The sequence below is a fragment of the Homo sapiens genome, chromosome 2, assembly GCF_000001405.40.
Source record: "Homo sapiens chromosome 2, GRCh38.p14 Primary Assembly".
Lineage (NCBI taxonomy): Eukaryota > Metazoa > Chordata > Mammalia > Primates > Hominidae > Homo > Homo sapiens.
Window position 1 is genome coordinate 202,601,170 of NC_000002.12, and position 576,716 is coordinate 203,177,885.

Consider the following 576,716-nt stretch of genomic DNA (forward strand, 5'->3'; position numbering starts at 1 on the left):
TGGGGATGATATGGATGAGTTTTCTTTGTTTTATTTCTATATATTGCTTAACTGTGCATTTAAATTTTCCCATACTAAGTCTTTGAAGTATATATAGATATATAGATATAATAACAATTATTATTATTTTTTGAGACAGGATCTCACTTTGCCACCCCAGCTGGAGTGCAGTAGTAAGATCAGGGCTCACTGCAGCCTCTACCTTCTAGGCTCAGGTGATCCTCCCACCTCAGACTTCCAAGTAGCTGGGACTATAGCCACATGTCACCACACCTATAGGTATGAGCTCAGAGCCTGATAGGGCTATTCTCAAACTTGAGGAGAAAATTTTAAAATGGGGTTGGTTCCCAAAAAGAAAGGAGGGTGACTGTGTCCAGAAAGGTGGGGTGGGAGGAGTGGACAGGGCAGCTCTGAAGGTACTTGCCTTTTTTCCTAGTTATTGTTTTGTCACTGGCCACCTTCATTTTTCACTGAATTGAGTCTTCCACATGAAGAAGCATATCATCTGCAAAGATCTCTGTGATTTCTAGCTTTGGAGGCAGAGAGTGTCTATTTATGTCTCATTTTTTGTACAGATGAGGTTTCACCACCTTGCCCAGGCTGGTCTTGACTTCCTGGGCTCGAGCAATGCTCCCGCTTCAGCCTCCCAAAGTGCTAGGATCACAGGCGTGAACCACCATGCCTGGCCAGTCTTTGTAATATTTTAGAAGAACCCCTGCCCCCAGCACACACACGCACAGACACACACCCCAAAAAAAGAAAGAAGAGGGAAAACTCCACGCCATGCCTAAACCATGTTTTACAGAACAGTTTTCTAGTCATGTAGTTTTCCTTTAGCTATTTCTGCTTTCTAGCTGCAAATGAGAGTGTCAGTGGGATATGAAAGCTTACTTAATGTTCATAACTGTTTATATTTGCCCCTATATAGTAATGTCCTGTTCATTAACGTGCAATGGAGTGCTCGGTGTACTTTTATTCCTTTTTGGAAGCTCTTTGGAAAGGCTTTTGCTTAATCATAGGACATTGCTGAAGCCAATGACATTATGATTGAATGATTCATCTTGGTTTAAGACTTATGATCAGACAGGCTCTGAGCTCTATTCTCCAACCTGGGGAGAAAATTTTACAATAGAGTGGGTTCTCAAAAGGAAAGGAGGGTGACTGTGTTCAGTGTCCTGATCTCTGTGATTTCTAGCTTTGGAAGCACAGGGTGCCTATTTACGTCTCATTCATGAGAGAATTGACTGCAGGCGTTTTTCTCCTAAAGTCTGTTATTTCTTTAGAGGCTGGGCCTACCACTCCAGTTATATTCCTCTAGTCCAGCCCTTCCTCTACTTCTGTAGCTTGGGTGATTTATGCACAAAACAGGCAGCGTTTGAATAAAAGGACAACATCTACGTCAAGACACAAAATAATTAGAGGTTAGCTGTGTACATGATTCTACAAGCTAAGCTTTCACTTTGTATAATATACCTGCATGGCCATTGAAACTGTTGTTGGTGAAGTGAAATGCAGCCACTCCCCTGGTTGTTACATGGAGTGGTGACAGATTTAGCCTCACTATACCTGCATAAGTAGGTAGTATACAACAATAGCAGAAGTTGAAATTTTAGTCTTACAATAGAAGGGGTAGCTGGCATTAAGTACCTTGTTTACACCTCTGATAAGTCTTGAGAATGTCTCTAGAACTGAGAATCCTCTGCAGAAATGAGAGTCTAAGCTCTGGGAATATCGTGAGATTCCCAGGAGGGGTTGCTATGTATAGTGAGGGTTGAAAAAAAAGCTCAAGGACAAGATCCATATTTACGGACAGAAAGCCAACAAAGAATACACAGTAGAAATGGGGCCACGGTGGCTCACGCCTGTAATCCCAGCACTTTTCGAGGCCAAGGCGGGTGGATCACCTGAGGTCAGGAGTTATAGACCAGCCTCGCCAACATGGTGAAACCTCGTCTCTAGTAAATATACAAAAATTATCCAGGCGTGGTGGCACGAGCCTGTAATACCAGCTACTCTGGAGACTGAGGCAGGAGAATCACTTGAACCCAGGAGGCAGGGGTTGCAGTAAGCCGAGATCACACCACTGCACTCCAGCCTAGGGGACCGAGCAAGACTGTGTCTCAAATAAACAAAAAAGTATACACAGTAGGGCCGAGCGCAGTGGCACACGCCTCTAATACCAGCACTTTGGGAGGGCGAGGAGGGCGGATCGCGAGGTCAGGAGATCACGACCATCCTGGCTAACATGGTGAAACCCCGTCTCTACTAAAAATACAAAAAAAATTAGCTGGGTGTGGTGGCGGGCGCCTGTAGTCCCAGCTACTCCGGAGGCTGAGGCAGGAGAATGGCGTGAACCCAGGAGGCAGAGCTTGCAGTGAGCCGAGATCGCGCCACTGCACTCCAGCCTGGGCGACAGAGAGTGAGACTCCGTGTCAAAAAAAAAAAAAAAAAAAAAAAAATACACAGTAGAAATGAGAGAAAGGCAAAAGGCAGGAGGAGAACTAGGATAGTGCTGGAAATGCTCCACAAGAGATAAAAGACAAAATTTCAAGGAAGAATGGATGCGCAACAGTGATACAGGTTTCAAAGAGAGGCAGAAGGAACAGGTCAGTGGGCTGTTTGTTAGGCAATCTTTGAGAAACTTGGTTGTTTGAAAAGTAAGTTAGAAAAGCCAGAAAATAAAGGTTATTTTGTTGAGTGGAATTAGAGGATGAAGAAAACTTTCAGGAAGTTTGTTAGTAACATGAAGGTGAAGAGTAATGGTGAAATATATTAGAACAAAGTTAACTTTCAGAATTTGTGTTCAGGTTAAGAGTTTTTGCAATTGAGTCTCTTAATTATATACTAGTATTTCATCCTTTCATTTTCTTTTTTTGCATATTATATAGCACATACTTCATACGCCACTTCTTGCCCTTGGTTTCCCAAATTAACAGAAATGCTCACGCGGATATGTCCATGTTCATAGCAAAGCAATGAGGATGCACTCCAGATTCCTGGCATTTTGCTTTGACCCAGGATCAAATTTGAGGCAATGACGGTGGCACACGCCTGTAGTCCCAGCTACTCAAGAGGCTGAAACAGGAGAATCGCCTGAACCCGGGAGGCAGAGGTTGCAGTGAGCCGAGATCATGCCACTGCACCGCAGCCTGGGCGACAGAGTGAGACTCCATCTCAAAACAAACAAAGAACAATAAATATTTGTTCGATTGAATTCACAATCAACTATTTGCTCGTCACCCTTATTTTATATATATCTTTCTAATCTAGGATATGGTAAAATTATATTAGTATCATGAGGATTGAATATTGCTCTAATATTATTCTAAAATATTAGTGATGAAAGAGACCTTAGAAATCATTTACTATACAGTGGTTTCATTTTGCAGATAGGAAAACTGAGGCACAAAGATGTTAAATGACTTGTCAAAGCGGCAGAGCTAGAGCCAGGAGAATCCAGGTCCTCTTGATTCCTAGTTTGCTACTAAACACCGCTAAGCCGTGAAGAAGGTTGCTTCTGCTTTACGTTATGCTACATTTTTTCTTTCTCTCTCTTTTCGCATGCTTTTTTTGTCCCACTTGAACATGAGATCAACATGCAAATCAGAGAACCTGAAAAATTTGAGAAAAACAGGGACAGTTGTGTTGTGACCCAGTATACAGGGAATGGAGGTATGATAACTTCCTCTTTCTACCAAGTTATCAGGTTTACTCATGTTTCCTGGGCCTTAGTTGAACGTGAGAGCCTTTCCCAGATATAGGCATCTTTTCTCGTCAGTGGATGTATTAGAAAGGCAGGAGACCAGAGCTCTGACCTGGCTCTGTTATCATTCCTGTGGTCTCTAGAAAGTGACTTTCCCTCCCTGGGCCTCAGTTGCCTAATTTGTAAAATATGAGACTTGGATTACATGAGTTCAAAAATGTTTTCGGCTCTAAAATCCTATGATTCTACCTTCTGAATTATGAAGGATTTAATTTTTTTCTACCTTCCAAGTAAAAGCCATACCTAAGCCTCATGGAATTTGATCACCCCTACCTTTTCCTGTGAATGTTAACAGGCCTTCTCTGCTCTGTTTGCTATAATTGGAATGATTTAGTTCTTATTTCAATGGTTTCAATGATTGTTTTCCATTTGTCATTCTACCAAAGAAGTAATTGGCACAATGATTAAAGGTGATCTATGACTCAGATTTTCTGCTGGATCCCTTTCAAGTGTTACTTCGCAAATCTCTAGACCTCCTCCCCTCTATGTCTCACTCATACAGAGTTGGATACCAACTATGGATCTGATTTTTTTTTTTTAATTTTAATTTTATTTTATTTTATTATTATTATACTTTAAGTTTTAGGGTACATGTGCACAATGTGCAGGTTAGTTACATATGTATACATGTGCCATGCTGGTGTGCTGCACCCATTAACTCGTCATTTAGCATTAGGTATATCTCCTAATGCTATCCCTCCCCCCTCCCCGCACCCCACAACAGTCCCCAGAATGTGATGTTCCCCTTCCTGTGTCCATGTGTTCTCATTGTTCAATTCCCACCTATGAGTGAGACTATGCGGTGTTTGGCTTTTTGTTCTTGCGATAGTTTACTGAGAATGATGATTTCCAATTTCATCCATGTCCCTACAAAGGACATGAACTCATCATTTTTTATGGCTGCATTGTATTCCATGGTGTATATGTGCCACATTTTCTTAATCCAGTCTATCATTGTTCAACATTTGGGTTGGTTCCAAGTCTTTGCTATTGTGAATAGTGCCGCAATAAACATACGTGTGCATGTGTCTTTATAGCAGCATGATTTATAGTCCTTTGGGTATATACCCAGTAATGGGATGGCTGGGTCAAATGGTATTTCTAGTTCTAGATCCCCGAGGAATCGCCACACTGACTTCCACAAGGGTTGAACTAGTTTACAGTCCCACCAACAGTGTAAAAGTGTTCCTATTTCTCCACATCCTCTCTAGCACCTGTTGTTTCCTGACTTTTTAATGATGGCCATTCTAACTGGTGTGAGATGGTATCTCATTGTGGTTTTGATTTGCATTTCTCTGATGGCCAGTGATGGTGAGCATTTTTTCATGTGTTTTTTGGCTGCATAAATGTCTTCTTTTGAGAAGTGTCTGTTCATGTCCTTCGCCCACTTTTTGATGGGGTTGTTTGTTTTTTTCTTGTAAATTTGTTTGAGTTCATTGTAGATTCTGGATATTAGCCCTTTGTCAGATGAGTAGGTTGCGAAAATTTTCTCCCATTTTGTAGGTTGCCTGTTCACTCTGATGGTAGGTTCTTTTGCTGTGCAGAAGCTCTTTAGTTTAATTAGATCCCATTTGTCAATTTTGGCTTTTGTTGCCATTGCTTTTGGTGTTTTAGACATGAAGTCCTTGCCCATGCCTATGTCCTGAATGGTAATGCCTAGGTTTTCTTCTAGGGTTTTTATGGTTTTAGGTCTAACGTTTAAGTCTTTAATCCATCTTGAATTAATTTTTGTATAAGGTGTAAGGAAGGGATCCAGTTTCAGCTTTCTACATATGGCTAGCCAGTTTTCCCAGCACCATTTATTAAATAGGGAATCCTTTCCCCATTGCTTGTTTTTCTCAGATCAGATCAAAGATCAGATAGTTGTAGATACGCGGCGTTATTTCTGAGGGCTCTGTTCTGTTCCATTGATCTATATCTCTGTTTTGGTACCAGTACCATGCTGTTTTAGTTACTGTAGCCTTGTAGTATAGTTTGAAGTCAGGTAGCGTGATGCCTCCAGCTTTGTTCTTTTGGCTTAGGATTGACTTGGCGATGCGGGCTCCTTTTTGGTTCCATATGAACTTTAAAGTAGTTTTTTCCAATTCTGTGAAGAAAGTCATTGGTAGCTTGATGGGGATGGCATTGAATCTATAAATTACCTTGGGCAGTATGGCCATTTTCATGATATTGATTCTTCCTACCCAGGAGCATGGAATGTTCTTCCATTTGTTTGTATCCTCTTTTATTTCCTTGAGCAGTGGTTTGTAGTTCTCCTTGAAGAGGTCCTTCATGTCCCTTGTAAGTTGGATTCCTAGGTATTTTATTCTCTTTGAAGCAATTGTGAATGGGAGTTCACTCATGATTTGGCTCTCTGTTTGTCTGTTATTGGTGTGTAAGAATGCTTGTGATTTTTGTACATTTATTTTGTATCCTGAGACTTTGCTGAAGTTGCTTATCAGCTTAAGGAGATTTTGGGCTGAGACAATGGGGTTTTCTAGATATACAATCATGTCATCTGTAAACAGGGACAATTTGACTTCCTCTTTTCCTAACTGAATACCCTTTATTTCTTTCTCCTGCCTAATTGCCCTGGCCAGAACTTCCAACACTATGTTGAATAGGAGTGGTGAGAGAAGGGATCTGATTTTCTTTTGCTTCTTTTTTTTTTTAAGATGGAGTCTTGCTCTGTTGCCCAGGCTGGAATGCAGTGGCACAATCTTGGCTCACTGCAACCTCTGCCTCCTGGGTTCAAGTAATTCTCCTGCCTCAGCCTCCCAAGTGGCTGGGATTACAGGCACCCACCACCATGCCCAGCTAATTTTTGTATTTTTAGTAGAGACGGGGTTTCACCATATTGGCCAGGCTGGTCTCAAACTCCTGACCTTGTGATCTGCCCACCTCAGCCTCCCAAAGTGTTGGGATTACAGGCATGAGTCACCACGCCCGGCCTTTTGCTTCTTTTGGAATTAGGAGGGGGGTCATAGGATGTCCTCAGGATCAGAGATCCAAGGAGATATCTGGAAGGAAGAATGTGTTCTCTCGGTAAAGGAAGGGGAAAGCTGCCATGTTGCTGACTTTGCTATAGCAGATGACAAGGAGTTAATTGCAGCCTAACTCCTCTCCTCATTGTGGGGGTTACTGGCTTTGCAGTGTCTTGGCAAAGTCTCATAGACATGTCATGGCAGCCTATCCCTTGCTTTCTTCTGTCTACATGCCTACACACCCAGGGATGGAGAATCAAGAGATCAGTTTTCTGGCTGCCATTGAAAGGATGCTCTGTCAGAAGCAAAGGCTTGACTTATTCTGAAGATTACCCTGATCTGCAAAGCTGCAGAATGCATAGTTATTTGTTACCTGGACTTAAAGTAAGGCAAGGCCCAGTGTCACATTACTTTGCCTCTAACAGACCTTTCTTGCAATGACTGTTTCATGCCATCAGTCACTCAACATTTACAAAGCACTTACCTTAGCATGAAGGAAAGGTTGAAAAGGAAGAGAAACCATGATCTCAGGGATTGAAGACTGAAAAATTGCTGTGAGAATAGAGAATGCTCAGAAACATTAAGTACTATAAAAACAAATACATATTAACATAATACATAGTATTTCCAGAAATATTTAGAAATTAATTGCAATGATCAAACCTGGATGGAGTTAATCAGAGTCATGGCACCCAGTGGGATGACTTAGAACCATGAGGGGAAGTTAGATAACTTGCTCTAGATCATGCAGCTGTAAAAGAGGAACTGCAGTTTGAATCCAGGCACTCTGGCTCCAAACTTAACATCGTACTAGATTGCGTCTCTGAAGTCAAAGAGCAAGGAAAGAAAACTACCCTAGTGCAGTTGTTGAGAGTATGACCTCTAGACTCAGACTCCCTGGGATTCCATCCTGCCTCTAGCATTTACCATACACTCCTGGACAATCCACTTACCATTCTATCCTTTCTTTTCCTTATCCATAAAAATGGGGATAATAGGCTGGACGCGGTCACTCACACCTGTAGTTTCAGCACTTTGGGAGGCCTAGGTGGGCAGATCACGAAGTCAGGAGTCTGAGACCAGCCTGACCAACATAGTGAAACCCCATCTCTACTAAAAATATAAAAATTAGCTGGGCGTGGTGGCATGCGCCTGTAATCCCAGTTACTCAGGAGGCTGAGGCAGGAGAATTGCTTGAACCCGGGAGGCGGAGGTTGCAGTGAGCCAAGATCGTGCCACTGCACTCCAGCCTGGCAACAGAGTGAGACTCTGTCTCAAAAAAAAAAGAGGGGGATAATAGTAACTGTGTATGAAGTTGCTATAAGGTACAAATGTGGTATATAGTGTGTAAAGTGTGCAGCCCAGTGCCTCAGACATAGTGATTGCTCAATAAATGTTAACTATCAATAAAATGATTATTATCATCCTATTTCTAAGAACCTGAAGTCCTACCAGGATAGTAACTCTAATTGCCAGAATAAGAAGGGGAAGTTTGGGTTGAGGTTATTTTCCAATCAGAAGTCCTTGAAGGAAAATCATGTCAGAAGGGAGGGAAAGGAAAGGAAACCAAGACTCTGGTTAGTGTAGACCCTCTTGGGTTGTGGACAAGAGAGTATGGGATTGCCATTTTATTAGTAACTTATACATTGTGCATGAATTTAACTTCCCTTTTGGTTTCCTCTTTTCATCCTCACTATTACTAGACCATGCATATATTGAGAAGTAATCTATGCTGCAACTCTCCCTCAGAACTGTACGTACTTAAAATCAAGTTAGTAGAGATTTTGAAAGGACTGTGCTTTAAAGAAAACACAAAAAACCAGTAACATAATAGATGATTGTCCTTATTCATAGGTCAGGGAGCCACTAGTCCACTGCAGCTCTTTTCTCCTAGAGAGATCTTCAAGAAGAGGTCTTTGTGCCCCATATGTAATGACTACTTAGGAGCTGAGTCAAACAAAGAGTCTTATTTTAGTTTTCTAAATACCAAGTCTGGGCAGGCCTGTGTTTTCGCTACATGGGAGGAGTCAAGTATCTTTTCACTACATGGGAGGGGTAAGTGGTTAAGTTTTTTCATATGTTGGCTGCCTAAGTCATTCTGCTTGGTACCGTGGCTCAGTTAGTTTTGTCAACTGACCAAGGACTATATAAGTGAGGGCAAAGCTACACCCCACTGTGTGTAACAGGAAGGAGTGACATGGCACTCTGCCCTTTGAATTCATTGTGTATTCTGGGCCTGGCTAAGTGATATTGAGAAAAGATAGCAGTAATCTTTGGTAACATTAGTGCTCTTAAAACCATTCACTCACAAATATTTATTGACAATAGTAGAACATCTGTAAAGAACACAGTATCTTGCAAATAGTAGAAGATCAAATTTTGTGGACTATAAACCAATGTTTGGGCTGTACATTTGCCAATATGCAGCATTTAACTACATTTCTTCAAGCAAAATTCAACTATATCTTCAGAGTAAAGAATAGGAGAAAAGGAATGAATTAGATACAATGTCGTTTGGATGTATTTTTCTACATTCAGCTTCCCCGCTATTAAGAAATCGCAGCTCCAGTTCAGCAGTGGTAAAGTGATTGCTATCACACAGCAATGAGTGGTGTCTGTGAGCTCATGTTGAGCAGTTGTTACAGAATTTGAAAGGGCAAGGCATATTTCATGTACGAGTCCTCAACTATCTCCATCAAGCTGTCACCATAGAGACTGAGAACTTAAAGACTTCCTTTCAATCATCTTGGAAGGGAAATGTCTATTTCTGGCTGAGGCTTGGCCTCTCTGGAGAGGAGTTTATAAAGCATGTCTTACTATCTGCTACGTAGTGAGGAATTTAGGACAAAATTTGGAGTAACCTTATGGGGTAAGATAATCAGCACTTTTAAAAAAAAGGAAAACCTACTTAGATTAGCGTAGAGCTAGATCCTATAAGTCGGTTGTGACGTGGATAGGATTTAGGTACTCTGGAAATCACTAATCTTCATGTTTTGTGACATATAGGTTATGGGAATGGTTAGGGTTATAATCCAGTTATAACCCAGAAAGAGGTAGGCAACCTATAGGACAATCACCACCCTGGGATTTTCTGCAAACAGTTGTCATAAACTTAAATATCAGTTACCAAAGATCATATGGTTTTAGCAATTTTTTTTTTTTAGCTGCTACTTCCTTTGGTCCTTATAGATAGATAAGACCAAGCACCTCTTCATAGGTTTCCATTTTTTGTCTCTACTGTAAGACCGATCAAATGGTTTTTAAAGTAATCTAATTTTGTTTTCTAGAAAGATGAGAGAAGTTTAGTCTTTCAAATAGCCTATGTTAGCACTGATTCTCAAGCCAAGTAGGACCCATGGAAAAACAGGATTGCTTTCAGTCTGTTTTACCTCTTGGAACATTAATTCCATAAGGAAAGCACTTCATTAAATTCTGCTGACATAGAAAGCTTAAAAAATGTGTTTCTTGGTTCTTTTTAACTATACTAAACTTTTTTCTTTGGGCTGGCCTTGGTGGCTTACACCTGTAATACCAGCACTTTGGGATGCCAAGGCGGGAGAATGGCCTGAGCCCAGGAGTTCAAGACCAGCCTGGGCAACAAAACAAGACCCCCGTCTCTACAAAAAACCCACAAAACTTATCTGGGCATGGTTGTATGTGCCTGTGGTCCCAGCTACTTGGGAAACTGAGATGGGAGGATTGCTTGAGCCCAGGAGGTTGAGGCTGCAGTGAGCCAAGGTCACACCACTGCATTCCAGTCTGGGAGCAAGACCCTGTCTCTAAAAGAAACAAAACAAAAAACAAGCCTTTTTCTTTGGATGCTTCCAAAATTGCATTGGAATCCATTAAATTTTAAAATGCATACCCTTGGGTATCACAATTTCACTTCAAGGAATTTCTTCCGGACAAATATTCCCATTAAACGAAAGTCCATTCTGAACTTGAAGTGCTCAGGCTAATTCCTGCACTTGGCTCCAAGAATGCTAGGCAAGAGACTGGCAAATTCTCTTCTGGAAAAAAATCAACAGCACAAGAAAGCACATTCGGGAGTCCTACAATGAGGCAAGTGGATCCCACTTGATGACTTCAAAGTGAAATCTACAAGAGGACAAGTATTATTTGAGTATACGGAGGTAATAATAAACTATTACGTGAAAGTCACTTGACATCTGAGGAATGCCTCCATCATGAAATCAGACACTAAAACAATGGAATTTAGAGTAAACAAAGACAATGCAGGAAGAGAAATAAATTATGAAACATAAACAACAATGGAATGCTATGATAAGAAAGAATTATCTGTAGACAAATTCTATATGATTCCACTTATATGAGGTAGAGAAAGAGAAAGAATGGTGGTTGCCAAGGGCTGGGGGAATGGGGAGTGGGGAGTTATTGTTTAATGGAGAAAGAGTTTCAATTTTGCAAGAGGCAGAGTTCTGAAGATGGGTGATGGTTGCACAATAGTATTAATGTACTTCATGCCACTGAAATATATACTTAAAATAGTTAAGACAGTCAAGTTTATGTTGTGTGTATTTGACCACAATACAAAATTAGAAAGAAAATGAATAATGGGAGCTCTTGGAAATGAAAAATATGATTGCTGAAATGAGAAATTCATAGACAGTGTGGAAGATGAAGACGAGGAAATTTCCCAGAAGGTAAATTCAAGAGATGACATATAGATGGAAAATAGAGGACAAAGTTAAAGGATCAGCCTGTAATCCCAGCACTTTGGGAGGCTGAGGCAGGAGAATTGCTTGAGCCCAGGAGTTCGAGACCAGCCTGGGCAACATAGCAAGATGTGTCAATATTAAAAAAAAAAAAAAAATTTAAAGTTAGCCAGGCGTGGTGGCTCACATCTGTAGTCCCAGCTACGTAGGAGGCTGAGGCAGGAGGATCACTCAAGCCCAGGAGTTGAGGCTGCAGTGAGTTATGATGACAGAGCAAGACACTATCTCTAAAAAGAGAGAGAGAAATATCGTATCAGAGTCCCAACAGCAAGCCTAATTCAGCACATTAGCACATGGTTGGGATAAAGAGATTTTTATGAAAGGACTATTTACGGGAGTGTGAGCAGCAAGGATTAAGGGGACAAACAAAGGTGGTATAGTGTCCAGGGACCAGCAGCAGTGAGAAGCTATTACACTCCCAGGGCTGAAAGTGCAAGGGGAGGAGGCCGTGTAAATGGGGTCCAATAAGAACTAGAGCCAAGGAGGAAGGACCTTCCAGTGATAGGTATAGCTCGTGCCTGAGAGATGGGGCTCTGCAACAACAACAAGACAAGAAAGCACATTCGGGAATCCTACAATGAAGCAAGTGGATCCCGCTCGATGACTCCAAAGTGAAATCTACCAGAGGACAAGTATTATTTGAGTATACGGAGATAATAATTTGAGTATACAGGAGAAATATTCTGACCTCTCTCTCTTCCTGTGATCTGATCTGATATTGGCCAGACCTAACCAGAAGGAAGACTGGGTGAGAGTCTATAGTTCATATAGTCTATAGTCATCCTCTCAGGGTAGGGTAGGTCTAGTATGGGAAAGAACTAAATTATCAAAGAATAGTACAATAACATTTTCCCATCTGAAAAACATCTGGTGTCCATCCTAGGGAATTAAAAAAAAAAAAAAAGCCTTGCACGAGGCAGAACATAATGAAATTTCAGAAAAATATTAACCAAGAAAAGATCCTAAAAGCTTGCAGAGCGGAAAGAAGAGCTCATATGTAAAGGATCAAAAACCAGAATGGCATTGGATTGATCATCAGCAGCACTGAATGCAGTATGACAATGGAGCAATGTCTTCAAATTTCTGAGGAAATTTTCTTTTCTTTTCTTTTCTTTTCTTTTCTTTTCTTTTTTCTTTTCTCCCTCCCCTCCCCTCCCTTCCCCTCCCCTCCCCTCCCCTCCCCTTCCCTTCCCTTCCCTTTTCTTTTCTTTTTGAGACGGAGTTTCGCTCTTGTTGCCCAGGCTGGAGTGCAATGGTGCCACCTCAGCTCACCACAACCTCTGCCTCCTGGGTTCAAGCAATTCTCCTGCCTCAGCCTCCCGAGTAGCTGGTATTACAGGCATGTGCCACCATGCCCAGATAATTTTGTATTTTTAGTAGGGACGGGGTTTCTCCATGTTGGTCAGGCTGGTCTTGAACTCCTGACCTCAGATGATCCGCCTGCCTCAACCTCCCAAAGTCCTGGGATTACAGGTGTGAGCCACCATGCCCTGCTGGAAATATTATTTTCAAGCCAAATTGTCAATTAAGTGTAAGGGTAGAACAAAGACATTTGCAAACATGCAATGTTTCAAAAAATTTCACAGTGGGAGGTTTAACCGGCATCGTACTAGCTAATTCATCACTAGATATTGTCTTACACGACACATATTATGTTGTAGGCCATTTCCACTATGTCCTATCAATAGGCGCGGTATTTGCCATCATAGGAGGCTTTGTCCACTGATTCCCCCCTATTTTCAAGCTACACACTTAATCAGACCTATGCTAAAATCCACTTCACCATTTTATTTATAGGTGTTAATTTAACTTTTTTCCACAGCACTTCCTTGGTCTATCCAGTATGCCTCGATGTTACTCCGATTATCCTGATGTGCACACCATGTGAAATATTATCTCATCCATAGGCTCATTTATCTCACTAACAGCAGTTATACTAATAATATTTATAATCTGAGAAGCCTTTCCTTCAAAATGAAAAGTACTGACAATTGAATAACCATCTACTAATTTAGAGTGGCTTTACAGATGTCCACCACCCTACTGCACATTTGGAGAGCCAACTTTCGTGAAAGCCTAAACAAGAAAGGAAGGAATTGAACTTCCAGAAATTGGTTTCAAGCCAATCCCATAACTTCTATGACTCTCTTGATAAGATGTTAGTAAAATTATTACATAACTTTGTCAGAGCGAATTTATAGGTTAAATCCTATATGTCTTAATGGCTTATCCAGTTCAATTAGGCCTTCAAGACACCACATCCCCTATTATAGAAGAACTACTCACTTTCCATGACCATGCTCTTATAATTATTTTCCTAATTAGTTCCCTGGTCCTAGACATCATTTCCCTAATACTCACAACAAAATTAACTCATACTGGCACCATAGATGCTCAAGAAATCGAAACTGTGTGAACTGTTTTACCTGCCATTATCTTAATTTTAATTGCCCTCCCATCCCTACGTATTGTGCACATAATAGACAAGGTTAACAATCCTTCTCTTACTGTCAAAGCAGTTGGCCACCAGTGATATTGAAGCTCTAAATATACAGACTATGAAGAGTTAGGCTTTGATTCTTATATGATTCCAACAGCAGACTTAAAGCCAGAACTTCGACTCCTTGAAGTTGATAACTGAACAATTCTCCCAACAGAGATCCCTGTCCATATATTAATCTCATCCGAAGACATCCTGCATTCATGAACTATCCCCTTACTGGGCCTCAAAACAGATGGAATCCCCGGACGCTTAAATTAAACTACCTTAACTGCTACATGTCCAGGCCTTTACTATGGACAGTGCTCAGAAATTTGTGGGTCTAACCACAGTTTTATACTTATTGTCCTAGAATTAACCCCCTTAAAATGCTTTGAAACCTGATCCACGTCTGCACTATAATATCACTGTAAAGCTATCTAGCATTAACCTTTTAAGTTAAAGATGGAGGGGATCTGCACCTATTTGCAGTGAATGCCTAAACTAGATACTTCCACATGATCCATTGTCATCCTGTCAATAATCGTAACTTTATGCTCCATTATTCAGTTAAAATTATCAAATTTCATTTATTATACAGCCCCTATACCAAAAACAATCAAAACCCAAAAACATAAAGCCCCCGAGAATTAAAAAGAACGAAAATCTATTCACCTCTTACTACCCCGACAATTCTAGGTCTACCTGCAGTAGTATTAATCATTTTATTTTCCCCTGTACTATTTCCAACCTCCAGTCATCTAATCAGTAACTGATTGATTTCCATTCAACAGTGACTAATTCAACTTGTACTAAAACAAATAATAATAACCCATAATATTAAAGGATGAACCTGATCCCTTATACTGATCTCCCTAATTCTCTTCATTGCCTCAACCAATCTCCTTGGGCTTCTACCCCATTCATTTATACCAACTACCCAATTATCAATAAACCTAGGTATAGCAATCCCCTTATGAGCAGGCACAGTCATTACAGCCTTCTGCTTCAAGACAAAAACCTCCTTAGCTCACTTTTTACCACAAGGCACACCTATACCACTTATCCCTATGCTAGTGATCATTGAAACTATTAGCCTATTCATTTAACCAATGGCACCAGCTGTGCGATTAACAGCCAACATTACAGCTGGAAACCTGCTAATACATTTAATCGGAGGAGCCACACTAGTTCTGTCAACTATCAGTCTTCCCACAGCTTCAATCGCTGTCATTATTCTAATCCTACTAACCATCCTCGAATTCGCCGTAGCCCTCATTCAGCCTACGTCTTAACACTGCTAGTAAACCTTTACCTGTACAACAACACATAATGACCCACTATACACATGCCTACCATATAGTCAAACCCAGCCCCTGACCACTAACAGGAGCTCTCTCATCTCTCCTAATAACATCTGGCCTGGCCATGTGATTTCATTTTAACTCTATCACCCTTTTAACCCTGGGCCTACAAACCCACACACTAACTATATACCAGTGATGATGTGACATTATCTGAGAAATTACATTTCAAGGCCACCACACATCAATCGTCCAAAAAGGCCTCTGATATGGAATAATTCTATTATTATCTGAGAAGTATTTTTTGCTGGTTTCTTCTGGGTATTCTACCACTCTAGTCTAGTCCCAATTCCAGAATTAAGGGGACACTGACCCCCAACAGGTATTCCTCCCCTCAACCCCTTAGAAGTCCCCCTCCTGAATACATCTGTATTACTTACATCAGGATTTTCGATTACTTGCACTCCACTGCCTGATAGAAGGTAGTCGAAAGCAGATACTTCAAGCACTATCAATCACAATTACCTTAGGTATTTACCCTTCTACAAGCCTCAGAATATTTCCAGGCCCCCTTTACTATCTCTGATGGAATCTACAGCTCAACATTCTTTACAGCCACAGGCTTTCATGGATTTCATGTTATTATTGGATCAACATTTCTCACTATCTGCCTCCTCCACCAATTAAAATTCCACTCTACATCCAATCACCACTTTGCCTTTGAAGTTGCCGCCGGATATTGACACTTTGTAGATGTAGTATGACTATTCTTATATGTCTCTATCTATTGATGAGGGTCCTACTCTTTTAGTATAAACAGTACCATTGACTTCCAATCAATTAGTTTCCATAATATCCAAAAGAGAGTAATCAACCTGACACTAGCCCTAGTAACCGACACCTTACTGGCCCTATTACTAATAATAATCGCATTTTGGCTTCCACAGCTTAATATCTATATAGAAAAATCCAGCCCCTATGAATGCGGATTTGACCCCTAGCCTCCGCCTGCCTCCCCTTTTCCATTACATTCTTCCTAGTAGCCATCACATTCCTCCTCTTCGACTCAGAGATCGCTCTACTACTACCCCTGCCATGAGCCCTTCAAACAACCAACCTGACACTAATGATCAGCACAGCCCTTATACTAGTTACCATTTTAATCCTAGGCTTGATTTATGAATGAGCCTAAAAAGGATTAGACTGTGTTGAATTGTAAATAGTTTAAGTCAAAATAAATGATTTTGACTCATTAGATTATGGTAGACCATATTTACCAAATCCCTGCGATTTATATCAATATTATATTAGCATATACCATACCACTGCTAGGAGTATTCATCTATCGATCCCACCTAATATCATACCTATTATGCCTAGAAGGCATAATACTATCAGTATTTATCATAAATACTCATAACTTTAAATATACATTTCACTCTAGCATCGATAATACCCATTATTCTCCTAGTATTTGCTGCCTGTGAAGCTGCAGTGGGCCTTGCCTTACTAGTTTCAATCTCCAGTACATATGGTCTAGATTATGTACAAAATCTAAATTTACTTCAATGCTAAAAATTATTATTCCAGCAATTATACTGTTACCAATGGCATGGTTCTCTAAAAATTCTATAATCTGAATCAAGATGGTTATCCACAGCCTACTCATCAGCCTCATCAGCCTACTATTTTTTAACCAATTCAATGATAACTCATCCAACTTCTCATTAGTTTTCTCTTCTGACCAGCTGACATCACCCCTTCTAATCTTAACAGCCTGACTACTGCCTCTTATAAGTCTAGCAAGCCAATATCACCTGTCCAATGAATCACTCCCATGAAAAAAGCTCTATATTTTTATATTGATCTCCCTACAGCCTTTTTTTTTTTTTTTTTTGAGACAGAGTTTCGCTCTGTCGCCCAGGCAGACAGAGTGCAGTGGCGCGATCTCGGCTCACTGCAAGCTCCACTTCCCGGGTTCACGCCATTCTCCTGCCTCAGCCTCCCGAGTAGCTGGGACTACAGGCACCTGCCATGGCGCCCGGCTAATTTTCTGTATTTTTAGTAGAGGCGGGGTTTCACCATGTTAGCCAGGATAGTCTCGATCTCCTGACCTCTTGATCCACCCGCCTCGGCCTCCCGAAGTGCTGGGATTACAGGGGTGAGCCACCGTGCCCGGCCCCTACAGACTTTTAAAATCCTAACATTCACAGCCACAGAACTAACTATGTTTTATATCCTCTTTGAAGCCACGCTAGTTCCTACCGTAATTATCATCACCCGCTGAGGCAACCAACCAGAATGCCTTAATGCAAGCTCATACTTCTTATTTTACACACTAGTAGGATCCCTTCCTCTACCTGTAGCATTTGTTCATACTTAAAATACCTCAGGTTCACTAAATATGCTAGTAATAATACTTACTACCCAAGGGCTATTAACCACCTGATCCAACAACCTTATTTATCGTTGAATTGGTTAAAATATAGTAGGCTGATGAGACCGATAAGTAGGCTGTGGATAACCATGTTGATTCAAATTATAGAATTTTTAGAGAACCATGTCATGTGGATTGTAAGATTGCGTAGGCAAACAAAAAGTACCGCTCTGGCTTAATGTGTGGTGGGGTGTTGAAGGGGTTGGCTAAAGCGTAAATACCTGGGTCGCCCAGGAGGTCAGGTGAAAATAGTACTAGAGTTATTAGAAGGAGGAGGAGAAAAATTAAACCTAAAATATCTTTGGTTATACGGTAGGGGTGGAAGGTAGTTTTATACCAGAATAAATGCTGGTACAAGATAGGGTCACCCCCGCCAGCAGGCTCAAAAAAATTAGTGTTGAGGTTACGGTCAGTTAATAGTATAGTAATCCCGGCGGCTAGGACTGGAAGAGAAAGGAGTAGAAGGACTGCCATAATGAGGACTGATCAGACGAAAAGGGGTGTTTGATACTGGGACATAGCTGGGGGTTTTATGTTAATAATAGTGGTAATAAAGTTAATGGCTCCTAAAATAGAAGAGGCACCTGCCAAGTGGAGCGAGAAGATGGTCAGGTCCACAGAGGCTCCTGCATGTGCTAGGTTTCCTCTTAAAGGGGGATAAACCGTCCAGCCGGTTCCAGCGCCGGCTTCTACTATTGAGGATGCAAGTAGGGAGCAGAAAAGATAGAGGGAGAAGTCAGAAGCTCATATTATTTATCCGGGGGAATGCCATATCGGGTGCACCAGTTATCAGAGGGACTAGCCAGTTCCCGAAACCCCCAATTATGATTGGTATCACCATAAAGAAGATGAAAACGAACGCGTGGGCAGTAACAATAACATTGTACATCTGATCATCTCCTAGTAGAGTTTCTGGTTGGTCTAGTCCTGCTTGAATTAGGAAGCTTAAGGCGGTGCCTATTATCTCCGCTCTTGCGCCGAATAGCAGGTATAGTGTTCCGGTGACTTTGTGGTTAGTTGAAAACAATCAACGATTGATGAACATAGGTCGGGGGAGCGGGTAAAATGGCTGAGCAAGCATTAGACTGTAAATCTAAAGACAGAGGTTAAGGCCTCTTTTTACCAGCCCTGAGGAGATTTTTCATGTTGAATTGCAAATTCGAAGGTGCAGCTTCAATCCTGCTGGTTATTTTTATAAAAAATTAATCTTCTATATGCTCTTTCTTAGGAAGCAATTATAAAACAAAGGAATAAACAAGCAAATAAAAAAGGAAGACCCTGGGTTGAGGGAACGTGGGATACATGCACAGACAAGTGTAGGGAAATGCCAGGAAATCATAGGATAGCTATACAGAAGTCCTAGAACATAATCGAGTTCAGACAGAGCAGGAGAAAAGAAGGTTCCATTTGGTTGCCTTTAAGGGAAAAAACAAACCACTATCACTTTCAGAGAGATTTAACAATTCTTTTGAGGTTTTGGGAAGGGCAATGAAAATAAGCAAATGACTACTGTAAAAAATCATCCCTGGCCTGGCGTGGTGGCTCGCCCCTGTAATCCCGGCACTTTGGGAGGCGAGGCAGGCAGATTGCCTGAGGTCAGGAGTTCGAGACTAGCCTGACCAACATAGTGAAACCCTGTCTCTACTAAAAATACAAAAGTTAGCCGAGCGTGATGGTGTGCACCTGTAATCCCAGCTACTCGGGAGGCTGAGGCAGGAGAATCGCTTGAACCCAGGAGGTGGAGATTGCAGTGAGCCAAAATCAAGTCACTGCACTCCAGTCTGGGTGACAAAGCGAGACTCTGTCTCAAAAAACACCAAACCAAAACAAAAAAATCATCCTTCTAATAGTATTTGTTTAAACTGTGTATGTAGATTGCTTTTATACAACATTAAAATTTAAAATATTCTCTCAAGAGTGAAAAGATATAAGTGTAAAAGTATCATAGACCGTTGTATGTAATGGTGTGTCCATTAGCAGGAGACTGGTTAAATTATGGTACTGCCAAATGATAGAATACTATGTATTCTTTAAAGGGAATGAGATAGACTCTAGATGTCTACTGAGTCAAAATATGTCCTAGATATATGTTTAAGGGAAAAAAAAATACAGGTTTCAAAAATTATACCCATAATGTGATCCTTTTTTTTTTTTTTTTTTTTTTTTGAGACAGAGTTTCGCTCTTGTTGCCCAGGCTGGAGTGCAATGGCACGATCTTGGCTCACCGCAACCTCTGCCTCCTAGGTTCAAGCAATTCTCCTGCCTCAGCCTCCTGAGTAGCTGGGATTACAGGCATGCACCACCATGCCTGGCTAATTTTGTATTTTTAGTAGAGAAGGGGTTTCTCCATGTTGAGGCTGGTCTTGAACTCCTGACCTCAGGTGATCCGCCCGCCTTGGCCTCCCAAAGTGCTAGGATTACAGGCGTGAGTCCCCGTGCCTGGCCGATCCTATTTTTTTAAGTAAAAAAAAGTCTTATAAATGTATATTACATTATACATAGAAAAATGAAAGGTTGGGGGAATTGTGGAATTTTGTTTTCTAATTTAATAATTTTTATATTGAATTGTTTAGGTGAGAATGGACTTCGTGTACTCAGAAAAAAATCAACACAGATGAATTTCTAATATGATTACTTTGGACTTATAAATCAATTTTTCCATAGCTTCTGTTAACAATATTCATTCATCAAACTATTGTCTTGGGTATTAGAGAGACAGACATGAATAAAATATATTTTCTGCCTTCAATTTTATCACACTCCAGTGGAACAGTTTTTAAAGTACTCTGTGTTTCAGGGGTGCAGTATATGTTTTGATCTGAATTTCATTTTCAAAACATATTTTGCTTTTCCTGAGACAGTGTCTTGGTCTGTCGCCCAGGCTGGAGTGCAGTGGTGTGATCATGGCTCCTGCAGCCTCTGTCTCCTGGGCTAAAAGAATCCTCTTGTTTCAGCCTTCTGAGTAGCTGGTACTACAGGTGTGCACCACCCTGCCTGGCTAATTTTTTGATTTTTTGTAGAGATGAGGTCTTGCTCTGTTGCTCGGGCTGGTCTCCAACTCCTGAGCTCAAGCGATCCTCTTGCCTTGGCCTCCCAAAGTGCTGAGATTGTAGGCCTGAGCCACCGTGCCTGGCCCAAAACATATTTTAAATATTTAAAAACCAATAATAAAATTCAATTAATTTAATATAATAAATTTTATTTTATTTTATTTATTTATTTTTTCAAGACAGAGTCTCACTTACTCTGTTGCCCAGGCTGGAGTGCAGTGGAGTAATCTCAGCTCACTGCAACCTCCGCCTCCTGGGTTCAAGCGATTCTCCTGCCTCAGCCTCCCGAGTAGCTGGGATTACAGACATGCACCACCACATCTGGCTAATTTTTGTATTTTTAGTAGAGACTGGGTTTCACCATGTTGTCCAGGCTGGTCTCAAACTCCTGGGTTTAAGTGATCCACCTGCCTCTTGGCTTCCCAAAGTGCTGGGATTATAGGTGTGAGCCACCATGCATGGCCAATATAATAAATTTTAATATACCAGGGCCACTACTAGTTAATATCTGCTGACAGTGTTTGGTTTTTTTTTTTTGTTTGTTTGTTTGTTTTTAGATGGATTCTCACTCTGTTGCCAGGCTGGAGTGCAGTGGCGCGATCTTGGCTCACTGCAACCTCTGCCTCCTTGGTTCAAGCAATTCTCCTGCCTCAGCCTCTGGAGTAGCTGGGACTACAGGTGCGCGCCACCATGCCCAGCTAATTTTTGTATTTTCAGTAGAGACAGGGTTTCACCATGTTGGCCAGGATGGTCTTGATCTCTTGACCTTGTGATTTACCTGCCTCGGCCTCCGAAAGTGCTGGGATTACAGGCATGAGCCACTGCGCCTGGCCAATATTTTCTTTATGTAGACTTCAGTGTTAAATTTTTCCTGTCACTTTAGAGCATATATTTGAATTTATTGTAAACGTGTCATTACTTAAAAAGGTCGTAGCTTTACATTGGTTTGTTTCTTTTCTTTTCTTTTCTTTTTTTTTTCTTTTTGAGATGGAGTCTGGCTCTGTCACCAGGCTGGAGTGCAGTGGCAGAATCTCGGCTCACTGCAAGCTCCGCCTCCCGGGTTCATGCCATTCTCCTGCTTCAGCCTCCCGAGTAGCTGGGACTACAGGTGCCCACCACCATGCCTGGCTAATTTTTTGTATTTTTAGTAGAGACAGGGTTTCACCGTGTTAGCCAGGATGGTCTCGATCTCCTGACCTTGTGATCCGCCAGCCTTGGCCTCCCAAAGTGCTGGGATTACAGGCGTGAGCCACCATACCCAGCCTGGTCTATTTCATTAGCGCTACACTCTAACCAACTGAACTAACCAGCCAGCTAAACTGTTCTTTTTAAAATCCAGGTCTGCATATGTCTCCTTAGAGAAAAATCTCCAGGTAACTACACAACCACAGCTTCTGTGTGCTGAGCACAATTAAACATCTAGCAAAATTCATCAGTTTGATGTACATTCTTATGTACAATAACAAATACATGGATAACATGTCAGGTAAGGTAGATAGGGTTTTGCAGATTCTTCAATTTAGAGCTTTATACATTTTCAGTGTTTGCCTGAATTTTGTAAGAAAGCATGTGAGCAGTTGTCTGTTTTTGTGAACCAATTTTTAAAACATTTATCATGGCTGCTGAAATAGATACAAAGTAACAATAGAATAAGGAACCACCCTATACTTGTCACCCTGCTTCAACAATTATCCATATTCTGCCATTCTTGTAGCATCTATATCTCCATTTGATCTCCTCTTTATTATTATTTTTTCCAGTATTTTCCATTGCTCCTATTTCAAGTCTGAATCTGCCTAGTTGCAGAGCAATTAAAAGCACACCGTTGGCCACGCGTGTGGCCCATGCCTGTATTCCCAACACTTTGGGAGGCCAAGGCAGGTGGATCACCTAAGATTGGGAGTTTGAGACCAGCCTGATCAACATGGAGAAACCCTGTCTCCACTAAAAATTAGCCGGGCATGGTGGCGCATGCCTGTAATCCCAGCTACTTGGGAGGCTGAGGCAGGAGACTCGCTTGAACCCCGGAGGCAGAGGTTTTGGGGGCACCGAGATCGCGCCATTGCACTCCAGCCTGGGCAACAAGAGCAAAACTCCATCTCAAAAAACAAAAAACAAAACAAAACAAAACAAAACAAAAAAACACTGTTGCCATTTGCAATTACTTCTCTGTATTAATAAGGATTTTCTCAATATTGCTCAACCCAAACAAAATACAGAAATATTTTGGATACTGAAACTATCATTTATAAACCCTAATTTCAAATTGTAATGCTCACCAAAATAACCTTGTTTTCTGAGATTACTTTTTTTACATTAGATCTTTCTTCAGGGGCTAAAATGAATACATAAACATTGCTTTTAAAACTTCAAATAGTACAAAGAGGGTGTATACAAAAGGACATGTTCTTCCTTTCTCTACCCCTCCCAGTTCCCCTTTTCAGAGGCCAGTTTCTTGGGAGAACCTCCAGATATTCTATGCATGTGCATATAACTATGCATATAACTAAAGTCTTTAAAAAGCAAAGGCCGGCCAGGTGCGGTGGCTCATGCCTGTAACCCCAGCACTTTGGGAGGCCGAAGCAGGTGGATCACCTGAGGTCGGGAGTTCGAGGCCAGCCTGACCAACATGGAGAAACCCCGTCTCTACTAAAAATACAAAATTAGCCAGGCATGGTGGTGCATGCCTGTAATCCCAGCTACTCGGGAGGCTGAGGCAGGAGAATCGCTTGAACCCAGGAGGCGGAAGTTGCGGTGAGCCAAGATCGCGCCATTGCACTCCAGCCTGGGCAACAAGAGCAAAACTCTGTCTCAAAAAAAAAAAAAAAAAAAAAAAGAAAGAAAAGGCTATTGGTAGTATACACTGTTCTATATCATGTTTTTGTTTAATTAGCATACTTTTTTGAGACAGAATCTCACTCTGTTACCAGGCTGGAGTGCAGTGGTTCAATCTTGGCTCACTGCAACCTTCCCATCCTGGGTTCAAGTGATTCTTGTGCCTCGGCCTCCTGAGTAGCTAGGATTACAGGCACGTGCCACCACGCCCAGCTAATTATTGTATTTTTAGTGGCGAGACAAGGTTTCGCCACATTGGCCAGGCTGGTCTCAAACTTCTGGCCTCAAGTGATCTGCCCACCTCAGCCTCCCAAAGTGCTGGGATTACAGGTGTAAGCCACTGTGCCCAGCCTCAATTAACATATATTTTAATACATAGATTGAAGAGTTTCTGAAAAGATACAAGAACTGCTGGTATAGTGGAAACCATATCTCTGAAAGTACAATGTCAATAAACCAAAAGAGGAAGGATCAATAAACCAAAAGAGGAAGGAGCAATACTGTCCTTTTAAGAACCAGAAAACGCCCTATGACAGTTGATATTTGAGTTGAAACTTTTTCTTTTTTTTTTCTTTTTGAGACAGGGTCTCATTATGTTGCCCAGTCTGGTCTCCAACTCCTGGGCTCAAGCGATCCTTCTACCTCAGCCTCCCAATTAGCTGGGATTATAGGCATGCACCATTGAGCCTGGTCCTAAGTCGAATCTTGACGGAATATTGAAGCATGGCAGAAAAGTAGATTGTTTTAAGTGGTAATATTCACCAATTCCAAACATAATTTCTTTCATTCTCCTTCTTCTTCCCTTTTCTCTTCTTCCCAGCATGTTAGATGGTAGGTACAAAATATCTTGGGCAGCTGCTGGTCTGTTGAAAATCATCCTGACTGGGCATGGTGGCTCATGCCTGTAATCCCAGCACTTTGGGAAGCCAAGGCGGGTGGATCGCTTGAGCCCAGGAGTTCAAGACCAGCCTTGGCAACATGTAGAAACCCCATCTCTACTAAAAATACAAAAATTAGCCAGGCGTGGTGGCATGCATCTGTAGTCCCAGCTACTTGGGAGGCTGAGGTGGGAGAATCACCTGAGCCTGGAAGTTCAAGGCTGCAGTGAGCTGCGATCACGCCACTGTACTCCAGCCTGGGTGACAGGGCAAGATCCTGTCTCGAGAGTCTCTTGGGAAAAAAAAAAAAAAAAGAAAGTCACTACCCTACTGTGGTGAAAGGATGCTGGAATAAGAGTCGAAAGACCCCAGTTCTAATTTTAGGAAGCCATTTAACCTCTTTAGTTTCCTCATTTATATCATGAAGATACCATATGCCTGTCTTTTTTATTAGATTTTTGAGACAGTCTGCTGAACTAGAGTACCATCATATGGTGAAACCAAATTGGCTTTGGAGTCTAAAATCATGGGTTTGAAATCAGTAGGTTTTTTGTTTTGTTTTGTTTTGTTTTGTTTTGTTTGCTACTGTGAATGGTATAGTTGCTAAATCATTCATTTCTTTAGCAGGAAATTATTGGGTATCTGCCATATGCCAGCCTCTGCTAGGCATAAAGATACAAAGGTGGACAAGACAGACAGGATCTTAAATTGTAATTTTTTTGAGCACTTAGTGTGTACCAGGCACTGTGGTAAGGCAGAGAAGTAATGGTAAATCCCTAGGTAGCCTCATGTGTCACACGGGTGCAAATAATGTCTATGTGCTGAAACCTCATGGTCTGACTTCTCTGAAACTGAGTTTTATATATCCAACATATATTTTATTTATTTATTTTTTTGTTTGGGGATGGAGTCTTGCTCTGTTGTCCAGGCTAGAGTGCAGTGGCGTGATCTCGGCTCACTGCAACCTCCACCTCCCGGGTTCAAGCGATTCTCCTGCCTCAGCCTCCAGAGTAGCTGGGACTACAGGCGCACACCACCACACCTGGCTAATTTTTGTATTTTTAGCAGAAACGGGGTTTCACTATGTTAGCCAGGCTGCTCTCGAACTCCTGATCTCAGGCAACCTGCCTGCCTTGGCCTCCCAAACTGCTGGGATTATAGGCATGAGCCACTGTGTCCGGCCTATTTATTTATTTTTTGAGACAGAGTCTTGCTCTCTCACCCAGGCTGGAGTGCAATAGTGCAGTCTCGGCTCACTGCACCCCCTTCCGGGTTCAAGTGATTCTCCTGCCTCAGCCTCTGGAGTAGCTGGGATTACAGGCACCCGCCTTGGTGCCTGGCTAATTTTTGTATTTTTAGTAGAGACGGGGGTTTTGCCATATTGGCCAGGCTGGTCTCAGACTCCTGACCTCAAGTGATATGCCTGTCTCGGCCTCCCAAAGTGCTGGGATTACAGCACCTGGCCTCAACATTTATTTTAAATAATTCATTAGAAACTCAAACCTAGTATGTACAAACCTAAACTGATTTCAGTACCATGGCTTTTCCTTCCTCCACTCTTCCCCTTCTCTATAAACACACCACCATCTACCACGATTTTCAAGCCAGAAATCTGGGGGACTTCCCCAAGAGACCTCCCATACTTCCTATCACCTGCAAGACGAGTTAACTCTACCTAGAAGGTAGGTCTTCTAGTGAATCCATCCACTTTTTCTGTCTCTGAAATCCCCCTTGCTCAGACTTCTTTGCAATAGGCTTCTTACGATTTTCATTACTTCCTGATCTCCTACAAGCCATTCTCCATACAGTAGCCAGAGTGGAGTTGATTCTCAGCGTGAAAACAACAGCAACAGCAGCAAACTTTAATTCCCAAACCTTCCTGAGAAGATTCTTCCTCTGGGTTCTGGAGCTTCTGTTGTGCTACTCAGGATAAATTAATTAGAGATGCAGAAATAGTGAGGTCAGAAGGAACAGATTGATATACTTTAGTTTAGCAAAGGCAGGGAGCTATTCAAGAAGCAAGAATGAAGCCTAGGAGGTGAGAGAATGAGGCCAAAGAAAGAAGAGCCAGGCCCAGGTCTGGCCTATTTTTAGAGAGACGAGGGACTGGAGACTGTTGCTGTGTTGTGATGAGTAGAACTTGGAGACAGAGATCAAGTTTTTTTATCGTGTCTATTGAGACTCATGCAAATAAATTCCCCTTTCATAACGTTTTGTTATATGTCAAATATCATGCTTATTTCATAGATTTCAGTACATATTAGATAGCCTTTCAGTCCTACTTTAACAGGTGTCTGTTGTTTCTTTTGAGTGAGACCTTGTGCTGATGGAGGCAATGAATGAGCTCAGCTCTATTCAAAATACATTATTGTACTTAGAATAAAATCTGAATCCCTTACCAGGGTCTCAAAATCTCTGCATCATCTAGCCTTTACCTCTCCCATCTTATCTCTGAACTACTCTCACCTTTGCTGATGCTGCCCTTCCTCTGGTTCCTTAAACAAAGAGAGCTGTTTCCTTTCTCAGGCTCTATGCAGCTATTTCCTGTTTAAAATGTTCTTTCCATGATGGCTTATTGTTTTTTGTTTGTTTGTTTGTTTGTTTGTTTGTTTTTTGAGACGGAGTCTCACTCTCTTGCCCAGGCTGGAGTGAGTGCAGTGGCACGATCTCGGCTCATTGCAACCTTTGCCTCTCTAGTTCAAGCAATTCTCCCGTCTCAGCCTCCTGAGTAGCTGGGACTACAGGTGCATGCCACCACACCGGGCTAATTTTTGTATTTTTAGTAGAGACGGGGTTTCACCATGTTGGTCAGGCTGGTCTTGAATTCCTGACCTCATGATCCGCCTGCCTCGGCCTCCCAAAGTGCTGGGATTACAGGGGTGAGCCACCACACCCGGCTGGCTCATTCTTATCTTTTAGGTCCCATCTTAACTTCAGAAAGGACTTGTCACCTAGCTTAGCTAGATCTCTACTATTGTTCTCTTCGATGGCACTGTGTTTTTTTTACAGAATTTTGCAAATTGTAATCTATTTACATGTGTAGTTATATGTGTCTGCACCCATGCATGTTTTATTTACTTGCTCACTGTCTCCAGCAGATGTTAACTCCATGAGGACAAGGAGCTTGTGGGTTTGCTCACCACTGTAAAGCCATCACAGTGCTCTGCACATAGAAGGCAGTCAATGAATATTTGTTGAGTGAACAAATAAGCTCTTATGGAGGTTAACACTGAGAAGGAAATACAGATATTGAACAAATAATCATGTTATGATGACTATAACAGGGAAGTATGATGTTACTGTAAACCCAGGGAAACTAACTTAAGTGGGGTGGGTGGGTATGACAACCCAGGCCTCCTCCATCTAAAAACTGAGAAGTTGGCCACGTGACAAGAGTGAGACGTGTTCCAAGGAGAAGAACTAACATGTGTGAAGGAATTAGGATGAGAGTATTGTTTTTGGGGGAAATGAAAGAGGAGCAGAATGGCGGGAGCCTAGAGAGGAACAGAGGTCAGAGGTGGGCCCATGGAAGTTATGGGAAGCCTCAGGACTGGGAGATTGGTCCTAAGAAAGGATGGTAAGCTTTAGGCTGTGTAGTGAGGTGATTACATTTGTGGTTTTAAGATACCACTATATAGATGTGTGGGGAATTGGGAGCTTGGAGAAGTAGGGTGGGGCAGAGATGATCTAGAGAGACTGGCTAAGTAAGAGTAAGAGTGCAGGCCAGAGAAGATAGAGGCTTGGCTAGAAGGGATGGTATGCCTGGAGAATAGTAGTAGATTCATGAGCGATTTAGGAACAAGAGTAGTTAAAACACAGTGATTCACTGGCCTTACCCCAAGGAAGGGGGAGAGCCAAGATGACTTCTAGGGTTTTGATTTAGACTACTTAGAAGATGGTGGTACCACTGACTGAGATAGGGAAGACTGCAAGAAGAGTCAGTTGGTGGTGGTGAAGAGATGATGAATTTTATTTGTGGACAAGGTTTGTGGTACCTGTGAGATATAGGAGAAGAGATGCCAAGCAGGCAGTTGAAGAGATGGCAGTGTGATGGTCAGTGGAATTCTGGGCACAAATGCAGCTGCCAGTCTAGGAAGTGAAAGGCTTAGATGAGGTTCTCAGGCACTCTTACTTTTCAAGGGTCAGAATGAGAAGGAGCCAGCAAAAGTGACCAAGGCAGTCACAGAGATAAGAAGGACAGCTGGAAATATGTAGTGCTATGGACACACATTTGGCCTAAGACAAATTTCAGTGAAGTAACAGTCAGATTTTACATACAGAATATCACTCAGGAGTTCAAGTTCTTACAATTCTCCTTTTAATTAGGAAATCATGTATCAACATTTCTTGGGGAAAAACCTCTTTTTTTGTTTTTAGATACAAGGTCTCACTCTGTCACCCAGGCTGGAGTGCAGTGGTGCAATCATGGCTCACTACACCCTCAAACTCCTGGGCTCAGAGGATCCTTCCACCTCAGCCTCCTAAGGAGCTAGGACTACAGGTGCGTGTCACCACACCTGGCTAAAACATATGTGTATATATATATGTGTGTGTGTGTATATATATATGTATGTATTTTTTTTTTCTGGGTGACAGAGTCTCACTCTGTTGCCCAAGCTGGAGTGCCGTGGTATGATCTCAGCTCACTGCAACCTCTACCTCCTGAGTTCAAGCGATTCTCGTGCCTCAGCCTTCCGAGTAGCTGGGATTACAGGTGTGCGCCACCATGCTTGGCTAATTTTTGTATTTTTAGTAGAGAGGGAGTTTTGCCATGTTGGCCAGGCTGGTCTCAAACTCCTGGCCTCAAGTGATCCATTTGCCTTGGTCTCTCAAAGTGCTGGGATTACAGGTGTGAGCCATTGCACCAGGCCCTAATTTTAAAAGTTTCTGTAGAGATGGAGTCTTGTTATGTTACTCAGGCTGGTCTCAAACTCTTGGGCTCAAGCAATCCTCCCAACTCGGCCTCCCAAAGTGCTGGGATTACAAGTGTGAACCACTGTGCCTGGCTTTATTTTCTTTCTTTTTTGAGGCAGGGTCTCACTCTGTCACCCAGGCTGGAGTGCAGTGGTGTGTTCACGGCTCACTGCAGCCTTGACCTCCCAGGTTCAGGTGATGCTCCCATCTCAGCCTCCCGAGTAGCTGATACTACAGGTATGCACTACCATGTACAGCTAATTTTAAAATTTTTTGTAGAGATAGGGTTTTGCCATGTTGCCCAGGCTGGTCTTGAACTCCTGGGCTCAAGGCATCTGCCCACCTAGGCCTTCCAAAGTGCTGGGACTATAGGCACTGTGCCTGTCCTCAGGCCTCTATTTTCATGTCAGTATTTTATAAAAGGTGTATGCCTTTTATACGATTAATTATTATAATTACAATGGATGCATACTTTTGATTTTTTTCATTTAAAGTGAAAGGAATTTGTGATTTCATAATTACCATTTTGATGGCTGTATAATGTTCCTTCAATGACATTTTAGAGGTCTGTAAGTGGATACAGCTGATTCTAGAATAACTAAAGGAAGAAAAGAAACCACTACAGGACAATAAACTTTTTCATAAAACCCATCTTCTTTTACCACAGCAGGATCATTGTAGAGTTAAGCAAGCACAGGAGCAAATGAGCCTATCAATAATTTTGTCTTTTGAAGTTTAAATACAGACAAACCAATTCCAATATGTTGCTTTTTGTCTACAATTTTATGTAGTCACGTTTCAACCTCGGAGAGAAAATGAGAAAATTTGAATTATATCCTAAGAAGAGCAGGGTTAAACTAGAGGGAGATACGTTTATTTTGTTGATCCTTGAAATACAAGGACTCTCTTTGTAGATAAACCAGCAAACTAAAAACCAATACATCACCTTGATGCACATTGTTTTCTTTGAATCTTCAACAATAGATAATGAAGTCAAGAGTAAATGATGCTTTTATTCATTGCCATTAAATCTTAAAAACAGACTGAAGAGCTCTAAGTTATCGAAGCAAGTTTTTCTCTTCTTTTTTAGCATTCTTTAATAATTTAATACTTTTTTAAAAATTATTTTTATTTTTTTGAAACAGTGTCTCACTCTGTCTCCCAAGCTGGAGTACAGTGGCATGATCTTGGCTCACTGCAACCTCTGCCTCCTGGGCTCAAGCGATCCTCCTACCTCAGCCTCCCAAATAGCTGGGACTACAGGCATGCACCAGCTAATTTTTGTAGATACGTGGTTTCACCTTGTTGGCCAGGCTGGTCTTGAACCCCTGAGCTCAATGATCCCCCGGCCTTGGCCTTCCAAGGTGCTGGGATCACAGGCATGAGCCACAGTGCCCTGCCAAATTTCATGGTTTCAAAGCTTTGATTTACAAGTCATCACAAATATCCTTTAGTACAAAGGGTGCTGAAGTGGTTAATTACCTGCTTTAATTGAAGTGCTCTCATTTGTTTAAAGTTAAGCCCTACACTGATGAGTGAGGTAAGCTATCAAATAAGATGAAAACAAATTTCCTGGAACTGTAGGTTTGAGTTTCTGTAGGAAACATAACTAGAAGCAAAAGGCGAAATGGCTCCATCAGATCTCATGACTGAGCCAAGGACATTTTTTTAAGCTCTTTGATCTAGTGAAATCAGTTGATTTAATGAAATCTAATAAGATCTGCTGAAATCAGTTCTTCAGCTCAGGCAAGCTAAAAGCCTCTTGCCACCAACAAAGATGTCTCTAGTTTGGTGATATCCAAATCAATTGATCAGGAAGCTAAGGACACCAGGGCTGCAGGACTTCCTTTGGATTAATTCAGTAAATATGTATTGAGGTCCTACTTTGTGCAAGACAAAATACCACATACCACATACAGCCTCCATGAGTTATTTATTTCAGAGTCTGGCTCTGTCGTCCAGGCTGCAGTGCAGTGGCGAGATCTCCGTTCACTGCAGCCTCTGACTTCCGGGTTTCAAGCTATTCTCTTGCCTCAGCCTCCTGAGTAGCTGGGATTATAGGCATGTGCCATCATGCCTGGCTAATTTTGTATTTTTAGTAGAGACAGGGTTTCGCCATGTTGGCCAGGCTGATCTCGAACACCTGACCTCAAGTGATCTGCCTTGGCCTCCCAAAGTGCTGGGATTACATCCTTATTTAAAGGCATATCTTGTCTATCCATGCTTTTCAGACCAGACTTGGCTCTTTGCATGGATCCTGCTGGCAGTTTCCTGTATGTTCCTATCCAGTGAGAAGCTGTTTTTGGCCTCACACCAGGCTGTAGGGGCCAGATAGTGACGTCAGATCTATCCAGAGCACCAGCCAACTTAAGGCAGGTTCCTGGGCTAAGGGGCTGGGGCTTTCTCTGTGGAGGGGGAGAGAGGAGGAGAAAGGGGAATGGATGGTAAGGAGAGATGTGGGTCTCTGAATCACATGGAGACTCTGGAAGTGCTGACCATCTTCTACACACCACATTCTCATATCATCCTTGGTTAATAATCATAACAACAGTATGAAGCACATGGTACTGTTTAACTGCATTTTACAGATAAGGAGACTGGCTAGTGATCCACTCAAGGTCACAGAGTAAGTGGTGGTCATGGGATTTTAATTTCCTCTCTAGGTCTTTTTTTTTTAATTTTTTTTTTTTTTAAGACAGAGTTTCGCTCTTGTTGCCCAGGCTGGAGTGCAATGGAACGATCTCGGCTCCTTCCAACCTCTGCCTCCCGGGTTCAAGCGATTCTCCTGCCTCAGCCTCCCGAGTAGCTGAGATTACAGGCATGTGCCACCACGCCCGGCTAATTTTGTATTTTTAGTAGAGACGGGGTTTCCTCCATGTTGGTCAAGCTGGTCTCGAACTCCCGACCTCAGGTGATCCGCCCGCCTCAGCCTCTCAAAGTGCTGGGATTACAGGCATGAGCCACCACACCCGGCCTCCTCTCTAGGTCTTTAAAAGCCTTCCACCTCACGCCTGTAATTCCAGCATTTTTGGAGGCCGAGGTGGGCGGATCATGAGATCAAGAGATCAAGACCACCCTGGCCAACATGGTGAAACCGCCTCTTTACTAAAAACAGAAAAATTACGGGGCGTGGCGGCACGCGCCTGTAATCCCAGCTACTTGGGAGGCGGAGGCAGGAGAATTGCTTGAACGCGGGAGGCGGAGGTTGCACTGAGCCGAGATTCGAGCCAGTGCACTCCGCCACTGCACTCCAGCCTAGGTGACAGAGAGAGACTTCTTCTCAAAAAAAAAAAAAAAAGGCCTTCCACCACCGCGCAAAGGGACCCAGTAGGATTTCAGGTCCAGAGTGAATCATACTATGCCCTCCACTCCCACATTTTTACACGACGAAATCTGTCTAGCATGTACAACTAATAAAAATAGTAGAGGGAAAAGAGGTCATGGATAGGCAATTTATAGCCAGACAGGTGGGAGTGTAGGTTTTGGCTCCACCATTTTTTATTTTCTTGATGAGGAGCCCTTTAGGTCATTTTAGAAATAGTGTCACTGCCTGCCTTCCCGAGTCTTTGCCACACCAAAGACTTGTTTCCTCCGCTAGACAAAAATATGGATGGCTGTCCCAGTTCTGTCTCAAACAATGATCGTGTAGAATCAAATAAGGCCCTCTGTAAACTATAGCACTTTACAAACTGGTAAGGTAGCAGCCATCCTTCCAAGGTATCAGGGAACAGCGAAGCAGCTGATTAAAATAGTCTTGATTACTTGAGATACAGGAGGGTAGGAATAACATGTGGTAACTGAACTCTATAGATACTATCTAAAATCGCATTCTAACAGGCAAGTTTAATCTTTCTGAGATTTGCCTCTTTGTAGAGCTCTAAAAAATAAAAGGAGAGGGGCGTAAAATGCCAGTAAGATTAGTTAAATTTCTTCTCCTTTTGAGCCCTGCCCATAGGTAGATGGAATTAGGGCAGAACAAAAACATTAAGAATAAAAGCCCGAACGAGATGCGCGTACAGGTGAACACAAGTGAACACTGGGGTAAGGAAATGAGTTATGCGGAAAAGGCTTCAGACCATCCCTGGGAACTGCTCCGGGTCTGGACATTTCCTTTGGCAACCTTCCAGAGTCTGAGTCCCCAGGGCTCCCCCCGGCGGGAAAGGAAAGGCGCGCGTGGCTAGGCGCGCGCGTACACGGGCACTCACGTGTACACACACACGCGCGCACACTACACATACACACAGGGCCCATTTCCTCCGCTCCCTCCCCGCGGGGGGCGGGTCTCTTTCTCTTTAAAGAGCAGACGGTCTCCGCGCACACCCAGGCTCTCAAGGCCTCGGGGGCCCGGGACCCGAGCTGCTCGTAGCCAATGGGAGCAGTGGAGCGGCTCGAGCGCGGCTGACGCTGCACCAATGGGCGATCGTGGGGGGCGGGGGCAGCAGAGGAGACACTATTGTTGATGAGGAGCGGCGGCGGCGGCGGCGGCGGCTGCACCACCTCGTTGCTGCCTGCCCCGGCCCGGTCTCCCCCTGCACCCCGGAGTCCGGCTTCGTCACCCCGTCTTGGGGGGCCTGCCCTCCGGCCTCGAGAATCCTCCCCCTGCAGCCCAACAACAACAAAACCCCCCGTCTCGCCCAGTCACCGGGGAGGGGGGGGACCATGTCCCAGCGGGTGAGGCGCAATGGGTCCCCCACGCCGGCCGGCTCCCTTGGGGGTGGTGCGGTGGCCACGGCCGGGGGACCCGGGAGCCGCTTGCAGCCCATGAGGGCGACGGTTCCGTTCCAGCTGAAGCAGCAGCAGCAGCAGCAACATGGCAGCCCCACGCGGAGCGGCGGCGGCGGCGGCGGCAACAACAACGGTGGCTGCTGTGGTGGCGCCTCAGGCCCCGCAGGCGGCGGCGGCGGCGGTGGCCCGCGCACCGCCTCGCGCAGCACCAGCCCCACGCGCGGCGGCGGGAACGCGGCCGCGCGCACCAGCCCCACGGTGGCCACGCAGACGGGCGCGTCCGCGACGTCCACGCGAGGCACCAGCCCCACGCGCAGCGCCGCGCCTGGAGCTCGCGGGAGCCCCCCACGGCCGCCGCCGCCGCCGCCGCTGCTGGGCACCGTGTCGTCGCCCAGCTCGTCGCCCACCCACCTGTGGACCGGCGAGGTGAGCGCGGCCCCACCCCCAGCCCGCGTCCGGCATCGGAGGAGGTCTCCGGAGCAGAGCCGAAGCTCGCCGGAGAAGAGGAGCCCCAGCGCCCCGGTTTGCAAAGCAGGTAAGTGCTGGGGGTCGCGCAGCAAGGGGGAGGCGGCTGCGGGAAGGGGTCCCGGGCGCGCGCTGCAATCGCGCGGGGACTGCAGAGCTGCCGCGGAGCCCGGGTGGCTGGGGGCGGGGCTGGGGGCGGTGCCGGGCGGTGGGGGACCCGGCAGTGCGGCCCCGCCTTTCCCGGGCCTACCCTACGCCCCGCCCGCCCGCCCGCCTCATTCACCCCTCTGCCCGCCCCGCACGGCTCCCTGGTGGTGGAGGTGCAGCGGCTAAACCTTGGGCTTGAGCTGATGAGTGTTAATGATAAACCTGGCTTCCTGGCCTTACTCCTGGAGGAGTCGTTACTGCTTACCCTCCCTTGAGGGTGAGGCTAGGAGTGGTTTGTCACTTTGTTTTAGGGACAAGGTTAATGTTGGCATAGCCCATATCTGCTGCTGCTAAGTATTTCTGTTCACAAAACAGTTTCAGATCTGGGGTACTGAATGCATTAGCAGTGGCAGATTTGGATCACTGAACAGAGGAGGCTGAGAACCGTGTTTTAGCATTTCCTAAGACTTGATAAATGGGTAGCAAGAAGTGAAAATTAAACAAGATTCCTTAGGAAGGTTTATGGGTTTTGTCTGAGGCTCTGGGTGTATTTCTGATTTTGTGTACTGATTCTGTGTTTTGAATGTAGAAAAACAGAATCCAGTGTTTTGTCTCCATCTTGTTATTGTTTTAGGGAGCTAACATTCGTTGTTTTTCTGTTTACCTGGAAGCTTTCTTGGGGAAGGTCCTGAATGGAGCTGTTGGGTGCCAATGGAGTCATTCATAAAGAGTAACTCAAAAGAGAAATTCAAATTGTGGGAAGTGGAAAGGAATAAAATTTATAATCTTGTTGCCTTAAGGAAAGAAATGGGTGGTTTTTACTTACGTATTCATTTTTGTCAACATATATCTTTGTCTTTCCTTGTCTGGGGAACTTCTGTTAGAATTTTCCAGGCAGAATGGTTGGGAATTTCAGGAAACAAATTCAGATGAAATAGTTTCCGAAATGGAAGGAATAGGATGACTCTTTCTTACTATTTATTTTATGAAAGTTTTAGATAATACTTATTTAGAGAGAATTGCCCTGGAAAATGATGAATAGTATTTTCTTTTTTTGAGACAGAGTTTCTGTTGCCCAGGCTGGAGTGCAGTTACACGATCTCGGCTTACTGCAGCCTCCAACTCCCGGGTTCAAACGATTCTGCCTCAGTCTCCTGAGTAGCTGGGATTACAGGCGACCGCCACCATGCCCGGCTAATTTTTGTATTTTTAGTAGAGACAGGGTTTCACCATGTTGGCCAGGCTGGTCTCGAACTCCTGACCTCAGGTGAAACGCCCGCCTTGGCTTCCCAGAATGCTGGGATTACAGGCATGCGCCACTGCGCCCGGCCCGAATAGTGTTTTCTAATTAGAACCAGAGCACTGTTTTATTTATGTATTTATTTTTATTTATATTTTTATTTATTTTTTGAGACGGAGTCTTGCTCAGCTGCCCAGGCTGGAGTGCAGTTATGTGATCTCGGCTCACTGCAACCATGGTCTCCTGGGTTCAAGCGATTCTCCTATCTCAGCCTCCCGAGTAGCTGGGATTACAGGCACCCGCCATCATGCCCGGCTAATTTTTGTATTTTAGTAGAGATGGGGTTTCACCATGTTTGCCAGGATGGTTTGGAACTCCTGACCTTATGTGATCTGCCCGCCTTGGCCTCCCAAAGTGCTAGGATTGCCCAGCCCAGAGCACTATTTTAAACCTTTTGAGAATGCAGAATGCTTTTCTAAAACTGTGATAAAAGTACTAGATTTCCCCTCCCTGCTTCATAACCTCTGTCACCTACTGAACTCTTACTATTTGGCAGGTGGTTTTTATGCAAAATCTCATTTAACCCTCACTATAGCTTTTAGAGAGGTTAAGTAACAAGTGGCAGAGTTGGTATTTATTTGAACTTTGGTCAGTTGTACTCCAAAGACCATGTCTTTATATTATATCAAGGAAGTGACATCATGATGTGTAAGATAGAATGTGGGAAATATATAGCACACCAAAATTACATGTACTTAGTTAGGTAACTTTTTTTTTTTTTTTTTTTTTAAGATGGAGTCTCACTCTGTCACCTAGGCTGGAGTGCAATGGGGCAATCTTGGCTCACTGCAACCTCTGCCTCCCGGGTTCAAGCGATGCTCCTGCCTCAGCCTCCCGAGTAGCTGGGATTACAGGCATGCGCTACCACGCCTGGCTAATTTTGTGTTTTTAGTAGATACAGGGTTTCTCCACATTCGTCAGGCTGGTCTCAAGCTCCCAACCTCAGGTGACCTGCCGACCTCGGCCTCCCCAAAGTGCTGGGATTACAGGCATGAGCTACCGCGCCCAGCCACTAGTTAAGTAACTCTTACAGATATGAACAAAACTGCTTCAGTCCTTCAGCCTTCTGGAGCCAGCATAGTGCATCAGGTGGAAGGGAAGGAGCTGGCTTATAAGTGGGCAGTAGAGGTGGCAGAAGGAGGCACAGCCTGTAGTCTGATAACAGAATCTGGCTCTCTTAACAACTGTTTGACACTCAGAGAAACACCCTGAGGAGAACTGGGTTGAATTAAGTATTGGCAAGGTGTGGAGGAAGGTACTCTTTTTCTCTGATCTCTAGGAGGGCTCTATTTCCTGGGATGTCAGGCTACTCCCATGTCCTCTCTTCATGGTTTTTGAACGCTCCCCTTCCCTAGATCATCCCGTAGAGTATTTGCTGTAAAATTATCCCCATTTGCTCCCCTATCAAAATAAATAAATAAATAAATAAATCCAGAAAAATAAAAACTCTTATTTCTCAAAGTGTAGTCTGTGGTTTATCTGTATCAGAATTAGGGTGTGTGGTATAATAAAAAATAATTTGGCCAGGCGCGGTGGCTCACAGGGGTAATCCCAGCACTTTGGGAGGCCGAGGCGGTGGATCACCTGAGGTCAGGTTTAATACCTGTGTTCCGCCAACTAGAAAAATAAAAACTCTTATTTTTCTAGTGCAGCACTTTCACTTGGGTGTGAGAAATATTGTCTGTTATTAAGTCATACTCTAGTTTGAATGTCTCATAGTTTCATTCCCAGGAATTGTTGTTTCACTCTAGTAAATATCCATGCAGAGTAGAACAAAGTGTTTTCAGATTTCAGGTGTTCATAACACACACAAAACTACGATGAAATCATTTGCTGTTTTTATCTGACTAAATCTGGAAGGAAAGTCTTTGTAAACGTCAGAGTCCCTTTTTCATTAAAGGGAGGCTACCACCAGTTTGCAGCTGTGATGAATGTAAAAATCCCTACCGTAAAGGGTAAGGGTCTACCCCATATAATTCTATAAACCTCATAGGACTCAAATTTCAGGGTCCATCTAGATCAGGCTGTTGACTTCTAGGTGTCTTATCAGATGAACTGGATGCTGTAACCTTTGTTAGGGATCCGGTATCTCAGAGTCCCTAAGTTGAAGGTATCAAGATCCCTATCCAGTTGCTTTATTCTTCTAGGGTTAGAGCTAATTGGCTGGTGTAGAACTTCCTACTCTTGACTACTATAAAGTAATCCAAGCACCCATCCCTGACAGATATTTTAAACTTCCCACCTTCAGTGACTGTCATCTCCATAGCAAAGCCGTTTGTCATTAGGAACTGAGGTATGTTTAGAAAAGGTACCTAGGCAACAGTGTTAACCAGAAAGTTTATTTTTGTGCCTTCTCTCCTTTTACCCAACTTCATTTTACTTATTAAAATGTCAAATAGATTACAAATGGAGAGATGGTATAACATCGAGGTGAGGAGGATATACTTTGGGTAGACAGTTTGAGTTTAATACCTGTGTTCTGCCAACTAGAAGCCATGTGATATGGAAAGTTATTTTTCTTATCTGTGAAATGGGTGGTGAAATCTACTTCATATGATAGTAGGGATTAAATAAGGGAAAACTGAAAAACAGCACAGTACCTCAGTATAAAAGTTAGCTGTTGTGTATCATATTAGTTTTGCTTCTAGTTTTAGTGTATTTAACATAAATTACCAGTGTAGGTTCAGTTTTCATGGTTGTATGAAGTTTCAAATTGGTGATAACATTGCCTGTGAACATCCAGAATGGTGTTTCTCAAAGTGTAGTCTGTGGTTCATCTGTATCAGAATTACTTAGGGTGTGTGGTATAATAAAAAAAATTTGGTCGGGCACGGTGGCTTATACCTGTAATCCCAGCATTTTGGGAGGCCAAGGTGGGTGGATGACCTGAGGTCAGGAGTTCGAGACCAGCCTGCCCAACATGGCGAAACCCTGTCTCTACTAAAAATACAAAAAATTAGACAGGTGTGGTGGCAGGCGCCTATAATCCCAGCTACCGGGGAGGCAGAGGCAGGAGAATCACTTGAACCCAGAAGGTGGAGGTTGCAGTGAGCCGAGATTGTGCCACTGCACTCCAGCCTGAGCAACAAGAGCAAAACTCCGTCACAACAACCACCACCACCACCACAAAATATATATATATATATATATATATATATATATATATATATATATATATGGCAAGTCGTGTTCTTGCTAGTTTCCCCCTTCCTTTGGATGTATTAAGTTGTGTATAAATTCGTTTGTTTATTGGAGTTGGGGAGTGCCAAGGGCAGCAAAAAGTGATAACTTCTTTGGACTAATAGGCAGAATCAAGAAGCAAGATAACCAGAACTTATATTTGTGTCATCTTTGATGTCTACTTTCTAGTACCTTATGAAATATGTCTCTAAGAATTTAGTGTTTCTCTAACATTTGGAGGATTGCTGCTAACATTACACATTCAAGGGAATTCTTTTTTTTTTTGGAGACTGGGTCTCTGTCACCCAGGCTGGAGTGTAGTGGCACGATCTCGGCTCACTGCAACCTCTGCCTCCGGGGTTCGGGTAATTCTCCCGCCTTAGCTTCCCGAGTAGCTGGGACTACAGGTACATGCCACTATGCCCAGCTAATTTTCTGTATTTTGGGTAGAGACTGGGTTTCACCATGTTGCCCAGGGTGCTCTCCAACTCCTGAGCTCAAGCTATCTGCCTGCCTCAGCCCCCCAAAGTGCTGGGATTAGAGGCACGAGTCACCCACACCCGGCTAAAGGGAATTCTTTTGGTTTGTGATGTCTATATTTTGCAATGAAGATGAGACAAAGTAGAAACTATTAGTTTTATGTCTTGGCTAGTAGAATTTACATTTAATTAAGTTAAATTCTGTAAGCTTTGATTGAACTACTCTGTGTTATTAACAGTGTAATACAAAGATGTAAAACACACAAGGAATTCCAGAGACTCACAAACTAGCCATGTAAGACAGATACATAAGCATATAATGTGATGAGTTTTCTGGCTTAGAGAGTGAATAATTCCACAGGGGATGGGTATAGAGGTTCCCTCAGAGGAGATGAATTTTGAATTGGATTACAAAGGGAAGAACAGAACTTTGCAGTTGGATCTTAGAGGTGTGAAAATAAGCCTATCATATTCAGTTCTTTGTGGCTTGAAATGTAGGGTAATAGGGTGTTGGGATGGGGAGAGCGGAAATAGTAGAGAAAGAAGGGAGAGACGTAAGTTTTCAGAATGACTTTGAATAGAATATATACATTAGAAAGTATTCCATGGTTAATAGTATGTACTCTGGAGCCAGACTGTCAGGGTTCAGACCCTGGAGTTGCCATTTACTTGCTAGCAGTTTAACTTTAGGCAAGTTCACTTTACTTGTAAAAAGGGGATACTAATGATACTTACCGTAGATAATTGTTTCAAGGAATAAAATCTTTGTAATCTGTGTGTGGGGTATAGGAATCTCAATATTAGATATTTTATTTTCTTTTTTTTTTTTTTTGAGATGGAGTTTCACTCTTGTTGCCCAGACTGGAGTGCAATGGCAGATCTTGGCTCATTGTAACCTCCGCCTCCTGGGTTCAAGCGATTCTCCTGCCTCAACCTCCTGAGTAGCTGGGATTACAGGCGCCTGCCACCACGCCCAGCTAACTTTTGTATTTTTAGTAGAGACAGGGTTTCACTATGTTGGCCAGGCTGGTCTCGAACTCCTGACCTCAGGCGGTCCATCCGCCTCGGCCTCCCAAAGTGCTGAGATTACAGGCATGAGCCACCGCGCCTGGCAGATATTTTCTTTTTTTTTTTTTTTATCGGAGTCTTACTCTGTCGCCCAGGCTGGAGTGCAGTGGTGTGATCTCGGCTTACTGCAACCTCCGCCTCCCAGGTTCAAGCCATTCTCCTGCCTCAGCCTCCTGAGTAGCTGGACTACAGCCGTGTGCCACCATGCCCGGCTGATTTTTGTACTTTTTTTTTTTTTTTTTAGTAGAGACGGGATTTCACCATATTGGACAGGCTGGTCCTGAACTCCTGACCTCGTGATCTGTCCGCCTCGGCCTCCCAAAGTGCTGGGATTGCAAGCGTGAGCCACCACGCCCAGCCAGATATTTTCACATCATTGTCTTCCTTCTCATCCAAGGCTTTAGGCACTCACAGTTATTATTACTAGTATTTATATTCTTAGAATAAATAGAATATATATATATATATATATAAAATGAGTAGAGTGTGACTTGAGATAGGAGAAACTCACAAAGGCATTGATCACCTGAATTTTGGGGGAATGGCAGTGGGAATGGCAAGAGTAAAAAAGATTGAAAAGACTGATTTGGCAAACTGTTGGATGTAGGGATTGAGAAACGGGGAGTTGAGGGTGATAGTTTGGATGGTGGTTCTAATTGATAACAGTGAGGAGAACAGATTTGGGAAAAGAAAATGAACTCAGTTGTGGATGTATTTGGTTTGTGCTCTCAGGAACTTCAGATAATTTTCTAGATTGTGGCAAATAACATTTTAAAACTCAGGGATACACTTTGAACTTGGGGGTAAAAATTAGGACTCATTTATTGCAGTTCAGTAAACATTCATTTAACATGTACATCATGCTAGGCATTTACATGTGGGCAACACTCGAAATGACTAATCACTAGGGTGGATAAAATGATAGGGAAAATGCTGAAGATAGAACTCTGGGAGGAAACAAGCATTTTTAAGGGTAGAAAGAAAAGCCAGTGAAGAAACCTGTGAAATGTGGTAGGAGGAGAAATGGTAGAATAGTGTTGAGAAAGCCGAAAAGAAAGATTGTATTTCAAGGAGAGATAGGAAAGATTTTCAAATGTCGTGAAGTAGGCTGAGCCTGGAGAATAGGCCTTTGAATCTGGCATGTAGATTAGTCAATGATCTGTGAGAGAAAGTAGTTTGAGAAGCATGTTGGGGGCACAAATCAAAGTGGAGGATGAGGAAGTAGAGGTAATGAGTATAAAGTACTTTAATGTGGACGGAAGGAAAGTGAAAAAACTGGGTGAAGGGTGTGCTTAAGCTTCAGTTATTTACAGGATGTGGAAAACTTCAGCTTGTTTATAGCTTTTAGGGAAAGGATTTATAGAATGAAAGATTGTAAATTCAAGAGAAGATGGTAAATGTAGATGGAGCAAGGTTATGGAAAATGCGAGAGGCATGGGATCCAGTACATGGTAGAGTCTGGAAATCTCAGAAACAAGGACATTTTTTTCTCTGAGGAGGGGAAGAGGTAAGGGCGTAGGTTAAGATGATAGGTAAATCAGCAGTAGAAGGGAAGGAAGTTGAGAAAGTAAGCTACTTCCTTTTCCAAACTACTTGAAGGCAAAAATAGCATGCTTGTCTTTATACTATATTTTTAAATTTAAATTTATTTTTTTAAACTACGTGTGCATAATTTAAAATGTCAAATAGCACTGAACTTATTATCAAATAAAATGTTCCCTTGTCACATCTTTCTCCACTCCCTCTTCCTGCCCCCTAGAAACAACCACTTTCAACTCTTAGAGGTTTCTTTGGCTGTTTACCTACACATTTCTTTTTCTTTCTTTCTTTTTTTTGAGACAGAGTCTCGCTCTGTCACCCAGGCTGGAGTGCAATGTCAGGATCTCAGCTCACTGCAACCTCTGCCTCTTGGGTTCAAGCAATTCTTATGCCTCAGCCTCCTGAGTAGCTGGGATTGTAGGTGTGTAGCACCATTCCCTGCTAATTTTTGTATTTTTAGTAGAGGCAGGGTTTCCCCGTGTTGGCCAGGCTGGTCTCGAACTCCTGGCCTCAAGTGATCCACCCGCCTTGGCCTCCCAAAATGCTGGAATTACAGGCGTGAGCCACCGTGCCTGGCCTACACATTTCTAAATAATATGCTATACTACTGCTTTAGGAGCTGTTTTTTTTTTGTTTTTTTTTTTTTTTTTTTTCAGTTTTATGTATTATGTAGTGACTTGCTACTGTGGAAAATGTACACTTAATTCTCTAATCACCATCCTACCGAATCCTTCCATTGTAGGTGTAGCATCTTTTGGTTAAATCAGTATTAATGTTATTATGACCATGTAAATATTGATTACAGTAGAGCCTTGTTGGATACTACAGTTATATTTTCTTTTTAAATAACTTTTTGTGGTCTTTGAGGTTAAAATTGTTTTTCATTTTGATTGCTTCGTTTTCTATGTACCTATCACAAATTTATCCCTAAGAAAGTTTTGATAATGGAAACTTCCTGTAAATAATTAAAAACATAGCAGAGAGTTACTTTTGTTTATTTTCCTTGGAGATATGTCTTTTGGAGTCCCTCATCCTCATATTCCAAATTAGCTCATTGATCTCTACATCTGTGGCACAGCTATTAGAACCGGGAACTTCCCTGGGAATTCTCTTCACTTCTCTCCTGTTTTGGATACTCTAATTTCTGGATGTTGTTTTGCTGGAGTGCATTTTCCAATAATTTTTTGAGAGAGGATACATGGGAGGTATATGTTATACCCAGACCTTGAATATCTTCAGTGATGTCTTTATACTTGCCGGTTTGACTGGGTATAGAATTAGAATTGTAGGTTGGAAATAATTTTTCCACTGGGTATTGAAAGCACTTCATCTTCTAGCTTTTGGAATTGCTGTTGAGAATTTGGATGCCATTCTGATTCTTAATCCTTTGTTGGTGATGGTGTCTGTCCTCTGTGGAAGGGTTACCACCATTCTGAAATGAGGATTGCCTTGTTGTGAGGTGTTTCATTGTTTGTTTTCTGTTCACTGTGCTGGTTACTCTGTGGGCTTTTTCAGTCTAGAGACTATTTCTGGGAATTTTTCTTTTATTATTTCTCCTTTCTGTTATCTTTGTTTTTTGTCTTTTTGGAAGCTGTGTTATCTAGTTGTGGTATATCTTGGAGCACATCTGTAATTTAACAATTTCTGTCTAGTTTCCGTATCTTTATCTGTTTGCATTTCTTTTTTATTATTTTTCAAAATTTCAAAATATATTTTCTTTTAAAAAATAGAGACTGAGTCTCGCTGTATTGCCCAGGCTGGTCTGGAACTCCTGGCCTTAAGTGATGCTTTTGCCTTGGCCTCCCAAAGTGCTGGGATTACTCACGCCTGGCCTGTTTCTTTTTTTTCTTTCTTTTTTTTTTTGTTTGTCTGTTTTTGAGACAGAGTCTCGCTGTCGCCCAGGCTGGAGTGCAGTGGCGAGATCTCGGCTCACTGCAGGCTCCGCCCCCCGGGGTTCACGCCATTCTCCTGCCTCAGCCTCCCGAGTAGCTGGGACTACAGGCGCCCGCCACCTCGCCCGGCTAATTTTTTGTATTTTTAGTAGAGACGGGGTTTCACTGTGTTAGCCAGGATGGTCTTGATCTCCTGACCTCGTGATCTGCCCGCCTCGGCCTCCCAAAGTGCTGGGATTACAGGCGTGAGTCACTGCGCCCGGCAGCCTGTTTTTATTTCTATCAGATTTATTTATTTGAGACGGAGTCTCGCTCTGTCGCCCAGGCTAGAGTGCAGTGGAGAGATCTCGGCTCACTGCAACCTCCGCCTCCCGGGTTCAAGCAAGTCTCCTGCCTCAGCCTCCCGAGTAGCTGGGACTGTAGGCGCGCGCCACCACGCCCAGCTAAATTTTTTGTATTTTTAGTAGAGACGGGGTTTTACCAAATTGGCCAGGCTGGTCTCGAACTCCTGACCTCAGGTGATCCGCCCGCCTTGGCCTCCCAAATGCTGGGATTACAGGAGTGAGCCACAGCGCCCGGCCTATCAGATTTATTTTTATCTTGTATTCGTTTTATTGATTTTTACATTTTGGCCATTATACTTCAGTTCTTCAAGAGCACTTGCCTTGCTGTTTGTTCTTTGTCCTGTTAATGCCTAAAAGTTTTTTGTTTTTTTTTTTTTGAGATGGAGTCTTGCTCCGTTGCCCAGGCTGGAGTGCAGTGGCACTATCTTGGCTCACTTCAGCCTTCGCCTCCCGGGTTCAAGCAATTCTCCCACCTCAGCCCCCTGAGTAGCTGCGACTACAGGGGCACACCACTACACCTGGCTAATTTTGGTGGGTTTCACCATGTTGGCCAGGCTGGTCTTGAACTCCTGACCTCAAGTGATCCGCCTGTCTCCACCAGCCAGAATGTTGGGATTATAAGCGTGAGCCGCTTGGCCTGGCCACTTTCTATTAATATTTAAGTGAGACATTAAAATGCTGATTAAATGTTTTCTGTGTTTAGATCAGGCTGCTTGTCTGGAGCATGTTACTCTAGAAAGAAGACGCAGGGACTCCCAAAAGTAGGTTTTTTTTCTTCTCTTGGGCCAGTTTCCCCAGGGAAGAGACCTCAGTATCATGCCTAAGGATATGTGTAGTGTCCTTAAGTCCAGAGCCTGTCTCGTTAATTTCTATAGCGCAGATTTTCCCAATCTTTTTGTTCTGGAGACTCCTTGGCATCGTTTCCATTTCTCAGGGAACCCAGGCATTTGTCACCAGGAAGTTGAGATATATTGCTCTAGTAATAATTTATGCTCTTTTGAGTACGAGTGGTTTCTCTATGAATCTGTTTATTTGACCATCTTATTAGCCTATTCATTTTGTATGGTTTTCCTCTCTCCCCTAAGGATATCATCATTATTGCAAGTGAGTAGTGAAGTAAAGGAAACTTTAGTTTTTCCTTCTAAAGAAATTCCTGTATGATTTTTTTTTACCTTGTTTAAGTGATAACAATAGTTTTATCCCCAGTTTTTAGTATACAAGATGCTAATGAGATATTATGTGATCTAGGGTATGTACAAGAGGCACACCCCCAGCCAGCTTTTAAGACTAAACATGTTATTTTTAACTAACTTTTTTTGGGGGAAAATGTGCAGTTAAGCTTAGCTTACCTTTCTTGAAATTAATCTCTTCCCTTTTCTTAGATTTTTAAAAACTTATAAGGCAACCATAATGTTTTGATTAAATAATTTATATAAGACAAAATGGGATTTATTTTTTCTAAAGGTATATTTAATTTAAATGAACTTAGTAAAGTTATTTTTTACAATAGGAAAATTTATAATGTTTATAGTAAAAGCTACTAAAACCATAAAGCAAGGCAATATAAAAAAATATAGCTTAACACAATTTTATCTGAGAGCTTCAAAAATTTCTTTTTCTGTAACAAGATCTGTGTCAAATATAGGTCTAGCAGAATTATTAATGTGTGGCGATTTCTTGGTCTCTATTCTAGACCTGTACATAAAAAGTGATATTTTCAAAACTGAAAAAAACAGTTTATTTATTTCAACAAAACGTGTATATATATTTTTTTCTGTACAAATACTCAGTTCTGGGTTGAGCTTGAAATGAGCACACCCAGATTTCATATTCAACTGAAATGAAACTTTCTTCTTTGATCTTGATGCTTGTTAAACAAGAAGAAGCTTGTTGATGCATATGAGAATTTGAAAACTACAGCAAAATATTCATCGCTTACATGTGAATGACAAGACTTTATTCTTTCCATAGAAATCTAGAACTTATTTTGGGGCAGATGAGGAAATCTTGGGTGGAGCATAGGATCAGGCTGCAGCAAAGTTATCACCTAAACATCTGCTTCCAAAACAACTTGGTTGAAAACTTGTTTTTGCTCTTGCCTCTTTTCCCGTGTATTGTTCTAGTGAGTTTATGTATTTTTATTCTGTTAGTATTATTTAATAGGAAGTATCTGACATTTTTTTGATTGAGGCTGGCATGTAGCAGTTGAGATGAAATTAGTGCTAGTTTAACCCAAAAGAAATTTACTGACATTTTTCTTCTTCTTCATGAGCTAGTATAGGCTGCTGCTTGGAGTCTTCGCCCTCAAGGAACTAACTCTGTAATTGTATGGTTTAATTTACCTACCAGAATGTGTCTCTCTTTCCTCTCCTCTCTCCCCTACTCCATTCTTTCTTTGCAGGCAATAATGTGCACATGATAAAAATTATAAATGGTAAGGAGAATACAGTCAGCAGTCTTCTTGCTGTTTGTCTCAGTTCATTCTTCTCAAGAGAAATCCAGTTGTTTCTTTGTATAATTCCAGAGCTATTCTATGTATATTCAGATATATGCATATGTCAGCTGGGCTTGTTGGCTCATGCCTTTAATCCTAGCACTTTGGGAGGCCGAGATGTGTAGATTGCCTGAGCTCAGAAGTTCGAGACCAGCCTGGGCAACATGGTGAAACCCCGTCTCTACTAAAATACAGAAAAAAATTAGCCGAGTATAGCGGTCGGTGTGCGCCTGTAGTCCCAACTATTTGGGAGGCTGAGGCAGGAGAATTGCTTCAACCTGGGAGGTGGAGGTTGCAGTGAGCCAGGATTGCGCCACTGCACTGCAGCCTGGGTGACAGAGCGAGACTCTGTCCCCACCCCCCCCCCAAAACAAAAAATACATATATATATATGTATGTATGTGTGTGTGTGTGCGTGTATGTCGTTGTGCACATAGGTTTATAGTGGACCATGCATTATTTCATCAGGCTTTTATTTATAAACATTTAGATCATTTCTAGCCTTTTGCTGTTAAATGATGCTAGGTTGAATATTCTTGTATATACTTCTTTGTGCACTTATATATGAATTTATCTGTAGGACAAATTCTTTTTTTATTATTATTTTTTATTTTTTTTGAGAAGAAGTCTTGCTCTGTTGTCCAGGCTGGAGTGCAGTTGGGTGATCTTGGCTCACTGCAACCTCTGACTCCCGGGTTCAGGCGATTCTCCTGCCTCAGCCTCCTGAGTAGCTGGGACTACAGGCGCACACCTGGCTAATTTTTGTATTTTTAGTAGAGATGGTGTTTCACCGTGTTGACCAGGCTGGTCTCGAGCTCCTGACCTCGGGCGTTCTGCCCGCCTCAGCCTCAAAGTGCTGGGATTACAGGCATGAGCCACCGTGCCCGGCTGACAAATTCTTAGAAATAGAATTTTTTGGGTCAGAAGGGCGTGCATTTTTCTTTGTGTTGTCAGATATATTTTGGGAATTGATATCAGTTTGTACCTGAATTTCATGAACATTTTTTCCCCATCCTCCTTTGGATTATGTTTTATCATTTCATCTTACTATTATTTTTTGGAGTCCTTGCCCTCAAGGAGTAAACTCTTAATTGTACAGTTTAATCTACCTACCAGAATGTCTCCTTCCCTCTCTCTTTTCTGTCTTCCCTATCTTCACTATTGTTGCCTCTTTTTACTGTGTTCTAAAGTGGTTGTGCTAGAGCACTGCTGTCTAGTAGAACTTTGTGAATGATGGTGTGTTGTCTAATATTTCATATGGTAGAACCTTACATATAATTCTGTTTCCTCCCACCCATCCTTTGTGATATAATTGTCAAATACTTTGTTATTCATCAAATATTTTCTCTCTCTTATAAACTTTGTAATGCTTTGTTATTTATTTATTTATTTTTATTTTTTATTTTTTGAGATAGAGTCTTGTTCTGTCTCTGAGGCTGGAGTGCAATGGCGTGATCTCGGCACATTGCAACCTGTGCCTCCCGGGTTCAAGTGATTCTCCTGTCTCAGCCTCTCGAGTAGCTGGGATCACAGGCACGCGCCACCACACTGGGCTAATTTTTGTGTTTTTAGTAAAGACGGGGTTTCACTGTGTTGGCCAGGCTGGTCTCGAACTCCTGACCTCAAGTGATCTGCCCACGTCAGCCTCCCAGAGTGCTGGGATTTACAAGCGTGAACCACCGTGCTCGGCTTATTTATTTGTTTGTTTGTTTGTTTATTTTTTGAGATGGAGTTTTGCTCTTGTTGCCCAGGCTGGAGTGCAGTGGTGCGATCTCAGCTCACTGGAACCTTCACCTCCTGGGTTCAAGTGATTCTCCCGCCTTTAGCCTCCCAAGTAGCTGGGATTACAGACGCCTACCACATACCTGGTTAATTTTTTTTTTTTGGATTTTTAGTAGACACGGGGTTTCATCTAGCCAGTGTTTTAGAGCAATTAAAAATAGGAAGAAAGTCTTTTATATTTATCCTAATTTCTACTATTTTCAGCAGCCTTAATTTCTTTGTTTGAAAATAGGGTGGTTCTAGTTAGTGTGAATGAAAAAGGGTTTATTTAAAAAGTGAAGAATTGATAGGATTTGTTAACTGATTAGATTTGGTAGATGAAAGAGTGTAATGATGGCTGGGATTTGGAACCTACTTGGGTGGTCGGGTTAATAATGTTGCCAGTATTAACTTGTTTCATAAATGCTGTTAAAATTTTCTGTATTCATACAGAGTAGGCCATGGACTTTTGGAGCATAATGCACTAAAATTTTTAACCTTTAAAAGTAATAAAAATATGGAAAATTTGGACGATAAAGGAAAAGGCTCATGTATTAGGGTTATCTAGAGGAACTGAACTAATAGGATAGATGTATATATAAAGGGGAGTTTATTAAGGAGTATTGACTCACGTGATCACAAGGTAAAGTCCCACAATAGGCTGTCTGCAATCTGGGGAGCAAGGAAGCCAGTCCGAGTCCCAAAACCTTAAAAGTAGGGAAGCCGACAGTGCAGCCTTCAGTCTGTGGCAAAGGCCTGAGAGCGCCTGGCAATCCACTGGTGTAAATCCAAGAGTCCAAAAGCTGAAGAAACTGGAGTGAGATGTTTAAGGGCAGAAAGCATCCAGCACGGGAGAAAGATGAAGGCCGGAAGACTCAGCAAGTCCGCTCTTCCAAGATCTTCTCCTGCCTGCTTTATTCTAGCCGCACTGGCAGCTGATTAGATGGTGCCCACCCTGATTGAGGGTGGGTCTGCCTCTCCCAATCCGCTGACTCAAATATTAATCTCCTTTGGCAACACCCTCACAAACAAACCCGGGAACAATACTTTGCATCCTTCAATACAGTCAAGTTGACACTCAATAATAACCGTCACAGCTCATGATTATTTTTGGATGTTCCCTTCTAATTTGCCATTCTTTTTTTTTTTTTTTTTTTTAAGACGGAATCTTGCTCAGTCGCCCAGGCTGGAGTGCAGTGGTGCCATCTCAGCTCACTGTAACCTCTGCCTCCCAGTTCAAGCAATTCTGGTGCCTCAGCCTCCAGAGTAGATGGGATTACAGGCACCTGTCACCACGCCCAGCTAATTTTTGTATTTTTAGTAGAGACAGGGTTTCACTACGTTGGCCAGGCTGGTCTCGAACTCCTGATTGCAGGTGATCTGCCTATCTCAGCCTCCCAAAGTGCTGGATCACAGGTGTGAGCCACCGCTCCGGGCCCTTAATTTACCATTCCTTTTTTTTTTTTTGAGATGGAGTTTCACTCTTGTTGCCCAGGTTGGAGTGCAATGGCACAATCTTGGCTCACTGCAACTCCCATCTCCTGGGTTTAAGTGATTCTCCTGCCTCGGCCTCCTGAGTAGCTGGGATTATAGTCGCTCACGACCATGCCTGGTTAATTTTTTGTATTTTTAGTAGAGACAGGGTTTCACCATGTTGGCCAGGCTGGTCTCAAACTCCTGACCTCAGGTGTTCCACCCGCCTGGGCCTCCCAAAGTGCTGGGATTACAGGCGTGAGCCACCACGCCTGGCCAAAAGTTTGTAATTTTTATCTTACATGCTGTTCTACTGGGATATAATGGGCTATATTTAGTAGTGTCTGGGAAAACCATTTAATTATATTTTCCTATTGTGCATGTATGTTGGTATTTCTAAAGATAAAGACAAGTTTGGGAGGCTGAGGCAGGCGGATCACCTGAAGTCAGGAGTTCGAGACCAGCCTGACCACCATGGAGAAACCCTGTCTCTACTACAAATACAAAATTAGCCGGGCGTGGTGATGCATGCCTGTAATCCCAGCTGCTTGGGAGGCTGAGGCAAGAGAATTGCTTGAACCTGGGAGGCAGGGTTTGCAGTGAGCTGAGGTGGTGCCATTGCACTCCAGCCTGGGCAACAAAAGTGAAACTCTGTCTAAAAAAAAAAAAAAAAAAAAGATAAGGACAAGGGATGTCTGTTTATATTATTTTATTTTTTTTAAAGACAAGGTCTTGCTCTGTTTCCCAGGCTGTAGTGCAGTGACATGATCTTGGTTCGCTGCAGCCTCGACCTCCCTAGCTTAAGTGATCCTCCCACCTCAGCCTCCTGAGTAGCTGGGACCACAGGTGCATGCCACCTTGCCAGGCTAATTTCTTTATTTTTTTTGTAGAGATGGGGTCTCACTATGTTGCCCAGGCTGGCCTCAAACTCATGGCTTCAGACAATCCTCTTTCTTTGGCCTTCCAGTGTTAGGATTACAGGTGCGAGCCACCCTGCCTGGCCTGTTTATGTTATTTTAGAACCCGTGCTCACTTTGTGCAGAGCAGGATGTTGAGAACACATCCTTGACCTTATGGACTTTAGAATTTAAGAAAGAGATAATTCAGATTTTTGCAGTATTCAGGGGTTAACAGTACAAAGAAGAACATATGTAGTATTACCGAAAAGAGTAGTACTTCATGACAAAAGCCTGATATGGCCGTATGTGGCTCTATCTTGAGTCAGAATGCTTTGTGTGCAGTCAGGAATTGTTGGGTGATTGGTAGAGTAGAGATCTTTCACTTCTATAGAAAGCAGATGCCATTAATGCTATCCCTAAGAATTCTTGGAAGGTCTACTCCTGGAAATTAATTTAATGTCATGGGAATGCTCCTGTTCTACTTCAGGGATGTTATATCTCAATTGTATAGGGAAGATTGAGGACCCACACCTTTGGACATTCTCTCTAGCAGTTAAACTTTTTTACCCGTAAATCTCAGTAACCTGCAGTCCAGAAAGGGAGAACTTGCAAGATTTAAGTGAGACTCAATACAAATTTTGTCAAATGAATAAATGGCTTCCTGTTAAAAAATAAAAAAAACAAAACAGGCTGGGCATGGTGGCTCATGCCTGTAATCCTAGCACTTTGGGAGGACGAGACTGGAAGATCACTTGAGCTCAGGAGTTTTCGAGACCAGCCTAGGCAACATAGAGGTACCTCATCTCTACAAAAAAATTGAAAAATTAGCTAGATGAGGTGGCACACACCTGTAGTCCCAGCTGCTTAGGGGGCTGCGGTGGAAAGATCCCTTGAGCCCAGAAGGTGGAGGATGCAGTGAGCCATGATCATGCCACAGCACTCCTGCCTGGGCAACAGAGTAAGACCCTGTCTCAAAAACAACAACAATAGCAACTAAAGAAACCCCCACAAAAGTGAAGACCCGTGCCCCATCCTCTATTCATCTTTTAAAAAGTATTTAACTTTTGTTTTGTTTTGTTTTGTTTTGTTTTAAGAGACAGGGTCTCGCTATGTTGCTTAGGCTGGTCTGGAACTCCAGGCCTCAAGCAATCCTCCTGCCTCAGCCTCCAGAGTTGCTGGGATTACAGGCATGAACATTTGTGCCTGACATTTATCTTTTGTGTATTCGTTCTCTATTAGTTTGGAAGCTTTGAGTATCACTGGATTTTGTCTGTCTTGAAAACTATTTTCTTGTCTATCACTGGATTTTGTCTGTCTTGAAAACTATTTTCTTGTCTTTTAATCAATTTCCCTGATAATTGAGAGTTTGAGAAATTCACACGTTAATTGAACCTTAGAAATCCTCATAATGTGTTCATTTGTTAACCCGTTTTTCTTCATTTACTTGAATGTATTATATCCTCTTGGCAATTAAAGTGCGGCAAACACCAAAAAAGATTTTTTTTTGCCCTAATCATTTATTACTATGGTGACTGAAAAGAAATGATTTTTCTGTCACTAATGAAATGGTCTTCCAGGTTCTCTCTTGCATTTCAAGTATGCTACTATTCAACCTTTTCTGTGCATGTATATAAGCATTTGTCCGTACTATTCAACCTTTTCTGTGCATGTATATAAGCGTTTGTCAGGACAGAGGTAGACTCGTGATTGCCAAAATTTCCCCAGTGAAATCATCTTGGCCTGGAGGGGGTGCGGGAAGAGAGTGAGTGAGAGAGAGAGAGAGAGAGAGAGAGAGAGAGAGAGTGAGAGTGTGTGTGTGTGTTTGTGTGTGTTGAAGACTTACTAACTTGATTCTGATTGAAAAGAAAGACAGTAATATTAAATTTTATTGGCCAAATTTTTTTATTTATAATATTTACTTTAAGAACACTTACTGAGATATAAAATATATCCAGAAAAGTCTACCTCAAAAAAAAAAAATCTCAGAGTTGCTGGGATTTCAGGCATGAGCCACCATGCCTGACATTTGTCTTTTGTGTATTTGTTCTCTATCTGTTTGGAGGCTCTGGGTTATCACTGGATTTTTGCCTATCTTGAGCACTATTTTCTTGTCTTGTAGTTAAACTTTGTTTATGAAGGTTGTACTGATAGCCCACTATTGAGTAGTTTTAATGTCTTCAATAATCCTGGAAATCTTCCCATTGGAAATTTTTTTTAATACTGGAAAATTGTGTATTTCTAGTAATGATATTATGTTGATTCATATACACATTGTCTGATACTCTTCTGTATCGATTAATAGTATACACATCTTACTGCATTTCAGGCTGTGTACAGTAAGAGGTAATAGAACAGTTTCCCCTTTGTAATCTTTTTTTTTTTTTTGCCCATATTGGAGTCAGACTTGCATCATACTGTATTTTTAAAAAGATTTGAAATGTGACCAATTTGTTAATAAGTCTGAACCCTCAAATAGGCGGCAAGAAAATATGGTATAATGTGTTGTTATAAATAAGATTGAATACTCTGTCAAATTTATAAACTTCTAGTGGGCATTTATTTCTTTTTCTCTTTACAAATTACTCTAGTAAAAACACCTTTATAAGTGTCTATTTGGGGCTGCTATGAGTATACGTTTATATATATATATATTCTCTTTAGAAAAAATGTGCCCCAAAACAAAACAGAAAAAGAAAAAGAAATGTCCCCAGGATTAAGATTATTTGTTAAGTTTTAAATAATTTAATGCTTTTTCTGGAGTAGATTTGGTTTTAAGAAGGAAAAATTATTTGGTTCCTATAGTTTTACTTTTTTCAGAATGTCATATGAATGAGTTGTAGCATTTTCTAGCTTCATTCACTTAGCATAGTGCATTTGAGATTCATTCATGTTATTGCATGTTTCAGTAGTCCATTTCTTTTTATTGCTGAGTAGTGTTGCATTATATGAATGTACGACACTTTGTTTATGCATTATTAGTTGAAGGGTATTGGGGAGTTTGTAGTTTTGGGTGATTATGAATAAAGGTGCTATAAACATTTGTATACAGGTTTTTTTGGTGAACCTTGTTTTTGTTTTCTTTGTTAAAAACCTAAGATTGGGGTTTCTGGGTCATACAGTAAGTGTATGTTTATAAGAAACTGCCAGTTTTCCAGTGTCTTTGGCTAATATTTTGTTGAGGATTTTTACATTTATATTCATGAGGTATATTGGTTTGTAGTGTTCTGTTCTTATAATGCCTTTGCTTGGTTTAGATATTGGGGGAAAGTTGGCTTTATAAAATGAGTTGAGAAGTGTTCCCTTCCTTATCTGTTTTTAGAAGAGGTTATGTAGCATTGATAGTATCTCTTCCTTGACTGCCAAAATTTCCCCAGTGAAATCATCTTGGCCTGGAGTGGGTGCGGGAAGAGAGTGAGAGAGAGAGAGAGAGAGAGAGAGAGAGAGAGAGAGAGAGAGAGAGAGAGAGAGTGTGTGTGTGTGTGTGTGTGTGTTGAAGACTAGTTTAGTGTGGTAATGAGAAGGGGAGAAAGAGTAGAACAGGGAGTTTGATCTGTAAGACAGTGAACAATCAATTGGGAGAACTCACTACCTTTGGAATGTTTTTGTTAGAAAAATTTTAACTATAAATTCAGCTTATTTAATAGATACAGGACTATTAGGTTATCTCTTTTTTGAGGAATGAGCTTTGGTAGATTGTGTCTTTCAAGGAATTGGTTTATTTGTGGACATGCAGTTGTGGTATTTCATTATTCATCTGTGGAGTTTGTAGTGGTGGCATCCTTTCGGTCATTCCTGATTTGAATATTTGTATATTTTCTCTTTGTTTGGTCAGAATGGCTAGAGAGGTTTATTATTTTTATAGGTCTTGTCAAAGAACCAGCTTTTAGTTTCATTTACTTTCTTTGTTATTTTTTCATTTCATTCATCTCTGCTCTCGTCTTTATTTTCTTCCTCCTACTTGCTTTTGGTTTAGTTTGCTCATTTTCTGGTTTCTCAGATGGAAGCTTACATTACTGATTTGAAATCTTCTTTTTCTAATAGAAACATTTAATGCCATACATTTTTCTCTAAGCAGTTGTTTAGCTGCATGTCACAAAGTTTGATATGTATTTTCATTTTAATTCAGTTCCAGGTATTTTCTAGTTTTCCTTGAGGCTTGTTCTTTGACCCACAGATTACTTAGAAGGGTTTTATTCAGTTTTTAAATATTTTGGGATTTTTCCAGATAGCTTTCTTGTATTGATTTTTAAATTTGATTTCATATCAGAGAGCATACCTTATTTTATTTCTTTTCTTCTAAATTTGTTGAGGTTTATGTCCCAGGATATGATCTACTTTGATAAATGTTTCACATGCCCTTGTGTATTGTGCTGTTGTTGGGTAGAGTGTTCTATAAATGTCACTTAGGTCAGATTGATTGATAGTGGTTTTCAGGTCTTACATATCTTTGCTGATTTTCTATTTGTTTTATCAGTTGCTCAGAAAGGAGTGTTGAATCTCCAAATATAGTGGAATTTTCTATTTCTTCTTTCAGTTGTTGCTTCATATATTTTGAAGCTTTAAAAAAAAGTCCATAAACATTTAGAATTGTTATATATTTTTTGGTGAATTGACCATTTTACTGTATAATTTCCCTCTATCCCTGGTAATTTTTCTTGTTCTTAAGTCTACTCTGATTAGAGTTTGCAAGATCTATTTTTACTATCCTTTCTATAATTCCATCCTTTGTTGTATTTAAAGGGATGTCTTATAGACAGCGTATTGTTGGCTCTTGTGTTTTTAATTTTAATTTTATTTTATTTATTTTTTTTGAGATAACAGTTTCCTCTGTCACCCAGGCTGGAGTGCAGTGGCATGATCTTGGCTCACTGCAACCTCCTCCTCTTGGGTTCAAGCAATTCTTGTGCCTCAGCCTCCTGAGTAGCTGGGACTACAGGGATGTGCCACCAGGCCCAGCTAGTTTTTGTAGTATTAGTAGAGATGGGGTTTCACCATGTTGACCAGGCTGGTCTCCAACTCCTGACCTCAGGTGATCTGCCTGCCTTGGCCTCCCAAAGTGCTGGGATTACAGGGGTGATCCACCATGCCCAGTAGGTCTTGTGTTTTTTAAATCTAGTCTGATGATCTTGTATGTTAATTGTTCTGTTGAGACCATTTACAGTTGTTGACATTATTGATATATTTGGATATAGGTGTGCTGTTTTTTTTTGGAGACAGGGTCTTGCTCTGTTGCCCATGCTGGAATGCAGTGGCACAATTATGGCTACGGTGGTAGCCTTGACTTCCCAGGCTCAGGTGATCTTCAAACCTTGGCTTCCTGAGTAGCTGAGACTATAGGCGCATGCCACCTCACCTGGCTAATTTAAAATTTTTTTAGAGATGGGTTTCACTGTGTTGCCTAAGCTGGTCTCGACCTCGTAGGCAAGTGATCCTCCTGCCTTGGCCTCTCAAAGTACTGGGATTATAGGTGTAAGCCACCTCACCTGGCCCCTTCTGCTTTTTGTTCCATAATCTCCCTTTTCCTACCTTTCAGATTGCTTGACTGTTGTCTTAGTAATTCATTTAATTTATGTATTTTTTTTGACTCTTTGTATGTTTTGTTTTGTTTTTGGTGGCTGCTATGGGGATTACAATATACATACCTAACTTTATATTTTACTTAGAGTTAATACTTTACTGCTTCAGGTGAAATGCAGAAATCACACAATCTATGTTTCTTTAGCCTCTTTACATTACAGTGATTCTATATGTTACATCTTTAAACATTGAAAACCACATACTCAGCATTATAATTTTTGCTTTCAACAGTCATACCTATTTTAATGAATTTAAGGGGAGAAAAATGTTTTATGTACAAGTATATTTATTACTTCATTTGCACTTCCTTTATTCCTGAAGTTAGTTTCCCTTTGGTATCATTTTCCTTCTGCTTGAAGATCTACATTTAGCATTTGTTTTAGAACAGGTCTGCTGCTGATGAATTATCTCAGTTTTCCTTCACCTAAGAATATCTTTTTTAAAAAAATTGAGACAGAATCTCACTCTGTCTTCCAGGCTGGAGTGCAGGGGCGTGATCTTGGCTCACTGCAGCCTCTGCCTCCTGGGTTCAGGTGATCCTCTTGCCTCAGCCTCCCAAGTCCTGGGACTACAGGCATGAGCCACCACACCTGGCTAATTTTATATTTTTAATAGAGACAGGGTTTCACCTTGTTGACCAGGCTGGTCTCGAACTCCTGACCTCAAGTGATCCACCCGTTTTGACCTCCCAAGGTGTTGGGATTACAGGTATGAGCCACTGTGCCCAGCCTAAGAATATCTTTACTGCAGGAAATTTTCACTAGATGTAGAATCCTGGGTTTATTGTTTTACTCTTTTAGCTCTTCAAAAATGTAGTTTGTTGTCTTCTGTGCTTTCTGATGAGACATCTATAATCACTGGAATCATTGTTTCTTTGTATGTAATGTGTTGTTTTTCACTGGCTCCTTTAGGAGTTTTTTTCTTTAATCTTTGATTTTTTTAGTAGTTTGATTATTTATGGGCATACATTTATCCTGTTCGTGTTCACTTAATTATTTATGTTTCTCATGAAATTTGGAAGGTTTTGTTTTGTCAAATATTTTTTTTCTGCTCCAGTTTTTTTCTTTTGTTCTTCTGGGACTTCACTGACATAACTTTTTGATATTCTCAGATCTCTGAGGCTCTTTCCTGTCTTTTTTATTTTTATTTTTTTGAGATGGAATATCTCTCTGTCTCCCAGGCTGGAGTGCAGTGGCATGTTCTGGCTCACTGCAACCTCTGCCTCCCGGGTTCAAGCGATTCTCCTACCTCAACCTCCCAAGTAGCTGGGATTACAGGCACGCACCACCACACCCAGCTAATTTTTGTATTTTAAGTAGAGACGGGGTTTCACTATGTTGCCCAGGCTGGTCTTGAACTCCTGATCTCAGGTGATCCACCTGTCTCGGCCTCCCAAACTGCTGGGATTACAGGCGTGAGCCACCACGCCTGGCCTTTTTGGTTTTTTGTTTCTTTTGAGACAGAATCTCGCTCTCTTGCCCAGGCTGGAATGCAAAAGTGTGATCTTAGTTCACTGCAGCCTCTACCTCCTGGGCTCAGGCGATCCTCCTACCTCATTCTCCTGAGTAGCTGGCATTATGGGCGCACATAATCCTGCCTGGCTAATTTTTGTATTTGTTTTGTAGAGATGGGTTTCACTGTGTTGCCCAGACTGGTGGCAAAGTCCTAGGCTCAAGCGATCCACCCCCCTTGGTCTCCCATAGTGCTGAGATTACAGACGTGAGCCACCGTGCTTTTTTTTTTTTTTTTTTTTTTTTTTTTTTGACGGAGTCTTGCCCTGTTGCCCAGGCTGGAGTGCAATGGTGCGATCTTGGCTCACTGCAACCTCCGCCTCCCGGGTTCAAACGATTCTCCTGCCTCAGCCTCCCAAGTAGCTGGGATTACAGGCACACACTACCATGCCCAGTTTTTTATTTTTATTTCATTTTTAGTAGAGATGGGGTTTTACCATGTTGGCCAGGCTGGTCTCAAACTCCTGACCTCGTGATCCACCCGCATCGGCCTCCCAAAGTGCTGGGATTACAGGTGTAAGCCACTGCGCCCGGCCACCACCGTGCTCATTTTTTCCCCCACCTTTTTTTCACTCTTGTTCAGACTGGATAATTTCTGTTGATCTATTTTTAGGCTTACTGTTTCTTTCTTCTGTCACATTCTGTTATTCAGTCCATTCAGTAATTTTTATTTTAGTTTTTTTAATCTAAAATTTTCATTTAGTTCTTTTTTATAGTTTCAATTTCTGTATGAAAATGTTTATCTTTTCATTAATTTCATGTGTATTTGCCCTTACTTCAGAAAGCATGATTATAATAGCTGCTTAATTTTTGACAATTCCAAAATCTGAGCCATCTTAGGGTTGGTGTCTCCTGCTTGTTTGTACATTTTGAATATTTTACTTGAGACTCTGAGTCCTATTTAAGGCACCTGGAAATGTTGAGTTTTTTCTTTTAGCAGGCAATCAGACTGGTTGGATTCATACTCCAAGTGTCATCTTACCTTCAGTGGGCTGTGGTTCTAATGTCAATTTACTTTTCACAGTCTTTGCAGTACTATTTGGGTCTGTCTTTTGTGTATGTACCTCCCAGGAGTCAGTTTGGGACCTGAGTGGTGGTCGGTATCTATATCTTAATTTAGGTCTGAAGATCTGTGTTATACTATTTTGGGTCAGTTCATACATGCACAGCCTTTAGGTGTGCCTGGAACTTCATACATGGATTTAGGAGTGTTCCTTTTTCAGCTCCCTGTTCTCCATGATTTATTTTCACACTCTGTTTCCCAGGAGATCTTGTCCTCATTCTCTGATGACAAAGCCAGGATTTTTAACCTCTCCACACTATCATGAACTTCCTACAACTGGATATGCCTCTAGACCAAGATGGTGACAGAGAGGAAGAAATAACCTGGTTTCTCTCTGCACTGTTCCAGTTACAGAGCCTCAGTTCCTCTGGTCAGAGGGAAGGATTCTCTCAGTTTTAGGTGCCTTTGTGGTCACTGCCGAAGCCATAGGAGTGCAGTTTTGTGACCAGTACTTGACTTGGGCTAGGGCCAGAAGAGTAAAAAAGAGAGAAAAAGAGCTGGGATTCCACCCATAGCCTTCATCCTGCAGGGCCCTCCTACCTAGTCCATTGGCCACAAAGAAAGTGTTTCTCCTGGACTTTTTCCTGCCCACTCCTACTGTGCAGTTCTAAGATTTGGGATGCCCTTGAATCTAATCCAGGACATATGGGAGGGGGAAAAACTCAGTGAATCACTTCCCTATCAGCTCTTCTAGTTTTTGTTTTGTTCCCAAATCTAGCTGCCATTATTTACTTTTTTGAATCCTCGGAGGACTCCATATATGCTGTCCGGGTTTTTAGTGATAATTGGTGCTAGAGATAGAAGTGTGTTAGTTCATCTTAGCCAGAACTGTAGGCATTTCCCACCCTTACTCCATCAACTTTTAATTTCAGATGCGTATTTGAAAGTCTGAGTACAGTATGAGAAATAGTAAAACTGTAAAAATAGGAAAACAATTATAGTAAAACTGTTAACTGTTACTGAGTACCTTCTATATTCCAACTATAATGCTAAGTGTTTTGAATATGTAATGTAATTCTTAAACTGCCTTTATAAAGTAGGTATATTACCATTTTAATATTGAGGTTAATTATTTGTGGTCAGATAGCTATTAAGTGGTGTAATGAGTGTATAAACCTGGGCCTTTACAGACTCCAGAGTCGCTCATCCACTTGCTGAGTCAGCTAACATTAAAAAATTATATTTTTAGGCCAGGTGCATTGGCTCACACCTGCAATCCTAGCTCTTTAGAAGGCTGAGGCAGGCAGATCACCTGAGGTCAAGAGTTCAAGACCAGCCTGGCCAACATGGCAAAACCCCGTCTCTCGTAAAAATACAAAAATTAGCCGGGCATGGTGGCGCGTGCCTGTAATCCCAGCTACTTGGGGGGCTGAGGCAGGAGAATAGCTTGAACCCGGGAGGCGGAGGTTGCAGTGAGCCGAGATCATGCCACTGCACTGCACTCCAGCCTGGGCAACAGAGCAAGATTCCATCTAAAAAAAAAAAAAAAAAAAGATCAACAATCCCACGATCCCAATACTGGGTAAGTATCCAAAGGAAATGAAATCAGTATGTCGAAGAGATACTTGCACTCCTGTGTTTATTGCAGAGCTATTCACAATAGCCAATAGCCAAGATAAGGAATTAACCTAAATGCCCAACCACAGGTGAGTGGATAAAGAAAATGTGAGGTAGGTGTGTGTGTGTGTGTGTGTATGTGTGTATGTGTGTGTGTGTACGTGTACAGACTGGTAGTATATAGAAATACCATTCAGCCATAAAACAGAATGAAATCTTGTCATTTGTGGCAGCATGGGTGAATCTGGAGGATATTATTATATTAAGTGAAATAATCCAGGCACAGAAATACAAACACCACATGATCTCACTCATGTGGAATCTAAAAAAATTCGTTTCATAGGAGTAGAGTAGAATATTGATTACCAGAGGCTGGAAGAGGAGGTGATAGAGGAGGAGGGGACTGGGAAAAGTCAGTCAACTGGTACAAAGTTGCAGTCAGGAGGAATAAGTTCTAGTGTTCTGTTGCACAGTAGGGTGACTATAGCTAATAGCAATGTAGTCAAGATAGCTAGAAGAGATTGTGAATGTTATCCTCACAAAGAAATGATAAATGTTGGCTGGGTGCAGTGGCTCACGCCTGTAATCCCAGCACTTTGGGTGGCTGAGGCGGGTGGATCACAAGGTCAAGAGATCGAGACCATCCTGGCCAACATGGTCAAACCCCGTCACTACTAAAAATACAAAAATTAGCTGGGCATGGTGGTGGTGCACGCCTGTAGTCCCAGCTACTTGGGAGGCTGAGGCAGGAGAATTGCTTGAACCCGGGAGGCGTAGGTTGCAGTGAGCCGAGATCATGCCACTACACTCTAGCCTGGCGATACAGTGAGACTCCATCTCAAAAGAAGAAGAAGAAAAAAAGAAATGATAAATGTTTAAAATGATGGATATAATTACCCTGATTTGATTATTATACAGTGTATTCATGCATTGAAACATCACACTCTTATCCTGTAAACATGTACGATTGTTAATTAGAAATAAAAAATTAAGAAATAACTATTTTTAGCTTCAGAATAATGAAGCGTTAGAAGCACTCTTTTTAAAATTATACATTCATAGTTTTATAACCTGCTCTTTCCACTTAAAATATTGGCAACAATTTCCATATCAATAGGTACACTTCTACAACATTTTAATTGCTATGTAGTATTCCATTGTGTGGATCTTCCACATTTATTATTGGGTAGTCTTTTGCTGTTATAAACAGTGCACAGAACGTTAATTTCCATTTGGTACTAGGTTGAGTTCCATTGTGGTTTGAATGTGATTGCAGAAATTGAACTTTTGAATTCTGACTGTGCACTTGTGCTGAAGATATTATGCTATGTGACTCAGCTGTGGGTAACTCTATAGTTAGTGAACTTTATTATAGGAAATAGTGTTATTGTGCTACATTTATATATAGAGAGTTTTACTGGTTTTTATTGAAAAGCGTGTATCTTTTTATTTAATGGCGAACATTACTTAATATGTTATAATCTTCTCTGAAATAATAGTATGTGTTTTATACATTTAGTACTTTGCTGGATTAAATTCATTACATCATTCACATTCGATATTCAGTCACATTAAGCCTTTTTTTTTTTTTTTCTTTTGAGACAGAGTCTCACTCTCCTTTCCCAGGCTGGAGTGCAGTGGCGCGATCTTGGCTCACTGCAACCTCTGCCTCCCAGGTTCAAGCGATTCTCCTGCCTCAGCCTCCTGAGTAACTGGGATTACAGGCACCCCCTGCCACACCCAGCTAAGTTTTGTATTTTTAGTGGAGACGGGGTTTCACTATGTTGGCCAGGCTGGTCTCAAACTCCTGACCTCTGGTGATCTGCCCACCTCGGCCTCCCAAAGTGTTGGGATTACAGGCGTGAGCCACTGCGCCCAGCCCCATTAAGCTTTTTATATACCAGATTTTGTTCAAAGGCTGCAGACCAAACCTTTCATTTTTGTTAACTGTCCTGTAAAGTATACTGATACAAGGTCTATGAGGTTAAAATATGTGGATGACACAGTGCAAACTCATTATTTCCAAAAAAAAGCATGTTGAACCACAGTTCCTATCAGTGAATCTAGAAAACTATTTTTATATGCAAATAATACATTCCAGTTCATTTATATACTTCTGTGCATTTTCACAAATAATAACTAATTATCCCATGATATCCCTCTTTAAGGGTGAGTGTCATTAGCTCCTGATGATTTGAGTACATTTAATTAGATATCTTTTCTGAAGTTATATTTAACTGAAAGAATATATTGACTCCAGAGGTTTTAAGCTGTTCTTTTCACTGCCATTTGTGTATATGGTAGGAAAAATGATAAAAATATTTGAAAGAATTAGCTTGGCAACATAGTAGAATAGCCTGGAATGTCTGAGAACTGCTCAGTGATTTGTGTGGCTAATAGTGCTAGGTAGAAGGCTTAGATTAGTCTTAGAATTGGCACAAGACGAGAATGAGACAACTGAGGCATTGGCCCTGGATACATGTTTTTGGTGTCTGCCAGAAAGCTTGGTAATTGAGATAAATAATATTTAAATAAAATGCTTCAAAATAAAAATTAATTTAACACAATTCAAAGAACTAATTATGAAAATTTTAAAGATAGGGTCCAACAGGGCAAAGATTAAGAGTCATGCAAGTACATGATTGAGTCCTGTTTAAAATTTTGATAGTTCGTTATCATGCATGACTTACCTTGAGTAATTTATCTATCTAGTAAGTTATTTTGCCCTCAGAACACGTGCCTCATTTGCCTTACCGTAGTAGTTTTGGCCTCGCTTATAAGAAGTCAGTCTGAAGGAATTACGGGTTTCTCTGTGGGTCAGTGTATTAGTTTTCTATTGATATGTGATAGATTGCCCCAAATATAGCAGCTTAAAACAATATCCGTTTATTATTTCACAGTTCTGTAGGTTGAAAGTTGGGGCGGGGAGGAGGCTCCACTGTGTTTTCTGCTCAGGGTCTCAAAAGCCAATATCAAGATCAAGCTGGGTTTGGCTTTTATCTGGAGACTTTGGTGGGGAAGAAGGTGCTTCCAAACTCATTCATGGAGTTGACAGAATCCAGTTCCTTGAGGTGATAGGACTGAGATGACTGCATTGTCGTGGACTGTTAGCTTTAGGGGTCACTCTCAGCTCTGAGGCGGCTCTCATATCTTTTCCACATGACCCTCTCAATTTTCTTTTTTCTTTTTTTTTTTTTGAGACAGAGTTTCGTATGCTGCCCAGCTGGAGTGCAGTGGTGTGATCTAAGCTTACTGCAACCTCTGCCTCCTGGGCTCAAGTGATCCTCCCACCTCAGCCTCCCAAAGTGCTGGGGTTATAGTTGGCCAACCCTCTCAATTTTCAAAGCCAGCAGTGGAATATCTCTCATATAGAATCTTTTTTACTTGCTCTTCTGCAGCCAGCCAAAGAAAACTTTCTATTTTTAAAGGGCACTTGTGATTAGATTGGGCCCTCCTGGATAATCTCCCCATTAATAACTCACTACTAACTGATTAGCAACCTTAATTTCATCTACAGAATCTCTCTTGGCACATGATGTAATCGTGGATGTGATATCTCGTTGTGTTTTCAGTCCTGGGGATTAGGACAGGAAATCCTCTTTTTGTTGTTGTTGTTGAGACAGAGTCTCACTCTATCACCCAGGCTGGAGTGCAGTGGTGCAATCTCGGCTCACTGCAACTTCTGCCTCCCAGATTCAAGCAATTCTCCTGCCTCAGCCTCCTGAGTAGCTGGGACTACAGGTGCATGCCACCATGCCTGGCTAATTTTTGTATTTTTAGTAGAGACAGGGTTTCACCATGTTGACCAGGCCGGTCTCGAACTCCTGACCTCGGGTGTTCTGCCTGCCTTGGCCTCCCAAAGTGCTGGGATTACAGGCGTGAGCCATGGAAACTGGCAGGACAGGAAATCTTGGGAGACCATTTTAAAATTCTGCCTACTGTAGTCAGCTAAGAAACTAATACAAACCATTCATCCTACTCACTGGTAGTGACTTATTGATATAAATATTACAAACACAAACAAATAGCTATAAATATGTATTATGGCAACATTTGTTATGACTAAAATTTGACAGAAGAAAACATTCATTCTGCAATTTGTGTCTGCATAGTTTGCTTAAATTGGGAATGGTATTGTTACAAAGCAAACCTTTTGATGATAGAGACTTTGTTGAGAAAATCTGATATAGTCAAAAGCAGATTGGGTCTTTATTATAAACTTTACATTAAAAACAATTGAAACGGAAGTTATGTTAGCAAAATAAACATGAAAATTGAAAAAAAATAGAAACAGTTTACCTATGGTTTTCAGAAAACTAATTTAAAAAATGTTGACTCATTGAAGTTTGCATTGGAAAAATACTTTGGTAAAATGTTTATTGGTGTTACACGTTCACAAACGCACACACATATGTACCATATGTACAGTCATAATTCTAGGTGAGGATGGCAGACAGAAGGCTTGAAGAGTCAGAGAAGTTCAGCCAGCCACATTTTTTTTTAAATTGTATCTGAGCATGTACTATGTATGTTTATATTTTGACACTGCTAGCTGGGTTTTCACTGGTGGGTGGGATGTGGGGGTATGTTACAGACAACTTTCACTTTCTACTGTATTCACTTCTGGTTTTTGACTATTTTGAAATAACATGTTTCGTTTCATTTCTTTTTTTTTTTTTTTTTTGAGACAGAGTCTCGCTCTGCTGCCCAGGCCAGAGTGCAGTGGCGCGATCTTGGCTCACTGCAACCTCTGCCTCCCGGGTTCAAGTGATTCTCCTGCCTCAGCCCGCTGAGTAGCTGGGACAGCTAATTTTTTGTAGTTTTAGTAGAGATAGGGTTTCACCGTGTTAGCCAGGATGGTCTCGATCTCCTGACCTCGTGATCCACCTGCCTCGGCCTCCCAAAGTGCTGGGAGTACAGGTGTGAGCCACCACGCCCGGCCAGTATGTTTCATTTCTATAATAAAAATGCAGATCGAAAATCTGTGTTGTAGCAGTGATTTAAAATAAAGTGAAATGATTTTTAAAGAGTTTAAAAATAGAGTAAAAATGTCGTAAAAACTGGGACTTGCTCCAGGCCTCTATTTGAGTTACTTTAGTAAATTTTTCTTTTTTTTGAGATGGAGTCTTGCTTTGTCGCCCAGGCTGGAGTGCAGTGGTGCGATCTTGGCTCACTGCAACCTCCGCCTCCTGGGTTCAAGCAGTTCTCCTGCCTCACCCTTCCGAGTAGCTGAGACTACAGGCACGTGCCACCATACCTGGCTAATTATCATATTTTTAATAGAGACGGGGTTTCACCATGTTGGCTAGGCTGGTCTCGAACACCTGACCTCAAGTGATCCACCCGCCTCGGCCTCCCAAAGTGGTGGGATTATTAGCATGAGCCACCACGCCCGGCCTAAGTATTTCTTTTTGAGGCAGCTTAAAGAAAAAAAGCTTTGTGTATGTGTGTCTGTGTGTCTGTGTGTGTGTGTCTGTGTTTGTGTGTGCGTGCGCGCGCATGTGCTGTCTCTTTTTCCATAGAAATAATATTGCTCTGTTCTTGAATCCAATTATTACAATGAAGGTGATAATTATGTAGAGAGGAATAACTGTGTCAAGGTATTCCTGAATGGTACTGGTGTTATGTTTTAGACCAATCTCAAGATAAACCTTAGCCATTTGGCCCCACTAGATAGTGTAGGGATCTAAACTAAACTAGATAACCTAAGTTAAATTACCTATTTCTACTCAAGTTGAAGTAGTATGCTGGCTATATTTTTTTCTGCTAGGTTTCAGTCTTTGGAGGCCTTTGGGATATTGACAGATGAGGAGATAATTGATAAGTAGTGAAGTGGACAGCTAGCATGGCTGAACCACAGAAAAGAGTAGTGGATTGAGGTTATAGGGTGATAATAGTGAGGATAGTAGTAGAGTAGTATTAGAAGTAAAATCACTGTTCCCAGGCATGGTGGCTCATGCCTGTAATTCTAGCACTTTGGGAGGCCCAGATGGGAAGATTGCTTGAGGCCAGGAGTTTGCTTAGGCAACACAGTAAGGCTCCATCTTTAAAATATATATATATTGTAAATATATATCATATATTTTATAAAAATATATTTATATAAAAAATATTTTTATAAAATATATATTTTATAAAAATATATAAATATATAATTATATAATACATACATATTATATTATATAATATATATTTATATATTTTTATATAATATACAATATAATATATATTAATATTTATATATTTAGATACATATATAAAGATATAAAAATATTTATATATTAAATGCGGTGGCATGCACCTGTAGTCCTAGCTACTTGGGAGGCTGAGGTGGGAGGATGGCTTGAGCCCTGGAGTTAGAAGGTACAGTGAACTCTGATCTGGGCATAGTGGCGGGTGCCTGTAATCCCAGCTACTTCGGAGGCTGAGGCAGGAGAATTGCGTAAACCTGAGAAGTGGAGGTTGCAGTGAGCTGAGATCACGCCACTGCACTCCAGACTGTGTGACAGAGCGAGACTCTCTCTCAAAAAAAAAAAAAAAAAAAGAAAAAGAAGGTATAGTGAACTCTGATTGTGTCACTGTACTCTAGCCTGGGCTACAGAGTGAGATCTTGTTCCTAATAAATAAATAAATAAATAAATAAATAAATAAAATAAAAGAACATTTTCTAAAGTGTGGTATAGGATGGTAGATTTTGGGTCAAGTTTTATTTTCTGTATCAGCAAAGAAAAAGGAAAGAAAGTAATATTTGAATGCATGTCTCATGCATTAAATATATGCCTCTAAGGGCTGTGTTTATTTCCATTTCATAAATGAGAATACTCAGTCCAAGAGAACTAAGTAATTTAATGTTTCAGAGAATTTCTAAATGTGGGATTTCAACTCATGTCTGCTTCGTTTTGGGGACCATGTTTTTAAAGTCTTCTCACAGTGTTATATATAATATAATTTAGTCAACATTAAACCTATTACGAATAGGTATCCTACCAAGTTGGATAATTTGAAAGAACACCAAAATAAGGAATAATATATGCCAAAAGTTCCTCCCTTCTTGCAGAAGGGTTCAGACAGTTTCTGGTTGAAGCAGAGATTAAATACATTGATAAATCAATAGACAGAGTGATCTGGAATAATTGGTAGAAATTGGTTGTAAAATGGTGTTAGGGACAGATTTTTTTTAGTCTTTTAAACCCACATCTTGATTTGATAGACACAAAAATCATGATATGATATTGGAGATTTCAAAATAAGTATTTCAAAATTAAAACAGCAGTGATTCTAGGAAGAAAAAACTTAATCTTTAAAACATAGATATTTTTCTGTACCAGTCATATGGTATCAGTGTGGGTGGGGCTACTTATTTATCACCAGGCTTTTCAGTCCCAAATAGTATGGAAATCTGTGAATTGTTCTGTTTTTATTACCTGAGTGCAATAAAAAAGATTAGCTTTGTAAAATAAGGAGAGGATAAAGTTTGCTTATTTTCGGGAGTGAATCAGAAGATGTTCTTCCTCCTCAAATTTTCTAGATTTTTTTTTTGGAAGTTACTCTGTTAACTGAATCAAATTTGAATGATAAAAACTATCATTTGAGATGTTTTTGCCAACATGGAACATAACTAAGAAAAAATGTTTTTCACATTGTTTCAAGTGGGATTTTCAGGCATGTCATTATGAAAGTATTTCCTTAAATCATCTTTCAGAACAAAAATATGGATGAGTATTGCTTTTTTTCCGCCTTATCCTTGAGTGCTTTATTGGGTCAAAGTTGAAGAAATATTAAAGCACTAATTTGCTTTATCCAGTTTGTTGGATTTTTTTCTTTGTTTGCTTGAAGTATTTTTCTAGACTCTTGATTGCAAATGACAACTCAGCTTAAACTAAGCAGAATGACAGTAGAACTGAAGAAATAACCACAAACATAGATAGATGTGGCCACAAAAATTAAGTACTTTCAGGACATTCTCTTAATTTCTTAATCTTTCATTTGGGTCTGTTTGTTAGCTTCATTCTCACATACTGTCTAAGTACTTTCAGGACATTCTCTTAGTTTCTTAATCTTTCATGTGGGTCTGTTTGTTAGCTTCATTCTCACGTACTGTCTAAATCAACAAATCTTTATTGAGTACCTGCTATGTGCTAGCTACTATTTAGTTGCTGGGGAAACAAGTGATGAAATAAGACATACCAATTTGTTCCAAAGGCTTAAGGGGCAAAAATGAAAAGAGAAATAAGACACATCAAGCTTCTGTCCTCAAGGAGCATACTTTCTTTTTTCTTTTCTTTCTTTTTTTTTTCTTTTTTTTTGAGATGGAGTCTAGCTTGTCACCCAGTCTAGAGTGCAGTGGCACAGTCTCGGCTCACTGAAACCTCTGCCTCCTAAGTTCAGGTGATTTTTAGGCCTCAGCTTCCTGAGTAGGTGGGATTACAGGCGCCTGCCACCATGCCCAGCTAATTTTTGTATTTTTAGAGACGGGGTTTCATGAAACACGTTGGCCATTCTGGTCTTGAACTTCTGACCTCAAGTGATCCTGCCTCAGCCTCCCAAAGTACTGGGATAAGCCACCGCCCCCTGGCCAAGGAGCATACTTTCTAGTGTAGAGACTTTGTCTACATAGCAGGGAACAGGGCCACAGACCATTCAAGACTCATATTTCCGTCTGCAAGACCCACAAGGCAAGAGGGCTTCTTCTCCACCAACTCCAGCTAGAAAAATTACAGGGAAGGATAATGTTTCATTCTGCGCCCATTTCAGAGTCAGTTACTGCATCCAGAAGAATGAATTATTGTTATTAGCTGAGCCTGGTCATGTACTCACCCTGTTAGGGACTAGCATCTGTTACCAAAAGACAGGAAGGTCTGGGGCAAATGAGTATACTGGGCAGGCAAAAATAGTGCTACCATGGTGTTTGCATTTTGAAGTTTAATTCCTTGTATTTAAAGCTGCAAATAAATTTGCCAAATATGCAAAGCTTTACTAATTTTTGAAAGCTTGAAAGTGTTGATCTTTCTCCTTATTTCTAAATCTAAAGTAATTGTGATCTTCAGTTTCATATCCAAAGAGCCAGACAAATAACTTAATGATTTAAACATATTGCTTCCCACATAATTCACTGTATTGACAGGAAGGTTGTAGTTTTGTCGATCATAAACACCGTTTTGAGATTAATGCTACATGGTGTTTTAATTTGGGTTCCACCAAAAGAAGACCCTGAGACAAGGATTTGTTTGGTTCCAAATAGTTCATTTAAGAATGTTGAAGAAGTAGGAAAGAGACAGGGAAGGGACAAAAGTTAATAAGCGTGCTTTAATAAGTAGTATACCACACTGGGCAACTGGTCATCAGTCTCGCTGAACTCCCTCTGCTAGATTACATAGAGAATATGCCTCTGGATTGTCCCATTGAGGGATAAGACATTTACTACCTCTTGCCCTTCACTGGTTGAAGTTTCTGGGAATAACTCCCAGGCTCTCTTGCTTGTCCTGCTGCCAAGCTGAGTATGCTCCTTCAGGCAGAGAAAGCTCTGGCAGAGAGGCTCAGATGCTGAGAAATTGTCTGGAGAACTGTTCATAGAAACTGCAGGTGTTCTCCACACTGGCTGTGAATGGAAATGGGTGGGACATTGATAGATTCAGCTATGAATGGTGAAATACATTGTATATTCTCAAAACAGGTGAATTTTTCCTTTGATTTTGATTAAAATTCCCATATATTGGTAGAGCAGTGTAAGTACCTACCCTAACCATGCCGCTCCCACGCTGGTTCACTTTATTTGCTTTGCATTAGGGTGGTTACCACTGCCTGCTGCAGCAAATCCCAGAAATTGTTGTGACTTAGCAATGGTTTATCATGTTCAATATAGGTTGGGTGGCTCTCTGGCAGAGCTCTCTTCCAATCAATGACTCAGAGACCCAAGCTGACACTCCACAATCTAAGAGTTTTTTTTCTGTTTAGCCATGTGGATGGGAAAAATCATGGAGAAAGTACATCAGCTTTAGGTGTGTTAGTTACTTCATTCATAACCTGTGGCCAGACCAGTTGCATGGCTGTGACCTAACTGGAAGGGAACCTGGGAATTGTAAGAAATTGACCCATTTGACCCTGAAGAATTTTAATTTTAATAGAGTCTTCAAGTCCTGTAAAAATCACATTTATTCTTTTTTATTTACATGTTGAGCATATAATTAATTACTATTTTCACCACCTGCCTCCCCCTCCTTTTTGTTTTGAGAAGGAGTCTTGCTCTGTCGCCCAGGCTGGAGTGCAGTGGCACGATCCCGGCTCACTACAACCTTCACCTCCTGGGTTCAAGCGATTTACCCACCTCAGCCTCCTGAGTCGCTGGGGTTACAGGCGTGCGCCACCACGCCTGGCTAATTTTTGTATTTTTAGTAGAGATGGGGTTTCACCATGTTGGCCAGGGCTGATCTTGAACTCCTGATCTCAAGTGATCCACCCGCCTTAGCCTCCCAAAGTGCTGGGATTACAGGCATGAGCCACTGCACCTGGCACTATTTTCTTTTTTTATTTTTATCTCACTATTTCCTTTTACAAACAGTAAAAATAAGGGCAAGTCATTTAGTTTTTCACAAAATTGAAACTTCACATTCTTATATAAGTCATTAATTTGGCATCTGACAAATGCGGTGGAATTTTCTTAATTTCCTTTTTAAAGTTTTGACAACATTTGGTATCTATGTATATCATAATTTAGTAAATGTTTATTGAAAGTATAAGATCGGAGGTGACAGACTGGGTGTGGTGGCTCATGCCTGTAATCCTAGCACTTTGGGAAGCTGAGATGGGAGGATTGTTTGAGACCAGGAGTTCGTGACCAGCCTGGGCAACATCATGGCAAGGCTTTGTCTCTACAAAAAATAAAAAAAAATTAGCCAGGCGAGCTGACATGGTGGCATGCACCTGTAGTTCCAGCTACTCTGGAGGATGAGGTGGGCGGATTGCTTGAGCCTGGAAGGTCGAGGCTACGGTAAACTGCGTTCACGCCACTGCACTCCAGACTGGGCGACAGAGTGAGACCTCATTTCTTTTAAAAAACAAAAAGGACTTAAAGTACCTTTTGAAATATGAGACTTTAGTTCTGTTCACTTTCCATATTTTGCTCCTTTATTGTCACTCTTTGAAAACTGGTGTTAACATATTTTTGGTTGCAAGTGAGTCTGTTGCAGTTTTGTTTTTTAATTGTTTGCAAAAGAAAGACTACAACGGGAGTCCAGAAGGGAGCTATGGAGTGTTTACAAACTGAAGCAGTGTGAACTTTGGTTGTAGCTGGCTGATTTTGTGTATGCTAGAGGGCTAAATCCTTAATTCACCATTAAGTAGTTCCTCTTACTGTTTGCTTTGGACTAAAGTTGCTAGTTCCTGCTCTAGAGTGATGAATTAAAGGCTAGCCTACCCTATTTTTCTTTTTCTGTTTTTTTTTTTTTTTTTTTTTTTTTTTTTTTTGAGACGTTGTCTTGCTCTGTCGTCCAGGCTGGAGTGCAGTGGTGCAATCTCGGCTCACTGCAACCTCCGCCTCCTGGGTTCAAGCGATTCTCCTGCCTCAGCCTCCCAAGTAGCTGGAATTACAGTTGCCTACCACCACACCCGGCTAATTCTTGTATTTTTAGTAGAGATGGGGTTTCACCATATTAGTCAGGCTGGTCTGGAACTCTTGACCTCAGGTGATCCGCCTGTCTCGGTCTCCCAAAGTGCTGGGATTACAGGCGTGAGCCACTGTGCCCGGCCTACCCTATTTCTTATGGATTTTACTTTATTTCTTTATCTCTTCATAAAGAGCCTTCTTGAAAAGGTTATGTCTAACTTCTTCCTGTTTGTGCCTCAGAATATCCAGTGTGACTTTTGCCTGATGACTTTATTGAAATGGCTCTTGAACGAGGTTACAGTGTCTTCTACATGATGGGTGTTTTGTATTATTTTTGATTTAATCCGCATAGCAATCTAGTGAGGCAGCTTCTTTTCAAACTTCTCTTTCTTTTCAGGTACCTGAAATGTTCCTCCCTGCACCCCCCCCACCTCTGAAATGTTCTTGTTTCCTAGGGTTCCATACAGTACTTACTTCTTCTGTTTCATTAGCTGCTATCCATGGCTTTAACCTGTCTGTAATTGATTACTTCTAAATTTCTCCTTCTGGTGCAGAACTCTAGACACACTCTTAAATCCATACTAATGTATAAAATTGTCTATCAAGTCTCAATTTGATATCATATAGCTATATCAAACTCAGTGGGTTTGAAACTGAGCTAATTATCTCCTGGTTGCCTAAGCCTGAAACTTGTGGAACACATAATAACGCTAGTTACTATTTACTGTGTCTGGGCTCCGTACATATATGTTTTCACTTAATCCTCATAATAACCCTGTTACCAGAACAATTAAGGAACTTAACCAGTTGGTAATAATACTTAGTATAACTGATGAAGTTGAATTTGAACCACGTCTGGATGGTTTCCAATTCCATACTCTATCTACTCTGCTGCACTTCTGTTCCCCTTCCCTTCAATATGGACATAGCACAGAGGTGCAGAGAAATACCCCTAGGAGGACCCGGTACTACCAACGTCTTGAGTTGCTGTAAAACATTTCATGTTGCATGATTCTGGTTGACTTGCTCACTTAGTTTACTACAATAGCTACTTAACAGATCTTCCTGACCCAGTTTCTTCTCCATCCACAGGGCTGTCCAGAAATTTCTTCTAAAATACAAGTCTAATTGTCATTTCCCTTACTGCCTTCAGGATAAAAACCAAAATCTTTGGCATAGCATCTAGGACCTTCTCTGGCCAATTCATGGTCATATTGCATGGTCTTTTTGTTTCAATCATTTTAAGATACATGGAGTTTCTAGAGCTATAATTCGCCATTTTGCTTTTGTTTTTGTGGCATGCTCTTTCTTCCTCCATCACTTTCAACTTCTCATTTTTACAAGTTGGGGCCGGATGCAGTGGCTCACACTTGTAATCCCAGCCCTTTAGGGGGCTCAGGCAGGAGGATCACTTGAGACCAGGAGTTCAACACCAGCCTGGCCACATAGTGAGACCCCATCTCTACAAAAAATTTAAAAATTAGCCCAGGCATGGTGGCGCATGCCTGTAGTCTTAGCTACTCAAGAGGCTGAGGTGGGAGGATTGCCTGAGCACAGGAGTTCAAGGTCATAATGAGTGCCACTACACTCCAGCCTGGACAAAAGAGTAAGACCCTGTCTCTTAAAAAAAAAAAACAACAACAAAAAGCCTGAGCAACAGGTGATTCTCTGTCTCTACAAAAAATACAAAAATTAGCCGGGTGTGGTGGTGTGCACCTGTGGTCCCAGCTACTTGGGAGGCTGAGGAGGGAGGATCACTTGAGCCCAGGAGGCAGAGATTGCCGTGAACCAAGATTGTGCCACCGCACTACCGCCTGGGCGACAGAGTGAGACCTTATCTCAAAAAAAAAAAAAAAAAAAAAAAGGCCAAGTGCTACCTCTCTCAGAAAACCTCTGCTTGCTCTTCTAGGTATTTCCTCTCCTCTTTAGTACCCCTCATTTGTGGTGTTTAGCACCTTGGTCATACCTCTAGTGGGAGACAACCTCTGAGATGGCTCCCAGTTGTTCCCACCTTCTGGTGTTCATGCCCTGTGTAATACCCTCCTTTTTAATGTGTGAGCAGAACCTAGTGACTCAATTCTAACAAAAGAATACAGCAGGCTGGGTGTGGCAGCTCACCCCTGTAATCCTAGAATTCTGGGAGGCCGAGGTGGGCAGATCACTTGAGGTCAGGAGTTTGAGACCAGCCTGGCCCACATGGTGAAATCCTGTCTCTACTAAAAATAGAAGAATTAGCCGGGTGTGGTGGCATGTGCCCGTAATCCCAGCTACTCGGGAGGCGGAGGCAGGAGAATTGCTTGAACCTGGGAGGCAGAGGTTGCAGTGAGCTGAGATCGCACCATTGCATTCCAGCCTGGGGGACAGAGCGAGACACAGTCTCAAAAAAAAAAAAAAAAAAAAAGAATATAGCAAAAGTGATGGGATGTCACTTCTGAGATTAGGTTACTGAAAGATTGTCACTTATGTATTACTCTTCCCTTCTTACTTGCTTGTTCTGTTGGGGAAGCAACTTGCTACGTTTATATAGTCTTGTAGAGAGGCCCATGTAGCAAGGAACTAGTGTCTGTGGCCAACAACAGTCAGCACGGGACTGAGGTTTGCCAGTAGCCATATGAATGAACTTGGAAGAAAATCCATTTTAGCCTTGATAACTGCAGCCCCAGCTGATACCTTGGTTGTATCTCTGTGGTAGACCCTGAGCCAGAGGCATCCAGCTGAATCATACCTGGATTTCTGACACTGAGAATCTATGAGATAATAAATATTCCTTGTTTTTTTTTTTTTTTTCTTTTGAGATGGAGTTTCGCTCTTGTTGCCCAGGCTGGATTGCAGTGGCGCTATCTCAGCTCACCACAACCTTTGCCTCACAGGTTCAAGCGATTCTCCTGCCTCAGCTTCCTGAGTAGCTGGGATTACAGGCATGCGCCACCACACCTGGCTAATTTTTGTGTTTTTAGTAGAGACGGGGTTTCACCATGTTGGTCAGGCTGGTCTTGAACTCCTGACCTCGTGATCTGCCTGCCTCAGCCTCCCAAAGTGCTGGGATTACAGATGTGGGCCACCGCGCCTGGTCAGATGTTCATTGTTTTAAGCCACTAAGTTTTGGGGTAATTTTTTCTGAAACAGTAGTTAACTGATAAAAATTTCGATGCCTGCAAGAGGGGTGCTGCCACAGCAAATACATAGAAATGTGGAAGAAGCCTTAGGAGGTTGAAAGAATTTTGTCCGTCATGATACAGAAATTCCCTTGAACAGACTATTGGCATAAATCTGGACTTTGAGGAAGCTGGGGTTAAGAACTTAAAAGGTGATGAGAAGCATATTGTTGAAAAACGGAGGAAGGAGAATTCTTATTATGTAGAGGCAGAAAGCTTAGAAGCACCCTTACCACTAATAGCATGGAAAATAGGAAGCTTGGCTGATGAACTGAGTGTTACTAAACCAAAGAGGTTTCTTTTCTTTTTTTTTTTTTTTCCTTTCTTTTGAGACAGTCTCGCTCTGTCACCAGGCTGGAGTACAGTGGCGCAATCTCGGCTCACTACAACCTCCGCCTCCGGGGTTTAAGTGATTCTCCTGCCTCAGCCTCCCGAGTAGCTGGGATTACAGGCACGCACCACCATTCCCGGCTAATTTTTGTATTTTTAGTAGAGATGGAGTTTCACGATGTTGGCCAGGATGGTCTCGATCTCCTGACCTCGTGATCCGCCCGCCTCGGCCTCCCAAAGTGCTGGGATTACAGGCGTGAGCCACCGTGCCCAGCCCCAAAGAGATTTCTAAGCAAAGTGTGAAAGCTGCCACTGGATTTCTTCTTGCTGCTTATAGTAAAATGCAGGAGGTGCCCTGTGAGTTTTCCTCTAATAGTATGGACATACCACTCTTACAGTATTTATCATACTGTGTTATATATACTTAATTTTTTGTATTTCTCGCTAGGCTATGAATTCTGTGAGAGGCCTTCTAACGTGTAGTGGTTTAGATCTTGCTCAGATTCTAAAGAGATTTGCACTCAAGCCTTGGCTCTGTCTCTTACAAACTAAGTGACAAGTTACTTAAGTTTTCCATCCTCACTTTCTTAATCTGGAGGGTAGGATTAATGATAGTAGAATATAAACTCCTAAAATCTCTGTATTTTTACTTGTGTGCTCACTACTAGCACCTAGAAGAATCTGGAGTCATAATAGGTGCTTAATAAATATTTATTGAATTAACGAATTGAGTAATTTCTGCCTCAGATTGTTGGTTTAAATTAGGTAATGCATGGAAGCAGTTTGCTCAATGCCTAATAAATATGAATTGCTCAGTGTTTGTTGTGTTTAGCTGTTTTTCTCCCTATTATTCATCTAGTCCTTGATGCATAGAAAACCATTTCGTGAATAAAACAACTCACAAAGCAAAAGAGTTGTTTGTAGTTCTGGATGATACATCAGGAGTCAGTTTAATTTAAAGTGTGATATATTAATATGATATATATTATCATAATCATTATCATATCATGTAATTATATTGATACAGCTCTGATGAGTGGAGGGACACCAGGGTCCTTAGTCTCGCACTGAATTGGATAAAATGACACAGATACACATGGAGTGGTTTTAAGGAGCTGAGAGTTTAATAGGCAAGAGAGAAGGAAGAAGCTCCCTTATACAGAGACGGAGGGAGTGGGGCTCCTAAGCCAAGAGAGGAAACCCTGTGTGCGGTAGAAAAGTGGCTGCTTATATGAGGAGGCTGGAGGAGGTGGTGTTTGATTTGCATAGGGCTCAGGGGATTGATTTGACCAGGCATGTCATTCACATAGCCCGTGAAAAAACTGGCCCTCCCACCCTAGCCTCTTAATATGCAAATGCAGGGTGCTATGATGTTCTACATACATGGGGATATGTGGGGACAGCCATGTTGCCAGGCACATGTTGGGGCAAGGAAGAAGACAGTGGGAATCTCCATGTTTGAGTGGATCCAGTGTTTTTTTTATTTTGAGACGGAGTTTCACTCTTGTTGCCCAGGCTGGAGTGCAATGGCGAGATCTTGGCTCACTGCAACCTTTGCCTCTCGGCTTCAAACAATTCTGCCTCAGCCTCCAGAGTAACTGGGATTACAGGCATGCGCCACCACGCCCAGCTAATTTTGTATTTTTTTAGTAGAGACGGGGTTTCTCCACGTTGGCCAGGCTGGTCTTGAACTCCCGACCTCAGGTGATCTGTCCGCCTCTGCCTCCCAAAGTGTTGGGATTACACGTGTGAGCCTCTGCACCCGGACAAGGGTGGACACAGTTTCTAATGGCCAGCATTTGCATATCAAAATTTGCTGGCCCAGCTCTAAGAGCTGGGGTTTTCCTGCTAGATGAGAAACTTCTGGAGCTGCTTTAAAAGAAACAAAAACTTCCCAAGGACTCTTTTTCCTCTCTATCTGCCTAAAATAATTTAATAACTCCTATAACAATATCATAATAATATGATACATTAATATTTGGACATGAAGAGACTTCTATTTCTGGCCATGATGGAGAAATAGTCCCTTCTATGGTAAACAGTGAGAAAATTGGTCAAAAGATATCATCAAACAACTATTTTTTAGATATTAGATTACAGGCATTGTGGGAATATTATTTTTGAGAGAAGGGAAACATAGTAAGGTGAGCACTATGATTGCCTTAGATTTCTGCCAGAAGACACATTTTAGATCACACTGTAGGCAGGGGGAATCTCAGGGCATGATGCCTTGTTGATTTGAGATAGGGATTGGAATTCAGAGAGGTTGCAGTGGCTGGAAAGAGCTGGACAAAGTTTCAGAGAAGAGGGAACTGTGTAGAAAAAGAGCTCTAGAAATCTGAATAGGTGTTTTCTTTAGCTTTTGCTGAAGGAATATATAGAATGTGTGTACAGTGAAACTCCATTAGGCTGGACAAGGAATGACTGAGGAGCTCTATGTTAAGTAATTCCCAGGGTTAGGGAGTTGTTAAGCACTTACCAGAGTGCTAAGTTGTTTTTGATCACCCAGTATGTTCAGTGGAGACCCCAAAAGGGCCGTGCCTTAAAAGTGGGGCTAAATTAGCCTAGAGTAAAGGCTACTCCCAATCTGTCCAAACAAAACCTTAAAACAAACTTTAAGGATCAAGTTGATGAACAGGTTACTTAACTGACTTTCAGAACAAAGCACAGGAATCTTTCAAGAATGATAACAAAATCCCGATACTTAAAAACATGATACTGTCTAGCATCCAGTAAAAAATGACTAGAAGCAGGAAAATGTAAACTATAATGAGAAAACTAAAGCAGTGGAAACAGACTATGAGATAATAGAGATAATATTATATGACAAAAATTTTTTAAAACTGGCATTATAAATATGTTCAGTATGCTCAGAGATTTAAAGGAAAACATGAATGTAATGAGAAAAATGAAATATATTGAAAAGAACTGATCAAAATTTCTAAAATGAAATTTAACTGAAATGAAAAATTTACTGATTGAGGTTAACAGCAGACAACAGCAGTTTCTTATCTGATGAGAAAGATCAGTGAAGTTGAAAACGGCAGTAGAAACCACACAAAAATTGAATGTAAGAGAAAGATTAAAAGAAATAATGAACAGAACCTTTGTGATCTGTGTGATAACATGGGCGTGATTGTACTCTCAGAAGAAGAAGAAGGAAGAGCCACAAAAAAAGTCTGACAAGGGAGAGGGGGGAGGGATAGCATTAGGAGATATACCTAATGCTAAATGACGAGTTAATGGGTGCAGCACACCAACATGGCACATGTATACATATGTAACAAACCTGCACTTTGTGCACATGTACCCTAAAACTTAAAGTATAATTTAAAAAAGTCTGAAGAAATAATGACTGAAAATTTTCCTGACTTTATAAAAACTACAATCATGCAGCTCCAAGTTCAATTAATCTCAAGCAGAATAAACACAAAGAAGACCATACCAAGGCACCATAATCAGATGGCTGAAAACCAGTGATAAAGAGAAAAAAAGTTTTTTAAACAGCTAAAGAAAAACGACATTTTATGTACAGAGAAACAGCCAAAAAAAAGGGCAAATTTCTTGCCAGAAACAATGTAAGACAGAGCAAAATAGAATTTGGCATTGTTAAAGTGCTAATAGATAAAATGAAACTGTAAACCCAGGTTGAATTTTATACCCAGCAAAAAATCCTTCAATATAAAGGCTTTTTATACATACAAAACCTGAGAGTAAATTACACTATAAAAAATGCTAAAGGTAGTTCTTCAGGTGGAAGGAAAATGATCTCTGATAGAAACTTGGTATACAAAAGAATAAGCACCTGAAATAGTCAATTAATGGTAAGATAAAAGGACTCTTTGGACATTATTTGATTTATTTATGAGTTAATTGCCTAAAGCAAAATGATAATGTATTGTGTATATATAGACATTATACAATGTCTACATGAAATGAATGACAATAGTAGCACAAAGACAGGAAGCAGCAATGGAAATATTAGGCCTAAGAGTCTTATATGTAAAATGATGTATTTTTATTTGAAGATACAGTGTGATAAGTTAAAGATGCATATTATAAAACCCTAGATAGAGCAACTAAACAAAAAGTAAAAGAAATATAGCTAATGTGTCAGTAGATTACCAACCAAACCAAGATTATGAAGGAAGAGAAGGGGAAAAAAGAACAAAGAACAGGTAGAGAAAATGGAAAATAAGCAAGATGATAGGTTGGTATGACCATATAATATTAAATACTTTAACCATTTAAATTAAAATACAGAGATTATCAGACTGGATTTAACAAAAAGTAAGATCTAATTATATGACATCTACCAAGACATTAAATATGAAGAAACAGGTTTAAAGTATAAAGATGGAATAAGATGCACTGTACAAAACTGAGCGTAGGAAAGCTAATATAGTGATTACTGTTTAAGGGAGACTTCAGAGTAAGGCATATTACCAAGAAAAAAGAGGGACATTTCAAAATGACAAGGGGGTTAATTTATCAATTGTAAGAGTGTTTGCATCGAATAGGAAAAATTCAAAATTCATAAAGCAGTGTTCAACATTTGTTTCCCAGTAATTAATAGTATAAGTGGAGAGAAAATCAGAATTTAGAACACTTAATAACATTGTCAACAAATATAACCTAAGTTGCATTGTAGAACACTCAGCGACAGTGATAGGGACAGGAGGCAGGGAAATTCTGGGCAGAAGAGGGTGAGTCCCTGGCGAGGGCCCCGCCCTCAAACTGAAAAAGCCTGGTACTATATGGCCCAGTGTGAGAACTGACATCCCTGTTTGTCCGGTCAGATGTTGCCTTTTCCAAAACCACTCATGGCCTGCCCCGCCCCTCATTCTGTGCCCATAAAAACCCCAGGCCTTGCTGGCAGAGGGAGGAGAAGCAGCTGGACATTGGAGACTATAGTTGGATGTCAGAAGCAGTTTGACTTCAAAGGGACAGCTTGACAGCGCAGCTTCAGAGAGGATTCTGGTTGGCTGGACTCCAGGGGAAGAATACCTTCCTGCTCTGTCTCCTTTTCAGCTCCTCTTCACACTGAGAGCCACTTTCATCGGCAATAAAATCTCCCGCATTTATCATTTCCTGTTTGTTCGTGTGACCTCATTCCTCCTGGGTGCTGGGCAAGAATTCAGATGCCACGAATGTGGGTGCAAAAGGCTGTCACGCTGACCCTCCACTGAGCTGTTAACTCTTAAGCCGTCTGCGGATGGCAAAGTTAAAAGGGTGCTGTAATGTTTCCCCTCGGGCTTCAAGGGTCATGAGCACCCTACCCTAGATGGTGTCTCGGGGCTAGTATGGAGTTTGCTCTTGCTGACACCCAAAAGCAGTCGCCCAACCACTGCACTCTCTCACCTGCGCTCCCCCTCCTGCGAGGGGTGGAGTAACAAGTGAGTGGGAGTTGGCCCCTGCCAATGCCGAAGTGGCTGGCTAGTTCCAGCGCCCATACATCCCTGTTACTGCCTGAGAAGGGGTCAGGGAAATATCCCGCTTCAACAGCACAGTACGTATTCTTTTCAACTGCACCTGGAACATTCACCAGCATAAACTGTATGCTGAGCCATAAAATAAGCGTCAGTAACTTTAAAGAGAGTGAAATATAGAATATGTTCACTGACCACAACAGAATTAAATTAGAAGTCAGTAACAGAAAGATTCTTGAAAAATCTCAAATATTTTTGAAATTAAACTTTTCTAAATAATCCATGGGTCAAAGAAGAAGTTGCAGAATATTTGGAACTGAATGGTAATGAAAGCACATAATATATTTTGTGGCATACAGTTAAAACGTGTAGAAGAAAATGTTTATAAATGATTATAGTAGGAAGAAAGGTCTAAAATAATAATTTAAGCACCTACCTTAATCTAGAAAGAGAACTAATTAAACCCAAAGTAAGTAGACAAAAGGAAATCATAAAGGTAACAGAATCCAGTGAATTAGGAAACTGTTGGCCAGGTGTAGTGGCTCATGCCTATAATCCTAGCACTTTGGGAGGCCGAGGCGGGCAGATCACCTGAGGTCAGGAGTTCGAGACCAGCCTGGCTAGCAAGGTGAAACCCCATCTCTGCTAAAAACACAAAAATTAGCCGGGCGTGGTGGCATGTGCCTGTAATCCCAGGTACTCAGGAGGCTGAGGCAGGAGAATTGCTTGAACCCTGGGAGGCGGAGGGTACAGTCAGCCGAGATCACACCACTACACTCCAGCTTGGGCGACAGGGTGAGACTCTGTCTCAAAAAAACAAAAAACCAAAACAAAACAAAAACCTGTTTAGTAGAGGAAATTAGTTAAATCACAGGCAGGTTCTTAGAAAGGATAAATAAAATTGATAAACCTTTAGTTAATTTATGAAGGAAAAAAGATACAAGTTTTAAATATCAGGAATGAAAAAGTAGATGTTACTACAGATCGTACATAAAAGGATAATAAAGGAACATTATGGACAACTTTATGCCAATAAATTCAACAAGATGAAATGGACAAATTCCTTAAAAGAGACAAACTAGCAAAACTGACTCAGGAAGAAATAGAAAACTTGAATATCCCTGTATCTATTTAAAAATTCTTAATTTAAAATATTCCCAAAATGAAAACTCCAGACCAGATGGCATCAGTCGTGAATTGTGTAAGAGTTTTAAGAAAGAAAAAATACTAATTGCTCATAAACCCTTTAAGAAAATAGAAGAGATAATACCGTAACTAATTTATGAGGTAGTATTATTCCAATACCAAAGCCACACAGACATTGTAAGAAAACTACAGAACACAAAATTTTAATTTTTTTTTTTTGGAGACAGGGTCTTGCTCTGTCACCCAGGCTGGAGTGCAGTGGCGCGATCATGGCTCACTGCATCCTTGACCTCCTGGGCTCAAGCAGTCCTCCCACCTCAGCCTCCCGAGCAGCTGGGATCACAGGCACACGCTACCACACCTGGTTAATTTTTGTATTTTTTGTAGAGACCAGGTTTTGCCATGTTGCTCTGGCTGGTCTCGAACTCATGAGCTTAAGCAGTCTGCCTGCCTCAGCCTCCCAAAGTGCTGGGATTACTGGTGTGAGCCACTGCACCTGGCCCAAAACTTCTTGACAAAATATTAGCAAGTTGAATCCAGCAGTATAAATATAATGATGATACATCATGACCAGGTAGAGTTTACCCCAAGTATGCAAGTTTGATTTAGTAGTAAAAAAATCAATATACAGTCCATCCTTATTATTCGCAGATTTTGTATTGGCAAATTTGCCCACTAGCTAAAAGTTATTTGTAACTCCAAACTCAATACTTTCTTGCTTTTTTGTGGTCATTTGTGGACATGTGTGCAGTGGAACATTTGAATTGTCCAATATATACATTCCCAATTGAGTCAAGCAACGTTCTCTCCCTTTTTCTTCAGCTCTCGTGTTATAAACAAATGTCCTTTTCGTGATCGTGCCATATTTTTCAGATTTTTTGCTAATGATTTTGTTGTTTGAAATCATTATGCCCCCAAGCACAGTACTGAAGTGCTGTTTAATGTTTTTAAGTGCAAGAAAGCTATAATGTGCCTTCTGGAGAAATTAACATGTATTAGATAACTTCATTTAGGCATGAATTATAGTGCTGTTGCCTATGAGTTTAATGTTAATGAACCAGTAATATATATTAAATAAGATGTCTTTAACAGAAACATATATTAAACAAGATCATGTATTGATTGGTTGATGAAAGTGTTGTGATTAGAGGCTTATAGGAATATAACTGTATTCCCTAGGAATAATGGCTCAGTATTTGCTAATTTATTGTTCATTGTGACTTTATAGAACAAATAACTACCATAAATAACGAGAATGGGCTATATATCTGTTACTCGATTATCTAAGAGAAAAGAAGGTAAACCACATGATTATCTCAAAAAAAATTTTTTTTTTTTGAGAGAGTCTTGCTCCATGGCCCAGGCTGGAATGCAGTGGTGTGATCTTGGCTCACTGCAACCTCTGCCTCCTGGGTTCAAGTGATTCTCCTGCCTCAGCCTCCCGAGTAGCTGGGATTACAGGTGCCCGCTACTATGCCTGGCTAATATTTTTGTATTTTTAGTAGAGATGGGGTTTCACCATGTTGGCCAGGCTGGTTTTGAACTCCCGACTTCAAGTGATCCACCTGCCTCTGCCTCCCAAAGTGCTAGGATTACAGGTGTGAGCTACTGTGCCTGGCCAATTATCTCAATTTATACAGAAAAAGTATTTGATAAAATTCACCATCTATTCATGTTAGAAATGCTCAGGAAACTAGGACTAGACGTCAACCTTCTAATTAAAGGACTGCTTTATTATATATAAGTGTATATAATATAAGCCTGCAGTTAACATCATATTTTTTTCTTCATAAGATCAAGAACAACTAAGGATGTCAACTCTCACAATTCCTACTCTGATCCTAAAATTTATATGAAACTGCAAAGACTAAAATAGCCAAAACAATATTGAAAAGGAATAATTAAAATTAAAGAACTTACATTGCGTTTGGACAGAGGTACAGATAAATGGAAAATAATAGAACATTGAGAAATAATTCACACTTCTCGATAAAGGTTCCTAAGGTAATTCAGTGGGAGAAAGAATAGTATTTTCCACAAACAGTTTTGGAGCAACTGGATATCCATATAGGGGAGGGGGATAATCCCTTTCCTTAAACTGTACACAAAAGTGAACTCCAAATGGATGAAAGACCTACATATGAAGGGTAAAATGGAAAGACTTCTAGAAGAAAACATAGGAGCAAATCATCTTGACCTTGGAGTAGGCAAAGGTCTTTTAGGACACAAAAAGCATGAACTATTAACAGAAGTAGTCGATAAATTGTAGTCTATTAAAATTAAAAAATGCTATTCGAAAGGCACCATTAAAAATTGAGAAGACAAGCCAAAAAGAAGACAAGGCAAAACTGTTTGTATGCATATATTTGACAGAGAACTTGCATCCAGAATACATAAATCCAATTCAATAAGAAGACAAACCTATCAGTTAAAAAATGGACAATGGATTTGATCAGACATATCACTGAAGAAAATGTGTAAGTGGCCAAAAAGCACTTTAACTCAACCTCATTTGGTACTGGGGAGATGCTAATTAAAGCCACGGTGAACCATTGCTCATCTACTAGAATGAATGAAATGAAAAAGTATGACAATGCCAGATGTTGATGAGGATAGTGGAACAACTGGAGCTGTAATGCATTGTTGGTGGGAATGTACACTGGGTACAACCAGTTTGGAAAACATTTTGGCAGTTTCTTATAAAGGGAGACTTACACTTGTCCTAAGATCCAGCATTTCCACTGTTTACCCAAGAAAAATGAAAATACTTATCCATAAAAAGATTTCTTCAAGAATTTTCGTATATGACTTATTCCTAATTGTCAAACACTGGAAGCAATCCGCGCCCATCGGTAGGCTATTAGAGGCTGAGCGCGGTGGCTCATGCCTGTGATCCCAGCACTTTGAGAAGCCGAGGCGGATCACTTGAGGTCAGGAGTTTGAGACCATTCTAGCCAACACGGTGAAACCCGCCTCTACTAAAAATACAAAAATTAGCCAGGTTTGGTGGCATATGCCTGTAATCCGAGCTGCTCGTGAAGCTGAGGCAAGAGAATCTCCTGAACCTGGGAGGGGGAGGTTGCAGTGAGCTGAGATTGCCATCACTGAACTCCAGCCTGGACAACAGAATGAGATTCGGTCAAAAAAAAAAAAAGAGGTATTAGATAACCAAATTGTAGTATTTTGTATTAATCTGGGTTCTCCGGAGAAACAGAACCAATAGGATACATATATATTTTATTGATACAATAACATACACACAGATTTATTTTAAGGAATTGTCTCATGCACTAATGGAGTCTGAGAAGTCCCGTTATCTGCAGTAGGCAAGCTGGAGACCCAGGAGAGCCAGTAGTATAGTTCTAGACTAAGTCCAAAGACCTGAGAACCAGAAGGAGTTGACATAATTACCACCACATATATTCATACAATGGAGTACTCCTCAGCAATAAAAAGGAATGAACTGTTACATGCAACAACAAGCATGGATCTCATGGACACTATGCCGAGTGAATGAAGTCAGACACAAAACAGTATTATGTGATTACATTTGTATGACACCTTTTAAAAAAGCAAAACTAACCTTTAATAATAGGAAGTAGGTCAGAGTTTACCTGGGTTCAAGAGTGGAGAGATTGACTTCAAAGGAGCGTGAAAAATTGTTTAGGGCTTATGGCAGTGTTCTAAATCTTGATGGTAGTAGTGATTTAATGGCGTATTTGGCTTTCAAAACTCCAAAGATGGGTGCAGATTTATTTATTTAGAGATAGGATGTTGCCCTGTCACCAAGGCTGGAGTGCAGTGACTCAATCATAGCTCACTCCGACCTTGACCTGCTGGGCTCAAGCAATATTCCTGCTTCAGCCTCTCTTGTAGCTGGGACTACAGGCACATGCCACCACATCTGGCTTATTTTTACATTTTTTATAGAGATGGGGGTCTTACTGTGTTGCCCAGATTTGTCTCAAACTCCTAGCCACAAGTGATCCTCCCTCTTCAGCCTCCCATAGCATTGGGATTACAGGCGTGAGTCACTGTACCCAGCCTGGTACATTGTTTTTTATGTAAATGATACCTCATGTTTAACAAAAGAATAATTACTAATTGGATTTTTAAGTTTCTACAATAGTCCTTATCTTTTTGATACTATGCCTATGGGAAATCATTTTGGTTAAATCAATCATTTTCTTTCTAGGATAAATTATTAATTAGGTACTGCTGGGCCTGTATCAATATTTGGTTATGGTATCTGTTAATGTTTGAAAACTTAGTGGAGAAATTAACTGAAAAAGAAACATGGAAATAACTGGAGAAGATGCAAAATTAGAAATAAATTGTGGAAATTCATTTTTTCCTAAATTTTCCCTTAGATTATAAATAAATTCTCATGTAAGTTTATCATTTTAAAAACATAATTTTAAATATCTTTAATATTCTATGTATTTTCTGTCAGTTTTCCTGTTCTTCAATTTTTGGACATATCTTTGTATTTGAAGCCTTTTTTGGCATTTGATTATTCTTCTGTATGCATACTTAGATGTAGAATCACTGAATCAAGGAGTATGAATTTCAAAAAAATATAGATAATAAATTCACATGGCAAATTCCAAGGGTACAATTGGGAATGCAGTGAAATGTCTTCCTTGTGCCTTTGTTGACAAATTTCCCTTCTTGGAGGCAGCCAGTGTCATCAGAATTTTGCGTTTCCTTCGTGTGTGTGTTGCAAGAAGTTTAGATAGTGGATGAAAGACAAATTTTACAAGAAGGTAATTATATTATACATACTCTTTAAAATAAAATCAACTACAGTTATTTTTACTTGAATTTCATAAAAGAAAAGGAAACTATAATGAAACTGATAGAACCTCTTTGAATTTAAATATTTACCAGAAGAAAAGATCTCTAAGATTAAGAAAAGAAAGGTTTGGAGTAATATTTTTGAAATATTGTTAATATATAAAAGAAATATAAATTACCAGTAAAAGTATGACTATTTTAGAACTCAGTTATTGAAATAGAAATGAAATGTTTTTATCTTTTTTAGACTGGTGAAAATTGATAAAATATACAAGAATGGGTACCCTTGTGATGTTATAGGTTTTTGCAAAATTTTTTCAGTAAAAGGCAATTTGGCAGTACTTCCAATTTTAATCTGTCTGTTATCTTGAATATAGTAATTTGATATCTAGAAACTTTTCACGAACAGATCTTAAAACAAGTCTAAAAGGATACCTATCTGCTGTGAAAGTGTCCATTAATAGAAGATTAAGTTATAGTGAATCTACCAAATAGGATAATGTACAAGTATTAAACATAGTGATGTGTTGTAGATTTTAATTTATTGCCATGGAAATAGGTTCTCGACATACCCTTTTTATTTCTCTCAACAATAAGTAATTGAATGCATAATGGGACCTCATTTATATAAAATCATATGTATGTCCAAGGGTAGACAGATTTCTGTAAATACAAATACTCATTAAAGTGGTTTTCTGCCTGGGCACAGTGGCCCACACCTGTAATCCCAGCACTTTGGGAGCTTGAGGTGGGTGGATCGCTTGAGCTCAGGAGTTGGAGACCAGCCTGGGCAACATGGCAAAACCCCATCTCTACCTAATATACAAAAAATTAGCCAGGCGTAGTGGCGTACGCCTGGAGTCTCAGCTACTTGGGAGGCTGAAGTGGGAGGATCACTTGAACCTGCGAGGCTTGAGGTTGCAGTGAGCCGAGATCATGCCACTGCACTCCAGCCTGGGTGACAGAGCAACACCCTGTCTAAAAAACAAAAGCAGTTAGCTCTGGATGGTGGACTATTAGAATTTTTAACACTCTTAGGTTTCTTTATGCTGAATATTTATCATTTGTATACTTGAAAAAATTTCTCTCCTTTCTGAACAATTAAATATGTCTAATTTATTTGCTTGCTGTTTCTGTGGATAATAGGAGACATAGCCTTTAAGACAATACCTGAGGCCAGGCACAGTGACTCACGCCTGTAATCCCAGCACTTTGAGAGCCTGAGGCCAGTGGACTGCTTGAGCTCAGGAGTTTGAGACCAACTTGGGCAAAATGGTGAAACTCCATCCCTACAAAAAATACAACAGTTAACTGGGTGTAGTGGTGCGTGCCTGTGGTCTCAGCTGCTATGGAGGCTGAGGTGGGAGGATCTCTTGAGCCCAGGATGGTGAGGCTGCTGTGAGCCCTGATCCCACCGCTGCTGTGAGCCCTGATCCTGCCACTGCAGTTCGGCCTGGGTGACAGAGTGAGACCCTGTCTCCAAGAAAAAAAAAGTACCCAATCAAGTTCTAAAAATATTTATATCTAACACTGGTTTATCAAGGTCTGTAGAACCTTTGTAATGGAATACCTAAGGGTCATGGTTTGGGATGCTCCACTAGTGCAGCTGAAATTACCCAGGAACCAGTTGAACAGGTACTCATAGTTGGGGAACTCTGAACTCCAGGACCCAAGGCGTTGACTGAAATTTTCAATGCTACACCCTGCTATATGTAGTTAAACTCTCTAAAGACTTAGTTTTTAAAGAACAAGTCAAGTTTGAGCCATAGTTTTTATTTACTTTGAATTAACCAAAAAGCATGTGAATTTATTGCATACACTTGTCCTTGTTGATAAATGATAGTAACATTGGAAGTCATTCTTTTCTCTGCATCTCAAGTCTTCTTCATTTAGGAAATTAACAAAGAAAATTAATTTTTTCATTGGCCATTTATAACATATTGCCTGTATCAGGGTTTGCCTTAATCACTGGGATGGGGGGTGGGAAGTAAAATTCCTCCCCTGCAGAATCATGCTCTGTACCGGAACACAGGAACAGTCAGGAACCTTTCCAGTGAACTATGAGTTCGGGTGGGTGGTTGAGGAAGATTTTCCAGAGGAAGTTACATCTGAACTGAATTTTGAAAGGTTAAGCATGAATTAGCCACACCAAAGAAAGGGATATAAGGGTAGAGACAAACACCTAGAGGCATGTAAGGGCACAGTACATACTGGGAACTGCAAGTCCATGGTCTTAGTGTAGGGATCAAGGCAGTGCAGGCAAAAAAGTGAGGCTTCAGAGGCCAGATCATGAAGAGTCTTGTTAGCTGTCAGTTTCTTACCGTGGATTTCCTTATAAATACAGCCTTAGTTCACTTAGTCTGGGAACTTTTGAGTCATCTTTGCTTCTTCAGATTTTCCTCCCATAACCTCCTTAATAATTAGGCACCAAATCCTGTCAGTTTTGGGAACTTGGATTGAAATGGAAAAATGACAGGGTAGATGTAGACTGTGTTCTTTATTACAGGCTGCGACTTATTCTTTTTAATTTCTAGGGCTTAGCACTGGCTCACAGGCCCTTACTGTCTGAACAAATGGATTAAAGGAAGGGAGTTCCAAAGATAAAATGTTCAGCATTTTTACATGTATAACTCATCTGTTCTCCAGTTCATTATCAAAATAATAATAATCTGGCTGGGCATGGTGGCTCACGTCTGTAATCCCAGCACTTTGGGAGGCCAAGGTGGGCAGGATCACCTGAGGTCAGGAGTTGGAGACCAGCCTGGCCAACATGGAGAAACGCTGTCTCTACTAAAAGTATAAAAATGAGCCAGGTGTTTTGGTGATGCATGCCTGTAATCCCAGCTACTTGGGAGGCTGAGGCAGGAGAATTGCTTGAACTTGGGAGGTGGAGGTTGCGGTGAGCTGAGATCATGCCTCTGCACTCCAGCCTGGGTGATGGAGCGAGATTCTTTCCCCCCAAAAAAGAAATAATAATAATCCAATAATTTTAATAATCTTTGGCGGACTGGTTGAAAAGTTAACCCTTAGATTTTTAATTAAAAAAAAAAATGAAATCAGACCCATTAGTAAGGTCTGTTGAATTAATGTACCGGTAGGCAACTGAAGCAACAATGGTCATAGTTAGGGAAGAAAAGTGCCAGACAGCTTTTAGCCATTTGATATAATGCATATATACCAGTTTACATTGTGTGTGTGTGTGTGTGTGTGTGTGTGTGTGTGTGTGTGTGTGTGTGTGCGCGCGCGCCTCCCCACCCTGCCAGCTGAGACTAGTTTTCTTGCGACTATCCCGAAAGGGATTTTTTTTTAGTTAGAGGAAAAATTGTGAACATGTATATTTATTGCGTTTCACTTGTCACAGTTAATAATGTGGGTACATATTTTCCTGAAAATGAGTATATACTGCATTTGTTTTCTGAAAATGTGCTACAAAAGGAAAACTGAACATGGAGAGATAGGTAGCATTTATAACAATTACGTATTAGTGAAATAACTGTGCCATAGTGAAATAACTGAGAAAGCAAATTATGTGTCTCAGACATATTTGTGAAGCAGCTTTTATGGTTATCAGCAACACAGTTGCTGTAACTATTGTATTAGTGGAATTGGATCTTATGTGGGTCACATAACCAGCACCTGAACTTTTGTACTTGTAGCTATGCAAGACCCTTACCAAGATAATAATGTAATATAGAGAGGTGTCAAGAGGTGTTTTCATACATGTATTTGCCATCTTATAGAACTAGAATAACACTGTAATATAATATTATGAATATATCTTTAAAATATTTTTAAAGCCCCTATGAAAGTTAAGCATAAATGAGCTAAGCTCATCCCCTTCCCCTGCCAAAAGATAAAATATATGAGGGTGTTGTAGCACAGAAACCAAGACATAAAGACATGCAGTAGAAACCAGGGGTCAGCAAACTTCTTCTGTAATGTACCACATAGTAAAATTTTAGACTTTACAGGTCAAGAGGTAAAATCGAAGATATTATGTAGGCACTACTATAATAAGAGAGCATGCAATTTTTCACAAATTTTTAAAGGACAAAATTTCAAAATATAATAATTGAATGCATTTTTTGTAATACAGCTCTAATGAGAAAAGGGAATTCTTTTTAAAGGGATAACATTTCACTTAATTCTAGTTAAAAGTTAGCGTTCCATATCATCAAATCAATTGCAAATGTTCATCTGCTAATGCTGATTTATATGAAATTTTACGTATCATCTTCGAATTTGACTTTTCACCCAGACAAGAGATGCACATGGCATAACTTTGTCATTATGATTTGTAGTGCTGAGCAGCAGTGTGAAGCAATGAGAGGGCCATATGAGGTCTTTGCTGTGTGTACTTAATTCTGCCTTTTTTTTTAAGCACAAAAGCAGCCATAGACAACCTGTAAATGAATGATCATATTTGTGTTCCAATAAAACTTTACTTATGGACATTAAAGTTGGAATGTGATTTAATTTTTATGGATTACAAAATATTTTAATTTGTCCCCCAACCATTAAAAAATGTACAAGCCAGTTTTAGATTGCTAGCCATACAAAAAACAGGTGCAAGACAGATTTGGCCTGTAGGCTGTAGTTTTCCCAACCCCAGATATAAACCATAAAAATTCCCAAAATCTAATATAGATATTTTTGTATTTTTAAGCATTTTATGATTTCAGAAAATTAGTAACTTGTTTTAAAAGTGTTTCTATTGTTTTAATACCTTTTCTCGAACAGTATACTCCATGTAAAAATTCAAACATTATAGAAATGCCTAAATTAGTAATTAAAACACTAATTCTGTCCCCCAGAAGGTTAGGTGCATACTTTTTCCAGATTTAAAAAATAAATGTACTAACACTGGCCGGGTGTGGTGCCTCATGCCTGTAATCCCAGCACTTTGGGAAGCTGAGGCGGGCGAGTCACTTGAGATCAGGAGTTCAAGACCAGCCTGGTCAACATGGTGAAACCCCGTCTCTACTAAAAATACAAAAGTTAGCTGGCACCTGTAGTCCCAGCTACTTGGAAGGCTGAGGCAGGAGAATCACCTGAACCTGGGAGGTGGAGGTTGCAGTGAGCCTAGATCGCCACACTGCACTCTAGCCTGGGTGACAGAGCGAGACTGTATGTCAAAAACAAAACAAAACAAACACTTTTATGCACATCTAATTACTTTTTAAAACAAAATATGAGATCATGCCTTTTATAAACATGTGAGGACTTGCCTTTTTTCACTGACTTTATCATGAATGAGTCTTTAGATCAGGACGTGTGTATCTATGTGCTTAATTCTTTGAATGGCCTATCATTACATTATGTGACTCTGCCGTAATGTGTCCAATCATCTTCTCATTTTGGACATTTTGTTGTTTCTAGTTTTCTGCAATTCATTGTTATGTGCTCTTTTTGTAAATAAACTTGAAAGTTGATCATTAATTTTGAAATAGTTTTTTTAATGCCACTTTGATTTGGGGGCTTAATCTTAAAGGATGTGCACATTGAATATAGTTTTAATGTGGTCCATTTATTTAGGAGAACACATTTTCCTTTTTTACTGGCAACTATGGGGTAAGGGTAGTTAGAATTATTCTCACAGAAAATTATACATAGATTTATTTTCCAATTATTAAATCATGTATGAGGTGTTGGTTGGTACTTAAAGTTTATTTTGATGTATCAAAGCTTGGCCTGCATTATTGAAGATGTTATTGCAAAACCCACTTCTTTTTTTTTTTTTTTTTTTTTGAGACAGAGTCTCACTCTGTCGCCAGACTGGAGTGCAGTGGTGCGATCTTGGCTCACTGCAACCTCCAACTCTAGGATTCAAGCGATTCTCCTGCCTCAGCCTCCTCGGTAGCTGGGATTACAGGCGCCCGCCACCACACCTGGCTAATTTTTGTATTTTTAGTAGAGACGGGGTTTCGCCATGTTGGCCAGGGTGGTCTCGAACTTCTGACCTCAGGTGATCCTCCTACCTCGGCCTCCCATAGTGCTGGGATTACAGGCTTGAGCCACCACGCCTGGCCAAAACCAACTTTTTTATATGTGTCTTTCCTCACATTACTTATTAATGTGAGGAAACATTAATAAGTAATATGCTTTATTGCCACCATATTATTTTACTATTTTAATTTACATTGGATGTCTTATAACTATTATATTGGCAAATACCCACTTTGTTTGCTCAGAAATGAAACCTACCCCTGTTACAAAGCTGGTGGTTGGTTCTTGGCACTTGATTTGGTTTATGCATGCCCTAGGATACTCTCAAAGGCAAGGGATCAATTAGCAAGGTGTTAATTTGTCTTAATCTTTTGGGCTGGTACTAAGTTATTGTGAAGCAGATGTGTTATTACTCCATCCTCTGTGAAGATTGAGGAATAAGATGATCACTAAGTGCCAGTATTACTTTTAGATGTCATTATCAAATAACATTGTCACTAATTTTTTAGTGACAATATTTAGTGAAAGATTGTCACTGATTTATTTTATATTTTCCCATGATAATTACCTTCCTGTCTTATTTTCATTATGTCCTCCCATTTCCCTGAAATGTATCGAACAAGGGTTTAATTTATAAACAAGAAGGAGATCCAAATAAGAATTTGTTGGATATGAGAGATACATTGATTCTATGGAAAATTCCTGGGCCCAATCCCTGGAGATTTAGATTTGCTAGGCCTAGGGTGGGTCAACTGTTTTCACTCAGTATAGTTCTCTGGAGAGTCATGAAAGTTATTGCGTGTATGAGTAGCTTGTTCCTTTTTGTTTCTGTTTATATACAGTAATCCTTATCCTTTTTTTTTTTATGGTTTCAGTTACTTCTAGTCAACCTTGGTCTGAAAAGATTAAGTGGAAAATTTCAAGAAATAAACAATTTATATGTTATAAATTGCGCCATTCTGAGTAGGGTGACGAAATGTCTTGCTATCTCGCATCCCCCACCAGGAACGTGAATCATTCCTTTGTCCAACGTATGCACGTTGTCTATGCTCCCTACCTGCTAGTCACTTTGGAGCCCTCTCAATCGTTGGATTGACTGTCATGGTTTTGCAGTGCTGATGTTCGAGGAATTTTTGTTTTACTTAATGGCCTCAAAGCCCAAGAGCAGTGATGCTGGCTTGTTGTTATACTTGTTCTATTTTATTATTAGTTATTGTTGTTAATCTCATGCTGTGCCTAACTTACAAGTTAAACTTTATCATAGATATGTATATATAGGAAAAAACAGTGTATATAGAATTGAGTACAATGTGCCATTTCAGGCATCTTTACTGGGGGTCTTGGAAGTATCCCCTGTGGTTAAAGGGGATTACCATAGTTAAGTTGGAGAACTTTCTACATAGTTTAAAACTTAGTTTCTGCTTTGTTTCTTTCCTAATTTTATTAAAACAAGCATTTTTGTCTTAAATCTAGGTGACAAAACACGACAGCCTTCTTCAAGCCCCTCCAGTATTATCCGACGCACTTCCTCCCTGGATACTCTTGCTGCACCGTATCTTGCTGGACACTGGCCTCGGGATAGCCATGGGCAAGCTGCACCTTGCATGAGGGACAAAGCTACACAGGTAAGCTTATTATAGTTCTTATCCTGAAGTGTTTTTCTCTGAAGCTACTTCTTCTAATATTATTTGTTCTGCTTTGAGTAGAACAAACATTTAGTGTATATTAGAATTAACTTGAGAAACTTACCAAAAAGAGCAGATTCCAAGCCTGACCTCCAGGTATTCTGTAGTCGGTTTTGGTTGGGGCCTGGGAATGTGCATTTTAAATAGCTATCAAAGTAATTCTGATACATACAGATAATTTATGGACATACTTTTTTTTCCCACTTATTCTTTATAAGTTAGTTTACAACAGGGGTGTCCAATCTTTTGTCTTCCCTGGGCCACATTGGAAGACGAAGAATTGTATTGGGCCACGCATAAAATACACTAACACTAATGAGCTTAAAAAAAATTGCAAAAAATTCATAATGTTTTAAGAAAGTTTACGAATTTATGTCGGGCTGCATTCAAAACCATCCTGGTCCTCATGAGGCCCATGGGCCGCAGGTTTTGGACAAGCTTGGTTTACAATATCATAATATATTTAATATATGGAATTTGGTCTTAAAAATTTGTAACAGCAAAGATTAGTGACCATCTAACTTTACGTTTTTGTGCCAAAAAAACCTTCATGTTTCGGGAGATGGGGACTGTATTACTTTGCTGATCCTAAAAATGTAAATATTCTGACAAAGGGACTCTGGAAGCAAAGTTTTATACTTCTGGGTTTGTAAAATTGTTTAATAGAAAGGGATCTCAAGAAATCATTCAGGGCCAGGCGGGATGGCTTACGCCTATAGTGCCAGCACTTTGGGAGGCCGAGATGGGTGGATGGCTTTTGAACCCAGGAGTTCAGTACCAACCTGGGCAGCATGGCGAAACCTCATCTCTGCAAAAAAATACAAAAATTAGCCGGGCATGCTGGTGCACACTTGTAGTACCAGCTACTTGGGAGGCTGAGGCAGGAGAATCACTTGAACCTGGGAGGTCAAGGCTGCAGTGAGCAGTGATCATACCACAGCACACCAGCCTGGGCAATAGAGTGAGAACCTGTCTCAAAAAAAGAAAAAACAAAGAAGAAGAAATCATTCAGGTCTACCCCTTAGTTTTACAGATGAAGAAGTTGAGGTCTAAGATCATACAGCCAGTTGAAGACTGCATCTTAGTTTGGTGTAGTTTCTTACTTACCACAATTATAACTAGTTAAATATTTGTGTAGTTATTTATTTATGGCTTCTAACATTCACTAGATAGTAAGACCCATGAAGATAGGAATTGTGTCTGGCTTGTCTATTGCTGTATTTCCATGCCCAGGACTTAATACTAAATGCAGAATAAATGGCCCAAGGAATATTTGCAAAGGAATGAATGAGCAAAACAGTTACAGCTTTATTGCTAGTGAAGAATGAAAAACATTTAAAGATTTAAAAGATTTTTTATACTGATTGTTGAAAGTCAGGTAGGGTACATCTTGATTTAGACTTCAGATTTACGTTACTCCTGGTCTCAACATTTTTTGAAGATTTTTTTTTTCTTTCTTTTTTTTTTTTTTCCCCTGAGATAGAATCTCGCTGTGTCGCCCAGGCTGGAGTGCAGTGGTATAATCTTGGCTCACTGCAACCACTGCCTCCCGGATTCAAGCGATTCTCATGCCTCAGCCTCCCGAGGAGCTGGACTACAGGCGTGCACCACCATTTCTGACTAATTTTTGTACTTTTAGTAGAGACGGGGTTTTACCATGTTGGCCAGGCTGGTCTCAAACTCCTGTCCTCAAGTGATCTGCCTACCTCGGCCTCCCAAAGTGCTGGGATTACAGGTGTGAGCCACCACACGTGGCCCGAGATAATGTTTTTTATTTTTATTTTTATTTTTTGAGATAAGTTTCTCTCTGTTTCCCAGGCTGGATGGAGTACAGGGGCACAATCTTGGCTCACTGAAACCTCCACCTCCCGGGTTCTAGCAATTCTCTTGCCTCAGCCTCCTGAGTAGGTGAGATTACAGGCACATGTCACTACGCCCAGCTAATTTTTTGTGTTTTTAGTAGAGACGGGGTTTTGCTGTGTTGGCCATGCTTATCTCGAACTCCTGACCTCAAGTGATCTGCCAGCCTCCCAAAGTGCTGGGATTATAGGCGTGAGCCAAGGTGCCCAGCCCTGAGAGAATGTTTATTAAAGAACCGAGTAAACACTTTTCTGTGATGGTTTTGGATTTGTATATTGATTTCCAAAATTCCAGGTATTCTTAGTGGGCTCAGTTTATTTTCTGTTCTGATAATCTTGAAACGGAATCCTACTGTTAGGGCAGACAATTGGGATTTGGATTACCTTGGTGTTTATACTTTAGTGCAAACTACAGAAATGAAAATGTAGACTCTGTACTCATCAAAAGTAATGAATCTTTTCTGAAATTGACTTTTTTTTTCTTTTTTTGGAATGGAGTCTCACTCTGTTGCCTAGGTTGGAGTGCAGTGGCCTGATCTCAGCTCACTGCAACCTCTGCCTCCTGGGTACAAGCAATTCTCCTGTTTCAGCCTCCCAAGTAGCTGGGACTACAAGCGCACGCCACCACGCCTGGCTAATTTTTGTATTTTTAGTAGAGATGGAGTTTCACCATATTGGTCAGGCCAGTCTCAAACTCCTGACCTCAGGTGATCCACCCGCCTTGGCCTCCCAAAGCGCTAGGATTACAGGCATGAGCCACCGCGCCCAGCCTAAAATTGACTTTTTTAACCAAAGAGTTCTGTGAAACTCTGTAGTTATTCACAATCTGTAACTTTGCTGAGCTTAGGGCATGTAGTTTGGAAAATGAATACGGTGTCCACTTGCTTTCTGCTTAATCCACATGTCACATTTAAATTTGTAGAAGTTTATTTCCTTGAGCATTTCTACAGCACCCTTTATTTCCACTGCAGTTTTAGGTTCAATGGGTTCAGACATTTTGTCATATTAGTAAGAGTATGCTATCATACAAGCCATTGGGAGCCTCTTGATCTGTGGATGCAGTTCAGTAAGTCTTTTCAGCAAATTGCTGTGACCTAACAATTGAATTAAAATATAAACCCTATATTCCTTGCCTTTTTCTAAATATCCCCCAAATTGAGAATGTTAAGGGTACAAATAAAAAGAAAATTTAGATCTGGGTGTGGTGGCTCACGCCTGTAATCCCAGCACTTTGGGAGGCTGAGGTGGGCGGATCACCTGAGGTCAGGAGTTCGAGACCAGCCTGACCAATATGGTGAAACTCTGTCTCTACTAAATATACAAAAATTAGCCAGGCGTGGTGGCGTGCACCTGTAGTCCCAGCTACTCGGGAAGCTGAGACAGGAGAATTGCTTGAACCCGGGAGGTGGAGGTTGCTGTGAGCCGAGATCGTGCCACCTCACTCCAGCCTGGGTGACAGAGTGAGACCCCATCTCAAAAAAAAAAAAAAAAAAAAAAGAAAAAAAAAAAAAAAGAAAGAAAGAAAATGTATAATTATCATACTGTTAATCTTATTTGTAAAGCTCGTGTAGAATCTCCTAAAGGATAACTGGGTACTCCATCCTTTCAGTTACATGGTGGGCTCTCATCTTTGGCAAGTGAATTTAGCAGTAACACAATTAATCAAAAACTCTCAAATACCTTATTTGCAGATATTGGGTTTCCCTAAGTGTATGCTAGTTAAATCAACTTTTAAACATTGTGGTAAAATATATATAACAAGGTTTGCTGGTTTGACCATTTAAAAATACATGCCTATGTCATTTTATTGAACTTTATTGGGCTTCGCAGATATTGTGTTTTTTTACAAATTGAAGGTTTGTGGCAACTCTGCCCTGAGCAAGTCTGTAGGTGCCATTTTCCAAAAATGTGCTCACTTTGTGTCTCTGCCCCATTTTGGTAGTTCTTGCAATATTTCAGCCATTTGCATTATTATTGTATCTGTTATGGTGATCTGTGCTCAGTGATCTTTGATGTTACTGTTAATTGTTTTGAGGTGCCATGAACCATGCCTATATAAGACGGGGAACTTAATTGATGAATGTTGTGTGTATTCTGACTGCTGTTCTGCTGAGTCTCTCCCTCTCATTGGGCCTCTTTGTTTTCTCAGACACAACAGTATTGAAATTAGACAAATTAATAACTTTACAATGCCCTCTAAGGGTCAAGTGAGGTGAAGAGTTACATGTCTCTCTATTTCAATCAAAAGCTAGACATGATTGAGCTTAGAAAGCAAGGCACGTCAAAAGCTGAGATAGGCCAAAAGCTAGGCCTCTTGTACCAAACAGCTAGCCAAGTTGTGAATGCAAAGGAAAAGTTTTTGAAGGAAATTAAAAATACTACTTGAATGAGCATTATGAATGATAAGAAAGTGAAACAGCTTTATTGGCAATATGGAAAAAGTTTTAGTGATCTAGATAGAAGATCAAACCAGCCACAACATTTCATTAAGCCAAAGCCTAATCTAGAGTAAGACCTTAATTCTCTTCAGTTCTTATGAAGGCTAAGATAGGCGAGGACGCTACAGAAGAAAAGTTTGAAGCTAACAGGTTGGTTCATGAGGTTTAATGAAAGAAGCCATCTGCATAACATAAAAGTGAAAGGTGAAGCAGCAAGTACTGATATAGAAACTGTAGTAAGTTATCCAGAAGATCTAGCTAAGATTACTGTTGAAGATGGCTACACTAAACAAGAATTTTTTTTTTTTTTTTTTTGAGATGGAGTCTTGCTCTGTCACCTAGGCTGGAGTGCAGTAATGCAGTCATAGCTCGGTACAACCTTAAACTCCTGGGCCCTGGGCTCAATCAGTCCTCTTGCCTCAGGTTCCCAAGTAGCTGGGACTGTAGGCACACACTGACATGCTTGTATTTTTTCTTTTTTAAATGTTTTTGTAGAGACAGGATCTTGCTATGTTGACCAGGCTGGTCTTGAACTCCTGGCCTCAAGCTGTCCTCTCACCTTGGCCTCCCAAAGTGTTGGGATCACAGGTGTGAGCCACTGCACCCAGCTAGATTTTTAATGACAAAACAGCCTTATCTTGTAAGAAGATGCCGTCTAGGACTTTCATAGCTAGAGAGAAGTCAATGCCTGACTTTAAGGAACAGGCCAACTCTCTTGTTAGGGGCAAATGCAGCTGGTGACTTTAAGTTGAAGCCAGTACTCATTTACCATTCTGAAAATCCTAAGACCCTTAAGAATTATGCTAAATCTACTCTGCTTTTGCTTGATTCATGGAACGACAAAGCCTGGATGCCAGCACGTCTTTTTATAGCATGATTTACTGAATATTTTAAGCCCACCATTGAGACCTACTGTTCAGAACAAAAGATTACTTTCAGAATGTTACTGCTCATTGGCAATGCAACTGGTCACCCAAGAGCTGTGATGCAGATACACACAGAGAGGAATGTTGCTTTCATGCCTGCTAACACAACATCCATTTTGCAGCCCATGGTTCCAAGAAATAATTTTGACTTTCCAGTCTTATTATTAAGAAAATACATTTAATGAGGCCATAACTGCCATAGATAGTGATTCCTCTGATGGATCTGGGCAAAGTAAATGGAAAAGCTTTTGGAAAAGATTCACCATTCTAGGTGCCATTAAGAACATTTGTGATTTGTAGGATTAGGTCAAATATCAACATTATCAGGAGTTTGGAAGAAGGTGATTCCAAGCCTCATGGATGACTTTGAGGGTTTCAAGACTTCAGTGGAAGAGGTCATTGCAGATGTGGTGGAAATAGCAAGATAACTAGAATTAGAAGTAGAACCTGAAGATGTGATTGAATTGCTGCAATCTCATGATAAAACTTAAGCATGACAAATTGCTTCTTATGGATGAGCAAATAAAGTGGTTTCTTGAGATAGAATCTACTCCTGGTGAAGATGTGGTGAATATTGTTGAAATGAAAACAAAGGATTAAGAATATTACATAAACTAACTTAGTTGTTAAAGCAGTAGCAGGTTTTGAGAGGGTTGTCACCAATTTTGAGAGAAATTGTACTATGGGCAATATGCTACCCACGCAGCATTGTGTGCTACAGAAAAATCTTTTGTGAAAGGACCTGAGTCCGTTGATGCAGCAAACTTCATTGTCATCTTATTTTAAGAAATTGCTGCACGGGTGCGGTGGCTCACACCTGTAATCCCAGTACTTTGGGAGGACGAGGTGGGCAGGTCATGAGGTCAGGAGTTCGAGACCAGCCGGACCAACATAGTGAAACCCCTTCTATATTAAAAATACAAAATTTAGTGGGGCATGGTGGTGTGCACCTGTAATCCCAGCTACTCAGGAGGCTGAGGCAGGAGAATCGCTTGAACCCGGGAGGCAGAGGTTGCTGTGAGCTGAGATCACACCATTGCACTCCCGCCTGGGCGACAGAGTGAGACTCTGTCTCAGAAAAATAAAGAAAGAAAGAAATAAAATAAATAAAAAAGAAAGAAATTGCTGTAGCCACCTTGGCCTTCAGCAGCCATCACCCTGATCAGTCAGCAGCCGTTAACATCAAGTCAAGACCCTCCACTGTCAAAAAGATTGTGACTTATTGAAGGCTCAGATGATCATTAGCATTTTTTTTTGAGACGGAATCTTGCTCTGTCGCCCAGGCTGGAGTGCAGTGGCACAGTCTCAGCTCAATGCAAACTCCGCCTCCCAGGTTCACGCCATTCTCCTGCCTCAGCCTCCTGGGTAGCTGGGACTACAGGCGCCCGCCACCACACCCAGCTAATTTTTTGTATTTTTAGTAGAGACGGGGTTTCACTGTGTTAGCCAGGATGGTCTCGATCTCCTGACCTCGTGATCCATCTGCCTCGGCCTCCCAAAGTGCTGGGATTACAGGTGTGAGCCACTGCGCCCAGCCACATTTTTTAAATCAATATTTTAAAATTAAGATAGGTATGTTTGTTAAGACATAATGTTATTGCACACTTAATACACTATAGTATAGTGCAAACATAACTTCTATATGCACTGGGAAACCAAAGAAATTCATGTGACTTGCTTTATTGTGTTACTCCCTTTATTGCAGTGGTCTGGAACTGAACTCCCAATATCTCTTGAGTTATAACTGTATATAATTTAGTGGCATTAATTACATTCACAATGTTGTGCAACCATTGCTAACTATTTCCAAAACTTTTTCATCACTCCAAAAAGAAACCCTGTAACTCCCCATCCTCCTTTTTTCCTCACTATTAATACCACTGGCAGTTAATACTTAACCACTATCTCACTTTCTGTTTCCATGAATTTGCCCATTTCATGTAAGTGGAATCATACAGTTTGTTTTCCTGCATCTGACTCATTTCACTTAGCATAATGTTTTTGAGGTTCATTCATGTTGTATCATGTATTGAACTTAATTCCATCCTTACTTCCTCCTACCTCCTTCCCTGTGTTGCCTAGGCTGGAGTATAGTGGGATGATCACAGGTCATTACAGCCTCGACCTCCTGGGTTCAAGGGATGCCTCCCCTGCCCAGCCTCCTGATTAGCTAGGACTATGGGCTTGCACCACTATGCCCAGCTAGTTTTTTGAGTTTTTAGTAGAGACAGGATCTTTCTATGTTGCCCGGGCTGGTCTAGAAGTCCTGGCCCCAAGAGATGTCCACTCTGGCCTCCCAAAGTGCTGGGATTACAGGCAAGAGCCATCACACCTGGCCTTAATCTCTCTTAATGGGTGAATAATATTCCATTTATCAATATACCACATTTTGTTTACCTGTTAATCTGTAGATGGATATTTGGGGTGTTTCTACCTTTTGACTGTTCTGAACAATGCTGCAGTGTACATGCAAGTATCTGTGTGAATCCCTGCTTTCAGTTCCTTTCGATATATACCTGAGAGTGGAATTGCTGGGTCATATGATAATTCGATGTTTAGTTTTTAGAGGAACTGCCAAACTTTTTCACAGCAGCTGTATCATTTTCTATCCCCATGTATGAAGGTATATAATTCCAGTTTCTCTATATATTTACTAACACTTGTTTGAAAAATTATAGTCGTCCTAGTAGGTATGTTGTGGTATGTAATTGTTAGGATTTGTTTCCCCATATAACTAATGGTGCTGAGTATCTTTTCATGTGCTTACTGGCCATTTGCATATCTCCTTTAGAGTTCAGACACTGTCTTAACATCTCTGTGCCTCTGTTTCCTTTTTGTAAAATGGGAGAACTATAGTACCAATTTTTTGAGGTTACTTTGAAGATTAAATAAAGAAAACATATAAAACTCTCGGAACAGTATCTGGCACCTAGTAAGCATTCAATAAATGTTCTCTGTTAAATTAAAAATTAAAGTGATTACCTTTATTGTCAGATTTGAACAAGGATGGAATGTAGGTTTTATCCCCTAAGGAATTTGATCTATTGCTATTGCCTTCCTGGAGCATCCTGTTGAGAAGATGCAGGATAAAGATTGCTGAGACTGATAAGTGATTTCTGCCTTTAGCAAGGGACCTGGGGCACTTTTAGCAGTTATTTGCCTGTCTAGACACTGCTGCAGCAAAGAGTATGTTGGAAATACTTTATCTTAGGTTGTAAGTGGGTGCTTTCAGAAAGCTGATGTAGACTTTTGGCAAATTTTATCATGTCACTACTCTAAGCCCTGGTTTCTTGATTTTCTTTTTGAGACAATCTTGCCCAGGCTAGAGTGCAGTGGCACAATCTCAGCTCACTGCAGCCTCTGCCTCCCAAGTTCAAGCAATTCTCTTGCCTCAGCCTCCTGAGTAGTTGGGATTATAGGTGCCCACCACCATGCCCGGCTAATATATATATATATAGTATTTTTAGTAGAGATGAGGCTTCACCATATTGGCCAGGCTAGTCTCGAACACCTGACCTCAGGTAATCCGCCTGCCTCAGCCTCCCAAAGTGCTGGTGTATTGCAGGTGTGAGCCAGTGCGCCTGGCCTGATTTTGAAATAATTATGTATTACTCTCAGGCCTTTCCACCTCCTAGGGGAAGATTGGAAATGGGAGAAGGATTCTGGAAAATACAGAGAAAGAGAAATGCAGCATTTAAAAAGTTAAGAGGGCCGGGCGCAGTGGCTGACACCTGTAATCCCAGCACTTTGGGAGGCCGAGGCAGGTGGATCACCTGAGGTTGGGAGTTTGAGACCAGCCTGACCAACATGGAGAAACCCCATCTCTACTAAAAATACAAAATTAGCCGAGTGTGGTGGCGCATGCCTGTAATCCCAGCTACTCGGGAAGCTGAGGCAGGAGAATCGTTTGTACCTGGGAGGTGGAGGTTGCAGTGAGTCAAGATAGTACCATTGCACTCCAGTCTGGGCAACAAGAGTGAAACTTCATCTCAAAGAAAAAAAAAACAAAAAAAGTTAAGAACATGGAACAAGTTTTGAAAGATGTTAATCTCTCCTGTTGCATACCCCACCTCATCATTTGCTTTGGTCATGAGAATGAGTGAATGATTAAGGTTTTACTGTACATGATTATTTGTCATCATAATTACTTGACACAAAGGTATTCTCTTTTTTTCCTGTCTGTTTGGCAGCCATTCTTTATTCTGTGTATGTTCAAATAGCCTGAGAGCCTTTTAGCTTAGTGCTCCAGCATGTCAGTGGGCCTAATTGCCTATAAGACTGATTTGCCATTTCTGCTTTAGAGTTTGTACAGAGCTACAATGTCACCAACCTCTGCCCCCACACTGCCTCCGTGTTCTTTTAAAGATTCTTGTCTGATCCTTTGCGAGTTTGCCTTCCAAAAACGTTAGACTAATTTATATTTCCAGCATTAGCTACCTATGTGGCAAATCTATTAATTTGGTTTAAACTACCTGATTTTCAGAGTGCCTTTTATATTTGCTGACTATACCAATTTAGGGAGAGAAACTGTAGTGTGTATGTGTGCTTGCATTATTTGGGATTCCTTTGACTCAGAAGGTATTTTCTTTCCAACTTTCTTAACCTAGGCTTATTTACCTTATAGGTGATTTATCTGAGTATTTAACTTTTTGTGACCCACGTGATTGATGTCTGGTTTTCTTTCCTATTTCCTTCTTATTTTTAACATTTTTTTAGAGACAAGGTCTCACTGTGTTTCCCAGGCTAGAGTGTAGTGGCTATTCACAGGCATAATCACCGTGCACTATAGCCTCAAACTCCTTGGCTCAAGGGATCCTCCTGCCTCAGCCTCCTGAGTAGTTGGGACTACAGTCGCATGCCCCCACATGTCTTTCTCTTTCCTGTTTCTTTGGTTTGGTTTCTTTACGGCATAAACCAGTCATCTTTTGCTTTTAAAAGTCTTACATTATTTTTTCTTGGACCCTCTGTGTTTCTGAGGCTATTTTTTTAAAAACCCTCAAAGGTTGATTTTGATTAATATTTTATGAAAGTGTTTGTTTTTTCTAAAAGGACCTTGGCTTCAGAGTATTTTATGAAAGTATTTTATTTTTACAATTTATAGGTTGGCATTTGCTATTTATGGAAAAGTTCTGAGTTTTCCAGTTTATGGAAAAGATCTGAATTCAGAAACTTTGTAAGATGTCCTGTGATTAAAACAATAAAAGTTGAATATTTGTTAAACTAGAGGTATTTGTTGAATTACTGAAGACAGCTGTTTATAAATCTACAAACTTGTTTACAGGTTGTTTTCTTTGAATTGAAAGAATAGTCTGTAATTTAGAGTAAAAATATCACTATTTTACATATTTGGTAGATCTAAGCATTACTAAAAAGTATATTTTAATGTTATGAAAATGAAGAAGTAAAATTACTTTTTGAGTAACAGCTGTTTTGAATAAAACCTTGGTCTACTGGTTGAAATTAGAATGTAACAGGAGTGAGTAGAAAGTGTAACATTAGGAGTAAAAGAAATGTTAAAATCTTTTTTTGGGGGCCTAAATTCAGTGACTTCAGTGTAAGTTCTGTTGTTGCCTGTCAGTAGCTTTGCCTTCCTTAGGGTAAGCCTAGGAGTCTGAGAATTTTAATTTCGAAATCTTTACTACTTGGAGTTGTGTTCCTGTCCTTTCTTATTTCACATGTTAGATCAAATTTCTCTAGGCCAGTGACACCATACATTGTTTTTTGTTGTTGTTGTTTTTATTTTTATTTTTTTAGGGTTTTGCTTGTCACCAGCTGGAGTGCAGTGCCATGATTGTGGCTCACTGCAGCCTTGACCTATCATGATTAAGCAATCCTCCCTCCTTGGCCTCCCAGGTAGCTAAGACTACAGGTGCATGCCACCACACCTGGCTAATTTTTAATTTTTTTTTTTTTTGTAGAGATGCGGGCCTTACTATGTTGCCCAGGCTGGTCTTGAACTCCTGGACTCAAGCCATCCTCCTCCCTCAGCCTCCCAAAGTGTTGGGATTACAGGTGTGGTCCACTGGGCCTGGCCCATTAAATAGGCTGGGCACATCTAGCAGATGAAGGGTTATATTTTGGAATCCTTTAAAACAAATAGTTTCATGGCCAGGCATGGTGGCTTATGCCTGTAATCCCAGCACTTTGGGAGGCCACGGTGGGTAGATCACTTGAGCTCAGGAGTTCAAGACCAGCCTGGCCAACATGGTGAAACCCCGTCTCTACCAAAAATACAAAAAATTGGCCAGGTGTGGTGGCGTGTGCACTTGCAATCCCAGCTACTCGGGAGGCTGAGGCACGAGAATCACTTGAACCTGGGAGGTGGAGGTCACAGTGAGCTGAGATCGTGCTACTGTACTCCAGCCTGGGTGACAGAGTGAGACTCTGTCTCAAAAGTCATTCAGTCAGTCCATCAATCAATCAATAAAACAAATAGTTTCATGATTGTGTAACTTAATTTTTTTTTTTTTTGAGACAGAGTCTTGCTCTGTTGCCCAGGCTGGAGTGCAGCAGTGCAATCTTGGCTCACTGCAGCCTCCGCCTCCCAGGTTCAAGCAATCTCCTGCCTCAGCCTCCCGAGTAGCTGAGATTACAGGAGTGTGCCAGCATGCCCAGCTCATTTTTTGTATTTTTGGTAGAGATGGGGGTTTCACCATGTTGGCCAGGCTGGTCTCGAACTCCTGACCTCAGGTGATCCACTCGCCTTGGCCTCCCAAAGTGCTGGGATTACAGGCATAAGCCACCACGCCCAGCCTAATTTTTTATTTTATTGTCAGAAGAGATCTACTCTCAACAAAATTTTACGCGTACAATACAGTATAAATATAATAGGTATGATAATTATACAGCAGATCTCTAGAACTTACTCATTTTGCTTAACTGAAACTTTATTTCCATTGGTTGGTAACTCTCTCCATCCCCCCAGTCCCTAGCAATCACCATTCCATTTCTGATTCTATGATTTGACTATTTTAGATTTCTCATATAAGTTGAATCATGCAGTATTTGTCTTTTTGTGGCTGACTTATTTCATTTAGTAGGATGTCCTCACAGTTCATCCATATTATCATATACTGCAGAATTTCTTTTTTTTTAAGACTGAATGCTTGAATAATATTCCATTGTATGTATATACCATAGTTTCTTTATCCATTCATCTGCCAATGGATATTTCTACACCTCTGCTATTGTGAATAGCGCCGCAGTGAACATGTGAGTGCAGATACCTCTTTGAAATACTGATTTCAGTTCTTTTGGAATTGCTAGAGCATGTGGTTTTTCCATTTTTAATTATTTGTTTTGTTTTTAGAGACTGGGTCTTGTTCTGTTGCGCAGGCTGAAATACAGTGGCGTGATCTTAGCTCACTGCAGCCTCGAACTTCTGAGCTCAAGTGATCCTCCTGCCTCAGCCTCCCAAATAGCTGGACTCTAGGCATGTGCCACCACACCTGAATAATTTAAAAAAAATTTTAGAGATGGAGTGTCACTTTGTTGCCCAGGCTGATCATGAACTTTTGGCCTCAAGCGATCCTCCCACCTCAGCCTCTCCTGCGTCACTGAGATTATTGGTGTGAGCCACTAGGCCCAGCCAATTTTTAATTTTTTGAGTGACCTTCATACTGTTTTCCATAGAAGCTCTACTGTTTAGTATTCCCAACAACAGTGTACAGGCGTTCCACTTTCTCTACATCCTTACCAACACTTGGCTTTTTGGTAATAGTCATCCTGACAGGCGCGAGATGATACTTCATTGTAGTTCTGATTTATCTTTCCCCAATGACTAATGTTGAACATTTTCTTACATACCTCTTGGTCATTTGTGCATCTTCTTTGGAGAAATGTCTATTCAAGTCCTTAGCCCACTTTTTTTTTTCCCCAAGTCCTTAGACCTTTTTTTTTTTTTCCAGACAGGGTTTCGCACTTGTTGCCCAGGCTGGAGTACAATGGAGTGATCTCAATTCACTGCAACCTCTGCCTCCCGGGTTCAAGCGATTCTCATGTCTCAGCCTCCCAAATAGCTGGGATTACAGGCACCCGCCATCACGCCCAGCTAATTTTTGTATTTTATTAGAGATGGGGTTTCATCATATTGGTCAGCCTGGTCTTGAACTCCTGACCTCAGGCGATCTGCCCCCCTCTGCCTCCCAAAGTACTGGGATTACAGGCGTGAGCCACCACGCCTGGCCAGCCCATTTTTTAATTATTAGTTTTATTGCCATTGAGTTGTATGTGTTTCTTACGTATTTTGGAGATTAGCCTCTTATCAAATATATAGTTTGCAAATATTTTCTTATTTCTTAGGTTGCTTTTTACTCTGTTGATTGTTTTCTGTGTTGTGCATAAGCTTTTTAGTTTTTGCTTTTTTTGGTCTGTGCTTTTGATGTCATAGCCATGAAATCATTGTCAAGACCAATATCATGAAGCTTGTCCCCTATGTTTATTTCTAGGAGTTTTATAGTTTGTGTCTTATATTTAAATCTTGAATCAATTTTAAGTTGATTTTTGTATGGGGTAAGAGTCTAGCTTCTTTCTTTTGCATGAGGATATTCAGTTTCCCCAGCACCATTTGTTGAAGAGACTGTCCTTCCCCCATTGGCACCCTCATTGAAGATTGGTTGAGTGTTAATGTGTGGATTTATTTATGGGCTGTCTATACTGTCCCATTGATGTATGTCTTATCTTTATGCCAGTACTATATTATTTTTATTACTGTAACTTTGTAATATGTTTTGAAATCGAGAAGTATGATGCCTCTAGCTTTGTTCTTTCTCAAAATTTATTTGGCTATTCGTGGTCTTTTGTAGTTTCACACGAGTTTTAGAATTATTACCTATTTCCATAAAAATGCCACTGGGATTTTGATAGGGATTGCATTGAATTTGTAGATGACTTTGGGTAGTGTGGGTGTTTTAACAGTATTAAAAGTCTTCCAGTCCATGAACATGAAATGCCTGTTTGTTTATGTCGTCTTTAATTTCTTTAATCAATGTTTTTTAGTTTTCTGTATATAAGTCTTTCACTTCCTTAGTTATGATTATTCTTATGTTATTTTTTGGTGCTGTTGTAAATGAGATTGCTTTCCTAATTTTCTTAATTTTTTTCTTATACACATAGGTGTATATATTTATGGGGTAGCTGAGATATTCTGATATTTGATGCAATATATTTGATTATAATGCATAATAATCACATCAGAGTAAATGAGATATCTATCACCTCAAGCATTTATAATTTCTTTGTATTACAGACATTCCAGTGATATTATTTTACTTATTTTTAAATGTATAATAAATTACTGTTTACTGGAGTCACCCTGTTGTGCTATCAAATACTAGATCTTATTCTATCTAACTATATTTTTTGTACCCATTAACCATCCCCCTTCCCTTCTTGCCTGCTGCTAACCTTCTCAGCCTCTGATAACCATCCTTCTACTCTCTGTCTCCATGAGTTCAGTTGTTTTAATTTTGAGCTCCCACAAATGAGAACCTGCAAAGTTTGTCTTTCTCTGACTGGCTGATTTCACTTAACATAATGTCCTCCATTCATGCTGTTGCAAATGACAGGATCTCTTTTTTTTTGTTATGGCTGAATAGTACTCCATTGTGTGTATGTACCACATTTTCTTTATTCATTTGTCTGTTGATGGACACTTAGGTTGCTTCCAAATCTTGGCTATTGGGAACAGTTTTGCACTAAACATGGGAGTGCAGATACCTTTTCAATATACTGATTTTCTTTCTTTCAGGTATATGCCTAGGAGTAGGATTGCTGGATCATATGGTTCCTCTATTTTTTGTTTTTTTGAGGAACCTCCAAACTGTTCTCCTTAGTGGTAGTACTAATTTACATTCCTGCCAACAGTGTATGAGGGTTCCTTTTTCTCCACATCCTTGCCAGTATTTGTTATTGCCCGGCTTTTGGATAAAAACCATTTTAACTGGGGTGAGATGGCATCTCATTGTAGTTTTGATTTGTGTTTTTCTGATGAACAGTGATTGAGCACTTTTACATATACCTGTTTGTCATTTGTATGTCTTTTGAGAAATATCTATTGAGATATTTTGCCCATTTTAAATTGGATTATTAGAGTTTTGCCTATTGAGCTCCTTTTATATTTTGGCCATTAATCCCTTGTTGGATGGATAATTTGCAAATATTTTCTCCCATTCTTTGGGTTGTCTTTTTCACTCTGTTGATTGTTTCCATTACTGTGCAGAAGCTTTTAACTTGATATGACCCTATTTGTCCATTTCACTTTGGTTGCCTTTGCTTGTGGGTTATTACTCAAGAAATCTTTGCCCAGACAAACATCATGGAGAGTTTTCCCAATGTTTTCTTGTAGTAGTTTCATAGTTTGAGGTCTCAGATTTAAATCTTTAATCCATTTTGATTTCATTTTTGTATAAGGTGAGAGATAGGGTCTAGTTTCATTCTTCTGCATAAGAATAACCAGTTTCCCCAGCACCGTTTATTGAACAGACTGTCCTTTCCCCATGTATGTTCTTGGCATCTTTGTCAAAACTGAGTTCACTGTAGATGTATGGATTTATCTCTGGATTCTCTCTTCTATTCCACTGACCTCTATGTGTCTGTTTGTATGCCAATACCATGCCATTTTGGTTACTGTCATTCTGTAGTATAATTTGAAGTCAGTAATGTGATTCTTCCAGTTTTGTTCTTTTTGCTCAGGATAACTTGGGCTATTCTGGGTCTTTTGTGGATCCTTATAAATTTTAGGATTTTTTTTTCCATTTCTGTGAAGAATGTTATGGTATTTTGGTAGAGATTGCATTAAATCTGTAGATTGCTTTGGCTAGTATGAACATTTTAACAATATCTATTCTTTTAATCCATGAACATGGGATTTCTTTCTTTTTTTGTGTGTCTTTAATTTCTTCACTCAGTGTTTTACAGTTTTCAATGAAGAGATCTTTCACTTCTTTGGTTAATTCCTAGGTGTTTTATTTTATTTGTAGCTATTGTAAATGGAATTACTTTGCTGATTTCTTTTTCAGATTATTTGCTGTTGGCATATAGAAATATCACTGATTTTTGTATGTTGATTTTGTATCCTGCAACCTTGCTGAATTTATCAGCTCTCTTTTTTTTTTTTTTTTTTTTTTGTGCGTGTGGAGGCTTTAGGTGTTTCCAAATATAAGATCATATTATCTGCAAACAAGGATAATTTGACTTCTTCCATTACAGTTTGGGTGCCTATTATTTCATTCTCTTGTCCAGTTGCTCTGTCTAGCTCTTCCAGTACTATAATGAGTAACAGTGGTGAAAGTGGGCATCCTTGTCATATTCCCTATCTTACAGGAAAGGGTTTCCATTTTTCCCTATTCAATATGACACTAGCTATGGGTCTGCCATAAATGACTTGTATTATGTGGAGATATGTTCCTTCTGTACCCAGTTTTTTGAAGGTTTTTATCATGAAGAGATGTTGGATGTTATCAAATGCATTTTCAGCATCAAAATGATCATATAGTTTTTGTCTTCATTCTGTTAATGTGATATATCACACTGATTTGCATTTGTTGAACCATCCTTGCATCCCTGGGATAAATTCCATTTGGTCATAATAAATGATCTTTTTAATGTGTTGTTGAATTCAGTTTGCTAGTATTTTGTTAAATTTTGCATCAATATTCATCAGTGATATTGGCCTATAGTTTTCTTTCTTTGAAGTGTTTGGTTTTGGTAACAGGGTAATACTGGCCTCGTAGAATGAGTTTGGAAATATTCCCTCCTCTGTTTTTCAGAATAGTTTTAGTAGGATTGGTGTTAGTTCTTCTTTAAATGTTTGGTGGAATTCAGCACTGAAGCCATTGGGTCCTGGGATTTTCTTTGCCGGGGTGCTTTTTATTATGGTTTTGATTTTGTTACTTGTTATTGGTCTGTTCAGGTTTTGGATTTATTCATAGTTAAATATTGTTAGGTTGTGTGTGTCTAGGAATTTATCCATTTATTCTAGATTTTACAACGTATTGGCATATAGTTGCTCATAGTAGCCAATAATGATCCTTTGAATTTCTGTGGTATCAGTTGTAATATCTACTTTTCCCTCTCTGATTTTATTTATTTAGATCTCTCTTTTTCTCTTAGTCTGGCTAAAGATTTGTCAATTTTATCTTTTCAAAACCCACCTTTTTGTTTTGTTGATCTTTTGTATTGTTGTCTTCATGTCAAATTCATTTATTTCTGTTCTGATCTCTATTATTTTTTCTGTTAATTTTGTGTTTGGTTTGCTCCTTTCTGGTTCTTTAAGATGCATTATTAGGTTGTTTATTTCAAGTTTTTCTTGTTTTTTGATGTAGGCACTTTTAGCTGTAAAATTCCCTCTTAGTGCTACTTTCACTGTATCCCATAGATTTTGGTATGTTGTGTTTCCATTATTTTTTTTGAGAAGGAGTTTCGCTCTGTTGCTCAGGTTGGAGTGCAGTGGTGTGATCTTGGCTCACTGCAACCTCCACCTCCTGGGTTCAAACAATTCTCTTGCCTCAGCCTCCCAAGTAGCTGGGATTTCAGGCACATGCCACCATGCCCAACTAATTTTTGTATTTTTAGTAGAGATGAGGTTTCACCATGTTGGCCAGGTTGGTCTCAAACTCTCAACTTCAGGTGATCCACCTGCCTTGGCCTCCCCAAGTGCTAGGATTACAGGTGTGAGCCACTGCGCCTGGCCCTCCATTATCATTTGTTGTAAGAAATTTTTAAATTTCCTTCTTAATTTCTTCATTGACCCATTGGTCATTCAGGAGCATATTGTTTAATTTTCATTTTTTTTTATAGTTTCCAAAATTCCTCATTATTGATATCTAGTTTTATTCCACTGTGGTCAGTGAAGATGCTTGATATTATTTCAGATTTTTCAGAATGTGTTAAGACTTTTTTTTGTGACCTAACATAGTCTGTCCTTGAGAATGATCCATGTGCTGAGGAAAGAATGTGTATTCTACAGCTGTTGGTTGAAATGTTCTGCAAATATCTATTAGGTCCATTTGATTTATAGTATAGATTGAGTCTGATTTTTTTGTTGTTGATTTTATGTATAAATGAACTGTTCAGTACTGAAAGTGGGGTGGTGAAGTCTCCAGCTGTTATTGTATTGGGGTCCATCTCTATTTAGATCTAATAATATTTGCTTTATATATTTGTGTGCTCCAGTGTTGGGTGCATATATATTTACAGTTGTTATATCTTTTTTTTTTCTTTTTTTTTTTTTTTTTATTGATCATTCTTGGGTGTTTCTCGCAGAGGGGGATTTGGCAGGGTCATAGGACAATAGTGGAGGGAAGGTCAGCAGATAAACAAGTGAACAAAGGTCTCTGGTTTTCCTAGGCAGAGGACCCTGCGGCCTTCCGCAGTGTTTGTGTCCCTGGGTACTTGAGATTAGGGAGTGGTGATGACTCTTTAACTAGCATGCTGCCTTCAAGCATCTGTTTAACAAAGCACATCTTGCACCGCCCTTAATCCATTTAACCCTGAGTGGACACAGCACATGTTTCAGAGAGCACAGGGTTGGGGGTAAGGTCATAGATCAACAGGATCCCAAGGCAGAAGAATTTTTCTTAGTACAGAACAAAATGAAAAGTCTCCCATGTCTACTTCTTTCTACACAGACACAGCAACCATCCGATTTCTCAGTCTTTTCCCCACCTTTCCCCCTTTTCTATTCCACAAAACTGCCATTGTCATCATGGCCCGTTCTCAATGAGCTGTTGGGTACACCTCCCAGACGGGGTGGTGGCGGGGCAGAGGGGCTCCTCACTTCCCAGAAGGGGCAGCCGGGCAGAGGCGCCCCCCACCTCCCGGACGGGGCGGCTGGCCGGGCAGGGGCTGACCCCCCACCTCCCTCCCGGACGGGTCGGCTGGCCGGGCGGGGGCTGACCCCACACCTCCCTCCCGGACGGGGCGGCTGGCCGGGCGGGGGCTGACCCCCCACCTCCCTCCGGGACGGGGCGGCTGGCCTGGCGGGGGCTGACCCCCACCTCCCTCCCGGACGGGGTGGCTGCCGGGCGGAGACGCTCCTCACTTCCCAGACGGGGTGGCTGCCAGGCGGAGGGGCTCCTCACTTCTCAGACGGGGCGGCCGGGCAGAGACGCTCCTCACCTCCCAGACGGGGTTGCGGCCGGGCAGAGGCGCTCCTCACGTCCCAGACAGGGTGGCGGGGCAGAGGCGCTCCCCACATCTCAGACGATGGGCGGCCGGGCAGAGACGCTCCTCACTTCCTAGATGTGATGGTGGCCGGGAAGAGGCGCTCCTCACTTCCCAGACTGGGCAGCCAGGCAGAGGGGCTCCTCACATCCCAGATGATGGGCGGCCAGGCAGAGACGCTCCTCACTTCCCAGATGGCATGGCGGCCGGGCAGAGGCTGCAATCTCGGCACTTTGGGAGGCCAAGGCAGGCGGCTGGGAGGTGGAGGTTGTAGCAAGCCGAGATCAGGCCACCGCACTCCAGCCTGGGCACCATTGAGCACTGAGTGAATGAGACTCCGTCTGCAATCCCGGCACCTCGGGAGGCCGAGGCTGGCGGATCACTTGCGGTTAGGAGATGGAGACCAGCCCGGCCAACACAGCAAAACCCCGTCTCCACCAAAAAAATACGAAAACCAGTCAGGCGTGGTGGCGCGTGCCTGCAATCGCAGGCACTCGGCAGGCTGAGGCAGGAGAATCAGGCAGGGAGGTTGCAGTGAGCCGAGATGGCAGCAGTACAGTCCAGCTTTGGCTCGGCATCAGAGGGAGACCGTGGAAAGGGGAGAGGGAGAGGGAGAGGATATCTTTTTGTTGAATCGACACCTTTATCATTATGTAGTGACCTTCTTTGTCTCTTCTTACAGTTTTTGTCTTCAAATCTGTGTTGTCTAAATATAGCTACTCCTGCTCTTTTTTGGTTTCCATTTGCAAACAACATCTTTTTCCATCCCTTTTTTTTTCAGCGTATATAGTTTTTCATAAATGAAATGTGTTTCTTGTAGGCAGCAGATCATTGGGTGTGTTGTTTTTATTCATGTAGCCACTGTGTGTTTTGTTTGGAGAGTTTAGTCCATTTTCATTCAATGTTGTTATTGATGAGTGAAGACTTACTCCTGCCATTTTGTTATTTGTTTTCTGGTTGTTTTGTGGTCTTCCTTCTTTCCTTCCTTCCTGTCTTCCTTTTAGTGAAGGTGATTTTCTCTGGTGGTATGATTTATTTTCTTGCTTTTTATTTTTAGTGTATCTGTTGTTGTATGTTTTTTGATTTGAGGTTACTACAAGGCCCCGTTTGAATAAACTTTCTACCCCATCTCTTTCTTTACCTCCCTTGTAAGGCCTATAACTATTCAGTTTGCCCTTCTGAGGCTATTTTCTAGATCCGGTAGGCATGCTTTATTGTTTTCGTTTTCTTTTTTTTCTTTTGTCTCTTCTGAGTCTGTGTTTTCAAATAAACTGTCTTCAAGCTCACTAATTCTTTCCTCTGCTTGAGCAGTTCTACTACTAAAAGACTCTAATGCATTCTTAAGTATGTCAGTTGCATTTTTCAACTCCAGAATTTCTGCTTCTTTTTAATTATTTCAATCTCTTTGTTAAATTTGTCTGATAGAATTCTGAATTCCTTCTCTGTGTTATCTGGAATTTCTTTGAGCTTCCTCAAAACAGTTATTTTGAATTTTCTATCTTAAAGGTCACATATCTGTTTCTCTAGCATTGGTCTCCGGTTCATTTGGTGAGGTCATGCTTTTGTGAATGGTCTTAATGCTTATGGATGCTAATCTGTGTCTGGGCATTGAAGAGTTAGGTATTTATTGTAGGTCTTTGTAGTCCAGGCTTGTTTGTACCTGTCCTTCTTGGGAAAGCTTTTCAGATATTTGCAAAGACTGGGTGTTGGCTGGGTGCAGTGGCTGACACCTTTAACTCTCCAGCACTTTGGAAGGTTGAGAAGGGCAGATTGCTTCAGCTCAGGAGTTTGCGACCAGCCTGGGTAACATGGTGAAATCCCATCTCTACAAAAAGAAATACAAAACAAGCCAGGTGTGGTGGCATATGCCTATAGTCTCAGCTACTTGGAGGCTGAGGTGGGAGGATCACTCAAGCCCAGGAAGGTGAGGCTACAGTGAGCTGAGATGGTGTCACTGTACTCCATCCTGGGTGACAGTGAGATCCTGTCTCAAAAAAACAAATCATAGGTGTTGTAATCTAAGCTGTGTCTTTATTAGGGTGCACCCCAAGCTCAGTAATGTTGTGATATTCTTGCAGAGTTGTAGATATACTGCCTTGACAATGTTGATGAAGATCCAGAAGAATTATCTGGATTACAAGGCAGAGACCCTTGTTCGGTTCTGTTTCTTTCTCCCAAACAGAGTGTCCTTCTCTGTTCTGAGCCCCCTGGAGCTGGGGGAGGGATGACACAAGCACCCCTGTGACTACTATCAATGTGATTGCACTGGGTCAGACCTGAAGCCAGCACAGCTTTTCACCCAAGGCCTGCTGTAACCACTATCTGGCTAATGCTTTTGATTGCTCAAGGCCCTGGGCTCTGCAGTTAGTAGGTGGCAAAATCAGCTAGGTTTGTGTCCTTTCCTTCCTGGTGGTAAGTTTCCCCAGGCCCTGGGCAGGTCCAGAGGTGTTGTAGGGAGCCAGGGACTAGAGTCAAAAACCTTAGAAGTCTGCCTGGTGAGCTGGCACTCAGACCACAAGATGCAGTCCTTCCCACTCTTTCCTCCCTTTTCCATAGGCAGAGGAGCCTCACCTTGTAGCCACCACTACCACAGACCCACAGGTAGTACTGCCAGGCCACTGCCAGTGTTCCCTTAAGGCCCAAAAGCTCTTCAGTCAGCTTGTGGTTAATGCTGCCTGGCGTGGAACTCACCCTTCAGGGCAGTGGTTTCCCCTCTGGCCCAGGGCAGGTCCAGAAATGCCATCTAGAGCCAAGGCCTGGAATCGAGAACCCCAACAGTCTGCTTGGTGCTCTCTGCCACTGTGGCCAAGCTGGTACCTAAGGTGCTTTCAGTTTTTCTTCATTGAATATGGTGTTAGCTGTGGGCTTCTCCTTTATGAATTTTATTTTATTATGTTGAGATACTTTCTGTTATTCCTGGTTTGTTTTTATCATGAAAGAGTGAATTTTGTGAGTTTTTTCTGCATCTATTGAAATGATCATATAATGCTGTTCTTTATTTTGTTAATGTGGCATATTATATCAGTTGATTTTTTTGTTTATTGAATCGTCTGTGCATCCTAGGGATAAATGCCACTTCGTTGTGGTATATGATTTTTTAAAAATTTTGTTGTTGGTTGGGTTTGCTAGTATTTTATTGAGGATCTTTGCATCTATATTTGTCAAGGAGTAACTAATACATTTTTTAACCTCATTAAAAATAATTTTGAAGATGTACTCCAGGTCTCAGTAATGAACCTGGCCCTATGTGCTCCACTCACTGATGCTGCCCAGCGATCTAGTTTGTTTGGAATGCTTTTCCCACCATTTGACTGGATGACTCATACTCTGGTAGTATCTCCTCATTCCATAAAACTGTGCCTACCGACCTCCCCTGTCCTTCAAATTCTGGATTAGATGCCTTAGGGGACTTCTATCATCACATATATCATAATTAGCTATCTATTCCTTCTCTCCTAGAAGAAGCTCTTCGAGAATAAGAGCTGTATTTCCTCTTGACCTCCAATCGTTAATCTAGTGTCTGACACATTATTAGATACTTTAATATAAGCCTTCTAGTACATAAGACAAGACTGAACAAAATGAAAACATTTAATTAAAACTCAATTTTACTTTTTATTAATACCTAAGTGTCCTACAATCAAAGCACAGCTTCTTAGTTGAACAAAGAAAGCAATTGTCTTTTACATTAGGCATATAAGTAAAACTGATGTTTTTGCTAGGTATTTTTTCCTGCCCTGAATATCTTATCACTGAAGTGACCAAAGCTGTCTGTTGTTCTTTATGCTTATTTTTATTTGTCTTAGTAATTAATAGTGTTACTCTCATCATCTTTAATTTGTTCTTAATAAATCTATGGGAATCTTTTATATACCTTTGCTTTTCTTTGAATTAATCCTGATTTTTAAAAACTTTTTATTTTGAGAAAAATCTTAAGTTTACAGAAAAGTTGCAAGGATATTAAGTACCAGTAAACCTTTCACCTATATTTACCAAGTAACATTTGCCACATTTTGCTTTATTTTTGTGTCTGTATGTACAATTATGTTATAATTTGCTAATCGTTAGTAAGTTGCAGACATTCTAACTCTTCTTAACTATTTCAGCATGTATATGAACAGGGACTTTTAAAAATACCAATAAACTTATCAAATTCAGGAGATGTAAGATTGATATAATACTGTTATTTAATATATGGTTTATATTCCAAATTTTTCAGTTGTTCAGAATTTGTTCTCTGTAGCAATTTCCCCTGTAAGCTAGGATCCAGTCAGGGAGCACACATGGCATTTACATGTCATTTCTCTTCAATATCCTTTAATCTAGAGAAGTTCCTCAGCCTGAGTTTTTGAGTCTTTCATGACATTAATGTTTTTTAAGAGTGTAGACCAGTATTTTTTTGAATGTTGTCAACTTGGGTTTATATATTCCTTTATGATAAGATTCAATTTGTTACATTTTTGTTAGGAATACTGTATGTGATGTATGTTCCTTTCTGTGCCTGTGGATCAAGAGGTACATGAAGTCAGTGATGTTAAGTTTGATCCATCAGAACCCTTTGTAACTAATAGTAATTTGTGGAGAAATATTTGAGATTGTAAATATTCTGTTCTCCAAGAAACATTCATTGGTTTTAGCATTTGTTGATGATTATTACTTAAGTCAGTTATTACTATAATAGTTCCAAAGTGATGACTTTGTAGCTCTGTCATTCTTCTGTATTGATTTGTTGGTCTAATACTTTCTAATGGAGGTATTTCTTTATGGAATTGTCCTAAATGGAGTTCATAAAATATCAGTGGAAATGACCTAAGATTTTTCTCCTTTTTATTATGGAAATGTTAAATATACAAAAAAAAAATCAGAATACTACAGCTGTGATTCAAGAGTTTTAAACATTAGTCATATTTGCTTTACCTGTCGTGTGTGTGTGTGTGTGTGTGTGTGTGCGCTGCAATTTTTGAAAGTATGTTGGAGATATGACATTTTTATCCCTACATATTTTGATATGTATCTCCTAAGAATATTTTCTATATAGCTACAACAGCATTAGGTCACCTAAAAAAATTAACAATTCCATAATATCACATAATAACCAGTTTATGTTAAAATTTCCCCAATATGTCTTTTTTTTTTTTAATGACCCAATTCAACATTTATACATTACACTTGGACCCAAAAGGACCCAGTTCCACATTCATACATTGCACTTGGCTTCTCTTAAGTCTTTCTTAATTTAGAACAGGTCATTCTCGCACTTTTTTCCTTAATTACATTAAGTTTTTAAATGAATTATTCACTTTGGAAAGAAAATAAACTGTTTGGTTTTGTAATTAGCAAGTAATTTGCGAGTTTTGGCACCGCACAAATATCCTGTTCTTTAGTAGCTTTTACCTAGTAGTTTTCACTTCCATTGATGATCCTTGCCTACTTCAGTTGTTTTCTTGGAGGTTGCATGTGCCCAAGCACACAACCACATACACAAACACAAATGAACAAGAAAAACTGATTTTTTTTGGTTACACACAAAATATCATATTCTATACATTTTTCTGCAACCTTGTATTTCACTTACTATATTAAGGAGTTTTCCTAAATAGAGGGATTCCCTCTTATCTCTAAGGGTTCCTCCCCTCTTCCATGAGGAGAGGTATAAACCAACTTTTTTTTTCTAACTATATTTGAGAACCTCTATAAGCTCTGAATTAAATATTGAACTAACATTTGAAATGCAAGGATAAAAATTTAAACAATTTTTGAATTTGGAATTGTATTTATAAAGCATCTCTTCATCATGATTTTAGCCTGAAGTTTTCATATAAATAGTAATATAAAATGTATGAAAGAGGGGTTATCATTTACATTTGATTAGAATTTGCAAAAAACTATTTTCATAAAACTTATTCTGTTTCTATCCTCTGTTTTACATGAAATTATTATGGTCATTTTTTTCATCAAAAAATATTTGCATTCTTTCATATATCTTTATGACCATAGAGATAACAAAATAAGTTACGACTACTTGGCCTAATGGAATGAAAATAATAATAAACATTTACTGAGTGAATGTTTTGTTCTTGGCACCGTGCTTAAAAATTAAACCCTTTACATATACTAACTCCTTTAATTACCTTATAATTTTAGTATGTAGATGACATTATTCCTTTTTTTTTGAGACAGGGTCTCGCTCTGACATCCAGGCTGGAGTGCAGTGGAGCAAGCACAGCTCAGTGCAGCCTCAACCTCCCAGGCTCAAGCAATCCTCCCACCTCAGCCTTTCAAGTAGCTAGGACTACAGTCGTGAGTCATGAGGCCCAGCTAATTTTTTACATTTTTTTAGAGATGAGGTCTCCCTGTGTTCCCCAGGCTGGTCTTGAATTCCTGGGCTCAAGTGATCCTGTAGCCTTGGCCTCTCAAAGCACTGGGATTAGCCATGCATAAGCATGAGCCGCTGTGCCTGGCCTGACATTATTCTTATAAATGAGGAATTTAAAAATTCATATAAGAGAAGCATCTTGTAAAGATACAATTTTTTTTTTTTTTTTTTTTGGAGATGGAGCCTCTCACTGTCGCCCGGGCTAGAGTGCAGTGGCGAGATCTCAGCTCACTGCAACCTCCACCTCCCAAGTTCAAGCGATTCTCCTGCCTCAGCCTCCCAAGCAGCTGGGATTACACGTGCCTGCCACCACGCCCGGCTAATTTTTTGTACTTTTTGTAGAGACGGGGTTTCACTATGTTGGCCAGGCTGGTCTCAAACTTCTGACTTCGTGATCCACCCGCCTCGGCCTCCTGGGATTACAGGCATGAGCCACCACGCCTGGCCCAAAAAATGTTATTTAACTGATCTGAAACTTAAACATGTTTGTTTAACACCAACATATGTGATTCTGAACCACGCATACTATGCTGCTTATTCACAATAGCAACGACATGGAATCAACCTAAATGCCCATCAACAGTAGCCTGGATAAGGAAAATGTGGTGCATATACACCATGGACTACTGTGCAGCCATAAAAATAAACAAGATCATGTCCTTTGCAGGAACATGGATGGAGCTAGAGGCCATTATCCTTAGCAAACTAACACAGGAACAGAAAACCAAATACTGCATGTTCTCACTTATAAATGGGAGCTAAATAATGAGAACACATGGACACATAGAGGGGAAGAGCAGATTCTGGGGCCTTCTAGAGGGTGGAGGGTGGGAGGAGGGAGAGGATCAGGGAAAATAGCTAATGAGTACTAGGCTTAGTACCTGGGTGACGAAATAATCTGTACAACAAACCCCCATGACACGAGTTTACCTGTTTACCTATGTAACCAGTACATGTACCCTTGAACTTAAAAATTAAAAAAAAAAAATTCATTTGTTAAGGTTTTAAATTTTATAGTATTAAGTTTATTATTTTGATTTTGGTTTTTGATTTTGATACTTTATGCTATATGGTCCTATTTACATGTTGATCTTTGTGACAGGTATTTTAACAATGGACTTAAAGAGCCTGTGGATCCTAATATGAGAAATTATAAGTACAGTAGGGGTCACCTCTGGGATGTGTGACATCAGTTGGTAACCTCAAAGTGAAACTGGAGTTTAGGGTGAAATAGGGCATAGAGTGGTGGGAAGTTGACCAAATTGTAGCCCTTCCTTTTGATTCAGTGTATTTAAGGATCCTTGTCAGAATGGAGTCCTTTTGGCTATAAGGAGAAGATCCAGACCTGGGACATGACTAATTAGAATCACAGTGTCTTCATTTTTGAAAACTTTTCCTTCCCCATTTGAAACTAGACCATTTTATAATTAGTAATTGGTACGTTAATAGTGCAAAAGATATTCAAACTGCACAGTATTTTTTGGTATTTTTTATTATTTCATGTACAAAATTCAGAAGGTACAGAAGGGTATACACTAAGGGTCTTTTTCCCCAGAGACAGCCACTGGTACCAATTTTCTTTGTTACCATCTATTTTCTTCCAGATATAATTTACACACACATGCATTCTTTTTAGCAGTCCCATATAAAGGCAGTTGCTATACACACGGTACTGAGCCTTGAGGTTTTTCACTTAACAGTATATCATGGAGATTATTTCATGTCTGTATATTGTGAATTTCCTTATTCATTTTTATAGCTGCACAGTACTCTGTTATAAAGGTATACCATAATTTATTTAGCCAAACCTAAATAAATCTAACTTACTTACATTGTTTCAGTCTTACTTGTAAGAACAGTGCTACAGGGAATAATAGGCAAGTCATTTTGTACATAAAGATGTGCATTTGGTATCTGTGCAGGATAAATTGTTAAATAAGGGGTTGCTGTGTCAGTTTGCGCATTTATAACTTTGACAGCAGGTGCTGAATATCCCCCCATAAAGGCTGTATGCTCCCACTAACAATATAGGAGAGTTTATATTAGCAAATTGCTCAATCTTGTTGAAGCTTTAACTTTCATTTCCCTTCTTATCAGTGAGGTTGAGCATAGTTTCATGTGCTAGGAACTCATTTGTATTTTCTTTCCCAATACACTTTTTAAATTCTGGGTTTGGTATAACTACTTAAGGTTTAACTTTTTTTTTTTTTTTTTTTTTTTTGAGACGGAGCCTCCCTCTGTCATCCAGGCTGGAGTACGGTGGCACGATCTCGGCTCACTGCAATCTCCACCTCCCGGGTTCAAGCGATTCTCCTGCCTCAGCCTCCTGAGTAGCTGGGATTACAAGCACACGCTAATTTTTGTATTTTTAGTAGAGACAAGGTTTCACCATGCTGGTCAGGCTGTTCTCGAACTCCTGACCTCGTGGCCTGTCCGCCTTGGCCTCCCAAAGTGCTGGGATTACAGGCGTGAGCCACCGCGCCCAGCCAGGTTTAACATTTTTGAAGCTGTTCTCTGAAGATACTTATGGCAAGACTAGACATAATATAGAAGTTAATATTACAAGCTCTGGAGTCTCAGGTTTATTTCTTGGCTTTGCCGCTTGTAACACCTTAGGCAACTTACATGTGTTAAGTCAGATAAAGCATATGAAAGCACAGTGCCTAGCACATAAGAGCACAAGAATGTTAGCTATTATTAGTGTGCCTGGTGCGTGCTAATAATAACTGACATTATTAGCTATTATATGTTAGTTAACTATGGTAACTCTAGTTATTATATATAGTTAACTTTGTTCCATAAATGCTTTATTTGTAGTATAATTATAATTATGTAAAAATACTAATTTTTTATTAGCAATAAAAATGAAGTATGCCAAAATATTAATTGTAATTAATACCAGTTAAGTAACTGGTGCCAGGAGAATTTTGAGTAATTTGTGTTAATTATTTTTAATGTCTAATTTTTTTGTAATGGAAATATGTTTTATAATAGAAAAATATGGTAGACATTGTTGTGAAATGATTTTTGTTAAATACACCTCCCCTCTTTTTTCATTACAGACAGAGAGTGCATGGGCTGAAGAATACTCTGAAAAGAAGAAAGGGTCTCACAAGCGCTCAGCATCTTGGGGCAGTACAGATCAACTTAAGGAGGTCAGAAAAATGGTTCTAAGATAGTGGGTGTGGAAATATGATCCTTTTGTTGGCTATTTCCTTGATATTATGGGCAGCAAGGATTTGTCGTTTTCCATTGATTTCTTTTTTCTTTTTGGCTTCTGAAATAACAAAAACAATTATTGTGTTGATTTAATAAAGATTTCAATAGGGATATTTATATATCACTTACCTGATTATGTATGTTTGTCTTTTTTTAGGAGAATTCATACCTGTCTATTAACATCAGATTTAAAAATTGTAACAATACAACAAATTCACATTTATTCTTTTTTTTTTTTTTTTGGGGTGTGCATGTGTGTGTGTGAGACGGAGTCTCGCTCTGTTGCCCAGGCTGGAGTGCAGTGGTGCGATCTTGGCTCACTGCAGGCTCTGCCTCCCAGGCTCAAGCAATTCTCGTGCCTCAGCCTCCCAAGTACCTGGGACTGCAGGTGTATGCCATCATGGCCAGCTAATTTTTGTATTTTCAGTAGAGATGGGGTTTCATCATGTTGTCCAGGCTGGTCTCTAACTCCTGACCTCAAGCAGTCTGCCTGCCTTGGCCTCCCAAAGTGCTGGGATTACAGGCATGAGCCACCGCACCTGGCCACATTTATTATTTTTCTATATATGGTGGTGTTTCTGAAATGCAGTACTCACTATAACCATGATGGTTATGGCTCCATGCTATGATTACCATTTTCTGTGCTGCTAATTAGTGACATTTTCATTTCACACATAATGTAGAAATGCAAAAACTCGGTCAAAGAATAAATAAGATATTCATTGGAATTGCATTCGTTATTTAAAGATGATATCTGTGAATATATTTCATGACTTGAGTTGATTTTTAAATACTGTGTAATTTTTGGAACTGTTGAAAGCTAGGTGTTCAATAAATCTAAATTGAAATAAAAATTAACTTATGGTAAAGGCAATGAGAATGATTGTTATTTTTTTAATTCTTCGTGAAAACTGTAATGTAATTTATTCTAAGTGCTGAAAACTATTTGTGTAGTACTTGGGAAGCTCGAAGGCTGAGAACAATGTTGGAACATATACACATACATGCATGTGTAGATGTGTATAAAATTATGAACAAAAAATGAGACTTTGTGATATGGTTCAAAAATTCAAAGGACTTATTAAGGGTAAGTTTTACTGGTTCTTATTAAGCAAGGATGTGTTTTTGTTTCATGTAGAAAACACTCTGGTGTACTTGCTATTTTTGCTTTCTCAGATTGCAAAATTACGCCAGCAGTTGCAGAGAAGTAAACACAGCAGTCGGCATCATCGAGATAAAGAAAGACAGTCTCCATTTCATGGCAACCATGCAGCTATTAACCAGTGTCAGGTAAGAGTACCAATACCACAAAATCCAGAAAAGGAATTTGTTGTTTTTCTGGTGATTTGTTATTTCATTGGTAATTGTTTAGGACAAAAATGCTCAAAAACATATTTGAAACAGTGATTTAAATACTGAATCACAGTCTTTATAAGAAAACAGAATATTAAGTTGACAAAATGATATTTTCCTTTAGTGACCTAAGATACGACTTCTAGGAGACATAGCTACTTATCTATTTTGGTTTACCATATTTTTGGCTTTATCAGTTCAATATTTTGGAGGCAGAATGACACAGAGAATTAAGCATTGGGTATGGAACAGGCCCTGGCTGAATAACTTATCTTTTCTAAGTCTCAGTTTCCTCATGTGAAGATGGGAATAATAATACCTGTCTCGGGCGGGGAACATCACACACCAGGGCCTGTTGTGGGCTGGGGCGATGGGAGAGGGATAGCATTAGAAGAAATACCTAATGTAAATGATGAGTTAATGGGTACAGCAAACCAAAACGGCACATGGGTATGTATGTAACAAACCTGCATGTTGTGCACATGTACCCTAGAATTTAAAGTATAATTTAAAAAAATGTAAAAAAAAAAATAGCTGTCTCATAGAAGTCTTTTGATAGAGACAAACCTTTATCTGCTTTGATTTTTTAGTAGAACCCATGAACTGCTCTTGATGGCTCATCCATCCAAAGAACACTTTTTTTTACTGAATTGAAATTGGATGAGATCTCTTGGCAAGGAGAAAGCAAGTTCATTTCAGGTCTTTTCAGGATCTTTCAAGTTCCAGAATTGAAGCTTTGGGAATGAGGAAGGCTGGATTGAATTTTCCATGTTAACAGTAAGGCAGCAGGGCCTGGAAGGTAGAGGGAAACTAGAAGACTTAGTTCTGTGACTCTCAGGTTGTTTTATAATACTGGAGTTGGCAAACTGTGGCCCGGGAGCCAAGAATGTCCCACCATGTGTTTCTGTAAATAAGGTTTTATTAGAAAACAGTCACTCTCATTTTTTATGTATTGTCTATTGCTCCTTTTTGTGCCACAAAAATATACATTTGACTCTCTATATCTTCAGGTTTTGCATTTATGGATTCAACCAACCATGGATCAAACATATTTTTGGAAAAATAGAATAGAATATGTATAAATATAAATATATTTTAAAATATAATTAAAAGTACAAATAAAAATACAGTATGACAACTATTTACATAGTATTTACATTGTATTAGGTATTATAAGTAATCTGGAGATTATTTAAAATATACAGGAGGATGTTCCTAAATCATAATGCACTTACCATGCCATTTTATATAAGGGACTTGAGTATCTGTGGATTTTGGTATTTGGAGGGGGGTCCTGTCCTGGAACCAGTCTTCTGAAATTGAGTAGTTGAAACAGAGACTGTCTGGTTCACGAAGCCTAAAATACTTACTGTTTGGCCCTTTACAGATAAGGCAGGCCAACCCCTTTTATAGTTTGGTAGTGTCTGATGTTTGTTAAATGTATAGATTGTTTGCAATGGAAAGTATGGGTAAAGGTATAGACTTTTTCAAACTGATTTTGCCCCAAAATATTAATACTCGGGTCAGATTTGATTTCACAGGTTTATAGAGATTGTTTTTTGTTTGTTTTGAGACAGGGTCTTGCTCTGTCACCCAGGCTGGAGTGCAGCAGGGTGATCACAGATTCACTATAGCCTCGACTTCCTGGGTTTATGTGATCCTCCCACCTCAGCCTGCTGAGTAGATGAGACTACATATGTGCACCACCATGCCTGGCTAATATTTTTTATTTTTTATTTTTATTTTTGTAGAGATGGGGTCTGTGTTGCCCAAGCTGGTCACTAACTCCTGGCTTTGAGTGATTCTCCCACCTTAGCCTCTCAAAGTGTTGGAATTACAGGCATGAGCCACTATGTCCAGCCAAATTTATAGTTCGATTATAATTTCCAGTAACTTTTTTCTATATTTGATATTTTAATTAAAAACATGGTTATACATTAGTATTCGTGTATATTCTGTACAAACTAGATTTATTTCTGGAGAAATAGAAATTTTAAATTGACAAAATAAGAAATGAAAAATTTGTAAAGACTAATAACTTTTGAATTTGGAATGTTAATTAAAAACCCAGTCTCACTCTCAAGAGGCTGAAGACCCAGATGATTTTACAGATGAATTTGCCAACCTTCCCCTTCCTCTCATTCATTCATAAATAAATGGTATGTGTTTCTAAAAAATAAGGCCACTTTTTACTCCCAGTCCATATTTTTACTCCAAGTAGAATAGGGATTAGGATGGAATTTTATTGAATTAAGTGGCTAGTTTTAGGACTTCAGAAGTTTCTGAAGTGATTATTTTTTAAACTTGTGTTAAAACCAACAATTTTAAAGTGGTTATTCAAATTTTCATTTTTTTCTTCTTGCAAGTTGAATTTACTTAATAAAGATTATTGGAATTTACTTGAAATTTATATTTAATTTAAAAACATTTCCTTGCAGAGAGGGTAAGGACAAGAAAATAGAGAAACTTGAAAAATAGTTCATCTAGTTTGAGTTTTGTACACTTGACACATCAAGCGTCTTAACTGTTTCTCCCATTTTATTTAGTGTTATCAGCCAACCGCAAGTCAGGCACATGTGCATCATGATAGTAATGACAGTAGTACTCATGTTTAATTGAAACTCACGCTGGCCGGGCACGGTGGCTCACGCCTGTAATCCCAGCATTTTGGAAGGCTAAGGTGGGTGGATCACCTGAGGTCAGGAGTTCGAGACTAGCCTGGCCAACATGGCGAAACCACATCTCTACTAAAAATACAAAAATTAGCGAGGCTGGCGGGTGCCTGTAACCCCAGCTACTTGAGAGGCTGAGGCAGGAGAATGGCTTGAGCCCAGGAGGCGGAGGTTGCAGTGAGCAGAGATCGTGCCACTGCACTCCAGCCTGGGTGACAGAGTGAGACTCCATCTCAAAAAAAAAAAAATTTAAAAAGAAACTCTTAGGCTGTAAACATGAAAATAATTTCTATTAAGTTATTGTTTTGGTGGGTTCTCTATCTAGTGGAGAAAAGTGCCACACGATACATGTGTACTTCTGAGGCCATTCATCAGCCCATACAATATTTATTAATCATTTTGGCCTGTGACCGTAGTACTCATTAGGGGATGTGGTGATAAAAGAAATATTGTCTGTCCTTACCAGTTCTCATATTAAAGAGATATGAGTAAACAGTTAATTATAACACTGTATAATGAATGTGTTGATAGGGAGAATTCAGAATGCAACAGAAGATGTGTTTATTTGGAAAAGGATGGAGTCATCTAGAAAGACGTCTCAGAGAAAATGGTGTCTAGCTGATCCTTGAAAGATAAGTATAAGGTGGAAAAAGTCATGTCCCCAGATAGGAGTAGTGGTAAGAGATTAGGCAGGATAGAGAGGTAAATAGCAGCCAAACCTGAAAGTCTCCATGTTCACTTATTAAGACATTTAGACTTCAACCTAGGCTATTTTTTAAAATGCAGGATATGGATATGTGACTATTTCATAATGGTCATTATGGGGTCAGATATAGAACGAATTGGGAAGAGACAAGATTAGAAGTAGGGAAATAATTTAAGAATAGGATTTAGTGATCCAAGTAAGAAATGATGGCCTCTAGTAGGGTAGAAACTTTTAAACTGCTGAGGATGAACTTGAGTGATATTTAGAAGGTAAGAATTAATAGTTGAATTCTATTAAAAGGGTTTACTATGGTAAGCATTTGGATACATTATTGGCATTCAATCCTCATCTTTAAGGTGGGGTTTGTTAGTCTCTCCATTTTATAGACAAGAACATCAAGGCCCAGAGAGGTCAGGTATATTGTTTAAGGTCACACGAGACAGCCAGAATTCTAACCTAGGCATTGTAACCTCAGAGTCTGAGGTTTTTAAACTCTGTGCTAGCTGATGGTTGACAATATTTGAGAAAAATAGAGATGAAAGTTAAGGATGATGTCAATTTTAACTTTTAAAATATGATTTAAGGCCGGCCGTGGTGGTTCACGCCTGTAATCCCAGCATTTTGGGAGGCCGAGGCGGGTGGGTTGCTTTAGCCCAGGAGTTCAAGACCAGCCTGGGCAACATGGCAAAACCCCCTCTCTACTAAAAACACAAAAATAAGCTAGGCGTGGTGCCGCGTGCCTATAATCCAAGCTACTCGGGAGGCTGAGGCACGAGAATAGCTTGAATCTGGGAGGCGGAGGTTGCAGTGAGCTGAGATTGCACCACTGCACTCCAGTTGGGGGAGATAGAGTTCTCTAAATAAACAAACAAACAATGAAAAAATAAAAAATGAAATAGGATTTTAGAAGTTTATCTATCTACCTCAGCACCATATATAAAAGTAACTCAAAATCGTCAAGGACCTAAATGTAAGAGCTAAACCTAACAGCTCTTAGAAGAAAATGTAGTCATAACATTTGTGACATTGCGTTAGGCAATGGCTTCTTAGAAATGACACTAAAAGCAAAAGCAAGAAAAGAAGTAGATAAATTGTACTTTATCAAAATTAAAAACTTGTGATTCTAAGGGCATCATCAAGAATGTGAAAAGATAACCCACAGAATAGGATAACCCACAAATCATATATCTGATAAGGCATTTGTGTCTAAATTACATAAAGAACTCTTGCAACTCAGTAACTCACAAATCATATATCTGATAAGGCATTTGTGTCTAAACTACGTAAACAACTCTTGCAACTCAGTAATTTAACAAAAACATTTAAAAATGGGCACAGGATCTGAACAGAGAGTTCTCCAAGGAAGATGTACAAATAGCCAATAAGCACATGAAGAAGATGCTCAATATAATTTGTCAATGGGGAAATGCAATTCAAAACTCCAGTGAAATACCAGTTCATATGCATTAGAATGCTGTAATTTAAAAGACAGATAATAAGTGTCAGGGGAGGATGTGGAGAAATTGGAATATATATATATATATATATATATATATATATATATGGAGAGAGAGAGAAGCTCCTTCTCAATTAAAAAATATATAAACTTTTATTTATTTTTATTTTATTTTATTTATTTATTTTGGGATGGAGTCTCTCACTGTCGCCTGGACTGGAGTGCAGTGGCGCGACCTTGGATCATTGTAACCTCCGCCTCCCGGGTTCAAGCGATTCTCCTGCCTCAGCTTCCTGAGTAGCTGGGATTACAGGCACCTACCACCATGCCCGGCTAATTTTTTGAGTTTTTAGTAAATACAGGGTTTTACTGTGTTGGCCAGGCTGGTCTCGTACTCCTGACCTCGTGAGCCTCCTGCCTCGGTCTTCCCAAGTGCTAGGATTACAGACGTGAGCCACTGCACCCAGCCTACTTTTTTTTGTTTGTTTGTTTGCGACGGAGTTTCACTCTTTATGCCCAGGCTAGAGTGCAATGGCATGATCTTGGCTCATTGCAATCTCCGCCTACCAGGTTCAAGTGATTCTCCTGCCTCAGCCTCCTGAATAGCTGGGATTACAGGCGTGTGCTACCACACCCAGCTAATTTTATATTTTCAGTAGAGACGGGGTTTTACCATGTTGGCTGGGTTGGCTGCAAACTCCTGACCTCAGGTGATCTGCCCGCCTCGGCCTCCCAAAGTACTGGGATTACAGGCATGAGCCACTGCACCCAGCCTATTTATTTTTCTTTTTTTTTTTTTTTTGTATTTATAGTAGAGATGGGGTTTCACCTTGTTGGCCAGGCTGGTCTTGAACTCCTGGCCTCAGGTGATCCACCTGCCTCAGCTTTCCAAAGTGCCGGGATTACAGGCGTGAGCCACCGCGCCTGGCTGGAACTTTGATATATTAATGGTAGGAATGTAAACAGTTGCTTTGGAGAATAATGTGGCAGTTCCTCAAAAGATTAAACGTGGAATTGCCAAATGGCCCGGCACTTCCTCTCCTAGGTATATACCCAAGAGAATTGAAAATATATGTCCACATAAAAACTTGTACATGTATGTTAATGGCAGCATTATTCATAATAGCCAAAATGTAGAAAAAACCCAATGTCTATCAGCTGATAAAAGGGTAAATAAAATGTGGTATATCCATATGATGGAATTTTATTTGATCATAAAAAAGAATGGAGTACCAGTACATGCGACAACATGCCTGAACCTTGAAAACATTATGCTGGCCAGGCACGGCGGCTTATGCCCGAAATACCAGCACTTTGGGAGGCCAAGTTGGGTGGATCACTTGAGGTGAGGAATTTGAAACCACCCTGGCCAACATAGTGAAACCCCATCTCTACTAAAAATACCAAAAAATTAGCTGGGCATGGCGGCACGTGCCTGTAGTCCCAGCTACTCGGGAGGCTGCGGCAGGAGAATCACCTGAACCTGGGCGGCAGAGGTTGTGCTGAGCTGAGATCGCACCACTGCACTGCAGCCTGGGCGACAGAGTGAGACTCCATCTCAATAAGTAAATAAATAAATAAATAAATAAATAAATAAAAGAAAACATGCTAGTAAAAAAAAAAAAAAGACACAAAAGGGCACATAACATACGATTCCATTCTTAGGAAATACCCAAAATAGGCAAACCCATAGAGATAGAGAATAGACTGGTATCGGGGGAACCGCCCCCAATATTTCAACGTAGGTTCTATTTTCCCTAAGTGTCGGCTAGTCTGAGAAATAAAGAGAAAGAGTACAAAGAGAGGAATTTTACAGCTGGGCTGCTGGGGGTGACATCACATATTGGTAGGTCTGTAATGTCCGCCTGAGCCGCAAAACCAGCAGGTTTTCATTAAGGACTTTAAAAGGGGAGGGGGTGTATGAACAGGGAGTAGGTCACAAAGATCACATGCTATAAAGGGCAATAAAGATCACAAGGCAAAGGGCAAAGCAAAGATCACAAGGCAAAGGGCAAACTTAGAATTACTGATGAGCTTCTGTGTTCAGCTGTGCACATATTGTCTTGATAAACGTCTTAAACAACAGAAAACAGGGTTCAAGAGCAGAGAACTGGTCTGACCTCAAATTTACCAGGACGGGATCTTTTCCCCACCCTAATAAGCCTGAGGGTACTACAGGAGACCAGGGCATATTTCAGTCCTCATCTCAACCGCATAAGACAGACACTCCCAGAGCGGCTGTTTATAGACCTCCCCCCAGGAATGTATTCCTTCCCCAGGGTATTAATTATTAATATTCCTTGCTGGGAAAAGAATTCAGTGATATCTCTCCTACTTGCACGTCCATTTATAGGCTCTCTGTAAGAAGAAAAATATGGCTCTATTCTGCCCGACCCTGCAGGCAGTCAGAACTTTGGTTGTCTTCCCTTGTTCCCTAAAATCGCTGTTATTCTGTTCGTTTTCAAGGTGCACTGATTTCATATTGTTCACCCATGTTTTACAATCAGATTTCATATTGTTCAAACACACATGTTGTACAATCAATTTGTACAATAGTGTTCCTGAGGTGATGTACATTCTCAGCTTACAAAGATAACAGGATTAAGAGATTAAAGTAAAAACAGGCATAAGAAATTATAAGAGTATTATTTGGGAACTGATAAATGTCCATGAAATCTTCACAATTTATGTTCAGGGATTGCAGTAAAGACAGGCATAAGAAATTATAAAAGTATTAATTTTGGGAACCGATAAATGTCCATGAAATCTTCACAATTTATGTTCCTCTGCTGCGGCTCCAGCCAGTCCCTCTGTTCGGGTTCCCTGACTTCCCACAGCAGACTGGTGGTTGAGTAGGGCTGGGAAAGTTGGGGAGAAATGATGAACGACTGCTAATGAGGGGCTGCTTTTGGTATGATTTGAAAATAGATTGCAGTGATGGTCACACAACTCTGTTCAATACCATTAAAAAACCAAAGTTAGCTGGGTGTGGTGGTACCCGTTGTAGTCCCAGCTACTAGGGAGGCTGAGGTGGGGGGATTACTTGAGCCCAGGAGTTCAAGACCAGCCTGGGCAACATAATGAGACCCTGTCTCTTAAAAACAGCAACAACAAAAAACCCATAGTTGTACAATTTAAATGAGTGAATTGTATGGTATTATACATTATATTCTAGTAAAGCTTTTAAAGAAATGTCAACCAACATGAAAAACACAAATATATAAAATACAAATACAGTTGTCTAGAAATAGTAAATTAAATTAGATGCTTAAAAAGAACCAAAAAAGTAAACAGGGAGGTTATTTAACAGTGCACTCTGAGGTCAGACTGTTTGGCTTGAAGTGTTGAGTCCTGCTGCCTGCTAGAGGTGTGAAGTTCCTCAGTTTCTCTGCATAGTAATATTACCTGTTCGTTGTGTTGTCCAGAGGCTTAAATGGGATAAAATGTTATAAAACTCTTTATGCAATTCTAAGTACATAGTAATTTCTCAGTATCTTAGGCCATTTGAGGGAGCACCTAAATGTAAAAGATGTAAACAGACTTGGTTTCCTTGCCAATTTCTTGTTAAACTTTTTAAAGCTTTTATTATTACAAAAGTACTCACAAGCTCATTATAGAAATTTTAGAAGCTAAGAAAAGTCGAATAGAAAAATTATCTCTAAAGAATTTTTTTAATGAAATAGGAAAATTTCCAAAAGAGAGCTGTATTTCTGTATCTTTCTCCCCTATTGCTGACATTTTTTTTCTTTTAAGTGTTTTATTCTTTGCATTCCTCATTGAGAGCATATTATATGTTAGATTACACTGCCTTTTTGTATTTAACATGGAACATTGTGAGTATTACAAATGCTTCATTTTTGCTGTCTTAGATTCTGTAGAACATTTTCCTAGTTAAGGTTATTTAGTTGGGTCCATTTTGTGTGTGTGTGGACTTAAAGCTTTTTCAGTATTTATTCTTTTCCCAAGATAGGTTTTTATATTATTTGATTAGGAAGCTTGAGTATTTGGGGGATTCTTTGTGTGTTTTTCTGAGACTTTTTACAAGTTATTACAGTATTTTGTTTGTATTTCACGATATGCAGAAGATGATTTTTACTAGGAAATTAATCTCTTAACATTGAAGGGACAGTATTGCTGTTAGGATAGTGGTGTAGTCTACAGCTACTAGTTAACAAAAGATAGTTTTTCTTGGGCTTACAGTTAGAAAAGAATTCTCACATACTTTTCTGCATGTTTTTTTCCCCTGGAAATTCAGGGGAGATTATTCATTAGGAAGAATAAATACTGCCAGGTTTCTTAGAGCTAGAGTCTTTCACATTTCAAAGGTTTCCCCAAATGACAAAACCGTCAGATGTTTAAATGAAATTGTCTCATTAGAAAATATAGCCAACACATTTCAGAATTATTTGATTGAGTGTTAGAGTCTGATGTTAGTAACAAGAGTGGGAGATGCCAGCATCTTCACAGTCACATAAACTAATTTTGAGGTAAGAATTTTATTTTTTTATTATTTTTTACAGTAGTTATGTTTTTTTTATTATACTTTAAGTTTTAGGGTACATGTGCACAACGTGCAGGTTTGTTACATATATATACATGTGTCATGTTGGTGTGCTGCACCCATTAACTCATCATTTAACATTAGATATATCTCCTAATGCTATCCCTACCCCCGAGGTAAGAATTTTAAAAGTGTGTGGGTGTTTTGTGGCTGTTACTATAGCCTCAAGCAAGAAAGCCCTTCCATAGGATTTTCTTATTTCTTCATCTGGGCTGAAGACGCTTACTAGCCTAGGAGGGTTTGAGAGCCAAGAGACAGTGAGGTAGAAAAAGAAACTTACTTTTCTCTGAGGAATGGAAGGTGCATTGTAATTTGAAAATGAAAATTACTGCCCTACACTAAAATCTTGGGATGTCAGTCCAAAACAGAGCATGAATGTTATTTAATTTTTAAAAGTTTTTTGCCGTTTCAAAATTGAGAGAATAGGTACTTTTGCTGTGACCTTTATTACAGAATATAACTGCAGCTTGGAAGAGCTGTAAAGGTAGGTACCAGATGAGAGGACAGTGATTGCTGGAGGACAGAAATGAAGTAACAGTGACAGGATATTAAGAATGAAGGCCACATGGTGGTCTGGAGTCAAAGGCCCTTAAGATTGGAAAGCTTTTTTTCAGGTGCTTACTAATTTTTTTACCATTCTAAACAAGTTTTTGGCTGGGCGCAGGGCAGTGGCTTAAGCCTATAATCCCAGCACTTTGGGAGTTCGACGTAGATGGATCACTTGAGCCCAGGAGTTCGAGACCAGCCTGGGCAACCTGGTGAAACCCTGTCTCATCAAAATATACAAAAAATTAGCCAGGTGTGGTGGCACATACCTGTAGTCCCAGCTACACAGGAGGTTGAGGTGGGAGAATCACCTGAGCCAGGGAAGTCAAGGCTGCAGTGAGCCGTTATTGCCCCTACCGCACTCTAGCCTGGACAACAGAGGGAGACCCTGCTTTAGTCCATCAATCAGCAATCAGCCAATCATCAGTTTTCACCTCCCTTTGGTTGTATTAGGGTTTCTGGCTCATTTTTCTCTCATGAAACTCTGTTGAATTCCTGTATAGACCTTTCTCCATCCTACTTGCCTATCAAAGCACATTTTCATAAAAAAAAAAATTAATGCTATATCTCTTTCCCCTACTCAGCTACTGCTTATCACCAGTGTACCACAGATGAGCCAATGCTAGGCTGCTGATGGGACTTGTGGGAAGTGAGGGAAGTTGTTGGCTTTTAGCATTAAAATGAAAGGAGTCAAAAACAGCAACTCTAAAAGACAGGAAGCTGACTGGGCTAGTCAGTTGACTTCATCTATAACAGGTACACCTAACTTTTAAGGTATACCTAAGTCATACGTGGACTGAATTAAAAAAAAAAAATTCTTCCCACATTTTATTATTTACTTCAGCATGTAACTGTCTCTAGGAAAGGACCTAAAGAGACAATATTAGGCAGGTAAAGATATGACCCTGTCATCTTTTTCCTCTATTTTTTTCAATTATTGTATAATAAAATGGACATTTTTGATTGTACAATTTATTAATTTTAACATATATGTAGATTATACCACCACCACTATAGTCAAGATAAAACATTCCCTCATTCTTTTCCTTTGTATACATGCTTCCCCCATCCCTAATCTCTTGTAAGCACTGCTCTGTTCTCCATCACTCTAACCCTCTCTTTTTGGGAATGACATATAAATGGAATCATACAGTATGTAATCGTTTGAGACTGTCTTCTTTCACTCAACGATAGTGCCCTTGCATTTCCTCTAAGTAGTTGTGTGTATCAATAGTTTAACTTTTTTTTTTTTGAGACAGAGTCTCGCTCTGTAGTCTAGACTGGAGTGCAGTGGCGTGATCTTGGCTCACAGCAGCCTCTGCCTCTTGGGTTCAAGCGATTTTCCCGCCTCAGCCTCCCGAGTGGCTGGTACTACAGGCACACACCACCACGCCCAGCTAATTTTTGTATTTTTCGTAGAGACAGGGTTTCACTATGTTGGCCAGGCTGGTCTTGAACGCTTGACCTCAGGTGATCTGACCACCTCGACCTCCCAAAGTGCTGGGATTACAGGCATGAACCACTGTGCCCGGCCAGTTTATTCCTTTTAGTTGCTAAATAGTATTCCATTACATGGATTTCCCACAATGTAGCTATTGATATTAAATTCTTGTTGAAGGACATCTCATCTTGATTTTAATTTGCATTACCCTAATGAACATCTTTTCATATGGTTATTTGCCATCTGTGTATCCTGTTTGGTGAAGTGTCTATTCAAATCATTTGCCTATTTTCAAATGTGGTTGGTTGTTGTTATTAGTTTTGAGAGCTTATTAGACATTCTGGATAAAAGTCCTTTGTTGGGTAAGTTACAGATACTTTTTCCCAGTCTCAACTTGTCTTTTGTTCTCTTACTGTCTTTCACAGAGCAAACATAAAAAAATTTTGTTGGCAGTATATTATTATTTTCTTTTATGGGGATTACTTTTGGTGTCATATCTAAGGTAGTCTTTAAAGAAACAACTTTCAGTCTTGAATCAGAACAACCTACTTATAATTATCACAGAAGATCACAAGACTTCATTTTTCTGTCAACTCAAGTTTGTGGAAGTGAGGACATCTTTAAGGGAAATGGAGAATTTATAAAAAAAGAAGACATCAGTTCAGACTATCTTAAATAAATATATTTCTGAATTATCTAAGATTAGTGAAGTACTCATTTTAGAAAATTTCTGATTATCAAAGGATAGGAAACTACTTTTAGAAGAATTGAAAATTTCAAAAGATAAAAATTAAGAATCACATACTCTCACTGTATAGGGATAACTTTTCAATATTTGGGGGCATTTTAAATTTGGTAGGATGTAAGTTTAGTCCTGATTCTGTGACCCTAGATTATTAGCTTCTCAGAGTCTCATTTTTTCAATGTAAAATGGGGGTAGTAACTGCCTATTTTTATAGAGAGAGCTTTTGTAAAAGTAAATAAAATAATGTATATAAACTGCTTAGAGCAATGCCTAGCACATATTAAGTGCTTAATAAGTGCTACTTACTCTATAAAACAAAATGGAGCTTCAGTCTTTTTATAAAACCTTATGTCGGCCAGGTGTGGTGGCTCACGCCTGTAATCCCAGCACTTCGGTAGGCTGAGGTGGGTGGGACACTTGAGGTCAGGAGTTTGAGACCAGCCTAGCCAGTATGGTAAAACCTTGTCTGTATTAACAATACAAAAATTAGCCAGGCATGTTAGCACATACCTGTAATCCCAGCTACTCAGGAAGCTGAGGCAGGAGAATTGCTTGAACCCAGGAGGTGGAGGTTGCAGTGAGCTGAGATCATGCTGCTGCACTCCAGCCTGGATGACAGAGTGAGACTCTTGTCTCAAAACAACAACAACAAAAATCCCCATATGTTCTGTTGTTTTCTTTGTCCCTAACTTTGAATGTTAATATTTTGTTAACATTGTTGAGGTTGTCCAAAGCATCATTTTTAATGGTCCTGTGGTATATCATATTATGGATATTCTATGCTTTTCTATGCCTGCTTTCTTCCTTTCCTTTTCCTTTTCCCTTTTCCTTCCCTTTCCGTCTGTCTTTCTGTCTGTCTTCCTGTCTGTCTGTCTGTCCTTCCCTCCCCTCCCCTCCCCTCCCTCCCTCCCTCGATCCCTCCCTTCCTTCCTAGGGTTTCACTCTGTCACCCAGGCTAGAATGGAGTGACCATGTCACTGCAGCCTCAACCTCCTGGGCTCAAGTGATCCTCCCACTTCAGCCTCCTAAGAAGCTGGGACCACAGGCGTGTGCCACCATGCCCGGCTGATATTTAAAATTTTTTATAGAGACTGGGTCTCCCTGTGTTGCCCAGCCTGGTCTCGAAGTCTGGTCCTTAAGCAGTCCTCCCTCGGACTCAGCCTCCCAAAGTCCTGGAATTACAGGTGTGAACCACTGTATCTGGCCTCTCTATTGTTAATTGTTCTTATTTTTCCATTTTTCATTAATATATACCATTGAGATGAACAATGAAAAATGTGTCATGTCCAAATTGTTTTTCAGATTAAAAGACAGCAAATTTAAAATTAAGTATTTAGGTTGGGCATGGTGGCTCACACCTGTAATCTCAGCACTTTGGGAGGCTGAGGTGGGTGGATCACTTGAGGTCAGGAGTTTGAGACCATCCTGGCTAACATGGTGAAACCCTGTCTCTACTAAAAATATAAAAAATTAGCCAGGCGTGGTGGCGGGCGCCTGTAGTCCCAGCTACTTCGGAGGCTGAGGCAGGAGAATGGCGTGCACCCAGGAGGTGGAGCTTGCAGTGAGCCAAGATTGCATCACTGCACTCCAGCCTGGAGGACAGAGCGAGACTTCATCCCCCAAAAAAAAAAAAAAAAAAAAAAAAAAAATCCCCAAATTAGCCGAGTGTGGTGGCAAACACCTTTAATCCCAGCTACTCGGGAGGGTGAGGCATGAGAATCACTTGAACCTGTGAGTCGGAGGTTGCAGTGAACCAAGATCACACTACAGCACTTCAGGCTGGGCAACAGAACGAGACTCTGCCTCAAAAAAAAAAAAAAAAAAAAAGTATTTAATTTTTATCATGACTAACACTTCAGTAATAAAAGATCTAATATGGCACTTTTTAATATATAGTTATTGAATTCTAGAATATAGTGGTTGCTTTGCATTATTACTGTATATAGTGTATTTGTGCTTATTTTATAGTTTATGGAGCAAAATTTAGTATATTAAGCCATTTTTGCATCTTAACCAGCTGCTGCCTAATTATTACAGGAAAATAGTGTGGAAGTTCAGCTATTCTAAATCTAAAATAATTGGTTTTGGTACATATTCTCTAACCTTTAGATGGTCTGTAGCTATTGAGCCATATATGACATTCTTTTACCTTGCAGTGAATTTCATAGCTTGTTCATATTGGGGAAGTTGTACATGGAAGTCATATTGCTTGAAGGTAGATAATTTAATGGCTATGGAGGTCATTTGACTGTACCTGCTTTAAAATTTCTCTAGTTACAAAAAGAATCATATGAATATCTACATTGATACAAAAAAAAAGCCCTTGGGAAATGTCCATGTATGTAGAAATACTCAAGAACATTAAAATAAGGAAAACTTTCTTAATATGATCACACACATACACACACTTCTGTTTACCTTAAGATCCCATGCTATTTAATGGGGAAACATGAGAGATACTTCCACTAGGATGAGGAACAAGGCAAGGATTCTTACCATCCCTACTTCTGTTTACATTGTACTAGTGGTATTAACTAATACAGTTAGAAAAGAGAAGTCAGTTAGAGCCATTAGAATTGGTGATGAACGCCAGGCGCGGTGGCTCATGCCTTAATCCCAGCACTTTGGGAGGCTAAGGCAGGCGGATCACGAGGTCAGGAGATCAAGACCATCCTGGTCAACATGGTGAAACGCCATCTCTACTAAAATACAAAGGATTAGCCAGGAGTGGTGGTGTGTACCTGTAGTCCCAGCTACTCAGGAGTCTGAGGCAGGGGAATCACTGAACCCGGGAGGTGGAGGTTGCAGTGAGCCAGATCATGCCACTGCACTCTAGCCTGGTGACAGAGCAAGACTCTGTCTCAAAAAAAAAAAAAAAAAAAAAAAAAAAAAAGAATTGGTGATGAAGAAATAAAACTCCCTTTCAGATAATATGATAGTATATCTAGTTGGAAAACCTCCGAGAATCAATAAAACCAATGAAAAAAAATTTTTTTTTTTTGAGACGGAGTCTTGCTCTGTTGCCCATGCTGGAGTGCAGTGGCGCGATCTCGGCTTACTGCAAGCTCCGCCTCCTGGGTTGATGCCATTCTCCTGCCTCAGCCTCCCAAGTAGCTGGGACTACAGGCGCCCGCCACCTCGCCTGACTGATTTTTTGTATTTTTAGTAGAGACGGGGTTTCACCGTGTTAGCCAGGATGGTCTCGATCTCCTGACCTCGTGATCCACCTGCCTTGGCCTCCCAACCTGGGATTACAGGCTTGAGCCACCGCGCCTGGCCAGTGAAAATTTTTGTATGACTGCAGTCCATAGCATTAACAAGCTAAAATCAATACCATTTATATATACAAACAGCAACCAGCTAGAAGACATAATGGAAAATAAATTCCAATTTACAGTAGCAGCAAAAACAACTAAATACTTAAGAATGAAATTAATAAGTACTACACAATCTACATGGGGAAAATTAAGAACACTTTTGAAAGATACAAAGCAGACCTGTACAAATGTAAAATGTGTTACTCTTGGATAGGATGAGTTAATATAATACTTTCTAATTTAATTTATAAATTTAACACAATCCCAATAAAAATATCAGTAAGCTTTTTTACAGCATTAGAAAAGTTGCTACTAATAGAACTTGCTACGTAAAGCTCATAGGGAAAAGTAAATATGTGAGTATAACCAGCAAAGCTGTGAAAAGGAAAAACTATGAGGGCAGCTAGCGTTACCAGATGTCAAAACATACTATAAAGCCTTTACAAGTAAAGCAATGTGCTACTGGTACATGAATTGACAAACTGATCAGAGGAATGACTAGAAAGCCCAAAAATTGACTCAAGTACATACAGAAATTTACTGTATGGTAAAGGCATCTCAAATCACTGGTCAGAGATGAACTTTTGAATTACTAGCACTGGGACAAGTCGTAGCCATTTATAAAAAGAATGAGACCACACCATATACAAAAACAACCTCTAAATGGATTAAGGATCTAAATGTAAACAACAAAACCATGTAAGTATTAGAAGACATTAGTGAATTCTTCTGTAATCTCAGCAGAAAAAAAAGATTTCTATGACTCAAAATTCATAATCAACAAAAGGTTGATAAGTTTAATTATATAAACATTTTTGTATGGCAGAAAACATTATAAACCAAGTATAAAAACTGAAAAAACAGAAAATATTCACAACATATACCACAGACACAAAGGGCTAATAACCCTCGTATAAAGAACTCTCAAAAATTGAGGGAAATGATGCTACCAGTGCATGCATGCACCCTCCAGTGGCATAAGGATGGCCCTTGCCTGCCACCAGCCCCCACAAGCACCTCTTGGGAGTCTGAGGATTGGCCCATGCAGCCTGCTGCTGCCACTGAGTCACACAAACCACCTCGGGGCCTGGAGACTGACCTACTCAGTCCACCACTGCTACTGCACTGCCAACACCACACACAATGCCCAGAGTCCTGAGGACCCACCTGCCCAGCTCACCACTGGCACCTGAGCATGCCACATGGAAACCCAAGGACTAGCTTACCCAGACCCACCAATACTGGTGCTTGTCTGTGCCACCCAGGGGTCTAAGGACCAGCACACCAGGCCCACTGCCACCACTGCTGATGCCTGAGGACTAGCCTGGCTAGTATTCCTGTACCCTGCAAAGCCTTACCACAGCCTTCACTGACAACTCCAGCTTAAGCTGCTGAGAAACTCAGAGACACCACTGTTGCTGATTATGGCCAAAGAAATCATATAGAGACTACACTACTGCACCCACCCAGAATCAAAGACAAAGCTACCCAAGCAACGCAACAGATAAATCTATAGGAAAAAGGCTTTCCCTATGAAAGCCAATTCAAAAAATTGGAGGAAGTGACTGTTATACTAAATGTACAAGTATTAATATAAGGATACAAGAAAAGTAGAAAAGCAAGGAACCATGGCATCTCCAGAGGAGCCCAATAATTCTTCAGTAACAGATCCCAAAGAAAAGGAGATTGGTGAAATTCCTGAAAAACAGTTCAAAACAGTGATATCAAAGAAACTCAATGACATACAAAAGAACACAAACAATACAAAGAATCAGGAAAATAATTTATTTGAATGAGTAATTGAATAAAAGAGATAGATAGATTAAAAAGAACCAAACAAATCATGGAGCTGAAGAAATCAAAGAATGAAATAAAAATTCAGTTGAGAGCTTTAGCAATAGACTAGATCAAGCAAAAGAAAGAATTTCTCAACTTGAAGACAGGTCTTTTGAAACAATCCAGTCAAAAAAGAATAAAAAGGGATGACAAAGCCTCTGTGACATATAGGAAGCAACAAGCAACCAAGTATTTGAGTTTTGAGACTTCCAGAAGAAGAGATGGTCAAAGGCATCGAAAACCTATTGAGTGAAGTAATAGCTGAAAACTCCCTCAGTCTTACAAGAGATATGGATATACAGATACAGGAAGTTCAAAGATCCCCAAATAGATTTAACCCAAAAAGGTCTTCTCCAAGTCATATTATAGTCAAACTGTCAAAAGTCAAAGACAGAATTCCAAAAACAAGAGAGAAGTGTCAAGTCACATGTAAGAGAATCCCCGTCTGTCTTAGTTCGTTTGTGTTTCTGTAAAAGAATACCCAAGGCTGGTTTATTTATAAAGGTAAGGGTTTTATTTGGCTTGTGGTTCTGTAGACTGTCCAGAACCTCAGACTGCATCCACTCATGGCGGAAGGTGAAGGGGAGCCAGTGTGTGCAGAGATAACATATCAAGTGAGGAAGCAAGAGAGATAGAGGCATGGTGCCAGACTCTTTTTAACCTCCAGCTATTGCAGGAACTAACGGAGTGAATTCACTTCTTCCCTAGAGAAAAGTATTAATCTATTCATGAGAAATCTGCCTCCATGTCCCAAACACTTCCCGTTACGCCCCACCTTCAATATTGTGCATCAGATTTCAACATGAGGTTTGGAGGAACAAACATCCCAATGATAGCACCATCAGACTAATAGTAAGTTTTTCAGCCAAAACTTTACAGGCCAGGAGAGAATGGGATGATATATTCAAAGTGCTGAAAGAAAAAAGACTGCTAGCCAAAAATATTTTACCCAGGAATAATATCCTTCAAAAATAAAGGAAAGTTGGCTGGGCATGGTGGCTCACGCTTGTAAATCCCAGCACTTTGGGAGTACAAGGTGGGCAGATCACCTGAGATCAGGAGTTCGAGATCAGCCTGGCCAACATGGCAAAACCCCATCTCTACTAAAAATACAAAAAAAATTAGCTGGGCATGGTGGCAGGTTCCTGTAATCCCAGCTACTCGGGAGTCTGAGACAAGAGAATCACTTGAACCCGGGAGGCAGAGGTTGCAATGAGCCAAGATTGCGCCACTGCACTCCAGCCTGGGTGATAGAGTGAGACTCTGTCTCAAAAAAAAAAAAAAAAAAAAAAAGGCTGGGCATGGTCTTTCATGCCTGTAATCCTAGCACTTTGGGAGGCTGAGGCAGGCAGATCTTGTGGTCAGGAGTTTGAGACCAGCCTGGCCAACATGACAAAACCCTGTCTCTACTAAAAATACAAAAATTAACTGGGCGTGGTGGTGCACTCCTGTAGTCCCAGCTACTCAGGTGGCTGAGGCATGAGAATCTCTTGAACCCAGGAGGCAGAGGTTGCAGTGAGTGGAGATTGTGTCACTGCACTCCATCTTGAGTGACAGAGTGAGACTCTGTGTCAAAAAAAAAAAAAAGGCAAAATAAGTCTTTTCTAGACAGGCAAGAACTGAGGGAATTAATCACCACTAGGTCAGCCCTACAAGGAATACTTAAGCAAGTCCTACATCTGGAAATGAAAGGAGGATATCTACCATCATGAAAACACACAGACATGTAAAATTCACTGGTTGAGCAGACATAAATCAGAAAGAGAAAGTCAAATATTATCACTACAAGAAGCCCACCACATCTAAAGGTAAACAATAAAAGAGGAAGAAAGGAACAAAGGATATACAAAACAATCAAAAAAACAATTAAAGTGACTGACAGGAGTAAGTTCTTACCTATCAACAACAACCTTGAATGTAAATGGCTTTAATTAGAAGATGTAGACTGGCTGAATGGGTAATAAAATAAGAACCATTAGTATGCTGCCTGCAAGAAACTCACTTCCCCTGTAAAAACACATATTGATTTAAAGTGAAGGGATGGAAAAGGCTATTCCACGCAAATGGAAACCAAAAGTATGCAGGATTCGCTGTATTTGTATAACACAAAATAGACATCAAGTCAAAAACCAAAAAGACAAAGAAGGTTATTATATGTAATGATAAAGGGATTAATTCAGCAAGAGGATATAACAATTGTAAATATATATGCACCTTACACCAGAGCACCAAGTGTATAATGCAAACAGTGTTAGAGCTTAAAGAGAGAAATAGACCCCAATGCAATAATAGTTGGAGACTTCAAGACCTCACTTTCAGCATCAAACAGATCATCTATATAGAAAGTCAAGAAAGAAACATTGCACTTAATCTGCACTGTAGGTCAAATTGAACTAATAGACATTTACAGAATTTTTCATCCAATAGCTACAGAATACACATACACATATCAGCACATGGAACATTCTCCAGGATAGACCATATGTTAGGCCCCAAAACATATCTCAACAAATTTTTAAATATTGAAGTTATCAAGTATCTTCTCATACCACAGACTAGAACTAGGAATCACAGACTAGAACTAGGAATCAGTAACAAGAAGGAAATTTGGAAACTGTGCAGATACATGGAAGTTAACATGCTCCTCAATGACCATTGGTCAATGAAGAAATAAAGGAAATAAAAAAAAATTTCTTGAAGCAAATGAAAATGCAAGTACAACATACCAAAACCTATGAGATACAGTATAAGAATTGCTAAGAGGAAAGTATATACCAATAAATGCCTCCATTAAAAAAAAAGATTTCAAATAAACAATCTGAAGAGTGTACCTCAAGGAACTAGAAAAGTAAGAACAAACCAAACCGAAAAGTATTAGAAGAAAGATTATTAAAGATAAGCGTGAACAACTATACACTAACAAATTGGAAAACCTAGAGGAAATGGGTAATTTCATTGACACATACAGCCTACCAAGATTGAACCAGGAAATAGTAGAAAACCTGAACAAACCATGTTACTGGTTATGAGATTGAATCAGTAATAAAAATTGTCCCAACAAAGAAAAGCCCAGAACTAAATGGTTTTACTGCTGAATTTTAACAGACATAAAATAGAACTAGCACCAGTTCTTCTCAAACTATTGCAAACAATTATAGAGGAAGGAGTTTCTCCTAACTCATTTTATGAGGCCAGCATTACCCTGTACCAAAACCAGACACAGGCACAACAGCCACCACCGGAAAAAAAAACAAAACAAAAAAAAACACAAAAACCCACTATGGGCCAGTATCCCTATTGAACATAGATGCAAAAATCCTGAGCAAAATACTGGCAAACCAGATCTAACAACACATCAAAAAGGTAATATAGCAAGATTAAGTGGGATTTATTCCAGTGATGCAAAGATGGTTCAACATAGACAAATCAATAAATGTGATATATCACATCAACAGAATGTAGGACAAAAACCAACAATCATTGTAATAGATACAGAAAAACCATGTGATAAAATTCAGCACTCATCCATGGTAAAAACTCTCAACAAATTAGGCATAGAAGGAAAATACCTTGACATAATAAAAGCAATAGGTGACAAACCCACAGCTAAATTGTACTGAATGGGGAAAAGCAGAAAGCCTTTCCTCTAAGAACTGAAACACGACAAGGGTGCCCATTTTCACCAGTTATTCAGTATAGTACTGGGGGTCCTAGCCAGAGCAACCAGATGAAAGAAAAAAAAGGCATCCAAACTGGAAGACAGAAAGTCAAATTTTTCTTTACAAATGACATGATCTTATATATGGAAAAACCTACCCATTCCAATTTATCTGTACATAAAATAAGAACCAAAAGACTACAAAAAAAATCACAAAACTGATAAATGAATTTACTAAAGTCGCTGGATACAAAGTCAATATATAAAAATGAGTAGTGTTTCTATACACTCACAGTGAACTAGCTAAAAAAGAAATAAAGAAAGCAATTCAGGTTACAATAGCTAAAAAAGAACAACAATAAAAAACCCTGAGAATAAATTTAACCAAGGAAATGAAAGATATCTACAACAAAAACTGCAAACACTAATGAAAGAAATTGAAGAGGACACAAATGGAAAGATATCCTATGTTCATAGGAAGAATTCATGTTGTTAAAATGACCATACTATCCAAAGCAATCTATAGATTGATTGCAATTAAAATATTAATTGTTTATGTTAAAGTACCAATGACATTCTTCACAGAAATAGAAGAAACAATCCTAAGATTTGAATGGAACCACAAAAGTCCCCAAATAGAGCCATACAAAGCAAAAAGAACAAAGCTAGAGGCATCATACTACCTGACTTCAAAATATATTACACAAAGCTATAGTCATCCAAACAGCATGGATCCACGGAACAGAATAAAGAACCCAGAAATAAATTCATGCATTTCAGCCAGCTGATTTTTCACAGAAGTGCTAAGAACATACACTGGAGGAAAGAACATCTTCAATAAATAGTGCTGGGAAAACTGATTTATGCAGAAGGATGAAAGTAGACCATTATCTCTTACCACATATAAAAATCGACCTAAAATGGATTAAAGCCTTAAAGGTAAGACCCAAAACTACAAAACTCCTGGAAGAAAACATAGGGGAAATGTTTCAGCACATTGGTCTAGGCAAAGATTTTATGGCTAGGACTACAAAAGCCTAGGTAACAAAAAAATATATACAAATGAGACTATATTAAATTTAAAAGCTTCTGTACAGCAAAGGAAACAACAGAGTGAAGAGAAAACCTGTTGAATGGAGGAAAATATTTGCAAACTATTCATCCAACAAGGAACTAACATCGAGAATCTTCAAGGAACTCAATAGCAAAAAACAACAACAACAAAGAATCCCATTAAAAAATGGGCAATCTGACTAGACATTTCTTAGAAGAGACAGATTAAATGTCTGACTAGACATTTCTCAAAAAAAGACATAGATTAAATGGCCAACAAATATATATTTTAAAAAGTTCATCTTTACTAGTCATCAGGGAAATGCAAATCAAATCCAAATCCATAATGAGATATCACCTCACCCCTGTTAGAATGGCTGTTATCAAAAAGACAAAAATTAACATATCAAAGGGATACCCTGCGCTCACATGTTTATCGTAGCCACTCTCGGTAGCCATTGTATGGAATCAACCTAAGTGCCCATCAACAGTTGAATGAATAAAGAAAAATGTGGTTGTGTGTGTGCGTGTACATGTGTATACATAACTGATGAGTATTTCATTGTGTATTCTACAATATAAAAACTGAAGGAATGAGAGCACTGGTAGTTTATGAAACTTAGCAAAGGTTTAGAAAAAATAAATCCAATTTAGAGAGTTTCATGAAACATATATATTCATAGAGTGCAGATAAAAATGTGAGGAGTAAAAATATTTTACTATTTGGTTTGGCATTATGAATCAAAGTCCTGAAAAATCTTTACTATCCTTTATGTCCCCCCAGGAAAATAGCTCCTCACCCCAGGAATTTATTCTAAGGAAGTATTTACATATGTGTGCAAATAATTGTCTAGGAGGATGTGCATGACAGTATGGTTCTGTAATAGTGAAAAATTGAAAACTATTTGTTTAATAGAGCATTGATTTCTTAAGTAATGCCCTCATAAAAAAATTATGCAACTATAAAAATGATTTGGTTAAACGTTTTAAAGCATAGAGATAGGTTACAGGTCTGGTATAATGTTAAAAAAAAAAAACCACTGGGTTCAGAACACTAGGTACGATCTGTTTCTGGTTAAAAGTGTATATGTATATAGAAGAAAAAGGACTAGATAGAAGAGTTTTTATAAAATTATTAATAGTTGTTATCTCTGGTGATTGACATGTATTTAATTTTCTTTCTTCACTGAATATTTTTTTTACTTTTGCAATAAAGAAAACAATGGCAGTCCAGGCACAGTGACTCATGCTTGTAATCCCTGTACTTTGGGAGGTCAAGGCTGGGAGGATCACTTGAGGCCAGGAGTTTGAGACCAGCCCGGGCAACATAGTGAGACCCTATCTCTAATTATATTTTTAAAATTATTTAAATAAAAAAAGAGTAAACAATGAAGTTAAAAATAGTTTCTCAGGGCAGACTTTTTATGGACATATTCAAGTTCTCTGGATCACTATATCTCTGGCTTATGTTTAAGTATGTTCTTAAGTCTATTGAAAACTGTAGAAATAAAAAAAATTAAAGGTGAGTGTATTAGTCTCTTCAGGCAGCCATAACAAAATATTATGCATAGACTACGTGACTTTACACAACAGAAATTTATCTTCCAGTTCTGGAGACTCTTAAGTGCAAGATCAAGGTGCCAGCAGGGTTGGTATTTGGTTGAGGGTTCTCCCCTTGGGTTGCAGACAGCTCCCTTCTTGCTGTGTGCTTATATGAGCTCTTCGTGTGCATGGGAATGGGAGGTGACTCTCTGGTGTCCTCTTGGACCGGGGCTGCCTCCCCCATATGACCTAATTTAAACTTTACTGCTGAGTGGGCACAGTGGCTCATGTTTGTAATGTCAGCACTTTGAGAGGCTGAGGCTGTCTGATTGCTTGAGCCCAGGAGTTTGAGGCCAGCCTGGGCAACATGGTAAAACCCTGTCTCTACCAAAAAAGTACAAAAATTAGCCAGGCATGGTGGCATGTGCCTGTAATCCCAGCTACTCGGGAGGCTGAGGTGGGAGGATCGCCTGAGGCCAGGAGGCAGAGGTTGTAGTGAGCCAAGATCATGCCACTGCACTCCAGCCTGGGCAACAAGGTGAGACCCTGTCTCAAACAACAACAACAAAACAAAACTCAACTACTGCCTTAGATGCCCCATGTCCAAATACAGCCACATTGGCAGTTAGGGCTTCAACATATGATTTTGGGGGGACACACACATCCATATACCAGCCTTGTTGAACAAGCATCTTATATGTTCTAGGCTCTGTGCTTGGCAGTGGCACTAAAGAGATTAATAAGACATAGTTTCTCTCCTCAGGTTAATTGTAGAAAAATAATCCAAAAGAAAAAAATACCACCTCTGTTCCCAGGTGTAGCTTGCTTCTGATATTTTGGGGAAATAGTCTTTTTTTCTGGGTGAAATATAAATCTGTGTGTGTGTCTGTTTTATACGCATGCATTGGCTTTTGGTTGAATAAACATGAAGGGGCAAAGGAAGAATGTTCTTTTCACTTCCTGCTTTTGTGAAATATCTGGCGTATATGAAACTTTTGTTCCAGTAGGTAGAACAGAAAATGTTGAGAAATTAGGTGTGTAGGTTTCTAGAGAGAAATTATAGAATTTATTCTATAAACATAGAATTTATGTTTATATTTGAGGAAAGGGAAAATCAAAAAATATAAGGGCTAAACCCTTGAAGACATATAGATAAGCTTTAGTCCCATAATTTTCTGTTTGCAAATTTGCAAAATTATTTTACAATTCACCTAAAAATTGCATCATTCTTTACAGATCACTCTGTGTTACTTGAAGTTTATAGCTCAGCTGACTACTGCAGGTTACATCAGAAATTTGAGTTTTTATACCTATGGAGTGTTAGTGACTTAAAGTTTTATTGTCTGACCAGTACTTGATTTATGACATTGATTGTGCTTTAGCCACCCACTAAACTGTATATAGAGTTGTCACCGCTTATGAAAGCTGAAAGGGTCTAACCAGGACAAGTGTTCACATCAAATGAACTAGACTAAGAGAATAGATCTATGGATATGGCTAAGATCTTCCTCAAAAAAATAGTTTTGAGGCTGGACACAGTGGCTCACGCCTGTAATCCCAGCACTTTGGGAGGTCCAGGTGGTGGATCACCTGAGGTCAGGAATTTGAGACCAGCCAGGCCAACGTTGCGAAACCTCATCATCTCTACTAAATATACAAAAATTTAGCTGGGCGTTGTCGCGGGTGCCTGTAATCCCAGCTACTCGGGAGGCTGAGGCACAAGAATCACTTGAACCCGGGAGGCTGTGGTTGCAGTGAGCTGAGATTGCACCACTGCACTCCAGCCTAGGAGACAGACCGAGACTCCATCTCAAAAAAAAAAAAAAAAAAAAAAATAGGTTTTGACAATTGTATATCTGTGCACCAAAGATCTGAGCTATGGAGAGTGGCTCAAAAATATAAGTTGAATTTTTAAAAATTATATAAATTTTCTCTATAAAACACTTATAGAACACCCAAACTTAAAATTTTCTTTCCTTTGGTAGTGGATGCTGAGAATGGAAAAGGGATCAGAAAGAAGAGATGGAAGTAAAGGGAATAAGTAATACAGAAGCTTGAGGCTGTGGGGAATGTGGGAACAGAGGGACTTATAAAAAGGGAAAAATTAGGAGACACTATATGTGAAAGAAAATAAGTGACACTTGAAAAAAATGTGAAAAGATAATTATTTTAAGAATAAAATACATAATAGGGAAAATACAAAATAAAAATTGCAGCTACTGTTTTCTGAGCATTCATGCTTTAGACGCCAGGCACCATACCAGGTTTCCTGTCATTTCATCTTTAAAGCCATGAGGTAGGTTTCTGTGTCCTGTGTTACATATGAGGACCCAACACTAACTGAGCAGTGGAGACATCCTCTCTCAGCACTTCTGCGTGGAGCTTCCCCTTGGCCTTTTTTAATCACAGATTTCTTGTGTTTGCCAAGGATTCTTGTTGTATTTATTATGCTTTTTCTTTTTTTTTTTTTTTTCCAGTTCTGAAGGGGAGCAGGAATAAAAGGAGAAATAGAGATTTAACACTAAGTTCTGTATCAGACAGCAAGATTATCAGGGAATAAAACTGATGGTCATTGATTAGAATCATTTCTAATCAGTGTTACCTTTGTCTTCCTTTGTCTTTGTCTGTTACCTTTGTCTTCTTGCCCACCTCTTCCTGAAAGAGGTTTTCCAAAGAAACTTTCCTAAATGAAGGATAGGTTAATCACATTTCTTTGCTAGACAGCAGAAGAATCTGCAAGATGTTTATCTGGCACACTGATGTTACTAGCTTTGGCGGATACCTCTGTTAATGCTTGTTTCATATTTTATTTTGAATATCTTGTCAGGAAACAAGTAATATCCTGTAATTATGTAACCAGATAGTTCTTTCCAAAAGTAATACTGTGACAATAAAAACATTTTTAATTTAAAAATCTCTACATAGATTTTGGAAGTGGTTCTGTTAAATAAATAAGTCATATTGTGAAAATGGCCATACTGCCCAAAGTAATTTATAGATTCAATGCTATTCCCATCAAACTACCATTGACATTCTTTACAGAATTAGAAAAACTATTTTAAATTTCATATGGAATCAAAGAAGACCCTGTATATAGCCAAGACAATCCTAAGCAAAAAGTACAAAGCTGGAGGCATCATGCTACCTGACTTCAAACTATACTATAAGGCTACAGTAACCAAAACAGCATGGTACTGGTACCAAAGCAGACATATAGACCAACGGAGCAGGACAGAGACCTTAGAAATAACACCACACATCTACAACCATCTGATCCTTGACAAACCTGACAAAAACAAGCAATGAGGAAAGGATCTCCTATTCAGTAAATGGTGCTAGGAAAACTGGCTAGCCATATGCAGAAAACTGAAACTGGACCTCTTCCTTATACCTTATACAAAAATTAAGATGGATTAAAGACTTAAATGTAAAACCCAAAAGCATAAAAACCCTAGAAGAAAACCTAGGCAATACCATTCAGGACACAGGCATGGGCAAAGACTTCATGACAAAAACACCAAAAGCAATTGCAACAAAAGCCAAAATTGACAAATGGGATCTAATTAAGCTAAAGAGCTTCTGCTCAGCAAAAGAAACTATCATCAGAGTGAACAGGCAACCTACAGAATGGGAGAAAACTTTTGCAATCTACCCATCTGACAGAGGTTTAATATCCAGAATTTACAAGGAACTTAAACAAATTTACAAGAAAAAAGCAACCCCATCAAAAAATGGACAAAGGATATGAACAGACTCTTCTTAAAAGAAGACATTTACACGGCCAACAAACATGTAAAAAAAAAAAAACATGAAAAACTCAACATCACTGATCATCAGAGAAATGCAAATGAAAACCACAATGTGATACCATCTCACGCCAGTCAGAATGGCAATTATTAAAATAAGTCAGAAAACAATAGATGCTGGTGAGGCTGTGGAGAAATAGGAATGCTTTTACACTGTTGGTGGGAGTGTAAATTAGTTCAACGATTATGGAAGACAGTATGGCAATTCCTCAAGGATCTAGAACCAGAAATACCATTTGACCCAGCAATCCCATTACTGAATATATACCCAAAGGGTTATAAATCATTCTACTATAAAGACACATGCACATATGTGTTTATTGCAGCACTGTTTACAATAGCAAAGACATGGAACCAACTGAAATGCCATCAATGATAGACCAGATAAAGAAAATGTGGTACATATACTTCATGGAATACTATGCAGCCATAAAAAGGAATGAGATCATGTCCTTTGCAAGGACATGGATGAAGCTGGAAGCCATCATCCTTAGCAAACTAACACAAGAACAGAAAACTGAACACCGCATGTTCTCACTCATAAGTGGGAGTTGAACAATGAGAACACATGGGCACATAGAGGGGAACACACACCAGGGCCTGTTTGAGGTGGGAGGTGAAGAGAGGGAACTTAGAGGACTGGTCAATAGGTGCAGCAAACCACTATGGCACACGTGTACCTTTGTAACAAACCTGCATGTTCTGCACATGTATCTTATTTTTTTTAAGAAGAAACAAAAACAATAATAAACCCCCCCCAGAATATAAATAATTATATAGATTAATCTGTTCTCATGTTGCTGTAAATACCTGAGACTGGGTAATTTATAAAGAAAACAGGGGCTGTGCATGGTGGCTCACACCTGTAATCCCAGCACTTTGGGAGGCTGACATGGGCGGATCACAAGGTCAGGAGTTTGAGACCAGCCTGGCCAATATGGTGAAACCCCGTCTCTACTAAAAATACCAAAAAAATTAGCCAGGTGTGGTGGCGGGTGCCTGTAGTCCCAGCTACTCAGGAGGCTGAGGCAGAAGAGTCGCTTGAACATGGGAGGTAGAGGTTGCAGTGAGCCGAGATCACATCACTGTGCTCCAACCTGGGTGACAGAGTGAGATTCGTCTCAAAAAAAAAAAAAAAAAAAGAGGCTTAATTGACTAACAGTTCTGCAGGCTGTACAGGAAGCATGACGCTGGCATTTACTTGGTGTCCGGGGAGGCCTCAGGAAACTTAAATCATGGTGGAAGGCAAAGGGGGAAAGACACAGGTCACATGGCCAAGCAGGAGCAAGAGAGAGAAGTGGGAGGCGCTACACACCTTTAAACAACCAGATTTCGTAAGAACTCACAGTACTAAGAGGGACTGTGCTAAACCATTCATGAGAGATCCACCCCCATGATTTGGGTGAGACATCCAAACTGTATCATTGTGGCACTAGGAGAGTTTAAAGTTATATTCTGAAATCTGAGCTCTGTTACAGTCGTAAAAGAATTTCTGAGGTTGACATTCTTTTACTATATTTATTTATCCCTGTTCCCTTTGCAGTCGTTCACAGATGTGAATAAATGTTCAAAATCCTACCTTCATTGTGTGGGATTTGGGTTTTAAATTATATTTCATACATGCTAAGGAGCAGGTTTGGTCACTCACACTTTTTGTGAGGCCTGTAAACTTTGATTTATTTTTGAGTTACTTATGTCTGTTGGAATTACGCTTCAGCCTAGAAAATTAAAAGGTAATGTTAAGCCTCTCTTCTCCATCCCATTTTCTTAAGGCTCCTGTTCCAAAGAGTGCACTTATTCCTGTAATTCCCATCACCAAATCAACAGGCTCCCGGTTCCGGAATAGCGTGGAAGGATTGAATCAGGAGATTGAAATAATAATTAAAGAGACTGGGGAAAAGGAAGAGCAACTTATAGTAAGTGATCTTGTATCTTAAAATCATTCTTGAACTCTTATAATTATTAAAAATGCACAGTTTGGGTTTCCATATTTACTTGGGTTTCTTCCTTCTCATTGAGAGAGCAAAAATTTATCTCTTTTGAAAAATCTTTGACCTGGGTGAGTGAATGAAAAGTTTTCATTTTGTTGCATGTCATAGAGGCAACTGATCTGACTTGAATTTGGATTACTGAACAGAAACTATTTTTTGTTTGTCTGTATTTAGAAACCATTAGGTGATATACTTCTTATTTGCTGTAACTCCAGTTAACAAAAGTTTAGCTTACTAATTATGGGGGGCAGAAGTTTACATGACATTGAATACCTTCTAAGCATGAATCTGTCTGCTCCTTTTTTGAATGTCAGTGACTATTTGGTTTTGGTTGACATGCTAGGCTATGTCATCATAAAGTACATTTAGAAATTATCTGGCTGTGCACAGTGGCTCACACCTGTAATCCCAACACTTTGGGAGGCCAAGGTGGGCGGATCACCTGAGGTCAGGAGTTCAAGACCCATCTGGCCAACATGGTGAAACCCCGTCTCTACTAAAAGAATACAAAAATAAGCTGGGCATGGTGGTGCGTGCCTGTAATCCCAGCTACTTGGGAAGCAGGGAGAATCGCTTGAACCCGGGAGGTGAAGGTTGCAGTGAGCTGAGATCGAAAAAAAAAAAAATTCTGCCTATTCTCTTTACTGACTAGAATACACATGAGAATAGTTGCTATGTAAAACAGAAAAATTAACTGTTTTGGTTTAAAAACCATGCCACAGAGTATATTTATTTATCTAACCGTCTCTCTATTCTTTAGTGAAGGAGGAATTGAGTATTGTATTGATGCTTAAGATCCTCTCCCTTAAGATAAAAGGTTGGTTTAGCTTAGAGAAAATACAGCTCCCCACACCCTCTCCTCCATCCTGCTTGATGGGGTACAGATTCCCTGATGTAATAAAGGTAAATGAATCAAAGACGTGCAGGGAGTTGGTTTCCTTGCTAAGTGATCCACACAGGCTTTCCTCTGTGTGTGTACTTGATTTTCTCCCCATCAACAGCACTTCTGTGATTAACCTTTCCCCCATTTAGGAAGGTTGACTTGAAAAAATCCTTTCAGGGCGTGGCATCAGTGTTCCTGGTTCACATGATGAATAACCTTTTTCCTCTAATGTGGAACCTAGTGTTACACCTAGATTTCATGGCCCTCATTTATAATTTTTAAAATAACCCTTAGCACACGATAAGTGATTCAGTACAATTCATTTATTCAGCAAGCATTGGCCACCTGCTGTATGCCTGGCCTTGGGAATACAAAGTCTTCACCGAAGACTCTCAGTGTGGGGGTCAGATTAGACAGGGATGTCACTAACGTGCAACATGAAATCCTAATAAGTAGGAAGGGATTTCTGATTTGTGAGTCTCTGGCACTATATGGGAAGGTTGACATTGGGTTCATTGCTGGTGATTCGAAATTAATTATAAATATACCTATGTTTTTACAATTTTGTAACAGCCGCAAGATATTCCAGATGGCCATCGTGCTCCACCCCCCCTTGTACAGAGAAGTAGCAGCACGCGCAGCATTGACACACAGACGCCTGGTGGGGCAGACAGGGGAAGCAACAACAGCAGCCGTTCCCAGTCCGTGTCCCCAACATCGTTCCTCACCATTTCCAATGAAGGTAGCGAGGAGAGTCCTTGCTCAGCGGATGACCTGCTTGTTGATCCCAGAGATAAAGGTACAGTGCTGGAGGAATGTGCTACTAGATGATAATGGAATACCTCCTCTTGTATCATTCATTCTATTCATTTTCTAGCAGAACACACACACTCGAGGCTACTCAGTTAATGTGTTCAAAGCCTAGGTTTTCAATTTGGAGTGTAAACAGGTTTGACTGTCATGCTCAGTTGATGGTCTAGTTGGGCAAGTTTATGAGCTTTTGTTAGTTTGTAGCTCTTTTTTTGCACTTGTTAATACAACTTCCTTATTGGTGAGAAACATTCTTTTTGGAATAAATGAGATGAGCACTTGCTCTGAAAAGCACTTTGGTCTCTGTCACCTGATAGTCATGATTTTATTACCTTAATGCTTTTTAAATCAATACAAAGCCTTCAAGTTAGTGTTTTTTAGGATCTGTACTTGTGACATTTTAAACAAGGATTAAACAGATTTATATCAATGCAGGATGAGTGTTTAAAGCAAGCCTGATGTAAAACGTTGGAGGGTACTTTTAAAAATAACCTTAAAATACCTTAGAAGTTACTTGGAAATAGAAGCAGTTTGAATGTTAATTACAAATATTCTTGCCTTTTAAAACAAATATTAGCCTTGCATCTATGTCAGGACAGTATTTTCTTAGCCTAATCCTGGTTACGTTGTGTACTTGAAAGCAATAATAATGACATTTATTTATAAATTCTAAAGCTCAGTTCAGTAGTCATTTATTTAGAACCTCCTCCATACAGTGTGTTGAATGTCCTAAAATGCCCTGCTGTTAGGACTGGCTGCTACTACTACTCATCACCTAAGACATTAAAACTGTGACAAGCGCAGAAGACAGACGATTCACTGAAGAAGTTACTTTAAACTGTGGGAAGTTGTAAACTGTTACTCTTTGGACTTTTATTGCTAGCTTCTAGGTCTGATAAAACACGGGTCAGATAAAATCTGGCCCTTGATTTCCCATACTTTCTACTTCTACGTCAATAACATGTAGAAAGTCTATAAATAAATAAACTCAATAAATGTTGTGTCCTGATCCATTTGATTTTAGTAGCTGGTTGGCCTCTGTGAATTTCTTTTGTAGGAAAACTGGGCTGTAGTGCTGCTGCCAGCAAGGAGTTTGTAGCTTAGCTGGTACAGACTGAAAATTTAGAACAGATATTTAACATATTAAAATTTTTAAGTTAATATAAATTGAGGATATCAGCACTAAACAAGAATATCAGAGTAAAGAAATGTTCCTCCTGATAGGGTTAATTTAGAAAGATTTCAAAAAACTTGAGTCAGAGCCAGACTTTGAAGGACCTTTTGGAAAATAAACAGAACTTACTCCTTTTAGGTAAGGGGAAATTCATAGGCAAAAAAAATGTTTGGCATCCGGTAGCTCTCACTACCTGGAGCAAAGATTGTAACCAGCGGAGCAGAGAAATCAAACTGAGAAATTTTGAAGCACAGGCCAAGAATTAGTCATCAGCAACCAATGAAGAACCATTTCAGATATTTGTACTGGGAAAAATGGAAGTAGTGTTTGAGTGCATTTGTTTTGTAAAGAATAGAAATAAGGCAGCCAGCTAGATCAGTGTTCACTACTGAGGATTATGTGATACAGGCCTAGGCTATGGTAATTGTAAGTGGAAGTGAAATAAATATTTTATTTGTGTGTGCATTTATTTAACAAACATTAATTATCTCCTTGATTAATAAAGCACTGTTCCTGCCCTCAAGTAGTTCATGGTGGGCTAGTCCAAGAACAATTAAATATAGTATGACTATACATTTATGTAGTAATCTAATGTGTCATTTCTTGCAGAGAATGGGAACAATTCTCCTTTGCCCAAATATGCAACCTCACCAAAACCTAACAACAGTTATATGTTCAAAAGGGAACCTCCTGAGGGCTGTGAAAGGGTCAAAGTCTTTGAGGAATGCTCGTAAGTATCCCTTCCACCATCCCCACAAAAAAACTATTATGAGCTTTTTTTTTTGAGATAGGATCTCACTCTGTCATCTAGGCTGGACTGCACTGATGCAGTCACAGGTCACACTGCAACCTCTACCTCCTTAGCTCAAGTTATCTTCCCACCTCAACCTCCCAAGTAGCTGGGAATACAGATGCACACCACTAGCCTGGCTAATTTTTTTTTTTTTTTTTTGAGACAGAGTTTCACTCTGACACCCAGGCTGGAGTGCAGTGGCACAATCTCAGCTCACTGCAATCTCTGCCTCCTGGGTTCATGCCATTCTCCTGCCTCAGCCTCCTGAGTAGCAGGGACTACAGGCGCCTACCACCACGCCCGGCTAATTTTTTGTATTTTTAGTAGGGATGGGGTTTCACCGCGTTAGCCAGGATGGTCTCAATCTCCTGACTTCGTGATCCACCTGCCTCGGCCTACCAAAGTGCTGGGATTACAGGCATGAGCCACTGCGCCTGGCCTAGCCTGGCTAATATTTTAAAGTTTGGAGAGACAGGGTCTCACTGTGTTGTCCAGGCTGGTCCCAAACTCCTGGGCACAAGCAATCCTCCTGCCTCAGCCTCCTGAAGTGCTGGGATTGCAGGCATGAGCCACTGTGCCCAGCCTATTATCAGCATTTTTAAGTAAGCTGAAAGAATAGTATAGTGATCACTCATATATCTACAACTCAGATTAGATAATAGCTAACATTTTGCAGTATTTGCTAAAAGTAACCACAGTACTACTATATAACCACAGTACGATTATCTTAGAAAGTTGACAGTAATGCTTAATATCAGCTAATATCCACTTGTTACTCAAATTTCTTTAGTTGTTTGCAGAATGTCTTCTGTGGCTGTCATTTGTGAACATGTATCCAGTCATGTTTACATGTTGAATTTAGGGGTATATAGGTTTGGCTGCTGCTCCTGAACGGGGGAGGTCCCAAAGGTCTCAGCAGCGTGGGAAGGCTAGGTCGGAGTTCCTGCCGAAGGGACCTGTGTGGTGCTGCTGAACCACTGTGATGTGGCATCTCCTTTCACCGAATTCCACAACAGAGTTTCCAGGGCTGGGGATGGTATTTCTGCCTCCCCTCTTTGTCTTCGCCTTTCCTTGGGGATATTTTTCCTTTCATGTATTTACCATGCTTCCCATGGGTTAAGGCAGTGTCTTGTCAGGGAACCCAGGATTGTGGGGAAGCTGGTTGTCTAACCCAGTCTCAGTTTTTCTAGTGTAGAAGCCATGAATTGTGCTGGGCAGAATAAGGGTAGGGTTGTCACAGATGTGGAAGTCTGATTCTCAGTTTTTTCACTTCTCTGTGGCCCCAGGAACTGTCTCTTCATATTTGAATTCTAGGATATTGCTAGTAATCATCTCAGTAATACGTATTTGTTTTTGGTTTTCTGTGGCAGGGAGTGGAACCATGTGTTTCTTTGCCACTATTTTGGAACTGGAAAGCAGAAATGGGCTCATTCTATTAGGTTAAAATCTGTTAGCCCAAATGTACTTTTTTGGAGTTGTGCCTGCCCCCCTCCACTGCCAGCCCTGCTGAGACAGGTTCTCACTCTGTCACCCAGGCTGGAGTGCAGTATTGGAGTCAACAGTTCACTGCAGCCTTGACCTCCCCGGGCTCAGGCAATTCTCTCACCTCAGCCTCCCAGTTAGCTGAGACCACAGGCATGCCACCACACCCAGCTAGTTTTTGTAGAGATGGGGTTTTGGCATGTGCCCAGGCTGGTCTTGAACTCCTGGGCTCAAGTGATCCACCTGCCTTGGCCTCCTAAAATGCTGGGACTATAGGCATGAGCCACTGCATCCGGCCTGAGTTGAGCTCTTTGATTTACTCATTGGCCCTTAGGATTTGCCTAAGTGCTAAATGTAGAGATTTGGTTGATTGGCTCCAAAGCATTTTGATTGTTTTTAAGAAATGACTTTAAATATTTGTTGGGTGGTGTCCTGTGGTACCTGCCTTAGACTATTGCATTTGGAAAGTTTCTGAGGACTCAGTGTCTGAGCTATGTACTACTACATTATTTATCTTTAAAGGGAGAGAAGAAAAGACCAGAGAGGTGTGTGTGTGTGTCTGTAGATAGATCAAACATAAGATAAACCCTAACATATTACATGGTTGGGTTTTTTGTTTTTGTTTTTGTTTTTATTTTTTTTCTTGAGATGGAGTTTCACTCTTGTCACCCAGGCTGGAGTGCAATGGCATGATCTTGGCTCACTGCAACCTCTGCCACCCAGGTTCAAGCAATTCTCCTGTCTCAGCCTCCCAAGTAGCTGGGATTACAGACACCCACAACCATGCCTGGCTAAGTTTTGTATTTTTAGTAGAAATGGGGTTTTACCATATTGGCCAGGCTAGTCTCGAACTCCTGACCTCAGGTGGATCTACCACCTCTGCCTCCCAAAGTGCTGGGATTACAGGCATGAGCCACCGTGCCTAGTCATGTTACATGTTTTATGGCACATTGATCTGTTAGTAGAAGGTAAACCTATTCTTTTTTTTTTTTAATGTAATGTTTATTATACGTTTTACTGGTAGAAAGACTGTGTAACACTATTAATATTTTAATCACGTTCCAAAGACAAATTAGCAGTCGTAACTAAGTGTGGATATCTAAGAAGTAATTTTAACCTTTTGTCAATAAAATAAGTTACTCAAAGTCTTTTAAAAAAATTAGTGTCTTTTTGTCCCAGATATGTCAAAATTAGAACAATAACCACCGTGCACACCACAATGAAAGCAAGGGTAGATTGTTGGTCCCAATGTAACATTTTAGCTTTAGCCATTCTTTTAAGAATACTTTTCTCACTAAGTCTTACTTTTGCTTTAAAGTACTAACTCTGACCTGAACTGGGGGGTCGGGATGGGGTGAGGAGTGATCTCTGATTTCTAGAAATGTGTCTGTTTACCTGAAAGAAAATAGGTGGTTGGATTTGGGCCCAAAAAGGACAAAACCAGATTTTGTACTTCCGTCTCTATAATCTTTTTGATAACAGCACATACCATAGCCATGTCATCTGCACTTAGTAAGTCCTTTTTAATGAAGTTGAATATACTCTTTCCTGATCCCAGCTAATGAAGTCCTTAGATTCTTACACATTATGGCTTCTTTGCAATATAGAGGCATTTTTAAGTTATATCTACTTTGAGACACAATCCTTTTAGAATAACTGCTTAAGAAAAAATAAAATTTTAAAAACAGCGTGAGTTTTTTTCTTTCTATGTATGGTTTGTAAGTTGAAGAGTGCTTTGAAGTAACGTTAGTATTTGCAGCTTCTCCTAGCATATGTGTAGGTCACATATCCTGTGGTGGGTCATGTTTTTCTTGGGTAATGCACTCTTAGAAGCCACAGAGGTTAGGAAAGTGATTCTTCTTGGTGGGCTGGGGTAATGACAGGAAGAAGAAGGCACAAGGAGAGTTTTTTTGGTGCTTTATGTTATATTGGTGTTAATGTTCTGTTTCTCGATCTGATCAGTTAGACAAGTTATTACTGTTTACATTATTTTGTGTGAGGTATATCGTAAGTCTGTTTTCATGAAAGCAGCAAGGAAGTTACATGGTTTTTAGATTCCTGTCATTAAAAAAACAATTCCAGATCAAAAACTTTATCTAAATCAGGAAGTTTGTACTTCAGAAATGTGAAGTTTCATCCCAGAGACCTATTAGCAGCCACGAGTCTTAAGTCTTTTTTTTTTTTTTTTTTTGAGACAGAGTCTCACTCTGTCGCCCAGGCTGGAGTGCAGTGGTGTGATCTTGGCTCACTGCAAGCTCCACCTCCCGGGTTCGCGCCATTCTCCTGCCTCAGCCTCCCAAATAGCTGGGACTACAGGCATCCGCCACCATGCTTGGCTAATTTTTTGTATCTTTTAGTAGAGACAGGGTTTCAACGTGTTAGCCAGGATGGTCTCGATCTCCTGACCTCATGATCCGCTCGCCTTGGCCTCCCAAAGTGCTGGGATTACAAGCGTGAGCCACTGCGCCTGGCCTTCTTAAGTCATTTTTAAGAAGATAACCTCAAACAAATAATTAAAAATCTAGCCCTCATTTGGATGGAACTGTTAAAATTAGCCTTTTCATTTTCTACAAGAAGTTTTTCATTCTACAAGAATGAAAGTTAACTTCGGTAATTCTGTCTTCAAAGGAAAATTTAAGGCATTATTTAATTATGGAAACATAACCTCAACTTCCTCAAGTTCAGTGTATTGAAAATCATGCTCTCAGATGATAAAAATAGAAGGGTGTATGTTGTTCTTATCAGTAATATATCCAAATATACTTGTGGCACTAAAAGTACTCAACTATTCTACAAAGAATAGTGCCCAAGTTGAACATAACCTACATGATGTATTTTTCTTTGTTCTTAATTGTTATATTTGCCAAAGCTCTCCATAGTGTTCACTGTTAATAAAAATCTGCCCACCTAATCATTGTCTACTTGGAACACACATCTTTTTGGTGTCCACTCCCCATCCGCTGTTTACTCATTCTTCAAAACCCAGCTCAGAGGGTTACTACCAAACCCTCCCTCTTCCTACAGGCCACAGGTTATCCACCCCCTTGTGCTACCTGTAAACCTTTTTATAAACCTCTGTAATCATGCCTGTTAGATTCTCTTGTGGCGGTCTTAACCTCTTCTGTGCTGTGGACAGCTTTGGCAGTCTGTGTGGTAAAGCTTGTGGATCCCTTCTCTGAATAATGTTTTAAATGCATCATATACACAAGATTATAAAGGAAGCTAGTTATGTTGAAACACAGCTCTGTCCCCATCACTCCTCACCCCACAAGAACTATAAATTTAGTCCACCTCCTCCTTGTGGATTGTTTCAACTTTGTATCCTCAGAATTTAGTGAACACTTGCATTTTTATTGAACTGATTTAGATTTTTTGTGTGTGTGTGAGACAGGGTCTTGCTCTGCTGTCCAGGCTGGAGTGCAGTGGCCCGATTATGGCTCAGTACAACCTCCACCTCCCAGGGCCAAGCTATCCTCCCACCTCAGCCTCCCAGGTAGCAGGGACTACAGGTGCATGCCGTCAGACTAGATTATTTTTTTTTTTAAGGTTTTTATAAAGACGAGGTCTCACTATGTTGCCCAGGCTGGTCTGGAACTCCTGGGTTCAAGTAAGCCTCCCCGCTCAGACTCCCAAAGTGCTGAAATTACAGGTGTGAACCACCATGGCTGGCTGATTTAGATTTTTATTGTCATTGGAAGAGATGAGAATCAACCTAAGTCTTGATTTATTTAGGTTCTCCCACCTTAGTTCTGTGGCATTTCTGTGTTGCTTTAACAATGTAGTTTTTTTATACTTTTAATTTTCATGAAATACCATTAATACCAATATCTTTTTCAACAATTTGGGTTAATTTTCAGGAGGACCTAGGAAAAGGGAAGGATTTGGCTTTAATAAAAAGCTTTCAAAGCAAAGGAGTTTTCATTTTGATTTCACATTTACATTATATTGCTCAGAAAACTATCAGGGTTAACTCAAAGAATTGTTTCCATCAAAGAGATTTTTACAAGCACTTGAAGAGAAAAGCCAGGCCTACCATAGTTTTAGTCATGCAGTGGTGGAACTTAGCAAAAGACGGACATTGTATATCTTTAATTTCCTTGCTGTCTCCTTCCAGTATACTATAGACCTCGGAAAAATCATGGCAGTGGAATATACCATACATAAAGGCATACATGTCTTTAAACATCTAGATTTTCTTTTGCTATAGGAAATTCATTATTCCCTTGACCGTCTTAGCTCATCATTGACATGCAGTGCTCATCGGGCTGAGCCACCTGCATGGTAATGGGGCTGTCAAGGGAACTGAAAGCAGCAATGATGATGGGGGCTTCTTGCATTCTAAGATACATATGTTGAATCATATGTCAGATAGCACTTTGGTCCTTTATGTTTGAAGGTGGGGGACAGAGCTTGAGTTTTATATTCCTTTTCTGTGATGTAAGTTAACTGTTTTTAAAAAATAAAAGAGCTTGTTTCCAAGCTTTTTTTTTTTTTTATTTTTTAAGTTCAGTGACTTAAAAGCATTGGGTTGTCTGTTCTATGTCTAGGCCAAAACAGCTTCATGAAATCCCAGCCTTTTATTGTCCTGACAAAAACAAGGTGAATTTCATTCCTAAAAGTGGATCTGCTTTCTGCCTCGTCAGCATCCTCAAGCCACTCCTTCCTACCCCGGATCTTACACTCAAGGGCTCTGGCCACAGCCTGACAGTCACCACTGGCATGACAACCACTCTGCTGCAGCCTATTGCTGTGGCCTCCCTGTCTACAAACACAGAGCAAGACCGAGTCTCTCGAGGAACAAGTACAGTCATGCCATCAGCTTCTCTACTCCCACCACCAGAACCAATTGAGGAAGCTGAAGGATAGGTCACAGTGCAACGTGGCTGTTGTTCTGGGAAATTGGGAACCTCCTCAGATCACTGGATTCTGATGGCATCGTGCGCTTCTGGTCGGCTGTGATGTGCTCCAGCTTTCCAGTGACATGTGACGGCGAGGCTTCTGGAAGAAAGGATCCCCCGTGACGGCTCTGCCCCACTTGTGAACGCCAACCCTCAGTGCTTAGCCTGCTTTTTATCAAAGCACTGATTGAAACAAGAAAGGTCTCATTCTTTACCTTTGGAGAGACAATATCACGTTTTTGTTTTCGAATTAGACTTCTTTAAAACACACACACACACACACACACACACACACACACACACACACACACCCCTGATCCTTGCCAACATGATTCCTAAAGGGAGATGTGACTGATGCTGCAAGAACCATCTTTTCTATGAAAATGACTATTTTATAATATACCAATGTTACATTTTCTGAAACGTAGCAAACAGGATATTCAAAAGATTCTTTGGTGGCCTCTGTTTCTTGTTCCCTTTCTAGATGTGTGCTTTTCTCAGCTGTTTTCAGCTTTGGGACCAAAGGGATTGTTGACGTTTTCCCAGCAATCTTAATCTCATGACTATGTTCTTCTCCCAAACAAGGATTGATAGGTAAATGCATTGAACAAGTATATATAAAAAGAGATTAAAAAGCAATATTCGTACATTATGTGATTTATGTTTTTGATGTCAAAAGTTTGTGCTTTGGGTGAAATATTTGTATAACTGCTGTTTTCTTCACTACTCCTGTACACATTTCACCATGTGGTCAGAAAAGTTGTAGTCTGAAGACAAGTGCTTTAATATGTTCTCACCCATATTGGAACTTGATTTAAAAGTCAGTGAGCCAAAAGGAAGCTATCCAGCGTTGATTGCTAGCTAAGAGTAAGGAGCCCCTTTGGTTTTCTGTGATATATATATATATCACACGCTCTCCCTCCTTTACCACAGGTGTCATTCTACCTTTAATCATCACTGTATCATAGCCCCAAAGAGATCCTGAAATGGCTGTGCATGGATTTCCTCCTTTGCCCTTGTGATGTTGTTGTCTTGTGGATTTGGTTGGGCTAGTAGTTTGCCAGGAGTGTAATCCAGTGGATAGTGATCCAAACTGTAGCCGCAGAATCCTGTGACTGACATTTTTCTTTGTGGTGGTGGTTGGCCCTGAGATTTGTTGCCTACAGATTTTGCTAATTTACCCCCCTAACGCTTCACATAGTGGGGAAAATACACAAGAAGAACTTGAGTATGAACGATAAGCACCTTTGAAAACTCCATACAGTTTTGGATTAGGGCTCATCCTAATATAAATCACTGCCAGTATCACATGACATCAGTATGTGATTTCTGGGTATGTGGTAGTGAGATTAAGGAGCAGCTTTTTTTTTTTTTTTTTTTTGAGACGGAGTTTCACTCTTGTTGCCCAGGCTGGAGTGCAATGGCGCAATCTCGGCTCACTGCGACCTCTGTCTCCCAGGTTCAAGCAGTTCTCCTGCCTCAGCCTCCCAAGTAGCTGGGATTACAGGCATGCACCACCACACCCAGCTAATTTTGTATTTTTAGTATATATGGGGTTTCACCATGTTGGTCAGGCTGTTCTTGAACTCCTGGCCTCAGGTGATCTGCTCGTCTTGGCCTCCCAAAGTGCTGGGATTACAGGTGTGAGCCACCACGCCCATCCAGGAGCAGCTCTTTTTTTAAAAGTGAGTTTCAGCAAACAGTATTGAATAAAAGCATCCTTTTCATATCTTCATATACTACTTTATGATGCAATAATTTACTGTTCCTATACATATTATAAGGTAGAAAAAAGTTTTTAAATCCTTATAAAGAGGATGCAGTTTAGAAGGTTAATATGTCAGCTTACCCAGACATATTCTATCAAGGAAAACCTAGTGGTAGCAATAAATCTTTGGAAAGGACTTCTTATACTCATGTACCTTTAAAACATCTAAGCAATTTAAAATAATCCCTGTTGAGTTTAAATTCGAGATGCATTTAGGTAAATTGGATAAATTCAACATTTGAATAAATCCGTCAGGTTTTAGATGGTGGGATTGATGAACTTTGGTACTTTCTCAATCCAAAACTAATTTATTTGGAACTAGTACGTTATGGCTTCTCAGTCATGAAAAGCTCAGTTATTTGGGGTCTACATTTTCTCACTGAGAGCCTTGATATTTTGCCTTCTTTGTTATGCATTATAACTTGACTGTATCACCACTGAGTATCTGCTGTATCAGAAGTTCAGAAGAAAAGGTAAAACTGAAATCAGAATGGGGGTAGAGGAAGTTAAAAACAAGTTATTTAAAAAGAACTCTTGGTTTTTGGATGACTTGAATTCTGTTAAATCTGTGTTCTTGGCCTTGCACTTCCGTTCCTCTTCCATCTCTATCCCTGCTAGTCACAATGGCATTTTAGAACTAGAATGCCACTCTGTAGAGGTTTTCCCTTTTGCTCTGTTGTGCCTATTTGTCTAATTCATATCTTTCTGTGGAGTTTCATATGTCCTTAATCTAAAGTAACTTAAAATTGGAATGGAAGAACAAGTTTCAGAATTATTTACAGTCTTATACATAGAACTTCTAGTGTAATGTTTGGTTGTAAGGAGAATGTGAATTTGCAGGTAAATGAATTGTATGGCAACCAGACAGATCCCTGGGGTTTGGGAGAAATAGAGCTTGAGATTTGAAAAAAAGGTACAAGGTACAAAACAACTCTAACTGCCAGTGCCAAAGGGCTAATTTTTAAGCATGTAAGCTTTACCACAGTCTTGAAAAAAATATTAACCATAGGTTCATTCAGCTGTTTTATTTAACCCTTAGTTCCCTGGTGGTTGATTTTTTTTTTAAATGGGTCTCCAGCTTTCCAGTGAAATGTGACACTCTCAATAGAATGCATAATGTTGGTTTCTAAAGTTACACTCCATAATTATTGTTATTCTGTAGAAAACTGTACAGAAGGTAAATAGAATAGCTTCAATGGGAATATAATTTAAATTTTTTTAATTTTATAAAAATTTATTTCCATTGCATTAAAAGAAATGGGTAGCATGTGTCTTTCAGAGAAAGGAGCTATTTGGTTATTCACTTTGTCAATCTTAGGTTTTTTTAAATCTTTAAACAATTTCTTCTTTGTGATGATAAAAATAATATAAATTTACTGTTTCTGATCATGACTGAGTCTATTACTTGTCATGGCTTTTGTACGCAACTGTGTTTTAAAAATACCGGTTTTGCCTCTTTGGTTACATGTGGTGAGCATGGATGTCAAGATTATTTTTCAACTAGATTATTCAATTTGTTTTATATTTCTTATACTTAATACTTATGACTACAGTCCAAATCAGTCTTTTAGAAGGTGCTCTTGCTAACTGTGGAATATTTGACGACATGAAAGTCCTTTTTCTTTGCTTTCAGTGGTTGGCTTTCACTGAAAGAAAGTGTAAAAAAAGTCAGAATTTATAGCTTTCACTATGTCCAAGACTAGGACTGGGTTATAAAGATTTTCTTTTGTGAAGGAAAATAAAAGAAAATTTGCCACTACTGCATTTACTTTACTATTGTAAACTTAAGATTCATTCCTTAGTCTTTGGAATTTTGATGTCTCAAAACCAGATGAGTGGAAGTGCTGAATTTGCAAAATAAAGCTAAGAATGCTTAACTCTGCACTTTAAGTTCTACTCTGACCAAATTGAAGATGAGCAGAGCAGCCCTGAACAGCATTTTGTTTATACAGTCTTGTTTAAGAATAGAATTTTTTTAACTCTTCATTTTTTGTCTCTGTGGAAGCTGTGTAACTCTTTTTAAAATGCAATTTAAAACATTTTGTTATTCTAACAATTCTCTCAAAAAACAGCATTTCCAATGGTAATCGGTATTGTTACGCTGTACTTATGTATTCCCTGTACCTGAACACTTGTTGCTGCCTCACAAGAAAATAGAACTTTTATGTTAAAAATAAAGTCTGTTCTTCTTGAGTTTTTTTCTGTGAATTTTTATGAATATTGTCCAAATTCAAGTTACATTTCTTTTTGGACTGGTTATTTATCTAGCTTTTAAGCGGTACATTGTTTTTCTCAGACTAATAGAAAAATTTGTTTGTGTTCAGCAGCAAGTTCCTTGCTACCCCTCACCTGCCCTAGAACTGAAAGTACCTGCTCTTTGGGGTAAGTGCTAGGCACACATTAAAATATAAGCAGCACAGAGAGATACCCACGCGTGAGGAATTCACTGCTTCAGAGTTTTGTTAGAGGTAACTTAGCTGGGGCAGTCACTTACATTCATTATAAAGTACATGAGAGGAGTTTTTTTGTTTTAATTCTTGGTAATTCAGCCATATTCTTCCTTTGTGACAGTGGCTTATATATGCAAGACAGTCGTTGGGTTTCAGGGGACAGTTGTTGAGTTTTGGGGATTTTGTCTGTATCCACACAGCAGAGCTGGTCAGAAGGCTACACTGTAATAACTTAGAAAGCAGGGACACATTTTAATGACATAAGTCACCACAGTAATTTGGTCACCAAATTAATTTTTTTTTGTTTTTGAGACAGAGTCTCTGCTGTGTTGCCCAGGGTGGAGTACAGTGGCACAGTCACTCAGCTCACTGCAGCCTCAAGCTCCTGGGCTGAAGGGATCCTTCTGCCTCAGCCTCCCAAGTGGCTGGGACCACAGGTATGTGCTACCACGCCTGGCTAATTATTTTATAAATTTATTTTATTTATTTATTTTCATAGAGACAAGGTCTTGCCACATTGCCTAGGCTGGTCTCAAACTCCTGGCCTCAAGTGATCCTCCCACCTCTGCCTCCCAAAGTGCTGGACTCAAGGGATCCTCCTGCCTCAGCCTCCCAAGTGGCTGGGACCACAGGTATGTGCCACCATGCCTGGCTAATTTTTATATGAATTTATTTAATTTTTTTTTTTTTTCGTAGAAACAAGGTCTTGCCACACTGCTTAGGCTGGTCTCGAACTCCTGGCCTCAAGTGATCCTCCCACCTCTGCCTCCCAAAGTGCTGGGATTATAGGTGTGAGCCATTGTGTCTAGCCTGTTAAAATTTTTGAAATATTATTTCTGAGCAAAAAAGTTAACCAGAGTTTGGGGATAGCTAATATATTTACACAATAATTTAACATAGTATCAAATGCAAAGAGAATTCTAAAATTGGCACGTAGAGTTTTCTCCCTTTCTTTCTTAGTATTCCCCCACCCCCACCTTTAAAGAGGTTGAGGAGAGCAAATATGTGAAATACAGTCCTTGTAGTCTCTTCTTCATAGCACTACCCTGCTAATGTGTAACAGACACTGGTTTTTTATCCTTTGCTAAGATTAGGTGTGCTTTAAAACATGTTTTAGTATGATAATGCCAATAGCCTTTGTAGCTCTTTGAATCAGTGTTTTCCCAACTGTTTGGGTCTTGAAATGAACTAAATGGGTTCAACCAACTTTTTAAAAAATGAAGCAGAATAGAAAACATAAGTATATTCATACATAAGGAGAGTAGTTTTCATGCGTAAAACTTTTGTTAGAGATATATACGTATGTCCTAGCTTGTAGTATAAAAAGTATTTCTCACTGAAGCTTGTATTAAAACGATATGAAGAATATTGCTGTAGCTACAACTTTTAGGTTTGTCTGGTATCTTAATGTAGGAATGAGACAGGAGTCTTGAAGACATTGTTTCTACTTCTCTTTACTACATAGCTCCAAAATTTCTAGGTTTTATAAAAACAAACCAAAAAAACCAGAATTCTCTTTCATCATTTTGCATCATCCTCAAACTGAGAATTTATCTCCATATATTCTAACTTTGATTTTATGTACTAGTGTGGATTAGTCCTGCTGAATCATTGTTTTATAGAAGACTATCTTGGAGGCCTTGATAGTTAAAAACCAGGAGTATAACCATTTGTCTCAATTCTATATCTTAAGTAATTATTTTTTAGATCATTGGGATAATTGAGAGGAGAAACAGAGAAAGTCCTAGATTTAGGGCCACAGTTTGGGTGCTAGTTCTGGCTCTGATGCGTAATGTTTATGGGATCTTGGGCCAAGAAGTCACCTTTGTGAACCTGTTTTATTTGTGTGATTAAGGAAATGCTGACAATAGTGCTATCACTTAGAAAATATGAAACTGTAAGCAAACATTTATCTGCCTTCATATTTTGTCACGTAAGTTTATTCATTCCATAGGGGAGCCAGTGGTTTTTGGTCATGGGAAGTGTTCTCATAAAATTCATTTTAGCTTGTAAAGTTTAAAATCGTCAAAGATAAACTGAAATTGTAATAAAAATTGATAATGCCTCTTGATAGCTTACCAAATATCGGACACTTTACATATTACTTTTACCCTAATCTTTATAATAACCCTTTGAAGCCAGGTACTGCTATTTTTACTATCATACAGATAACAAAATTGGAATTAGGTTGACTTTTCCATGGTCACACAGCTGGGAAACGTCAGAGACTGGCTTTGAACCAAGTCTGACTCTGGAATTCAGAGTTAATCATGTAGTCTTACTGCTACTTTGCTTGCACCAGTGACGCTGGTAAAATAAAGATGTTGGAGTCATTGCAGATTATGTGACATTGGGCCACACGGCCTGGTTCTTTGTGATCCTCTTCATTGCTACAGCTGCTGGCAGCTTAGTTCAGAGGGTCAAAAGAAAGGAGCTGGTTAGTTATCGGCTCCTGATCAAGGATGTTAGTGACACATTCTCAAACTCTCTGGTTTTTAATGTTGCTATAGCTGCAGAAAATAAAAAGAAATACTCTTTAATTTGGGGAGCACATGTTTTAGAGAGGCGAAAACGAACTTCAGTCACATTTCTGGTGGGTTTTTAATTCACCTGGCTTTTTTGAGGGAAAGACTTATATAGTTGGTTTTTTGCTCAGGCTGGAGTGCAGTGGGCAATCGCGGCTCACTGCAAGCTTCACCTCCTGGGTGCAAGCGATTCTCCTGCCTCAGCCTCCCCAGTAGCTGGGATTACAGGCGCCTGCCACCAGGCCCGACTAATTTTTGTATTTTTAGTAGAGACGGGGTTGCACCATGCTGGCCAGGCTGGTCTCAAACTCTCGACCTCAGGCAATCTGCCTGCCTCGGCCCTCAAAGTGCTGGGATTACAGGCTTGAGCCACCTCACCCGGCCTATAATTGGTTTTTAAATCTCTGTGACTTGGCATGCCCATTTAAGAGAGAGGGGACAGTAAAATCATCCGGATCACAATTCAAATGTGTGCTTGAAGGCACTACAAAAAAATAACCAAAAATATGTTAGTAGTGGTTATTCCTAGATGGTAGTGCTATGGCTGATTTTTTTCTTTCAGAAGATATTACTTTAAAATGGGAAAAAAGAAACAACTTTTTATTTTTTTAAATTTTTTATGAGAAAGTGTCAACATCTTTATTGCTAATATAAGCATTTAATGTCAAAGAAATGAAGGTAATTTTACAAACTAAATTTTTGTAAGTACATGAAATTTCTATTTGATTATGTGGTTTTATATCACATTCGTTCAAATGCATTTCTTTCCCTTAGAGGGACTATTCCAACATCACTCCTTTGGAATTATTTCAGTCATCCCTAACATGTGACTACCAAAGACCTTGAAGCTAAACAAACAAAGAAAACAAAATTTCAATGACTCTTAGATGAATGGAATAAGAAGTAGTCATCACATGTCAATTAGGGATGTTTATCTCCAACAAGACACTGTCAAAATGTTTCTTCTGATAAAGCAGTTATGTCAGAGCCTTCAAAAAACACGGGCAGAACAAGAGTACAATAAAAGAAGCGTCTGCAACTTAAGCCGTCCACAGTCCTAAGCCTGATATGCTCAAAGCAAAGCCTCTTTCCCACAAACTAAATTCCATCCATTTGAGCTTTCAGAGATAGATGCCCAAGAGCTATCATTAATATATACAGCATATTGACTCTAGTTGCATCAGTTATGCATGAAGAGTTTAATAACCATCCAGGTCCAAAGGTGGAAGAATACATACACCGGTATGGTAATAGGCAAGAGCAGGCTGTAAAAGCAAAGGCTAGCTGTGCAAGTGCAGCCCTGTGGGAAGTTTTCTTCTACAGAGGCTGAGTGGAACAGTCCTGCTAAATAAACCAGTGGAATAAGAACAGTCAACGTAGAAAGAGACAGAAAGATTCTTCTCTTCCGCTTATTACTTGCCACTGTGTTTTAAAAGGTATATGGTACTAAGAAGAGTTGGCTGTTTTATTTTTTTAAATTATGAACTAGCGCTGCTCCACTTCTTGCTTCTTTGATGTGTCATCCTAGCTGCCTAATATGATAATATTAGGAATCCCATCAATGATTGGATAAGCTATTCTCAACTCTTCATTAATCAATTCATTTGTTGATGCTTCATATCTGAGCGGCTTCTTGGAGAGCGGGCACACCAGGAACTCCAGCAGCGCCGGATCGAAGGCGCGGGGCGGCTCCTGAGTCTTCTCGCTCCTGTCGGCCAAAGGCCGTGACCCCGACGCGTGCAGGCACCTACGGGCGACCGCGGACGGCGGCGCGCGCGTTCCCCGCAGCGCTGAGGCGAGCCTGCCGCGCGCTCCGCTCAGCGTGGTCTGGCAGCCGGAGACCAGGCCTCACTGCGCCTCCAACAGCCAGGGTCGAGCCCCTGGCTCCCCGTTCGTCCAGGCCAGCTCAAGAAACAACTTTTTCTTTCATGTTTTTTGTATGTGTTTTTTTAGGTTATGGTCAGTGAGGTTTAGCCACAAGAGATATCACAGGAGAGACACAGGAAAAAAAGTTGTAATATACTCACAGGTCCTAGAGAGACCAGTCACTGCATGCTGAGAGGGGGTCACATGGGAGGGGGCTCAGCCAAGCAGGTGGGGAGCGGAGAGGCCTAAGACATGGGCAGGAGCCTTTGGGTCAGGGAGAAGCACACAAGAAAAAGAGAATTTCACTGGTGCATTTAAATGTTACTAGGTCATGGGCAAGGTAGCAAGGGAAACTTGTGGCAGGGGCCACCCATATCACACTGGGCCAGGTGCTCACAGCCTGTTTGTGGAGATGTTGAGGCAGCAAGAAAACCGGAAGTTTAAAACGTACACTACAAATGTAAAAACATACACTGCAAAATCTCACCCACAACACCAGTCAGAACTTCATCTCCTTTTTGTATTTACTCTTTGGCCAATGAGTAGTTAATTTACACCACTGAGTGAAGAACCATGTTTTGACTTTAAATGCCAAGGACAGTTTGTTTTGAACTCTTTAGTAGTCTTTTAAATGGTACAGAAAAAGATGGAAAAATAGCTTATGTTGGGCTTCTGGATGTGACCCATCTTTACCAACCATTTTTCTTATCTTGTCCCTTAGTTTTCTTTGCCATGTTTAAGCACTTTACTGTTGCATGAAATGCATTACTTTCAGTTCTACTAAATTAATATTTTAAAGTTCGTTTTTCCTTCCTAATTTCTATATTCCAAAATTCTGGGACTGCTTCATTGCTCAAGGTAGAGAAATGCAGGGCCCTGCCAACACTATGGAAGACAAAAATAACTGAATCAATTCTGGCTCTCTTCTTTTTATTCCTGCCTTCAATAAGTCAGGTTACATACTATGGCTTATATTTAATTGTTTGTGTCTAGGCTCAGATTTTTGATATTTGTTAGTTTTTGTTACTGAAAGTATTTACATAAATAACGTACATTATATTATTTCCCATATCTTACATAGTCCCCTTGTATATGAAATAAGAACGAATTCATCTCACAAGGATTTTCTTTTGAGACGGAGTCTCACTCTGTCACCCAGGCTGGAGTGCATGGCCTGATCTCAGCTCACTGCAACCTCCACCTCCCGGGTTCAAGCGATTCTCCTGCCTCAGCCTCCCAAGTAGCTGGGATTACAGGCATCTGCCACCATGCCCAGCTAATTTTTATATTTTTCATAGAGATGGGGTTTCACCATGTTGGCCAGGGTGGTCTCAAACTCCCAACTTCAAGTGATCTGCCTGCCTTGGCCTCCCAAAGTGCTGTTATATAGGCGTGAGCTACCGCGCCTGGCCTTACAAGGATATTAATTGCCCTGGTTTTATTTTCGTTCTCCCATGTCCGTATCAACTCAATGTACTTTCCTAATACTATGATCTTGAGGTAAAACCCAAGTTTTTGAATAGGAAAACAATAATTGTACTAAAAACTTCAGGAAACAAACTCTTGTTTTATGCCTTCTTGCAATCTTTATTAAAAGAGGCTCAGAAAAATAGATAGAGCACATGTAAACTTCCTTCGTTCTAATGCTGTAAGACCTCTACATTTCTAGATGGTCTATACAGATACGTGAAATATTTATAGTTAAAATACAAAACACTTTTTCAGTGTGCAAATACTGAAACCTGTTTGTTGAAATACAGTTTGTTTCTAATCATATCAAGGTTCTACAATTAATGAAGGATTTCAAAAACATACAAAATTACACCAATCTGATCTTATTATGCCCTGGTATTCCTGCGTCTCCTAAAAAATGGTTGTAGACACACTAGGCAAAGTTTAGCTCGTCTGGTTTTTTTTAGACTTAAAACACATTTTTATCCAGTATAACATAAAGTATAGATATTTCTCCCCATTTAACATAAAAAATATCTATTTTGAGGGTTGTTCTCAGCCTACCATTGGTTAAGGATAATTAATTTACTTCTTATTGAATGGATTATCTAGATTGAGACAAAAAGCAACCAGTCATTCTCTGTTCTGTGCTTATCCCGTCCTTTCCCTCGTTTCTTCAGTGTGGTGGTTTTTTATATTAGCAGTATTGGTTTAATAGAGCAAAATTTCTTTCTGACCACAAAAACTGCTGAGCTTCAAATAACTAATCTTGAGAAAATACGAATGTGGTTACCTTCATCTTAATATAGTTACTGATATGCTCTTCAAAAACAGTGGTTGGACTTGTTGGAAGTTAGAACTGGACTTGCTAAGGAAGTTAATGTTGCTCTGGGTTAAATGGGAAACATATACTCTGTTGAAAGAAGAAATGTTATAGAAACTAGTAACAGAATAATAAAAGTCCCTTGTATGTCTCCATTTCGGGAGAACTTTTGCTTTTGGAAAATTTAGGGTGTTCCTAGTATGGACTTTGGGTTTCTGCTTTGTCTGCTTGTTAAAGTATCTGTATTCGATAACAGGGACTTCCTTGCACACATGTGAGGGAGATAAATATCTCAGAACTAATGCATTAGCAAGGTGACCACTACAAAGAAAAATGGTACAAACTCTCAAGACATAAAGTTAGCTTTTTTTTTTTTTTTTTTTTTTTTTTTTGAGAGAGTCGCTCTCTGTTGCCCAGGCTGGAGTGTAGTGGTGCAATCTCGACTCACTGCAACCTCTGCCGCCTGGGTTCAAGCAATTCTTCTGCCTCAGCCTCCTGAGTAGCTGGGATTACAGGCATGTACCTCCACACCTGGCTAATTTTTGTATTTTTAGTAGAGACAGGGTTTCACCATGTTGGCCAGGCTGGTCTCGAACTCATGCCCTCAAATGTTCCACCCGCCATGGCCTCCCAAAGTGCTGGGATTACAGGCGTGAGCCACCATGCCCAGCCAAAGTTTTAGCATTTTTTGAGGCACTCAAAAGTTGAGAGCATCAGAGTCACCATGGGTATAGAATTCAGATTGGGATTCGTAATCATGATCTTGGTGATTGGAACTTGGCAGAACAGTGACAGTATTACATTCTGGGAAATTTCACTGAGTATAAAGGAAGACTTAAGTCTTCTGAAGAGATAAGTAATGGCTCATTAAAATCTAAAAGAAATAGGAGTAATATTGTGAAAAGATTTTATGGAAAGACTTCATACCTTTTTTCTGAGTCAATGTTTCTGACCTTCAGATAAGGTCTTTCCAGCCTATACTGTACTTGGCCATTGTAGTAGTTTTCTGGAGAGCCTGTGGGCAGTTACTATTGTAGATGGCTATGGATGGGACATGGACTGCATTTTACCTACTCTGGTCCAATGTTTTCTATGTACCATGACAAACATTACAAGCAATCCTTTTCTAAATAAGCCTGTTTAGAATAGAACTAAGAGCACATGGAAGCTACTGTGAATAACTTAGTTAAAATGTCTTTTTTTTTTTTTTTTTTTTTTGAGACGGAGTCTTGCTCTGTTGCCTAGGCTGGAGTGCAGTGGCGCCATCTCAGCTCACTGCAAGCTCCGCCTCCCGGGTTCACGCCATTCTCCTGCCTCAGCCTCCGGAGTAGCTGGGACTACAGGCACGTGCCACCACGCCTGGCTAATTTTTTGTATTTTTAGTAGAGACGGGGTTTCACCATGTTAGCCAGGATGGTCTCCATCTCCTGACCTCGTGATCCGCCTGCCTCAGCCTCCCAAAGTGCTGGGATTACAAGCGTGAGCCACCGCACCCAGCCAGTCAAAATGTCTTCTTATGGAAATGCAATGGACTGGATGACAAATATAAAACAAACACACACTTGGGAAATTGCTTCAAAATTAAAGGGTGGGCAATTTAAAAGGACAGGAAATTGAGTGATTGATGTGTGTGTACGGTAGCTACGTTTTTATCAGCTTACACTAACTTCCATTAAATAGCCTTCCTCTCTAATACTTAGGTTCTAAACCCTGTAGGGGTAACAGATTTTGCTTAGTAATCAAATAGAACCTCAGATCATGTCACCCACAGAAAGAGGGAAGTAGAAAAATGAGACACTCCCTTATTGATCACACAGAGCTTTCTGTATGTCTGCCAGAAAGTATTCTGGGTTAAATAATTATGTCACAAAATATGAGATAAGTATGCAAATATATGTAAGGATAAGGTGTTCATAAGTGTCTCCCTCATTCAGATAGAAATTTCTAGGTATTTCAGGAATACTATTGCCAGTTGCTTAGGGAATATTCTCCCCTCATTTTATTTTCAGGAATAATATAAATACTGCATACTACTATATAGCAAGTGTATGAAAAAGTGGGTCTGAAGACACTTGTACAAGCCTTAAGTATTACTGTGCATTCTGAGTTTTAGGAGATGGGAAGATAGATTTTTCTGTTTCTGCAGAGGATGGGCTTAGCAAATTAATTATCCTGCTACTTCCCCTTCAAGATTTAATAATGGAATTAGGGAGTGTCCATTATTTTGTATGAATGAAAAAACATTACATTTTAGCCTCCAAATGAAGAAAAACAAGTACCAAGTTTCTCTGTGATTTCATTAAAGCAAACTGAGTTCTCAAATCTTACTCTCTCTAACCCAAAACAAAGCTGGTCTGGTTCTAATGGTGTTTTCCAAAACAGAAAATCCTCCTCGCTACTATTTCATTTAAAAACTGACCCCAAACCACAACCCAATTTACATGCTATCTATCTATCTTTGTTATCCACATATAAAATTCTCACAGCCAGCAAGGCAACTTAAAAGGGTTTCCAAAGAAATAAGCTCAACTCCATATTGACAGAATTATTCCTAGCCGTTATTTTGACATAAATTTCAGTATCTAAATATCGCAAACTCTGTAGTTTCTAATATTTTCCACATAGAAGTTTCTAATATTTTCCACATAGTACCAACAGCTGCAAATCCAAGATATGAAAGATGTGTACTTATTCAAATGTGGTCTTTACCATCTGTCTAAAGTTGGCTGACAGGTGTTATATTCACAAACACCGTGCTTTTGTGTGCGGGTTACAATCTAAATCCTTTCCACGAAGGAAATACGTTGCAAAATTGATGTCTCAAGGCCACTGAAGTGACATTATAACTTCAGTCAAGCATTAAGAAGTTCATCATCTGAGTGTCCAATAGCATCTGGGTTTGAAAGTGGATCCAAGTCTGCAAACAGATTGAACCAGGCTGACATGTCTTGGTTGCCATTGTTGGGGGCTATTAAAAAAGAAAAAAAATACATTAAAGAGATTCAGTTTTGAAATCATGTTTTTGTACCATATTTATGATTTTGAAGTAGGTGCTTCTTTTGGATTAAGAAAAAATTAAGATAACTGACAATAATCTATCAACTATAGTCCCTTTAAGATTTTTTTTTTTTTTTTTTGTTTTCGGTAGAGACTGGGGTTTCCCTATGTTGCCCAGGCTGGTCTGGAACTCCTGGGCTCAAGTGATTCTCCCACCTCAGCCTCCGAGAACACTAGGATTATAGGCCTGAACCACTGCTCCTGGTTTAAGATAATTTTGAAAGGCAAATGCATATAACTTGTGCTTTGATGAGGTGCCTATATTTAAATAATTGTATGCTGCTCTGAGAAAGGAATTGAGTTAAAAGTGAAAAGGCAAGCAATACTGTGGTCTCCATAGAACATTTAAGATCACTTATAGAAGACTCTCAGATAAGGTTTAAAAGTAAACTTGTTCATATCAAGTAAGAAATGACATTTGTAAACACTGCTTCAAGTTGATTTATGTTTATTATAAAAGTGGTATTACAAAAATATTAGACATAAGGGAAAAAACTCCCCCTAATCCTACCACATTAGCACACCCAACATTGTGATTTTGGTTTACAGTTGTTATGTCTTTTCCATGTGCACTTTAAAACTTTTTGATGTGCGCATTTTACAGTATGCATTTTATCTCAGGTACAACTTCTTGTTCATCAGATCCCTCACATCTCCTTATGGAGACTGGAAAATTTTATTTCTCAAGATTCTACAAGTTGCACTGTGGCAGATATTCAAGAGTGTATATTTGGGCTGAGGGTTGGGACTAATAAAGAATGCACAGTGGCACAGACAGTGGGTCATCTCAGAAGTCTAGGCCCTTGAAAGCCAAGGAGTCCACAAGGCAGGGTTGAGACCCAGAGGACAGTCTAAGAACTGGACATGAAACCAGAGTCACAGTGTGGAGGGTAGAAGGCAGTCCCAAGGCAATCCTCTTTCACATCACAGTAACACCACAGACCAGAGGGCTGGGGTTTGGGGTATAGGGATCCAGAGCCCAAGGATCAGGGCAGAGTGAAAGGCTTCACTCTGTGTGTCCAGTTCTGTTTCTGAGTACCCTGAAGTAGTATCAGTGATAACCACACAAAATCTGGCTTTGAGTCCTGGGTGTAACACCTACTAATGAGTAATACTGGGCAAGTCATTTAACCTCAGGGTCTCTTGTCTCCTCATCTGTAAAGTAGTAACCATATGATTCATCATGATATCAGGATACATGAGACTAAATAGGGGCACTATTAGTCATTATGCCAGAAGAATAGGTGTCACTAAGATAATACCTGACCTCCTTCATGCAGCTGTTGAAGAGTCCTGAAAAGTATGTAAATATTGTACAGCATTATGCAAATGTAAGACGGTTTTATATTCATTAGTCACAATGGGAAATAAAGGTCTGTCCGTTACATCTTTTATAGAGGCTCTCCTTGTGTACACTATTACTGCCTCCAGAGATTCTTATAGGATAACAAGCAGAAAATGAATTCTATATAGAGAGAAAAAGCCCAAATTAAACATAATGTTCATAAAGTAAATACATTCATCAACAATATCAGAATCAAGAAGTAGAACATGGCTGGGTATGGTGGCTCACGCCTGTAATTCAAGCACTTTGGGAGGCTGAGGTGTGCAGATCACCTGAGGTCAGGAGTTCGAGACGAGCCTGGCCAACATGGTGAAACCCCTGTCTCTACTTAAAAAAAAAAAATTAGCAGGGCGTGGTGGCGCACACCTGTAATCCCAGCTACTTGGAAGGCTGAGGCATGAGAATTGCTTGAATCCGGGAGGCAGAGGTTGCAGTGAGCCAAGATTGCACCACTGCACTCCAGCCTGGGTGACAGAGTGTGACCCTGTCTCAAAAAAAAAAAAAAAAAGACTCCTCCTCTGAAGCTCCCCTCATGCCTGATACCCTGACACCCTTCCAGTCACTATTCACACACCCCCAACCCCAGGGAATGCCAGGGTAAATCCCATTCTGGTGTGTTATTAACAGTATCACAGTGACGCTCATTAGCATATATTTTAGTCAATGGATAGATGCGTTTCTGTTAGGTATGTACTTAGGAGTGGAATTGCTTGGTCACAGGGCATATGTATGTTAAATTTTAGTAGAAACTGCCAGTTTTCCAAGTGGTATTACCAATTTACACTCCTACACGCAGTTTTTGAGATTCTAGTTATTTAACATCCTTGTCACAATTAGGGATTTTCTTTTCTGTTTCATTTTAGCCATTGTAATAGGTAGGTCTTGAATTCCATTTTGCTTTTAATTTGTACTTCCTTAATGACTAATGAAGTGAGGCTCTTAATGAACGAATTTTAAAGTTGTTAAAATTTTCAATTTTATGGCCGGACATGGTGGTTCATGCCTGTAATCCCAGCACTTTAGGAGGCCAAGGCAGGTGGATCACTTGAGGTCAGGAATTTGAGACCAGCCTGGACAACATGGTGAAAACCCGTCCCTACCAAAAAATACAAAAATTAGCCAGGTTTCCTGGCGTGCCTGTAATCGCAGCTACTCGGGAGGCTGAGACAGGAGAATTGCTTGAACCCGGGAGGCGGAGGTTACAGTGAGCCAAGATCATGCCACTGCACTCCAGCCTTGGTGAGAGAGCACAACTCTGTCTCAAAAAAACAAAAACAAAAACAAAACATCAATTTTATTAATTTTTTTGTTGTTGTTTGTTTTGTTTTTGGTTTTTTTTTTTTGAGATGGAGTCTTGCTCTGTCGCCCAGGCTGGAGGGCAATGGTATGATCTCAGCTCACTGCAACCTCTACCTCCCAGGTTCAAGTGATTCTCCTTGCCTCAGCCTCCCAAGTAGCTGGGACTACAGGCGTGTGCCATCACGCTCAGCTAATTTTTGTATTTTTAGTAGAGACGGGGTTTCACCATGTTGGCCAGGCTGGTCTTGAACTCCTGACCTCGTGATCTGCCCACCTTGGCCTCCCAAAGTGCTGGGATTAGAGGCATGAGCCACCGCACCCAGACTGTTAAATTCTTAAGTTTAGTTTTGTTGTACCTTCTTGGTGAGAAGTTTTTTTTTTCCCCCTAAATTTTTCCTCGAAAATCAGCCTCAAGAATTAGAGGTAAATAGTGCCTTTGCTTTTTTGTGTTCGTTTCTGAAATTTATTTACTTTATAGTGTCTGTTTTAAATGCTTAAGCACAACTTGTTTTAGCTGGTTTTTAAAAAGAAAAGTATAACTATAAGTACTCTGAATCCCTGAGGGATGGCTGTATTCTGAACCTGCCAGTGTGAAATCTGTGATTTGCTTGGAATTGAGGGTTTCCCCTACTGGCTGACCTCAAAGTACTGGGAAGAATAAAATAGATTCCAGGAGTCCACACTGATATCAATGAATAAGTAAATAAGTAGGGAAAAAGGGAAAGCTTTCCCATTCAGTAGAACACTAACTTGTAAATAGAGAGGGAATGAGGAAATAGAAAATCACCGTTTGGCAACAACTACAGTAATAAATATTTCATGGAAGAATTATCAGTGAATGCTAAATTAGTGGGCAAAACTTCAGTAGAAACAAACCATTTGCAGTATTTCAAAACACTTCCCACAAGATACTTACGAATTACAAAGGGAAAAATACAGCAGTCACTTTGTAATGGAGAAACGTGACAGATACCACCATAACCAAGTGATCAGGCTTAACATCACCAGAAGTGAAACAAAATAGACATCATGCACCCCCTGATAGGATTTACTAAGGCACAACACCATTCCTGCACTGGTAGTCCTGCCAAAATGCATAACCTGGGTCTAATTATGAAAAAACATTAGCTAAACCCAAATTCAAGGAATATTCAAAATAAATGACCTGTACACTGCAAAAATGTCAAGGTCATGAGACACAAAGATTGAGGAACTGTTCCAGATTAAAAGACTAAAGAGACTTTACTAAATGCAATGTGTGATCCTGGATTGGATCCTAGACTATGAAAAACTAAAATGAAGTTGAGACATTAGTGGGATAATTGACAAACTCTGAATAAGATCTACAGTAGATAATGGTCCTATGGCAATGTTAATTTCCTGATTTTGACTTGTACTGTAATTATGTAAAAGAATGTCCTTGTTTTTAGGAAATAGACAATGAATATTTAGTGGCAGAGAGGCATCATGTCTGCTACTTAAACTATTTATTTCAGTTCAGAAGAAATTTATATGTATATGATGGGGGGGTGGGGAAGAAAGAGGATGAGTGTAAAGCAAACATGGTAACATTTTGGAAACCTAAGTGAAGAATGTATAGTAGTATTTTTTATTAACTTCTGTAGTCTTTCTATAAGTCTGAAATTATTTCAAAATTTAAAGATACTGATATCACAAGGATTCAGAAGTCAGCCTGAAAGGGCTCCCACTGGCCAACACAGGAACAATGTGAGCACCAGAATCAATAATTTCAGTGGTGATTATAAACCACTGAAAACATAGGAATCAGGCCAGGTCCAGTGACCCACACCTGTAACCCCAGCACTTTGGGAGGCCGAGGCAGGTGGATCACTTGAGGTCAGGAGTTCAAGACCAGCCTGGCCAGCATGGTGAAACCCCATCTCTACACAAAAATTGGCCAGGCGTGGTGGTACATGTCTGTAGACCCAGCTACTTAGGAGGCTGAGGCAGGAGAATCACTTGAACCTGGGAGGCGGAGGTTGCAGTGAGCCAACATGGCACCATTGCACTCCAGCCTGGGCGACTCTGTCTCCAAAAAAACAACAACAAAAGAAAACATATGAATCTATATTGATAATAAATAAATGAGTTGAGGATAAGAGAGGTCTCTTGTTTACAGCAGAGTATTGACCAGTGAAGGGAATGAATTATATCTCAGTAAGCTGTTTAAAAAATGTGATCCATGGATCAACAGATAACCAGTTGTGTTGTATCTGTCAAACAGAGTATTATTCAGCCTTATAAAGGAAGGAAATCCAGTCACTTGCTACAGGATGAACCTTGAGGACATTATGCAAAATGAAATAAGCCAGTCACAAAAAAGCCAAATACTGCATTATTTCAGTTGTATGAGGTATCTAAAGTAATCAGACTCAGAGAAAGCAGAATGGTGGTTACCGGGGACTTAGGAGAAGGGGTTGTTGAACGGGCATAAAGTTTCAGATTTACAAGATAAAAAAGTTCTGAAGATCTGTTTCACAGCAGTATGAACATGCTTAATATTACCAAACTGTACTCTTAAAAATGGTTAATATGGGCTGGGCATGGTGGCTCATGCCTGTAATCCTAGCAGTTTGGGAGCCTGAGGCGGGCGGATCATGAGGTCAGGAGATCGAGACCATCCTGGGTAGCATAGTGAAACCCTGTCTCTACTAAAAATACAAAAAATTAACTGGGCATTGTGGCATGTGCCTATAGTACCAGCTATCTGGGAGGCTGAGGCAGGAGAATCGCTTGGACCCAGGAGGCGGAGGTTGCAGTGAGCCGAGATTGTACCATTGCACTCCAGCCTGGGTGACAGCGAGACTCTGTCTCAATTAAAAAAAAAAAAAAAAAGAAAAGAAAAAGGTTAATATGGTAACCAACTTAAGTGCTTGAATGCATTCTTTGTCAATAGGCATCCTGTAATCAGAAAGCATCTTGTATCCCTAATTTTACATCCATTACCAACAAACCTTAACACAAACTATAAAAGATTACAGTACAAAATGTAGTACACTTTGTCAAGCTCACAGTTTCTTTCTTTCTTTTCTTTTGGAGACAGTCTTGCTCTGTCGCCCAGGCTGGAGTGAGTGCAGTGGCACAATCTTGGCTCACTGCAACCTCTGCCTCCCGGGTTAGAGCAATTCTGCCTCAGCCTCCCGATTAGCTGGGACTACAGGTGCCCGCCACCATGCTTGGCTAATTTTTTTGTTGTTGTATTTTAGTAGAGTTGGGGTTTCACCATGTTGCCCAGGCTGGTCTCCAACTCCTAACCTTGGGCAGTCCGCCTGCCTAGCCCTCCCAAAGTCCAGGATTACAGGCATGAGCCACCATGCTTGGCCCCAAGCTCAATTTCTATTCAATGCTTTCCATATTGAGGGATAAGCAGTATAGCTTTCATTTTAATAATAATCATTATTAAACTTTTTCAGGACAATGAGGTGAAAACAATATAAAGTGATCCTTTTCTAAATTTATCTGAATTCAACTGATTCTTAAAGCAATGATAAAGAATATATAAATAAATAACTTACATCTTGTTAATTTCTTTGGACTCTGTGAAGGCACTGGCTGGTTATCAGTGTGTGAAAGACAAAGTTCTGATTCCTCTTGGGAGACCCAGTCTGGGATAAAAGAAGTAAAAATTGTCCATTGTTAATCAAATAGGAAGCAGCATCAGAAAAACAAGAAAAGGTAAAAATATCTAAGTCCTCCAGTCTTTGTATCTGGGTAAGATTCTATAAGAGGTATAAAATACTGAAAATTTATCTATAGTCATATATTTTAATCATCTTAGTTTCAGATAGAGTTGGATCCGACTTCCTTACATTTTTCAAAGTGGTTTTGAAATAAATATGTGGGATGTTTAAAAAATAATTGAGGCCGGGCGCGGTGGCTCACGCCTGTAATCCCAGCACTTTGGGAGGCCGAGGCGGGTGGATCATGAGGTCAGGAGATCGAGACCATCCTGGCTAACAAGGTGAAACCCCGTCTCTACTAAAAAAAATACAAAAAATTAGCCGGGCGCGGTGGCGGGCGCCTGTAGTCCCAGCTACTCGGGAGGCTGAGGCAGGAGAATGGCGTGAACCCGGGAAGCGGAGCTTGCAGTGAGCCGAGATTGCGCCACTGCAGTCCGCAGTCCGGCCTGGGCGACAGAGCGAGACTCCGTCTCAAAAAAAAAATAATAATAATAATTGAAATGCAAAAGGTATAGGAAGAAGTTCTAAAGAGTCAAGAAGGGAAGGAACAGGCCTGATAATTGGAATGCTGAAACCTATAAATATGCTCATACCCTTGGACTCAGTGATCCCATTCCTAGCAATTTTTCTTAAGGAAATAATTTAGCTGAAGGAAGAAGTACATGCATGATTTTTTTTTTTTTGCAGCATTATCTGTAATAATGAACAAGTAGAAACAATAAGGAAGGAATCAGGTAGATTATGTTGTATAAAATGACAGTACTTTGTAATTAAAATGTCATTATGAATACTCTATGGGAATGTGGAGAAATGTTTGCTACAACATGAAAAACCATTTATGCTATGATTAAGGCACAGCACTAGAAAGGAATTTAGATTATCCTGCCTAATCCCTTCCTTGTATAGAAAAGATCTGAGGCCCAATGTAGACAGGGTTCCTCAAACACAGATCTTTTAATTCCCAGGGAAGCTCCCTTTCCTGGTCTGTACCACAGGAGAGAGAAAAGTAAATATAAAGGAAAGACTGGTAAAGTCGAGTTCTGCACAAAGAGGCAGGGGCAGATTTTGGTCCCGTCTTAGCTATTTAAACTGTCTGATGACCTTGAGCAAGTTACTCAAATACTGTGGTTTTCAACTGTTCAGCTATTAAATGGGAATATCCTGTCTGCCTACAGGTAGGGATCAGAGCACATATTTTGAGTAGTGAAAAAATATTGTTGATAATTGCATTGCCAGAAACTAAAAGTTCAGTGCTGCTAGAAACGTGGCAAGTTATGGAGGAAGAGGGAGGAGTTGATAGTGGAGAATGAAATCAGTTTGTAAATCTTTATAGCTACTGAGCCATTGGTATGCCACACAAGAATAAATATTTTTAAAGATGTTACTGTAGCAAAAACATCTGAATTATCCCAGATAGAGTGCCTCTTTATCAAATAATATTGTCTATTCTTTCTTTTATTCTATTCAATCAATTCTTACTGAGTGATTATTTAACATTTAGTTTATTAATTGAGCTAACAACATGCTGCTGTCATAGAAAGTACAAAGATGACTCACTCCACATATCATGCCCTTGGGATGCTTGTAGATAGAGCATGTACCTCAGTATTTAATACAAAGTACAATGCATTAAGACACTGTGAAGTGCCGTGAGGGGTCCCCCCGTCCAGGGGTTAAAATCTAGGATGTGAGAGACTGGAATATAAAGCAAGATAAAGTAGGATTAGAACCATGAAAATAGATAAAGCAAAGCACCACGGGAGGAGGGAGAAACCATTTCCATTTGGCAGTACTGAGGAGGACTTCAAGGACTGACAATCATGGAGAAAACACTGGATTGGGATCTAATACTCAGGCCCACGTCCAAGCTCCATTACTGAACATCAGAAGCAGAAGAAGCAACACAAGCACAGATAGATGCATCAGAGGGCTGTGGAGCACTCAGTGTGATTATAGAAAACCGCAAGTATTCTTCCTTCACTTCAGTAGGAGATAGGAGATATGGGTGGAAATGCGACATAGGCAGGTTTTATCCCTGGAAACCATGGTGTTTCATTTTATAAAATGTAAGCCAGGTGCTGACATCAGAATCTGCTGCTTGAAGAGAGAATTCCACAGAAGTGTAGAGAATGAATTGGGGGTTGGAGACCTGTGAGGAACTCTTGCAGTAACCTAGGAAACCAAATGAGGCTCTAAATGGCTCTGGTGTTGAGGCAGAGAGGAGTGGGAAATTTGAGACAGGTTTCAGAAACAGAACTGACAGGATTTGGTAACCAATATGGATGTGAGAAGCAAAGTGACCCCCAAGGTGCAGGGTTGGACACAGGATGGTGGACTCTCTTCTCCTGCTGCCTTGCCCAGAAAGGGAACCAGCCTCCAGAGCTGTTCTTTTTCCTCTTGTCAACTCTGAACACAGCAAGTTTTGCTTGATGGAAGAAACAGTATTGACTGCCCTAGGTAGGAGTAATTAGCAGGTCAAGTGTTTTAAACCAGATGCCTGGGAAAATCAGTGAAGAAAACATGGGGTCTGGTGAAGGTGGGCAGGGAAACAGCCCTTGTTTCAGTCTTGTTGACAGATTCCTGAGGTGACTAATATTTTTCCAGTTGATTGGTGGACTGCAGATTTTATCTAGTAGTGCTGACATTAAAATCAATCTGCTTGTTGGTTCTAGCATCAATAAGCACACCATTTTGCTTCACAAAGATAAAGTAAAGCACATATGTCCAAATGTTTCATAGACACTTACTGTTGAACGCTCCAGCCACATGAAAGCCAAGGTCAAAGAGTTGTGAAGGAAGGAATCGAGAAGAATGAGCGAGGGGCTCAGACCCCATGGAAGGCTCCTGGGATGTGAGACTGGCACTGGGGCTCCCAAAGGCAGTCTGGCATTCTTGGGTAAATTCACTAGTACTTGAAGAACCAGAACTTAGGAGGTTGTTCAGAAATGAGAATTCCTTCTCAAAATCTTCTCCTTCCAATGAATCTACAGGTAGATCTTTTGCAACTATTGAGTGTAAATAAAAACAGAAAGGCTTTTTTGATTTTAGGAAATGAGAGTAAGACCATAGGATGAATCAAATTTGTTTCATTGTTTTCATACTGTATTAACATAATTTTAAACAAACAACTAAAGTGACTGGAAGTTTATGTGAAAGTTACTTCTAATTAGGCAGGATTTAGGTCAAAATGGCCACATTTAACAATGAAGATATAACCATTATGAATGCTATATATGAAATAATTAAGCTACCACCTAAGTCAGAAACCAAAGGAGATGCAAAAGACATAGAAACAAATTAATAATACGAGACTTTAATATACCACTCTGACTAAAAAACAGGCCAAGAGGACAACAGATAAAAAAGATCAAAAGAGCATAATCAATAATGTAGTTATTTTGGATAACACAAACCCTGGTAATAGAAACATTCTTCTTAACCACACATTGAAAATGTACAAAAGTTGATTATACTAAGGCACACACACACAAAAATTGTGTTCTTAAAGTAGGAACATTACAAACAACATGCTCTGATCATAATGCAATAAAAAGACAATTCTAAAATGAAACTATAAAAACAAAAAGGTTGTTACACCTGTAAATCTTAAAACCTTCTACCAAACAACGTTGAAAAGGGAATGGACTTTCGGAAAAATAATGATGAAGAAAATATTTTATATCATAATCCATGGTGTTAAGTAAAATGTATAGAAGACCATTGGTTTGGACTGAGCTCTTGTACTAGACCCAACAGACCAAACCAAAATGGAGTCACTCATGCTAAAGTTCCATATCACCAAACCAAACTAAGTTATCTGGCCTTTCAAGAAATCAGGAGAGAGACATCATAGCCAAGTCCCCAAGCAGGCCAGTCCTAGCTGGCATGATAAGGAAGTCCCCTCTGCTTTAACCCTTACAAGAAAAGTAACTGCAATGATCAATCCACTTTTTGTTTTCTGTTTCTGCTTTCCCTGGTCCTTTTCTGTCTATAAAACCAACCTCCTCAGAACACTCATTCCATGTTACAGAATGGGGTGTTGCCTGATTCTAGAATTGCAAATAAAAGCCAATTGAGGTCTTTAAATTTGTTGTAATTTTACCTTTTGACAATAGAATACTTAAATGGCATGAACAAAGGAAAAATCCCATCCCTTAAACATTTTTATCAATAAAAATGAAAGGGAGAGGCATCACGGACCTGCACCCCAGCATAATTGGTGAAAGTTATTTTTCAAAATAAATAAGCATTTAAAATCTCTGGAAATGGTCCCAAGGATATGCAGCAAATGAAGAAATATTTACTTAAGAAAATCTACTATAATTTAGGAAAAACAGCAAGAGTTTTTAGTATTTGAACTGAGAACCAGTCCCATCTTCCCGCTTTCCAACTTAGCAAGATGGAGATTCCACTCCAGTCTGGTGCAGCCAGAACACAGGGCTCCTTCTCTCTCCAGCTGTCAGTCAAGGGCTAGCTTCCCAGGAGGAGTAAGATGCCAGCATTTCACATCCCGTCCCCAGTTACCTGTTGCTGAGGCTAAGTCCTAGGTGAGTGCAGTCAATAGATAATAGAGGCTCCCATCTCCTCCCCAGATCCCTCATGGGTTGGGAAGTCTGAGTTTGGTGTAGTGTGCTAAGAATATAGGGCCCCTGATCACTTGACCCTGCTAGTAAAGTGGTGGTTTCATGAAGAAAGAGGCAAGCCAAGAAGACCTAAGGCTACCGTCACTCTCCTCAGCTCCTAGAGCAAGGATGACACTCAGAAAGAAGTATGCCATTGTCCCCACTCCCAGCTCAAGCTCTGACTCAGAGATTTTCCTTGCAGGGAGTGAGGGAGAAGCCGACCATAAAACTGATGGTTCCTAATCCCTTTCCAAAGTCACTGACTTCATTTGTAACAGAGTGTAGAGAAATTCAACCCTAAGGATGCTCTCAAAACAGTGGAGGTTTTAGTAAAAGGCAACTGGAGAAGTCTTATAGTGTATGAGTCTCAACATGGAGGCTAAACTGTAGGCCAGCTGCTTTGCCTGAAGGAACCAGGGAAAAAGCCAGCTGGGGTCACCACAAATTTCAGTGGCCTTAAGAACTGTTTCTTTAAATGAGTCCAGATTTGATTGGTTTATTGTGTGGAACAATTTATGCTCCAGGGACTGTTGAAATCAATAGAGCAATCAGCTGGAAGAAGCAAAAATGATAACTTGGACTTACAAAGAATTTTGTGCTTCCAAAGGCAAAATCGAGAAAATAAAAAGACTGGGACAAAATATTTACAAGTCATATATCTGATAAAGGGCTTTATAAAAAATATATAAACTCTTACAACTTAATAAGATAAGCAACCCAATTAAATAATGGTCAATAGAGTTGAATAGATTTGTCAGTAAGGAAGATACACGAATGGACAATAGCACATGAAAAGAGTCTCAACACCATCAGTCACTGGAGAAATGCAAATCAAAGCTACAAATTAAAAGCACTAGAATAGCCAGGCACTGTGGCTCACACCTGTAATCCCAACACTTTGGGAGGCTGAGGCAGGTGGATCTCCTTAGGTCAGGAGTTTGAGACCAGCCTGGCCAACATGGCAAGACCCTGTCTCTACTAAAAATACAAAATTAGCCAGGCGTGGTGGCGCATGCCTGTAATCCCAGCTACTCAGGAGGCAAGGTTGGAGAATCACTTGAACTTGGGAGGTGGAGGTTGCAGTGAGCTGAGATTGTGCCATTGCACTCAAGCCTGGGCAACAAGAGCAAAACTCTTGTCTCAAAAAAACAAAAGCACTAGAATAACTGTTACTTAAAATATACCAGGCACGGTGGCTCATGTCTGTAATCCCAGCACTTTGGAAGGCTGAGGCAGGTGGATCACTTGAGGCCAGGAGTTTGAGACCAGCCTGGCCAACATAGTGAAACTCCATCTCTACTAAAAATACAAAAATTAGCTGGGTGTAGTGGCACATGCCTCTAATCCCAGCTACTCAGGAGGCTGAGGCAGGAGAACCACTTGAACCCAGGAAGTGGAGATGGCAGTGAGCTGAGATCCTGCCACTGCACTCTAGCCTGGGTGACAGAGCGAGACTCCATCTCAAAAAATAAAATAAAATATAGACAATACCAAATGTTGGCAAAGATGTGGAGAAACTAGAACCCTCACACTTTGCTGGTGGAAATAAAATGGTGCAATTATTTTGAAAAAAGTTTGGCAGTTCCTTAAGAAGTTAAATTCACCATACAACCTAGCAATTTCACTCCTGGGAATCTAACCAAGGAAAATGACAATGTATGCCTGCACAAAGAGAAGTACATGAATGTTCAGTAGTAGTAGTAGTATAATAGCCAAAAATTATAAACAACCCAAATGTCCATCAACTGGTAAATAAGTAAACATAAGATGGTATATCCATACAATGGAATACTATTGCTTAATAAAAAGTAATAAACTGGCCGGGTGCAGTGGCTCACACCTGTAATTCCAGCACTTTGTGAGGCTGAGGCGGGCAGATCACAAGGTCAGGAGATCGAGACCATCCTGGCTAACACAGTGAAACCCCATCTCTACTAAAAATATAGAACAAATTAGCCGGGCATGGTGACACACGCCTGTAGTCCCAGCTACTGGGGAGGCTGAGGCAGGAGAATCACTTGAACCCAGAAGGCAGGTTGCAGTGGGCCAAGATCGCGCCACTGCACTCCAGCCTGGGCGACAGAGTGAGACTCGGCCTCAAAAAATTAAAAAAAAATAATAATAAACTACTGATATATACAACAACATGGATGACTCCAAAAACCATTAAGTGGAAGATGCCAGAAATAAAGGACTACCTTTTGTATGGCTTCATTTATATGGAATGTCCAGAAAAGGCAAATTTATAGAGACAAAAACAGATTACTAATTACCTACGGCTTGGAGTGAATCAGAGATTAATTTAAAACAAGCATGAGAGAATTTGGGGGGTAATGGAAACATTCTAATATCCAACTGTGGTAATGGTTGCATAATCTAAATTTTCTAAAAATTAGGAACTGTTAGAATGGGTGAAATTTATGGTATTTAAATTATACCTAAATAGAGCTGTTAAAAATAAAAAGAAATTTTGTACAACTCTATTGCAAATAAATTTAAAAGTCTACACAAAATGAATAACTTCTTAGAAAAATGTAATTTACTAAAATCAATCCCAGTACAGATTAAAAGCTTAAACAGACTGATTTCTATAGAGAGAGACAAAAAACACACATGTACAAGAAAGCATTAGACCTAGATGTTTTCATAGGTTAAGAAATGAATAAGAGGCCGGGCACAGTGGCTCACACTTAGCAAATCCCAGCACTTTGGGAAGCTGAGGCGGGCGGATCATCTGAGGTCAGGAGTTCAAGACCAGCATGGCCAACATGGCAATATCCCGTCTCTACTAAAAAAAAAAAAAAAAAAAAAAAAAAAAAAAAAATTAGCCAGGTGTGGTGGCAGGTGCATGTAATCCCAGCTACTCAGGAGGCTGAGCCAGGGAGAACTGCTTGAACCTGGGAGGTGGAGGTTCCAGTGAGCAGAGATCACACCACTGCACTCCAGCCTGGGTAACAGAGAGAGACTCCATCTAAAAAAAAAAAGGAAGAATGCAAAAAGAGCCAGGTGTGGTGGCTCATGCCTGTAATCCCAGCACTTTGGGAGGCCGAGGCTGGTGGAGCACCTGAGGTCAGGAGTTTGAGACCAGCCTGACCAACATGGTGAAACCCCATCTCTACTAAAAATACAAAATTAGCCAGGCATGGTGGCGTGCACCTGTAATCCCAGCTACTTGGGAGGCTGAGGCAGGAGAATTGCTTGAACCTGGGAGGCAGAAGTTGCAGTGAGCCAAGAATGTGCCATTGTGCTCCAGCCGGGGCAACGAGTTAAACTCCAGCTCAAAAAAAAAAAAAAGAATGCAAAAAGAGTAGTAAAATATTAGCAAGCAGAGTAGTATAAAATGACAAAGCTGGACTTACAACTGGAATGCAAACATGATATAGTATCAGGAAACCTATTATTATAGTTCATCATATTAATATATTTAAGAAGAAAAAGCAAATAATTGCTGACATAGATACTGAAAAAGCTGCCAACAAAATTCAACAACTATTAGCCAGGTGTGGTGGTATGCACCTGTAATCCCAGCTACTTGGGAGGCTGAAGCAGGAGAATCGCTTGAACCCAGGAGGCAGAGGTTGCAGTGAGCCAAGATCTCACCACTGCACTCCTGCCTGCGCGACACAGTGAGACTCCATCTCAAAAAAAAAAAAAAAAAAAATCAACAACCATTCCTAATAAAAATTCTTAAGAAAGTAAGTATGGATGGATGCTTCCTTAACATCATGAAATTATCTGTGTCCAAAGCCAGCATCTTAGTTCAGAAATATTATAGGCATTTCCACTGAAGTCAGGAAACGTTCACTACTAGTTAACATTGTTCTGAAGGTAGTAGCCAATGTAATTAAACAAGAGAAATCTATGAGTTGGTAAGAAGAAAAAAACAAGATTATCTCTATTTTCAGATGACATAACTCAAATAATAAAAGAATTCAGCTATATACCAGGATATAAAACTAACATGCGAAAGTGAATAGCATTCATATATACAAAATGACCAATGAAAATATATAATGGAAAAGAAAACCTCATTTACAATAGCAACCAGAAAGATAAAATACATAGAAATAAACAACGGGAAGTGTTCAAAACCTGTATGAAAAAAAAAGTCTGAAAGATATACAAGTAAACTTTAACAAATGGAAGGATGGCCCTTGTTTTTCATGAGGATGTCTCAACATGATCAACCTGTCAGTTTTCACATTTAATGTGATTACAATAAAGTATCGAGCTTTTTAATAAAGCCCCACAATTTTATATTCAAATTGAAAAAGTAAACATGCAAAAATAGCTAAGAAAATAATAAAAAAAAAAGGAGGGGGGATTCTAGCCTTACCAGATACTAAAACTACAAGAAAGTTTCCTTTTCTTTTTTTTTTTTTTTTTTTTTGATTCTCCTGCCTCAGCCTCCCGAGTAGCTGGGACTACAGGCATGCGCCACCATGCCCAGTTAATTTTGTATATTTAGTAGAGACAGGGTTTCACCATGTTAGCCAGGCTGATCTCGAACTCCCGACCTCAGGTGATCTGCCCACCTTGGCCTCCCAAAGTGCTGGGATTACAGGCGTGAGCCACCGCGCCCGGCCCTAAAACTACAAGAAAGTTTCTATAATTAAAACTATGTGGGCAGGGAGTGGTGGCACACGCCTATAATCCAGAGGCAGGCAGATCACCTGAGGTCAGGAATTCAAGACCAGCCTGAACAACATCGAGAAACTTTGCTTCTACTAAAAATACAAAATTAGCCAGGCATGGTGGCGGATGCCTGTAATCCCAGCTACTTGGGAGGCTGAGGCAGGAGAATCGCTTGAACCTGGGAGGCAGAGGTTGCAGTGAGCCAAGATTGCACCATTGCACTCCAGCCTGGGCAATGAGGGCGAAACTCCATCTCAAAAAAAAAGAAAAAAAACAACTATGTGGCACTGGTGCATGCACACACCATTTGAAATATAAACAAAGTCTAGAAATACACCCAAGTAGAAAAAGAAATATAGTATATGACAAGATGTTATCTCAATACTAGGACAAAGATGGCATTTTAAAAAATTATATAAAGGGCTGGGCGCGGTGGCTCACGTCTGTAATCCTGGCACTTTGGGAGGCTGAGGTGGGCAGATCACTTGAGGCCAGGAATTCGAGGCCAGCCTGGCCACATGATGAAACCCCATCTCTACTAAAAATACAAAAAATTAGCTGGGCATGGTGGCGCACGCCTGTAATCCCGGCTATTTGGGAGGCTTAGGCACAAGAATTGCTTGAACCCAGGAGGCAAAAGTTGCAGTGAGCCAAAATCGTGCCACTGCTCTTCAGCCTGGATGACAGAGCGAGACTGTTAAAAAAAAAAAAAAGTATATAAAGGATAGCCTTTGGGGGAAAAAAAAAAGGTAACGTTTGATCCATTGCTAACACTCTACACATAAATTAACTTCAAATGAATTCAAGACCTAAATGTAAAAAATAATACTACATAAATACCAGAAGAAAGCATAAGAGAATTCTTCTATAATCTGGGTTTAGGAAAAGCTTCCTGACTATGACTAAAGTCCAGATCCAATAAAAGAAAAGATTAACCAATTGGACTGTATTTAAAAGCTTTAAAAAAATTTTTTTAACTTAAAGAAATTTAAAGAAACAAAGTCACAAGACAAATGACAAACTAGGAGAAAATGTTTACAACCTAATTGCTTGAGAAAGATATTCAAGGTAGTTATTTAATGCTTAGGAAGTACCTTAAAGTTGATTTAGTCTTGATCCTCATTTTACAGATAAGGAAACCAGAACGTTGGGGGCATACTTTTGTTTCTTAAATAGTGATTTTAATTTATTTAATGTTGAATGACATTTACTATTTTGCTAGTATCTAATGACACTAGATATACAAACAATTGTATTCATTCATTCAACAAATATTTCCTGAGGCTTGTACTGCTGGTGGTTGAGATACATGAGACAGAAAGGCAGACACAGCCCTAGCTGTCCTGGTTATACGGATACGTTCTGATAGGACCCAAACATATAAAACAAATAATTATTTAATTTCCATTGTGATGTGCTACAAAGTAGAGGCACATAGTTGCATTCTTATGTAGAGACCCAGACAGTTTCTAATGTTAAGGAAATAAATGTTAAATAAAAATTGAAGAATTTTAAAGAATCATTCATATGTAGAGTGAAATGATTCTTACCATTTTCAGAGTTAGAAAACTGAGGTGCTCCAAATTCTCTCATTTGAGAATGTTTTTCATTGTGATCTTTGTTTGCTAAATCAAAAGCACATAAAAGAGAAGTTGAACAAGAAGAAATTCAGCAAGCTTATTTACTGTAATAGTCTATCATTAGGTCAAGTGTTCAATTGACCAAATCAGAATCGAAAACATACAAAAGGGAAACATAAAAATTTAAATAATCTTATATATAAAAATCACATTTGTGTGTGTGTGTGTGTGTGTGTGTGTGTGTATATGTATATAAATGAAACATAATACCAGAGGTATTCAGGTACTCTATTAAGTCTCTGTCCCCTTGAAATGTAAAAGTTTTCACATTCCAAAGCCTGTTCCTTCCTTGGTGGAGCTGTTCTCATTCTAGGTCATTTTATACTTGTTCTGCCTGATCTCCATGCCTTGACACTCTGACACAGTGGATGTTCATTTTACATGGAATGAATGAATATGGCCTACAATTTTATTATTGTTTAATTGACAAAAGTATATAATCTGTCACATACAACATGTTGTTTTGATATATGTAATACATTGCGAAATAGCTAAATTTAGCTAATTAACATTTGTATTGAACACTGCTCTCTTAACAATTGGTTGTCGTTGTTGTTTTTGAGACAGAGTCTTGCTCTGTCGCCCAGGCTGGAGTGCAGTGGCACAATCTCAGCTCACTGGAATCTCCACTTCTGGGGTTCAAGTGATTCTCCTGCCTCAGCCTCCCAAGTAGCTGGGATTACAGGCATGCGCCACCACACCTGGCTAATTTTTATATTTTCAGTAGAGATGGGGTTTTGCCATGTTGGCCAGGCTGATCTTGAACTCCTGACCTCAAGTGATCCTCCTGCCTCGGCCTCCCAAACTGCTGGGATTACAGGTATGATCCACCATGCCCAGCCTCTCTTAACAATTTTCAAGAATATATTGTTATTAAATACAGTCACCACGTTTTACAATAGATCTTTTGAACTTACTCCTCCCGGTCTAGTTGAAATTTTGTATCCTTTGGCCATCCCCCCAGTTCCCTCCCCACAACTACCTACCACTCTACTCTCTACTTCTATGAGTTCAACTTTTTAGATTCCACATGTAAGTGAGATCATGTGGTATTTGTCTTTCTGTGGCTTATTTCACTTTGCATAATGTCCTCTGGGTTCATTCATTTAGTCACAAATGACAGGATTTCCTTCTTTTTGAAGGCTGAATAGTATTCCATTGTGTACACATACCATAATTTTATTTATCTGTTCATCTGTTGATGAACACTTACAATGATTCCATATCTTGGCTATTGTGATTAAGGATATGCTTTACTTTTTTTTTGAGAAAGGGTCATGCTCTGTTACCCAGGATGGAGTGCAATGGTGTGATCAGAGCTCACTACAGCCTCCAACTCCCAGGCTCAAGAGATCTTCCCACCTCAGTAGCTGGGACTCATCCCAAGTAGCTGGGACTATAGGTGTGTGTCACCATACCTGAATAATTTTTTTAAATTTTTTGTAGAAACAGGGTCTCACTATGTTACCCAGGCAAGTTTTGAACTTCTGGGCTCAAGCAATCCTCCCACCTTGGCCTCCCAAAGTGCCAGGATAACAGGTGTGAGCCACCATACCTGGACAAGGATATGGTTTACTGTTAATAATTTGTACATATTTGTGGGGCACATGTGAAATTTCGCTATGTGTATATAATGAGTAGTGGTCAAGTCAGGGTATTTAGTGTGTTTGTCATCTGAGTACAATATATTTTTGTTAAGTATAATAACCGTACTCTGCTATCAAACTTGATACATTCCTTCTATTTCACTGTTTGTTTGTATCCTGTAACTTACCTCTTAATCCTCCTCACTGCCGCCACCACTCACCCTTTCCAGTCTTTTATCTATTTTTCTACTCTCTACCTGAATGTGATCAAAATTTTTAGCTCCCACATATAAGTGAGAATGTATGATATTTGTCTTTTTGTGCCTGGCTTATTTCACTTAAGATAATGACCTCCAGTTCTATCCATGTTGCTGCAAATAATAGGATTTCATTCTTTTTATGGCTGAATGGTATTCCATTGTGTATATATACTACTTTTTCTTTATCCATTCATCCATTGATGGACACTTAGGGTTGATTCTATATCCTTGCTATTATGAATACTAATGCAATAATCGTGCAAGTGCAGGTATCATTTTGATATATTAATTTATTTTTCTTTGGATAGATAACCACTAGTGGATTACTGGATCAAATAATTATATTTTTAATTTTATGAGCAATCTCTATACTGTTTTTCATAGTGGCTATACTAGTTTACATTCCCACCAACAGTGTATAACAGTCCTCTTTTCTCTGCATCCTCACCAGCATCTGTTATTGTTTGTCTTTTTAATAATAGCCTTTCTGACTAGGGTAAGCTGATATCTCACTGTGGATTTGATTTGCATTTCCCTGATGATTAGTGATGTTTAGCACTGTTTCATATACCTATTGACCATTGGTATGTCTTCTTTTGAGAAATGTCTACTATTCATGTCCTTTGCCCACTTTTTAATGTTTATTTTTCTTGTTGAATTATTTGAGTTCCTCGTATATTCTGGATATTAGTCCCGTGCTGGAAGAACAGTTTGCAAATATTTTATCCCATTGAAGAGATTGTAGCTACACTGTTGATAATTTATTTTGCTGTGCAGAAGCTTTTTAGTTTAATTAAGTCCCTTTTATCTATTTTTGGTTTTGTTCTCTGTGCTTTTGAGGTCTTAGTTGTAAATTTTTTGCCTAGAAAAACATCCAGGAGCATTTTCCTTAGGCTTTTCCCTCATATTTTAATAGCTTTGCCTCTCATATTTAAGTCCTTGATCCATTTTGAGTTGATTTTGTATATGGTGAGAGATAGGGGTCCAGGTTCATTGTTCTACATGGGGCTATTAAGGATATGGTCTACTTTTAATTCAAAGGCTGCTTTATACTTTTTTTTTTTTTTTTTTTAGATGGAGTGTCACTCTGTTGCCAGGCTGGAGTGCAGTGGCACGATCTCGGCTCACTGCATTCTCCGCCTCCCAGGTTTAAGCGATTCTCCTGCCTCAGCCTCCAGAGTAGCAGGGATTACAGGTACGCACTGCCACAGTCAGCTAAGTTTTTTTTTGTATTTTTAGTAGAGATGGGATTTCACCATGTTGGCCAGGATGGTCTCCATCTCCTGACTTGGTGATCTGCCCGCCTTGGCCTCCCAAAGTGCTGGGATTACAAGTGTGAGCCACCGCGCCTGGCCTGCTGCTTTATTCTTTTAAAAACTGCCCATAGCAATAAGCAGCATCTCCACATTTTTCACTTAAACTAGAGCTTGACTAGTAATGATCTCACAGGAAAAGAAAGATCATACATATGGCAAAAGATAGCATACTCTTTTGTGATCAAAACAGCGCTGTCTTGTGTGTTTTTAAATGTTTTAAACATTTAAAAAGTCAAATATACAAACCAAAACCTCCACAGGCAAAACTCTACTAAAAAATTACTTCCAAGTTTTGAGCCTATATATCAAGACAAAAATAATTGTGCCCTATTGCAACAATGGGAGCCAGTTTTTGAGAGTCAGTTTTCTAATACTCCAGTCTGTATACATTGGATTCCATCTCTATGTCATTGGTTTACTCAGTATAGACACACATAGAGACAAAAAAAGTATATGATTTTTATACTTTCTAACATCTTCAACTATTATGAGGGCCATTTTAAAAAATGAAATGTAAATTTCTCCTACATACAAGGGTGGAAAGTGTTGCTGTATAGAGAGCTTAAAGGATGTAATACATCTAAGGACAAAGTAATAGCTCTATTACACTATTATTAAAATTCTATGCTCAGTTTGGGATACTATAAAAGAATATGGGAAAAGTAAAAAAAGGTAAAAACAACCAAAGTAATTAAAAGGAAAACACATTTAAAAAGGAAGATTTAAGTAAATCAGGCTGATTTAACCTTAAGATAAGGAAGCTAAAGGATGAATTAGATTTTAAGTTCAGATACATAATATAAAAATGTTAGAAATGTACAGAAGATTTAAAAATTTTCAAATGGACTTTATCAGTAAAGATTTTAGTTGAATATAGGAAAAAAAATAGAGGAGAAAATCTAGAAATGGAAAAGATTTCAGAGGTGGCTGGAGAAATAAGTGAGAAGAATAATCCTGGTTGTGGGGAAGGGAACAGGTATTGGTGATGCAGAGGCAGAGTCACAGCAAGGAAGGTTTCAGGCTATAGAAATAGAGTTTGGGGAATGGAGAGATGTGTTAAAGGATCTTTAAGGAAATGCTGCTGGATAAGATGAAGGGTAACCTCAGTCCTCTCTCTTCCCCAGACATTTTCAGTAATGATCTGCTTTACCTTACAGTGCTTTTGGTATGGATTCATGTAGTTTGGTTTCATTTTATTTTAATGCTACAGATGCATGAAATTGGGATTAAGATAGGCAGATGAGTGAGAAAGGTCTAGCTCAAAGGCTTAGTTTTTTATTCCATTATATGAAACACCATTTGAGTGAATACCTCAGAGCATAAATGTTTGAGGGCATTTCTAATTACTTCCTCAGTAGAGTTCTTAAAGTAAAATTTCTCAAAGTCTGGGATGTTTACATTCTTCAGAAAATTTGTCCCATCCTTGCTAAATCTATAAAATACACTTTTTTCTCTGTTCTCCTGGCTTCTCTACATAAAATATAGGTTTAATGCATTGCTGGACTTGTTAGAAGTAAACAACAACAAAAATGTAAGCTGAAACCAGAGCTAGGAAAGAGAAGCAGCAAGCGAAGAAGAAAGGCAGGTGTGCTGTGGGCAATGCCTGTGCTGACACGGCCAGACAAGGCCCTTGGCAAACGCAAGGAAACTGAGCCGAGCCCACAATTCTACATTAAAATAGGCTCTGGAAGAGGGTTAAAGTGGTCACCAGGCTGTGAGTATTCCTTGACTCTGGGAAGAAGCAGTATGAATTTTCTTTTGCAAAAAATTATCTAGGCCTCTAGGAGTCCCACAGATTAAGAGCAAACAAATATTGGCTGGTATTCACAAATCACTAAAGAAACAAGCTACCACAAGAATGCTGGGGTAAACCAACAAATAATAGATTTAGACCCCCCAAGGACTTCAGATATTTGTATTTTTGGATATGGATGTGAGTCAAAAAGTGAGAAAGAACAAGGGACTATAAAAATTAGGCAAATTAATAAAACAACAAATAGAACTTTTATAAATAAAAAGTATAGTTGTTGGGGAAAGAATCCTCGATGTATACATTAAACAGTAGATTAGATGCAAGAGGAGACAATTAGTGAGAAACAGATCTGAAGAACTTACCTAGAATGTACTGTAGAGGGAAAGGGGGATGAAAACATGACAGAGAAGTTAAAATATATGAGGAATTAATGAAAAGGTTCACCATAAGCTTATTAGAGTTCTGGAAGCAGAAAATAGAGAAAATGGAGGAGAGAGACTATTTTTAAAGATAATAGTTGAGTCATGCATATTTTATCACACTAAAAAAAATAATGGTTGAGCAGTTTCCAGAACTAGTAAAAGGCACAAATAAAAGAAATACAATTTATACCAGCAAAAATTAAAAAATAAAAATTGCACATTTAGACACACTGTACTGAAAGAGCAGAATACCAAAAACAAAGAGCATATCCTAAAAACGGCCAGATACAGAAATTGAATTAGAGCAAGACTCTGTCTCAAAAAAAGAAAAAAAAAGTATCTAAACTAAAGGAGGTAGTCAAGGAGAAAGGAAAATGAACTCACAATGAAGATCTGAAATATAGAAAGAAATAGTAAGACAGGAAAAATATTGGTAAATCTCAATTTTTTTAATAAAACAAGAATGATGTTCTAATTTGTAGAAAAGTAGAAAAATCAGAAATGGAAATAAAATGTATAACTTTCAAATCAGTAAATGGCAGGGGTTGGGGAGGATGAAGAAAACTTTTAAAACAAATGAAAAAAAACCTCAAATAGTTCAAAATGAACCAAAACAGGAGACAAAATAATGGGATTGGAAGGACAAAACAAATGGAAAACAGAAAATACAGGTCCAAATATAGTGACAATAAACAAATGGGCTAAACTCGCCAGTTAAAAGAATGAGAAGTTGACATACTGGGCTTTAAAAAAAAAATCCAACTAAACCTTGTTTATGAGATGTATCTCAGTTATAAGGACATGGTGAGGGCTAGGCATGGTGGCTCACACCTGTAGTCCCAGCACTCTGGGAGTCCAAAGCAGGCAGATCACCTGAGGTCAGGAGTTCGAGACCAGCCTGGCCAACATGGCCAGACCCCATCACTACTAAAAAATTAGCTGGGTGTGGTGGTGGGTGCCTGTAATCCCAGCTACTCAGGAGGCCGAAGCAGGAGAATCTCTTGAACCCAGGAGGCAGAGGTCGTAGTGAGCTGAGTTTGCACCACTGCACTCCAGCCTGGGCGACAGAGCAAGACTCGATCTCAAAAAAAAAAAAAAAAAAAAAAAGAGAACATGGGAAGATTGAAAGGAAAAGGATGGAAAAGGGTTACTAAGAAAACATTATTTAATAAAAGAAAGCTAGTTATGCTCTACTAATATAAAGAAGACTTTAAGCCAAAAATCATTATTATTATTGAGACAGGTTGTCACTCTGTCGACCATGCTGGAGTGCAGTGGAGCAATCTTGGCTCACTGCAGCCTCTACCTACCCACACTCAACTGATCGTTCCTCCTCAGTTTCTGGAGTAGCTGGGACTACAGGTGCACGCCACCACACCTGCCTAATTTTTTGTAGAGACGGGGTTTCACCATGTTGCCCAGGCTGGTCTCGAACTCCTGGGCTCAGGCCATCCGCCTGCCTGAGCCTCCCAAAGTGCCGGGATTACAGGCATGTGCCACCACGCCTGGCCCAAAAAGTATTATTAAAGCCAGAAAGGGTCACTATATAACAATAAAAAATTAATTCACCAAAAAGATATAAAAATTCTAAACTTGTATATACCCCTGTAGAAAGTAAAAAGTTTCTTCTTCAAATTTTCCTTCTCATTAAAAAAATAAATCATAAGTGTTAAAAATAATAGTTTCTTTTAAAGACTAACTTCCTTCAAGCCTCCTTGCTTTGTGCTAATAACTCTTTGTTAAGCCCTAATGTAACTGTTAGACATGCTCACAGGCACGTAGTACATTCTGTATCCTTGCACCTCACCCAAGATATTTGTGCTGGACATGCTTACAGGCACATTCCAGCTCACAGCCTAAGACCCCTCCCCTATTTGGCATAAGCAACTTCCTCTTTTCCTATATTCTCCCTTGCCTTTACCTATTTAGAAAAATTTTAAACCGTTAGCCAATCGGGTTCAGTTTAGATTGTGAGGTCTGGCTCCAGCCAATGGAGACAGGACACAGTAGCAGGGACAAGCTGTGTAAGGGATAAAAATTACTTCCTCCCTTTGTTCAGGTGTGCTCTCACCATTGTTCCATCTGCGATGAGCACCCTTTCTACAAAAAGTAAAAATTGTCTTACTAAGAAAATTAAATTTATGTTCAAATGCTGTTTCTTTGTGGCACCAAGAAACAAACATTCCTAACACCCCCTACCCCCAGATCCTCAAAATACATCAAGTAAAAGACTACAGGACAAAGTTGAAAATCCAATTTAACAGTGGAAGATTTTAAAACACATTTCTCAACACGTAAACAAAAATTAGTAAAGATATAGAAGACGTAGAGCAACACAAATAACAAGCTTGATTTAACAGATATAACCGGCTCCTGCATTCAACAGTTTGAGTATACATTCTTCTCAAGCAACATGAAACATTTACAAAACTTGGCTACTTTGTTATTCCCTAAAGAAAAAGTTCCAATAATTCAAATAATTAGTGTCATAAGAACACATTCTCTGACCGTGATGCAACTTGGTTAAAATCAATAACAAAAAGATGAATTTTTCTATTTCCATAATTTGGCAATTTCAGAAACACACTTCCAAATCACTCATGGTCATGAGTCATGGAAGATGGAATGAAAATTTTTAAATAACTGAAATTGAATGATAATGAAAATACTATATATCAAAATGTATGGACCTTCATACAATGGATTCATTAATAAAAAGGAAGGAAATCCTGATACAAGCCCCATCATGGATGAACCTCAAAAGCATTAAATGAAGTGAAAGAAGCTAGACATGACAAGACCACATATTAGATGATTCTACTTACAAATGTCCAGAAAATACAAATTCATACAGACAAAAAGTACAGTAGTGGTTAGCTAGGGGTGGGAACAGGGATTATTGCAAATGGGCATAAGAGAGCTTACTGAGGGGATGAAAATGTTCTAAAATTGATTAATGGAAATGGTAGTGCCACTCAGTAATAAATTAAAAATCACTGACTTATACACTTGAAATGAGTGAGTTTCATAATACATAAAGTATATCTTGATAAAGCTGTTTTAAAAGAAAACTTGTAAGATATAGGAAAATTAAAATTTTGAGGGAATATAGCCTTAAAGAAAGAAAGAAAGAAAGATGGCTGGGCATGGTGGCTCACATCTGTAATCCCAGCACTTGAGCAGGCTGAGGCAGGAGATCACTTGAGGCCAGGAGTTCAAGACCAACCTTGGCAACAAAGCAAGACAACAACAACAACAACAAACCAGAAAGAAAAACATCAAAGTAAAGAGAAGAAAATAATAAATATAGGAACTAAAATTTATAAAACCAAAAATATTCAATAGAGAGGATTAACAAAGCCAAAAGTTGGTTTGCTAAAAGAATAATAATAATAAACCATTGGCAAGATTAATCAAGAAAAAAGGGAGAAGGAACAAATGAATATCTGAAATTTAAAAGGGGAGATAACTACTGACATGGCAAAATTTAAAAGATAAAATAATAGCATGAATAGATGTTGAGACTACGGCAATGTTCGTTATATTTCCTTTGTGACTTAAAAAAAAGTTCTGTATTTGTGGGGTATAGGATCATACGCAAATGTAATTAGTTAACCTTTTGAACACATTTTGAAGCTAGGTTAGGTATACGAGTTCATGATTACAACGGTCTCTTACATTGTTTCTTTTATCCGTATGATCTATTTATGTGTGTACTTGAAAATACCTCGGCCAGGCACTGTGGCTCACGCCTGTAATCCCAGCACTTCGGGAGGCTGAGCCGAAAGCTCCAGCCAGCCAGCCAGCCAAGGAAGTGCTTACATCACCCCTCCTCCAATCCCAGGCAGTGCAGCTTACAGCTCCAGGGGAAACTCCTTTCCGCTTGAGGAGGGGAGAAAGGAGAGTAAAGGGGACTTTGTCTTGCAACTTGGATACCAGCTCAGCCACAGTAGGATAGGGGACAAGGTAGAGTCCCAAGGCCCTCATTCCAAGCCCTAGCTCCCAGATCACATTTTTAGACATACCCAGGGCCAGAAGGGAATGCGCTGCCCTTAAAGGGAAGGACCCAGTCCTGGAAGAATTTATCAAATCCTTCCGAAGGCGGATTGCTTTGAGCCCAGGAGTTTGAGATCAGCCTGGGCAATATGGCGAAACCCAGTCTCCAAAAAAAATACAAAAAATAGCTGGGTGAGGTAGCACACACCTATAGTCCCAGCTACTCGGGAGGCTGAGGTGGGAGGATCACCTGAACCTGGGAAGTCAAGGCTGCAGTGAGCCATGATTGCACCACTGCACTCCGACGTGGCTGACAGGAGTGAGACTCTGTCTCAAAAAAAAAAAAAGAAGAAAAGGTAAAAAAAAGAAAATATTTTTTCTTTTATTTATTGGTCACCTACTATGTGCTATGGAGTTTCTCAATATTACCTCTATCCCTAATGTCCCTGGTAAGATAGGCATAAATAACTCCTATTTCAGATGAGACAACTGAGAGAGCCATAAATGATGTTTTAAAAAGCCAGGATCCAAACTCAGATTTTTCTGTTTTCAAAGCCTGTACTCTTCCTTACCACAGTGGTTCAAATATATGTCGACTGTATATATAACATGTATTTATTTTTTAAAGATAACACAAATTTCAGTATGAGGGAAAACTCAAAACTTAATCATGCAACCCTATAAACTGGACTTTTGCGTTTAAAAGCACCTATCTTTGGGGAGAGGAGGCAGGGCAAGCTGGCTTAATAGAACTCTCCAGCCATCATTTCCCCCCTGTACCCCACAGGAACAACAAATTGAACAATTATCCATACAAGAAAGAACCTTCATAACAACCAAACATCGGGTGAGAGATCACAGTACCTGGTTTTAACTACGTATCACTGAAAGAGGCACTGAAGAAGATAGGAAAGACAGTCTTGAATTGCCAACACCACCATTCCACCATCTCTTGGCAGTGGCCACATGGTGTGGAGAGAGAATCTGTACTTGTGGGAGGGAGAGTGCAGTGATTGTGGGACTTTGCATTAGAACTCAGTGCTGCCTGCCACAGCTGAAAGCAACATGGGGCAGAATTCAGCCAGTACTCACAGAGGGGGCAGTTAGACCAGCCCCAGCCAGAGGGGAACCACCCATCCCACTGGTCAGAATCTGAGTTCCAGCAAGCCCCACCATGGCAAGCTAAAGCACTCTGGGGTTCCAAATAAACTTGAAAGGCAGTCTAGGCCACAAGTACTGCAATTCCTGGGCAAGCCCTGGTGTTGTGCTGGGCTTGGAGCCAGTGGAGTTAGGGTACATGTGACCTAGTGAGATACCAGCCAGCCAGCCAGCCAAGGAAGTGCTTACATCACCCCTCCTCCAATCCCAGGCAGTGCAGCTTACAGCTCCAGGAGAAACTCCTTTCTGCTTGAGGAGAGGAGAAAGGAGAGTAAAGGGGACTTTGTCTTGCAACTTGGATACCAGCTCAGCCACAGTAGGATAGGGGACAAGGTAGAGTCCCAAGGCCCTCATTCCAAGCCCTAGCTCCCAGATCACATTTTTAGACATACCCAGGGCCAGAAGGGAATGCACTGCCCTAAAGGGAAGGACCCAGTCCTGGAAGGATTTATCATCTGATGACTAAGAGACCCTGGGCCCTGAATAAACATCAGCAGCACCCAGGCAGTACTCACCATGGGACTTGGGTAAGACCCAGGGCTGTGCCGGCTTCAGGTGTGACCCAGTGCATTCTAAGCTATGGTGCCCACAGGGAGAGACTTCCTCTGCCTGAGGTAAGGAGAGGAAAGAGTAAAGGAACTTTTTATTGCAGCTTGGGCACCAGCTTGGCCACAGTGGGGTAGAGAACCAAGAAGTCACCTGGGGTAGTCAGTTCTAGCCCTTGGCTTCTGGATGGCATTTCTGGACCTGCCCTGGGCTAAAGGGGAGCCCACTACCTTGAAGGGAGAGTCCTAAAAATGGCAGCATTCACCACAAGCTGACTGAAGAGCCTTTGGGCCTTGGGTGAGTATCAGCGATAGCCAGGCAGTACCTGCTGCAGGGAGAGACTCCTTCCGCATGAGGAAAAAAGAGGGAAGAGTGGGAAGGATTTTGTCTTACAGCTTGGGTGCCAGCTCAGCTGGTGTAGAATCGAGAACCAAGTAGATTCCTAAGGTTCCTGACTCTAGGCCCTGGCTCCCAGATGGCATTCTGGGATCTGCTCTAGGCTGGGGAGTAGCTTGCCACCCTGAAGAGAACGACACAAGCCAGGCTGGATTTGTTTCCTGCTGATGGTAGAGCCCTTGGGCCTTGAGTGAATATTGGCAGTAGCCAGGCAGTGGTAACAGGAGGCCCAGGCTGAGACCCAGTATTTTGCTGGCTTTGGAGAAACTCCATGTGTTTGGGGGGAAGTAAGGGAAAAGAACAAGAGTCTCTGCCTGGGTAATACAGGGAATTCTCCCAGATCTTACCCAAGACCACCACGGCAGTATCTCTACAATTGTGCAAGAGCCACAGCATTACTGGGCTTGGGGTGCCCCTGCCAATGCAGATACAGCTACAATGACCAAAGATTTAGATGACAACAACTCAATGTTCTTTGAATACTTGGAAAACTTTCCCAAGAAGGACAGGTACAAACAAGCCCAGACTACAAAGACTATAATAAATACGTAACTCTTCAATGCCCAGACATTAACAAACATCCACAAGCATCAAGACCATACAGGAAAGCATGACCTCACCAAACAAACTAAATAGTGTACTAGTGACCAATCCTGAAGTGACAGAGATATGTGACCTTTCAGAGAGAGAATTCAAAATAGCTGTTTTGAGGAAGCTCAGCGAAATTCAAGATAACACAGAGAAGGAATTCAGAATCCTATCAGGTAAACTTAACAAAGAGGTTAAAATAACTTTTAAAAATCAAGCAGAAATTCCAGAGTTGAAAAATTCAATTGATATAGTGAAGAACGCATCAGAGTCAACAGGAGTATTGATCAAGCAGAAGAAAGAATCAGTGAGTTTGAAGACCGGTTATCTGAAAATGCAGTCAGAGGAGACAAAAGAAAAGAGAATAGGCCAGGTGCAGTACCCCACGCCTGTAATCCCAGTACTTCGAGAGGCCAAGCGGGTGGATCACCTGAGGTCAGGAGTTCAAGACTAGCCTGGGCAGCATGGAGAAACCCTGTCTCTACTAAAAATACAAAATTAACCTGGCATGGTAGTGCATGCCTGTAATTCCAGTTATTCGGGAGGCTGAGGCAGGGGAGAATCGTTTGAACCTGGGAGGCGGAGGTTGCCATGAGCCGAGATGGTGCCACTGCACTCCAGCCTGGGCAACAAGAGTGAAACTCCATCTCAAAAAAAAAAAAATTAGCTGGGCGTGGTGGCAGACGCCTGAGGCAGGAGAATCATTTGAACCCAGGAGGCAGAGGTTGCAGTGTGCCAAGATTGTGCCATTGCACTCGAGTCTGGGTGACAGATTGAAATTCTGTCTCAAAAAACAAAAACGAAAAAAGAATAAAAAACAATGAAGCATGCCTACAGGATCTAGAAGATAGCCTCAGAAGGGCAAATATAAGAGTTATTGGCTTTAAAGAGGAGGTAGAGAAAGAGATGGGGTAGAAAGTTTATTCAAAGGGGGTAATAACAGAGAATTTCCCAAACCTAGAGAAAGATACCACTATCCAAGTACAGGAAGGTTATAGAATACCAAGCAGATTTAACCCAAAGAAGACTACCTCAAGGCATTTAGTAATCAAACTCCCAAAGGTCAACGATAAAGAAAAGATCCTAAAAGCAGCAAAAGAAAAGAAACAAATCACATACAATGAAGCTCCAAAATGTCTGGCAGTAGACTTTTCAGTGGAAACCTTATAGGCCAGGAGAAAGTGGGATGACATTTAAACTGCTGAAGGAAAAAAACTTTTACCCAAGAATAGTATATCCAGCGAAAATATCCTCCAAAAATTGTTGTGGGAAGTCAGGGACCCCGAACAGAGGGACCGGCTGAAGCCATGGCAGAAGAAGATTTCATGGACATTTATTAGTTCCCCAAATTAATACTTTTATAATTTCTTATGCCTGTCTTTACTGCAGTCTCTGAACATAAATTGTGAAGATTTCATGGACACTTATCACTTCCCCAGTCAATACCCTTGTGATTTCCTATGCCTGTCTATACTTTAATCTCTTAGTCCCGTCATCTTCGTAAACTGAGGAGGATGTATGTCGCCTCAGGACCCTGTGATGATTGCATTAACTGCACAAATTGTAGAGCATGTGTGTTTGAACAATATGAAATCTGGATACCTTGAAAAAAGAACAGGATAACAGCAATGTCCAGGGAACAAGAGAGATAACCTTAAACTCTGACTGCTGGTGAGGCAGGCAGAACAGAGCCATATTTCTCTTCTTTCAAAAGCAAATAGGAGAAATATCGCTGGATTCTTTTTCTCAGCAAGGAACATCCCTGAGAAAGAGAATGTGTCCTTGAGGGTGGCCTCTAAAATGGCTGCTTTGGGGGCAGCTGTCTTTTATGGTCATAGCTGTGGGATGAAATAAGCCCTGGTCTCCTGTAGCGCTCCCAGGCTTATTAGGACGAGGAAATTCCCGCTTAATAAATTTTGGTCAGACCAGTTGTCTGCTCTCAAACCGTGTCTCTGATAAGATGTTATCAATGACAATGCCTGCCCGAAACTTCATTAGCAATTTTAACTTCGCCCCTGTCCTGTGGTCTCACCCTGCCTCCATTTACCTTGTGATATCTTATTACCTTGTGAAGTATGTGATCTCTGTGACCCACACCCTATTTGTACACTCCCTCCCCTTTTGAAAATCACTAATAAAAACTTGCTGGTTTTGCGGCTTGTGGGGCATCACGGAAGCTGCTGACATGTGATGTTTCCCCCAGAAGCCCAGCTTTAAAATTTCTCTCTTTTGTACTCTGTCCCTTTATTTCTCAGACCAGCCGACACTTGGGGAAAATAGAAAAGAACCTACGTGAAATATCGGGGGTGAATTTCGCCTGATAAAAAATGAAGGAGAAACAGACTTGCCCAGACAAAACAAAAGTTGATGGAGGCTGGGCGCGGTGGCTCACACCTGTATTCCCAGCAGTTTGAGAGGCCGAGGTGGGCGGATCGGATCACAAGGTCAGGAGATTGAGACCATCCTGGCTACTACAGTGAAACCCTGTCTCTACTAAAAATACAAAAAAAAATTAGCTGGGCATGGTGGCAGGCACCTGTAGTCCCAGCTACTCAGGAGGCTGAGGCAGGAGAATGGCATGAACCTGGGAGGCAGAGCTTGCAGTGAGCCAAGATCACGCAACTGCACTCCAGCCTGGGGGACAGAGCAAGACTGTCTCAAAAAAAAAAAAAAAAAAAAGGCTGTGATAAACTATTTTGACATTTAAAATGTGACCATTTCAAAGTAATAAATTTACCATCTTACCTTGTTCACTCTCAAAGCTTGCTTCCTCATCAGACAAAACTAGCCTGAAGTAAAAACAAAAAAAAATGTAGATTTTTTGTTATAATACACTTGTGATTCATATTCCCCAAACAGTTTTATATGGTTAAAAAAATTTTCTACTCAGGAAACATAAAATCATTGTCCACTAGATCCCCTAAAATCTATATCTGGTGAATTTCCTACTTCTTTTATAGATCTATACAGACCTTTCACCCCTTATTCCTTCAATAAACATTTACTGAGTATCTACAAAGCACCAGGCATCATGCTCAGTACTCAATCTTCAAGAACCTTCACCATCAAAACCATAGAGTAAGAAGTTTCATTTTCAAGCCTTGAAAGGTTTTAAGAACACTTGTGAACTCAATCAAGGGAATGAAGAACTCCAGAAAAGATGGAGTACCCTATTTTGAACAATGAAGTGATGTTTGCAAGACACGTTAGCCTAAAATATCCTTAATCAATACTAATTTTGGATATTTATAGCATCTATCTGATATAATAGACAAAAAGTTAAGACAAAGAAATAGGGCCGGGTGTGGTGGCTCACGCCTGTAATCCCAGCACTTTCGGAGGCTGAGACAGGCGGATCACGAGGTCAGGAATTCGAGACCAGCCTGACCAACGTGGTGAAACCCTGTCTCTACCAAAAATACAAAAATTAGCTGGGCATGGTGGCATGTGCCTGTAATCCCAGCTACCCAGGAGGCTGAGGCAGGAGAATCACTTGAACCTGGGAGGTGGAGGTTGCAGTGAGCCGAGATCATGCCACTGCACTCTAGCCTGGGTGACAGGGCAAGACTCCGTCTCAAACAAAAAAAAAAAGAAATTGAACACAGACATAGTCACTACACCTGGGGCATGACCTCACAGTTGCTAGTATTGAAAGTTGTTTTTAATAAATCTTTAAAGATACTTAAAAATCTATACAGTATTTACTTGTAAATACTACACAAATAAACCTACAGAGCAAATAAATATTCATGACCTGAAATGAAATTTTCCCTAATAGTATTATGTTTTTTTAAACAACTTGGATGGAAGAGAAGGTGAAGAGCTTGGCCATCTATTAGTTAACTTGAAAAGTAGCTCTCATAATGCTAAAGATACATGAGAAGATTTTGAATAAAACTCTTATGAAATGTGAGAATGGAAAAATTTTACTAAATTAATATGGTTCATATAACATATGATTTTAAATGTCAATATTGGCCAGGCGTGATGGCTCACACCTGTAATCCCAGCACTTTGGGAGGCTGAAGTGGGCAGATCACTTGAGGTCAGGAGTTCGAGACCAGCCTGGCCAACATAGTGAAACTCCATCTCTACTAAAAAATACAGAAACTAGCTGGGCTTAGTAGTGCATGCCTGTAATCCCAGCTACTCAGGAGGCTGAGGCAGGAGAATCACTTGAACCTGGGAGGGGGAGGTGGCAGTGAGCTGAGATTGTGCCACTGCACTCCAGCCTGGAGAAAAAGAGTGAGACTCTGTCAAAAAAAAAAAAAAAGTCAATATATAAATTCACAAATTTAATTTATAACTAGACATTTTATCAATGTTTATCTTAAAACATACATTCAAGTTAGCAAAAAAAATTGGTTTGGATTTCCTCATAGAGAAGATGGGAAAATGTCTTATACTACATTTGTGTCTTAGTTCATTTTGTGTTGCTATAAGAGAATACCTGAGACTAAGTAATTTATAAAGAAAAGAGGTTCATTTAGTTCTGCAGGTTGGGAAGTTCAAGATCATGGCCTTGGCTTCTGGCAAGGGCTTTAGTGCTGCATCATAACATGGTAGAGAAGGTCAAAGGGGAAGTGGACATGTGCCAAGAGGCAAACTCCAAGGCGCGTTGGGCTTTATAACAAACCACTCTCTCAGGATCACCTTCTACTCAACAGTATATGGTTTATCACTGTTTGGCCCTTATTTCTGAGTTCGTTAATATATTGAATCTGGTTAAAATGAGAATTAAATAGCAGCTTTGAAAGAAAAACAAAGGGACAATAATATAATAAAAGGGAAACGGGGCATGAAGGATGTACACGGCAACAGCCCGTATTTTCAGGTAACCAGTCCCAGTCCTATGTGTGTTATTCTGGAAACAGATTTCTAATAGTTTATTTCACAGCTGCTGGTACCTGTCCCTTTCTTCTCTCTAGCTACCCATTTCAAGAGTCACTAGAGGTACTTGTGGCTCTTAATACAAGGCTCTATCCCAAATGACAGACTCTTAATCACCCCAATCAGTTTGATACTTCTGTCATGTCCTTTGCCTGCTATGTTAAAAAATGGAAAAAATTCGTGTAGGATCTGGATATTAAGGAAAAAATGGAAAAATATATATAAGGTTTCAAAACAAATTGCTAAGATCTGAATTTCTCCTCATCAAAACTCTTGTTGAAATTTGACCCCACCCTCAACGTGGGAGTATTGGGAGGTGGAGACCTAGTAGGAGGTGTTTGGGTCATTGGGGCAGATCTCTCATGAATGGTTTGGTGCCTTTTTCATGGTAATGAGTGAGTTCTCACTCTCATGAGATTGGATTAGTTCTCTCAGGAATGCTTCTGAATGGGTTGTTATACAGCCAGCATGCCCCTTGATTTTGCCTCTTCACACAGGTCTGCTTCCCCTTTGACCTTTTCTGCCATGTTATGAAGCAGCACTAAAGCCCTCACCAGAAACCAGGGCCACGCTCTTGAACTTCCCAGCCAGCAGAACCATGAGCTAAACTTTTTTACTTGATAAATTACCCTGTCTCAGGTATCCTGTTATAGCAACACAAAACAGACTATGATACAAATGTTTAGTGTTGATTGGAAAAATGACATAGGAATAAATATTCAGTAAGAGAAGAAACAATTCTTTCCACATATATCATATGATGGTATCCAGGACTTCTATAACATGACACAGATGACTTATGCCTGCTTACTTATTGAGCTGTTCAGTAAGAAAACCGCCTATTTGTTCATCTTTATTGTCTTCACTAATCTTGCTTGGCGTGTCTTGTAGTTGCTAAAGATAAGAAAGTCAATGTTAAGTATATAGAATGAATCTGTTTCTTCTTCTCTGCAAAGAAAATGAGAATATAAATTCTAAAGAACCATATGAAATAGGAAGTTCTGAACTAGAGAGTGAAAGATATAGGACATGTATGCTAATGTAATCTGAACTGAGCTACTGAGCTTCATACACTTGTTTCTCCTGGCTGCCTGTGCAAACTGCACATATTGTGATGTGGGGTAGCCACAGATTAGTTTAACAACTTAGTAATAGGCCTAAAGAAGACTTAAACTGTGTTTCTAGTCTGTATCACAATGCTCTAAATACAGCTAAAGATTTTCAATTTTGATTCTGAGCAGAAATTGGATATAAAATTTGCCTAAATACACAGTATGCCATACAGCGAAGCATTTATTATATTAAAAGTAAAAACAAAACAAAAAACAACCTAATTCAAGGGTATCTTTGGTGCTGGAAGATGCCATGTCAGAACATGACTTTAACATCCATCCTAAACCCCAGAAATATGCAAGATATGAGCCTATCACAAATACCACATCCAGCTTGAACAAACCAGCCAGCAACACTTTCAAGCTTTACTGAAAATATGGCAGAATGAATGGTAAGTTAAAAGGTACTGAAACCTGGCATAATGTTGGTTATCATGAACCATATCCATGACATCAGTGTAAAAGTAAAACAAAGTTTTTCTCTAACTTCTAATACTGTCAGGTAGGTAATCTGGTTATTTTTAAGAGCACATGACCACTTTCCATCACTTGTTCCTCTTAAGATCTTCCTTTGCATAGCCTTTTCTTATCTCCTTTAATTTTAAATTAAATTAAATTTAATTTTTTTTTTACTTTTAAATTTTTTTCATTTAAATTTTCTTTTTACTTTCTCCCTCTTTTTCCCTGTCCTACTAGTATCTTGGGCCTGCCAGCAGTATTCCTATGTTATTTCAGTGTTGCTGGCAACATTTGCAATTAGGAAAGTGCTGACCCTTGGCTGAAGGAAAATGTTTCTCAATGTTTTGTAAATTTTAAATTAACCTTGGTTAAAAAAAAAAAAAGTTTCAATGTTATCACCCAAATGAAGAGTAATACATCTAAACAAGAGAACATGGAACACAATGTACCTTGAGAGCTACAAAATCATACGGATGAAAGCCAATACAGGCTTCATGAATTTGGGACATCATTCGAGCTGTTTTCTTCCAGAATCCAAGCAGTGTTCTCTGCAAAAAAAGAAAAGGTGACACTACAGTTCTGCTTCCCCTCCATGATTTTTTAAGTGCTATATTTCCTTACTAGTTTAGTAGATGAACAGTTGCCAAAAAATAAGAAGCAGGAACTAAATTCAATTTTCCAAGTTTAGGGAACCATAAAGCACTGCAAATAGTACTTGTGCAAAAGAATCGGCATCTGTGTCTGCACGTGTGGGAGTTAACTGTATAAATAGCACAGGAATGCACACTGGAGCCACCCAGAGAGTGACTGCAGCTAAGAGAATGAAAACTTAGGGATCAGAACATCTGAGATATCAAAAAGAGAAATGTTAAAAGCACAAAAATACCAATCTCTGTTAAAGGAGGAACATATGTGTAATCTTTATGTTGATGGGAATATATAAAACTTTTTAATTGGAGAAAAATTACATTTACCACTAAATCTGGCCTTTCATCTAGAGTTCAAGAAAGATTTGCCAAAAAATGTGTTCTCAAGCTAACTCAAGTAATTGGACATTTTTCTTGCTGCTTCAAGGTTCCTGATTAAAGTGAGGAGGATGAATGGAGAGAATAAAGGAAAACTGAACTCATAGCTATTGTGTTTCAGGCAAGATGCTAAACAGATATCACACACTGTTATTTTCAAGTGCATCCTTTCTCCATTTCTGAATCCCACAGTACTGAACTGAAATAGGCAGACTCCCTAAAAGCAGGAGTGAATGTCCATTTCCTGTAGTTTATTACTCTTTTCTTATGTAAGTACAGTTTATTCAATTTTTTCCATTGAAAAATATATGTAAAAATCAATAGCTGCTACTTATTAATATCTAACTTATTCATTGTGTGTTACTTATATGTGATTTGTGGTACTATAAGCACAAGTGAGACTTCTGAGGTTAAAGTGGTATGGGATGGCAACTTGACAGAATGAAAAGAACATATAACTTAGAAATAGAAAACTTTGGTTTCTAAGCCAACATTGCCGTTCACTTTAATTCTCATAGGTGTCACTTTCCTCATCCATAAAATGACAGAAAAGGTTTTAAACTTTTGGGGGCACAGAATCTTTGCTTCAGATGAAATTGTATGTAGAACTTCAAACCCAGAAGTGGAACAGCTCTGGTTAAACCAGGGCAAATGGGCCTTAAATTTTGCCTCTTCAACATTCCCCTCTTCAACCTCAAATGGTCCCTAAGTCTCTCTCTCTCCTTTGACACCAAAGAGAAGAGCTACAGAAGTAAACAGTCTCTAAGGTCTTTTTCAGAACTTTTTGACTCTCTGACTTTCATAACCTCAATAAAGCAAAGTCAAAGGAATCTAATCATACATAAATTTTTACACCCTTTAGACAACTTTTAAAAAGAAATCTCACCACTCATCTTTACTGCAAGGATATGCTGACCATGGAGGTGGGTACCTGGTAGGTAGTGAGCGAATGAGATAGCATATTGCAGCGACTAGCTCCAAGTAAATCCACTTTCTGACAAACATCCATCTTTAACTTGTCAAAAGAAGCTTTGCTATTTCTCACTTGCATCTGTACCTGCAATAAAAATGCTAATTTTTATTACAGATATATACTATAAATATAGTATGTTATTACAGACATAAATATAGTATACAGGTTCATAATAAATATTTTCAGAAATAAATTATAATAAAGACTAATTTCTTTTCCCTGTATCATTAATATTTCATGAGTAATGATGAAGATTTTGCTACTGTTAGTAATTGTAGGAGATTCTTTCCAGAAGATATCTTTATGCTGAGAAAGTATGAGATAATAGATGGAAAGCAAATAGTTTTTTAAAAAGTATTCCAAATAAAAAGAAACATCTAAAACTATTCATGGATAGCACTTAGCTAAGAGCAGAAGAATAAATGGAAAGGGGACCTCGTTAAAGCACTGAGAAACATTAATAATATTTCTGAATCATGCAGATATTTATAAATTCCAGTAGAGGCCTATTATATTTCTTGAATAAATGGTGAGTCATGCCATCAGGTAGTGTGAATACTCAACCTTTTAATATATTAATTTATTCAACAAATATAAGGCACCTATTATATGCAAGGCATTGTTCTAGGCACTGAGATATTGTGGTGAACAAAACAATGTTCTTCCCCACCATCCTTGGGTAGGGAGGCACAGGAAAAAAAAGAAGTAAATAAATATATAGTTGCAAAGGTAGCAAATAAGTAAACAGAAATGAGTGAAGGATGACATGGAAGTCCTTGGTGAGATCATGCATGATGTTTGAACTGGGACAGAAAGATGATGAGCAGGCTATGCTAAGACCCTGGGGAGAGCATTCCAGAACTAGGGACAAGCAAGGACAAAGGTCCTGAGAGTGGGAGGGGGTGAAGACCTTATCATGTTAGAACAACAAGAAGCAAGGAGGTAGAGCACGTTCTTCCTGGAGTGTAGGAAGCAAGTACAACGTGGTTGTGGAGGGACCAGGGATCAGGCCATGCAGGGTTTTTAGGGTCCAGATAGGGACTTGGATTGTATTTGATGTGGTTTGGCTGTTTCCCTGCCCAAATCTCATCTTGAATTCCCACATGTTATGGGAGGGACCCAGTGAGAGATAACTGAATCATGGGGGCAGGTCTTTCCCATGCTGTTCTTGTGATAGTGAATAAGTCTCACGAGATCTGATGGTTTTAAAATGGAGAGTTTCCCTACACAAGCTCTTTTTGCCTGCCACCATCCATGTAAGATATGACTTGTTCCTCCTTGCCTTCTATGATGATTGTGAGGCCTCCCCAGCCACGTGGAACTGTAAGTCTATTAAATCTCTTTATCTTCCCAGTCTTGGGTATGTCTTTATCAGCAGCATGAAAATAGACTAATACATTATTCTTCTTTTAAAAATTGAGGTGAAAGTTGCATAACATACAATTAGCAATTTTAAAGTGTTCAATTAAGTGGCATTTAGTGCATTCGCAATGTTGTTCAATCACTCCCTTGGACTGTATTCTCACTGTCAAAGATTGTAAAAGGGATGGAATACGAGGTAGTTGTGGCCTGAGGCCATGTATTCACCTACTTCATAGGGCTGTTGTGTGTAATCAATGAGGCAAACCACTTAATAGCTGGCCCAGAGTCAGGCTCCATCAGTATTAAATATTATGATTTATATTATGGGTTCTCTATTTATGAAATGAATGATAAAATGAATTTTGTTATTTATGTATAGTATAATTAGGGGCTATAATTTATAATAAGGAGTTTATTTAGCAAAAACATATGTTCATACATAGTTACTTAGGAAGTCTGTGGCCAAACTTTGTATTGTGACAGAATAAAAATTTTGATAACCTTCATATTTCCTTATAATTAACAATCATTTTACATGAATTTTTACTTAAATTCCTTTTGTCCCTCTGTAATAAACTATTTTCTTCCTGCAAACGAATCTCAAAAGTCCAAGGAAGCAACATTTAAGAAGTAATTTAGATCTATCATGAGACAGATTAAAAAATTAATAAAAAAGGTAGATGGTGTGAAGATGCCACTCCAGGAGTAAAAATAAAAGTGTGACAAACTTTTGTACTTCAACTACAGTCTCCAAGCAACCAAGAATGTATAATGAAACATATATTTACCAAAAAACATCTGAAATTTTATTATCTTAATTATTCTGTGGCAGTTTCATATTTCATACACCAAGAAAAGGAAAGGGATACGTTTTCATACTTTTCTAAACTTTTCCATTTGCTTTAAGGTGTCTGGGTCCAGCTCTTGGGATACATCTTTCATCCACAGTAGAGCTCCTCTGTATTCTGTGCGTGCCTGCTCCATCCGATTAATTGTCATCAAGGTATCAGATACTGCCCTTTGACTGAATGTTGCTACTTCTTGCTTCAGACGAGACAGAGGAGTACACAGGGCCAATCTAATGGCAGAGAGGTAAAAATCAGAGGGTTGAACACATCATAAGTAAAACAAAACAAAGGTTTAAACCAATGAAAAAGCATATTTGCTAACAAGATGAATCTACAAGTAAAAAATTATTCAGTTCCTAAGGAGATTTTGAAAGCAAATAAGGATCATATAGCCAACTCTGAATTATCAATAAAGATGTGTTGGCCGGGCGCGGTGGCTGACGCTTGTAATCCTAGCACTTTGGGAGGCCAAGGTGGGCAGATCGCCTGAGGTCAGGAGTTTGAGACCAGCCTGGCCAACACGGCGAAACCCTGTCTCTACTAAAAATGCAAAAAATTAGCCAGGTGTGATGGTGGGTGCCTGTAATCCCAGCTACTCGGGAGGCTGAGGCAGGAGAATCGCTTGAACCCGGGAGGTGGAGGTTGCAGCAAGCCGAGATGGCGCCACTGCACTCCAGCCTGGGCGACAGAGCGAAACTCCATCTCAAAAAAAAAAAAAAAGTGTCTACACCTCCTCCCTTGTTACTTTAGGAAATATGTCATTTTTGCAATACTTTGGAAGTTATTCCATGTATAAATAACCTGCCAAGTAAATCTGCCATTTAGAAAACAGTTCTGAGGGGAACAGAGAACCTGCATTCATAAAGCATAATCCAATTAACAGAAAGCCTTTCATTTGACAAGTTCAGGGAAAACCTGGGTTTTGCTAGCAGAACTAATGAGTATGGAGTTCTTAGCAGCTGAGGATGAGGACAAGATAACAAGTATTTAAGAAACACAGATTAAATCCAATTCCTCCTTTTTGCTTAGTGACCATTGGAGGGCCCTGTACTTAGTACCTCCACGTCACTTCCTTCAAGATAGACTTTTGCACTGATGTGATGTTTCAGAATAAAGCTATATAAACTGGACACCATCATTATAGGTCTGATAAGGACTGTTTTATTCTTCTTAAATGCAAAAGATTTGGGCTAGGTTTAGTAATTACAGGAGATTCTTTGCAGTAGGTATCATTATATTAGAAACTGAAATAATAACTGGAAAGTATGTAATTAAGAAGAAAAAATTTCTTCTACTTAAAAAGTACCACTATATTTATAGTATAGTATCAAAAAGCGAAATTGGAAATACACATTTTTAAGATGTTAGTCATTCTGTGACTGTTACATTAAACCAGTTGAGAAATATAACTGATACTTGTCTGATTTTAGGGGAAATAAAAGAAATATAAATACAGGCCTAAAGGTTATTTCTAGAAATTAAGCAACCAAGAACATCAATCATTAAATAATTATTTTGAATACAAAATTAGTAATTAAGAATTAGGTGTCACAACATAACTGTGATATATTTCTCTTTAACCCTTTATTAGAATGAACAGTGACCTTTACAAATATGCAAATTTAAGTACACATGTCAAAACTGTCAGATTGACTACAGATTCAAGATAATGAACAACCATGGTAAACCTTTGCTTGGCTGAAGAACAAAGTGCCTTGCCAGTGGCATCCATCATTTTGCCAGCTTGAGTTGCATCCCGTTCTGCTTGAAATTTTAAAAAGAGCCCTAGCTCATTTTCTTCCTCTGATATAACTAGGAAAAAAATTACAGTGTAGTTAATTGTTTCCTTTCATCATTTGTTTAAAACATACACACAACTAAAAATCTCACAGCAATAACTCTCTATACAAGATTTACTTAGGGGAAGAAGAAGAGAGACTTATTTTTTAAATGCAATTCCTGGGCTCCATTTCCAGAGACTCTACTTTCCATAGGTCTAGGGAATCTGGCTTCTTATCAGCACTCCAGATGGTTTCGACACAGTGAATCCATGGACCTCGCTTTGAGAAGGACTGATTTTTAGTGACAAAAATCCCTCAAAACTATAAAATAAAGCCATAAATGATGCATTTTCAAATGTGCAGAGATGTATTTTAGGATCATTGCCTCTTACAAAGTATTTGTTCCCTATTTAAACTTGTTAATTTATTCTTGACTCCCTCCTGGCTTCAGTTTCCTGTGCTCGGTATCGCAGACTCACAGATGTCCACAGTTCTGCTCCAGCAACCCTAAAAACTGTCATCTAGTGCACTGCTATTCAAAGTGTAGGCCATGGACCAGTATTGGTCCAGAATCCTCTGTTACCAAGCTGTGACAAGCGAAGAAGTAAGGAAACTGAGAATAACTGTGTAGAGACTTTGAGCATTTTATATTTGTCAAATCTAATAAAGTGAGCTTATAATACATTTTTCACGTATTTTATTTCATTTTTCTAAAAGTTATTTTTTTAAAAGATGGGATCTTGCTTTGACATCCAGCCTGGAGTGCAGTGGCTTGATCATAGCTCACTGCAACCTCGAATTCCTGGGCTCAAGTGATCCTCCTGCCTCAGCCTCCTGAGTAGCTCAGACTACAGGCATGAGCCACAGTGGTTGGCTAATTTTTTAAAAATTATTTTAGAGGCAGGGTCTCACTATGTTGACCACGCTGGTCTCAAACTCCTAGCCTCAAGCCATCTTCCCACCTTAGTTTCCCAAAGCACTGGAATTACAGGCAGGCACGAGTCACAGTGCTCAGCTAAAAATTCATTTTTATTGAATTTTACAAAGGTATCAGTTTACAACAGATTGAAAGCAAACCATGAAACAAAAAAAGGTCCTTCACCACAATTTAAGAAACACTGATCTAGTGTAAGCTGATCCTGTAACCACAATAAGACTAATAAGGGGGAAAGCCCACAGTGCTCCAATTATAAGCTTAAAGTAAATAAACAACAACAAATGTCATGCCTAATTTCATCCCACTTCACTGATAGAAAAATCAAAGTTAAAACTGAAAGGGAAGTGTCTGGCTACTTGTGGGGCAGCAACAGAACTCAGGCCTCCTCATGCTGCCTCCCCACTACCCCTGTCCCCGCTGCCATGCCTACAAGGGTGACCCAAGGAGAGCACAATGGTGTAATGAGGAAGGTGTCTACACAGTCTGTAGTCTCATCTCTAATAAAACCATGAACAACTGACCTGATCCAGAGCAGATGGGGTTTGGGGAGTCATGCTAATTTAATGCTGATTACTTGAGAGATGTACAGTTTACACATTATTTGAATCAGAACTTCATAAAATATACCTCAATTAAAACTACTAGAAAATATTCATTTGGGTATGGTGGTTCAGAAAGCACTTTGAGTACTTGGAATACTTCATTATCAAGTATCAACTGAACATAAATGATCACTGAAGCTTACCTTTATCATTGCAGAAAGAGCAGTCAATGAGGCTGAGTCTGTGCTGCTTCTATGTTGAGACCTGCCTGCCAAAATCTACAGAGACCCCTCCCTGACCTGTTCTCCCCTGAGTCAAGAGAGTCCCATAAAGTTATGGTGCTGGACTAACCTACTGCATTTGTCTGATGTTACTCCCAACACATGTATTAATACAATCGTCTTCAAGAAATCACATATTTATACACAATCTTGAAGTGAAAATACACAATTAAATCTATATGTGTTTCCCTTCCTTATTCTGAAATGCTCCACCAGAGTGCTAAAAGATCTAGTGATTTCAGGGTATATAAACTTGCTGATTTTCTTCACATTTTCATTTCTGTCACAGGACTCACTTGGTCCAGTGATTGTGATATATTTTACCAAGCAGTAAAAGGCCATAAGGTCGTTAGTAATCTGACCCCAAATTTCCTTTGTTCCTTTATCCTCCCATTAGTTTCAATGACAGACTCTTCTGCCTATGCAGGCTGTTCTCATTCTTTAAGCTCTTTAAACTCCAAGTCTCTTCTCTACATGTTCAACTTCTATAAATCCTTTAAGTTTTACCTCAATTCCTGTCTATGGAATTGCCTTTGCCAATTACTCTAATCCACAGTTATTCTTCATTCCTAGGAATTCAGAGTTATGTCTGTATCATTATTCTGAACTCAATTACATACTACTTACATTGTCTCTCTTTTTGTGCAAAAAGTTGTTTCTCCAACTACTTCCTTGGGAAAAGCACATGGCAGGTAGTCAAAAAAATACTTGAATAATCATGCTTTATTGGATTTATTTCTTTAATGGGACAATGTATAAGCTTTGATTATAAAGCAATGAGATTAATTTACATAGCTACATGAGAAAAATTATTGATTCATTGAAATCAAATATTTATCGAGTACTGACTACATGCTAGACATTGTTTCTAGACTGGGGACACAGAAATAAAACAGAAAAATTCTGTCCTGGCGAGGTGCAGTGGCTCACACCTGTAATCCCAACACTTTGGGAGGCTGAGGTGGGTGGATCACGAGGATAGGAGTTCAAGACCAACCTGGCCAAGATGGTGAAACCCCGTCTCTACTAAAAATACAAAAATTGGCCAGGCATGGTGGCAGGTGCCTGTAATCCCAGCTACTTGGGAGGCTGAGGCAGAGAATTGCTTGAACCTGGGAGGCGGAGGTTGCAGTGAGCCAAGATCACGCCACTGCACTCTAGCCTGGGCGACAGAGTGAGACTCCACCTCAAAAAAAAAAAATTCTGTCCTTAAGGAGGGCATACTCTAGTGGTGGGAAGAAAAACAATGGACAAAATATACAGAATGTTGAATATTATTAACTGGACAGGGAGTTTTGAGGGAAAGGGGTATTGTATTGTATTGTATTTTTTGTACCCTCTGAGGGCAGAGAGTATTGCATTTTAGATATGCAGTTCAGGGAAGGCCTCATTTAAAAAGATGACATTTGACCAAATACCCAAAGGAAGTTAGGGATTCCACTATGCAGATATGCCTACTATGTAAGATATTAATATGGCTAAAGAGGAGAAGCTTTTAGGAGGTGTGATTAGAGAGGTAGCCATGTCCAGCAGGCCCACTGTAATTAAAAAAGGAGAAGAGATCCAAAGATTGAGTTTTAACCTGAACAAGTCCAGGAGAGAAGAGAATCAGCAAAGGCAGGATGCCAAGAAAGAGTGACCAGGAGGAGGAAAACCAGGAAAGCCAAGTGAAGAAAGTGTATCAAGGAATAGGAAATAATAAATGTGTTAAATAATGTGATAAGCCAGATTTAGAAGGAGTTGGTTAATCATGACCTTGACAAGAGAAATTTGGTGGAGTGATGGGGATGAAAACTTGACTGGAGTGAGTACAAGAGAAATTGGAAGGAAAGGAACAGAGATCATGAATACAGACAATTACATCACATTTTTCTGTAAAGAGCAGCAGAGGAATGGAATTTAACTGCAAGGGCAAGTGGGAGTCAAGAAAGAGAGGTTTAAGTGATGGAAACAAATCCATTTCAGATGCTGCGCAGGCCCAGGCATGGTGACTCACACCTGTAATCCCAGTACTTTGGGAGGTTGAGGCAGGAGGATCACTTGAGGCCAGGAGTTTGAAACCAGTCTGGGCAGCATAGTGAGACCCTGTGTCTACAAAAAAATACAAAAATTATCCAGGTATGGTGGCACACGCCTGTAATCCCAGCTACTTGGTAGGCTGAGGTGGGAGGATCACTTGAGCCCAGGTGGTGGAGACTGTAGTGAGCTGTGATTGCACCACTGCACTCCAACCTGAGTGACAGAGAAAGACCCTGTCTCAAAGAAAAAAAATATCAGCAAAAAATAAATCTGGGTCAGAGGATTTGATTAACTGAGGAAAGAAGAGAGAATACTGGGGCCTTTGAGAACAGGTAACTGTAAATATTCATATTTTGCCATAAGAAGCTATTCACAAAATTGTTTTTACATTAAATCTTTCATTTTAAAAAATGCTAATATTTATTTTAAATGGGGATTATCAGATAGATAACTATGATTTCATACCATTGAGTCTTAGCTGGTATTTCTCGATTATCTTCAGAAGTTCAGTGCATGTCTCTTGAACAGAGTGAAAAACCTTGAGATATAAATTTTATTAGGACAATTTAAAGAACTATAAACAAATATATGTTATAAGCACCCCAAAAGCATAACATTTTCTTCTAAGTATTATGTCTGTTTTAAAAACATTATGTCTATTTTTCTTGGCTATGACATGCTTCAGTTTTGGTTTTACTTCCGATGTAGAAAGCACATTCCCCCATGAGAGCTGGAAAAAAATGATAAATATATGGGAGCAAACAAAAAATTAAAACTGAAGAGTTTGTCCTCATCTCAGCTCCTGTCCTCATCTCAGCTCCAAACTATCTAAATAACAACAACATAAATCTAATATAAACTGCATCAAATATTGCCAACCACAGATGAGAGTGCAGATAACCTTACAAAGTATTAACTCGAAGTCTGGCTTTTCTCTCATACTGGTCTAAACAAAACAGATTAGTGAATTTACTATAAAAATTAAATAATGTATTATAACATCAAATATAAATTATTTTTATATTCTTTTTTTAGAATTTTCTATAGATATTAATTCTTTCATTACTACTGCTGCTAATTGCTAACAGAAAAGAAATAAAATATCCAGTAGACTCTCATTTCAAAATTAAGCACGTGAAAATTTGAGATGAGGCCACACTATATACATGACATAACTCTTCACACACATTAATGTAGGTGTTCCCAGATAAACAAGCAAGCATAAGTTTTACAGTACAGATACAATGAGGACTTTTTTTTGAGATGGAGTCTCACTCTGTCACCCAGGCTGGAGTGCAGTGGTGCAATCTCGGCTCACTGCAACTTCTACCGCCTGGGTTCAAGCGATTCTTCTGGCTCAACCTCCTGAGTAGCTGGGATTACAGATGCCCATTACCGTGCCCAGCTAATTTTTGTATTTTTAGTAGAGATGGGGTTTCACCATCTTGGCCAGGCTGGTCTTGAACTCCTGACCTTGTGATCCACCTGCCTCAGCCTCCCAAAGTTCTGGGATTACAGATTTTTTTTTTTTTTTAGCAAGGCCTGTCTGTTCAGAATCTACACTAAATAATTTTTATGTGACTTAGTTCAAGAAGACCTTGGTACTGCTATATAATATTAAGCCCTAACCCTTTTATTGTCAGATGCCTAATATCATCAAGAAGCCTGAACATTCTATCTGTGGAGCAGTTTTTATTATTATTTTGATGTTTGATCAAACCTAAAGAAGATTGATAATAAACACTAAAATCTTAAAAGGAGGAGCAGGCATCAATTTTCCTTATGAGTTTAGACATGTTTGAAGTGCATTTGGTATCTGGATTTGGCAATTGTAAAATCTGTTTTAAATGCATATGGAAGAAGATTAGAAAAGAATGCAAAAGGCTGGGCGCGGTGGCTCATGCCTGTAATTCCAGCACTTTGGGAGGCTGAGGCGGGTGGATCGCCTGAGGTCAGGAGTTTGAGACCAGCCTGGCCAGCATGCTGAAACCCTGTCTCTACTAAAAATACAAAAATTAGCCAGCCATGGTGGCAGGCTCCTGTAATCCCAGCTATTCAGAAGCTGAGGCAGGAGAATCGCTTGAACCCGGGAGGCGGAGGTTGCAGTGAGCCAAGATCGTGCCACTGCACTCCAGCCTGGGCAACAGAGTGAGACTCCATCTCAAAAAAAAAAAATACAGAAAAGATAGTTCTACTAAGATGAAGTGACTATGCTTGATTATTTTTTCCATAGGTCTTTGCAAGGTTTATGTACTATTTTTATTTTTATAATAAAACTGTTTCTCATTCTTAAAAAAATAGTACAAATGTGGGAGAAAGTTCTTGATTCCAAATATTCATCTAATGGCCAGATTTACACTGAATATAAAACATGTCACCCACAGATGACCTAACAATGTAAAACAATACCAAAACCTTATATATTCCCACTTCTATGGGAATATATCTGGAACAAGTTCCTGTTGCGTTAAAACATACAACACCAATAATAATAAAGTCTTCATTTTTACACATTTGTCATTGAATCCTAGAAATACTTTTCAACACAAATAGTAAAAGCTCGTTAAATTTTTATCTATTTCCATATTTGTTTTGGCAATGAGGTAAGTTTACTTTTTGCAGGATGAAAATACTTGATCAAGACCAGTTTAATTAGACTCATATTTTTAAGAATCCCACCATAATGATTATATTCCAAGCATAACAGAATCCCTGCTTAGAAATATTTGTTAAGAGTTAGCTTTAATTAGTATATATATGCTGAGTTAGTAAATCTGCATTTAAAAATTCAGACTTGGGCTGGGCACAGTGGCTTACCTGAGGTCAGGAGTTCGAGACCAGCCTGGCCAACATGGAGAAACCCTGTCTCTACTAAAAATACAAAATTAGCTGGGAATGGTGGTACATGCCTGTAATCCCAGCTACTCAGGGGGCTGAGGCAGGAGAATCCCTTGAACCTAGAAGGCAGAGGTGGTGGTGAGCCAAGATCGCCCCATTGCACTCCAGCCTGGGCAACCAGAGCGAACCTCCATCCAAAAAAAAAAAAAAAAACAGACTTTTTAATTCATTTATATTACACTCTTCTCTATTAGCCTAATTACTTTAAACCATTTATTGGTTTAAAATTGTTTCATGGCAATTATTTAAAATAAAAAACAGCCAAAAAAGGCATTAGGAAATATTTCAATAACTCTATCTTTTAATAAAATAGAAACAATAACTATTATCTTCATTTGCTATTTGATTTTAATTATTTCAGTGAGGTATAAGACTTCACATCAAAGTACTACAAAATAGTATGACTTGATATATAATGAGTATATGGTCTCAACTGGGAATGTAATCATTAAGACTTAGCTTGAAAACTATGCATGCCAGAGAAACTACTTTATTCATATTTTATCTAAGTTAGTGAATACCAATTTTGCAAATTTTCAGTTTGTGAGAGCCGTGACCTCCTATTCAGAGCTCTGATTGACAGATGGATACAACTAAACATTCTATTATCAAATTTGCATTTATCCTCATAAACTCTCCAGTGTGAAAACCTGTTGCAGTTCCCCTTGGAGCCCCAAATAATGGCTGGTTATATGCAATACATAGAATCCTCAAATTTACCTCAAGTTTAGCATCCAGTTCAGCATCAGACGCCACCAAGTGCTCATCCTCTTTTTTTCCTGTTGCTTTGATAAAGACCTGTTTAGTTTTCCAGTATTTCTTTTGCATTCTTCTGACTACTGACTGATTATCTTCTGGTCTGGGTTGCCCAAAGGAATCCATGGAGTGACTACAATGAACAGACTAAAATTAAACTTCTTTTAAAAATTCTCAATAATAGGCTGGGCACGGTGGCTCACGCCTGTAATTCCACAACTTTGGGAGGCTGAGGCGAGCGGATCACGCGGTCATGAGATCGAGACCATCCTGGCTAACACGGTGAAACCCTGTCTCTACTAAAAATACAAAAAAAAATTAGCCGGGCATGGTGGCGGGCGCCTGTAGTCCCAGCTACTCCGGAGGCTGAGGCAGAGAATGGCGTGAACCCGGGAGGCGGAGCTTGCGGTGAGCCGAGATCGCGCCACTGCACTCCAGCCTGGGAGACAAAGCGAGACTCCGTCTCAAAAACAAAAACAAAAAACAAACAAACAAAAAAACCAAAAAAAACTCAATAAATATGTTTAGCTAGCCAATATTTAATCTGACAAATGGAAAAAAGGTACTAAATGTAATTTTTTTTTAGAGTCAGGGTCTCGTTCCATCGCTCATGCTGGAGTGTAGTGGTGCAATCATAGTTCAGAATAATGTGGGCTCAAGCAATCTCCTGCCTCAGCCTCATGCAGCACTGGGATTACAGGTGCGAACTACCACATCTGGCCCCTAATATTAATGTTCTCAGTCAGACATGCTAATACTTGCTTTATATGGTCTAAATGTATGCTATAATTTCAACTTGCACAAGAAACAGGCAAAAGATTAATTATATTTATATTAATTTTAGTTAGATGACAAACGTAATAAAACTTACGATTTTGCAGTTATGTCTAGAAAAAATTATATTTTATTTGATATCTATTTATAGATGTTTATTACTTTCTAAGTTTTGCTTTTGTAATAAAACTGCAAAATAAACTTGTACATACATCTTTACATACTAGTATCAGTTCCTTAGGAAAATTTCCTATAGTTATAATCGCTATGTCAAACATCCATTTAATATTTTCAGATATGCAAAGATTCCAACACATACTCTTTAAAAATCACTCAAAGAAATATTTTAGTGTCCAATAAATCAACACAAATAAAGTCCTTAAGTATAAGGGAAGATATGTTATAAAAGAAATACAGATGGACATTGTAAACTGTAAACATAAAAATTAACATATGCTAGGTGCAGTGGCTCATGCCTGTAATCCCAACACTTTGGGAGGCCGAGGTGGGCAGATGCCGAGGTGAGTGGATCATGAGGTCAGGAGATCGAGACCATCCTGGCCAACATAGTGAAACCCTGTCTCTACTAAAATACAAAAAATTAGCCGGGCATGGTGGCACGTACCTGTAATCCCAGCTACTCAGGAGGCTGAGGCAGGAGAATCACTTGAACCCAGGAGGCGGAGGTTGCAGTGAGCCAAGATCACGCCACTGCACTCCAGCCTGACAACAGAGCGAGACTCCGTCTCAAAAAAAATAAAAAATAAAAAATAACCTCCAAGAAGTTATTCTTAACAAGGTTAACATGGCTATATAAGGAAATGCAGAGTGAAAAGTATTTCTTTAAGGATATGTAAAAAGAATAAATACTAATAACATTTTGGATCTAAAGCCCAAATTATTCCAACAAACTGTAAGAGTAGGAACAAAAGGGAAATACTAAAGTATGTGACTCATTCGTTATTTCCAGGCACATCGATACATGCTATTGTATTTTTCATGTTAGTAAAGAAATAGAGGTTCACTTTCTTTTAATTTGAAGTAATTACTAATTAAATAAAAATAGAATGTCTAATTTCCAAATTACTGGGGGTAAAACAAAAGAGCCAGAAAAACTTTAGCAAAAGCAAAAGACCGAGTGGGAAAAACAAGAGTAAGGCATGTAACACACAGTACAAAACAAGAAGATGGAAGAAGAACAATTATATTATTTAGTATGATAGATGCAAACTTCTTTTTAAATACAAAGAATCTCGAATCATAAAAAACAAAAATCGAAATCCAACTATATGCTATTTGAGATCTACCTAAAACAAAAGGACACAAAGATAAAAATAAAGATATGAGTTAAGATATACCAGGTAAATAGAAGCAAAATGAAATTAGAATAGCTATATTAATATCAGACAAAGTAGATTTAAATAAAAAGCATAAAATAGAACAAGGACAAGCTGTAAAGTCCACAAAGTGGCCAATTTTCCAGATAGCCTCTAGATTATTATCCTTTGGATATCCTCCCATATTCCTGGGCAGTATATATTAATCACCATTTAATTGCCAAACCTCTTAATATGTTATCCTGAATAATTTCTCTGGACATAATTTGGAATAGAGAGGGAATTTAATTTGGGTACCTAGGGAGCATGGATTTGATATAAGCATTATACTGTCCTGACACATCAAGCGTCTTGAGAGAAACTTAGTTTTTCTTTCCCATCCAGTTTCTTTCTGCTTTTGGTTGCTCTCAACTGCTTTCAGTCCTCCTCCTCCTTCCCTCCACTCCCAACTTTATAATTATCAGCAGTCCAACTATATGACAAACTGTTAATCTCTTCTACTAAACTGACTGCAGGTTTAGGCTCAATTCGAAGAACAAAATACTAGGGAGTATCAGGAGAGAATACCTCTCCCTACATCAACTTCCATATTGATGTAGCTCAAACAATATACTCCTGTCCTCGCAACCACTCTCTCCATATCTCTTTGGGAGAGAAAGAGTAACATCTGATTGGACAGCAAAAAACTAGACTCCTCCATTTCTGGAAACTATCTTGCCTGCAGAGGGCACACGTTCCCTGGCAAAGGGAGAAAGTGACTGGGAGGATAAATCTGCAAAAGGTGAGATTTGCACATTTGTGGTTTTTATGACCAAGGGCACTGCTAAATCTGCTTGCCACTGGGGGTAGGTTAGGCAGGAAGCCAAGTCTTACTGGCTTGACATATCAGATAACAGAGTTCAAGGCTGGCAGAACTATCAGATATTTAGGAGGGATTTCATAAAAGGGAGGGAGCCAAAGAGGAGGAAACCCCAAAATTTGTGTATAAAGTCCTCCCAAGACCTGTGCTAATCACTAAACGAATCATGAGGCAAGGGAGGGAAACCCAGGAATCGTGGCAGAAAATCAGCCATTGAAAGAGGAAATAACTAAGTGAAGATTTCAGCACTACCACTCCAGAGGAGACAGTTTGGAGTCTGAGTTCAGTCAAGTTAACTGGCTTCTAGAATAAAAATTCTTTTTCAGAGAAGCAAAACAGAATCCAGAATCTCTCAAATGCATCATTCAAAATCCCAAGTATCCAATCAAAAAACACTAGACATATAAAGAAATAGGAACATGTGACCCATACTCCAGTGGGGAAAGGGCAGTCAATAAAAACAGACTCCAGAGATTTCCCAGATATGGGAGGCTGAGGCAGGAAAATCGCTTGAACCCGGAAGGCGGAGGTTGCAGTGAGCCACTGCACTCCAGCCTGGTCGACAGAGTGAGACTCCGTCACAAAAAAAAAAAAAAAAAAAAGATTTCCCAGATACTGCAATTATGAGATAATTATTAAACCAACTATTATTAACATATACACAGACTTAAAGTAGGATGTATGCACAATAAATGAACACACTGAAAATATTAGAAAACAAGTAAAACTCAAACTCTCCAGTTACAAAGTTCAGTAACTGTAATTTAAAATTCACTGCAGCTGGATGTGGAGGCTCACACCTGTAATCCCAGCATTTTGGGAGGCTGATACAAGAGGATCTCTTGAGCCCTGAAGTTTGAGGTTACAGTGAGCTATGATTATGCCACTGCACTCCTGCCTGGGTGACAGACTGTGTGACAGACTGCCTCTTAAAAAAATAATAATAACTGGACAAGATTAAGAGCAAACTGAAGATGGCAGAAGTCAAAAGTTCTTCTTACCAAAAATTACCAATCTAAAAACTGGGGCAAGGGGTGGGAGGAGGAAGGAGGAGAACCCAAAGAAGAGATAGAATGGGATAGAAAAATATTCAAATAAATAAAACATCCCCAGATTTGTGAATGACATTAATTTACAGATCCAATAAGCTAAATGACAAACCCCACGCAGGATAATACAAAGAAAACACAAATAGACACATCACAGACAAACTGCTTAAATCTATATAGGGAAAAAAAAAGATAGCAAAGAAAACCTATCTTGAAAGCAACAGAGAAAAATGGCATATTACACACAAGGTAACAAAAATACAAACAGGTCAGTTCTCAATAAAAACAAAAAAAAGTCAGACTAAATGGAAGGATATATTTAAGGTACTGAGAGGAGAAAAACCTGTTGACCCCTAATTCCACATCTACTGAAACTGTCCTTTTAAAAATGAAAGTAGTGGGAGCACAGTGGCTCAGGCCTGTAATCCCAGGACTTTGGGAGGCTGTGGGGGAGGATCACTGGCGCCCAGGAGCTCAAGACCAGTCTGGCCAAGATGGCAAGACTCCATATCTACAAAAAAATAAAAGAAACATTAGCCATGTATGGTGGTGTGAGCCTTTAGTCCCAGCTACTCAGGAGGCTGAGGCAGAAGGATTGCTTCATCCCAGGAGTTTGAGGCTGCAGTGAACTATAATCACACCACTGCACTCCAGCCTGGGCGACAGAGTGACAGCCTGTCTCTAAAAAAATAAAAAATTAAAAAATAAAAAGAAGGAAAGCAAAATAAAGATATTTTCAAATAAAGCTCTGAGAGACTACCTGATCAGATCTGGAGACTTTCAGAAATGCTAACATTACAGATGTTATGTATATCACAGCTGAACATATTAAAAAATATGGTATATATACTCAATGGAATACTATTCAGCCTTTAAAAAGAAAGAAATCCTGTCATTTGTGACAACATGGATAAATCTGAAAGACAAATACCACATGATCTCAATTACATGTAAAATCTAAAAAAGTTGAACTAATAGACGTAGAGAGTAGAATGGTAGTTACCAGAGGCTGGGGGGAGGGGTATTGGGAAGATGTTTGTCAAAGGACACAAAATTTCAGTTAGGAGGAGTAAGTTCTATTGTACAACAAAGGGACTATAGTTAATAACAATGTATTATATTCTTGGAGATATCTATGAGGCAGGATTTTTAGTGTTCTTACCACAAAAAAAGATGAGGTAATACATATGTTAATTATGTTGATTTAGCCATTCCACAGTGTTTCAAACGTAATGTACATGACAAATATTTACCATTTTCTCAATTAAAAATAATTTTTGAAGTAAAATTTTAACAAATTCTTCAGTCTTAAAGAAAATTACACCAGATAATTTGGATTTATAGAAAAGAATGGAAGGACTGTAATTGTTAAATGTCCTGGTAAATATAAGATTATTGTTTCTTTCTTAATTTCTTCACATTATATAACTTTAACATGCATAGAGGCCGGGTGTGGTGGCTCACACCTGTAATCCCAGCACTTTGAGAGGCTGAGGCGGGTGGATAACTTGAGCTTGGGAGTTCAAGACCAGCGTGGGCAACATGGCAAGATCCTTTCTCTACAAAAAATACAAAAATTAGCTGGGCGTGGTGCAAGTACCTGCAGTCCCTGCTACTAGGGAGGCTGAGGTGGGAGGATCACTTGACACTGGGAGGTGGAGGTTGCAGAGAGCCAGGATTGTGCCACTGCACTCTAGCCTGGGTGACAGAGCCAGACTCTGTCTCAAAAAAACAAAAACAAAAAACCCTACCACACACAGACAACAATAAAATAGCAGCTCAATTATCAAGGTGCTGCCATTTTAAAAACATCATTGATATGTTTACTCATTCTTTACCACCTCACTCCATCATCATCATCATATAGTTCTTTTTCATTAAATTTACATACACTGAAATCTCTAATTTTTAGCTATATATTTTTTTCATTACTTATTTTACTTACAGATTCAGGGTCTCACTCTGTTGCCTGGGTTAGAGTACAGTGGCACAATCATAGCTCACTGCAGTCTCAAACTCCTGGGCTCAAGTAATCCTCCCACCTAAGCTTCTGGAGTAGCTGGGACCACAGGCAACACACCAACATGCCTGGCTAATTTATTTTTATTTTTGTAGTGACAATGTCCCACTATGTTGCCCAGGCTTACTTATTTTTAATTGACAAGTAAAAATTGTATATATTTATATTTATGATGTATGACATAATGTTTTAAAATGTGTATACATTTTAAATCTCCTTGGTTAAATTTATTCCTAAGTATTTTAATTTTTTTACTAGCTACTGTCAATGGCATTGTTTTATTGATTTCTTCCTTTTTTTTTTTTTTTTTTTTTTTGACAGAGTCTTGCTCTGTTGCCTAGGCTGGAGTGCAGTGGTGCTGCAGCCTCCACCTCCCAAATTCAAACAATTCTCCTGCCTCAGTCTCCTGAGTAGCTGGGATTACAGGTGCATGCCACCACACCTGGCTAATTTTTGTATTTTTACTAGAGACAGGGTTTCACCATGTTGGCCAGGCTGGTCTCAAACTCTTGACCTCAAGTGATCCTCCCACCTTGGCCTCCCAAAGTGCTGGGATTACAGGCGTGAGGGACCCCACCTGGCCAGATTTATCAGATAGTTTGTTGTTAGTATGTAGAAATGCTACTGATTTTTTTTTTTTTTGAGACGTAGTCTTACTCTGTTACCCAGGCCGGAGTGCAATGGCATGATCATGGCTCACTGTAACCTCAAACTCCTGGGCTCAAGCAATTCTCCCACCTCAGGCTCCCAAGCATCTAGGACTACAGTTTGTGCCACCACACCTGGCTAATTTTTTTTTTATTTTTTGTAGAGATGGGTGTCTCACTATGTTGTCCAGGCTGGTCTCAAACTCCTGTCTTCCAGTGATCCTTCCACCTCAGCCTCCCAACGTCCTGGGATTACAGTTATAAACCACCATGTCTGACCACTACTGATTTTTGTGTTAATTTTGTATCCTGCAACTTTACTGAATGTATTACTTGTAATAGTTTTTTGGTGGAGTCTTCAGAGTTTTCTAAATATAAAATCACATTGTCCGCAAACAGACGATTTAACTTCTTCACTGACAATCTGAAAGCCTTTTATTTCTTTCTCTTGCCTAATTATTCTAGCTAGGAGTTCCAATACTGTGTTGAATGGAAGCGCTGAAAGTGGGCATACTTGTCTTGTTCTTGATTTCAGAAAAAAAAACTTTCAATTTTTCACTGAGCATTATGTTAGCTACGGGCTTGTCATACAAGGCCTTTATTACGTTGAGAGACATTCTTTCTCTACCTCATTTGTTGAGTGTTTCTGTCATGAAAGGATGCTGAATTTTGTTGAATGCCTTTTTTGTATCTATTGAGATAATTATAAAGTTTTTGTCCTTTATTCTGTAAATATGGTGTATCACTATTGATTCGCATATGGTGAATATGCAGATTCACAGTGATAAATCCCACTTGATCATGGTGAATGACCCTTCTAATGTGCTGTTGAATTTGGTTTGCTAGTATTTTCTTGAGGATTTCTGCATCTATGTTTATCAAAGATATTGGCCTATAATTTGCTTTTCTTGTACTGTTTTTGTCTGCCTTTGGTATCAGGCCTTTGTAAAATTAGTTTGGAAGATCTCCTTCCTTTTCAATTTTTTGGAAGAGTTTCAGAAGGATTGGTTTTAATTGTCTAAATGTTTGGTAGTATTCAGTAGTGGCATCATCAAGTTTGGCCTTTTCTTTAATGGGAGACTTCTTATTACTGATTCAATCTCCTTACTCATTATTGGTCTTTTCAAATTATCAATTTCTTCATGATTTAGTCTTTATAAGTTGGTATGTGTCTAGGAATTTACCCATTTCTTTTAGGTTATACAATTTGTTAGTGTGTGTATATCTATATATATAGATATATATAGATATATAGATATAGATACAGATATATAGATATAGATATTTTTTTAGATGGAGTCTCATTTGGATGCCCAGGCTGGAGTGCAGTGGCACGATCTTGGCTCACTGCAATCTCCACCTCCCGGGTTCAAGCAATTCTCCTGCCTCAGCCTCCCAAGTTTCTGGGATTACAGGTGTGTGCCACCAAGCCCAGGTAATTTTTGTATTTTTATTAGAGATGGGGTTTCGCCATGTTGGCCAGGCTGGTCTTAAACTCCTGACCTCAAGTGATCCGCCCACCTCGGCCTCCCAAAGTGCTGGGATTATAGGCATGAGCCACTGCACCCGGCCTGTGTATCATTTTTTATAGTAGTCTATGATCCTTTGTATTTCTGTGGTATCAGCTGTAATGTCTCCCTCTTTCATTTCTGATTTTAAGCATTTCCTCTTTTTTATTAATCTAACTAAAGGCTTACCAATTTTCCGTTGTTGTTTTTTTTTGTTTTTGTTTTTTTGAGACAGAGTCTCTGTCACCCAAGCTGGAGTGCAGTGGTGCGATCTCGGCTCACTGCAAGCTCCACCTCCCGGGTTCACGCCATTCTCCTGCCTCAGCCTCCTGAGTAGCTGGGATTACAGGCGCCTGCCACCACACCCAGCTAATTTTTTGTATTTTTAGTAGAGACAGGGTTTCACCGTGGTCTTGATCTCCTGACCTCGTGATCCGCCCACCTCAGCCTCCCAAAGTGCTGGGATTACAAGCGTGAGCCACCGCACCCGGCCTTCTCTTTTCAAAACCAGCTCTTCTTTTAATCTTTTCTACTGTTTTTCTAGTCTCTATTTATTTCTGCTCTGATATTTATGATTTTCTTCTTTCTCCTAACTTTGGGCTTAGTTTGTTCATCTTTTTCTAGTTCCTTAAGGGATAACATTAGGTTGTTTATTTAGGGCTTTTCTTTTTTTTTTGATACAGGCATTCATTGCTATAAACTTCTCTCTTCGAACTTCTTTTGCAACATCTCTTAAGTTTTGGGATATTGTATTTCCATTTTTGTTTGTTTCAAGATTTTATTTATTTGTCTTGAGATGGAGTTTCACTCTTGTTGCTCAGGCTGGAGTGCAATGGTGTGATCTGGGCTCACTGCAACCTCTGCCTCTCGGGTTCATGAGATTCTCCTGTCTCAGCCTCCCAAGGAGTTGGGATTATAGGCGCCCACCACCACGCCTGGCTAATTTTTTGTATTTTTAGTAAGGCGGGGTTTCACCATGTTGGCCAGGCTGATCTCGATCTCCTGACCTCAGGTGGCCCACCCACCTCGGCCTCCCAAACTGCTGGGATTACAGGTGTAGCCACTGTTCCCAGCAGTTTTAAGATTTTTAAAATTTCCTTTTAAATTTCTTTTTTGACACGTTTGTTGTTTAGGATCATGATGTTTAATTTCCACATATTTGTGAATTTTCAAATGTTCTTATTATTTCGAGTTTCATACCATTGCAATTGAAAAAGCTACCTAATTTCAATTAATAAATTTTTAAGACTTATATTGTGGCCTAAGACATGATCTATTCTGGAGAATGTTCCATGTGTTCTTGAGAAGAATTTGTATTCTGTTAATATTGGATGGAATGTTCTGCATATATATGTTATATCCATTTGGTCTAAAATGTAGTTGAATTCCAGTGTTTCCTTACTGAATTTCTTTCTGGGTATCTGTCCATTGTTGACAGTGGGGTATTAAAGTCTCCTATTATTGCATTGCTATCTATCTCTTCAGATCTATTAATATTTGCTTTATATATTTAGGAACTCTGATGTTGCATGTAACACATATTTGCAATTATTATATCTTCTTGATGAATTGATCCCTTTTCATTATATAATAATTGTCTCATTTTATAGTTTTTTGACAAAGTGTGTGTCAATTTCTGTGTTGCTATAAAGAAATACCTGAAGCTGGGTAATTTATAAATAAAAGAGGTTTAATTGGCTCATGGTTCTGCCGGTTGTACAGGAAGTACGGTGCTAGCACTGCTTCTGATGAGGCCTCAGGGAGCTTTTCCTTATGGTGGAAAGGGATTGGGATCCAGTGCATCACATGGTAAGAAAAGGAGTAAGAGAAGAAGGGCGAGGCACAATACTCCCTTAAACAACCAAATCCCGTGAGGACTCACTTATCACCATGGGGACAGTACCAAGCCATCCATGAGGGCTCTGCTCCAAGATCCAAACACCTCTCACCAGGCCCACCTCCAACACTGGAAGTCATATTTCAACATCAGATTGGGAGGGGACAAAATATCCAAACCATATCGGTGTACTGCACCTGATATAATTATATCTAACCCCACTCTCTTTTGGTTCCATTTGAATGGAATCTTTTTCCATCCTTTCAGTTAATCTAAATGTGTCCTTAAAGGTGAAGTGAGTCTTGGCTGGGCGCGGTGGCTCAAGCCTGTAATCCCAGCACTTTGGGAGACTGAGGCAGGTGGATCACAAGGTCAGAAGATCGAGACCGTCCTGGCTAACAAGGTGAAACCCCGTCTCTACTAAAAATATAAAAATTAGCTGAGTGTGGTGGCAGGCACCTGTAGTCCCAGCTACTCAGGAGGCTGAGGCAGGAGAATGGCATGAACCTGGGAGGCAGAGCTTGCAGTGAGCCAAGAGTGCACCACTGCACTCCAGCCTGGGCAACAGAGTGAGACTCCGTCTCAAAAAAAAAAAAAAAAAAAAAGGTGAAGTGAGTCTCTTCCAGGCAGCATACAGTTAAGTCTGTGTGTGTGTGTGTGTGTGTGTGTGTGTGTGTGTGTGTGTGTGTGTGTGTGTGTGTGTGTTTTGTTTTGTTTTTTAACCTATTCAGCCAGTCTGCCTTTTGGTTGAAGAATTTAATCTATTTACATTCAAGGTAATTATTGATAGGTAAGGACTTAGTACTACCATTTTGTTCATTGTTTTCTGGTTGTTTTACAGCTCTTTTGTTCTTTTTTCCTTTCATGCCTTCTTCCTTTGTGATTAGACGATTTTTCTCTAGTGGTATGCTTTAATTCCTTACTTTGTATCTTTCGTTTATCCACTATAGGTTTTTGCTTTGTGTTTACCATGAGGCTTACATAAAACAGCTTATAGTTATAACAGGCTATGTTAAGCTGATTACAACTTAACTTTGATTGTATACACTTTACCCTGCCTGACATTTTATGGTTTTGATGTCACAATTTACATCTTTTTATATTGTATATCCCTTAATAAATTATTGTAGCCATTATTATTATTTTTTTTAATTTTTAATTTTTTTTTTTTTTTGCAGAGCTAGCTGAGGTTTTATTTTGGACCAAAAAAAAAAAAAAAGCGATTGAATTGTTTTGTAGCTGGAGGAATGGGCAAGGGGGATCCCCAGGCAGTAAACTCACGAACGGGTGGGCTGAGGGCTAGGGCTGAGCCTCAGGTGGGTCTCCTGTTCCCTGTGCTCCCCTGCACAGCGGCCTCCCTCCCAAGCTCTGGGGCAGCTGCAGGAGGGGCACACTGGGAGGAGCTGCTGCAGCTGTTCACTTGGGCAGGACATCAGAGGACTCGGACACCAGCTTCCCATCGTGGATCTCAATCTTCTTCACAACTATGGCCCTGGTGAAGCTGGTGTGGCTGAAGGAGATGGAGCCCATGCCAGAGCCAAAGCTGGAGCCGAGGCCATAGCTGAGGCTGGGGCTTGTGAGACCCTCATAGGCCGAGCTCAGACCACCTGCATAGCCACTGGTGGTCTTCATATGGATATTCATGTTCTGCATCCCAGACTCCAACTGGCTCTCCTCGCCCTCCAGCAGCTTCCTGTAGATGGTGATCTTGATGTCCAGGGCCAGCCTGATGTTCGTCAGTTCCTGGTACTCATGCAGCTGCTACGCCATGTCCTGCTTGGCCCGCTGCAGGGCAGCCTCCAGCTCGGAGAGCTTGGCATTGGCATCCTTAACAGCCAACTCCCCACACTGCTAGGCATCTGCGATGGCAGCCTCCAGGGAAACTCTCTGGCCTTTGAGGCCCTCAATCTCAGCCTGGAGCTGGCTGACGTTCTGGTTCATCCCAGATCTCAGTCTTTGCATGCCGCAGGTCATCCCCGTGCTTCCCAGCCAGCGTCTGCAGTTCCTCATACTTGATCTGGTACATGCTCTCAGCCTCAGCCTGGCTGTGGTTGGCCATCTCCTCATACTGCGCCTTGACCTCAGCGATGATGCTGTCCATGTCCAGGGAGTGGCTGTTGTTCATGCACAGCACCACAGATGTGTCCAAGATCTGGGACTGCAGCTTCTGGATCTCCTCTTCATACAGCTGCCCGAGGAGGTTGATCTCTTCAGTCAGCCCTTCCAGGCAAGACTCTAGCTCTACCTTGTTCATATAAGCTTCATCCACATACTGCCTGATGAGGACAAATTCATTCTCCATCTCTGTACGTTTGTTGATCTCATCCTCATATTTGTTCTTGAAGTCTTCCACCAGCCCTGGCATGTTGCCAAGCTCTGCCTCCAGCTTCAGCCTTTCCAAGCCCAGAGTCTCCAGCTGCTGCTTAAGGCTGTTGATGTAGCTCTCGAACATGTTGTCCGTGTTGCTCTAAGCCATCTTCTGCTGCTGCAGGAGGGCTCCACTTGGTCTCCAGCATCTTGTTCTGCTGCTCCAGGAATTGTACCTTGTCTATGGAGGAGGCAAATTTGTTGTTGAGGGTCCTTCTCCTGGGTGCACACGGCCTGGATGTTGGGTTCCACCTCCAGGTTAAGGGGGCTCAGCAGGCTCTGGTTGACTGTGACAGCAGTGATGCTTCCCATGCCACTGGCCCCACCATAACTTCCACCCAGGACACCCCGAAAGATGCTGCTGCCCACTCGGGAGAAGCTCAAGGAGCTGATGCAGGCACCGGGCCCACGCGCATAGGAGCAGTTGCCGAAGGCCTGGGGGCCAGAGGACCACCTCTGGTGGACACCTTGTAGGACTTCTGGGTCACCATGATGGACATGGTTGATGCAGGAGTGGAGGCAGGTGGGCTGAACCAGATGGAGATCCCAGAAGGAGCAGGGAAGCTGCTTCTTGGTCTATTTTTTTTTTTTTTTTAGATAGAGTTTTGTTCTTGTTGCCCAGACTGGAGTGCAGTGGCATGATCTTGGCTCCTTAACCTCCCAGGTTCAAGTGATTCTCCTGCCTTAGTCTCCCGAGTAGCTGGGATTACAGGCACCTACCACCAGGCCCAGCTAATTTTGGTATTTTTTTTTAGTGAAGACGAGGTTTCACCATGTTGGCCAGGCTGGTCTCGAACTCCTGACCTCAGGTGATCTGCCTGCCTCAGCCTCCCAAAGTGCTGGGATTACAGGCATGGGCCACCGCACCAGGCCTATTGCAGCCATTATTTTTAATAGTTTTGTTTTTTAACATTCATATTAAAGACCCACCATTATACTATTATTCTAAATTTGTGTAATTGTACCAATGAGTTTTATACTTTTAGATGTTTTTGTGTTACTCATTAGCATCCTTTCCTCTCAGCTTGAAGAACTCCCTTTATCATTTCTTGTAAGACACATCTGGTGGTGATGAACTACCTCAGTTTTTGTTTGAGAAAGCTTTTATCTCCATCATTTCTGGAGGTCTACTTTGTCAAGTAAAGTATTGTTGTTTGACAGTTTTATTTTTTCCTTCAGCACATGGAATTTATCATCCCACTCTCTACTGGCCTGTAGGTTTCTCCTGAGAATCCACTTCTAGCCTTATTGGAACTCCTTTGTATGTGATTTGCTTTTCTCTTGCTACTTTCAGGATGCTCTCTTCATCTTTGATTTTTGACAGTTTGATTATATCTTAGTGTAATCTTGTTCAGGTTGAATCTGATTGGAGACCTTTGACCTTCTCATACCTGGATATTTATACCTTTCCTCAGATTTGGAAATTTTTCTGCTATTATTTATTTAAGTAAACTTTCTGGTCCTTTGTCCCTCTCTTCTTCTGCTTAAACTCCTATAACTAGGATATTTGCTCTTTTGAGAAAATCTTATAAGCTTTAAATCTTCTAAGCTTCATTTTTTCTTCTCTGACTGTATGTTTTGAAATAATCTGTCTTTGAGTTCACATATTAATTCTTCTGCTTCATCAAGTCTGCTGTTAATGCTCTCTACTGCATTTTTTAGTTCATTAATTGTATTTTTCAGCTCCAGAATTTGATTTTTTTAAAAAAATAATTTTAATCTGTTACATTTCTTATTTTGGTCATCTATTGTTTTGCTGATTTCAGTGAAATGTTTCTCTGTATTTTTCTTTAAATTCACTAAACTTAAAGCAATTATTTTATATTATTTGAGAGGCAGTTTATATATGTCCATTTCTTTGGGGTCAGCTACTGGGAGGTTATGTTTTTTAGGTGGTATTATGTCTCCCATTTTTCTTGTTGCCTTACATTAATGTCTGTGCTCTTAGTGGAACAGTTACCTTTTGTAGACTTTATGGGCTAGTTTCATTGTGGACTGACTTTCCTCCATGGGGTGGGGTGCAGTGGTTCTGGCACTAGTCAGGGTGCCAGCTGTGTGGTCTCTGTGCAGCTCTGTCTGCTGAGATTGGTATGGATAAAAATCACAGGGATCCATAGCAACCAACGTTCTGAGTTTCTGCAGTGGCGCAAGAGTTGTTGGGGTCTTTGGTGGCAATGACTGCTAAGATCACCCCAATCTATTTTTTTTCCCATCAGAGAAGCTATGGCTGAAGGGATCCCTCTTGGCACTGGTGCCTGATGAGTAGCACCCATGGAATAATCACAGAACTCAGGCCTGATGCACAAATGTGTGGAGGTACTGCAGTTCTGAGTTCCCAGGTAGTAATGGCATTGGTGTCTGGGATGCAGGGATCCTTGCTGCTGTGTAACAGAATGCGAGATGCAGATGCTTGTTAAACAGCTAAGAGAACTGAGAATAAGAGCACTAGTGAGTGCAGCATTAGAGTAGCTCTAGGATTGGGGTAAAGCCAAGATCTCTGTGGCAGCAGAGCTGGTACCCAGCGTTCAGCCACACACAGCAAGAGCTTGGCTCTAGGGCCCAGGGTGCAAACTCTTTAGCTGTATACTTTTGACAAATGGATATCTTATATAGAACATTTCCAACTTCCCAGAAAGTTTCCTTGTATCACTTTCTTGCCAATCCCTACCTTATCAGAAGCAATGAATGTGTTTTTTTTCCTTAGCTTTTCCCAGTTTATTCTTTTTGATTGTTGAATAGAATTCCATTGTATCAATATACCAGTGTTTCCAGTTTGGGACTATTGTAAATAAGGCTGTTATGAACATACCTATACAAGTATTTTTGCAGAAAAATGTTTTCATTTCTCTTGGATAAAAATCCAGAATTGGATTTGCTGTGTCAAAGGATTGGTGTACCAGCCTCAGCAACAAAGTGAGACCCCATCTCTACCAAAAATAAAAAAATTAGCCATACATTGTGGCATATGCCTGTAGTCCCAGCTACCTGGGATGCTGAAGTGGGAGGATCACTTGAGCCCAGGAGTTTGAGGCTGTAGTGAGCTATGAATGTGCCACTGCACTACAGCCAGAGGGACACAGTGAGACCCCATCTCAAAAAATCTATAAAAAAAGAAAATTAAAATTAAAAAAATAAAAAATAAACAAATAAGGAGTAGCAGCTGGAGGCCAACATATAATTTTTGCTACTGACAATGGTCAAGTTTCTGGATATAGCTTACTGTGAGAGCCAAATAATCTTCATAACCGAGCACTAAAATTAAATTCAACAAGCCAGTCAGAGGTAACTGAATCACCAGAGGCTTCCCTGTATGAGAGAAGAAAGAAGGAATTGAGATAAACTTGCCCAATTTTTGCTTCCCAAATTTACCAGACAAGCCACTCCTCCTCTAGAAAGAAATGAGAGGGTAGAGAGAGACTAGGAGTTAAACTAATTGAGCTCCTTTAACATAGGAGGAAACGTCAAGAATGAGAAAGATATATTCCCTGTGTATTAATTTCCTACTGCTGCTATAAAAAATGATCACAAACTTAGTAACTTACAACAAAATTAATTTACTGTCTTCCCATTCTGGAGGTCAGAGTCCTAAAATAAAGTTGTCAGACGGCTGCATTTCTTCTGGAGGCTACAAAGGAGAATCCATTTCATTGTCTTTTATAGCTTTTAGAAGCCACTTACATTTCCTGGCATGTGGTCCCCCTTCCTCCATCTTTAAGGCCAGCAGCATAGCATCTTCTAATCTTTCTCTAATTCTATATGTCATCACATTGTCTTATCTTCTTCTGACCTTTCTGCCTTCCCCTTAAGAAGACCTATGTGATTATATTGGACACACCTAAATAATCCAGGATAATATCCCCATCTCAATATCCTTAACTTAATTACATCTTCAAAGTCTCTTTGAACACAGTCTCTTGCAACAGAAAGTAACATATTCATAGGTTTCAGGAATTAGGACATGGACATCTTTGGAAGGCCATTATTCTACTACAGCCTCTATCAGTTTTCACTCTTATTTAGCAAAAGGATAGGCTCAAGTAATTTCTTCATAAAAGATACTTGAGGCCCGGCATGGTGGCTCATACCTGTAATCCCAGCATTTTGGGAGGCCAAGGCGGGTGAATTACTTGAGGCCAGGAGTTCAAGACCAGCCTGGCAAACATGGTGAAACCCTGTTTCTACTAAAAATATACAAATAAGCTGGGCGTGGTGGCAGGCACCTGTAATCCCAGCTACTTGGGAGGCTGAGGCAGAAGAATCACTTGAACCCGGGAAGCGGAGGCTGAAGTAAGCCAAGATCACGCCATTGCACTCAAGCCTGGGCAACAGAGCAAGAATCTGTCTTAAAAAAAAAAAAAAGGAATACTTTATTCCTTTTTACACTATACAGTATTTAAATTTTCAGCTGTGTCCTGGATTTGGAATTCAAATCTTAAGTAAAATAAAACAAATCAATAATCTCTTTAGAGGTAGATTTGTATTCACTTATAACGTCTCATTACTATGACATCACTGAAAAGCAAGTGGAACTGATATTAATGTGCACACTGAAGCACTGAAATCCTCTTGAGAAAAATAATCTGTGAAGACTTTTGACTTAATATAACACTAGTGTTTGATGCAATTAAGAAAATATATTAGTCAAACCTGCTGTTTAACATAGTAGTCCTGCTTACTCTGGCTCCTAAGCCATGAGTTTTCTTACGAACACAATCAACATTCCTCAGAGTGACGGTTTATAAATAATTCAACTTTGGAAGGGGGGAACTGGTAGGAAATGCTCAAAAATGTCGGCAATGGTTTTCTCTGCAGTGGGATCATGGATGACAGTTTACTGTAGTTTCTGATAGTTTTCTGCAGCAAATTTGCTACAATTAACATGTATAACTATTATTTGAATAACTATTATTATTATAAAAATGTTTTCTTATCAAGACCAGTTATACTTTTACCCTTTTTGGTTTTTCTTTCTTTCTTTTTTTTTTAGACAAGATCTTGCTCTGTTGCCTAGGCTGGAGTGCAGCAGTGCCATTATGCTCTGACCTCCCAAGCTCAAGTGATCCACACGTGCATGCCATCACACTTGGCTAATTTTTTTTTCTTTTTTTTGTAGAGATCCTAAGACTGTGCCCTCACCCCCACTAGACCAGAGACTGGTTGCAAGTCAGGGTCTCCAGAACTTCTGACCCACCAGCTTCAAGTGGGGGGTTCCCAAGACTCCTTTTTGGGCTCGATTAATTTGCCAGAGTGGTTCACAGAACTCAGGGAAACACTCAGAGTCTCAAGGCAGGTCAAAGGAGGGCAGAAGGTCAGAGGCCTGTCCCTGAAGCCTAACACACCCAACACTGTAACAAGACTGTAATGAGAGCTACGGAAGTTAGGAACCAGCAAATGTTGATAAAAAATAACACCACACTATCCAACACTTGCAAGCCCTTATCCAAAAGTGAGTCATTCATTCATTCATTCATTCATTGTTAAATATATATTAAGTGCTTATAGTTTTATGTAGCAATCTTACCTGAAATGTGACTAATAATCAGTAAGTGCATATAAAAATATCTGAGAAGTTAAAATAGTTATTACAAGACTATATATTAAATCACATGAACTTTATTTGTAAGGGAGCTGGTCTCCCCCTCTCCTGCTAACAATCGAACACCTAATTAATAACAGAAATAGGATTGAAATTCTGATGTGCTGGGTACCATGAGTGAAATTTCCTTTGAACTGTATGTTGAAGAAAAACAGATTTTAACAGCAGGAGGCAAGGAAATACTATTCCAAATACAGGCTGAAGAAGAGAAAGGCAGATTGATGGTACAGATTGTAGAGACCTGTTTAGCAGAGAGACTAAACACAGAGAGTTCAGAACAATCTCTCCATATTCCAGACATAATCTAATAAAAGCCTGGACCAAGCCATTAGTGTAAGAATGGCTATAAAGGCAGATATCTACAGAACTTGGTAAATAATGATTAAGCAGTTTTGCCCCAGAAAAATAAGGGCAATTAGAAGAAGCAGTTCTCTAAGTGGGAAGGTTACACATTTCATCTGTGACATCTTGAATCTGAAATGATCAAGAACATCAGAGTTTTCCAAAATTTCCAACAGGTAATTAAAACTGTAGTAATAAAAAATTGTTTCAAGCTTGGGTCTCTAGTCAGACTGTCTAGGTTTGAACCTAAGAACTTTTTTTTATTAGCTGTGGGACCTCGTGCAAGTTACATTAATCTCTCTTTTAGTTTCCTCATCAGTAAAATACGAATAATGAAGTAAATGGATTGTTATAAGAATTAAATGAGAAATATATGTAAAGTGCTTGGAATAGAAATTGCTGGCACTTAAGAATTCATGTTATATTTTTTCATTTTACTTTTTATCAGAGCTTAGAATGAAATATTATATGGGAATTATATATATATATAGTTAAGCAGTGAGAACAAATGAGACCTTCAATAAAATAGAAAGGGTGGTAAACAAAAAGATACAGGCACTTGTATGTTCACTGCAGCATTAGTCTCAATAGCAAAAACATGGAATCAACCTAGATACACATCAACAGTGGGCTGGATAAAGAAAATGTGATACATATACACCATGGAATACTATGCAGCCATAAAAAAGAACAAAATCATGTCCTTTGCAGCAATACGGATGCAGCTGGAGGCCATTTTCCTAAGCAAATTAATGCAGGAACAGAAAATCAAATGCCACATGTTTTCATTTTTAAGTGGGAACTAAACATTGAGTACACATGGACATAAAGATGGGAATAGTAGACACTGGGGACTACTGGAGTGGGGAGAAGGGAGGAGGTGTTGAGATTAGCCACCATGCCCGGCTAATTTTTGTATTTTTAACAGAGATGGGGTTTCGCCATGTTGGGCAGGCTGGTCTCGAACTCCTGACCTCAGGTGATCCACCTGCCTCGGTCTGCCAAAGTGCTAGGATTACAGGCGTGAGCCACCGCGCCCAGCCAAACAGCATATTTTTAAACTTTTGGTTGACTATGTGAAAGTGCCAACATTAGGCCATTTTTTACCTATAAAAACAGCAATTGCATGGGACTCAATCTAATAAAAGGAACCGAAACAAGTTTACTGAAGTGATCTAACTCATTTCAGAAGAAAGTCATCTGTGGGCAAATGATCTCCCTAACCAAGAACATGTCCCAGCTCAATTCAGAGATCTGAGCTGACTGGCAAACTATGGCCTGCTGGCAAATTAGTCTTTAGCTGCTTTCTTGCTACAAAGGCAGTTAGGTACATCCAGCAAATTGCACAGCCCACAAAGCAAAAAATTATTTACTATTTGGCCATTTACAGAAAAAGTCTGCAGACCCCTGATCTCAGCCATGGTTCTAAAATATAGTCTGAAAAGTCATAAATCTCTTTAAGTTGTATTATTGTAATAAGACAATGTCTAGTCTTTGTATACATACATATATATTTTGTGTGTGTACAGATATATATAGTCATGCACCGCATAATGACATTTTAGCCAGTGATGGACCATATATACAACAGTGGTCCCATAAAATTATAACGGAGCAGAGATCTGGCAAAATGGCCGAATAGGAACAGCTCTGGTCTGCAGCTCCCAGGGAGACAAACGCAGAAGGCAGGTGATTTCTGCATTGCCAACTGAGGTACCCAGTTCATCTCACTGGGACTGGTTAGGCAGTGGGTACAGCCCACGGAGGGCAAGCAGAAGCAGGGTGGGGCGTTGCCTCATCCAGGAAGTGCAAGGAGCTGGGGCCCTCCCTCCCCCAGCCAAGGGAAGCCACGAGGGACTGTGCTGTCTGGCCCAGATACTATGCTTTTCTCACAGTTTTTGCAATCCGCAGACCAGAAGATTCCCACATGTGCCTATACCACCAGGGCCCTGGGTTTCAAGCACAAAACCGGGTGGCTGTTTGGGCAGACACCGAGCTAGCTGCAGGAGGTTTTTGTTTTTGTTTTTGTACCCCAGTGGTGCCTGGAACCCCAGCGAGACAAAACCGTTCACTCCCCTGGAAAGGGGGCTGAGGCCAGGGAGCCAAGTGGTCTCGCTCAGTGGGTCCCACTCCCACAGAGCCCAGCAAGCTAAGAACCACTGGGTTGAAATTCTCACTGCCAGCACAGCAGTCTGAAGTTGATCTGGGACGATCAAGCTTGGTGGGGGCAGGGGCATCTGCCATTACTGAGGCTTGAGTAGGCAGTTTTCCCCTGACAGTGCTAAGGAGGCCAGGCAGTTTAGACTGGGCAGAACTCACCACAGTGCGGGAAAGTGGCTATGGCCAGACTGCCTCTCTAGACTCCTCCTCACTGGGCAGGGCATCTCTGAAAGAAAGGCAGCAGCCCCAGCCAGGGGTTTTTAGATAAAACTCCCATCTCCCTAGGACAGAGCACCTGGGGGAAGGGGCAACTGTGGGCACAGCTTCAGCGGACTTAACATGTTCCTGCCTGCTGGCTCTGAAGAGAGCATCTGATCCTGACAAGGAGGATTCTCCCAGCACAGCAATTGAGCTCTGCTAGGGGACAGACAGCCTCCTCAAGTGGGTCCCAGACCCCCATGCCTCCTGACTGGAAGACACCTCCCAGCAGGGGTCAACAGACACCTCATACAGGAGAGTTCCAGCTGGCATCAGGCTGGTGCCCCTCTGGAACAAAGCTTTCAGAGGAAGGAACAGGCAGCAATCGTTGCTGTTCTGTAGCCTCTGCTGGTGATACCCAGGCAAACAGGTTATAGAGTAGACCTCCAGCAAACTGTAGCAGACCTGCAGAAGAGGGGCCTGTTAGAAGAAAACCTAACAAACAGAAAGCAATAACATCAACATCAAAAAAGGACCCCCATACAAAAACCCCATCCAAAGGTCATCAAGCCTCAAAGATCAAAGGTAGATAAATCCACCAAGATGAGGAAAAAACAGCACAAAAATGCTGAAAATTCCAAAAAACAGAATGCCTCTTCTCCTCCAAATGATGAAACTCCTCTGGGCACAAAACTGGACGGAGAATGAGTTTGATGAATTGACAGAAGTAGGCTTCAGAAGGTGGATAGTAACAAACTCCTCTAAGCTAAAGGAGCATGTTCTAACCCAATGCAAGGAAGCTAAGAACCTTGATAAAAGGTTACAGGAACTGCTAACTAGAATAACCAGTTTAGAGAAGAACATAAATGACCTGATGGAGCTGAAAAACACAGCAAGAGAACTTCGTGAAGCATTCACAAGTATCAATAGCTGAATCAATCAAGCGGAAGAAAGGATATCAGAAACTGAAGATCAACTTACTGAAATAAGGCATGAAGACAAAATTAGAGAAAAAAGAATGAAAAGGAATGAACAAAGCCCTCAAGAAATATGGGACTATGTGAAAAGACCAAACCTATGATTGACTGGTTTACCTGAAAGTGACAGGGAGAATGGAACCAAGTTGGAAAACACAGTTCAGGATATTATCGAGGAGAACTTCCCCAACCTAGCAAGAAAGGTTGACATTCAAATTCAGGAAATACAGAGAACACCACTTAAGATACTCCTCAAGAAGAGCAACCCCAAGACATATAATTGTCAGATTCTCCAAGGTGAAACGAAGGAAAAAATGTTAAGGGGAGCAAGAGAGAAAGGTCAGGTTACCGACAAAGGGAAGTCCATCACACTAACAGTGGATCTCTCTACAGAACCCCTACAAGCCAGAAGAGAGTGGGGGCCAATATTCAACATTCTTAAAGAAAATAATTTTCTTTTTTTTTTTTAATTATACTTTAAGTTCTAGGGTACATGTGCACAACGTGCAGGTTTGTTACATATGTATACATGTGCCATGTTGGTGTGCTGCACCCATTAACTCATCATTTAGCATTAGGTATATCTCCTAATGCTATCCCTCCCCACTCCCCCCACCCCACAACAGGCCCCAGTGTGTAATGTTCCCCTTCCTGTGACCAAGTGTTCTCATTGTTCAATTCCCACCTATGAGTGAGAACATGCAGTGTTTGTTTTTTTGTCCTTGCGATAGTTTGCTGAGAATGATGGTTTCCAGCTTCATCCATGTCCCTATAAAGGACATGAACTCATCATTTTTTATGGCTGCATAGTATTCCATGGTGTATATGTGCCACATTTTCTTAATCCAGTCTATCATTGATGGACATTTGGGTTGGTTCTAAGTCTTTGCTACTGTGAATAGTGCCACAATAAACATACGTGTGCATGTGTCTTTATAGCAGCATGATTTATAATCCTTTGGGTATATACCCAGTAATGGGATGGCTGGGTCAAATGCTATTTCTAGTTCTAGATCCTTGAAGAATCACCACACTGTCTTCCAAAATGGTTGAACTAGTTTACCTCCCACCAACAGTGTAAAAGTGTTCCCATTTCTCTGCATCCTCTCCAGCACCTGTTGTTTCCTGAGTTTTTAATGATCGCCATTCTAACTGGTGTCAGATGGTATCTCATGGTGGTTTTGATTTGCATTTCTCTGATGGCCAGTGATGACGAGCATTTTGTCATGTGTCTTTTGGCTGCATAAATGTCTTCTTTTGAGAAGTGTCTGTTCATATCCTTCTCCCACTTTGTGATGGGGTTTTTTTTCCTTGTAAATTTGTTTGAGTTCTTTGTAGATTCTGGATATTAGCCCTTTGTCAGATGAGTAGATTGGAAAAGTTTTCTCTCATTCTGTAGGTTGCCTGTTCATTCTCATGGTAGTTTCTTTTGCTGTGCAGAAGCTCTTTAGTTTAATTAGATCCCATTTGTCAATTTTGGCTTTTGTTGCCATTGCTTTTGGTGTTTTAGACATGAAGTCCTTGCCGCTGCCTATGTCCTGAATGGTATTGCCTAGGTTTTCTTCTAGGGTTTTTATGGTTTTAGGTCTAACATTTCAGTCTTTACTATTTAGGTCTTTACTATTTAGGTCTAACATTTCAGTCTTTACTATTTATGTGTGCATGTATCTTTATAGCAGCATGATTTACAATCCTTTGGGTATATACCCTGTAATGGGATGGCTGGGTCAAATGGTATTTCTAGTTCTAGATCCTTGAGGAATTGCCACACTGTCTTCCACAATGGTTGAACTAGTTTACAGTCCCACCAACAGTGTAAAAGTGCTCCCATTTCAGCCGGGTGCGGTGGCTTACACCTGTAATCCCAGCACTTTGGGAGGCTGAGGCGGGCGGATCACAAGGTCAGGAGATCGAGACCATCCTGGCTAACATGGTGAAACCCTGTCTCTACTAAAAACACAAAAAAATTACCGGGCGTGGTGGCAGGCACCTGTGGTCCCAGCTACTCGGGAGGCTGAGGCAGGAGAATGGCGTGAACCCAGGAAGCAGAGCTTGCAGTGAGCCGAGATATTGCACCACTGCACTCCAGCCTGGGTGACAGAGCGAGACTCTGTCTCAAAAAAAAAAAAAAAAAAAAAAAAAGTGTACCTATTTCTCCACATCCTCTCCAGCACCTATTGTTTTCTGACTTTTTAATGATCACCATTCTAACTGGTGTGAGATGGTATCTCATTGTGGTTTTCATTTGCATTTCTCTGATGGCCAGTGATGAAAATGCTCATCATCACTGGCCATCAGAGAAATGCATATGACCAATGGAACAGAACAGAGCCCTCAGAAATAATACCACACATCTACAACCATCTGATCGTTGACAAACCTGACAAGAAATGGGGAAAGGAGTCCCTATTTAATAAATGGTGCTGGTAAAACTGGCTAGCCATATATAGAAAGCTGAAACCAGAACCCTTCCTTACACCTTATACAAAAATTAATTCAAGATTGATCAAAGACTTAAATGTGGCTGGGCGCGGTGGCTCACGCCTGTAATCCCAGCACTTTGGGAGGCCGAGGCAGGTGGATCACAAGGTCAGGAGATCGAGACCATCCTGGCTAACATGATGAAACCCCGTCTCTACTAAAAATACAAAAATTAGCTGGGCGTAGTGGCGGGCACCTGTAGTCCCAGCTACTCGGGAGGCTGAGGCAGGAGAACGGCGTGAACCCAGGAGGCGGAGCTTGCAGTGAGCCGGGACTGTGCCACTGCACTCCAGCCTGGGCGACAGAGCGAGACTCCGTCAAAAAAAAAAAAAAAAAGACTTAAATGTTAGACCTAAAACCATAAAAACCCTAGAAGAAAACCTAGGCCATACCATTCAGGACATAGGCATGGGCAAGGACTTCATGTCTAAAACAGCAAAAGCAATGGCAACAAAAGCCAAAATTGACAAATGGGATCTAATTAAACTAAAGGGCTTCTGCACAGCAAAAGAAACTACCATCAGAGTGAACAGGCAACCTACAGAATGGGAGAAAATTTTTGCAATCTACTCATCTGACAAAGGGCTAATATCCAGAATCTGCAAAGAACTCAAACAAATTTACAAGAAAAAAAAACCCCATCAAAAAGTGGGCAAAGAATATGAACACACACTGCTCAAAAGAAGACATTTATGCAGCCAACAGACACGTGAAAGAAAAGAATTTTCAACCCAGAATTTCATATCCAGCCAAACTAAGCTTCATAAGCAAAGGAGAAATAAAATCCTTTACAGACAAGTAAACGCTGAGGGATTTTGTCACCACCAGGCCTGCCTTACGAGAGCTCCTGAAGGAAGCACTAACTATGGAAAGGAAAAACCAGTACCAGCCACTGCAGAAACACATCAAAATATAAAGACCAATGATACTACGAAGAAACTGCATCAACTAATGTGCAAAATACCCAGCTAGCATCATGATGACAGGATCAAATTTACACTTAACAATATTAACCTTAAATGTAAAGAGGTTCAATGCCCCGATTAAAAGACACAGACTGGCAAATTGGATAGAGTCAAGACCCATCAGTGTGCTGTATTCAGGAGACCTATCTCATGTGCAGACACACATAGGCTCAAAATACAAGGATGAAGGAATATTTACCAAGCAAATGGAAAGAAAAAAAAAAAAGCAGGGGTTTCAATCCTACTCTCTGATAAAACAGACTTTAAACCAACAAAGATCAAAAAAGACAAAGAAGGGCATTACGTAATGGTAAAGGGATCAATGCAACAAGAAGAGCTAACTATCCTAAATATATATGCACCCAATACAGGAGCACCCAGATTCATAAAACAAGTTCTTAGAGACCTACAAAAAGACTTAGACTCGCACACAATAATAGGGGGAGACTTTAACACCCCACCGTCAATATGAGACAGATCAATGAGACAGAAAATTAACAAGGATATTCAGGACTTGAACTCAGCTCTGGACCAAGCGGACCTAATAGACATCTACAGAACTCTCCACCCCAAATCAACAGAATATACATTCTTCTCAGTGCCACATAGCACATATTCTAAAATCAACCACATAATTGGAAGTAAAACACTCCTCAGCAAATGCAAAAGAACAGAAATCATAAAAAACAGTCTCTCAGACCATAGTGCAATGAAATTAGAACTCAGGATTAAGAAACTCACCTGAGGCCGGGTGCAGTGGCTCAGGCCTGTAATCCCAGCACTTTGGGAGGCCATGGCGGGCAGATCACAAGGTCAGGAGTTTGAGACCAGCCTGGCCAATATGGTGAAACCCCGTCTCTACTAAAAATAAAAAAATTAGCTGGGCGTGGTGGTGGGCGCCTGTAGTCCCAGCTACCTGGGAGGCTGCGGCAGGAGAATTCCCTGAACCCAGGAGGCAGAGGTCTCAAAAAACAAACAAACAAAAAAAGAAACTCACTCAAAACCGTACAGCTACATGGAAACTAAACAATCTGCTCCTGAACGACTACTGGGCAAATAATGAAATTAGAGCAGAAATAAAGAAGTTCTTTGAAACCAATGAGAACAAAGACACAACGTACCAGAATCTCTGGGACACAGCTAAAGCAGTGTTAAGAAGGAAATTTATAGCACTAAATGCCCACATCAGAAAGTGGGAAAGATCTAAAATCGACACCCTAACATCACAATTAAAAGAACTAGAGAAGCAAGAGCAAAGAAATTCAAAAACTAGCAGAAGACAAGAAATAATTAAGATCAGAGCAGAACTGAAGGAGAGAGAGACATGAAAAACCCTCCAAAAAAATCAACGAATCCAGGAGCTGGTTTTTTAAAAAGATTAACAAAATAGACTGCTAGCCAGACTAATGAAAAAAGAAACAAATAGACACAATAAAAAAATAATAAAGGGATATCACCACTGATCCTACAGAAATACAAACTACCATCAGAGAATACTATAAACACCTCTATGGAAATAAACTAGAAAATCTAGAGGAAATGGGTAAATTCCTGGACACATACACCCTCCCAAGGCTAAACCAGTAAGAAGTCAAATCCCTGAATAGACCAATAACTGTGAGCCACTGTGCCTGGCCTCCAATAACAAGTTCTGAAATTGAGGCAGTAATTAATAGCCTACCAACCAAAAAAAGCCTAGGACCAGATGGATTCAGAGCCTGAACCAGAGGTACAAAGAGGAGCTGGTACCATTCCTTCTGAAACTACTCCAAACAATAAAAAAAGAGGGACTCGGCTGGGCGCGGTGGCTCACCCCTGTAATCCCAGCACTCTGGGAGGCCAAGGCGGGCAGATCACAAGGTCAGGAGTTCAAGACCAGCCTGGCCAACATCGTGAAACCCCGTCTCTACTAAAAATACAAAAATTAGCTGGGTGTGGTGGCGGGTGACTGGAACCCCAGCTACTCAAGAGGCTGAGGCAGAGAACTGGTTGAATCCGGGAGGCAGAGGTTGCAGTGAGCCGAGATTGCACCACTGTACTCTAGCCTGGGTGACAAAGCGAGACTCCGTCTCAAGAAAAAAAAAAAAAAAAGGGAAGAAAAAGAAAAAGAGGGACTCCTCCCTAACTCATTTTATGAGGCCAGCATAATCCTGATACCAAAACCTGGCACAACAAAAGAAGAAAATTTCAGGCCAATATCCCTGATGAATATCGATGCCAAAATCCTCAATAAAATACTGGCAAACTGAATCCAGCAGCATATCAAAAAGCTTATCCACCATGATCAAGTCTGCTTCATCCCTGGGATGAAAGGCTGGTTCACCATATGCAAATCAATAAACATAATCCATCATATAAACAGAACCAATGATAAAAACCACATGATTTATCTCAATAGATGCAGAAAAGGCCTTTGATAAAATTCAACACCCCTTCACGCTAAAAACTCTCAATAAACTAGCTATTGATGGAACATATCTCAAAATAATAAAAGCTATTTAAAACAAACCCATAGCCAATATCATACTAAATGGGCAAAAGCTGGAAGCATTCCCTTTGAAAACCAGCACAAGATAAGGATGCTCACTCTCATTACTCTTATTCAACATAGTATTGGAAGTTCTGGCCAGGGCAATCAGGCAAGAGAAAGAAATAAAGGGTATTCAAATAGGAAGAGAGGAAGTCAACTTATCTCTGTTTACAGAAGACATGATTGTACATTTAGAAAACCCCATCATCTCAGCCCCAAAACTCCTTAAGCTGATAAGCAACTTCAGCAAAGTCTCAGCATACAAAATTCATGTGCAAAAATCACAAGCATTCCTATACATCAATAATAGACAAGCAGAGAGCCAAACCATGAGTGAACTCCCATTCACAAGTTTTACAAAGAAAATAAAATACCTAGGAATACAAGTTACAAGGGATGTGAAGCACCTCTTCAAGGAGAACTACAAACCACTGCTCAAGGAAATAAGAGAGGATACAAACAAATGCAAAGACATTCCAAGCTCATGGATAGGAAGAATCAATATCATGAAAATGGCTATAGTGCCCAAAGTAATTTATAGATTCAATGCTATTCCCATCAAGCTACCATTGACTTTCTTCACAGAATTAGAAAAAACTACTTTAAATTTCATATGGAACAAAAAAGGAGCCCATATAGCCAAGACAATCCTAAGCAAAAAGAACAAAGCTAGAGGTATCATGCTACCTGACTTTGAACTATACTACAAGTCTACAGTAACCAAAACAGCATGGTACCAGAAAAGATACATAGATCAATGGAACAGAACAGAGACCTCAGAAATAACACCACACATCTACAACCACCTGATCTTTGACAAACCTGACAAAAACAAGCAATGGGGAAAGGAGTCCCTATTTAATAAATGGTGTGGGGAAAACTGGCTAACCATATGCAGAAAACAGAAACTGGACCCCTTCCTCACACCTTATATAAAAATTAACTCAAGATGGATTAAAGACTTAATGTAAGACCTAAAACCATAAAAACCCTAGAAGAAAACCTAGGCAATAACCTTCAGGACATAGGAATGAGCAAAGACTTCATGACGAAAACACCAAAAGCAATGGCAACAGAAGCCAAAATTGACAAATGGGATCTAATTAAACTAAAGAGCTTCTGCACAGCAAAAGAAACTATCATCAAAGTGAACAGGCAACCTACAGAATGGGGGAAAATTTTTGCAATCTATCCTTCTGACAAAGGTCTAATATCCAGAATCTACAAGGAACTTAAACAAATTTACAAGAAAAAAACAACCCCATCAAAAAGTGGGCAAAGGATGTGAACAGACACTTCTCAAAAGACATTTATGTGGCCAAGAAACATACGGAAAAAAAACTCATCATCACTGGTCACTAGAGAAATGCAAATCAATACCACAGTGAGATACCATCTCACGCCAGTTAGAATGATGATCATTAAAAAGTCAGGAAACAACAGATGCTGGAGAGGATGTGGAGAAATAGGAATGCTTTTACACTGTTAGTGGGAGTGTAAATTAGTTGGACCATTGTGGAAGACAGTGTGGCAATTCCTCAAGGATCTAGAACCAGAAATACCATTTGACCCAGCAATCTCATTACTTGGTATATACCCAAAGGATTATAAATCATTCTACTATAAAGACACATGCACACATACGTTTATTGTAGCACTATTTACAATAGCAAAGACTTAGAACCAACCCAAATGCCCATCAATGATAGACTGGATAAAGAAAATGAGGCACATATGCATCAAGGAATACTATGCAGCCATTAAAAAAGAATGAGTTCATGTCCTTTGCAGGGACATGGATGAAGCTGGAAACCATCATTGTCAGCAAATTAACACAAGAACAGAAAACCAAACACTGCGTGTTCTCACTCAGAAGTGGGAGTTGAACAATGAGAACACATGGACACAGGGAGGGGAACATCACACACTGGGGCCTGTCAGGGGTTGGGGGAAAGGAGAGGGAGAGCATTAGGACAAATATCTAATGCATGCAGGGCTTAAAACCTAGATGACAGGTTGATAGGTGTAGCAAACCACCGTGGCACATGTGTACCTATGTAACAAACCTGTATGTTCTGCACATGTATCCCAGAACTTAAAGTAAAAGTTAAAAAAGAAACCTGTTTAAAAAAAGATTATAATGGAGCAGAGAAAATCCTATTGCCTAGTGATGTCATAGCCATGGTTTGCCACTGAGCAAACCTTTCCTTTGTTTAGATACATAAATACCATTGTGTTACAGTTGCGTACGGTATTCAGTACAGGAACATGCTATACAGGTTTGTAGCCTAGGAGCAACAGACTGTATCAGATGGTCTAGGGGTGTAGCAAGCTCCACCATCTAGGTTTGTGTAAGTACACTCTATGAAGTTCATACAATGACAAAATTGCCTAAGGACACATTTCTCAGGACGTATCCCTGTTGCTATGTGGTGGATGGCTATATCATATACATCATACTTTAAAGGCTCTGCCTAATCTTTCATCAACCGCCCATTAATTCAGAAATGGTTTTTGGCTCTGGCAAATCAATAAGTATATTAGATTATAGGCTCTTTTGTCTGTCTCCTTTCATGGATGGAGATGAAATGAAGCCTTACTACAATTATTAAGGGTAACTGATATGAAAGACAAACCAACAAGTGACAAATTGAGGATCTGCCCCTCAAACTGCCCTAAAGAATACATTTTATAAAGTATCGGCTTCAACATTAGATTATAATTGAATTCAGATTATAAATATAAATCTTTTCAGGTCAGATCTTAATTACTGTTTAGCCAAACATGATTTGGTTACTGAGATACTGATCTAGTCCAGGACTACAGTAGTTGAAATTTACACACAGAGATACTATAACTCATGCAGAACAAAAATTAGCTGAAATTTTAAAATAGTCCCAATATGACAGTCAGTTTCATATGCACATTTAATGCCAGCTTTGTTCTGGGTGCTATGATTGGCACTGTAATCATAACATCAATAAGACATTGACATAGCAAAATTCAATTACATTAAATGCAAACCTGTGTTTATCTAAAGTAGAAAGAATATGGCAATTACTTTTCACCATTCAATGAGTCCCACAAATCCCACACTAAGCAGGTAAGTTACCCACAGAGAGGTTACCATCTTGACCTAATATTCTTATGAAAGGACTAGATCTTAATAATTTTTCAAAAAGGATTCAAAATTATGCAAAAGGTACTTTTCTTAGAGTTTAAGATATTTTAAAGTTCCTGATAATCTTAGTACTACTGCTTACTAAAATAATAATCATTATACCTATAGAACCCTGAAAACTTTTTAAACATTTTCACACATTTTATCTCCTTTGGTCTTCATAATATCCCCAGAAAGCTAAAAATGGCAGGTTTTATTATCCCAGTTTCATAAAGGAAGTAGCCAAGACCCTGTAAAATTAAGGGAATTTTCTTAAATTTCTTTAATTCACATGCATTAAGAACATTTTTGTCTGGGTGCAGTGGCTTATGCCCAGTACATTGGAAGACCATGGCAAGAGGATCACTTGAGGTCAAGGCCAGTCTGGGCAACACAGTGAGACCCTGTCTCTAAAAAAAATTTTTTTTTAAATTTACTGTGTGTGGTGGCACATACCTGTAGTCCTAGCTACTCAGGAGGCTGATGGGGGAAGATTGCTTGAGCCCAGGAGTTCAAGGTTACAGTAAACTACGATCATGCCACTGCACTCCAGCCTGGGCAACAGAATGAGACTCTGTCTCAAAATAATAATAATAATAATAATAATGATAATAATAATAAATGGGAAAATAGAAAAGGAACACCAATATGGTTGATCCAAACACATTAAAAATGACATTAAATATAAATGGACTATGTAACACCATTAAAAAGCAGAGATTGTAATACAGGATAGACAAGTACAACCCAAATGCATGTAATTTAAAAGAAATATACTTTAGGCTGGGTGCAGTGGCTCACGCCTGTAATCCCAGCACTTTGGGAGGCCGAGGCAGGCAGATCATGAGGTCAAGAGTTTGAGACCAGCCTGGCCAACATGGTGAAACCCCGTCTCTCCTAAAAATACAAAAATTAGTCCAATGTGGTGACTCATGCCTGTAATTCCAGCTACTTGGGAGGCTGAGGCAGGAGAATTGCTTGAACCCGGGACACGGAGATTACAGTGTGCCAAGATCACGCCATTGCACTGTAGCTTAGGCAAGGGAGAAAGACTGTGTCTCAAAAAAAAAGAAAAGAAAGAAACATACTTTAAACACAAATACACGGAGAAGTTAAAAGGAAAAGCATAAAGATATACTGCATAAACATTAACTATATATTAATGTCTGAAAAAACAGGTTTCAAGATAAATAATATTTCCAGGGATAAGATGGACATTTAATAATAAGAGGGTCAATTTATCAAGAAGACATAGCAGGCCAGAAACAGTGGCCCATGCCTGTAATCCCAGCACTTTGGGAGGCCGAGGTAGGTGGATCACCTGAGGTACGGAGTTCAAGACCAGCCTGACCAACGTGGTGAAACTCCGTCTCTACTAAAAATACAAAAATTAACTGGGTGTGGTGGCGGGTGCCTGTAATCCCAGCTACTTGGGAGGCTGAGGCAGAATTGCTAGAACCCAGGAGGCAGAGGTTACAGTGAGCTGAGATTGTGCCATTGCACTCCAGACTGGGGGACAGGGCGAGACTCCATTTCAAAATAAAAAAATAATAAAAATACAAAAATTAGTCAGGAGTGGTGGCTCGCACCTGTAGTCCCAGCTACTAGGGAGGCTGAGGCAGGAGAATCACTTGAACCTGGGAGGCAGAGGTTGCAGTGAACCAAGACTGTGCCACTGCACTCCAGCCTGGGTACACGGCGAGACTATCTCAAAAAAAAAAAAAAAAAAAAAAAAAAAGACATAGCAGTCTTAACTATGGATGTTACTAAATAACAAAGCTCCCAAATACAAGAAAAAAAAATAACCTGACAGAACTAAAAGGAGAAACTGTCAAATTTACAATCACAATGAGGGACTTAACACTGCCCCCAGAATAGTAACTGACATAAGTAGACATTTTTTTAAAAAGTGAAGGCCAGGTGCAGTGGCTCACACCTGTAATCCCAGAACTTTGGGAGGCTGAGGCGGGCGGATCACTTGAGGTTAGGAGTTCGAGACCAGCCTGGCCAACATGGTGAAACCCCATCTCTACTAAAAACAAAAATTAGCTGGGTGTGGTGGCACATGCCTATAATCCCAGCTACTGGGAAGGCTGAGGCAGGAGAATCACTTGAACCCAGGATACAGAGGGTGAGTAAGCCGAGATCATGCTACTGCACTCCAGCCTGGGCAACAAAGTGAGATTCAGACTCAAAAAAAAAAAAAAAAAAAAAAGTGAAACCATGAAAGTTTTAAGCAAGCCTCCGCCTTTTTTTTTTTTTTTTTGAGCAACACTTTTAACCAACTTGACCTAATTGACATTTATACACCAGTCCACCCACCAAGAGCAGAATACATTATTTTTCCCTAAGAGTAACTGGAAGATTCACCGAAACAGACCATATGCTAGGCAGAAAAATAAAAGTATTGAAATAACACAGATAACATTCTTGGGCTACAATATTACTACTTTAGAAATCAATAGAAACCAGGTGTTGTAGCTCCCATTTGTAATCCCAGTGATTCAGGAGGGTGAAGCAGGATTGCTTGAGGCCAGGAGTTTGAGACCTGTCTGAGCAACACAGTAAGACCTCATTTCTACAAAAAAAAAAAAAAAAAAAAAAAAAAAAAAAAAGGCCAGAAGTGCTGGCACACGCCTGTAGTGTAAGCGACTTTGGAGGCTGAGGTGGGAGGATCACTTGAGCCCAGGAAGTGTGAGGCTGCAGGGAGTGAGCAATGATCATGCCACCGTGCTCCAGGCTGGGTGACAGAGCAAGACTCTGTCTCTATAAAAAAAAGTAAAAAGTTTTAAACAGGAATCAATATCAATTGGATATCTAGAAAATTCCCAAATATTTGGAAATAACATATATCTAAATAAATAGGCCAGGCATGGTGGCTCACGCCTGTAATCCCAGCACTTTGGGAGGGCGAGGCGGGTGGATGGCCTGAGGTCAGGAGTTCGAGACCAGCCTGGCCAACATGGTGAAACCCCGTCTCTACTAAAAATACAAAAATTAGCTGGGCATGGTGGCAGGTGCCTGTAATCCCAGCTACTCGGGAGGCTGAGGCAGGAGAATCTCTTGAACCCGAGAGGCAGAGGTTGCAGTGAGTTGAGATTGTGCCATTGCACTCCAGCGTAGGCAACAAGAGTGAGACTTCATCTTAAAAAAAAAAGAATAAATATAAATAAATAAATAAAGGGTCAAAGAAATCAGAGAGGAATTTTAAAATATTCTAAACTGAATGATAATAAAAACATACCCACAGTTGTGGAATTCAACTAAAGCATGATTAGAAAAAAGCTTACAGCTTTAAATACCTACATTAGAAAAAAAAAGGCTGGCACGGTGGCTCACGCCTGTAATCCCAACACTTTGGGAGGCCGAGGCAGGCAGATCACTTGAGGTCAGGAGTTTGAGACCAGCCTGGCCAACATGGTGAAACCCCACCTCTACTAAAAATACAAAAATTAGCCGGGTGTGGTGGCAAGCACCTGTAATCCCAGCTACTTGGGAGGCTGAGGCAGGAGAATCAGTTGAACCCGGGAGGCGGAGGTTGCAATGAGCCAAGAACATATCATTGCACTCCAGCCTAGGTGACAAAGTGAGACTCCATCTCAATAAAAAAAGAAAAAAAGGTATAAAATCAATTATCTATGCTTCCACCTTAAGAAGTTAGAAAAAGAGGAGCAAATTAAACCCCAAGTAGAAGAAATAAAATAATAAAGTCAGTAAATAGAGAATGGACAAATAAGAAAATTAAAGTTAAAAATGAGTTGATTTGAAAAAATTATTAAATTTAAAAAGCTTCTAGTAAGACTGATCAACAAAGAAAGAAAAACATAAATGAGCAATATTAGGAATAAAAAAGGCCGGGCGCGGTGGCTCACGCCTGTAATCCCAGCACTTTGGAAGGCTGAGGTGGGCGGATCACGAGGTCAGGAGATTGAGACCATCCTGGCTAACATGGTGAAACCCCGTCTCTACTAAAAAAATTACAAAAAATCAGCCCGGCGTGGTGGTGGGCGCCTGTAGTCCCAGCTATTCGGGAGGCTGAGGCAGGAGAATGGCATGAACCCGGGAGGCGGAGCTTGCAGTGAGCCGAGATAGCACCACTGCAGTCCAGCCTGGGCAAAAGAGAGACTCCGTCTCAAAAAAAAAAAAAAAGGAATAAAAGAAGGAACGTCACTATAGATCCTACAGACATTAAAAGATTAAGAAAGGTATATTTTTAACAACTTTATGCCAAAAGATTCTACAACTTAAGTTAAATAGACAAATTCCTTGAAAAATGCAACTTACCAAAAACTAACACAAGAAAGAATCATCCATATTATCTTATACTCATTTTAAAAAGTGAATAAATAATTGTTTAAATCCCATGAAAACAAAACGAAACCCTTTCAGAACCAGATGGCTTCACTGCTGAATTCGGTCAAACATTTAGGATGTAACCAAACTTACTCTTTCATAGAGTAGAAGAGGAAAGAATAGTTCCCAATTCATTTTATGAGCCAGCATAACTTTGCCCTCTAAACCAAACAGACATTACAAGAAAAGATTATTACAGATCAATTTTTTTTTTTTTCGAGACGGAGTCTTGCTCTGTCGCCCAGGCTGGAGTGCAGTGGCGCAATCTCGGCTCACTGCAAGCTCCGCCTCCCGGGTTCACGCCATTCTCCTGCCTCAGCCTCCCCAGTAGCTGAGACTACAGGCACCTGCCACCACGCCTGGCTAATTTTTTTGTATTTTTTAGTAGAGACGGGGTTTCACCGTGGTCTCGATCTCCTGACCTCGTGATCCACCCGCCTCGGCCTCCCAAAGTGCTGGGATTACAGGCGCCTACAGACCAATATTTTTATTAAATATGAATGCAAAAACCCTTCACAAAATCCTAACAAATCTAATGTAGTAGTGTGTGTGTATGTATGTATATGTGTGTGTGTATATATATATGTGTGTGTGTGTGTGTGTGTATATATATATATGGATAAAACATGACTAACTAGGTGGAATTTATGCCAGGGATGCAAGATTTGTTTAGCATTTCAAAATCAGTCTATGGGCCAGGTGCGGTGGCTCACGCCAGTAATCCCAGCACTTTAGGAGGCTGATGTGGGTGGATCACCTGAGATCAGGAGTTCCAGAGGAGCCTGGCCAACATGGTGAAACTCCATCTCTACTAAAAATACCAAAATTAGCCAGGTGTGGCTGGGCATGGAGGCTCATGCCTGTAATCCCAGCACTTCAGGAGGCTGAGGCAGGTGCATCACCTGAGGTCAGGGGTTGGAGATCAGCCTGGCCAACAGAGAAACCCTGCCTCTACTAAAAAATACAAAAATCAGCTGGGTATGGTGGCATCTGCCTGTAATCCCAGCTACTCAGGAGGCTGAGGCAGGAGAATTGCTTGAATCCGGGAGGTGGAGGTTGCAGTGAGCTGAGATCACACCACTGCACTTCAGCCTGGGCGACAGGGTGAGACTCTGTCTTTTAAAAAAAAAAAATCTCCTCTTTGGCCGGGCATGGTGGCTCACATCCGTAATCCCAGCACTCTGGAAGGCCGAGGCGGGCGGGTCACTTGAGGTCAGGGGTTCAAGAGCAGCCTAGCCAACATGGTGAAACCTTGTCTCTACTAAAAATGCAAAAATTAGCCGGGCGTGGTGGTGCACTCCTGTAATCCCAGCTACTCAGGAGGCTGAGGCAGAAGAATAGCTTGATTCCAGGAGGAGGTGGTTGCAGTGAGCCGAGAGTGCACCACTGTACTCCAGCCTGGGTGACAAAGCAAGACTCCATCCCGAAAAAAAAAAAAAGAAAACAACAACAAAAAAACCCACAGAGCTAACATCATCCTTAACTGTGAAATAGTGAATATTTACCTTTAATATTGGGAAAGAGGCAAAGATGACTGCTCACACCACTTCCACATTTAAAAGGAAAAGGCAAAGATGTCTTTATTCACAGGTGACATGATTATGTATGCAAAAAATCCTAAAGAATCTTTTAAAAATCTACTAGATCTAATGCAACAGATCTGAGCAAATTCAGCAATTAGTGAATTAGACAATGTAAAACAAAAGTATCACATTTCTATATATTAGTAGCAAACAATTAGGAAGTGAAATTTTATTTTTTTTGGTAGAGATGGAGTCTCCCTATGTTGCCCAGGTTGGTCTCAAACTCCTGGCCTCAAGTGATTCCCCTCGCCTAGACTTCCAAAGTGCTAGGATTATAGGTGTGAGCCACCACACCCAGCCTAGAAAGTGAAATTTAAAATCCATTCTCATTTTTAATAACATCGAAAGTCATGAAATATTTAGCAACAAATTCAGTGAAATATGTACCACAGTGCTATTAAAAACTATTAGCACATTGCTGAGAAAAATTAAAGAACACACAGAAATAGATCCATAAATATACAACCAAATGATTTCTGACAAGGGCACTGACATAGTTTGGATGTTTGTCCCCTCCAAATTTCATGTTGACATGTGATCCCTAATATTGGAGGTTGGGCCTTCTGGGAGGTCATGGGGGCAGATTCCTCCTGAATGGCTTGGTGATGAGTGAGTTCTTACTCTCTAAGTTCATGTGAGAGCTGGCTGTTTAACAGAGTTCGGCCCCCTTCCCTCTCTCACCATGCGATGCCTGCTCCCACTTCACCTTCCTCCATGATGGAAGAAACTTGAACCCCTCATCAGATGCAGATGCTGCACCATGCTTCTTGTACAGCCTGCAGAACTGTGAGCCAAATAAACTGCTTTTCTTTATAAATTACGCAGTCTCAGGTATTCCTTTATAGTAACACAAAATGGACTAACAGAGGTGCCAAAGCAATTCATTGGTGGAAAGGACTGACTTTTAACAGACAATACAAGGACAACCAGATATCCATATGTCAAAAGAATTGCTCAACTCTTAATTAACATCATTTACAAAGAGTAATTCAAAATGTGTAACAGACTTAAATGTAAAATTTAAAACTGTAAAACTCCCGGCGAGGCGCGGTAGCTCACGCCTGTAATCCCAGCACTTCGGGAAGCTGAGGCGGGCGAATCACAAGGTCAGGAGTTCGAGACCAGTCTGGCCAATATGGTGAAACCCCGTCTCTATTAAAAATACAAAAAATTAGCTGGGTGAGGTGGCAGGCTCCTGTAGTCCCAACTATTGAGGAGGCTGAGGCAGGAGAATCGCTTGAACCTAGGAGGCAGAGGTTGCAGTGAGCCGAGATCGTGCCACTACACTCCAGCCAGGGCGAGAGCACGAGACTCCATCTCAAAAAACTGTAAAATTCCCAGAAGAAAAAAATCTTTGCAACCTTGGGGCAGACAATGATTTCTTAGACTATTTAAAACATGCATTATAAAAGAAAAAAAATCAAGAAGTTAGATTTCACCAAAATTTAAAATTGCTATTTGAAAAACACAATTCAGAAAATGAAAAGTTTGGAAGAAACTTTTCATACGTACACACACATATGAACAGACCCGTGTTCTGAATATATGAAGAATAATTACAACTGAGTAATAAGAAAATCTCATTTTAATACATAAATTATTTGAGCAAACTAACAAAAGATATTCATATACAGTCATGCATTGCTTAACTGTGGGGATATGTTCTGAGAAATGTGCCATTAGATGATTTTATCATTGTGAGAACATCATAGAATGTACTTATACAAACCTAGATGTTATAAGCCTACCACATACCTAGGAGCTATTGCTCCCAGGCTACAAACCTGTACAGCATGTTACTGTACTGAATACTGTAGGCAACTGCAACACAATGATGGTAAGTATTTGTGTATCTAAACATGTCTAACCACTGAAACGGTACAATAAAAATATGCTATTACAATCTTATGTGACTATTATTATATCTGTGGTCCATCATTGACCAAAACACCTTTATGCAGTATATGACTGTATACTAATGGCCATTAAGCACATAAAAATATATTCAACATTATTCATCAGGGAAACAAAAATTAAAACCACAAAGAGATATCAGCACACCCCCATTTGATCTTGCTAACAACCAATCTGTCAATTCAAAGTGCTGGCAACAATGAGGAACAACTGGAACCTTCATACATTGGTCGTGGGAATATAAAATGGGTATAACCACTTCAGAAAAAATTGAGTTTCTTGGAAACGCACACAATCCAGCAATTGTATTCTTATGTATTTACCTAAGATAAATGAAAAATATGCCCAAAGACCTGTAAATGTTCTTGCCAGCTTTATTCAAAATGGCCAAAAATTAGAATATCTATTAACAGGTGAATAAACAAATTATAGTATACTGCGCAATGGAATACCACTCAGCAACAGAAAAACTACAAACCAAGTAATTAATGAGTAAGGGGTGTTTTTATGGGGTGATGAAAAAGTTTTCAAACTAGAGAGAACTGGTGATCTCACAACATTGTGAAAACAATAAATATCACTGAATTGTACACTTCGAAACGGTTGTTTGGGTTTGTTTAGCCAAAGTAAAAAAAGAAAAAAAAAGGCTAATTGTATATTATCTGAATTTCCCCTCAAAAACAAAAAAAAACTTTTGATAAAAGAGCAGGAATGAATTCTCAACCCACAATGATATACCAATACACATCCATGGTAATAGCTTAAATGACAAAGACTGACAACACCAAAATTGGTGAGAATGTGAGTAACTGGAACTCATATATTGCTGATGAAAGCATTAGATAGTATAACCATTTTGGAAAATGATTAGCAGTTTCTCATAAAACTAAACATGCTGCTACTTCATGACCTAGCAATTCCACCGCTAGGTATTTAAAGCTTTATGTGGGCAGAGATTTTCATCTGTTTGTGAGCAAACAGTGCAAGACACACAGTAGATACTCAATAAGTATTTACCAAATGAATGTCTACTTATTTTAGCATTGTAATAAAAAACTAGAAACAATCTAAGTATATTAATAAAAAGCTATACAGATAAAAATGTAGTATATTCATATGACAGAATACTATATAAAACAATTAAGGCCGGGCGCGGTGGCTCACGCCTGTAATCCCAGCAATTTGGGAGGCTGAGGCTGGTGGATCACCTGAGGTCAGGAGTTCGAGACCAGCCTGAACAATATGGTAAAACCCCCATCTCTACTAAAAATAAGAAAATTAGCTGGGCGTGATGGCATGTGCTTGTAGTCCCAGCTACTTGGGAGGCTGAGACAGAAGAATCGCTTGAACCCAGGAGGCAGAGGTTGCAGTGAGCTGAGATCGCGCCACTGCACTCCAGTCTGGGTGACAGAGCAAGACTCTGTCTCAAAACAACAACAACAACAACAACAACAACAAAAAACATTTAAAACAAATACATCAGTGGCTAAAACTATCAATATCAATCCAAATCAATTTTTAAAATAATACTGAGTGAGGCCAGGCGTGGTGGCTCACGCCTGTAATCCCAGTACTTTGGGAGGCTGAGGCGGGCGGATCACGAGGTCAGGAGATCGAGACCATCCTGGCTAACAGGTGAAACCCCGACTCTACTAAAAATACAAAAAATCAGCCAGGCGTGGTGGCGGGCGCCTGTAGTCCCAGCTACTCCGGAGGCTGAGGCAGGAGAATGGCGTGAACCCGGGAGGCGGAGCTTGCAGTGAGCCGAGATCCTGCCACTGCACTCAGCCTGGGCGACAGAGCGAGACTCTGTCTCAAAAAAATAAAATAAGAAATAAAATAAAATAAAATAACACTGAGTGAAAAACACAAGTGCAGGCTATATGCAATATGATGTAACTTATTTAAAATTTAAAAACACATGCAATAATAGACATGTATAAAATATAATTTAAAAAACACAAAACACAGATACCAACTCATGATGTTGAGTACCTGATAACGGATGGGTGGGATGAGACTTCAGCTTTATTGGAAATGTTTTATTTCCTTATCTAAAAAAATACTAGAAAGAAATACAACAAAATGTTAACAGTTGTTAATGTCGGCCTCTGTAAATATAGATATTGTGTTACTTTAGTCTTTTTTTTAATCTCAACTAAATTAAAAAAGGAATTTTAGTCTTTTTTTATCTCAACTAAATTAAAAAAGGAATTTTAAAACCCTAGTGTTACATGCAAGTGAGTCAATAATGGCAAAATAATAATGAGATACATAGAAGGTGACTAAATTTTAATGGTGAATACTGGATCCAAGTACAAGTTTGAAAATTTTGATTTCCGAAAAAAACACAAAACTTAAGTGATGAATGAAAAATAGACAAAATGGAAGAGGGTAATAAGAATATTATTAAATAACAAAATCTACTTCGAACGAGGAAATCTTTCCAGTTACAGATATATTTAAAACTCACATATCCCATCTGTTGTTGTTAAAGAATATAAAAAGAATAAAATTTTAAAGGAAGCGCAGTGAGTACTGAAAAAGCTAAAGTATAAAAGTACAGAAAAAATGTAAATATAGAATCACACAATGAAATCACCAAGTTTGGCAGTATAGTAGAACAAGACAGTATATTATCTATTTTGTATCTAATATTTTGATATCTGGTCCTAGTTCCATAACTGGTATAAACTTTGTTTTATATTTTTATGATATTTATAATAAAAATATGGCATCCTACTTTTTCCACCAGTTCTCATATTTGCAATTTTTCCTCTTTGGACTGGCTGATCTCTGAGCACCCTTCTAACTCTAAAATTAAACTGGTAATTAGAACACTGCCTTCCACATAGCTGTTTCAACGACTAGATAAACAATCATTTTGAACTATTAAATAAAGAGATTTCAAAGAATACTGGGTATGATAGGCACAGATAACAAATACTAAACGATTTAAAATTTTGGTCACATAAAAATACATACATACCATTCGGAGATGTTTACTCGGCCAGTAAATGTATAATTAACTCCTACTAAAGGATGAGGCACCTGTGGCTATTCCATAAATACTGATGTGAAGATGATTAAAGTAATATCGTCTTACAGTACGTCGCCTGAGTCAGAACCAAATAAATCAATACATAAATACTTTTGGGAAAAATCAAAACCATGGAAAAATGTTACCTTCCCAACAATCTATTTTACAGAGACCCATAGTTTATAACAGCTTTTATGCTGTGTGCATCAAGATCATCTATTACACGAAAAATGATTCCACCCCCTCTACTGGCAACGCCCCAGCATCGCGGGTGAGCTGCCAGGATGGACTCCCCGCTTTCCCCTCTCCGTCTTCCTTAGAGCATCAGGTATCTGACCACTGACATCACCTGGGCACCTGACCAGCTGACGCGCGTTTCCAGGAGCCATATCTGTGCCGTGGGGTCGGGTTGCCGGCCTAAGGAGCAGGATCTGTGCGCGGAGCCCCTCGCGGGCCCGTGCATTCTGCAGTTCAGCTCAAACTGCACATTTACTATGTTTTGTTTTTATCCATCGGTTGCCAATTAGTTTCTAAGGAAGACATTCCCATTACAAAATAATAGCGAAATAAAAATAAGCACCACGTTAAAAAGAGGTCAGCAGGGAAGCACCTGAAGGCTGTTCGGGTGATCCGCCGCCGCCTCTATTAGGAGCGACCTCCACCGCCGAGGGAAATCACCCAAACGAGCCCCAGGCTGCCGCGCTCCTTCACTACAGCGAGCGTGGCCGGGAGGCGCCCTTCCGCCGCAGGGGACCCAGCCACGCCAGAAACCGCTCCTTGCGGGTTTTGCCTGGGGGGAGGCCGGAAGAACCCCGAGCAGGGCCTCGCCTGGAAGAAGGCCGCAGGCAGCGGCCGGGGTCCCCCAGAGAACCGAGGAGGCCAGCAAGGCCCCGAGAAGCCGCGCGCGCGCGCGTGTGGCCGGAGCCTCCCGCCGCGCCCCCGCCTCCCGGCGTCGCCATGGGAACCCGGGATTTGGTCTCCGGGCCTGACCGCCGCCTGAGGGGGAATAGGGGCGGACAGGAGGCAGCAGAAGCTTACCGGCGCCGCTCTTCCGCCTCCTCGGGTCGCGTTCGGCCGTACGGTGATCCGTCCCGGCACCCGTTCCGGCCACCGCCCGCGAGCCCCGCGCCGACTCCCGGCCCTCCGGCAGCCAGTGCCCCTCCGCACCAGTGCGTGGAGGTGTCAGGCTCCCGCTGCGGGAGGCGGGAGATTTAAACCGCGCGACCTGGCGTCCGCGTTCGCCCCCCTCGGGCGCCGGCCTGACCCCGCCACCGGCCCGACTCGGGATCGGAGCATCTCTCGGTCTGCTCTTGAATGAACTCGGGGACCCTCTCTATTCCTCCTTTCCCGATTTCCTCTTTACTTAATAAAGTGAAATGACAAACACCAAACCGGTCAGAACATTACGAGGAGCTGAGTGTGAGCTCTCTGAGGCGTGGGGAAGTGGAAGGCATTGGCCCGGGGCCCTCCCGGCTCCCTCCGAGCACCCCCACCCCCGGACCTGCCGGGCCTTCTGGGGCGGCCCCTTAGCACCAGTGCTCCTTAGGCGGAAAGCGTTCGCCCGCTGTATTTAACTCCCGTGTTAAAGGTTTAAAGAGGTCTAAGTTAACAACCGTTCATAACCAATCTCAAATGCACATATCCATATCCATAATGTTTATGATGAATCTTCAAGAGTAAAAGGTAAAACCGGATCCTGAAAGTCTCAGGAAAAAAACAAAAAGGAAGGCAAAACTATTTACTACTAGTAGGAGATAATTTAATAAATTCAAACTTCATTCTTTTTAAAGGTGACTCCAAAACTTAAAAGAACTTTCCTAAAACAGCAGAATACGAATTATTAATTACAACTGCGACACATAGGCTAGCAAAGAATTAAAAGGTTAACACTCGAGGTGATAATTAAAATCTGTATGATGACAAAGATGGGGTGAGTCTAGAATTTATTTTATTTTATTTTATTTGAGACGGAGTCTCGCTCTGTCGCCCAGGCCGGAGTACAGTGGCGCGATCTCGGCTCACTGCAAGCTCCGCCTCCCGGGTTCACGCCATTCTCCTGCCTCAGCCTCCCGAATAGCTGGGACTACAGGCGCCTGCCACCACGCCTGGCTAAGTTTTTTGTATTTTTAGTAGAGTCGGGGTTTCACCGTGTTAGCCAGGATGGTCTCGATCTCCTGACCTCGTGATCCGCCCGCCTCGGCCTCCCAAAGTGCTGAGATTACAGGCATGAGCCACCGCGCCCGGCCGAGGTTCTGGAATATTAACAGTACAAAATACTCACCTTAACCTGGAAATTATACTTTTAGAATAGGAAAAGTGGCAAGCTACAGAGGGTTAATTTGGACTGAAAACATTAAATGTCTTTAGACTTTTACCCTGAGATATTTGGATTTCAAGGAATAGGCAAATACCTGAGATTATGTGCAAAATTTTGTTTGTTTTTTTGAGGAGTCTACAGCTTTCCTCAGAAGGGTAAAAATTAGCGTTTGGCAAACATGAGTGATTGACCTATTTCCTTGGGATGGCTTTCCTGAATCTTACCAAATGAGGCATTTCTCCTAAGGGGCATACTGCTCTCTGGCTGTAACGATCTACCTGCCTGTCTTCCCCATTAGGTGCCGAGCTGCTTCAAAGCTGCTCCTCCCTTACGCATTTCTGCAGCCTTAGCACCTAGCACAGTGCCTAATACAAACTAGGTCCTGAATGAATGTTGAATCCATCAATGAACGAAATGAAACAAAGATAGCTAATTCACAACTGAAGGATACATTATAAAATATCTGAAAAGAACAGATTATCTTTCTCACCAAGGAATAAATAAAGTGGCAAGCGAAATGACTTTCAAATGTTACTATGCCCCATAGTAAAGTTCTTGGGGTATTTTAGAAAATGTTTGTTCCAACAAGATGAAGTTTTAAGTCAAGAGAACAGTAAACTAATATCTTCTTCAGCTCAATCTGAGGCCGACTAAAGTCCTCCAAGGAACACACCTGGAAGTCAGAATAATGGCTACCGGCCGGGCCTGTTGCTTTTATTCACTTAACTGGGTAAAATTACAGAAAGATACACAGTATCTCCAAGCCATTAATGAAGTGTAGTATTTACACTTCATATAATCACTTTTTCTTCACAAGTCGCTAAGGAAACACGGTGGCACAGTGTAGGAATAGTATCAGAAAATAATGTAGAGCTAGCTGCTGATGCTTCTCCTGGACAGGAGTCAAGTCTCTCATATTTCATAAATGCCTGTGGAATGAATTCTTTCTTTAGCTGTTGGATACAATGTTTAAATGGCTTGCACTAGGAAGAGCGTGGTAGTTCAAGCCTATAATCCCAGCACTTTGGGAGACTGAGGCAAGCGGAGCACTTGTGGTCAGGAGTTTGAGAACAGCCTGGCCAACATGGTGAAACCCTGTTTCTACTAAAAATTCAAAAATTAGCCCCATGTGGTGGCGTGCACCTGTAATCCCAGCTACTTGGGAGGCTGAGGCACGACAATCACTTGAACCCAGGAGGCAGAAGTTGCAAGCCGGGATTGTGCCACTAAACTCCAGCCTGGGCGACAGAGCAAGACTCTACTTGCACTAGTCTCTTAACAAAAGGAGGCAGCTCAGTCATTACATTTTAGTGTTGCATAAAACCTCTTTAGAAAGTGAAATAATTTAACACCTTTAAAGTACTTTTAAATTTCATTTAGAAGTACATTTACTGAACTGTTATTTAACTTTCTATCCTTTCTATCAACATATAATACACTTATACTAAGGGGAAAAAAGGGGTTTTCCTCCATTGTATAGACTTTTACAAGCTAACTAGACAAGAACATTAGATGACTTGGAATGTAGGGCTCCACAAATGGGATCCAAACCTAGAGTCTTAGTTTCTTTAAAGACTAATGGTCTTCACTTTTGTTTTTGTGCAAACCTCTGGTTAATCTCCCAAATAAAACCTCAGTTGATATTAGAAAACACTAAAAATTATTCTACTGTTTTGTACTGTTTTACTAAGGATTAGAGGTCTATTGAATCTGACATCACACAAAAAGCTCTATTTCTTCAAGGCATTCCAGTTTCTTTGTAATCTGTTGGATTTTACCGAAGACGTCAGGAGAAGCATTATAGGTCAGTGACAGTGGGGCCATGGAGAGCTATCTTCCCAGATACCCAAATGAGTAATTAGATACTGCAAGCTAAACATTCTGTCTCTTCCCTACTACATTTCTGTTTATTCAAGCAAAGCTAGAAACAGTATTAGAATTAGACACAATTCTAGAATTAGAATTATTATGATGATTTTAAATGTGAAGTGTTATCGACATCGTTTTAAAAATTATTTCCTCCCCCTGAAACCACTGAACTTCATCTGGTATTAAGTCTCAGCCATGTTATTACACTTTCACCAACTATACATAGAATTGTTTGACATGTTTCTAAACTTTGTATCAGATAGTACCTAACAAGATACTTTCTCTGTAGTCTTTATTACTCAGATGTATGTCGCACAGCTCCATTAATTGGTTACATACCTTCACACTAGGTACTTAACCTGTCTGCATTGTGGTTTCCTTTAAATAACATGAATGACATAATTACATGAATAATAGGATAATTTCTAAAATTCATTTTTGCTTATATACAATTCCTATTAGAATATACAGAAATTGATCTTTATACATTTATATACTATTACAGTAATACGTTTAGTGGCACGCTAAAATTGAAATTAATTTTAAAGGCAAAAAAATGCAAAGCTGAACATATTATTGTAATTTAGTACCCACAAATGTCACTTAAATTTATGTATTACTTTTTTTTTTTTTTTTTTTGAGACGGAGTTTCGCTCTTGTTGCCCAGGATGGAGTGCAATGGCGCGATCTTGGCTCACCACAACCTCCACCTCCTGGGTTCAAGCAATTCTTCTGCCTCAGCCTTCCAAGTAGCTGGGATTACAGGCATGTGCCACTATGACTGGCTAATTTTGTATTTTTAGTAGAGACGGGGTTTCTCCATGTTGGTCAGGCTATTCTTGAACTCCCGACCTCAGATGATATGCCCACCTCAGCCTCCCAAAATGTTGGGATTACAGGCGTTAGCCACGGCGCCCAGCCACATATAACCTTTCTGTTAGGCAAGTGAAGACACTTCCACACTCATTCTTTCCATTTATAAAAACATCATTCTTGTGCACGACATAAGATTGACAAAATATATACCAGTTAAGAGCTTGTCCAAGATAAGTCCAAGTTCAAATTCACTGCCATTTATTTCCTGCCTGTGTGACTGTTCAAAAACTTTAACATATATTTTTCTCTCCTATAAAATGCAAATAATTTATTACCTATAGAGGATTATTATGGTAGGATATAGTTTCATTGTTACTTTTATGGACACTGTAAGAAAATAATTTACTTCCTCAAATCTGCAAATCATTGGAACTGCTATTAGAACAACCATTAGGTTTAATTCTGTAAAACTAACCAGCCAAAAACGTTTCTCTCCTAAGTTATAATAAAGATATATTTGGTTCAGGCTGGATGCAGTGGCTCATGCCTGTAATCTTAGCACTTTTGAGGCCAAGGTGAGATGATTGCTTGAGGTCAGGAGTTGGAGTCCAGCCTGGGCAACATAGCAAGACGCCATCTCCACAAAAATAAAAAAAATAGCTGGGTGTGGCAGCATGCAATTGTACTCCCAGGTACGTACTCAGGAAGCTGGGGCAGGAGGATCCCTTGAACCCAGGAGTTGAGCCTGGATGGCAGAGCTAGACTATGTCTCGTAAAAAGAGATATATTTGGTTCATATAACAAAATACTGTTATTGTGTTTGATACTTAATCTATGATAGTCAAAAATGTCAACAATGAAGTGACTAAAATGTTCTTGCTGTTTCTACACCTGGCAGTTTCTGGCTAGTAAAATCTGGATTTCACTTGCCTAATGAAATCTGATTCTAATTAGTGGCTTTTTAAATAAAAAAGATATTATTGGAATATCCCTTGCATATAGTCTTAAAATGTCATATTTTTTCCTTTAAGAATAGGAGCCATAGTAATATCTATTAAAAAATCTGTATTTTTGGCCAGGCACAGTGGCATGCCTATAATCCGAGCACTTAGGGAGGCTGAGGCATGAGGACTGCCTGAGGCCAAGAGTTCATAACCAGCCTGGGCAACACAGCAAGACTGTCTCCACAAAAAAATTTTAAAATCAGCCAGATGTGGTGACATGCGCCTGTGGTCCTAGTTAGGAGGATGAGGTGGGAGGATCCCTTGAGTCCGGGAGTTAGAGGCTGCAGTGAGCTATAATCGGGCCGCTGCACTCTAGCTTGGGCAACATAGTGAGACCCTGTCTCTAAAAAATGAACAAAAATAAAAACTAGTATCTTTCAAAAAATTTAATATTTTCCTTATATTTGTTATATATAGTAAACTGTTACCTTTTTTTCAAAACTACGATACATCAAAAGAATTTTAGACTGTGTGAACAGATTTCAATGTTATTATCAGAAATTCCCAGATGGTATATATATATATATATTTTTTTTTTTGCAGGGTTGCTTGTTCCATTATATGCATTTTATATCAATTTAAACTTTTGTTTGTTCTTTCTCCAATAATATACTAGGAAGCATTCTGATATATTATTATGCATTGTTGACAACAGTTCCAAAATGGTAATTCCAAATTCAAAGGAAAAGAAAATATTGATCATCTTCTCATAGAAAAGCTATGTTTTTCTACAAAGGCCCCACTATGCCTGGCCAAGTAATTTCTTAAAACTTTATTTGGGCTGGGTGCGGTGGCTCATGCCTGTAATCTCAGCACTTTGGGAGGTCCAGGTGGGCAGACAGCTTGAGCCCAGGAGTTCAAGACCAGCATGGGCTACATGGCGAAACCCTCTCTCTACAAAAAAAGTAATAATAAAAATAAATTAAAAAATAAAAAATAAAAAATTGACTGGGTGTGGTCCCAGCTACTTGGAAGGCTGAGGTGAGAGGCCAGCTTGAGCCCAGAAGGTGGAGGTTGCAGTAAGCCAAGATTACACCATTGTACTCCAGTATGGGTGACATAGTGAGACCCTGTCTTGACAAAAAAACAAAAAAACCAACCTTTGATAAGAGAGCAAGTATCAACATTTTAAAGAACTGCACTACTATGGCAAGACAGCATAACTAGTACCGGTCAGCAGGTTCTGAGCACTGCATTGTCAGGTTCCTAGCTTTTCCCCAACCACGGGAAAGCAGCACCACTCATTTATCCAAGTGATTCTTGGGAATATATAAGTCCATGTAAAGCAGGCATCTCTGGTGTTCTGGTAGAGGAACTGGGACCATTGAAAGGTCTCATGGCTTTTGAGGGAAAGGGTGTGGAGCAATATCAGAGGACTGAATAGTCTAGGCATGTATTGACCTCTCATATTCCTTCTGTTCAGGGAGTAAGATCTAACCACTTGAGTTAACCAAGGAAAGGAGTTTGGCAGGGATTGATCAGAGACAATACTTGTCCAAGAGACTTGGTCACTTACATTATATCTATCTCAAGGAAGAATGCCTGAACTATGAATGTATTCTGCTGTGGAACCAGGATTGGGAATAGGTGGGGACCAGTTCTGGATGCCATTTTATTCTTTGTCTATGCATCTGATATATAGGCTTCTTTATCTTTAACCATCTAGTTTATACAGACTACATTCGGTCAGCCTAGGTTGGGTGAGTTAAGAAAGACATTTTAAATAACTGCCCTTAAGGATCATTTGAAGACCATCCAAAACAGGACTAGGAATTCATCTTTGTCCTCTCAAAGTTAGAAGATTTCCAGAGACTACAAATACAATAAAATTTATACCAATCAGCACAAAATGAGAAAAAGAAGGATTCTGTGCATGAATTTTCTGGCCACCTTTATTCACTATTTGGCATTAAAATATACTTTAAGAAATGGTAACTGGAGCTCTAGCTCTTGGTCTATATGAAAATGAGGACCACATACCAGGGATGGAGGGAGCCTAGGATCCTAAAGAATGTGGAACAAAACCTACATCAGCCCTGGACTGCCTCTGGTTTTCTACAGAGAACTAAACTCCTAACTGGTTCAATACACTGTTTAGCTCTCAACTGCAGCCAAGTTTAGATATTGTTTCGCAGACTTCTGCAACAGGAACATCATTTGAGATGTAATACCATCTAATAATGAGACCAAACATATTTCCCAAATATTACTAAAAGGTTGTGAATGCTCTACTTAAGGAGTATCAATCCATTAATAATGGAAATAACATTTAAAAAATACATTTACTTTAAATATTTTTATATAACACATGCATAAAGATAAATGCTAATGATATCATAAAATCTGTAGAATGTTTAATACTGATGAAAGGTTTTGTCTAAAAAATTTATTCTAATCTACACATGAGGAAAGATTAGGGTTACAGTGAAAACTGTATGCAATGCAATTTTTTATTTTTTTTTGAGACAGAGTCTTGCTCTGTTGCCCAGGCTGAAATGCAGTGGCACAATCTCAGCTCACTGCAACCTCTGCCTCTCGGGTTCAAGCAATTTGCCTGCCTCAGCCTCCGGAGTAGCTGGGACTACAGGCACATGCTGCCACGCCCAGCTAATTTTTTGTATTTTATTAGAGACGAGGTTTCACTGTGTTGCCCAGGCTGGTTTCGAACTCCTGAGCTCAGGCAATCCGCCCGCCTCAGCCTCCCAAAGTGCTGGGATTACAGGCGTGAGCCACCGTGCCCAACCAACTGTATGCAATTTCTAAAGGATCTGACATATATTTAATATAAAGTGCCTTCCTTAAAATATCTTGATGAATTCTTCAAAAATTGGCAATCTACTTGTCTTTATTTTGAGATAGAGTCTGGCTCTGCTGCCCAGGCTGGAGCACAGTGGTATGATCTCAGCTCACTGCAACCTCCACCTCCTGGGTTCAACCAATTCTCCTGCCTCAGCCTCCCAAGTACTTGGGACCACAGGAGTGTGCCACCACACCCGGCTAATTTGTTTTGGATTTTTTTTTTTTTAGTAGAGACAAAGTTTCACCATGTTGGTCAGGCTGGTCTCGAACCCCTGACCTCAGGTGAGCCGCCTGCCTTGGCCACCCAAAATGCTGGGATTACAAGCATGAGCCACCGTGCCCTGCCGAATCAATATTTTGTTATCGTTGTTGTTGAGACAGAGTCTTGCACTGTCACCCAGGCTGGAGTGCAGTGGCACAATCTCAGCTCACTACAACCCCTGCCTCCCGGGTTCAAGCAATTCTCCTGCCTTAGCCTCCCAAGTAGTTGGGATTACAGGCGGTCGCCACCATGCCCAGCTAATTTTTGTAGTTTTAGCAGAGACAGGGTTTTGACATGTTGGCCAGGGTGGTCTCAAACTCCTGACCTCAGGTGATCCACCTGCCTCGGCCTCCCAATGTGCTGGGATTACAGGTGTGAGCCACCATGCCCAGCCTACATTTTTTTTAATGTTCTGAGTACCCTCACAGCCTAATTTTCTTGAACATTTATTCTGCCAAAAGGAACTGAATTTCTAACTTTTTCTCTATTACAATTTTCATTAATCTTTTTGAATGCTTTTTTAAAATAGCTAACTTAAAAAAATCTAAGTCTCTAACAGAAATAAAAATCTCAACAATCAATTACTGGATTTCCAATATAACCTTTTACAGCATTTCAAAAACAAATCTTAATTCGGCCAGGCACAGTGGCTCACTTTGGGAGGCTGAGGTGGGCAGATCACCTGAGGTCAGGAGTTCAAGACCAGCCTGGCCAACATGGCAAAACCCCGTCTCTACTAAAAATACAAAAATTAGCAGGACATCGTGATGTGTGCCTGTAATCCCAGCTACTTGGGAGGTTGAGACAGGAGAATCGATTGAACCTAGGAAGCGGAGGTTGCAGTGAGTTGAGATTGCGCCACTGCACTCCAGCCTAGGCAACAGAGCAAGACTCCATCTCAAAAAAAAAAAAAACAAATAAAAATAAAAAAGCAAATCTGAATTCAAACCAATACCTTTAAAGAGAAATGTAAAACTCAGTTTAATTTCAAGTTTGTATAGAGAATGTATGCCACAGTTTGTATTTTATAAACACAACCTATCTTATTATAAATACAAAATAAGAAAAAGTGATACGTTAGCTGTTATGAAGGGTGAAAACATTATATAAACTTCAAAAGGCTGCTTTCTGCATCTGCATCTATGTAATTTCATGGTTCTCTACCAATTTCATTTACAGAAATAATCTCTATAGTCAAATTATTGTTCACTTTCATGCCCCAACATGGGAAGTGGTAGGTGAATATCTGTAGGAATACAATTTATTGTCTGCTCCTCCACTCAGAAGTAGCTGTGTAAAAGGAGAGAAAAAGACAAGAAAACATAAATAAATATAATTATTTCACATCATAGCTAAACCTAATTAAATACTAATGATTTTCATTACAAAAGGAATTATGGGTGAGCAGTTAACTTGCATTGAGAGTGAGTAAAGGGACCAACGTTGTTTCACTACTATACTATGATACAGTTTATTAAAACATTAAAAGCTATCATTTAAATTTGGTTGAGACATAATATGCTGTTGCACTTTCTATAAAGCATCTGCCAAGATACATAAGTTTGAAAGGGATACAGTTTTACCTATTAAAGAAAATTAAAAATTTTTAAAGGACAACACATTAATTGTATATTACAAATTATTCAAGTAGCCCTAGGCCTTATATTTGGAAAGAATTCTTAGGCAGTAAGAGCTTACGTATATACATAAAAATAATTAAATTGTAATTCTTTAAACACATTTTATAATGCAGACTTATGCAAGATTTTTCCAACTGGTAAACACTTTGATCCAATTAGTCTTAAGTAGTGAGTTTTTGGAGGTAAAATGTTTCATGAAGATACTCGTGGGGGCTAGGCACAGTGGCTCACACCTGTAATTCTAACACTCTGGGAGGCTGAGGCGGGAGAACTGCTTGAGGCCAGGAGTTCAAGACTACCTTGGGGAACACAGTGAGACCACGTCTCTACAAAAAATTTAAAAATTTGCCAGATATGGTGGCACCCACCTGTAGTCCCTGCTACTCAGAAGGCTAGGGCAAGAGGATCACCTAAGCCCAGGAGTTCAAGCCTCAATCTCTAAAAATAAATAAAGAAGATACACATGGGGGCGGGAGGATTGCTTGAACCCAGGAGTTCAAGGCTGCAGTGAGTCACGACCGCACCACTAACATTCCAGCCTGGGCAATAAAGGACCTTGTTTCTTAAAACAACAACAGCAAAAACAACAAAAAACCCACTATACTCACAAGAAAAAAAAATGCTCCAAAATTTCAAATTTACTATTCCTAGTATTATTATTATTTTGAGACAGGGTATCACTCTGTTACCCAGGCTAGAGTGCAGTGGCGCGATCATAGTTCATTGCATCCTCGACCTCCCAGGCACAAGTGATCCTCCTGCTTCAGGCTCAAGTAGGCTCAAGTAGGTCACACCACCATGGATAACTAATTTTTTAATTTTTGTAGAGACATCATCTCACTATGTTGCCTAGGCTGGTTTTGAACTCCTGGGCTCAAAGAATCTTCCCCCTTTCCCTCCCAAAGTGGTAGGATTACAGGCATAAGCCACCATGCCTGGCCTATTAAAGGACAAATTTGTTTCTTCTTTGAATGAGAGGTGACATTTTATAAATAATATTAAGTGAAATAATACAGAATTATAAATATCAAATATATTGAAACTAATAAATGTTTTTTTTTTCTTGAGATGGAGTCTATCTCCCAGGCTGGAGTGCAGTGGCTCGATCTCAGCTCACTGCAAGCTCCGCCTCCTTGGATCACGCCATTCTCCTGCTTCAGCCTCCCAAGTAGCTGGAACTACAGGCGCCCGCCACCATGCCCGGCTAATTTTTTGTGTTTTTAGTAGAGACGGGGTTCCACCTTGTTAGTCAGGATGGCCTCGATCTCCTGACCTCGTGATCTGCCCACCTTGGCCTCCCAAAGTGCTGCGATTACAGGCGTGAGCCACTGCACCCGGCCCGAAACTAATACATTTTATAAACACAAACACCAGATTTATTCTAGTCACTTTCCTCTTCATCAAATAACTAATAAATTCTTACCCCTGTGTCTGTCCAGTCTACACTCAGAACTTTGTCTTCATGAGCAGCCAGATCATAGAGAGGAGCCTTACAACTAAAAGATGAAAATATTAACATATTATATGCATTCACAGTGTTAAAACAAACATTTGAATAATCACTTATACTTATCTGAAAACTTTACAGGGTTTACCAACCTTGCCCCAATAACCACTTAATCTTAAAATTCTGTTTATTTGATCATCTCTCCTCTTTTTCCTGTATCATTGGTAGACCACAGACATTTATTATAACAAATATATTCAGAAAAAAATGTTATTTCATTTTAAGAATTTATTTATAATTAGGCCCATTTTCACACTTCCTTGACTACTTTAACCCCCAAACTATGGCCTTATATACTGTTTGTCTAGCTATCTATATGCAACAAAACAACATATTAACATGAATTTCTTTTTCTTTTTGAGATGGAGTCTTGGTCTGTTGCCCAGGCTGGAGTGCACTGATGCAATCTCGGCTCACTGCAACCTCCGCCTCCTGGGTTCGAGCGATTCTCCTGCCTCAGCCTCCTGTGTAGTTGGGATTACAGGAGTGCGCCATCATGCCCGGCTAATTTTTGTATTTTTATTAGAGACAGAGTTTCACCATGTTGGCCAGGATGGTCCTGAACACCCAGCCTCAGGTGATCTGCCTGCCTCAGCCTTCCAAAGTGCTGGGATTACAGGTGTGAGCCACTGTGCCTGGCCAAAAATTTTTTTGATCCTGGCTTTTCTTTTGCATATCAGTATTTGTCACATGAGGTTGCAAAACCATGAGGCTTTTTTTACTCTTCTGGTTTTAGATAAGAATTTCAGTATTCATTTCCTTTCTATAACAGGTAATTGATATGTTTCTCTTATAGATCATAAATAGAATTTACCTTCTTGTATCCCACAGCTTAACAATGTTATCTAAAGATCCTGAAATCAGCTGCTGTTCATGGGTAGGAGACCATTTTACTGATGTCACCCAACCAGTATGTGACGTTAGGGACAGCGACACCAAAGAACCATCTGAACAAAGCAAAAAAGACAAGCGTTGAATTTTAGAAAAGGGAAGTAGGTAGAAGGAACCCAAAAAATATTTGTAGAAATTTTTTTTTTGAGATGGAGTCTTGCTCTGTCACCAGGCTGGAGTGCAGTAGTGCAATCTTGGCTCACTGCAACCTCTGCCTCTGGGATTCAAGTGATTCTCCTGCCTCAGCCTCCTGAGTAGCTGGGATTACAGGCACGCGCCACCACACCCAGCTGATTTTTGTATTTTTAGTAAAGGCAGGGTTTCTCTATGTTGGCCAGGCTGATCTCCAACTCCTGACCTCATGATCTGCCCGCCTCGGCCTCTCAAAGTGCTGGGATTACAGGCATGAGCCACCACGCCTGGCCAGAAATTCCTTTTTTTGTACATCTCCAGAGAGATGAGAAATAGATGTTATTCACACATATATTCCCCCAGTGGTTTACATGACTCACCTTTAGTTCGGGGATCCCACAGTCTGATATGCCTATCTGTGCTTCCAGATGCTAAACGTTTACAAAGTGGAGAATAGGAAATACAATTAAACACTTTATTTCCTGTCTGAAAAAGAAAAGGAAAGAACATTAACCATGGTAGACTAAAAACCATCTCTAGAAGTTTATCACTTAAAAGAACACTGAATTTGTCTTACCAAAGTTGACTTAAGACTGCCAGACTCAACATCCCACACTCTAATTGTATGGTCCCAAGATGCACTGCAGATTTCTTCAGCATCTGACCACAGAACTGAGGAAACTGCCTCCATGTGGCCAGAGAGGGTCACTATGGGAGTCTAGAAAGGAAGAACCCCAAAAGGGGAAAGTGTTTTCATTACAGAATAATTGAAACAATAATAGTACTTATTACTTACAAAGCCCACATGACAGAGACAAACTGCCCATCTTTCATATCCTGACTTATTTCTTCCTTTACAATGGAATGGATATTTCTGTTTTTATTTTATACAAGACACTGAGGCTGATAAAGATAACTTGCCCAAGGTCATAGAGCTTATAAGTGGCAGACTTGAATTTGACCCCAAATATTACTCGTCTGTAGTCTTTCCACTATATTCTGCTGCTCCTCATCTGTTCTACTTTTCATTTTGATCAGCATTAACACAAACTTAACTCTCCCAGCTGACAAATGTTATATTAAAGATTAGTGCTGGATGGTTTCCCAATGGCCTTGGACTGATGGATACAGTTTCTCCCCCCCTCTTTTCTTCTTGCCTGTAGTTCTCAAAATAACTATAGAATATTCTGGGAATATAACATCCTGAGATAGGGAGCAACTGGCCAGCATAGCCTGGGGGCTCTATTCCAGCTCTTAGAAACAGGATGTCCTTCAAACTTTGCCCAGAGTCAAGTGACCCCAGGGTACAAAAACCAGGGCAGGCTGTTTTTTGGGATCCCTCAGCTGTACTGCAAGTGAGGCATATGCAGTTAACACTCCATTTGCCCCTGGCAGCTTTCTTGAGCCTTGGGGGACTGGCTCACAATGGATCCTCGGCTTCTGTTGTCCCTTGCTGCCTATCTGTAAGTAATAAACCCGTTTCATGTAACGTGTTGCGTGTGTGCTCTTCCTCACCAGATTCAGGCAACTGGTAAAACTGCAGCCCAGGATGCGGTGGGTGAAAGTATTCACACTTCTATTCCTGGTGCCTGGCATACGATGACCTTTACTATCCTCCAACCAGTGGGAATCCTCCCTTAGACTGGTTATTAGTGAAACTGCTTCACAGTTAACACAAAAACCTTTGTGATCAGACAGATATAGGTTTCAGCACCTTCACACAAAATATGCCGCCAATTTCTACACAACTCCTCCAGGTAAATTAATCTCAGTAAGTTATTCTTACCACCTCATTCCTCAGTATCTTTAAGTCCTATTATTTAATCTTTAAATAATGTACACAGTTCACTTATTAATACTCCACAATCTCTAATGTCTTTCTAAACTAAAAGCCCCAAACTAGGTAACTAGGTAGAGTACCTACCTTAAATATAAGGAGTATATAAAAGAGAGTGGGAAGAGCCAGGCACAGAGGCTCATACCTGTAGTCTCAACGCTTTGGGAGGCTGAAGCAGGAGGATCACTGGAGCCCAGGGGTTTGAGAACAGCCTAGGCAACATAGTAAGACCCCGTCTCTACTAAAAATAAAATTAGCTGGGCTTAATGACACATGACTATAGTCATATCTATTTGGGAGGCTGAAGTAGAAGGATCACTTGAGCCCAGCAGTTTGAGGCTACAGTGAGCTACCATCACGCCACTGCACTCCAGCCAGGCCCACTCCTGCAGTGGGCCACTGCACTCGGCCCACAGTTGTTTTAATAAGGGGTTGTTTTTTACAACACTTTATAATTGTAATTTAGGTTTTTGTGTGAACAAGAGAGATCTTGTCTCTAAAAAAAAAAAAAAAGAGAGGAGGCCACACACGGTGGCTAACACCTATAATCCTAGCACTTTGGGAGGCCGAGGTGGGTGGATCACTTGAGCTCAGGAGTTCAAGACCAGCCTGGGCAACATGCTGAAACCCTGTCTCTACAAAAAAATATAGAAATGAACTGGCTGTGGTAGCACACTCCTGTAGTCTCAGCTACCTGAGAGGCTTACATGGGAGGATTGCTTGAACCTGGGACGTGGAGGTTGCCATTAGCTGAGATTGTGCCACTGCACTCTACCCTGGGCAACACAGTGAGAGTCTGTCTCTTAAAAACAAACAAACAAACAAAAAAACTAGCTGGGTGCGGTGGCTCACACCCGTAATCCCAGAACTTTGGGAGGCCGAGGTGGGTGATCACCTGAGGTCAGGAGTTCAAGACCAGCCTGACCAACATGGAGAAGCCCCGTCTCTACTAAAACTACAAAATTAGCCAGGCGTGGTGGTGCATGCCTGTCATCCCAGCTACTCAGGAGGCTGAGGCAGGAGAATCGCTTGAACCCAGGAAGCAAAGGTTGCAGTGAGCCGAGATTGCGCCACTGCACTCCAGCCTGGGCAACAAGAGTGAAACTCCATCTCAAAAAAAAAAAAAAAAAAAAGAGGAAAAGAATTCTGGAATAGGGGATAGTCAATCTACTTTTATATAACTTTGCTACATTTAACTTCCTTAAATATTGCCTCATCTGTAATATTTAGGAGTTATAACTGGATCAGAAAGCAAACTTTTTCAGTAAAGAACCAGCAAGTAAATATTTCAGCCTTTGGAGACCATACACAGTTTCTGTTGTATATTTTTCTTTGCTGAGTAATATTCTGCTGTATGAATAATACCACAGTTTTGTTTTTTGTTTTTTTGAGATGGAGCTTCACTCATCGCCCAGGCTAGAGTGCAATGCACAAGCTTGGCTTACTGCAACTTCCACCTCCCAGGTTCAAGCGACTCTCCTGCCTCAGCCTCCCAAGTAGCTGGGATTACAGGCACGTGCCACCACGCCTGGCTAACTTTTCGCATTTTTAGTACAGACGGGGTTTCACCATGTTGGTCAGGCTGGTCTTCACTCCTGACTGCAGGTGATGTGCCCGCCTCAGCCTCCCAGAGTGCTGGGGTTACAGGTGCCCCACTGCACTTGGCCCACAGTTGTTTTAATAAGGGGTTGTTTTTACAACACTTATAATTGTAAAAACCATCCTTAGCTCTCTGTAGCACAAAAATAGGTGACAGCCAAACTGGCTGTTGGGCTGTAATTTGCCAACTCCTAGACCAAATGATCCCTGAGGTCTCTTAGCATTTTCCTGAAAGAAGTAAAGGAACCTGATAGAGGAGTGAGAAACAGAACAATCTCTGATGTCATCTAAAACAAAATGAAAAGGTGACATAGAGGTAATCAGAAGGCTCTAGAATAGAAAATGACATGGTAGGCCGGGCGCGGTGGCTCACGCCTGTAATCCCAGCACTTTGGGAGGCTGAGGCGGGTGGATCATGAGGTCAGGAGATCGAGACCATCCTGGCTAACAAGGTGAAACCCCGTCTCTACTAAAAATACAAAAAATTAGCCGGGCGCGGTGGCGGGCGCCTGTAGTCCCAGCTACTCGGGAGGCTGAGGCAGGAGAATGGCGTGAACCCGGGAAGCGGAGCTTGCAGTGAGCCGAGATTGCGCCACTGCAGTCCGCAGTCCGACCTGGGCGACAGAGCGAGACTCCGTCTCAAAAAAAAAAAAAAAAAAAGAAAATGACATGGTAAAAACAATAGGCAAACTTATCATATGAATAAGCTATACCATTCCTAGGCATTTATCCAAGATAAATGAAAACAGGTTCACACAAAAACCTAAATACAAATGTTGATAGTTTTACTTATAACTGCCAAACTGGAAACAATCAAATATCCTTCAGCTGGTGAATGATTAAACCAACTGTGGCATATCCATACCACAGAATACTACTCAGCATCAATAACCCCCAACAACCTCAAAAAATGTCAAATGCTTTATGCTAAGTGAAAAGGGCCCGATACAAAAAGCTATATACACTATACTGTGTGACTGCACTTATATGACATTCTGGAAAAATTACAGGGACAGAGAACAGAGTAGTGGTTTTCAGAGGATAGAGGTGGGAGGAAAGTTGACAAGAAGGGGCAATATGAGTTTTCAGGAATGATGGACTGTTCTATATCTTGGTTGTGTAGCAGTTACATGATTCTATATATTCATCAAAACTAAATAGTTATACACCAAAAAGTGAATTTTCCTCTAATAAAACTTTTCTTTAAAAGTAGAAAAGTCAACATTGACATTGTCACTACAAACTAAGTGGAACAGAAGTACTGGAGGGAAAAAAGCAATTTTGAGAATTAAGGAGGAAAAGACTATTGTATGTTAATATATCAAGCAAATGACAGGTAAATGAACTGGCAGCATTATTCACATTAACACATTTCAGGCAGTAGAAAGAAATGCAAAGAGAAGATACCTATTTTTGATATGTTTTTTCTCTTTTTTCTATTATTTTGCTAAAATCCAAATTTTTCTTTGCTTTTTTTGAGACAAGGCCTCACTCTGTCGCCCAAACTGGAGTGCAGTGGTGCAATCGTAACTCACAGCAGCCTTGACTTCCTGGGCTCAAGTGATCCTCCCACTTCAACCTCTCAAGTAGCTGGGAATACAGATGCACACTACCATGCCTGGCTAATTTTTAAATTTTTAGAGATGGGGTCTTGCTATGTTGCCCAGGCTGGTCTCAAACTCCTAGGCTCAAGTGATCCTCCAGTGTTGGCTTCAAAGTACAGGTGTTAGCCACCTTCTCGGGCCCCAAATTTTTCTATTATTTCTAACGCAGCAACATTTTCATTGTAATTGGCACTTCAAAGGTTTCTGGCATGACTTAAACTAATAATTTATGCATGTATAAATTTAAACCCTATAAAAAGCTAAATGATTTCTCAGGAAAAATCAGTGAAAGGAGGAAAAAAGCTAAATGAGAAACTCAATATACTATTATTTCTCTCAAACGAAATGAACTATGGGAGCAAGCTTACGAAAGTATGCACCTAGAAATAAATGGTATCAGCAAAGTAGAGTGGGAGAAAATACTTAAATACATATATTCAGCAAAGAACTTGAATCCAGAATACATAAATAACTCTTACAAATCAGTAAGTAAAAACAAAGCAAAACAACAACAACAAAAAAATCAATAAGTAAAATAGAGCCAACACTTTTAAAAAATGGGCTATGAGGTGGGAGGACTGCTTCAGCCCAGGAGTTTGAGACAGCTCGGGCAACAAAGCAAGACACCATCTCTATAAAAAAATGAATAACAACAACTTAAAAATTAGCTAAAAATATGAACATTTCATAATTATCAAAGATCCAGGGCTTATTAAAAGTTAATCATGACTTTAATAAGTAACCATATCAAGTGCTGGTAAAGATGTGGAGTAACAGCCAGGCATGGTAGCTCACGCCCGTAATCCCAGCACTTTGGAAGGCCGAGGTGGGAGGACTGCTTGAGGTCAGGAGTTCAAGACCAGCCTGGGCAATATAACAAGACCCCATCTCTTTAAAAAAAAAAAAAATTAGCCAGGGCATGGTGGCATGCACCTGTAGTTCCAGCTACTCAAGAGGCTGAGGCGTGAGGATTGTGTGAGCCCTGGAGGTTGAGGCTGCAGCTGAGCCATGATTATGCCACTGCACCACTCCTCTCAAAAGGGGGGAAAGAAACGTCCATCAAAAGAATAATAAATAGCCTGAGCGTATTGGCTCAAGTCTGTAATCCCACCACTTTGAGAGGCTTTCGGAGGCTGAGGCAAGCAGATCACTTGAGCCCAGGAGTTCAAGACCAACCTGGGTGACATGACAAAACCCAATATCTACAAAAAAAAAGAAAAATTAGTTGGGTATGGTGGCATGCACCTATAGTCCTAGCTACTCAGGAGGCTGGGGTGGGAAGATCACCTCAGTCTGGGGAGGCTGAGGCTGCAGTGAGCCATGATCAGGCCACTGTACTCCAGCCTGGGTGACAGAGTGAGACCCTATCTCAATAATGGATAAATTGTGGCATATTGATGCTGCAATGGAATGCCATATATTAATGAAAAGATCTATCTTACAGATATCATATGAAATTTTAAAAATAGGTAAAACTAATCTAAGATGGCACAACTCAAAAGTGATTACCTTTAGGGAGCTACTGGTTGAGAGGCAGGCTAGAGGCAGACATCTAGGGTACTGGTATATCTATATTTTTATTTGGGTAGTAATTACTTGAGTATACATATTTATAAAAATTCATTGAGCAGGCCGGGTGTGGTGGCTCACGCCTGTAATCCCAGCACTTTGGGAGGCCGAGGCGGGTGGATCACGAGGTCAGGAGATCGAGACCATCCTGGCTAACAGGGTGAAACCCCGTCTCTACAAAAAAAATACAAAAAATTAGCCAGGCATGGTGGCGGGTGCCTATAATCCCAGCTACTCAGGAGGCTGAGGCAGGAGAATGGCGTGAACCCGGGGGGCGGAGCTTGCAGTGAGCCGAGATCACGCCACTGCACTCCAGCCTGGGTGACAGAGCGAGACTCCGTCTCAAAAAAAAAAAAAAAATTTTTTTTTTCATTGAGCAACATTTAAGCTACATGCCAAACTTTAAAAAGAGAAAAAATTGGCAGAGCATGGTGGCTCAAGCCTGTAATCCCAGAACTTTGGGAGGTGGAGGTGGGAGGATCACCTGAGGCCAGGAGTTTGAGGTTATAGTGAGCTATGATTGTGCCACTGCACTCCAGCCTGGGCAACAGAGCAAGACTTTGTCTCTTTAAAAAAAAAAAAAAAAAAAAAGAGAATAAAAGAGCTACCTTCTCAGTAAAACATTTTTATAACTCAGGAAATCTTTTCCTACTCAGATATGTTCTTTAAAAGTTTGACCAGGGACATGCATGAATATAAACTCCCACTGGCACAATATCCAAATGGTAAGGCATTTCTAGCTTTATTTTTTATTTTATTTTTTGAGACAGGGTCTCACTCTGTTGCTCAGGCTAGAGTCCAGTGGTGCAATCTTGGCTCACTGCAACCTCTGCCTCCTGGGCTGGGCGTAGCTGGGACCACAGGTGCAAGCCACCACATCCAGCTAACTTTTAAAAAATTTTTTGTAGAGACAGGGTATCACCATGTTGCCCAGGCTGCTCTCAAACTCCTGAGCTCAAGCAATCTGCCCGCCTTGGCCTCCCAAAGTGCTGGGATTATAGGCCTGAGCCACCACAGTTGGCCTCCATTTCTAGCTTTAATTTAGCCTACCAGAGTAAAGAAGTTGAGTAAGTGCCAGATCTTTCCTCTTGCAATTCATCAGTCTATGTTTAAATGTATTAAGAAATTATAAATCATTACTTTCAGCTGGAACCAGTAAGCGCTAATATTACATTCTATTTGATAAATAATTTATGATCCCATTTTATTCATTTTCAACAATTTTTACAAGATATTTTATTGGTGACTATAAGAATTAATGTGCAAATGTGTGCTTTATTTACTGCACATTCATTATAGCTATTAGAAAATGAATGAAAAGTGTTTTTCTAAACCTGACTCAGTATTGCCCTTCACAAAAAGTATATAAATACAGGTCAGGTCACATTATAACAAATATCTTTGTAACAGGATAAATAATAATCTGCATGAAAAGTCAAACTCATGGAAGCACAGAGTACAACAGTGGTTGCCGGGAACTGGAGTGTGAGGAAATGGGGAAATGTTGGTCCAAGGGCACAAACTTTCGGTTATAAGATGAACAAGTTCTGGGGATCTAATGTACAGCATGGGTGGTGATGGATGTGTTAATTAATTTGATTGCAGTAATCATTACACAATGTTTATGTGTATCTAATCATGTAGTACACGTTGAATATGTTCAATCTTTATCAATTAAGTATTTTTAAAAGTAAGAAAAAATCTGGATAAACTTTCTGAGTTTGACTTAATGGAATCTAACAGCTAAATGACAGAATCAAATCCCAAATTAAACTCTTGGTTTCTAGTGATTTAGAAGATATAACTAGGATCCCTTATAAAAATTACATACTCAGTGCATGAAACAGATAATATTATCCAACAGCCAGGTAATTAGATGCTTCACTTTAGTGTAAGTTTTAATAATTAAAAGGTCCAGAATGCAACATGAGATCAAACATAATAACTAAATCATCAACCTAGCAACCATAAGCCTGGCTCAATGCCACTACATTCAAAGATACAAATAAATGTAGCAACAATACTTTGCTTATAATAAAAATTTACAAGTCTACTGAAAAAAAGGATAATCATGGTTAAAGCAGCAAGGTAAGACAGAAGGCAACATAAACAAAAAAGACCATATTAAATTACCATCTATTTGTCAACACAGGCCTAAGGCAAGTACAGTCAGTTCTCACAAATACTGACCCTTGTTAGTCCCAACTGTTCTGTCTTCTGTTTCTTTCTTGGTCGATTTGTGGACTCCTCCATTTCATCTTCTTCATCTGTAGGGACTGTGTCATAGAGAATTAGATTTGACATTTTAAAAACAGTATTAATCGTGAACTGTCTGAAAGAATTCTTTACATTTCCAGATATAGTTTTTCCACGTTATCACACAGTTAGGGAATGAATATTCCTCATCATTTTGGTTAACAGAAAGTTATATATAAAATATTACCTAGATTACCAATCTCTAAAAATAAAAAATAAAACATAAACTATATTAGAAAACTAAAATCTAAGTAATTTAAAATCTTGCTATCTTTAAGGTCATCATTATAAATATTTATCATTTTATCATAGCTATGAAAAATTGCTTACTGTTAGTTGTAGGAGAGTTATGACATTACATTTACATTATGAAGGAGGGAAGGATAAAGTAAACACATGATAAACGCACATACATTTCAGCCATGTTTATTCTCTTAATTTCATTTTTCTACCAAAAATGTTTCTGGTTTTTTTGAGTTTTTAAAATCTTTGTTATACATCACTTGGTTAAGCAGCAAACCCAGATTGAAAACTACATAAAATATGCAACATTAAATATGTAATGTATGTTACATTATATGTTATATATAGTAACATGCATATTATGTTACATTAAATATGTAACAAAATATGTAAAACATTAAAACGTTTTGTGGCTTTTATGGATATTAATATTTCTCAAACTAGATTATAAACCACTTAAAGTTAATAGCTAATCATATACAATCTCATTTACTCAGCCCTATCAAAAAATAAAAAATTCTACTAAAGAATTTTCTAAACTAAATCACTTTTTGCCACCAAATTATTTGCTTTCATCATTTTTGTAAAATCTACTAAAACGGATTATATATTTCCCACCATCTTACACATAATTATTCAAAACTGGTTAAGCTTTTCTTGATCCCCCTCAAGTCTTTGTGAAATGCATTTGGGGTATTATACTGTGTAACACAGCAATTACCTAAAAAGTAACAGAGGTATTCTGATTTGTTTACCTATGCAATAAATAGTTGTAGCTACTAGGTCTTAAAATGTAAGTATCTATGGGTGTGTGTTTTTTCCTCTTTTCTTCTCATCAGTGTCTTCTTACTACTATGAAAGCACCTTCCTCTCAAAGTCCTTCCTCCTCCTCCCTCAATTTGCTCCTTTTAATCTATGCTTTCAGAGTAAAAATATTAATATTGGTAAAACTGCATTGAAAAATTTTTTTAAGTAAACCAGCTTACCTAAGAAATTAACAGTAAAATGACTCAAAAGTCATTCTTACATTACTTAAGTCAAAATGGCTCGGAAAGTATTTTTATTTACTTCCAAGTTTCCTGAATAAGAGAACTTTGAGAATCAAGGTATTTATGTCCTATTGCACCAAACATGTTTTTGATACTTGCAATTCAGTGACACTATCCTGTAAGTAAGGGGGTGGTGGGGTAGGAAAAAAAAAATCTTGAAACACAAAGAAATATATGAATTTGTTGCCATACTGGTCTCTTTTTATGGCAAAATATGGGTTAAAAAGTCCCCTTTCACTAAACTGATTTTTTTTTTTTGAGACAGGTTCTCACTCCATCACCCTGGCTGAAGTGCAGTGGCATGGTATCATAGCTCACTGAAACCTCAAACTCCTAGGCTCAAACAATCCCCTTACCTCAGCCTCCCAAGGAGCTAGGACTACCGGTGCATACCACCACACCTTGCTAATTTTAATTTTCTACTTTTAGTAGAGACGGGGTCTCACTATGTGGCCTAGGCTGCTCTTGAACTCGTGGCCTCAAGTGATCCTTCTACCCTGGCTTCCTGAAGTGCTGAGATTATAGGCGTAAGCCACCATATAGCCTCCGAATTTAAATTTTTGAAACAACATTATTAAGTCAAGGTAAAATAAATATTTAATTTACCTGTAGACCAGATCTTTAGCATCTTATCCCAGGAGCCACTGCAAAACTAAACAGATGTATATGAAGGGAAAAGACATATGTAATATGATTCATATTATTTGCCTACAACAGTAGGTCTCTTCCTCATTCAGGACCTTTTCAAAGAACTTGTGTTCCACAGAACTGAAATTAGCCTTTTTCCAGGGGCAGATAGGACAGAACATAAAATCTGGGAAATCTTGAAGGCCAAGCTTATTGCCATGTCTTTTGAAGAAAGCCAATCTGAAGTGAGAGAGAATAAAGTCAACTTGAGGGACAAGACAGCGAGAGGGTGTGCGGACCACATTCAAGCCTCTATTCCACTGGTTCCTGAGGCCCAAATGCACCATTACCCTTCTTGTGATGTGGTTGTTCAATCTTTCCTTGGATCTCACAATCCATTTACTTTTAAGGTTAAATAAGTTCAAGTTGAGTTTCTATCTCTCCTTAACCAAAAAGAAGAGGTACAGTTAATCCACTAAAGTTTGGACTAAACAACATATAAAACTTTTCGGCTCAATATGAAAAATCATAAATCTTCACCTTTGAATACAAGCATCCTGTTACCCTAACTGTCAAAGAAACACTCTTAAGTCCAGAATACTTCAATGTGGCTTAGGAAACTTTCAAATTCTAAGTGGATTTATAACCCTTCATATTAATAAATCAATATGGTATTGCCCTCAGGTTTGTTACCTTTTAACTAACTTTTACCATTTTGTCATGATAAAGAGTAGATTGATACTATAGTAAAACTCTATTAGCACTAACTTTAGTGTATGCTAATGCTCAGACTATCAACTAGGCGTTTTCAGTTGATGACAGCACTTAAGAGTAGCTGATATAGACTGGAAATATGTCAATTACTATGAGGTAAGAAGGTTATATAAATGAATGGCTTGTTTACTTCATTTCTTTCTTTTTTTTTTTTTTTTTTTTTGAGACTGAGTTTCACTCTTGTTGGGCCCAGGCTGGAGTGCAACGGTGCAATCTCGGTCACTGCAACCTCTGTCTCCCGGGTTCAAGTGATTCTCCTACCTCAGCCTCCCGAGTAGCTGGGATTACAGGCATGCGCCACCATGCCCGGCTTATTTTTTTTTTTTTTTTTTTTAGTAGAGACAGGGTTTCTCCATGTGGGTCAGGCTGGTCTTGAACTCCTGACCTCAGGTGATCTGCCCGCCTCGGCCTCCCAAAGTGCTGGGATTACAGGCGTGAGCCACCGCGCCCGGCCCATACCTCATTTCTTAAAATTTCTGGAGTTTATATAAGGTTCTAAACCAGGGATTCAAACTGAGCAAGTGACTATCTCCTATTGTATGAGTATTTACTCTTGCTTTGAAATCCTATCTTTTGTCACCGATTGTTAGGAAACTAGGCCAACACAATGAATATATGCAGAAGAAAATGTTTAGCAACAAGCTCAAATTCAAATTTAACAGAGTACTAATAATATTCTAGCTACTTACTTTAGTTCCTGAGCCATCAACAGCTATAGAATCTACACTTCCAGCATGACCTCTACAGCAGTGTAGGGCTTTCACTTTGTTTCTCTCTACATTCCACTCCCATAAGAGAATAGTCTGATCCATAGAAGCACTCAATAATAAGCAGGACAAACTATCTGGAGAAAGGAGAACACAAGAATAAGAAACAAATCAGTATACCATTTAGAATACATCATGTTCTGAAACCAAAGAACTAAATTTTTTTGTTGTTATTGAAAAAGATGTTAAAAAGATAACTCATATGGCCAGGTTTTAAAAGGCTGATGTGGTATAAAGAAAAGATTCTTCAAAAATAGATGACGATGACTGGGTGTGGTGGCTCACGCCTGTAAATACTGACATTTTGGGAGGCCAACACAGGCAGATCACTTGAGGTCAGGAGTTTGAGACCAGCCTGGCCAACATGGCAAAACCCTGCCTCTACTAAAAATATAAAAATTAGCCGGGTGTGGTGGCAGGCGCCTGTAATTGCAGCCACTCAGGAGGCTGAGGCAGGAGAATCACTTGAACTCAGGAGGTGGAAGTTGCAGTGAGTTGAGATGGAGCCACTACACTCTAGCCTGGGCGACAGAGTGAGACTCTGCCTCAAAAAACAAACAAACAGGCTGGGTGCAGTGGCTCACGCCTGTAATCCCAGCACTTTGGGAGGCCAAGGCGGGTGGATCATGATGTCAGGAGTTCGAGATCAGCCTGGCCAAGATGGTGAAACCCCGTCTCTACTAAAAATACAAAAATTAGCCAGGCGTGATGGTAGGTGCCTGTAGTCCCAGCTACTCGAGAGGCTGAGGCAGGAGAATCGCTTGAACCTGGGAAGTGGATGTTGCAGTGAGCCGAGATCATGCCACTGCACGCTAGCCTGGGTGACACAGCGAGACTATCTCAAAAACAAAACAAAACAAAACAAAACAAAACAAACAAACAAAAACAGAAGAAAATAAAAGATGAATGTAATACATTCAATATTAACTTGAAAATGTATATTATCTGATGTAATTTTAATAAAGATACACTTCTAACAATTTATGAATTTTTTATATAATCTTTTTCTTCTTGAACACTGTATTTTTTGAAAGACCTCATAATAACTGAGGTATGAGATACTTCCCACCCACTCCCCATTCTTCCCCAGCACCAAAAATGGCTTATTTCCAAATCCCTATCTAGGATTCCTCTAAGTGTAGGCAAACTGTCCTAACCTTTTTTCACCCAGGCCACATCTTTTACAACATCCGTATGTCCCACAATTGTCATTATTGACTTTCCTTCCAAGGACCAGATCCGAGAAGTCTTATCATAAGAACCAGTCAAGATCCTATGAGAAAAAAAAATCTTATGAAACACAAAAAGCAGTTTTTCCAAACCCTGAAATGTTTCTTTGGCAATGACAAAGTAACTTTGAGGATTATACTTTTAAACTCTTTTTTGATATGAAGATTGAGATTTCAAGCCATACTAGATCAGATCACTTGACGTTTCTCAACCTCCTAAAAATAATACCTGGCATGGCTGGGCGTGGTGGCTCACGCCTGTAATCCCAGCACTTTGGGAGGCTGAGGCAGGCGGATCACGAGGTCAGGAGATCGAGACCATTCTGGCTAACACAGTGAAACCCTGTCTCTACTAAAAATACAAAAAATTAGCCAGGCATGGTGGCGGGTGCCTGTAGTCTCAGCTACTCAGGAGGCTGGGGCAGGAGAATGGCGTGAACCCAGGAGGCAGAGCTTGCAGTGAGCCGAGATTGCGCCACTGCACACCAGCCTGGGTGACAGAGCGAGACTCCGTTTCAAAAAAAAAAAAAAAAAAAAATATATATATATATATAAAAAATATATATCATATATATACATAGTATAAAATTACTTTCAGGCTAGGTGTATAAGCTGTATATGAAACATAAATGAATTTCATGTTTAGACTTGGATCACATCCCTAAAATATTTCACTATGTATATGTTAATATTCCAAAACCACCCCCACCCAAAAAAAATCCTACATCCAAAATACTTCTGGTACCAAACATTTCCAGATAAGGAATACCCAACCTGTAGTACTCTTTTTTCTTTTTGAGATGGAGTCTTGCTCTGTTGCCCAGGCTGGAAGGCAGTGGCGCGATCTCAGCTCACTGCAACCTCTGCCTCCTGGGTTCAAGTGATTCTCCTGCCTCAGCCTCCCGAGTAACTGGGACTATGGGCACAGACCGCCATACCTGGCTAATTTTTTATATTTTTGGTAGAGACAGGTTTCAATATTTTGGCCAGGCTGGTCTCAAACTTCTGATCTCAAGTGATCCACCTGCCTTAGGCTCCCAAAGTGCTGTGATTACAGGCGTGAGCCACGCGCCTGGCTGTCCACCTGAAGTATTTTGTACTTAACCAGTGAAAACCATTTAAACTAAAAGTAAAACTAGGAGAAATATAACTTTATGTAATAACTCCAAGAAGGCATTCTTTGAAAGAAGCTCCTACCATAATCTACTCTTGAGTTGTTTTCCTACAAGTAAGGCCAGTGAGGATTTGCCCTAAGATATCTGTACCTTCTTTGCTGAGTCCAGTCTGCTCCTTCTAGCCCTAAAATAGTATGCTATGCATCTTTAAGGTATTAGGCCAGGAGATCTATGGCTATAAAAGTTACTTTTTTCCTTTATGAAACAAACTATATCCTTGGTCTTAAAAGCAACATAATCGAACCAAATAAATTAAATGCTCTAAGATACATGACTTATTCAGAAGACAAATATTGCTGGGTGTAGAGAAATCCCACCTATTCAGGAGGCTGAGGCAGGAGGACTGCTTGAGCCCAGGAGTTTGCGACCAGCCTGGGCAAGAGAGAGAGACCCCGTTTAAAAAAAAAAAAAAAAAGGCAACAATAATTGTTACTACCACATATTGAACAGAACAGAAAAAGAGTACCTATTAATAAATACCTGTGGTTTTTTTTTTTTTTTTTTTTTTTTTTTTGAGACAGAGTCTCATTCTGTTGCCCAGGCTTGAGTGCAGTGGGGCCATCTCAGCTCACTGCAAGCTCCACCTCCCAGGTTCACGCCATTCTCCTGCCTCAGCCTCCCAAGTAGCGGGGACTACAGGCGCCCACCACCACGCCCGGCTAATTTTTTGTACTTTTTTAGTAGAGACAGGGTTTCACCATGTTAGCCAGGATGGTCTCGATCTCCCAACCTCGTAATCCACCCTCCTCGGCCTCCCAAAGTGCTGGGATTACAGGCATGAGCCACTGCACCCAGCCACCTGTTTCTTCTTGAAGACACTGAATGAAAAGATCTTTCTGTTTGCCATGGCCACTGATACAGAGATCACAAAATTAATTTACAAATAACATTAAATCACAGAAAAATATGTATATATGGATTTAAAAAGACTGAAGGAGGTAAAAACAAAACAAAAAAAAGAGAAGGGCATTAATCTGGCAATACCATTCCTCTGCCCCTTTAATTGAACTGATCCAGTCATCATGGAACATGCATTGCTCTGGCTGGGGTGCAGTATACTTCTCCACGTATTCTATTTCCACAACTTCTTCCTAATCACAAGAGAAACCAGCAACAAGTCAGGTGGTCTAGTTTTAAAATATTACATTATGAAGATAACCCCCAATTTAATATATCTCCTTTATATCCTTCATATTAGTCCCCTTTATAACTCAGCAAATTTGGAGCCATTCAAAAAGTCAAGAACTTTATTTGACCTAACTGTAAGCTAAGAGTGATATTAGGAAATAATAGCTTGGCATGGTGACTCACACCTGTAGTCCCAGCTATTAACATTAGGAAAGCTGGGGCAGGAGGACTGCTTCAGCCTAGGAGTTCAAGTCCAGCCCAGGCAACAAAGCAAGACCCTGTCTCCTAACAAAAATTTTAAAAAGAAGAAATATTAATCGCCTTGTACAACTTATGCTGCAAATGGGGGGGAAAGGAATATAAGAAAGCCTTAGGCCAGGTGCAGTGGCTCACACCCATAACCCCAGCACTTTGGGAGGCCGAGACGGGTGGATCACCTAAGATCAGGAGTTCAAGATGTGCCTGGCCAACATGGTGAAACTCTGTCTCTACTGAAGATACAAAAATTAGCCAGGCGTGGTGGCAGATGCCTGCAATCCCACTACTTTGGAGGCTGAGGCGCAAGAATCATTTGTACCCAGGAGGTAGAGGTTTCAGTGAGCCAAGACTGTGCCATTGCACTCCAGCCTGGGCAACAGATGGAGACTCTGTCTCAGAAAAAAAAAAAAAAAAGAAGATAAAAGAAAACATTAAAATTAAGAAAAAAAGCACATTGTTTAATGGGTACAGGTCTTCTGTTTAGGATAAGGAAACAATTCTGGAAAATGGTGATGGTTGCATAATACTGCAAAGGCACTTAATGCCACTGAATTGTATACTTAAAAATGGTTAAAATTCTAAATTTTATGTTATGTATATTTTACCACAATTTTTAAAATCACAAAACAAGCAACAATTATAAGTTATATTTTTAATCATAAAAGCAATATAAGGAAACTTTGAAAATAAAAGGGAAAAATAACAGTAACTTAACCCATAGTTTTTATATTTGCCCAGTTATTTTGTGCACCAGTATTTGTACACACATATTTGCTATTCCCTTTCTTGCCAGTTCTTCCACAAATATAAAGAATGTGTTCATTTATTTCTTGAATAAAACACTCTCACAAAAAAAGAGGGCTTCAAAATTGAATATACAGGAATATACATATATATATACACACACACTATATATATTCAATACACACATAAAATATACACACAATACATAACACACACAACATATATAGCCAATATATTAAAAAGAATCTTTGCTACTAAAGATAGATTCAGTGTGATTCTAAAAGGAGTTTACCTACAATAGCCGATAATGCCTCAAGTGAAATACAGAAGATAAGAATTTGAACTTACTGATGAGATGTTCTCCATTTCCATGTGTTTGTCCAAGGGCATTCGCAGAAACTGGCCCTTAATAAGGAAATCAAACTCCACATGTTTGTGGAACTCTGAGGAAAATACATAACAAAATTATCACTCTTAGTGTCTAAAGTAATATTGGCAGAGGTATATGAGAACTCCCAAAACAAACAGGTACCTATTATCCCAGTGTGGCCTGAGTTTCTCTGTGATTTTTAAGATCAGAAATACTTTGTTCTGTTAGTATAATGTCTTTTTACTGTTGTTGGTGTAATTATTTTGGTTTAGAAAACTTTTATTATTTCAAACATACACAAAAGTAGAAATAACAATGAATCTCATCACTATTGCCCATTTTGACATCCACCAACTAATGGGACATCATCTATATTCCACCCTCCATTCCCCGGCTGGTTTATTTTAAAGCAAATCTCAGAAATTATATCATTTCATCTGTAAATACTTTAGTATGTATCTCTAAAATATAAGGACTTCAAAAATTTGTCACAATATTTTAAAATTTAACAATCACTCCTTCTAACATCAAATAGTCAATGTTCTTTTACAGTGAGCTTTCAAAAATCAGCATCCATAATCCATACATTATATTTGATTAATGTTTCTTTTAATCTTTAACAGTTCCTCCTCCTTTTTCTCCTTGCCATGTATTTGTTGATGAAAGTGGGTCATCTGTTTTGTAACATTCTGGGTTTTGTTGACTCCATCTCCAAGGTGTCCTTTAACATGCTTCTTTATCACACAAATATCCTATAAACTAGTCAGAGGTAAATGGTAAATGCCTGGTTAGATTTCAGGGTTTTTTGGGTTTTTTTTGACAAGAATATTCACAGGCAGTATTGTCTATTTCCTGTTACATCCCATCAGGATGTAAATAGGTTCTGGTTGTGTCTCTTTTTAAGATATTAAGACCCATCATAGGGCTTGGATTATATCAGTCTGATTCTATCCACCATAATGCTCCTTGTCAGTCTTTTACCTAATTATCGGGATTAACAGCTATTGAGAACCAATACTGTACTTACATTCATTTCTTTCAGAGTTGCAATATGGTAACAGTCTATACAGAAGGAATAATGTTCGGTCTATATGTTTAGAAAAATGTTACCCAACTATTTGGGTAACATACTGGAATTGCAAAGCTTCTCTTACAGGAATAATTCTTTCCTCAACAAAATACTTGCAAACCAAATTCAACAACACATTAAGAAGATCATCATGACCAAGTAAGATTTATCCCAGGGATGCAAGAATAGTTCAACATACACAAATCAATGTAATACACTGTGATGGTTAACACTGAGTGTCAACTTGATTGGATTGAAGGATGCAAAGTATTGTTCCTGGGTGTGTCTGTGAAGGTGATGCCAAACGAGATGAACATTTGAGACAGTGGAATGGAAGAGGCAGACCTACCCTCTATCTGGGTAGGTACCATCTAATCAGCTGCCAGCATGGCTAGGATAAAAGGAGGCAGAGGAATGTGGAAGGACTAGACTGGATCAGTCTTCAGGCCTTTATCTTACTCCTGTGCTTCCTGCCCTCAAACATTGAACTCCAAGTTCTACAGCTTTTGGATTCTTGGACCAGTGGTTTGCCAGGGATTCTCAGGTGTTTGGCCATAGACTGAAGGCTGTACTGCCGGCTTCCCTACTTTTGAGGTTTTGGGACTCGGACTGGCCTCCTTGCTCCTCATCTTGCAGACAGCCTATCGTAGGACTTCATCTTGTGATCGTGTGAGTCAATACTCCTTAATAAACTCCCTCTCGGCTGTGCGCAGTGGCTCACACCTGTAATCCCAGTACTTTGGGAGGCCAAGAGTTCAAGACCAGCCTGACCAGCATGGTGAAACCCCGTCTCTACTAAAACTACAAAAATTAGCCAGCCGGGTGTGGTGGCACGCGCCTGTAATCCCAGCTACTCGGGAGGCTGAAGCAGGAGAATTGCTTGAACCCGGGAGGTGGAGGTTGCAGTGAGCCGAGATCGTGCCACTGCACTCCAGCCTGGGCGACAGAGCAAGACTCCGTCTCAAAAAAAACCAAAAAAACAAAAAATCTCTCTTTCATATATACATCTATTCTATTAGTCCTGTCCCTCTAAAGAACCCTAATATATACATCATATCAACAGAATGAAGGACAAAAAGCATATGATCATTTCAATTGATGCTGAAAAAGCATTTGATAAAATTCAACATCCTTTCATGATAAAAGCCCTCAAAAAACTGGGTATAGAAAAACATACTTCAACATAATAAAATTCATATATAATAGACCCCCATACTAAATGGGGAAAAAACTGAAAGCCTTTCCTCTAACATCTGGAACATGATAAGGATGCCCACTTTTACCACTGTTATTCAACACAGCAATGGAAGTCCTAGCTAGAGCAATCAGATGGAAGGAAGGAAGGAAGGAAGGAAGGAAGGAAGGAAGGAAGGAAGGAAGGAAGGAAGTGAGGGAGGGAGGGAGGGAGGGAGGAAGGGCATCCAAATTGGAGAGGAAGATGTCACATTATCCTTGTTTGCAGATGATTTGATCTTATATTTGGAAAAATCAATGATATAACGTTATATTTGATATAATCTTTATTTTACCAAAAACCAATTAGGACTGATAAATTCAGTAAAGTTGCATGATACAAAAATCAGTAGCATTTCTATATGCTAACAGCGAACAATCAGAAAAAGAAATCAAGAAAGTATTTCTACTTACAGTAGCCACAAATAAAATACCTAGGAATTAACCAAAGAAGTGAAAGATCTCTACAACAAAAACTATAAAACATCGATGAAAGACATTGAAGAGGGCTGGGTGCAGTGGCTCATGCCTGTAATCCCAGAACTTTGGGAGGCTGAGACGGGTGGATCACCTGAGGTCAGGAGCTCGTGACCAGCCTGGCCAACATGGTGAAACCAAGGCTGTACTAAAAATACAAAAATTAGCTGGGCGTGGTGGCAGGCACCTGTAATCCCAGCTACTCAGGAGGCTGAGGCAGGAGAATCGCTTGAAACCGGGAGGTGGAGGTCGCCATGAGGTGAGATTACGCAATTGCACTCCAACCTGGGCAACAAGAGTGAAACTCTGTCTCAAAAAAAAAAAAAAAAAAAAAAAAAAGAAAAGAAAAAGAAAAAAAGAAATTGAAGAGGACACAAAAAAATGGAAAGATATTCCAGGATCATGGATTGGAAGAATTTAATATTGTTAAAATGTCCATAGTACCCAAAGCAACCTACAGATTCAATGCAATCCTTATCAAAATACCAATGACATTCTTCACAGAAAAAAAAAAATCCTAAAATTTACATGGAACCACAAAAGAACCAGAATAGCCAAAGCTACCTTAAGCAAAAAGAACAAACTTGGAGGAATCACATTACCTGACTTCAAATTATACTACAGAGCTATAGTAACCAAAACAGCATGGTACTGGCATAAAAACAGACACATACACCAATGGAACAGAATAGAGAAGCCAAAACAAATCCACACATCTACAGTGAACTCAAACCTACACTGGGGAACAGCCAGTCTCTTCAATAATGGTGCTGGAAAAACTGGGTATCCATATGCAAAAAAAATGAAACTAGACCCCTATCTCTTGCCACATACAAAAGTCAAAACAAAAGGGATTAAAGACTTAAATATTTGTAAGACCTCGAACTATGAAACTAATACAAGAAAACATTGGGGAAACTCCCCAGGGCAGTGGTCTGGGCAAAAATTTCTTGAGTAATACCACACAAGCACAGGCAATCAAAGCAGAAATAGACAAATGCGATCCCATCAGGTTAAAAAGCACAGCAAAGGAAACAATTAACAAAGTGAAGAGACAACCCACAGAATGGGAATAATTATTTGCCAACTACCCATCTGACAAGGGATTAATAACCAGAATATATAAGGAGCTCAAAAAGCTCTGTAGGTAAAAATTTAATAATCTGATTAAAAATTGGGCAAAAGGTTTGAACATACATTTCTCAAAAGAAAATTCAAATGGCAAACAGGTAAATGAAAGGGTGCTCACCATCACTGATCATCAGTGAAATACAAATCAAAACTACAATGAGATATCATTTCACCCCAGATAAAATGGCGTTTTTCCCCACCCCTCCCAAGACGGAGTCCTGCTCTGTCACCCAGGTTGGAGTGCAGTGGCACGAGCTCGGCTCACTACAACTTCCGCCTCCCGGGTTCAAGCAATTCTCCTGCTTCAGCCTCCTGAGTAGCTGGGTTTACAGGCACCTGCCACCATGCCTGGCTAATTTTTGTATTTGTAGTAGAGATGGGGTTTACTATTTTGCCCAGGCTGGTCTCAAATTCTTGACTTCATGATCCACCCACCTTGGCCTCCCAAAGTGCTGGGATTACAGGCGTGGGCCACCACGCCAGGCCAAAATGGCTTTTATCTGAAAGTCACGCCATAAAAAATGCTGGTGAGGATATGGAGAAAAGGGACCCCTCATAAACCTTGGTGGGGATGTCAATTAGTACAACTACTATGGAGAACAGTTTGGAGATTCCTCAAAAAACTAAAAATAGAGCTACCATATGATCCAGCAATAGCACTGCTAGGTATATACTCAAAAGTAGAGAAATCAGGAAATCAATACTTCTACACAATGGAGTACTATTCAGCCATAAAAAAGAATGAGATCCTGTCATTTACAACAACATGGGTAGAATTGGAGGTCATTATGTTCAGTGAAATAAGCCAGGCACAGAAAACAAACTTTGCATATTCTCACTTATTTGTGGGAGCTAAAAATTAAAACATTGAACTCATGGAGATACAGAGTAGAAGGAGAGTTACCAGACACTGAGAAGGGTAGTGGGGGAAGTGAGAGGCAAGTGGAAATGGATGGTTAATGGGTACAAAAGAATTGAAAGAATAAATAAGATCTTGTATTTGATAGCACAACTGGATGACTATAGTCAATAATTTAATTATACATTTAAAAACAACGAAGAGTATAATTGGATTGTTTGTAACACAAAGGATAAATGCTTGAGGTGATGGATACCTCATTTACCCTGATGTGATTATTACACCTTATATGCCTGTATCAAAATATCTAATGTACCCCATAGATACACCTACCACGTACCTACAAAAATTAAAAAGAATATTTCTTATTCTAGTTCAAAGACTTGTTCAACAAATAGACTATATAACAGTTTTGAAATTTATAAAGGTAACTATGCATCAGAATCTCTATATATCCATGATGAAAACAAAAACAAGGAGCAACAGGAAATGCTATGTAAATATCCTTGAATATTGAATATTGAACTGTAACTAGCAATAAAAAGATTGCAAACCCTGTCCCCTCCTCCCCCACCCCAAGCCAATAAAGTTGCTCAAAAACATCACCTCAAATTTCACAAAAAAATTATGTGATTATTTGAAGACGAAGATGGGGAAAATACTACACATTAGTTTATAACTCTTACCTCCTCATTCCTCCAACTACGGTAGAGTCAGAAGAGCTCTGCAGCATTGGAAACATCTGCATAAAAATACACTTGCCTCTGGCTGGGCATGGTGGCTCACACATGTAATCCCAGCACTTTGGGAGGCCCAGGAGGGTGGATCACCTGAGGTCAGGAGTTCGAGACCAGCCTCGCCAAATGGTGAAACCCCGTTTCTACTAAAAGTACAAAAAATTAGCCAGGCATGGTAGCGGGCACCTGTAATTCCAGCTACTCTGGAGGATGAGGCAGGAGAATCACTTAATGTTTCATGTTTAAATTTTCTCTATTTTATGTAATGTTTCTTTACTTTTTAAAAAATACTTTATTATAGAAAATTTCATACATATGGAAAAGTTCAGAAATATCAATCAAAACTACAATGAGATACAGAAAATAATATAAGGAGCCTCCTTACACCTATCACCAAACTTCAACATTTTTTTTTTTTTTGAGACTTCCTCTATCACCCAGGCTGGAGTGCAATGGTGCGATCTTGGCTCACTGCAACCTCCGCCTCCCGGGTTCAAGCAATTCTCCTGCCTCAGCCTCCTTAGCAGCTGAGATTACAGGCATGTGCCACCACGCCTGGCTGATTTTTGTATTTTTAGTAGAGACGGGGTTTCACCATGTTGGTCAGGCTGGTCTCAAACTCCTGACCTCGTGATCCACCCGCCTCGGCCTCCCAAAGTGCTGGGATTACAAACTTCAACAATTATTAACTCATAGCCAATCTTATTTCATTGATATTTTTACATACATTGTTCATATTAATTTAATGGGCAAATAACTTATATTAGTACAATAGTATATATTTAATATTTGTATCTTTTAAATGTTTTATATTCTTCCATGTTTTGTTATATCCTTTTTTTATGAATTCTGGACACAAAAAATAAAATACTGGTATTCATACTGTCATTTTGATATTACACTAAACACTCAAATACTGATATTGTCATTTTGCTTTGTGCTTCACTAGTAAATGGGGCCTAAGCACTAAAACGCTTGTTTTATGCCTGCATAACTCAGCCCTCTGTAGAACAATCAATGTCTTGATTACCTCTATATTACAACTTTATACCAAAATCTTTATTCCTTAACTACAACCACCATATTTCCACATGGCCTTAAAAACAGATTAAACAGAAATTTTTTTCTGAAAACTTTTCTTTCAAAGCAGTATTTACAGTATCATCCAGCAGAAGAACCTGTACTTTATAACTTACAAATTTTACCACTACAAAATTCATACAGTATCATAAGGCCAAAAAAGGAACTAAAAACTTAATGCATTTTAGAATAATTAGGGACACTGTGCCCTCTCCTAAGCATATATACCCACCATTTTTGTCCTTTAGTAGTTTATTGATGATGTTACTAAGGTCGGCAATTTCAGAGGCAGCAGGGATTGAGAAGGGAACATCATCTACGGCATATCTATAAAAAGGAAATGATATGTCAAGATCAAGTCTACAGATATTTGAACAAACATGCTTTTACGAATTCAACATACATTTATTGGGTAAATAAATGCCAGACATCCAGACATTTTGCTACATGTTGTAAACAAAAATGAATTAAAACATGGTCTCTGTTCTAAGATGAGGTTGAAGTTTAGTAATCAAATAGAATGAAGTTATATAAGAACAATGCCATTAGGTGACATGTATAAAAAGAACAAAGACACCATAGGTCATTTTAACCACAGAAAAGGAGGGCAGGGGAGCAGGGCCAGAAACGATCCACAGAAAAGATAACTGTTAAGCAACATTTAGAAAAGTGATTAGCCAGGCGTGGTGGCATGTGCCCGTAGTCCCAGCTACTTGGGAGGCTGAGGTGGGAGGACTGCCTGAGCCCAGGAGGTCGAGGCTGCAGTGAGCTGAGATTATACCACTGCACTGCACTCCAGCCTGGGTGACACAGCAAGACCCTGTCTCAAAAGAGAAGTGAGTTTTTGCCAGGTGAGGGAAGGGTAGGCTGGAAGAAGCAGTGTGGACGAAACCAGAGAGAACATCAAAACAATAGCTAGGAGTTGTTAAACTGCCCAGCCACTTCCAGAAAATCTGACTTTGCTCCAAAGTGACCAAAGGCTAAAGAGATACACATGGAGTGCTTTATATATCATGTGAAATCATTTTTACTTCTTTTTTGTGGGTAATGAAGAACTATCACAGCAGTGCAAATTAGAAGTATCATCAGATTTTATTTAGTTAGATCTTTCTGGCTGCACAATGGGCACTGAAATAGAGGAACACATGACAGGAGGCAGATTAGGAGACTCTTATAAGAGAGACTGTGAGAAAATATTTGCAAATCATGTATCTAATAAGGAACTTGTATCTAGACTATATTAAGAACACTTACAACTCAATAATAAAAAGACAACACAAATTTTAAAATGGCCCAATAGGGACATGCAAATGCTCATCATTAGTCATCCAGGTAATGTTAATCAAACACAATGAAATATAATTTCACATCCACTAGGGTGCTATAAGTAAAAAGACAGCTAATAACAAGTGTCAGTGAAAATATGGAGCAATTGGAACCCTGATTATTGCTGGCAGTAACGTAAAATGGTGCAGTTGCTTTGGAAAACAGTCTGGCAGTTCCTCAAAAACTCAAACATGGAATTACATCTGACCCAAAAACTCCACTCCTAAGCATATATGCAAGAGAAACGAAAACATACATCCACACGAAAACTTGTACGAGTGTTCACATAACAACTATTCATAATAGCTAAAAGGTATAAACAACCTAAATGCCCACCAGCTGATGAATGGAAAAATATGGTACCTCCATTCAATGGCCTATTATTTGGCCACAAAAAGGAATGAAGTGCTAATATATACTATGATATAATGAAACCATTTTTTAAAAATCATAGTAAGTGAAAGAAGCCAGTCACAAAAGATCACATTATATAATTCCATTTATTCAAAACGTCCAGAAGAGAGAAAGTTACAGAGCTAGAAAGTAGATCAGTGGTTGCCTAGGGCTGGGGGTATTATTTAACAAACAGCTCAAGGATGATGAAAAATGTTCTAAAATTGACTGTGGTGATGGTTGCACAACTTTGCAAATATGATGCTGATGATCCTCAAACCACACTTTGAGCAATAAGGCTATAGCTATATATTTATGTATATAATTCACATATATGTATATTCTTGTGTGTGTGTGTGACAATTATATTAGCCCCCCGCCTCCATTTTACTGACCATAATATTAAGCAAAAAGAAAAAGCAAGAATTTTATTATTTATTTATTTATTTATTTATTTATTTGAGATAGAGTCTCACTATGTTCCCCAGGCTGGAGTGCAGTTGCATTGATCCTGGCTCACTGCAACCTCTGCCTCTCAGGCTCAAGAGATCCTCCCACCTCAGCCTCCCAAGTAGCTGGGACCACAGGTGGGCACCACCATGCCTGGCAAATTTTTTGTATTTTTGGTAGAGACGGGGTTTCATCATGTTGCTCAGGCTGGTCTCAAACTCCTGAGATAAGCGATTTGCGTTCCTCAGCCTCCCAGACTGTTGGGATTACAGACATGAGCCACAGCACTCGGCAAAGAATTTTAATTTCTACATTTTTTTACCTTTTGGAGGGCCTAAATTCACACACACACATATGACATGTATCCATTCATTTCAGGGGTTAAAACACAGTGGCCTATTATCTCTTACAACTTCATGTGAATCAACAATTATCTCAAGGCTGGACGCAGTGGGTCATGCCTGTAATTCCAGGACTTTGGGAGACCGAGGTGGGCGGATCACTTGAGGCCAGGAGTTCGAGACCAGCATGGCCACCAAGACAAATTCCTGTCTCTACTAAAAATACAAAAATTAGCCAGGCTTGGTGGCACATGCCTGTAATTCCAGCTACTCTGGAGGCTGAGGCGGGAAGATTGTTTGAACCCGGGAGACAGAGGTTACAGTGAGCCAAGATCCCACCACTGCAGTCCAGCCTGGGCAACAGAGTGAGACTCTGTCTCCAAAAAAACCAAACCAAACAAACAAAAAAAAGCCCCACATATTTCAAAAAATTTTATTTTAAGAAAAACAAAAAAACCTACTTTCAATTAAAAAACACAGTGGTTATGTTAATGCATCACCACATTCCTAGAGAAGTATTAAGGCAATGTATGTAAGTAAGTACATATACTCAGGTGCATTGATAATACGATTTATGTATACTTTCAGCAACAACACAAGGGGAGAGAAGATGATTTACTAGCTCTCCTCATAAAGCTACAAACAAAACCACAGATGTAACTCAGGTGGGAGTTTCCTAGTTTATGGCTAACTTTAGCTTATTAACACGACAAATATTATCATTTTCACTGAAAAATTTGACATTTTTTGTTGACTCAGCCAATCCAAGAAGCTTAATTAATATATAGTCCCTGCCCTCAAGAGACTTCCAATATAGTTGGAAGAGACCAGGCAAACACAAAGAAAGCTAACAATGCAATATATACCACAAGGCAGCATATAATTAGTTTTCGAATGAGTGCTAACAGACCTTGAGACCACTGGTTAAAATGTTTATATATCTATATAGATATACATAAATGGTAAATATGTTTTTTCATTTTCAAAAACTTTTTTTCCGTTTTCAAAAACTGTGAACCACCACTAGCAGACACCCTATAACAAGGCCCACTGTTCATTTTTAAATTACACATATAAAATGTTTCATTCAGAAAGCAAACCTGAAGCCCTTCAGCCTCCTCCACACTCACAATTCAAATTATATAGAACCTACGAAGCTGGTTAGAAAGCAGGTAATCTCAGAAAAAAGGGTGGGGGTGACAGCAGAAACAACCAGGGATCCACAAGGTCATACCAAAGGGGTGGTCGGAAAGGAACCTGGGGAAGGGAGAGAAGGCTGGAACGCTTACTTACTTCTTGTTATCAGTGTAGAAGCGTGTTTGGAGCTGAGCCATGGCGAGGAGTACACACGACTTGCCCACGGAAACGTACGGGTTAGCAGACCCACAACACGAAGCTCCTGCCTTTTAAGACTACAAAGAGGCAGCTCAAAATTAGACTGCACAGGTAAGCGAGGAACTGCAGTCTAAGCCTGGACTCTGCCTTCTGCCCTCCGGTCTCCTCTGCAGAAAGCACGAGGTTGCCCTTCTACAGACGCCCAGACCACAAACATCGACTACCTACTCCTAGATTTAGGAGTCATCGATTAGAAAAGGATAGTCGTAAAGGTAGCATGTCCCTTTAATCATTGTTAGAATTCTTCCCATACGTGTGGGCCCGTAATCGATTAGGAAAAAGATCCCACTCAAATCCGCTTTATTAATAAAAAATTTTTTTTCAAGAGGCTGTCCTGAGCCTGGATAGTTCAAACACAGCTCCTAGTTACTACAAGTCTCAGAAAGCATCGCTTCTCAAACGCTGTGACCACCGGGAATTGTAGTCTTTTTTTGCCACGCTGCCCTCAGAGTATCTTATTTGCATTAAATCCTCTAGACTCCAGCCAGATATCAAATTTCCTCTGCCTTCAGCTTTGCTTGACTAACGCCTTGCCAGTTTTTTTTTCTCATACATATTCCCAACCAGAGGCTCACTCGGCAGAGGTTTTTCCTAAATCTCGCCTCTAACTGCGGCTTTTAGAGAGAGGCGAGAGGCGGAAATACAAAGAAAAGAACGGATGAGAGAGGAAACGGTCGACGGTGGCCGATAGTGGTCCTACTGTCGTGGGACTGCTCTGCGCGCTCCCGGTGGGGCGCGCCTGCGCATTATGCTGGTCTCCATGGCGGGGCCTCGGAGCCAAGACGAGGTTGAGTAGACTCGTTTTGAATTTTCTCCCCTCTGCTCCGGCGGACTTCCCATGTCGCCTTGTGGGGCTATCGGCGGCGGCAGGACTGGGGGAGTCAGAGGTCTGGCAGCGCTGTCTGCGCAGACCTACCGGACGCTACCTCCCAACCCCCCGTCTTCCTCCTGCCTCCTCCTCCTCCCGTCACCTCCTGACCCGCCGGAGCTCCGAGCAACTGCCGGCCTCCGCCCCCAGCCGCAGCCGGTCACTGGCGGCGCCTTCCGCGCCAAGCTTGGGGGCCTTTTCGGGGTCCCACATGGCACGGCTTCCGACCCCCGGCCCGGGACGGGGCTCGCAGGCCCCAGAGGGGCAGGCTGGAGAAGGAGGAGGTTAGGTGTCTTCAGGAGGGTTGCTGAGCCCAAGGACGCGCCATCGCCGCGGAGAAGGAGCCGGACCCCTTGGGCGGAGCGCCCAATGTGTGGTCCCTCACGCCGTCCCGCACCTTGCTTTTTAGGGTTCTTTTTCCGCTTTCTGAGCCCTTTTATACCTTACGTTTAGAAGGGGAAAATCATCCTCCCACACCTTCTCCCCGACTTTTTGCCTTTTTTGTCTTGAAGTTACCCAAAGGCCTGTGTATTGTTCTCAATGGTCCCAAGAATTACTCTAATATAGTTGTTTTTCTGAGGGAGGATGGATGGAGATAACTATCCTGATCCCAATGTCACTTTTTAAGGCATTCGCTTCAAGAGACAAGCAGTTTAGAATCAGGCAGAACTGGATTGCAAAATTTATGGGCAGACCGGTATGTGTGCAGGTGAAGACAAAGCTTTCCTTTTTTACGTTGTTTAAAGATGTCCTACTGTAAGGTAGACGCCTAATGTTTAAATGAACGCCTAATATTTAAATAGAGAATGAGAAGAGATTTAAACAATTGGAAGAAAAAATAATTTTTATTAGAGAGCAATGACAATAAAAGTAGGACTCTTTTCAGTTTACTCACCTTTGTAGCTCCGAATCCGGGCCCTGGAACCAGAATTCCTGGGTTCAAATCCTGCCTCTGCTACTTGATTAACCTTTTTGTGCCACACTTTTATCAACTATAAGAATTAACTGCGGCATCGGAAGCACTCAGTATATGTTAATTATTATCATCAAATAGTTACTAATTCCAGTTTAACTAGAAGCTTTGCCAGCGTGAATAGATAAGGGAGAATAGCCACATTGAGTGGAGGAATAAAATTAGAAAACCTCTGTGCTGAAGTCCCAGGAGATCACTTATTAGGCTTGAGCTTGCTAATGGAAGTGGTGATCGTTTAACCATGTGGTTATTGTAGTGGTGAGGATTTACACATTAAATAAGTCTTGGGCATCTGAAGCTTGAAACACTTTCTTAATGAAATCTTGCCGTTGAATCTGTACTTACTGGTAATATGTCATTGGTTAAAATATATTTATAAAATGTATAATTGACCAGCAGGTTAATACATTTTTATCATTAATTTGAAATTTATCAAAATGAGAATATACAGTACCTGACAGTAGAGTTTGATCTTAATTTGATTTGAAAATTATGATCAGGAAAATAACCTGAATATATGCTTAATAATATAAGACTTTCAGTTTGCAAAACAGAAATCCTGACTTGACTAAAATACACTTTTCATTTGACGGAGACCTTTAGTTAAGGAAAGATTAGTTTTAGCATTCAACATAACTAAATACCCAGCATTATGTTTTACGGTTTTTTTCAACAATGATTTATGTGTCGTGTTTGGTGTTGCCTCCAAACAGTACCTAGGATAGCTGATGCTTTTACTTTGAGTCTTTTTCTTTAGTTGGAACATTAATTGCAAGCTTTTGGTTGGTAATCATTTTTTATGGGATGTATTTACTATATGGTCCTCATGGAGACACATTGTTATCTGGAGAACCACAGTTTGGAAAATACATTTCTCTTTATTATAAAGTTTTTTGTTTTATATATATAATGCCACAGTGTGATAGGATACAAAGACTATGCATTAGGGCTTTGGAGTCTTAATTGTTCTTTGTGTTTTTCTTTTTTTCCAATTTGATTATGGATCCAAGCCTAATGCACTCTGTGATCTTAAGCAAGTTTCTTGACAGTTCCAGTTTTCTTATCTACAAACAGAGACAAGAAGATCTACCTCAGAGTCATTGTAAGGATTAAATAAATTTGTAAAGCTCTCAAAGAGCAGCCTAATCCCAGCATTTTGGGTGGCTGAGGCGGGTGGAGCACCTGAGGTCAGGAGTTTGAGACCAGCCTGGCCAACATGGTGAAACCCCGTCTCTGCTAAAAATACAAAAATTGGCCAGGCATGGTGGGGGGTGCCTATAATCCGAGCTACTGGGGAGGCTGAGGCAGGAGAATTGCTTGAACCTGGAAGGTGGAGTTTGCAGTAAGCCAAGATCACGCCACTTCACTCCAGCCTGGGCAAAAAGAGTGAAACTCCATCTCAAAAAAAAAAAACAAACAAAAAATCAGAGCAAAAAGGTAAAAAGTTTGTGCAGAGTAAAACATGGGTAGAAATGGATTGCAGGGAAGCTTATAGTGAGAATAAACCATAAATAAAATTGACATTGTGAACACCAGCCTTAGATTTTTTTTCCCTGAAAATTAAAAAGTGCTTTTTTTTATTTTTTTATTTTTTGAGTTGGAGGGTTTTTTGGTGGTGGTGGTGGTGTTTGTTGTTTTGTTTTTGGTTTTTTGTTTTTTTTCAGAGTCTCCCTCTGTCGCGAGGCTGGAGTGCAGTGGCGCTATCTTAGCTCACTGCAACCTCCGCCTTCCAGGTTGAAGCGATTCTCCTGCCTCAGCTTCCCGAGTAGCTGGGACTACAGGTGCCTGCCACCATGCCCGGCTAATTTTTTGTATTTTAGTAGAGAAGGGGTTTCACCATGTTGGCCGGGATGGTCTCGATCCCCTGACCTTGTGATCTTCCCACCTCGGCCTTCAAAAGTGCTGGGATTACAGGCGTGAGCCACTGTACTGGTTGAGGTGGAGTCTTGCTCTGTTGCCCAGGCTGGAATGCAGTGGCATGATCTCATCTCACTGCAACCTCTGCCTTCCAGGTTCAAGTGATCCGTGTTTCAGCCTCCCCAATAGCTGCGATTGCAGGCTCCTGCCACCACTCCCAGCTGATTTTTGTATTTTGTTTTGTTTTCTTTTTGAGATGGAGTCTGGCTCTGTCACCAGGCTGGAGTGCAGTGGTGCAATCTTGGCTCACTGCAACCTCCAACTCCCTGGTTCAAGCAATTCCCCTGCCTCAGCCTCCCGAGTAGCTGGGATTACAGGCACACGCCACCACGCCCAGCTAATTTTTGTATTTTTGGTAGACACAGGGTTTTATCATGTTGGCCAGGATGGTCTCAATCTCCTGACCTTGTGATCCATCTGCTCAGCCTCCCAAAGTGCTGGGATTACAGGCATGAGCCACTGCACCTAGCCTGTTTTTTTTTGTTTTTTTTTAAGTAGAGACAGGGTTTCACTATGTTGGCCAGGCTGGCCTCCCAACTCCTGACCTCAAGATCCGCCCACTTTAGACTCCCAAAGCGCTGGGATTACAGGCATGAGCCACTGCATCCAGCAGAAAATTTAAAAATTAATATAGGTTATTGTTTATATATAATTGCATGCATTTAAAAGTTCGATGTTTAACATAACTTTAAAAACTGATTCTTAAAAAATAAATTATCCTATTAAAATATTTGTGAATTAGTCTTGATTTCATTTTTGACACCACTGATTCATAGTAATTTTGTACATATTATAAAAGGAATGTTATGTCATTTACCTCTAAAAGATGCGGTAAATTTTACTTTCTAAAGTACTTTTGAGCAATATTTTATTTATTTATTTATTTATTTATTTATTTATTTTTGAGACAGAGTCTCACTCTGTCGCCAGGCTGTAGTGCCGTGGCACAATCTTGGCTCCCTGCGACCTGTGCTTCCCAGGTTCAAGCGATTCTCCTGCCTCAACCTCCCCAGTAGCTAGGACTATAGGTGCGCACCACCACACCTAGCTAACTTTTTTGTATTTTTAGTAGAGATGGGGTTTCACCACGTTGGCCAGGATGGTCTCAATCTCTTAACTTCGTGATCTGCCCACCTTGGCCTCCCAAAGTGCTGGGATTACAGGTGTGAGCCACCAGCATCCCGCCGAGCAATACTTTTTAATGTAGTTAATAAGATCTGGCGCTGATAATGAATAGATTTAAAGATCTTTTACATCTTAGGACATTAACCAAGGTATCTGGAATTTAAAGAAACAACTTCAAGCTGCTTTCTCTTTAATTACCCTATTTGGGGATTTATTCTAAGGTTATTGGTTGTAACAATAATATTTTAATACACAGAAGTCTGTGAAGGATACTCAACAACATGGTTGGATGTTAAGACCATTTTTTTTGGATATTACACATAAGAAATTGCCTCCAAAATTTTGAACTGATAGAATTGCTGTTGAATAAGATCCTAACAGCAGTGGCCCAAGTATGGTCCTTGAAGGAGACATGACAACAACCTGAATCGTCTCTACCCCTCTGCCATACATTCACTGTCTAAAAACAATAAAAAGCCCTTTCTTCCCAGAATAAAAACGCTGAGCTCGCCGGGCGCGGTGGCTCACGCCTGTAATCCCAGCACTTTGGGAGGCCGAGGCGGGCGGATCACGAAGTCAGGAGATCGAGACCATCCCGGCTAACACGGTGAAACCCTGTCTCTACTGAAAATACAAAAAAATTAGCCGGGCGTAGTGGCGGGCGCCTGTAGTCCCAGCTACTTGGGAGGCTGAGGCAGGAGAATGGCGTGAACCCGGGAGGCGGAGCTTGCAGTGAGCCGAGATCCCGCCACTGCACTCCAGCCTGGGCGACAGAGCGAGACTCCGTCTCAAAAAAAAAAAAAAAAAAAAAAAAAAGCGCTGAGCTGCTAATTTTACAGATGCTTTCCAATCTTTACTTTTGATATAAGATAAAATCCACTTTTTAAATGTGATAACAAAACATTCTAGAAAGCAATTTGCCGGCAAAATTTAATGCTTTAGTGTGTTTTCTGAAATCCAATCATTAACTGTTTAGGCTCCATATTTAATATTTTCTTTTTTCTTTCTGCTCTCTTTAATTGTAATACGCTTGCTTAAGAAATAAGCCTGTCAATTCTAGGGTTTGGGAGGTAGGGCATGGGGAGAAGAGCTTTTATTTTCAAGCTTCTTGTGGCTCCAAAAGATACCCTAATAGTAAGTATTTTCATTGATGAAAAATGTAATTTGCTAGAGATCTTTGTTTTAGTGATAGTTATAAAACGTGAGAATTTAAATATTCCAAATACCTGATTTTAGACAAGGAAACAGGCACAGAGAGATTGTCACCTGTCCCAAGATACATGTAGTTACCTGTAAAGTCAGTCCTCATCTTTAGTTCTCTTAAATGAATCAATTGATAGTTTTACCACACCAGGCTGATAATGGTTATTTTAAAATAAAACCTGCATAACAAAAAGTAATAATTATCTTTATGTGTAGGAAAATAAAATATACATTAAATACCTTCTCATTACAGAGAAAATGCTGCTGTGAAGACCCAATTAAAGCTTTCACATAAATGAAGCTACAGCTATCATGATTTAGTGCCCCCAAAAGGAAGAACTTCAGTGGACAAGAAAGGACATTTCTGGGGGTAGTAGAATGCTTGAGGCCTGGAATTTAAACCTGAGCCACTATCTGAAGGTAATTTTTTTTAACTAATTGAAAGTAACAACTTTATTTTAAAAAGTTAACTATTATCTATTACATGTTTAAAAAGTCAAATTACCCTTTGTATATAGGTGCTTTGTTCTATTTATGTTTATCAGTTGGAAAAAACATTTTATACTTAGCTATTTAATATTAATATCTGCATTCTTATAAACTTTACTTTGACAGGGCCAGGCGCGGTGGCTCATGCCTGTAATCCCAGCACTTTGGGAGGCCGAGGTGGGCGGATCACAAGGTCGGGAGATTGAGACCATCCTGGCTAACACGGTGAAACCCCGTCTCTACTAAAATACAAAAAAAATTAGCCGGGCATGGTGGCGGGCGCCTATAGTCCCAGCTACTCTGGAGGCTGAGGCAGGAGAATGGTGTGAACCTGGGAGGCGGAGCTTGCAGTGAGCCGAGAGCTTGCAGTGAGTGCCACTGCACTCCAGTACTGGGTGATAGAGCAAGACTCCGTCTCAAAACAAAACAAAACAAAAAAAACAAAAAAAAACTTTACTTTGACGGAGTTAATTGGCAGTTAGGGATAAAAACTTATAGCATATACTGACATTCAGGATAGTTGGGAAAATCAGCTATTTTAAGTCACTTTGCAGTTGTCAGGATTAAAGAAGGTAAAGCAAATTGATGGAAGAAAGGAGGAAGGAAGAGGTAATACTTTTCACTGCATCCAAATTATTTTTTTAAAGTGTGTCTGTAACTTAAAAATGTACTTTTAATCTTCATTTCAACAATGGGTTAGGTCAGTCATCATATTAAAACCAACTTTTCCGTATAGAAACTACTTTAATATTTTCTCAATGTAACCACAAAAAGTCTTTAACCCATAGATTTTCATTTCCAGAAGGCAGTAGAAAATATAGTTATTTTTATTCCATTGGCAAAATCTCAATATGGGCAAAATTCTGCAGTAGGTGGTTTGTGTTTGGCAGTCTTCCTCTGTCAACATACTCCCCACCCCTTAACTAGTGTACTTACCTAAGCCAGTCATACTTCCCTCAGTCTTCACTGCAGCATCCTGTGCAGGCCTGCTGAATCCCTCTAAGTTCTTTGAGGCTCACCTGTACTTGCTTTCTCACCTCCAAGTAAAACTTTTCACTCCCTCAGGGTAGCTCTTTTTAACTCGTTTTAAAGGAAGAAATCCATCCTTACAGAAATTTATACCAATTTGTTAATGGCTGATGTTCCCTCCAAAGTTTTTTCTTTTTAAGAAAAAGGGCTTATTAACATCAATGAAAATTTTACTGATGAAATTTCAGAGTGAGTGAGCAAAAGTAAATAAAGTAAAAAAAATAAAATTAGGCTAGTAAAGGTAACTTGCAGTAGGATCAGAGTACCTGTCAGGAAACTGGGAATATTTGGAATTCTTACCCCTAAGCTATTGGCACTTTTTACAACTTCTTCCTAAACTCCACTTCTCAATCTGTTCTACCTAATGTTTTTTCAGTGACTACAATGCCTGCATAGTTAGAGCTCTAGCTTTTGGGTGGTGTCGGAGATAGAGTTTTTTGTATGTTACGGTACTGCTTCTAATTAAATTTCAACTGGCAAAAGTTGAAAACAAAAAGGAACAAATAATTCCTTTTAACATCTTTAATTTGTTAACCTATCCAGAAAAAGATTTAAAGCTATGGATTTTTGACTAATAAAGGCAGAAGAGAGCTTTGTTTATTGGTTTGAAAAAGTTCCTATTGTAATAATAGAGTACGGGCTTTGAAATAAACACATGTAGGTTTGAGTTCTTGCTCAGCCACTCAGCATATTTGTAATCTTGGGAAAGTTACTTATCTGCCTATCCTATATGTAAATTGGAACAGGTAACTGAATCACAGCATTGTCAAAAGGGTTAAATGATATAGGTAAAACACTTTTAGCATAGTACCTTACTATGGTAAATGCTCAATAAATGATAACCTTATAATTTTGAGCAATGAACCTCATCATCTTTTTCTATAAAATGATGATAATAATAGGTCCTATATCACAGAATAGTAGAGTGATTGTTGATAATTCTAGCTAATAATTATTTAGGATAGTTGAGATTCAATACATTCTATTTTATAACTATGACAATTAAATTCATAATCTTTTTTTTTTTTTTTGAGACGGGGTCTCGCTCTGTCGCCCAGGCTGGAGTGCAGTAGTGCACTCTCAGCTCACTGCAAGCTCCGCCTCCCGGGTTCACGCCATTCTCCTGCCTCAGACTCCTGTAGCTGGGACTACAGGCGCCCACCATCATGCCCGGCTAATGTTTTTTTGTATTTTTAGTAGAGATGGGGTTTCACCATGTTAGCCATGATGGTCTTGATCTCCTGACCTTGTGATCCGCCCGCCTCGGCCTCCCAAAGTGCTGGGATTACAGGCGTAAGCCACCGTGCCTGTCCTAAATTCATAATCTTAATTGATCTATCATAATAGTGCTTATATTTTAAAAGTCAAAGAGCTCTCAGAAATATTAAGAAATTTTTTTGATCTTGATGTCATCATGTTTAGACAGTGAATATTCAGATTACTTTAAAAATTAAGCCAGGTGCAGTGAGCCAAGATCGCGCCATTGCACTCCAACCTGGGCAACAAGAGTGAAACTCCGTCTCAAAAAAAAAATGGGAAAGAAAGAAAAAGAAAATTAAACTGTATTTAAATCGTATTCTTGACAATTTACTTTAGAATAGTAAATTGTATTCCTAATAGGAAAAAAGCAAGAAAAAGGTAAATTTTTAAAACGTTATATTCCTAATAGATATTTCATTTTTAATAAGCCCCTCAATAGGACCTTATTTGCAGTTGAATCTAACTTTGTAAAAAGTTTCCTGTTTTAATAGAGTCCTTTTGTATTTCTGTGTAGTGCATATTGGAAGTCAGTCAATAAATAATAGTTAAATGAATTTTAAAAATCAGGATAATCAACTCTTAGAAACATAAAATCTTAGTATTATTATTATATTTTTTGAGACGGAGTCTCACTCTGTCGCCCAGGCTGGAGTGCAGTGGTGCAATCTCGGCTCACTGCAACCTCCGCCTCCCAGGTTCAAGCAATTCTCCCGCCTCAGCCTCCCAGGTAGCTGGGACTACAAGTGCGTGCCACCGTGCCCGGCTCATTTTTTGTATTTTTGGTAGAGACGGGGTTTCACCATGTTAGCCAGGATGGTCTTGACCTCCTGACTTTGTGATCCGCCTGCCTTGGCCTCCCAAAGTGCTGGCTGGGATTACAGGTGTGAGCCACTGCACCTGGCCCAAAGTTCTTTAATTCCAGAAAATTTTAGATCTATGTAAACACCTCAGTAAATTGAAGAAATTTCTATTACCTTGCCATCAGACAGCTTTGTATTAAATTAAATCTCTATATTCAGGTCAGTTTCTTTTGCATTTTCCATAATTGCGTTAGTTAATTAGCAAACATGAGTTCACTTAAAATGTTCAGTTCCTCTGTGATATCATGAAATAAACCTGATTTTAAAAATTCAGATATAGTTATAAAACACACAGAATATAAATTTTATACATAGAGACTTTAAGTGTCTTGATCATCCTTGTATCTCCAGCACATAGAACAGTCACTTGGATGTGTAGTAATAATTCATTTTGTGAATGAATATCTGCTTATAAATATATATGATTAGAAAAAATCTGGAAGAATATGCAAAAATGTCAATAGTGATTTCTGTAAAATTATAAGTGACTTTAACTTTCTGATGTTGCTATATTAACATAATATTTGTTTTAATGACATAAACAATAAAACTTAAAATTTTATTGAAAAATTTTTTTTTCCTGAGATGGGGTCTCACTCTGTCACCCAGGCTGGAGTGCAGTGGCATGATTATGACTCACTGTAGCCTCAAACTCCTGAGCTCAACCAGTCCTCCCACCTCAGCTTCCCAAGAAGCTATGGGGACTATAGGCACTCACCACCATGCCTGGCTGATTTTTTTTTTTTTCAATAGAGACAGAATCTCATTATATTTCCCAGGCTGATCTTAAACTCTGGCTTCAAGCCATTCTTCCACCTTGACTTCCCAAAGTGCTAAGATTACAGGGATTAGCCACCACACTGAGCCCTTAAAAAGAAATTTTTAATCTTTTGAGACAGGGTCTTGCCCTGTCATGATCATGGTTCACTGCAGCCTCAATGTCCTGGGCTCAGGCAATCCCCCCACCTCAGCTTTCTAAGTAGCTGGGACCACGACACATGCCACCACACCCAGCTAATTTTTAAAAATTTTTTTGTAGAGATGGGGGTCTCACTATGTCAGCCAGGTTGGTCTTGAACTCCTGGATTCAAGTGACCTGCCTGCCCCAGCCTCCCAAAGTGATGGGATTACAGGCATGAGCTACCAGCCTGGCCTGGAACAAGAAAAGGATACCCACTCTCACCACTCATCTTTAATATAGTACTGGAAGTCCTACTAGCCAGAGCAGTCAGACAAGAGAAAGAAATAAAGAGCATTTAGGCCAGTTGCTATGCCTCACGCCTATAATCCCAGCACTTTGGGAAGCCAAGGTGGGTGGATCACCTTAGGTCCAGAGTTTCAGACAAGCCTGGTCAACATGTGGAAACCTCTTCTCTTCTAAAAATACAAAAAAATTAGCTGGGTGTGGTGGCAGGCTCCTATAATCCTAGCTACTTGGGAGGCTGAGGCATGAGAATCACTTGAACCCGGTAGGTGAAGGTTGCAGTGAGCTGAGATTAAGATCTCACCACTGCACTCCAGCCTGGGTGACAGAGTGAGACTCTGTCTCAAAAAAGAAAAAAGAAATAAAAGAGCATCCCAGTTGGTAAAGAGGAAGTCAAACTGTCACTGTTTGCAGATGATATGATTGTTTACCTAGAAAACTCTAAAGACTCCTCCAGAAAGCTCCTAGAACTGATCAAAGAATTCAGCAAAGAAGGCCAGGCGAGGTGGCTCACGCCTGTAATCCCAGCACTTTGGGAGGCTGAGGTGGGCGGATCACCTGAGGTCAGGAGTTTGAGACCAGCCTGACCAACATGGTGAAACCCCATCTCTACTAAAAATACAAAATTAGCCAGGTGTGGTGGTGCATGCCTGTAATCCCAGCTACTTGGGAGGCTGAGGCAGGAGAATCGCTTGAACCTGGGAGGCAGAGGTTGCCATGAGCCGAGATCACGGCCATTGCACTCCAGCCTGGGCAAAAGAGTGAAACTCCATCTCAAAAAACAAAAAATAAAGAATTCAGCAAAGTTTCCGGGTACAAAATTAATGTACACAATTAATTTTGTGCGGTAGCTCTCCTGTACACCAACAGCAGCCAAGCTGAGAGTGAAATCAAGAACTCAACCCCTGTTACGATAGCTGCAAAAAAAGTAAAATACTTAGGAATATACCTAACCAAGGAGGTGAAACACCTCTGCAAGGAAAACTACAAAACACTGCTGAAACATAGACAACATATACAAATGGAAACATATCCCATGTTCATGGATGGGTAGAATCAGTACTGTGAAAATGACCATACTGCCAAAAGCAATCTAGAAATTCAATGCAATTCCCATCAAAATACCACCATCATTCTTCACAGAATTAGAAAAAACAATCCTAAAATTCATGTGGAACTAAAAAAGAGCCCGCATAGCCAAAGCAAGACAAAGCAAAAAGAACAAATCCGGAGGCATTACATTACCTGATTTCGAACTATACTATAAGGCTGTACTCACCAAAACAGCATGGTACTGGTATCAAAATAGGTACATAGACCAATGAAACAGAATAGAGAACCCAGAAATAAACCCACATACGTAACAGCCAACTGATTTTCGACAAAGCAAACAAAACCTTCAAGTGGTGAAATGACACCCTATTCAACAGATGGTGCTGGGATAATTGGCTAGCCACATGTAGGAGAATGAAACTGGATCCTCATCTCTCACCTTATACAAAAATCAACTCAAGATGGATTAAGGACTTAAATCTAATGTGATGTTAATTTTTGTTTCCCTAATGACTAATGCTGATCAGCATCTTTTGTGTGCTTACTTGCTAGCTATATATCTTCTTTAGTGAAGTTGTATCGTCAAACATCTTGCCAATTTTTTTAGTTGAGTTGTCTTACTGAGTTGTAAAAGTTCTTTAGAGTTTGAATATAAGGTCTTTGTCAGCTACATGTTTTGCAAATATTTTTTCCCATCTGTAATGAGAATACATTTTAAATTTTGACAAAGTCTAATTCATAGATTTTTTTCTTTTATATTTTGTACTGTTTGTTTCAGGTTTAATATATCTTTGCCAAGTCCAAGGGTACAAAGATTTTCTCCTGTGTTTTCTTCTAGAAGTTTTATCATTTGATAGTCTGTGATCCATTTCAAGTTGATTTGCTATCTGGTGTGAGGTAAGGGTCAAGGTTTATTGTTTTACATACGGCTATTTAGTTGTTTTAGCACCATTAGTTAAAAAATGTCCTTTTTCTCTTGATGTATTGATATATTTGTCAAAAAGCAATTGACTACCACCTAGAAATAGCTTCTCAGCTCCATCTCGAATCTGTCCAGTTCAGCCTGCTTGCCTCTACTCCATCCTCCACCATATCTATCAGGGTGACCCAGAAGTCCTACATGGTATCCACCTCTGGTCCCTTGGTGGCCAAGGGCCTCCTTGGCAGCTGCTTATACAAGAATGGGCCAGATGTCTGCATTAACTCCTAGAACTTCTCCTGGATGGGCAACAGCAGCAGCTTCCGGGGTAGCCTGGACACTGGCATGGGTCTGGAGGGAGGCTATGCCAGGTCTGGTGGTATGGAGGAGCATCACAGCTGCCACAGTGACCCAGAGCCTCCCGAGTCCCCTTAAGCTGGATGTGCACACCAACACCCAGGCTGTATGCACCCCGGAGAAATTGCAGATCAAGACCCTAAACAAGTTTGCCCCCTTCACTGAGAAGGTACCCTTCCTGGAGCAGCAGAACAAGATACTGGAGACCAAGTGGATCCTTTTGCAGCAGCAAAAAGTAGCTTGGAGCAACATGGACAGCATGTTTGAGAGCTACATCAACAACCTAAAGCAGCAACTGGACACACTGAGCCAGGAGCAGCTGAAGCTGGAGGCAGAACTTGGCAACATGGAGAGACCAGTGGAGGACTATCAAAAGTGTGAAGTTTAAATAACCAAGCCTACAGAGATGGAGAATGAATTTGTCCTCATCAAGAAGGATATGAATGTAGCTTACATGAACAAGGTAGAGCTGGAATCTCACCTGGAAGAGCTGACTGACAAGATCAACTTCCTCATTCAGCTGTATGAAGAGGAGATCTGTGAGCTGTAGTCCCAGTTCTTGGTCACATCCCTGGTCCTGTCCATGGACAACAGCCACTCCCTCGATTTAAATGGCATCCTTGCCGAGGTCCGTGCCCAGTATGAGGAGATCACCAGCTGCAGCTGAGCTGAAACTGAAAGCATGTACAAGGAGTATTAGGAATATGATCAAGTGTGAGGAGCTGCAGACGCTGCCTGGGAAGCCAAGAATGACCTGCGTCACATGAAGACAGATCTCTAAGATGAACCAGAACATCAGCTTGCTTCAGGCTGAGAATGAGGGCCTCAAAGGCCAGAGGGCTTCCTTGGAGGCTGCCATCCCAGATGCTGAGTAGCAGGGGGAGCTGGCCATTAAGGATGCCAGTGCCAAGCTGGAAGCCATCCTCCAGAGAGCCAAGCAAGACATGGCCTGTCAGCTGCTTGAGTAACAGGAGCTGGTGAATGTTAAACTGGCCATGGACATCAAGATCTCCACTTACAAGAAGCTGCTGAAAGGCAAGGAGAGCCAGGTGGAGTCTGGGATGCAGAACATGAGTATCCATACAGAAACCACCAGTGGCTACTCAAGGGGCTGAGCTCGGCCTGCGAAGGCCTCACAAGCTTTGGCCACAAGTATGACCTAGGGCCCCTTCCAATCCAGCTTAGACTCTGGCAGGGGCTCCACCTCCTTCAGCTGCACCAGCTCCTTCAGGGCCGTGGTTGTGAAGAGGATCGAGATCCACAATGGGAAGCTAGTATCTGAGTCCTTTGATGTCCTGCAATGAATGCCACTGCAACTCCTCCCAGCCTACCTACCTCCTCTGGCCGACCAGAGCCTGTGGGGGAGGCAACTGTGCAGGGAAGCATAGGGAACAGGAGACCACCTGAGGCCCAATTGTGGACCTCAGCCCACCCTTAAGGGAACCTAGGGTGGTTCCTAGACGACCGCCTCTTTTTCATGCTCGCAACTGAAAACCAGTTTATACCTTTGGGAGCCTTCTGGTTAAAACAAAATTTTAAAAACAGACAAAACCTAGTTCAATTGTTTTTTCAAAATAAAGCCTCAGCTAAGCCAAAGAAAAAAGCAATTGGCCAGATAATGTGTGGGTCAATTTCTGGATTGTCTATTCTGTCCATTGATCTATTTGTCTATTTTTACACCGATACCATAATACCTTGATTGTTATATCTTTGTATTAAGTCTAAAAATCAGTAGTAGTGTAAGAACTCCAACCTTGTCTTCTTTTCCAAAGTTGTTTTGGCTGTTCAACCTTTGCACTTCCGTATGAATTTTAGGATCAGATTCTCAATTTTAAAAAACCTACTGGGATTTAGGTTGGGATGATATACAATACATAGATCAAGTTGGAAGATATAATATCTTATTGAGTCTTCCATTTTATAGACACAGTATATGTCATCACTCATTCAGATATTCTTTAATTTCTCCTACCTAGGTTTTGTAGTTTACGATACATATATCTTGCATATCTCTTGTCAAGTTTATTCCTAAATTTTTATTTTTTTGAGACAGGGTCTTGCTCTGTCGCCCAGGTTGGAGGGCAGTGGTGCAATCATAGCTCACTGCAGCTCAGGCTCAGATGATCCTCCTACCTTAGCCTCTTGAGTAGCTGGGACTACAGGCATGCACCACCATGCCCAGCTAATTTTTATATTTTTTTGTAGAGATAAGGTTTCATCATGTTGCCCGTGGCTGGTCTCGAACTCCTGAGTTCAAGCAGTGTGCCCATCTCGGCTTCCCAAAGTGCTGGGATTACAGGCATGAGCCACAGTGCCTGGCTTATTTGTGCTTTTTTTTCTTTCTTTCTCTGGAGGCCTGTCCTTCCCTTTCTCTACAGAAAACCAGTTTGTGGCGTTGTTGACATCTGCATTATGTCTTTTTATTCTGTTTCATTGAATTACATCCTTTAATATGGCCTTCATTTTTATGTGCTCACATTTCTTAGTTTCTGGCTTTTCAAAATGGACACATAGTTCATTAATTCAGTCTTTTTTTTTTCCATAAAAGCAAGCTTTTAAAAATATTTTTAATTGACAAAAATTGTGTATATTGATGATATACAACATGATGTATGTATATATCCTGGATGGGTTAGAGCAGGCTAATTAACATATGTATTACTCATATACTTTTTTTGTGGTGAGAATATTTAAAATCTATTCTTGCAGCAGTTTTCAAGTATATAATGTGGGGTTTTTGGCTTTTTTTCTTTCATTATTTTTAATTGACACATAATTGTATAAGTTAATGGGGTATAGTGTGATATTTTGATACATGTATAAAACGTGTAATGATCAAATCAGGATAGTTAGCATATTCATCATCTCAAACATTTTTCATTTCTTTGTATTGGGACCATTCAAAATCTGCTCTTCTAGCTATTTGAAAATATACGATATATTGTTAATTATAGTCACCCTATAGTGCTATAGAACACTAGAACTTATTCCTCCTATCTAGCTGTCTTTTTTTTTTTTTTTTGAGACAGGGTCTCACTCTTGTCCCCTAGGCTGGAGTGCCAGCGGCGTGATCACAACTCCCTGCAGCCTTGATCTCCCAGGTTCAAGCAATCCTCACCTAAGCCTCCTGAGTAGCTAGGACTACGGGTGTACACCACCATGCCCAGTTAATTTTTTAATTACTATATTTGGTAGAGATGGGGTCTCACTATGTTGTCCAGGTTGCCTGGGGTCAAGCTTGACCTCCCAAAATGCTAGGATTACAGGCATGAGCAACCGCACTCTGTCCTAGCTGTACCTTTGTAACCATCAACCATTTGGCTGTTCCCTTCCCTACCCTACCCTTCCCCACCTCTAGTAACCATTATTCTACTCCCTACTTCTATGAAATCAACCTTTTAACTTTACACATGAGTGAGAACATGCAGTATTTGTCTTTCTGTGCCTGGCTTATTTCTCAAACATAATGTCCTCTAAGCCCATCTACGTTGCTGTGAATGACAGAATTTCATTTTTTTTAATGGCTAAATAGTATTCTATTGTGTATATATACCACATTTTCTTTACCAGTTTATCTGTTTACGGACACTTAGGTTGATTCCATATCTTGACCATTGTGGAATAATGATGTAATAAACATGGGAGTGCAGCTTTCTCCTTGACTTACTGATTTCCTTTCCTTTGGATATTTACCCATTAGTGGAATTGCTGGATCATATGGTAGTCTATTTTTAGTTTTTTGAGTAATCTCTATACTGTTTTTCATAATGGCTGTACTAATTTACACCAACAGTGTATGAGTTCCCTTTTCTCCAAATCCTTGCCAGCATTTGTTATTTTTTGTCTTTTTGATAATAGCCATTCTAACCGAGGTGAGATGATAGCTCATTGTGATTTTGATTTGTATTTACCCGATTCTTAGAGATTTTTTTTAAAGATATATACCCGTTGACCATTCGTATGTCTTCTTCGTCAGACAGGGTCTCATTCTATCGTCCAGGCTGGAGTGCAGTGGCTCAATCTCGGCTCACTGCAGCCTCAGTCTCCCGGGCTTAGGTGCGAGCAGCTAGGACCACAGGTCCGTGCCACCATCCCCGGCTAATTTTTTGTGTTTTTGTAGAGACAGGGTTTCACCATGTTGTCTAGGCTGGTCTCAAACTCCTGACCTCAGGCAGTCCTCCAGCCTCAGCCTCCCAAAATGTGGGGATTACAGGTGTGAGCCATCACGCCTGGCCTGTATATCTTCTTTTGAGAGATGTCTGTTCAGCTCATTTGTCCATTTCTAAATGAAATTATTTATTTATTAATCCCTCGTGGAATAGTTTGCAAATATTTTCTTCCACTCTGCAGGTTGTCTCTTCACTCTGTTGCTTGTTTAGTTTGCTGTACAAAAGCTTTTTAGTTTGATACAAATCCATTTGTCTATTTTTGCTTTTGAGGTCTTAGCCATAAAAATCTTTGCCTAGACCAATGTCCTGAAGCATTACCCCTGTGTTTTCTTCTGGTAGTTTTATAGTTCCAGGTCTCACATTTAAGTCTTTAATCCATTTTTAGTTGGTTTTTATATATGGTGAGAGCTAGGGGTCTACTTTCATTTTACTGCATACAGATATCCAGTTTTCCCAGGACCTTTTATCAAAGGGACTGTCCCTTCCCCAGTGAATATTCTTGGTACCTTTGTTGAAAATCAATTGGCTGTAAGTGCGTAGATTTTGTTTGTTTGTTTGTTTTCTATTCTCTTCCATTGGTGTGTCTGTTTTTATGCCAGTACTGTGATGTTTTGGTTATATAGCTTTGTAATATATTTTGAAGCCAGATAGTATGATGCTTCTAGCTTTGTTCTTTTTGCTTAGGATTGCTTTGGCTAGTCAAGGTCTTTTGTGGTTCCATACAAATTTTAAGGTTTTTGTTGTTTCTATTTGTGTGAAGACTATCATTGGGATTTCGGGGCTTTTGTTGTTGTTGTTGTTTTGTTTTTTTAAGAGATAGGGTCTTGCTACAGTACCCAGACTGGCCTTGGAATCCTGGGCTCAAGCAATCCTCCTGCCTCAGCCTTCTGAGTAGCTGGGACTATGGATGTGTGCCATTGTACCCAGCTCATTGGTATTTTTATAAGGATTGCAGTGAATCTGTTGATCGCCTTTGGTAGTATGGTCATTTTCACAATATTAATTATTCCACTCCATAAATGCGATGTCTTTCCATTTTTTGTGTGTGTTCTCCAATTTATTTCATTCAATGTGTGTGGGGGGTTTTGTTTTGTTTTGTTTTGAGACAGGGCCTCAATCTGTCGCCCAGGCTGGAGTGCAGTGGCTCGATCTCGGCTCACTCCAACCTCTGCCTCCTGGGCTCAAGCGATTCTCATGCCTTAGCCTCCTGAATAGCCGGAATTATAGTTGTGCATCACCATGTCTGCCTAATTTTTGTATTTTTAGTAGACACAGGGTTTCACCATGTTGGCCAGGCCTGTCTCAACTCCTGACCCCAAGTCATCCACCTGCCTTGGCTTTCCAAAGTGCTGGGATTACAGGCCTGAGCCACCACACCTGGCCTCGTTCAGTGTTTTACAGTATTTAATGGTATCCCATAATTCTTATAGACTTTCTTTGTTCATTTTCATCATTATTTCCTTCTTTTCTCTCTCTGGGTAATTTCAAATGACCTATGTCCAAGTTCAGAAATTCTCTCTGCTTGATCAAGTCTGCTAATTGAAGCTCTCTATTGTATTTATTTCATTCATTGAATTCTTCAGCAGCAGGATTTTTGTTTTGTTCTTTTTATTATTTGTATCTCTTTGTTGAATTTCTTGTTCATATTGTGAGTTGTTTTCCGACTTCATTGAATTATCTATTTGTATTTTCTTGTTTCTTGTTAAGTTTAAGACCATTGTTTTGAAAAATTTTTGGCAACTCGTAGCCTTTTTATCATTAGAATCTGTTACTAGAGTTACAACTCCCTTGATCAACATGGTTTTAAACTGCACAGGTCCTGTACTCAGGTTTTCTTTAGCCTCTACCATCCCTGAGACAGTGGGACCAACCCCTCCTCTTCTTCCTCTCCCTTAGCCTATTCAACTTATATTTAGATGATGAGGATGAATACCTTTATGATGATCCACTTCCCCTTAATGATTAGTAAATACATTTTCTCTTCCTTATGACTTTTTTTCTTTTCTTTTTTTTTTTTTTTTTTTTTTGGCAACGGAGTTTCACTCTTGTTGCCCAGGCTGGAGTGCAATGGTGCAGTCTCGGCTCACCACAACCTCCACCCCCTGATTCAAGCGATTCTCCTGCCTCAGCTTCCTTAGTAGCTGGGTTTACAGGCATGTGCCACCAAGCCCGGCTAATTTCATATTTTTAGTAGAGATGGGTTTCTCCATGTTGGCCAGGCTGGTCTCGAACTCTCGACCTTAGGTTATCCGCCTGCCTTGGCCTCCCAAAGTGCTGGGATTACAGGTGTGAGCCACTGCTCCCGGCCATGACTTTCTTCATAAACTTTTATTTAGCTAACTTAATTATAAGAATACAGTATATAATACATATAACATAAAACTATATGTTAATTGACTGTTTATGTTATTGGTAAGGCTTCCAGCCAATAGTAAGCTATTAGTAGTTAAGCCTTTGGGCAGTCAAAAGTTATACACACATTTTTGACCGTGTGAGCAGTTGGTGCCCCAATTCCTGCATTGTTTGAGGGTCAGCTGTATTATGTTCCTTTGGTAGCGTCATACTTCCTTGTGTTTCTGTGTCAATGTCTGTTTATTTGGTGGAACAATTGCCTTTTCTAAACTTTCTAGAGTAGCTTTGTAGAGAAAGACACTCACCTGCAGTTGGGTTTTATCATGCCAGTCAGGAAGGGTGTAGTGTCTGTTTGTGGATAGGTGCAGTGGTATAGTTTCCATGCAGCTTCTTCAGCTGCATTCAACGTCAGCAATAACTGGGTGCTCATTCTAATTTTAATTAATAACGTCACCAATAACTGGGTGCTCATTCTAATTTTCTCCCCAAAGGGAAGACTTAACCAAGATGTCAGGTCTGAATAGACTACAAGTAGCTACAGGAGCGCTGGGTTCCAGGTACTGGCACAGGGTCTGTATTAGTCTGTTCTTGCAGTGACATAAACAAATACTTGAGACTGGGTGATTTATAAAGAAAAGAGGTTTAATTGGTTCATGGTTCTGCAGGCTGTACAGGAAGCATTGTGGCTTCTACTGGGGAGGCGTCAGGAAGCTTCCAGTCATGGTGGAAGGCAAAGGGGGAACCAGCATTTCACATGGCAGGAGCAGGAGGAAGACAAAGAGTGGGGAAGTGCCACACACTTAAACAACGAGATCTCACTATCTCAAGGAGAGCTCTGGGCAGATGACGTTAAACCATGAGAAACCCCCACCATGATCCAATCACCTCCCACCAGGCCCCACCTCCAACATTGGGGGTTATAATTGAACATGAGATTTGGGTGGGGACACGGACCCAGACCATATCAGAGTCTCACAAACCTGTTATGGCACCTGAGTTTTGGGGTACAGGTTAGCACTCTGTGGCAGAGTTGGATGTAGATTGACCACAGAGCTAGGGTCTGTGACTCTCAGATACCCTCTAGCAGCTCAGGCCCAGGGAGCTAGGTTGTAGCTGTGATTCTACCTCTGAGAGGCAGGGCACAGAACTGGCCCAAGCCTAGGGGAACGGAGGGGGTACCCTGGAGGTTTGGGAGCAGGGTACAGCTACAGTTTGGGAACATGAGCCAATAGGGCTCGGTGGTAAGTCAAGTCCCAGGGGGATGAAGCACTGTGTAATAGTAACTGTAGTCCCTGGGAACTTGGCAGTATCTCAGACTCTGTGAGGCCAGTTGCAGCAGCAGCAGCAGCAGCAGCAGCAAGTGCCCCAGAATGGTGGAGTACAACTGTTGTTTAGGCCCTGGGGGTGTAGGGAACAGCATAGCAATGACTGCACTCCCTACGGAGAAGGGTGTCTTAGCAGCTCAGACTCTAGGGGGCTAGTCCAGCTCTGGGGAAGATGACTACTAGATAAGTTTGGTCTGTAGGGCAGAGTGTCTCAGCTCAACCACTGCTGTGTTTCCCTAGGACACAGGATACTGTCAGCTCAGCCCTGGGATGGGCAGCTGCTCAACTTGGCCACAGCACCAGTTCTCCAGGGGCCCATGTGCTGCTTCAGCTTAAGCCTGGGGGGCATGACTGTTCTGGGAGGCCCAGGCATCATTTCCTGGAATGTGGGTAGTTGCTTCACCTTATGCACTGGAGAGGCATGACTGCTCTGAGCAGCTAAGGTACTGTTTCCCTAGGAGGCAGGATACTGCTTCAGCTCTGGCCTGAGGGGGTGATAGGAGGGGTAGGTGGGGTGGCTCCACCTCTGCTTCCCCCGACCCCTGTACAGGGGTATAAGAGCTGTTTGCAGCTCAACTTGGGGATGTTGGGCCACTGGGCTAGTGTGATTCAGTCTTGGCTTAGCCTCAGGGATAAAGGGGAACTGTGGCTACTCAGCCCCAGAGCAAGACACACTCCAGCCGTAGTTCGGATTCCAAGATGACATAGCACAGTAGCTACATGAACTACAGTGCCTGGGACACAGTGTCGGTTTCTTCTCTCGGGGTAGCACAGCAGTGTGGACTCCAGAGAGCTTCCTCAGCTGGGCTTGGTGCCTGTGAAGACTGCAGGGAACCTCAGTGGTGAGGTCTATTGGTAGGGTTGGTTACTGGAATCCTCTTGCTTCCCTCCTTGCTGCAGGGAGTTCTTCCTGGTTCCTAGCTCTTCCCAGTTGGGGGATTGGGTGGTGGAGGCCGGATGCTTCCTTCCATTCTCTATGTGGCCATCCCGAGTTTCTGTGCTCGTCAATGCTCTCCCTCATTTATTTTTGTTAAAATGTAGTTGTTTATTCATTGTTTTGATTGTCTTTGTGGGGGAAATGAATGCTAGGGACTTCTAGTGGGCCATCTTGCTGATGTGACGTGACTACAGTATATTGCTATTAACTGTAGTCACTATGAACTTATTCCTCGTAATTGAAATTTTGTATCCTTTGACCACAGTCTGCTTTTCTTTTCTTTCCTTTCTTTTCTTTTCTTTTCTTTTTTTAAATTTACACACCACTATACAAACAGGGAACACAGCTTTCTTTCCTAATATGAGGGTTTAAAGAAGGAGTGTCCAATCTTTTGGCTTCCCTGGACCACATTGGAAAAAGATGGATTGTCTTGGGCCACACATAAAATACACTAATGTTAGCTGATGAGTTAAAAAAAATATCAAAAAAAAAATCTCATAATGTTTTAAGAAAGTTTATGAATTTGCGTTGGGCTGCATTTTAAGTCATCCTGAGTCACACCATGGGCCACAGGTTGGACAAGCTTAGTTTAAAGGCTATAAATTTCCCTTGAAATTTTATATTAGCTGTATTCACAAGTTTTGATACATGACATGTTCTTTATGGTTCAGATCTAGTATTTGCAGTTCCATGTGAATTTGAGAGGAACACACGTTCTTTAATTGTTTGGAATGAATTTTAAATATATCCAGTAATTCAAGCTTATTCTGTTTCCTTAACTTGGCTGAGATAATTATCATGAGGTCTTGCACTATGTAATACATTTGTCAATTTGGCTCTAAGTTCTATCCACTTTTTTAAAAGTTGGTTTTTCTTGTTGCTGTTTGATTGTTTTTTGAGACAAGGTCTTGCTTTGTCACCTAGGCTGGAGTGCAGTGCTATGATCACAGCTGACTGCAGTCTTAACCTCCCAGGATCAAGTGATCCTCCCACCTCAGCCATCTGATTACCTGGGACTGCAGGTGAGGGCCACCACACCTGGCTAATTTTTTGTGTGTGTAGAGACAGGGTTTCAACATGTTGTCCGGGCTCGTCTGGAATTCCTGGGATCAAGCAGTCTGCCTGCCTTGGCCTCCCAAAGTGCTAGAATTACAGGCATGAGCCACTGCACCTGGCCTAAAAGTTTTTAAAGGGAAATTTCAAAAATATACAGGAGTAGGCTGGGCAGTGACTCACATCTGTAATCCCAGCACTTTGGGAGGCCAAGGTGGGTAGATCATTTGAAGTCAGGAGTTCGATACCAGCCTGGCCAACATGGTGAAACCCCATCTCTACCAAACAGTACAAAAATTAGCTGGGCATGGTGGTGTGCGCCAGTAGTGCCAGTTACTTGGGAAGCTGAGGTGGGAGAATCGCTTGAACTGGAGAGGTAGAGGTTGCAGTGAGTGGAGATTGCGCCACTGCACCCCAGCCTGAGGGCCAGAGTGAGACCTTGTCTCAAAAAAAAAATACATATTATATATAATATATAATTATATATAATTATTTATAATTATATAATATAATTATAATATATACTCCTGTATATATTTAAATATAAATATAAATTTTATAAATATATAATATATAATATATTCATTTACTATACTAATATATATATTATATATTTGTATATTATATATTTATATATTAGAATAGTAGAATATTCTACTTATATATATTATATTTATATTTATATTTGTATATTTATATATATATATATATATTAGTAGAATAGTAAATGAAGCCAGTGTACAATTATCAGTGTATGACCAATCTTGTTTTATTTATTTCTCTATCAATTGTACCCTTTTCTCTGACTTTGGTATTTATTTACTTTCTTGAGACAAGGTCTCATTTTGTCACACAGGCTGGAGTGCAGTGGCACAATCACAGCTCCTGGGCTCAAGTGATCTCCTGCCTCAGCTTGCCGAGAAGCTGGGACTGCAGGCACACACCACCATGCCCAGCTAATTTTTTTGATCTTTAGTAGAAATAGGGTCTTGTTATGTTGCCCAGGCTAGTGTCAAACTCCTGGGTTCCGGTGATCCACCCACCTCTGCCTCACAGAGTGCTGGGATTACCCGCATGAGTCACCATGCTCAGCCTGACTTTGATATTTTTTAAACAAATCCTGGACATTCTAATAATTTTATCTATAAGTATTAATATTATCATACCATTCACATACCTAAAAACACCAAAAATACTTTCTTTAGGGACAGAGTCTCACTCTGTTGCACACGCTGAATTGCAGTGGTACAGTCACAGCTTACTGCAGCCTCAAACTCCTGGGCTCGTGCCATCCTCCCACCTCAGCCTCCCAAATAATTACGACTACAGACATGTGCCACCATACCCAGCTAATTTGTTTTTATTAAGTTTCTTGTAGAAATGGGATCTCAGGCTGGTCTTGAACTCCCATGCTGGTCTCAAATTCCTGTTCTCAAGTAATCCTCCCACCTCAGCCTCCCAAGTGTTAGGATTGTAAGTGTGAGCCACTGTATCCAGCCCCAAAATTCCTTTTTTTTCATGGAATGCCTGAACATCCCAAGAAAAATTCCTTAATATCAAATATCTAGTCCACGTTCATATTTTCCTGCTTGTGTATACACATGCATATATATGTACACACACATTGTGGTGGTACTATTTTACTTTTTTTAATTGAGGTGAAATTCATATAACTTAAAATTAATCCCTTTAAAATGAAGAATTTACTGACAGTTCATTCACAAAGTTGCAAAAGTGCCATGTAGAGCTTCAAAACATCTTCATCACCTCAAAATAAAATTTGGTACCCATTAGTCCATTATACCTTCCCTCAAGCCTCTGGCATCCACCAGTCTACTTTCTTTCTCTATGGATTTACCTATTTTGGATATTTTATGTAAATAGAATCATATAATATGTGACCTTTTGTGTGTGGCTTGGCTTCTGTCACTTAGCATAATGGGATTTTGTTTGTTTGTTTGTTTTTAGACAGGGTCTTGATCTATCTTTGGGCTCTACCTTTGCCCATTTTGTAATTGGGTTATTTTGGATTGTAGTCTTTGTTGTTGAATTGTATGAGTTCTTTACATATTCCAGACCCTTATCAGATACATGATTTGCAGATATTCTTTCCCATCTATGGGTTGTCTTTTAACTCTTGTCATGGTGACCTTTGTACAAAAATTTTTATTTTGATGGTGTCCAATTTATCTGTTTTCTCTTTTACTTGTCCTATTGGTGCCATATCTAAGAAACCATCACCAAATGCAAAGACATGAAGATTTACCCCTATGTTTTTCTTCTAAGAGTTGCATGGTTTTAGTTCTTATATTCAGCTCTTTGATCCATTTTTTATTTTTGGTATGTAATATGAGGTAGGAGTTCAACATCATTCGTTTTCATGTGGATATTCAGTTGTCCTGGCACCATTTGTTGAAGATAGTATTCTTTCCTCATCAAATGCTTTTGGCACCCTTGTCAAAAATAATTTAACCATAGGTATGTTATTTCTGGACTCTCGATTCTGTTGTATTTATTGCTCTAAATTTCCCTCTGAGCACTGCTTTTTTGCAGCCCATAGATTTTGATATATTGTGCATATTATCATTGCTATATTTTATAAATTGATATATTATCTATCATCACACCCTGTAGAGTTACATGCATTTTTTTTAGTTCTATAGTATTTTATTTCTGTCCTTAAAACACACATACAAAATTACAATATTGAGATTATTATTTTATACAGAGTGTTTATTTAGATTTTTATAGAGTTGTAATTTGTTTGCTTGCCATTTTTTCAAGCATCTCAGGACTTTTTTCTGCTATAATATTTGTTTTTTTGAAATATTTTTTTTTGCTAAAATAATGTGCTTTATTCAGTTACCTAACAGGTAAGAAATACAGAGGTAATTCCTGTACCAAATATTTTATATTTGGTGTATATTTTTTCTCTTCCCTTCTATAATGTGCTTGTATGGCATGACTTAACTGTTCCTTTTTTTTGTTATTTGTTTATTTATTATTTTTTTGAGACAGAGTCTTGCTCTTGTTGCCCAGGCTAGAGTGCAGTGGTGTGATCTTGGCTCATTACAACCTGCGTCTCTTGGGTTCAAATGATTCTCTTGCCCCAGCCTCCCAAGTAACTGGAATTATAGGCGTGCGCCACCACGCCTGGCTAGTTTTTATATTTTTAGTAGAGATGGGGTTTCACCATGTTGGCTAGGCTGGTCTCAAACTCCTGACCTCAGGTGATCCACCTGCCTCAGCCTCCCAAAGTGCAGGGATTATAGGTGTGAGCCGTTGCACCCAGCCAACTGTAAAAAAAAAAAAAAAATGTTTTAATTGTAGTAGTTGTAGATATTTATGGGGTACATGAAATGTTTTGATACTGACATGCAATGTATAATAATCATAGCATGTAAAATGGGGTATCCATCCCCTCAAGCATTTATCCATCCCTTCAAGCATTTATCCTTTGTGTTATAAACAATCCAATTATACTCTTTTAATTATTTTTAAATATAATTAAATTATTGACGGTAGTTACCCTGTTGTGCTATCAAATATGAAGTATGTTGTTTAGAAATTTCTTTCATATACGAGACATTGATTGTAAACTCTCAGTTTTTTGTTTTTATTTTTTATTATGATTCTTTTTGAGACGGAGTCTTGCCCTGTTGCCCAGGCTAGAGTGCCAAGGCACGATCTTGGCTTACTGCAACCTCCACTTCCCAGATTCAAGCAGTTTTCGTGCCTTAGTCACTTGAGGAGCTCTGGTTACAGGTATGCACCACAACACCCAGCTAATTTTTTTTATTTTTTTATTTTTTTTATTTTTAGCAGAGACAGGGTTTCGCCATGTTGGTCAGGATGGTCTTGAACTCCTGGCATCAAGTGATCCGCCTGCCTCGGCCTCCAAAAGTGTTGGGATTACAGGGTGAGCCACCGTGCCCAGCCAACTTTCAGTTTTTTTTTAATCTTAAAGTATCTTCCTTTCACTCTCTTTTCTGAAAAAAAATGGGGGGTTTTGTGGGGGGGTTTTTTTTGTTTTTTTTTTGTTTTTGGTTATTCTGAAGGTAAGACAGTGGAAAAAAATAGTTTGGATCATATACAATTGTTTATTGATAGTTACTTTTCTTTTTTTTCTTTTTTGAGATGGGGTTTCGCCATGTTGGCAGGCTGATCTCAAACTTGTGGGCTCAAGCGATCCACTCTCCTTGGCCTCCCAAAATGCTAGGATTACAGGCATGAGCCACCACACCCAGCCAATCTACTTTCTTAAAACCTTAAATACTATTCCTATGACTTCTGCTACCATGTTGCTATTAAGAAGGCCACTGTACGTCTAATTTCAATACTCTGTAGGGAGTCTGTCTTATCTCTCTTTCTTTAATTTGTATTTTTTGTTACCTAGGCTCAGGGGTGTTTTTATGGTCTGTCTTATCTGTCCAGCTGCATTTTGCTGTTCCTCTTTAGAATGTTGCACGTTCACTACATTGAGTATGGGTTTCTTTTTATTTCTCTTGGAATACTTAAAAGTAAGGCTTCGTTTATCTGTGGATTCATGTCTTTAGTTTTGAAAAATTGCCAGCCATTATCTCTTCAAATACAGATGATCCCTGACTTATATTAATTCAACTTATGATTTTCCACTTTATGATGGTGTGAAAATGATATATATTTAGTATACCCCTTAACCTATGATGGCGATGGCATTACATCTGGATAAACCCATTGTAAACTGAAAATACTGTAAGTCAAAAATGCACTTTCAACTTATAATAGTTTCCACTTAAGGTATTTTCAATGCACAGTGTGTTTATCGGGATAGTAACTCCATCATAAGTTTAAGAGCATCTATATTGTCTCTCCTCCATTTTCCCTTTTCTATTCTTTTGAGACTTATATGCATACTATACTTTCTATTTTTCTTATTTTTAAGTCTTTGTCATACATTTTATGTTCTGTTTTTGCTGTGATACAGTCTAGATAATTTAAAAATCTATCTTCCAATTTAATAATTATTTCTTCTGCATCTAATCATCTATTTAACTTACCCATTGCCTTTTTTTCTTTTTTTTTTTTTTTTTTTTTGAGACAGGGTCTCACTATGTCACCCAGGCTGGAGTGCAGTGGCATGATTATGGCTCACTGCGGCCTCAGACTCCTGAACTCAAGAGATCCTCCCACCTCAGCCTCCTGAGTAGCTGGGACTGCAGACCCACACCACCAGACATGGCTGATTGTTAAATTTTTTTGTAGAGACAGGATCTCATTATGTTGCCCAGGCTGGTCTCAGATTCCTGGTGTCAAGCAATCCTCTTGCCTTGGTCTCCCAAAGTGCTGGGATTACAGACATGAACCTCTGTTTCTGGCCCATTGACCTAGTTTCAGCAGTTTTTCATTGTTTCTTTGTTTGTTTGTTTGTTTGTTTGTTTTGAGACAAAGTCTTGCTCTGTCACCCAGGCTGGAGTGCAGTGGCGCCATCTCAGCTCACTGCAACCTCCACCTCCTGGGTTTAAGCAATTCTTCTGCCTCAGCCTCCCAAGTAGTGAGGATTACAGGCATGCATCACTGTGCCCAGCTAATTTTTGTATTTTTAGTAGAGACAGGGTTTCACCATGTTGGCCAGTCTGGTCTCAAACTCCTGACCACAAGCGATCCACCTACCTGGGCCTCCCAGAATGCTGAGATTACCAGCATGAGCCACTGTGCCCAGCCTGTTTTTTTAAAAAATTAAACTTTTGATAGTTTTTATTATTTGCTTATCTCTGTGGTTCATTTTTTTAGACATTGAATAATTATATTCAATCTTAGATGTTTCCAATATGGGGAGTCTTTAGGGGCTGTCTGAATCTGGTGACTCAATCTCATGGTGGCTAATTTCCTGTTTTTTTGGCATTCTTTGATTGTTAGCTTATATTTGATTGATCTTAATATGAAAGGATACTGGAGTCTTAATTGGGTTTGTTTTTCTCCAAATAGTAGCTGCATTTTTTTCTTACCAGAAGCCAGGTTACACTCTTCACCCAGAACCTTTCAGATTGTTATCCTTATCTTGGGAATTTTAAGTTTTCCTCCCCTACCAGCTATTTGTCCCAACTTCAGTTTCTTAGCCACAAAACTAATGTATTAGAACTACCCTTGGGGAAAGTTTCCTCTTTGTTTATGCTCAGCTCTTCTTTTTTTGATCTTTTGGAGTTGGGGGGAGGGGAGGGCGGTCACTGGAGTGGGGAATGGGCTTTGATTGTTGGCACTTCTTGTAGCAGAGCCTGGACACAAAATAAAGATTTTATTTTCGGTCAACTTTCTGTTTTTTGTTTTGTATGTTTTGTAGCAAGACAGTTTTTTTTACAGTATCTATTTGCCATATTGACACTAATGGGAGGCTCTTTTTATTTTGAAACTCCTTCTAAATAATTTTATTCTCAAATAATATAGGTATAATATATAAAATTCAAAAACCATCCAGAAAGTTATAAAATAAAATTGCTTTTACTTCTATAGCCCAAGGTAACTACAGGCTTTTTGGAATTTTTGCAATTGATTTTTTACTTGATTAGGATATAAGTGATAATTTAAAATCTTAAAAACGAGAAGCAATTAAAAGATATTTTGTAGCCATATATTAAAAATGGACTGATTTTGTAGCTTTACAAAATTGCCCCAATTGAGAACTACTGTAGTAGACCTAAGTGGCTCGGAGTTATTGGTATATATTTCTTCATTTTCTTTTTTAAAATATATCTTCCTTTTCAAAGCTTGTCAAACTAATGTTAAGTGGGATGCTTGTCTATTAATGGTAAAAATTGTATATATATAATCTCTGTCTACACCAGGATATCTATTTTAAAATTATATACTGCTACAATAGGGCATACCCAACTCATAAAGTTGAAAAACTTTATGTGCATTAAATCTCTGGTAATATGAGAATTTTAGAAGTATTTGAAAGGGTATACCAGTACCTTGTCACATAAAAGCAATCTTAAAAAGCCAGTACAGAAGTGTAGTTAAAGATAGGATGAGGGAACTATATAACACTAATTTTTGCCCTGCATTGAATGTATTCTGGTGCCTTGGCAAGTCATTTTAAAAAGTGTTAATTTTTTAATCTATAGAATGGAATTGATTTTACCTAAATTATATAGGGTACCACAGTAGTGAATATGAGAGATTTGTTTAAGATAAAACAGTCCACAAAAATACTAAGTGCTTTAGTTGATCAGCTATTTAAACTCTTTCAGCTATTAAATAATAGAAGAAAATGGAATTGAATATGATGTCAGCATGGAACAATCTAATGATTCATTAAGAGTCAACCATAATGACGGTGAAGAGTCAAAAACCAGTGCTCAAGTATTTGAGGTATGGATTCAGCTGGGAACCTTTTTCCATCCTAGGGTAAAACAGCATGCCATTTAACAGCTCTTTATGCTCAAGGGATAGCTGTTATATTTAGTGTATTCAAGAATTTTGAGCTGGGCGTGGTGGCTGACACCTGTGATCCCAGCACTTTGGGAGGCTGAGGCGGGCGTATCACCTGAGGTCAGGAGTTCAAGACCAGCCTGGCCAACATGGTGAAACCCTGTCTCTACTAAAAATACAAAAATTAGCTGGGCGTGGTGGTGGGTGCCTGTAATCCCAGCTACTCAGGAGGCTGAGGCAGGAGAATGGCGTGAACCCAGGAGGCAGAGCTTGCAGTGAGCTGAGATCACGCCACTGCACTCCTGCCTGGGCAACAGAGAGAGACTCCGTCTCAAAAAAAAAAAAAGAATTTTAATATTTAATTATACACATATTTTATGATATATTTAATATTATAATACAGAACTTAATGCTAAGATATATTCATAAAAATTTTATATACAGAGAAAAATCTATAGGTTGAATTATGTTATTTCAGGTTCCATTCCTGTGGACAATTTTGGTAAAATTAAGATAGTAAGTATAATAATCAACAATTTTACTTAAGAAATACTTTCTGTGTATAGCAATTTGTGTGAATTGACAACTCTTACAAAAAAGTAAAAACAACTGAAAAATGGATGTCTTTTCATTTTTATTATACACATCTTTAAAAAAAATGGTGATAGACTGAAGTGATTTTTTTTTTCCTTACAAAAGCATCTAATCTGTATGGACTCCAGGGATTCTTCCTTTGGACAAAATGATTCTCCTACAGTTTTGCCCATCACTACTCGTGAAGCAAATAATTCACTCATATCACAGAATATACCAGGGCCCCTGACTCAGACACAGACTCTTTCTGCAGAGCAATTCCATCTAGTGGACCAAAATGGGCAGGCTATTCAATATGAACTTCAGTCATTGGGGGAATCCAATGCACAAATGGTGAGTATATTTTATAAGTAACCAGTTTTATGCCGTTTAGCAAAATGTATTAGTCTTACTAAATGACCTTAATTTCTTGACACTTTTGACTTACATTGTGTTTATTTATTTATTTATTTTTGAGATGGAGTTCCACTCTTGTTGCCCAGGCTGGAGTGCAATGGCACAATCTTGGTTCACTGCAACCTCTGCCTTCCGAGTTCAAGCGATTCTCCTGCCTAAGCCTCCCAAGTAGCTGGGATTACAGGTGCCCACGACCACACCTGGCTCATTTTTTTGTATTTTTAATAGAGACAGGATTTCACCATGTTGGCCAGGCTGGCCTCAAACTCCTGACCTCAGGTGATCCACCCGCCTTGGCCTCTCAAAGTTCTGGGATTACAGGCGTTAGCCACCATGCCCAGCCACAGTGTGTTTAAAATACTGTTTCCATGACTTTCATTTTTATGTAAGGATTTTAAAAGATTTGCATTCAGGACTACAAATAGTACTTTAAACAGTACTTATGAGTCTCTGTGTTTGGGCACACTTGTGCTTTGAGATCAATTGGAAATGTAACATATTCTGTAACTAGTTCTGAAGTGCCAGAGTTGACATGGAACTTACATTTAATGGAATGTACACACACACACACACACACACACACACACACACACACACACATATTAGGCTAACTCCAGTTTTGTTTTTTTTTTTCTGAGATGGAGTCTTGCTCTGTCGCCAAGGCTGGAGTACAGTGGCCCGATCTCGGCTCACTGCAACCTCCGCCTCCCGGGTTCAAGCAGTTCTCTTGCCTCAGCCTCCTGAGTAGCTGGGGTTACAGGCACCTGCCACCACACCCGGCTAGTTTTTGTATTTTTAGTAGAGACAGGGTTTCACCATGTTGGCCAGGCTTGTCTTGAACTCCTGACCTCGTTATCCACCCACCTCAGCCTCCCAAAGTGCTGGGATTACAGGCATGAGCCACCACGCCCGGCCTAAACTCCTGTTTTTGATTTATCAACATCTCACTGACCTGCAAGCCACTTTCTGGTATGTTTTCTTGAAGAAATAGAAAGTAATGGAGGTACTGCAATGGAGGTACTACTAGTATATGGGGAATTAGACATATCCTTGCTGATCTTTGTGGGTAAATGTGTGCCACGTGAGTAATAATGCATAAAGATAAAAAGATGAGGATGGCTAAATACTTTTCAAACTGTTGGCTAAAAGTATTTTTGACCAAGTTCATAGTTTGAGCCAAAGAGGTGAAAGATTGTTTTGACTGACATATGGAAAATTACTAAGCCTCTAAGTTGCTCTCTGGTTATTTAGAATATACTTAACATAAGTAATACTGTGAAGGATAATGTGTTTCTTGTTTACTTGAATTTTCTGAATTTTCTACAATAAATATTTTATTACTTTCATAATAAAATTAATAATTTTAAAAGCATAATAACTTTAATTATAAATTATACCACAGGTAAACATTTTACCTAGAATTAACCCTTGTTTCTGTTCATAATCTAGAGCATTCTAGAGTTAATCTGTGCCATTTTGCTCCTTTATGATCCAGCCAAATTGAGTTTTCTAAATTCTAGGGTTAACAGTAATTGGTTGAGAGGTGACTGTGTGCAGGGGAATCCTTTTTGTTTATGTTCAGGTTTTCTGGGCCTATGCCCAGAACCATACTGCATCACCGGCAGAGGTTAATATTCAACAAATAATTTAAATGTTAACCAACTACATTTTAATTTTTCATGTCCAGAATGAAATACTTCTGTAGTTTCCCCTTTATTTGACATTTATTCTAGTTTCTATCAGAACATTTAGAAAGTTTGTGTTTTTTTTTTTCCAAAGGAAGATCAAGGAGTCTGAATGTGTAAAAGGGTTGTCATTTTACCTAGGGTACCTTTCCGAGCAAAATTGTTTATTTGAGTCCAAAAAAAAGTTAATTAACACTCTTTGTAATTGGATTAAACTTTCTATACAAAGTAAGTACAAAGGTGGTTTTACATTGTTTAGGTAGGCGATGACACAGAAGGTTATTTGAAACCATGAAATAGGAAACATGGTATGAAGCATGGAAAAAAAATGTGAGAAACAGATTATAAGAAAGAATTTTCTTCAAAGAACTGAAGATCAGAGAGAGAATATTCCGGGAAACTTAGTGGAACTTTTGGTTTTGTTTGTTTCAGTGGACTGTATTTTTTAGAGCAACTTTAGGTTCATGACCAAAGTGAGCAGAAGGTACACAGATTTTCATATATATATACTTCCTGTACCTGCACGTGCTACAGTATCCCCCTTTATCAACATCTCCTACCAAATGGAGCTATTTGGTGTTTTTTTGTTTTATTGTTTTTGTTTTATTTACTTTTAACTTTTACTTTAGGTTCGAAGGTACATGCGAAGGTTTGTTATGTAGGTACACTCAGATTGTACAAGTTATTTCATCCACCCATGCATTAGGCCTAGTACCCAATAGTTATTTTTTCAGCTCCTCTCCCTCCCACCCTCCACTCTCAAGTAGACCCCATTGTCTGTTGTTCCCTTCTTTGTGTTCATAAGTTTTTATCATTTAGCTCCCCCTTGTAAGTGAGAACATGCAGTATTTGGTTTTTTGTTCCAGTGTAGTTTGCTAAGGATAGTAGCCTCCAGCTCCATCTGCGTTCCCACAAAAGACATGATCTTGTTCTTTTTTATGGCTGCATAGTATTCCGTGGTGTATATGTACCACATTTTCTTTATCTAATCTGTCAATGATGGGCATTTAGGTTGATCCATTTATTTGCTATTGTGAGTAGGGCATTAATGAACATTCATGTGCATGTGTCTTTATGGAAGAATGATTTATATTCCTCTGGGTATATATCCAGTAATAGGATTGCTGGGTTGAATGGTGGTTCTGTTTTTATCTCTTTGAGGAATCACCATACTGCTTTCTACAATGGTTGAACAAATTTACACTCCCACCAGAAAGTATATAAGTGTTCTCTTTTCTCCACAACCTCACTAGCATCTGTTATCTTTTGACTTTTTAATAATGGCCATTCTGACTGGTGTGAGATAGTATCTCATTGTGGTTTTGATTTGCATTTCTCTAATGATTAGTTATATTGAGCTTTTTTTCATATGCTTGTTGACTGCATGTATGTCTTCTTTTTGAAAAGTTTATGTTGAAACTAGATAAAACTACTTTAAATTTCATATGGAACCAAAAAAGAGCCTGTATAGCCAAGACAATCCTAAGCAAAAAGAACAAAGCTAGAGGCATCATGTTACTTGACTTCAAACTATACTACAAGGCTACAGTAACCCAAACAGCATGGTACTGGTATCAAAACAGATATACAGACCAATGGAACAGAACAGAGGCCTCAGAAATAACACGACACATCTACAACCATCTGATCTTTGACAAACCTGACAAAAACAAGAAATGGGGAAAGGATTCTCTATTTAATAAATGGTGCTGGGAAAACTGGCTAGCCGTATGCAGAAAACAGAAACTGGACCCCTTCCTTACACCTTATACAAAAAATTAATTCAAGATGGATTAAAGGCTTAAACGTAAAACCTAAAACTATAAAAACCCTAGAAGAAAACCTAGGCAATGCCATTCAGGACATAGGCATGGGCAAAGACTTCATGACTAAAACACCAAAAGCAATTGCAACAGAAGCTAAAGTTGACAAATGGGATCTAATTAAAGAGCTTCTGCTCAGCAAAAGAAACTATCAGAGTGAACAGGCAACCTACAGAATGGGAGAAAATTTTTGCAAGCTATCTATCTGACAAAGGTCTAATATCCAGAATCTACAAGGAAGTTAAACAAATTTACAAGAAAATCCATCAAAAAGTGGGCAAAGGATATGAAAAGACACTTTTCCAAAGAAGACATTTATGTGGCCAACAAACATAAAAGTTCATCATCATCGGTCATTAGAGGAACGCAAATCAAAACCACGATGAGATATCATCACACGCCGGTTAGAATGGCGATTATTAAGAAGTCTGGAAACAACAGATGCTGGCGAGGCTGTGGAGAAATAGGAACGCTTTTACACTGTTGGTGGTAGTGTAAATTAGTTTGGCCATTGTGGAAGACAGTGTGATGATTCCTCAAGGATCTAGAACCAGAAATACCATTTGACCCAGCAATCTCATTACTTTGTGTATACCCAAAGGATTATAAATCATTCTTCTATAAAGACACATGGACATGTATGTTTATTGAAGCACTGTTTACAATAGCAAAGTCTTGGAACTACCCCAAATGCCCATCAATGATAGACTGGATAAAGAAAATGTGGCACATATATACCATGGAACACTATGTAGCCATAAAAAAGAATGAGTTCATGTCCTTTGCAGGGACATGGCTGAAGCTGGAAACCATCATCCTCAGCAATCTAACACAGGAACAGAAAACCAAACACCTAATGTTCTCACTCATAAATGGGATTTGAACAATGGGAACACATGGACACAGGGAGGAGAACATCATACACCAGGGCCTGTCGGGGGGGTAGGGGGAAAGAGGATGGAGAGCAATAGGACAAATACCTAATGCATGAGGGGCTTAAAACCTAGATGATGAGTTGATAGGTGCAGCAAACCACCATGGCACATGTATACATATGTAACAAACTTGCACGTTCAGCATATGTGTCCCAGAACTTAAAGTAAAACAAAAAACAAAAAACCAGAAATGTCTGTTTGTGTCCTTTGCCCACTTTTCAATGGTGTTGTTTTTCTTTTGTAAATTTGTTTTAAGTTCGATATAGATGCTGGATAATAGACCTTTGTCAGATGTATAGTTTGCAGATATTTTCTCCCATTCTTCAGGTTGTTTGTTTACTGTGTTGATAGTTTCTTTTGCTGTATAGAAGCTCTTAAGTTTATTTAGATTCCATTTTCCAATTTTTGCTTTTGTTGTGATTGCTTTTAGTGTCTTTGTCATGAAATCTTTGCCCATTCCCTTGTCCAGGATGGTATTGCCTAGGCTGTCTTCCAGGTTTTTATAGTTTTGGGTTTTATATTTAAATCTTTAGTCTATCTTGAGTTTATTTTTGTATATGGTGTGAGGAAGGGGTCCAGCTTCTGTCTTCTGCATGTGGCTAACCTGTAATCCTGGCACCATTTACTTAGCAGGGAGTTGTCTCCCTAATGCTTGTTTTTGTCAGCTTTGTTGAAGATGAAATGGTTGCAGGTGTGCAGCCTTGTTTCTGGGCTCTCTCTTCTGTTCCATTGGTCTATATGTCTGTTTTCATACCAGTACCATGCTGTTTTGGTTACTGTAGCCTTGTAGTATAGTTTGAAGTCAGGTAACATAATGCCTCCAGCTTTCTACTTTTTGCTTAGGATTGCCTTGGCTATTTGGCCTTTTTTTGGTTCTATATGAGTTTTAAAATAGTTTTTTTCTGGTTCTGTGAAGAATGCCATTGGCAGTTTGATAGGAATAGCATTGAATCTGTGAATTGCTTTGCGCAGTGTGGCCATTTTAATGATATTGATTCTTTCTGTCCATGAGCATGGATTTTTTTTTCCATTTGTTCGTATCTTCTCTGATTTATTTGAGCAGTCTTTTGTAATTCTTATGGTAGAGATCTTTCACCTTCTTGTAATCCTAGGTATTTTATTCTTTTTCTGGCAATTGTGAATAGGATTGCCTTCCTAGTTTGGCCCTTGTCTTGGTTGTTGTTGGTATATTGGAATGCTAGTGATTTTTAAACATTGATTTTGTATACTGAAACTTTGCTGAAGTTGTTTATCTTCTGGAAGAGCTTTTGGACGGAGAATATGGGGTTTTCTAAATGTAGGATCATGTCGTCTGCAAACAAGGATAGTCCAACTTCCTCTCTTCCTATCTGGATGCCCTTTATTTCTTTCTCTTGCCTGATTGCTTTGGCCGGGACTTCCAATACTATGTTGAATAGGAGTGGTGAGAGAGGGCATCCTTTTCTTGTGCTGGTTTTCAAGGAGAATGCTTCTGGCTTTTGCCTATTTACTATGATGTTGGCTGTGGGTTTGTTAGCTAAGCATCTTGTTTTTCTTAATTTATTTTAATTAAATAATTTATTTTTTAAGAGAAATGTCTCAGCTGGGCCTGGTGGCTTACGCCTGTAATCCCAGCACTTTGGGAGGCTGAGGTGGGCAGATCACGAGGTCAGGAGTCCGAGACTAGACTGGTCAACATAGTAAAACCCCATTTCTACTAAAAATATGAAAATTAGCCAGGCATGGTGGTGCATACCTGTAATGCCATCTACTCAGGAGGCTGAGGCAGGAGAATCACTTGAACCCAGGAGGCAGAGGTTGTGGTGAGCCAAGGTCGTGCCACTGCACTCCATGCACTCCAGCCTGGGCAACAGAGCAAGACTCCATCTCAAAAAAAAAAAAAAAGAGATATGTCTCACTCTGTCACCTAGGCTTAACTGCAGTGGCATGATCATAGCCTCCAGAGTAGCTAGAACTACAGGGGTGTGCCACTGCCATCAGCCAAATGGAGCTTTTTAAAGAAATATACCTTCCTTTTTTTCAATATGACTTTTTGTTATTTATTTATTATTATTATTATTATTATTATTATTATTATTATTATTATTATTATTTTGAGACAAAGCCTCACTCTGTTGCCCAGGCTGGAGTGCAGTTGCGTGATCTCAGCTCACTGCAACCCCCACCTCCTGGGTTCAAGCGATTTTCCTGCCTCAGCCTCCCGAGTAGCTGGGATTGCAGGTGCCTGCCACCAAGCCCAGGTAATTTTAGTATTTTTAGTAGAGACGGGTTTCATCATGTTGGCTAGGCTAGTCTCAAACTCCTGACCTCAGGTGATCCACCCACCTTGGCCTCCCAAAGTGCTGGGATTACAGGCGTGAGCCATCGTGCCTGGCCCAATATGACTTTTTATATAAAAGTTATTAGTAAAGATTCTGTAGTGGGTGAATCTGCAATGGATGAAGATGTTTTGGAGTGAAGCTGAATTGGTCTTTTGAATTTATTAGAAATATTGTACACAAAGGGCCTAGTAGGTAAAAGACCACTCAGCTAAAGTTTTCTGATAATTTTCATGGTCTGCCTGAAATAGAATGTGTTGTAGCACATGACTCTTCAAAACCATGTTTGCTTTCATAGCAAAGATTTTAGGTAATTAGCTGGGTTTTCTTTAAATAGGAAAAGTAATATTAACATTGTCATTGTCAGATTATATGAATTGTAAATAGTTTTTTAGGTACCAGGGGGACTTAGCTAAGAAGGGAGAAAATAAATGAGACTTTTATCTACTATGCTTGGGAAACATAGTTTCAAAATTAAGAGGATATTCCACAGATCAGTCTTAATTATGAAACTTGTATATGATTGAATAACTTATAAAAACTTATTTGTGTTTAATTTTGATTTAAAAATAACCACAGCACTTATTTTCTAAGAATGAATAGAACACTTTTCATACCCCCATTCCTAAAAGTTAGAAAATTTGTATATACATATTTTTTTCACAGATATTTAATCTTATTATAAGGGGTAAAGAATTTAAAACAATATTATTACTGTTGCCTTTTAATGTCCAGCAGGGTTTTTTATATTGTTTTGCTTTTGTCTTTTCTTAGGTTAAGTAACATTGTCAAATATTGGGAGCTAGTACAGAGTGGTAGTTTGAAGGAGTCAGATTGCTTGAGTTTCAATTATAGCCTACCACTAAATAGCTCTGTGTAACCTTCTATGAGTTTTGTAACCTCTGTGTGACAGTTTCCTCATTTATAAAATGTATATACTTGAGATACACGTGATGAGGATTAAATGAGGTAATACATCTGAAGTGCTGCCACTTCCTATGAACTGAGCACGTGTAAGCAGTTGTCATCAGTTTGCAGTTGCTGTTTCATGCTAAAGTGATAAGAGTTATGGCAGGACATTTTTATCTCAAGAAACTTGTTGAACATTGGGGAAGGAAGGAAACAATTCCCATTCTTAATTTTGGGAACTATCTATGATTATATTAATATTTAAAGCATTCTAGTTTGTTGAAGTTTTTCCCCTAACATTAAATTTTTTAAAAAATTTTTTTCAAATTTATATTTGCATTTTTTCAAATGGCCCTTTTTTTTTGAGACAAGGTTTTGCTCTGTCACCCAGGCTGGAGTACAGCAGCATGATCACGGCTCACTGCAGCCTTGACCTCCCAGCCTCAAGTGATCCTCCCACCTGAACCCCCAGAGTAGCTGGTACTACAGGCACATGCCATCACACTCAGCTAATTTTTAAAATTTTTTGTAGAGACAGGTAGCCCAAGCTCAAACTCCTGGGTTCAAGTGATCCTCTCACCTTGGCCTCCCAAAGTACTGGGATTACAGGCATGAGCCACTGTATCTGGCCTCAAGTAACTCCCTTAAAAGTTGGAATACAGTCCCTGTCAAGCATCAGCAATATTTTCATGTTTTACCTAGCAAAAGAGGAGTCTGGGAACGTGGGTTGGAATGATTAAGGATTGTTACCTGCACTAAAGAGGTAATAGGAGAGTAGTATGTTAAGTAATAAAATTTATGTGGTGCTGATGGAAGTCTGATGCTTCCAGACTTTTTGGAAGTCTGGAAGCATCAGATAGACTTAAATTCAAATACTGTATTAGCTATACTTCCAAATGATAGGTCCAAAAGTTTTTCTTCAACTTCATATGTCTTTTTAGTTGATATTGCTCTAAATTTGATAGAGTAGGTTTAGTTGTTAAACTGAAAAAAAGTACAATAAATATACTATTTTCCCTGTGTTTTCAGACTTTTGAGGCACTTTGTAGTACCGTTCTTTATGAACCATAGAGACTATATATAAATGCTGAGATACCAAAATAAATCCTATTTAATTAGACATTTATCAAGTTACCTTTTTTTTTTTTTTGAGACAGAGTCTCGCTCTGTCGCCCAGGCTGGAGTATAGTGGCGCGATCTCGGCTCACTGCAACCTCTGCCTCCCAGATTCAAGTGATTCTCCTGCCTCAGCCTCCTGAGTACCTGGGATTACAGGCGCGTGCCACCATGTCCAGCTAATTTTTGTATTTTTAGTGGAGACAGGGTTTCACCATGTTGATCAGGCTGGTCTCGAACTCCTGACCTCGTGATCTGCCTTCCTTGGCCTCCCAAAGTGCTAGGATTACAGGTATGAGCCACCATGCCTGACCAACATGTTACCATTTTTAAACGAAGGAAGATGACTTTAAATATAAGACAAATGGTTGCCACACAAATAGGTGAAACATGTATGAATAATACAGTAAGTGGCAAAAGGTAAATGTATTACATCCAGACAGACTTGTTCAGATTACCAAGTAATTAGACTTCATCCATGTGTAATGATTAAGACCATTGGTGGTTAAGACCCTAGGATTAGGGTCAAATTGCCTGTTTTTAATCCTGGCTTCACCACTTATAAGTTGTGAGACCTTGGAAAAAAATGTTTATGTGCCTCAATGTTTTCATCTATAAAATGGGGGAAATCATAGAATCCATCATAGAGCTAGGTATGTGTTTAATAATTTATTTAATTAATAATTTTTGTTAAATCAGTCTAGGCATATGCATTTGATTTTTTTTTTTTAATGCTTCCAAGATGATCGTTGCCAGCCCAACAGAAAATGGACAGGTACTTCGTGTAATTCCACCTACCCAGACAGGAATGGCACAAGTGATTATACCTCAGGGGCAACTTGTGGATGTGAATAGTCCTCGGGGTGAGTAACAACGGGATATAGGGGATTTGAGAGTGTTTTAAAAACATAAATATTTTAGAAAAATCACCTTATGAAAGTCAGTGCTAAAGTTGATTTCTTTAGGTAAAAGATTATGAATTAAATAATTAGAAAACAGCTCTTTGCCCAAATAAATTCAAAGTTCATTTTTCAACTCCTGTCTAGGTTAGCTATTTCATTTAAGAATTCTATGAAGCTGATTGACTCCTGCTTCCTCCCAAATGACCAATGAGCATAAAATAAATTATTATTAATGATAACAGTAATAATAACAGCAACAATAGCAAGAATATAATGTTAATAGCTTCAGAAGTTTTTATTTATATCTTTTTTTTTGGAGGCAGAGTCTCGCTCTATCCCCCAGGCTGGAGTACATTGGTGGCATGATCTCGGCTTACTGCAACCTCTGACTCCCAGGTTCAAGCAATTCTCCTGCCTCAGCCTCCTGAGTAGCAGGGATTACAGGCGCCTGCAACCATGCCTAATTTTTATATTTTTAGTAGAGACGAGGCTTCACCATGTTGGCCAGACTGGTCTTGAACTCCTGACCTTGGGTGATCCACCTGCCTCCGCCTCCCAAAGTGCTGGGATTATGCACGTGAGCCACTTCGCCCAGCCATTTATATCTTTATCAATATTTTTATTAGCCATGTGACTCATTACTTTTTTTTTTTATCCTCTTGCTCTTTTCCTCTTTCCTTGGCTCCTTCAGATTCAGAAAAGAGAATCATGCTCCCTATTTCTCCTTGTATAGTCTTTCTTTACCTGTTTGGTAATATGCCTATTACTCTTTTTTTGTTGTTTTTTTTTTTTTTTTTTTGCTTTCCTCCCTTTTCCCTCTATTTGAATCTCTTTTCCAACCTCATAGCTATACTGTTATGTTGCTTCTTCATAGCTAATGGTTTAGGGCAGATATTTTTACCTTAGTGTTATCATTCTTTGTTAATAGTCATTAAGACATTAAGAGAAAAACATAGATTGCAGAAAACATTATGAGCACAGTATATAAACAAAATTAGTTTTACATTTTCCTATATATTGCAGAACTCTTAATATACAATTATTTCTACCACTTTTATATCCTGGCTGTTCAATATAAATTCTAAAAATTATAAAATTACAGTAGTCAGTATTATAATTTAAAGTAAACAAGTATCAGAGAAATTCTCAATAAAGCATTATTCCTTTACTCTCAATAAAGCATAAATTTTCTTTACCTATTACAAATACATAAGTTTTAGTTAGGTATATTCTTATGGTCTTATTCAAGATATTGATGTTACTTTGTTCTTGTTTTTGTTGTTAAGATGTCCCTGAAGAGAAACCCAGTAACAGAAACTTACCAACTGTAAGAGTGGATACTCTAGCAGACAATACCAGCAATTACATTCTTCATCCTCAAACATCCTTCCCATTGCCCAAAAAGTCAGTGACCGGGTGAGTCCACGGGAAAGAGAAGCTCATCTTTTAATATCACCATGGAAATCTTTTTACAAATTACACATTTAAAGCTGGCAGACTATAGAGAAAATCAGAAGATAGAAGGAACTATCATTGAATATATCTTTAGTTATTTTAAGGCATCTTGGTCATAAGGCGGCTATTCTGGAAGCTATAAATGTCAAAAGTGCCACTTTTCCTCAGTGACATCTGTTATCTTTTGAAACAGTATGAAAATTTTATTAGTTTATTTAGTCTGACATTAACAGACTTTTCAGAATAAAGAAACATTCATGGCCAGGTGCGGTGGCTCACTCCTGTAATCCCAGCACTTTGGGAGGACAAGGCAGGTAGATCACGAGGTCAGGAGTTCAAGACCAGCCTGGCCAAGATGGTGAAACCCCATCTCTACTAAAAATACAAAAATTAGCTGGGTGTGGTGGTGGGCACCTATAATCCCAGCTACTTGGGAGGCTGAGGCAGAGAATTGCTTGAACCCGGGAGGCGGAGGTTGCAGTGAGCTGAGATTGCACCACTGCACTCCAGCCTGGGTGACAGAGCGAGACATCATTTAAAAAAAAAAAAAAAAAGACTGGGCACAGTGGCTTATACCTGTAATCCCAACACTTTAGAATGCCAAGGCAGGCGGATCACGAGGTCAGGAGATTGAGACCATCCTGGCTAACACGGTAAAACCCCGTCTCTACTAAAAATACAAAAAAAAAAATTAGCCGGGCGTGGTGGCCGGCGCCTGTAGTCCCAGCCACTTGGGAGGCTGAGGCAGGAGAATGGCGTGAACCTGGGAGGCAGGGCTTGCAGTGAGCCGAGATTGTGCCACTGTACTCCAGCCTGGGTGACAGAGCGAGACGCTGTCTCGAAAAAAAAAAAAAATTCATTATAGTTCCTAAATTTTTAAATTTGTTTTATCACATTTTTATGCATAGAATTCCTCTGTGGCAAAATGTTTAAAATGCTTTTTGCTAACTTTTATTTCAGTTTTTGTTTTTGTTTTAAAATAATACTATGATATTTTAGGGAAATATGTACATGGCTTATGTATTGTTTATGTTATTTTAATTGTTCCATAAAAGTATTTTTGAATTAAGACATTATTTTTGACATTTAATTTCAGACCTTAATAATGTTGCTTTTCACTTGATCTTAGCCAAAAGTCCAAGAAGTGACACATAATGTTACTTCAAACTAGTCAAATTTATCATTTTTTTGATAAATGAAAACAGTTATATAATAAGAGCACAAAATAAGCTTTGGGAGAGATATATGAAACACTTAAAGTTGTTGGGACTACGTGTATCTGGAAGAAGAAATTTAGGTCTTTGACTTAGCAGTTAATAAAATAGCAGTGGTTAAAGAAAATAATAACTAATGCACCCATCAGATCAATCTGTAGTTATTGTTAAAATTTGTTATTGATGACTTCAATATTTGTCTTTGATACTAAGAGGATAAAGCAGTTGAATGCATTTTGTGTGTTCATTGAACTGCATATTTATATATATTCCTCTCCTATCCCAGAATGCTGGAAGAACCCCTTCTGGGGCCTCTTCAGCCACTTTCTTCTAATACACCTATATGGGCCTGCCGTCTTAGGAGCTGTGAGGTGAGTTATAAATAATCATTACCTAGAATTACTTAACTGATTATAACCACAGGTCATCCCCAAATGCCACTTTTGAGTACAACTAATATAGTCTATAGTTACAGTATTTTGTTTGTGTTTATGTTAAATCTGATCTCATCTATTGTTGAATTCTTAGAGATTCTAAGCTCTGTTAAAGCAGAGGTTATATATATCTCTTTACATTTCACTATTATTTCTTCTCTTGCAACTCTCTTCCCTCGTAGTCCATGAAACTTCACTATCATGTTTCTCTACTATTTACTTTTCAACCATTTATTTTCTTTCTTTGCTTGCACTTATTTTTTTTTTTTCATATTATCAGTAGAAAATTCTTCAAGGCTCACTTTCTGACTTTGTCTTTTTTCTCTATATTTTGTCTTTTGGAGCACTTACCTACTTTGTTGACTTTCAACTGACATCTACAAAAATGATTTTCAAGTCCGTATCACCAGTTTATTTATTTATGTATTTATGTATTTATTTATTTATTTATTGAGACAGAGTCTCCCTCTGTCCCCCAGGCTGTAGTGTAGTGGTGCAATTTCAGCTCACTGCAACTTCTGCCTCCTGGGTTCAAGCGATTCTTGTGCCTCGGCCTCCTGAGTAGCTGGGACTACAGGCATGTGCCACCACACCTGGCTAATTTTTGTATTTTTAGCAGAGATGGGATTACACCATGTTGGCCAGACTGGTCTCAAACTCCTGAGGTGATCTACCCACCTCAGGCTCCCAAAGTGCTGGGATTACAGGTGTGAACCACTGCGCCAGGCCAGATTTTGAATTCTGCCTTCCTCTTGTCCCAGATATCTGGCTACTTGCTTGAAGGTTTATTTGAATTTCACCTCAAATTCACCATATCCCATACTGAAATCATCTACCATGCAACAACTAGCTCCACTTCCAAAATTCCATGTCTGTGTAATGACAAATACCGTTTCCTTAGACACCCAGGCATAAAGTTTTGTACTAATTTCTTGCTTTCCCACATTTAGGTAGTCACCAGATTCTTTTTCTTTTTTATTTTTTTGAGATGGAGTCTCGCTCTGTCACGCAGGCTGGAGTGCAGTGGCGCTGTCTCAGGTCACTGCAACCTCCACCTCCCAGGTTCAAGCGATTCTGCTGCCTCAGCCTCTTGAGTAGCTGAGACTACTTGCGCGTGCCACCACGCTCAGCTAATTTTTGTATTTTTAGTAGAGACAGGGTTTTGCTATGTTTGTCAGGCTGGTCTCGAACTCCCGACCTCAGGTGATCCTCCCGCCTCAGCCTCCCAAAGTGCTGGGATTACAGGCATGAGCCACCGCGCCCAGAAGTAGTCACCAGATTCTTTTAGTTTTTCCTTTAAAGTATCTTTTTCTTTTTGGCCCATTTTTCAATAGGCCTTTGTCCTCTTGTGCTTGATTACAGGAATAGCCTGCCCCCTAACATCTTTGACCCTCCCATTTCTGGTCCCTAATGTATATTTTTCTAAGGCTACTTGTATTTGAAGATTGTTTTAATTGTCTTTTCTCAGTGCCCAATAAGTCATGTTATTTTTTCCACATTATTTAGCCACTGTAGCTAGCTTCAAAGGCCTTTCATAATCTGGTATCATCCTACGTTGTCCTACTTTATTTCCTACTTTTCTCAAACTCATCTTCATTCTTGCTAGCCTAGTCCTCCTACTTTTGACAGATACTCCAGAATTTTTCTTTAGCTCTCCCTTTACCCATTTTTATTTCCTTTTCCTATATGTTACTTTTTTCTTCTACTTACCATTTCTAACTATTCTTCAAATCCCAATGCAAGTCCTACATGTCTTTTCTATAAATTATCTAATGATTATTTTAGCCTTTATCTATTTCTCTCTTTAAATTCTTTAGTATTAATTGTCATTCTTAATTATTTACTAGCTTAGGCCGGGTGCGGTGGCTCACTCCTCTAATTTTAGCACTTTGGGAAGCCAAAGCGGGCAGATCACTTGAGGTCAGGAGTTCGAGAGCAGCCTGGCCAACGTGGCGAAACCCCATCTCTGCTAAAAATACAAAAATTAGCCGGGCATGGTAGTGGGCACCTGTAGTCCCAGCTGCTGAGGCAGGAGAATCGCTTGATTTTAGGAGATGGAGGTTGCAGTGAGCCAACATCACGCCACTGCATTCCAGTCCGTGACAGAGCAAGACTCCATCTCAAAAAAAAAAATTAAAAAATAAAATTATTTACTAGCGTGGGTTGTTCACTGTTACATAAAAATTAGACTTTTTGAGGAAAGGGACCATGCCTACTCTATATACAAACCATAGATGGTAGTGAATATTTAACTATCAGAATGCTTCATTGTTTTAAACAAATCTTAAAATGTGGGAAAGAAAAAATATTCTATTTTAATAATTTGAGAAAATTTCTCATAAAAAACCTTGTGCTATATATATTACATTTGTTAGGACATTATTGTTGTTGCTTTTCTAAGTAGAGTACATGTATGTATATACATATATGTGTGTGTGTGTGTGTGTGTGTGTGTGTGTAGTTTTAGCTTTTTGTCCCCCTACCTTTTGTTAGTCATGGTTTTTCAGTGGTTTCCTAAAGTTACTGTTGTGATTGTTTGATGAGGGTTTTAAAAATCATTATTACAAGCCTCATGGAATGCTATGGATATTAGAGCATTTATTAAAACAATCATGCAACCAAATCACCTTATGTTACAACTATAGTGCATTGTGTGGCTTACCTAAAATCATCGTATATCTTGTAAGAAACTGAGTACTCCTGTCCAACAGACTTGAGTATGGTTGTCCAAGATGAACCACTTCTTTCCCAGTGAGGGGTTCTTTCTCCTCTCCCAAGCTGTATCAGTGATAAAAAAATTTTTGAGTTGGCTGGGTGCGGTGGCTCACGTCTGTCAGTACTTTAGGAGGTTGAGGCGGGTGGATCACGAGGTCAAGAGATTGAGACCATCCTGGCCAACATGGTAAAACCCTGTCTCTACTAAAAATACAAAAATTAATCTGGCATGGTGGCGCATGCCTGTAGTCCCAGCTACTCGGGAGGCTGAGGCAGGAGAATCGCTTGAACCCAGGAGGTGGAGGTTGCAGTGAGCTGAGATCATACCACTGTACTCCAGCCTGGTGACAGAGGGAGACTCCGTCTCAAAAAAAAAAAAAAAAAAAAATTGGGTTAATGGCTGAGGAAATATTTTCTGCATTTTGGTTCAAAATATTGTTTAGTAATCTTTTATTTTTTGAATTTCTCATTTAATGATGTTTTACTATAGGCATTTTTTTCAGATTTGACTAAAGTGTATTAACTGGACAAATGTCAATACTGTATTAAAATGTTATCTGTAAGCCTATTTATAAGTATATATAGTTCTGATTATATTATACTGATTTTTTCTTTATTGACATATATTCTAATTTTATTTATAAGTAAATTATAGTATAGCTAAAATTTATATCCATTTATTTGTGGTGAATATTTTGATAGAGTTGTCTAGGTTAGCAGAAAAATTATAAGCATTTTCATTATTTTAGAGGAAATTGCAGATAATGTATTGTTTGGCATCAGATTATCTCTTAACTATTATAACGAAAAGTACAGCCACAACAGTATTTTGATACCTTTCTATTTGTTAAATGTATTCTTCCTTTCTGCCCACATCTCTGTTCTTATTTCCTCTAAGGGGGAAACATACATGGAGTCAATTCTAGGTCTCTGCATTTCATTGTAAGAGATCACAGTTAACATGTTTTTTCTGTTGGTATTGAAAAAAAAGTTTCTCCCCAGCTGGGTGCAGTGGCTCATGCCTGTAATCCCATCACTTTGGGAGGCTGAGGCAGGCAGATCACCTGAGATCAGGAGTTTGAGACCAGCCTGGTCAACATGGCGAAACCCTGTCTCTACTAAAAATACCAGGCATGGTGATGCACGCCTGTAATCCCAGCTACTTGGGAGGCTGACGCAGGAGAATCATCTGAACCCGGGAGATGAAGGTTGCAGTGAGATGAGATAGTGCCATTGCACTCCAACCTGGGCAACAAGAGTGAAACTCCATCTCAAAAACAAAAAAAAAAAAAAGAAAAGAAAAAGTTTCTCCTCTAGTACGAGGATACTCAAATGGTTGTATATAGATAATATCAATTAATTTACATTATTTATTTACACCTTTCCTTGTTTTAGAAGGAATTTAAGAGAGCTTACAAAAAATACGTAAAATATATTAGCAAGGTAGAAATTAAAAGTGGGAGCTAAACAATAAAGAAAGACAAGGATGGGAACATAAATGGAAGTAAGAAAATACATGTCTTAACCAACTGTGTGTGTGTGCATGTATACATGTACTTGTCTATAATCTAGGTATATGCTTTTCAAAAGGGGAAGCATAGTTACTAAATTCTGTGCCTTTTAGATTTAAAAATTATGCTAATTTCCATAAGATAAAAGCAAACCATTAACTATTTTTGGTACTAAGACCAGACAGAAATTTCTCTCAGAGAAGGATCTTCTTTTTTTTTTTAGACAGAGTCTTGCTCTGTTGCCCAGGCTGGAGCGCAATGGCACAATCTCAACTCACTGCAACCTCCGTCTCCCAGGTTCAAGGGATTCTTGTGCCTCAACCTCCCAGGTAGCTAGGACTACAGGCAAGTGCCGCCACGCCCAGCTAATTTTTGTATTTTTCGTACTGATGGGGTTTCACCATATTGGCCAGGCTGGTTTCGAACTCTTGACCTCAGGTGATCTGCCCACCCTGGCCTCCCAAAGTGCTGGGATTACAGACATGAGCCACTGTGCCCGGCCTCAGAGAAGGATCTTCATAAAAAGAATGTTGATATAATGAGCAAATTTTTCTACAGCCTTTTTATCAATCACTCACAGTTTTCATTGGGTTTCTAACAGATGCATGGCATCCTATCAAAATTAATCTCAGGCCTTCCTGCCTTCCTGCCTTCCCACCTTCCCGCCTTCCCGCCTTCCCACCTTCCCGCCTTCCCGCCTTCCTGCCTTCCCTCCTTCTCTCCTTCCCTCCTTCCCTCCCTCCCTCCTTCCTTCCCTCCTCTTTCCTTTCTCCTTCCAACCTCACTCCACCAAAAAAAATCAGTTTCAGTAAAGGAGGCCCCATAGGAAATGAGTACTTTGTGGCTAGTTTTACGCTGATCTGGATTGATCCAGGGTAAAGTTTTAAATATCTGAAAGAATTGATATACATTATATGTTCTTGCAAGTTATCTTTTCTAAATATTCTTTGTCTCAAACAAGACGTTGATAAAGATAGTATGGCAATGAGTTTGGCATTATATTCCCTAACAAACACCTGGTTGAACTCAAATCAGACCCACTGATTGTAATAGACCATTGATCTGAGGGCACAAATGACATTCTCTTGTGAAAGGTGATGAGTCTTCCATTTTGGACAACCATCTCATTACATTTATTATGCAATGAAGTGTATTGCTAGTAATTTTGTTTAATTTCTACCACATGCAGAAAATTGGAGATTCATACCGTGGCTACTGTGTAAGTGAGACTGAATTAGAAAGTGTCCTAACATTTCACAAGCAGCAAACACAGAGTGTTTGGGGGACCCGTCAGTCTCCAAGCCCAGCCAAGCCTGCTACACGCTTGATGTGGAAATCCCAGTATGTTCCATATGATGGAATCCCATTTGTTAATGCAGGTACTTTTTTAAAGAATTATTTTAAAAGGTTCAGCAGCAGCCATAGTCCATTGTCAAAATGTGATTTTCCTAAGGTGATAACATTTTTATTTTGGTAGCTGACAATTGAATGCTAATTGATTAAAATGCATATTAAATTGAAAAAACTTATAGAAAATATAATCAATTACTTTATAATATTGCATTTTAATATATCAATGAATAAATAAGACTTCTTTCATATATTATACTGAAAAATAAAATATCGAAGTTTCCATTAAACCTATTTAATAAAATGTTAAAAGAGCAATTTTATTTTAAATATGTACATCAGCTGTGTTTTTCCCCTTCAGATTAAATATTTTAGCCTTCTCTCTTAATTTGTATTGTGGGAGAAATTTATGTCTATTTTATGTAGCTTGTAACTCTGGAGTTACTGTATAGAATTTGTATACAATCTAGAGTTATAGAATTCTGATACTAAAGTTCTCAAGCATTAGGTATGTTATATACAGTATTCTCAGACACTGGGTTAGTTGTTTACTAAGGGAGTAGAGTTTCAAGCAAATCTCTTAGACTAGTTAGAGCCCCAAAGAATCTAAAACTAAGCGATTTATTTTAGGACTATGAGGGCACTAATTTAGCTGAAAGAGTTGCAGTTTCATCCTGGACCTCTGAGGTTAATGAGATATACTTAAGATGAGATAAATGTAACCACTTCTGCCTGAGTTTCATCAGTATTCTATAAAAGAAATGCAGCATTAAAAATAAATGAGCTGGGTTATTTATATATTTATTTATTTATTTTAAACGTGGAGGCTCATGCCTCTAATCTCAGCACTTTGGGAGGCCAAGGCGAGAGGATTGCTTGAGCTCACGAGTTTGAGACCCACCTGGGCAAAACAGGGAGACCTCATCTTTACAAAAAATAATAAATTACCTGGACATGGTGGCATGGGGCTGTAGTCCCAGCTATTTGGGAAGCTGAGGTGGAAGGATCACTTGACCCTTGGAGGTCGAGGCTGCAGTGAACCGTGATCATGCCACTGAACTTCAGCCTGGGTGACAGAGTAAGACCCTGTCTTTAAAAAAAAAAAATTAACAAATAATAAAATGAACTTGAAATCCTATAGTCTTCCTTTTTCCCATCCTAGTTTTAATCTCCTTAACCCTCCATAGGTAGCTACTACATGAATTTCATGTGTATCGTTCTAGTCTGTATTTTTATACTTTACCTTACATATTGTATCTACAATAATACATTTTATTGTTTTGGATTTTTAAAAAATGTATAAATAGTAAAATGTAGATATTGTTTTGCAAATATTTTCATTCACCCTTTTTTTTACATTTATTGGTATTGATAGTTATAAATCCTAGTTAATCCAATTTAATCATTGTATAATATTCCAGCATGTGACCAAACCACAAGTATTTTTCTATTGATCATCATTTAGGTTGTTTCCAACTTTTCATTATTACAAAGAATGCTGTAGTCAAACCTCCACACTATATATACTTTAATGAAAAGCTGTAATTAGTTTTTCTAGAGTATATGCCTTAAAGTAGAATTGCTGGTTGTGAATTATGCCCATTTCATCTTTACAAGATTATCTTAAAATTGCTCTCAAGGCCGGGCGCAGTGGCTCACGCCTGTAATCCCAGCACTTTGGGAGGCCGAGGCGGGTGGATCACGAGGTCAGGAGATCGAGACCATCCTGGCTAACACGGTGAAACCCCATCTCTACTAAAAATACAAAAAATTAGCCGGGCGAGGTGGCGGGTGCCTCTAGTCCCAGCTACGCGGGAGGCTGAGGCAGGAGAATGGCGTGAACCCAGGAGGCGGAGCTTGCAGTGAGCCGAGATCATGCCACTGCACTCCAGCCTGGGCGACAGCGAGACTCCGTCTCAAAAAAAAAAAAAAAAAATTGCTCTCAAAAGTGATTGTACAGGTCCAGAATCCCTTTGAATTTTTTTGGACCAGGTATATTTCAGAATTCTGAATTTTTTGAATGTAATATGGTAACATTATGGAATACTCCTAGCAGGTATTCTATAGACCAGCAGTCCCCAATATTTTTGGCACCAGGGACTGGTTTTGTGGAAGACAGTTTTTCCACGGACCAGGATGGGGGATGGGGGATGGTTTCGGGATGATTCAAGCACATTACATTTATTGTGCACTTTATTTCTATTATTACTACATTGTAATATGTAATGAAATAGTTACACAACTCACCAGAATGTAGAGTCAGTGGGAGCCCTGAGCTTGTTTTCCTGCAACTAGCAGGTCTGAGCTGGAGGTGATCGGAGACAGTGAGAGATCATCAGGCATTAGATTCTGATAGGGAGCCAGCAACCTAGATCCCTTGCATGTGCAGTTCATAATAGGGTTCGTGTTTCTATGAGAATCTAATGCTGCCACTGATCTGACAGGAGGCAGAGCTCAGGAGGTAATGCAAGTGATAGGGAGTGGCTGTAAATACAGATGAAGCTTTGCTGGCTTGCCCACTGCTCACCTCCTGCTGTGCGGCCTGGTTCCTATCAGGCTACAGACTGGTAGTGGTCCAGTCTGGAGGTTAGAGACCCCTGTTATAGCCAATATCACATAATCAAACACCAATTCTTTATTAGATAGATAGCCACACCAAGAGAAACAAATAAAGACTATAACCTCACACAGCTCAGGCCTGGTTTCGCAGCCAAGTGAGTCCTGAAAAAACCGTTTTCTGAGCTTTTTGGATTTCAGATTTGTACATAAGGGTTTGATAGCTTGTACCAATTTTCACTCCTGTCAGCAGTGTGTGAAAATTTCATTTCCCCACTTTTACTTCATGACTTAGCATTGCCAGATGTTTAAAAATCTTTGTTTGTTTGTTTGTTTGTTTTTTTGAGTCGGGGTCTCACTCTGTCACCCAGGCTGGAGTACAGTGGTGTGATCTCAGCTCACTGCAATCTCAATCTCCTTGGCTCAAGAGATCCTCCTGCCTCAGCTTCATGAGTAGCTGGGACTACAGGTATATGCCACCATGCTCAGCTAATTTTTGTATTTTTTTGGAGAGATGAGGTTTTGCCATGTTGCCTCGGCTGGTCTCAAACTCCTACACTCAAGCAATCTGCCCACTTCAGCCTCCCAAAGTGCTGGTATTACAGGCATGAGCCACTGTGCCCACACCTTAAAAAGGTTTTTTAAAGCCTTAAAAAACCTTTACATTATGGAAATTTTTACATGTGAATCAAAGTAGAGATAATAATATAAGAAACCCCATGACTCTAGGTATCTATCTTCCAGCTTCAACAACTATCAGTATATGGTCAATCTTGTCTCATACCCCTTACACTTCCTCATTCCCTAGATGGTTTTATAGCACATTTCAGATATATCATTCCATCTGTAATTACTAAAGTATATGGTGTATACTAAAGTATATATCTCTAAAAGATAAGGACTCCTTATATATATATATACATATATGTGTATATATATATATATATACACACACACACATACATATATGAGAATCCTGTGATCACACTTAATAAGAAAATTAACAGTAACTTTGTAATGTTATAAAATGTTCAGCATTTACATTTTCCCACTTACCTCACAGGTTTTTTTTCCTCTCCTCAAAGGTTGTTGAAATTCAAATCCAAACAGGGTCCACAGACTGCATTTAGTTAATAAATCTCTTAAACTTCTTTTCATTTGAAGATTTCTCTCCTCTTCTAGGTAGTTTGTTCTGTAATATTTGCCATATTCTGGGTTTTGCTTATTCCATCTGTGTGATGTAGTTTTTGTTCTTTATCTCTTGTATTTTCTGTAAACAGGTCTAGAGCCTTGATTAAATGCAGATTTGATTTTTGCAAGAATACCTCCTCGGTGTGCTGTGTACTTATTGCCATCTGTATGTGTCTCTCTGTTTGTGGTGTTCAGATTGATCAGTGGATTCAGTTTTTATAGAGTATTATGGAATGTTTTTATTTTTGCCATTCCAAGGAGTATGAAATAGTATTTTACTATTGTTTTAATTTGCATTTCCCTGTTTACTTAAAGTTGAACATCTTTTTCTTTGTTCATTTACTACCTTTTTTTTCTTTCTGACTTGGCTATTCATAGCCTTTGCACATTTTTCTGAGTGGTTGTTTATTAATTATTTATGATTGTTTGTAGTCTACATAGTAATTCTACATGGGCAATTACTATGTTATATATCTTATAAAATGCTATTTCTCACACTATTACTTTTATATTTACTTATGGTGTCTTTTAAACAGAAGTTTTTATATTTTAATGTCAGCTTTATTAACATTTGTATTAGTAATTGGTGTTTTTATTTTATATTTTAAAAGTTTGTTGTATCCTACAGTAGTGTAAGATATTCAACTTAAAATCTTAAGTTATATAATTTTCACATCTACTTATTTGTATTATCTATTGCTGTGTAACAAATTATCCCAAACGTAGTGGCTGAAAACGACAAACGTTAATTATCTCACAGTTTCTGTGAGTCAGGAATCCAAGAGTGACTCAGCAAAGTGGTTCTGCTGCAGTTGTCTCATGACTTGACTGAGGGAGGGTCTACTTTCAGATTCACTCTTGTGGCTGTCAGCAGGCCTTATTCCTTGCCACGTGGGCCTTTCCACAGAGCTCCCTTACCACTTGGCAGATGATTACCTCCAGAGAGAGCAATTCAAGCAAGAGTAAGAGAGAGTACCCAAATGATAGTTACAGTCTTTTTGCAGCCTAATATCAAAAATTACTTCCTACCACTTTGGCCATATTTATTAAACGTAAGTTAGTAAGTCTAGCCCATATTCAAGGGGAGGGGATTACTCAAGGACATGAATGCTAGAAGGCATGGATTACTGGGGGCCATCTTAGGGCTGGCTGCTGTATTAACAGCCCAAATAAAAACAAGAAAATAATTATAAAAGGAAATAAAAATTTAAATGATACCAATATTTATTAACCAAATGTAACATTTGCTCACTATTTATAAAATGGTATAAAAACCATATGTCAGGTGGGATGCAGTGGCTCATGCCTCTAAATCACAGCCCTTTGGGAGGCCAAGGCAGGCGGTTCACTTGAGTTTAGGAGTTCAAAACCAGCCTGGACAACAAGACAAAACTCTGTCTACTAAAAATACAAAAATTAGCCTGGCGTGGTGGCACACGCCTATAGTCCCAGCTACTTGGGAGGCTGAGGCAGGAGAACTGCTTGAACCCAGGAGGTGGAGGTTGCAGTGAGCCAAGATTGCGCCACTGTGCTCCAGCCTGGGTGACAGAGTGAGACTCCGTCTCAAAAAAAAAAAAATTATATGCCAGTAGACACTCAGTAAATGTGATATTCACTAATTTTCTTACCATAATTATGGTACCTTTGGTAAATTTTAAAATAAACTTTTAAATTTATATGTTTGTATATGTAAGTAAGACTTACTAATGTTTTCTTTCCTTAAAGCTGTATATTTGAAAGATTTTGACATTGCCACCACCAAGTTACTTTTAATCTAGTGTCTAGAATAGATGGACACTTGAATTAATATCAATAGTTGGTTTTGGCCCACAGGGAGTAGAGCTGTGGTAATGGAGTGTCAGTATGGGCCAAGAAGAAAAGGTTTCCAGTTAAAAAAAGTCAGTGAGCAGGAAAGCAGGTCTTGTCAGCTCTACAAAGCCACTTGTCCAGCTCGGTAAGCTTTATTTTCTTTTATTTGTTTTCTATTAAGAACTTATTTTTGAATAGCTAATACACATATTTTTATTAGGTTTATACAGTACCAAAAAGTATACAGTGAATTCTAAGTTTTCTCTTACCCACATTTGTTCTGTCTTTAAAGCAACAACTCTTACTAGTTTTTTGAGTCATCTTCCAAAGATATTCTGTGTATATGGATGCATATAAAGGCAGAGAGACAGAGATCTCCTTCTTTACCCCTATAAATGTTGTTGAAAATCTCAGTAAAGCTCACTAATATTTTCTTTCCTTAAACTTACATAGTAGTGTACCTTTTTTCTTGATATGAATTCACATAGATTTATTCTCAATCTGAATGCCTATTGTGGTTATCTGCTGCACAGATATGTTACATACTAGTGTGAATGTAATGACATACTTTCCTTTTTTTCATTCTCAGTGTATCTCAAAGCTGACTCCATAGATGTACATAAAAGTACTATTTTTTAATAGCCATATAATATTCCATTTATGGATGAATTATTTAATTCATGTAAGCTGTGAAAGGTATTCCTTATTAGTATTATACAAAGCTGCAGTTATTAACATTGTACATATTTGTGCACTCCTACAAGTGTTTCAGTAGGAAAAATTCCTAGAAATGAAATTGCTAGGGCAAAGGCTGTATCTTTTAAAAATGTTGACAAATATTGCAAAGTTGCTTTTTAGAGCGATTTTATCAATTTAGCAGCAAATTATGAGACCAATGTAGTAAGTTTTAGATAGATTAGGACTACAGAGTAGTCATTGCTCTTGGTAAGAATGAAAAATGTGAACCAATGAAAGATTTTACAATGTCCTTTATGAATGTAAATTTTTTAGACATTGAAAGTATTTTAAGACTTAAAATATATTGAAAGTGTTTTAAACTATTAAGTAAAATAAAAAATTTAAAAGATAATATGTAGTGGTTGGACTTAGTTGATCTTTGAAACACTTTTAGCATCACATCTCACATTATAAATACCTTAGCATTCTTGGCCGAGCATGGTGGCTAACGCCTGTAATCCCAGCACTTTGGGAGGCCGAGGTGGGCGGATTACAAGGTCAGGAGTTCAAGACAAGCCTGGCCAACTGGTGAAACCCCATCTCTACTAAAAATACAAAAAATTAGCCAGCCGTGGTGGCGGGCCCCTGTAATCCCAGCTACTCGGGAGGCTGAGGCAGGAGAATCGCTTGAATCCAGGAAACGGAGGTTGCAGTGAGCCGAGACTGCGCCACTGCACTCCAGCCTGGGCAACAGAGCAAGACTCTGTCTCAAAAAAATAAAATAAAATAAATACCTTAGCATTCTCAAGAAGTTTTTAAAGCCCATTTACAAGGCTTTTCATATTTAATCCTGCAATATTAACTTTAGGTAATATTTAAACCTGACTGTGAAACAAACTTTCAGTTGCTTTTTTTTTTCCATTTAGCCTTGACTTGAAACTTATCAACTGCTTCTTAAATATAAGCATTATAAAAACTTTAGGTATAACTTGGGAGAAAACCTCTACATGTGAAGAAATAATTTTATTTTCCATCATTCTACAAGTACTTTTTGACTGTCTACTCTGTGCCCAGAAACTACATTGGGTGCCATAGGAAGGAGGGAAACCAAAAGAGGAATAAAATTTTACTTAATCCCAGGGAACGGATCAGGAAACAAAAACTAGTAGACAACATGATAGTATAGAATATAGTGTGAAATATATGATTTAACTACCTATTTAGGTATTTAAAGAAGGAATATATCCATACAAATTCATGGCAGGAAAGAAAGTACAATTTAAACTGGATGTTGAAGTTTAAATTGAATTTGGGTGGGTAGAGAGTTAGAGGGATGATATTGTAGGTTAGGAGAACCATATAAATAAAGCTATAGAGGCCAGGTGTGGTGGCTCACGCCTATAATCCCAGAACTTTGGGAGGCTGTGGTGGGCGGATCACTTGAGGTGAGGAGTTTGAGACCAGCCTGACCAACATGGTGAAACCCCGTCTCTACTAAAAATACAAAAAAAATTAGCCAGGCATAGTGACACATGCCTGTAATCCCAGCTACTGGGGGAGGCTGAGGCAGGAGAATCACCTGTGACATTGAATTATCAAGTGGATTTAAGTAATGAAAGATTGGAGGCACAGGCCTGGAAGGAGGCTATTAAAGTAATCCAGGGCCAGGCATGGCAGCTCATGCCTGTAATCCCAGCACTTCAGGAGGCCGAGGTGGGTGGATCACCTGAGGTTGGGAGTTCCAGATCAGCCTGACCAACATGGAAAAACCCTGTCTCTACTAAAAATACAAAATTAGCCGGGAGTGGTGGCACATGCCTGTAATCCCAGCTACTTGAGAGGCTGAGGCAGGAGAATCACTGGAATCTGGGAGGTGGAGGTTGTGGTGAGCTGAGATCATGCCATTGCACTCCAGCCTGGGCAACAAGAGCAAAACTCCATCTCAAAAAATAAATAAATAAATAAATAAATAAATAAATAAATAAATAAGTAATCCAGGCATGAGGTGATTATGCCTTCCAGGAGAATGAAGAGAAGGCAAATCTACGGGAAAAAAATAGTAAAATCTGTAAGTACTTAGATATTTTTAAATAATGTTTACTTTTAATTTGCTAAGTATTAATACAACTGAGAATATGGCATATATTTTACATAAGCCTCTGAATACTTTACAGATAAATTGAATTTTCTCTAAGCTTAAATGCTTAAAGTAGACTTCTGGTTGATAAGATAGATTATCTTGAGATTATAATATAATGAAACAAATTCTTCTTTATCTTGTATAAAGGATTTACATTAAAAAGGTACAGAAGTTTCCTGAATATAGAGTTCCTACAGACCCCAAAATTGACAAGAAAATTATCAGAATGGAGCAGGAGAAAGCTTTTAACATGCTAAAGAAGAACTTGGTAGATGCTGGTGGTGTTCTTAGGTATGACATTTTTATAGTTCTTTTATTTTACAAATTAATTAGCTCAATTTGCAAGAATTATTTTGTAAGGGAAATTATAGTTTTCCAACTATTTCATTAAGTAACGGTTTTATAAGGTAGAGATATCAATAGTTCCCTAGGTATTAAATTGATTTGCCACTGTGTAAGCCATTGAGTTTCTTAGCCCCAAGTTGTAGATAATTCAGACCAAAGAATTATTCCATACTGTATAGCATATACTCTGTATACCATATACCATGTAAAAGCTTTTTCTCAAAATGACAAAGACATACTTAATACACTTTATTATATATTTAGTACTTTGTTTTAGCTACTTACTATGAGCAGAAACTTCAGCCGCCTGTCATTTTTTTAAAACTAATCTTTGATTACTTACGGCAGCCAGAAATGAATTCCAAGCCGTAAATAAAATTCCATTTCACACCTTTTATGCTTTAGGTTTTAAATGTGAAATATTAGCATTCTTTTTTACTTTCCTTTATGTGTCAGTCTGGGTGAATAATTTGTTATTGTATAATGGATTTAAGTGTATGGAATATCGTTTTCGTGTGATCTTTAAAAAAAACTTTTAGGTATGTGAAAAATAAATTGAGTCAACAATTAGATCCTTCAATGAAAGTCAAAAATATCACTAAAAAAATTAGATCCTGCAGTTTGAAGAGCATTGCATATAATTTTTAAGTAGGCATTGTCAGTTATTGTAATAATTTTATACAGAAATATCAATTAAAGCAGTATCCTACCAGATTAGTTCATTTTCCTACCGTCTACTTTTCTTTTTTTTTTTTTTTCATGGCTCTCCAAGAGATCTGCATTCACCTTTAGTTAATTCTCTTGCTCACTTGGCCAGCAGGAGCTGGGAGTGCTGTAGAGGCAGTATGTTGAGCTCCTGTGAGGAAAGAATCAACCATAAAGTTCAGTCTTGACAGGTTCTATCTTTGGTTGGAAGGATGGTAGGTGTAACAGAGAAGTGTAATTTGGGACGAATGTTTGATGAATGGGAAAATACACAGTTCAAAAGATGATGATTTACAATGTCTTCTCTTTATTTTGAGGTAAAATGTACTTAATATGAATTTTCTCATGAACCCAAAATAATACAATTAATATGAAATTTAAAATGCCATTTTCATATATACTTAAAATCCCTGTATCTCCCTCAACTGTAGGACCACAGTGAAAGTCTATAAATATTTACAAATATTTTAATTTAATTGGATATAAAGCAAATCTTAGAAGAGTTAAGAGATCATTTTAAATTTTATTTGATATGAAATAACCATATATAATTTTTTCTTAAAGGATTAATCCTTTCCTTTATGAGTATTAACCTAAGTAATTATGATTCCTACTTTGGTCTAATAATATTAAATAATTTTAATGTTTAAATTTTAGTAATTTTAAATATTTTCTCTTACCAGGTGGTATGTACAGTTACCTACACAGCAAGCTCATCAGTATCATGAATTAGAGACTCCCTGCCTCACTTTGTCACCTTCTCCTTTTCCTGTGTCTTCTCTTGAAGAAGAGGAAACTGCAGTTAGAGATGAGAATTGTGCATTACCCTCACGTTTACATCCTCAAGTAGCACATAAGATTCAAGAATTAGTATCACAGGGAATAGAACAAGTGTATGCAGTAAGGAAACAGCTAAGGTACAATAGAAGAGCATTGTTCTTTTACATTTTTCAGTTTTGTTTGTTGCTTTAAATAATACAGTGAACATTGGAGATATTTTCCAAAATATATGCTATCAGGGTAGATAAGGAATATAGTTTATTAATTTATTAAAATAATCTTATTTATAAACTGATCATTTTCTAACAAATGCTTGGCAAGCAATGGTGTAATATGGTTTATTATAATTCTGATTACTCACTTGAGACATTCTATATTTGGATTTGGCAAATTGGACTATGTCTAAATGATGTATAAAATTAAATAGTTAATAAATACTTTTAGAGAAGAAAACCTTTGTAGCACCAAAGATTTTAAAACCCAGGCCAAGATACTATTTGAAATGCAGTTAAATTTTATTACAACACAATAATTTGGATAGTTCTTTGTCTAATGAAATTTTATTTGTAGTACTCTGGTCTAAGTTTTTTGATCCTCAGGAAATAATAATAATTATATAAGTAATTATATAATTACTTATTTTGTGTGTGCCAGGTACTGTGCTAGGCTTTTTACATGTATGATCTCATTTAGTCTTACAATAGCACTATTAAGTTGGTATATTTATCCCAATTCTACACATGAGAAACTGGAGTCTCAGAGTGGTTAAATAATTGGCTTAAGAGGCAGTGGCAGAGTCAGGCGCAGTGGCTCACGCCTGTAATCCCAGCACTTTGGGAGTCCGAGGAGGGCAGATCATGAGGTCAGGAGATCGAGACCATCCTGGCCAACATGGTGAAACCCCGTCTCTACTAAAAATACAAAAACTAGCTGGGCATGGTGGCACGCACCTGTAGTCCCAGCTTCTCGGGAGGCTGAGGCAAGAGAATTGCTTGAACCCGAGAGGTGGAGGTTGCAGTGAGCCGAGATCGCGCCACTGCACTCTACCCTGGCTACAGAGCGAGACTCCGTCTAAAAAAAAAAAAAAAAAAAAAGGCAGTGGCAGAACTGAAATTTAGGCCTAACGCTATATAGCCTGTGCCTATTACCGTGATTTATGATACTTAGCCTTGCTCTTACTGATTATTGTGTAATCTGATCTGAATAACAAAATAAATATAGTAAGCCCCCTCTTAAAGGCATGAATAGGTTCTCGAAAACTGCTACTTTAACCAAAAGGAAATACAGCAGGTCCTTGAGTTATATCGTTCTGTTCAACGTCTTTTCTTTTGTTGTTTTTTTTAACTTTTTTTGTAAAAGAAGCAGGGGTCTTGCTATGTTGCCCAGGCTGGTCTTGAAGTCCTGGCCTCAAGTGATGCACCCAAGAAGATGGGATTGCAGAAGCAAGCCACTGCACCTGATTCGGTGTTTTCTTATAGCATTGGAGAAAATAATTTGGTTTTGTTGTATGTCCTTTCACTTAAGGTCTCAGTTTCCAGGAGCCTAACAATGATGTTAACTGAGAGCTTACTGTAATTCCTAGAATTATTTCCTAATTAATACATGACTTTTCTATTTAGCAGTTTTCTTAGACATTTTATATTTATTTCCACTGGGGCATCATTAGCATAAGGCAAAAATTTGGTAAAGCCATTCACTATTTACTAAACCTGAATCTTAACAATGGAAGTATAATACAGTTCTGCGATTTGGTCCACCAAATGTAATAAGCATATATATGTTAAATTTTATCATTTCTTTTATATATTGATTTTTTATACAATTAAATAACAGTGCTGCCTTCTATTTCTATCTTCTTTTGTCTCCGTGTAAAATTCAAGCCCATCATATTTCATATAATATTAATTGATACTTTTGGAAGCAATGTAACATGATGTTTACGCACATAACCTGGGTATAGGCCCAAGCTCTCTTATTTACTAGGTAGGTGTATGATTTTGGGCAAATTATTTCACTTCTACAGTCCTTAGTTCTATCATCTGTAAAGTGGGAATGATAATTGTACGTATGTCGTTGATCATTAAGGGTTAAAGGAGATATTTGATGTGAAGTGTTCCATACAGTGCCTGACATAGCATTAAAAACATTATTATACTTAAACTGAAAATAATGATTTCTTTAAATTCATAAAAATATCAAAGCTCAGCTGGGCGTGGTGGCTCACGCCTGTAATCCCAGCACTTTAGGAGGCCGAGGCGGGCGGATCGCGAGGTTAGGAGATCGAGACCAGCCTAGTGAAACATAGTGAAACCCTGTCTCTACTAAAAATACAAAAAATTAGCCGGGCGTGGTGGCACACTCCTGTAGTCCCAGCTACTCGGGAGGCTGAGGCAGGAGAATCGCTTGAACCCGGGAGGCAGAGGTTGCAGTGAGCCGAGATCACACCACTGCACTCCAGCCTGGGCGACAGAGCGAGACTCCATCTCAAAAAATAATAACAAAACTCACTCTAATATATTTAGATGTTTTACCAATGAAAATATTACATTTCTATAGTCTGCAATAATTCTATGTTGTATGGAAAAAGTTTAAATAGGAAAATATAAATTACTTACAGAGCTATAAACCATACTTTATAGAAGTTTATACTGAAAGAGAACCTTTCTGTCTTTTGATCTAAAGGCATATTGCTAAATGGTTTATGTCTTTATTCCATTTTGTATTCTTTACAGAAAATTTGTGGAAAGGGAACTGTTCAAACCCGATGAGGTACCTGAAAGACATAATTTATCTTTTTTTCCAACTGTAAATGATATAAAAAATCACATCCATGAGGTACAGAAATCCTTGAGAAATGGAGATACGGTATATAACTCAGAGATTATTCCAGCAACGGTATGATTACAACCATAATTCCTTATTACAGAGTCTTTCTCAGCTTCTATTAATATTTAGTCTAATAAGAATGGCTAGTGTTAGGCCATCTGAATAACTGCAATATAAGCAAATACAATAGGCCGGGCGTGGTGGCTCATGCCTGTAATCCCAACACTTTGGGAGGCCGAGACGGGTGGATCACCTGCGGTCAGAAGTTTGAGATCAGCCTGGCCAACACGGTGAAACCCCATCTCTACTAAAAATACAAAGATTGGGTGGGCGTGATGGTGGGTGCCTGTAATCCCAGCTACTTGGGAGGCTGAGGCAGGAGAATCACTTGAACTCAGGAGGCGGAGTTTGCAGTGAGCTGAGACTGCACCACTGTACTCCAGCCTGGGAGACTCAGCGAGACTCCATCTCAAAAAATATATATATATAGCATCTTTTTCTTAAAATGTAAATACTCAATGTTTAGAAAATGACTAAAAGTTTTTTATTACTTTCACAAGAAGAAAAATCAGTGAATTCCCAACTCCATAATAAAAACACTGGCCAGGCACAGTGGCTTGTGCCTGTAATCCCAGCACTGTGGGAGGCCGAGGCGGGCAGATCACCTGAGGTCAGGAGTTCGAGACCAGCCTAACCAACATGGCAAAACCCCATCTCTACTAAAAATACAAAAAATAGCTGGGTGTGGCCGGGCTCAGTGGCTCACGCCTGTAATCCCAGCACTTTGGGAGGCTGAGATGGGCAGATCACAAGGTCAGAAGATAAAGACCATCCTGGCTAACACATCTCTACTAAGAATACGAAAAATTAGCCGGGCATGGTGGCAGGTGCCTGTAGTCCCAGCTACTCTGGAGGCTGAGGCAGGAGAATGGTGTGAACCCGGGAGGCGGAGCTTGCGGTGAGCCAAGATCGTGCCACTGCACTCCAGCCTGGGCAACAGAGCGAGACTCCGTCTAAAAAAAGAAAAAAAAATTAGCTGGGTGTGGTGGCGTGCGCCTGTAATCCCAGCTACTCGGGAGGGTGAGGTAGGAATCGCTTGAACCTGGGAGGCGGAGGTTGCAGTGAGCTGAGATAGCGCCACTGCACTCCAGCCTGGGAGACTGAGACTTCATCTGAAAAACAACAACAAAAAACCACTAATCTTTATTTTTAAATCAACATGTATTTTCTCTGTAAAAATTATTCTTACTCATTTAACAGACATTTATTGAGTACTATTGTATATATTTCCCCTCCCTTTTTTAATAAATGGGCAAATTTAAATACAGTTGTTTGGGCTGGGCGCGTTGGCTCATGCCTATAATCCTAGCACTTTAGGAGGCTGAGGCAAGTGGATCACCTGAGATCAGGAGTTCGAGACCAGCCTGGCCAACACAGTGAAACCCCATTTCTACCAAAAATACAAAAATTAGCCGGGCGCGGTGGCAGGTGCCTATAGTCCCAGCTACTTGGCAGGCTGAGGCAGGAGAATCACTTGAATCCGGGAGGCGGAGGTTGCAGTGAGCCATGATCATGCCGTTGCACTCCAGCCTGGGTGACAGCAGCAAAACTCCATCTCAATAAATAAATATATATCCATCTATCCATCCATCCATCCATACATACATACATACATACAGTTCTTCATACTTGATTGCCCAAAGTGATAATGTTGGTTCCATATGCCATCTGTGGATATCAGTTTAACTCATACTTTTTTTTTTTTGAGACAGTCTCTCTCTCTCTTGCTCAGGCTGGATTGCCGTGGCATGATCCTGGCTCAGTGCAACCTCCATCTCCCAGGTTCAAGCTATTCTCCTGCCTCAGCCTCCCAAGTAGCTGGGATTACAGGTTTCAGCCACCATGCCCGGCTAATTTTTTTGTTTTTATTAGAGACGGGTTTCACCATGTTGGCCAGGCTGGTCTCAAACTCCTGACCTCACGTGATCTGCCCTCCTTGGCCTCCCAGAGTGTTGGGATTACAGGCGTGAGCCACCACACCCGACCTTAACTCATAGTTTGATATGGTAGTTTCTCCCTGAATATTAGTCATCTCTGTGAAAATTTTGCCTACTCTGAAGAGATTAATTACCCAGAAACAACTAATTACAATACAGCCAGTGATTATGCCATTAAAATCTGAGATGTAGTATATTTTGCTTTCCTAACTTGTTATCCAAATGCAGTATCTGAAAAAATATGGATATTTTAAAAGCCAAAACTATTTCTTACAATCCATAACTCTTTGTCTTTTTTTTTTTTTTTGAGATAGAGTTTCACTGTCACCCAGCCAGAGTGCATTCACACAATCACGGCTCACTGCAGCCACGACCTCCAAGACTCAAGCAGTCCTCCCACCTTAGCCTCCTGGCAGCTGGGACTACAGGCACCAGCCATTACACCCAGCTAATTTTTTAAGTTTTTGTAGAGACTGAGTCTCACTTTGTTGCCCAGGCTGGTCTCAAACTCCTGGCCTCAAGCACCTCTCCAGCCTTGGCTTCCCAAGCCTTACGGGCATGACCCACTGTACCCAGCCCAATAACTCTTAATTATTCACTATCTAAATGTTAGAAGTAGTCCTTGTCATCTACACTGTTGTCTAAATCCTTGCTATCTGAACTCAGGAATTTAATGTATTTGTATAGTAAAGTATACTTGTGCTTGAAGAATATGAACAAGTGAAGAGAGTAGTTGCAGAATAAATCACATACTGTGAATAAAATATGACAGTCGTAATGACGTCTTAAGATATTTTTCAATATAAGAGCTTTATTTTTACTGAAATAAATGTTCCCATTTCAGCTTCAATGGACTACAGACAGTGGGAATATTCTCAAAGAGACCATGACAGTTACATTTGCAGAAGGTAGGTTTTCTTGAATACCTTTAAAATATAAATTCAAATGGTGTTTAACTGGAAGGAACTTAAGATATTATCTCATCTAATCAAATTTTATAGATAAGGAAACCAGGATCCAAAGACGTAGGAGCAGCTATGTTATGGTTTATCAACATACTTCCTACTATTTTAATTTCCTCTTATACTTTGTTTTTAATGCTTTTTTATGACTGACATTTTGAAGCTGATAACTAGCACAGTTAACTGTAGCTAATTCACTAAGTCTGGCTAATTCCAGTAGTAATAACCCTAAGATGCCCTGATCTGGGAACTATGGTCCATTTTTTACGGTTGCTTTTTCTCATGTGTTCTTACTGCTGGGCCCTTTCAATATTCCAAACTTATTTCCACCCTTTTGCATTTCTTCTCTGTTCTGGAAATGTCTTTTTTCTTATGCATGGCAAACTCCTCTTAGTACTCAAATTGTAATCTCTTTTAAGTACATTCATAACTTCACCCCCTATATAAAGTTAAACCTCTGAATTTCTTTTTTTGTTTTTGAGACGGTCTCACTCTGTCACCCAGACTGGAGTGCAGTGGTGCGTTCTCGGCTCACTGAAACCTCAGCCTCCCGGGTTCAAGTGGTTCTTCAGCCTCAGCCTCCCGAGTAGCTGGGATCACAGGCGCACGCCACCATACCTGGCTAATTTTTGTATTTTTAGTAGAGACAGGGTTTTGGCATGCTGGCCAATCTGATCTCAAACTCCTGACCTCAGGTGATCCACCCACCTTGGCCTCCCAAAGTGGTGGGATTACAGGCGTGAGCCACTGCACCCGGCCAAACCTCTGAATTTCTATAATGAGCATCTGACTGATAGCATTTACTGAGCTCAGCAACACTGGCAAAAGAATAGAGCATTGGTAGGACAGGAGAGAGAATAAAGGACTTACTAGATTTGTAAAGTTGAGTATCTGAGCCATTTCAGTGGCGTGGATTGGGAGGAAGCCATATTGGGGTGATTGAAGTGTGAATGGGAGATGAGGAAGGAGTAGGGACTCCTTAAAAAGTGTACCACTTTTTCAGGAATTTTGCAATGGCAAATGGGGTTGAGGGAACGTATTTTAAGAGTAGAGAACTGAAAAGATAGATGAAGATGGTGATGGGAAGTTGAAGAAACTTCTGTTGGCTTTCCTTTTCTCTGTAAGAGTGCTAAGGATAAGGAAAGGTTTCAAGAAGGGTGGCATGGATTTGAGGGAAATGCAAATTAGAAATTATCCTGGATAGAGAGTGAAACATTGCCAGATACAGGTGAAGGTCCAATCAAAGTTAATAGTGAATTGGTATTAGTAGAATTAGTGAGTTTCTTTTTCAGTGGCACTCAGCTTCCCATGTATTGGTGCAGGAAAGCCATTTTTATGCAGAGTTAGGGTTTTACTGGAGGGATATGACCAAAGGACAGAGAGGCAAGAGAGTTTAGGTACTTGTAAAAGAGTGACTGAAATTTTATAGACCTAGGACTGTAAGCTGGATGGGGGAAGAATTTTATTAAGAAAGAGGTTGATGGATCTGAAGAAAACTGAGGGATTAATTGACTGGAGGTTCACATGAGGTTGAAGAACAATTGTAGTGAAATACATGAGCAAAATCTCTGGAAGAATAAGAGGTTGTAGCTGGGCACGGTGGCTCACACCTGTAATCCCAGCACTTTGGGAGGCCAAGGTAGGTGGATCATTTGAGGTCAGGAGTTTGAGACCAGCCTGGCCAACATGGTGAAACCTGGTCTCTGCTAAAAATACAAAAACTAGCTGGGCATGGTGGCACATGCCTGTAATCCCAGCTACTCAGGAGGCTGAGGCAGGAGAATCGCTTGAACCTGGGAGGCAGAGGTTGCAGTGAGCTGAGATCATGCCACTGCACTCTAGCCTGGATGACAGAGCAAGACTCCATCTCAAAAAAAGAATAAAAATCTAAAAATAAGAATAAGAGGTTGTGATCAGAGAATGAGATGTTTGAACTTGAGATTTTAGAGGTAGGATCATCCAGAGTATGATGATAGTGGTGGGTGACTACAGCAGTGAAGTAAAAGGACATTAATAACGAAGAAACCAAGAAATGCATGATTGCTGTTTAGTCCTCTCAGTGGTCCATTGAGAAAGGACTCTTAAGCTGATTTTACAGATGAGGAAGCTGAAGTTTAGAAACTAAGTTATAGGATGGGTGCAGTGACTCAACGCCTGTAATCCCAGCACTTTGGGAGGCCAAGGCAGGTGGATCACCTGAGGTCAGAAGTTCGAGACTGGCCTGGACAACATGGTGAAACCCTGTCTCTACTAAAAATACAAAAATTAGCTGGGCATGGTGTCACACACCTGTAGTCCCAGCTACTCAGGAGGCTGAGGCAGGAGAATCACTTGAACCTGGGAGGCAGAGGTTGCAATGAGCCGAGATTGCGTCACTGCACTCCAGCCTGGGCAACAGAGCAAGACTGTCTCAAAAAAAAAAAAAGAAAGAAAAGAAAAGAAACTGAGTTATATAGCGTATTGAAGGTGACACAGAAAGCCAGTGCTTAAATCCATTCTTCTCTGATACTCTGGCCATTTTAAAATCAGTCAGTTGTATTATGGAAGCAATAAATGTTCATTGATAATTAGGTTTTCTCTTTCTGTTTTGAGACAGGGTTTCACTCTGTCACCCATGGTTGAGTACAGTGGGACGATCTTGGCTCATTGTATCCTCTGCCTCCTGGGCTCCAGTGATCCTCCCACCTTAGCCCCCCAAGTAGCTGGGACTACAGGCACATGCCACCACGCCTGGCTAATTTGTGTATTTTTACTAGAGGCAAGGTTTCACCGTGTTGCCCAGGCTGGTCTCAAACTCCTGGTCTCAAGTTATCCATCTGCTCTGGCCTCCTAAAGTGCTGAGATTACAAGCGTGAGCCACTTCGCCTGGCCGATAATTAGTTCTTCACTGACTTAAAGAGATGAATATATTTGGGTTAACGTATAAGAATTACATGAGAATGATTCAAATTCCCTACAATTAGTTTAAATTTGAGATACTAAGAAAATAGAGTTTTTATTTTTATTCATTTATACCAAAATGAGTTATTGAAATAAATTTAATGCTGTTATCATTAAAGACCAATTTTTCCAGGTATTGTCCTAGTTACTAGGGCTACAAAAGGTGAATTAAGTTTGGTGTTAATTGAGAAGCTCCTTAGATTTCACACTTCTAGAGAAGTTTAGTATAGTCCAGCATTATAGTACGGAGAACACACTAGATTCGAGTTACAGATATAGCGTCTTTCAAGTATATATATATATATATATATATATATATATATATATATATATATAGTTGTGCCTCTGTATCTATGGGTTCTGTATCCATGGCTTCAACAAACTGCTGACCAAAAATATATTTTTAATTGGATGTATACCAAACATGTACATATTTTTTCCCTATTATAATCTAGAGATGATTTAAAGTATATTGGAAGACTTCTACATTGTATTGTGTATTATAGGTAATCCAGAGAGGATTTAAAGTTTGTGGGAGGATATGCTTAGATTTTATGCAAATACGATGCCATTTTATATCAGGAACTGAGCATCTGTAGATTTTTATTTCTGATGGAGGTCCTGGAACCAGTCTTCCATGGATATGGAGGGACAATCCCATTCTAGATCTACCGAATTAAAATTAATGGAGGTTAAACCTAGGAATCTATGTTTTCTTAAACATCCCTTAGAGATTCTTATTATCTGCCAGGTTCTGCAAATAGTGGGCTACATCAGCAGTCCCCAGCCTTTTTGGCATCAAGGACCGGTTTTGTGGAACACAATTTTTCCACAGACCCAGGGTGGAGAGTTGGGGGGATGGTTTTGGGATTAAACTGTTCCACCTCAGATCATCAGGCATTAGATTCTCATAAGGAGTGTGCAACTTAGATCCAAGAATCTAATGTTTCTGCTGATCTAACACGAGGTAGAGCTCACGCGGTAAGGCTTCCTCATGCAGTAAGGCTTGCTTGCCCCATGCTCACCTCCTGCTGTGCAGCCCAGTTCCTAACAAGGCACAGACTGGTAGGGTCAGGGACCCTTGGGCTAGATGACTTATTGAAGTCCTTTGCAAAACTTTGAAAGTATTTCCTATTTTAGTTCTGACAGAAAGGGTTGTAATAAAGTATTTTTATGACTTCATAGAAGCCATAAAAATTATTTTAATAGTTTCTTTAATATAATTTAGGAAATTCACCAGGAGAATCAATTACCACCAAAGTGGAAACAAATCAGACCAGGGGTTCTTTGTCTCCTGAGCCAACCCACTTGCTCTCCTCACTCTCCTCATTTCAGCCCAAAATATTTACACAACTACAGGTAGGTATCCAGTAAAATATCCAAATTTGAGGTCCTTCTCTTTATTCCTCCATTTACCTCTTCTTCTCCTAGGGATTTTAGAGAATTGTTACAGAATTATAATAATGATGAAATATGTTTTCATTGTTAATTTCCTGATCTTTTTGTTTCTTGATTTAAGATAATTCAAACAGTATGTTTTTTAAAAGTTTAAAGTTGACTATGAATGCAGTAAATTTAGTTGTACTACTTTTCCCTTGATTCTTGTTTCTTTCTTCATTTAATAATTATTTTTAACCATACTCTTTTTATTTGTTCGGATTTTTTGTCAAAAGAATTGTATATCCTATGAGAATATCATACATAGGAAATTCAAACATTTTGATGTACTCTTTTTGGTTTAAAAGGGTTTGCAGTTACAACCAAGGTACACCTCTCCTGATGAATCACCAGCTGTGGTATCAGTAAATAACCAGCCGTCCTCTAGTCCTTCAGGACTTCTGGATACAATAGGAAGTGCTGTAATGAATAATAATTCTCTACTGCTTGGTCAAAGTCATAGCCTTCAAAGAGATACATGCTTAACCCAAAACAATAGTACTGCCTCCACCATGGGTAACCTTCCAGAACCAGATCAAAATCTAGTTGCAATGGACGAGCTGGTAGAAGTTGGAGATGTTGAGGATACAGGGAATCTGGAAGGAACTGTTCATCGGATTCTGTTGGGAGATGTGCAGACTATTCCAATACAGATTATAGACAACCACTCAGCTCTTAGTAAGTTGAAATCAATTTATGATGTTATTGTTGTAACCTTTGTGGATTATCATCACTATATTATACTATAGATAAAACTATTATTTCTACCCAGTGGGTCTATGATATTATGTAAATGAAGCAAAATTATGAGAGAGAAGGAGGAGATTTCATTACCCTGCGTTTCAGAACTTTTAACCTTAAATTTTCTTCTTCTTATTTCTAATTATTTAGTACCGTAGAAATTACTTATTCCCTAATTACCTGTTTTCCATGGAAAATCTGTGGTAATGTGAAACCAGGAAGGTCATTTTAGAGTACATGAAAAAATTAATAGGAAAAAATTAAACAAGGAAAAATATTTTCATGCAAAGGTTATTATGGAAGAATTGATGTATGCACACATACACAAAGAAAAATGAAAGAAGTAGGCATATATGAAGGTTAAAAGGAAGATTTTCATTTTTGGTTTTTTGTTGTTTTGAGACAGAGTCTCATTCTGTCACCCAGGCTGGAGTACAATGATGCAATCACAGGTCACTGCAGCCTTGACCTCCTTGGTTCAAGCGATCTTCCCACCTCAGCTTCCCAAGTAGCTGGGACCACAGGCACATGCCACCATACTGGGCAAATTCTTTAATTTTTTTTTTTTAAACCAGCCTGTTGCGCAGGCTGGTCTTGAACTCCTGGGCTCAAGCAATCCTCCCACCTCAGCCTCCCACTCCTCACGCAGTGAGCCACTGCACCTGGCCAAAAGGAAGATTTGGAATTACAAAATAAATGTTGAGTTGAAAGGGAACTAGTAAGACTTGGGCATTTAGGTTTAGCCCAAGACCTTCTTACCTTCACTTTATTACTAATCTCTGTCAACATAGAAGTAAACTCTGTTAACTCCTACTTTATCTGTTACTTCTTTGCACATGAATTGTTCTGGATTGGGCACTTTTGTGGGAAAAGATTTGCAGTTTGCTTTGAAGAACAAAAGTTTTCACAGAAGTTATTTTTAGAATATAAAATATTTTTCCCCTCTCTTCCAGTGTCATGAAATAGATTAACTTTTAGGATTTTTCTGTTTGTTTTTAAAGTTGAAGAAAATCCAGAAAGTACCATTTCTGTGAGCCAAGTTAAACAAGAACCCAAAGAACCAGCATTGTCTATGGAAGCAAAAAAAACTGTGGACTATAAGAAATTATCTGCTACATAAATTATTGAAGCTTTTCAGAATTTACAACTCTGGTGACTTCTGATGTCTTAGAAAGGAAGGTGAATATAGTCAAAGCGTGGCATTGAGATAATTGGACTGAAGACCAGTTTGATGAGAAGCTTTTATTTAAAACTGATATATTTGTTGCCAGTTCCATATTTTTACCTTCCTTAAGAGATGTTTTACTCTTCTTATTTTGTATAATTTTTATGCTCTTTGATTATCTAATAAGGCCAGTATTTCAAAAGCTGTTCTGAATTTATCCACAGTAATATAGTCTGAACACAAATAGTTTACTTAACTTATCCTTGGAAATATTCAATTTTGGTTATTACAAAACAGAAAAGAACAACAGCAACAAAAACATTGTGTGAATGTATGTTTGTATGTGTGTATGTATATCATGAATTTTTTTTTTAAGTTCTGAAAAAGAACTTGTTCTCTCCTTAAAGTTGTGAAGAAATTGTTAATTGCCAGACAGGTAAGAAAATGTTTATAATCTATCTCATTAAGAAAGATGAAGTATTAGATTTTACATCATAACACAAAGTCCAGCAGCTACATCTGTGGAAACTGTGCAGTTGCATTTTAGCCTCTTCCCTTCCAATTTTTGTACTTTTAACTACAAACCAGTAGTATACTAATGGTTATCTAATAGAAATTTAAAGTGTCTTGGTAAGTACTGAGAATTTTTACTTGAATTAATCAGATAAGCAACAGAAATCAACATATGTAGCATGGATTTGTGCTATATTGGAAGTAAAACACTATAGGCAGAAAGATGTAGAAATTAAGAGAATTGAAAAAGAATAATAGAATTCCTTGGTGTTTACAGATAATTTGGAAAACTTTTTGATGACAGCAGAGGATTTTTTCCCCCTTATTTTGTAATGAAGATCCAGCACTGGTTAAAAAATAATTTGATTTGTAGTTACATTTTTCTATGCCAGAGCTCTTACTGAATTGATGATATTAGGATTTCTAGTATTTTAAGGTAAGTATTTATAGTTTAAAATTTAGTTTATATTTAAAACTTTAAAACATCTGATCTGGGATTTTTTTGTTAAGTAAGTATATTAACTTCAAATACCAAATTACTACTAAGCAGTATATTGATTATAAGCATCTGTTGTCTAAAGATTGGTACTAGGCTGGACATGGTGGCTCACACCTGTAATCACAATACTTTGGGAGGCTGAGGTGGGTAGATAACCTGAGGTCAGGAGTTCGAGACCAGCCTGGCCAACGTGGTGAAACCCTGTTTCTACTAAAAATACAAAAATTAGCTGGGTGTGGTGGTGGGCACCTGTAATCCCAGCTACTTGGGAGGCTAAGGCAGGAGAATCGCTTGAACACCGGAGGCGGAGGTTGCAATGAGCCGAGATCGCGCCATTGCACTCCAGCCTGGGTGACAAGAGAAAAACTCCATCTCAAAAAAAAAAAAAAGATTGGTAAACTAGAAATATCAACTATAATTGTCAGGAAATTAACCTAAAGGCTTTTGTTTCTCCAGAGACCATTTGTGGGTATATTTTATATTTTAAAAATAAAGATTTTAAATGGATATCAATGTTTAATATTCAAAACATGCACAATATAATATCAAATTTAACCTTAATACTTTACATGAATATGAGTCACTTTTGGCTTTTCTAAGTCCAGCCTCCCATTCTTAATTGACTTGGTTTCAGGTACATGACATGTATCTAAATATAAAGTACTGTTATAGTAGAGGTAGGTGGAATTCTAATATTCCCTGCTCTTTAGATTTATATTTTATTTAATATAAAGTTTATTATTTATACCCTTTTTAATGCAAAGCTAATATTTAGTTATATGTATGATTTTTAATAAAAATTACTTTACTTTTTCCTATGAATTTAAAACATTTGATGTTGGCATTTTATACAGGCAGGTTGCCAAATTTAATTATGTTACACTAAGTTAAACACAGCACTTAATTACCTCAAATCCAGATTTCTCTTAATCTGTGTGTACATAAAAGGAATAAGTCCAAATTAATTTATAGTTTAGTGTTGCACTATAGGTAATATTCTTTTGTTATTTCTAGTTTTTATGGAATCCTTTTCTTTCAAGATTCTAAATAATAAATCGTTACGTCTCAATAGTGGTAATAGTGGTAATGGTTTATTATTAGCTGTTTCACCAATTGAACTACATTCTTTTGGAGACATTCCTTTCTTTTTTGATGTTGATTTGCAAAGGAGAAATGCTTGTTAATATACAAACTCTAGTCAGTTACCTGTGAGGATGAGATGTGTCAGAGGACTCAGACTTTGGTATAGTTAGAAAAATAATATTTTTCTCACTTGATTCTGTGTGAATGTCTCTTCTGATACTGTTTTTTAATCAGAAAGTTACAGAGCAACTTTCCCACAAACAAACCAATAAAACAAAACCCCACAAAAACCAAGAGCATGAAGAAAAGTTTAAATCCCTAATTATATACTCTTTTGGTTTTTAGGTAGAAACTGGAGCTATCAATATTTTCATGTAAGTATTTCAAGGAGTAGCTCTTTAAAAATGGTTTCTAAATTAGATTTTAAAAATTCATTGTCATCTAAATGCATGTTTAGTCACAATGTATCAGTATTGTGTTTAAAGGTGCTCAGCATCACTTTTTGAAAACTATGTTTACATATTTAAAATGTTTAATTATTTTGAAATGTATAGGGTATTAAATACAAGCTTCTAAAATTTTCAGTATCTATATTGGCTTTCTCTAACAGCTCTACAGCAAAGTTTGACATGTTTTTTGTGTGTGTCATGTATTGTAAGTTGTAATATCTGTAGGAGTGAGTTGGACATTCTAAATTAGCAGTAAAAAATTCACAATTACAGCTCAGCTTGTTTATTCATTATAGTTTCCACATTTCCAACTTCCAAGTGAACTTTATATATACTACAGTGAATTATAGATAAATACAGCCATGGTGGACCTTTCCCTCAATAGTGATTTTTTGTACAAACAGTTAGTATAATTAAAAGGAAAAGCTTTTATATTTTATGCAAGGTAAATGTTTCCTAAATGTCACAAAAGTGATAGAAAACATAGCTTTTGGGATCTGGTCCTGCATTAGAGTTTCTAATTCTGAGACCCACCAGCTTGTGTTTCATCTTCTTTATATCCTGTCAGAATACATACTTAATCATGTGGGTATGAGAAAGATGTTGTTTAACTTGTACCAGGTTTAAAAAAAGAGGTTTAAAAAATGTCTGTGCGTATATATATATATATATATATATATATATATATATATATAGCAACTTGATGTATAGTGTCCTTGTTACCATGTATTTTTTTCATTAAAAATCCTGCTTTTTTTTTATACTTGTTAGTTTTCTTTTTATATTTTTCTTAGAGATAGTGGCAATTTTGTTCATCTTGAAGATGCTGAATAAACACTTGAATACCCGAGAATTTTGGCCAGAGATTTATGTCCAATTTGGAACCTGAAAGTTTTAAGCATAACTACAAGTAACTCCTGTTAGCATTACATTTTGGGGAGACATATATGCATTTAATACCCTGCAACTCAGCCAAGCATCAACATTTTAAAACAATGTGTGTAATAAGTAATTCTCCACGCCCACCCACCCCCAGCCCCCCGATGTTTTGGCACCATGACATTTTCAAGTATAGCTTTATATTTTAGGAGTAATGACAAAGTATGTGATCAAAAGAGAAGGGATTATTAATTTTTTCCCTCTTTGCTTTTTTTTAAACTTTATTCCACTCTGTACCTATTTTTGAGGACCTTGAAAATCTTAATCTCTCCAGAAGGGATACTGCATTGGTTCTTCTCCATCAGCTGGCTTAGACATCAAACATCTTAAATGATACACTGTTTTAATATCTAAAAATCTGTCATTCTACTTAATTAACTTAGTCATAAGGACAAAGCCTTAGTATATTTTTGCCACATACATGTTATGTATAAATTTTACTGTTGAATAATACAAGTATTCATTGCTGACTGAATTCTTAAAACTTTGGGAATAGAAAAAACACATTTATTAATGGATGCTAAAGTGATTCCTGAGAAAAATAATGTGTATGGTTAATATGGAAAACCTTTGGTAATGTGATTTGGGTATAAGAATACTAAAACCAGAGTACAGGGTGTGAATCATGTACCAGGAGGGATTTTATTTTTAAATATCTTTATTGAGGTATAATTGAAATACAATAAACTGTACATATTTAAAGTACCCAATATGATAAGTTTTGTCATATGCATACAGCCATGAAATCATCAGCATAAGCAAGGTAATGAACATATTCATCACTCTCAAAGTTTCATAGTACCTCTTTGTGATCCCTTCTTACTTAATCCTCCTTGCCACCCCACCATCACCAGACCACTGATCTGCTTTCTTTATGATCAGTTTGCTACAAATGAAATCACATAATATGAACCTTTTTTGGTCTAGCTTTTGTCACTTAGCATAGTAATTTTGTGATTTGTCTATATTGTTGCATTTATGAATAAATCATTTATCTGCTGCTGAGTAGAACTGCATTTTATGAATATATCAATTTGTTTATTCTTTTGATGATGGACATTAATAGTTCTAGGCTATTATGAATAAAGTTTCCATGAACATCTATGTACAAGTCTTTGTACAGACTTATGCTTTCATTTCTCTTGGGTAAACATCTAGGAGTAGAATGCCTGGGTCATATGTTAGGTATATATTTAACTTTTTAACCAACTGCCAAAAGATTTTCCAAAGTAGTTGTAACAATTTATATTCCCACCAACAGTGTATGAAAGTTCCAGCTTCTCTATATCCTAGCCAACACTTGTTATGAACAGTTTTTAGGTTTTAGAGATTTTAATAGGTGGGTAGTAGTATCTTACTGTGGTTTTAATTTCCATTTCTCTAATAACCACTATTGAGCATCTTTTCATGTTGTATTTGCCATCTTTATCTCTATATCTTCTTTATTGATGTGTCTGAATCTTTTGCCCACTTTTTTTTTTTTTTTTTAAGACCAGGTCTTGCTCTGTCACCCAGGCTGGAGTGTAGTGGTGTGATCTCAGGTCACTGCAACCTCCACCTCCCAGGCTCAAGCAACTCTCCTGCCTCAGCCTCCCTAGTAGATAGGATTACAGTCATGCGCACCATGCCTGGCTAATTTTTTGTAGAGACGGGGTTTCACCATGTTACCCAGGCTAGTCTCAAACTCCTGGGCTCAAGCAATCCACCCACCTTGGCCTCCCACAGTGCTGGGATTACAGGCATGAGCCATCGTGCCCAGCCTTGCCCACTTTTATTTTTGTTTTCTTATTTGTTTTTTATTCTTTTTTTTTAACCACAGCCAGCATCATAGCTCACCCACTTTTAAATTGTTTTCTTTTTTTTTTTTTTTTTTTTTTTTTTGAGATGCAGTTTCACTCTTGTCGCCCAGGCTAGTGTGCAATGGCATGATCTTGGCTCACTGCAGCCTCCAACTCCCAGGTTCATACAATTCTCCTGCCTCAGCCTCCCGAGTAGCTGGGATTACAGGTGCCCACCACCACACCTGGCTAATTTTTGTATTATTAGTAGAGACGAGGTTTCACCATGTTGGCCAGGCTGCTCTCGAACTCCTGATCTCAGGTGATCCACTCACCTTGGCCCCCCAAAGTGCTGGGATTACAGGCATGTGCCACCACACCCAGCTAATTTTTGTATTTTTTAGTAGAGATGGGGTTTCACCATGTTGGCCAGGCTGGTCTCCGAACTCCTGATCTCAGGTAATCTGCCCGCCTCCCTAAGTGCTGGTGCTGGGATTACAGGCGTGAGCCACCACTCCCAGCTCCACCTGCACTTTCAACTGACTACAAATCTGAGAGGTTCTCACATCCCCTTTTAGGTTTGATAATTTGCTAGAACAACTCACAGAACTCAGGAAAGTACTATACTTACAACCACAGTTTTATTAGAAAGGATACAAACCAGAAATGACCAAATGAACAGATACGTAAGATGAGGTCTGTGAGGGTCCTGAATGCAGAACCTCTGTGCCCTCTCGTAGAATCAGGACATGTTATTCACTTTTCATATCAATGTATTCACCAACCAGGAAGATCTACTGAGTTTCATGTCCAGAGTTTTCAGGGGGTTTTATTACATAGGCATGATTGGTTCAATCATTGGCCCATGATTGGACTAATTCTTCAGTCCTCCTGTCTTTCCTGGAGGACAGAAGGCTGAGTTGATATCATTGGCTCAAAGCCCCAACCCAACCCTCTAATTAGATGTTTGGTCTTTATAGCATGACTAGCTCCCATCCTGAAGCTATCTAGGGACCCACTATGTGTCATCTCATTGCATATACTCAGGTGTGATTCAAGGCGCTCATGAATAACAAATACACTCCTAGTACTTGGGAAATTCCAAGATTCACTATCAGGAACCACAGATAAAGGAAAGTCAAATTATTTATTATATAGCAGTGTAATGCATAGTTTTGTTGTTTTAATTGTGGACACCTACTTTAGTCTGAGATTTGTTACCATGTCACACTATACTAGGTTCATCTCATTTTTCTTCAAGGCTATTGTGTGAAGTGCAACATGTTTTATATATTAAGTGTATCAACTCTCTGTTACTTTTCCTGGTTTGTAGTTTGCCTTTTAATTTTGATGACTTCTGTGCTTAAACAATTCTCCTCCAACTAGATAGAAGATAAACATTTATCTAAAATTTCCTATAGCTTTCTTATGTGTTGTTTTTAGTATAGTGAAATTATTTTGTTGCAGAGGATAAGTTTAAGTAGATATTTTTTCAATTAACCAACTCTCCCAATATGATGGGTTTTTTCCCCCTCTCTTCCAATAGAAACCTAACTCCCAACACAATGGAATGAATTTTTCACTTTTTTAATTCACCTTTGAAAGGAGTAGGCAGGTTGTAAGGAATTGGAGATTTTGTGTCCCATTTTTTTTAGATGAAGAGGTCCAAAGTGGTAAATAATTTTCCCCAGGTCATCTGGAAAGGGCAGAATTGTCTGACTCCAAAGTCTTAAAAAGACGTTTACTTAGTGTCACTATTGCGTCACATGTAATTACCCAATGACTTCAAATGTACCTGACATTATCAAATAATTTGTTCTGATATGAAAATTGAAAATTAAATGGAACACAGAAGAAAATATAGTTATGACATTAGACAAGACAATGACATTAAGTTTAAATCTGGATCGCCAAACACAAGGTAAGTTTCCCTTGAGTTGATCAATTTAAGTTAAATCAAGTCTCTATTACTGAATCATACAAAAATGACCAAAAATGTTCACCAAACTTAGGGGCATATGTTTATGATGATCCAACTTGTAGATTTTGTGGTTCACATGAAAATCCACTTTAGGAAGTTCAAAGAGCCACATCAAAAAGATAGCCATCTTCCAGAGCAGCTAAAATTCAGATACCCCTGTATAATAAAGAACTATTCAGAGACACATATCATGCATTAAGATAAAGAACTGGCCGGGCGCGGTGGCTCATGCCTGTAATCCCAACACTTTGGGAGGCCGAGGCGGGTGGATCACCTGAGATGAGGAGTTCAAGACCAGCCTGACCAATATGGTGAAATCCTGTCTCTACTAAAAATACAAAAACTGGCCGGGCGTCATGGCATGCGCCTGTAATCCCAGCTACTCAGGAGGCTGAGACAGGAGAATTGCTTGAACCCAGGAGGCGGAGGTTGCAGTGAGCCAAGATCACACCACTGCACTCCAGCCTGGGCGACAGAGCGAGACTCCGTCTTTAAAAAAAAAAAAAAAAAAGGACTGAAATAAGTGGGTTCACATAGGAACACCAAATTGAAGGTCACAGGGAAGATGCTGATTTGTGATCATGTGGCTTCACACAGGCAAATCCATGCATTGTGCTTTAGGGTGAGCAGCATGGATTCATTTGTTTGAATGATGTCGATGGTTAATGAATTTTAGGAGGAACTCTGAGGAAGCCAGCTAGTTGCTAATACAAATTTCAGTGGAATAATATCTTTTCCCTTTTTTCTCCTCTTAACTCTCAGTGCCAGGGCACTTTGGGAAACATTTAGACTTAAAACATTAGAATATTAAACTGAAAAGACAGAGCAAAATAATTCAAATTACAGCAGTTGAATCGAGTAGTTAAAATTCAGAGATATCAAGCCAATGAATAAGACAGCATTTGTGAAGTACTACGTTAGCAATATTGGGATGAGTTGAAGAACTTCTAAAAAGGTGAACTAAGGACGTAAGATTTTTGAGAAGTTGAATCAAATCCAGAGTGGCATGCAAGGAAAACCTTGTGTGTTTTTACTGCTGTACTAATAGTTAAAACTAGCTATTGTATTCTCCAGGGCAGATATGAAATGGCCTTCAGTCCTAGAAAACTAGCAGAGCAGTTTATCAGCTGGTATGCCATGACAGCATTGAAGCGTGGTTTGTAGAAAAACCTGTTATATATACTATACATCATTTGAGTTTTGTATTTTTCTCATAAGATAGGATTTGTTACTTTATTTCAAAGTGTATTCACATGTTGCTCAATTTTTCTTCACAAAATTTCTGTGGATAGAGCCAAGTGTAAATATTATTTTCTTATTTAATAGCTGAAGACACTTAATTGTAGGGAATAAGTGACATGTTTATTAGTATTACATGTATAAATAATTAGGAGTTGAAGTTATATAGACATAAGAACTTGCAGATAGTATCAGACAGCTACTACTAATACTTAGGTGAGTAATTTTTATATTTGAGATTAAGCCACAACCATTATATCTTAGATTCTTAAATTACTTGGCCTAGATTTGAAATAATTCTGCTCATAATAAAGGATTGAAGACATTTATTTTAAGAGAAAATGAGCAGAAATGCACAGAATGACTTGTTATAAAAAGGGAATTATTTTAACTTCTGAAATATTGCATGGACTTTGTACATAGACATGAAATTACACAGCAAATGACAATATATTTAATGATTTATTTTTTCAGTAACATGTAAAACCTACAATACAGCCAGGGGCGGTGGCTCACGCCTGTAATTCCAGCACTTTGGGAGGCCAAGGCGGGCGGATCACGAGGTTAGGAGATGGAGACCATCCTGGCTAACACGGTGAAACCCCGTCTCTAGTAAAAAAAAAAAAAAAAAAAATACAAAAAAATTATCCGGGCATGGTGGCGGGCACCTGTAGTCGCAGCTACTTGGGAGGCTGAGGCAGGAGAATGGCATGAATCCGGGAGGCGGAGCTTGCAGTGAGTCGAGATTGCGCCACTGCACTCCAGCCTGGGCGACAGAGTGAGACTCCGTCTCAAAAAAAAAAAAAAAAAAAAACCTACAATACAAACCTCAGTGTTTCAAAAAGTTGTTTAAAAAGAATTACCTAGCCAGGCATGGTGGCGGGCGCCTGTAATCCCAGCTACTGAGGAGGCTGAGGCAGAGAATTGCTTGAACCCGGGAGGCGGAGGTTGCAGTGAGCCGAGATCGCACCACTGCACTCCAGCCTGGGCAACAGAGCGAGACTGCATCTCAACAACAACAAAAAGAATTACCTAATGACTTGCTACCCAGCAACATGCACTTTCCTTTTAACTTGCCTACCCTTCCCTAAGCTTAGCAGCATTTGGACTGTCAACAATGCTGTAAAGTAAAGATGTTCTTCATTTAACATATATAACTTACATAGTTCCATAAAATAATAGATAACTTCTCCGTTTTTTAGAAAAAAATTCAGAGTCTCACTCTGTCTCCCAGTCTGGAGTGCAGTGGGGCGATCATGGCTCGCTGCAGCCTCAAATTCCTAAAGTCAAGCTATCCTCTCACCTTAACCTGCTTTTTATTTATTTTATTTTTTACGTATATTTTCTGAGATGGAGTCTCGCTCTGTTGCCCAGCCTGGAGTGCAGTGGTGCGGTCATGGCTCACTGCAACCTCCGCCTCCTGGGTTCAAGTGATTCTCCTGCCTCAGCCTCCCGAGTAGCTGGGATTACAGGCATGTGCCACCGCACCCGACTAATTTTGTATTTTTATTAGAGTCGGAATTTCACCATATTGGCCAGGCTGGTCTCGAACTCCTGACCTCAGGTGATCTGCCCACTTCGGTCTCCCGAAGTGCTGAGATTACAGGCAGGAGCCACTGCGCCCGGCCCTTAACCTGCTTTTTAAAATTTTGTGTAGAGACAGGTCTCTCACTGTGTTGCCCAGGCTGGCATCCAACTCCTGGCCTCAGGTGATCCTCCCACCTTGACCTCCCAAAGTGCAGGGATTACAGGTGTCAGCCACCATGCCCAGCTAGATAACATTTTTTGAGTGCCAGATGCTTTATAACTTAATCCTCACATCTGGCCTGAATATTATTACCCCAATTTTATATAAAAGCAAATAAATTCAAAAAGATTAAATACCTTGCCCAAGATCATATATCTAGAAAGCCAGGAACCTAGGATCTGAACCCGAGACTTTTTATTCCATAGACCATGTTATAACCAGATTTAACTCTAACAATTCATGAACTATTAAAATGCATCATAAGGAAGAATACATTATGTATTTATTTATAGACTGAATCTTGCTCTGTCACCTAGGCTGGAGTGCAGTGGCGTGATCTTGGCTCACTGCAACCTCCATCTCCTATGTTCAAGCGACTCTCGTGCCTCAGCCTCCCAAGTAGCTGGAATTACAGGCGCCTGCCCCTGCGCCTGGCTAATTTTTGTATTTTTAGTAGAGACAGGGTTTCACCATGTTGGCCAGGCTGGCTTGAACTCCTGACCTCAAGTGATCTGCCTGCCTCAGCCTCCCAAAGTGTTGGGATTACAGGTGTGAGCCACTGCGCCTGGCCAATAATTTTTTTTTTAATGTTTGTAGAGACATGGGTCTCCCTATGTTGCCCAGGCTGTCCTTGAGCTACCGGCCTGAAGGGATCCTCCCACCTCAGCCTCCCACAGTGTTGGAATTATAAGCTACCGCATGGGCTGCAAATTTTATGTTATGTATTTTACAATTAAAAAAAAATTTCCTACCCAGAGATCATGCAGATATGATCTGCTAAATCTTTACGGTTTTGCCTTTCTTATTAACGGTCTACTGTCTACTTGGAGTGGTTTCCTGCATATGGTTTTGCATGGCAGGTGGGCCCCAAAATCGGGGCTCTGCCTGGGGAGGTTCTTGGCTTTGCCTAGGAAGGAATTCAAGGGCCACCCTATAGGCATTGTGTGAAAAGTAGCAGCTCAGGGGCAGTTCTGAAGTCACATTTATACTCACTTTTAATTACATGCAAATTAAGGGGCAGGTTAGTCAGAAATTTCTAGAAAAAGGGTGGTAAATTCCAGGTCATTGCCATGGAATGAGTAACTGTCATGGCACTGTTGGCTGTGTTTTATGGAGAAGTGTTTTCGCCTCTTCCCTGTGTCAGCCAGTCTTCAATCTGGTCCAGAGTTGAGTCCCGCCTTCTACTTTAGTGTCAGAGGGGGTCAAATTTCTTTCTCTATTTTTTTCCCACATGGAGAGTAGTTTTATCACATGGAGAGCTTGGGCTCTCATGTCTAGGAGCTCAAGCCTGGGACAGTGGTGTGCATCCTTTGAATCATCATTCTAGCCCTGCTCTGGATCTACAAAAAATTCCTGGAGCCATCCACATACTCTCTGATTTCTCCTTTTGTTCATCATTTATGGCCTAGAAAAGCTATGCAGGAATCCAATGGCAAAGTAGACTATAAGGATGCAGACATAAATGGATTACCAACAAAAGGGCCAACAGACATCTCTGATAAAAAGACTAAAGTGATTTTCCTAGAGGATTTCATCATTTTAAAAATGGACCTGATTGCCGGCATGGTGGCTCACACCTGTAATCCCAGCACTTCAGAAGTGTATTAGTTCGTTTTCATGCTGCTGATAAAGACATACCTGAAACTAGGCAATATATAAGAAAAAGAGGTTTAATGGACTTACCCTGGGGAGGCCTCACAATTATGGCAGAAGGCAAGGAGGAGCAAGTCACATCTTATTTGGATGGTGGCAGGCAAAAAGAGAGAGCTTGTGCAAGGAAATTCCCGTTTTTTTAAACCATCAGATCTGGTGAGACTTATTTACTATCACGAGAATAGCTCAGGAAAGACCCACCCCCATGATTCAATTACCTCCCACTGGATTCCCCCCACAACATGTGGGAATTGTGGGAGTTACCATTCAAGATGAGATTTGGGTGGGGACACAGCCAAACCATATCAAGGGAAGCCAAGGCAGGTGATCACTTGAGGCCAGAAGTTCGAGACCAACCTGGCCAGCATGATGAGACCCCATCTCTACAAAAAATACAAAAATTAATGGATGTAGTGCGGCACACCTGTGGTCCCAGTAACTCGGGAGGCTGAGGTGGGAGGATTGCTTGAGCCCAGGAGGCCAAGGTTGCAGTGAGCAGAGATCACACCACTGCACTTCCGTCTGGGCAACAGAGCAAGACCCTGTTTCAAAAAAAAAAAAAAAAAAAGGACTTGATAATATGAAGCACCTTGTTTGTAATCCTCTCTGACCTTTTTCTCTGAGACCAGAATTCAGGATTGATGGATTAGATATTTACCTGATACTAATCATGAAATTGATGGAATCCATATTTAAAGTGTTGTTAGTTATATTTAATGACTTCACTCCTGAATTCCCTTTTCATTAAGGTAGCTTTCATTTCTATTATTGCTGTTTTAGTAATATTATTAAATAGAAGGTTTGTGCCAGTAGATGCTCTTGTTACTAAATCAGTACTTTAAAATCTTTGGTCCTCTGTCATTTGTGCCTATGAATTTGACTACTGTTTGCTCTAATTTATTTGGGCTCTTCTAATTGGAGTGGAGCAGAGTTTTACTGTGAAACAGTGCAGTGAGTCTGTGCAGTGAAATGAAGGGTGGAGTTTTGGGGGGTGGTAATGATGTGAAACATAAAGATATAATTACCATCTAACACAATGAAGCCACTTGTCCATAAGAGTAGTAATTATTAAACTTTTACTATTTTTATTTTATTTTTTTTTTAATTTTTGAGACAGTGTCTTGCTTTGCCACCCAGGCTATAGTGGAACAAACACAGCTCGCTACAGCCTTTACCTCCTCAACTCAAGTGATCCTCCTGCCTCAGCCTCTTGAGTAGCTGGATATGCCACTGCACCTGGCTACTTTTTATATTTTTTGTAGAGGCAGGGTTTCAACATGTTGCCCAGGCTGGTTTGGAACTCCTGGACTTAAGTGATCCTCCTGCCTTGACCTCCTAAAGTGCTGGGATTACGCAGGTGAGCCACCAAGCCCTGTTGAAACATCTTCTATATAAATGTCTAATGTAATTACAAAATTCTAATTCTTGTTGCATTCTTTTTATCCCTACAAATGTATTAAACATTCGGTTTTAAAAAGTTTTAAGGCCAGGTGCAGTGGTTCACACCTGTAATCCTAGTACTTTGGGAGGCTGAGGTGGGTGGATCACTTGAGGTCAGGAGTTTGAGACCAGGCTGGCCAATATGGTGAAACCCCATCTCTACTAAAAAATACAAAAATTAGTCAGGCATGGTGGTGCGTGCCTATAGTCCCAGCTACTCAGGAGGCTGAGGCAGAAGAATTGCTTGAACCTGGGAGGCAGAGGTTGCAGTGAGCTGAGATTGCACCACTGTACTCCAGCCTGGGTGACAGAGCAAGACGCCGTCTAAAAAAAAAAAAAAAGTTTTAAGTATACAGTTCATTGATATTCAGTACATTCACACTGTTGTGCAACCATCACCACTATCCACTTCCTGAATTTTTTCATCCTAAACTGAAACTCTTTATGCATTAAACAATAACTCCCCATTCTACCTCCACCCCAGTGGTTCTCTTTTTCTAAATAAAGTGATCTTTCAATATCCACTATAACATCAGAAATCTTTTAATAGGATAAGAGTGGATAACTGCAAACACAAAAAGATATAATTGGGAAACTAGGCTTTTGTGATGTTATTTTTATTTCTAAAAAATATTCAAATAAGGACATGTCCTTTACAGAGGCTGTTTGATTTCTCATTGGGAAACTTAAAAAACAAGTTTAAAAAAAACAATTTTTTTCTTAAATGTTCTATCCTTTTCCTTCTAAATGTACACTGAAACAAGCTTTTGGTTCATTCATATTTATTTTTCTTACAATTTCAACTTTTCTTTTCTTTTTACAACACAGGCTCTCACTCTGTTGCCCAGACTGGAGTCCAGTGGCGTGATCATCGCTCACCGCAGCCTCTACCTCCTGGACTCAAGGGATCTTCCACCTCATCTTCCTGAGTAGCTGAGACTACAGATGTGTACCACCATACCCAGCTAAATTTCTTATTTTTTATTTTTTGTAGAGACAGAGTCTCACTATGTTGCCCAGGCTGGTTTCAAACTCCTGAACTCAAGCTGTCTTCCCAAAGTGCTGGGATGACAGGCTTGAGCCACCAAGGCCTGCCCTCAACTTTTATTTCAGATTCAGGTGGTACAAGTGCAGTTTGTTACGTAGGTATATCGAGTGATACTGAGGTTTGGGATACGAATGATCTGGTCCCACAGGAAGTGAGCATAGTTCCCAATAGTTTTTCAGCATTTTCCCCTATCCCACCCTCCCCACTCTAGTAGACTCCAGTGTCTATTGTTGCCATCTTTATGTCAACGAGTACCCAATGTTTAGCTCCCACTTATAAATGACAACATGCATTATTTGGTGTTCTATGTTAATTCACTTAGGATAATGGTGTCCAGCTGCATCCATGTTGCTACAAAGGACATGATTTCCTTCTTTTTTATGGCTATGTAGTATTCCATTGTATATATGTACCACATTTTCTTTATCCAGTCCACCGTGATGGGCATGTCTTTGCTATTGTAAGTAGTGCTGCGGTGAACATAATGGGTGCATGTGTCTTTTTGGTAGAACGATTTATTTTCTTTTGAATAGATGCCCAGTAATGGAATTGCTGGGTTGAATGTTAGTTCTGTTTTAAGTTCTTTGAGAAATCTCCAAACAGTTCTCCACAGTGGCTGAACTAGTTTACATTCCTACCAACAGTGTATAAGCATTCTCTTTTCTCCACAGCCTCATTTGTTATTTCTTTCTTTTTTTTTTTTTTTTGAGACAGAGTCTCGTTCTGTCACCCAGGCTGGAGGGCAGTGGCGCGATCTCAGCTCACTGCAGCCTCTGCCTCCCGGGTTCAAACGATTCTCCTGCCTCAGCCTCCTGAGTAGCTGGGACTACAGGAGCGCGCCACCACACCTGGCTAATTTTTTGTATTTTTTTTTAGTAGAGACGGGGTTTCACCATGTTGGCCAGGATTGTCTCGATCTGACCTCGTGATCTGCCCGCCTTGGCCTCCCAAAGTGCTGGGATTATAGGTGTGAGCCACTGCACCTGGCCCCATTTGTTATTTCTTTAGGGCACCATTTTTCATCTGATTATTCACAGCTGAAAAACCATAATCTTCTTGACCTACTAATCTAGTTTATGGTGATGAATCATATGATAAACAAAATCTAATGGTCCTTTTGGCAGAAAATAAATATGGGAATGTAATAATAAACAAAGATCTTTTCCCCTACGTTAAATCCATTATAATAAAATAGGAGGCCAGGTGTGGTGGCTAATGCCTGTAATCCCAGCATTTTGGGAGGCTGAGGCAGGAGGATTGCTTGAGGCCAGGAGTTTGAGACCAGCCTAGGCAACCATAGCAAGACCCCATCTCTAGAAAAAAATTAAAAATCAGCTGGGTGTGATGGCAGTGAGGTGTGATCCTGTCACTGCACTTCAGCCTGAGCAACAGAGCAAGATCCTGGCTCTAAAATACAAGAAATAAAATATGTAACTTTGTTCAGAGATGTCTTTTAAAAATTGTGGCACATTTACTATTTTAATCACTGTTGACCGCCTTAATATGTGTCAAACTGTCAATTTAAGTAGGAACTACTAGATCTCAGATCTATTCTTTTTAAAAAAGTGTTACCTATTTTATTACTGTTAAAATTTTGATGTAGTATGAAAAAGCCCTGAGTCATAGTTACAGCCATTTGCCACAGAAATTCTAAATCTCGTAATTTTAATTCCAAATAAATTGATAATTGTTAATTGCTTTATTACTCAAACAGAAAAACTAAAAGGAGATATTTACCTGATACTATCTTACCTGATAAATCAAATGAATATACAAGTCAAAACAAGTATCTAAAAAACTAGGGGCTGGGCTCGGTGGCTCACACCTGTAATCCCAGCACTTTGGGAGGCTGAGGCGGGTGGATCACCTGAGGTCAGGAGTTTGAGACTAGGCTGGCCAATATGGTGAAACTCCATCTCTACTAAAAAATACAAAAAAATTAGCTGGGCATGGTGGTGCGCGCGCCTGTAGTCCCAGCTACTTGGGAGGCTGAGGCAGAGAATCGCTTGAACCCGGGAGGTGGAGGTTGCAGTGAGCTGAGATCGCACCACTGACTCCAGCCTGGGCAACAGAGCAAAACTCTGTCTCAAAAAAAAAAAAAGAAAGAAAGAAAACACAGTGCCAGATGTAATTCCTAGGAATGCTGATAGATTAATGTCAAGAAATAATGTGCATTATTTGCTCTTACTATGGAAAGCAAAGGGAAAAACTAATTGAGATGAGCAGGTACGGTGGTAGAAATTACACGAAGGTTTTTTTGTGTTTTTTTTTTAAACAGGGTTTTTTTTTCTTTTTAATTATCTTAGTATTATAATACTGAAAGGAAAAAAATGTTCCTTGATGCATAACAAGAGATCTCAGATATCAATTAACTTAAATTTGAACTAGAATGGTTGAACTTCAAGAAAGCTGCTTTTTTTTTAAATTCATTTTAATTTTATTTATTTATTTATTTATTTTTTTGAGACAGAGTCTTGCTCTGATGCCAGGCTAGAGTGCAGTGGTGCGATCTTGGCTCACTGCAACCTCCACCTCCTGGGTTCAAGCTATTCTCCTGCCTCAGTCTCCTGAGCAGCTGGGACTACAGGTGTGCGCTACCACGCCCAGCTATTTTTTTTTTTTTTTTTTTTTTTTTTTAGTAGAGATGAGGTTTCACCATGTTGGCCAGGATGGTCTCCATCTCTTGACCTCGTGATCTGCCTACCTTGGCCTCCCAAAGTGCTGGGATTACAGGCGTGAGCATCGCGCCCAGCTGAAAGCTGCTTTCTTAAGAGAACAAATGTCCCTAGTCTCAAATTTTTCTTTTCTTCACATTTGGAAAGAAGAATTTAAAATGAGAAAATGCTAATTTTTAAACAAGAATTTCCAGTAATTCATTTTTTTCTCTTGATTAAAGAATTTTTCCTACTGTAGAATGTGGAAGTCCTAACTTTCAATTAACTTCCCAGCCAGCATGGGAAGTTTATTACAAATGAAAGTGAAGTGGTTTTCTTTCATGTTTCAACTTAATTTTAATTACTGTATTCTATGTGTGTGCGTGTGTGTGTGTGTGTGTGTGTGTGCGTGCGTGCATGCGCACACACGCATGGTTACATGTTGCCCTGGGGAAGATATCAGAAGGTCTAGTACAGTAAATATATTCTTAATCTTATTACATCCCTGCCTAAAAACTTTAATTTTACACAAAGTGAAATGTAAATTACTGAGCTGTATTCAGGGACCCATGCTGAGTTGGTTGCAACCAAGCTGATTGCCTTGCTACTTCTACCCCAGATAGACTCATCAAGTAAATTATGGTTTTCTCAAAACACAGAAGAGAATTTTCTCAGGAGTCAAGCTTTTACCCAAGGCATTCTCTTTTCAGAATTATTATTTCTTTCTGGACACTGGAATTCTAACATTCCTTCAAGACCTAGCTCAGATACACTCTCCACTGGAAAGCTTTCCTAAGCATATGAATTACTTGGTGGTATCTCTCAACTCTCCCCATCCTCTATCCCCTGTGTTTTCTACAATGCAAATTAGCTCTGGAGTTTCACTGTCCAATACAGTAACCATTAACCTCATGTGGCTATGTACATTAAAATTAAATAAAACAAAAAATTTATTTCTTGGTTGCAAAAGCCACATTTCGATTGTTTAATAGCTATATATGGCTAGTGCCTACTGTACTGAACAGCACAGATGTGGAACATTTCCTTCACTGCAGAAAGTTCTATCAGACAGCACTGGTCTAGAGACTTGGTTAGATTCAGATTCAGGCCTTGATTTTTTAATATTTAAAATTGGGCCACTAAATTACATGATCTCTACAGTAACTTTCAGTTGTTTAGCTCTGTGATTCTACAGAAGAATACATAATCTATTTTAGTTTTAGTTTTTTTGAGACAGAGTCTCACTATGTTGCCCAGGATAGAGTACAGTGGCATGATCAGGGATTACTGCAGCCTCAAATACCTGGGTTCAAACAATCCTCCTGCTTCAGCCTCCCAAGTAGCTGGGACTACAGGAATAAGCCACCATGCCTGGCTAATTTTTTTATTATTTCGTAGGGGCAGAGTCTTGCTATGTTGGCCAGGCTGGTCTCAAACTCCCAGCCTCAAGTGAGACTCCCACCTCCGCTTCCCAAAGTATTGAGATGACAGGCATGAGCCACCACACCTGGCTTCACAATCTACTTTAATAAAAGAGTCTGTAAATGGGTAACTGAGGAGTTCTGATAACACCCACATTCCAGTCAATGTAATCATAATCACAGTGTTTTCATGAGCATGTCTGACATTGTAGCTTAGACAACTGTGTGGTATCATATGGACAGCAATTCTGGTGTCCAGGAGCTTGGAAGACTCTATCCCAATAAATAAAAAGCTGAACAAATGGAGAAATCAACAATTCTTCCTAGATCCACCAGAGAAATGAAGTCACAGGGTAAACCCTTGCCACCAAAATTGGAGAGAGAGAGAGAGAGAGAGTAAAAATACAGAGAGCATAAAAAAATAGAGAGAGAGCATAAATCTCCACAGGAACTGGAATGAGGGCAGGCAAACCTGAACTGCAACTGACAAATTATTGGAGGCTCAGAGTGGACATGCCTGAGAGTAAAAAGCTCTTGGGGGAGGGAGGGCTAGTTATGGAGCAAGCCACAACACTCCTGTGAGTTTTACCTGTAGGAACTTGACCAGGTTCTTATGGTAATTATTACAGGAAAATTCCCCCTTGTTTTCAGCAGGTAGAAGGAAAAAAAAGGACCCACTTAAAAATAACCAGGGCAGCCAGGTGCGGTGGCTCACACCTGTAATCCCAGCACTCTGGGAGGCCGAGGCAGGTGGATCACTTGAGGTCAGGAGTTCGAGACCAGCCTGACCAACATGGTGAAACCCGGTCTACTAAAAATACAAAATTAGCCAGGTGTGGTAACAGGTTCCTATAATCCCAGGCACTGGGAGGCTGAGGCAAGAGAATCGCTTGAACCCAGGAGGTGGAGGTTGCAGTGAGCCAAGATCACCCCACTGAACTCCAGCCTGGGCAACAAGAGCAAAACTCCATCTAAAAACAAAACAAACAAACAAAACACACACACAGAAAAAACCCAGGGCATTCTGTTTTTGTTTTTGTTTTTTGAGATGGAGTTTCATTCTTGTTGCCCAGGCTGGAGTGCAATGGCGCGATCTCAGCTCACTGCAACCTCCACCTCCCAGGTTCAAGCGATTCTCCTGCCGCAGCCTCCCAAGTGGCTGGGATTACAGGCATGCAGCACCATGCCAGGCTAATTTTGTATTTTTAGTAGAGACGGGTTTCACCATGTTGGTCAGGCTGGTCTCGAACTCCTAACCTCAGGAGATCCGCCCACCCCGGCCTCCCAAAGTGCTGGGATTACAGGCGTGAGCTACCGCGCCTGGCCTTTTTTTTTTCTTTTCTTTCTTTCTTTTTTTTTTTTTTTATAGAGACAGTGTCTCACTATGTTGCGCAAACTGGTCTGAAATTCCTGGGCTCAAGTAATCCTCCCGCCTTGGTCTCCAAAAGTGCTATGATTACAGGTGTGAGCCACTACACCCAGCCATTCTATTTTTCTTAACAAGGCCTGCCCTCAAGAGATACTGTCTTACCAGAGCCTAACCGTCTTAGGCGAAGGGAGATACCCAACTCCATTCAGCTCTAGACGTCCACATGGGAGAAGGGAAATAACCGCAGCACATACTAATCATCCTGTACCAGCTAAGGTGGGGAAAAACTGAAAAGCACAGTTCAGAGGCACAGGCTCACTAAAAGACTGAGATCTAATCACAGGACTATAGGAAGCCTCCCTTTCCTCCACATTTTACCACTGCATTACTAAAGTCCTATTTACTGCAGTTCCGTTTACCTAGTACATCATGTTCAGCTATCAAGAAAAAATTACAGGCCGGGCCCAGTGGCTCACGCCTATAATCCCAGCAGAGGTGGGTGGATCACCTGAGGTCAGGAGTTGGAGACCAGCCTGGGCAACATGGTGAAACCCTGTCTCTACTGAAAAACAAAAACAAAAACAAAAATTAGCCGGGTGCGGTGGCACGTGCCTGTAATCCCAACTACTCGGGAGGCTGAGGCAGGAGAATTGCTTGAGCACGGGAGGCGGAGGTTGCGGTGAGCCAAGATTGTGCCATTACACTCCAGCCTGGGTTACAGAGTGAGACTCCATCTCAAAAAAAAGAAAAGAAAAAATTATTACAAAGCATCCTAAAAGGCAAAAAACAACCTGAAGACATAAGGCAAAGATCAGAACCAAATTCATATAAGACAGGCATGTTGAAATTACCAGACTGAGAATTTAAAACAACTATGATTAATATGCTAAGGGCTCTAATGGATAAAGCAGACAGCATGCAAGAACGGATGGGCAATGTAAGCAGAGATGTAAATTCTAAGAAAGAATTTTTAAAATGCTACAGATCAAAAACACTATAACAGAAATGAAGAATCCTCCTTAGTAGACTGAATGAAGATGAGCTCATTAGTAAACTGGACATGGCTAAGAGAACATTTCTGAGTTTGAGAATATGTCAATAGAAACCTCCAAAATGGAAAAGCAAAGAGAAAAAAGACAGAATAAAATGATTCAGAACATCCAAGAACTGTGGAATAACTACAAAAGGTATAAATGTGTGTGATAGGAATACCAGAAGGAAAAAAAAGGAAGCGAAGCATATTTCAAGCAACAGTGACAGAGAATCTTCCCAAATTGGCAATAGACACCAAACCAGAGATCCAGAAAGCACAGAGAACACCAAGCAGGATAAGTGGTTTAAAAAAACTACACCTAGGCTATCATTTTCAAATTACAGAAAATCAAAGATAAAGAGAAAATCCTGAAGGAAGCCAGAGGAAAACAAACAGCTTTCTATGCAGGAGCAAGATAAGGATTATATCCAACTTCTCATCAGAAATCATGCAATCAAGAAGACAGTGGAGTAAAACATTTAACATATTGAGAGAAAAAAAAAAAACACCAGCCTAGAATTCTGTATCCCATAAGATTATCATATAAAAGTGAAACACAAAGACTTTCTCAGATGAACAGAACAATATTTGAGGGAATTTGTTGCCAACAGACCTTCCTTATAAGAAATAATTAAAAGAACTTCTTGAGAAAGAAGGAAAATGACACATAGGTCAGAAACTCTCTGCATAAATAAATGAAGAGCATCAGAGAAATAATAAGTGAATATAAAATATAAACTCTTATTTTTCTTATTCTCAGTTAATCTAACAGACAACAGTTTGTTCAAAATAATACTAGGCAACAATGTAATTGTGTGTGTGTGTATACACACAATTGCTTAGGTGTAAGTGAATGGCAGAAATGACATAAGGAACAGGAGAGAGGAATTAGGAATGATTAGGAATGTTTTGTGATAAGGTTCTTGCAATATCTGTGAATTGGTATAGTGCTATTGGAAAGTGAACTTGGAGTAGTTGTAAATGTATACTGCAAACTCTAGGACAACCACTAAATAAGGTAGGAAAAAAAAAAAAGAGTAAAACTGGGCCGGGCACAGTGGCTCACACCTGTAATCCCAGCACTTTGGGAGGCCAAGGTGGGTGGATCACCTAAGGTCAGGAGTTCGAGACCAGCCTGGCCAACATGGGGAAACCCCATCTCTACTAAAAATACAAAAATTAGCTGGGCATTGTGGTGGGCGCCTGTAATCCCAGCTACTTGGGAGGCTGAAGCAGAATTGTTTGAACCTGGGAGGCAGAGGTTGCAGTGAGCCGAGATCGCGCCACCACACTCCAGCCTGGGTGACAAGAGCAAAACTCCGTCTCAAAAAAAAAAAAAAAGGTAAAACTGATATGCTACAAAAGTAGAGGAAATGGAATCATATTAAATAATTAAGATTTTAAAAGGCACTGGCCGAGTGCCATGGCTCATGCCTATAATCCCACCACTTTGGGAGGCCAAGGTGGGAGGGTCATTTGAATCCAGGAGTTCAAGACCAGCCTGAGCAACATAGCAAGACCCTGTCTCTACAAAAAATACAAAAGTTAACTGGGCATGGTGGAGTGTGCCTGCAGTGCCAAATACCTGGGAGGTGGAGGTGGGCAGATCACTCGAGCCAAGGAGTTTGAGATTGCAGTGAGCCATGATCATGCCACTGCATTCCAGCCTATGCAACAAAGACCCTGTCTCAAAAAAAAAAATTTAAAAAAAAAATATATATATATGTAAAAGGCAGAAAAAGAGTGAAAGACAAAAATAGGAACAAAGAATAAGTACAATGTATAGGAAACAGTAATGAATATGGTATACATCAATCCAACTATGTCAATAATCACTTTATATGTTAATGGTCTAAATATGTCATTTAAAAGACATAATGGATCAAAAAACAAGACCCAATTATATATTATCTACAAGAAACCCACTTTAAATATAAAAACACATATAGATTAAAAGTAAATGGGTAAAGAAAAACATACCACGTTAATACTAATCAAAAGAAAGAGGAAGTAAACATATTAATTTCAGACAGAGCAGACTTCAGAACAAGGAAAGTTATCAGTGATAAAGAGGACCATTACATAATGATAAAGGGGTCATTTCTCCAAGAAGACATAACAATCCTTAACACATATTTCCCTAACAACAGATATCAAAATATGTGAGGCAAAAACTGATAGAACTCCAAGGAGAAATGGATGAATCCACTATTATAGTTGGAGACTTAAGTACCCCTCTATTATATAAACGGACAGATCCATCAAGCAGACATAAGGACATAGTTGAATTGAACAGTAACATCGACATCTGTCGACTACTTATCCAACAACAGCAGAATACACATTCTTAAGCTCACAAGGGCTATTCACCAAGCTAGACCACATTGTGGGCCATAATACACATCTTTTTTTTTCTTTTTTTTTGAGACAAGAGTTTCGTTCTTCTTGCCCAGGCTGGAGTGCAATGGCATGTGACCTCAGCTGATGGCAACCTTCACCTCCTGGGTTTAAGCGATCCTCCTGCCTCAGCCTCCCGAGTAGCTGGGATTACAGGCACCTGCCACCATGCCCAGCTAATTTTTTGTATTTTTAGTACACATGGGGTTTCACCATGTTGGCCAGGCTGGTCTCGAACTCCTGACCTCAGGGGATCCATCTGCCTCGGCCTCCCAAAATGTTGGGATTACAGGTGTGAGCCTGCGCCTGGCCCATAATACATATCTTAACAAATTTAGAAGAATATATGTCATATAATGTCTGCTCTCAGACTTCAATAGAATTAAGCTAAAAATCCATAACAGAAAGATAACTGGAAAATCCCAAAATACTTGGGAGATTACAAAACACTTTTTTTTTTTTTTTTGAAATGGAGTCTCTCACTATCACCTGGGCCAAAGTACAGTGGTGCGAATTCGGCTCACTGCAACCTCCGCCTCCCGGGTTCATGAGAGTCTCCTGCCTCAGCCTCCCAAGTAGCTGGGATTACAGGCGCACACCACCACACTGGCTTTTTGTATTTTTAGTAGAGACGGGGTTTCACTATGTTGGCCAGACTGGTCTCGAACTCTTGACCTCGTGATCTGCCCGCCACGGCTTCCCAAAGTGCTGGAATGATAGGCATGAGCCACCATGCCCAGCCTTTTTTTGTTTGTTTTTGAGACGGAGTCTTGCTCTGTCCCCCAGGCTGGAGTGCAATAGGGTGATCTCAGCTCACTGCAACCTCCGCCTCCTGAGTTTAAGAGATTCTTGTGCCTCAGCCTCCCGAATAGCTGGGACTACAGGCGTGTGCTACCACACCTGGCTAATTTTTGTATTTTTTAGTAGAGATAGGGTTTCACCATATTTGCCAGGCTGGTTTGAAACTCCTGACCTCAAGTGATCCACCCCCCTCAGCCTCCCAAAGTGCTGGGATTACAGGTGTGAGCCACTGCACCCAGCTGACACAACATACTTTTAAATAATACATGGGTCAAATAAGAAACCTCAAGTGTTGTGGGAAGTCAGGGACCCCGAACGGAGGGACCGGCTGAAGCCATGGCAGAAGAATGTGGATTGTGAAGATTTCATGGACATTTATTAGTTCCCCAAATTAATACTTTTATAATTTTTTATGCCTGTCTTTACTGCAATCTCTAAACATAAATTGTGAGGATTTCATGGACACATCACTTCCCCAATCAATAACCTTGTGATTTCCTATGCCTGTCTTTACTTTAATCTCTTAATCCTGTCATCTCGTAAACTGAGGAGGATGTACGTCACCTCAGGACCCTGTGATGATTGCAGTAATTGCACAAATTGTAGAGCATGTGTGTTTGAACAATATGAAATCTGGGCACCTTGAAAAAAGAACAGGATGACAGCAATGTTCAGGGAACAAGAGAGATAACCTTAAACTCTGACTGCCAGTGAGCCGGGCGGAACAGAGCCATATTTCTCTTCTTTCAAAAGCAAATGGGAGAAATATCACTGAATTCTTTTTCTCAGCAAGGAACATCCCTGAGAAGGAGAATGCGCCCCTGAGGGTGGGCCTCTAAAATGGCCCCCTTCGGTGTGGCCGTTTTCTATGTTCAAGACTGTAGGGATGAAATAAGCCCCAGTCTCCCATAGTGCTCCCAGGCTTATTAGGACGAGGAAATTCCCGCCTAATAAATTTTGGTCAGACCGGTTGCTCTCAAACCCTGTCTCCTGATAAGATGTTATCAATGACAATGGTGCCCGAAACTTCATTAGCAATTTTAATTTCGCCCCAGTCCTATGGTCCTGTGATCTCGCCCTGCCTCCATTTGCCTTGTGATACTCTATTACCTTGTGAAGTATGTGATCTCTGTGACCCACACCCTATTCGTACACTCCCTCCCCTTTTGAAAATCCCTAATAAAAACTTGCTGGTTTTACGGCTCAGGGGCATCACAGAACCTACCGACATGTGATGTCTCCCCCGGATGCCCGGCTTTAAAATTTCCCTCTTTTGTACTCTGTCCCTTTATTTCTCAACCTGGCCGACGCTTAGGGAAAACAGAAAAGAACCTATGTGACTATTGGGGGCAGGTTCCCCGATACTCAAGAGATATTTTAATATATTTTAAAATAAATGAAAATGAAAATACAACTGATGAAAATTTGAGGAATGTAGCCAAAACAAGAGGGAATTTTGTAGCATTGAATATTAGAAAAAAAAAGATCTAAAGTCAGTAAGCTTCTACTGTAGGAAACTAGAAAAAGAAGAGCAAATTAAATCCAAAGTAAGCAGAAGAAAAGAAATAACAAAAATTAGAGCAGAAATAAATGAAATTGAAAAAAGAAATTAATAAAGGTAATCAGCAAAACCAAAGGTGTTTTTTAGAAAAGATCAGAAAATCTGAATGCATATAGACAGGCTAGCTAAAAAAGTGTGAAAGTGTGGATAGAAGAGAAAGAGCTTCGATGGGATTTAGGAAAGGAATGTCAAAGAACAAAAACTTGACCATATGTCTCCAGATCTGCCCAAGGGAAACTGCTCTATCTAGCAGAACCAAGTATCTGCTCCGATTGGCAGGTTGCACATAGTGGAAATGGCTGCATGAAAGCTATTATAAAAGATGATACTACCATCACATTAATCCAATTAGTTGTACTTGTTATGACTCATGATGAAAAAGCAACCCTGAGAATATAATTTACTTCCCTATACATTTTTTTCTATGGGGAGATAATGCCCTGACCAAGAGATATGAATAGTCCAATTGCCTTGCCAGGGTTTTTTGTTTTTTTTGTTTTTTTTTTTTTTTAGACAGAGTCTTGCTCTGTCACCAGGCTGGAGTGTAGCGGCAAGTTCTTGGCTCACTGCAACCTCTGCCTCCTGGGTTCAAGAGATTCTCGTGCTTCAGCCTCCCAAGTAGCTGGATTTTACAGGCGTGCACCACCATGCCTGGCTAATTTTTGTATTTTTAGTAGAGATGGAGTTTCACCGTGTTGACCAGGCTGGTCTTGAACCCCTGTCCTCAAGTGATCCACCTGCCTCGGCCTCCCAAAGTACTGGGATTACAGGCATAAGCCACCATGCCCGGCTGGCAGGTATATTTTTTCATTGTTAATAAATTTAGTGGCATTCTAAGGTTATATCTGGTGAGATGAACTGAAACTCATAGCTCTGACATAAACTGAGACGCTGAGTGCAAGACCATTTAAATTAATGTGGAGGCCTTTTTCATGAAAATCAGGCCACATATATACTTTTAACATAAAAGGACAGGCTATTTTAGAAGCTGCTGGGTCATATAGTCTTATGAAAGAAAATGTTCTGAAGGCGGTAAATGTGTTTATCTTAAGGTACACTGGGAGAAAAAGTAGCTGTAGTTTCATTGGTAGAGAAACATCTCAATGTTGTTGAGGGGCTCACTCATGAAACCAAAGCTTATCCCCACTCCTGGGAGCCATCAGAAGCCTCAACAGAGGAATAATGTTGGCATCTAGCTGACACCTAGATGTTACCTAAATGCGGCAGAATTTGCCAGGCTTAAGAAGGGGCTGGGATCCACCCTTTCTTATTCTGTGAGTATAATGCGGACATTATAGAGGGGAATGGTTTAAAGACAGGACTATGGGGAAGAGACACAGGCGAACTGAGAACCAAGAAACTAGGGATTATCCAGGAGGGACATCTTATTAAACCCATGCAGTGTGGTGTTGTAATTATTGCCTTGTATGTGGTACAAAGGAAAGAATTATCTAAACAAAGGCATAACTCCTCATCTCCCCTTACTCTCTGTAGCTTTAGGGAACATTTGCACCCTTCAGAAAAATAACTACTTAATTCTCTACTAATATCCATTGGGTATTTTGTCTAAGGGAAAAGGGAAAGAAGATATTAAACTGGGGTAATCCTGGTTCACAGAAGTTTGATGGGCACCAGCCTTAGTTGAATTATCATACGGAAAAGAGAATCAACTAGTAGACTCCTAGAGACAATACGGGTAAGTTTTCTGAGTTTCTCCTTGTCAATGCATAGCTTGAGATCTCCTAGGAGACAGAAAGAAGGGACACACAGGTTACATGTTTTAGTTCTTTGTGTGTTTATTAAGGGTCAGTCCTCTGGAATCTTCCTATTTGCTGGCAAAGCTGAGGACTGCCTCTATGATAGACACCAAAGCAAAATACTGCTATCATTTGAGTCCCAGTAGGGACTGTCATGTGGCATCTTAGACAATGTATTTCTGTCTTTCTAGCTGTAACTGCAATAATGTCATGCTTGGAGATTCAATGCCTATATGCAGCAATTGGTTTGGTTTTGTGTCACAGCCACAGATTATACCTCTACAAATCTGTGTCACCAGTCAGACCCAAGGGGAAGAAAATAAGAATAGATGGATGAATCCATGCAAATCTATCAGTACTGCCTCCAAAACCAACCAAATGCATTCTGTATTAACTGTAGGAAACTTTCAAAGTGTGGTTGTGAATTAGCAGCACTAGCATCGGTTGGGAGCTTAATAGACTGCTGACCCACTGAATCCCAGCCCTACGAAATCAAAATCAGCATTTTAACAAGATCCTCAGGTTATCAGTATGCACGTGAAAGTTTGAGAAGCAAGTTGTACCATATTATCAACTTTTGTTTATAGACAACACATTTATTACTTTTTGCTCTAGTTTACAAATTATGTTTTATAGTGCTAGTCTTTTGAAGAGTCCAACATGCTGTAAATTAACAGTTTATAGAAAAACTGGATGGATTCAGGATATAGAGGCATATGGTGAAAAAGCTAATTTCTTTCATTCATATTAGTCTGGAAATATTTATTGAATTCCTACTGTGTGTTCCAGAACTGTTCAAGAACCTGAAGATATAGCAGTGAACAAGTCCCTGTTTTCATGGTGCTTACATTTTATTAGGGGGAACACACACTGGACAAACAAATGATATATTAATATCAGCTGATACGTGCTACAGTGAAAGAGAAGGAAGAGACGTTGCTATTTTGGCAAGAAGGGTCAAGGAATGCTTCACGGATACAGTGATTCTTTTCATTTTATTTCACTTTTTTAGAGACAGGGTCTTGCTCTTTTGCCCGAGCTGCAGTGCAGTGACATGATCATAGCTCACTGCAGCCTTGAACTAATCTCAAGTGATCCTCATGCCTCAGCCTCCCAAGTAGGTAGGGCTGCAGGCAAGTACCACCACACTGGGCTAATTTTTTTCTTAATTTTTTTATAGAGGTGGGGGTCTCACTGTGGTGCTCAGTCTGGTTTCGAACTCCCGGCCTCAAGCAATCCTGCCTTAACCTCCCGAAGTGCTGGGATTACAGGTGTGTGCCACTACACCCAGCCTGGATAAGGTGGTTCTTAAAGATTTTGTGCAGCCCGGGCACAGTGGCTCACACCTGTAATCCCAGCACTTTGGGAGGCCAAGGCTGGTAGATCACCTGAGGTCAGGAGTTTGAGACCAGCCTGGCCAACATGGTGAAACCCCATCTCTACTAAAAATACAAAAATTAGCCAGGCGTGGTGGTGGGCGCCTGTAATCCCAGCTACTCAGGAGGCTGAAGCAGGAGAATTGCTTGAACCTGGGAGGTGGAGGTTGCAGTGAGCCGAGATCACACCACTGCACTCCAGCCTAGGTGACAGAGTGAGACTCTGTCTCAAAACAAAAAAAAAAAAGAAAAAGATTTTGTGCAGACATCTGGGGAAAGAGATGTCCAGGTAGAAGGGTTAGCATGTGAAAATCCCTGAGGCTGGAGTGTGCTTTGTGCCTTTGAAAAGCAGCAAAGAAGTCATGTCTCAAGTAAGGTAAGAAAGGCCAGAATAGTTAGAGAAGTCAGAGAGGAAAATGTTGGAGGAAAATGAAGTAGGTCCTTGCAGGCCTTTTAAAGTGGAATGGGAAGCCATTGGAGGCTTTTTAGCAGAGAAGTGACATCTTACTTCCATGTTAAAAGATCTCTGTGTTTGCTATGTTGAGAATAATCCACGGATTTGGGGTAGAGTCACGGGCAGAGTCAGGGAAACAAGTTGGAAGGCTATTACAATAAACTAGAAAGTATTTTGTATAACTTAAACCATTTTAAAGACAGTAGCCACGGCTAGGTGCAATGGCTGACGCCTGGAGTCCCAGCACTTCAGAAGGCCGAGGCAGGAGGCTCCCTTGAGCCAAGGAGTTCGAGACCAGCCTGGGCGACATACGAAGCCCCTGCCTCTAATTTAAAAAAAAAAAAGGGAAAAGAAATAAAGATAGTGGTTACTACTACTATACCACCATCCATTTAAGGAAGAAAGTGTGGAGAGATGGTTAGGTATATTTTGGAGATATAGCTGAAAAGATTAGATTGGAAGTGAAGTACATGAGGAAGACAGCAAGCACACTTCCTAGGTTCTTGTACTGAGCAAGTACAAGAATAGAGTTGCTAAGTACTAAAATAGGGTATCCCAAAGGAAAAGCATATTTTCCCCCCAAAATTTTGACATATAAATTTCACATGCCTAATGGACAACCAAGGAGAAATGCTGAATGTAAAATGTAATTTCAGGATAAAAAATTGAAGGTGTAATTTGCAAGCAACTACTCTCAATTCTGCCATGGTAGAGTGAAAGCAGCTATAGGCAATACTAAAGGAATGGGCATGGTTGTGTTCCACTAAAATTTTAGGACACTGAAACTTGAATTTGAATTTCGTCTAATTTTCACATCTCAAAATATTGTTCTTTTGATTTTCGTTAAGCAAGTTGCAACCAGAATGGACTGCAAAGCCTATAACATTTATTGTCTGGCTCTTTTTATTTTATTTTTATTTTTTGAGACAGTGTCTCGCTCTGTCGCCCAGGCTGGAGTACAGTGGCGCCATCGGAGCTCACTGCAACCTTCACTCCCAGGTTCAAGCGATTCTCCCACCTTAGCTTCTAAGTAGCTGGAACTACAGGCGTGCACCACCACGCCAAGCTAATTAAAATTTCTTTTGCAGAGACAGGGTCTCATTCTGTTGCCCAGGCTGATCTCCTGGGTTCAAGGGATTCGCCCGCCTAGACCTCCCAAAATTCTGGAATTACAGGCGATAGCCACTGCGCCTCGTCTCTGGCTCTTCACAGGCAATTTGTGGATCCTTGTTACAAATGAAACAAGATGGGACATTAGTTGATCATTTTTGAAGTTGGGTGACGGTATACAGGGTTTCGTTATACTAGTTTACTTTAGAATATACTTGAAATCTTTCACAATAAAAAGTTGTGGAAATGTTTAACAAAGGTGAGTTATCTTACGCGTTTTTCTTTCCTTATACAAAAACCAAATCTCTCTGAAAGTTGTCTATAGTTAGTAAAGCCTTTTGCTTCTTTTCTGAAAAAGAAAAACCCTTTCGAAGTCTTTAGTGGTGGTAAAATAAGCCCTTTGGATATGACACTCGGTGACGACGAAAGCAGGCACAAAAGGAAAAGAGGAGTTTTTGGGGGGTGTCTGTGTGTGTTTTGTCTTTTTACATTACTCTAAATTCCCAGAACCAATCCCGGTTCTACAAATAAGTGAAACAAAATCCCCTTTAACACCGTAGGGTCTCACGCCCTCAGATGACTCACGGAAATGACGCCATCAGCGAAAAGCGGGGCGGGCGTAGACGTCAGCACGTCAGCCCTCCTCCATGTCCAGCTGAGGGAAGGCTCGTTTCAGTGCCGCGGCCGGCGCCCGCCAAGGGATGGGCAGCCAGAGCCTGTCGACTGCGGCTGCGCAGGTATGCTGGGGCGGGGCTTCAGGTCACCCCGCCCATCCCCAGCCTACGCGACCATTGAACAGCTGCCGCCCAACGGCTGGGTAAATCCTCAGCGGCCGAAATGATTAGCCCAGGGGGCAGCCCCGCCCCCTGCTCCTCCCGGCCTCTCGCCCCGCCCCCATGTCCCGCCCGCTCGTCTGCCTGGCTGCGGGGTGACACGGGGCTTCGCCTTGGGAAGGGGTCGAGGGAAGCAGTTAGACGGCTGCCGGGCGGCGGCTGCCGCGCGGCACACAATGTGAGCCCGGTGATGGGGAGCGGGCCGTTGGGAAGAGGGGGCGGCATGGCAAGAAATGGGAGGGCCCCGGTGCTTGGTGGTGGAGGGGCTGCAGAGTGAGGGGCGGCTTTGAGTGGGCTAGGCTGTCAGGGAGTGTTCCGATACTGTAGTGCAGGCTGGGATCGCGGTCGGGAGACGCCGAGTCCGCATTCCTCAGTTCTAGAGCTTCTCTTGGCAGCTCGGCACACCTTAAGTTTGCCTCTGTTTGGGTTGTCTTGGGATGTGAGGAGGAAATTAAAAGATTCCCCCAAACACTTGGATGCTTCTTTGGGAAGTTCCTCGCCGGTGTGTGCGTGCCCACTTCTCTTGGATGGAAAGGTGGAGAGGCCAGGTGGGCGGGTGGACTTCCACTCTCCGAGGATTGTTAGAACAAACGAACTGGGAATTCCTCCCCCGCCCCCACGCCCTGCCCTGCAACACAGCAAACAGTCCCAACTACTCCACCCCCACCCCACCCCAGACGGAGTCTTGCTCTGTCGCCCAGACTGGAGTGCAGTGGCGTGATCTGGGCTCACTGCAGCCTCTGCCTCCCGGGTTCAAGCAATTCTCCTGCCTCAGCCTCCTGAGTAGCTGGGATTACAGGTGCCCGCCACCACGCCCGGCTAATTTTTTGTATTTCTTTAGTAGAGACAGGGGTTCACTGTGTTGGCCAGGCTGGTCTCGAACTCCTGACCTCAGGTGATTCACGCACTTGGGCCTCCCAAAGTGCTGGGATTACAGGCGTGAGCCACCGCGCCTGGCCCCAACAACTTTGAAGAGGAGACCAGAACAAGAACATTCTAAGAGCTTTGATGTATTTGAAATGTCTGAGATGTGGGCCTTTTCCTTGTATCTGTACAAAAGGTATGAGTGGGAAGGGAGTCTTGCTCCTTATTCTCACTGGACGCATTCTTGGTTATGAACATGTACCCATCTCTAGGAGTCTGTCTGCCCTAGAGGATTCTATGGTGGACATACTGTGTTAGCTGTGATGTTTTCCTGAAACACAAGTTTCTATGAAATCTAATCAGTCCATGTGAAAGTATAGCGGGTTGTTTGTGGGAAGTGAAGAAGATACATCTTTAGTTTTTGATAAGTCTAGATTTTTTAGTATGGCCTCTTTTTCTAACCTGTGGATGTTTTTCTCTTTCACAGATTTATTTAATTGCCCAACTACCACTGATGAAGATATATTGGAGTGACTGCTGAAATTGCCTTTTTGTTTTTAACCAGAGGACAGTCCATTTGTTTCACTTCTTTTTGCTTTCTTTACTGCTATGAGCTTTACTGAACGGCTGAAAAACTTGGAAAATAAAATGGACATGCTGTAGTCTTGAACATAATTTTTTTAAGGAAAACTTAAAGTGCCAGAGTGAAAGCCAGAATGGCATCCAGAGAGAGGCTCTTTGAACTTTGGATGCTTTATTGTACAAAGGTAATTGCTTTCCTTTTTATTTTTATGTTTTAAAATACTTTATTATAAAATTTGTGACTGGCAGTAGTAACACTTTATTTAATAGATAATAGTGTATTTAGTCATAATGAATAACCCCAAACTTAAAAGCGTTTAAAGGATTTTCTGTTTTCCTCTTTTTCAGGTTTGAACACACATACAATATTGGCATACTGTTAAAAACTGTAGGGTGCGGCTTTTATTTGATACTTATCCCCAAATGATCCTAAAATTATATAAGTAAAATTATGCCCTTAAGAGAAAAATAAAATATTTTTATTTTTGTTTGTGCTTTTCATTTTCTCCCACAAGTGAGTGTAGGATAGAGACATTTTTATGAGAAGGGCATTAAGCATTTTTCTTGGAATGAACCTTTGAAATTGCATCACAAGGTTATTGATTGAACTGCGTGCTGTGTGACTGCCACTAAGTTAGCACTCTTTGAGCATTGTCTCATTTCCTTCTCACTACAATACTGTGAGGTGAATATTGTGATCATCCCCTTTTACTGATGGGAAAACTGATGCAAGGGTTACAGGAGTACTGAGTAGCCGAGAAACACAGTACTACCTGACTCAAGTGCGTACTTTTATCCATTTTTACTCCTTAATATTTTTGTCACTCAGAAATAATGTTCTTTCCCCTCCTTGTCTTTATGTGAATTTTTACTTGATAGCTTTGATTTTAGGTTATTGAGAAGAGTACTCCTTAAAAACATGTTTTTCAAGTGAGGAGGTACATTATTACTTTGAAGATACTGGCAAGGGTCAGAGAAACACCCCTAATGTACTATTTGAGTTAATTTAAGTATGTGTGGTGAAATTCTCAAGTCACAGCTTCTGTTTCTGCATTATCCTTTCATGCTCCTTAAAAGGCAGATTATTATTTAACAGTGGTCTCATTTATCTGTCATATTAAATTTAGAGATTACACTGGAATTTTCTTTGACTTCCTGGTTTGATATATATTATAATTGCTAAAGGACATACACTTTGAAATGCTTAATATGAATTTTTAAAATAGCTTTTAGTCTTGCATAATTTAATACCAGAAATGTCTTTTTAAAAATAGACGCTTCCAATAAAAAAGGAATCCAATTCACCACTTTTGAAAATAGTCACTAACACGTTAACCAAAAATTAAAATTAATTTTTAGTATGAATACCTAGTAGTTTGAAAATGATTTATTTAAAAATACATCAAACTTACTAGGTTTTACTGTTTTCAAAATGATATTGGTGAATGGGGTTACGTGTCTCATTAATAAGTTACATTCTTTTTAGGTATATTTACTATTAAATTTAATATTAAAGCTTATTAAACAGATAGTATAGTTCATTGGCATACACTGAATTTTATTCTTAATGGCTTTTAATATAAACATGCATCCCTTCTCCTTTGAAATGTTAATCCTCAATAATGAAGGCCCCTCACTGTCAGATTTTGAAGCCTATCTCTTCTTGGACAGGAATATAAATCTCATTTTTAGGTTTAATATTTAAATAATTTGTGTGCTTAATACGATTTAAAATTTTTTCACTTGTTTTCAAAGAATATTTATTTAAAACCGTGATTTTATATTTTACCAGTTAACGGATAAGCTTTTTGTAAGGTAGACAACATTCTCTTCTGCAGACACCTTGAATCAGGTAGCTACCAAATATACCTCATAGATTTAAGTCTTCTTTCTAATGAGGATGACTACCAAATACTGTACCCAGTTGTTCTCTATACTTTTTGCCTTATTATTCTCACTCTAGCATTTAGCCTCTCAAACCAGCTGACTTTTTTTTTTTCCCAGCTGACAAACTTTTAAGGCTTTTTTTTTTCACACTTTTAATGAGCTTTCAGACCACTTGAGGACTCAGATCTTCTTATGAAAATATTTTCTACCACTTAGTTTCAAAAGCTTCTTAGACCTCTTTGTGAGCTTGAAATCGTAGTTTAGTTTTGGCTCTGCTGCTGCTTTGTTTTGTAACCTTGAACAAGACTTACTCTTTGGGTCTCAGTTTTTCTCATTTGTTGAGTAAGCATGTGTGCATGTATGTATATACAGGGAGAATGCTTATCTAACTCAGTATTCAGGTTTTTGTTTGTTTTTACCTCTGAGGGACAAGCAGTTTTTTTTGTTGTTGTTGTTCTTATTCTGTAGATGGTTATGTAGAACTTTTTAGTTCTTTCTTTTTAAAACTTTTATTGTGGAAATTCTCAAGCATGCACCAAGTAGAGATGTTATAGTGAACTCTTTTGTGTCTGTCACCCAATTTTGACTATTACCAGCTCATGTTCAGTCACAGTTTATGTATAACTGTCAATTTGCCCTATCTCCTAATTATTTTAAAGCAAATCCCAGACAATTTATGATCTTATCTGTAAATATTTAAATATGTGTAATAACTCCTCTTAAAAACAATCATGACACAATTTTTAAAATTATCAAATATGTGATCAATGTTCTTACTTTCCTCCTAGTTTCTTAATATTCGTATTTTCCCACTGTTTGGCTCAGTATTTAAAACAAAGTATACATGTATTTTGTTGAAAATATCTGCTAAACATTTTCATGTATAGGCTCCCCTTCACCATATTTTTATTCTTTGCTGTTTATGTGTTGAAGAAACCAGATTTTGACCTTAGAGTTTTCTACAGTTTGAACGTTTTGCTCATTGAATTCCCTTGATTTTATTTAATTGTTCCTCTCTTCTGGTATCTGGAAACTGACCGAACAGAGGCCTGATTGATTTGGGTTGTTTTGGGTGTGAAGGGCTAGAATAATTTATTAGTGTAGCGGCCATCTGTGATTTTTGCCTATATGTGTTATTTTATTAGGATTTTGCAAAACTGTATAATTTATATTGAGAACTGTCTCTATCAGCATTTGATTACAGTTCCTTAAAGGGAAGGCAGGTGGCATATATGTTTGATTCTCTTTGTCAGTTTTCACAATGACTTAATTTACTAGCATCCTCCCAAGATGATCAATTGTTTTTCTTGAGTATAAAGTCCATCTTTAATGATTAAAGTGTCTGCTGTTTTGTTGCCCTGCTTGGTTTGATGTCTACACAAAACATTGTATACATACCTGATTAAAGAAGACACCTTGGAAGATTTATGAAGGACTGCTTCCGGGCAGTAAGGTTAAGACCTCCTCCGTATTTGCCACAGTGCTAACCTTGGCACAGATATTCCACAGTGTATTAACAATAGGTCAATATTAAGGTACCTACCATCACAGCGTTTCTGTCAGGTTTTAAAGTTGTCCCTGAACATTGCAAAAGTTCAGTAGGTCTAGTAGTAGTACTACCTCAGAAATAACCCTTGGGTAATACTGCTTGGTCACAGCAATGCTAAAAGAACGCTAATGGAATATATATGTCTTCTGCCTGGGTTCAATTGTAAGCTTAAATACTAGTGACTAAAGTCCTTTAAGTAGAATTAAAATAAATTACCAGTTTCAGTTTTTAGCAGATGGAGTCCCAATATTTGAAAGAATTTGAGTATAAAACTTGGCAATTTATTTGATTTTATTTTTAATTGATAATAATTTTATCTGATAATTTTAATTGATAAATAATTTTAATTGATAATAATTTTAATTGATAATAATTTATGGGGTACAATGTAATGTTTTGATACATTGTGGAATCATCAAATCAGGCTAATTAACATATCTGTCACCTCACATACTTACCATTTCTTTGTGATGTGCAATTTGGTTTCTTACCAAACTTTTCAGGTCTAACTTCACTTTCTCCTTCTAGGAATAGGCTTTAATTAAATTGTTAGAAACATGTGTCTTCTTCCTAAAAGGTTACTTTGTAAACCTTATGTTGTTATTGTATAATACAAGCAGGATGATTTCTAATCACCCAACAGTCCTGCTTTCTAAAGATTCTTTCACCAGTGTATAAGACTATTAATTCAAGTTGTATAGTCTGAACCTAGGCGCAGTGGCTTATGTCTGTAAGGCTCACTGGAAGGCTGAGGTGGATGGATCATTTGAGATCAGGAGTTTGAAACCAGCTTGGCCAGCATGGTGAGACCCCGTCTCTACTAAAAATACAAAAATTAGCCGGGCATGGTGGCATGCACCTGTAATCCCAGCTACTCAGGAGGCTGAGGCAGGAGAATCGCTTGAACTTAGGAAACAGAGGTTGCAGTGAGCCGAGATTACGCCATTGCCTTCCAGCCTGGGTGACAGAGTGAGACTCTGTCTCAAAAAAAAAAAAAAAAAGAAAAACCCCAAATTATATAGTCTGAACTCTTCTTGCCTTCAAATGGTTGTCCCCACCCAGGGTCAAGGATTTGATTAACAGCACATTTCTTATAGCTCTTATAAGTTAAACATTAATTTGAACAGGTTTAATCTTGTATCTGGATTTTAGTTCAGTAGTTAACTACTTCTTGTCTGAGTGTATTTTTCTTAAGTATAGAAGTATTTTAATACTAGTACTTAAGTATACAGTTTTTTGTTTGTTTGTTTTGGAGACGGAGTCTCACTCTGTGGCCCAAACTGGAGTGCAGTGGCCCAATCTCAGCTCACCACAACCTCCAACCTTCTGGGTGCAAGCTATTCTCCTGCCTCCCTCAGCCTCCCGAGTAGCTGGTATTTACAGGCACATGCCACCAGGCCCAGCTAAATTTTTGTATTTTTAGTAGTGACGGGGTTTCACCATGTTGGTCAGGCTGGTCTTGAACTCCTGTTTTTAATAGAGATGGGGTTTCACCATGTTGGCCGGGCTGGTCTTGAACTCCTGACCTCAGGCGATCCACCCTCTTCAGCCTCCCAAAGTGCTGGGATTACAGGCGTGAGCCACTGCGCCCAGCCCAGTATTTTTTTTAATGTCTAAAGATTTCAGGGCAGGTGTGGTGGCTCATGCCTGTAATCCCAACACTTTGGGAGGCTGAGGCAGGTGGATCACTTGAGCTTGGGAGTTTGAGACCAACCTGGGCAACATGGTGAAACCCCATCTCTACCAAAAATACAAAAAAATTAGCCAGGCATGATGGTGCACACCTGTGGTCCCAGCTACTCAGGAGATAGGGTGGGAGGATTGCTTGAACCCGGGAAGTGTAGGTTGCATTGAGCTGAGATCGTGCCACTACACTCCAGCCTGGGTGACAGAGTGAGACCCCATTTAAAAAAAAAAAATTAGTTTATATATATGTAGTAGGCACCATGTTATTCACTGTATTTTTTGATAATTCACTTTTAACATACAGTAAGAGAGATGGTGCTGAGAACAATTTTTGTTTCTATATTATTATATACAAAGTTTTGAGACTCATATGTGTGTAGAAAAAGACATGTATCGGCTGGGCACAGTGGCTCACGCCTGTAATCCCAGCACTTTGGGAGACCAAGGTGGGTGGATCATGAGGTCAGGAGTTTGAGACCAGCGTGGCCAAAATGGTGAAACCCCGTCTTTACTAAAAATACAAAAAAAATTAGCCAGGCACGGTGGCGGGCACCTGTAATCCCACCTACTCGGGAGGCTGAGGCAGGAGAATCACTTGAATCCGGGAGGCAGAAGTTGCAGTGACCTGAGATCTCGCCACTACACTGTAGCCTGGGCGACAGAGCAAGACTCTGTTTCAAAAAAAAAAAAAAGAAAGAAAAAGAAAAAGACATGTATCATAAATTCCCTATCTCAACTGCAACCCTTGGACAGACTTAAGGACGTATTTCTATTAGACACTTAGCCTTTTGGGAGTGCTGCAGTTAGTTGGTCACTAGAATATGTAGAAAAAAGAAACTGAGCCTCTCAAAGTCTTAGATAAGATTAAGCTATTTTTGTTCTGTCTGGTGTAAAGTATCAAATGCGTTAACTGAGTAAAAACATACAAAGTGACTCAAAAGCACAGCATTTTGAAATGTGGCAGTGTAGATTGAAAACCATGGTTCATTTTTGTCATTAGCTTTAAAAAATTTTTTATTTTATTTTATTTTATTGAGATTGAATTTTGCCCTGAACAGTTTTGTGAAGCTGCAGTATTAGAGGTGATATTTAGTCCCAATTCTGTGTCTGATCTTAAGGACCTAAAAGGTTAACCTAGTTTCTTTGTATCTCAGTTTTCTCATCTGTCAAATGGAAAAACATAACTATTTTACATATCTGTCAAAATTTTTTAGAAAAGAGATTTTATTTAAATGTATTTTAAGAGGAAGAGAGATAAAAATGTAATCTTTATAAGTATTTTGCAGATGTGTGGGTGTGGACATGTGTGTATCAGGATTACTTCCATTTGCCCTTGTATTAATATAATAATAGAGGGCAATATTCTCTTACTATTTTATCAGTAGTAATGAAGCTGTATTCATTAATGTCTTAACCGAGAATGTCTTAACTGATTTTAAATCTGTACTTATTTTTGCTTTCAAGGATAGTGCTTAATTATCTTGAATAATGATTTGAGGGTCCTCCCTACTCTAAACCAAATTTATTTTGGATGTTGATGATGCTCCATTTCCTGCTGTTGCCCTTTGTCCTGCTAAATCTGGAATATGACTGAAATAGATAGTTTTGCAGTGAGCTCAGAGTAAACTTCCTTTTCAGAATAAAAGTTTTGTTTCAAAAAGAAAATAGAATTTAGAGGTGTTTTATTCAGTTAAAAGGCAAGTATCTCTTTTTATACATAGATTTGGAAAAATGGAATTAGTGAATATCTGTTTAATGAGAAAATTATTAACTTATTAGTACAATTTTGGTTATAATCCTAAATAAGTTTTTAGTAAGATGGACCAATACATATCAACCCTTATAATTTAAGCCACATTTAGTAAGTCTCTGGTATGTGCAAAGTGTGAAAATGGCTCTTGATTTTCTGTGGCTTAATAACAGCTTTGTATGTAAGGAAGGTAATGTTCTTTGACTCTAAAGAAAAGAAAACAAAATCATTGACAGCCTAGTACTAGTAGTTACCACTTACATGTTTATTTTCAGAATTTAGGTATGAAAGCAAGAAATGTATAGTTTATATCAGTGGACCTGAAATGAAAAACGTTGTTAAGATGCATTAACTTTTTAAATTCTTTCCTTTTGAGCATCAAACTTTAAATTTCCCTGGAAGAAGGTGAAATTGATAGTACTTAAGTGTAAGTGTGGAGTATAATGTGCAGATGTGTAAGAGTCTGAAATAATTTCTTGTGTGTTTTTTTTTTTTCTGTTTGTTTCGGACAAAAAAAAACACCGTGGTCTTCCCATGCACAGTTAGCTAGACAAGATCACTAACTAGGTTTTCAGGTAAGCATGCTGACTTTTCCATGTTTGTGGGACATTCAGGTAGAAATACTCAATATGTGGAGTTCAGAAGAGAGGTCTGTGCTGGAAATAAAGATTTGAGAGTTCTCATATTGGGAATTATTGGAGGGTTATTATGAGAATAAGAAGAGAAGAAGGTAAAAGGAAGCCCTGAAGAACATTGTCATTTAAGAAGAAGACAGAGTTTTGGAACCAGTCTGGGCAAAACAGTGAGATCACGTCTCTGTTATTTAAATAAATAAATAAATAGGTGACAGAGGAAGAAGAGTTTGTAAGTTTAAATGAGAGAGGAGCCAGGAGTGACTGGGTTGCCTCAGAAAGTACAGGGATATTGGCTGGGTGCAGTGGCTCATGCCTATAATTCTAGCTCTTTGGGAGGGCAGGGTGGGAGATTTGCTTGAGCTCGGGAGTTTCAGTCTACAGTGAGCTGGGATCATGCCACTCTAGTCCAGCCTGGGTGACAGAGTAAGACTCTTTCTCACACAAAAAAAAAAAAAGAAAAAAAGAAAAAAGTAGTCAGGGGTGTCAAATTCAACATGGCAGTCAAGAAAAGTATTACGGTCCGCATCTGGTGGTTCACACCTGTAATCCCAGCATTTTGGGAGGCCAAGGTGGGAGGATCATTTGAGGTCAGGAGTTTGAGACCAGCCTGGCCAACATGATGTAACCTCATCTCTACTGAAAATACAAAAGTTAGCTGGGTGGGGTGGCATGCACCTGTAATCGCAGCTACTTAGGAGGCAAGAGAATCACTTGAATCCAAGAGGCCGGGGTTGCAGTGGGTCAAATTTGTGCCACTGCACTCCAGCCTGGGCAATAGAGTGAGACTCTGTCTCAAAAAAAAAAAAAGAAAAAAAGAAAAGCATTATGGAGCATGTATTGGATTTGACAGTTTACATATTATTGGCGGCCTGAGGTGGGCAGATCACTTGAGGCCAGGAGTTCGAGACTAGCCTGGCCAAAATGGTGAAACCCGTCTCTACTAAAAATACAAAAATTAGCTGTGTATGGTGGTGCAGGCCTGTGGTCCCAGCTACTCAGGAGGCTGAGGCAGGAGAATCGCTTGAACCTGGGGGGCGGAGACTGTAGTGAGCCGAGATCGCACCACTGTACTCCAGTCTGGGCAACAGAGCGAGACTCTGTCTGAAATAAATAAATAAATAAATACATACATACATACATAAATTGATGGCTTTTCCAAAAGCAGTTCTGAAAAGAATGAAAAAGTTAAAAATGCAAGTCCTTATATTATTAATTTTTTATTATTAAATTCAACAGACTTAAAATTACTACCAAACTGCTACTAAAGTTTGTAGATAGATGTTTCCTCTTTATCTTTGTACTAACCTGGCCAAGGACCTTTATTGGTCTGTGTACCACACTTTGTGTGGCACTGCTGTAGAACATCTGAAAATTCTCAGATACCTTAGAATCCATCTGTAAATCCAGAGATCTGTAATTTGAAACATATTGCTTTATAAATTGAACTGTCACTGATGATCCCTTGGTAGCAATCCAAATGTGACCTTTGAAATCGAGTAGCAATACTAGTCGCGAGGTAGTTTTCCCTAATATGCTTAAAGTAATTTAAAAATTAATAAAAACAGGAGTGCAAACTTTAAAAATTTCTATATGGAGCTTATAGACCTCTGAAAATATTTCTGATAACTCCGAGCATTCTCGGACCTTAGTTTTAGAAACAAGTCTTGAACAATTATTATATCTGAAATACTTTGATTGCTCTACATTTGCTACAGCTTTTTTTTCCTTTCTGCAAAATTACGTTGCAAGTTTTGTTACAAGCAAGTAAAGAATTGGGACCAAAGATCCAATCTACTGCAGTCTTCTTTCTAGGCACAATTATTCATATTTCTCCTATATGCAAAATGTACTTCATATCTATCTCAAGAACTCCAAAACTCTCATCCAATCATGACACCAGTCTTGAAACATGGGATCTGTGGTATATATAGATCCAATTGTGGTTTTTCTTGATATTATGGTCTGTGAACTCAGAGGACACTTGGTATCTGTCCTCTGCAAATCCAGTTGGGCAAATATTGCCTGGTTTCTCTATCCTCAGGGAAGAAATGTTCCATGATATGAGTCAGTACCTGCCCTGGCTACTCTTCTCTCTTGCTCTTGGCTGTGTTTTCTTGGAGGTTCTTTTTTTTTTATCCCATCATTTTCCTTTTGCTGTATCTGAAGTGGGCATTGGAGACTACACTTTGTTGTGACTGAGCAGCTCTCTCAGCAGCTTGCCTTCTGTGTTAGGAAGTCCCCTACAGAAAATGAGGACTTCCCTCCCCTTCTAATTCTTCTGCTTCTAGTTCTCTTTTGTTTAGTTATATTATCTTATAACTCCTACATAATATTCTATAGTAATGGAAATAAGGGATATACTTGTCTTGCTCCTCATTTTAGCAGGAAAAAGATTAGGTTTTCCTGTTATGTTAGCTTCAGAATTTGGGGCTGAGACATGTATATTTATGTCTGTTTTTTTGTGTATAACCACTTTAAATCATAGATCAGTGTAATTTATAATGTTAGATATTTTATTACCTTATTCATTTTTTTCTAGGTCTGCTGATATTTCTCATATTACCTGTTTGCACCTCTTAGAATATATTATACAATTACTAAGAATAGTTTTATGTGTGTATACATTAAGATGTGGATAATTAGTCTATTATGTTGTAGAGAAATGATATTCTTAAGACTTCACATAATTGAAAAGAATCACTGTTATTACTTGCTTTAATTATTGGTATTCAGTAGTTGCCATTTTAAATTTTTTTTTTTTTTTTGAGACAGTCTTTGTCTTGCTCTGTCTCCAGGCTCCAGGCTGGAGTACAGTGGTGTGATCTCGGCTCACTGCAACCTCCACCTCCCGGGTTCAAGCAATTCTCCTGCCTCAGCCTCTCAAGTGTCTGGAACTACTGGTGTGCACCACCATGCCCAGCTAATTTTTGTATTTTTAGTAGAGACAGTGTTTCACCATGTTGGCCAGGATGGTCTCAATCTCTTGACCTTGTGATCTGCCTGCCTCGGCCTCCCAAAGTGCTGGGATTACAGGCGTGAGCCACAGCCACTGGCCTAAATATTCTCCTTTAGTAGAATCCTCATTATGCATTTTAAGTAGGTTCATTTGGAATCAGGTGTTCCACTTAATTTTCAATAGTCTTTCATTGTTAAAGACGTACAGTAAAATGCTTCTAGGTCAAAGTTTAATGCCTTGTAGTGTTTTAATATACGTTCAGCCTGGCTGTTGACAAAAACCCTTGATTTCTTCTTATTATTTTTAACTCCTCCACCCCCAACTCTTGATTTCTTTTGTGGAAATATAATTCAGTTTTTTTGTGACAATTTTGTCCTGGTCATTCAAAATCTATTAAGATATAGGGAACTATGTAGACTGACTATGAAATGTGCCATAGCCATATTTGAAATCCTTTGAAGGTATCAGAATTCAGGCAAGGGTTAGTAACACTTGCTTCCTCATCCCTTTGTCAGCTTTTATTTAAAATAATGGAATTTACATTATAATGTGCCACTTTGTTTTCATTAATGGAAATGAGCTCTACTCAAATATATTTTATACAGACCCTGCTGTCTTAAAAAATGAAAAAATAACTTAGCCATATCTAAGAGATATCAACATTTTTCTTGATGTTTTGTGACTTACCTTCAGGCTGGTAGTGGTATCTACCCAGATTTAAAGAAGATTAAATGATATACCCATTTCACACAAAAGTCAAGCATTTCAAAACAGTTTACCTCTGTAAAAAAAAAAATGTTGTTTGATGCATTTAACTGCTACATAATTTTTACTGACACTGAACATTTGAATGGTAGGAAAGGTGTGTAATTTATGATGCCACTGTGAGGTGAATTTATACCTCTTTTTTATTGAGTGATTTTTGTCTGTTCAAAATACAAAATTTAACCTTTCTAGTGAATGAACTTTATTTTATGGAGAAAAATGAAAAATATATGGACTTTCTGTTTTAAGACACAGGGCATTGCTCTGTCACCCAGGCTGGAGTACAGTGGCATAATCGTAGTAGCTCCCTATAACCTTGGACTCGTGAGGTCAAGTGATCTTCCTATTTCACCCTTCCAAGCAGCTAGGACTACAAGTGTGTGCCACCACACCTGGCTATTTTCTGAACAATTTTTTTTTTTTTTAAATGGAGTCTCGCTCTGTCACCAGCCTGAAGTGCAGTGGCGTGATCTTGGCTCACTGCAGCCTCCGCCTCTGGGGTTCAAACAATTCTCCTGCCTCAGCCTCCCGAGTAGGTGGGACTACAGGCACGTGCCACCACGCCTAGCTAATTTTTGTATTTTTAGTAGAGATGGTTTTTCACCATGTTGGCCAGGAAGGTCTTGATCTCTTGACCTAGTGATCTGCCCACCTCAGCCTCCCAAAGTGCTGGGATTACAGGTGTGAGCCACTGAGCCTGGCCCAATTTTTTTTTTTTTTTAAGAGACAGGGTCTTGCTATGTTGCCCAGGCTGATCTTGAACTCCTGTTGTAAGCAATCCTTATGCCTCGGCCTCCCAAAATGGTGGAATTATAGGTGTGAGCCACTGTGCCTGGCCTGACTTTTTGATTGGATTTATGTTCTAAGAAAAAATAGTAATATTTTACTTTTATGCTGAGCTTTAATTTTTTAATTAAGATATATAACTTAATTGTAGAATATTTGAAAAATACAGGTATGCAGGAGGTCAGTTACAGAAAATCTCATTATTCAGAGACTTTTAGTTCTTTATGGATGTGTAAATTAATTACATTTACTACTACAAATTATTAATATATTTAATTTGAAAAACTTCAACTTGACATGAAACTTGAAGATCATTTCAAGTTTCATGGAATGTTTTAAACTCCATTTGACAAGTGTCAATGTTATATTAATATGTCTATATATTAATATATACATGTTAATATATTTAATACATTTATAGTAATAATATTTTTCTTTCCTAAAGAATTAACTTTAGTCCCGTTTGACTCATTTTTATTGGGTGCCTGCTGTATGCACATGTCCCTTGAATTTTATATTTTCCTATTTTTTTATTTGGTTAATTTTTTAAAAATTTATAAATTGTATTTTTAGAGCAGTTTTAGGTTCCCAGAAAAATTGAGCAGAAAGTATAGAGCATTCCCATATACCCCCTGTCCCCACACATGCACAACCTTCCCTACCATCTATATCCTGGACCACAATGCGCCCTTTTGATAACTCGACTGACTTCCCAGAAACACCTGCATCAGAAACTTTTGAGTCAGAGTCTTGCTCTGCTGCTCAGGCTGGAGTGCAATGGTGTGATCTCAGCTCACTACAACCTCCACCTCCCGAGTTCCAGTGAGTCTCGTGCCTCAGTCTCCTGAGTAGCTGTGATTATAGGGTGGCTAATTTTTGTACGCCTGGCTAATTTTTTTACTTTTAGTAGAGATGAGGTTTTACCATGTTGGCCAGGCTGGTCTCAAACTCCTGGCCTCAAGTGCTCTGCCCGCCTCAGCTTCCCAAAGTGTTGGGATTACAGGCATGAGCCCCCACACCCAGCCTGCATCAGAAGCTTCTTTACCTGACCACCATGTGTGAAACTCCAAGATAAACACAGAATTCATGCAAGAGGACATATTTTACCTAACATTGCAGATGTGGGCCAGTTCTGCTGATTTTAACTGTGATTTTTCTACAGTATATTGTTCAGACCTGGAACTTTATTAGTTATCTGAATGGATAGTTACATAAACTTTTAAGAAGTTCTAGCCTGGGGCAACATGATGAAACCTGCCTCTACAGATAATACAAAAATTAGCCGGGCACGATGGCATGTGCCAGTGGTCCCAGCTACTCAGGAGGCCGAAGTGGGAGAATCACTTAAGCCCAGGTGGTTGAGGCTGCAGTGAGCCATGATTTTACCACTGTACTTCAGCCTGGGCAATAGAGTGAGACCCTGTCTCAAAAAAAAAAAAAAAAGCTAATAAAAACATACAAAAAGTAAAATTTGAAACCTTTCTCACTAGGAATTGGTGTATTCTAAGCCTATTTTGTATATATACACCTCTATTACAATATTACTACTTTTGTTTTTGTTAAAGTGGCTTCCAAACCTCTCTTGGATGTGATGGGTTTTCCTTTCATTAAAATTTTTGCCTTCTTCTATTTAATTGACTATGACTTCATCTGAGGGCATGCTTTTCCAGCTAGAATCAGTTTCCCACTTAGACTGTAGGTCCAGATAATAAGTAAACTAAAGCAAGATGGAGGGATGAAGTCATCAGGTATAGCTTAGTGGAAAAGGTAGCATCGATCAAGGTTTTAAAGGATCTATAGTAGCTTAATAGTTACAGAAGATGTTCCAGGCAAGTGTAAGGCATGACCGAACAAAGGAAGAGTGGTCCTTAAGTATAGATTTTCATTTCTGGTAATAAGGTAGACTAGGTTGTTTAGACTTATCCTTCTGAAAATTACTAGAAATTCTGGATAAAATTTAAGAAACATCTTAAAAGCATTGAAAAACTGGCAACATGGTAAGACATCATGAAACCAAATCTTAATGAAAGCAGAAACTTAGGTAAATGAAAGTCTCTTTTGCCTGGTGAACTTGAGGTTTTGTTTTCATGGCCTTGTAAGTGGGTAGGAGTTAGAAGAGGCTTCTGTTCTTTTCAAGATGGGCCTCTCCATAGTACTGAACTTCTAGATTCCCCCAGAGTAAGTGATCAAATAATAATAATAATAAAGAACAATTTACAATAATAATAACAAATATCAAATGTAAAGCCAAGGGACTAACCGGAATGAGAAATCTAAGAAAATTTCCCTTCTGATTCCCAAAGCTTACAACTTTGGCATAAGGATCAATTAGATTCTAAGCAAACACACTTAACTCTCCTCCCTCCACTAGGACTTCAGGGGAAAGTGCATGAGTGAGAACCAACAGAAGTAGACAGTAAACATGGATCTAGAAAGACTTCATATGTTGATATTAGAAGGCAGAGATTATAAAATAAATATACCAGGTACAGTGGCTCACACCTGTAGTCCCAGCACTTTGGGAGACTGAGATGAAAGGATCACTTGAGACCAGACTGCGCAACATAGTGAGGCCCTGTCTCTACAAAAAAAATTCAAAAATTAGCCAGGCATGGTGGTGCATGCCTATAGTCACAGCCACTTGGGAGACTGAGGTGTGAGGATCACTCGAACCCAGTATGTTGAAGCTGCAGTGAGCTGTTGTTGCTATCTCAGAAAAAAAGTTGAACAGATTCTATATATCACGGAATCTGAAAACATGGATTGTAAGATATGCCATTACTTTATGTAACATTTAGAAAAATGCTGGCAGTTAAACTGCAGATTTATAACTTATTTCCTGATGTATGAATTGACCATACCAGGTTCTCATTGTTTTGAAATTTCTCTCATCTTTTCCTAGTGATTTGGCAGTTTCTCTTGTCTTCGTTTGCATTGTTTGGCTTATGATAGATAATCTTTCCACACATGTATTTCCTTTTCATCTATTTGAGAGTATCTCTCATTTTCAAGTTTATAAAGCACTAAGCTTTTCGTCAGAAAACATACAATTGTGATCGTTCCTATGGTAATGAATATTTGCTTCGTTAATGTCAAATTATATCCTGTTGCTCTGTTCTCAATGCCTTTCTTTGTATACAATTTCATTTTATTGCCTAATCACAGTATAATTTTTTGAAGACATTTTGAGTGGTAGTTAAACTTATGTGTAGTACTAACTATACATGTTAATCTAGTGAAGGAATGTCAATATGAAGTCTACTACCAGGTTTGCACATGAACAGGCAAGAGCAAATGTCAGCTACTTCTCTAAGGGCAATTTTGAGATGCATTTTAATTTCAAAGATGTCAAATGTTAAGAATCTTAGAATCATAGAAATATGAAAAAAGTGACCTGGCAGTTTTGAAAAAGAAATAGACTATCTTGAAATGGGGGAAAAATTGGAATTTTAAAAAATTGAACGATAAAAGTACATTTTAGAACTTGGTAGCTACAGAATTACTTAGGAAAATTTAAATACATATGTTAGAAATAAAAAAGACTAAAACTTAATGAACTAGTCATTTGTGGTAGCCAGTCTTCAGATTCTACCTCCTGGTATTCTACCTCCTGGTATTTACACTCTTGTATACAATCCCCTCCCACATTGTACCATTGTTGATCTGTGTGATCAGTAGAATTTGGCAAAAGTGATAGTATGTCATTTCCGAAATTAGGCTATGAAAGGCACTACTGTTTCACCTCAGTTGTTCTTTATTATTTTTTGATTGCTTACTCCGGGGGAATCCAGAAGTTCAGTAATGAGTAGCCCTACGGAGAGGCCCATCTTGTAAAGAATAGAAGGCTCTTGCGAACTACCATATGAGTGAGCTTTTAAGTGGTTCCTTCAGCCCAGTCAAGCTTTGGTATGACTGTGTCCTTAGTTGGCATGTTCATTATGAGATCATGAGAAATCCTGAGCCAGAAGCACCAACCTGAGCCACTCTTGAATTCTGACCATAAGAAACAGTGAGATAATAAATGTTTGTTGGTTTAAGTTGCTAAATTTTAGGGTAATTTGTTATGCAGGAATAGATAACTATTGCATCATCTGTTTAAGAAGATAAGAACAGCTGGGCACGGTGGCTCACACCTGTAATCCCAGCACTTTGGGAGGCTGAGGCGGGCAGATCATGGGGTCAGGAGATCAAGACAATCCTGGCTAACACGGTGAAACCCCGTCTCTACTAAAAATGCAAAAAAAGATTAGCCGGGCGTGGTGTCGGGCACCTGTAGTCCCAGCTACTTGGGAGGCTGAGGCAGGAGAATGGCGTGAACCCGGGAGGCGGAGCTTGCAGTGAGCTGAGATCGTGCATAAGAACAAAAACCCAAAGAAAGAGTGAAGGAAATTGTAGCTTTTTTTTTTTTTTTTTTTTTTTTTAGACAGAGTCTCACTGTTGCCAAGGCTGGAGTGCAATGGTGCCATCTTGGCTCACTGCAACCTCCACCTCCTGGGCTCAAGTGATTCTCCTGCCTCAGCCTCCCGAGTAGCTGGGACTACAGGCACACACCACCACGCCTGGCTAGTTTTTGTATTTTTGGTAGAGACAGGTTTTCATTATGTTGGCCAGGCTGGTCTCGAACTCCTGACCTCGGGTGATCCACCTACCTTGGCCTCCCAAAGTGCTGGGATTACAGGCATGATCCACCATGCCCATCTGGAAGTTGTACCTTTTTATTTTATTATTATTTTTTTAATTTAATTTTATTTTTTGAGACGGAGTCTCGCTCTGTCGCCCAGGCTGGAGTGCAGTGGCGCGATCTCGGCTCACTGCAAGCTCTGCCTCCCAGGTTCACACCATTCTCCTGCCTCAGCCTCCCGAGTAGCTGGGACTACAGGTGCCCGCCACCACGCATGGCTAATTTTTTGTATTTTTAGTAGAAACGAGGTTTCACAGTGTTAGCCAGGATGGTCTCGATCTCCTGACCTCGTGATCTGCCCACCTCGGCCTCCCAAAGTGCTGGAATTACAGGCGTGAGCCACCGCGCCCAGCCAGTTGTACCTTTTTAAATGTGAAAGTTCCCAAATTTATTGTATGTATTTTCAGTTGTTGTGGGAAATATACATATATCAGAAAGTTGGCATGTACTAAGGAATAGATTTATATTGAACAGGCCACTATCCATTACATAACATCTTGGGATTAGTAGCATAAACACAGTCTGTATCTGGATATACTTTTAATTGAGAATCTGGAAGTGGGATTGAGAATAATAAATAGCTCTTTCTTCTGCAAATCTTTCTAGTAGTAATGGTGTTATTATGAGGAAATTGTCAGGTTTTTGCAGAAATTACTCATAATGAAATACCAGATCTAGGAAATGATGATCAGTAGTTTCTAGTGTCACAACCCCCACCACCCTTTTTTAAAAAACTTTTCCAATTGTATCTATTATCATCCAAGTGAAAAGTGTTGGGATGAATACTTGGTTAGGAAATGCTGACTTCTCCAGTCTTATAATCCTATTATGATTATCCACTGTTTCCTATCATTTCCACACTGGAATGATACCAAATGTTATACATCTTTGAACATATCTTGCTGTTTTCTCTCTGTCTGGATTCCTCTCTTCCCCCGACCCTCCCTGAGAGTATCTGTTTATGATTCTTTGAAAACTTTTTTGAGCATTTGGGACTACACATTTACCCCCCCACCCTTGACAGAATCAATAACTCCCTTCTTTGTATTATTTCAGTATTTTTCACAACTGTTGCTTCACAGGCTGTTTTGCATTTACTTGTTTATACCTCTTTTCTCTTGAACAATGAGCACTTTGAGGACAAGACTCTATTTTATTTGTCTTTATATTCATGGTCTAGCATGGTCCCTAGTTCGTACATGGTTGGCCTGTACTTTTTTTTTTTTTTTTTGAGACGGAGTCTTGCTTTGTCTCCAGGCTGGAGTGCAGTAGAGCGATCTTGGCTCACTGCAACCTCTGCTTCCCGGGTTCAAGTGATCCTCCTGCCTCAGCCTCCTGAGTAGCTGGGACTACAGGCGTGTGCCACCATATCCAGCTAATTTTTTGTATTTTTAGTAGAGACAGGGTTTCACCATGTTGGCCAGGATAGTCTCGATATCCTGACCTTGCGATCCGCCCACCTTGGCCTCCCAAAATGCTGGGATCACCTGTGTGAGTCACCACACCCGGCCATTTTTTTTTTTTTTTTTTGAGATGGAGTTTCACTCTTGTTGCCCAGGCTGGAGTGCAATGGCACAATCTCGGCTCACTGAAACCTCCACCTCCCATGTTCAAGCAACTCTCCTGCCTCAGCCTCCCGAGTAGCTGGGATTACAGGCATGCACCACCACTCCTAATTTTGTATTTTTAGTAGAGATAGGGTTTCTCCATGTTGGTCAGGCTGGTCTTGAACTCCTGATCTCAGGTGATCTGCCTGCTTCGGCCTCCCAAAGTGTTGGGATTACAGGCCTGAGACACTGTGCCTGGCTGGCCTGTACTTATTAAACATTTTAAATAGTTGCTAGGTTGTATCAGAAAAACTTGAGGGCTGACCTGCAAGATTAGTCACTTTTACAATGTTTCTGTGGGGGGAATTTATCTTCTTTTGGTAGGATATTAGAAAATATAAATATAACTGACTTAAATGAACTTTTAAAATTCAATTCATATTTAAGTTAGGAACTGCCCATCATATGATTGAAATATTTATATGCATCTAGAATTTGATAGTTTTAAAACTTGAGTGAGTACTGTAATCCAAATATCATTGCATAGAGCAAATAAAGCATTCCCCCTATTCTTAGCTGTAACCCTGTCTCTGAAGAACTAGGGGAAATTGCATGGATGATTTAATTCCATTATCCTCTCTAAAGCCTCCCAAAAGGTTAGTGGGTGTTATGAGAAGCTAAACGTCTGCTGTGCTTTAACATAATTTAAGTAATCACATGTGACTAGTGGCCCCCATATTGTATAGCACAGCTCTAAGTTAAGTGTTCAGACTTCATCCTTTACTAATAGGGAGCCATTGAAAGTATTTGGGCAGGACAGAGGAGATGACTGGATTTAAATTTAACACATCTCATTAGTAGGTGTGTATAGGTGGGAGAAATTGTAGGGAGCTACCTGACAGTCCAAAAAGAAAGATTATTTGTCTTAATTAATGGCAGATGGGACGATTGGATGAATATTTAAGTACAGAATCAATGAACTTGATTTTGTAATTATTTTGCTTATTTTCTTATATTGGATCATGACCAACTTGATGGCAAAGTCTATATTATAATAATTGTGGTAACCAACATGTTTTGAGCATTTGCTAAATGGAAGGCACTGTTGAGTGCCTTTTGTGCATTATCTCATTTAGTGCTCTCAACAGCCCATGAGGTAGGAAGTATTATCTTCATTTTACAGACAAAGAACAGCTCAGAGAGGTGAAGTAACCTGTTGAAAGTCACACAGATAGTAAATGCAAAGAGATTTGAGATGAAAAGAGTAAAATTTAAAATCAGGTGGCAAAGGAGATCATGAAACATTTAGATATGTGTAGCATAGAACATTACTGTTTTGTGGGAGTTTCCTGATTTGGGCACATAGTAGATTATGAAAATAATTTTTATTGATACTTATTGAGCATATACTATGTGCTAGGCATTCTAAGCCCTTGATATGGGTTAAATTATTTAATTTTCACAACAGTCCTGTGAGACATCATTATGTTCATTTTTATAGAGGAAGAAAGTCATGTACAAACATAGGCTGACTTGTTTAAGAAAGTAACAGAGCAGGGATTAGAGTCCAAGTAATTTGGCTCCAGCACTCCTGCACTACTTAATACATTTGTGTGTTGTGTTAGTAAATAAATACTGTACAAATGGCAAGATAGGCCAGACGCTGGTGTTTCAATAAAGCAAACTCATCTTAACCATGAAAGTGACTCAGCTTGAGATTTAATTAATATTGTTTCTATGTGTGAGGATCTTTCTTTTTATGGCCTTTGGCAGTAAAATGATCTAAGCGTTTTTATAGAATGTATAAAATGTGGCTTTTTTTGTGTGTTAAATACTTTATGACCTTGAGTTTACTGATCCTGACGAAGCTCCTCTTTTCCTCTTTTTGCCCACTAAAGATCCATTTTATTTATGCACACAGTTAAAGCCATTGTAGTGTAGTGGAAACAGCACATATTGGATTTGTGTGTTCTTACATTTTAATTCCAGCATTATCCATTACTAGCTGTGTGACTGGACAAATTATACATCTTTAGAACTTCCCTTTTCTAACCTGTAAAATGAGGGAAATTAAATCTTCTTCATTGGATAGTTGTAAGGAGTAAATGGGATGATATATTTTTTAAATGCCTGCTGTACTACTTACTGTATGGCAGATATTCAAAAAATTGTGAGTGCTTTACTTCTTAATAAATGAAACACCTCCAAATTTAAGTACTTTTTTTTCCCTTATAGTTGCTCAATTTTGTAGGTGAACTCTGTGCTTGCCAAACACTTGGTAGCCAGACCTTTAGAATTTGAACCAGATACTATAGAGTTCCTAAATAAAATATGCATTAGAAGAGAAATGCATTAATTCTTTATGGTGTTGTGTGACTGTTTTGTGTCTTTTGCCAAGAGGTAATTCTCTGCTGTATCGGAGAGGAACAATGGTAAGGAAAACTTCAGCTTCTTGTGTTTCTGGAGTTCTATCTTGAATGGATAAATGAATGAATAAATGAATCACATTCTAGTTGGACATGTAAAAAGCAAGTAGTGAAACTTGAGAAAATTCTCACAAAAGGTAGCTCTTTTTCTAAAATATTTCCTTCTGATTTCTCAGTAATGATGTAGAGAGCTGTAGTTTACAAGCTGATTTTAGAACCGTATATTAATAGAAAAAGCAAATAGACAAAAGGTCAGTAGTCCCTGCATATTCTGGGAACATTCTTTTAGATTTTGATTTGTAGTGTAATGCTTTTATTTCGGGGAAATAAGTTCCTTGAGTTTCCTTTAACCAAGAGCAGTACTTAAGCAATGATATTTAATGACTACATAACTGAGACTCCTAAATCACATATTGAAATCTGACTGACATAAGGAAGTATTGAGGAGGCAAAGGAAAAGAATTGAGCATCATTTTTTGAGATACAGTTAATGTACTTAAAAATTTCCAAGGGATCATAGTTTTTTTTCAATTCAGCTTTATTGAAATGTCACAAAGCATTAAAATGCACAGATTTTAAGTGTCAAATGTGATGAATTTTGATACATGCAAACATTTGTATAAACACTACTTTAGTCAAGAAATGGAAAATTTCCATCACCTGGGAAAGTTCCCTCTGTGCCCCTTTGCAGTCGGTCCTCCCAGAGGCAGCCATGTTGTCTAATTTCTGTTACCATAGACTGCTCTAGAACTTCATATAAGTGATATCAGGCTGGTCGAGGTGGCTCAACCTATAATCCCAGCACTTTGGGAGGCCAAGGTGGGAGGATCACTTGAGGCCAGGAGTTTGAGACCGTAACAAGACCCTGTCTCTACAAAAAATACAAAAATACAAAAAATACAGCATGATAGCTGTAATCCCAGCTACTTGGAATGCTGAGGCAGGAGGATTCCTTGGGCTCAGGAGTTTGAGGCCATAGTGAACCGTGATTGTGCCACTGCACTCCGGCCTGGGTAACAGAGTGAGAACCTGTCTCATAAATAAATAAATACACAAATAAATACATGAATAAATAAATAAGTAGTATGTGCTTTGATGCCTAACATCTTTTGCTCAATAGATTTTTGAAAAATTTTTTTGTCATTGTAAGTATCAATAGTTCATTTTTATTCCTGGAATAGTATTCCATTGTACGAATGTACAACGATTTGTTTATCCGTTAACTTGATAGAATTTTTGTTTTCAGCTTTGGGCTATTATAAACAAAGTTTCCATAAACATTTTTGTACAAGTGTTTTTGTGGATATTTGTATTCATTTATCTGGGAGAGGAATGGCTGGGCTGTTTGATATGTGTATATTTAACTTAAACTTTTCTAAGTGGTGATCCTATTTCATACTGCCACCAGTAATGTATGAGAGTTACAGTTACTGCACGTCTTCACTAACATGATATAGTTTTTCTACTTTTAGCCATTCTAGTGGGTATATAATAGTACCTTATTTGGCTTTAATTTGCATTTCTCTGGATAACTAATGATATTGATCACAGATTAGGATGCTGTTTGGCCGTTTGTATATTCCCTTTTGTGAAGTGTCCAAGCTTTTTGCCCATTTTTAAATCGAATTGTCTTTTTGTTATTGATTTGTAGGAGATCTTTATGTTTTTCATACAAGTCCCTGAGAATATTTTCAGCCAGTGTGGTTTGTCTTTCCATTTTCTTTTTTCTTTAGAGTCTCACTCTGGCACCAGAATATAGGTTTCACAAGTGCAGAGATTTTCATCTTTTTGTTTGCTGATGGCATGTGTCACTCAGTGGCACGATCACAGCTCACCCCAGTCTTGACTTCCTGCGCTCAAGAATTCCTCCAATCTCAACCTCCTGAGTAACTGAGACTGCTGGCATGCGCAACCACACCAAGCTAATTTTTTTCTATTTTTTGAAGAGATGGGATCTCACTATGTTGCTTAGGCTGGTCTCGAATTCCTGGGCTCAAGCGATTCTCTCACATCAGCTTCCCAAAGTGCAGGGGTTACAGTCGTGAGCCACTGCACCCAGCCTCCATTTTCTTAATAGTGTCTTTTGATGAGTAGAAGTTTTAAATTTTGATTAATACCAGTTATCTTTTTTTTCTTTTTCAGTTTATGATTTTTTTGTCCTAGCTAAGAAACCTCTGTTTATCCCCAGGTAGAAAAGTGATTCAGTCTAGTGTTGTCTTTCTTGTCTGTCTTGTCTTGTCTTGTCCTGTCTTTTTTCTTTCCTTTCCTTTTCTTTCCTTTCCTTTCCTTTCCTTTCCTTTCCCTTCCCTTCCCTTCCCTTCCCTTCCCTTCCCTTCCCTTCCCTTCCCTTCCCTTCCCTTCCCTTTCGCTTCCCCTCCCCCTGGCCCTCCCCTCCCCCCCTCCCCTCCCCCTCCCCCTCCTTCCCCCTCCCCTCCCCTTCTCCTTCCCTTCCTTTCCCTTCCCTTTCCTGTCCTGTCCTGTCCTGTCTTGTCCTGTCCTTTCCGAGATAGAGTCTTGCTTTGTTGCTCAGGCTGGAGTGCAGTAGCATGATCTCAGCTCACTGCAACCTCCGCCTCCTGGGTTCAAGCAATTCTCATGCCTCAGCCCCCCGACTACAGGCTTGTACCACCACACCTGTCTAATTTTTGTATTTTTAGTAGAGATGGGGTTTCGCCATGTTGGCCAGGCTCGTCTCAAACCCCTGACCTCAGGTGATCCGCCTGCCTCGGGCTCCCAAAGTGCTGGAATTACTGGCATGAGCCACTGTGCCTGGTGTATTTTCTTCTAGAAAATTTGGGTTTCAGTTTTTATGTTTACGTTAATGATCCATTTCCAATTTGATTTCATTTATGCATGTTACTCTTAATTCATGGAACAAATATTTATTGAGCACTGTCTCAGTACCAGCCACTATTTAAGGTACTGGTGTTCATTAGTAAACAAACAAATGAAAATCTCTGCACTTGTGAAACCTGTATTCTGGGGAAGTGACAAAAAATAAACTGATAAGTAAATTATAGATGAAAGGTGATAAAGGACCATGGTGGAGGGAACATGATAAGGTAAGGTAAAGGGGTGGTGAGGTTTCTGGTTTTAAGAAGGAGTAAAAATAGGCCTCATTGAGAATATGTCATTTAAAAAATGACTTGGGGTGGGGTTGTGCATGATCAGTCCTTCAACACTAGAAAGATGGCAGAGCAAGAGCAAAGAAAAATCCATTTGGTTCCAGAAAATCTCCTGAAAAAGAGGAAGGCTTATCAAGCCCTCAAAGCCACTCAGGCAAAGCAGGCACTTTTGGCAAAGAAGGAGCAGAGGAAAGGAAAAAGGCTCAGGTTTAAGCGACTGGAATCATTCCTACATGATTCCTGGAGGCAGAAATGTGACAAGGTGCATCTCAGACGACTAGAAATGAGACCTCATGCCTTGGAATTGCCAGATAAACATGCCATGGCCTTTGTTGTACACATCAAAAGGATTAATGGCATGAGTTTACCGGTGGAGAGAACCGTTGTAAGACTTCGCCTGAAGAAAATGTTTAGTGGTGTCTTTGTAAAAGTCAACCCCCAGAACCTAAAAATGCTGCTTATAGTGGAAACTTATGTGACCTGGGGATTTCCAAATCTGAAGTCTGTGCGGGAACTCACTTGGAAACATGAACAAGCCAAGGTCAAGAATAAGACCATCCCTCTGACAGACAACACAGTGATTGAGGAGCACCTGGAGAAGTTTGGTGACATTTGCTTGGAAGACCTCATTCATGAAATTGCCTTCCCAGGGAAGTATTTCCAGGAGATCTCATAGTTCTTGCTCCCTTTCCACCTTTTGGTGACCCATCATGCTCAGGCTGGAGTGCAGTAGTGTGATCTTGGCTCACTGCAACCTCCACTATATACCAAAAATATAGTGGGCTTCCTCAAGGAGATGGGCTCACATGGCTATCGGGGTGAATGCATCAGTCAGCTCATCTGCCAGCTGAACAAGACCCAGAATATTTGAAAGCACAGTGCAGTGGAAGCATGTGTTTTTGTTTTGGGGGGAATTATCATCAGGTATCTTCAGAGAAGATTATTCCCTGCCTTATCTTCAAAAATCGGAAAGGAAGGGTTAAAATATAGTGGCTTATGTTCATGGCAAGCACCTCTCATCACAGTCCAGTTCTAAGGAAAAAGTCCAGTGTTTTCTGTATTGGCTGCTGCCTCGTCAGAAATCAGCACATGCCATGGAAGGAGTCCTGCTTTGTTGCATTTTCTATCCTAGGGTTTATTGTTGGTAAATGAGTAACTCAAGCATTTGTACAAGGTTCCCTAAGACTCCCACAGCAATGGACCAAGCCCAGGGACATAATTTAATCTGGAGAGTCCTGGGGCCTTGTTTTGAAAAGACTTGAAATACACATAAGAAGAAAGGCACATAAATAAATGTTCAGTTGTCCAGAAAAAAAAGATGAGGGAGTAGCCATTCAGATACCTGGGAGAAGAGTGTTCTGGGTAGAGAAAACAGCCAGTGCAAAGTCCTTAGGGTGGGAGCATGTCTGGCATGTCCCAGGAAACAGCCAGAAGGCCAGTATAGTACAGGGTAACAGTGGACAAGGTTACAGGGATATGGGAGGGCAAATTGTTTAAACTTTTATAGAACATTGTTAAGATTTTAGCTCTTTGAGTGACATGAGAAGCCATTTGAGAGTTCCATATACTTAATGTACATTTTAAAACAGCACATATGTACTCCTAAATATCACTTGGAGATTTCATAGTATTGATTCTTTAGGTATCTGCTTAATAGGTGTAGAAGCATTTTTTTTTTCCTGATAGGCATACTTAATATTATAATGGTTTTGTTATTTCAGAAAGATCCAGATTACCTGAAGCTGTGGTTGGACACTTTTGTTTCTAGCTATGAACAATTTTTAGACGTTGACTTTGAAAAGCTGCCTACCAGGTATGTAGAAACGCTAATTTGTAACCCCTGGATGAGTTTTTCATTTTTGGCACAAAGATTTCATTGATGACATATTACAAGGATGGCAATTATGTTACCCTCTTGATACTCATGAATAACCCTATTCTCATAGAGACATAGCTAATTGATGACAATAGTCTTTCTTGATGATGCCAGACCTGGCTTCTAGAAAACTCTGCTTCTCTAGGACACTACCAGCTGGTGTTCTGCAACACACTTCATTTCTGACACTAACTACCAGATCCCACAAGTAAAGGGCAAAGTCCTCTGTAAGACTGCCTTCACTTCAGACATTAGCCACTACAAGTCTTCGGGACCACCCATACTTCAGACCAACTGGCTATAAATTCTGGGTTCTCACACCTCCTCCCCACCTCAAGTTCAGTAACTCACTACACTGACTTGAAAAACTCACTGAAAGCACTATACTTGTGATTACGGCTTTATTGTAATGAATACACATAGGACAAGGTGTGGAAGGGTCTGGAGGCAGAGCTTCCACGCCCTCTCCCCATGGAGTCAGGTGTGTTGCCCTTCCTGAACATCAGCGTGTTCACTAATCAGGAAGCTCTTCAAGTTTTGGGTGTCCAGAGTTTTATTGGAGTCTTACTACATAATTGATTATGTGGTTGAGCTCAATTTCCCTCTCCCTAGAAGTATAAGTGGTGGTGAGGCTGAAAGTTCCAGCCCTCTAATTAATGCTTGTTCTTTTTTTTTTTTTTTCTTTTTTTTGAAATGGAGTATTGCTCTGTCGACAGGCTGTGCAGTGGCACGATCTTGGCTCACTATAACCTCCACCTCCTAGGTTCAAGCAATTCTCCTGCCTCAGCCTCCCAAGTAGCTGGGACTACAGGCGCACGCCACCATGCTTGGCTAATTTTTGTATTTTTGGTAGAGACAGGGTTTCACCATGTTGGCCAGTATGATCTCGATCTCTTGACCTCATGATCCACCTGCCTCGGACTCCCAAAGTGCTGGGATTATAGGTGTGAGCCACTGCCCCTTGGCCAATGCTTGGTCTTTCTGATAGGAGCAGCCTTCTATTGAAACTAAGGGCTTACCTTGAGTCACTTCATTTGCATAGACTCAGGTGTAATCCATAGGGCTTATTATGAATAACAAAAGACATTCTGAATATCACTCAGAAAATCTCAAGGGTTTTTGAAGCTATGTGCCAGAAAACTGGGACAAAGACCAGATATATATTCTTTATTATACAATAGGCATGTGAGTTGAAACTTATTTTCATTCCTGGCCTTACAGTAGGACCTTAGAAAACATCTTAGAGGAGGTGAAGTGTTTAGATTTTTAGAAACTAGATTTAAAAATCATAAAATGAAAAAATTCAAATTTATGGAAAAGTACTACTGAAAGTACAAATCTTTCATTTTTCCACCCACCACCACTCCCCAGTTCCATACCATTTCCCAGGCCCACTTTTTAGATAAAGTTTTTTCTATATCTTAAGCTATCTTGAAGGCCTAATAGTTGTTCAGTAAGAGAGATTGGCTGGGGTAAAATGCAAGAAAAATGGAGAGAGGCATCTAGCCACAAAAGGAGTGCCAGTTTAAGATAAGTGTTGGCCGGGTGCAGTGGCTCACATCTGTAGTCCCAGCACTTTGGGAGGTTGAGGCAGGCAGATTACTTGAGCCTAGGAGTTTGAGACCAGCCTGGGCAACATGGCAAAACCCCGTTTCTACAAATAATTAAAAATGGTGGTGTGCACCTGTAGTCCCAGTTACTTGGGAGGCGGAGGTGGGAGGATCAATTTGGCCCAGAGAGTTGAGGCTGTAGTGTGCTGTGATCGTGCCACTGCACTCCAGCCTGGGTGACAGAGTAAAACCCTGTCTCAAAAAAAAAAAAAAAAAGTGTGTTGAGGGGAGAAGGGAGGAATGGATGGTGGTTGATGATGAGAAAGAGTATCTGGAGACTTAAATCTTCAAGGAGGAAAAGTGTTTGCATTTTGGGGATAGAGGTAGGCAATCAGAAGTAGTAAAGGAGAATTGAGTCTAGAGAATCAAATAGGGGCCAGATCATGAAGTACCATGCATGCAATACAAATGGACTTTGACTTTTTTGTTGTTGTTATGGAAAATAAGAGTGCTACTGAAAAATTTTCTGTGTAGAGTGTCTTGATCATCAAGTTTGTGTTTCAAAGTCACTTTAGTGGCTGGTGGAGAGGGTTGAGACTGAAGGCAAGGAGCCCAGTTAAGAGATAATTGTGATAATCCAGAGATGTGGCCAGAGCTTTGGACCAAGATACTGAACTCAAGTAAGGATGTGAGTGTACTAAAAAAAGACTAGTACTTCGTTATTTATAAATCCAGTTTCAGATGTCTTCCTCATTAGACTATTATTCATGTTAGGTTTATAAAGTTTAGGGAGTATTAACTCTTGACCTTTTCTCAAAATAAAATTATTTATTACTACTTTTTTACCAATAAAATAATATTCTTATGATTTGTGCTTAGAAGGACTTCTGTTTTAATAATTTATAGCTTGCTTTAAATCATGGAGCTAAGAATTTTATAGAGTTAGGATTTGAGCCTTTAAATGTTTGGAATATTAGAATGAAGACTTCTAAAGTTTCTAAGGTGCAGTTGTTATCATCCATACATTACCAGTGTCTCTTTTCTTGGGACACTGTTTCCAAAAACATTATGTAGACTTATATTGCCACTATGTTTAAAGTAACATGAAGAACGCCAAGAGCATTGCTGTATTTGTGATATAGTTTGTTTACTTAATACTGTGTTTCATGTTTTTGTCAAAAAACTGAAACATGAATTTAATTTTTCTAATAGAAAACATTCAGATTTTTAAGTACATGCTACGTACAAGATATTTTATGAAATTAGTCAAATCACCTTGAAGATAAGGGACATATGGCTAATCCTCATATAAAGTAAACTGACCTTAGAGAATTCATAATGTAAAGCAGAGATGGCTTTTACTAGAATATAAAGCCTTTGAACTTCAACCTAGGCTGCTTCCTGTAGTAGACACAGACAACCATTGGTTTACAGTAGACATTCAAGAGCCAAACAGAGGAACAGATTTGTGGAATTTGGGAAACTGCAACAAAAGAAGCATAGAATTTTGAACAGTAAAGTCCTAGAGGTGGGAAAATGCTTCCAAGTCCTTAAATGCTCATAACGTTAGGAACATGGCCAAAAATTTCAACTTTATCTATAAGGCATGTTCAACCAAGCCCCAATTTTATAATTAAAAAAAATCTTTCTGAGGAGCTAATTTTTGTCCTCTTTAGTCATTTTTTAGAAGCTGATTTTTTGACTAATTATTTATTAAAACCAATGTGCATATAGAGAATGGGATGACCAAGAACAAGGAAATACTCTTTTAAATAAGTAGGATAAAATACTGGAAAATTGAATGTTTTCTTTCTTGTTGACATATGTTTTTGGAAAAGTGAGGAGGAATAGCTTTGCTTAATTTTGAAAATTGGTTATATCTGAATCTTTGTATATTATTTTTAGATTACCTCTTTTTAGCCCTTTAGCAGGAAAAAAAATATGTATATATGTATGTTAATGAGATATTTTCTGGTACTACCTATAAATAAGAGAATGAAAGAATCCAAAGCTACAAGTGAAATGGTGCCCCAACTAAAATGAAATATTTGTAACTGGGTTATAGAATTTGGCATTCCTTATAATATGCTTTGTGGCTTTTTTCTGTGTAATTTAATTACAATCAGGTATTCATTTTATAAAACACTTTCTTAATTTATGTTGTAGGATGGTTCAGAAAGAAGCTAACTGTATTCTACATGTGACTACTTATGTGCTTCAGATTTTTCTGCATATAGTTAATTAAACAGCCTTTTACTCAGTGTAAAAATACTAGCAATACTTCATATTAAGCATAAGCTGAAGAAGAGGTAACTATAAAGTATAATTGTCATTTAATCATAGGCATGCTTTAGGGAGCTCCATTCAGATTTGGGCATTTTTCTTAAAGGGATAGGAAATTAGTATACAGTGGCTTATGAAAAGATTCTGAAGCTTTAGTGATAGCATGTTTAAAATATATTACATTTTTATAGATCTTTCTATATTTCACAGCTGAAAATGCATATTAACCTTCTGGTTTGAGACCCCTGTAAAATAGGGCAGTTGATACTCAAATTTTATAGGTTGGGCACAATGGCTCAAGCCTATAATCCCAGCCCTTTGGGAGGCCAAGGTGGGAGGCTAGCTTAAGGCCAGGAATTAGAGACCAGCCTGGACAATATAGCAAGACCCTATCTCTTAAAAAAAATTGCAGATTACAGAACTAGAAACTTTTTTTTTTTAAGGAACAACAGTAGATATTTATTTATTTATTTATTTATTTGAGACAGAGTCTCACTCTGTTGCCCAGGCGGGAGTGCAGTGGCCCGATCTTGGCTCACTGCAACCTCTGCCTCCCGGGTTCACGCCATTCTCCTGCCTCAGCCTCTCGAGTAGCCAGGACTACAGGCACCCGCCACCACGCTCGGCTAATTTTTTTTGTATTTTTAGTAGACATGGGGTTTCACCGTGTTAGCCAAGATGGTCTCCATCTCCTGACCTCAGGTGATCCACCCGCCTCGGCCTCCCAAAGTACTGGGACTACAGGCATGAGCCACCGCACCCGGCCAAGAACAACAGTAGATATTTACTGTTCACCGTTCTGGAAGCTGGGAAGTCTAAGATTAAGACACCAGCAGATTTGGTGTCTGGTGAGGGCCTGTCTTCTGTTTCTTGCTGTGTCCTTACACAGCAGAGGGATGAATACTGTGTCCTCACACAGAGGAAGGGGCAGGGCAACTCCCTTCACTCTGTTTATAAAGACAGTAATCCCATCCATGAGGGCAGAGCCTTCTTGGCTTAATCACTTCCTAAATGCCTCACCTCTTCATACTATTGCATTGGGAGTTAGTTTACAACATATGAAATTTGGGGGAATACCAGCATTCAGACCACAGCAGTTCACATTGAAAGCTCTACCATTCCTTAAAAAGTAGACATATAGGTCGGATGCAGTGGCTTCTGCCTGTAATGCCAGCACTTTGGGAGGCCGAGGCGGGCAGATCATCTGAGGTCGGGATTTCGAGACCTGCCTGACCAACATGGAGAAACCCCGTCTCTACTACAAATACAAAATTAGTGGGCGTGGTGGCAAGGCTGACCAACATGGAGAAAACCCGTCTCTACTAAAAATACAAAATTAGCGGGCGTGGTGGCACATGCCTGTAATCCCAGCTACTCAGAAGACTGAGGCAGCAGAATCGCTTGAATGCGGGAGGCCAAGGTTGCAGTGAGCTGAGATTGCGCCATTGCACCTCCAGCCTGGGCAACAAGAGCGAAACTCCATCTCAAAAAAAAAAAAACAAACACATACAAGTAGACATGTAGTTGCCTGTAGAAGTATTGGCAACCACCTGTCATGTACTGGCAACCTACATGAGAATGGGTATTTTTTCATTCATGTTTAAAATTTTATTTTGTATCTGTTTTATTAAAATATTAACAGAATATTAAATATTGATAGAACATACTACTTGTATGATAACTTCCATTTTTTAGATGAACTCTAAGATGTTGGCCCCTTCAGTTGTGTTTCTACTGTCCTTCTCCTTAGGTCAATGTCTTCAGGTCTTCCACAAGTCTTTTGGACTTGCCAGGATATTTCCTATCTCTCATTTCCCTGGAAATATTAACCTCTCTCTGCAGGTCCCTCTGCTGTAATGCCTTCTGTGGCAGCACAGGAATTGTCTACCCATTCAGGTTAGGAGCAATTTTTAAGTATGGTGTAAAAATCTCTTTGAACACTCTATAATAGTGAGAGAAGTTGCAGTCACAATTTTCTATTTCTTTCTATTTTTTTTTTTTTTTTTTTTGAGAGATGGTCTTTCTGTCTCAACCAGGCTGAAGTGCAGTGGCATGATCATAGCTCACTGCAACCTCGAACTCTTGGGCTCAAGCGATCCTCCTGCCTTAGCCTCCAAGTAGCTGGGACCACAGACATATACCACTATACCTGGTTAATTTTTTTTTTTCCAGTGGAGATGAAGTCTTGCTATGTTGCCCAGCCAATTTTCTATTTCTTAGCTGATTTGGCATAGGTTTCAACCAGGTATAGACCTCAGGCCAGAAACAGGTTTATAAGAAATACTGCATTTTTTTCATTATCTGTGACTCAACATGCCTTGATTCTAAGCCCACATCTTTCAGGCTGGTAAGATATCCATGCTTTGAGCTGGGCACGGTGGCTTACTTTGGAGGGCCAAGGTGGGTGGATCACGAGGTCAGGAGATTGAGACCATCCTGGCCAACATGGTGAAACCCCGTCTCTACGAAAAATACAAAAATTAGGTGGGTGTGGTGGCACGTGCCTGTAATCCCAGCTACTCGGGAGCCTGAGGCATGAGAATCCCTTGAATCTAGGAGGCGGAGGTTGCAGTGAGCTGAGATCGCGCCACTGCACTCCAGCCTGGCAACACAGCGAGACTCCATCTCAAAAAAAAAAAAAAAAAAAATCCATGCTTTGTTATGCCTTGGATTTTCTGCCATCCCCAGAGATGATAGGGTTTTATTTAAGCCACTGATTTTTGATGGGGAGGGAGGGAGGTATTCTCTGGTTTTGGTTGTGTGACCACAGGAGTGACCTTCCATACATCTCTTGTGCTCATCTGCGTAGCCCACTTAAAACCATCTCCTCTCGGAACACAGATTTATTATTTCATGAGGTTGGGTACTTCAGCGTCCATAGGGAACTTCAAAGGTTAAATGATCAGCTCTATGTTACAGAGGTGAGATTTAGTACCCATGTCTTTAGACGTTGAATCCAGGTATGGGTTTTTATTATGAAAGAAACACCAGAGGAACCACTCATGTCTGATGTTGGCATTTGCCCTTAAAGAACCATATAGTCTTACATAGAAACCATTTGTCACAAAATGTTGATATATTACTTTTTAAAGTCTTCTGTTGATGCCCATGCTCAGAGCTCTACATTTCCTTTTTTTTTTTTTTTAATACCCTTTTATCTCTCTTCTTTCCTTTTACTGGTTATCTTTTCTCCCTCTTCTGATCACATGGCTTGGGGAGTCTATACTAAAACAATGATGTTTAGTAAAGCAGTTGACAAATTTTTTTTTTTTGAGACAGAGTCTCACTCTGTCACCCAGGCTGGAGTACAGTGGCACAATCTTGGCTCACTGCAACCTCTGCCTCCCGGGTTCAAGCGATTCTTCTGCCTCAGCCTCCTGAGTAGCTGGGACGAATTTATAAATGTGGGAAATGTGATAACCTATAGGATAATTACACTTCATTTGGTAAAATGATACAATGAAACCAGCTAATTTTTTGTATTTTTAGTAGAGATGGGGTTCACCATGTTGACCAGGCTGGTCTCGAGCTCCTAACCTCGTGATCCACCCACCTCGGCCTCCAAAAGTGCTGGGATTACAGGCGTGAGCCACTGCACCTGGCCAACAGTTGACATATTAAACTAGTTATGTAGATACTTCATTTTTACTTTACAGTTATTGTTTCTTTTAGAAATGGTATGCACACTGCTATACACAGTATTTAGTATACATAGTATTTTTAAGTGGAACATAATTTATTCTAAGTATTTTCATTAAAAATAGTACAATTGAAGATATCAAATAGTCTGTCTCTCTCTTTAGTAAGCCTCTTCTGAAATAAGAAAAACCACTCTGCTCTAATAATCTTCTAGTTACTAATCTTCTAGTTACTTCTAGTTACTAATCTAGTTACTAATCATCATGTGCTACATCTGTGTTGCAGACGAGAAGGCACAGAGTATCTGGAATAAATAAAAGAGCTTCTTTAGGATTTGGGCTGAAAATGAAGTTCATTTAAATGCCAGAGATTTTCTTCTTGTATTTCAACAGGCTTCTTATTTTTTTCCCTTTCTGTTGTAGGGTAGATGATATGCCTCCAGGAATATCTCTGCTTCCTGATAATATTCTGCAGGTTCTGAGGATCCAGCTTCTACAGTGTGTTCAGAAAATGGCAGATGGGTTAGAGGAACAACAGCAAGCCTTGTCAATTTTGCTTGTCAAGTTCTTCATTATTCTTTGCAGGTATCTAGTAGAAAAAATAAGCTAGTTTTCACTCATAGGTGGGAGTTGAACAATGAGAACACATGGAGATGAGGAGGGGAACATCACACACTGGGCCTATTGGTGGGTAGGGTGCTAGGAGAGGGATAACATTAGGAGAAATACCTAATGTAGATGATGGGTTGAAGGATGCAGCAAACCACTATGGCATGTGTATACCTATGTAACAAACCTGCACATTCTGCATACATATCCCAGAACTTTAATAAATTAAGTAAATAAAAAAGAAAAAAAGAAAAAATAAGCTAATTATCTGTTTTAATATAATTGTTACATTACCAAAATAATAATTAATTTTGTTTATTATTAGTGATGTTTGTAGTTGATATGGAGCTTTAAAGAGTAAGTGCACTTTTTGGAATAGGCTTGTGGTTTGTTAGTATGTTGGAAATCCTTTTAGTTACTATACCTAGTTATAGCAACATTAGCCAACATTTAAAAAAATTATATTAAAGTCAATGACAGTTTTTCTTCAGCAAGAAATTACTGTACCAGTATTTTTCATATGGTTCTCACCTGTAAATGTATATGCATTTTTATTACTCTGTGTTATTATCTGTGAAAATAAATCATTCAGATATTTCATTTTATTATTTTATCAAATAAAGTATAATTATCCTGTAGGTTATCATATTTCCCACATTTATAAATTAGGTCTGTGGTGCTTACATTTTGGTATGCATGAATAACAACAAGGAAACTTAGTAGAATATAGAGCTTGAGCCTTGCTTATGGAAATTCTGTTTCAAAAGGGCTCAAAATCTGGATTTTTCAGGCATTCCACATTCATCTACATGTAAGAATTCAAGAACCATTAGTTTAGGGGCACTGCATATAAGAATTCAAGAACCATTGGTTTAGGGGCATCTGCATATAAGAATTCAAGAACCATTGGTTTATTGGTTCATATTCCTCTTGAAACCTATCTTCATTTCGGAAGCTACATTCTATAGCTTTAAATCTATTTTCTTTTTGGAAGCCACTTTCTAAAACATACATTATTTGTTTTATAAATATTTTATAATTAATTAGTGGATGAATAGGGACTTAATTTACCTCTTAGTCACCTTTGGCTTAATTTCTCATTGCCTTTGCAGGAATTATGGAATGATTGATCAATAATTGCTAAAACATTTCACCCCTAATTTATGCTCTCCCAGAGCCTTAGACATGTTTTTATTTGTGTGTTTTTCCTCATCCTTAAAATTTGGAAAAATAATACAAGAATTATAAGGGTTGAAGTATGCAGCCAGGTACAGTTGCTCACACCTGTAATCCCAGCACTTTGGAAGGCCGAGGAGGTGGATCGCTTGAGGTCAGGAGTTTGAGACCAGCTTGGCCAACATGGTGAAACCCTGTCTCTCCAAAAAAATGTAAAAATTAGCCAGGCATGGTGGCGGGTGCCTGAAATCCCAGCTACTCAGGAGGCTGAGAGGCAGGAAAATTGCTTGAACCTGGGAGGCGGAGGTTTCAGTGTGCCGAGATCATGCCATTGCACTTCAGCCTGGGTGACGGAGCGAGACTCTTCTCAAAAAAAAAAAAAAGGTTAAAGGGAAAGGGTTTATTCAGGTAGTAAGACATAAGTTGACCTCTGATAATTTGCTATATTTTCCTGCTAGCTACCTACTACAATTTTGCTGAAATCAAAAATCCTACAGATATTTGTTTTCAATTCATTATGTTTAGATTTTGGTAATAGAGGGAAGCACTGAAATGCTCAACAAATTTTTTGGTTGAAAAAAAATTTTTTGGGTAGTAGATAGTTTCTTATGATAAATTTAATGTTCAATAGCTACCAGTCACAGAACATGTTTCTATTTCCAGAGACCTCACTTTACTTTTTTAAAGCTCCATTTAAAAACTTTAATAAACTTTATGTTTTAGAGCTGTTTTTATATAAATCTAGAATTCCCACATACTCCTTTCCCATACCCCTCAGTTTCCTCTATTACTAATATCTTACATTAGTATGATACATTTATTACAGCTGATGAACCAGTATTTATACATTATTAACTAAGGTCCATGTGCACATTAGGGTTCACTATTTGTGTTGTATAGTTTCATGGGTTTTGACTAATTTATGTTGTCATATATAAATTTGACATAATCATCATTATAGGATCATATAGAATAGTTTTCCTACACTAAAAATGGCCTGTGCTCCACCTATTCATTCCTTACACACCCACACACACACACCCCATACCCCTGCCCGCCCCAACCTCTGTCAACCACTGATTTTTTTTTTTTTTAATCATAAGCATACCAAATGTTACAGGTTTCATTGTCACCACTGCAATATGTGTACTGTGATGGAAGCATAGCCTGTGTCTCAATTTAGCCACATAAAGTTTTTTGGACACCATGATCAGCAGTACCCATTCTCATCTAGAATGAGGCTTAACCACTGATATTTTAATGGTGTCTTTAGTTTTGCTTTCACCAGGGTGTCATAATTAGAATCATACAGAATGTAGCCTTTTCAGACTGGCTTCCTTCACTTAGCAGTATGCATTTAAGGGTCCTCCATGACTTTTCTTGTTTGTTTGTTTGTTTGTTAGACAAGGTCTTACTCTGTCACCCATGCTGGAGTGCAGCTGCTTGATAAGGGCTCATTGCATCCTTGACCTCCTGGGCTCAATTTATCTTTCCACCTTAGCCTCTGAGTAGCTGAGACTACAGGTACATGCCACCATGCCCAGTTATTTATTTATTTATTTATTTATTTATTTATTTATTTGTATTTTTTGTAGAGAAGGGGTTTCGCCATGTTGCTCAAGCTGGTCTCAAACTCCAGGGCTCAAGTGATCCTTCCGCCTTGACCTCCCAAGGTGCTGGGACTATAGGCATGAACCACCGCACCTGGTCCTCCTCCATGTGTTTGTAGCTTGATAGCCCATTTCTTTTGTCACAGAATAATACTCTACTTATGGACATACCACAGTTTGTTTATTCATTCCCCTGTTGCAGGACATCTTGGTTACTTCCAGTTTTTGGAAGTTATGAATAAAGCTGCTAAAAACATCTGTGTGCAGATTTTGCATACACATAAGTTTTCAACTCATTTAGGTAAATGCTGAAGAGTATAATTGCTGTATCATACGGTAAGCTTATGTTTAGCTTTGTCAGTGCAAAATTGTCTACCAAAATGGCTATACCATTTTGCATTCCCACCAACAATGAATGAGAGTTCCTGTTGCTCTTCATGGTTTCCAATACTGGATTATACTATTCTTTTATATTTTAGCCATTTTAATAGGTGTTTGTAGTATCTTATTGTTTTAATTTGCAATTCCCTAATGACAAAAGATGTTCACCATCTTTTCATATGGCTATATACCATTTGTATCTTCTTTGGTGAAGTGTCTATTTAGATCTTTTGCTCATTTTTAAAAATTGAATTGTTTTCTTATTAAGTTTTAAGACATCTTTGACTGTTTTGAGATGTAATTCCTTTATCAGGTATCTGGGTTTTTTTTGTCGTCGTCGTTGTTGTTGTTGTTTTGAGACAGGGTTTTACTCTGTTGCCCAGGTGCAGTGAGTTCTGTTGCCTGAGGTGCGGTGGCATGATCACAGCTCACTGCAGCCTCAAGTTATCCTCCTTCTTCAGTTCCCCCCACCCCAAGTAAGTGGGACCGCAGGTACATGCCACCATGCTTGGCTGATTTTTTTTAATTTTTTGTAGAGATGAGGTCTCACTATATTGCCCAGGCTGGTCTCTAACTCCTGGGCTCAAGCGATCCTCCCACCTCACCCTCCCAAAATATTGGGATTACAGGCATGAGCCACTGTGTCTGGCAGGTATCTGGTCTGCAAATATTTTTTGATAGTCTGCGACTTGCCTTTTTATTCTTTTAATAGTATTTTGTAAAACAGAAGCTTTTAATTTTAATGAAGTTTGACTTAACTTTTTTCTTTCATGGATTATGCTTTTTTAAAAAAATTGAGACAGAGTCTTGCTCCATCTGTACACTCCAGGCTGGAGTGTACTGACATGATCATGGCTCACTACAGCCTCAACCTCCCTGGCTCAAGTGATCCTCCCACCTCAGCCTCAGCCTCCTGAGTAGCTGGGAGGCACACCACCATGCCTGGCCAATTGTTTTAAAAAAATTATTGTCCTGCTGGCGGAGTGCAGTGGCTCACGCCTGTAATCCCAGCACTTTGGGAGGCTGAGGCGAGTGGATCACTTGAGGTCAGGAGTTCCGGACCAGCCTGGCCAACATGGTGAAACCCCGTCTCTACTAAAAATACAAAAATTAGCTGGGAATGGTGCCACATGCTTGTAATCCCAGCTACTTGGGAGGCTGAGGTGGAAGAATCGCTTTAACCCAGGAGGCGGAGGTTGCAGTGAGCCGAGATCACGCCACTGCACTCCAGCCTGGGTGACAGAGCAAGACTCAGTCTCAAAAAAAAAAAAAAAATTTTTTTTTTCAAATTATTGTCTTGCTACGTTGCCCAGGCTAAGTCTCGAATTCCTGGATTCATGCAGTCCTCCTGCCTCTGCCTCTCAAAGTGTTGGGATTACAGACGGGCATGAGCCACTACACCCAACCTCTTTTTCTTTTTCTTTTTCTTTTGCTCAAATTGTGGGTCTGTTTCTTTTGTGTATTGTTTCTTTTGATTTTCAAACTTGTGTCGCCTTCTCATGTGAGTTGTTATTTTTGAGTAAGTGTTGGTTATTGTTTTTGAAAAATCATAGAGATACTTTTAGGATAATATTGTCTTTCTTCTCAGTTAATATACATTTGTTTTTGGAAAAGTAGGATCCCTCTAATACAGTGAATGATTGAGCTGACTTGGACTTAGTCTCTGTGACTACTAATCTATTTTCATTTCACCTTTACTTCTTGAGTGTTGTCTTTTGGGATCTTAAACCACAGCCTTAGAGACAGTCATTTTCAGGCTCTGAATTCTAGTTTTTGTCCCTTTTCAACATTGTGAGACTGTCAGATGCAATCAGCAGCTTCTCATTGTTTCATCTACCTCTGTCAGGACTGGTAGAAGTCATGAGTGCAAAAATGGATCTAAATGCAGGTCTCATCTCTTTCTGTGTTTCCTTGTTCTGTATCTTGGATCTGTAATTTTTCACTTCCTTATTAATTTTCTCATGCCTTTAAACAGATTTTTAAAAAAAGTTTTGTCCATGTTTTCTAGTTGTTCTCAGGGAGAGGACTGATCTTAGTCCACTATTATTGGAAGCAGAATTCTTGCAGAGGCTTCCAATTTTGCCTCTGCCTGTACCCTGTTTTCTCCAAGTTGTCATGCCAGTCTGACTTCTTACATTAAGAAGTCTTTTGGTTGGGTGGGTGTGGTGGCTGACACCTGTAATCCCAGACCTTTGGGAGGCTGAGGCAGGAGGATTGCTTGAGCCCAGGAGTTCAAGACCAGCCTGGGCAACAAAGTGAGACCCTCATCTCAACAAAAAATGTAAAAAGGTAGCCAGGCCTAGTGGCACATACCTGTAGTCCCAGCTTCTCAGGAAGCTGGGGTGGGAGGATTGCATGAGCCCAAGAGTTTGATGCTGCAGTGCACTGTGATTGCACCACTGCACTCTAGTCTGGGCAACCGAGCAAGATCCCATCTCTTAAAAAAAAAACCAGAAGAAGTCTGTTAATTCTGTTAATTTTTCTAAAATTAGCATTTACTGGATTTTAAGATATATGTTTTACAAGATCACAATATCTCATAACAAAATTAATGAACGTTGCTTTTTTATTATGTCAAGGGAAAGATTTTAGGTATAGTAAATATTGTCTTGTTTTACCTCAGTCTTATAAAAAGGGAATAAAAATGAGGGACCATATTTTAGTTAAACACTAAGCACTTATGAACCCACTGCTTTAAACAAAATATGATACTGTGCCGTCTTAGAGTAAGTAAAGATGCTGTTAGCCCTTTTTCAAGGACTTTTAATGTAGTTGAGGAAATATGACATCCTTAAAAGGAAACCGTAATTCAAAAAGCAAAGTGAAAATGATTATAGTGCACATGTTATAATGAAAACAGTATGTACAAAAAAGAAAACTAAGAATCTGCATAGGGACAAAAATCTGTAAGGAAATAATGTAGATGTACATAGTTGCTTATTTTTAGATTGCAAGATATTGGTGTTTATTTTTTCTCTTCTGTTTCTACTTTGTGATATTTTCCAATTTTCAATAATAAATAGATGCTAATCAGCATATACTTTTTAAACATTATCTGTTTATAGTAGTTAAATGCTGCTTGAGTTATAGTTCACAGTTGGTGGGAAAGCAGTTATATAACCATATTGATTTTTATGTTTTAATAAATGTCATTTGCATTTTGTTTGCCAGCATGTGTTCTCATAATTCAAGCTGAATTCATGAACATATGTTTTGTTCACCATTCTTATGTAAAAAATTAAAGTCTCTTTTTCTCACAGAAATCTATCAAATGTGGAAGAAATTGGGACTTGCTCGTACATTAATTATGTCATCACCATGACAACACTCTATATTCAGCAAGTAGGTGTGAACTAATCTTTTTTGTCACTTTACTGAGAACAACTAGGTTTTACTTTTTGTTTGTTTGTTTGTTTTGAGATGGAGTTTTGCTCTTGTTGCCCAGGCTGGAGTGCAATGGCCCGATCTTGGCTTACCACAACCTCTGCCTCCCAGGTTCAAGTGATTCTCCTGCCTCAGCCTCCCAAGTAGCTGGATATTACAGGCATGTGCCACCACGCCCGGCTAACTTTTGTATTTTTAGTAGAGACGGGGTTTCTCCATGTTGGTCAGGCTGGTCTCAAACTCCTGACCTCAGGTGGTCTGCCCGCCTCGGCCTCCCAAAGTGCTGGGATTACAGGCATGAGCCACCATTGTCTGGCCTACTATTTTTTATATTATAGTTAGTATAGTTAAATATTTTCAGACGAGGTAATAATTGAGAAGAGACTTAAACTTATTGTTGGGTAATGCATATTTCAGAAATCTTGTACATATTACCTAAATATAGACAAGTAGTTATTATATATACTGTTATTTAATTTAAAAATTTAAGTGTTTTATAAATGGCTTTTAAAATGATACAATTTGTGATTTTTATGTATTATTTATTTATCACATATCCTTCTTACTGAAAACATATTACTTTTTCAAAAGGTGTTTGGCTATTTATTTTAAAGCTATCGTAGGACATATTTAAAATCTTAGTGGCTGTATCCAGTCCATATGATTAAATGACTCTTAGTCTCAAAGGGAAAGTTTGGCTTGTTTGAATACAAATGACTTATTGTTAGATGATAAGTAAGGCATGTCTTTAATTTATGTTTAACTTTGTTCTCAGTTAAAAAGCAAAAAAAAAGAGAAGGAAATGGCAGATCAGACATGTATTGAAGAATTTGTGATCCACGCATTGGCATTTTGTGAAAGCTTATATGATCCATATCGGAATTGGAGACATAGAATTTCAGGGTATGTCTTATAAATAATAACGTTCATTTAAAACCTGAATGTCATAATATATTTGATTCTTCAAAGCAGGTCTTCTCTATGAAAGCAATTGGAAAGAAGTATATAAGACCCACAGATTTAACTCTGAGCTAGAGAAATATGTTGGAGGGAATGAATTAGTGATAAATTCTGCTTCTGAATAATTACATATGCCCTGAACTTGTATTTTGCAATGCAATTTTGAATACTAATAATCTGATAAGAAATGTTAAAGGCATAGTAGCATCAAATACAGTATACATATTTTTCAAGAAAAGTTATTTTTTAAAAAACATACTTTATAATTCGAAAATGCTTTCTAGCAGTATTTTGTCCATTTTTTTTCTTTTTTCTTTTTTTTTTTTTTGTTTTTTTGTCTTTTTGAGACAGAGTCTTGCTCTGTTGCCAGGCTGGAGTGCAGTGGCACAGTGGCATGATTTCAGCTCACTGCAACCTTCGCCTCCCAGGTTCGAGCAGTACTCCTGCCTTAGCCTACCGAGTAGCTGGGATTACAGGAGTGCACCACTGCGCCCGGCTAATTTTTATATTTTTAGTAGAGACGGGATTTCACCATGTTGACCAGGATGGTCTCGATCTCCTGATCTCATGATCTGCCTGCCTCGGCCTCCCAAAGTTCTGGGAGCCACCGTGCCCGGCCTTTGTCCATTTATTTTTAACTGTAGAGCTTCTGTCATCAGGATCCCATAAGGAAAACATAAACGAGACTAAATATTTTTATTTTTAGACACGAGATCTCACTATGTTGCCCAGACTGGTCTTGAATTCCTAGGCTCAAGTAATCCTCCCGCCTTAGCCTCCCAAATACTGGGATTATAGACATGAACCACTGCACCCAGCCTCCTCACACTTGGTATTTTAAAAGAGAGGATCTAATACAAGGAAATTGATAAATATTAGAGAATTGACAAAGCAAAGATGGGACACTGACTTTAGGAAACAGCTACTCTCCCTGGGGTTATGGGAACAAAGGGAAGAGAATGGAGTTATCAGAATCTAGACTTTTGGAGAAGAGGCCCTACAGCACTGAGGTTCAGACCTCTGAGGAAGGAGCATTGCACAGCTGGTGCTGATATCTCTTGAGCAGTCAAGAGGCTCATTCTGGGATTGCCAAAAATAAGCTGAAGACAGGAACCAACTGCCATTACTACAATTAAGAATTCTTGCTGGAGTGATGCTGATGAGTATAGAGAAAAAGAGCAATGTGGAACCAGTTGTTGCTCTCTTTCTTCCACGCTTCATCTGGTACCCTCTATTAGGGAGCCCAAAAGGGAGGCAGCTGGAAAAAGAAAGTTTGCATGATGCCTGCCGCAGCATCACAAAGCAGAGAGAATATAGAAGGGTGGGTTGGTAGCTTAGTGACAATAGCTGAATTACCAGTACAGAACTCAAAGAGAAGAATTTTAAAGTCACATATCATTCTTACCTGTGGGCACAGATTACAAAGAAGTGTTTCATCACTCTCAATCAGACCTCTTTTTTAAATCTCCTAAATCTCCTCAAGATTTTCCATTTTCATTTTCAACTTAACATGACCCATTTGTAAATAATTTCTACTTCCTGCAACACGATTGCAGCATTTCATTACTAAATTATTTTTGTAGGCTTTTCAGGGTTCCCATGGTAGTATAGCCACCATACCATTAGATGATGGTGAAGAATTGATAACTGAGAGAACATTTATATATACTATGTGGTAACACCTTTTGTATGTTCTATATAGTGATGTAATATTTTATTGAAATCAGAATACATCCTGGGAGATGGAGATTGGAAAAATGTTGGTTAAAGATACAAAATTTCAGTTAGACAGGAGGAATAAATTATGCTTCAGTAACAAACAAGGGGCTTAGAATAACAAAAGATTTATTACTTTTTCATGTTGTCTGTCTTTTGTGAATAGGCAGAGAGCCTCTACTCATCAGAGCTACTAAAGATCCCAGGCTAACAGAGCAGCCAGCATTTTAGCCTTTGCTGGTCACCATGTGTGAGAGAAAAAGTTTTGAAAGGTGTCAAATTGGCAATTTAATGTTCTTGTCTTGTCTGGTCATGCTACATGACACATGTCATTTTCATTCTGAACTCATTGTCCAGAACTGTGATTACATGTCCCCATCTACTACAGTGGGGCCAAGTTAAAATCTACCATGTGACTAGAACGGGTAGAAATAGTTGTCAGTTAGTGCCGTGACTACCTTTTATCTCTGCTTATGCCCTGCTTATGAGTCTTTAAAGATACAAAGAGGGAGCCGGATGTGATGGCTCATGCCTGTTGTCCCAGCTACTGGGGATGCCGAGGTGGGAGGACTGATTGAGCCCAATAGTTCAAGGCTTCAGTTAGCTATAGAGACCTGTCTTTTTTTAAAAAAAGTACAAAGAGACACTTAACAGTGCTTCATCTGTAGCCTTTATACTCATTAGCACTTTGGTTCTAACTAATCAGTGTTCCCCCTGTTTTGACATGTATGCCAGAGATTTCTCTAAGGAAAGTATATCTCCTCCTCTTCCTCCTACTCTTGCTACTTCTCTATCCTCCGCCTTAGACTTGTCAGCAATGGCAAATCTAAGAGAACATTTTAAGTTTTGAAACAATGACATAATTTTTCTTTATAGACAGCAAGACAGATACAGAAAGAGGAACATAAAATCAGTCTGAAAATGGCAGAAGAGAGGCTTTTAAAGGAATCTTTAATAATAAGAGCAAAATGAATTTAAAGATGGGGAGAGAAGATTTATAAAAAGGCAGCTCTGATAACAAATTAAATAAAATTGGTAGCTAAAAACAGTTTTTGAAAGTCAAAAAGAAAATTTTTTTGATAATAACTATTAAAAAGGAAAATATAATAAAGATTATTACACCAAAAAAGAGTCATTTTCCCATATAAAGTAGAAAACATATACGGATAACCAAAACTTGCCACATGAGGCCAGTCAGAAAATTCCAAATATTAACAAAAACACATTTTTCACTGGCCCATTAATCAGAGAACTTTAAAAATTACATAAAAATTAAAATTACCTCCGTATAGGAATACATTTTAATTCACCCAGAGATCCAACACACTTAAGAGAGAAGAATTTTACTAATTTAATTTTTTAAAAAACCACTACCTATTAAACTCATGTAGCATTGCTAAGAGTATCTACGGAATTTTCACATCGATGTTTTCTTGCGAAAGTGGAAATCAAAAGCACAGAGACCCTCTTTAACAATGAACCGCTGATAAGCAAAATATAATTATAATAACATTCCACTTACGTGCATTTGTGAGCATTAATTTACATCAGGCTTTCCAATTTACCAACATTTATAGAATTTCTTACTAGTGAGAGTTTTACAAAACTTTTGAAGTAATTGTTAAATTTGAAAACATTTCTGTATTTTCCAGACCACTGTGCTTCCAATCCAGAGTGCTCTCACATTTATAAGGTCCATCTACAGTTTGTTACCATGTGTCTTTGAACATGTGTTAGACAAATGAAGGTATTCTCACACTCTGTACATTTATAGGAATTTTTCAAAAATGAGTTCTTTTAAGTATCAAATGAAACTTATGAACTAAAGAAATTACTACACATTTAAATTTATAAGGCTTATCTCCACTGACTTCTTACATATTTCAAGGAAAAATGGAAAAACTGAAGGCTTTGCCACATTTCTTAGAATTACAGGGTTTTTCTCTATTGTGAACCCTTTTATGTCCTTGAAAGAAACTGGGGAAACTGAGGACTTTACCAGTTTTTTTACATTCATTTTTCCCCCAGTATGAGTTTTTCTTAGTTTTCAAAGGGAACTGGGAAAATTGCATGTTTTCCAATATTCCTCACAATCCCACTATGTGTTTTTTCATTTGTTCTAATAGAACTAGAACATCTGAAGTCTTTACCACATTTCTTACATTCACATGGTTTTTTTCCAGTATGACTTCTTTCATGCTGTTGAAGGGATCTGGGAAAAGTGAAGGCTTTACCACTTTACTTCCATCCAAAGGGTTTCTCTTCAGTTTGAGTTCTTTCATGTCGTCAAAGGGAACTGGAAAATGTGAATGATTTACCGCATTTTTTACATTCCTAAGGCTTTTCTCCACTGTGAGCCCTTGTATGCTTATGAAGGAAACTGGAAGCTGTAAAGGCTTTACCACATTCTCTACATCTATAGGGTTTCTCTCCAGTATGAATCATTTCATGTTCTCGAAGGGCGTAGGAAGAAGCTAATAATTTATCACTTTTATTGCATGCATAGGGTTTCTCTCCACTATGAGTTATTTCATGTTTGTGACAGTTTCTGGAATAATTGAAGTCTTTACCACAATGTTTACATTTATAGGGTTGTTTTCTCCAGTGTGAGTTTTCTGGTGCATTTGAAATAAACTGGGGAAAATAAAGTTTTCCCCACATACTGTACATTTATAAAATCCATTATCACTGTGCATTACCATGTGTCTTCAAACACCTGTGAGAGAATTAAAGGCTTTCCCACATTGTTTACATTTATATGGCTTCATTTCACAGTCCTCACACTCAAATAGTTTGTGTCCAGAGTGAGATATAATATACCTGTGAAGAGATGCATGACATATGAAGACTTTTCCACACATTCTGCATACACATGGTTTTACTTTAGTAGAAACTTTCTTGTTCAGATTAAGATTTGAATTCTGGCTGAAGGTTTCTCCACCTTGACTATTTTGTTTACCTTCACACAGTCTCTCTACCATATGACTTACATTTCTCCCATATTTTCTGACTTGATCGTCAACATTCTGGTCTTCCCATTTGTTTTCTGTAGAAGCCAAATTCCTGAAGGTTTCCTGCGTCACATCTCTATAAGAGTTTCTTCTGGGAAAAATCCAGCAACGCCCACTCCTGAGGGGTGAAGGTTACAGCCACATCCTCAAAAGTCACTGAGTCCATGTTCCAGCTTCCAGCATGCTCCAGCATCCTGCCCAGGGATCTTGCAGGGCCTGCAGGTCACAGGCAACAGAGGCTGCCCCAGAACCACCTAAGGCCTCTCAGAGCTGAGGAGAGGGAGCCCAAGCTAGGAGCGCAGCCCAGAGACCCAAAAAGAAGAAAATTTTATATACTATTAATATAATATAGGAAGATAATTCTGCATATGTAAGATGGCAACAGAAAGGGGGGCAAAGTAGAGGATGAGTAGCAGCATTTAATGAATGTATGCATATATTTGCCAGGAATTACATTAGAAGCTGTGTATGTGTTATCTCTAATATACACAACAATCTTGCCAGTAATGTAAGAACTGCTTCAAAGACAAATGGTAAAGCAGGGAATTCAGACTTGGATTTCTTTGACTTTGACAGGGAGATTAAAAAATGGAATTAGGAGAAATCCATTGCTCATGGAAGACCTATACAAAGGGATCTACAGCAATAATTTACACCTTATTTATTAATCTGATTCTGAAATTAAGTGGAAATTTAGAAGATATATATTTTCTTATTCATTGTGTTTAATGCTTACCAAAATAGCGAAAGCAGGTTAGAATAGATTTAATTAAAATTAACATAATTCCAAATACAGAGCCATGTAAAACTATTTCTTTTCTTATTTGATGACAACAAATAGATGCTTTTTGTAGATTTGATTAATCTGTTATCAATTTTGATTCTACTTACAGAATCTCAGAAAGTTAGAAAGATTTTCTCAAGTGGAACTAAAATAAGTGTAGGGAAATAAATCAGCCAGGCATGGTGGCTCACACCTGTAATCCCAGCACTTTGGGAGGCCAAGGCAGGAGAATTGGTTGAGGCCAGGAGTGTAAGACCCCATCTAGAAAAAAAAAAAATTGGCCAGGTGTGGTGATGTGTGCCTCTAGTTCTGAGTACTTGGGAGGCTGAGGTGAGAGGATCACTGAGCCCAGGAGTTGAAGCCTGCAGTGAGCTATGATCACACTATTGCATTCCAGCCTGGGTGATGGCAAAACCTGAAAGAAAGAGGAGGGAGGGAGGGAGGGAGGGAGAGAGGAAAGGAGAGGAGAGGAGAAAGGAGTGGAAAAAGGAAAGGAAAGAGGGAGCGAGGGAAGGAAGGAGAAGAGAAGTGAGAGAAGAAGAAAGGAAGAAAAGAAGAGGAGAAAAGAAAAAAAGAAATCTTCCTTCAATATGACTTGTTCATTCATTTAAACATTGATTCAAAAATATACTTATTGAGTTTCTACTTTGTGACTAGTGCAAGTTTAGTAGGATTCCTTGCCTTGCCACAGAGAAAAATAATTTAATTATGTTAAGGTATGCCCTGTGCCTCCTACTTGTCAAACCTGGAACAATATATGCACAAAATAATTATAGTAATGAATTATTTAACCATTCAGGAAGAAAATTTATGAGTTCATACCAGTGATAGATAGATAAGGGAGAAGTGAAGGGTGTTGCTTACAGTAAAATTCCAAGTGCCAATTAGTAAATATAGAGGAGATGCTGGAGTTGGGGAAAAAAAACACATTTTGCACACATCATTGTAAGATTGGATCAGGCAAGAATCATTCATGGGTGTTAAACCTAGGGGGAAGTTTTAGTTGGGAGCATGATGTGTGTATGGTTTTTTTGTTTGTTTGTTTGTTTTGAGACAGAGTCTTGCCCTGTTGCCCAGGCTGGAGTACAGTACCGTGATCTTGGCTCACTGCAACCTCCGCCTCCCGGGTTCAAACAATTCTCCTGCCTCAGCCTCCCAAGTAGCTGGGTTTACAGGCGTGCACCACCATGCCCAGCAAATTTTTTATTTTTAGTCAAGACAGGGTTTCACCATGTTGGCCAGACTGGTCTTGAACTCCTGACCTCAGTTGATCCACCTGCCTCAGCCTCCCAAAGTGCTAGGATTACAGGTGTGAGCCACTGCGCCCGGCCATGTGTATGGTTTTAAAATGTCTCCCCACGATTACTTATTACTTGTAATTGAAAAATCAGTAATTATTTTGGACAGTACTGGGCCAAATAATCCAGTTGGTTGGATGATCAAAATTAACTGATCATCAGTAAGAAGTAGTGGGTATCATGTGCTCCACATGTGATAACCCTAAGAAGGACACTTCATTGCTTATGTGTTATTCCAGCCAAGCATGCATAATCTGAATCTAATTGTGAGAAAACAAGCAAATCCCAAGTGAAGAACATTCTAATTTTTTTAAAAAAAGGAGGGCTGGAGGACAACTTTCTTTAAAAATATCACAAAGTGGGGTTATGGAAATGTTTCAGATTAAAAGAGGCGAAAGAGACACTGAATGCAATACCTGACCCTGGCCTGGAAGCTGTATTGGAAGAGGGAAATGCTACAAAGGATGTTAGTGGGTGAACTGACAAAACTGGAATATGGTTGGTAGATTACATAGAAGTATTGTACCAGTGTTAAATTTATTGAAGTTTATAACTATACTGTGGTATTATATAAAACTATATCCCTATTAGTAAATATTCACTAAAATATTAAGAGAGGAAGGACCATGATATATGTAATTTCCTATATATAATGGGGCCCTGCACAGTGGCTCATGCCTGTAATCCTAACACTTTGGGAGGCTGAGGTAGGAGGATCACTTAAACCCAGGAGTTCGAGGCCAACCTGGGCAACATAGCAGGACCCCATCTTCACAAAAAACAAAAAAAATTAACTGGGTATGGTGGCTTGCACCTATGATCCTAGCTTTGCAGGAGGCTGAGGTGGGAAGATCTCTTGATCCCAGGAGTTAGAGGTTGCAGTGAACTGGGATAGCACCATTTCACTCCACTCTGGACAATAGAGCAAGACACTGTCTCTAAAAGAAAAAAAAAATTTGGGATAAAGTGTTAACAGTGAACTTGGGTAAACTCTATTTTGATGTTCTTTGATCTATTCTTATTGTTGCATCTTTTGCCAGAACTTGAACTTTTTCCAAATAAAATTAAGAATAATGATTATGTCCTAGGTATGATGTGAGTACAATGATTATGTCCTAGGTATGATGTGAGTACAAAAAAGAAGCATGGTGGCTGGGGCGCGGTGGCTCACGCCTATAATCCCAGCACTTTGGGAGGCCGAGGCGGGTGGATCACAAGGTCAGGAGATTGAGACCATCCTGGCTAACACAGTGAAACCCCGTCTCTACTAAAAATACAAAAAATTAGCCAGGTGTGGTGGCGGGCGCCTGTAGTCCCAGCTACTCAGGAGGCTGAGGCAGGAGGATGGTGTGAACCCAGGAGGCGGAGCTTGCAGTGAGCCGAGATTGCGCCACTGCACTCCAGCCTGGGCGACAGAGTGAGACTCTGTCTCAGAAAAAAAAAAAGAAGCCTGGTTAAATCAACCAAAAACATAAACTTAGAAAACTGAGATGCAAATAAGCGTTTTACAGCCCTCTCAGAAACTGGTTGATATGTATTAGCATCTGCTAAATGCTAGATGCTTGGCCCAAATATCAAGTAATAATGGAGCAATTAACTATGCTATATTCTACAAATGGTATAAGACTAAAGTTCATTTTTAGCTCTACTAAGTTATTGAAAACATGCAGTACAAACTACTTGTGCTTTAATTTTTGTGTTCTAATATATGTAATAGTTCTCACCCCTTTTGTTTATGTTAGCATATTAAATTCTTACCACAAATATATTGGAAATTATGTTCATATGTTACATCTAATACAGGAACTTTAGAATGAGTCATTGATCACAAATTGTAGAAGTACATTTTTATTATGTTAATCAGGTGAGGATGTTTATTGTTTGTAGCATAGGTTGTTTGGATAGGATATAAGCAATCTATTAATACCATAATTTTTAATGAATGCACAAACTGGAAATAATCTCGTGGAAAAACCTAACTGAAAGCTAAATTAAATTTTATCCTTTTTTTTTTTTTTTTTCCATTTAAACCTGAGTTGACACAGCACACGTTTCAGAGAGCACGGGGTTGGGGGTAAGGTTATAGATTAACAGCATCCCAAGGCACAAGAATTTTTCTTAGTACAGAACAAAATGGTATCTCCTATGTCAACTTCTTTCTACACAGACACAGTAACAATCTGATCTCTCTTTCTTTTCCCCACATTTCCCCCTTTTCTTTTCGACAAAACCGCCATCGTCATCATGGCCCGTTCTCAATGGTCGCTGTCTCTTTGGAGCTGTTGGGTACACTTCCCAGACGGGACGGGGCGGCCTGGCAGAGGCACTCCTCACTTCCCAGATGGGGCAGCCGGGCAGAGGCGCTCCTCACTTCCCAGATGGGGCGGCCGGGCAGAGGCACACTTCACCTACCAGACGGGGTGGCAGCTGGGCAGAGGCGCTCCTCACTTCCCAGACGGGGCGGCCGGGCAGAGGTGCACCTCACTTCCCAGAAGGGGTGGTTGCCGGGCAGAGGCGCTCCTCACATCCCAGATGATGGGCGGCCGGGCAGAGGCGCTCCTCACCTCCCAGATGGGACGGCTGGGCAGAGGCGCTCCCCACCTCCCAGACAAAGGGCAGCCGGGCAGAGGCGCTCCTCACTTACCAGGCGGGGCGGCCGGGCAGAGGCACTCCTCACCTCCCAGACGGGGCGGCCGGGCAGAGACGCCCCTCACCTCCCAGAAGGGGCGGCCGGGCAGAGGCACCCACTTCCCAGACAGGGCAGCCGGGCAGAGGCGCTCCTCACTTCCCAGGCGGGGCGGCCAAAATTTTATCCTTTTAAAATTAATTTTTCTACCACATGATTGAATTTTTTATTTGAAACTCCAGTGAATTTTGTACTGTTACAAAGACATGAAAATCTTTGATAATGGTCTTAATTAAATAGGAAGATCTATTAATGTTCTAACATGTTTTGTTTGAAATTAAAATAAATACAGCTGGTATAATCACTGTTCTGCCTTCCACACACTGGAAATAGGCATAGATTTAGAAAGCAGTGCAGTAGCAAATGAGGTCTAATATGATTTCTAATGAATTTGGATAGTAGATCTGGATCTTAGAACTCTCTATTTTGCTGTCACTGAGTCCAGCTATGCTTATCCTATGTGGTTTGTTCTATGATCAATTGACATTTCTTCTTAGGTTTGAAATAATTATAAGGAAAGTAATTTCAATAGCTCAATTATGGTCATTAAGAAGAAAGCATCTTAGACCAGCGCTTTATCAGTACATCATATTTAGACGTACAGAATTTCTATGTGGCTGTCCTTTAAATATTTTCTATTTTTGTTGGCTTTATCTAGTAATTTTAAATGCTTTTTTTAGGGAATGAAAAAATATCTGTGATTTTAAAAAATTCACCATCTACTAGTTGGAAGTATCATCATAACACTACTCTTTATTCTCCAATCTCCACACCACTATGCCCATCTAAGAGATTCATTTTGTATCAAATTGAAATGTTCTTGTTAAAAGCACATGCAATTTGTATTGGCTTTACCAAAGCCTGTAGAAAACATAACATCCATCAGAATTACTGGAATTGTCATTAAAAGCAAAAATAATCCCAGCCCATACTGGATTTGTATCCTCAAGATGAAAGAAGCTAATGTATGGCCTCATTATCCATTATTATAAAGTTTCAGAAAGTGGCAGAGTAGCCTGGATTTCTGATAAATTTCAACTTTACTGTAATAATATGCTACTAATCTGAGCTGTCAGTTTAGCATTACTGCAGAACAAATTCTTTTACAGATTGGAAATTTTAAGGTCTGGCTTCTTGTTCATTTTCCAGTTATTTGGAGATTTAAACTAGCTACCATGTTGCATAATTCAAAAAAATAAATCTGTTAATTGATGAACAGTTCAGTTACTGGCTAGACTTCCTTTTCAAGATTATGCGGATCCTAGAGATACATAGTTCAAGACACAAATCAAAAGTAATATTAAATTTGTTTTATAATTGTTTTTGTAATTGTGCCGTGTCTGCTTGCCCATGTTGTAACTTATTATTAACTTCTTTTTAATGATAGACGAATCCTTAGTACTGTGGAAAAGAGCAGACAGAAATATAAACCAGCTTCTCTCACAGTGGAATTCGTCCCTTTCTTTTATCGTAAGTAACACCTCTAATTTCTCTTGCTATGATTATCATCTTACTCTGATTACTTTTTATTCTTACTCTGATTCTGATCTTGATTCAGCTTTGTTAATTTATAAAATAATGGTTGTAAGAACATGTCACTGGAGTAAGCTACATGATTTGTGTTTGGCTGCAATTATTGTACTTGGTTTTATTTAATTTGCTGTTCTCAAAAAATTTTTTTAGAATAGCTGAATATTTTAATGATGGTGGTATAGTTTATTTTATTTATTTACTTTTTTTTGAGACGAAGTCACACGCTTGTTGCCCAGGCTGGAGTACAGTGGTGCGATCTTGGCTCACCACAACCTCTACCTCCTGGGTTCAAGCAATTGTCCTGCCTCAGCCTCCCAAAAAGCTGGAATTACAGGCATGTGCCACCACACCCGGCTCATTTTTGTATTTTTAGTAGAGACCGGGTTTCACCATGCTGACCAGGCTGGTCTTGAACTCCTGACCTCAGGTGAACCACCCACCTCAGCCTCCCAAAGTGCTGGGATTACAGGCATGAGCCACCATGCCTGGCCACTGGTGGTATATTTTAGAACTTCAGAATTTTTATTGAAAATAGGAAACTTGAGAGAGTTAGCCCCTATATATGTGACTTATATATGCCATCTTTCAAAAATATAGTATAATTTGCAGACTATAAAAGGAACACTGTGTGTTCCTTGAGTATGTATTTCCCATTCAAATTTGTAACTTAACATTTTGCCATATTTGCTTCAGTTCTTTCTTTTCCCTGTGAAATGAAAGAAGACAGAAATAATCCTTTGATTGCTTGCTGAAGATGACTGCAGTGCTGACTCTGCTTGACCACCAGTAGTGATACTGGCTTTAGCTAGGTAATGAAGCTCCATAGTAGACCATCTCTGGAAACTGGCCTCACTTAGAGGATATAGGACAGGAAACCCAGCCTGCCAGTAGAACAGTATAAGGTGTTTCTATTCATCAGGAGTCCTCACAGCCATCCAAGGGCTATTCTTTGGTCCTCCAAGTGAGGTTATAAAATCAAATTGGTGTGTCAGGGAGCCACTTGGCTTAGAAGTAAAGTATCCCATAAAAGCCTTTGTCTCTTGTATATTTAGGTTGTGCGCATATTTTGTTAATTTATCCCAAAGTATTGTATATTGTATGCTTGTAAATGATGTATCTTATTCATTTTTGGAGAGAGATGCGGTCTCATTCTGTTGCTCAGGCTGGAGTGCAGTAGTGCAATCATAGCTCACTATATAACCTGCAACTTGTGAGCTCAGGTGGTCCTCTCACCTCAACCTCCCAAATACCTAGGACTACAGGTATGTGCCACCATGCCTGGCTAATATAAAAAAATTTTTTATGGAGACAAAGTCTCACTATGTTGCCTAGGCTGGTCTCAGACTCCTGGCCTCAAGTGATCCTCCCACCTCAGCCTCTCCAGGTATTGAGATTACAGGTGAGAGCCACCATGCCCAGCCTGATTTGTTTTAAATTGTATTTTTCATTTTTAAAACTAGTATATAGAAATGTAATTTGTTTTTGTATATTGATTTTTATATCCTTGTTCCCCCATGTAGAAGGGAAAAAATTCAGTCTTTCACTATTAAATATGATATTAGCTGTGTTTTTAAAAATAGATGCCCTTTATTAAGTAGAGGAAGTCTTATTTTAACCCTAGTTTGCTAATAGTTTTTATTACTGAATGGACATTGACTTTTTTTTTTAATGTACTTTTACTGCATCTATTTGAGGTGCTTGTTAATTGGCAAAATACATAGATTGATTTTCAAATATTAAACTAACATCATATTTCTGGCCCAAACTACCTTTGGTTGTGATTATATAATTAACTTGTATTTCTCTCTCTCTCTCTCTCTCTTTTTTTTTTTTTTTTTTTTGAGAAACAGGGTATTGCTCTGTTGTCCAGTCTGGAGTGCTATGGTATAATCATAGCTTACTGTAGCCTTAAACTCCTGGGCTCAAGTGATTTTCTTGCCTCAGCCTCCTGAGTAGCTGGGACTACATGAATGCACCATCATAAGCAGTGTGTTAGTTCGTTCCCACACTGCCATAAAGTAATACCTGAGACTGGGGTAATTGATAAAGAAAAGAGGTTTAATTGGCTCGTGGTTCCACAGGCAATACAGGAAGCATGACAGCCTCTGCTTCTGGGGAAGCCTCAGGAGCTTTTACTTACTGCAGAAGGCAAAGCAGGAGCAGGACCAAGAGTGAGAAAGCTGGGAGGTGCTATAAACTTTTAAATGACCAGATCTCATGAGAACTCTGTCATGAGAACAGCACCAAAGGGATGCTGCTAAATTATGCATGAAGGATCCGCCCCTATGATCCAGTCATTTCCCACCAGGCCCCACCTCCAACACTGGGGATTACAGTTGAACACGAGATTTCAGTGGGGGCATAGATCCAAACCATATCAGCTGGCTAATTTAACAAAATGTTTTTGTAGATAAGGTCTTGCTGTGTTGCCTCCAGGCTGGTCTTGAACTCCTGGCCTCTAGTGACCCTCCTTCCTCAGTCTTCCAAAGTGCTAGGATTATAGTATATTATCCTTTTTATGTAATACTGCATTTGATTGATTTTTTGTTTAAAAATTTTGTGTCTCTGTTCAAGGATGGTAAGGGTTTCTAGGATTTTTTGCCTTATATGTCTTGTATGGTTTTTGTCTTAGTCTGCTTGGATTGTCATAACAAAATACTGTAGACTGGGTGGCTTAAATAACAGAAATTTGTTTCTCACAGTTCTGGAGTCTGGAAAGTCCAGCAGGGTTTATTTTCTGTTGAGATCTGTCTTTGTGGCTTGCAGATAGTCACCTTCTTGCTGTGTCCTCACATGTTGGAAAAAGACTGTTGTCTCTTCCTCTTCTTACAAGGGCACTAGTTCTCTTTGATCAAGGCTCTAGTTTTATGACCTCATTTAACTTTAATCACTTCTTTAAAGGCCCTGTCTGCAATACAGTCATATGGGGAGATGTTAGGGCTTCCACATATTAATTTTGGGGGTATACAGTTCACTCTATACCACTCTGTCCTTGCCCCCCCATTCATGTACTTAACACATACAGAATACATCCATTTTATCCCAACAGCCCCAAATGTCTTAACTCATTTTCACATCAACTCTGTAAGTCTAAAGTTCAAAATCTTATCTAAATATCTAAATCTGATACTGGTGAGACTGAAGTTACAATTCATCCTGACTCAAAATCCCTTTCCAACTATAAACCTGTGAAAACAAATAAGTTATATGTAACCAGAATACAATGTTGGAACAGGTATAGGATACACATTCCCATTCCAAAAGGGAGACAGTGGAAGGAATAAAGGGGTGACAGGTCTCAGGTAAGCCTAAAACCTAGTAAGGTAAATTCTATTAGTCATTAAAGCTTGAGAATAGCCCTCTTTGGTTGATACTCTGTACTTCATGCGCACTGGGTTGCCAGTGTCACCCCCCACCCCAGGTCTCTGCAAGGGCCCCACACATAATGCTGTCTGTGAGGGCAGCTCCACCATTGAGGCACTAGGTAGGTCATCCTGGCCCACTGAAACTTGACCTGTGGTCCTACCCTTTGAAACCAAGGAAGAGGAAACAGCCTTGCCTCCTGGATCTTTGGTGGGAATGGCAGCTCTCATAATCTCTGAATTGCTTTCAGAGTTTTTCTTATCACACATTCAAACTGAATAGCTTTATGGTCTGATCTATAGAATCCAAGAAGTCCAACAGTCTACCTTCATTCCTTCCCACTTTCTCTGTCCCCTTTAGTTCAAAATGGTAGTGTCTTTTCTGGTATAATCCCGTATCCATTCCTGGCCTCACTGAGCTGGCTGATTAAGTCCACTAGTTATACCCATGGTCTGTTTATCAGTCACACCCTCAGTATTTTCTTTAGAACAAGCTTTCTTGTTTGTTTGTTTTTTTTTTTTTAAATTTGGATAGACTGAGAATTTTCTAAATCTTCAGCTTCTGGTTCTTTTGTGCTTAACAGTTTCTTCTTTAGTTTATTTCTGTCTGCTCACATTTTAACTATAAGCAGTCAGAAGGAGAAATTAAGCTGCTCCTTCAACACTTGCTTAGAAATTGCCTTAGCTAAATATCCAATTTCATTGCTTGCTGCATGTTCTACCTTCCACAAAACACTAGAACACAGTTGAGCCAAGTTCTTTGCCACTTTATAATAAGGATCCCCTTTCCACTAGTTTTCAATAACATGCTCCTTATTTATGTTTGAGAGCTCACCAGAATTGCCCTGAAGGTCCCTATTTCCAGCATGCACCTCAAAACTCTTCCAGCCTCTACCCATTACCCAGTTCTAAAGCTGCTTCTGTATTCTTAGGTCTTTGTTGTAGTAGCACTCTATTTCTTTGTAACAAAATCTGTCTTAGTCTGCTTGGGCTGGTATAACAAAATACTATTGATTTGGTGGCTCAAACAACAATACTGGTCATATTAAATGAGTTAGGCAGGGTTCTCTTTTCCTCTGTTTTCTGTGAGAGTTGGTTTGAGAATGCTATTATGATTTTCTTAACATTCACCAGCAGATCTGGACCTGGAGATTACCTTGTGGAAAGGTTTTGTTTTGTTTTTCATTGAGACAGAATCTTGCTATATTGCTCAGGCTCATCTTGAATTCCTGGGTTCAAGTGATCTTACCACCTCAGCCTCCTGAGTAGCTGGGACTATAGGCATGTGTGTTATGCCCAGTGTGAAAAGGTTTTAAATTATGGAATAAATTTATTTACTAGGTAAAGGGCTACTCAGATTTTCTATTTCTTCTTGTGTTAGTTTTTATAATTCATGTCTTTCAAGGAATTTGTGTTTTTCATCACATGAATTGTGTTGAATTTATTGGCATAAAGTTGTTCATAGTATTTCTTCATGTATCCTTCTTAAATCTGTGGAATCTAAATTGATGTCTCCTCTTTCATTCCTGACATTGATAATTTACATTTTTCTCTCTTCTTTTTTCTTGATTGGTCTAGCTAGAGGTTTTTAAATTATATTGATCCTGGCACATGCCTGTAGTCCCAGCTACTTAGGAGGCTGAGGCAGGAGGATCACCTTAGCCCAGGGGTTCGGGGCTATAGTACACTATGATTGTGCCTATGAATAGCCACTGCATTCCAGCCTGGGCAACATAGTGAGACCCTGTCTCTTAAAAAATTATATTGATCTTTGCAGTGAACTAGCTTTTGATTTCATTGATTTTCCTCTATTGTTTATTCGTTTCCTTTTTCATTATTTTTTCTATTATCTTTAATATTAACTTCCTCTTAATTGCTCTTCTTTTTCTAGCTTCTTAGAGTGAAAGGTCAGTCTTTGATTAGATCTTTATTTCGACCTTCTTTTCTAGAATGAACATGAATCATTGCTTTAGTTGTGCCCCACAGATTTTGATATGTTTGTTTTAATTTTGTTAAATTAAAATGAAGTTTTCTTGTTTGGTTTAAAATATTTTCAAATTGGGGAAATGTTGGTCAAAGCATACAAAATTTCGGTTAGGAAGAATAAATTCAAGAGAGCTACTACATAACATTGTGACTGTAGTTAGTAACAATGCATTGCATACTTGAAAATGGCTAAGAGAGTAGCTAAAAGAGAGGTCATCACAAAAAAAGTTAAGTATGTGAGGTAATGTGTATATGTTAATTAGTTTGATTTAGCCACAGTGTATACATATTTCAAAATACCATGTTGTTCACCATAAATATATGCAATTTGTATTTGTCAATTAAAAAAGATTACATTAATAAAATGAAAAGGCATGTATTGTTTAATCTGCAAATGTTGGGGGAGTTTACAGATCCTTTTTTCTTTCTTCTTTTTTTTTTTTTTTTTTTTTTTTTGACATGGGGTCTTACTCTGTTACCCAGGCTGGAGTGGTGCAGTGGCACGATCTTGGCTCACTGCAGCCTCCGCCTCCCGGGTTCAAGCGATTCTAATGTCTCAGCCTCTCGAGTAGCTGGGATTACAGGTGCCCGCCATCATACCCAGCTAATTTTTGTATTTTTAGTAAATATGGGGTTTCGCCACGTTGACCAGGCTGGTCTCGAACTCCTGGCCGCAAGTGAGCCACCCGCCTCAGCCTCCCAAAGTGCTAGGATTACAGGCATGAGCCTCCACCCCCAGCCCTTTTTTTCTTTATGGTGAAAAAAGTGTCTATTTGGAATTAACCTGCTGGACTCAGTTTAGATGATCCCAGTTTTGTAGGCAATATTGAAAGCATCATAGTCAGGAGGCAGTCTAACATATGCCTTCTCTCCAGCAGGCCTGATTGGGGTGTAGACCTGGCCACATCATTGTCAATAGAGCTTCTTCATGGCCTGTCTGATCTGTTGTTGGGCTTGATATCTACAGTGAACACAAGTGTTTTGCTGTCATCTTTTTCATTGGCTGACTTAGTGGCTTAAAGGGATTTTGATGCTGGCATAGTAGTCAAGTTTGTATCTTCTCTGAGTGTTCCTCTGAGGATGTTTGGGCTGCGTTTGGAACCATAGTGTCTTGGGCCACCAGAAGGTGGTGATGTGCAGATTGTGTGTGTGTGGGGTGGGGTGGATGCCTTTTAGCCCTGCCTGCTTGGCCTTCATAGCCTTGGCTTTGGCTTTGGCTTTGGGAGGGGCAGGGACCACCTTCCTTTTAATGCCATCTTCATGAAAAGGATCTCCAGATAATCTTTTTTTCATTACTTTCTAATATATTTCCTTTATGGCAAGAGAAAATACTCTTTATGACTTCAATAAACTTAAACTCATTGAGTTGTATTTTCTTATTTAAATTTATTGAGTTCCACTTTTCATCATGAATAACATTCCTTGCCTTGATTATATTTCTTGCCTACTTTGTCAGATACTAATATAGCCACCCAGCAATCTTATGATGAGAGTTTGCATGGTATATGTTTTTATGTCCTTTTTATGTATTATCTTTCTGTGTGTCCACTGTGGCTGAGTGGAACTCTGTCATCTTCTAGCTCTGTGTAAAATCAGAGAATTACTCAGCTTACAGTTTCTTTGTAGTTTTTTGCCGATCTTGTGGGCTATCACACTATTGTGTGAGGATAGATACTGAGACCCAAAATGAGCCCTGTGCATATTTCTGGAGCACTTCCTCTGTATAGCTTCCTCCACTCCAGTACTCTGCTTTACAAATTCCAGTTGCCTGGGCCTCTCTGAACTTTGATTTCTGTCTCCTCAACTCAGCAAATGGCTGTGTTCTTTTAGGGTTCCTCCTTTCCATGTAGCAGTTCAGAAAGTGTCTCCAAACAGGAATCTGTGGTGTGATCCTTGTGCTTACTTTGTTTTCCTTCTTGTGTGTATCACAGTTCTGTGACCCAGTTTCTGGAACTGATTTTCTCCAGTTTTCTAGTTGTTTATAGCTGAAAGCCATGCGTAGTACCAGTTATTCTGATATAGGTGGAACTTCTTAATTTTTTAATTATAAGTTTCTATCCAGGTTACCTCAAAGCTGTTTCTTTTTGGTAACATTTGTTATTGGAAATAATTTTATTGTTACAGTCTTGTCCCAGTGTGTAATGACATGTGCAAAAGGGTATTCATAACAGCATCAAAAGAAAGGGGAAAAGCATAGCAGTTTATCAGTAGAGAACTGGATAAGTGAAGTTAACACATTGTAGTGGTGTATGCCCTCTAGTCATTACAAAAAATGAATTAGGCAGGTGTATCTGTTAAGATGTAGTAATGTCCAGGCTTGACGCAGTGGCTCACCCTTGTACTCCCAGCACTTCGGGAGGCTGAGGTGGGCAGATCACCTGAGCCCAGGAGTTTGAGACCAGCCTGGACAACATTGCAAAACCCTGTCTCTGCAAAAAAATACAAAAAATTAGATGGTCATGGTAGCGTGTGCCTGTAGTCCCAGCTACCTGGGAGGCCGAGGTGGGAGAATCACGTGAGCCCAGGCAGCCAAGGCTGCAGTGAGCTGTGATTGCCCTCCAGCCTAGGCAATAAAGTAAGACCCTGTCTCAAAAACAAACAAACAAACAAAAAAAAAAGTAGAAAGATGTAGTAATGTCCAGAATGTATTAAGTTAAAAAGCAAAAAAAGTATGATGCAGGAGTACATATATGTACTATGTACTTTTTTTTTTTTTTTTTTTTGAGATGAAGTGTTGCTCTGTTGCCCAGGCTGGAATGCAGTGGCACGATCTCAGCTCACTGCAACCTCTGCCTCCTGGGTTCAAGAGATTCTCCTGCCTCAGCCTCCCGAGTAGCTGGGATTACAGGTGCCCGCCACCACACCTGGCTAATTTTTGCATTTTTAGTAGAGACAGGATTTCACCATGTTGGCCAGGCTGGTCTCGAACTCCTGACCTCAGGTGATCCGCCTGCCTCGGCCTCCCAAAGTGCTGGGATTACAGGCATGAGCCACTGCGCCCAGCCTAGATGTCTCTTTACTAAGACTATTACACCTCTCATTAGTAAAAATTGACCATCACTAATCAACTAGAAAATGAAAGAGTTGGACAAAAACATTTCCTGGGTCCACTCCAGGACTAATATTCTAAAATTCTGGTACCAATAGTAACCTTTCTTTTAAAATTATAAATTATTTTATTTTATTTTTTAGAGGCTATACATGCATATGACAAAGAAAAAGCAGCATAAAGACCTGACAAGGGGCCGGGTGTGGTGGCTCATGCCTGTAATCTCAGCACTTTGGGAGGCTGAGGCGGGTGGGTCACCTGAGGTCTCTACTAAAAATACAAAAATTAGCTGGGCGTGGTGGCAGGTGCCTGTAATCCCAGCTACTCCGGAGGCTGAGGCAGGAGAATCGCTTGAATCTGGGAGGTGGAGATTGCAGTGTGCTGAGATCACACCACTGCACTCCAGCCTGGGCGATATAGCGAGACTCCATCTCAAAGGAAAAAAAAAAGAGAGAGACATCTAATTTTATGCCAGGTTTGGGTTAGTTTCTAGCCCTGTCAGTTAGTAACCATGTGACTTCAGGCAAGATATTAACTTCTGACCTTCCTTTTTCTCATTTATAAATGGGGGCCAAATATCATCCTTATATGGAGAATTATGAGAACTAAGTGAGATGACGTAAATACCTAAAATGCTATCTGGTAGATGGCTTCTCTTTTCTTTTCCTAAGACAAAATGCATATCAACCTTGGCTTTTAACACAGATCAGCCTTTTCACAAATAGTTCTTCGTGTTTGCATCAGACATTCCTTAGAGATAAATCATACTGTGAAAGACAAATCTTATTTATTTATTTATTTATTTATTATTTACAGAATGTTTTCAGGAAAGTGAACATCTCAAGGAAAGTCTTAAATGTTGCTTATTGCATCTCTTTGGAGCCATTGTAGCCGGTGGGCAGGTAAGGAAAGTGTTGAAATTTAATAAATAAAATTATAATTAACAGTGCAAAAAGCTTTCCATAGATTTAGTATGTTCTTTGTCTTTTTATAATTTCATTCACCATACAAATATTGAACTTATATATTGTAACTAATCTACTTCTTTTATTTTCCAAAAAACCTAAGTAATATTTAGCACTGACAATAAAATTACTGAATAAATAAACAAATTTAACAATTTTTGGTATTGTAAGTTCTTATTTATGTTAGCTTTCAAGCACTAGTTTTTATTTCAGATGATAGAGGAAGTCAACCTCATCAGTCCACTTGATGAAATCGAAGTCTAGTAGTTTGGTTTCTAAAGACATGAATTTATTCACTCTTCTGTGTACTTATAATACTAAATGTATTTTTGTAAGTGTATATGTTTTTTTTTCAACAAATCCAACTAGTGTTTTAAAATTTACAAAAAAGAATTTCTAGTATTTTTTTAAGGTAAGCATCTAAGTGCTGTCATAAACTTTTCTGTTTTTGTTTTTTGAAATGGGGTCTTGCTGTGTTTCCCAGGCTGGAGTGCAGAAGTGCGACTATTGGCTCACTGCAACCTCTGCCTCCCAGGTTCAAGCAATCCTCCCACTTCAGCCTCCCAAGTAGCTGGGACTACAGGCACACACCACCATGCCCAGTTAATTTTTGTATTTTTAGCAAACATGAGGTTTTGCCATATTGCCCAGGCGGGTCAAACTGCTGGGCTCAAGCGATCTTGCCCACCTCAGCCTCCCCAAGTACTGGAATTACGGGCGTGAGTCCCCCATGCCCTACCACTGTCATAAACTTTGAATATAAATTCTAGTTGACGAAAGGATTATAGTTCAGAAAGTACATGTATAAACATGTGTTTTCTTAAACCACACAGTTTAGATCAGAGGTTCCTAACACTTGTACTTTTTATAGCACACGTCCCCTTGGCAATCTGATAAAGCCCTTTGTCAGAATGTTTTAAATGCCTGAAATAAAGGAAACCAATTATACTGAAATGCAGTTACTAAAATATTAATAAAACAAATCTGTGACATAGTAATATGTGCTTCTTTATAATACATTAAACTAAAAAAGCTATAACAGCAAGTCTAGAAACTAATGTAACTTCCAAGAAGAAATTAGCATAAATGATATTTTGAGTGACTGTAACAGCTGTAATAAATGAAAATGCATATGATTTTTACTGATGACAAAATCACAAGTTTGTTTTGTTTTGTTTTGTTTGTTGTTGTTGTTTTGAGACAGGGTTTTGTTCTGCTGCCCAGAGTGGAGTGCAGTGGCTCTATCATGGCTCACTGCAGCCTTGGCCTCCTGGCTCAGTCAGTTCTCCCACTTCAGCCTCCTAAGGAGCTGGGACTACAGGTGCACACCACCACACTCAGCTAATTTTTGTATTTTTGTATTTTTGTAAAGACACTCTTTTGCCATGTTGCCCAGGTTGAGCAATTCGTGGCTCAAGCAACCTGCCCACTTCAGACTCCCAAAGTGCTAGGATTACAGGTGTGAGTCACTGTGCCTAGCCAACAAAATCACAAGTATTATTTATACTACTGTTGTTTTGTTGCTTACATTTAAACTTGAAGGAAATACTAAATTTTAGTTAGAAATTAGTAGAAATTAAGATATCTGGTTTTTTCCATCCAAGTTTATAAATCTCTATAATTCCCTCCCTCTGTTTCTTTCTCTATCTTAGGTCGAAAGTTTTTATCTTCTCTTTTTTAACTATCAGTTTTTTCTTTCACATTAAACATTCTCTTACTAGCATCAGTGTACTATGTTCTTAATATTGTTGTACCAAATTACATATTTAAATTATAATTTAAAAAACTTAGAAACCTGTATTTTTAAAAACTTAAGTAAATTTTATTTAAAGATACAAAATTATGCCAATAATACACTAGGCATATTACCTTATTATTTTTGGCATTTAGGAGGAAATCCTTGTCTACATTCAGGACAGCATCATGAAGTTTAATGCTTAGATATTTATTTGAGTTCAAGAGCCTTTTTATAAGGCTTTTTAACTTATAGCTCTAGGGAACTTTTAATCTTCTAGCAGTAAGCAACTGCTACTTGTTTGATAATGTATTTATCATTTCTTAGTCTGTTTGGAGATTTGAGAGAGTGTAATCTTCATTTCTCAAGTGAACTTCATAAACAGTTGACTTTATGTATTTGGGAGATTTCTTTTTATTTAATATGTCCAATTGAGATATATTTTATTGAGTATTAATTTTGTAAACACCATTCTGAGTTTAAGAGTTTCCTGGCCGGGCATGGTGGCTCACCCCTGTAATCACAGCACTTTGGGAGGCTGAGGTGGGTGGATCATGAGGTCAGGAAATTGAGACCATCCTGGCTAACATGGTGAAACCCTGTCTGTACTAAAAATACAAAAAAAAATTAGCCGGGCATGGTGGTGGGCGCCTGTAATCCCTGCTACTCTGGAGGCTGAGGCAGGAGAATGGCGTGAACCCGGGAGGCGGAGCTTGCAGTGAGCCGAGATCGCACCACTGCACTCCAGCCTGGGCAACAGAGCGAGACTTCATCTCAAAAAAAAAGTTTCTTATCTGTTTGTATTAATGCAATTCCCCTTTCCTCCTTGTTTTTGCTCTGTTTTGTTTTCTCTCTGTATGTTTTTTTTCATTGCATGGCCCTTATGCTCAATGGCCTTTTTAAAAAATATATTTTTATTCCTTTTTACTCTTGTACCTTGTTAGCCTCCAGAGCACTAGTGAAATTTCCATTTCTTTTGTTTTATTTGTCCTGTCCTTTTTTTGGCACCTAGCCAGAGTCCCTAGTTAGGTTTCCAGGTGGTCTGTGTGACCTTCTCCTCTTCACCCTAGTAGAAGAAAAGAGTCTCCTTGTAGTGAGAGGGATGGTGACCAGAATCTTATTTTTCAGTGTAAGTTTGCTTAATCACGTTCCAGTATTAGCTGATTTCCTTCTTTTGGATCATTATTTCCCCATTTCTATCATTTCTCTACTACAGTGAAAAAATGATTAAGTATACAGGAATAAAAATGGAAGTGGCATTGTTATGACTAATGTAGAAGCTGATTGGATCCTCTTCTCTTTTCGAAAACACAGAGACTTGTTCTTGTTAGTGCCTAGGGGTAGTCAAACCCCAGGAGACCTCCATAATGAAACCTAACACTAAAATCAAGTAGCTACTGGAAGTCCAATTTATTATTTTATGTACCAAAAATCCTTGTGATCCAGGCATAGCTATAGTGGGATTTATATCAAAGTTGGAAAGTTGTTTGTTGAATATGGCATTAGTACAAGGGTGTTTAGAGGAATTGAATATATAAAAGCTAAAGAATGGTCATGTCATAAAGGTCAGAAAAATCAAAGTCTAATTACTGGTTTCCTTTCCCAAAGCATCATATCTGGGCTTCCCATTGGCATATTTGAAACCTGTCCTGTTTTGTGTTATGTTAAAAACAAAGATTTTGTAGCCAGACTGACCTAGGTTTGAGTGTTCATCTCTAACTAGTTATGTGACTTTGGATATACTATTTACATATGTTTTAGTTTATTAATTTATGATACGGAAATAGTAACATTTATGGGATATTTGTAAGGACTAAATGACATAATATATGTACAGCACTTAACAAAGTACTTGTACTTTTAAAAACTAAGTAAATAAAAGTTTTATCAGTTAGATCTATGATTTGCTTTATGTAGCAGTTAATAAAATTAAAACAGCTTAAGTTACTTTTCTAATTAAAAACAAAGTAATAAATAATTCAGAGTTAATCTGGTGCCTCTGGGATCTTCAGGGATTCAGTTTTCTTTTGAATGTCAATCTGTCATGCTTACTATTCTATTTCATGCTGCAAGATAGCTTCTAGAGTTCTGGCCATTATGTTCACATTTGGGGCTCTAAGATAGAGGGGGTAAGGAAGAAGGATACAAATGGCATGTGTCAAGTATCTTTTAAAGACATACTGAGGCCGGGCATGGTGGCTTACGCCTATAAGCCCAGAACTTTGGGAGACTGAGGTGGCAGGATCTCTGAGCCCCAGAGTTCAAAACGAGCCTGGGCAACACAGGGAGACCCTGTCTCTACAAAAAAGTTTTTTTAAATTAGTCAGGTATGATGGTGCACACCTGTGGTCCCAGCTACTCAGGAGGCCAAAGCCTGAATAGTTGAGGCTGCAGTGAACCATGATCATGTCACTGCATTTCAACATGGGTGACAGAGGAAGACCTTGTCTGAAAAAATAAAAAACAAAATAAAGAGGTCCTGAAAAGCTGACACTCCCTGTCTTTTGATCTCATTTGCCAAACTTGGTCATATGACTATAGAGAAGGAAAATATGTCCACATAAAAAATGTGATAAAACTTGCTTCCTTGGCCTCCTTAGCAGCAGGGGCGGCTAGGAAATGTGAATTTATTCTGGGTGGCCATGTGTTCAGGAAAACATCAGTTTCTCTGAATAAGGAAGGTGAAGGAAATTGAATATTGGGTGGGCCATTAGCAGTTTCTTCCATAGCAGTAATTATTGTTGTTGATATTATGTATTATATTGATAATTATTGATGAAAACAGTCCTAATGGCTTAAGTGCTAATTCAGATAATTTTGCATGACTATGTTCTGTTTCATTATGTTGTAATTTGACAATTTAGGGCAATACATATTGTTTATTTCTGTGTTCTTCTGGTCACCTTGACATATAACTACCAATTACTTAGTATATGGAATTTCAGAAATATGTTTGTAGAATCAAAACCAAACCAGTCATCTTACATGTTTAAATCAGTTGTGATGGATTTTCTGTAACCAACCTGAAAACCTTAGAGAGACTTAATCGATTTGAGGTTGTTTTTTATGTTTCATTTTGCCTAAGAAATCCAGGGTTAGGCAGTTTTGAGCTGGTACAGCAACTCAATAAGAACATCAAGGACTGAGGTCCTTCAATATTCCTATTCTTTCTGTAGCCTGCTACTTTAATCATGGACTTATCTCTTCATGATATAAAGGTGGCTGCAAGCATTATGTTTACATTCTAGGCAGGAAAAGGTGAAAGGCCCAAGAGCAAAGGGTCCTTCCCTTTTTGTTTATAAAATGATACCCTCTTCATAGTCTACTACCATATATCCTTGACCAGAACTATGTCACATGGCTACCCTTAGCCACAAGAGAGAGTGTAAAGTGAGTTTTCTGAGAGGAAGGGAAGATTTAATATGTATGAACCACTAGCAGTGGCTATCAGAGTATCTGTTACAAATTTTTATGTCTTTATTAAAAGAAAAGGTTGCCTGCAGATGTATTAAATTCTCATTATTGCAAACATACACAACTTCATTAGGTTTAGGTTTCATTTTTATTGTCTCTAATGTTTCAGAGGAATGCTTTGCAAGCAATTTCTCCAGCCACTATGGAAGTTCTTATGCGAGTATTGGCAGATTGTGATTCCTGGGAGGATGGAGATCCTGAAGAAGTGGGTAGGAAGGCAGAACTAACTCTGAAGTGCCTTACAGAAGTGGTACATATCCTTCTCAGTAGCAACTCTGATCAGCGTCAAGTGGAAACCAGTACTATTCTGGAGAACTATTTTAAATTGCTAAATTCAGATCATTCAGCTTTACCTAATCAAAGGAGGTCCAGACAGTGGGAAAACCGATTTATTGCTCTACAGATCAAAATGCTGAGTAAGTATTACATAATGACAACTTTTTCTGAGTCTGTTTTTTATTTTCATATCTACCACTTTCTTTTGAAATACAAGGCCATTGTATGGAAAGTATTGATTGTTTAATTCAGATATCATATGACTGCTTAGACTTTGACTTCAAAATAATTTATATAGAATTGATGTGTTTGTTACAACCTCTTTGCTTTAACAATAACAAAGTCAAGTCTCTATATTGTTTTGAAAGTGTAATCTCCTAAAAGCATCAATGTGAAAAAGAAAGTTAGCTAAGACTTTGAAATTCTAGGAAAAGTAAATTTTCAGAAAGCACCATTTGTAGTAACCTATGGTAAAGAGTCACATACAGTGAATTTTGTATGTGCCTCTATAACATCTCTGTAGAGGTCGCTTCAAAAATCTGCCCTTTCTCTAGAGGGCCTCCGTTTTTGTTTCTTTTTTTCCTCAGAGCCTGTGTGTGTGTGTGTGTGTGTGTGTGTGTGTGTGTGTGTGTGTGTTTCTCTTCCCTTCTCTTTGTGTTGGTTGTTTTGTGTCATTCTGCTTATTTATCTCTGTCTCTATGCTCTGCAAGCTCCTTCACCAATATATTATGATTTCTTATTGTGTTCCCATGTAAGGTTGTTAAATACAAATATTATTAACTGATAGTTCCTTTTAGAAGTAAAACGTTTTCATTAGAGCTAAACTAGGAAATTCAGATAAGTAAAAAGAAAAGTTATTTATATCCTGCCACTCACTCATAACGAACATTAATTGTTTGGTGTATAGCTTCTAAAGGCATAAAAATGCTTTTATGTGCTTTTGTGTGTTAGTGTCATTTTAAAAATACTGAACATCAAAGTTGTTTTAAAAATTAAAAAGAAAAATGATTAGAGTAAATGTTTGTATGATCCCAAATTTTCATTTTTACATGGATGATTTTCTTTTTATTTTCCTAGATACCATCACAGCCATGTTAGATTGTACAGATAGACCTGTTCTTCAGGCCATTTTTCTTAACAGCAATTGCTTTGAACATCTCATACGACTGCTACAGAACTGCAAGGTATTTTTCTATTATTGTTGTTGTCTTTGATTTTAAGAAGCTATTTTTTGTTTTTGTTTTGATTCACATTTGAACATATTTTTACTAATTTTTATACTTAATCTCTGTTTGCATTTAATTACATAACCAAGTTTTATCTTGAATTGAAACTAGTATTAAATCACTTGTAATTGTCTAAATACTTTAAAGGTAGTCAAACTGGAATTTCTTTGTATGGGAAGAATTTCAGTTCATGACATATATTATTTTCATTCTATCCAGAAATATCCTTGAGGCCCTTTAAGTAATTAGTTGCTTCTGAGCTCTTCTAACTATTTGTGTCTGAATATACTAAGATGAGTCTTTGAAAAACAATTGTTTCTCATGGAAACACTGTCTTCTACCACAGTTTGTAGACTCCAAGTTACATACCCTGTAAATACAGGCCACTGATTATAGGGAGTGTTATATAAAACATGTGGATTGCTTGGTGCAAACCTATTACTCTAACTCAAATTGTATGTCATTCACTGAATAATGTTTTTGTATAAGAAATAGCTTTTTTTTTGAGATGGAGTCTCGCCCTGTTGCCAGGCTGGAGTGCAGTGGTGCAATCTGCAGCCTCCACCTCCTGGGTTCAAGCAATTCTCCTGCCTCAGCCTCCCGAGTAGCTGTGACTACAGGCGGGCGCCACCATGCCCAGCTAATTTTTTGTATTTGTAGTAGAGACCGGGTTTCACCATGTTGGCCAGGATGGTCTCCATCTCTTGACCTTGTGATCTGCCCACCTCAGCCTCCCAAAGTGCTGGGATTACAGGCGTGAGCCACCGTGCCTGGCCGAGACATAGCTTTTTAATTAAATGATTTATCTAACCAATATTTATTGTGTACCAATTGTGTATCAGACACTTTTCTTTTGAGGTCACAAAATATATGTTGTCTTCATAATGACTACTTTATAAATTAGGCACAAAGTTTCAGAGCGAGAGTTTCAGTTTAGTTCTTTTTGACTTCATGGCCATTATTCCTAACTTTTACACCATGTAATGACCTAAATGATGATTTTGGGTGTTTATTTCCATTCTTCTCTCCAAATATGTGATATGTTTGTATAATTTAAATAAAATTCATAAATGATTTGGTGCCCTTTCAGGGTCAAATAACATTTTTTATTACAATTAAAGTAATACATACTCATTGTAAATGGAAACATTGATAGCATATTGATTCTCCCATACAATAATAAATATATGAATTCCAAAATTGTTGCTCATAGATGAAAACTGGTAATAATTCCCATACTTCCTAATGTAAAAATATGTATTTCTGTTAATGAAAAAGTAAGATCCCACATCAAGCTGAATAATATCAATAGGATACTTTTGTAAATATATTTTTGATAGCTCAAAATCATATTATAACATTAATACAAACAAAATTTTGAAGCAACCAGCTACTTGATAGCTTTTCCATTATCAGTGTTAACTTTTTCTGCAGTTGTTCAGAGGCTGTGGAAGTTAATGCAGATTTGTAGAAACCTTAATATGTTTGTAAGTGAATTTTGCACAATGTACGATTATATTTTGTTGCAAAACAATTTTGATGCCAAAATACGAAATATGGAGAACAGACTTCTTGAAACATTAAAAAAAAATTTGTTTCTGAAATGTCAACACACTCATCTTCTTTTCTACCTTGATCTTTTTTACTGTGTATCACTGTGGCCACTCTTCAGTCTTTCTGGAATATTACCCTTTCTAAAAATACTGGCATTCCCTGTTTGGTTCTAGGCTCTTTTTTCCAACCTTTCTTAATTTGCTTATCCTTTGGATGTCTCACCTTTGGATGTGTGGCTTTAGATATCATCTATAATACCCAAATTTCTTGTTGTTAGTTCAGCTCTCTTGAGGAATTCCACTTGAATGTCTCTCAAAATTTTCAAATTTGCCACATCTAAAATGGAACAGTTCATCCCCTACTCTTTAGTCTCCCCTTTCTTATCTTATCCCTACAGCTGCTTAAATCACCCAGGCTGGAGTGAGGTGGTATGATCTCAGCTCACTGCAACCTCTGCCTCCTGGGTTCAAGCGATTCTCCTGCCTCAGCCCCCCAAATAGCTGGGATTACAGGTGCCTGCCACCATGCCTGGCTAATCTTTGTATTTTTAGTAGAGACAGGGTTTCACCATGTTGGCCAGGTTGGTCTTGAACTCCTGACCTCAGGTGATTGGCCTGCCTTAGCCCCCAGAAATGCTGGGATTACAGGCGTGAGCCACCGTGCCCGGCCTGCTTTTCTTGTATTTCTAATTTAAGTCAAAGGCACCATTATCGACCCAGTTTCTCAAAGGAGGAACTTGGAAATCAATCTCGGCTTTTCCTGATCTCTCATCTCCCACATCTGCTTATGTCACCAAAGTGGACAATTTCGTTTTTTAAACATTTCTCAAATACAGCTTTTTATTCTCACTGTCATTGCTTTATTTCAGGCTTTAATTTTTTTGCCAGATTATGGCAACATTTACTTGTTTTCTCCTTTTTCACTCTTTTTTTTTTTTTTTTTTTTTTGGAGACAGTCTTGCTCTGTCGCCCAGGCTAGAGTGCAGTGGCGCAGTCTCTGCTCACTGAACCTCCGCCTCCTGGGTTCAAGCGATTTTCCTGCCTCAGCCTCCCAAGTAGCTGGGATTATAGGCACCCGCCACCGTGCCCGGCTAATTTTCATATTTTTAGTAGAGATGGGGTTTCACCACCTTGGCCAGGCTGGTCTGGAACTCCAGACCTCGTGATTCACCTGCCTCGGCCTCCCAAAGTGCTGGGATTATAGGCGTGAGCCACCGAGCCCGGCCCCTTTTCACCCTTATCCCCTTCTACATTGAAGCCAAAACTATCTCTTTGATACATCAATGTTATCGTATCAATCCTTTGCTTAACATGTTCTCCCAAACCATGAAAATATTCTAGTGATTTTTAAATCTCCATACCATGACTTGTGCAAGGCTCTAAGACATCTGACTCAAGGCCTGCCTATTAAGCCTTTCTTACAAAGACCCTTATTAAACCCTTCATGTTTTCTTATTCATGCTTTTTAAATCTATCTCCTTGATGCTTTTATAGCTACTTGAAATAATTTCTTTTCTGCTCTTTTAAAAAGATTACTACGTAATATTTTCTGATGCTCCTGGGTCTAGATAGATACATATTAGTATCTTTTAGAAGTCTGTGGGGTGACACTTAAACTTTTTGTGTTTCATACTCAACTGTGGTCTATTTGAAGGCAAGCAGGCTGACTTTAATTTCTTCTCTCCCATCATTAGGTATTTGGCACACAGTAGAAGCTTAATAAATAAAGTTGAAAATCGATTAAATTTGCAGTTGGTTGCCTAGAACAACAGGATTATGCTAGGGTAAGGGAGCAGAATAAATATCAGAAGCAAAATGTATTTGGTTTAAAAATTTGCTTGGCTGCACAACTCTCTGCCAAAAAAGGGGCATAAAAATGCTTTTCCTCTTCCCTTTTCATGTTTACTCTATAGCTAGTATTTTATAATCGAAAACTCAGGCTTATTTTAAAAGTATTAGAACAGCTACAACATGTATTAAATGATATAAACTCCAATGGGAGACTACTCTCCTTTTCTGTATAACTATGTTAACAAATTTTAAATTATTATGATATATATTGGAATATGATTAATTTGAAAATTAGGATTCATTACAATTTTTTTCACTACCAGTAAGTCTTTATTGATTGATTGTATCTTCCCAGGGAAAGAAGGAGGGGAGGGAAAAGAGTCAGCATGTGTATTACAGAATGATTAGGAAATGGGAAAGGAAGTACCCAGTACAGCAAAATCAACTATCAAATAAACCCCTCAGTGATGGGGTCACCAAAGCCCAAAGGAGCTCAGTCTCCTGCAGTTCAGGAATGAGGGGAAGGGATCAGGGAAAGAACACACAGGTACCCTCGCTCTGTCCCCATAAATTCAAGATTTCACACAAAGCTTTGGTTTCTAGCAGTAAACATGGAGTTATATCCTTCTATCTCCTATTAAACAATCTTGTGGCCACTTTGACATAAGTTTCTTATACCCACATAAAAGTTCCAGAGTGACTTGGATATATATTCATATTCCCTTTCTTGCCCTCCAGACCCCACTTTCTACATGGAAGGCCCCCATTTGTTTCTATCTGCTTAAGATGAAAGATTAAGTAGGTTTGATCCATCCAAAATACAGCAGTGTCCTAAGTATTTGACATGAATCACATCAAGAAAAGGTCTTGACTTGGGAGATTGGGAACAAGGGATGGAGAGTTCCTAGCTTCTTCTGGATTTTTGCATAAATCATTTAAGAATTGCAGAGATACCCCAAGAATTAACCAAGTATGTGTGTGGGTGTATAGGTTTCTTTTGGAGGAGGGGAATGTAAAAGAGGGCAGAGTAGGAGACAAGTTTTCAGGACAAAACATCTGGTCCAGTAGGTAATAGGGTAAGGAGAACAGAAAAGAAAGGGTGGTTCAAGATCCTCACTTTAGGCCAGACGCGGTGGCTCAAACCTGTAATCCCAGCACTTTGGGAGGCCGAGGCAGGCAGATCATCTGAGGTCAGGAGTTCCAGACCAGCCTGGCCAACATGGCAAAACCCTGTCTCTATTAAAAATACAAAAATTAGCCAGGCATAGTGGCATGCTCCTATAATCCCAGCTATTCGGGAGGCTGAGGCAAGAGAATCACTTGAACCTCAGAGACGGAGGTTGCAGTGAGCCGAGATCACCCCACTGCACTCCAGCCTGGGTGACAGAGTAAGACTCCATCTCAAAAAAAAAAAAAAAGATCCCCACTTTGTTCCAGGTCTTTCTGCCTGTCGCAGAAAAGATGTCAAAGATGCTTTGGCTATTTTTCTCTCAATACAAAAAAGAAACTTGTAAACAATAAAACTCTAAAGGAATATGGAGAGAAACCAACACATATTTGCACAAACTAGGCCATCTAGCGATCACCAACTCAGTGAAGTCTTATGAAGCTCAAACAAATACAATAACTAGAGGCGGGTAGCATTTAAGAGACACGAGAACCTAGGATCACACACACACCACAAAATTAGGGGTCAGTTTAACAAACCTAAGCTCTAAAATACAAAAGAAGCACATTCAGCTTCATAAATCTTAAAGGTCAGTCTTATGTTACAATTTGAAACCACATTTTAAAGACAGTTAGTTCTTTTTGCAGAATCAAATATTTTCACCATTTTTCTCTAGGACATCGTGGATGTTGCAGTAGAGGAAATGCTTGTGTTCAGATGAATAAATTTACTAAATATCTGCTTTTGTCTCTTTTTTGAAAGTGATTCTTTTCATTTTCTGTTTTAACTTAAAAAGAATAAAATTTAATTGGTTAGAAATATTTTCCTTTGCCACTTTGAGAAAAATGTTTTAAAGTCAAATTTCAGAAAAATCTTTCTTTAACAATGAACATATCTTGCGTCTGCTATTGATGGACATAATTTTAAAATAGGCATATTGAAGTTTATTTTATGACATATGGATTGATTTTTTAAATGCACATTTAAATTAATTATTACCCACATAACTGGCTTGAATGTTTGGCTGTAATTATTCACCTTATAAGTTCTCATGTAAGAAATAGGATGTCTTTAAAAAAAACTTTTTTTTTATAGATTTAAGAGGTACAAGTGCAGTTTTGTTACATGGATATATTCCATGAACTCTAGGTTTTTAGTGTACCCATTGCCCAAATAGTGAACATTATATCCAATGGATAATTTTTCAACCTCGAGCCTCCTTTCACCTTCCTACCTTTTGGAGTCTCCAGTGTCTGTTATTCTATTTTGTATGTTCATGTGTACCCATTGATTAGCTCCCACTTACAACTGAGAGCATCCAGTAGAAGTAGCATTTTTTTACTTTTAAGGTAAAGCTTATTTTTTCATTATGAAAATGTTACTTCTTATAGGAAAAAAGGTAAATAGAGAAAAATAAAATAAATTATATATGATTATTTCTAGCCTGTAGGCATTTTTAAAGTCTTTTTAAAAATAATTGTGGGGCCAGGCACGGTGGCTCATGCCTGTAATCCCAGCACTTTGGGAGGCCGAGGTGGGCAGATCACTTGAGTTCAGGAGTTCCAGACTAGCCTGGCCAACATGGAAACCCCGTCTCTACTAAAAATACAAAAAAGTTAGCCAGGTGTCGTGGCGCATGCCTGTAATCCCAGCTACCTGGGAGGCTGAGGCAAGAGAATTGCTTGAACCCCGGAGGCGGAGGTTGCAGTGAGCCTAGATCACACCACTGCACTCCAGCCTGGGTGACAGAGCAAGACTCTGTCTTAAGAAAAGAAAAGAAAAGAAGGAAAGGAAGGAAAGGGAAAAGGAAAGGGAAAGGGAAGGGAAGGGAGAAAGGAAAGGAAGAAAGGAAAGGAATTATGTTAAAATATATAAAACATAAAAATTTAGCATCTTAACCATTTTTTAGTGTACACTTCAGTGGTGTTAAATACATTTACATTATTGTGCAGCCCATCTCCAGAGCCCTTCATCTTGTAAAATGAAAACTCTATACCCATTAAACAGCTCCCTGGTTTCCTCTCACCTCAGCCCCTGGAAACCACTATTCTACTTTATGTCTCTATGAATTTGACTACTCTAGATACCTCATAAAGGTGGAATCATATAGTATTTTTTCTTCGATGACTGCCTTATTTCACTTAGCATAGTGTCCTCAAGATTCGTCCATGTCGTAGCATGTGTCAGAATTTCCTTCCTTTCTAACACTGAATAATATTCCATTGTATGTATATACCACATTTTGCTTATTCATCCATCAGTGGACATTTGGGTTGCGTCCACCGTTTGGCTGCTGCTGTTAATATGGGTATAGAAATATCTCTTCAAGATACCATTTTCAGTTCTTTTGTGTATATACCCAGAAGTAGGATTACTAGATATATGGTAATTCACTTTTTAATATTTTTTGAGGAACTTCTGTATTGTTTTCCATAGTAGCTGTACCATTTTACATTCATACCAACAGTGCACAAAGTTTTCAATGTCTACACATCCCTGCCAGCAGTAGTGTTGTTTTTTTTCTTTTTTGATAGTGGCTGTCCTAATGGGTATGAGGTAGTATTTCATTGTGCTTTTGATTTGCCTTTCTCTAATGATTAGTGATATTGAGCATCCTTTTTGTGTGCTTATTGGCCATTTGTATATCTATCTTTGGAGAAATGTCTATTCAAGTCCTTTGCCCATTTTAAAATCAGATTTGTTATTGTCTTCTTGTTGATTTGTAAAGTCTTTTTTGTTATGCATTAACACTAGTGTGAGCATTTGATGCATGTAATTTTGTACTTTTGTTTCATTTAAGATATTTCATTATTTTCATGTGCCATAATTTTAATGTCTATATAATATTGTATTAAGTGGATGTACCATAATTTACTTAACTACACCCTGCTAGTAGGAACTTAATTTATTTCCAAAATAGAATTTTACTTCTAGTAGAATTACTAGGTCATAGGGCGTACACTTTTCTTGTTTCTTTTTTAAATTAGGGAACAGAACATTGTGTAAAAACAAGTTGTAACTCATTGGAAAATATAGAAAAGTAGAAAAATAGCAGAAATATGGTTAAGGTTCTTGATATACATGCAATTTGCTTTTGAATTTTTTTACTAATTTATACATGTAGCAGCAATGTGGAAGAGTACATAACTAAGCTGGGCATGGTGGCTCATGCCTGTAATCCCAGCACTTTGGGAAGCTGAGGCAGGTGGATCACGAGGTCAGGAGTTCGAGACCAGCCTGGCCAATATGGTGAAACCCTGTCTCTACTAAAAATACAAAAAAAAAAAAAAAATTAGCTGGGTGTGGTGGTGCGCACCTGTAGTCTCAGCTGCTCAGGAGGCTGAGGCAGAACAGTTGCTTGAACCCAGGAGATGGAGGTTGCAGTGAGCTGAGATCGTGCCACTGCACTCCAGCCTGGGCAACAGAGTGAGACTCTGTCTCAAAAACAGAAAAAAGAATATAGGATATTTCCATGTATCATGATGGTATCAGAAATTTTTTAGAGAGCTTCATAAAGCCTTTGTAAATGAAACTACTTCAAAGAGCTTTTACCTTTCTATTTGAGGTATTCTTTTCATTGATTTCCTGCTGAGGAATACCAGGGGTTAATTCTATGAGAGTAATTCAGAATAAAGATTTTAGTATCACCTCCTTGAATTTTTTCACACTGTTTTGAGGGATATTTCTGAAAGCATTTATGTCACTTCACTGCAGTAAAGAATAGCATCAAAATCAAATAGTAAAGAATATATTGGTGAAGTAAATTGTTATAAAGACAAATTCAGTGATAAAGCCAACATCTCACATGTGTAAAGAATCTGCTAATCCGCTGGATGCGGTAGCTCACACCTGTAATCCCAGCACTTTGGGAGGCTGAGGCAGGCGGATCACAAGGTTAGGAGATTGAGACCACCCTGGCTAACACAGTGAAACCCCGTCTCTACTAAAAATATAAAAAATTAGCCAGCCGTGGTGGTACATGCCTGTAGTCCCAGCTACTGGGGAGGCTGAGGCAGGAGAATCACTTGAACCCAGGAGGTGGAGGTTGCAGTGAGCCGAGATCACACCACTGCACTCCAGCCTGGGCGACAGAGGGAGACTCTGTCTAAAAAAAAAAAAAAAAAAAAAAAAAAAAGAATCTGCTTTATAGGGTCATCTCTAGGATACAATGTAATTCCTACTAAAATTTGTTAGCATTGGTTTTTCTTCAGTATATGAAACTCAGATATAACAAATTTCTGATATGAATATCTTTTTAAAAAATACAAAGCTGTTTGTCATAGCTATCATGATGGTGAGCTAATATTTGTTCTTTATAGGCCAAAGTTTATTAAAATTTACATCCGGAATCATGACCTTTAAAAGTTAATTCTTTGATACCACCTATCACATTTTGTTTTGAAACAAAAATGCTGGAGAAGAAATCTCTTTGAAGAGGGAAAACTAGCTGGGCATGGTGGTGGCTCATGCCTGTAATCCCAGCATTCTGGGAGGCCAAGGCGGGTTGATCACTTGAGGTCAGGAGTTTGAGACCAGCCTGGCCAACGTGGCGAAACCCCGTCTCTACTAAAAATACAAAAATTAGCTGGGCATGGTGGCACACCTCTGTAATCCTAGCTACTAGAGAGGCTGAAGAATCGTTTGAACTTAGAGGGTGAAGGTTGCAGTGAGCCATCACACCACTGCACTCCAGCCTGGGTGACAGAGCAGGACTCTGTCTCAAAAAAACAAAAACAATAAAAAAAACAGGGAAAACCAAGCTTTGGGACCTGGGCCTTCCCTGCTGGCCGTAATAGTCTTCCTTATTTCTGGAATTTTTTTTTTGTCAGAATTACTTTAGATTTATCACTATTCATTGAAGCCATTAAGTCTTCACAACAAAGAGGAATCTTTGAAATAAGCTTCTAAACTTCTTCATTATACAAATAAGGAAAAATGTCCTAAGGCATTAAATGATTAGCCCAAGGTCAACACTAATAATTGATGGAGGTAGGATTTCTAACCCAGGTTTTCTGACCCTAAGTCCATTGTAATATATAATTTTCTAATTGTATTACTGGAACTTAAGGTCACAGTTTAGTCAGTAGGGAAAAATGTTTTCTGTATATTAAATATAGGAGAATCAAAGGTTTTATTGATATAAAAACATTTTATGGACATAGTTGATATGATTCCTGAATATATAAAAATCTTTGAAATCTTATGAAAACCTAACTCCCCAAATATACCGCATGATGCCACAGATGTCCACGATTACTTTTTGTTTAAATTATTTGTTTGTTAGTAAAGAAATGAATCCTTTATGTTCTTTTTATATAGTAGTATAGAATAAAGACAGTTTTGCTATTTAGACCCATTGGAAACTTTGGCAAATAAAGTTTAAAATATCATAAACAATTTATGAATCAGATGGACAACCTTAAGCTGGCGGCTGCTGTTTTCATGCTTTCTTTTTGTATGAGATTCGTCAGCCTATTTAAGTATGCGTTGATTTCCGTAAGTATTTGTGTAAAGGCTTCTCGGCTTGGCAAATGAGTTTCATCAAACTATAGAGTACTTTACAATTCCATGGAATCATACATTTAACTTTTATGATAGATATGATGAACCTTAAGCATTTATCAGTTTTTTTGTTTTACTAAATTACAGGGATATGATTTGAATTAATGTAAATTTTTTAAGCTGCCCAAAGATACTTGAATTAATGAAAAGAATAGGCCAGGCTCAGTGGCTCACGCCTGTAATCCCAGCACTTTTGGAGGCCAAGGCAGGCGGATCATCTGAGGTCGGGAGTTCTAGACCAGCCTGACCAACATGGTGAAACCCCATCTCTACTAAAAATACAAAAAAATTAGCCAGGCGTGGTGGCGCATGCCTGTAATCCCAGCCACTCAGGAGGCTGAGGCAGGAGAATTGATTGAACCCAGGAGGTGGAGGTTGCGGTGAGCCGAGACTGTGCCATTGCACTCCAGCCTGGGCTACGAGAGTGAAACTCCGTCTCAAAAAAAGAAGAGAAAAGCAAAGAAGAAAACTATTATCTTTAGTAGCAAGGAGAAGAATTCAAAACCATTACCTAGTCTTTACAGCTGCTAAAATCTTGGTGTTTTTGACTGTTTCTTAGGGTAGATTTTTAGAAATACAGTTACTGGGTTAAAGAATAAGAATTGTTTGTTTGTTTGTTTGTTTTTGAGGCGAAGTTTTGCTCTTGTTGACCAGGCTGGAGTGCAATGGCTCGATCTCGGCTCACCGCAACCTCCACCTCCCAGGTTCAAGCAAGTCTCCTGCCTCAGCCTCCCGAGTAGCTGAGATTACAGGCATGCACCACTACTCCCTGCTAATTTTGTATTTTTAGTGGAGACGGGGTTTCCCCATGTTGAGGCTGGTCTCGAACTCCTGACCTCAGGTGATCCGCCCGCCTCAGCCTCCCAAAGTGCTGGGATTACAGGCGTGAGCCACCGCGCCCGGCCCAAGAATTGTTTTAAAGATTCTTCTTACGGATTGCTATATTGCTTTCTGGAAAGATTTTACTCATTTTTACACTGACCAGTTTTATCTGACTATTTGTTTCCCTTGACCTAAATATGAAATATTATTCCTTTAAAAACCTTTGCTTGTAATAATACCACCTTTCATTTGTTTTTTGTTTGTTTTGTTTGTTTGTTTTTTTGAGTCAGAGTCTCACTCTGTCACCTAGGCTGGAGTGTAGTGGCTCTATCCCTGCTCACTGCAACCTCCACCTCCCGGGTTCAGGTGATTCTCCTGCCTCAGCCTCCCAAGTAGCTGGGACTACAGGCTAGTTTTTGTATTTTTAGTAGAGACAGGGTTTCACCATGTTGGCCAGGCTGCCGGTCTGGAACTCCTGACCTCAGGTGATCCGCCCACCTCAGCCTCCCAAAGTTCTGGGATTACAGGCATGAGCCACCACACCCAGCTGACACCTTTCATTTGTTAAGTCTCTGTTATGTGCCAGATACTATGCTAATAAGCTAGCGTGGATTATGTCATTTAATATGTATAGCTATTTGATGAGGTATTTTTCTCCCTATTTTTGAGAAAAGCTTGGAGAAGTAGTTTTCCTTGAAATCAGACAGCCAGTAAGCTGCAGAACCAAAATTCAAACTCAGGTCTCTGATTCCAAGGCCTGTAGTGTATATATCAATTTATTGTTATGTTAAGCCTTACATATACTCTTCCATAACATATAATACCATACCTCTATGCAGTTTATTTTATATTGCATATTTCAGCATGTAACTCGACCTTTTGTTTTCTCATTTCTGAAATAATAGAACTTCCTAAGAACCTTGTTCCTTAGCATGCTCTTAATAAATTCCTTTATAAATCTGTCTCTCCCTTTGAGTATCATTTGAATTTTTTTCAAATTGTGGGCAAGTTGAAGGCCTTTTGGGATGCTGACTTTTATATACTGAAACTAAAATACTTGATTTCTTTATTTTACTCAGAAGAGGGTAATGCCCATGTATGCTAGAGATAATCTCAATTTTCCTTTACAGAATACAAATGAATATAAATGAAGCTCAATTCTTGATGACTTTGGAGAATACTTTTAAACTAATGTTTTAACAAAATGTGTGGTCAGATAAATTTTGGAAATGCTGCACCGTGACCTCCCTTGTCAAAGTATCCATTAGCATATTTGAGACTCTGAGGAAGTACTTCTAGAAAGAACCATTTTTAAAGTTAGTTTGATAGCACTTCACAAACTTCCTTAACTATAGAACCATACTGGGTGTTACGTACTACGGTATCTTTGGTTTGTGTCAGTAACAGCTTTCCTTCTTTTTTGTGTGTATTAGTCCATTTTCATGCTGCTCATAAAGACATACCGGAGACTGGACAATTTACAAAAGTTTAATGAACTCACGGTTTCTTGTGGCTGAGGAGGCCTCACAATCATGGTGGAAGGTGAATGACACGTCTCACATGGCGTCAGACAAGAGAAGAGAGATTGTGCAGGGAAACTTCCCTTTATAAAACCATCAGATCTAATGAGACTTATTCACTTACCATGAGAACTCCCACCGAGTTTCTCCCACAACACATGGGAATTTGGGGAGCTACAATTCAAGATGAGATTTGGGTGGGGACACAGAGCCAAACCATATCAACTGTGAGACATTCTCTGCTGATTCTTTAAGAATTTAGGAATATTAACTAGTCCTAATTATTGCCATTGTTTCTTATTTTAGTAACTTTGAATTCCAAGAGAGAAATATCTAAACTACTATTAGTTCATAATCCAAAAAGTGAATAATCTTTAATTTCTAAAAGTGTAGTATATTTCACAAGGGAATTCTTGGGTTTATTTTCAAGAGACATGGAAACCCATTTAAGCTTCATTGCTGCTTATAGGTAACAATTTAATGTTCTTTCTCCATTATTCTTGTCTCTGTTTTTAACAGCTATTTTTAAATGCTAACAATAAGGTGGCAGACAAGAACGAGAAAGACCTTGCCAACAAATTACTGACAGAAATGAATGAGGACCAGGTATCTACAAAGCCTGCATCTTGTTTCAGCTGAAGTCCAAAATCAGCCAATGGGAATAACTATTCCTGTGCTTTTCTTCTTATGTCCTAAAATACACAAACATTGTCAAATTCTAATATTTATTAATTATTTTTGAAAATTACTAAAAAGTTAAAAATTGCTTTCATCTAAAGGATAAATATCTTGGTGGTTGATACAAACAATCAGTACCATTCCATTCCCTCTACGTGTGTATGGTCTTTTCAATTTGAGGAGATATAAAGTACAGGAATGGGATCTCAGTACAATGCTGTCCACCTGGTGGTGACTTTTCTAAGCACTGTGGTATATTGGGACCTTAGGGCTTTCTTTGTGAATATGTATGGTCATTGTTAATATCTTGATTCTTTGCTTCTTATTGACAAGTGATGATTATAATTCAATGGACAACCTGAATCTTGGAGGAAGGGAAGAAGATGCTGAACTCTCTGTTAATTTAGCATAAAACTTGACTTTTTGTATTCTAGAAATTCAAGTCTATACAGGTATAATAAAGCAAAAATATGTAATTTATGTTGCTTCTCTCAATACATTAGGTAATTTAGTTTGAAAAAAAACTACCTTTAAAAATTGACGTTATTTTTCTCTTCCAAAATATTTCCAATAAACTTACATATTGTCTTTTATTAACATTGTGTTAATGTCCAAGTTTATAAATAGAATTTTTGTATAACAAGACACATTATCATCTAATTATTTTTTATTCTAGATGTGAAATGCCAATTTACAGAATATTGTTTTAGATTTCTGTATAAATGTTAATCCCTCTTAAGGCCTACTTAATGTAGATTAATAAAACAATTATTATAGTCTCTTAGAGGTTCACATTACAATTCCAAATTGTAAGTGATTCTATGCTTTCATGATTGTCTAAGCCTGATATAACAGTCATGTTCAGTTTTTTAATATTCTTGATGTTAGTTTTTGTTTTTGCTATAAATACACTGCCCTGGAATTTAACATATCTCTTCTTTTTGATGAAACTTAAACAGTAATAGACAAAATTAGGCTAGTTTTTATTTTTTCATACAACTTTTAGGATTAAAAGTTGCCTTCTCAAAAACATGACAATACTTAGAGATACTTATTTCATTTTCTGTGTCTGCCTCAAATTTTCCATTTAATATAAAAATAGATATATTTAATTGTTTATAAGTATAATTGATTGGCATATGCACATGCCATCTTAGTTTTAACACAGGGTTTGGAAACTAGATAAACAAGATTATTTTAGCTGTCTTTTTATACATGCAAATGGAATTTAAACCTGGATGGTTCAAGTGTAGTTTTGAAGGGGAATTAAAACATAATAGGATTTCTGGCTGGGCATGGTGGCTCACACCTGTAATCCCAGCACTTTGGGAGGCCGAGGTGGGTGGATCCACTTGAGGTCAGGAGTTCAAGACCAGCCTGACCAACATGGAGAAACCCTGTCTCTACTAAAAATACAAAAATTAGCTGGGCATGGTGACGCATGCCTGTAATCTCAGCTACTCAGGAGGCTGAGGCAGGAGAATCACTTGAACCTGGGAGGCGGAGGTTGCAGTGAGCCGAGATTGCACCATTGCACTCCAGCCTGGGCAACAAGAACGAAACTCCATCTCAAAAAAAAAAAAAAAAAGTAATAGGATTTCCAATGAATGATAGACCTCCCTCCCTTCCTCTTGAGATTGTCCATTATTTTTAAAAAGCATGTGTTAAGCTTGTTTTTTTCTCAAAACATTTTAATGTAATAAGTGAATGTTGCCTTATCCTCCTTGACATGTGGTTTATTTTTCTTTTAAATAGGTAACTTTCCTTGCAGGTTATAGTGTTTCAGAAATCCATTTCATCAGAAGAGGAATGTAATGCATGTTAAGTAATTATTTTTTCAGGTTTTCAGACCAAAGGTTTCCTAACTCAATAAAAATCGTGAGCACATTTGTTAATTTCTTGTTTCCCCTTCCCCCTCAATAGGTGTTTCAGGGACAATTGGATTGTTTGGCCATATCAACCATTCAGGCTTTGACCGCAGTAATGAACAAATCTCCAGCTGCTAAGGTGAAACATATATCCTCCAGCTTTTTTTTTTTTCTTAACTTTTATTTTAGGTTCAGGGGTACATGTGCAGGTTTGTTATATAGGTAAATTGGATATCATGGGGATTTGGTGTACAGATTATTTTGCCACCCAGGTAATAAGCATAGTACCCAATAGGTAGTTTTTCAATCTTCCCGCTCCTCCTTCCTTTCATCCTCAAGTAGGCCCTGGTGTCTATTGTTCCTTTCTTTGTGTCCATATGAACTCAGTGTTTGGCTCCCACTTATATGTAAAAACATGTGGTATTTGGTTTTCTATTCCTGTGTTAGTTCGCCTAGAATAATGGCCTCCAGCTCCATCCACATTGTTGCAAAGGATATGAGGATATGATCTCCTTTGTTTTTATGGCTGTGTAGTATTCCATGGTGTATATATACTACATTTTCTTTATCCAGTCTACAATTGGCTTTAGGTTGATTCCATGTGTTTGCTATTGAGAATAGTGCTATGATGAACATACATGTTCATGTGTCTTTATGGTAGAACAATTTATATTCCCTTGGGTATTTATCCAATAATGGGATTGCCAGGTTGAATGGTAATTCTGCTTTGAGTTGTTTGAGAAATTGCCAGACTGCTTTACATAATGGCTGAGCTAATTTGCATCCCACCAGCAGTGTATAAGTGTTTCCTTTTCTTCACAACCTTGCCAACATCTGTTACTTTTTGATGTTTTAATAATAGCCATTCTGACTGGTGTGAGATGGTATGTCATTGTGGTTTTGATTTGCATTTCTCTAATGATTAGTGATGTTTAGCATTTTTTAATATGCTTGTTGGCTGCATGTTTTCTTTTCTTTTTTTTTTTTTTTGGAGGTAGGGTCTCCCTCTGTCGCCCAAGCTGGAGTGCAGTAGCACGATCTCAGCTCACTGCAACCTCCGCCTCCTGGTTTCAAGTGATGCTCCTGCCTCAGCCTCCCAAGCAGCTGGGATTACAGGTGTGCACCACCACAGCCCGGCTAATTTTTGTATTTTTAGTAGAGATGGGGTTTCACCACGTTGGCCAGGCTGGTCTTGAACTCCCAACCGCAGGTGATCCGCCTGCCTCGACCTCCAAAAGTACTGGGATTACAGGCATGAACCACCACACCCAGCCCTGTTTTCTTTTGAAAAGTGTCCGTTCTTGTCCTTTGCGCACTTTTTAGTCGGGTTATTTGCTTTTACTTGTTGATTTGTCTAAGTGCCTTATAGATTCTGGATATTAGACCTTTGTTGGATGCATGGTTTGCAAATAGTTTCTCCCATTCTGTAGGTTGTCTGTTTACTCTGTTGATAGTTTCCTTTGTTGTGCAGAAGCTCTTTAGTTTAATTTGGTCCCATTTGTCAATTTTTGTTTTTGTTGCAGTTACTTTTGATGGCTTCATCATGAAATCTTTGCCAGGTCCTATTTTACATTTAAGTCTAATCCATCTTGAGTTGATTTTTGTGTATTGTAAGGAAGGGGTCCAGTTTCAGTCTTCTGCATATTGCTAGCTAGTTATCCCAGTACTATTTATTGAAAAGGAGCCCTTTCCCATTGCTTGTTTTTGTCATGTTTGTCAAAGATTGGATGGCTGTAGGTGTGCAGCATTATTTCTGGGCTTTCTTTTCTGTTCTACTGGTCTATGTGTCTGTTTTTGTACCAGTACTATGTTGTTGTGGTTACTGTAATCTCGTAGTGTAGTTTGAAGTCAGGTAATGTGATGCCTCCAGCTTTGTTCTTTTTGTCTAGGATTGCCTTGGCTATTCAGGCTCTTTTTTGGTTCCATATTAATTTTAAAATAGGTTTTTCTAATTCTGTGAAGAATGCCACTGGTAGTTTGATAGGAATAGCACTGAATCTGTAAATTGCTTTGGGCAGTATGGTCATTTTTTTTCTCTTTGAGACAGAGTCTCGTTCTCTCACCCAGGTTAGAGTGTAGTGGCGTGATCCTAGCTCACTGCAACCTCCATCTTCCAGGTCCAAGCGATTCTCCTGCCTCAGCTTCCCAAGTAGCTGGGATTACAGGTGTGCACCAATGCTTGGCTAATTTTTTTGTATTTTCAGTAGAGACAGGGTTTCACGATGTTGACCAGGCTGGTCTGGAACTCCTGACCTCAAATGATCTGCCCACCTCGGCCTCCTAAAGTGCTGGGATTACAGGCGTGAGCCCCCACACCAGCCCAGGCAGTATGGTTATTTTAACAGTATTGATTCTTCCTATTCATAAACATGGAATATTTTTCCATTTGTTGGTGTCATCTCGGATTTCTTTCAGCAGTGTTTCGTAATTCTTGTTGTAGAGATCTTTCACCTCACTGGTTAGCCATATTCCCAGTTATTTTATTCTTTTTGTGGTAATTGTTAATGGGATTGCATTCTTGATTTGGCTCTTAGCTTGGATATTGTTGGTGTATAGGAATGCTGCTGATTTTTGTACATTGATTTTGTATCCTGCAACTTTGCTCAAGTAGTTTATTAGATCAAGGAGCTTTTAGGCAGAGACTATGGGGTTTTCTAGGCGTAGAATCATATTGTCTGCAAACAGGGAGAGTTTGACTTATTCTCTTCCTACTTAGAAGCCTTTTATTTCTTTCTCTTGCCTGATTGCTCTGGCTATGACTTCCTGTACTGTGTTGAATGGGAGTAGTGAGAGAGGGTATCCCTGTCTTATTCTGGCTTTCAAGGGGAATGCTTCCAGCTTTTCCCCATTCAGTATGATGTTGGCTGTGGGTTTGTCATAGATGGCTCTTATTTTGAAGTATGTTCCTTCAGTGCCTAGTTTGTTGAGGGTTTTTAACATGAAGCGATGCTGAATTTTATTGAAAGCCTTTTCTGTTTCTATTGAGATAATCTTGTGGTTTCTGTTTTTAGTTCTGTTTATGTGATGAATCACATTTATTAATTTGCATATGTTGAACCAACATTGCATCCCATGGATAAAGCCTACTTGATCATAGTGGATTAGCTCTTTGATGTGCTGCTGGATTCTGTTTGCTAATGTTTTGTTGAAGATTTTTGCATCTATGTTTATCAAGGATATTGGCCTGAAGTTTTCTTTATTTGTTGTGTCTCTGCCAGGTTTTGGTATCAGGGTGATGTTGGCCTCATAGAAGGAGTTAGAAAGGAGTCCTTCCTCCTCAATTTTTTGGAAAAGTTTCAGTAGGAATGGTACCAGCTCTTTTTTATGTATCTGATAGAATTTGGCTGTGCATCTTTCTGGTCCTGGGCTTTTTCTGATTGGTAGGCTTTTTATTACTGATTCAAATTTGGAACTCATTATTGGTCTTTACTGGGATTCATTTTCTTCCTAGTTTGATCTTGGGAGGTTGTATGTTTCTAGGAATTTATCCATTTCTTCTAGGTTTTCTAGCTTGTGTGCATAGAGGTGTTCATAGTAGTCTTTGTGGGTTTTTTGTATCCTGTGGGGTCAGTAGTAATGTCCTATTTGTCATTTCTGATTGTGTTTATTTAGATATTCTCTCTTTTTTTTCTTTGTTCAGTTAGTGATCTATTTTATTAATTCTTTCAAAGAATCAACTCCTGGAATTGTTGATCTTTTGTATTTCTTTTTTTTTTTGGAGACAGAGTCTCTGTCTGCCACCCAGGCTGGAGTCCAGTGGCGCGATCTCAGCTCACTGCAACCTCCGCCTCCCGGGTTCAAGCAGTTCTCCTGCCAGCCTCCTGAGTAGCTGGGATTACAGGCACATGCCACCATGCTTGGCTAATTTTCGTATTTTTAGTAGAGATGTGGTTTCACCATGTTGGCCAGACTGGTCTTGAACTCCTGATCTCAAGTGATCTGCCTGCCTCAGCCTCCCAAAGTGCTGGGATCACAGATGTGAGCCATTGTGCCCGGCCTATCTTTCGTATGGTTTTTGATGTCTCAATTTCCTTCAGTTCAGCGCTGTTTTGGTTAGTTCTTGCCTTTTGCTAGCTTTGGGATTGGTTTTCTCTTGTTTCTCCAGTTCTCTAGTTGTGATGTTAGGTTGTTGGATTTGCAGTCTTTCTAACTTTTTGATGTGGGCGTTTAGTGCTATAAATTTCCCTCTTAACACTGCTTTAGCTATGTCCCAGAGATTCTTGTATGTTGTATCTTCTCATTAGTTTCAAATAATTTCTTTATTTCTGCTCTAATTTTATTATTTACCCAGGAGTCATTCAGGAGTAGACAGTTTAATTTTCATGTAAGCGTGTGGTTTTGAACAATTTTCTTAGTCTTGATTTCTATTTTTATTGTACTATGGTTCGAGAGTGTAGTTGGTATGATTTTGGTTTTTTGAAATTTGCTGAAGATTATTTTATGTCTGATTGTGTTGTCGATTTTAGAATATGTCCCATGTGCAGATGTGAAGAATGTATATTCTCTTGTTTTGTGGTAAAGTGTCCTGTAGATCTCTACTAGGTCCATTTGGTCATGTGTTAAGCTCAGGTCCTGAATATCTTTGTTAGTTTTCTACCTCAATGATCTGTCCAAGTATACTGTAGGTCTCTAAGAATTACAAATCTAGGTGCTTCTGTGTTGAGTGTGTATATATATTTAAGATAGTTAGGTTTTGTTAAATTGAGCCCTTTATCATTATGTAACTTCTTTGTCTTTATGATCTTTGTTGGTTTAAAGTCTGTTTTGTCTGAAGTAAGAATAGCAACCCCTGCTTTTTTCCATTTTCCATTTGCTTGGTTGATTTTTCTCCATTCCTTTACTTTAAGCCTATGGGTGTCACTGCATGTGAGATGAGTCTCTTGAAGACAGCATACCACTGGGTCTTGGTTTTTTATCCAACTTGCCACTCTGTGCCTTTTAATTGGGGAATTTAGCCCATATACATTCAAGGTTAGTACTAATCTGTGCATATTTGATCCTACTGCCATATTATTAGCTAGTTATTATACAGACTTGTTGACTTGTGTGTGTGGTTGCTTTATAGTGTCATGGGTTTATGTACTTAAGTGTGTTTTGGTAGTGGCTGGTAATGGTCTTTCCTTTCCATATTTAGCACTCCCTTCAGGATATCTTGTAAGGCAGGTCTGGTAGTAATGAATTCTTTTAGCATTTGCTTCTCTGAAAAGGATCTTATTCTTCCTTCACTTATGAAGCTTAGTTTGGTTGGATATGAAATTCTTTGGAATTTCTTTTTTTTCTTTTTTCTTTCTTTCTTTTTTTTTTGAGACAGAGTCTTGCTCTGTTGCCCAGGTTGGAGTGCAGTGATGTAATCCTGGCTCACTGCAACCCCTGCCTCCTGGGTTCAAGCAATTCACCTGCCTCAGCCTCCGGAGTAGCTGGGATTACAGGTGCTTGCCACCACGCCTGGCTAATTTTTGTATTTTAGTAGAGGTGGGGTTTCACCATTTTGGCTAGGCTGGTCTGGAACTCCTGACCTCGTGATCTACCCCCCTCAGCCTCCCAAAGTCTGGGATCCCAGGTGTGAGCCACTGCACCCAGCCTCTTTTCTTTAAGAATGCTGAATATGGATGGGCGCAGTCGCTCACACCTGTGATCCCAGCACTTTGGGAGGCTGAGGCAGGCGGATCATGAGTTCAGGAGATCGAGACCATCGTGGCTAACACAGTGAAACCCCATCTCTACTAAAAAAAAAATACAAAAATTAGCCAGGCATGGTGGCGGGCGCCTGTAGTCCCAGCTACTCGGGAGGCTGAGGCAGGAGAATGGTGTGAAACCTGGAGGTGGAGCTTGCAGGAGCTGAGATCGCGCCACTGCACTCCAGCCTGGGTGACAGAGCGAGACTCCATCTCAAAAAAAAAAAAGAAAGCTGAATATATGCTCCCAGTTGCTTCTGGCTTGTATGGGTTTCTGTTGAAAGGTCTGCTGTTAGCCTGATGTATCTCCAAGTTTTAAAATATTTAAATAGATGTGCCGATTTTCACTATGTAAATTCTGAAGTGATGTATGAAAGTATGTAATACATGTGGCTTAACACCTGAAATAAAATCATTCACAAAATATCTTAATATAAGAATGAGGTTATTTATTGTTTGCCTATACTTGTGATAATTTTAAAGACAAACCCCTATAGGCACTGCTTTAAGATTTTAAAAGACATTAATGATTGAACTGCAAACTGATAGGATTTACAGTGTTGGCAAAGAATGGGACATGAGCACTGGTGTTGGAAGGATACTTTTAAGTGGTTCTGTGGTTCATGAGTTTAAAAAATTAAGCTTTATATCAGAGTTTTTCTTCATTAATAAAATAATGACCCTTTATTTAGTCAGTTTATGACTGCCTAAAATATGACATTTTTCACATTTGAATAGCCTATCAATTTGATACTAGTTTTTCCAGGTTGTATGGCCATGGAAATTCTGCTTCTTGTATTCACTAACCCTTAGAGTTTTCTGTCTCTTCTCATTCACTGCCACTGACTGTTCTTCTGTCCAGTTATACTGGTAGTTTCCTCATATGCTGATAAGATTAGTGAGGTCATCTGTGTGAAGTGGTAAGCATAGTGCCAGGCACATGATAAGTGCTAAATACATGTCAGTGACTTTTATTATTACTTTACACTCTTATCTGCCACATCTAATATACTTTATGCCTCACCTTCCTGGTACCAGAAGTGAATTAATTACTCCCTGTTTTCTGAAACATGCCTTTCATTGTATTCCTTAGATTACATTGGTTTGTGTTAGGAGACTCTAACTTTTGCCTTAGAAATGTTGACATAACTCATGGTTAGGTTCCTATTGAATAGGCTTTTACAACTTTTACAGTCTGGCTTGTGACTTAATCTCCATCTAATACTAGTTGCTGTACGATGGAAACCATTTTAAGTCCTAAATAACTGGTTTATGAGTATAATGGATTGCCTGTACTGTATTCTGAAATTCAAACATGAGAAAAGATGTTCCAGTCTTCCTTGAAAGTTGTTTTTTTTTGTCCATATAATAGCTGGCATGTTTAAAATTCAAAAGATTATATAACAAAAATACATGAGAAAATATTTCCTATTCTTGACCCACATTCAACCATTTCTCTCCCTAAAGGAAACCAGCTTTACTTGTTTTGTTAAATTTTTTGATTTTGTAGTGAGTGTATATATTTCAACCTAAGGTAATGGGGCACTTTAGTATGTTCTAGGTTTTCCAGTTGTCTTTATATTTCACTTTATGACTTTGGGTGCCTACTGGTTCAAAAATACATGTGACATAGAACTTCCTAAAATGAACTTGATGTTCCAGATAATTCAGACCATTTAGATACAAGTAGCAGAGAGAAAACTCTTTGTACTCAGTTTCTTTCTGACCACTATTCAAAATTGGCAGGAACTCTTTAATTGGGTCTTTTTAGGCTGATATCTGACTCCTCTTACCTACAGTCTCCTCATTTTTTCCTCTATTTTTGTTTTGACTTAACTACTACTATAGTAATTACAAATCAAGTGAAGAAAATACAAGAATTGTCATATGCCCTAATCTGCAAATAATATAATAATTCTATAACACAGTTATTGTTAATTTCATTTATTTTGAATTTTGGTAGATAATTATAACTTCATTACTGCAGAAGTTATATGGAATCTATTTTAAAATGAAGACATGATTTAAGAAGGCAAATAGTGAATTCGTGTCTTTTTCTTTATTTAATATTAAGTTAATTAGCATAAATGAGTATTATTTAATATTTTTAATATTCCAACATATTCAGTCTTTGAAAATGTACTTTGATATATTGTCTTCCCATCCCCTAGGAAGTATTTAAAGAAAGAATTGGTTATACACATATGCTTGAAGTATTAAAATCCCTGGGTCAGCCACCACTGGAATTACTTAAAGAACTTATGAATATGGTGAGTTTATAACCTTTATTAAGAGAATTTCTGTTAATATCCATTTTGAAAATGATAACTAACCTTTTATCTTTTATGTTGCTTTTCAGGCTGTAGAGGGTGACCACACTTCAGTTGGGATTTTGGGCATTAGTAATGTCCAACCTCTCTTGCTTCTTATCCAGTGGCTTCCAGAACTACAATCCCATGACCTGCAAATCTTCATCTCTGATTGGCTGAAAAGAATTTGTTGTATTAATAGACAGAGTCGAACTACTTGTGTCAATGCAAACATGGGGATTAGAATCATTGAAACCCTTGACTTGCATTCTTCCCTCCATCAAACTTGTGCTGAGAACTTGATTGCAATCCATGGTTCCTTGGGGAGTCAGTCAGTGAGCTCAGAAGAAATCCGTCGACTACTGAGATTGCTGAGAGTGGATGAATCTGAGTCTGTTCACCCTTATGTCACTCCCGTGACTCGAGCAATCCTGACAATGGCCCGAAAACTAAGTCTAGAGAGTGCCCTCCAGTATTTCAATTTGTCACATAGTATGGCAGGAATTTCTGTGCCTCCCATACAGAAATGGCCAGGGTCTGCCTTTTCTTTCAGTGCTTGGTTTTGCTTAGACCAGGATCAGTTGACTCTTGGCATTGCTAACAAAGGAGGGAAAAGGAAACAATTGTACAGGTATTGGTAAAAATTATGGAATATAAATGAATACTGTCATAACAATATATGCTGTGATTCTTAAACAGGAAAACTGTTTCCAAGCATCTAGCTTTTAGATATACAGCTTATCTAAAGTCTCTTCATCCTTAGGCTTTATACAGTTTAATTATAAGTGCTTTATTGCTTTCATAGTAATAGCTGTTTATCTCAAATATTGCTGGTTAAGTTTTTTTTTTTTGTTTTTTTGAGACAGAGTCTGGCTCTGTCACCCAGGCTAGAGTGCAGTGGCGTGATCTCGGCTCACTGCAAGCTCCACCTCCTGGGTTCACGCCATTATCCTGCCTTAGCCTCCCAAGTAGTTGGGACTACAGGCACCCGCCACCACGCCCAGCTAATTTTTTGTATTTTTTTTTTCGTAGAGATGGGGTTTCACCGTGTTAGCCAGGATGGTCTCCATCTCCTGACCTCATGATCCACCCACCTCGGCCTCCCAAATTGCTGGGATTACAGACTTGAGCCACCGCACCCAGCCACAAGTTTCCTTCTTAAAAGTAGTGTAAAAGTGAAAGGAAAAAGGAGTAATAACCTTGAAAATGGGCCAGGTGTGGTGGCACACTTGTAATCCCACCACTTTAGGAGGTAGAGGCAGGTGCATTGCCTGAGGCCAGGAGTTCAGGACCAGCCTGGGCAACATGGCAAAACCTTATCTCTACAAAAAATATAAAAATTAGCCAGGTGTGGTGGCACATACCTGTAGTCCCAGCTACTTGGAAGGCTGAAAGGATCACTTCAGCTCAGGAAGTTGAAGCTACAGTGAGCTGTGATTGCACCACTGCACTTCAACCTGGGTGACAAAGCAAGATTGTCTCACACACACAGAAAAAACACTATGAAAATGAATAATGGCCGGGTGTGGTGGCTTACGCCTGTAATCCTAGCACTTTAAGTGGTTGAGGTGGGCGAATCACTTGAGGTCAGGAATTCAAGACCAGTCTGGTCAGTATGGAGAAACACTGTCTGTACTAAAAATACAGAAATTAGCTGGGCGTGGTGGCACATGCCTGTAATCCCAGCTACTTGGGAGGCTGAGGTACAAGAATCACTTAAACCCAGGAGGCAGAGAGACTGCAGTGAGCTGAGATCGCACCACTGTGCTCCAGCCTGGGCAATAGAGTAGATTCTGCTTCAAAAAAAAGGAAAAACAAATGAGTAGTGATATGAGTAATGATTTCTATTCCATTGAATATGCTATAAATATATATAAATATGGTATATATTTATATGAAGGAACAGAAGACCTATGTGTCTGTACATCCAGACTTAAGTAGCTACTACTTTTTAATATGTCTTGTGATTTTTTTTTTCTTAGACAGAGTTTTGCTCTTGTCGCCCAGGCTGGAGTGCAGTGGCACGATCTCAGCCGACTGCAACCTCCACCTCCCAGGTTCAAGCGATTCTCCTGCCTCAGCCACCTAAGTAGCTGGGACTACAGGCGCCCGCCACCACGCCTGGCTAATTTTTGTATTTTTAGTAGAGACGGGGTTTCACCACGTTGGCCAGGCTGGTCTCGAACTCCTGACCTCAGGTGATCTGCCCACCTCGGCCTGCTAAAGTGCTAGGATTACAGGCATGAGCCACCGCGCCTGGCCTATATCTTGTGATTTTAAAGACCTTTATTTATGCTTACTGAATCTTATTTGGAAGAATTTTAAAGATTTGAAAATTAGTAGTTTTACTTTTTTACTTTTACTAGTGGAATTCCACTTTACAAGGCTGCCTTTTATTTACTAAACTCTTATGACCAAAATGGATTTTAAAGGGGTCTTTGAAACAAGGTTGGACTTCTGTGTGGCAATAGAATTTAAGCCACAGAATTGTGGGTAAAGATGTTCATGATGGCTTTATGGTTTTATGTACTTTAATGATGATGAAACTGAACAACCAACTTTAAAAGTTCTGATAATACGTATTTTTTTTAGTTTTTTTACAGGAAGTGGCATGGGTTTTGAAGCCTTTATTACCCATTCAGGTATGTTGGTCGTGGCAGTGTGCACAAAAAGAGAATATGCAACGGTTATGCTTCCTGACCACAGTTTCTGTGATTCCCTCTGGGTAAGGCTTTAGGGCATCACATTTAACTTCTAGTATGGTTAATGGTATTTCCCACCATTGTCATAAATTCAACAGCAGTCATTTTTTTGCTAAAAAATTTAAATGAGGCTGGGCGCAGTGGCACACCTGTACGTAATCCCAGCACTTTAGGAGCCCAAAGCAGGCAGATAACTTGAGCTCAAGAGTTTGGGACCATCCTGGGCAACATGGTGAAACCTGCTATCTACTGAAAAATACAAAAATTACCTGGGTATGGTGATTTGTGCCTGTGGTCCCAGCCACTTGGGAGGCTGAGTTGGGAGAATTGCTTGAGCCCAGGAAGTCAAGGCTCCAGTAAGCTGAGATGGTGCCACTGTACTCCAGCCTGGGCAACAGAGTGAGATCCTGTCTCAAAATAAATAAATAAATAAATAAATAAATAAATAAATAAATATATAGAACGTTAGGATGTCTTAAGGTTTTCTATAAGTAAATTTTCTTTTTTCTTTTTTTTTTTTTTTTTGAGATAGAGTCTTGCTCTGTCGCCAGTCTGGAGTACAGTGGCACGATCTTAACTCACTGCAACCTCTGCCTCCCGGGTTCAAGCAATTCTCCTGTCTCAGCCTCCCAAGTAGCTGGGACTACAGGCACGTGCCACCACACCCAGCTAATTTTTGTATTTTTAGTAGAGACAGGATTTCACCATGTTGGCCAGGATGGTCTTGATCTCTTGACCTTGTGATCCGCCCATCTCTATAAGTAAATTTAATTTTGAATTTCAATTTAAAATGAGATGGGGTGGGTGCTATAACTCACACCTGTAAACCCAGCACTTTGAGACACCAAGATGGGAGGATTGCTTGAAGCCAGGAGTTCAAGACCAGCCTGGGGTGAGACTCTCTCTACAAAAAATTGAAAAATTAGTTGGGTGAGGTGGCACACACCTATAATCCTAGCTATTCAGGAGGATACTGGGGAGTTCAAGGCTGTAGTGAGCTATGATTATGCCACTGCACTCAAGCCTCAGCTATAGAGCATGACCCAATTTCTAAAAAAGGTTTTTTAAAACAATGATAAAATAAAATGAGATGATAGATTGTTTTGTGTTTTTTTTTGTTTTTTTCTTTTGAGACAGAGTCTCGCTCTGTCACCAAGGCTGGAGTCAGTGGCGCCATCTCAGCTTACTGCAACTTCTACCTCCCGAGTTCAAGCAATTTTCCTATCTCAGCCTCCTGAGTAGCTGGGATTATAGGCGCCTGCCACCATGCCCGGCTAATGTTTGTATTTTTTAGTAGAGGTGGGGTTTCACCATGTTGGCCAGGCTGGTCTCGAACTCCTGATCCGCCCACCTCCCAGAGTGCTGGGATTACAGGTGTGAGCCACTGCGCCCAGCTGATAGGTTGTTTTAAATAATGCATTTGTATTGTTTTCTAAAATATAAAATGCTTCTCATTTTTAAAAATGATTCTAAGGAATACTAAAGCTTTGGAAATGCAGAAAAGGTACTGTTACAATTGTGTATATTTTATAGAATATGCTTACGTGCTTTTGTACTACTATGGAAAAAATTGTTACTTTGAGAACATCAATTTAACATTTACGTTTAATCTTAACGTTCTACTATTTGTACAAATTATAGAGCAAACTTCTGAAAGCATTTGTCATTCCAAAGACATAATGTAATTTTATCCTTTAAATGTGTGTTTCACTTTACCAGCACAACATAACTGTTGTCCACATGCCTGGAAAAAGGCCTTTTGGTCAGAGCTTCGTCTATATCTATGACAATGGACAACAGAAGGTTTCTGCCCCTCTCAGATTTCCTGCCATGAATGAAGTAAGTATATCCAACCTACTCTTTACGGGCCCTATTGGTTGAGAATTCTTGAAATGTTTTAGTTAAGGTAGAAGGTTATGTTTATTGTAAATATGTGGCCCCAGATTTTAAAGTGTTTTCTATGTAGTAAGACTCCACACATTAATATTCAATTCTGTCAGCCTGTCATTATTAGATGAAGTCAGACAATGTGAAAAAAGGAAAACATTTAAGGAAGAAACAAAGGCTTAGAAAGAAAGACTTATAACAGGAAAGCCAAAGAAATGAATAGAGCAGATCAATCTATCGTTTAATAAAAGCTCTCTAAGTATGTGAATTACGTAAGAGAATATTATGATGGACTCTTCTAACTTGATTATAATTGAAACAATAATGAAGAAGCTTAAAACCTTCATATTTTAGTTAGGTATAAAATAGAGTTTATGTATTGAAGTGGTTCTCAAAGAACACTAGAGGGCCTTTTCTGAAGATAGTGGAATAGAGTAGATTATTTCTCAAGTCCAAGGATTCAAGTAATTTTTTGTTGGTTTTCATCTCAGTGACCATTTCAGGATAGTTTGTGATTAATATTTATACATCATAAAGAGAAAAAATAGTTTTCTCTATTTTCAAAAACAGTGAAGTTAAAAAAGTTCATAATCATATGCACTTTAAAAATTCAAAAATTACCAAAGAATATAAAATAGTCATAGAAGTAATGCATCCAAATGCTATAGGCCAAGGTAATTTTGCTAATAATTTCCTAAGTATACACATGCGTCTACACTTCATGATTTGGTAAAAATAAAACTGCTTCCACTTTTATTTTCAATGTATTTATTTGTGTAATTTTATGTACTATTTTATTGTGTAATTTTATGTTAAATATGAGGATATATGTTAATTAAAATTGTGTAATTTGTTTGTTTGTTTTTAGCCCTTTACTTCCTGTTGCATTGGTTCAGCTGGGCAAAGAACCACCACTCCTCCACCATCCCAAATCCCAGATCCACCTTTCTCTTCTCCCATTACCCCTCATCGGACATCATTTGGTGGAATTCTGTCATCAGCCTCCTGGGGAGGAACAATTGAAAAATCAAAATTGATTACCAAATTGATATCAGCTGGAACCCAAGACAGTGAATGGGGGTGTCCCACATCTCTGGAGGGTCAGCTAGGATCTGTTATCATCTTTTATGAACCACTACAACCTCCTCAGGTGAAGGCATTATATTTAGCAGGTAAGCATGTACAGTCATAATGCTTAAGCAAATTTAGAGTTTTTTTTGTTGTCTAAATATATTCTGAAGAATATATTTAGAATATAGAAGAATATATTCTGAAGAATATATTTCATGTGAAGAGTGTATTTGTTTTAATTGAAGCTGAAAGGGAAGAAAAAGCCCCTCCACATACCTAATAGTTTTTGTTTTGTAGGCATAAATAAAGCAAACCTTTTTTGGGAAATATTTCAGTTATCATCCATAATACTGCCTGTATTTGTCTGCTAGGGCTGTCATAGCAAAATACCACAGACTGGGCGGCTTTAGCAACAGAAATTTATTTTCTCACAGTTCTGGAAGCTAGAAGTTCAAGATCGAGGTGACATCAGGATCAGGCTCTCACTTCTATATAAGTGAGGCTTCTCTTCCTCGCTTATGAGGTGGTTACCTTCTTGCTGTGTTCTCACATGGTCTTTTCTCTGTGTGCATATGGACGGAGAAAGAGATCTCCTGTGTCTCTCTTTTTTTTTTTTTTTTTTGAGATGGAGTCTGGCTGTGTGGCCCAGGCTGGAGTGCAATGGCGCGATCCCGGCTCACTGCAAGCTCCGCCTCCCAGGTTCACGCCATTCTCCTGCTTCAGCCTCCCGAGTAACTGGGACTACAGGCACCCGCCACCATGCCGGGCTAATTTTTTGTATATTTAGTAGAGACGAGGGTTTAACGGTGTTAGCCAGGATGGTCTCGATCTCCTGACCTTGTGATCCGCCCACCTCAGCCTCCCAAAGTGCTGGGATTACAGGCGTGAGCCACCGCGCCCAGCCTCTCCTGTGTCTCTTATTATAAGGGGTTCTCTCAGACTACGGCCCCATCCCGATGACTTCATTTAATCCCAGTTACCACTTTAAAGGCCCTATTCCAATACAGTCACATTGGGGATTATGGCTTTAAATAGGAAGTTTAGGGGGACATAGTCAGTCCATAACACTGCCAGTACTTTTGACAGATTTTAATGAATTGATGAAACAAAATATAACCGTATCTCTAGAAGAAATTATGTAACTGCTTCCAAAATCATGAGCCTTATTCCAAAACTTGTCATTTTTTCAACTGATATATTAATATATCTGAAGAATTCATGAAGGCAGTAGAATTAGGGAACCTTGGATAAGTTTGCAAACTGTTTTTCATTTTGTTTTGGCTTTTTGTTTTTCTTTTGGCTATGATTTTAAACATATGTACTAATAGTTATTGGATCCTAACTACTTTCAAAATTATATGTATATTCTAACAGGATGTTCAGGAGTTAAGCTTTTAAGAGTTATGTAACTGCAGAATAGCTTCTTATTTGTCTAAATATCTTTTTTAGATTGCATGGGAATTTTGAGATGAATGGGATTGCCCACATTTCAGACTTTATATTAGAACCTTATCTTTTCTTTTCTTTGTTTTTTTTTGTTTGTTTGTTTTTTTGAGACAGAGCCTTGCTCTGTTGCCCAGGCTGGAGTGCAGTGGCTGATATTGGCTCACTATAACCTCTGTCTCCTGGGTTCAAGTGTTTCTTGTGCTTCAGCCTCCCAAGTAGCTAGGATTACAGGTGTGTGCCACCACACCCAGCTAATTATTTTATTTTTAGTAGAGACAAGGTTTCGCCATGTTCGCTAGGCTGGTCTTGAACTCCTGGCCTCAAGTGATCCTCCCACCTTGGCCTCCCAAAGTGCTTGGATTACAGGCGTGAGCCACTGTGCTAGGCCTAAATGATCATTTTTAATGGTTGCATATTTCCTTGGATTCAAGACGTGTTATTTACTTAGGTTGTTTATAATTTCTTTCTTTTTTTTTTTTTTTGGACAGAGTTTTGCTCTTGTTGCCCAGGCTGGAGTGCAATGGCACGACCTCAGCTCACTGCAGCCTCTGCCTCCTGGGTTCAAGCGATTCTCCACCTTCCGAGTAGCTGGGATTACAGGCACCTGCCACCACGCCCAGCTAATTTTTTAGTATTTTTAGTAGACGTGGGGTTTTTACCATGTTGGCCAGGCTGGTCTCAAACTCCTGACCTCAGGTGATCCTCCCGCCTCAGCCTCTCTAAGTGCTGAAATTACAGGTGTGAGCCACCATGCGTGACCAGATAATAATTTTTGTTTGTTTTTGTTTTTGAGACAATATCTCACTCTGTTGCTGAGGACAGAGTGCAGTGGCGCAATCTCAGATCACTGCAACTTCTGCCTCCCAGGCTTGAGTGATCTCTCACCTCCTGAGTAGCTGAGACTACAGGCACATGCCACCACCTCTGGCTAATTTTGATATTTTTTTGTAGAAATGGTGTCTCACCATGTTGCCCAGGCTGGTCTCAAACTCCTGAGCTCAAGTGATCCACCTGCTTCAGCCTCCCAAAGTGCTGGGATTACAGGCATGAGCTGTGGGATTACAGGCTGTACCTGGCTGATAATAGTTTGTTAATACTATATAAAAAAAATTTTCTGTAATGGAAATTGATTTATTTCCCAATTTTTGTAGGTTTTAGATAAACTGGAATATGGAAACAAAGTAAATTTTAGCTTAATGAGTTTCAGCTGTGTTGTTTGAGTAGCTTGAAACAGCTTAATTTTAAATTTTATTCTGATAACACAGAACCAAGGAGACCATATATATTCAATGGTGTGTATGTGTGTGTAAATAATTTTCAGGTCCAAATTGTTTAAGCCCTTGGAAGTGTCAAGAGTCTGACATGGCCGACCTGCCTGGTAACATCCTTCTTTACTACACAGCAAAGGTCAGAGTAAATTTGTGAACTGTCCATCTAGTTATAACTATGTTGTGAACTGCAGTTCCTTTTCTATTCCTTTTGTCATTTCATTGGGTAATTAAAAGGAGGGGTTTGAATTGCCATCAAAATAATCATGAATTTTCAAAGGAAGGTGAGAAGCAGTAAAAATTAAGGTATACCTCCTCCACGAGGGTCCAAATATTATCATTATGTCATCCCTGTGGTACTAATGGCAATAGTTACAGTTGGAATTTGTACCGATGAATTGACTTCAGTAAGTGAAATTGTTTGTGTTTGTATTCTCATAGTTTACTGGAAGGAAAGATGAAACAGAATTGTTCTCAGTTTTTTAAATGTGATGTAGCCAAAAATTTTAAAAAAAGAAAGAAAGAGAAGAAAAAATGTTCACTTCAAAAGGAGAAAAAGGCCAGAAGGCACAGTGGCTCACACTTGTAATCCCAGCACTTTGGGATGCCCAGGTGGATCGTTTGAGGCCAGGAGTTCCAGACTAGCCTAAGCAACATAGCGAGACCCCTGTCTCTATAAAACTTATGAAAAATGCCAAAAAAAAAAAAAATAGCCAGTTTTAGTGGCATGCGCCTGTAGTCCCAGCTACTTGGGAGGCAAAGGCGGGAAGATCCCTTGAGCCCAGGAGTTTGAGGCTGCAGTGACCTGTGATTGCACCATTACGCTCCAGCCTAGGCAACAGAGCAAGACCCTGTCTCAAAAAAAAAAAAAAAAAAGGGGGGGGCCCAGCACAGTGGCTGTGGCTCTTGCCTGTAATACCAGCACTTTAGGAGGCTGAGGTGGGCGGATCACCTGAGGTCAGGAGTTCGAGACCAACTTGGCCAACATAGTGAAACCCGTCTCTACTAAAAATACAAAAAATTAGCCAGGCTTGGTGGCAGGCACCTGTAGTTCCAGCTACTTAGGAGGGTGAGGCATGAGAATTGATCGAACCCGGGAGTCAGAGATTGCAGTCAGCTGAGATCGTGCCACTGCTCTCCAGCCTGGGTGACAGACTGAGACTCCATCTCAAAAAAGAAAAAGAAAGTAATAAATTATTATCATGCACAAGCTGGCTAAACTAGAAAAAGATATACAAAAATGTATAATCTCGGCCGGGCACAGTGGCTCACGCTTTAATCCCAGCACTTTGGGAGACCGAGGCGGGCGGATCACGAGGTTAGGAGATCGAGACCATCCTGGCTAACACGGTGAAACCCCGTCTCTATAAAAATACAAAAAATTAGCCAGGCGCGGTGGCGGGCGCCTGTAGTCCCAGCTACTCTGGAGGCTGAGGCAGGAGAATGGCACGAACTGGGGAGGCGGAGCTTGCATTGAGCCGAGATCGTGCCACTGCACTCCAGCCTGGGCAACAGAGCGAGACTCCATTCAAAAGAAAGAAAAATGTATAATCTCACAAAACCAAAACATTTTCTGAGTCCATGTAACATTGAGTATAATGGAAGCAATTAATATTTTTGCTACTTCTTTTCTTCCTCCCAGTTCTTTTGTTTCTCCCAGTTCTTTTGTCTTTTTTTCCTCAGTCCTTGCTGACCTCAGTTGCTTTTATTAGATAAGTAAAAGGAAAAAGGACTTTTTTCTACTCCACCACCCCACACCGTTTTTTTGGAGACAGGTTCTCAGTCTGCTACCCAGGTTGGAGTGTAGTGGTGGGATCATGGCCTACTATGGTCTTGAACTCCTGAGCTTAAGTAGTCCTCCCACCTTCAGTCTCCGGAGTAGCTAGGACTACAGGCATGTGCCACCATGCTGAGCTTTTTTTTTTTTTTGTATTTTTTATAGAGACAGGGTCTTACTCTGTTGCCCAGGCTAGTCTTGAATTCCTGGGCTCAAGCAATTCTTCCACTTCAGCTTCGCGAAGTGTTGGGATTACAGGAATGAGCCACCGTGTCTGGCCTTACTTTTAAATATTTATTTTTTGTATCTGACCTAATAAAATTTGCTTATTAGTTTTATTTTCTCCCTTCTTTTTGCTGTGATACATTTCAAATCTAGAGAGGAGTCAAAAGAATGGTAAAGTGATATCCTATATACTCTTCACCTAAATTAACCAATTACTAATGTTTTACTGTACTTGCTGACTTTTGTCTCAAATCATTTGTGAAAACGAATTGACATAACTATCAAGACACTTCATCCCTGTATATTTCTACATAATCATCTACCTACCTAAGAAAATGGCCCATAATTCATCTAATATATACTCTGTGTTCAAATTTTTCCAAAAATATTTGTATAGCCTTTTAGAAATGAATCCTGGATCCAAAGTTTATGCATTGCATTGGTTATAAGGTCTCTTGAGTCTTATATTTTTGTTTGCTTTGTATAACTTCTTTTTCCCAAAGATACATGTTTGTTTAATACATCTTATGTTATTTCTTGGCAGGAATTGTATCTTACACCTATTTTCATTCTCCACTATATAGCATAGATAGCTAAGAAATAATTGCATATAATCCAAACAGTATATTTAGTGGCAAGTTCTGGATGTGTGACAGCCAACTTTTTTTTTTTTTTTGAGATGGAGTCTCGCTCTCTCACCCAGGCTGGAGTGCAGTGGCGCAATCTTGGCTCACTGCAGCCTCTGCCTCCCAGGTTCAAGCGATTCTCTTGCCTCAGCCTCCCAAGTAGCTGGGATTACAGGCACGTACCACCACACCTGGCTAATTTTTGTATTTTGGTAGATGGGGTTTCACCATGTTGGCCAGGCTGGTCTTGAACTCTTGACCTCAAGTGATCCGCCCGCCTTGGCCTCCCACAGTGCTGGGATTACAGGCATGAGCCACCGCACTGGGCCTGACTGGTCTTTTTGACATTATGGTCATCGTATTCTTTTTACAAAGTAACTTTGAATTTGTTAACATTAAAGTTGGATTTTTTTTTTTTTTTACCATTGAAAGTAAAAAATTCTATACTACCAAAAAAATAGCTATTGTCTTGTTTTTCCCCAAGAAACTTAATATGACTATTGATAAATACAATAAAACAGATTACTGAAGGAATGTTTCTGCAAAATGGTGCTATGTCATGAGACAGGGACTCTATAGTTAAATAAATTTGGGGGACTGTTGGATTCTATTTTTTTTTTTTTTAAAGACAGGGTATCACTCCCATTACCTAGGTGGCCGTGCAGTGGTGCAATCATGGCTCATTGTAGCCTCATCCTCCTGGGCTCAAGCAATACTCCCACCCCATTTTTTGATTTTTTGTAGAGACAAGGTCTCACTATGTTGCCTAGGCTGGTGTTGAACTCCTGGGCTCAAGTGATCCACCCACTTAGGCCTTGCAAAGTGCTAAGATTACAGGCGTGAGCCACTGCATACGGCCTGTTGCTTTTTTTTTTTTTTTTTTTTGAGACGGAGTCTCGCTCTGTTGCCAGGCTGGAGTGCAGTGGCGCAATCTTGGCTCACTGCAACCTCCGCTTCCTGGGTTCAAGCGATTCTCCTGCCTCAGCCTCCTGAGTAGCTGGGATTACAGGCATGCGCCACCACACCTGGCTAATTTTTGTATTTTTAGTACAGACGAGGTTTCACCATGATGGTCAGGCTAGTCTCGAACTCCTGACCTCAAGTGATCTGCCCGCCTTGGCCTCCCAAAGTGCTGGGATTACAGGTGTGAGCCACCGTGCCCGGCCCAGTTGCATTCTTTATATCCCTCTTGGAGGTTAGTGATACATTTTTAAAATTCTGCTATAAAGGAACCAGTTTACTTTTGTTTTGTCCTACTGTTTCACCAGCTATTTGAGCATAGAACATATTTTGTTATTATAACTTAGTTGTTAACAAATGCTAGTTTGGGAAAAGCTGCTCCAGAGGATTTTTAAAATAGTCAACAGTTTTTTTTGTACTCAATTGTAGGAGGTATTTAATCATTCATTTGCTTAAAACTTATTGAATGTCTTCTTAGTCCAAGAATTATGCTATACCCTTACAATACAAAGATAAATAAATAAAAGTCTCTGTCTGTAAGAAGCTTACAATCTAAAGCAAAATAAATTTTTTAAAAAATAAGTTCAACATAACTTTATGAGCATTTATTTTTCTTTTTAGCTACCATTTATGGGGTGTTAACAATATGTTAAGCACTATGCTAAGTATTTCACGTGTATTGTTTCACTTAATCTTCACAAAAGCCCTGAGAGGTATATGGTATTATTGGTTATCTTTTCTAAGCTTTAGTTTTCTGAAGCTCAGTAAGATAAGTAACTTGCTTAGACTCATAATTCCATTGAATCCTGGAGTTAGAACCCAGCCTGTTTAATTTATATCCTTAACTAATATACAATATTTCTTTGTTGGAATAATGTACGGAATAATGTACAAATTAATAGTGAGGGTACAAATGAGGAGTGGTTTGTTGTTCCAGGAAGCTAGAAAATCATAAAGAAGATGGTATCATTTGTGTTTTAAAAGACAAGGTTGAGCAGGGATGCATGGTAAATATCACCTAAAAAGGCATAGACTGTAAAACTGGGTTCTACATGTGTTTGGGTATAGGACACTGAGCAAGAGGAGATGAGACTAGAGAGCAAGGTCACATTAGAGCAAACCTCCTATGTCAGAGTAGATAATAGGCAATGGATAGAATTTTTAGCAGAAGAGTAATATTATCGGATTCGCATTTTAGAAATGGTCTTAAGCTGCAGTGTGAAAGTTGGATTGGAGGAATGGATTCTAGAGAGTGTCATACCATTAGGAGATTATTCTGTTAAAACAGGTCATAGATACACAGTTTTTAGTTACAGACTAAAGTAGTAACTAGAGAAAGACGTGTCTGTCTCGGAGACGGATAACGTTTAAGTATTTGTTTGATTAAAGCAATTTTTCTCAATTGTTTAAGAGGAAAGCAGTAACTACATCATGTGCGCTAAAATTTGTAGGTTTACTTTCTTTTGGAATGGGGATTAGATTAGATTCAAGGATGCTGCATTACCTGAAAATTCGGATTGAATATGAAGTTAACATGCCTTTACGAATGGAGGTTAGCAAATAACACTGTTTCTAAAGTTACAGACTAAGCTCTTACTCTGAATGCAGCCAGAATTGTCTGGCAACAACATGAGGGAAAATAGTATCTTATGCCTGTAATTGTATTTTTATATTATGATTTTTTTTTTGTTCTATGGTTTATCTCTCATTTTAATCACACGTTTTATGTGTATCTTGAAATTGTGCCTAGGGAAGTGCTAATGGAAATAAAACATTGAATTTTTTTAAAGCAAAAAATCTGTTTTCATGTATTTGTTTAAAAGAGAAAAATTTAAAAACTATGACTGGCGAGGCCGGGTGCAGTGGCTCATGCCTGTAATCCCAGCACTTTGGGAGGCCGAGGTGGGTGGATCCCTTGAGGTCAGGAGTTCGAGACCAGCCTGGCCAACATGGTGAAACCCCATCTCTACTAAAAATACAAATTAAGCCAGATGTGGTGGCGCACCACTGTAATCTCAGCTACTTGGGAGGCTGAGGCAGGAGAATTGCTCGAATCTGGGAGGCAGAGGTTGCAGTGAGCCAAGATCACACCACTGCACTCTAGCCTGGGTGACAAGAGTGAGACTCTGTCTCCAAAAAAAAAAAAAAAACATCACTGTGGCTGGCGAACAAGTTCTGCCTATAGCTCATCTGTCAGATGACAAGTAGCAGTGACCTACTTTTCTAAGTGGGTGCTTTAGAATCTAATTCCTGATTCTTTCTTTTTTATTTTTATTTATTTTTTGAGACAGAGTCTCACTCTGTCACTGAGGCTGGAGTGCATTGGCACCGTGTCGGCTCACTGCAACCTCCGTCTCCTGGGTTCAAGCAATTCTCCTCCCTCAGCCTCCCGAGTAGCTGGGATTACAGGTGCCCACCACCACACCCGGCTAGTTTTTATATTTTTAGTAGAGATGGGGTTTTACCATGTTGGCCAGGCTGGTTTCGAACTCCTAACCTCAGGTGATCCACCTGCCTCGGCCTCCCAAAGTGCTGGGATTACAGGCATGAGCCACCACGCCCGGCCCTGATTCTTTCTTTTAAAACAGAACAGCAATACTAAAATTCATATTATGGGCATCTTATCTTTGACTATCCTATATTCCTTTTTGTATTATGGTGAAATGTTCTATATGTGGTTAAATTTATGTTTTGTTCTAATTGGTTGTTTGCCATATTTTTCTTTTATTCTTAGGCCTGCAAAAATTCAATCTGTCTTGATTTATCTACTAATTGTTTGCATGGAAGATTAACAGGAAACAAAGTAGTGAACTGGGACATTAAGGTAAATTAATAGTAAATGTTGGGCAACATCTTACATAATTTACTGATACTCTTATTAAGGATTTTGTTTTTAAAGCACTGCCAGATTGATCTAAATAATAGGTCTCAGTTAAAGGGTTATGCAAACATACAATTTGAAGGGTAAACAAATGCAAAGTTAAATGACTAACATAGTTGAATGACTTTGGTTTGAAGTATAGTTACCTTTGTAAGCTACAGCAGGTCTTTGGATAATGTCGTTCATTATAAAGTCAGTGAGAAAAAAATTGATTCCTGGCAGGGGCAACTGTCTGTGTGGAGTTTGAATGTTTTTGCCATGTCTGTATGGGTTCTCAAATCTTATTTTCCTTTTTCATTGGCCTCATATTTATGTCACAGCTGGAACTTTGCTTCCATCTAGAGGCTTCTACTTACTTTCCAAGACCAAACTGCTCTTATGGGTATCCCTAGCACTTTATTATTTCACTTACCATGGCAAATAGTAACTGCTTGGTTAATGCTCTAGTAGTCCAAAAGAACTTTGAAGGAAGGGTCACTGCTTTTTTCTTTTTTTTAATCAGTTCCTGGTACAGGGTTATGCAACAAATAAGTGTTGACTGAGTGATTAAATTAGTAAAGGTTGTTTAGGGTGAGAAAGGCTTAATTCTTAAATATAGTGTTTCCTTAAATGATATTTTAAATAGAAGTTATAACCTAAGTTAAATAAAAGAAATATAAAAGATAATTATAAGAGGGCTTGCCGGTAAATCAGGGAAATAAAAGATAATTATAAGAAGACTTGCTGGTAAATCAGGAAAAAAAAAAAAACTTTTCTAATCAGTTAACACCAACCAAATACGTTTATTATTTCAGTGAAAAGAAATCATTAAGATAATTTTGCCTATGTAGAAATTAATCTATCAATTAGTGTTAATTTCATGTTATTCATGATATATAAAGGATTTTTCTCCTTAATTTTGGTATAAGAACACTTGTTCTTTTTCTTTTCTTTTCTTTTTTCTTTTTTTTTTTTTTGAGGCAGAGTTTTGCTGTCGCCCTGGCTGGAGTGCAGTGGATCTCGGCTCACTACAACCTCTGCCTCCCAGGTTCAAGCGATTCTCCTGCCTCAGCCTTCCAAGTAGCTGGGATTATAGGCACCTGCCACCACACCCAGCTGATTTTTGTATTTTTTAGTAGAGACAGGGTCTCACCATGTTGGACAGACTGGTCTCGGACTCCTGACCTCAGTTGATCCGCCCACCTTGGCCTCTCAAAGTGCTGGGATTACAGGCGTGAGCCACCATGCCCGGCCAGAACACTTTTTTTTATCTGTTACCATAGTAGGATTTATGACATGAATGACACTTCATAAGTTAACTTTTGCTTTACTTGTAAGACTGGTTTTACAAAGCTGATTCCATGTGGTATTTTATATATAGAAATCTGTTTATATGTACCATACATACCTGAAAATCAAAGCCGTTTTTTTGTGGCCTGAGTTACAGCTATGTGGATTATTAACTAGTTAGACTTTTGGCTAATGTGGAAATCAAAAAGCAACAGATTATCAAGAGAAAGGCGTATTTTTATACTGTAGCCAAATCAAAGACCAAAAAAGTTAAATGACAACTGGTAAAATAATATTTGCCTTCCAAAAAGTTAATTTACTTATTTACACAAAGAGCTCTTCAAAACTGGTATGACAAACAGTCAAAACAAAGTAGAAGATATGAGGCCAGGCACAGTGGTTCACACCTGTAATCCCAGTACTTTGGGAGGCCATGGCGGGCAAATTGCTTGAGCTCAAGAGTTTGAGACCAGCCTGGGCAACATGGCAAAACTTTGTACAAAAAATACACACGTTAGCTGAGTGTGGTGGCACATGCCTGTAGTCTCAGCTACTTGGGAGGCTGAGGTGAGAGGATCACTTGAGCCTGGAAGGTCGAGACTGCAGTGAGCCGTGATCAGGCCAGTGCACTCCAGCTGAGTGACAGAGCGAAACCCTGTCTCAAAAACAAACAAGAAAAACCCAACAAAGTAGCAGATATGTAGGATGAACAAGTCCAGAGATCTAATGTAAAACATGAGGACTATAGTTAATAAAATTACATTTTATTAGGGAGTTTTGTTAAATAAGTAGATTTTAGCTGCTCTTGTCACAAAGTAACTATGTGAAATGATAGAAATGTTAATCTGCTTCACTATAGTAACCATTTTATTATCTATGTGTATCCTACAACATTATTTTGTAAACCTCAAATATACACAATAAAATTTATTTCTAAGAAAACAAGCAAAGAATGTGAAGAGGTTGTTTGAAGACTTAAGTTATGTCCACGTGGCAATTCAGAACACTTTAATAATTAATAATAAGAGCAAACCTTGTATGGTATCGACTGTATGTCAGAGACTGCACTTTTTATATATTAGCTTACTTAATCCTTGCAATACTTTATGAAGTGGGTGTTACTATTATCCTCATTTTACAGATGAAGAAACTGAAGCCAGTGATATTAGTAACTTATCAAAAGATATAGAAAATATTTTATTAAGCTACCCAAAATATCCAAAACTTTGAACTTTGCCTGAAATACCCTCTCTACCTTTTTGTTAACTAAAAGTCGAGGAGTCAGTCATATTTCTACCACCAAATGCATTTTTTTTCATTGTTTATTCTCTTGTTTATTATGCCTAATTGCCTAGTGACAGTTGTTTTTCCATTGTTGGAGTTACATTATAAAGTCCACTTATGGGGCTATGTTTCATTTGCCTATGTTCGAAATCCCTAAAATTTGGAAAATGAAGATGGAGTAAAAATGGTCTGGCCTGATCTCTCTTGAGTTTTGATTATGGTGACCCTTGAGGCTGCCCTGTAAAGCATCTTCCTACACAAAAATTCCTTCAGCTTAGGTTATCCTGTACATTGCTCAAAGGTTTATCTAGCAGATTATAACTTCATACATGTGAAGATATTAAATGACAAAATTGTCCTCCTTTTATAAGATTTAAACATTATAATTTTCCCTTTAGGATATCATAAACTGCATAGGTGGGTTAAATGTACTCTTTCCTTTATTGGAACAAATCAGCCACTTTAGTGAAGGACAGATTCCTGAAGAAAAGAATGAAAGCACAGTTCCTGAATCAGTAACACCTGTTGAAGGAGATTGGCTCGTATGGACTTCCACAAAGGCCTCAGGTATTAAGATGAAATTAACACAAAATAGTCATTGAGAAATTTGAGAATTAATTGAGAAATAAATGAAAATGTTTTACTGTCATTAGGAAGAAACTTAACCATTTGTAGCTGTAGCAGTTGTTTCTACTTTTACTAATATCATTCAGAAAGTTTATAATACTTTCATCAAAAAACGACAGATTAATCTCCAGTATCCTTAGTTTATACTCTTAGTGGAAATATGACCACATTGTTAAATTTGTGGTAGAGAAAATATGTGCACATAAATATACAATATTATAGTTGCTGCTTTTTCTGATTCTATTGTACAATAGAGCGTTGGAAGCTGACTGCTGAACCAGATTTCTACTTTGTGTAACAGTGTGCATTAAGATATAGAAAATGTGATATAAAAGTGATTAGAGAAATTATGATAATTAATATGTTCCTGATTCTACAGAGTCAAGACTAGAGAGAAACCTAGTTGCAACATTTATCTTAATTGTGAAACATTTTATTCAGAGACATCCTATCAACCAGGGCAATCTTATTCACTCCCATGGAGTTGCAACTCTTGGTGCTTTACTTCAGAAGGTGAGCCAGTCTAACATTGTGTTGATGTAGCTAATAATTGTGATTTGCAGTTGATGTTGGGATTTTTTCTTCCTAATAAATATATTTTTAAAGATTATTACAACTTGAATTATATTAATGGATATAATTTGTTCACAGGCAGCTTTTAAAAACTTGTATGGAATCATCTTATACAAGAAATACTTATTTTATGTAATAGTGTATAATCTTTGATGTATACAACCTTGTTTGATAGCTTTGATATTTGGGATGTTGAGAAATATAAGACTATTTTAGGAATATGACACTAGGAGAATATATTCTGGTCTAATATCAGAAAAACCAATACTTAAGTTTTTATTTTTCTAATGTGGGTTTTTCTATTTTTATACTTAGTAGATGTTCTGATTAATGATTTAAAATTATAACTTAATGACAGTTATTTAAACTGAACTATATGAAACCCTCTTCTGTTTGGTTTCAGGTGCCAAGCACCTTGATGGATGTTAATGTGTTGATGGCAGTTCAGTTACTAATTGAACAAGTATCATTAGAGAAAAATATGCAGCTCCTGCAACAAATGTATCAATATTTACTCTTTGACTTTCGTATTTGGAACCGTGGAGATTTTCCCTTTCGAATCGGTGAGAGCAGGCTTTCAGATAAACATTTTATAGTTGTTTTAGAAATTTATAACTACCTATTGACTTTATTTTAGCTGAATTACTTACCATTGAACTTTTTATTTTAGGTCACATACAGTATCTTTCAACCATCATTAAAGACAGCAGGAGAGTTTTCCGAAAGAAGTATGGTGTGCAGTTTCTCCTAGATACACTTAGGATTTATTATGGGTATGATGCCCTTGTTCTTTCTCAGTTTGATATATTATTTTCTGTCTGCTACTTGATTGGAATGTGTAGACTGTAGACTTTCTCTTTACCAGCGATTCTAGTATGTTTTAACTGGAGAGAGGTAGGATACAGTGGAGGTTAAAATGATGAACAGTGGATCGCATACACTGAGTTTGAATCTGGCTTTCATTAATTGTGCAACTGTAGGCAAATTACTCAACTTCTCTGTGCTTGGGTTTCTTCATTTTTGAAAGGAGATAAGAAAACTGTTACCTCCTTTGGTTGTTTTGAGGATTAAGTTAATTAGTTAATAATGTAAAACACTTAAAGTATGTCTGCTATGCAGTGGGTGTTGTATTCACATAAGCTATTTTATTCACTGAAACTCTTAACTCAGAAGATTTTCCTTAAAAAGAAAAGCAAGCCAAAGTTACTATGAATCTCAGAATTACATGGAAATATTTTTTTAACACTATGAATTCTTTTATGTAGAAAATATAGAAATGTAAAAATTAGGCTGGGCGCGGTGGCTCACGCCTGTAATCCCAGCACTTCGGGAGGCTGAGGTGGGCAGATCGTGAGGTCAGGAGTTTGAGACCAGCCTGGCCAACATGGTGAAACCCCATCTCTACTAAAAATACAAAAATTAGCTGGGCGTGGTGGCGTGTGCCTGTAATCCCAGCTACTCAGGAGGCTGAGGCAGGAGAATCGCTTGAACCCAGAAGGCAGAGGTTGCAGTGAGCCAAGATTGTACCACTGCACTCCAGCCTGGGCAACAGAGCGAGACTCCATCTCAGAAAAAAGGAAATGTAAAAATTAAAATTTCAATTCTTATACTTTGTTTTGTCTTTCAGGAATGGTTGTAAATATAATGAACTATCTCTAGATGATATTCGAACAATAAGGACTTCTTTGTATGGACTAATTAAATATTTTCTGTGCAAAGGTGGATCTCATGAAGAGATACAAAGTATTATGGGGTACATAGCTGCTACTAATGAAGAAGAACAGGTATTATGCCTAAGATACATCTACTTTTCCTTTTTAACATTTGAGTTGCTACATCATCTTCTGAACGTATGTTTGTGTCTAGTTAAATATTTTGAGAGTAAAATATGTGTAGTGTCACATTCAATATTATGCACTTAAGAAGTAAATTTTATCTTTTTTTTTTTTGAGATGGAGTCTCGCTCTGTCACCCAGGCTGGAGTGCAGTGGCACGATCTCGACTCACTGCAACCTCCATCTCCCAGAAGGAGAAGTGGTTCTCCTGCCTCAGCCCCCTGAGTAGCTGACATTACAGGTGTGCACCCCCACACTGAGCTAATTTTTTGCCTTTTTTTTTTTTTTTTTTTTTTTCCGGTAAAGACAGGGTTTCACCATGTTGGTCAGGCTGGTCTTGAACTCCTAACCTCAAATGGTCTACCCGCCTAGGGCTCCCAAAGTGCTAGGATTACAGGCGTGAGCCACCACGCCAGGCCAGAAGTAAATTTTATCTACTAACTAAATTTTTCATAAAATAGATGACAGTGTAATTTAATATTCCAATTAGCTAGAAAATTTAATATATGGAAATGTTTCCTTTGGCAATTCTGAAGCCTGTTTTCATAGTCTGCGTGGTGTATGTTTACTTAGCATCGAAGTTATCATCAAAGTTAGTGGGTAGATTTCTTTCTTTTTTTTTTTTTTTGAGACAGAGTCTTGTTCTGTCACCAGGCTGGAGTGCAGTGGCACAATCTCGGCTCACTGCAACCTCCGCCTCCCAGGTTCAAGTGATTCTCCTGCCTCAGCCTCCCGAGTAGCTGGGACTACAGGCACGCAGCATCACACCCAGCTAAGTTTTGTATTGTTAGTAGAGATGGGGTTTCACCATGTTGGCCAGGATGGTCTCCATCTCTTGACCTCGTGATCCGCCCGCCTCGGCCTCCCAAAGTGCTGGGATTACAGGCATCAGCCACCATGCCCAGCCATTAGTAGGTAGATTTCTAACCTAGGTTAATAAAATATTACATAAAGAGTAAATTATAAATGTGTGTCTAGTTTTACTTACATTATCCCGTTTAATCCTCAGAACTACCCTTTAAGTTAGTGGTTCTCTTTGTTTGGCCCCTAACCAACTTTACCTGAAAACTTGTTAGAAATGCAGATATACTACTGATTCAACTGCTGAACCAAGCCCTCCAGATTATTCTCGTGCACGTGGTAAAATTTGAGAACCACTGCTATAACATATACAGACCAGGAATTACTTTTTGCATGTACGCTTTTGGAAATTTATATTCAGAGAGATTATGTGACTTAAAAAGTCACACAACTGATAAACCTGAAACTAGAACCCAAATGTTAAAAAAAAGCATTTTAGAGCCATTTTTGTGCTCTTCTGGTATAACCTCCGCAATACCACAAATTTAAGTAGATTTATGTTGACTAGGCTATTTTGCCCTCTATATATAATATTTATTATTTACTCAGTGGTTACATGACTTCATTATCGGTATTAGATGAGTTAATGCAGGCTGTTTCCCTATAAGGTTGCCGCTCAAAAGCTTCTCATTATTCCCATCTTATTTCATGATAGCTGTATCTATGATTCATTGCCAACAATATTTTTTTTGGTTATTTCAGTTAAAGAGTTATTTGTTGAGGACTTACTGTTTACACACAATAATATTAGACATTACATGTAATATAATGATGAATTATTATTCTTTTAAGCTAATGGGGCAGGGGTCAATAAGAGAAGTTTACAAATAACTATAAACAAAGAAGAGTATGACAATATCTGTAAGAGAGATACAAAGTTCTATGAGGTTTTCCCAAGAGGGTTTTACATGTTGCAAAGACCAGGAAAGACTTTATGGAGGAGATGTCTTTTCATATGGATAAAAGAGGATAGATATGGTTCCAACAGGTAAATTTGAATAGTGAAAGGATATACTAAAGGAAATTGAATAAGACAAAAGCATATCTGGTTCAAAAGATATCAGAGGCCAGGTGCAGTGAGCTGGGTGGATCGCTTGAGCCGAGGAGTTTGAGACTAGCCTGGGCGGCATGACGAAACCCCATTCCTACCAGAAATACAGAAAATCAGCCAGGCATGGTGGTGCACACCTGCAGTACCAGCTACCTGGGAGGCTGAGGTGGGAGAATCACTGAGCCTGGGAAGTCGAGGCTGCAGTGAGCTGTGATCACGCCACTGCACTCCAGCCTGGGTGACAGAGGGAGATTCTGTCTCAAAAGAATTTTTTTAAAAAGACATCATATCAGATATAGTGAAGTTAAGATAAAACATTATATAGGATTTAATTAAATAACTTTTGTGGCTTATGACCTTATTTGTGCTTGTATATATGAATGTGGTGGTTTGTTTTGTGTTGTTTAATTTTAAAAGCTCTTTGGAATTTTGGACGTGCTCTTCAGTCTCCTACGTACCAGCCCAACCAGAGGTCAGCTTTTCTTACTGCTTTTTGAACCAGGAAATGCTGACATACTGTACGCATTGCTCTTAAATCAGAAGTACTCTGACAGACTAAGAGAAATCATTTTTAAGGTACAAACATTTCTTAAACATCTTTGTATTTTGAGGCGTTTGTGGGTATATGAATTTTCTTGCAATATATCCATTCTGTGACTATAAATTATTTTTATATCTATTTCTCTAAGATGTTCAACTTATTTTTATATATAGTTTTCATGTTTCAGTTGTTTGCATATTAAAAAACTAATTATATTGTAATCTGAAAATCCTCTCAGTGGAATATTCACTTTGTCATACCATCCTCAATATAAAACCTCCCATCTTCTTGACTTGGTGGGTCTATGTGGCAATTCAGAACATTTCAACAGCTAATAATAATAGCAAACTTTATGTAGCAACCACTATATGTCAGGAACTAAGTACTTTTCATATATTGGCTTACTTAGTCTTGCAATAACTTCATGAAGTGGGTATTATTACTATTATCATTTTACAGATGAAGAAACTGAGTCCAGAGAGATCAGTAACTTATAAAATAAATAGAAGAGTTGCTTCACAAATGTTTACTTATCCTTGAAAATTATTTTAATTTTAATAACTGTTACTTAAGTGGATTATTAGATTGATCCAGAGGTGTACTGACACACATTTGTTCTTGCAAACTACATGGTTTGTTTCCACCTAAGCCTTTCTCATTAAGAAACAAAATTTTAAATTATTTCTCTTTAATTTGCCATGTAATTAAACTAGAGTTTTAAGCATACCAATTATACAACTACAGATGAATTTCAGTCCAGTTTATTCTTTTTTAAAATTTGTTTATTTTTTTGAGACGGAGTCTCGCTCTGTCGCCTAGGCTGGAGTGCAGTGGTGTGATCTTGGCTGACTGCAACCTCTGGCTCCCATGTACATGTGATTCTCCTGCTTCAGCCTCCTGAGTAGCTGGGACTACAGGCACGCATCACCACACCTGGCTAATTTTTGTATTTTTAGTAGAGACAGGGTTTCACTATGTTGGCCAGGCTGGTCTCGAACTCCTGACCTCAGTTGATCTGCCTGCCTCAGCCTCGCTAAGTGCTGGGATTACAGGCATGAGCCACTGTGCCCAGTCCAGTTTATTCTTAAATCCATTTTTACATTATACTATAATAGGGAGTGCCTATTCTTTTATGCCTATTGTTCCATTATTGGAACACTAAGCATTTGGGAGTTATTTATATCCCACTGCTCAAGGTCATCACCAAGGTCTGACTTTTCACACATGTCTGCAATTCAAAAAATTGCAACCTCCGGCATAAATGGGTTAATGCTGAAGTTTTTGTACTTAAGGAATAAAATGATGCTCCAAAAACAAAGTATAGCCATGTTTTATTCTATAAGTTAATAGCATTATTTTATTCTATAAGTTAATATTGCTATAAGTTAATAGCAATACTTACTAACATTAAATATTAATGCTAATAAATACTAACATTAATATTTAATGTTAATAAGTTAACATTTTTAATGTTAAATGACAAACTATTCTTAATTTTCTATATTGAGAATATATTACTTGTCGTGACCAGATTATGGAACAAATGTTGAAATGCACGAACGTTTATGAGCGTAGTAAACAACATATTCGACTCAGAGAAGTTGGCTACTCGGGACTGGGACTCCTTCTTAATGAAGCACTTGTTAATACTTCTCTTATTAAAAACCTCACCCATCAAATCATAAATACAGGTATGAATAAGGCTAATAAAGCTAACATATTTAAGAAATGTTTTTTCCTGTAAGTTTTTTTCATACCTTTCTCAGGCTGCTTTTAAAATATCTGTTATTTGATTCAGCAGGGCCTTCCTTGGATACCATATCTTACGTAGTTTTGTTGTTTTTGTCTCCCCGGGGCGTAGCACAGTTCCTTACTCAGTAAATGTTTATTGACTAAGTGATTAAGTTAATAAGTGAGTCCACGGAACAAGAAAAGGACACTACAGAAAATATGTGCAAAAGATTGTTTTTTCTTAAGGAGCTTAAATTTTTAAAGGCAAATGAAAACTAATTTCAGATATTCTTTGTTGTTTCTTTTGTTTGTTTTGTTCTGGTTTTTTGGTTTTTCTTTTTAGAAACAGAGTCTTGCTGTATTGACCAGGTTGGTGTGCAGTGGCTAGTGACAGGTGTGATCATAGCTCACTGTAGCCTCATACTGGATGCAAGGGATCCTCCTACCTCAGCCTTCCAAGTAGCTGGAACTACAGGCATGTTTCACCATGCCCTGCTTCTAATTTTTTTAAATAATTTTTTTCAGTACTTAATGACAGACAGTAGAATTTATGCCAGATGCTGGGAGTTTGGGGATATAAGATTCTTTGTCTTGATTAGTTTACAATCTTGTTGATAAGACATGTATATAAAAAGATAAATAATAATATAAGAGCCATGCAGTATGGACAGTACGTTCAAGCAATCAAAAGGAACAATTATTTAGGGTTGACTCAGGAGGATGTCAAACATTCTAAACCTATTTTTTCTTTAAAATTTGAACATACCTATAATTCATATTTTAAAATGAAATAATTATTTCAGCATTTTATACAAGTATTATCCACAGTTCTTTCTTTGGTTATCTCTGGTATTTAATTTTAACTTTTTGTTTTTCCTACCATAGATCCTGTTATTAATTTCAAAGATCTACTATCTGTGGTATATATATCTCACAGAGCACATATAAATGTTAGAGTGGCCATCTGCAGAAAGGTCAGTAAACTCTTAAGATATATTTTAATGATAGCAGCATCACCATCATGCTATAAATAACTTTGCATTATTTTGCAGCAGATACAAGTTTTCATTTATTTTATAAATGACGTAATTTTATAAGTAAACAATTTTCTTTTTGAAGTAAATTAACTTCATGTTATCATAAGAAATTAGCATGTGAATGTTTTCTTAGTTCTTCGTGGTCTCCTGCAAATATGTTCTTTCCAGAGTCAAAAATGTATTACCAGAGAATAATTTTCTTATTAAGAACCTTCAATGATTGTGACCATTTCTAATTAATATACCATATTATAGAGTTTCTGAATCTTTTGAAACTTTCTGGAAATAATTTTCTATAATTTGTTTAGGAGTATTCCAACAATGATTTGTCTTTAGTACACAGTTAACCTTTAACTAAGTCAAGAGATAGTTATCCTGTCTTCCCCTTTCAGATCATAACTTTCTCTGTCCTCCACTAGTAACCATTGACCTATTTAATTTGCTTCCTTGCTTTTCTTTTTTTTATTTTACCTCATGATTTTGTCACAGTTCTTGATATATATATATATATATGTGTGTGTGAGAATAAGAGATCTCTATATATAGAGTTTATATATATATACACATATATACACACACATATATAATTTATTTGTTTAACTGACAGAAAAGAAAAATATATATATTTGTTGTATAATATATATGTATAATTTCCTTTTCTCTTTAATGGAAATGCATAGTGTTTCATTGTATGGCTATTTAATAAAGTATTATCTGGTTCCTTATTGATAGACATTTAGGTTGTTTCCTGCTTTTCCATGTTATAAACTGCTGTTATGAATGTCTTTTTATGTTTTCCAATTTGTGGTAATACATCTGTAGGACATACTCCATGAAATAGAATTGCTGTTTCAAAGGGTATTAACGTTTTACATTTTGATGGATTTTTCCACATTGTCCTTCAAAATAACTGTACCAGTTTACATTTATACAAACAGTGTGTGTGACAGTGATTATTTCCCTATGTACTTAGCTCTGAGTATTTGGAGCAGGTCATATAAATTGATCCTTTCCTTTTCACGTATAATTAGAAACAGCTCTCAGTGCAGCTTGGTTTTATCTATTATTTATGTATAAAATAGATATAAAATAAGTCATATTTTATGGAAACTTTAAAGTCAGCATGAAAAGTTTCTTTGCCAAGTAAAGCTTAATCTGGAAGAAAAAAATTGTTATTCTGCACCTATAAAGTAACAGTTGCTCACTGATTGATATTGTATTAATAAAGAAAGAATCTTCACGTCATTGTGACTCCTTGCCTTCTGTATCAACATGTATTAGTACTAGTAATATTGAAGTCCTTACCAACATTGTTCATCTCTTGCTCTGAAAATTGTCAGAGCTAAAACTTCTGTTAAGAGAGATACTCAAAACCCTGGAAGCTAGAGTTCTTTTCATCTACATAGAAGTTTATTGACTTTGTGATAAAATTGTCTTAAAAGATCTTAACTGAATGTCTAAAGCTTTTTAAGAACTTGTTTTTATCTAAAAATTTTAATCAATTGGATAGTAGAGATCATACGTATTCTCATGTCACTGTTTACTATTCTAGCTAAGCAGTGGCATCCATCTTGCTGAAATTCATTTTCTGGAATTAAAGTTTAGTTTTTGTTCTGTTTGTATAATATAGACTTACTAAGCAATGTAGACTTTAGTGTAGACATACTGAACAAAAAAGTTTTTGCAAAAGCAACCATGGCTCATGCCTGTAATCCCAGCACTTTGGGAAGCCGAGGCAGGCAGATCACAGGAGGTCAGGAGTTCGAGACCAGCCTGGCCAACATGGTGAAACCCTGTCTGTACTAAAAATACAAAAATTAGCCAGGAGTGGTGCTGTGTGCCTGTAGTCCCAGCTACTCGGGAGGCTGAGGCAGGAGAGTTGCATGAACCTAGGAGCCGGAGGTTGTAGTGAGTCAAGATCGCACCACTGCACTGGTGCGACAGAGCAAGACCCTGTCTCAAAAAAAAAAAAAAAACTTAACTTTCCCTGAAAAAAACGAGACAGAAAAACATCCTTGGTATACTCAGTTTCTATCAAAATGTCTTATGTGTCCTATTCACTCCCCTAATGCTAGTGCCTAAAACTGTGCCTAGCACATAGTAGGTGTGCAATAATATTTCCTGAACAAATGTAGGGGGCTCATGGAAAGTATTTAGTTGAGAGGATATTACTCTATTATTTAACATATACCATCATCCTATTCATTTTAATTTTTCTTTTTTATCTTCCAGCAGATATTTTAGTGTACTCTTACTCTGTACAATGAGTAATATGGAGATTAGTTGGAAACACAGTGCCAGTCTTCCAAATAGTTTATAATCTAATTAAGAATATAATCTTTTGAAAGTATATTCTTCTATAGTTTCTCATTAAATTACCTTATCATTAAAATAACTGAAAATATTATTTTTGATATAAAGTACTATGTACTTTTTGAAGAATTTTGTATTCTAAATCTTTTTACAGGTTTTGCAAATTTTGCAGTTCCAGCCAGATGCAGCACATCAAATATCACAGCAAGTGGGTTGGCAAGACACCTTAGTTAGGCTTTTTTTAAAAGCAAAATTTGAAAACGGAAATACTCTTCATAAGCACAGTAGAGCTGTTTTAATGAAAGACAATGATAAAAATATGTCAACTGAAGATACCAAGAAGAACTCTGATGAAAAAACAGATGAGGAAAAAATCACCTCTTTTGCCTCAGCTAATGTGTCTTCGGATCAGTGGAGTTTGGAGGATAGACACTCTTTAGACTCAAACACACCATTATTTCCAGAAGATAGCTCTGTGGGAGAATTGTCTTTCAAATCAGAGAATCAAGAGGAATTCTGGCATAGTAACCCTTCACATTTGAGTTTAGACCTCAGTGGAATTGACTCATGTGAAATGAGTGATAGTGGAAGTCAAGTGCCAGACAGTCTGCCTAGCACACCATCCCCAGTAGAGTCTACTAAATCGTTTTCTGTGCACTCTGACAGAGAAAGCAGCATCACAAATGATATGGGCTTTAGTGATGACTTCTCTTTACTTGAAAGCCAAGAGGTAAAATTGCTTATTTTTCCAAATGTTGTTTTTATTTTCATGTCTGATATATACTTCTAATCCTTAGAAATATGTGAGCAGTTGTTAACAATTTCATATTGTATTCATGTTCTAAGTTTCATGATCTAAGGTTTAGAAACCTGGAAGTCACTAGATTGTGAGTTTTTTGAGAGCAAAGCTAATGTCTTACTCATCTTATGTCTCTAGGGCCTAGTAAAGTTCCAGGTTCATTAAGGACTTTAAAAATATGTTAAATGATTACAATGAGTATATGTAATGGTTCTTATGATGTGCTTTGAACAACTACACCCTCTAGTTATTTAAAATTACTTTATATTTTCCATAGAGATGTGAGGAGGAGCTTCTTCAATTACTGACACATATTTTGAATTATGTAATGTGTAAGGGACTAGAAAAGTCTGATGATGATACTTGGATTGAACGAGGACAAGTGTTTTCAGCACTAAGTAAACCAGGAATATCCAGTGAACTACTTCGACCATCAGATGAAATAAAACTAACGTAAGCATTTAGTTAGTGATTTTCCATCCTCCTTTTGGTGACAGCAGGAGTCTAAAATAACGTTAGTTATTGAACATTTATTCAGTATTCTGTGGATATAACAAGGGAGAAAAAGAGAAACTTTGTGCTCAGTTCCTTTTCCTATCTTTTGCCGTATTAGTAGGATCTAAAGAGGAATCCCAAACTCATTCCAGTATGAGGAGGTTTAAGTCTTAAGTAAATTTGGGTCATAAGTGATTACAGATTTTTTGTTTAAACTGTTTTCTTGCAGTATTTGAGGACTTGATACATTGTTTTCTACAGGCTTGTCCAAATTTGAGTGTTTCCGTGCTAAGAGAACGGAGTTGGGTTTTCATGATAATTATTTCTCTGAAGGATTTAGGGTTCCTTGTAGATCAAGTTTGTCCAACCCACAGGTTGCAGGCCACACATGCAGCCCAGGATGGCTTTGAATGTGGCCCAACACAAATTCATAAACTTTCTTAAAAAATTATGAGATTTTTTTGTGATTTTTTTAAGCTCATCAGCTATTGTTAAAACATATCGTTAAAATATCATTAGTGTATTTTATGTGTGGCCCAAGACAGTCCTTCTTCCAGTGTGGCTCAGGTAAGCCAAAAGATTGGACACCCCTGCTGTAGATAATAGGACTCTGTAATGGTAGTACACCGGGGAAGTATTACATCTTTTTTCCACAGGGCAAGACTCTCTGTAAGGCATAATAAGGCTTTCTTCCCTAACCTTGCCAATTTCCAGCTTTAAAGAAACTAATTTAAGTATCTCATGAAGGATGGAATATGAATTATTGTCATAGCTTTTTTATAGTCAAGTAAAACAGGAAACTTTTGACTTTTAATACTATGTATATTAAAGATAAATACTCCAAACATTTCAACGTTTCTCCATTGTTGTTAAATTCCATTTATAGGCCTGGCATGGTGGCTCATGCCTGTAATCCCAGCACTCTGGGAGGCTAAGGCAGGTGGATCACCTGAGGTCAGGAGTTCAAGACCAGCCTATCCAACATGGCAAAACCCCATCTCTACCAAAAATACAAAAATTAGCCGGGCATGGTGGTGCATGCCTGTAATCCCAGCTTCTCGGGAGACTGAGGCAGGAGAATCGCCTGAACCCAGGAGGCAGAGGTTGCAGTGAGCCGAGATCACACCATTGCACTCCGGCCTGGGCGACAAGAGCGATCTCTGCACTCCGTCTCAAAAAAAAAAAAAAATTCAATTTCCATTTACAGTATCTTAGGGATACCTGCTAGAGATAGTATATCTTTAGAGATACAGTGCTGCCTCTCAAGCTATTTTGTTTTGTTTTTAATGTCCTACTGTTTTTCTAAGCTCACAATGGTTTTAAGAGGACTTTGTTTTCCATTTAGTTTGCTACAAAAGATGTTAGAATGGGCAATCTCAGAAAACAGAGAAGCAAAAACTAATCCAGTAACTGCTGAAAACGCCTTCCGACTAGTGCTGATCATACAGGACTTTCTTCAGTCAGAGGGACTAGTTAATTCAAACATGTGGACCGAGAAGGTGCAGTAATATCTCTTTAAAATTATATTTTGGGTAGTTAAGAACTTTATTCAAAGAAAAATTTTGCACCCCCTCTTTTTAGAGCGTTAATGCTTAATCAGATTCAATAAACAAGGATAAGATGTGATGAATAGTCACAGATTTTTGTTAGCTATTACTAGGATGATTCTTTTGGCTTTTGTCAACTGAACATTGGACTAGCTTTTGAAATATTTGTGGTTTGTATTAATGTTGGGGAAAATTGATCATCAGTAAATTGAAAAACTGAATGTTTTTATTTCTCAATTTTTTTCCTTTGTGATAGCTTTTAGAGGATATGATGCTGCTCTTTGACTGTCTGTCAGTCTGCTATTCTGAAAGTCCAGTATGGGTAAAACTCTCTCAAATTCAGATCCAGTTGCTTCTAGGATTCATTGGAAGGGGTAATTTGCAGGTTTGTCCATTCTTTTATATTATTTTCTGTGCTTGCATGCAGCATAGGTATTATTTATGTAACAAGCCAGTTAAAATGTCTTTTTGGTATTTTAAGTTTTTCATTAGTTCTAAAAGTATCCATGATTTCATTTGGAGTTTTGAGGAGCTTGAGAGGCAGTTAATTTGTTATTTCTTCCTGATATTAATAACTTTATATAATTTTAAGGCTTCCTTTTACAGGATTTATACATAGCTTATATTAGAAACATTGCTCATATCATCTGTATTGAATGTAACTACTCAGGTGCTAGGTAGCCTGTGTAGACTGTTTATATATGTGCAGTTTAGGGCTTGAATTTTTTAGAAAAATTATTTTTTAAATTATTCCTTTTAAATTTTTTCTGCTATTTTACTAATTCACAATTTTACATTTTATCTCATATTTTTTTTTTATTTATCACACACTACCTACAAAGTACTAAGCATTGTGCTAGGTTTTAGATATGAAGATAAATATTGGTCACAAGGAATATTTATTATTTCTGTTTTAAATTTAAAATGGAAAAGGCTGAAAAAGTTTGATGTGAATTTTAGTCTCTCACTTTTCTAGTTACATATGGTACTTGTGAGAACCTGGGTTAGATTAGTCATGATAAGATTTTCACAGCTATTTACCTGGCCCTTTTTATTTTATTTTGATGTTTCCATTTTTTTATTTGGTGCAGGGAGGTTGGAGTGTGTCTGGCTTCTGATTTACATAAACTAGATATAATATTAATAAGAACATGGAGAGGTTAAAATTCTGACAACAGGTTGCCCACCCCCACCTTTTTTTTTTTTTTTTTTTTTTTTTTTTTGAGACAGAGTGTCTCTGTGTCTTCCAGGCTGGAGTGCGGTGGCTCTCGGCTCACTGTAACCTCCACCTCCCAGGTTCAAGCGATTGTTGTGCCTCAGCCTCCAAAGTAGCTGGGACTACGGGTGCCTGCCACTATGCCTGGCAAATTTTTGTGTGTTTTTAGTAGAGACGGAGTTTCACCATGTTTGACATGCTGGTCTCAAACTCCTGACCTCATGTGATCTGCCCACCTCAGCCTTCCAAAGTGCTGGATTACAGGTGTGAACCACTGCCCCCGGTCACTCTATTTTTAAAGGAGTATAGTCTGATGATTCTATTTTTTATTTTTATTTATATTATTGTGAATGCTGCATAGAAGTAATTCTATTTTTAATAGATATTTATTTTTCATTGTAAAAGTAACACATACTCATTGTAGAAAATACACAAAAGCGGCTGGGCGTGGTGGCTCATGCCTGTAATCCCAGTACTTTGGGAGGCCGAGGCGGGCGGATCACCTGAGGTCCGAAGTTTGAGACCAGCCTGACCAACATGGAGAAACCCCGTCTCTACTAAAAATACAAAAAAGTTAGCCGGGCGTGCTGGCGCATGCCTGTAATTCCAGCTATTTGGGGTGCTGAGGTAGGAGAATCACTTGAACCCGGGAGACAGAGGTTGTGGTGAGCTGAGATCACGCCATTGCACTCCAGCCTGGGCAACAAGAGCAAAACTCTGTTAAAAAAAAAAAAAAAGAAAATACACAAAAGCATAGAGGAAAAAATAAATAATTCAGCATAACGTAAGAGAAAATAACTATTAGCATTTTAGTACGTTACTTCTTTCTTGTTCTATGAATATATCTTTTTCAGATGTCATGTTTTCGGATGATTTGTGTTTTTTCTTTTTCTTACTATTATATAAAACTCATTTCCCTGTGTTACTAATAGGGTTTTTTTTTCCTTTCATCCTAAAAGTAACACATATTCAATTGTAGAAAACTTGGAAAATATGGAAAAGCTAAACAAGTATATGGGCATTAAAGTACACAGATGGTGGAATTTTGAATTATACAGACTTTTAAATGCAATTTTTAAATATATGAACTAAGAACTTAAAAAAAATGATTATACTCTTTGTCTAGTAATTCTACTCTGAAACTAATTCTAAAGTAATATCTAAAATATGAAACTGGCCAGGCGCAGTATCTCATGCCTGTAATCCCAGCTCTTTGGGAGGGCGAGGTGAGTGGATTCACTTGACGCCAGCAGTTTGAGACAAGCCTGGCCATCATAACGAAACCCCATTTTGGGAGGATGAGGCATGAGAATCGCTTGAACCCAGGAGTCAGAGGTTGCAGTGAGCCGAGATCATGCCACTGTAGTCCAGCCTGGGCAACAGAGTAAGACTCTGTCTCAAAATAAATAAATTAATTAATTAATTAAAATAAAATACAGAACCACCTTTATACACATAGATGTTCATTATAGTATTCTTTTTTTTTTCAACCTAGAAGTAGAATGAGGATAGCCTTTTTGGCTTTTTCATTAAATTTAGCCTAATGACTGCTAAAGTAGTTGCAGTTAGCATGCTAGATAGTTCTTTATTTTAGATGTTAGGACTTTTTTTTCTTTCATTTGTAGTTTACCCTCAGTGTTTTTTAATTTGATGAAATTTCCTAAACAAAATGTGTATTTATTTAGTTCACAATTAAGTATTCAGTGCCCATTCCATAATAGGGGCTTTATAAGTACAAGCACAGCACCTACAGATAAGACAGATTATTATTATTATTATTATTATTATTTTTTTTTTTTTTTTTTTTTTTTTTTTTTTTCAGATGGAGTCTAGCTCTATCACCCAGGCTGGAGTACAGTGGCACAACCTCGGCTCACTGCAATCTCTCCACCTCCCAGGCTCAAGCAATTCCCTAGCCTCAGCCTCCCAAGTCGTTGGGGCTACAGGCGTGTGCCACCACACATGGCTAATTTTTGTATTTTTAGTAGAGGTGGGGTTTCACCATGTTGGCAAGGCTGGTTTCAAACTCCTGACCTCATGTGATCCGCCCACCTCATCCTCCCAAAGTTCTGGAATTACAGGTGTGAGCCACCACACCTGGCCCAGATGAGACTGATTCTGTCTACTAGTGGTTAGTGACCTAAAACATTTCTCACTAGCCTATTGTGTAATTTTATTCTCTCAGAAATAAAAACATATTTCCCTGAGGTTGTACACATTAAAGGCTAGAACAGGAACCTCTTTCTGTATAGGGGTTATAATAGAGCTGCCTGCAAACTTGTTTTATTTGGCTCATACATGTTAATTAATTGCCAGTATTTAAGTATTAAAAATTTTACATAAAAACTAAGATTTCCCAGCTTCTTTCAAAAATAGGACTGCATGGTTGTTGATTCATTTAGTTGTATATAGTGTCTCCGGTTAGCCTGTTCCCTACTCCCCCTGTTGCCTTAGCTCAGCCAATGATTCCCATCCCTGGGCTGCACATTAAATCACCTAGAGGAGCATTCTAAAAATACCTATGTAGGGCATCACCCATAGTAATTAATTCAGAATGGGGTGAGACTAGGGCATCAGTATTTTTTTTTGTTTTTGAGACAGAGTCTTGCTCTTTTGCCCATGGTGGAGTGCAGTGGCACAATCTCGGCTCACTGCAACCTCCGCCTCCTGGGTTCAAGTGATTCTCTGGTCTCTGCCTCCCAAGTAGCTGGGATTATAGGCATGTGCCACCTCTCCTAGCTAATTTTTGTATTTTTAGTAGAGATGGCATTTCGCCATGCTGGCCAGGCTGGTCTCAAACTCCTGACCTCAGGTGATCTGCCCGCCTCAGCCTCCCAAAGTGCTGGGATTACAGGTGTGTGCCACCATGCCCAGCCTGGGCATCAGTATTTTTTGTAACTCCTCAGGTGACCCTAATGCAAGACTATTTATAATGAGGGAAAAGAAAGCAATATATGTATGTAATATGTCAGTATCCAAAATTAAAGCAGTAGTCAAGTAAATTATCTTATATTCATTAAAAGTACCTTGGTACTTTTAAATAAATGTGTAAACTTAGTGTTTATTTAATTTAATGACATTAAGTTAAAAGCAAAACATTGGATATTTAACTTTTTATGTAAATAGTATTTTCTTAAACACATACCAAAAAAAAGCCCATAATATTACATTGGTATTTCCTGGATGTAGGGATTGTATGACTTTTTTTTCTTTAATTTATTGGACTCTTGGAATTCAGTTCCTTTAGTCGGATTCAAAAACTAAAAGGTGGGAAGAGGGATGGGTTGGGGGAAAATATGAGCAGGGTAGAGAAGTCAGAGCTTTGAGTCATGTTAGAGATCGTTTCCTCCAATGCTGTTTACATTGCTAAGATTTACATGGAAAGAGTACCTGAAGTCTCTTGTTGCCTTATCCTGCAAAGACCTGTGTGTACAGCGCAGACCAGCTTTTGGCACAAATACATTCTTGAAGTGGTTTCAGGTTCTAATACTTTTTAATTTTATTTTGCTTTTATTTATTTGGGAAGTAATATAGATCCAAGTGAGGATATAGGGTTAAGGGAGAAGGAGTCACAATATGTCATTTTTCCTGCTTTAATTTTAAGACTTAGATCTTTCTGTAGCCAAGGAAAAAGGAAACCCCTAGTGATCTAATTTACCTTTCCTCACTGGGGATTAAGGCCAAAGCTTAGTAGTAGTATACAGTATTTCTTTGTCTGGGCTTGTGCCCTGACTATGTATATTACTCGGGAATTTTAAGGGTAGTTCGGTTTCTGATCAAGGACTTGGACTCCTGTATACCTGTTCTTTATGTATCAAAATATTTTGATTTCAAATAACAGAAACATCAAGCCAAATTGACTTAGTTAAGAAGATTTTTTTGCTCATATAGTTTAGAATTTCATAGTTAAGGTGAGTTTAAGCAGGATTCAGTCAGGGCTCCAGTTCCATTTATTTGCTGTCCTCACAGCACCACTCTCCATCATCTGTCAGCTTGTGTTAAGCTGGCTTCCCTTATGGACACAGAACAGCTGCCAATAGCAATTAGGGCTGTATGCTACTTCTTTCATATCCAGAGAAAGAGAGTGCTTTTTCCTACAGCCATTGTTGGTAGACAGTTCTCCATGGGTCTCTTGTGTTTCTATATATCTTGAATAGTGACTCTGGCTGCCTTTGTTATGAACTAGATTTTTGAGGTTGTTCATATGAGCAACTTTGGAAGATAGAGGTTATGTCTTCCTCCAGAGAAAAGGGAAGATTTGTTTACTATCCAATATAATAAAGATAATGTCTCCCTCCATAGCAAAATCAGACAAGTTTGCTGCCCGGTATAAAAGATTTGGGTTCCCTTTGCTGGACACGGTGGCTCACACCTGTAATCCCAGGACGTTGGGAGGCCAAGGCAGGTGGATCACGAGGTCAGGAGTTCAAGACCAGCCTGGCCAACATAGTGAAACCCTGTCTCTACTAAAAATACAAAAAATTAGCCGGACATGGTGGCAGGCGCCTGTAATCCCAGCTACTTGGGAGGCTGAGGCAGGAGAATCGCTTGAACCCAGGAGGTGGAGGTTGCCGTGAGCCGAGATCAAGCCATTGCACCCCAACCCGGGCAACAGTGTGAGACTCCATCTCAAAAAAAAAAAAAAAAAAAAAAGATTTGGGTTCTCTTTATACTGGTGGTTTCTCTCCTAAAATGTGTCTACATGTGCAGACATCATCTAGTCCTCTTCATCTCTCACTGTGGGAATTGCACTTTGAGAAAACAATGCAAATGCTGATACTCTGGCTACTGCTATTGCTGTAGATCTTGGTCTCTGACTCAGGAGTCTTGTGTCTTCTGCCAATACCTGTGAAACTGTAGCAGCTAACCCTTTAGCTTGGAGGCAAAGTAACATCTGAGACCTTTCACAGTTCTTGACAGTTATGTAAAAATTCTGAATCCACAGAGCCAGGCAGAACTTGTGCTTTCACTAAATGTTTGCTTTAGTCTGCTCTTTCTCATCTAAACTGTTTTCCTCCAGGTTTGTGCAATGGCATCAGCTAAGCTAAATACCCTTCTTCAGACCAAAGTGATTGAAAATCAGGATGAAGCATGTTACATTTTAGGGAAGCTGGAACATGTTCTAAGTCAATCAATCAAGGAACAGACTGAAATCTACTCATTTCTGATTCCCCTTGTTCGTACCCTGGTTTCCAAAATTTATGAGCTTCTCTTCATGAACTTGCACCTACCTTCTTTACCTTTTACCAATGGTAGCTCCTCATTTTTTGAAGATTTTCAAGAATATTGTAATTCAAATGAATGGCAAGTTTACATTGAAAAATATGTAAGTTTTATCTTTTTTGATCAAGATTTTTCTGCTAATTTACCATTTTTATAGAGGTGAAGTCATATATTAAATTTTATGTATCTTTTTTATTTTTTTGGTAAGATTGTACCTTATATGAAGCAGTATGAAGCTCATACATTTTACGATGGTCATGAGAACATGGCACTTTATTGGAAGGATTGTTATGAAGCTTTAATGGTAAATATGCATAAACGAGACCGGGAAGGAGGGGAAAGCAAGCTCAAATTTCAGGTAAAAAGTAAATGTTTTAATATCTAGTTTTTCTTGTTGATTTTAGGCATTTAATATTGATTAAGAGTAATACAGGCCCCAAACTTTAAAACAAGCAGTATTTCTTTTATTTGTCTAAAAATTATCTTAGAATTAGAAGAAAAACAGCTAATCAGTAACAAGATCAATTAATAGTAAAATGTTCTATATAGTGATTATGCAAAAAGTTTATTAAGCTGATAGTACGTTAATAGATCCCTCTAAGGAGGCTGGATACATACCATCACTTAGAGGGAAATTTACAGGACATAATGTTTATATTAGAAAAGAAAAAGGCATCAAATTTTAAGTTTCTACCTTAAGAAACTAGAGAAATGGCCGGGCGAGGTGGCTCACACGTGTAATCCCCACACTTTGGGAGGCCGAGGTGGATGGATCACCTGAGATGAGGAGTTCGAGACCAGCCTGGCCAACATGGCGAAACCCCACCTCTACTGAAAATACAAAAATTAGCTGGGCATGGTAGCATGTGCCTGTAATCCCAGCTACTAAGGGGGCTGGGGCAGAAGGATTGCTTGAACCTGGGAGGCAGAGGTTGCAGTGAGCAGAGATCATGCCACTGCACTCCAGCCTGGGCAACAGAGTGAGACTCCATCTCAAAAAAAAAAAAAAAAAAAGAAAGAAAAACAGAGAAACAGAATTAATCCATATCCTTATAAGCAAAAGTAAGGAATGAGTAAAGATAAAAACAGAAGTAAATAAAATTGAAATCAGAAAAATAATAGAGAAAATCAATGAAACCAAGGTCGAATTCTTCAAAATATCAATAAAACAGATAAACTTCTAGCAAGATTGACAAAAAAAAAAAGGAGAGAGAGAATGATGTGAAAAATTATTTATACCAGGAAAGAAAGAGGCAGTATCACCACTGACTCCCCGGACATCAACATTGTAATAAGGGACTACTACAAACCACTCTATGCACATAAATATGACAACTTAAATGAAATGGATCAATTTTTTGACTGACACAAATTTCCAAAACTAGTTCAAGAATAAGTATATAACCTGAAAAGTCCTATATTTATTAAAGAAATATAATTTATAGTTAAAAACCTTCGTAAAGGGAAAACTTCAGGCCCAGATGGTTTCACTGGCAAATTCTACCACACATTTAATGGAGAAATTATGCCACTTTCTCAGTCTCTTCAAAAATAGAAAAGTAGGAACATTTCTAGCTCATTTGATGAGGGTAATATTACCCTCATAGTGAAATCATAGAAAAATAGTACAAGAAAACTGCAGACCAGTATCTGTCAGGAACATAGCTACAAAACAAATCTAGCAATACATTTTTAAAATAATACATTAGATCAAGCACAGAGGCTTATGCCTGTAATCCCAGCACTTTAGGAGGCCAAGGTGGGAGGATCATTTTACGTGAGGAGTTCGACACCAGCCTTGGTAACATAGGGAGACTCCATCTCTACAAAAAAATTAAAAATTAGCTGGGTGTGGTGGTACGCACCTGTAGTCCCAACTACTGAGGAGGCTGATGTGGGAGGAACACTCGAGTATAGGAGGTCAAAGCTTTAGTGAGCCATGATCCCACCACTGCACTCCAGTGTAGATGAGCAGCAAGACTCGGTCTCAAGAACAATAATAATAATGGTAATAATAATATATGACACAACAAAGTGGAATTTATCCTCAGGATGCAGGACTGGTTCAACATTTGAAGATTAATTAATATACTGAACCGCATTAGTAGTCTTAACAAGAAAAACTACATTATCATATCAGTAAATGCAGAAAAAGCACTTGAAAAAACTAAACATCCATTTGTAATCAAAGCTCTCAGCAAACTAGGAATAGAAGGGAAATACTTAAACCTTTACAAAAATCCTACCACTAGCTTCATATTCAGAGGCGAAAACCTGAGTACTTTTCTCTAAGATAGGGAACTAGGCAGGGATATTCATTCTCACCACTGTTAGTTACTGTTGTACCACAAATCTTAGCAAGTATAGTAAGAATAGAAAAAATATATAAAAAAGCATTCACATTGGGAAGGAAAAAATAAAACTATCCAAAGATAACATGATTCTCTGTGTAGGAAGTCTTAAGGACTCTGTTATACCAGTAAATTACTACAAATAAGCAAGGTTAGCAAGGCTACAGGACATAAAATCAATACACAAAATTTAATCATATTTCTGTTCACTAGCAATGAGTAATGAATGGGAAACAGATTTTCTAAAAATACTTTTACAATAGCTCTAAAAATAATAAAATGCTTAGGTATCAATCTAACAAAATATATACAGCATCTGCTGTATATATGCCAAAAACTAAAAAACACTTGAAACAGATTAAAGAAGACCTAAATAAATACAGATAGACACTGTATTCATGAATTGGAAGACTCAATAGTCTTAAGTAATTTTAAGGTGTATATATTTGGTTAAGCCAAAATGAGAACATTGTTCCTTTCTTAACTTAAAATATATTGTAAACATCTTCCCATGCCGGGCTGCAAAGTATTCCATTGTTTTATATATTAGTACATTTAAATTTATTTCCCATTGTTAGACTCATTTACTAGTTTTTTTCTTTATTATAAATAGTATTGAACATCCCTATAGTTATATTTTTGTGGCTATCCAAGAAGATTTCTCTAGGATAAGTGGAATTACTAGTGTGTAGTCCTTATGATAAATACTGTTATATTTCCCTGAGAGAAGTTCTACCAGTTTGTATTCTCATCAACACTTTCCCCTTAACTTTACCTTTAGGTTTTCTAGAAATACCTAATTTAAGAATATCCTCATATTATTGAACCTCAAAACTGTGGAATTTATGTTTAATTACCATGGAGCTGTCATGACTTCCTTAGTTTTCTCAGCAATGATCTGTTTTAAATATTTAGTAACATTGTATTCCAAAACAATTGATTTCCTACTAAGTCTAATAATAGTTAACAATAACAATTATAATAACGACAACCACAAGTTATTGAGAACTTGCTATTTTTCTAGCACTATATTAAGTACTTTAAATGTTCATCTTTATTATGACAGTTATTGTTAACCTCATTTTACACATGAGAGGACACTGAGCCTCAGAGAATTAGCTAAGAGAAACAACTAAGCTAAAGATAAAGTTAGATAAGAAAATTAGCTCAGAAAAGCTAAGATTTGTATCCAGGTCTAACTCCAAGGCATGTATTTTTAACCACACATTGCTGTAATGTCTCTCTAAAACTGTTTAAAATTTTAACTGTTCTTTTTAATGTAATTCAGTGCTGGTTTGTTTGAAACAAATTAATGCTGTCATTTTAGTTTCTAATAGATGAATATTGATGTGAGTTAGATAAGCCAGTCTTCGGTTTGTTTCTTTGAAACCTATAAGCATTAATTTCACAGATTAAAATTATGTCTTTGTAGTATACAATTTCTACTTTCTTTCCTCTTGAGTCTCATTTTAGATGCCTTATAAATCAAAAGATCCCAGAGGAAAATTATTTTACTTGACAGTAAGTAGGAGGTTAATTATCTTGAGTTTAAAAGTTCTGTGTTGAGGCACTTTCCATTTTTGAAGTTCTTCACGTGTTTATTGTTGGTTGGTTTTTTTTTTAAGTTTTAAAAAATATAAATAGATTATAGGTAAAATTATATCACACTTCATCAAAGAAAATGATTCTAATGGAATAAGAAAAGCCTATTGGTTACTTAGCTTCTTTCTCATAATGCAAGATTTTATTGGTCAAAAATTTTAAATTATGGAATTAAAATGTAAATATACCTGTAAATATATGAGTCAATGACCTTACTTTTTATTGTTTCTTTCAGGAGCTGTTTGTGGAGCCATTTAATCGAAAAGCACGCCAAGAGAACCTGAGGTATAATAATATGCTTAAACAACTTAGCAGTCAACAGTTAGCCACTCTTAGACGCTGGAAAGCAATACAGCTCTATCTTACATGTGAAAGGGGACCTTGGGCTAAAAGGTAAGAGGATATAATTTTATTAAGTACTCCTTTTTCTTTAGTACTCTGGTCTAGAAATTTTTGAGCAAATGCCCCCTTTCACTCCAATTTCTTAAATGTTCAATTCATAAAAGGGTGCTTTTAATCTTATTTATTGTCTTTCCATGAATTATAGGTCTGGGATGATTCGAGGTTGTATTGTTTTTTATCATACAGTTATTTGCCTTCCTTTGACCCTTTGATATGAAGTTTATTGGACTTTAGACTCTTAGAGAGTGTTAAACCAATTTACTTCTGTCTTTCTGATACCACCTCTTTGAGCTAGGGCTAATGCTGTTGTATGTTTGAATATTTTACAATTCACTTAACTGATCCTCAGTTACTTCTGTTTTGCTTAATTATATTATCTTTTTTTTATACAGCCCTTTTTAAAATGTGGTAAAATGTACATAAAATTTATCCTTTTAACCATTTTAAAATGTACAGTTCACTGGCACTGAGTATATTCATAATGTTGTACAATCATCACCACTGTCCAACTTCATAACATTTTTATCACCTAAAAAGGAAATGCTGTACCTATTAAAAAGTCACTCCTTATTATCCTCTGTCCCACTCCCTAGCAACCACCAATCAGCTTTCTGACTGTATTTATTGCCTGTTCTGGTTATTTCATATAAATGGAATCATACAATATGTGGCTATTTGTGTCTGCCATCTTTCACTTAGCATAATGTTTTCATTATGTAGTAGCATGTATCAGTACTTTATTCCTTTTTATGGCTGAATAGTATTCCCTTATAAGGATATATCCCTTTTCTTTATCTAGTCAGCAGTTGATAGGCATTTGGATTGTTTTCCATTTTTTGGCTAATTTGAATAGTGCTGCTGGGAACATTTGTGTACAAGTGTTTGAACACTTGTTTTTAATTCTCTTGAGTATAGACTATGAATGGAATTACTGGGTCGTGTGATAATTCTGTGTTTAATTTACTAAGGAACTGCCAGACTGATTTCCACAGCAGCTGCATCATTTTATATTTTCACTAGCAATGTGTGAGAGTTCCAATTTCTCCGCATTCTTACTAACACTTGTTATTTCCTGATTTTTTATTATGACCCTCCTAGTGAGAGTAAAGTGGTATTTTATGATTTCATGTTCCATTTCCTAATGATTAATGATGTTTAGCATCTTTTCACATGCTTGTTGGTCATTTTTACATCTTCTTTGAAGAAATGTCTGCGCAAGTCCTTTGCCCATTTTTAGATTGTTTGATTTCTTTTGTTGAATTGTAAGAATGTATATATAAATATATATATATATCGAATAATAGACCCTGATCATATATATGATTTTCAGGTATGTAGATTGTCTTTTCACTTTATTAATAGCAGCCCTTTTGATACAGGAAAGTTTTTAATTTTAACAAAGTCCAGTTTAATCTATTTTGTTGTTGTTTTTATTTTTCTGTTTTTTTGGGTTTTTTTGGTGTCATATCTAAGAAACCATTGCCAAGTCCAAGGTCATGAAGTTTTATCCTTATCTTTTCTCCTAAGAGTTTTATAGTTTTAGCTCTTATATTTAGATCTTTGATTCACTTGCAATTATATTGCCTTTATTTGTAGTAAAATTATTTTTTACTTTGAAAACTATTGGAAATATCAACCATCTGTATAGCTAATTAAGAACTCCCATTTAACAGTGAGAGAGTAAAGGTATCAAGCTGTCAAGTCTGAAAGTCCATGTTCAAATCTTATTTCTGCTACCTGTAAACCTCATGTCATCTTGGGCAAATAATGTAGTCTGTTTTAGATTCCTCATGTATAAAGTGCAGCTACGCATACTCACTTTGGTTCTATCAGAGTTATTTGGATTAAATGAGATAAAAAATGTGAGCAGTTTTATAAAATGGTGCTAAATAGGCTGGGCATGGTGGCTCACACCTGTAACCCCAGCACTTTGGGAGGCCAAGGCGGGAAAATTGCTTGAGCCAGGAGTTCGAGACCAGCCTGACCAACATGGCAAAACCCCATCTCTACTAAAATTACAAAAATTAGCTGGGCGTAGGGGCACATGCCTGTAATCCCTGCTATGTCAGGAGGCTGAGGCACGAGAATCACTTGAATCCAGGAGGCAGAGGTTGCAGTGAGCTGAGATTGTGCCACTACACTCCAGCCTGGGTAACAGAATGAGACTCTGTCTCTGAAAAATAAAAATAAAATAAAATGGTACTAAACAAATGTAAAATACTTGATACTTTTTTACATTATTTAAATCAAACAATCTTTGTAACTTAAGCTAAATAATTTTACTTATTTGCTTATGAATATTCTTAGGAAACAGAATCCAATTCACTGGAAGCTAGCTAATGTAGAGAATTATTCCCGCATGAGACTTAAGCTGGTACCGAATTATAATTTCAAAACCCATGAGGAAGCTAGTGCCTTGAGAGATAATCTGGGTGAGTTCCAATGACTGTTTAATTGTTTGTTGAAGATAATGAGAGTGTTCGTGGGGTTGACGATTGTTATTTTATTGTTTTAAATGTGTTTACTTATGAAGGAAGGGTGGCATTTTATAATTGATATTTAAGTGACTATATGTTTTCAGTCCTGTTACATTTGGCCTAAATCCAAGGTGATTTAATACTTCCATTGATTGTAATTTCTAAAAGAAAAAAAAATTTTAATTATAAAAGTATACTGTACTTCATATCAACTGTTATGTCTCTTGCAATGAAACAATGTTCTTTTCTCTTAGTTTTTTTGTTCATCAAGACTGAGGCTAATACTAATGTTAGATAGAATTCTTAGCAATCCTTTTTTTTCTTTTCTTTTCTTTTTTTTGAGACAAAAGTCTCACTCTGTCGCCCAGGCTGAAGTGTAGTGGCGCAATCTCGGCTCACTGCAACCTCTGCTTCCAGGGTTCAAGCAATTCTCATGCCTCAGCCTCCCAAGTAGCTGGGATTACAGGCATATGCCATCACACCTGGCTAATTTTTGTATTTTTAGTAGAGATGGGGTTTCACCATGTTGGCCAGGCTGGTCTCCAACTCCTGACCTCAAGTTATCCTCCCAACCTTTGCCTCCCAAGTGCTGGGATTACAGGTGTGAGCCACCGCACCCAGCCATAATTCTTAGCAATCCTTTATGCCTTTTATTATAACCTATTTTTATAGTGCTCTAGACCCTTAGTATCTTAGATTGGCCAATGCCTTTTTCTAGAAAAAAAAAAAAAACTACTTGAGGTCAGGAGTTCAAGACCAGCCTGGCCAACATAGTGAAACCCCGTCTCTACTAAAAATATAAAAAATTAGCCAGGCATGGTGGCGGGCACCTGTAATCCCAGCTACTCAGGAGGCTGAGGCAGGAGAATTGCTTGAACCCGGGAGGCGGAGGTTGCAGTGACCTGAGATCAGGCCACTGCATTCCAGCCTGGGCAACAAGAGCAAAACTCTGTCTCAAAACAAACAAAAATTTTGCCTGACACTATTTCAAAACAGATCTTAACGGGTTTCTGCAACTCTTTAGGAAGCCTTTCCTTTATAACTGTCTCACTTGTCTTCTCTCCCTTTTTTAAGATAGGTCTGTGAAATACCCCAAAATGTTGTTTATCAAGAATCACTGGGCCCGGCACAGTGGCTCATGCCTGTAATCCCAGCATTTTGGGAGGCCGCGGCAGCAGATCACCTGAGGTCAGGAGCTCGAGACCTCGAGCTGGCCAACATGGTGAAACCCTGTCTCTACTAAAAATACAAAAATTAGCCGGGCATGGTGGCGGGCACCTGTAATCCCAGCTACTCCAGAGGCTGAAGCAGGAGAATCACTTGAACCCGAGAGGCAGAGGTGGCAGTGAGCTGATATCGCGTCTTTGCACTCCAGCCTGGGTGACAAGAGCAAAACTCCTCCTCAACAACAACAACAACAACAAATCATTGGTAGTCATAGGCATATTATGTTGTAGTTTTAGATGACAGGAGTACCAACTTTTAGATGTTATTTTTAAACTATTTTTATTTTTTTGAGACTGGGACTCTCTCTGTTGACCAAGCTAGATTGCAGAGGCTTGAACATGGCTCACTGTAGCCTTGACCTCCTGGGCTCAATCGATCCTTCTGCCTCAGCCTCCTGATTAGCTGGGACTACCAATGCATACCACCATGCCATGCCCAGCATTTTTTTTTTTTTTTTTTTGGTAGAGACAAGGTCTCACCATATTGCCAGGCTGGTCTTGAACTCCTAGGCTCAAGTGGCAGTCCTTCCACCTCAGCCTCCCAAAGTGCTGAGATTACAGACTTGAGCCGGCATGGCTGGCCAGATCTTATTTTTTTTAATTGCCCTAACATATGGCCAAAACATTTGATGCCATAAAATGAATCAAGAGAGCTATGATGCCTGCCATTTAGAGTCTTACATTTTGAAATAAATCAGATACAGTAAGTGGTTTTCCTTAATTCAAAATAATGGCCCTGTCCATGATATAAACACTAACTTTGAGTGTTATCTTACATAGCAATAGCCAGTTGTGTATAGCTTTTTCTCTGAAAGAATCTTGTATCCTCTTCTGTAAGTATCTTTCTCTACTCTTTGAAATGTAACTATCATTAACACCCAACAAACATCTTTTGGTAAATGACTTTAATAGTTACTTAAGGCATAGTGTTCCATATTATTTTCTCGACTTTTGCCAAGAAATTTCCTTCCATAAAGTTCCCTCTGTTTTTTCCTCTCCTTCTCACCCCTCGACACATGCACACAGATGTAATTTTATGTCCCTTCTTAGTCTCAGTTGTTCTTTTTGTTTTTTTTTCTCACTTTAAAAATTTACTCCAAGTGAGCCGGGCGTGGTGGCTCACGCCTGTAATCCCAGCACTTTGGGAGGCGGAGGTGGGCGGATCACGAGGTCAGGAGATCAAGATCATCCTGGCTAACATGGTGAAACCCTGTCTCTACAAAAAATTAGCCGGGCGTAGTGACGTGCACCTGTAGTCCCAGATACTTGGGAGGCTGAGGCAGGAGAATGGCATGAACCCGGGAGGCGGAGCTTGCAGTGAGCCGAGATTGTGCCACTGCACTCCAGCCTGGGCGACAGAGCCAGACCCCGTCTCAAAAAAAAAAAAAAAAATTACTCCAAGTGTAATAGTGACAATAAAACTGTACAGAAAAAAAAATTATATATTTCAAGGTGAAATTGGAAATCATAAAAAAAGGCATCAGTCTTTAATATCTTTAAAGTTCTTTGAAGTATACTTCAGAATTAACTGCAAAATGTTTTGCCTACTCCTTAGTTTTGTCTACTCCTTAGTTTTGTCTATATTTCCGTTAACTGCCAGAATTCATGGTTTTCTTTTTTTAAAATATTATCTTGTTTTGTTTTACTTACTCCAATACTGCTTTTTATAAGCAACCCATTGCAGATGTATAGAATAGTGTTTTCATTATGGGCTAACCTGCAAAGCTAACCATGATTTAAAATATTATTTTGGATGGAAAATCCATTATTAATTTCAAACAGCTGACTTATGAAGCACCTTTTGGAACACACCCACTTGTAAATTAGGGAATTTGAAGAGTGAAAAAGTAAATATATTCTTAAATGTATCAGTAAAAATATTTGGTTTGTAGTATGGGCAACATAGTGATACCCCATCTCTACAAAAAATACGATTTTTTGTAGCATGGCACATACTTGTAGTTGGAGCTACTCAGAGGTGAGAAGATTGCTTGAACCCAGGAGGTCGAGGCTACAGTGAGCCACGATCGTGTCACTGCACTCCAGCCTGGGCAACAGAGTGAGACCTTGTCTCAAAAAAAAAAAAAAAAAAAGGTTTGGTTTGGCTAGGTGTGGTGGCTCATACCTGTAATCCCAGCACTTTGGGAGTCCAAGGAGAAGAGTTGCTTGAGCCCAGGAGTTCGAGACCAGTCTGGACAACATAATGAGACCTCATCTCTACAAAACAAATTTTAAAAGTCAGCTGGGTGCAGTCATGTGCGCCCATGATCCCAGGTACTTGGGAGGCTGAGGTGAGAGGATTGCTTGAGCCCAGGAGATTGAGGCTGTAGTGAGCCATGATTATACCACTTCATTCCAGCCTGGGCAACACAGTAAAACCCTCTCTCAAAAAAAAAAAAAAAATTGATTTAAGAAATTTTTTTTGTCTGTACTTCTCTATTAGACATGCTGTTTTCTGATTGGCAAACTTAACAACTTATTTTTGGTCCTCACCTTGCTTCCATTGTTTCTGAAGCATTTAGTGGTTATCCTTCTCTGTAAGTGTATTTCTTTCCTTCTTTCTTTTCCTTTTTTTGTTTGTTTGTTTGTTTTGTGAGACAGGATATCTTTCTGTCACCCAGGCTGGAGTGCAGTGGTGCAGTCACCACTCATTGCAGCCTTGAGCTCCTGGGCTCAAGTGATCCTCCTTGCCACAGCTTCCTGAGCAGCTGGTACTATAGGTGTGTACCACCACACCCAGCTAATTTTTTAATTTTTAAACTTTTTTTGTAGAGACAAGGTCGCCCTCTGTTGCCCAGGTTGGTCTTGAATTTCTGGGCTCAAGTGATCCTTCCACCTCAGCCTCCCAGAGTGCTGGGATTACAGGCATGAGCCATCACACTCAGCCTGTAAATATATTTCTTTCTTAGCTCTGCTGCTTAACCTCCTACTTTTTATACCAACTTTTAGTCTTTTTTTCTAAAACTTTTTTCCTGCACACCTTTAAATGATGATGTTCCCAGATCCATTCCTAGAATCTTGCCTTTTACCTGTGTTCTTCCTGAGTGATCTCATGGCTAACCCACCATATATGTAATGCTCCTTTCCCATCTGTATTTCTAGTTCCAACCTTCCTTTTGAACTCTAGAACAATGTTTCCAGCTGCCTGTTGGGATATCTCTTACACAGTCTCCGTATGACATTTCTGAAACTGAATTTATTATCTTTTCTCATATGTGTATTCCTTACCCTAGTTTCTACTTCTCTTGTATCTGGTATTGTAGTTATCAATATCTCCATATATTAGTTGCTGAAATTAAAATCCACATTATCCATGAGTCTCTCCTCATATCTCTGAAATTCCTACATATAATAGCTCTTTAGGTACTGTGTCTGGTTGATTCTATCTCTTACATAACTTTTGAATGTTTTTCCTTATTTTCATTCCCTTTGCTATTGCCATGGCTTAGCTTGGTGCTTTCTCCAAACTTACAGTAGCTTGCCAGCTGGCCTCCTTGCTGCAGTCCATCCTTCATTCTCCATCCTTCACCAATCTTTCATCAGATTTTCAATTCATACTGTTAACAGAATAGTACCATACATCTATATAAAGTCAATTTCCTATTTGTATCAGACTACCTAGGCTTCCTTCTTTTCACTTTTTATTGCATTGTCATGTACTTCGTTAATTAAATGTTTTAACAATAAATTAGACCTCATGAAAAAACATGTTCAGTAGAAATAGTTACTAACTTGTTCTAGGGAAAATGTGAATCACTACTTCCCAATGTAGAGGGTATGATCAAACAGATTTACACAGAAAAATGCAGCTGTACGTTACGTTGATTCATCTTATGTCTGAGCAACGGTATCATTTGAGAAGTTAAGGGAGGATTTGTCGTCTTTATAGTGTTTTGTTATTTATAGTTATTTGCAGTATTGTGTTATTTTATATATTGTGTATGAATTATTTTTGCCATAAATGAAATGTCTTTATTCATCAAGTTAAGTATGTTAATTTTTTTTCCAATCCTATAAATTATGCATATATTTGTATTGCTGTTCTTATTTCAATCAGATAGTTGGAAGATAAATATATAATAGTAGCTATCATTTATTTTATATTTAATGTGTACCAGATGTTTCACATATATTACCTTTCATATACATAACAACCTTGTGATGAAGTCTCCATTTTACAATTTAGAAAACATAAATTCAGAAGGGTCATTGGCTTAATAACTGGCAAAACTAAATTTGAGTCTAGGTTCACCACTTCATAGACCATGTTCTTTTCATTATACCAGACCTGCCTTTTTACAGGATGTTTAGTTTATAAAATACATTACATGTATTGCATATAATTGCCTCGGAATTATGTATTAAGTTCCATGTGGTCCAGAAAGTAAACACTTTCGCTCTTGGTCTGTGTATTATTTCCCAATTAAAGACAATTTGTCATATATTCTTAGTATTGCTTTTGTACAAATGCACAGTAAAAATGGTTCTATTACATTAATACAATTAGAATATTTCTTCCTTTGACTTAATTATTGGCAACCTTTAGAATTAAATATAAATAAAGAGAGTACTTGGCCTATTTCTGAAACAAATAATACTGTTATTAAAAATAGATACTATTATTTTTTAAACATTTATTCTTTTTACCTTATGAATAGTAGTGGTCAAAATCGCCATCAAACGTGAAGGATTACTCTAAATCAAAGTACCGTCTTTACTTATAATATACATATTGTTATATCTAACAGTCAGGAACACAATTAGCAGTCAGAAATTACAGAAAGGCTATAATATTGTTTTTTACTTTATGTTTAATAGATATTTTGTGTTTAAAACAGGTATCCAACACTCACAGCCTTCCAGTGATACATTGCTTTTGGAAGTAGTGAAACAAGTAAAAGTTAGTGATATGGTGGAGGATAAATTAGACCTTCCTGAAGAGGATATAACAGCTAGAGTAAATGTGTATGTATAAATATTTAAAATTATTTTGTTCTGAGAAAGGGGATTGCAAAATCGTGGAAAAGATTTGCTTGAAATTCTAACACCATGTATTTCCAGGGTCCAACAGTTAATGCTGTATCAGCTGTTAGGATTTTATCAGTATTAACTGAGATTATTGAGGAAGGCTTCTTAGAACTGGGATAACATGGAACTGGACCTTGAAATTAGAAAATATTTAGAACTGTACGATAATGAAAGCAGTACATCGAATTTGTGAGATTCAGCTATACCTGTGTTCAGATGGAAATGTACAGCACAAAATATAAACTGTTAAGCAAAAGAAATAGCATTATAAAGACAAAGCAGAAATTCATGAAAGAGAAAAACAAAAAGAAAGATTAAAAACATTGAAGCCTGGTTATTAAAAACAAGCAAACAAAAAGCAAAAAACATAAACCTCTAGCCAGACTGATTAAAAGAAAGACAACATAATTTGCCTATATTAGGATTGAAAGAGGAGATATTGCCACAAATAATAAAATGACTGAAAAGAATAGTAATAACTTTATGCCTGTAAGTTTGACAGCTTAATGAAACAAATTCTTTGAAAGATACAAATTACCCAACCTCTGCAAGAAGAAACAGATAACCTGAAAAGCCTTAGATACATTTTAAAATTTTTAATTTGTACTTCAAAAGCTCTCTTTAAGCAAATGTAAAATGTATTAATTTCCTCATCTCCTCTTTGTGTCACTACTGTCATACGTATTACATTTCTTTGTATAAGTTCAGTAATACAGTTTCATAGTTGCTGTTTTATGCAGTTGTCTTTAAATGAATTATAGGAGGAAAACAAATATATGTTATTTATGCTTTGTTTGCTACATAATTATCAAGTATCATACTTGTGCACTTTATTTCTTTGTGTGTACATTCATTTATCATCTGATATCATTTCCTTTCAGCCTAAAAGACTTTCTCCAGTTTTTTTGTGTGTGTTTTTCTGTAGGGTTTTTTTTTTTTTTTTTTTTTTGAGACAGGATCTCGCTGTGTCACCTCAACTGGAGTGCAGTGGTGTGATCACAGCTCACTGGAGCCTCCACCTCCTGGTCTCAAGTGATCCTCCTGCCGCAGCCTCCTGAGTAGCTGGGACTATAGGCACACCACCATGTCTAGCTCATTTTTAAATTTTTTTACGGAGACAGGGTCTCACTGTATTGCCCAGGCTGGTCTCGAACCTCTGGGCCCACATGATCCTCCCGTCTTGGTTTCCCAAAGTGCTTGGATTACAGGCCACCAGAGAGTGAGCCGCTGCACCCAGCCCTCTAGTATTTCTAATAAGGAAGGTCTGATTGCCACAAACTCTCTGTTTCTTATCCAGGGAGGTCTTTATTTTTGTTAATCCAGGTATATCTCACAAACATAAAATTTACCATTTTTAATGCATACAATACAGTGGGGTTTTTTTAATGTTTTCACAAGTTTGTGCAACCATCCCTACTATATAATTCCAGAACATTTATGTCACCCCAAAAGGAAATCTTGTACCTTTGAGTGGTCGGTCCCAGTTTTCCCCTTCTCACATAACCTGGCAACCACTAATTACTTTGTCTCTGTGGATTTGCCTACTTTGGACATTTTCTGTAACTCCTACAATTTGTATCTGGCTTATTTTCATTTGGAATAATGTTTTCAAGATTCATTCGTGTCATAGCATATGAGAGTACTTTATTCCTTTTTGTGGCTGAATAATATTTTAAATAATTTTCCATTTATAACCATTTATGGTTATCCAGAATATGGATAATCACATTTTGCTTATCCATTCATCAATCATGAGCATTTAGGTTGTTTCTACTTTTAGGCTATTATGAATAGTACTTCCATGAATATTCAGGTACAAGTTTTTGTGCAAACATAAGTTTTTTGTTGTCTTGGTTATCTACTGAGGAGTATAATAGTTAGATCATATGATAATTCTGTTTGAACTTTTGAGGAATTACCAAACTGTTTTTTACAGGGACTGTGTCATTTTTCATTTTCACCAGCAAGGTATGAGTGTTCTAATTTCTCCACATCTACCTCAACTCTTGTTATTTTCCTTGTGGTTTTGTAAAAATTCATTATAGCCATCCTAGATGGTTTGAAGTCGTTTCTATCTTATTTGCATTTTCCTAGTACCTAATAATGTTGAGCATCTTTCCATGTGCTTGTTTGCCATTAATATATATCTACTTTGGAGACTATATATGCAAATCACTTGCCCCCCGCTATTTTTTTTTTTTTTTTTTTTAGACAAAGTCTTGCTCTTGTCGCCCATGCCAGAGTGCAGTGGCGAGATCTTGGCTCACTGCAACCTCTACCTCCCAGGTTCAAGCAATTCTCCTGCCTTAGCCTCCTGAGTAGCTGGGATTACAGGCATCTGCCACCATGCTCCCGCTAATTTTTGTACTTTTAGTAGAGACGGGATTTTGCCATGTCGGCCAGGCTGGTCTCAAACTCCTGACCTCAGGTGATCCACCCGCCTCGGCTTCCCAAAGTGCCTGGATTACAGGCGTGAGCCACCACGCCCGGCCTGGTTCTTTTTTTAAACGTTTTTAATTTCTGTCTCTTTATTGATAGTCTCTATTTGATGAGCTTCATTGCTGTAATTCCCTTTAATTCTTTAAACATAGTTTCCTTTTGTTCTTTTGATGTTTTTATGATAGCTACTTTGAAGCCATTGTTAAATTGAACATCAGAGGTCCCCCAGAGACAGTTTCTTTTTACTGCTTTTGTGTTTATGGCTCATACTTTGCTTTTTGTTTTCTCATAATTTTTGTAAAAAAAACTATACATTTTTGGTAACAAACTGTAGCCAATCTGGCTTCTGATCTCCCTCTGTTATGGTTGTTACTGTTGTGATTTTGTTTGTTTGTTTACTTTCCCGAACTAATTCTGTAGAGCCTGTTTTAACCGGCTGTGTGTTGCCAATGACGTCTCTATTCATTGGGGTTTTTTTGTTTTGTTTTTTGTTGTAAAACCTGGCCTAGTAGGGATTGTCTGTGGGTCAGCATAGCTTGGTGGTCAGTCATTGGTTAGAGGTTGTGTTTAACCCCCCCGATCCAGCTGAGTGCTATAGCTCATGAGTATAATCCCAGCTATTCAGGAGGCTGAGGCAAGAGGATCACTAAAGGGCAGGAGTTTGAGACCAACCTGAGCAACATGGTGAGACCCTCTCTCTAAGAAAATAGGCCAGGGAGGCTGGGCACGGTGGCTTACGCCTGTAATCCCAGCACTTTGGGAGGCCGAGGCGGGTGGATCACGAGGTCAAGAGATTGATATCATCCTCACTAACACGGTGAAACCCTGTCTCTACTAAAAATACAAAAAATTAGCCGGGTGTGGTGGCAGGTGTCTGTAGTCCCAGCTACTTGGGAGGCTGAGGCAGGAGAATGGCATGAACCTGGGAGGCGGAGCTTGCAGTGAGCCGAGATTGCGCCACTGCACTCCAGCCTGGGCAATGGAGCTAGACTCCATCTCAAAAAAAAAAAAAAAAAAAATAGGCCAGGCGTGGTGGTTCACGCCTGTAGTCCCAGCAGTTTGGGAGGCCCAGGCAGGTGGATCACAAGGTTAGGAGATTGAGATCATCCTGGCCAACATGGTGAAACCCTGTCTCTACTAGAAATACAAAAATTAGCCAGGCATGGTGGCACGTGCCTGTAGTCCCAGCTACTCAGGAGGCTGAGGCAGGAGAATTGCTCCAACTCAGGAGGCGGAGGTTGCAGTGAGCTGAGATCACTCCACTGCACTCCAGCCTGGGTGACAGAGCAAGACTCCGTCTCAAATAAATAAATAAATAAATAAATAAATAAATAAATAAATAAATAAATAAATAAAAGCCAGCATGGTGGTGGTGTGTGCCTATAGTCTTAACTATTGGGAAGGCTGAGGCAAGAAGATACTTTGAGCCCAGGAGTTGAAAGCTGCAGTAAGCTATGATCACCCCACTGCAGTGAAGCCTGGGTGACAGAGCCAGACCCTATCTCTAAAATAAATAAATAAATAAGCAAGACCCGCCCATCTCTAAAATAAACAAACCCCTTGATCCAGTAAGACTGCCATCCTTTGCCAGTGGATCTGTACATGGCTTAGGGATTACCTTTGAAGTTCATGATTTGTATATCTGCCCTAATGTGAGTTTTGGGGGTTTTGTTTTGTTTTGATTTGATTTGATTTTTTTTTTTTTTTTTTTTTTGAGATGGAGTCTTACTCTGTCACCTAGGCTGGAGTGCAGTGGCGCGATCTCGGCTCCCTGTAACCACCACCTCCTGGGTTCGAGTGATTCTCGTGCCTCAGCCTCTCAAGTAGCTGGAATTACAGGTGTGTGCCACTACGCCCAGCTAATTTTTTGTATTTTTTGTAGAGATGGGTTTCACCGTGTTGGCCAGGCTAATCTCAAACTCCTGACCCCAAGTGATACTCCCACCTTGGCCACCCAAAGTGCTGGGACTACAGGTGTGAGCCACTGTACCCAGCCTAATATTTAACTTTCTATGTTGATAAAGCCACATATTCAGCCAAGAATGAGTAGCTATGTCCCAAATATATTATTTGTTTACATTATAAACTACATATGGCAAATATTTCTTTGAAGCTCATTTTAATATTACAAATTGAGGGCCAGGCATGGTGGCCCTCAATTTGTCAGCACTTTGGGAGGCCGAGGTGGACAGATCACTTGAGCTCAGGATCTCCAGACCAGCCTGGACAACATGGCAAAATTCCATCTCTACCAAAAATACAAAAAATTAACTTGGCATGGTGATGTGAGCCTTTGGTCTCAGCTACTTGGGAGGCTGAAGTGGGAGGAATGTTTGAGCCTGGAAGGTGGAGGTTACAATGAAGCAAGATTGCAGTGATTTTATCAGATTTTCTCTAACAAAAATATATTGTTTGATAATAAGTGATTACATGTAGGACTTCAATACTGTAGCAAATTAATATAATATCAAAAAGCACAACATTGTATTCAAATAAATAGAGCAGTGACCAAGTCTCACAAAAAATATATATATAGTCTTCCTCAGCCAGGTGCGGTGGCTCACGCCTGCAGTCCCAGCACTTTGGGAGGCCGAGGTAGGCGGATCACCTGAGGTCAGGAGTTTTGAGTCTGGCCAACATAATGAAACCCGAAACCCAGTCTCTACTAAAAATACAAAAATTAGCCAGACATGGGGGTGAGTGCCTGTAATCCCAGCTACTCAGAAGGCTGAGGCAGGGGAATCTCTTGAACCTGGGAGAAAGAGGTTGCAGTGAGCTGAGATTGCACCACTGCACTCCAGCCTGTGTGACAGAGCAAGACTCCATCTCAAAAAAGAAATAAACAGATAAATAAATATAGACTTTCTCTTTAACATATTTGTAACTCCTTCTCCACAGGTGAAAAACCTGGATACCATTACTCTGAATAAGCCTACTTATTTAGTCAAGCCTAGAATACACAGAAAGTGCTTTAAGAATTGCTTAACTCATATCATTAGTTGCTAACTCATTCCACTGCAAAAAAGCAAACAGATTTCAATTTTGTTTAAAGTCCTTTTTTCTTTAGGTAAAATTTACAAACAGTAAAATATAAAAATAATTTTATATTCTTTTTATATATTCTAAAAACTGTAGAATTTTATGAATCTTGACAAATACTCATAACCTGTGTTATAACCCTCACCCCAAAAAGATACTGAAATCACCTTCTCCCCAGAAAATTCTCTGTGTTCTTCCCAATCAATCCTTCCTCCTTCATCCTCCCAAAGGCAATTTAGACTTTTTTCCACTACAGATTAATTTTACCGGTTCCAGAAATTCATATAAATAGAATCATACCATGTTTCTGTTGTTCCCAGTTCTTTTCACTCAGGAAACACAACTGTATATATCAGTAGTTCATTATTTTTTATTGATGAGTGGTATTTGTTGTTTAAATATACCACAATTTCTTTAATCTCCAGGGTTATTTCAGTTTGGGATTATTTTGAATAAAGCTGTTATGATCATTCTCGATGTGGTTTTAATCTGCAATTCCCTTATGTATAGTTGTTGGGTTCTTTTTTATGTGTTTGGTGACCCTTCCTTTGTGAAATGTCTGTTCAAGTCTTTTGCCCATTTTTTAATTGGTTGTCTTTTTTCTTATTCAACTGTAGGATATTTTCATATATTCTGTATACAAGAATTTTTTCAGATGTTTTGTGCATATTTTTACTCAGTCTGTTCCTCAGTTTATTTTCTTAATTGCTTTATAGAAGTTTATAAATTTATTAATAGATTATACCTATTATATTAATACATGTGATTAAAAACTAACTTTTCCTTTTTTGGCATGTCAAATAAAACTTTGTACAATCTTTGAGAGAAAAAAAAAAGATTGCACCACTGCACTCTAGCCTGGGTGTCAGAGTGAGACCCCATCTAAAAATATATATATATTACAAATTGACTAGATTCAGTAGTATCCTTTGGTGGCATAATCAGGACTTTTACTTGTATTAGTTCAGTAATTTTTTTTAGATTTCCTTTATTATTTTCAGGGTACTGGGTAGGGGCAGTTATATAGGGAACTATCTTGGTAGATACTCAGTTGGCTTTGTAATTGGGATTTTTTTTTTCTTTCTTTGATGACTAGTGAATTTAATGGATGTCAGACTCATTTGTTTTACACTGAAGAACCAAAATACTTTTTGTCATTTAATATAAATAACCCTCAGACTATTTACTTTTTTAGGGTTACTCATGGCTCTATTTATCACTGTAAATATTAGTATTTCAGTGTTTGGGAAAACATTCTTTCCAGTAATTATTTTTTAAAAAAAGAAAAGCTTAGTTTTAAATAAATGATTGCAACATTGCAAGCTTAAAATGGTGATACAGAACTTCTCATGGAAACCCACTAAAAATAAAATTAGACTTAGTCATTGGTACCCTGGACATGAGGCAGATATGAAATGTCTAGGACCAGAGAGTTAGCTGGCTTAAAAGATTTACTTGAATAACATTCTGTGAGTGGTAGAAGCTCCCATTTCTCTTTTTTTTTTTTTTTTTGAGATGGAGTTTTGCTCTTGTTGCCCAGGCTGGAGTACAGTGGCGTAATCTTGGCTCACCGCACCCTCCACCTGCCAGATTCAAGCGATTCTTTTGCCTCAGCCTCCCAAGTAGCTGGGATTACAGGCATGCACCACCACGCCTGGCTAATTTTGTATTTTTAGTAGAGACGGAGTTTCTCCACGTTGGTCAGGCTGGTCTTGAACTCCCGACCTCAGGTGATCCGTCCATCTCTGCCTCCCAAAGTGCTGGGATTACAGGCGTGAGCCACCGCGCCCACCCAGGAGCTCCTATTTCTATACTTGGCAGTTAAAGTCACCTAGGCCACCAAAAGACTGTCTCTCCAGTTACTTCCTCCAGCAAATATAAATAATATTCCTCCTAATATATGGTGACTTCACTTTAAGTAAGGTATGGCAATAGTAGCTCTTTGCATTATCTCTAGTTCCCTTGTTAGGGGAATGCTATGATGGTAATGCTCTCTAGTTTTAGTTACTCTTGAAAGTCTCATTTTATAGTTTAAGATTCATATTTAGTACTTCTAATTATTATTTACAAACACCACTACAATGCAGTCTTAGTCACAGATTCCTGTATTTTGTGGGTCAATTCATGTCTCCCAGAATATAACTAAAATGACATGACCAATATTGCCTTATTTTTCAGCTGTCCTCTGCTAATTGTTTTACAGGTTCACTGTGTTTTATTATAATGGGTCATATAAAATCAGGATGTAAAGCTTATTTTTAATGAAACTGAATCATTGAGTAATAAAAATATTTGGATACTGTTTAAGTAATTTAATATGCAGAATACTTCTTGAGGGTAATTCAGATATTCTTTCCTGGACATTAATTTGACAGATAAGTGATTTATATTTGAGGCCAGGCACAGTGGCTCATGCATATTATCCCAGCAGTTTGGGAGACCGAGGTGGGTGGATCCCTTGAGCTCAGGAGATCAAAACCAGCCTGGGCAACATGGCAAAACCCCACCTCTATAAAAAATATAAAAATTAGCTGGGCATGGTGGCATGCACCTGTATTCCCAGCTACTTGGGAGGCTGAGGTGGGAGGATTGCTTGAGCCCAGGAGGCAGAGGTTGCAGTGATTGAGCCGACATTGTGCCACTGCACTCCAGCCTGGGTGACAGCAAGACCTTGTCTCAAAAAAAAGAAAAAAAAGAGATTATATTTAAATGTGGCATTCTTTTCTATTTAAGAAAAATAAATGGTTGAATTTTTCTGTTTATTGGCTTCTTGTTTTTACAGTGATGAGAAAGAAGAACAGGATCAAAAAGAAAAATTGGTATTGATGGAAGACTGTGAACTCATTACAATAATTGATGTAATTCCTGGCAGATTAGAAATCACTACTCAACACATTTACTTCTATGATGGCAGCATTGAAAAAGAAGATGGTGAGGAGTTCTGGAAAAAATAATTTTTGCTGTTCAATAATTAAGTATCTAATTTATCAATCATGAATGAGAAGAAGAAAGCAGTAAGATATAACTATCATGTGAAGGGAGAAATGGAAAGTCAGTAAGGGGTCAAATTTGTTATTCACCAAGGTGTGGAAGGGAATGCTTTTTAAAAATTATCAATGCATTTTTAAGGGTTTGGCTAGAGGGAATTGCTGTAAACTTAAGTTACAAAATACAGTGTTTATTATTATTATTTTTTTGAGATGGAGTTCCACTCTTGTTGCCCAGGCTGGAGTGCAATGGTGCGATCTCGGCTCACTGAGACCTCTGCCTCCCGGGTTCAAGCGATTCTCCTGCCTCAGCCTCCCGAGTAGCTGGGCTTACAGGCATGTGCCACCACGCCCAGCTAATTTTGTATTTTTTTTTTTTTTAGTAGAGACAGGGTTTCTTCATGTTGGTCAGGCTGGTCTCGAACTCCCAAACTCATGTGATCTGCCCACCTCAGCCTCCCAAAGTGCTGGGATTACAGGTGTGAGCCACTGCACCCAACCTAATATAGTCTTCATTTTATCATACCTTTGTATGTGTACTTATTCCTATAGGCTTCTCATGTCATCCTTTATGTGATAATAAAAGGATGAATAAATCTAAGATGCCAGCATACAGAGAAAAGGAAAACTGTTTCTGAGATGTATTCAGAATTATATTGTATTCTAATGGGAAGGCAGTAGAATAGTTATAGAACTTTAAAATAGTTTAAAAGAACCAGTTTAAATATCCAACACATTTAACAAATGGTTTATATAGTACAGAAATTGAATTCCTTTTTCCTAAAACCTTTTGTCAAGAACTAAGAGGTATTTTCTACTTAGCATGAGTAACTTTATATGGTATCTCAGTCACAAGATTTCTTCCGTTTTCAGGAGTAGGCTTTGATTTCAAGTGGCCTCATTCTCAAATTCGAGAGATTCATCTCCGGCGTTACAATTTAAGAAGATCAGCCCTTGAGATTTTTCATGTTGACCAATCCAACTACTTTCTCAATTTCAAAAAAGAGGTATGTATTATGGTTTCAGGAAATCCCAAAATGCTAGCTTTAAATACGTTTCCAGCTAGTGAGCTCTAATGGAACTTTGGGCTGTATTCTTTTATCAAGACAAAATGTTAGAGGAAAAAATACATACTTTGGGGGCTAATCAGTGTATGAATTTTTGTTGAGATTTATATACGTTTGAGTTTTGGGGGAGCTCAGTTTTTATATATATGGCTAGATAAAGTAGAATTTTTAGTGCCTCACTACATTCACTTGTGATGTAATATACAATATGTAAGCTATGACAAGATTTATAAAATTAGATTGGTTTCAAATTAAAAAATAATGAGGAATCTATTTCTTCTAGGAATATAGTAAATTCTTAAGTAATGTAAGTTGTTAAGTGCATATGCTCTAAAGCCACATTACCAGGGTCCGTGTACTGTCTCCACCAGTAGCTGTGTAAGCTTGGGCTCATTACTGAGAATGCTTGGGCCCGGCCTTCCTCCCCTCTCTCATTCACTTGAGGTCAGACAGGTATTATTACAGTTTGACAGCTCTCCCCACCTTGCATAGCTCTCCCATTTTCTCTCGTAGGCGTCTCCCCTAGTAAAATATTCGCATTTTAATTGTGTCTTGGCATCTGCTTTTCAGAAGACTCACATTAGCACACACAATAACTAATTTTCCATTCTTCTGTGGAACCCAGGTTGACTTATTGATGGATTTGATTAAGATGTTTAAAGACCATTCTTCTAGTTTTACAAAAGTCTTTTTACTGTTACAAGAAAGTTTTCCTTCATAGGAAAATACAAAGCATGTGTTTTATGGAAAGCTGTGTCATGTAATTAAACTAAGTCTGCCCCTGCTAAGTACTGGGTGTTTGTATAACTTTATTGTCTTTAAAGTACATTTCTATAAAGTAGCTAATCTTTATAACAACCATGAGATTAAATGTGGCAAATTTGGCCAGACACAGTGGCTCACGCCTGTGATCCCAGCACTTTGGGAGGCCGAGGCGGGTGGATCACCTGAAGTCAGGAGTTCGAGACCACCCTGGCCAACATGGTGAAACACCATCTCTACTAATACAAAAACTAGCTGGTCGTGGTGGCACATGCCTGTAATCCCAGCTACTTGGGAGGCTGAGGCAGGAGAATCACTTGAACCTGGGAGGCAGAGATTGCAGTGAGCCGAGATCACGCTATTGCACTCCAGCCTGGGCAACAAGAGTGAAACTCTGTCTCCAAAATAGGTAAATAAATAAGGCAGATTCTGGCTGGGTACGATAGCTCACGCCTATAGTCCTAGCACTTTGGGAGGCCAAGGTGGCTGGATCACGAGGTCAAGAGTTTGAGACCAGCCTGCCCAACATGGTGAAACCCCATCTCTACTAAAAATACAGAAATTAGCTGGGCATGGTGATGCACACCTGTAATGCCAGCTACTCGAGAGGCTGAGGTAGGAGAATTGCTTGAACTCTGGAGGCAGAGGTTACAGTGAGCCGAGATCACGCCAGTGCACTCTAGCCTGGGTGACAGAGCGAGACTCCATCTCAAAAAAAAAAAAAAAAAAAAGGCAATTTCCATTATTCCTTTTTTAATAGTTAAAGAAACTATAAGTGAATTTTATAACTTTGCATTTGTATAGCCCTGAATAATTCACAGTACTATAAGGATAGGTATTATGTTTAATTTAATTTATTTGCCAAGATGATTAGTAAATTGCAGAACTAAATTTGAAGTATACTTGAGCAAGTTTTCTAATTCCAAGTCTAATAATATTTCCGTTATACATGATAATTTTTGTAAACATACATAGCTTGATTTCAGCAAGTACAATAGGGTAATTAAAACCATAATCTACTGTTTATATGAAATGTCCAGAACAGGCAAACCCATAGAGACAGAAATTAGATTAATAATTGTCAGGGAATGGGAAGGAGGCAGAATTGAGAAGTAGCTGTTAGTGACTATGGGATTTCTATTTGAGGTGATAAAAAATTTCTGAAGTTAGATAATGGTGATAGTCACACAACTGTTTGAATATAGTAAAAAAAAAAAAAAAAAAAAAAACCACTGAAGCCAGGTGTGGTGGCTCATGCATGTAATCCCAGCACTTTGAGAGCTTGAGGTGGGAGGATCACTTGTTGTCCAGGAGTTTGAGATCAGCCTGGGCAACATGGTAAAACCCCATCTCTACAAAAAATACAAAAAAATTAGCCAAGATCACACCACTGCACTCCAGCCTGGGCAACAGAGACTGTCTCAACAAAACAAAACAAAACACACAACACTAAGTTGTATACTTTAAAAGGGTGAATTGTCTCTCAATACAGCTATTGTGACTACCATAATCTTCCAAGTTTGTCTTGATTCATTTTTAAAGTATAAAATGCTGTTTTTTATAGGTTAGAAACAAAATATATAGCCGACTGTTGTCACTTCATTCCCCAAATAGTTATTATGGAAGCAGATCACCACAGGAGTTATTCAAAGCATCAGGATTGACACAGGTAGGAAATTGTAATAGTCTCTAATGAACTGTTCTGCTCTTCATTTTAAGTAAAACTTGACTTCTTCTGATTTTCCTTTGATTTTTACAACTGCTGTTCTTCCATTCAGACTGATCTTTTGAATTATCTTTGAATCTTCCTTTGTTTCCCTCACACAGACAGTGCCCTCCCTGCCACCTCCTGTATCATTCAGTTCATGGGTATATCCGTTAATAATTTTCTCTTTTTAAAAAATAAGGCTGGGCGCAGTGGCTCACGCCTGTAATCCCAGCAATTTGGGAGGCTGAGGCAGGCGGATCACCTGAGGTTGGGAGTTCAAGACCAGCCTGGCCAACATGGTGAAACCCCATCTCTACTAAAAAATACAAAAAGTAGCCAGGCATGTTGGCGGGCGCCTGTAATCCCAGCTACTCGGGAGGCTGAGGTGGGAGAATCGCTTGAACCGGGGAGGCGGAGGTTGTGGTGAGCTAAGATTCGTGCCACTGCATTGCAGCCTGGGCGACAGAGCAAGACTCTGTCACAAATAATAATAATAATAATAACATGGGTTTTAAAATCTTAATAATAAAAATAATCAATGCATGAGGTTTAAAAAGGGCCTGGAAAGGGCCAAAAAATGCCAATTCTCCTACCAGCCAAAGTGAATTAATGCTCTCATGAATTATATTCTTATTTATATCCCAGTGTCACTTGGATTTGTTCTGCCAGGACGCAAAGGAAAGCCGTTGTTTTTGGCTTTCCAGGACTGTTCGTAGTCTCTTAATCAGGGTCTTTGCTTCCTGGCTGTCTCCTTCCTCCCACAAACACATTAATCTTTCTTAAGTGTTGCCCTTATTCAAGACCCATCAGCAATTCTTTACTATTGCCAGTGAAAAAAGTTTTATTTAATAAAGTACGTTTCCTGTTGCCTCTGCAATAAACTTTATTCTTTAAGTGCTGATCCCTCAACTTGGCACTCAAGAACAATTGGGCTACACCTAAGTATCCTCTGAGGATAATTAATGTAATGTTTCATTAAAATAGTTGGATAGTTTTAATATATCAAGACACTGTTTTTTAATATGCATACTTATGAAAATTTCAATTTGTAACAAAAATTTCTAAGTGGAATAGTCCTAAAATTCGAAATTTTAGGCCACATGCAGTGGCTCACAGTTGTAATCCCAGCACTAAGGCTGGTGGATCCCCTGAGGTCAAGAGTTCGAGACCAGCCTGGCCAACATGGTGAAACCCCATCTCTACTAAAAATACAAAAAATTAGCTGGGCATGGTGGTGGGTGCCTGTAATCCCAGCGACTCAGGAGGCTGAGGAAGGAGAATCACTTGAACCCTGGAGACAGAGGTCACAGTGAGCTGAGATCACACCATTGCACTCCAGCCTGGGCAACAAGAGTGAAACTCCATCTCAAAAATAAAAAAGTAATTTAAAAAATGAAATAATAAAATAAAATGTGAAATTTTAAGACATTTATTCTGGGCATGGTGGCATATGCCTGTAAACCCAATGCTTTGGGAGGTCAAGCCAGGAGCATCACTTGAGGCTAGGAGTTTGAGACCAGCCTGGGCAACAAAGCAAGACCTCATCTCTACAAATAGTTTAAAAAATTAGCCAGTGTAATAGGGCATGCCTTTAGTCCTAGCTACTTGGGAGGCTAAGCCAGGTAGATAGCTTGAACCCAGGAGCTTGAGGCTGTAATGAGCTGTGATTGCTTCACTGCACTCCAGCCTGGGTGACAAAGTGAGACCATTTCTCTGAAATAAATAAATAAATAAAATAAAAATTTTAAGGTATTCAAATAAAACATGTAATTGAAGAAAAGACAAGGTTTTTTTTTTTTAGGAAAGAATTTTTATCAAGACCTAGACTGTGGTATAAGATTTATGTTGAATTTTCTGTTCCTTTTTTAGAGACCAATATTTTAAAAGAAGTAAATTTAGGAAAAGTATATTGATTTATCTCCCTGTTGTACCTTTTTTTTTTTTTTAGCCCATTCTTGGTACTGTCAGTAATAGCTACCAATGTCTAAGAGATGTAGATTTTTAAATTTTGATATTGCTCTTTTTTGTGCTGTCTAGAAATGGGTAAACAGAGAGATATCAAATTTTGACTACCTCATTCAAATAAATACAATGGCAGGACGAACCTATAATGACCTTGCACAGTATCCTGTGGTAAGTTTTGCATAAACCTTATAAATGTGGAATTGCCCTACAGTTTTATAAATCACATAAGTATATACATGATACTTATTTTTTATTTAAAAAATATAAAAACACTTTGGCCTTTCTGTATGTTTTCTACCCAGTTATTTTCAAAAAGTATATAAACATGAAAACTAATTTAAATAAAAGCCTTTTTTCTTTCACTTCCTTGAAAATATCCAGTGGGGCAGGTGCGGTGGCTCATGCTTGTAATCCCAGCACTTTGGGAAGCCAAGGCGGGTGGATCACCTGAGGTCAGGAGTTTGAGACGAGCCTAGTCAACATGGTGAAACCCCGTCTCTACTAAAAATACAAAAATTATCTGGGCGTGGTGGTGCACACCTGTAATCCCAGCAACTCAGGAGGCTGAGGCAGGAGAATCGCTTGAACTCAGGAGGCAGAGGTTGCAGTGAGCCGAGATCATGACACTGCACTCCAGCCTGGGTGACAGAGCAAGACTTTGTCTCAAAAAAAAAGAAAAGAAAAGATTCCAGTGGAATTATAGGAAATAATGCTTCTGGTTATTGAACTAAAGATGAATGGATATTTACAACAGGGAAAAAATATTTTTAGAGACTATCCCTTTTTGTCTTTAGATAACCATTTGATATTAGATATGAGGATATTAGCTTCTCTAGGAAGGAATGTCTAAATTGTAAATTATGGCTCTTTTAGTTTCCCTGGATTTTACAAGATTATACTTCGGAAGAGTTGGACCTTAATAACCCTGCTGTATTTCGAGATCTTTCCAAACCAATTGGGGTAGTTAATGAAAAAAACGCCAAAGCTATGAGAGAAAAGTAAGTGCTTCTTATTCCTTTTATAAAATACACATTGCTTCTTTGAATTTGTATTGATTTTTTACTATGGCCAACCAAAAAAATTTTTTTTTTATCGTACTACTACTTTTGATAATCAGAGTCTGATAATTACTTCACTAAGTTTTCTTGAAAATAACTTGGTTGCCTTTCAGAAATCTTGACTATACTTGTGTTGATTTCCCTTCATCACCAAATTTAAATTGATATTGCTCAGAATTTCTTTTTACCATGTAATAAGTATGTGCTAAAGAGTAATAAATTCTTGAAATTTTTCTTCCCAGATGTTTTAAACTTTATAACTTAATAATCAAACATATTAAAGTATCTGTCTAATATAATATTTGGGTAGATATACAACTTATACTGATGTGTTTTCAGTAATAATGTGAATAAAGAAGAGAGAATGTGTGGCAATTTAGAACATGTCATTTTGATAAGAAGAAGAAGATTTTATAGTTCTGTTTATGATCTACCCTGTCAACTTCTCACAATTAATTTTTTCAAGGCAAGCTGCCCACAGGCAACAGAATAACCTGATTTTAATTTCCCTTTTTCTCCCTGTGAACTTAGGGATGACTTTTGAGTTTTGAATTCTAATAATAAGGACAAAACTATTTTACACATTAACTTAGTTATAGATTGATATGAAAGTAGGTGGTACTTTTTTTTTCTACTTTTTCTTTGCAAACCTTCCCTAGGATTTTTATAATGTTTGATATTTGATTTGACTTGATTTACCAGTGGAACTTTGCTGTGTATATATGTATACCATCACTGCCATTAGTCAAACTTTTTTTTCTGATAATAACCAAAAGAAGATTTTATAATTCTTTAAAACAGTGTTCTAAGGAAACACTCATATAAATAACTTATTTTATTGGTAATTAAAGATACAAGTTGTTTTACATTTTAGTGGTACATTTTTGCATAGATACAAATGGCTTTGACCTGAAAACTTTTTTATTCTCCTGAATATTAATGAGTAGTATGTAAAAGGAAATTGGCCTCAGCTTAATGAACCCATTACTATTTTGGTTTTTGAAATTCAGTGTTTATGGCCTACAAAAATCTTTTATTCTTATTTAGATTTTATACACGCTAATTCAGATGTCACCATTCAGACCAATTATGCATGTATCAGTGATAGACCTTGAAGAATCACTGTATATCTTTTGGTAATAATCTGGTTTAGGCCTTTTTCCTATCCACCATCTCTTTTTTCTTTTACCTTTAGATTTCTAGGTATCAATTTTCACAATTCTTGACTGGTTCTTCCTTTTTTTTTTTTCCTGTTACCTTGGCCACAAAAGGATGTTTAATTATCACAGTGCTTTATACTAGCAAAAAAAAAAAAAAAAAAAAAAAAAAATACAAGGAAACAATCTAAGTGTCTAAAAAGTAAAGAAATAGTTAAATTGTGGTACATCTATACAGTATTATGTACCTGTTAAAAATAGACTACTCAGTCATTTGGAAAGATGTCTGTAGAAAATTGTTAAGTGAAAAATTGTTAAATGAAAAATATATTGTTATGAACAATATATGTAGCACTTTTATGTGAAAAATATTTGTATATTAATTCATACATTAGGATAGATATTCACCAAAAAATTTGTGTTAATTATCTCTGGGATGTGGAATTATAGTTGATTTTAAGTTTCTTCTGTTTTGATTCTCTATTTTCTAATTTTTCTACAATGAACATGTATTATTATTGCATAACAAAAACTATTCCAGGCTGGGTACGGTGGCTCACACCTGTAATCCCAGCACTTTGGGAGGCTGAGGCAGGTGGATCACAAGGTCAGGAGATCGAGACCATCCTGGCTAACATGGTGAAACCCTGTCTCTACTAAAAATAGAAAAATTAGCTGGGCGTGGTGGCAGGCACCTGTAGTCCCAGCTACTTGGGAGGCTGAGGCAGGAGAATGATGTGAACCCAGGAGGCGGAGCTTGCAGTGAGCCGAGAGCGAGACTCTGTCTCAAATAAATAAATAAATAAATAAATAAATAAATAAATAAAAATAAAAATGAAAACTATTCCAGAATTAAGTGTTTATGATATTTTGTTGTTCAGAAAAAAGTATTAAGCAATAAAATTTTTTTCGTTTTCTAGTATGGTATAATGATATGAATACAGAGTTTGATAATGAGGCATATGAAGAAGGATGGACTTTTTAAAAACTGTATTTTCAGAAATAAAATACAAACTTATGCCCCCTTATGTACTTTATTATTGTGGTTTTAAAACTTTAGGATTTTTTCCCCACAGATATGAAAATTTTGAGGATCCTATGGGAACTATTGATAAGTTTCACTATGGTACTCACTATTCAAATTCTGCGGGGGTCATGCACTATCTCATTCGTGTAGAACCGTTCACCACCCTCCACATCCAACTTCAGAGTGGAAGGTATGTTTTGAGTAAATAAGCTATTTTTTTATGACTATGTTAGTGTTGAAAACTGTTTGCCTTCATGTCATGTACTGTGTAACATGTCTTTTTTATTCTCCTGTATTAAATTTTGATCAGCTAAAAATAAACTAGTTTGAGAATGAGTCACTCAAACTGTCTCACACAAGTGATTTAAGGAGAATTCCTTTTTCAGTGTTATCCCAGTGTACCTTTGTGATTCTTACTGTTTTGAGGAATCTACCAGAGATTTATAATTAGATCTGATTTAGAGCTAAATCTAAGGCATCACCGGAGAGTCAAACCAATCCAATGCCTATGCCTATGTAGTCCTAAAAATATGTATCATGAGGAATGGAAGGAGGAGCAATAAGAGACTCTTACATTATTACAGCAGCTCAAACAAGTCTTTGATACCACTGTATTTACACTGTGGGTATTATAACTTACCTATGTTGTACATTTTCCTAATCCTAAGGAAACCAGCTTTTCCATGAATCTTCTGTTCCTCAGTAAATCCTCCACATAGCTCCCTATTTATACATTTTTGTCTCCATGTTGCCTTACTGTTTAACAGCCATTTTGCCTTCCCTACCCAAACCAGAGCTATGTAAATATTGCCTTTTCTGTTCTCTTTCCATGTAGCTTTTATCTCTCACAGTTAACCTGGGTTCCTTATTTCTGTTTATGTACAATAAGCCTTGGCTTTCAAGAAGAGACTCTGGCCCTCAGATCACTAAACATCCCCAGATTTTACATGTCCCATGTAACCTTTGATGGTGACCTTTGAAGTATTATATAGTCTATTTTTGAAGCTTTGTAAAAATTCATTTAGTCATAAAATTATTAAAAGCTGAAAAGATCCAGTTATACTTTATTGCATCTTTTTTTTTTTTTTTTTTTTGAGACAGAGTCTCACTCCTTCACCCAGGCTGGAGTGCAGTGGTGCAATCTCAGCTCACTGAGATGCGTGTGGTGTGGTATGGTGTGCCACCACACCTGGGTAATTTTTTTGTATTTTTGGTAGAGATGGGGTTTTGCCATATTGCCCAGGCTGGTCTTGAACTCCTGATGTTAAGTGATCAGCCCACCTTGGCCTGCCAAAGTAAGTATCTGATAGAAGATACTTTTCTCTCCATAAGATACAGTAAAGTAGGCCAGGTGTGGCAGTTCACACCTCTAATCCCAGCACTTTGGGAGGCCAAGGTGGGTGGATCACCTGAGGTCAGAATTTCAAGACCAGCCTGGCCTGGCCAAAATGGTGAAACCCCGTCTCTACTAAAAATACAAAAAAATTAGCCAGGCATGGTAGTACATGCCTGAAGTCCTAGCTACTCAGGAGACTGAGGCATGAGAGTCGCTTGAACATGGGAGGCGGAGGTTGCAGTGAGCTGAGATTGTGCCACTGCACTCCAGGCTGGGTGAAGGAGTGAAACTGTCTCAAAAAAAAAAAAAAATGCAATAAAGTATAACTAGGTCTTTTCAGCTTTTAATAATTTTATGACTAAATGATTTTTTTTACAAAGCTTCAAAAATAGATTGTATAATACTTCAAAGGTCACCATCAAGAAAGTAAAAACTGGCCAAACATGTTGGCTTATGCCTTTAATCCCCAACACTTTGGGAGGCCAGGTCAGGTGGATCACTTGAGCCCATGAGTTTGAGATCAGCCTAGGCAACAAGGCAAAACCCCATCTCTACAAAAAATAGAAAGTTAGTCGGGTGTGGTGGTGTGCACCTGTAGTCCCAGCTACTTGGGAGGCTGAGGTGGGAGGATAGATTGAACCCAGGAGGTCGAGGCTATAGTGAACCATGATTGCACCACTGTACTCCAGACTGGGTGACACAGCAAAGCTCTATCTCAAAAAAAAAAAAAAAAAGGAAAAGAAAAGAAATGAAATGAAAACTATACCTGATAAGGGACTTTTATATATTTGTACCTAGAATATATAAAAAACCCTTACACTCAAGGTAAGGTGGCACACACCTATAACTTCAGCTACTCAGGAGGCTGAGGCACAAGGATTGCTTGAGCCCAGGAGTTCAAGTTCAGCCTGGGCAACATAGTGAGACGCCCATCTCTATTAAAAAAAAAAAAAAAGAGGAAGGGGGAAGAGTTCTTATATCTTAATAATAAAAAGACAACCCAATTAAAACATAGACAACAGATCTAAATAAACATTTCTTCAAAGGAGATATGCAAATGTTCAGTAAACACATGAAAAGATGCTCAACAGCATGAGTCATCAGGGAAATTCAAATCAAAACCACAGTGAGATGCCACTTCACACCCACTATGATAGCTATAATAAAAAAGACAAATAATAACTAGTGCTGAAGAGCATGTGGAGAAATTGGAAGCCTTATAAATACTGCCAGTGGGAATGTAAAATGGTATAGCTTTTGTGGAAAATAGTCTGGCAGTTCCTCAAAAAGTTAAATATAGAGGGGCTGGGTGTGGTGGCTCACACCTATAATCCCAGCACATTGGGAGGCTGAGGTAGGCAAATCACTTGAGGTCAGGCGTTCGAGACCAGTCTGGCAAACATGGTAAAACCCTGTCTCTACTAAAAATACAAAAATTATCTGGGCGTGGTC

The 576,716-nt window shown here is 39.2% G+C and overlaps 5 protein-coding genes, 1 non-coding gene and 15 pseudogenes across 40 annotated transcripts in view, besides 21 other annotated features; 13 read left to right on the forward strand and 8 right to left on the reverse strand.

Annotated features, from left to right (window-relative positions):
• Positions 8,537-8,776: an enhancer, noted in NCBI's record as "active region_17002". NCBI's record gives its function as "activates an Ori minimal core promoter by ATAC-STARR-seq in GM12878 lymphoblastoid cells {active_cell/tissue: GM12878}" and the evidence as "EXISTENCE:reporter gene assay evidence [ECO:0000049][PMID:35858748]".
• On the forward strand, positions 13,045-13,535 carry MTCO1P17 (MT-CO1 pseudogene 17; annotated as a pseudogene).
• On the forward strand, positions 13,684-14,360 carry MTCO2P17 (MT-CO2 pseudogene 17; annotated as a pseudogene).
• Positions 14,600-15,271, forward strand: MTATP6P17 (MT-ATP6 pseudogene 17; annotated as a pseudogene).
• MTCO3P17 (MT-CO3 pseudogene 17) lies at positions 15,531-16,043 on the forward strand (annotated as a pseudogene).
• MTND3P17 (MT-ND3 pseudogene 17) lies at positions 16,115-16,458 on the forward strand (annotated as a pseudogene).
• Positions 16,526-16,818, forward strand: MTND4LP17 (MT-ND4L pseudogene 17; annotated as a pseudogene).
• Positions 17,428-17,682, forward strand: MTND4P30 (MT-ND4 pseudogene 30; annotated as a pseudogene).
• On the reverse strand, positions 18,016-18,727 carry MTCO1P54 (MT-CO1 pseudogene 54; annotated as a pseudogene).
• Positions 33,800-168,588, forward strand: FAM117B (family with sequence similarity 117 member B). The gene is made up of 8 exons (NM_173511.4): positions 33,800-34,619; positions 94,712-94,863; positions 123,748-123,840; positions 125,081-125,194; positions 154,369-154,512; positions 156,044-156,269; positions 158,064-158,184; positions 164,277-168,588. Exons 1-8 carry the CDS (start codon positions 34,019-34,021, stop codon positions 164,593-164,595), a joined length of 1,770 nt encoding a protein of 589 aa, NP_775782.2. The 5' UTR covers positions 33,800-34,018; the 3' UTR covers positions 164,596-168,588.
• Positions 33,838-34,067: a silencer, noted in NCBI's record as "silent region_12246". NCBI's record gives its function as "represses an Ori minimal core promoter by ATAC-STARR-seq in GM12878 lymphoblastoid cells {active_cell/tissue: GM12878}" and the evidence as "EXISTENCE:reporter gene assay evidence [ECO:0000049][PMID:35858748]".
• Positions 34,258-34,307: a silencer, noted in NCBI's record as "silent region_12247". NCBI's record gives its function as "represses an Ori minimal core promoter by ATAC-STARR-seq in GM12878 lymphoblastoid cells {active_cell/tissue: GM12878}" and the evidence as "EXISTENCE:reporter gene assay evidence [ECO:0000049][PMID:35858748]".
• Positions 34,408-34,847: a silencer, noted in NCBI's record as "silent region_12248". NCBI's record gives its function as "represses an Ori minimal core promoter by ATAC-STARR-seq in GM12878 lymphoblastoid cells {active_cell/tissue: GM12878}" and the evidence as "EXISTENCE:reporter gene assay evidence [ECO:0000049][PMID:35858748]".
• Positions 65,260-65,339: an enhancer, noted in NCBI's record as "active region_17003". NCBI's record gives its function as "activates an Ori minimal core promoter by ATAC-STARR-seq in GM12878 lymphoblastoid cells {active_cell/tissue: GM12878}" and the evidence as "EXISTENCE:reporter gene assay evidence [ECO:0000049][PMID:35858748]".
• Positions 113,258-113,939: an enhancer, noted in NCBI's record as "NANOG-H3K27ac hESC enhancer chr2:203579150-203579831 (GRCh37/hg19 assembly coordinates)". NCBI's record gives its function as "activates a minimal SCP1, AML or CMV promoter by ChIP-STARR-seq in primed H9 embryonic stem cells {active_cell/tissue: H9 hESC(primed)}" and the evidence as "EXISTENCE:reporter gene assay evidence [ECO:0000049][PMID:30033119]".
• Positions 117,584-117,784: a silencer, noted in NCBI's record as "peak4017 fragment used in MPRA reporter construct". NCBI's record gives its function as "represses an SCP1 promoter by STARR-seq MPRAs in K562 erythroleukemia cells {active_cell/tissue: K562}" and the evidence as "EXISTENCE:reporter gene assay evidence [ECO:0000049][PMID:32103011]".
• PIGYP1 (PIGY pseudogene 1) lies at positions 171,983-173,276 on the reverse strand (annotated as a pseudogene).
• Positions 172,007-270,597, reverse strand: ICA1L (islet cell autoantigen 1 like). Of its 4 annotated transcripts, NM_138468.7 has the most exons (14): positions 270,450-270,597; positions 269,361-269,487; positions 227,679-227,847; positions 224,526-224,598; positions 220,189-220,312; positions 218,532-218,730; positions 216,249-216,374; positions 214,742-214,840; positions 213,533-213,615; positions 210,577-210,620; positions 195,721-195,795; positions 187,661-187,918; positions 184,749-184,838; positions 172,007-178,479 (listed from the first exon to the last, which is right to left on the reverse strand). In NM_138468.7, exons 3-14 carry the CDS (start codon positions 227,838-227,840, stop codon positions 178,364-178,366), a joined length of 1,449 nt encoding a protein of 482 aa, NP_612477.3. In that variant the 5' UTR covers positions 227,841-227,847; positions 269,361-269,487; positions 270,450-270,597; the 3' UTR covers positions 172,007-178,363. The 4 variants fall into 4 exon arrangements, with proteins under 4 accessions (NP_612477.3, NP_001275551.1, NP_001275552.1 ...); NM_001288622.3 differs by lacking the exon at positions 269,361-269,487; NM_001288623.2 differs by lacking the exons at positions 269,361-269,487; positions 270,450-270,597 and adding an exon at positions 269,992-270,327.
• KRT8P15 (keratin 8 pseudogene 15) lies at positions 238,917-240,688 on the reverse strand (annotated as a pseudogene).
• Positions 270,140-270,629: a silencer, noted in NCBI's record as "silent region_12249". NCBI's record gives its function as "represses an Ori minimal core promoter by ATAC-STARR-seq in GM12878 lymphoblastoid cells {active_cell/tissue: GM12878}" and the evidence as "EXISTENCE:reporter gene assay evidence [ECO:0000049][PMID:35858748]".
• Positions 270,670-270,719: a silencer, noted in NCBI's record as "silent region_12250". NCBI's record gives its function as "represses an Ori minimal core promoter by ATAC-STARR-seq in GM12878 lymphoblastoid cells {active_cell/tissue: GM12878}" and the evidence as "EXISTENCE:reporter gene assay evidence [ECO:0000049][PMID:35858748]".
• Positions 270,780-270,909: a silencer, noted in NCBI's record as "silent region_12251". NCBI's record gives its function as "represses an Ori minimal core promoter by ATAC-STARR-seq in GM12878 lymphoblastoid cells {active_cell/tissue: GM12878}" and the evidence as "EXISTENCE:reporter gene assay evidence [ECO:0000049][PMID:35858748]".
• Positions 273,092-310,504, reverse strand: WDR12 (WD repeat domain 12). Of its 2 annotated transcripts, NM_018256.4 has the most exons (13): positions 310,267-310,504; positions 306,696-306,790; positions 299,856-299,950; positions 298,362-298,468; positions 296,131-296,246; positions 294,896-295,050; positions 293,412-293,457; positions 291,448-291,533; positions 283,226-283,366; positions 283,029-283,134; positions 282,440-282,572; positions 281,542-281,614; positions 273,092-279,768 (listed from the first exon to the last, which is right to left on the reverse strand). In NM_018256.4, exons 1-13 carry the CDS (start codon positions 310,305-310,307, stop codon positions 279,691-279,693), a joined length of 1,272 nt encoding a protein of 423 aa, NP_060726.3. In that variant the 5' UTR covers positions 310,308-310,504; the 3' UTR covers positions 273,092-279,690. The 2 variants fall into 2 exon arrangements, with proteins under 2 accessions (NP_060726.3, NP_001358593.1); NM_001371664.1 differs by lacking the exon at positions 296,131-296,246.
• Positions 310,687-310,836: an enhancer, noted in NCBI's record as "active region_17004". NCBI's record gives its function as "activates an Ori minimal core promoter by ATAC-STARR-seq in GM12878 lymphoblastoid cells {active_cell/tissue: GM12878}" and the evidence as "EXISTENCE:reporter gene assay evidence [ECO:0000049][PMID:35858748]".
• Positions 310,847-310,996: an enhancer, noted in NCBI's record as "active region_17005". NCBI's record gives its function as "activates an Ori minimal core promoter by ATAC-STARR-seq in GM12878 lymphoblastoid cells {active_cell/tissue: GM12878}" and the evidence as "EXISTENCE:reporter gene assay evidence [ECO:0000049][PMID:35858748]".
• Positions 311,037-311,236: an enhancer, noted in NCBI's record as "active region_17006". NCBI's record gives its function as "activates an Ori minimal core promoter by ATAC-STARR-seq in GM12878 lymphoblastoid cells {active_cell/tissue: GM12878}" and the evidence as "EXISTENCE:reporter gene assay evidence [ECO:0000049][PMID:35858748]".
• CARF (calcium responsive transcription factor) lies at positions 311,106-387,094 on the forward strand. 20 transcript variants are annotated; one of them, XR_007081622.1, is made up of 18 exons: positions 311,106-311,945; positions 316,708-316,874; positions 323,128-323,246; positions 340,691-340,811; positions 341,571-341,798; positions 351,390-351,510; positions 352,836-352,965; positions 354,505-354,589; positions 360,068-360,257; positions 365,809-365,929; positions 368,750-368,893; positions 370,336-370,569; positions 373,165-373,327; positions 376,100-376,163; positions 380,386-380,516; positions 380,903-381,272; positions 382,337-384,969; positions 385,839-387,094. XR_007081622.1 is itself a non-coding variant. In NM_024744.17 (17 exons), exons 4-17 carry the CDS (start codon positions 340,734-340,736, stop codon positions 382,453-382,455), a joined length of 2,178 nt encoding a protein of 725 aa, NP_079020.13. In that variant the 5' UTR covers positions 311,106-311,933; positions 316,708-316,874; positions 323,128-323,246; positions 340,691-340,733; the 3' UTR covers positions 382,456-387,094. The 20 variants fall into 20 exon arrangements, 14 of the variants coding, with proteins under 14 accessions (NP_079020.13, NP_001309356.1, NP_001309357.1 ...); NM_024744.17 differs by having other exon boundaries at positions 311,106-311,933; positions 382,337-387,094; NM_001322427.3 differs by having other exon boundaries at positions 311,106-311,155; positions 323,188-323,246; positions 382,337-387,094.
• Positions 311,337-311,386: an enhancer, noted in NCBI's record as "active region_17007". NCBI's record gives its function as "activates an Ori minimal core promoter by ATAC-STARR-seq in GM12878 lymphoblastoid cells {active_cell/tissue: GM12878}" and the evidence as "EXISTENCE:reporter gene assay evidence [ECO:0000049][PMID:35858748]".
• On the forward strand, positions 323,365-324,761 carry KRT8P52 (keratin 8 pseudogene 52; annotated as a pseudogene).
• Positions 324,703-325,203: an enhancer, noted in NCBI's record as "H3K27ac hESC enhancer chr2:203790595-203791095 (GRCh37/hg19 assembly coordinates)". NCBI's record gives its function as "activates a minimal SCP1, AML or CMV promoter by ChIP-STARR-seq in naive H9 embryonic stem cells {active_cell/tissue: H9 hESC(naive)}" and the evidence as "EXISTENCE:reporter gene assay evidence [ECO:0000049][PMID:30033119]".
• Positions 364,895-364,944: an enhancer, noted in NCBI's record as "active region_17008". NCBI's record gives its function as "activates an Ori minimal core promoter by ATAC-STARR-seq in GM12878 lymphoblastoid cells {active_cell/tissue: GM12878}" and the evidence as "EXISTENCE:reporter gene assay evidence [ECO:0000049][PMID:35858748]".
• Positions 387,466-387,691: a silencer, noted in NCBI's record as "fragment chr2:203853358-203853583 (GRCh37/hg19 assembly coordinates)". NCBI's record gives its function as "represses an EF-1alpha promoter that drives an FKBP-Casp9 reporter gene in an ReSE screen in K562 erythroleukemia cells {active_cell/tissue: K562}" and the evidence as "EXISTENCE:reporter gene assay evidence [ECO:0000049][PMID:32094911]".
• On the forward strand, positions 393,993-395,852 carry C18orf32P4 (C18orf32 pseudogene 4; annotated as a pseudogene).
• Positions 413,386-413,939: an enhancer, noted in NCBI's record as "H3K27ac hESC enhancer chr2:203879278-203879831 (GRCh37/hg19 assembly coordinates)". NCBI's record gives its function as "activates a minimal SCP1, AML or CMV promoter by ChIP-STARR-seq in naive H9 embryonic stem cells {active_cell/tissue: H9 hESC(naive)}" and the evidence as "EXISTENCE:reporter gene assay evidence [ECO:0000049][PMID:30033119]".
• NBEAL1 (neurobeachin like 1) overlaps positions 413,439-576,716 on the forward strand; it is a 210,587-nt gene continuing 47,309 nt past the window's right edge. For 3 of the 12 annotated variants that reach the window (NM_001378026.1, XM_006712698.5, XM_011511663.4), the window contains exons 1-42: positions 413,706-413,813; positions 414,987-415,266; positions 440,596-440,687; positions 448,645-448,806; positions 455,258-455,339; positions 456,157-456,284; positions 467,224-467,306; positions 476,583-476,668; positions 482,050-482,356; positions 483,294-483,400; positions 496,378-496,464; positions 498,460-498,543; positions 506,251-506,349; positions 506,439-507,019; positions 508,981-509,113; positions 510,810-510,929; positions 511,846-512,149; positions 514,816-514,901; positions 521,085-521,174; positions 524,183-524,351; positions 524,791-524,924; positions 525,388-525,547; positions 525,655-525,757; positions 526,612-526,768; positions 529,149-529,307; positions 530,804-530,963; positions 531,889-531,977; positions 534,508-535,083; positions 535,430-535,605; positions 536,993-537,146; positions 537,451-537,579; positions 543,431-543,736; positions 543,842-543,991; positions 547,822-547,979; positions 550,296-550,420; positions 556,530-556,656; positions 564,980-565,128; positions 566,058-566,191; positions 568,578-568,682; positions 570,759-570,854; positions 571,560-571,684; positions 573,978-574,118. In NM_001378026.1, the coding sequence (NP_001364955.1) occupies positions 415,216-415,266; positions 440,596-440,687; positions 448,645-448,806; positions 455,258-455,339; positions 456,157-456,284; positions 467,224-467,306; positions 476,583-476,668; positions 482,050-482,356; positions 483,294-483,400; positions 496,378-496,464; positions 498,460-498,543; positions 506,251-506,349; positions 506,439-507,019; positions 508,981-509,113; positions 510,810-510,929; positions 511,846-512,149; positions 514,816-514,901; positions 521,085-521,174; positions 524,183-524,351; positions 524,791-524,924; positions 525,388-525,547; positions 525,655-525,757; positions 526,612-526,768; positions 529,149-529,307; positions 530,804-530,963; positions 531,889-531,977; positions 534,508-535,083; positions 535,430-535,605; positions 536,993-537,146; positions 537,451-537,579; positions 543,431-543,736; positions 543,842-543,991; positions 547,822-547,979; positions 550,296-550,420; positions 556,530-556,656; positions 564,980-565,128; positions 566,058-566,191; positions 568,578-568,682; positions 570,759-570,854; positions 571,560-571,684; positions 573,978-574,118 (6,464 nt within the window). In that variant the 5' untranslated portion in view covers positions 413,706-413,813; positions 414,987-415,215. Of the gene's footprint in view, positions 413,540-413,705; positions 413,814-414,548; positions 414,696-414,986; positions 415,267-440,595; positions 440,688-448,644; positions 448,807-455,257; positions 455,340-456,156; positions 456,285-467,223; positions 467,307-476,582; positions 476,669-482,049; positions 482,357-483,293; positions 483,401-495,771; positions 495,881-496,377; positions 496,465-498,459; positions 498,544-506,250; positions 506,350-506,438; positions 507,020-508,980; positions 509,114-510,809; positions 510,930-511,845; positions 512,150-514,815; positions 514,902-521,084; positions 521,175-524,182; positions 524,352-524,790; positions 524,925-525,387; positions 525,548-525,654; positions 525,758-526,611; positions 526,769-529,148; positions 529,308-530,739; positions 530,744-530,803; positions 530,964-531,888; positions 531,978-534,507; positions 535,084-535,429; positions 535,606-536,992; positions 537,147-537,450; positions 537,580-543,430; positions 543,737-543,841; positions 543,992-547,821; positions 547,980-550,295; positions 550,421-556,529; positions 556,657-564,979; positions 565,129-566,057; positions 566,192-568,577; positions 568,683-570,758; positions 570,855-571,559; positions 571,685-573,977; positions 574,119-576,716 lie in introns of those variants that run through there. The other 9 variants (NM_001114132.2, XM_005246787.5, XM_011511658.4 and 6 more) reach the window with 8 other exon arrangements.
• Positions 413,578-413,807: a silencer, noted in NCBI's record as "silent region_12252". NCBI's record gives its function as "represses an Ori minimal core promoter by ATAC-STARR-seq in GM12878 lymphoblastoid cells {active_cell/tissue: GM12878}" and the evidence as "EXISTENCE:reporter gene assay evidence [ECO:0000049][PMID:35858748]".
• Positions 417,097-417,391: a silencer, noted in NCBI's record as "tiled region #6032; HepG2 Repressive DNase unmatched - State 2:TssF". NCBI's record gives its function as "represses a minimal TATA promoter and a strong SV40 promoter by Sharpr-MPRA in HepG2 cells {active_cell/tissue: HepG2}" and the evidence as "EXISTENCE:reporter gene assay evidence [ECO:0000049][PMID:27701403]".
• On the forward strand, positions 438,936-439,550 carry RPL7P14 (ribosomal protein L7 pseudogene 14; annotated as a pseudogene).
• LOC124900525 (small nucleolar RNA SNORA1) lies at positions 451,116-451,249 on the reverse strand. Its single transcript, XR_007088717.1, has one exon. It is a non-coding gene; the product is annotated as a small nucleolar RNA SNORA1 (small nucleolar RNA).
• Positions 460,152-461,234, reverse strand: LOC100419679 (zinc finger protein 670 pseudogene; annotated as a pseudogene).
• On the reverse strand, positions 473,516-473,962 carry RPL23AP36 (ribosomal protein L23a pseudogene 36; annotated as a pseudogene).
• Positions 509,588-509,754: a silencer, noted in NCBI's record as "fragment chr2:203975480-203975646 (GRCh37/hg19 assembly coordinates)". NCBI's record gives its function as "represses an EF-1alpha promoter that drives an FKBP-Casp9 reporter gene in an ReSE screen in K562 erythroleukemia cells {active_cell/tissue: K562}" and the evidence as "EXISTENCE:reporter gene assay evidence [ECO:0000049][PMID:32094911]".

Excerpts from the sequence above, each read along its gene's own strand:
- FAM117B (NM_173511.4), top strand. The coding sequence starts at position 34,019 with ATGTCCCAGCGGGTGAGGCGCAATGGGTCCCCCACGCCGGCCGGCTCC. Across the intron at positions 34,620-94,711 it reads CGCCCCGGTTTGCAAAGCAG|GTGACAAAACACGACAGCCT; the intron begins GTAAGTGCTGGG and ends TCTTAAATCTAG. Across the intron at positions 158,185-164,276 it reads AAAGTCTTTGAGGAATGCTC|GCCAAAACAGCTTCATGAAA; the intron begins GTAAGTATCCCT and ends TTCTATGTCTAG.
- ICA1L (NM_001288622.3), bottom strand. The coding sequence starts at position 227,840 with ATGGATTCCTTTGGGCAACCCAGACCAGAAGATAATCAGTCAGTAGTC. Across the intron at positions 218,731-220,188 it reads TGTTCTTCAGCCAAGCAAAG|ATTGGCCCTGTGTACTCCTC; the intron begins GTTTACCATGGT and ends CTCTGCCATTAG. Across the intron at positions 216,375-218,531 it reads AAATGGAAAAGTTTAGAAAA|GTACAGATGCAAGTGAGAAA; the intron begins GTATGAAAACGT and ends TTTTTATTGCAG.
- WDR12 (NM_018256.4), bottom strand. The coding sequence starts at position 310,307 with ATGGCTCAGCTCCAAACACGCTTCTACACTGATAACAAGAA. Across the intron at positions 296,247-298,361 it reads ATTAAAGGGGCAGAGGAATG|GATCTTGACTGGTTCTTATG; the intron begins GTATTGCCAGAT and ends TTTTTCTCATAG. Across the intron at positions 283,367-291,447 it reads AACAGTTGGGACTAACAAGG|ACTCCCATAGTGACCCTCTC; the intron begins GTCAGTATTTGT and ends CTTCCTTTCTAG.
- CARF (NM_001322428.3), top strand. The coding sequence starts at position 340,734 with ATGGAACAATCTAATGATTCATTAAGAGTCAACCATAATGACGGTGAA. Across the intron at positions 376,164-380,385 it reads GACAGTTACATTTGCAGAAG|GAAATTCACCAGGAGAATCA; the intron begins GTAGGTTTTCTT and ends AATATAATTTAG. Across the intron at positions 381,273-382,336 it reads AGACAACCACTCAGCTCTTA|TTGAAGAAAATCCAGAAAGT; the intron begins GTAAGTTGAAAT and ends TTGTTTTTAAAG.